Genomic DNA, 569,919 nt, shown 5'->3' on the forward strand with positions numbered 1-569,919 from the left:
ATAGAACTGACTTTAGAAACATCAGCATTGTTACAGCGTCACCTGCAAATCTATTGTATGCTTCTCTGAACCTGTGAGTTATGAATTATTTCCTGTTTCTGTTTAATGCAATTCTGCGTGTCTCTCTTCTCAGCAGAACTGGCATCCGTAAACACAACTCCATAAAAGCAGTGGTCCCAGAATGACAGAGAGCTTCTGCCTCAAGCTTCTTTTACCGCACAGCTCCAAGAGATAGGCTGTTGGGTATATAATAGCTGTGACAGGCACTGCAGGCATTCATGCAGGTAGCAGCTCCTATAGAGTCGCTGTAGCGTCGCTTTTTCCTCCAAGAGCATGGTTGCACTTGTATGGGCCTGTCCCTTGAGAACATGGATGAGAAGACTGCAAGCCGAGTCACTGAACCAAACGGGGCTGTGAGCTTGAGTCCCAATGGTGGCGACTCATTGGTACAGTGTAGTGGTTTGTGTTGTAATCTGAACCTCAACATACCTGGGAGTAAGCACCATTGAATTTGGACTGGAATTGTACCGTTAGACAGAATCCCCTCGTTCAATTTTCACCTTTGTCAGATATCCTTAGGGCAAAACCACTGTTATCTCAGGAGTAGGTAAGAGTTATAATATAATGATGGGACAGTGCTGCCTTGTGATGGAATTAGACAAAGAGGATATAGTCATGACGGCATTATATGAGTGAGAAAGGACCATTCATCTTCTTTTCTTCTTTGGCGATCACTCATAGCCGAGTAAGATTGTCTTCCATAAACACAGTTTTAACAATGAGTCCATAAGTGACTATGGAGGCCAATTCTGGACCCACACATCCTTCCACAGTGGGGACATTGGTTCCCGGGCAGGAGTTGATCACAGTGTGGATTTGCCAGGTGTGCCTTCCTCTTAGCACATTTCTCCCTTGTGTTCTGAGTTCAAGCGTCTTCAAAGTCCATGACACCTTTGGTAAAGGCTGTTCTCCAGCTGGAGAACTCGCAGGCCAGCGTTTCCCAGTTGTCAGTGTTTATACTACATTTTTTTAGATTTGCCTTAAGACAGTCTTTAAACCTCTTTTGTTGACCACCAGCATTACGCTTTCCATTTTTAAGTTCGGAATAGAGTAGTTGCTTCGGAAGACAATCATCAAGTATCCACACAACATGACCAGTCCAACGAAGTTGATGTTGAAGAATCATTGCTTCAACACTGGTGATCTTTGCTTTATCCAGTACACTGATCATCACCTTGTCATGGTGAGTGGGCTTGCACGTTCCTATGACCCTTGAGAAGGACCATAGCTCAGTAGTAGAGCATCTGCCTTGCATGCGGAACATCCCAGGTTCAATCCCTGGCACCTCCAGGTAGGACTGGGAATATCTACTGCCTGGAGAGACACTGGCAGTCAGTGTGGACAATACTGAGTTAGATGGGTCAGAAGTCTGACTCAGCATATGGCAGCTTCCTGTATTACCTCCAGGATCAGAATCGGCATGCATCTGAATGCCAGTCACTGAGAACAACAGCCGGAGAGGGATATTGTCCTCGCATCCTACTTGTGGGCTTCCCAGAGGAATCTGGTTGGATCCTGTGGGAAGCAGCTTGCTGGATTGGATTGTCTTTTGAGTCTGATCCACCAGGGCTCTTCTAATGGTTACCTTGTTGCAAGTGGCTCCACCCCCCCCCCTTTCAAATCATTGGCTGTGGCTGCTGGCAGGGTCAGTGAAATTTGCAGTGTCATCAGGTAAGTGCTCTTAGATGTAACGGTGAGTGCGGAGAGGTTTCAGCAGCATCATGGACAATATAGGGCTCCCATCTCAGTCCCATCATTTGCAGTGTGAGAAGAATAATACTGACCTTCCTTGCAAAGTTTTTTTGAGGACTACTCAAAGCACTTCAAATGTGTTGCAAAATGCTAAGTATTATTTTCACTGATTATCATAATAATGCTGTATCATTTCAGTCACTAAGCAAGTCTCTCTTTAAGATTCTCTTCTTCTTTTAATGCCTGCTACAAGCTCCCTCTCTTTTCCTTGGGCTCTTCACAGACGGTGAAATCAGAAGGAAACCAAGATATGGCGCCACTAATTCACTGGTACCGAATAATCAGCAGGAGGCTGGAGATCAAACCTACTTGGATGAAAAGATTGCCATTCCAGATGTTGCAGGAGTAAGTGGGGTTGGAGAAGGAATTTGACTTTGTTTGTATTTTAATGAGAAATGTCCCAATTTTCATGCAAACCGAAACACAGCCACCCCTTTGAAATTCACACTTCTAATTTCTCCAGCCAACATGTACAAACATGCATATATTAGGTGGAAGTATATGCAGAATGCATATATTAGTGAAAATAACATACACAAATGCATTCTCTGGGGGAAATGGCTTGCAGAAATGTGTGTATTAGTCAAAACTGCATGCAAAATGTGTGTTTATTAGGTGAAATTTGCATTAAAGTGCTGGTGAATTTTCATGAAGATTTTAAAAAACAGCGCCTTCCCCCCACTGGAAATTTCTGGGAAAATGTGGACAGCTGACTTTAAGACTGGAAAAATCAGGAGCTAAGGGAAGCTGAAATTGAGAGATTCATCCATCCTGACGAGTGGAGTAAATCATTGGTCAGATGGTTAACACATGGCTCGTTCTCTTGGGGTTGGACTGTTGGCCTGATATGGGGAACTGAGAGCGATAGATGGATCCTTTTAATAAATATCAATGCTGTGTAAAATGGTCTAGTGCAGTGGTTTTCAACCAGTGTGCTGTGGCACCCTGGGGTGCTTTGAATGATGGTTAGGGTTGCAGCGGGCAACACTGACCTCTGTCCCTCTTTCATTCCCTCCCTTCCTCTGATGCCGTCTTGCATCTCTGCCTCCCAAAGGCTTGTGCAGCTGTTTGTTGCAGCAGCCTTGGCTACAAGCTCTGCAGGCAAATGGTGCCTCTGGGGCTGGTCAGGGGGCACTAGTTGCCAGGAGCTGAGGCAGCCTCAGAGTAAGCAGGCAGGCAGGCAGGTAGGCAGGCAAGGGAGCCCAGCCAGCCATTCCACCAGCCCTTGCTGTTGGGAATGGACACACAAGTCTCAGGCCCTGTGGGGCAGTGTGAGAAGACACCCCTCTCTTTGGGGCTGTGGGGGGCCAGCTCAGAGACCGGGGTGGTGGCGGCGACTGCCCAGAGGACTCCCAAGAAGAGAAGAGGAGGCTGAGGGAACACTCCAGAAGGGAGGGTGTTTGAAAAAGGGTGAGAGCCTGTCAGCTCTGCAGGCAAGGGGTGACATAACTGGGCACCTGAGCCCCATAGGGGTGCCGCAGGAAAAATGTAGCTGGTCAAAGGAGCCATGGACTCAAAATGGTTGAAAACATCTGGTCTAGTGTGTTCATGTGGAGTGTGGGTGTCCCTGTGAGTTCATTGGCCTGTTCCATGCAGACAGCACCAGCAGAGTTTCAAGGGATCCTGTGAGCATCTCTATTGCTTTCCTGCCATTTTGTATTTTCTCTGATGTGGTTTCCTCCTCCTGGGCTGAGCACACATTGGAGACAGTGGACATTCAACTGGCAAGGTATCTCCAATCCTGGCATAATGTGGATATAGTATAGTGGAAGTTTGCTTTGCCCATCATCTGATGTCGGTATACTCTTCCACTCCAGTGCTGGAGCATGCATCTTCCATGATGATTTTTTAAAAAGCATGGTAAATGGCTATTCCCCTGCTGTAAGGCTACTCTCCTACCATGGTGGGGGAAGAGGATAGAGGGCTACTGGAACTGAATGAATTGCTGAAGGAATAGAAAGAGGAGTCATTATCTGGGGTGAACAGTAGGACATTTCAGTTCCTTTCTCACACTGAGGAAGTGGTTTTGCAGTAAGTGTTTAGTTCCAATGCAATCATGTGTTTTAACATGTGTACCTTAACAAGGGTTAAGCAAGACAGAATTTCTGTGACGTTAGCAGCCAGCTCCCCTAAGAGTGATTGTTCAGCAGGAATGTGTGTGGCATTGCAACCTTACAGCTCAATTGTGCAATCATCACAGATGAACTATGGCACCCAATTCTGCATATGATTGCAACCATTACCATGCAATCCTTTGCATCTTCACTCAAGAGTAAGTCCCATTAAGTTTACTCCTCAATGGGGTTTACTCCTCGGAAAAAGGCTACAAGATTGCAGCCTCAGTTCCCCAACCTTAATTCAGCCTCATTTAACAGGTTGTTTGAGAAGAACAGAGCTTCCATGTTTACAAAAACTAAACAGAAATGCTGAGTACAGCTTATTCCAAAATGTTACTTTCAGAAAGAATTGTGTGGATTTTATCTATTTGCACCATAGAATATATTATTATTTGTTTATCTTACCTCCAGGTTTTGCTTTCTAACTTTTTTTTATAAATGTCTGATTAATTTCCTTTTTTTAAAAAAAAGCAAGCTCAGAGGTCGGGGCTCATGTTGACTCAGAGCATGGTCCATGTGTGCCCCTTGTGCCCCCCTACCAGTGGCCCTGCCCTGCTCTGGCCGGCTGGTTGAAAGCAATGGTGTCTATGGTACTTGCTCTCCTAAACTGTGTGAAAAATAGCAGCATTCAGAGCAGCTGCCCCTAAATAAAGACCTGATACAGAATGAAGAGCTAAGTGTGAATCAGTGTAGTAGAGCTAAGATGACCTCCAGTCTCTCTCTCTTCTCTCCAGTCCCTTTCATTGACTGTGCTACACCTTTTCCTTCCCAGTATGGTTTCAGTTTTAGGAAGCTCTGGGCATTCACCGGGCCTGGCTTCCTCATGAGCATTGCCTTCCTGGACCCAGGAAACATTGAATCAGACTTGCAGTGTGGAGCTGTTGCCGGCTTTCAGGTGAGCGCAGGAGAGAGCAGGCATTTGTTGTAGGGTGTGCCTGGACACTATAAGGCCCATGGACTTAACACACCCATCTCCTTGTCTTCTTGGGGTTCTGCTGGGGCAATTCTAAGTACTCAGTGTTTGCAGCCTTTTCCCACCCCATTTTAGGAACATCATCGCTCAGCCAAGAGTGGGGGTGGGATAGGACCTGCACTGCTGCAATCTGCAATGGTCCTCTTCTTGGTTCAGCAGGGGTTAGTAGAGTTGGCACTATTCCATCCACCCCATGCTGCATGGCCAACTAGCATCTGAGTATTATCCACCACTGAATTATAAGCCTGAGGCTAAGCAAAAGCTTTGAGGTTGGGCTTGTGCTCTTGCTGTATTGCTGCAGAAGCCCCCAAATACCTAGTGACGCCATGTGCCCTTGCTCCCTGCACAGCTGCTCTGGGTTCTGCTCTGGTCCACAATCCTGGGCTTGCTCTGCCAAAGACTGGCCATCCGGCTCGGGGTCGTTACAGGCAAAGATTTGGGAGAGATATGCCATTTCTACTATCCCAAGGTGAGTATGAATGGAGAATCAGGCTGTGAACTGCATGATTAGGTACTAAACACTGGCTACGGCATCCCCCTTTCCTGTGAGTTGGTGGAAGGGACTCTGGTCTGCCATGCCACTGTGGTTAAAGGCATAACTAAATCTCCTCCATTTCTCTGATTACCTCAAAGTCAAGAATGAATGAATGAATGAATGAAATATCCAGTATGAATTAGCTAGCAAGGAAGGGAGGGCTTTGTGAATTGAACCACGCAGCCCAACCATTTCTCAATCTGAACATGGAATCAGCTTTACCTCTATCTGAAGGCATGCTCTGATTGAGGGCTGTCTGATTTTAAAGATGCCAATTTCTGCACTGAAAAGGGTTGAACAAGTGGTCCGATATCGAGTGGTGTACATGCCACATGTGAAGCTTCTGGAGTTGTGATCATTGTTAGAGGCATAGGGAGCTTCTGCTTAAACCTGGCCATAGAGCAGTTTGGGGGTACCAGCTCCTGTCCATGATGTATCTGACAGACTCCCATTCTGTTTGGTGCAGGTTCCTCGTGTGCTGCTCTGGATCATGATAGAAATTGCCATCATTGGCTCTGACATGCAGGAAGTGATAGGCACAGCCATTGCCTTCAACCTTCTGTCAGCTGGACGGTAAATTCCCCATTCTTCTGTGGCCATGTGTGAGTGGGCAGGTCTCCAAGATGTTGCTGACCATTTTTGCACCACAACCATATTGCACTGGGTTAAGCAATTAGATTCCTCAGACTAGAAGATGCTGGCAGATATTGAAATACAACACAATGACAACAGTTTTGACTTTTCTCTTATTCTTTTTACATCAGGTATAATCTTTCCCCAGTTAATAGTGAACACCCTCCCTCATAAACTGGTTGGGATAAGGTACTAATACTGCAGATGCCTGCTTCCTCTGTTGCAAACTGATTATTAGATGTCTCTCTGAGTCGTTAAAGTAAAATTATAGAAACAAGGGATCCTATAAAGCAAGGTTTCCCAAACTTGAGTTTCCAGCTGTTTTTGGACTACATTTCCCATCACCTCTGACCACTGGTCCTGCTAGCTAGGGATGATGGGAATTGTAGTCCCAAAACAGCTGGAGACCCATGTTTGGGAAACCCTGCTGTAAAGCTATAGTGACCTTGAATAAGGGATAATCCTTGGGGGAAAGCAAATAACTCAGTGAAACAGCTCATGCTCTGCATGTGAAAAGTCCCAGGTTTGACCATTGGCATCACCAAGGCTTCTTCAGAGAGCCAGTGGCAGTCAGTGCAGACCAACCTTTCCCAACATGGTACCCTACAGATGTTTTGGACTACAAATCCCATCAACCCCAGATGACATGACTAAAGCTCAGGGATGATGGGAGATGTAGTTCAAAACTACAGCAAGTCGAAGGAGAGCAGCAAGTCGAAGGCTTGTGTAGACAATAGAGAGATAGGTGGATCAACAATCTGGTTTCACAGCCTCCTATAATCTCTTAAATGTAAGAATTTACTACAGGAAGCCTAGAAGCTTTTCTCTGCTCTTGGGATACTTTAGTAAGGTTGCCATCTCTTTTCTCGCAAAGCATAACCTTTTAACAGACGTGCATCTATTAGATTTCTGCCCATTGTAGAACTACTAACAATTAGAGAAGGCCCATCAGATAAGAAATGAATTGGTAACCCAGAGTCTGCCCCCCCCCAAATCACAGGTCTCCTCTTCCCTTCAGAGATATTGCTTGTGGCAGCAAGATGTTGAGTAGTCATTGTGCCCTAAAAAGCTAACCGTGTTTAGGGGAAAGAGGGCTTAGTGTCCCCTCACCCTCTATCAGGTTGGTAACTTCTGGTTTTCCTTTGCAGTATCCCTTTGTGGGGTGGAGTCCTGATCACCATTGTGGACACTTTCTTCTTCCTCTTCTTAGATAAATATGGTATGTATCCTGTACAGGGGGAAATAGTTGAATGTGTGACTCAGTCAGCTAGTGAAGTGTTTCAAAGGTTACAAGGGGATTTCTTGAGGAAATGTGCTTGTTGCATGACAAAGAGCACTCAAGCTAAAAGTTAATCATTTCTGAAGCAGGTTTGAATCCCAACACCTCCCCTAATGAGCTTGCTTTGGCCTCTTCTGTTCCTTCCCAGGTCTCAGAAAGCTGGAAGCCTTTTTTGGTCTCCTCATCACAATCATGGCACTGACATTTGGCTATGAGGTAAGCCCACACATCGCCCAGGCTCCACTGCAAACAATGCCTTCATCCACTCTCCTCCATTCTGGCCGGGCCCTGACCCTTTAGATCTGAGAAGAGCACTGCCAGGTCACCTCGGGGATCCATCTAACTCTCCCCAAACTGTTGCCCTCAAGATATTTTGAACTGCAGTTCCCATCAGTCCCAGCTACCAAGGCTATATTGGCTGGGGCTGATGGGAGTTGTAGTCCAAAACATCTCAAGACTGATCTAATTGGTGGTTTTGAAAAACTGGATTCCTCCAAGAAGCTCATAAGAACAATATGAAGGCAGCAACACCCACCCACACTGCAGCCCATATTATTTGTCCACAGTATTTGGTATTCTGAGGTACTCTAGTGTTGTCTCTGAATGTGGAGGTTCCAATTACCTTTCATGGCTACACAAACATTTACATAGTTATGCTCTATGGATTTGTCTAGTGCTATTTTTCTAGAAAAAGATGTACCAGAATGCAAATGAACACAATGGCGTCCACCTTAGAGTTCCAGGAAAAAAGCCCTGGATTTGTTTAATAATTTTTAAAAAAATCAATCCAGGGTAATGAACACACCAACACTGAGTAGCAATGAATACCTAAGTTAATAGTACACTCAAACTACAAGTGTTGGAAAAGATTTTTGTGCGTACTCCGATATCCAAATAGCACTCAAACAGTGGAGCTAAGTTAAAACTGAGCATGTCTGCCTGGACTTTGCTCTGCATTCAAAAGGGATTTTCCCAGGAACCTTTGCATGGCTCTGCCCCCTCCTGTTCCTTGAGTGACTCCCATTTTAAACATGCAAAAATTACAGGCTGGAGTGTAAAAGGAAACCTAACCCCATTGCAAATAGGGATGAGAGGGTGAGATTTTCACACTTCCCGAAATAATACACAATCTGAAATACAGTACACTGATCCCTGGAAATTCGCACTTCTCTGAATTTTGCGGTGCCATTCTGCAACAAAACAATTACTTATAACAATGGGTGAAAATGTGCATATACTATGCATGTATTAGTGAAAATGAGCTACAAAAATATACTGGGTGAAATTGCTTGCAAAATTAAGTATATTGTGCAAAATTACAAATGAAAATTAGGAGAAGTGTACACTAAAACGCTGATAAATCTTCATGATGAACTTTAAAAATAATAATTGCAAATTGGTACAGAAATGTGGTGAAATAAACAAGGCTAGGAAACAGAGAAAAACCGAAAGTGACAGATTTGCCCCACGCCTCATCAACCTTGCTGTTTTAGCTTTGCAGACTGCCTTCAGAGCGCACGGCCTGACCCTTCCTTCCTTTTCCCTTCTGTAGTATGTGGTAGTGCATCCAGACCAGGGAAAGGTGATGAAGGGGATGTTTCTCCCCATTTGCAAGGGCTGTGGACACAACGAACTTCTACAGGCTGTGGGACTGGTTGGAGCCATCATCATGCCCCATAACATCTACTTGCACTCCTCCCTCGTGAAGGTCAGTCATAGGAAACTCCTAGTCTTGGATAAGAAGGTTTCTTGGCTGTCTTCAGACCTGTCTTCTCATTCATTCATGGGGGAGGCATGTGCTCAGTCTCAACAAACATGTACTCCCAAACTCACAACAATGATTACAAATGCAGAGGAAGGGAGACCTTGCAGGGAAGAATTGACAAATGAGAAGGGAAAGTGGCCAGTCCCCCCTTGGTCACCCATTCTTCCCTTGAAGGGCCTTCTGGTGGTTCCCTCACTGTGAGAAGTGAAGTTACAGGGAACCAGGCAGAGGGCCTTCTTGCCAGTGGCACCCTCTCTGTGGAATGACCTCCAAGCAGATGCCAAAGAGATAAAGAACTATATAAGTTTTTAGAAGGTATCTGAAAGCAGCTCTGTATTGGTATTTTGGGTGTTTGATGTTTGATTATGTTTTTATATGTGTTGAAAGGTACACAGAGTAGCTGGGGTGACCCAGCCAGATAGGTGGGGTATAAATAACAATGTTGCTGTTGCGGTTGTTGCTGCTGTTAAGGCTGTCCCCTCATCTAATTTTACTTGTAATTTGGTGCTTTTGCTGGGGGGAAAGGCTAAATATTACTATCTATAAAGGAACATTTGCAAGGAAGAATCAGTTGGTGGAGAAAAGATTAAACCCCCCCCCTTAACGTATGTGGAACTAGGTAAGAGAGTGAGGTCGCTGACAGAAAGTGTAACTCCACAGCACAGAGCAAAAGCACAGATTGAGAGGATCTGACTCAGCAAACAGCACAGACATAGAGCATGAGGAAGTCCATTTACTTGTTTCATAAAAGAAACAAGTTATAAGTTATAAGTGGTTGCAAACACTATTTCTAACATGGTGGTAGAGGTTTAGAAGTGGGTCCTGGCTGAAGCAGTGCAGCACAAACAAATAAAACTGCAAGGACATTTGCGTCCCACTGGCCAAAGCTACTACAGTGGTACCTCAGGTTACATACGCTTCAGGTTACAGATGCTTCAGGTTACAGACTCTGCTAACCCAGAAATAGTGCTTCAGGTTAAGAACTTTGCTTCAGGATGAGAACAGAAATCATGCTCCGGCGGCACGGCGGCAGCAGGAGGCCCCATTAGCTAAAGTGGTGCTTCAGGTTAAGAACAGTTTCAGGTTAAGTACGGACCTCCGGAATGAATTAAGTACTTAACCTGAGGTACCACTGTAATCTATCCCAGCCATGGAAGCACAGGAGAGAAGAGTCTGAACTGTATCGACATCTTGCATTAGAAAGAAAGGGAGGGAAGGGAAAGAATTCTGTACAGACCTGCTGATCCTACCCTGCAAATGCTCTCCAATTACCTATGGAAGGGCTATTGCGGAAGAGCATCTTCCCAGATAAGGTTGGGAAAAGCTCCTGCCAGAAATCCTGTAGAGCTGCTGCCAGTCAGCGTGGACAGTACTGAGCTAGATGGAACAATGGTCTGACAAAGGCAGCTAGCTATGTTTCTAAGCATGAGATTGGAATCCTGTGTTTTCCTTGGAACATGTAGTACCTTAATTAGGTTTTGATTTAATTTTTTAAAATAATACTTTAGGGATGGTTTATTCCATTTCTTCTGTGTTGGAATAAATAACGGGCAATATTTTTAACCAGAACAAGCAAACAGTTGTTTCGAAAGCACTTTGCCTCTGCTGAAGGGGGGTCTTGAATGTTGCCCAATAAGGGAATTTTGAGCCAGCCCATAATAATGGAAAGGGGAAAATAAATGCCATCTGAAGGGAGGGTTCTCCTTATTTCTCTTATTAAGGTGAGTTCACAGCCTGAGGTTATATGATAGGAATTTAGGAAAAACCATCCATGCAGCCACAAGAACAGCCCCAGCCACAATGTTTCCTGGCTCCAGTACCTTTGGGAGTGGGGGGTTAAGGAGTACTCATGTGATAGAGCTATGAGACACTGTCTGCTTTCTCCACAGACCCGAGACATTGACCGCGCTGACAAAAAGGCAGTGAAGGAGGCCAACATGTACTTTCTGGTTGAGTCGACCATTGCTCTCTTCGTTTCCTTCCTCATAAACCTCTTCGTTATGTCTGTGTTTGGAGAGGCCTTCTTTCGTAAACAGAACCATGATGTGGTGAGTGACATAGCGTTGCGTTGCCCCCAGGCCCTGCTCACTTGAGAGTGGTTGGGACTTAAGGTCCCATAGTTCCTCCTCTATCACTTCAGAGTTCTTATTTCACTACATTATCCATGAATGGACGGCGTGTGGTTGGAAAGGAAGAGTGATGTTTCTTTTTAGACAGTCAGTGATTGGCCAACTTCTTCCTCTTTGCTCATTCCATCAAATTTCCAAGGGTGGAGCTGACTTTCTTAGCAGTGATACTACTATGGCGACAAATTAAGGCAGCAGTGGGAAACCTCTGAGCTGCAGACTGAACAAGGCTTGGCACAGGTCCCAATTTGGCCTGAGAGGCTATTCCACAAAAACCACAGCTGCCTAGTGTCAGGTGTGGGGCAGGTACAGACTGAGCTGCAAAGGAACAATTGGGAACTTAAGTGGAGTTTTTGATTGTTCCTTTGCACGTGGGGCTGCCTGTCAATGCTAGGAAACAACAGCACTAATAAGTTTCCTATTGGAAACTTCTTAGGGCAACCAAAGGGGCTTGCTTTCTCCATTTGGAGGAAACAGATGAGGTCTGTAAAAGGGTAGGAATGCCCCATTTGGACTGCCACTCTTCTCCTAATTGAGGCAGTGGCCTTGTGGCCCAGCTAGTCTCATTCGTGAGTGCCTGTGAGTACCAAAGTGCAAAATGAATACTGTCACTAAAAATGATGTGTGCCTTTATTTTAAGGGATATACACTTTGTATTACATGCAGCATAGGCCTAGTGTTTCCCCCTTGTGGACTTGGAAACTCCTGCTATGTACCAGCTGGGATTATTCTTCCAGAGTTAAGAGACCTCCCGGGTTGTGTCTCTGAGTTCTCATCTGCTCTGGGGCAGTGCATTCATTCAAGAAAGAGGGGAATAGCTGTGAATAAAGAGGGACGGGACCCAAGTGTTTAGCTGTTTAAGGCATATTTGGCTGCATACACACCATATATTTAAAGCACATTCCTCTTTCCTCCCAAAGAATCCTGGGAACTGTCATTTACCCCGCAGAGTTAAATTTCACAGTACACTTAACAAACTACACTTCCCATTACTGGTCTTTCAGGGGAGAGATGTGCTTTAAATTTATGGTGTATATGCAGCCATTCCTGGTGTCTGTGCTCTGAGGCATTCTTCCTTGTAGACTTGTCTCTATGGGCCATCAGCACGTGGGAATATTTTGCCCTGACCTTCTAGTGCAAAGGATGTGACCTTTCTGAGGCCCCAATGGATGTCCTTTAAAAAATTATCTTCATTTTATTCTGCCCATGTATTCCAGCATGAAACCTGTGCCAATGCCAGCATTTTCGCCAATGGCAGCCTCTTCCCAAACTTTCCTGACAACAATGAAACTGTCTCCGTGGACATCTTCCAGGGGGTAAGTTTTTGGCAGAATGATGCCCATTTCCCCAGCTTGAAAGAAGTTGAAAGAAGATTAGCTTGCACATAAATATAGGAAAACGATGGTGTCTAGCTTTCAAGAGTATCAGTGCTTCACTTAGGGTAGCCACTTACTGCCATCCCAAAACAAGAAGGCAAACCAATGTGCATCAGATTTGCACATGCTATTTAATATATGTAGGTCCCAATGCAGAAATAATTACTATAATTTAGATGGAAATATGATGCATATCACTGCAGTGGGGAAGACTGGCCGGGTAACCTGTGCATCTGCCCAGTCTGTTGTCTAGCTGCTAAGTATGGATGAGCTCCTTCTAGGCCCCCTTTGCTGCTCTCCCATCTCAGCGTTCTTTACTGCACTTTAAACTGGACTTGGACTGGGCAGCCCTTCAGACAGAGAACACCTTCCCAAAACAAAATGAACTGTCTTCCAAATAAAGAACGGTACTCTGTAATGTAGGACACCTGGTCACCCTGGCTTAACTATCTGCATCCCATTTATCTGTGTCTTTTCCTGCCCAGGGACTCATCCTGGGATGCTACTTTGGCTCCATTGCTCTCTACATTTGGGCCATTGGGATCCTTGCCGCAGGCCAAAGTTCAACCATGACAGGGACATACGCCGGGCAGTTTGTGATGGAGGTGAGAAACATATGTGGGGCTGTCTTCTGTGGGGCTGGTTAATCCTGATTTTGATAGAACCTTGCAGGCAAGTTCAAAGGTGTGGCTCTGCTACGTGCTGCTCAAACGGAAAAAAGCGGTTGTCGATATTATTGTGACGTGTGCTGAAAAAGAAAAGCAATAGTTATTGTTAGTATTATTCGTGTTGTTATTAGGATGGTGATGTGATGCAATCCTACAGCCAACATTTGGCTCACTTGGAAGCAGGGCTCCAGGAAGCAGTGTGAATGCTGCTTCCCTGATTTGGGGGGGTGGGGTGGCTTAAAGTCTCAGCTGATTGGCAGCACTGAAAAGCACCTGAAGTCCTGATGGTCATCACCTGATGTCATAGCGGCACCAGTTGATTGACAGGTGGGCAACCTTGCTCAACTGTCAAATTTGGCATGTGGGGGCTGGGGTGAGGATCTTGCTTGCTGGGCTTAGAGCAACATGAGTTTTAGGCTGCAGTTCCACTGCTTAGTCCAAGAAGGTAACAAGCAATGATAAAGACAAGACTTCTCTGTGAACGTACAAAGTAACTTTTCCTCACCACGACTGACCACATCCTGTCAGTACAGTTTGCCTGCATCTGCCTTGTCAGGGGAGCCATTGTTGTGCAGGATCAAGACCCTCTGCTTGAGCAGCAAAGTTTTGAGCCGTAACTGATCCGTTTTTTGCTGTCCCACTAGTCACGAAAGGCCAGAAACGCTATGTTTCCAAAAGGCTTTCTGTATGATGGTTAAGAAAATGTGCCTCTTTTGCAAGGCAGGGCAGGACCTTATTGCAAAACTGCAGTCTGTAAGTCAAGCCACAGCAGGCTGAAGGCATAGCTGCATTTTTATTGTGAAACAACCCACACTCATGTGGTAAATAGGTTGTGGGTCATGCACTCTATAGTTGTAGTGCTGACATCTAGCGGGAAGCTGCTCCACCTGCAAGTCTACCCATAGGAAGAGGCCTCCTGGATCCGATGGCTGAGGCTGTTTTGAGGCAGGTGGATCCTAGAGCTAGCCAGTTATAGTTTCACATTCTAAACCACAAGCAGAAGTGCAGTTGACTTCCAGGAGTATTTCATTTTTTTCTTTGTGTACATACCGGTGGGTGTGACATACCTCCTCTCAGTGGGTCAGGACTTGAATCTGAAGCTCAGCACACATTCACGATGATCCAGTGAATGCCATTGGATGATCCTCCTTAATTTTTAATACCAGTCTCCTAATTTTTGCCAAGATGCCATAATTTTTAAATGAAAAAAGTTATAGTGATACACAACCATAAAACAATTTGTTTAAACAGAATGTTCCTTACAAAAAAATAATCAGCAGCATTGCAGCATGATGGTTAATGGCAGTGAGCAAAAAGTGTTTTTTTTTTCAAAATCATTTTAAAAAGAGAACATTGTAGCAGAAGGGTGTTATAGTGCTATACATACCGGTAAATTTCATTATATAGTGGAAGAACATTTTATTCATAATTAAAATATATTTTTATATATAAAAAGGCAGGGTTGTAGAATGGTATGCACAGTGTCTGCTGAAGTGTGGTAAGTTCACTTTCCTGATATATCATGGCCTATTTTAAAATCTTGTCCTTTAAAAAAATATATCAAAGAGTCATGCTAAGGGCACTTGTAGACACTTTGCTACTCTTTTTTTTAAAAAAGTGTCTTTCTGTGATCTGAGAAAAGATGGGAAAACTACAGGGAAAATGCATGACAATGATTGGATCACAGTGTTGTGTGGATGAGTGGACAAAGCATGGCAATTCCACACTAAATGCCTGGACTGGAAGCACCCCTAAGGTCCATCTAGTCCAGACTTCTGCATCCGCAATACCCAACCAGATGCCTCCAGGAAGCTCACTGCACAAGCAAGGCACGAAGCCAACAGTCTCTTTGTTCCCCAGGAACTGAGAAGCATGCTGCTCCTTTTACATGGAGGTTTGCCCATCACATCCACCATCATCTTCATCTATCATGTGATAGTTAATTTCTCCTACTTAACTGCTCTGGTCCAGCACAAATGTGTGGTTGCACTATGGGCACACCAGACAGAAGTGAGGAAATGCATTTCTTCCCTCAAGCTTAGAAGTTCAGAAAGATAGCAGTGGGGGCCACCTGCCTCCATAGCTTAAAAAAATATTAGACCATGCTTTCAGAGTGCGGATGACTCAGTATACCAGTAACGTCAAGTTTTACAGTTACTGTTCAGGGGGTACGTTTGTTCAAAGGGAGGTCATCTTCCCCACTAGAGAGGCATGTAGAGACTGGAGCCGTTCCCCCTTGTTATTTCCTCATCTTTTTCTGGTGACTTAAATTGGCCGCCAGGTGGCAGCCTTTTTCAAGACCAATGTGTCAAGCAGAGGGGAGAGGATCTTTGATGAATAGCATGTGCTTCAATGGGTGATGGTGTGTTGACTTCTGTAAACTCAGGAGCTGCTTTTTTCCCTCCCTTCTCAGGGCTTCTTGAAGCTTCGCTGGTCTCGCTTTGCCCGGGTGGTCTTCACTCGCGCCTTCGCTATCCTTCCCACAGTCTTCGTTGCTGCTTTCAGGAGGATAGAAGATCTGACGAGCCTGAATGACGTTCTCAATGTGCTGCAGAGCATCCTGGTGAGATGTCCGAAACACGCACACACTGCAGCCCTCTGTAAGCAGTGGGTTGCAGGAGACATGACCGGCTGCGGAGCCCCATGTCAATTGTCCATACCTCTCTTCCTTACTAGGACTGAAACTGCCATTAGGCAGTGAGACAGGGGCCTCAGGAATCTGCCCTGTGAAACCCCCTCCATCTCTGTCATTCTGGAAATCTATTATTTCATACTGGCCTGTTGAGTAGCTCCTGTGCATGTAGAAGTGTCACAGGGAAAGGCAAGATACCTTCAGGTTCCAAGGGCTGACTAGTCTTTACAGCATGGTATGGTGGTTAGAATGTTGGACCAGGACCTGGGAGGCCAGAGTTCGAATCCCCACTCAGCCATGAAACTCATTGGTGATTTGGGGGCCTGTCACTGCCTCTCAGCCTAATCTACCTCACAAGGTTGTTGTGGGGATTAAATGAGGAGGGGGAGAACCACGTACGCCACCTTGGAGAAGAAGCTGGGATATTAATGGAATAAAATGAATAAACTATAGGACCGGCATGGGTTGGAAAGGAGTAGGAATGACCAAACAGGCAGCAAACATTTTTGTGGTCCTCGAGTGAAAATAAGTGGTGATAAAATAAGTGGCGAAGAAAGGAGAACGGACAACAGTATTCATTTTGAAAATATGCCTCCACACTCACCCCTGTGTCTCCTTCCATTTCCAGCTACCTTTTGCTGTCATACCTGTTCTCACCTTCACCAGCATGCAGCCTCTCATGCAGGACTTCGTCAATGGGATGTAAGTTGCTCCATAGGGAAGCTCGTTTTGTGAGGAGTTATTTTCCTAAGGAAGGATGCGTATGCTCCCATTGCCAATGTTTGATTTGGAACATTCTTGGTACAGTGGTACCTCTGGTTAAGTACTTAATTCGTTCCGGAGGTCCGTTCTTAACCTGAAACTGTTCTTAACCTGAAGCACCACTTTAACTAATGGGGCCTCCTGCTGCTGGCACACCGCTGGAGCCCGATTTCTGTTCTTATCCTGAAGCAAAGTTCTTAACCTGAAGCACTATTTCTGGGTTAGTGGAGTGTGTAACCTGAAGAGTATGTAACCTGAAGCGTATGTAACCCGAGGTACCACTGTACATGCAATGCGCTCTACAATATCCATGCCTTGATTTTGCTGCATCTGCCACCCAGGGCACTTCCAGACTAATATTGATTAGGATTCAATGTCATACTGGCAAATGAGGTCAGTTATACAGTCATACCTTGGGTTAAATATGCTTCGAGTTGAGAGCGTTCGAGTTGCGCTCCTCGGCAACCTGGAAATAATGGAGCGTGTTACTTCCGGGTTTCGCCGCTTGCGCATGTGCAGACGCTCAAAATGACGTCATGCGCATGCACAGAAGCGGTGAAAAGCGCCGCACACGTGTGCAGACGCGCCATCGCTAGTTATGTTTACCTCTAGATGTGAACGGGGCTCCGGAACGGATCCCGTTCGTATCTAGAGGTACCACTGTATTTGCCTGGAAGGTCTTGCACAACAAACCTGATTCCCCCAAAAGACAGTTTTTGCAGTAAGGAAAGTGAGGAGCAAACATACTGGAAAGTGGCATCAGGACCCTCCCAGGTGTCCTTTTCATTGTGCATAGATGATGATTTGTGCTCTTGATGCTATCTGGGTGGTCACACAATCTGGCTTTCAATCTTATTTGTGCCTGCAAATGTTTTGGCACAGTCATACTGCTGCTGCTTCACTCAGAGCCTACTCTGTAACTTTCCGATGAACTCCCGTAACTTTTCATATGAGAAATGTTCTTCCTGGGAGGATCCTGCTTTTGTTGTGCTACAGCCCCTCCACAGAGCAATGGGGATCCCTTGGAAACACTTAGCCCTCTCACATTTGCGTGCCAGTCCATCAGCAGTAGTTATTTATCTCCCTTTGGATACCATTTTGAGTGGCCCTTCCTACTGGAAGCTTCTCTCCCCTGCTTGTCCCCTAAAATCTGACCTGTTGCGGTTAGTAGATTTAAACCAGAGTCTTTGAGTCAGACTCTACATGGTGGTAGAAGATTATGTCATAAATTGTTACACAAATACAGACTTTGGGGGAGGGGAAGGGTTATATCCAAATAAACTGTTGCATGAGTAGAAAGACTTCTGATAATGCAGTAGAATGTCACCTCCCACACACTGTAGACCCCGCCCCCCTCTGGGGATTCCCTAACCTCCCAGAGCAGATTTTGAGGAGGTTGGGAATAAGATAGAGGGAAAATCCCACTGCATGGTCAGAAGTCGTCATATTTTCTTTGTTTGTTTATACATGCGTATTTGGGTTCGACCCAAATTGTCCATGTTTTGTGAATGACTTTGAATACAACTTATTTGTGGGAAATGTGGTTTATAAATACATACATATATACATACATACATACATACATACATACATACTATAAAAACCTACACAAGCAGAGGGAGGACTGCAACGCTCCTCATATTCGTTTAGTTCTTTAAACAGGGCCATCTGCCCCCAGACAATGATTGGGGCAGATGTGGATGTAAAAATCTGTGGATTGACCACCAGGATTGTTCCATCTTGATAGTCATGATCTTGAATATTCTATTTCTTTTTTAACTCCCTCTCCCTCTCTGGTCTTCTTAGCATTAGCAAGATCATTATGATCCTCATCACTGGACTGATCTGTGCAATCAACCTGTACTTTGTGGTGACAGCTATAATGGGCCTGAATCATCTGGCATACTACATCGTCATATCATTGGCGCTAGCTGCATACGTGGCCTTCGTCTGCTACCTGGTATGAAGATCATAGATAAAACGGGGCACCATCTGTAGGGCTGGGCTGGAGGCCCCTCCCAAATTACGGTTGATGATACAAGGACTAGTAGATCATTGATCTGATAAGGTTGCTCCTCATTCTTAGCTTTAAAGGGGAAGAAACTGAAAACAATTGAAGAAAAATCCCCAAAGAGGATATTCATCATTTCCCATATCCTAGCCCTAGGATTATATTGCAAGTTTGTTAAGAGGAACACCTGCAGAACTAGGTCTGGGCTAGATCCTTATCTCCCCCACCCCACGCATGGGTGGGTGGGGCTGCCTGTCAATTGACATCATAGTGACACTGTGTGACCCATTTTTGCCTGCCCATGGTGCTTTGCAAGCCCTGACGATCCACTGAATATCATAGAAAATGCTGTTTCCCTTTTTCCTGACAATAACCATCAACGGTGTAGCCATATGAGGGTTGGGAAGGTATTTATAAAGCATAGCACTGCCATAGCATCTGGTGCACAGACCATTAGCCCCTGGATAGTGAAGGGGCAGCCCTTGAAGTGAGTGTCTCCCGAAGGACAGTGAGGAACCACTGCTGGATGACTTAACAGAGTCATTAAAAAACATGGGGGGTCTGTTTGAGGCAGATCAGGGAGAATGGTTGGGCTGTTATTGCAGGTAGGAGGGAAATCTTTGGAATGGTTGTGAAGACCCCAAGTTTGATGCTAGATCCTCGTCTTGCTCTTTCTCCATTCTAGATTTGGACGTGTCTCATCTCACATGGAGCTCGTTTCCTGGCCCGTGGGCCCCACACTCGATTCAGTTATGGGCTGCAGTGATAGGCCATCCCTCTCTCACACACGCCAGAAGCTGCTAAATCTTCCTCCTCCTTCCTGGACTGGAAGCAGCTGCCCCTCTGGATCTGCTGAAAGGCAGAGGCTCCAGGACACTGGTGTCCACCAGCAAGAGATGGACTTAAGCACTGGTAGCTGGCAATCCACGGTGGAGCACCTGCTTTGCGTGCAGAAGTTTCCAGGGTTCATCTCCGGTATCCTGCAAGGAATCTTCAGACTCTGTGAAAGAGCTGTGGTCAGTGCCCCCATGTAGGTGGGCCTGGACTTCACAGGCCATTGTCCAGATTCAGCACAAGATGGTTGTTTGTATTTTAGCTGGAATAAACTCTCTTGGGAAGACAGTCCAATGAATAAACTCTTCTGTTGGCTCCCTATGCTACCCCCTACTCCAAGCTACATATAGTGATGGGAGCAGGGAGGTGCTGTGGCACTGACCTCCAACAGGGGCATCACTGCTGCTTACTGAGACAGTAAGCACCAGCTGCAAGGTGGTGGTGGCATCGGGCCCGGTTGGTGTGCGCACCTTGCCCCAACCTCACTGCCCCACTCCTGCATTGCCATAAGAACATGAGAAGAGCCTAGCGGGATCCAGCCAGTGGCCCATCTGGTCCAGCATCCTGCTCTCTCCGTGGCTAGCCAGATACCCAGGGAAAGCCCACACCTGAGCGCAACAGCATTCTTCCCCCCTGCAGTTTCCGGCAACGTCCGTTCAGTAGTGTTCCTCCTCTGAAAGTGTCCCAGCAAGGACACTGCCAGGAAGTTGGGCCCTGCCCCTACTTGCTGGCTGCTCCTGCACAGTGGCCTATTCAACTTTCTTTGAAGGAGCAGCTGATGCAGCCACAACCCTCCTTGCAGGGTTTTTGAGGCCTCTTGCCCTTCGTGGGCTGCCGCGTTAAGTCTGCCATAGCAAGCAAAAGCAGTCTTTGTGGCACCTCTAACAAATGCCATTTGGTGTTTGATAAAGGTGCCACAAGACTGTGTTATTTTTGCATCATGCAATGGCAGCAGGACACAGGTAGGTTGCCTATGGTGTTACAGAAGAGAGGAAATGGGGAATTAGACACAAAACGTTGTTGTTTGGGCAAAAGCTGAACGTTTCATGGCCTGAAAAGCAGAATTACTAGGTTGAAAGACTGGTGGATTTCGTGTGCCTTTAATAATTGCACGGAAGAGGAAAATCTGGCAAAGTACAAGTTGTCATCGTCCTAGGATACAAAAAACTACACTTGCTGAAATTATCTGTATGGCTGTCAAAGGTCCCTTTGCACATTTGTGAGAGAGCAGAATGCCAGCACCTAAAGTTGTCACCAAAAGTTGGATTGCCAGCTTTTATACTTTGCTCTTGTGCCTCTAACAGCAGCTTTATGAGCAGATATTAGTAGGTGGTAGATTTTATCTCCTACTGCAAATAACTTTCACCTGCTGATTTTGACTGACAGAGGCATAAGAGCCAATTAAATTTGGGGGAGGGGTCTAGGCAGATAGTTGTCCCTTTGATACCTGCTGAAGACAACTGCCGTTCACCAGAAGGTTTGTCTATAGCAGTCTTCCCCAAAGGCTGTGGTGGCTGGCGGCTGATGGGAGTTGTGGTCCAAAACATCTGGAGGGCACCAGGTTGGGGAAGGCTGATTTAAAGAGCCTAAGCATATTCATGTTTCCCTGCACTTCTGGTTTTATCTCTGGGCTGGTGAACTGATTACATCTCGTCTTCGGTTCTGTTAACTGCCTCACTCTTTAACTGATGGGTGAAGTAATGGAAATAAATATGACCATTTCAGTGTAAGAAGGATTTTGTAGCTGCTTAGGGCGGGGGGAGAGTTTCTTCTTAAACTAAAGAAGATAAATAAATAGTTGGTTGTTTGGAGGAAAAGACAATAAAATGCTTTGCTCATACCAAAAGAGATTGGATTGTGTATTTTGTGCTAATGGGTCTGCTGAAAACAATTGCATAAATGAAACATTCAGAGGGAGCACCCTTTAATTAAAGTCAAATTAAAGATTGGTTATAAATTCTACGGAAAGTTCCAGTATACTAAGTGCCTTGTAGTTACTTCCCTTCATCTTTACAACAGGTTAAGTAAGTACAGTGGTGCCTTGGTTCTCAAATTTAATCCGTTCCAGAAGTCTGGTCGAAAACCAAAGCGTTCCAAAAACCAAGGTGTGCTTTTCCATAGAAAATAATGCAAAATGGATTAATCTGTTCCAGACTTTTAAAAACAACCCCTAAAACAGCAATTTAACATGAATTTTACTATCTAACGAGACCACTGATCCATAAAATAAAAGCAATAAACAATGTACTGCAGTCACACAATCAATCAGTAGCTGAACTAGTTCCACACAGTCACAAAAACAAAACCAAAAAGCCACACACAAAAAAACCAACACAAAATAAATAGCAAAAACAGACAGACCTCAACGTAACACTCAAAACAGAAGTGTGGCACTCAAATCAGAAGTGGAACACTCAAAACGGAGCTGGTTCGGCTTCTGAAAAAAGTTCACAAACCAGAACACGTACTTCCAGGTTTGCAGTGTTTGGGTTCCAAGTTGTTTCAGTACCAAGGCATTTGAGAACCAAGGTACCACTGTGCAGGCAGCCTACAGTTAAGGAAATCAAAACTTAATTAACTGAGTAGAGAGTTGAACCTGATAAAGCTTGTTATGCCCAAATTCAGCATCCTGTTTACAAGGCTTGTCATTCAACAATAATGTGACCAGCACTTTACAGAGCAGTCCTAATCCACATAGCCACTGCCTGGAGGAGGTTAGGGTAGGGCAGAAGTGACCCCTCAGCTGGAGGAAACGGGCTCTACCAGTGATACGCCCATAAACAGCTTTGCAGGAATGAATTTACTGCCTATGCTTCTTTTCACCAGCTGTAGGGTCTGAAATGGGCTGGGTGGGACGGAGTTGGCTTAGGATCCACTGTCTCCAAAGCTCCCCAGCTACGCCCCAGGATTGGGCCCATCAACTGTACCTGAAAGTTAGCAGTGTAAATTATCCCCCACACTGGAAACACGTTGGGAATGAGAACCAACGCCCCCCCATACACACACACACTTCATGCCCATGCCAATGTGAGCCACCTCTGAAGTGGCAGGCTGTCCATCATGTCGTTCGCTCCCAAATTTGGATTGCTCTACCCACCAATACCTATATGTTGCATTTCAAGGGAATCGCCAACTAGCATCTTTGGAGGGAAAGTGAAGCTCTGCTCCCAGAGGTGCTCAGCCTACTATTTACCGTAGGGGAAAAATATGCCTGTTAATTGCTTTCACAGGATTCCCTTCCTGTCTATTGGCCCTGAGACCACATACACACACACACACCCCTCTGGACACTTTCCTAGCCTTTTCTGGCAAGAACAGTGCTCATTCTTAAGTGTCCTCCAGGCAAGCAACTTGTGAATCCCTCTTGGCCCTCACCATAGCTACTCCAGCTCAGGTCTAAGTGAATTAGCTGCCTCCAGAGATGATCCCGTCCCAATTAGTTTGTGTCTCAGAATCTCCCTAAGGGCTAAGCTTTCCACTCTGAGTACTAAACCTGCTGTCTACCCTCCTTAGCTGAACGGGCACCAAATTACAGTTGCTACTCCTCACTCCCAGTGGTAAATGTAGTCGTATAAATAAACAGTTAAGGGATACAGTAACTCCAGCCTCAGTCCACTCCTTGTGAAAGTCCCCAACACGTTTGAATGGTCTTTTCCTGACAATCCTCTCCAGGCTGCAGTCATCCCTGCTGCTTGTGCACCTTTTTCTTCTACACTTTTCCCTTCTGCATAACTTTCCGTTAATGTGCTTCGATACAGCACTTTGGGAACATCCAACTTCTTCTGCAATTACCTTTTGAGGCTTTCCCTCCTTATGGAGGGTCTCAATGATGGCTTTCTGCACAACTGTCAGGTCAGCAGCCTTCCCCATGATTGTGCTTCCTACTGAACCAGACTGAGAGACCATTTAAAGGCTCAGGAACCCATTGAAGGTGTTATGGATTGAATAGCTACTGCACATTTTCACAATATTCTAATTTTATGAGATTGTTAATTTGGGGTACGCCATGATCATCACAATTATAACAAATAAAGGCTTGGCATATTTCGCTTTGCATGTCATGAGTCTATCTCATATATTAGTTTCACCTTTTAAGTTGAATTACTTAAATAAATGAACTTTTCCACAATATTCTAATTTTTTGAGTTTCACCTGTATATCCCAATCCTCTCTGAACCAAAAGGAAACCCAAAAGTCAATCCCAGGACAGAGAGATTCAAAGACTGAACACCTATAGCAGTCCAAAGAGCATGGAAAGGCTGTGTGCAGTTGTGCCAACCAGTTTTCCTAATACTATGACTACTACTAATAATAATAATAGCAGCAGCAGCACTTATAGAGTTCTTGGCATCTGTCTGTTTGGGGAGACAATGGAGTGTGCCAAAGTGACCTCTCTAGGGTGCAAGCCTGGGCAGTGTGTCTGGAGGTTCTGGGCTGCCCAGACGACAAGACCCTGCTCTTGTTCTCACTGATGTGGTCCAAAGGAGAGCAGAGCAATATGTTTGGCACCAGTATTTCAAATATTTGAAGTCATTTTTGTACAGTGTCTCAGCAAAGCCTTACAGCAGCCTTGTAAAGTCAAGTATCACCAGCCCCACACTGCAGATGGTCGTCAGGGAAATTGAGCTGAAGCTGGGAAGGTGACACAACTACCTGCCAGGAAATATCTTCTTTAAAGGAGAAGTTGAGCCATTATTATTATTATTATTATTATTATTATTATTATTATTATTTATATTTGGGGGTGGGAATATATGATGGGCACACTTATAGCCTAAAGTGATGCTAAAGTTCAGGAAAAGCTTTACCACTTGGTTCTATTGAATGTACAAAATGATTTTTCCAGGCGTAGGAAAAATGTGCAGATTGTTTCATGTGTTTGGACTGTTTCAAAAGTATTCAGACCCAACACAGTACAATTACGACAACTTAAACAGAACAGAGACAGGTGTCAATATAGGTATTGTAAGAACTAAGAAGCAGCAAAAGCTGGATAAGGCAAGCAAAAAAGTCTAGAATTTGCTAAGAGCTCATGAGCAATCTATTCAACGTTTTCATTAGTAGTAATGAAATAAGGCGGTGGATGAAATCAGCTGATTGTGAGAAGCAGAGAGGCATTGTTAGCATTGGGAAGAATCAGGAAGTTGTGCAGGACAACCCAGCTGACCTCACAAACAACGGGAGTGATAGAAACAAAATGGAATCTAATCGCACAAAGTATCACTTGCAGGCTGTGTCCTGAGGTCCTGTAAACCACAGTTTTGCTGTCTGCTGGAGCTCCAAAGAGGGAAAGATAGCCAGCAATTGTGTTCAATCAAAAGGTGTCTTCATGAATAGTACTGGGTAGCAGACTGTGGCCGGAGTACAGTGGAACACTGTTCAGCAGCTACAGTTAACTGCGACAGAATTCTTAAAACTGTGTTTTATTATACTGTGTTAAATCAATGCCCTTCAATAACCAAAACATAAAAGAGGGTGTGTTGTATCCAGACTAAGTTAATTACACTTAACACTTGTCCACATTTGAGCATTAATCCACTCCCCCTCCATATTCCAATTAGACCTAAGTAGTCCACAGCTGTGCATATTTGAATTCGTATATGAAGAGCAACTTGATATTTCCCATTCATACCAGTAGGAGTTCCCTTTGGTGTTTGTCTCTGCCTCCTAATTTGTTTATTCCATTATGCCAATCAAGAACTAGCAAGGGATACATGCAGGTAGCTGCATGCACATGTTGTTATTTTTGTTTAAATCTCATACAAGAAGTGTGCAAAAGCACACAGTCAGGCAATTGTAAACTAGCTTGTGCGGTTTTCTGGTTTTGTGCAAATCTGAGGAATCAAAAGAACAGGCAGGAAATCCTTCAGGAGTGCACTGAAAAGTTACAAGCACAGCCAGGAAAGAAATGAAAGCACGAAGGAAGTAGTGGACATGGAAAGGGAAGCAGTAGAAACTGACCATTGATCCACCCACCCCAAACCACCAAATAGTCTGCAACATGAGTGGAGCAGTTTGGAGCCTGATTTCCCCCCTTTTAGATTTTAGATGATAAAGAATAACAACAAATAAGAATGCATTCTGAAGGGGGAGGGGGCACCGATTTTTCTTTAAATACCAGCTTGGCTCCCATTTATCCTGTCAATTTCTGCTGTAGCTAGACCATCTGCTTTGCATGTAAAATGCGACTCCCAAGATCTCCGGGTTGGGGTGGGAAAGTTTCCTGTTCGAAAATTATTATTAATACCCCGCCCGTCTGGGTGGGTTTCCGGACCCCGGAGAGCCACTGCCAGTCAGTGCGGGCAATATCAGCTACAAGGATGATGGGCTGACTCAGTATAAAGCAGCGTTCCTACAATAGCCCGCTGAACCGTTTAGAAGAAAACTGCTCCTTAAGACGCGCGTGGGATGTGCTCGCTATAAGAGGCAATCATGCAAGCGGTTTGGGAAGAGCAGCGCTAGAATTAAGCGTGGGCGCAATTAAAGCTGCAAAGGCCCTGGGGACATCCGCAACACCCCAATTATGCCCCACCCAGGGGCGTGTTTCTCTGCCTTGGGTCACAACCGGAGCAGGAGCGGCCATGAGCAGCGTAACCCTGATATTCAGGGACCGGCTGCTGCAGGCCTTCTTTGATCATAGCCGAAGTGAGGAGCCCAGACTTTCCGGGCTAGCGCTGCGCACAGCCATAGAAGCTTATTGGATCGCGTCGGGTGGGATGGGTTGTAAACACAGGCTAGACTCCGCTCGCCCACACATGGATTCCTTCCAAGTGCCTCTGAGATTCGGGAAAACGGGGATCTCGAAAAGGAAAAATTAAAAACGTATCACCCTCTAGCGGGGCAGCGACAGCTAACCCGGCAAGCTAGCACTTCTGCGCTCCAGAATCAGGAAGGAACTTTTATCCGGTCCCTTACGGTGGAAAAAAAAAAAACCTCTACGTGGAGACAAGCAGGATGGGATACGACCAAGTAAACTCGATGCAAAAAGAAGCGCGGGCCCCGCGAGGGACCTTGCTGTACCTGGACTCGCCGGTAGAGGGCGCCATTAAGGGAACTTTGATAAGATTGTGAGGTCTCTCTCTCTCTCCCTCCTCGCCCCCCCACCCACTTTCCCTTTTTTCAAAAGACGTCATCCTGTGGTTGTAAAAACCTTCCCTCCTGTTCCTGCTTTTTGCTAACTCCGGGACATCAAGGCTTCCAAAGGGCGCAAAGGGATTCTTGCTTTTCCACCCTCGATCACGTCGGAGCGAAATCTGCCTTTTTTTTCTTTCGAGCGGGGAAACTTGAGCGAGACCCGCGCCTGGCGCCTTCCCAAGAGAAAAGGGAGCGGAGGCGCGCGGGACTGGCGCCAGCTGGGCGCGGAGGAAAGGCCTTTCGGGTTTCGTAGGGAGCGTCTGGCTGAGAAACGCGCTCTTGGGCCCAGGGGCGTCCCACTTTCCCGGCCTGGGCCGTTGCTCCTCCCCACCCAAAAGAGCCGCTTCGCCCCTGGCCGGGGTTCGCTCTTGCCCGACGCTCCCTTGCCCGTTTCAAGTCTTCCCCTGCGCCCCCCTCCTGCTCCCTCCCCTTCCCGATCAACTTCCAAAGGCGCCCCAGATTTCCTCCTCGTACGCCGCCGGCTCTCTCGGGGAAGATAAAGTTTCCCGCGCTCCTAGCACCCAGCGACCCCCGCACCGCTGCCTTCCCCATCGCTCCGGAATCTTGCGAGGACGGGGCACCCAGCTTCCAGGCCCAAAAGCTTGTTTATGCGAAGAATTTCTTCTTCCTTAAAAGGGCAATGGCTCTGTTGCGCTAGGGGCCAGTCGGCGGCGAGGTCGAACTCGGCAAAAGCGTCTCTGGTGTGTCCTCGCGTGGGCGCCACCGCAAAAAGGAGATAAGAAAAAGAAGAAAAACCCAAATCCATAGTAGGGCCATACCTTTATTCAGATAAACACAATGTCACAAAATAGTGAGCAAGCTTCAGAGTCCTACAGAGCCCTTCATCAGGCTACAAGATGGCAAACGAAACGGAATTCTTTTGGCAGGAGGGAAATCTGGCTTGATGTTGAAGCTTGCCTTGGTCTTAGTCTTTAGATAAAGCGAGGCAAGAGGTGTCAAATTTAATAGACTGGTGCATGGGTGTAGCCGGGGGGGGGGGAGCAGTAAATAATGCAAAACAGGTGCACTGCCCTGAGCAGCATCCCTCTGGGTACCAGTAAACAACAGCAGGTGTGCACTCTTGCTCTTGTGCCGCTGTGGCAAGCTGGATGCTGGACTAGATGGTTTTTTGGCTTGTTCCAAGGGGTCTTCCTAACATGAAACAACAAAGCCAATCTCTGAGCACTGGCTCTTATATGTGTGGGAGATCAGCAGCCAAACCAAACAAATACATATTCTTGCTAGTCAGCATGAGAAGGGGCCAAGTCTACAGAGCTGTATTGCTAATGGGCAGATACTCAGACCATAGAAGTACAATTAGTAGAGGGGGCTGTGTGTGATGTCATTTCTGCTGCTTTCCTGGAGAGGAAGGAGCATACAGTGGTACCTCAGGTTAAGTACGGTACTTAATTCATTCCGGAGGTCCGTTCTTAACCTGAAACTGTTCTTAACCTGAAGCACCACTTTAGCTAATGGGGCCTCCTGCTGCTGCCGCACCGCCAGAGCACGATTTCTGTTCTCAGCCTGAAGCAAAGTTCTTAACCTGAAGCACTATTTCTGGGTTAGCGGAGTCTGTAACCTGAAGCGTATGTAACCTGAAGCGTATGTCACCTGAGGTACCACTGTATAGTGTTTCTTGTTCTCCTCTCTCTTACTTTGACCAGTGTGGGATGTAGACATGCCTTCACTTCCTCCACCTTTAGGCACATACCTGAAGCTGGTTATACTGTAAATATAAGTATTTTGCTTCCATCGTTTTTACTGGTGCCATTGCTGTGAGCCAATGCATGAGAACAAAGTAAGTAAATCTTGTTTTCAAATTTACAAGTTGTTGCCTGATTCTCTGTTAAGTGAAGGAAGAAGGGGGACGCCAGCTTACTTCATAGCTGGACTTGCTCAAAACAAGGTTTTACAGCGTAATTCCTATGCTTTTAATTTTGCTGCCAAGGATGGAATTCTGAAACAGTCCAACCTACACAGCCTGGAGGGAAGGCTGGTTGCAAGACTGCTATGAAACCACCTAACTTCACCACAGCAGCAGAACAGTTCTCTCAACCCCAGAAACAAGCACACAGATGAGGACGCAGAAGGATCTCCTGGGTTTTATACACTGTGCAATACACAATTCTATCTACCCTCTATTATGTGTATTGTGGGGTGCCTGGACCCTCTCTTTCTAATTCCTGGGTGCCAGGTACTGGATTTTGCATGTTAAAAAACAGGCCAGGCTGGCTTCCCATGTTCAGGAAATCATGTTCAGAGGAAGGGGTTAGGCTGAATGCCTTGTCCCTCTTCTAATTCCTGGATCCAGCACAGATTCAAATGTTGTATTGCCAGGTCAGCCTGGTCATGGCCTGCTAAAATGGCTTTTTAGGGGGCAAAGGGAGTGGCTCTGTGCCCCAGAGGGCAACAGAGGGGCCCCTCCCTCAACCCAAAAATAGTTAGAAAGACAAAAGCCTATGCAGTAGACTTTTAAGAGCTTTTGCTGCAATGTGAGAAAAAGTGTCACTCTGTTAAAGCGACCCTGCTCTATACGGGGCAAGGGGTTTGTGTTTTCAGCTGGATCGATGGTTTCCATCCAGTGTCTCTTTCATTAAAACGACCCCCTCTCAAGAGGGAGGCGGCGGGTCTCTTTACAGAGGCGCAGTGGTGGCGGCGTCACAGCGACGAGGGCAGGGAAAGATCCTTGGAGAAATCAGCGGTTTTTACTACGACGACTAATCCCGGTGGCGGGGCCCGCGAGCGTCGCCTTGCAAAACGGAAACAGACGAAACACCAGGATGAAAGCGGCTTTGTGGTCCGATCCGGGGCGATCTCAAACTCGGATCAAACGGATCCCTCCCACCTCCCCAGAACCCGAGGAGGACAAAATCCCTCCCCTCCCCTCGGATGGTGGCCAAGAGGGGTCGCTCCGGAGGCCGCCGCCGCCGGCTATCCCGGGCGGCCCGCAACCATTGCCCTTTTAAGGGGTAGCTTGAAACCGCGCCTGGGCTCCATGTTTGTATCAGAAAATCGTGAAGAGGGAACTCCATGTTGTAACAAAGTTTCCTCCGCCGCTGCCTTTTTCTTTTCCCCCCTTTTTTGTTTTGTTTTTCCCCTTTCCCCATCTCCCCCGCCCCTCCCCCACCCTTTTATTTTCCCCTTCCGTTTTCATTTCCTTTTCTTTTTTAAAAAAGCTCCCCGCCACCAAAAAAAAAAAACAACCCCAGCACCTCAACAACAATCTGTTAACTCCTGGAAAATTCCTCAAAGCGGCGGAGACACAATTGGAAGGAGGGAAGAGAGAGGAAGAGAGAGAGCGCTCTGCCCTTCTGGTCTAATGGACAGCGGGTCCATTATCACCCAGGTTAGCAAGGAAGAGGTGAACACGCCTCTGCAGGAGAAAGGTAAAGAGACCCGCGCGAACTGCCCTCCCCGAGGGGCAGAGGTCAAAGACGGGGCTGGGAGGGCATCTTCTCGGTGCCCACCTCCAGATCGCCAAGAAACGGGGCTTGGGGCCACTTGTTCCCATAACGCGCCACCTCTTCAGCTTGACAGATCGGTGACAAGGGAGCTTAGGATCGCCTTGCGCGCGTCAATAAGCGGGTGTAGCGGGGTGTTGAGGGAGCCTGCGCGCCCTTCTCGGACGCGCAAATCAATCCACGCCGGCCTCAGGTTCCGGTGGCAGGAAAAGAAGAGTGGCCAAGCCGCTTTTCTGGCGACGCGCGCTTCCTCCGGGTGCTCCCCCCCGTCTCCCCATTCTCTTGCGCGGATATATCGATCCACGATGCAACGCCCTGGTGCGTGGTCGGCCCAAGAGGCAGGAAACCTGTCCGATTTGTTGCGCCCAGTCCACCTCTGCGCCCTGGACACGGAGGCACCGAGGTAGCGAGCGCGGCGCGTTGCACACGTGTATGTGTTGTCTGTGTGTATTGGCTCTCGAAATAACCGCCTCGCCCCGTGGGGTTGGAGGGTGCCCTGAAATGCTGGCTTGGCGCAGTAGCTCCTTCGAGTTTTTATTTCCTTAAGGGCTTTGTGGGGTGAGGAGAAAAACTGGGTGGGTTTTTTGGCGGGGTCCTACTTCCCTTCCCTTCTATATTCTGGATCCTATAGCTTTCCTGCCCCCCACCCCGATTTCCTCACTGCGTGTGGCATTATTGAGCGAAGAGGAAGCTGTGCTTCGGCAACAGGCTTCATTAGGGAGGCGTATAAGGCATCCTCTTACTGATTTTTACAAACCAAAAAAAACCCCACACCCCATATCCTGGATGCATCTCCCACCCTACCCCCATCTTTCCCTTTGCGTGTTATGGGGCAGTTGTTGTTGTTGCTTTGGAGGATTTTAAAGCGAAAGTGCGTTTTTCACCGGTGAGGGTTTTTTGGGGTCAGCGCTTTGCTGCTTTGGGGGATCGTAAGCGGGGGAAAGCCCCCTTTGAGCAGGTGTGGGGCGGGCTGCACCCAGACTTGTGCCAGGTGTTAGTAAACACACGTCTGTAGGAGGAGTCTTGTTTGATGGCGCCAGAGATGTTAGATAGGGAGCTGTTCCCAATTCAACATTATTTCAGGACTGAGACTCAGGGTGGCTCTCTCTAACTTCCTGGAGATCCAGAGATTTTGCCTGACTTAGTAGCAAGAGCAGCATTTTCTTGACCCTGGGTGTTAGCTTACACCTCCCTTTTTTCCATTCTAGGTGAGGCACACGTGGGCTCACTAGACAGGCGATTAGGAAGGAGTTGCTCTGATAGGGCTGAGGAAAGATGCCATTCCTAGCACCCTCTCTAGGTGCTGGGTGAGTTGTAAACATTGCTGGTGGAAAGTGGGGGGAGTGGAATAGCCCAAGATGGTGTGAGTGTGGTGTGGTGTTTTACTAGCTGCTTTTAGCTTTTCTCCCACTGCTTCCTGGTGATCTTGGCTCTGTCGGAAAGGAAGCTGGCTGGCAAGGTTAAGAAATCCTGAGGCCTTTTCACTAAGAAATTGGGGCATTTCTTGGGTCAGATGTGTCGGTGGCGGGTGAGAAAGGGGATGCTGCTCCCCCATGCTCATGTGCCCACTTGGACCCATCTGCTTTCGGCCATCTTTAAAAACACAACAACAATAACACCTTCTGGCTGAAGGCAGGTGGGGTGAGTTGGGCAGAGCCAATGCCATTTAGTAGAGAGTGCTGAGAGAGGTGGGCCAGTGAGCTGACCTTGGTGCAAGACAATATTTGTTCTGAATTGGGGAGGCACAGGAATTTCTCTTGGGCTACTAAGATATTTGACGGCGGGTAGTGGTGGTGCAGAAAAGGGTCTGCAGCAACTTATAACTCCCTCAGCCAACTTTTGACCCAAACAATCACACATTATAGCCCCACCAGGGGCTCAGTAAACATCCTGTTTATGCTGCCTGCCTGCAGCTCCCAAAATGAGGTGGGGGGTGTCATCATGTACTTGGTAAAGGTAAAGGGACCCCTGACCATTAGGTACAGTCGTGACCGACTCGGGTTGCGGCGCTCATCTCGCTTTATTGGCCAAGGGAGCCGGCGTACAGCTTCTGGGTCATGTGGCCAGGATGCCTAAGCTGCTTCTGGAGAACCAGAGCAGCGCACGGAAATGCCATTTACCTTCCCGACGGAGCGGTACCTATTTATCTACTTGCACTTTGACGTCCTTTCAAACTGCTAGGTTGGCAGGAGCAGGGACTGAGCAACGGGAGCTCACCCTGTCGTAGGGATTCGAACCGCTGACCTTCTGATTGGCATGTACTTGGTAGGGGATGATAAACGGCTGGTGTTGTGTGTATGGTTTGATGGGTGAGAGGTTGGGCATGAGCAGGCCTGTGTGACAGGGTTCTGGAGTGCTATCAGCCTTCCTTTTCATTGGTGATATTTTGCAAACACTCTGTCTGGAGCAAGAAGGTAGAGCCTAAAGCTGGCGGTTTAGGCACAACAGGGATGGAACAGAAAAATGCATCCTGGCAGACATGTATTTGTGGGACAGTTTATGGTAATTGCAGGTTGGGAGACTGCTGTGGTGCTCAGGTCTTATTTGCAAGCTTCCTATAGGTTTCTGGCTGGCCACTGGGAGAAGATGAGATGGGCTTTTGGCCTGATGCACCTAGGCTCTTCTTGTGTTAACTGTTCTGAGCAGGCAACCAAAATGAGGGCTTTATCTTGCCACTGTATGTGGCTGGCCAGTTGTGTTTAGCTTGTGCCACACTACAATCTGTGGGGTACTGAGTCCTAGCACTACAGCTGCCGTATACTGAGTTAAACCACTGGTCCATTTGGCTCAATGATGTGTTTACAGGGATGGTCAACGTGGTCCCCTCTGAATATTGGTGGGTCCTTAAGCATTCATCAGCACCAGCCTGCATGGCCATTGGTCAGGGCTGATGGGAGTTGTAGTCCAAAAACATATGGAGGGCATCATGTTGGCTACTGTAGGTCTACACTGTCTAGCAACAGTCCCAGAATTTCAGAAACAGATTTTCTCCAGCCTTTTTTTTTTTTGAGAGGTCAAGGGTTGAATCTGAAATCTCTCTGATGCAAAACATGTCCTCTGCCCTTGAGCTATTCTTCTTCCCTAAAAGATTGCCCATGAACCTGATGTGGAACAAAACAAAGAGAGGGAAGAGGCTGTAGCTCAGTGGTAGAGCATCTGCTTTGCATACAGAAGGTTGCAGGTTCAATCCCCAGCATCTCCACGTAGGGCTGGGAATCCCCACAAGGCTGGGAGAGCCACTGCCAGTCAGTGTAGGCAGTGCTGAGCTAGATGGGTCAAAGGTCTAACTCAGTATAGGGCAATTTCCTAGATTCAATTCCTGGCATAGAATCAGAGAACCATAGAATTATAAGGTTGGGACACCGAGTTCTGAATCTCAGCTAAAGCATCCTTGACAAACGGCCACTCAGCCTCTGCTTAAAAGCCTCCAGTGAAGGAGAGTCCGCCACTTTCTGAGGGAGTCCATTGCACTGTAAAACATTTCTTACTGTCAGAAAGTTCTTCCTGATGTTTAGTTCGAATCTCCTTTCTTGAAACTTGAAGCCATTGGTTCAGGTTCTACCCTCCAGAGCAGGAGAAAACAAGTTTGCTCCATCTTCCAAGTGGAAGACTTTTAGATATTTGAAGATGGCTGTCATATATCCTCTCAGTTTCTTCTTATCCAGCCTAAACATACCCAGCTCCCTCAACTGTTCCTCATAAGGCTTTCTTTCCAGACCCTTGATCATCTTGGTCACCCTCCTCTGCACATGTTCCAGCTTGTCAATATATCCTTCCTAAACGTGGTGCCCAGAACTGGACACAGTATTCCAGGTGTGGTTTGATCAAGGCAGAATGGAGTGATACTATTACTTCCCTTGATCTGGATGCTATACATCCGTTGATGCAGCCTGGAATTGCATTAGCTTTCTTTGCGGCTGCATCACAATGTTGACTCCTGTTAAGCTTGTGGTCTACTAAGACCACATGTACTACTGGCAAGCCAAGTGTCCCCCATCTTATATTTCTGCAGCTGGTTTTTCCTGCCCAAGTGTAGAAGCTTACATTTGTTCTTATTCAAATTCATTTTTATTAGTTTTGGCCTAGTTCTCCAATCTGTTAAGATCATACTGAATCATGATTCTGTCTTTTGCAACATTAGCTAACCCCAGTTTGGTGTTGTCTGCAAATTTGATGAGCATCCCCTCAATTCTTTCATCCAAGTCATTGATAAAGATGTTGAACAACAACCGGCTCAGGACAAAACCCTGCGGCACCCCACTTGTCACTTTCCCCAGGATGACGAGGAACCATTTGTGATCAGTATTTGGGTTCGGTCAGTCAACCAGCTACAAATCCACCTAACAGTTACCTCATCCAGCCCACATTTTAACAGCTTCTCCAGTTGAAAGAGTAGCGGGGAGCAGGTGGTTCCTGAGGCTCTGGAGAGCTGTTCCCAGTTAAAGTATGCAGTACTGGTCCTCGATGAAGCAGTGTCCTGCAGAGTCATGTCTAGACACAGGATCTTCAGTAAAGGGCTCAAAGGATGGTTCTGCTTCCAGTGCAGACACTGCTGATGGCAGATGGTATGTGTGTTAATTCACCTCCAGATAGCCCAAACGTTCTTTATTTAAAAGCTTTGCCCTATTTTAGAGGATTGGCTGTAAATCTAAATGTCACATGAACACAGAATATAGCAGACTTCTCTTATTGCCCACATACAGCCCCCTTGTTCTTGAATCTGGACCTGCCAATGCGATTCTGGTTTCCAAAAGTGCCACACAAAGTCTGTAGTAATGAGATCAGAGGAGACGCCCAAGAGGCCACACTGTCCATCCAAGCGGAGCTGGCTGTGTTTTGAACAGTAGCTGACCAAAGAGACTCTTTTTGTAGGTTGCCCCTTAAGGAGCCTGTTCCAAAGGGGGGGGGTGTGTGTGTCCAGTGGCGGAGCTTCATGCTCCAGCAGAGGGGCTGGAGAGCAGGCGGGGGCAGGGCTGGCGGGCGTCCTGGGGGCAGGGCACCCAGCACGGGCGGGGGGGACAGCAGCGACGGCACCCCACCAGGATTACGCTGCCGGGAGCAGTGCGCTCCCCCTGCACCCCTCTTCCTCCGCCAGTGTGTGTGTCTGTCTCTGTCTCTCTGTGTGTTTTAAAAAGTACTTATGAATTTTAATGGGGAAGTGCCCATGTTTTTAACTCCCACTCAATTCCTGTTCTGTTTCCTCTTGCTTGACCAGAAAGTTGTTTAATGCCCAGTTCTGTCTCCCACCTTCTCTAAAAGGTGATTAATCATTCAATACAGCTCTTTTACCTGCTTTTCTGTAGGCTCCATAAGTCATTCTCTTTCTGTGTCTCAGCCAACTTTCAAGCCTCTCTTCCCACACCACACAAATCTAGCTCTCCGAGTAGCTCTGCCTATTATGCTGACTTATGAGTTGTGGCAGAATTCTGTGCTGTTTCACTGCAGGCTGAGCTGCGAGTCAGGAAGTCCCCAGTTTGAGTCTGGCCTCTGCCACAAAGCCACTAGAGGGCCTTTGGGAAAGGCCTCTCAGCCCCTCAGGGTCTCTCCCTACCTGCAACAGTGAATAGCATAATACTGAATTAACCTTGCAGGGGTCCTGAAAGGGTTACAACTGAGCAAAGCATGCGAAGTACGTTGAAAGCGCTATGTTAAATATTATTTTAATAAATTATCAGATGGGGTGGAGGAAGCTGCTCCTAACCTTCCACCACGATATGCTAGTTTATCACATGCCGTTTTAAATATGAAAGGGCATTAAGCTACAAGCTCCTCATCTACATTCTGAAGCAAGCGCCCCAGAGTCCCACACCTCAGTCTGCAGCTTCATTCTACGGAAAGTGTGTAAGGATAATAATAACCTGTGAGCCGCCCTGAGACCCGCGAGTATAGGGTGGTACATAAATTCAGCCAACAACAACAACAACAGCAACCTTCCCGCTAAGTGCTAATGTCCTAGGCAAGTTGATGTTGGAACCCTTAACTGATTGAATTAACCTCCCTGTCTCAGCCCAACCTGCAGGAGATGATTATCTGCACAGTCGTAGATTTCATCGAGAGAGTGCCATTTTCCCAGCCCCAAAGTCTAATATGGAAAAAATAGAAATGTTGTTGGGAGATACATGATAATGCAGCGGTTGGCATATTACGTAGGGGCATTTCCCAGCTCGGTACATGGCAGATGTTTGGGACTATGGCCCCATCAATCCCAATCAGCATCTCTATGTTGAGCCCAAGGCTGATGGGGGTGGTATGTCAAAACATCTAGAGCAGGGATAGGCAACCTAAGGCCCGTGGGCCGGATGCGGCCCAATCGTCTTCTCAATCCAGCCCACGGAGAGTCCAGGAATCAGCGTGTTTTTACATGAGTAGAATGTGTCCTTTTATTTAAAATGCATCTCTGGGTTATTTGTAGGGCCTGCCTGGTGTTTTTACCTGAGTATAATGTGTGCATTTATTGAAAATGCATCTCTGGGTTATTTGTGGGGCATAGGAATTTGTTCTCACCCCCCCCAAAAAAAAATATAGTCTGGCCCACCACATGGTCTGAGGGATGGTGGACCGGCCCACGGCTGAAAAAGGTTGCTGACCCCTGATCTAGAGGGCATAAGGTGGAGGAGGGCTGGCTAAGACAGAGAGTTCAGCATTCTTCTAGGTCTGTTTAGGTCCAAGTTGAAGAACCTGGGGTCCAGCTCCGAGGCCCTTCTGGTGAAGTTACAGGGAATCAGGCAGAGGGCCTTCTTGGTAGTTCTGTGTACCTTGTGGCAAACCCTCCCATCAGATGTCAGAGATAAACAATTACATGACTTTTTGCAGACATCTGAAGGCAGCTCTGTTTCAGGAAGCTTTTAATGTTTGAAGTTTTGGTGTGTTCTTTGATATCCTGTTGGACGTTGTCCAAAGTGGCTGGGGTACAATAATATTATTATCATTATCATTACCTATGAACCTATGGATATTACCAGATTACAGCTCACACAGTCACTCACCATTGGTTGTGTTGTCCATGGCTGAAGTCCTACACAGTGACAGAAAAGTACTGTACTTGGTTGGGCAAGGCTGCTGTATTTCTAAGCCCAAAGTATAACTTTCACTTTTGTTTACCAGAGCATTGAAGGTTTCTGTTTCCATTAAAATGAAGGAATGTGTTCTCTCTCTCTCTCTCTCTCTCTCTCTCTCTCTCTCTCTCTCTCTCTGTGTGTGTGTGTGTGTCTGTGTCTGTGTCTGTGTCTGTGTCTCTCTGTCTCTCCTTCAAAATATACCAAATAGCAGAAGCACAATTTTATGTGCTGTTTACTAAATAGTAGTAAGTGCTTCTCACATTCTCAAAGTAGTACATTTTGTATTTCATAATTCAGTTCATTAGTATGGCAAATATTTCCCTTTCCCCACAATATGCCACCCCCACCTGCCACCACTGCCATGCCTTCCAAATCTTCAGACACTTTGTATCTCTGATTGGGATGCCCAGGGCTTTGTGCTGGACTTGGACTCACGTAGGGTAACTCCTATCCCCTTGATCATGGTAATTTGGTCTCCTCCTCCTTTCTCAAGCCAACCAGGTCAAGTGATGGGCTGGGGGAAGGACGTGTGTCCTTGAAGGGACCTTTTCAAGGGTCATGCATGTTTTTGTGAGGCAGAAAAGCTGTCAAAAGACAGTTGCTTCTCTCTATCTTAAGCTGCCTTTGCCAACCTCATTCCGGGGCTGGCCGGGGGTGATGGGAATTGTAGTCCAAAACATCTGGAAGGAACTGGGCTGGCAAAGGATTAAATGATCTTCCAGACTTGTTTACATCCAGCCACTCTCTGATTATTGCATTCCAGGAAAAATGATATTTGCATCTCCTTCTATGGGGATTTTTTATTAAGAATCTGGATCAGTGCCTTTCAGGCACAGTATAATTGTAGGGGCGATTGCCTAAGGCCAAGGAATTGAACTGGATAACACCCAAGATTACTACCAATTCTGTTGATAGCAATGAACAGTTAATAGATGCAATGGTCCATGTGGGTATCTGCAAAACAACCAAAGGGACAGAGCTCCATGCGATAAACCTTTTTGTAAACCTCTACACAGATTGTGTGGGTTTAAAACTTAGAGGTCTGCCACACAAGGAGTTGCTTTTAGAAATTATTTTCATCCTTCATTTCTTTTTTTTTTAAAAAAAGATATTCCACTTTTTCTCCAAGCTCAAGGTGACACACATAGTTTTCCTCCTCCCCATTTCATCCTCACAACAAGACTGTGATGTCAGATAGTCTGAGAGCTAGGGATTAGCCCAAGGTCAATTAGAACCCTGGTCTCCCAGGTCCTAGTCCAGTATTCTAACCAGTACACCACACTGGGTCTTGGCTTATGACATGCCACTCCACTCACATGAATTGCATCATGTATAAATGGAGCCTTTGTTGCTTAGGGCAGATTTGCAGACCACCTGGGCACATGGTGGACTGTTGGGAGTGGCTCTGCTCATTGGCACACAGTGGTCAGCAGGACACCCTGCACAGTTTTTTGTTTGTGCGCCCAGCACTGTGAGATGAGAATTGAATACGAGACTTATTCTCACATTCATAGCTCAGCATTGTCTACACTGACAGGCAGTGGGTGTCCAGGATTTCAGAGAATAATTTTTTAACATTTGGAGGTGGCTAAAGGCAAACTGCTATTCCATCTGACTCATACTGAAGATGGGAATGATAATATTGGCCAGCCTTACAGGGCTGTTGTGAGAATTACTTAGAGGGTTTGTTTGAAACCCTTTGAAAACTTGAAGTATGCTATTAAAATATTTAGTACCACTATTATTAGACATAAGTAGAGCAGCAGGAATCTTGTGAGGCATCAACAAATTCCACATTCCTGTGAGTCTTTCAGCACTCTTTAATCTCATCCCTCAGTAATTCAGCCTTTTGGTTTCCCAAATGTCACAAATGTGTAGTATGACAAACTCAAGATTTTGTTCACCAGCAAGCCCAAGGACTCGACTGTCACCCAGAATATTGAGAGAGTGAGACTCTCTTATTTCCCCTATTTAATAAGTAGCAAAGGAGAGAGTCCCTCTATACATCCATTAAACAACACTGGCACTTTCTTCTTTCTTCCTTCCTTCCTTCCTTCCTTCCTTCCTTCCTTTCTTTCTTTCTTTCTTTCTTTCTTTCTTTCTTTCTTTCTTTCTCCCTCCCTCCCTCTCTCTCTCTCTCTCTCTCTCTCTCTCTCTCTCACACACACACACACTGCTTCTCTACCCTGCTAAGAATTCTGACTTTGGAGCATGAATTCTCAGGGTTCCTTGACGGAATGGTTGCTGCAGTGGAGTGGTCAGAGGCCTAGTAAGCTGGATTCATTGGCTTATTGATTTATTTATAAGATTTTTTACCCCGCCCTTCAGCATAAGGTGGTACGTTACAACAATTGAACGTACAATTATAAAAAATAAATAAATTCAATGATAAAACACAGCTTGTTGGGTCAGAAACTGGGCTTGCCTGCTTTTATGTCTGAAGTGTAAATGATAAAGATTTTGGGTTTTTTGAGTGCACAGGCTTTTGTCTTCTAAGGAATCATTATGGTCACCTGCTTTGCGTTCTGCTCTTAATGGGATATTGCTTTAGATTTGCATATTTCACTATGGGGACATAATTTGACATAGTTCTCTGTGGTGGTGCCATCTTTTCTTTTGATTCCCCCCCCCCCAGAAACAAATTTGTGACATCTGCTGAAAAGAGTGGCCATGAGCCAGATGTGGAACAACAAAAACAAAACGAAGAGAGGAAAGGGGCTGTAGCTCAGGAGTGGAGCCCCAGGCTTGCATTCAGAAGGTCCCAGTTTCAATCAGTGTAGACAATGCTACTCTAGATGGACCAGTGATCTCACTCTGCATGAGGCAGCTTCCTATGCATCATTTTGTTATCCAGCCTGGGGAAACTCAATGTATAGTATCCACACCATCCTCTTACAACAGCAGTATTCTGGTTTGCATTGGGAAATCAGAAGTGATTTCTCCCTGGTGATTTTTTATTTATTTTTTTGTAAGGATCAGATATTACAGCAGATTCTGAGTTGGGATGTTGTTTCTCAACCAGGATGGCAGGCCGTGGGAAGGTAGTGGAACTGTGCTTTCCTTTTTGCGGGGTGTATGTTTCACAAGTGTCTGGCCAGTGACTGACACATTGCCTTGCATTTATGCTTCAGCAGCTGCTCAGTATTCATGCTTAGAAGCCCCAGCAAATATTCAGGTGGTGTTTTGTATTCATGTTACGCGTCCCAGGTCTCTCTTTTTCCTTTCTTTTTTTAAAAGGCTGTATAGGTGGTTAGCTGAAACTGCTTTACTTGGCCTTCTGGTTTAAATACAGAAATGTTTTTTAATAAAAAATTCCCCAACAGCAGGGGCTAAAAAGGTTGTGCTGTTTCCTTCCGGTTGCCCTTGACAGTAAAAAGAACAACAACCGTGTTGTTGCGAAAATGAGGACCAAACAGGAAGAGGCATAGCCCTCCCCCTTGCTACATATTTACAATGTATATCTGCCAACCAAAGAACATGGTGTACCTAATAAAATATGCCAAATGCAGGGATGGTGATTAAGTATACAAGACAAACAGTTCTCGAGATTGCAAATACGCTGGCATAGGAACAATGTGTCACCTCTGGATCAACATGTCCAATATTGCCATTCTGCCTTCTGACATCTCACTGCTTGTCCTGAAACACCATTTGCATAACCTGCAAACTACAAGTGGGCATTAATGCATAAGTCACTAGGATAGCCTGATGCTGTTCTTCCCCTACTGCTGTTCTTTCGGTACTTCTGTACTCTTCCCCCCCCCCCCCCAGTTAAAGACACTTGCTGCAACTGAACCTAAAGCCAAACCTCACGCATATGTGCCCCCACATATGGGGTTTAGGTGGCAGGCCACTACTCTGCACACAGGTTTGCTGCTGTTCAGGGGTGCCAACTTGTGCCAAAGATTGAGGGGCCCAGATCACACGAATGACACCATGCGTGCAACGGGCTACCAGAGGGTGGAGCTGAATGCAGTAGCCGGCAGCTCCTCCTCTCTCACACTTGGCAGCCAGACCTTGAAGCTACGCTTGGCACCGCAATGGGCCTCCTCTGTCTCCTGACATTTGGGAACATTGAGGGGTGTCTAGCCCCCCCCAAAAAAAATATTGGAGAGGCCAAAAGAGCTCAACCCCCTGGAGTTTGTGCCCCTGCTGCTTTTACATCCGTTTTGGCCCTCACTGTGGTGGTAAAACTGCAACTGAACTGTGCTCCATTAGCCTGCACATGGGAGCTAACATAACTTGAAAGCAAATCAATCAATCAATCAATCATTGTGCCTGGAAAGCTAGCTTGTCTGAGAGAAGTGTAGGCTGGAACTCTACACCTTGACATTTAGTTGTCTTTTTGGACGTATATTTCTACACACATACACACGAAGAGAGGAACGCTTAGTCATGTGAGCCTCTACCTATAGCCTGAAACAGTACGTCTTTGCACCCCAGCTGCGTCCCCTCAGTGAGAGCTCTGAGATGCAGAGAAGCAATACCCTTTTCCTCCTTCACACATGGAAGATAATGTATATGAGCGCAACCAGCAAGAGATAAAATTGCAAGACGTGTGTTACCTCTGGCTAGCCCTTCCCTCCATTTTTTGTTTGTGTGCATCAACCTCACTCGCTAAAAGAGCTCCGCACACCATCTTACATGCAGCAACGTAGGGCCGACGGCAACTCTAGATATCTGAAGCCGTGTCTTGTGCAGGTTCTTGGTTCTCTGATCTTGCAGTATTTGAAAGGCTGTCCCCCTCTTTGCCTACACTTCACCCGCTTGCACCCAGCTTCAACCTCTCCCTCGTGGCTGCTGACTAATCTTTGGAGAATACCTGTTTTTGTTCTTCACATGGTGTTGAGGCAGTCGTTAAAAGTAAAGGCAGAGGAACCCACCTTGACGCAGGGTTGCAGGAGCCCTCATTGTGGCTTTCATATAGCTGGCTAAATAGCTGGCTCAGATGCCAGTGCTGCCCTTGTCCATCCAGCTCAGATTTCTTCCCCACTGATGACCATAAGAAGAGCCCTCCTGGATCAGGCCAACAGCCCATCTAATCCAGCATCCTGTTCCCACAGTGGCCAACCAGATGCCTATGGAAAGCCCACAAGCAGGACATCTCTCCCTGCTTGTGATTTCCAGCAACTGGAATTCGGAGGGCAATAGCACCAAAGGTAGAACATAGCTATTGGGACTAGCAGCCCACAGTCCTCCAGGATCTCAAGCCAAGGGGACCCTTTCCCATCACCTGCTGCTGCCTCTTTTCTTTTTAAAACCAAAGGGGACAATAATTGAACCCAGGACCTTCTACGCTCAAGGCAGGTGCCCTGCCAGTGAGCAATGGCTCTTCCTTTGCATCTTGGCATGTTTCCAGAATAGCAAGAGCTCTGTTGGTTGGGACTGGCAGAATTGGGGACCTGGAACAGCAGGGAGCTGAAAAGGCAGCGACTGCAGAGATGGGGATTGCAGGAGGGCCTGCCAACTCCCTGCCCCCTTGCACCTCCTTGCCTGGCTGGCTTCCTTGGCCGCTCACTCCCAGCCCACAGCTTTGGTGTCTTAAGATCCAGGCCGTTCCAAGAGGAGAATCTCATTATCTGGGGCCCGGATTATGGAGCGGGAGCTGCTCACAAGCAAAGGGATTAGATGTGAAAGTGAATTTAATCCAGAACCTTGGCAATGGCATGTGATTAAAAACTCCTCAAGAACTCCAGGTGCCTGGAGCAAGTGTGTGACAGGAGAGAGATTGGCAGGTGGCAGGAAAAGCGAGACCATATTTCCCATCTGCCTAGACCCAGAAGAGGATGTTTGTGCGAGAAGTAGGAAAAGAAGATGGGGTGGTTTGTGTGTTTTGTTGTTGTTGTTCTGATAGGCAAAAGGAAGGGGCCCCTGCAGCACATCTGTTCCATTGAAAATGCCAAAACCTTGGAAATAATAGCAAATATTTGAATCCTGGCGGGTCTTTTACCAGGTAGGATTTGAGCCTTTTTAGTTGGTTTGTTCCTTCACTGCCCATCCCACCCACAAACCCTCCTCCCTTACCTAGATTGTATCAACATCCCACCCGGCGGCCCCTCTGGTCCAGCATCCTGTTCTCACAGTGGCCAACCAGATGCCTGGGGGAAGAAGCCCTCAAGCAGAAACCGAGCGCAAGAGCCTCTCCCCTCTTGTGGTTTCCAGCATGCAGCATGCTTGCCTCTGGTTGTGGAGGCAGAGCATAGCCATCATGGCTAGTAGCCATCAAGAGCCTTCTCCACAAATTTGCCTAATCCTCTTTCAAATCCATCTAAGTTGGCGGCTATCGCTGTTTCCTGAGGAGTGAGTTCCATAGTTTAACTGTTCTCTCTGTGAAGCAGTGCTTTATTTTATGTGTCCTGAATCTTCCATAGTTCATCTTCACTGGATGTCTATGAGGTGTCGGATGACGAGAGAGTGCACAAAACTCTTCTCGGTCTGCTTTCTCCACACCGTACATAATTTTGTAGTTCTCTGTTGTCACCTTTTCTCTAACCCAAAAGTCTCCAAATGCTTCAACCTTTCCTCGTGCTCCATGCCCTCGATCATTTCAGCTGCCCTTTTTTGAACCTTTTCAAATTCTCTGCACTCCGTTTGGAGGTGACACAACCTGAACTGTATGCAGTATTCCAAGTGCGGTTGGATTTCTACCATGGCATTATGATATTGGCACTTTTGTTTTCCTTTCCTAGTGCTCCCTAGCATGAAATTCACCTTTTCCTCAGCTGCTTTCATCCATTGACCATTCTGGTTCAGGGCTGATGGGAGTTTTAGAGTCACATCTGGAGGGCTGCAAGCTCCCCATCTGTGTCAGAGCAGTTGGCCTGGCTATATTTGGCACCTCCCGCCTTCCATCTTCCTCTCTAGTCGGCCAGATGCATGGACCTCTCTAGCTGACAGAACTGTGGCCTGCTTTTGGTGATGGGTTGATTTGGATGTCTTCCAAGGACCTGTGGCTGATTCTACTTCCCATGGTTTATTCTTTTCTCTCTCAGAATGTCAAGTGTACGTTCTTGACCTTGTGCAGGAAGCCACAGCCAATACTAGTTCCATGGCAGATGTGTCCTTCTCATGCACACGGTTGAAAACACACCTGCTCTGTGCACGTGCAAAGTGTTTATTTGGTGTGCACCTTAAAACTATGGCCCACAAAGGGGAGGGAAAGCAAATATCCCTTGGGCCAGGAAGCTCTTGTTGTTAGTGCCCCCTGTTGAGATTTTAAGACACTTGCAGGAGTTTTTCCACTGTGTTTAGGGCACTTCTGCAAAGGACCAAAGGGATAAGATGGACAAAGTGCAGAGTATATTCAACAGTGACCCAATCTGTACCATGTCTCACCTGCAAGATGGAGTCTTATGGGCAGGGCTGTGGAAAAATACCTCTGAAGCAGCCAGGCCTGGGAGCGGGGAGAATAAAGATGAGGGTTTGACAAGACAGCACTCCCATCTTATTTATACTTATCTCTGTTTCCCCCCCTTCATCCCCCTCCCCTCCTTCTCATGCAGGTGCTCAGAACCCATCACCTTCCAAGAAGCCCAGGAATCGCAGCATCTTCCAGTCCCTCTTCTGCTGCCTTTGCCATGACAACTCGGAGCCTATCCCTGTCAACAACAACGCCCCACTCCTGGTGGAGGAAAATGGATCGGTGCCCAAGGTAGGCCCCAGCTGGCTGGCAGATCACTTGCTTGAAATGACCAAGGGAAGGGTTAAGTATCTAGTGGGGCAGGCCAGGGCTGGTTTCTTGGGCGAATTGACATTTTAGACTTTTGCTGGATCTACTTTGGGGTCTCTCTCTCTCTCTCTCTCTCTCTCTCTCTCTCTGTGTGTGTGTGTGTGTGTGTGTGTGTGTGTGTGTGTTTAACCGCAACCCCAAGATCTACCAACCAAACCTGGGTGCAAAAGACAGCTTTGGAATTAAAAAGCAGGGGGCCTTTGAGCCTAGGAATTAGTTTTCAGCACCAGAAGTGAACGGACCTCATAGCCCTTTCGCACAAAAGTTCGTTTCTGGTTAGCTCCCTTCGTTTTAGCACCCTAATTTAGATGTTGCCATTTTGCTGTTCTCGCTGATAAACATTTGGGGAGTAAGAACCCTTGTCGATCCTCTGCAGATGACCCAAAGATCTACCATTCAATCCTGATCTGCCTTCTGCTCACCCCTCCCTTAGGGCAGCAAACTTGGTTGATTACAGGAGTTCCAAGATTTTACAAAAAGGAACATTGCCTCCCTTTCCCCTCCAACTCCCAGGCTCTGCTTCTCCCCATCCATTCATAGTCGTGATGCTTTTTTAAATTTCATTTTGGGCAAAATTCCCAAGCCTTTTGAATGGATGCAAATATTTTCAGTGTCAAAACCATTCAGGCCAGGCTGCAGCTAGGAGAGTGCTTAGAAATCTTAATGGGCTTGGTCATGTGGCATGATGAAGCCCCTGCGCACCTCGCAAGAGACTTGGAGTGCACATTACAGATCATTTAATATGCATTAGTTACCCTTTTCCACACATTAACTGGCCTCTCGTCCTTGCAGCGAGGGCACTTGCATTCTACAGAGGCAAGGTTTCTACCTTGGTACCCCAAGCATCGGGGCAATAGACCTTTACATTTTCCTTTGCTGTAGGAGCTGAGGCCGGCTGAGCTCCTCTTGTCCATTTCCAGCCCCCTGCTGGCCCTGTCACATGCCCTCTGCACTCCCTTGCTGAGCTCAGCAGGACCTCCAATGTGCCACATGACAGGTAAGGGAGAGGGGGGCAGGTGACAGGATGGGGGGAGAAGGAAATGGATGAGAGCCCCAGATGCAACTGCCTTGAATTTTTAAAAAGGAGAAGCAAGAAAAGTAAGTGTGTGTGTGTGTGTGTGTGTGTGTGTGTGTGTGTGTAGGGCTAATGATTAAGAAATGCAGAGCTCTCCAATTACACAAACACTGTGCAGACATTTTATAACTATGGAGTATGAAAACAGACAAATAACCGATGAGCTACCCCCAAAGGAATAAACACAATTTGCTGCATGTGAAACAAGCAACTTTGGTGGCTCTCTTAGGCAAATCCATGACTAGCTTTTGTCTGTTTTTAATCTTTGTAGTGCTCTGATGTTTTAAGGATTCTTAACTATTGGTGTAACACGGAGCTTTTGCATTTATAGAATCATGGTATTTGGAAGGGGTTCCAAGGCTCATCTAGTCCAACCCCCTGCAATGCAGGAATCACTGCTAAAGAATCCCTAACATATGGCCATCCAACCTCTGTTTAAAAACCTTTATTGAAAGAGAGCCCACCCCCTTGGTTAAGTACTATTTAAGCCCTCTTCTTGTTTGTCCTTTTGTTTGTCCAGGTTTGTTGCTGGGTTAGATTTCCTCTTTTCATGAAGCCAGGGACCTAAACACATGGCAGGCTGCTTGGGTTAGGTTGCTAGCCAAGTTAGGAAGAGCACTGGTGGCTTTGTTAGCCCAGCGCTGCTGAGCTACCAGCTCCTTTCAAACTGGTAGTCAAAAGTCCAGTGGATTCTATACTAGAGCATCTTGATCCTTGTCGCTAGTGCCCTCTGGTGCCCAGTTGTGTAATTGCAAATGTTTGTGCTTTGTTTCAGAGCAGATTCTACTCCCACTCCAATGTCACCCCAACACAGCTCCTCCTCCTCCCCAAAGTAAAACTTGTGACTGCAAGTTCACAAGATGGGGAATGGTTTGGATATATATTTTTTTAAAGATGCTCCAGTCCCCAGTCCCTTTATCTTGGTGCTACCTTGGACTTCATCATTGCTTTCCAGGAGAACTGTGTCCAAGGTCTTTATACCAGCCACAGCATCCCTAAATACTGATTTGAAGACTTGGGAGTCAGCACAGGTTCTGAGCCCACCATCTCCACTGCCCTGCTAGCTGCCAGTTTCCCTTGCAGCATGACTCTGTGTCCTGCACTCCTCCTCACAATATTTTCTCCTGTGTGTGTATGTGCTTCTGCAGGCTACTGTCAAATACCTCCTGCCAGAAACCAAGCCTCAAGATTCCAGCAAAATCTGTGTGGTCATTGACCTGGATGAGACATTGGTACATAGCTCCTTTAAGGTTAGTCCTTTCTCAACTGTTTTGCACACAAACACCCCACTGCCTGCTCTAGCCCTTTGTTGATTCTCCATCCAGACAGCTTTATTTATTTATAAATTTTAAGAGAATTTATAATCCACATCCCCACTATCTGGAAATCAAGGAGGTTCACATGATTATCCTCTCCTTAGTGCAGAATCCAAGACACCTTTTAACTCCTGCCTCCGTCCCTTTAATGACTAGCACCCCCCCCCTTCCTCTGCTTCCCAAGTTTAGGAATAAAATCCAGAGGTGTCACTCCCACCTTTCTCTTCCCTAATCCAATATTCTCATCCTTCTGGTCCAGAGCTAGGTGAAGCACCTACAGAATGTGTAGCTCCATTTCTCAGCTTGCTCATCCTGAGTTGCATCGCATTTTAAGTGCATTTATACCTAGCTGCCTTTAGTTTCATGATATAACCAGGCTGCACAATTTGATATTTCCCAGGTAATGGAATCTGCCGTTCAGGTTTGCAAAATCTGGAGGGATTTTTTTTGGCCTTTACCCATTCTCCTACCATGACCAACTAAGTTAGTTCTTGGTATGAGCTTTCGTGTGCATGCACACTTCTTCAGATACCAAGATGCACACGAAAGCTCATACCAAGAACTAACTTAGTTGGTCTTTAAGGTGCTGCTGGAAGGAAAAAAAAATTTTGTTTTGTTTTGACTATGGCAGACCAACACGGCTACCTATCTGTAACTCCTACCATGACAACATTTTAAAAAATGTAATAGTTTCTCTTTGTTGTAAGCCACCTTTTGTTATTGGGTAGCATATAAATCCTTGGAAGTAAAGGCCTCTGGATTCCTTTCCTGGCAAACCCAAGAGCCCTGGTTGTGCTTTGCCCAGAAACAGCCCTGGCTACACCATATGGACCTTGTGCTGCCTTTCAGCTGCTGGTTAACTAGCTGCCACCAGCTCTTCTGGAGCAGTGGGTAAGGCAAGGGTGAGGAACCTGTCCCTCCAGATGCTGCCAGACTCCCACCACTGCTGACCATTAGCTCTGCTGTCCAAGAGAAGGCTCCATTTACCACTCTGTAAGAGAGGAGCCATCTTCAGTTCCTGCTGCCAAAGATGTGTGCTAGTGCCAGTTGCCCTGAGAGACGGTGGCAGGTGGAGAGGAAGTACGGTGTGAGGGAGCAAAATGGCTCACTTGCAGGAAGACCAAAGTCTATAGAGATGGCCTTGTTGCAGAAACCTAATCTTATATGATGAGAGAGTACGGCTATGAGAATCAACCCTGGTAGTGGGGAAGATGTGAAGAGCAGAGGAATCCAGCAGAGGAGGTCTAACTTCCCAACTCTGTCCCTTCCCAGCCGGTGAACAATGCAGATTTCATCATCCCAGTGGAGATTGACGGGGTCATGCACCAGGTATGGATGCTGCCGGGAGAGCCTAATGGGTAAAAAGAGGGGTTCTGGTATTGGCAGTGCTATTATCAAAAGGGGGTTGCTGCATTTCATAGCTGATGTTGAATCACCAAAGGTGACTATGGGGCAGTCGTTGGTACGCAGCGCTCAGGAAAAGGAAGGAAACCGCTTGGGGGTCAGTTGTGGTGGAGAATGGGGCTGAGCTTTTGCACCCCTTTCATTCATGTTTGCCATCCCTACTTAGAAAGGCAGTGGCCAGGTTCAAGTAATCCAGGATAGGCTGTGAATACTGCAGTCAGCCTGTTCTCGATTACTTGGCCTTGGAGGCAGCCAGCAGCACCAGCCAGGATGGATACAACAGCTCCGTACCATCAGCCTTTGAAGAGGAACTTATCCACTGAAGACACTTTTCAGGTGCTTTGAATGGTTCCTGGGTGATCTAGACCAACCACACCATTTCATATCACACACTTTGTATCTCAGAGGGGACACCTGAGTGCTGCATGTTGAAATGTAGGGAGTAAAGGAACCTCTTGTTCTGATGTACCAAGTTGCCCATGCATGGGAGCCAGCCCCAGGATACTGGGTGGAATCAGGATACTAGATGAAAAGTCATAGAGTATCTTGTCTTGGGATGTGTGAGATCCTAGAGTTGGATTCCAAAGGCTAACAAGGACCTCTAGAGCCAATCTTTTATGTAGGCCTGGATAAACTATCCTTCGCAGAAGTTTCTCCAACCTGTATTCCTTTCTGATGTCCACAAGTCATCTTAATAGTTCACATCAGTTGCCAACCTGTCCTCAAATACTAAGAACTAATATTAAATCTGTGTGGTATCCTCCTTTTCCAAATTCTTCCCACTGAAGCTTTGGAGAGTGGCTGTTTTTTGTCGCACTTGCAGCCAGACATATGTGTTTTGGACTCAGACGTCTGTACCTGAACAGCCGCATGCTGCGGTTGAGTCATAGCTTAGGGGACAGAGCACCTGAAGCATGGGGAGTCCCCACCCAGTCTTCCTGGCTAGCGAATACCACGGGTACCATGTTGATCTTCTCTTCAGCAGGTTTAGGTTGAGCATCAACCCCAAGAGTGGAAGAGTGCATGATGGGTTCACTCCCCATAATTTCCAGTCTGAAAGGATAATGTGACAAACACCCCACTCCCCAAGCCACTGCCAGTCAGAGTATGGAGCACTGGGCTCAATGGACAAAAAGCCTGATCTGGTATGAGAGGCACCTTCCTAAATCTCTGTGTGCTCCTTGGGCAACTTGTTCCACCAGCCAGTCTCCTCTTCCACTCTTGGGGTTGATGCTTAATCTAAACCTGCTGAAGAGAAGATCAACATGGTACCCATGGTATTCACTAGCCAGGAAGACTGGGTGGGGACTCCCCATGCTTCAGCTAGCTAGTGAGCGGATCTGTGCCCTGCGTCCCCAGCTCCATACTCTCCCTTCCCCTCCCCAGGTGTATGTCCTGAAGCGACCGCACGTGGATGAGTTTCTACGACGGATGGGTGAGCTCTTCGAGTGTGTGCTCTTCACCGCTAGTCTGGCAAAGGTGAGATTCTCCTCCTCCCACCTCCACACTGGAAAGGGTGATTGTTGACTTCAGACTCCTCCCCTGCTTCTACCACACCCAGATAGTGGGCTCATTGGAGAAACTTGAGACACTGGGAAGAAAAAGCAAGCTGCATTGGGCAGGCATGCACTGATTTTTCTTCTGCAGTGGATTGTCAAACAGAAATACAGAGCCCTTCATCCCCTACTGTAAACTGGAGTAGAGAGGGTTAGCCTCCCATCCAGGATTAGAGCTGGATTAAGTCGTCAGGAGAGGACAACTTTTTAAAGTGAGTGCATTGCAATAAAGCATTTGGAGGAGCTTGAATGTAAAACATGAGCACTCCGAGGAAAGAGTTTGCAGCGATTCTTTTCCTCTAACCTAGCCCCCGTTCTTCTACCTGGGCAAGGGAAACTGGCTGAAAACCCCGGGAATACGCACACTTACCTGCTGGGATGGGAGAAATGGAAATCTAATAATCAGAGGAAGGTGATGCGGGCTTCCGTGGATGCAAGTGGAGCAGTTCCATCCTGTCCCATCCCTTCAATAGGCACGCACACCTGAGTGTGGTCGCACTGACTCCCCTTCTCCTCCCAACCCCAGTATGCAGACCCCGTGGCTGACCTGCTGGATAAGTGGGGAGCCTTCCGTGCCCGCCTCTTCCGCGAGTCATGCGTCTTCCACCGTGGAAACTACGTCAAGGACCTCAGCCGCCTGGGCCGCGACCTGACGCGGATCATCATAGTGGACAATTCACCTGCTTCTTATGTCTTCCACCCAGATAATGCTGTAAGTGGCCAGGTAGCCATCAGCTTCCTGGCTTTTGCTGGGAATGCGGAGCAGGAGGAGGGGGTTGTGTAGGCAGAAAACTAAAAAAAAAGCTGTACAGGCTCACTTTCTCCACCCTGCTGCCCAGAGCTGCATGCTATAGCAAAGCTTAAAATATACAGGTGGAGAACAGAGCAAGCGGGGACCTCAGTGCGATGGTGCACATGCCCATTCTTTGGGATGACCTCTCGCACCTGGCTGCAGTGCTCTCCCTTTTCCTCTTCACCAAGCTGGTGCCGTCTTTTGGACTACAACTCTCATTGGCTGTGGCCGAGGGGAGTTGGATTACTAGGATCACCGTATTTATTCAATTTATATCCCACCCTTCTTCCCACAGGAGCCCAGGGTAGCAAACACACCTGTAAGAACCTCATTGAAAAGCATTTTAAAAATAGCTAAGAACAACCACACTCTCTCAGCCAGCAGTTGCCGGGAGCAGCATATTTCAGACATCAAATGCCTGGGGTAAACAGGGATCTTTTAAAATTGCTCCAGGAATAGCTGGAGGGTGCCAGGTTGGCAAAAGCAGCTCTACAAGATTCCCCTTACATTTGGGCAAACTCGCAGTTTATGCAGAGCTCCCTCAACAAAAGGCTGAGGGAGACTGTGTGTCTGGGCTGCTCTTGCACTAGGCTGGCATTCTTCCATTCCCACAATGCACCCTGATGGGGAGAGTGGGGCTCTGCCTCCTGGTCTTGGCCCCACTGTTCTCACTGTTTGCACACTGGTAGCAGCCGGAGCACTGTTCTGGGCTCAAAGCACGCTTACCTACAACTCATTATCATTGTTGTATGTATTACGTACTTGCCTCCTAACCGCTTCCCTTCTCCCACCGTGGCAGGTGCCTGTGGCTTCGTGGTTTGACAACATGGCTGACACGGAGCTCCTGGACCTGCTGCCGTTCTTTGAGAGACTCAGCAAAGTGGACGACGTCTATACAGTGCTAAAGCAGCACCGGACTAGCAGCTAGTGACCGCAGGGGAGCTTTGGGCAGGGGAGAGGAGAGGAGGGGCGTTTGCCCGTCTCAGCTGCTTCCCTTTCATTGAGCAGGATAGCCTGCTCCTTCCCTCAGCCTAGCCCCTGGCAGCCTCAACGCACAGTGCAGAGCACAAGAAACCCTGCAGGGGGCGTCATCAGAGAGCGCTTGTTTCCGTGGTGCAGCAGGACAGGACCCCTCTCTCTCAGTGTCCGAGTGTGACCTTCATCTCCAGAGAGAGGAAGCCCCTTTCGACGCTGTGTTTTTAACGGTTTGCCCCCTTGAATAATGGGCTGAGGAGACTAGGACCTCAGCCCAGTTTTCCCTGCCCCTCTCATACCAAGTGGGACCAAACCTGTGGTCCTTTCTCCTCTAATCAAGGAGGAGAAACCAGCACCCTACCCCATTCCCCTGCCACCAGGTCGGGGGTGCTACACAAGAACCGGTCCCAGGTACCCACTGCATCTTGCCACTGTTTGCATCTTCTCCTCCTATTTCTTTATTAGGTGTTGAGGCCTAGGTTTCTGGGCTTATAAGTGTCCCAGCTCTGTTTGTGGTGGTGGCGGCCACTGACTTGACTGGAGGCAGGGAGAGACCCCAGGTGGGAAGTATCTGAGAGAAGTTGGGATGGGGAGACGAAAGAGAACAGGCAGGACTCAGGATAAAGCGGGGGCTGGAAAGATGTGGGGAAATACAAAGTGGATTGAACATTTAGAGGGACTCTGTTGCATCTTGTCAAAGAGAGAGGGCATTTCTGCTTCAGAAAGACAGGCAAAGCTGGTGGGTTTCGGCTGAACGTTTGAGGGGTCCTAAACTGGATGCAGCTTATTTGCCATTGTTGAATAAGTTTTCTCCTTTGGAGTGCATACTGGATTGGAGTTGTTTCTCCCTCCCCTTGGTGGAGAAAATCCTGATTTGGAGAGGAAAATCCCAAGTTTTACTTAATGTTTTGGAACTGGTAGCAACCCAACAGAGGGGAAAAATAGATACTTGAGGAGCGAGAGGGAAGAAATTGGTGTGTTTGGGGAGGAGAGAAGCTTTTCTCCACTGAGACGCAAGATAAAACTAGCTCTGTCAGTTTTGTCAACAGGGCCCTGTGACAGGTGCCTTGAGAGGGGAGGGAGTGACCAATCCAGTGGTTATACCAGCCCCAGATCGCCTGCCTTAACCCCATCCTTCATTCTGTCTGGAGAGAATGCCTGAAGCTGTGATTTCTTGGAGCAAGAGAAAGATGGTTCACAATATCAATCACTAGTAGAGAAGGAGGTCTGAGATGAGAGATGGGTTTGTGAAGATGGCTGAGAGGAAAGTAAGCGCTACTGGTTGATCTGTGCTAGGGAGGAAGGCCACCACCTTGAACAATCAGGTTTGACCCAGAATAAATTCTTCAAAGACTCTGAGGCTTAAGAGTGTGGGTTGGTGACACTGACCTGCAGTACCCATGTATGACTCACTCCAGTTGTCCTCCTTGATGCTTTTCTATATTCTACGCCAGCCCTGAGCTTTTCTTCCTTCAGCCTCTGGCTTTTCCAAGGCCTATTCTTCAGCTCCTTCAACTCAGCCCTTCCTGTGACCATAAATCACATATGCATAGGCCATACAGGGAGAGGGGTCAATCTCTTTCTCTGCCGCTGTGGGTTTATTTGTTTTCCTCTTATGCTGTAGTGCCTTCAAACCTTACAAGGCATTGAGGTGCAACTCTTGCCTTTGGGCTGTGGTTGGAATTCTCCTCCTGGACTTTTGAGGCATGTGGGGGAAATTGTGCCTTTTGGAAGTGATGGACCTGTTGGTATCCTAAAGAGACAAGAGTGGATGGACACACAATGCTGGGTTGTGCTGGCGGCTGGCGCCTCTGTTTCCAATGCTTTGCCGACAGTCCAGCCACTTCAAGTTCCCAAAGGTGGTTTTGGCCAAAATCAAGCTGGCCGTTCCTTCCCTTTGAACCATATTTCCCCCCCCCCACTTTGCCCAGCAGCTTTGACAGCCTGTTTTTTAAAAGGAAAGAGAATCTTTAAGTCAGAGTAGAATTGCCTTGGTCCTCTGCCAATCTGTTCTGCAAGATAATGGATTTGCCTTGGTTTCTTTCCAGTGCCACTCTGAATTTGCCTTAAAATGTTTTTTGGATACAAGAAAACCTTGTGCCTTTTTTTTTTTTTTACTATTGTTCTTGGCTGTTTTGTTAAGAAAGGACATGATGCCAGGGCTCTTCAGAGCCTCAGCCCATTCAGGATGGAATGTTTCAGGAATGGGGCAGGATTTGGCTCTCAGTAGCGGCTCCTGGAGTTGCCCATTGAGTCAGAGCAAAGCGCCATGCTGAACCTCACTGCCAGGGTGCAAGCAAGCAGGCCTTTGCAGCAAACTATGACCTTCTATTTAAATCTTACTAAATTGCTGTTGTAACATAGTTGAAGTACCTCATCACTGCCAGATTGGACATTATGGGGGATCCTGGATGCTTAGAAGCCTTTGAGCATGGGGTGGCATTCATTAACACAGCAGCAGGGAACCTCTGCCCTTCCAAATGCCATTGGACTTCAATTCCCATCAGCCCTGGCCAATGGTCAAGGTAGATGGGAATTGCAGTCCAGCAACAATTGGAGGGCCGTTCCTGCTTCTAGCAGCTACTGCAGGTGTGGGGAGCTTTTGCCCCTCTAGATGTTGCTGAACTACAACCCCCAGCATCCCTGGCCATTGGCTATGCTTGCAGCACCTGGAAGGCCAAAGCTTCCCCACACCTGAGCTGATGCTGGATTTATCCCTCTGGAATGTGCAATGTTTAGTATTGCCAAATTTAAAACCAAGCAATGAGAGCAGGCAGGAGGGAAATATCTTTTCAGAAAAAGTTTCTTGTGTATAAAAGTTTCTTTTTCAGTGGAACAGTAAAAATAAGACTACCATAACACACACATACACCTCCCCTCTCCATTGAAATCCCAAGCGTTCCCTAGAAAGAAAATGTTCTTAAACAAAAGAAATTATCCCTCCTTTTTCTTTCCTTTTTGTTTCTTGCATATTTGTAGCGTTTATTCCAGCAGGATGCAGGGTACCCATGATCCATAGTCGCTCCTTGGGATGCCTGAGGAAGGTTGCAGGTTCTTACATGAAAAGCCCTGATTTGCATCTCCTAGGCTCACGGATGGATCGAAACAGCTCCCCACAGCCCTTCTTTGAATGTGCAACACAGTTCTCTCAGCATTTTAAATGTATAAATAGGTATTTTGAGAGAAAATGCACATTTAAATATGTATTTAAATAGTGAACTTTCAAATGACTTTTTTATTTAAAAGCAAGGGTAAAATCATGCCAAAGTGGCACAAAACGAAATAGAGAAGATTCCTAGGCATAATATCTTTTAATCTAATCTGTACCAAAGTCAACTGAAATTAACAACAAAGAGTTTCGTGGTACCTTAGGTGCTAACACTTTGTTGGTTTTACAGCAGTCTAAGATGCAAACCACTCTTGGGGCTGTGGGGGAATTGCGGCTGTAACCGAGTGCACCCTTTCTTGAGAGACATGTTCCATTTAATGAAGTGGTGCTTGCTTCTGATTAAACTTCCACGGAGTTGCTCTGCATGTCTCTTTGTTTTTGCCTCTGAGTTGAAGTTGCCACAAACACCAGTCTGCTCTACCCAGTGCTCTCCCATTGGAGTAGCTACATTTGGCCAAGTTTGTACCATCCAAATTGCATCAAATTCCACTGGCCTCTCCAGTCTCTTGCAGCGTGGTATGGCAGAAACTCTTCATCCTTCTGCACAGAACATTCAGCAATTGTTCTAGTCTGGCAGTGTTGAGGTGCTCGTTTACTCAAGGCCGTGAGTCACTCATGATCTGCAATGCCCAACAGACAAAACGCTCCTAGTCTGAGCTTCATCCAGACAAGCCCTCTGTGTGGGGAGTTGCCCTGTGCATCCCCACAGAAAAAACTTATTTTTATTTTTTACAGAATGTGGAAAGAAGAATTTTAACTGGGCACATTTTTAGATTATATAAATATGTATAATGTGTATATATTTTAGGAAAAATGGAAAACAAAAAAACAATGAAGCGGGATGGGGGGGGGAGGGAAACCATCTGAGGATTTTTATAGCTGTATTTTTAACAACGTTCCTGGGAGATGGTGATTGTTTTTGTGTGGTTGGTTGCCATTATTCTTGGTGTAAAAGGTGCGAGTGATCTTTGCCCATGAGTGGACACCTCTGTCAGAGAGTATGCTCCCCCTTCTCCAAACGCCTGCAGATTTCCCCTTCCTCATTTTTAACACATCAATAAGCTCAGCATTAATTAAGCTTAGTTTGCCAGTAGTTAGGATAAGACACTTATTCCACCTTTAATTTGTTTTTCCACCTGCATCAGATTATGGAAGATCCAAACCTGTTCACATCTCCCTTTCCCTGTTTTGCTACAGACACATTCTCTGTTTTTTTCCATCCACCTCTACCCCCTTCTCACTGGATGCTAGCTATTTACACCAAAAATGATACTTGCGGAGGTAGTAGCTAGCAAGCCCATCCTTACAGGGGAATGGCTTTTGCTCAAGAGTGAAGCTATTCTTCTTTTCCCATTAAATTGCACCCCTCTCTCCTCTCATTTATTTTCTTCGCAGCAAAGGAGAGAGAGTAGAAGAGTACCGGGGAACCTGAAGCCCTCCAGGCATTGCTGGACTCCGACTCCCATCATTCCTGACCATCGGCAGTGCTGGCTGGGGCTAATGGGAGTTGGAGTCCAGCAAGAGAGAGTCACAGGTTCCTCATGCCTGGGGCAGAGATTCAGTGACAGCGAGCAAGTTCAACGCAGTATTGGGGAAACTCCATGCTTTATTGGGAAAAGTAAAAGCTGATAACCTTTTCAGTGCCAACCTGGAAACTACAAAGAGCCACAAGTTTTCAACTAGCCATGTCACTATGGCTCATTTTGCCCTCTTGAGTTTTCGGGGGTGACAGAGAAAGTTGTCCCTTCAGATTCTCACGCCACAAGCTTCTTATTGAAGCTATGCCTTACTGTCCTCTGGAAGGTCCTTAATGCAGGTTGGCAAGGGGTAGAATGTGGCCCTTCAGATGTTGCTAGACTACAACTCCCATCATCCCTGGCTATTGGCTGAGGCTGATGGTAATTGGAGTCCAACATGTTTCCCCATCCCTGCCTCAATGCCTAGCTCCCCCCCCCCACGAGCGATTGCCTTTGGAGGAGGAGATGGAGATCCTCTCCACTCACACCTGTTCAGACTCATGCTGTGTATCTTCTGTTGACCACAAGCTGATATTTTTTAACAAATGGAAGAGAGAGTGTAAGAAAATCACAATTCCAGATCAAAAGTGCCTTTTTGTGTGATTCAAACTGTAAAATAATCTTTAAAGAAAAAAATTACAAACTCATGAGAACAGCCTCTTGTTTTTTTTCCTGTGTAACCTAAAGCATAAGCTGTTGTTTCTTTGCTGATCATGGGTGATAAGAAGAAATGCAATGCAGGTAAGGGAATTTCATTTTATTAGTGAAATAGTCTTTAAAACAGGATTATGCTTTAGGATTGTTACGGTTACTGTCTAATTTATATGTCGCTTACTTGTCAAAAGGGCTTCTGAGCAGTTTAAAAGTATAAATCCAGTTATGAAGGTTTGTTTCCTCACACTTGAACATTCGTTGGCCAACTCTTCCCTCCACATTTGAATACTGGAAGCTCTCTGAGAAACTGAGAACACACAGACAGGGTCTAAATTGGCTGTGGCAGGACGAGAAAGATCTTTGGGTCATATTTGGAAGATGTCTGAAATTCATATTGAGTGTTCAGCAGCAAAAAATGGCAAATTATATGTTAGGAATTTTTAGAAAAGGGGTTGAAAATGAAAAAGGCAGGATCGTCAGTATCTTTATATAAACCTGTGGTGTGGCTGCATTTGAAATGTTGTGTAGAGTCACCCCATCTTTTAAAAATCTCTCACTATAACTAGAAAATATGCACAAAAGAGCAAAAGAATGAAAAAGTTGCCAGACAGTGAGAAATCAAATAAAAATGATGGAGAACCTGTGGCCCTCCAGGTGTTGCCAGACCCCATTTCGCACCTGCGTAATTGGCCAGTGGTCAGGAATGATGAGAACTGAAGCCACCCACATCTGGTGGTGGAGGCAGAGCTTCCCAACTTTGGAACTGAACAAACCAAATCCAAATTGACGTGTGTAGAAAGTTCTGGAGGTAACAACTTAAAACCGTTGACAAAGCGAGTGACAAGTTATCTGATAATCTGGATCTGGAACTCATTACAGACAGGATATTTAACCATTTTCCTGGCGTATTAAGAGGTGGAGAGGGACTGTAGATCAGTGGTGGAGCATATGCTTTCATTTTGAACTGGACTTTGGGGTGACCTTCAAAAGGACTCAACTGGCCAACAGAAGTAACCCAATTATGCAACAAAGAGGTAAGGGTGCTGGATGGGACTGGATTACAAAAGTAGAAAACAACCACTGACGTGGGCCAGGCCATTTTGCACACAGGGAAACACACATGCTCCTCCCAGAAAATGATAATAGTTTTACTCCATTACAGAAGAGGGTTCCCTGCTCCTTCTACATCTCCCATCTATGCGCGCAGCCTCCAAATGTCCTAGTTGGTTTCTGTGTCTCAGAAAAATAGATGAGGAATATGTACCCCCCATACGTTTTTGGACTCTCAACTCGCAGCTGCCCCAACCAGCATGACCAATAGTCATGGGTGAAGGAAGCTGGAGCCTTAAGAACTTACCAGAAGAGCCCTGCTGGATCAGGCCAGTGGTCCATCTAGTCCAGCATCCTGTGGACTAGTCAGATGCCTGTGGGAAGCCTGCAAGCTACACCTGAGTGCAACAGCACTCTGCCCACCTGCCATACTCAGCAACTAGGATTCAGAGGCATAATGCCACTGACAGTGGAGGCAGAACACAGCCACTGGGAAAGCAACATTTCCCTATCCCTGACTTTACAACCAATACCATTGCAAAAGGTGGCATGGTTCCACCTTGACTGTGTCTAAGTGGTTTGGGGGTGCTGATATGAAAGGTGTTGCAATATTTGTTGCAGAAAGTGGGTGGGCAAAAAAAGGCATGTCCATCAGTCCTACGTGTGTACCCAGTGAGGCAGTTGCAGCAACAGGGAGCCCCCACCTCCACCCCCAACCTTCTGCTTATGTATCTCCGCCACCCAAAGCTGCGGGCAAGCAGGCGAAGACTACACCTGCGTGTAACCTGTTTCTGTTCCTCCCTCTTCAATCCTCTTCTGGTCCTGGGAGACAGGGGAGCTGGAGAGGTGGGGGGAGGTGTGGAAACCCTTGACTCCACACCAGTCTGACTTACCGTATTTTTCGCCCTATAGGACACACTTTTCCCCCTCCAAAAATGAAGGGAAAATGTGTGTGCGTCCTATGGGGCGAATGCAGGCCTTTGCTGAAGCTATCCGCAAGCCTTGGAAGCCCGGCGCGACTTCCCTCCGGGCTCCCAAGGCTTGCGGACAGCAGCCTGCAGTCCAAAACCCGGGGAGCGCAGCGGAGCGCGCCCCGGGCTTCGGGCAGATATCCGCAAGCCTGGGGAGCCCGGTGGGAGTTCCCGCCGGGCTCCCCAGGCTTGCAGATAGCAGCCTGTTCTGGGGGCTGAGGTCAGGGGAAGCTCGGGCTTCCCCCACCCCAGCCCCGCGCCTGGGGGGAAATAATTTTTTTTCTTTATTCCCCCCCAAAAACTAGGTGCGCCCTATGGGCCGATGCGCCCTATACGGCAAAAAATACGGTATCTCTTCCTCCTCCTGCCCCTGTTCTTCACTATTCAGTCCTGCAGCAGCTTCTGCTGCTTGACTCTCATCTCCTGGCTGTTACAGGCTCCCCCAGTTCACTGATCCCTGCTTCAAAGTCTGTCTCCAACCCCCCCTTCTCCCAATGCCCGCTCATCACTATCCAGCCACCAGCCCTCAGTGTCCAGTCAGTCCCTGACAACCACACCAGGGAGAAAGACTGGGATAGAAATTTAACTAATATATAAAGTTAGTAAAAAAAAAACAACAGGTAAAGGTAAAGGACCCGTGACAGACTACTCTGGGGTTGCGGTGCTCATCTTGCTTTACAGGCTGAGGGAGCCAGTGTTTTCTGCAGACAGTTTTTCCAGGTCATGTGGTCAGCACAATGGAACACCGAAACCAGAGCAGCGCACGGAAATGCCGTTTACCTTCCTGCCGGAGCAGTACCTATTTATCTACTTGCACTTTTTTGGTGTGCTTTCAAACTGCTAGGTTGGCAGGAGCTGGGACCAAGCAACAGGAGCTCACCCTGTCGCAGAGATTCGAACCACCAACCTTCTGATCAGCAAGCCCAAGAGGCTTAGTGATTTAGACCACAGCGCCACCCGCGTCAGCTTACTGCAAAGTTGTTGTTACTGCTTCTCTGTGAGAGAGTTTGTGCCCATTGCCCAGCACCAGGATAAGTGGGGTTGGCCTCTTTCGTCACAGGGCTAAGTGTCATTTCACATACAGTGGTACCTCGGGTTACATACGCTTCAGGTTACATACGCTTCAGGTTACAGACTCCGCTAACCCAGAAATAATACCTCGGGTTAAGAACTTTGCTTCAGGATGAGAACAGAAATCGCGCAGCAGCGGTGCGGCAGGAGGCCCCATTAGCTAAAGTGGTGCTTCAGGTTAAGAACAGTTTCAGGTTAAGAACGGACCTCCGGAACGAATTAAGTATGTAACCAGAGGTACCACTATACATCTTAGTGGGGAGAATTTCACCTGTTGCACATTCCTTTCTCATGATGATGAGAGAAGTCATGCATGGTTTCCCTTGCTAAGTAACTCTCTAATTTACAGAAGCTGCCTGAGGGTCTGGACCCAACAATCCTACAAGCTTGAGTGTCCCTCTCTGCACCTGTTTGGGAGTCTGGGTGCAGTGGTTTAATCCACCATGCCTCTGGTGTCCATGCTCAGAATACGGAACCAGGAATCAACCTCAGCCACATTCTGGACCAAGGCATTTTGCTGCCCCTGCCCCTAATCAAGGGCCGTAGTACCCAAGGCCAGTACAGAAGTTACTTTTGCACCTAAAGTGAAAATAAAAAAATCTGTAGCCCTTTTATGACACCACAAACCAGCTGCCTAAAGCAGATGCCTCCCTCTGCCTAATGATAGGGCTGGTCAAGTGAAGAGGGATGGTTCAGCCCTGAAGTTTTGTCCCTGCACATTCAGTTCATCTTTTCTATTGTGCTTTCGATCTAACCCATTAGTTCCACCCAGAGGCTGCAGAAAGGCCAATTTTCTTCATCTTGTTTGTTTGTTCCTCAGTCTCTGTCTGGCTCTGTTCCTCCTAGTTAGGCTTGACTTGGCCTTTGTTTTCTCTGTTCTCTTCCCCCCACCCACCCCCCACTGCATGAGCTTCTGTCTTCCCCACACCGCCTTTTAAATAGTGTTTGCTGGAATTCAGCTCACTGGGGGCCACGAAGGGGGGTGTTAACTGGCTGTCTACTGGAGCAGGAATAATCCATGCCTAGGCTGCTGGCTTTGCCACCCTCCCTCACCCAGACCGTTCTGCTTCTCCACACAGACTAGGGCATAGCAACAACAACCATCAACAAACTACAGAACCGAATTAATAATTTGGGGGTATTAAAAACATTTGGCATCTGCTCCTGCATCAGGTAAGCTGTGAGGCTGTTGTCTTTGAGCTGGAATGTCACAAGGTGGGGCAGGTAGGATTGCCAACTTATCCGCTGGCCACTGTAGCTGTCTCTCTGGAAAACAGCTTAGGATCCAGATAGTCAGTGGTGATGTTTATCTCTTTGCTGTGAAAAGCTTCACCTTCTGATTTCTTCATATCAAGCTGTTGTTAACATCACAAGAGCAGGCCAGGCTGTTTTGTGTTTACTTGTGAGTTGGCAACCAATGGGTTGGTCAGATGGCAATCATTGGAAAACCAGAATTTTGCGCGAAACAATGATTTTCTGCCTTTTGAAGAGATGGCGATTGGCAGCAGCTCTCCAGGGTTTCAGACAGGGGACATTACCAGCCTTTTCTGGGAATGCTGGGAATTGAATCTGGAACTTTCTGCATACAAAGCAGAGGCTCTATCACTAAACTACAGCCCTTCCACCACACATTGCTAGAGGCTCTTTGCTCACTATGCAATATTAAATCATATTGACAGCCGACAACTCACCTTGTACTGACTTCTGAAAGTGGACATCTTAGTACATGGATAAGAAGTTTTACTTTTTATTTTTAATGTATGCCTCACTTTTTCATCCTTGAGAGGTTTAAACTGGTGTTTGCTATGCAAGAAAGAAAAGGGAAAAAAAGGAAGAAAGAAATTTATTCTGGTTGCACTAATTACAGAATAGTGGCAACTCAGAAACATAATCAGCACCATTACTTATCTGAATAGACAGTTATGGGATGGGATGGTGGAGAAGCAGTTCATTCAGACAGCATTTTGAAAAGCACCCAAATAGGAACTATGATTTAACAAGCAGGAAACAGGGGTCATTGGAGGACATGCATTTTTGTTGAGATGTTGCAGGTATTTAAAAGATTCTTATGTGGGAGACACGGGTTGAAAAGCTGAGTGAGGCTAAAGTGCAACCAGTGGCGTAGCGTGGGGGGTGCAGGGGGGGCCGGCCGCACCGGGCGCAACATCTGGGGCTAGGGCAAATCCAAGGGTTAGGGGGCGCAAATCCACGGGTTGGGGGCGCAAATTACTTGCCTTGCCCCGGGTGCTGACAACCCACGCTACGCCACTGAGTGCAACCCATCATCACAGGAGTGGGTGACCGAACAGGGGTCCAGACTGCCAGGGGAAAGAGGAGACAGGCAGGCCTGACTGCAGAAACAACTGAAGTAGAAGCAGCTCCATTGTATGCCACATAGCAGCCAACTCCTAGGGGCCGTGGGGGCTTTGGTCCCTGCAATAAAATATTTGAGGGGGCTGGGCCCCCACAGAGGTGATGGACATTGTCATTCAAATGGTGTGTGTGCACCATGTCATGTGATTGATTATGCAGGGCGGGGCTTACCTAGGCCCCCACAAGATGTTATTCTAGTTGGCGCCCCCGGTATGCCATATCTTCAATGTAGCCCCCGAAGCATCAGCATGCCATTTGAGAGTTGTGCTCCGGCACTTTCTGCAATTGATTGAGGGATGTGCACCCGTCAAATTAATGGAAATGCAGCAAAGCATTTCACCCTGGGATTTCTCCATCACCCATTTTCTTAAATGAGGGGGCTTGACCCAACAGTCATTATCTGGAACACACCCACCCACCCCCAAGGCAGGAATATATTCTAAAGGTCTAAGAAGCATGAGCAGAATGAGGAAACTAGAAAATGCATTCATTTACCATAATGCAAAAGGATTAAACTAACGCAGTAATGTTTAAATGGCAAAAAATATTCCCCCCACCATTCACAATTGATCATTGTAATGTAGTGTTCTGCACTGTGAGTAACAAAGGCCAATTCATAGCTATAGATGCAATTGCCAGGTTGTTGGCTGATAGGGTTGTCTTCAAGGATAGAGACTGCATCCCTATGGAACCAAGATACTATCTGATGTTTGACGATTCATACTCCGGAGCTATTGCATAATTGTTTAAAAAAAAATACTGTTAGCAGAAGTTGTAGTAACAGTAATTGCTTAAGAAATATAGTTGGTTTAATTGGGGCCTTGAAGCAGAGGTGGAAGACCTGTGGCACTTTGGAGGGTCTTGCACTCCAATTCCCATTTGGTCCAGGCAGCAATTGAGGCCTATATATTAATACTCTGTGTTTTATCAACACTCACCTAGAGAAGATAATAATAATAATAATAATAATAATAATAATAATAATAATAATAATTTATTATTTGTACCCCGCCCATCTGGCTGGGTTTCCCCAGCCACTCTGGGCGGCTTCCATAGAAACCAAAAATACACTAAAATATCACAGATTAAAAACTTCCCTGAACAGGGCTGCCTTAAGATGTCTTCTGAATGTCAGGTAGTTATTTATCGCTTTGACATCCGATGGGAGGGCGTTCCACAGGGCAGGCGCCACTACCGAGAAGGCCCTCTGCCTGGTTCCCTGTAGCTTTGCTTCTCGCAATGAGGGAACCGCCAGAAGGCCCTCGGCGCTGGACCTCAGCATCCGGGCAGAACGATGGGGGTGGAGACGCTCCTTCAGGTATACTGGGCCGAGGCCGTTTAGGGCTTTAAAGGTCAACACCAGCACTTTGAATTGTGCTCGGAAACGTACTGGGAGCCAATGTAGGCCTTTCAAGACCGGTGTTATGTGGTCTCGGCGGCCGCCCCCAGTCACCAGTCTAGCTGCCGCATTCTGGATTAGTTGTAGTTTCCGAGTCACCTTCAAAGGTAGCCCCACGTAGAGCGCATTGCAGTAGTCCAAGCGGGAGATAACCAGAGCATGCACCACTCTGGCGAGACAGTCCGCGGGCAGGTAGGGTCTCAGCCTGCGTACCAGGTGGAGTTGGTAGACAGCTGCCCTGGACACAGAATTGACCTGGGCCTCCATGGATAGCTGTGAGTCCAAAATGACTCCCAGGCTGCGCACCTGGTCCTTCAGGGGCACAGTTACCCTATTCAGGACCAGGGAGTCCTCCACACCAGCCCGCCCCCTGTCCCCCAAAAACAGTACTTCTGTCTTGTCAGGATTCAACCTCAATCCATTAGCCGCCATCCATCCTCCAACTGCCTCCAGGCACTCACACAGGACCTTCACCGCCTTCACTGGTTCTGATTTGAAAGAGAGGTAGAGCTGGGTATCATCTGCATATTGATGGACACCCAGTCCAAACCCCCTGATGATCTCTCCCAGTGGCTTCATATAGATGTTAAAAAGCATGGGGGAGAGGACGGAACCCTGAGGCACCCCACAAGTGAGGGCCCAGGGGTCTGAGCACTCATCCCCCACCACCACTTTCTGAACACGGCCCAGGAGGAAGGAGCGAAACCACTGCATAACAGTGCCCCCAGCTCCCAGCCCCTCTAGACGGTCCAGAAGGATGTTATGGTCGATTGTATCAAAGGCCGCTGAGAAATCCAGCAGAACTAGGAAACAACTCTCACCTTTGTCCCTAGCTCGCCGGAGATCATCAACCAGCGCGACCAAGGCAGTTTCAGTCCCATGATGAGGCCTGAATCCTGATTGGAAGGGATCCAAATGGTCCGCATCCTCCAGGTGTGCCTGGAGTTGTTCAGCAACCATGCGCTCAATCACCTTGCCCAAGAATGGAAGATTTGAGACTCGGCGATAGTTGGCCATACTGGCCGGGTCTAAAGATGGTTTTTTAAGAAGCGGTTTAATGACCACCTCTTTCAGCGGATCTGGGAATGTTCCCTCACAGAGGGAAGCATTCACCACCCCGCAGAGCCCATCGCCCAGCCCTTCCCGGCTTGCTTTTATTAGCCAGGATGGGCAAGGATCAAGGAGACAGGTGGTTGGTTTCACGCGTCCAAGCAGCCTGTCCACATCCTCGGGGGTAACGGATTGAAATTGATTCCATGCAACGTGACCAGACAGAGCTCTAGCACTCTCCCGCCCCAGCCCTGCTCCCACGGTGGTGTCTAGCTCCTTCCGAATATGAGTGATTTTATCTGCAAAAAACTTTGCAAAATCGTTGCAGGAGATCTTGGGGTCTTTACAAGGCCCCGGTGGTAAAGGTGGTTCCGTTAAATTGAGAACCACCTGAAAGAGTCTCCTGCTACTATTTTCTGCAGATGCAATAGAGGCGGTGAAGAAAGTCTTCTTCGCCGTCGCTATCGCCACTTGGTAGGCTCGAAGTTGAGCTCTAACCTGTGTCCGGTCAGATTCGGAGTGAGTTTTTTGCCACCGACGCTCTAGCCGTCTCAGCGATTGTTTCATCGCCCTCAGCTCCGAAGAAAACCACGGGGCTGTCCGGGCTCCATGCAATCGGAGAGGGCGCTTCGGAGCCAGACAGTCGATAGCCCTGGTTAACTCCGCATTCCAGCGGGCCACCAGGGAATCAGCTGAAAGGCCATCAACATGGGATAAAGCATCCCCTACCACTCTCTGGAAACCATTTGGATCCATTAAGTGGCGGGGGCGGACCATCCGAATTGGTCCCACCTCCCTGCAGAGGGGGATGGGTCGCGGAGAAGTCCAGTTGCACCAGGAAGTGATCTGACCATGGCACTTCTTTTGTTTCACTTTTACTTAGTGTCAGATCACCCACGTCACTAGAGGTGAACACCAGGTCTAAGGCATGTCCATGACTATGAGTTGGGCCAAACTTATTCAGGGACAGCCCCATGGAGGCCATGCTTTCCACGAAGTCCCGAGCGGCCCCTTGTAAGGTCGTGTCGGCATGGATGTTAAAATCCCCTAGGACAACCAAACTAGGTGTCTCCAGGAGAAAATCCGCCACGACCTGAAGCAGCTCAGACAGGGAATCCTTGGTGCAGCGGGGAGGCCGGTACACCAAAAGGAATCCTGTACTGCCCCTATTGCCCAACTTCCAGAACATGCACTCAGAAAACTGGATCTTCCCAGTAGGACGCCTGGTGCAAGCTAGTGACTTCCTAAAAATCACTGCAACCCCCCCTCCCCGCCCACATGACCTGGGTTGCTGTGCGTAAGAGAAACCTGGTGGGCAAGCAGCGGCAAGATGAAGGAAGGGAGCTGGTAGCTGACTTAGTCTGAGAGGGTGCCTTGAATAAATAACTAAACTGGCTAAACTGTCCAAGCAGCCAGAAGTACAACTGGAGAAGATTTGGGGTACAAAGATATATTGTCCCTAGCAGCCGGACTGAGTTGTGGGAATATTTGGCTGAGGGTAGTGGCAGCAACCGTGCCTCTTGAGTCTTCAGAAACAGTCAACATGCACTTTTAAGACCCCAATGTGAGTATCAGTAGTCCCTCGTGTACACAGTGTCCCTTTAATAAGCCAAAAATCTTAGTTCAAATTTTATCCTGTCTCTAGTGTGGGTGTCCTAAGATTACTACACATGCTCTAATTCCTTTATCCCTCCAAGGCACTGCAAAAGATGATAGTCCACAGGCCAGGGGCAGAGTCGACATCATAAATGGTTTCTCTTCTCCATACACTGTTTGTTTTCCCTCAAGCAATAAAAGTAATAAAAGTAGGAAATTGCTTGTTAATATTTGAATAAGCTGCTGAGAATCAGCTAGGTAATGGGGAACAGACTTTCTTCCCATCTGAAACCACTGGTATTCTCCTAAATAAGACCACTCCAGCATCTTCCCCTCACCCACGAGTATCCTAGATCCTGGCCTTCCTGTCAGGAACCTTGTCAGTAACCAGATGTGGCAAACCTTCGGCCGTCCAGATGTTGCTGAACTACAACTCCCATCAGCCCCAGCAAGCATGGCCAATGGCCAAGGATGATGGGAGTTGTACTTCAGCACCATCTAGAGGGTCAAAGGTTTCAGTCATAGGATTGCCATATCTTGAAGAGCAAAAAAATCAGACAGCCTATGCCTGAGTGCCTGCGCCCAAGCCGCTCCCACCCCCCAAAAACAAAAAAACAAAAATTCTGGACATTCCCTTTAAAATGTAAAAATCCCCCCAGATGGGCATGTTGCCCCCCCCCAAAAGAGGACGCGTCCAGGATTTCCCAGAGGTATAGCAAGCCTATTCAGTCACCTGTCCTATAAGATTCTTCCTCTTTGCCCTGCATGGAATCGTGTTCTTACAAATGATGCCTAGATGATGTTTTTGTCTGCGCTAGGCTGATGCAACAGTTCAATGATCTGGAGTGGTGCCAGGGGTAGAATGTGGGACTGACCGTGGAGTAAGATATGGGTTGAAATCTGCAGTTGTCAACAAGCTCAATGGAAACAAATAAGCAGCCAGTGAAGCACCTTCCAAATGGGCAGGATATGTTCCTTAGGACAGGAGCCTGTTAGCAGCATGGCTGCTTTATTTAAACTAACTGAAGTTCCTTAAAACGTATTCAAAGGCATCCCCACATATAACACATTGTGGTAATCAAGGCTGCTGGTTACCAGAGTGTGCTTTTCTGAATGTGACTCTGCTGTCCGGTGGTGCTGGTGATTTCTTTTCAGTGGCTGCTTTGAAGACAGGGACTTCGTGCTCTGGGAGAGGCTGTTTCCTCCTCCCACCCTCTATCTATTAGCACTGCAGATGCACGAATCTCATCTGCTCCTCTCTTTCCCATGCCCCTCCCACTCATAGCAGCTGGGGAGGTGGGGAAATTTACACCGAGGAAAGAGTTACATGCCCTGTCCTGGAGCAACAGGATAACAGGCACCACACCCTTGTCCTTGATCTTCAGAACCACTCAGTGGGGTTGCCAGTTAGCAAAACAGTAGCCATGGGAGAGCCTAATTGTAGATTTCCCTTTCAGGGCTGGTTTGGACCGGAGGGGGATGAAATTATTTTAAGTTACAATGTTGTTCTGAACATTGCTTATGAGAGTCCTGATCATTTCCACCAATTGATCGTTTATCGCTTGGCATTTCCTTATAAGCAAATACAGAGTCTTGGGCTGGGGTGCTGTTTGGTTCTTTTGATGGTGGGTTATTGTTATTGTTGCTCTTGGGTGTTGTTAGTTTTTTTGTATCTTTATTTTAGATCTTGAGATTTATTTATGACTACTTTTGTTATGGGAAATGGGTGGCTCTGTGGGTAAAACCACAGAGCCTAGGGCTTGCCTATCAGAAGGTTGGCGGTTTCAATCCCCGCGATGGGGTGAGCTCCCGTTGCTTGGTCCCTGCTCCTGCCAACCTAGCAGTTTGAAAGCATGTCAAAGTGCAAGTAGATAAATAGGTACTGCTCCGGCGGGAAGGTAAACAGCATTTCCATGCCTCTCTGGATCGCCAGAAGCGGCTTAGCCATGCTGGCCACATGACCCGGAAGCTGTACGCCAGCTCCCTCAGCCAATAAAGTGAGATGAGCGCCGCAACCCCAGAGTCGTCCGCGACTGGACCTAATGGTCAGGGCTCCCTTTACCTTTTACTTCTGTTATGTTGCAGTTAACCTTTCTTTTCCATGTTGTAAGCTGCCTTGATCGTGGCTTGAACTGTGGATTGAAAATTGTTAAAACTCCTTCCCTTCTAGTACATTGTCAATTAGGGAGATAGGAATGAGCGGTTGACAGCAGGAGTTGTATTGGAGAGAGATTTATTTCTGCTAGCTCAACAGCAGAGATAAGATAAATCGAGCGTTTCCCCAGAGCCATAAAAAGATCACTGCCAGAGTAAGAGAAGGCCTTTGGCCCTTCACGGGGTCACTGACAGCTGTTAATCGCATGGTTAGAGCCGTAGGATGACTGAGGGAGACTTTCGGAGCTAGGTGTGGCTGCAAAGGAAGCTATTGCTTCTGCCAAGAGTAGAAGGGCACTTCCAGATGGGCTGCTGTGTGATGTGTACAAAGCTGGGGAGCCCATTCCATGTTTTGTGTGTGTTCCAGTTCACCAGGGTCAGGAGGAGTTAGCCATGTCATACAATCTCCCACGCAAGGATGAATGTTCACCAAACAGGTGGTCTGGAAGTTCCCTAAGTTTTATAAGAGAACTCATCCACACAGAATATCCAGTCACATGCCTTCTGATTGGAGATGAAACATGATTATGAAAATAAATTTAATTATGACTCTTCAGAATGTATATGAATTATAAATGCATCTTAATGCGCAACATTAACTGGCTGAAGGACAATTTAATTTGAAAATTTAATATGAGCATGCCATACCTTACAGCTTTTTTTATGACTGTGTGCAAGGATCACCCTATGCTCCCCTGCAGAATGGACAGTTGGTGCTGACTGATGTTGAGGGTAAAAGATAGAATGTGTTTAGAAGAAGGGTGCAGTTCAAAAAGTCAACGGATTGCTAGCTCACTGTTAATAATACTTTCCTACTATTCCGCTACCCCCGTCCCCCACATCTAAAAGCCTGGTGCATTGATTGTGATATATTTCCACCTGCATCTTAATTTGTTGCCAAAACTTGCTGTAATTTTTAAGAATCAAAACTGCAAAGGTTTGCCCAGTTCTTTGTTCCAATGTTTCTATCTGTCATGGATGCTTTAATTGAGATTCCTGCATTGTAGAAGGTTGGGCTAGGGTTGCCATAGTTCAAAAAGTGAAAATCAGGACACAAAAGTTGTTGAGCTTTTTTTAATGAACTTTACTGAAATGTACTAAACCTACATGGACTGCCATGCATCTGGACATTTCAGCAATTTCTGCTCAGGTGTGTGCACACGTGGAGAGTGAGATGAGGCTCGTATGCCAATGCTCGTGTGTCAAAGGACCTTGGGCTCACTCTGCCATTCTTCCGTTCTTAGACACGATTGCCCTTATATGGCGAAGGCAGGTGGCGATGGCATTCCGTGCCGAGGGAAGGAGGGTCCAAAGGTCACCCCGCTGCTTGCTCTGTTCAGGCACAGTCCGTCTCCAAGGTGCTGTGTGCCCACCAAACAGACACTGCAGCAAAGGTAAGGAGGTGGTTCCGGGGAGATCCAGGGCCTGCTTTGGACTCCCATCTGACCTTGCTCTAGCCCTCAGCTTCATGCCAGCATTGTCTTGCCCAAAGCAGCCTTCCCCAGGCTGGTGCCTTCTAGATCTTTGGGGGTAGCAGAATGTGCAGGTGAAAGTGGATGGCAGCTGTAGTCTAAAAGATGAGGAGAGCACCAGCTTGAAGAAGGCCGTCCTAGGAGAAGATAGCAAGCAGCCTCCTTCCCCCCTCTGCTTAGTCTGGGTGGCTTTTCTTGTCAAATGATTTCAGGTTTCTGAGGGGTGAGAAGAGGTTCTGAACCTTTATAGTGAAGCTAGGGTCCGGGACTCCAATTTCAAGGTTTCTCCTGAGACAAAAATGATGCTTGTGCCTCCTGCTTGGACTGAACTCATTTTTCTATGGACTCCACACTGCGTGAAGTTAGAGGTGTGAAGACCGGGGGGGAAGTGGAAATATTTTAGGGGAAATTAGATTTGGTTCTTCGCATTTCTGCAGCAATTTGTGCTTTAAAAAAATCCTCATGAAAATTATTCAGCATTTTTGTGCGAATTTCTCCTAAGAAACACATTTTTACATGCAGTTTTCACCAATGTGCACATTGTTTTTGCAACTAATTTCCCCTACAGTAATGTCTTCTTGTATCTTATTTCCACTAATATATTCATTTTTAGGCTCATTTCCCCCTAGCACACATGTTTGGGTAAACGCTGGAGAACAAAATTTGGGAAAGTGTGGATTTTGAAGGGTGGCGGTGTTTCCGTTCTCATATTATTTCAGAAAGTGTGGTTCTTATCAATTCAGTTTTAAATGCAAATTGAATTGATTTTCTCCCCTGTTCCCGGTAGAGAGGACCTCTCCTGGTTTTTAAAAGTGTTAATAGGAACCAGGGGGCATTGTGGATCCAGAGCAAATTGCTGAATAAATGTGAAGAACTGCATGAGAGTGCCCGGTTGTTGAGCAGCAAAATGGGAACATAAGACATTGATCCTAGAAAGGCAGCAATGGCTGCCTGTGAGCTACTGGGCCCAATTCAAGGATTTGTACTGTATTAGCTTGCAAAGCTTTAAATGGCTCAAGGCCCAAATACCCAAAGGAGTGCCTCTATATCAGCGGATCTAGTCTTTAAGATAGGCAGGGGAAGTTCTCACTCATGCTCCTTGCTAGGATTCATCTCTGATATGCTTCCCCTGCCTATCTTTAAGACACATGGCAGAGCCTTCTTCGCTGTGGCACCCTGACTATGGCACTCCCTACCCTTAGAGCTGTGATTCTCCTCCTTGTTTAACATTTAAGCATCAGTTAAAGATGCATCTGTTTGCTTAAGCCTTAGCAGAATGAAGGCATGCTAATTGTGTCTGGCTGTTAACCAGAAGGTTGATGGTTCAAGCCCACCCAGGGACTGCTATGGATTCCTGCATTGCAGGGGTTGGACTAGATGACCTTCGGGGTCCCTTCCAATTCTACAGTTCTATGATTCTAATACTAGTTTTGTGATTGTGCTATGGTTTTTTAAATGTTGAGGTACTTGTGTGAGTATTTCAATTATTTTGACTGGATTCTGTTGTTTTTAAACTTTTATTGTTTATCCCCCCGAGCTCCTTTTAATGGAACAGGGATAAAAAATGCAACCAATTAATTGATAAAAACACAAATCTGCCTTATACCTGATCAGTCTATTGGCCCATCTAGTCCTGTATTTGCTGTACCAGGATTGGAAACTTGTGGTCCTTCAGATGTTGCTGGATTACACCTCCCATCACCCTTGGTCACTGGCCATGTTGACTGGTGCTGATGGGAGCTGCAGCTCATCATCATCTACTGTAGAGAGCATAAGGATTCCTGGTCTTAAGCAAGTCTTTCTAAGCTTTGCTCTTTGAGACTCCAGCTGGAGGCTGCCAGGCGTTTGGTTCGCAAGCCGTGGGTGCTGCCATTGAGCTATGGCCGCATTCCTGCAAACCTGAAATCATGTTTCATGTTCATTGCCCAATTTAACACATTCATCTTAAAACCCATTGCAGTAAAATCTGTAGCAGTTATGTAGAGTGAATGGAAATCCCTTTTCCAAGCCTTCTCGAGTTCTCAAATCCAGAGCTGTCTGCATGCATAGCACTTAAAAAAATTAAAAGGGTTTGAACCAAGATATCCCACATTCTGATGAAAGCTGAATTATGCAAACTGTTGGGTTTTGTTTTCTTTTGCATAATTTCTTTTGCTTTTGCTAATCATGAAGAGGAGCAAGGACCCCACACAGAAGTCCTCCTCCCCAATGACCCTTAAAAATCTAATTCAGTCCATTTTCTAACTTTTAATCTTCATAGCATTTTTTCCATCATACTTCCAAGCATAGCTCTGTAATCTTAAGGTTTTGAAAGCTGCTTTCCCCTTAAGCAAATCTTAAGATTCTTTAAGAAGCTGACTTCTGTGACCAAGGATATGTCCAATGGCTTTTCTGCATTTCTGCCTGCGTGCGTACAGGCCTGCCTATAAATTGCCTATAAGCATTCAGATTTTAGCACCAGGCAGAGAAATTACAGGTGTGCATCACCTCTATGGACTTTATGATTTACGTGCCTGAGCTAGACTGCACTGCACTCCCTAATATCCTGAGCTGGTCTGTAGAAAGCGACTGCTGCCTTTTTCACCCCTTAAAAGCCAAACTTAGCTGACTAGGGAAACACCTGGAGCTCAAGTGAAGAGGAGCTGGAGAGCTGGGCATGAGAGGCAGGTTTAGGTTTGAATCACAGCAAATTGTTTTCCCAGGGCACCAATTTCCATAAGATTTGCATAGGTTAATTCATGTGCATAGATTCAAATTTAGAAACCATTACTGCAATTTAAATTGAAATAAAGTACATCTCACCATAGTGGAGAAGACTCTGATTAGGTGACCTGTGTGTGCCTGCTCAGCCTGTCTGTCGTCCAGGTGTTCACTTTGGATCGACAACGTCAAGGTCCAATACTGCTGTCCCTTCTGGAGATTATTTCTCTTTAAACTGGGCTTGGACCGTCCTGTCCTCAGATGATAACTCTTTACTGTGTAAAGTAGGACACATGGCTCCATCCTACTCACTGTGGGGATGAAGGGCGCTGGGGCTCATGCCCTCTCTCCCTCAACCGTTCTCTCACATACTCTTTGGGGAAGGGCCCAGGCTCAGTTCCCACCATCTCCATGTCGCTCAGAGAGCTGCTTCTGGTCAGTGTTGACAATACTGAGCTAGATGGACCAAATATCTTACTCAGTAACTTCCAATGTTTCTGTTCCTACACCTACACACTTGCTCTCTCACTCTGTCTTCTGGAAATAGGAAATAAACTTAAAGGAAATCAGCTGTGACATCCTTGGCAATGTTGAAAGCATGTGTGTACATACATAATTACTCATTCAGGAGACACAGGTTCAAGGCTGATTTCCCACCAGCTGTAAAAATCTTTACTTTTCATTTGAGTGAACCCAAACAATGTTTTTGGTAATAATATTGTTGTAATAACAAGTCTTTTGGCAAGAGCTGAATTAGTTTGACTTAAGCAAAGCCCTTGGACTTTTGACACAGACATCACAAGATCTCAGTTCATCTGCATGGTAGTTAAAATGTCTAGTTTCCTTTAAACTAGCTACCAACTGGTTAGTTCCGCTCTAAATTCTTGCGAGGAGAAATTAGATCTAGGAGTTATCTAGCAGCTCAGGTTGAGCAAAGTCCTAAAGCACAGCAGTGTGAACCATCTTAATACTCCCCCCTTTAGCACACTTTTAGGAATGCGATCTGAATGAATGCAAGGAGTAATAGTCTGGTTTTCTTAACATTAATGTGGAGGTGGGGAGTAGCGATGTGAAGTTTGGGGTCCGAGCATAGACCATTCTTCTGCAATATTTAAACGTTGGTTGGTTGTAACCTGGCTACATTGCTAATGAACTTTCCCATTCCTAAGGGCAGATCCCCCCACAAAACATTGACCATCACCATGTCAGCAGAACTTAGTGCCAAAGTGACCAGGACTCTGAACAAAACCACACCCGGACTCCAGATATGGAGAATTGAGGTGAGTGTTTGTTTAAGTATGTGGTAGTATAATGGTGAGAAAGAGACCAGCATTTGGAGGCATGTCTCTGTATGTGTTTCTTCTCTTCCCACGATTCCACCTTCTCCTGGGATCTCCTGCCTTTTAAAGGAGAAAGAGGAGAAGCTGAAACACAATTCACTCTAGATCAGGAGTGGGGGGGTGTCAGGCCTGGGGGGCCAAATGTAGCCCCCATGGCTTCTCTACCTGGCCTCAGAACTCTCCATGGGCCACACTACTCAGTGGTTTTGCTCTCCACCCTGAGTGTTTTTGCCTGGCTGGAATGTGTTCTTGAACTTGAATAATGCTGCTTCCTTGCCTGTGTGGAGGATACAAAGGGGTGTATGGGTATGTGGTTCTATATGGAGCCTTCAGTCCCTGTCGTGTGGGGAGGAAAGGCGGGGTGTGTGTCTGTGTGAATGTGTAGAAACTAGCAAAGGAAAAAACAAATTTGTTGCTCCACCCGGTTTTTGTCTCTGGCCCTGCCCACAACTGGCAACAGCTGTGGCCCTCAGGCTGCAAAAGGTTTCCTAGCCCTGCTCTAGACTCCCAGCTCAGTGGTGCAGAGTCCTTGTATTGAATCTCTTATTCTGAGGGCCAAACTAGATTGATATTAATTATATAAATGCAATTGATGTGCACGAAGTAGCAGCTATGGGAGAGGCTGGTCAGCATTAGGATCACATAAGGGGAAAGGGGGTTAATCCTTTCACTTACAGCCATGGTCCCAAACCCAAATACTCCCTGATTCAGAAGCTGCTGTAAGCACTGGGAAGCCCCCACCAGCTGAGCTGGGGCAAAAGAAGGTGTTACAGCTGGCCATCAATGGGGGGATTTCCTCCCAATGCAAATAGCAGCTTTGGATGATGGATTTTCATCAAGACCGCAACAGGGGAGGATAGGGTTAATTCCTCCCCTTCCCCTCCTGTTCTTTGATCCTGATAATTATTGTTTCTCTTCATCTGTGGTTCTACCCTGAGCTATGGCCTTTCCTCAGAAGACTGAGGTGATGGGATTTGGCAAAACTAAAAAAAATTAAGGTGATGGGACTTGGTAAAAAATAGGCTATTGAAGGAAGGAAGGCAGGACAAATGTTTTAAAATGAAGATAAAGGCAGGAAGAATGCTCTTTACACAACACAAGGGTGTGTGATGATCTTTAGTACTGTATATAATTCCAGCTAATTCCACCCCCCCTTCCCTTCCAGAATATGGAGATGGTGCCTATTCCACCGAAAACATATGGGAACTTCTACGAAGGAGATGCTTATATAATTCTCTCGGTAAGAGGAATTAAGAATGGTGGAGGCCTTTGTGTCACTACGCTTGATGGGACAAAACAGCTGGAGAAAAGGACAAGGCTCAGCCCAAGAAAAAAGCAGGAACTTGCCTCATGTAAAGTATGGGAGGTGCACCATGGAGCATGATGAGGCCAAAGAAGGATACTTCAAGGGAAGGTTCTATGTGGCTAGGAGTAAATGTACTCCAGTCCTGTCAAACTTACGTATACAGTAGGCTACCACCCTAAAGGCCGCACTAAGTTGCTATTACTTAGATTTTAACAACAGCAGCAACAACATTAATACCTATTTTTTGAAGTCAGGAGCGGTTCCCAGAGATGGGCTGTCTTCAGCATTAGGACTGCATTATGTGCCTTTAGACCAGGGCTGGCCCTACCATTGGGCAAAGTGACCACCTTAGGCAGCAGATGCTGGGGAACAGCAGCAGCAGCCCTCTCTGCCCCTCACTAACCATTCTCTTCTGTAAGAGGACAGCAATGGTTCCTTTCCTGGCCTCCTCTAAACTACCAGTAGTCTGCTGCCTTAGGTGCGTTAGAGGACATAGGAAGCCGCTTTATATTGAGTCAGACCAATGGTCCATCTAGCTAAATATTGTTGATGTTGACTGGCAGTGGCTCTCCAGGGTTTCAAACAAAGGATCTTTCCCATCCCTGCTTGAAGATAGCAGGGATTGAACCTGTGACCTTTTGCAGGCAAAGCAGGTGCTTTATCCCTATGGCCATTCCCCTAACACTGTCCCATGACCAGCGTTGAAGTCATAATCCCTTACTAGTAGGTGGACTTGGAGAGCTGAGTATGTGAATCAAAATGCCCATCATTGTGGCATTGACTGAGCGCCGTGGGACAGAGAGGTCTCTGCAATTTTGGTGGGCCTGCTAACCAGCTTCAATTTTCCAACTAGACGCATAAGACTGGGAACAACTTCACCTATGACGTCCACTTCTGGCTGGGCAGTTCATCATCTCAGGATGAGCAGGGCTCAGCCGCCATCTACACTACCCAGATGGATGACTACCTGGGAGGAGTAGCCGTACAGCATCGTGAGGTCCAGGGCTACGAAAGTGACGCCTTCCGGAGCTACTTCAAACAGGGGCTAATGTATGTAATGCTCCTTATTGCCTTCTGGTGGCTGATCCAGGCAATTACAGCTTCTTATTCTTTGAGCCACTTTACATTTTTATGCGTTGTGCCTGTGTTAAGAGAAGCATGCTAGGTAGTCTCAGTTGGCAATAGTTCCTCCGGTATATGTCCACTGTGTGTTTAGAAACACACATCAGCCCTTCCGGTGTTTCCTATAGGTACTTGACAACTCTTGAAAAAAATTAAAAATCTGGATATCTGGGTGGGGACTAGTGGGATGGGGCCATATGGGGCGAGAGGACAGGTAAGGTAAAGGTAAAGGGACCCCTGACCATTAGGTCCAGTCATGACCGACTCTGGGGTTGCGGTGCTCATCTCGCCTTGTTGGCCGAGGGAGCCGGCGTACAGCTTCTGGGTCATGTGGCCAGCATGACTAAGCCACTTCTGGTGAACCAGAGCAGTGCACAGAAATGCCATTTACCTTCCCGCCGGAGCGGTACCTATTTATCTACTTGCACTTTGACATGCTTTCAAACTGCTAGGTTGGCAGGAGCAGGGACCGAGCAACGGGAGCTCACCCCGTCGCGGGGATTTAAACCGCCAACCTTCTGATCGGCAAGTCCTAGGCTCTGTGGTTTAACCCACAGCGCCACCTGCGTCCCGAGAGGACAGGACTTAGAGCCAGTTCAGTGATAGTACTGGGGAATGAAGCCCAGCAGATTTTGACGAATCCTTGCAGGCAGCCTAACACAAAGCAATCTATTTGCCTAAAGTGAGCAGCTGAAGGAAAAGGGGCAGCTGGGAGGAACTGGAGATAACTGGTCAAAAGCAAAAATAGATAGGGACAGGAACAGTGCTGTCCTTACTACAAAGTACTGTAGTTGTTTCAAAGTGGCAGATTCCAGAGAGGGTTCCATTGCACTGCCTTTCTTCTCTGTCTGGCCAGGTTCAGAGGACATGACACTAACCATGGTTTAGCAATCCTGCCTGTTCTTCCTCCGTGGATTGTATGTGACTGACTACTTGAAAGTGTGGGTGTGATTGCCTGCGTGTGTGACCTCCATCTGCTGAGTAAATTTGCCTGCCTGCCTTCCTGAATATATGTGTATCTCTTCCCCTCTGCCGGGCATGTGAGTGTATGTCCCTGCTTGCATGGTGGGTCTCTGTGTCTGTATGTGTGGTAAGTGTGCTTTGACCACACTTCTCACCGGCACATGTCACTGGAGGGGTGGCCAACTTCAGACTTCAGCTGAAAGAGATTTGCCGCTCATTGTTTAGCATTAAAAAAGAACCACAGTGAGACTTGGCCTTGTATGTTGCCCTCTGCTCCTTGTATGTAAGAGGTTAATGAAAGCTTCCTTTTTTGGTTTTGAGTAAGCCATAGTTTCATGCTATTCTAAACTTGGAAAACTGTTGTTTATTCTAGGGAGCTCAAATGAGGATCTAACTGTAGTTTCTGATCTAGGTTTGTTTGAACTAACCACACTGCAAATAAACCATCATGTCCCAACTGCAGACATAAACTGTGGTTTGTTCAAAACCAACAGTTGAAGTTTCCAGTCTTTCCCCCCTTGCATATGAAGGAGAGCCAGGGCGGGTGGGGGAGAGGAATGGGAGGCTGAATATATGTGAGGCTCGTCAACTTATGTTTGAACCAGGACTACATATAATAAAATAAAAAAATGGGTTCCAAAGCAAAGGGCATCATTTTCACTTTTGCTTTGGGTACAAAAATGTCTAAAGTTGACACCTTATAGCAGTGGTAGGAAACTTGGAAGCCTGTTGTCCAATTTTATGAGGTCCTTGGTCCTAGTTTCATGCGAGTGGCAAAGAGGGGTGAAATGTGGGAGGGGGGTCCCAACCCACACTTGGCTTCAGCTATGCCCACTGCTGATATGCAGCCCTCAACGGATTACACTTGGGGGAATGTAATGCTCAGCAGAAGGTTGCCCTCCACCCCACTATATAGAACAGAGGTCTGTCCATTTAAGGGCCTGAAATGTGTGTTGTAGTTAACATAATGTTCTTAACATCAGAGGCTCTGGAAAAATTAAAGCAGAGTGGCTGTGGAAGGCAGCAGGTCTTCCCCCGCCCCTTTCTGCCCCATGCTTCTATGAGGCATACTGGGTAGAGGTCAACCCTTTCTTCTATGGGAGGTCTGCATACACTATATTTAAAGCACATGGCTTCCCCCTAAGAATCCTGGGAGCTGTAATTTACCCCTCACAGAGCTGCAATGCCCAGCACCCATAACGATCTACACTTCCCAGGATTCCTTGGGGGATGTTGTGTGCTTTATATGTGCCTTAGATGCATGGTGTGTCTGCAGCTGAAGACTTAGCTGTTTGGGAATGTTGGTGCTCTCCTCCACAGTCCAGACCCTGACCCTGCCTCTCCTCTGCAGCTATAAGAAGGGTGGAGTAGCATCTGGCATGAAGCACGTGGAGACCAACACGTACAACGTACGGCGCCTTCTGCACGTCAAGGGCAAGAAGAATGTGGTGGCAGGAGAGGTGGGTCAAAGATGGGCTGGCGATGTTGGGAAAGGGCTGGCCAAGACTGGTAGCTTAGCTCCTGGTAAAACTGTCAGATCTAGACACTGGGGTCTTTGAACACTTGTGGGTGATCATGAAGACAAGGTTCATCACAGTGTTGCAGCCCATGAAGGCGCACTCAGATCTTACAAAAAGATCTGCACTGCTTTTGACCTCTTGTTGGAGCAGTACAGTAGATGCACTTTTAATGATGTGCTTGTGGAGGTCATCAGTGGCTACTGAAGCCACAATGGCTATGTTTCTACTTCCACTGTCGGAGGTGGTGTGCTTCTGCATACCAGCTGCTGGCAGGGGCAGCCCATCGTGTTTCGACACCTGTATTACTATAGGTGTTCTTTTAATAGAAAGGACAGTGGAAATGGAAATAACTTTTATATTTACAAACCAACAAACTGCAAGCCAGCAATATATCCATGAAATAAATATGTAATTTTGTATTTGTATTTAGCGGCCCTTTGTAATCTGAGGCCCTGTAGCTTACACAGCTTGTGCATAAATCTTGCACTGCTCCCAGATTTTCCATGGGCATCTGGTTGGCCATAATGAGAACTAGATGTGGTTTCTGGCCTGATCCAACAGGGATCATCTTGTGTGAGGTCCCCAGACTGATAGAATCCAGGTATTTTTCAGTAAACTCACATAGGCTTTCCCACCAGCTGTTTTTCCCCCCTCTTCCAAAGGTGGAGCTGAGTTGGAACAGTTTCAACTTGGGCGATGTGTTTCTGCTAGACCTGGGGAAGCTCATTATCCAATGGAACGGTCCAGAGAGCAACCGCCTGGAGCGACTGAAGGTGCAAAGTCTGCCATGGGTGGTGGAAGTGGGGAAGCAGGGGAGACGGGAGTTGTGCAAGGAAGGAGGATTTTGGTGCCTGTCCTTTCTTGGGTGGGACATCTGACATTTGAAATCCAAATGTACATTTCTATTATAAGAAAACGAGGGTTGTTTTGCTGACCCCCAAAAAAATATGGATTGGGAGGAAATGGGAGAAACAGGATCAAGTGAAGCCACCAACTTATCACATAACAACCCAGCGGTGGGACATGCTAAAGACACTGAATGGCCTTCCTAATAGCCTTGGGATTACGGTATATTACATTGATGGATTCACTCTGTGATGATCAACTCATAGTTCCATGTAGCTCAGCAGCCATTCATAAATTCAGTGTATTAAAATGGCCATTGGGCATCATTCTTTTTAGTATATCTCCCCTTCCTAGGAAGGGTGGTAGGAATAATTCATGACTACAAGGTGCTTCAAGGTGTTAAGTTCTGTGTCTGAGTTGGCTAAAACAAAAAGGGAAATAAATGAATTGGATGATAGCTGAGGTGAGACTAGAATGCTGGACTAGATAAGCCTTAGGCCTGATCCTGCATGGGGTTTCTTGTTCACACCCACCATGCTCTTATTTGTGGGTTTTCTCATTCTTCTAATGCCATTCAGGCTTCCTCCTGCTACCCCTGACCTTGGCATGTGGTTGTGACCTGTTTCCTGCAGGGGATGACCCTAGCCAAGGACATTCGTGACCGGGAGCGTGGGGGTCGAGCGCAGGTAGGTGTGGTGGATGGGGAGGACGAAGCTGCAGCTCCTATTCTCATGAAGATCATGGAGTATGTGCTGGGGGAGAAGAGGAACATTCAGCCAGCCATCCCAGATGCCGTGGTGGACCAGAAGCTGAAATCTTCTCTCAAGCTCTACCAGTGAGTGACATGGGGTGTGTGGTAGTGGGGACTACGGTGAGGCAAAGAGGTTGTGTGGAAAGATGCGCAGCTGCGGGGGAGAGGAGCAAACATCTCTTTGATGGATGCAGGAACAAAGGAATGCGGGAAAGAAAGCCTCTGATGAAAGTACAGACACTGGTCAAGAAAGCAAATGTTCCATATTGAGCATTTTGCCCATTTATTCTGTTCATGGGATCAATACTGCTCCTGAGAGCAACTGTGTGACCTTCCTTAATGAGTACAATTCTGTTTGTCATGTTTGGGGTTTTTTCTTGCGGATTCAAAATGATTTGGAAAGAACTACAATGGCAAAAGGCACCCAGAAGGGATGTATGAGGGAGGACAATGGGGAGATCAGGAATAGGGCAGGAGCCTGGAAATATGAAGGAAAGAAAATAAACTAGAGATAAACCTCAAAAGGGAAGGTGACCCTACAGTTGGGCACCTTGGCTTTTGGGCTGTTTTGGGCAACACTGCCCCCATTGTCAAATATTTCCTTGTAACCATGAAGGTAAGAAAATATCCTCCTAGTTTCCTGGCTCTTCCTCCCCTTTTTAAAATTAGTGTGTGAATGCGCCGAGGCAATTTGGGGTTCAGTGATGTCATTGCAGGTGAGATGCAGACATTCTGCTTCAGATATCATAGGAGAAATACAGAAAAAAAGAAGCAGGCGTCATTTATCATTGTTATTTCCACACACACCCCTTTTATGTTAACTGAACTGGCTGTGAGGTTCTCTAGAAAACTGAATTCTGCAAGGTTTCATATATTGAATAGGCCCAGTCATGATTTTTAGCTTTTAAGACCATTATTGTTTTGCATGATCCCAGAGTGTAGACGAGTGACATCATTTTGAAGAGCTGGTCCAATGACTACCCTCTTGTTCCTCTCCCAGAGTCTCTGAGATAGAAGGGAACCTTCTTGTCCAAGAAGTTGCCATCCAGCCCCTCACCCAGGACCTCCTCAAGAATGAGGTAAGCCTCATCCCTGGGGGATTGGTTGCACCATGACAAGCTTAAAGCATAGGTTGGGGGCTGGAGGGAAGGGAAGACTAGAGGAGACATTATTCCAGTGTCATCTAACACAGTTGTAGCCATTCTGCCTATTGTCATTCCAACCCCAAAATTGTAATCTGAATGGCTTAGTCTAAAATGGTGAGACTGTGGCCTTCCAGATGTTGCTGGACTACAATGCCCATCATCCCTGACCACTGATTATGGTGGCTGAGGTTGATGAGAGCTGGAGTCCATCAACATCTAGAGGATTACTGGCTACCCACCTATGCTGTAAGAGAGAGCCTAGTAATGGAAGAAGGCTATACTGACCTAAACAGCTTCTTTGTAATGAAACAACTGGATCTTGTTTTGTCTCCTGTCAGGACTGCTTCATCTTGGACCAAGGTGGTGTGAAGATCTTTGTGTGGAAGGGTAGGAATTCAAGCAAGGAGGAGAAGCGGCAAGCGATGACTCGGGCCCTGGTGAGTGAGAGGATAAGGCAAAGCTGAGCCCATACAGTCTCATATCTGGGCAAGGACCTTTAGCAATGTTCCAGAACTTCTTGGAGATACTGGAACAAAGTGCCTCCACTCCCTCTTCTGCCATTTCAAGGGATCAAAACCATTTTTGGCTCCATGATTCCAGATCTTGACTAACATGAATGCTACCAGCTCTTTTAGATTCTCTGTCTGGATTTTGGACCAGGGCTTGGATATTACCTTCTGCCTACCTGCCTGTCTTCCTTTTAGCCTTATCCATTTCATAGGCTTGAGGAGGGTATCAGGCAAGCAAGTATATAAAACAGAAAAAAACTTTACAGGCTTTAAAAAAATCATTTAATCACAGTCCTTATAATGAAGCAAAGTGAAATCATGGTGTTGAATAGCAAATTCTGGGAAGGAATTCTTCCACCAGTCCTTTGTTTAATGTTCCGTCAAAAGAAAAAAATGACTGTACCAATGCAGACAAATGCCTCAATAAATCATATAAATTAAGGTAAATTCTTGGTGGATTTTATTAAGCAGGACACCATTTGCAAAAAACAAGCAAACTCATGCCTTTTTTTTTAGACCTTCGTTTTCCAGTTTGAAGAATATACAGTGTTTAAAAATGCAGCGATTCTGTCTCGCATTGCTATGCTAGAAATCAGGGGTGCAAAAGACTGAAGCTCAAGCTAGTTTGTGTTCTACATTGTTTCCTTTTTAGCCTAAGTTAATGTAAGAGCATAAAGCCTGGATGAACCCAAAGCCATCTTTAGCCCCTCTAATAGCCAAAGCAGGTGGTGAGGGCCAACAGGACTAGAGCCAAAGTGGGCTAATGAGAAACAAGAGGAAGCTACCATACAACAAAATAGAGCTTTAAAAACCAACAAAATGTAAGGGGCAACCCCCCCCAAAAAAAACCAACAACATCCTGACCAATGAGGGCCAAGCATGCTCAGTAACCACAGAATGCTGAGTGTTAGTTGAAAAAGAAAACTAGTGGCAGAGGGATGGAATGGAGTGTTCTACCAGGTGCATTGTTGGCCGCCTGGCTGGCACCATGTACATGAGCACTGCTGTTATAGTAGGCGAGGAATACACTTATCATTTTTTGTTGCAGGTCCCAGTTGTTAAAGAGATAACACTGGGCCTGTTGAGGGTGATAGTCTAGGATACTTCCAAATATGCTCTGTTTAATGAAGTCTCTGTGGATTCCTTCCTCACTTTGTTGTGAAAGTTGCTCTGTTCTGGTCTTCTCTTTGTCATCTCAGGGTTTCATCAAGGCAAAAAACTACCCACCCAGTACCAGTGTGGAGACTGAAAATGACGGTTCTGAATCTGCTGTCTTTAGGCAGCTCTTTCAGAAATGGACTCTCCCCCATCAAAGCACTGGCTTTGGCAAAACCAACACTGTTGGGAAAATAGGTAAGTGCTGAAGCCTGATCAGCTTAGTGCAGCTGATGGTTTAGAGACTGCTTCTGACAGGTATGGGCCCCACAAGAGGAGGTGGAAAAGAATGTTGTTTTGGCCTGTCTCTTTTGTGAGTAGACAGATCAGTCTGTTCTGCGTCAGTTTCTGGGTTCATTCCTCAATTCATTCTCTCCTGTTTCCGTATCAATTTGCAAAGAAATTTGAAAATCCACAGTTAAATATGTACTTAAGTACAGTGGTACCTCGGGTTACAGACGCTTCAGGTTGCAGACGTTTCAGGTTACAAACTCTACTAACCAGGAAGTGATTGCTCCAGGTTAAGAACTTTGCCCCAGGATAAGAATGGAAATCACACACCAGTGGCGCAGCGGCAGCAGGAGGCCCCATTAGCGAAAGCACGCCTCGGGTTAAGAACCGTTTCAGGTTAAGAATGGACCTCTGGAATGAATTAAGTTCTTAACCTGAGGTACCACTGTACATAGTTAATATGGGCCATATCTGCACAATACCTTAAAAACACTATTATACCACTTTGAGAGTCATGGCTTTTCACTGAGGATCCTGGGAACTGTAGTTCATTAAGGCTGCTTAGAGTTGTTTTTATTCGACCCCTCTTCCCCTCACAGAGGTGCAGTTCCCAGAGTCCTTTGGGAAGAGGAATAGGTTGTGAAACCGTTCTGGGAATTCTGGAGCTAAAGTTCTGCCAGACTCATTCTTGTCTAAACCCCCACTACGGAGGTCTAGTGCAGTGGTAACCAACATGGTGCCCTCTAGCTGTGGGATTCCAGTTCCTGTCATCCAGAAGGTGCATGATGAATGACTGGTAATGGTTAGGAATGATGGGAGAGTACCACACTGGGTTATTGTGGCCTTGAATGTGGGTTGAAGGAAGCATTTATTTTGAACCCCCTTCTTAATATTGGCAGCATCCTTGACATGAGCTGCTGAGGGTTTGTGTTGTATATGAACAAACACACCTTTAGAATGAAAGGTTGTTGTTGCTGTTGTTGTTAAAATTTGCATGCTGCCCTACATCTGACAAACCCAGGGCAGTTCTCAGCAGAACCCCAAACATTGGGTTTTATAAGTGTGTGGGTTCCTATCCTCTGCTTTCTGCTGTGGAAACCATACATGGTGGTGCCTCCTTCCTATAGGAGTAACACATGCAGTTTCCATTCATCCCATCAAAGTTTATTCTTTAGCTTGTAACTGCCCATCCTTGGGGCCACACGGTCCCTCAACGCAGATGTGCTAGTTAAGATCAAACCTACCTACTTTCTTCCCTGGCTGCCCAACAGCCAAAGTAGAGCAGGTGAAGTTTGATGCCACCACTCTCCATGCCAAGCCGGAGATGGCTGCCCTGCACAAGATGGTGGATGACGGCTCTGGAGAAGTAGAGGTGAGGACAGTGCCATTTTTCTAGAAAAAGAGGTGCCAGAAATCACCACATGCTTGTTCTCTTGTAATGGCAATGGTGCCCACTTGAGAGGTGCCAGAACTGAGCTCAGGAGAGTTTCGGCTGGGGGGAAAAAGCCCTGGGTAAGAACCAGGCCCACCCAAGTCCCCACCCCCTTTTGGCTTTGAGTTTAGTGGGATAACCTGTTGTGAGACACAAGAGCACAAGACAGGTCTATCTCAAAGGCTTCCTCTTGGCCTCAGCTCTGCAAATATGCAAAATGAATTGCCATGCTAGCATTATGAAAATAGAGCTGGAGTTAAAGGTGAGCAGCTGCAATAAATCTGGCAAGACCAGCCCCAAACTAGCCACACCTTTTGAACCTGTGGCAACAAAAGGACTGAAAATCTCCCTGGTTACAGCTGTCCAAATTTGCTTTTCTGAAAGGACGACAAGCTGCGAAATTATATCCAGTGCCAGTGACTTGGCTAGTTGGGGAACAGCAGCATGAATGCCACATAACATCAGGCCCTGGACACTTTTGAGAGGAAGGGTGGGATATAAATGCAAAACCATTCAATTATAACTTTGGTTGGGCTGTGGGGTATGCTTTGGTGCTCCTTAGGTTTGTAGGCTGGCGAAGGTCTTTGCCCTGGGCTCACCACAGGCCCTGTAAGGACAACATCAGCAGGAACGTAAGGGAACTGAGGACCATTTTCATCACTACTGCTTTCTCTGGGACTTCACAAGGCATCACACAGTAAAGTTGAAGCATATCACCATAGCCATAAGGACTTGAAAAGTGATGACTTGGTGATGTTTTAAATGAGACTCGAGATCCTTAGAAGGCTGAATTCTGTATCCAGTGCCACATTTCCTTCCACCATCACCCCAAATGTACACAGTTGAGAAATTCAGATATACACCACTACTCTAGGGGCTTGTTCACACTTCCATTTGCCCTGCTGTTTTCTCCCAGGAAATCTCACTCTTTATCGCAGAATCTGCAGTGTCCACTTATGGTGGACCTAACTGCTAACCGAGCTAACTTTGCCAAGCACTATATTCCTGGCTATACTGAGGAAACCTCCACCCACCAACCCCTGCCCACCCCTTGAATGTCTACTGCTACCCTGTTGCTCATGTTCCACTTGCCTTGACAGGTCTGGCGAATTGAGGACTTGGAACCGGTACCAGTGGAGGGTCGCTGGCTTGGTCATTTCTACAGCGGCGACTGCTACCTTATCCTCTACAAGTATCTAGTCTCCAGTAAAATGCACTACATGATCTACATTTGGCAGGTGAGCAGGTGGAGGTGGGCAGGAGGGATTACGGCAAAGGAAGCAGAGTATAGGCCAAGGAGATGGAGAGAGAAGAAAGACCTTCCACATGTCACCAAGGAGCAGTAGAAACCATTTGCATGTTCAGAACAACAATAACAAGTACTAGGAATTTGCCTTTCCAAAGGAGTCTGAAGTTCTCAGGACCCTAAAGATGCCACTGGATTCTGTTGTAAGATGCTGTGTTCCATTGCTCACAACACAGTCATGAGTTTTGAAGTCCTTTCTCCACTGAATTGTAGCTGAGAGACAGTCGGAACTGTACCCCAGCCTTTTACGTCAGCCTACTCTGTTGCTGCTTTCCAGGGTCGCCACGCCAGCCCCGATGAGATCACTGCCTCTGCTTACCAGGCTGTCATTCTGGACCAACAGTATAATGGTGAACCTGTGCAGGTGCGAGTGACCATGGGCAAGGAGCCTGCTCATCTTATGGCCATCTTCAAGGGACGCATGGTGGTGTATTCGGTGAGCACAAGAGGGACAGACTCGGTGGTTAAAATTGCCTCCCTTTCCATTTCCCAGCTGTACAATGGGGAGCAAAACAGATAAGAGACAGGAAATCCAAAGAGAACATTAGAGTATCTTGTGGTGGCTCTAATTTTGATCAGAACAATAGTTCTAAGGGGGATTTAGGTTTTGCATCCAAGTAGGTATTTGGGGGGGGGGATGGGGAATAACAGGCACAATACAGGTTCCCTTATTTCCCCTCCCCCAGTGGAGATAATCATAGTTTTGGGGATTGGGGAGCAATTTAGACTAGGAAAATCACAGAGAAGTGAACACTTGCGCCAACCAGCAGCACTGCTCCAATCAAAATCTGAGATCCCAGAGGGGCTTTAAATAATAATATTAAAAGCCCACTGGGAGATCAAAACACATCTTTCCCACTTCACATGTCTTTTGGTCTCAAAGCTTCCTAATCTGGAGTTATACCACTTCAAGGGAGTTTTATGACAGGCTGTATTCTTGTTGCCACTTTATAAGCTGTTTGTGATTGAGCACTCCACTGCTTCCTCATCCCTTTTCCTCTGGTGGCGGTGCTTTGTATATTGAGCGGATGTGACCCTCCTGTCAGATTTCAGAAAGGGGAGGGGAAAATATCCCATTCGTTCCATGCCCTGAACAGGACAAGGAGCAGCGGGTTTCAGTTCCAGTGGCAGAAAAGGCTACTGTGGAATGGGAAGCTATCAAGGCAAAGGGGAACCTAGAATGCGTCAGTCACAGAGTGACCTGACCTCACCTGTGTCAGGAAAGGGGCCTTTTGGGACCAGTTCCTATAGTTCTGCAGTGGAAGGTGAAATGATGGATGGGACAAAGCTTGTACAAAATAGTTTATGTCTCTGGGGGAAGATTGAGGCTTAACTAATAGATCTTGCTTTTATGCAGTCCTATGACCTTTATTTGGGATGATATAACCAATGCACTGGGCTTTGGAGTGCAGCGATGCTCATGCTCTATAGAAGCATGGCTGAGAGGCTGTGGAATTCCTCAACACAGCGCCCATTCAGAAAGTGTGCAAAATTTTGCATAATTTCTCTTGCTCTTGTAGTATCCAAGCCCTAGAAGCCTGGAGTGATGCCTGGACTCTCATAGCTGTCTGAATTATTTTTCCCCCTCCTCCTTACACCTAGGGTGGTACCTCCCGAGCTGGCAGCACAGCTCCAGTGCCCGCCATCCGCCTTTTCCAGGTGCATGGGACCAACGAGTTCAACACCAAGGCCTTTGAGGTGCCTCCCCGGGCCTCCTCCCTCAATTCCAACGATGTCTTTATCCTCAAGACTCAGAGTTGCTGCTACCTCTGGTATGGGAAGGTAGGCATCCTTTCCGGGAGAAGTACACAGCTGGTGGGTGATTTGGAGGCTGAGGGCACTAGCAATTGTGATCCAGAACAAACATCCTCAGCTTTGGAAGAGGGAGTGGAATTTAGTTAATTGAAAGGCTGACCTCCCCAACCCCCACACCACAGTCTGGTTTTCCTTCCTGCAGGGTTGCAGTGGGGATGAGAGGGAGATGGCCAGGAGTGTGGCTGACCTGATCTCCAAGACCGAGAAAGCAGTGATCGCAGAAGGACAGGAGCCTGCGGAGTTCTGGATTGCGCTAGGTGGGAAGTCCCAATACGCCAACAACAAAAGGTAACATCTGGCACCACAGTGCTGCTGTGTAGGGGCAGTGCTAGCTGCCTGCATCACATCATCAGAGCAGCACATGTGTGCACACCATGGCTACCAGAATGCATGGCCTCCACTGACTACCTTACAGCTGATCACTTGGGCAAGGGGCCCTTTCCAGGCATGCTGGTTGCAGAATACTGTGAGCCAAGGAAGCCAACCAGCCCAGGTCACCAACAAGGCAGCATAGCTGCTACTGAGGCTTCCACTCAGGGGGGCTAGAACTCCACCAGTTTGGCACCGATTTGTGGTTCATAGTTAATATAAAGCATGAAACCTGTGTTTGATGTATCAATTGCTCAGTTTATGGCGTGCTGCAAAATGCTGGGATTTTGCTGTAACAGATGTGCAAACCTTTGGTACAGGTTTGGAACAAGATTCCAAATTTGAGGGGTTCATAGTTAAATTTTCTTAGTGTGGTTGCCATCTCTCCCAGCCTCCATTGCCTGAAACGGCTACTTCACACTGGCTAACGGCAGGGCCGGTCCCTCCTAGGCGATGAACTCTTACGCGCCAATCCTTACTCTCCTAATGCCAAAGTCTGAATTGGATGGAAGAAGCCACAACCTCCATCTCCACTCAAAATCAGAAGACACTGGTGGCTTTTTAAGGCATGTGCAAGAAAACCTCAAGTGTCAGTCCCCCCCCCCCCCTGCAAATCCACTTGCAGAGGGTGGTTATTTTAGAGGCAAGTGGCAAGGAGGAGTTTCAGGGGGAAATGAAACCCTCGCACACCCATTCTGGCTGCTTCTCTACTCTAGATTGCTCCAATCTGATGTGGCCTGGTAGAAAAGCTGGCTATAGGGCTTTTTCTCCATGTGCTTGTGTGTAAATAGGGAGCTGACTTGCCACCTGGCCTGTCTCTCTCCCTCTTTTTGTGCAGATTGCAGGAGGAAACAATTGCCATCACACCTCGGCTCTTTCAGTGCTCCAATAAGACGGGGCGCTTCCTTGCCATGGAGATCACAAATTTTACTCAAGATGACTTGGAAGAAGATGATGTGTTCCTACTGGATGCCTGGGACCAGGTGGGTCTGAGGTGGGGGGTGAAGAATGAATAGGGAGAGGAAGCATTTGCTGCTCAATGAAGCACATTGGCAAATGAATGTCCGCCCCACCCCCCGTAATAATGCTATTGAATTTTACTTTCATAGCTAATATTGCATGCTGGAATCTCTCTATAGCTGCTTTGTTCGCGCACAAACACTTCTCATCTGATATAATTACTGAGCTATATTAACACACCATGCAGCTGATGAAACCTTGTCTTAAAGTGCCACAGTTTTGTTGTTTTTGGGGTAAGAAATGAATATGACCACTACCCCTCTAGAAACTTTGTTAGCTATCTCCTTCCCTAAGGTTTAGGGGGTTATGGTCTGCCACAGAAGCTTTAAGTCTACATTTGAGAGATATACGCAGGCACACACAAATGCAAGGGCAGAATTCCCTGAACCTCTTTTCTCCCTTTTGATCCTTGATCCAGCTACCGGCACATGAGCTGCATGTCCGCTTCCATTCATAAGAGCTTTTTCTCCGGCCAGGTTTACTTCTGGATCGGCAAAGATGCAAATGAGGCTGAGAAGGAGGCAGCAGCTGTAACGGTGCAGGAGTACCTGCGAACTCACCCGGGTGGACGTGACCTTGACACTCCCATTGTGATTGTGAAGCAAGGCTATGAGCCTCCGACATTCACTGGCTGGTTCCTAGCATGGGACCCCCTCAAAGGGACAGTAAGTGACCTAGTGGCCCTTATTCTTTCAGGTCTAACAAAAGGCAGCTGAGAACACCACATCATGCAACAAAGGTTAATCCCATGTGAATTCAAAGACATCTGTTTGAAATGTGTAGAAAACATTACTTTCCCTCTAATTGCTCTGCCTTGTTAGAGCTCTCCTCTAACCTTCCAGATGTTGTTCGATTATAGCTGCCATCATCCTTGACCTTTGGCCAGGTGGACTGGAGACGATGGGAGCTGGAAGCACGTTAGCTACCCCACCTACAGATTTTCATCAGAATTAGCTTTCATGAACTTTCAACATGAAGTGTAGCTAGCTACATCCAGACTGTCTGTATCCACAAATGATGATGAGCACATAGGTTACCAGACTTAAGATTCAGCAGACTCCTCTTTAAGGAATCCTATTTTAACTCTCTAGCCTTCAGTCAAATCAAAATGTTCATGTGTGTGTGGGTAGTCTGGTAACTCCCAGGGTTTTTGTGGTCTATCTTCATGCAGGAGAAGAAATCCTATGAAGAGTTAAAAGCTGAACTCATAGATGAGGACAACCTTGGCCAGATCACTTCTGTAAGTATTACTGAAGAGTGGGATAGAAAGCAGGGAGGAGAACACGTGTTTGATCATATACAAGTGCAGGTAGCACAGTTGCCATTTAATTTATAGGAAACCAGGAAAATTAGGACCCAGGTTCATTTTATAGCAGTAACTGCTGTGTAGCTTTTCATGCCTGTACTATCTGATTGGGGGATGTAAGGCCTTCTTTTAAAGTTATTTCAGTATAAAAGGCTGCAATACTTACTCCAGAAAAACTTCCCTTTAGAGGGATAGTAAGTATGATCACAGCTGAGGAGCAACGGAGTTGCATTCCTCTTTAAGGATGAGGTTAACTGCTTGTAGAGGACATTGCCCACAGCATGCCCTCTCCACCTCCCTCACTGTTCCTCTGATGTTGTAGTGACTGACCTTCTTGCAGCACCTTAAAGACAAGAGCATTATGGCACAAGTGATTGTGTACTAGACTGTTTCTTCCGCAACAGACCAACATGTCCCTTCCAACTCTACAATTCTTATTCCTCTGGATGGCGCTAGAATTTTTATTTTTAAATTTCTTTCTTACAAAGTGCACCAGAACCCACAATACTGCATTTTAGATCAATAAATGCATTTATTGATCTAAAACAGTTCAGTTTACAATACCAATTTACCTTCCTTCAACTGAGTGCTATTTTTCTAGAAAAAGAGGTGTTGGAACTCACCATGAACACCTCCCTTGTTCTCCCATAATGGCAATGGCGCCCACCTGAGAGGAACTGAGAGGAACTGAATTCTGCTGAGGCTGAAAAATAGCCTTGCCTCAACTCTTGTTTAAATAGATACAAGACACATTTGAGCTTTGGGGATTCCCCCTTGCAATTTCTCTTTCAGGAAATCCTTGATGCAAAAACAGTTTTCACTGCCAACACAACCTTGGGTAGTATCTCAATGTCAACCTACCCTCTGGAGAAATTGATTAATGTGTCTGCAGAGGAACTACCCAGCGATGTAAACCCCAGCAGGAAGGAGGTGAGATCCCAGGGCTGCATTCACATTTCTCCTGTTTATTTATTGCATTTATATCCTGCCTTTCCTCCAAAGAGCTCAAAGTGGTGGTGTATGCAGATCTTGGCACAGCTTAATCTCACATCACCAAATTCAGGTACAGAATAGGCTAGCGTATGCTAAATCAGGGCTACAAACATCTAATGGGTGTCGGAATAAAAGCTTGTTAGTGTGCTGAAGCATTTGAAGGCTGGACAAGTATTAGATATGCACAGTTCCTTTCCATAGCCATCCCCATCTGCCCCAATTAATATTAGGTTGTATTCAAGATAGTGTTAAGGCTGGGAGACCATCAGCACAAGGATTTGTGTGTGAGCGAGAGATGGAACATTCTCTCCCTCTTTTCCCCATGTGTTCCCCCCTAATCTGTTCTGGTGGTTCCCCTGATCCTCTGGAGCTGATTTGGAGATGGTATGGGAGAAGGAGGAGGAAGAAAATTTGTGCCAGTGCTAATTTTTGCACTGGCGTAAAAAGTTAGCTGAATACCTCCCACTGTTCATTCATTCTGCTCCAGCATAAAGTGGCAACAACTTGAGGAAAATACAGAACAATCTCCAGTTTCCTTAGACTTCTTCTGAGTATGCCATCTTGTCTAAGTGTTATCAGGCTGTGCCCCCAAATACTCACAGGAAATCTGGATGTACTGTTTTCACTACAGTGTGTTACCTTTATGACTGGACTTGCTCTCTCTCTCATCCTTGCCCTTTCCTCCCATCCCATAGGACTACATATCAGATGAAGATTTTCTTGCTGTCTTTGCAATGTCCCGACAAAACTTTGCTGCCCTTCCTCAATGGAAGCAACAGACTCTCAAGAAGGAAAAAGGACTGTTCTAAAAATGTAAACTTTCTGCTGTCATTGCCTCAAAGTGGATATTTTTACTTAAAATAAAAATAATTCCAAGTTTGTTTGGAGTGTCCCAGAATGAACAATCAAGCATTTTCTGCCACTGGATTATATGCAGCAACAAAGGGGATTTTATTCATTAACCCTACAGGTGGTCAAATTCTGAGTTACTAGAAACACAGGGCAGCCCAGGCAGGAAAAAGGAGCCTTTAAAACTTGTGTCTGCCCACTTGAGTCTCATCTTTCTCCACCTATGAAACGAGGTAGTGATTTATTCTAGTGAGTCACCAGCACCAGGCTGTCTTGTAGCTGATCACTCCATTTCCCCCTTGATCTTGCCTTCTCTGAATTCCTGAATAAAATTTGGCACTTCCACATTGTTTTCCCCAATATGTCTGCAATGACATCACTAAGATCTACATTATGTATGCTCAGTGTTGACAAATTTCTGCAGTTTTGTTTTGCCAACCCCAGTATTATACTATAGGGGGGAGTCCCCCTACCCCGCCCCTGTGAAACAGGAATTGATGCAACTACATTTCCACAACATTTTAAATTGTTTCTTTACATACACACCACTGTCCATGGTTTTTCTCTGAATCCAGAAGTGCAGAGTGAATTCCAATTCGCCTGCACACCAAAGTGTGGTTTTTGATCACATTTAGTGGGCTAGGGCTAATCATAGGCATTTCAAATAAATTTTACAGAAAATTCATGACTCCAAATTCCCATTATTCAATAATCACACATGAAAATGCTGACAACAGGACTAGCAACTGCAGTTACTTCCATTTAGCAGGCTTTAAGCAATGAGTAGAACAGCAATCTGAAGTTTCCTTAATGAACAGTATTCCGTATGGCTTACCATACGCATTTTATAATGCAGATATATAGGTCTTCAAAATGAGGATCTGCTACCCACTTGAGAAGCAACTTACCACACCTTACCTTACAGGACAAAAGCAGAACTAGGATGGATTTTCCACAGGCAGTTGATAATGTGTCTCAAGGAGCTAGACTTTGTTCAGAGAATGGTTTATACCTATTCCATACTGGCAGAAGCAGTGCTTCATTTCTCTGAAGGGAAATGCAAGAACAACTGCACATTTGGTGGCCTGGTGACTTTCTGAGAAAGTCAGCTTTCTAATGCACATTTCTTTCCTCTATGGATCAAAATGGCTTTTTGAAACGTATCTTCTCTAATAGATTTACGCTTAAAATGAAACTAAGCCAAGCACACATGGGATTGTAGCAAAAGCCTTTATGCAAGCAGGACTTCTCCTTCCTCTCCTCTCCCCATATGCTCTCAAAATCTGCTCTGAGAGTCCTCCAACCCTCTGGAGTAGATTTTAAGGGTTCGTGGGGGGCTAGAGGGGAGAGGAGGGGGAAAGTCCATTACGCAAGCGGAAGCCTGCTGTACTAGCAAAACAGTTGTTGGATACAAACCCCAAGGAATGGAATACGTTTTGAAGAATCATAAAAATAGAAGGCCATAAATTTAGAGTATCAACTGCAACAACAATAAACAGCAGTGAAAACTGAGAACCATCCAACCCTCTCAAGCATATTCTGAGGGTGTGCAATGCACTGCAGAGGGAGGAGAGGAATGTAACTCTGTGCTAAACAAAGCTGTAAGACACCTGCATCTTTAAAAAAAAAAAAGAAACGAGATTCAGCATTAATGAAGAGTGTTTAATTTCTCTGAAATCAATCTACACATCATTTAAAGAGGAAGAAAAGAAGGCAGAATTTAGTAAAGAATACATAGAAACAAGTCTGCTAAAACACAGAAAAGTGCTGCTCCACATTAAGTGTCAAGGGACACAAAGTGACTCCCAACATTTAAAAAAAATCCCCAAGACAACTGCCTCAAACACACATGACAAGAACTCTCGCCCCAACTCACTCACTCCCCCTAAGTTTTTAGAGAATAACTTATTAAAGAAGCAGGGGAGCAAAGAAGTAGGTTAACACTGGGAAGTAGCATAGGAGCAACAACCCACCCACTTCATTTTCATTCCAAGACTGTTCACTCCCCATGTTACACTGGTTCAAAAAGAACACCAATTCTTGTACAGAAACTCAGCTCCGCATCTTACCCCAAACTCCCATCACAGGGATCTGAAAAATTCCATGGATTTCCAATGAAATACTATTTAATTATAATTAATCCAGCCTTTAATTAGCTGCAGGGCAAGCAGGTTTTGTTAAACCATCTAGCACCTGAAAGACCCTGCATGCCTGAAACAAGTAGTACACCTTATGCTGTTGACTCCCCCATGGTGGAAAGGGGCGGGAAGCCCAGGATAGAGAAATCACTGGAATCCTCTGTATCTTCAAGGTTATTTCAACAGACTCCATTTATAAAACACTGAGCATTCATCTTCCAGTAGTGAGGGCAAAACTGATGGACAGATTTAACTTTAAGTGAAACACTGATGCCTAATGCCCTATATTTGCATGCTTAGGTTTTTAATTTCTAGCCCATGGCTAGAAAGAACAAGCTTTTTCTTATATAAGGAAAAATCTTCATTAAAAAATAGGTACATGGTGATTTCTAAAGTTTTCTTTAGCAAACAACCTGAGCTATTTTATTAATCCAGCTATATACAGGATTTGTTGGGGAGGGGTGGAGGTTATGGAGAGTTTAGTTACTTAGTGCAAACACATATATGGCTATTTTTCTTTATCAAAAAGTAAATATAGCAGAAAAATACAGCAAAAATAGGGCAAATGTAGAAAAGTGAGGTTTAAAATATGCAGGCATGAACCAAACAATAAATTCTATTGGGTGAACTCATGTTTAGTTGCTTCCTTCTTTTGAAACCAAGAATAATGTCTCAGAAAGTTACATATCACACTGCTCTAAAAACAAACCTTCCCTTTAGCAGGCAACAGGATTCTAAACAGCAGCAGTAAGCCACTGCTGTTTAGGTCCCCAAAGTTTCTGTATTTCTCAAGATTACCTATAGTACAAAATGCTATAAACCACATACTTAAAATTTGGTTCTAAATGTAATCCTGAATGGCCGAGAAAACTGTACAAACGTAAACTCTTGCACAGTTTCAGCACTTCATGTTAAAACAGTAGACAATAAAAACTGATTGAGCTTAGAATCTCCCTAGCAGAACACATTCTTCAGATTTTAATGGACTGCAAATGCCAACAAGGATGTAAATGTAAATTTGCATATACAGAGGGAGCACTAGATAGTACCTTCCTTGCCAGCAAATTTCACCTTAGGGGGCAAAAAACTATTTAGAATGTTGCCATAGCTTGACATAATCACTGGCTTACAGTCACTTCTGGCTAAGTTGCATTCTCAATACTAGATGAAGCAAAAACATATGATTGCTCTAATAATTCCACATTCCTGACAATTCGGATGACTCTGAACCTGAACCTGGATGCTCTATACTGTCTTATTATGACACCTACCTATAATATTTTGACTGTAAATATGGGAGTTAATTTATCTTGACCATGCTATCAATATGAACCTGTAGGTGTCATGGCAACTATTTAATGCATTTATCTGGGAGTTTCGAAGGGGGAAGGGAGATGGACAGCACTACCTCAGAATCAGTAAGCGATGTACAGCCTTACTCCAGAACAGTATTTCATTTTGAGGCTCCTCTTTTGCACCTCAAGAAAAACCCCTTATTCCTTACTAAAAAGCGCATTCAAATAACTCTGACCGTCAACAGTGCAAAATCACAATGATAGAATAAATTTAAACACTATGCTTTTGGCAGTATGACTTGGGAGAACTTTTGTTTGGTTTGGCAGATTAGCCAAGCAAATAATGAAGTTATCACCCTACTACTACCCTTGACACAGCAAATGTCATTCAGAGTTGCCTAACACAGCCTGTAATTCTATAAGCCCGGCAGGGAAATCCTTCCACAACAGGTAATACCTGTTGCCTACTAATGCCCATGGTTTGTGTCTTCTAGTCAAAGGATTATATTTCTTAGGAAGTTCTAATTGTAATTAAAAACAATTGTCAAGAAGGGGGGACGACAACCCTCTCAACACCTGTTAACCTTTTCAAAAGAAAAGTCTGAGTTAGGGGCAAACCAAGAGGCACCTCAATTATTAGCAATTTTATTGCCACAAAAGTAAAAGTGAAAAAACTGGAATAAATTTCCAGTATTAAAATGAGGAACTGAAACAAATTAATTCTAGATAGTATTTTTCTTGTTCGTCCTTTTTGTCAAACAAGCTACAAAATGAATTTAGTGTTATCCAAATACTATTAAATAACCAAACCCTAACATCTACACCCTGAAATGTCTCGAAAACATCAAATAACCACTTCTGAGAGTTCTCTGATTTTTTTCAACTGATTTAACTGCACTTACCACACAATTAGAATAAATCCAGGTACATTTTAATATTTCATCTGTTGGCATACAACTCTTGCCCAACAGAGTAAAGCTGGGATATCACACACACACACACACACACACACACACACCTTTCAAGCACGTGCAGTTTTTCAGGGCTGAAAGCCAACACAAACACAGGGAAAACAGAACTCTCGTTCGTGCTTCATTTACTGATTAGCACTAGCTGGGCACTGGTAAAAAAAAGGCCTGCCAAAAGCCAGGACTTGCACTTCCAGTTAGCTGCCTCTCTCATTGCCAAACCGGGACAGTCTTCAGTGAAACACAGCTAATATATATCTAGATATATATACACAGACTAATACAGATTATACACACAAATGCTCACAGAGAAATAAAACCTTTCTGCAAACGGCAGTACTTAGAAAAGAACACAGTCAAAAAAGAATAAAAACTTTAAAAATTATATATATATATTTATATAGTATATATTTTAACTTTAAAAACAAGGACGAAAGTGAACTATGTGAAGATGTAATCCATGGGTTCCAAAGCACCGACAGTTTGTTTCCTGGATCTGTGTGATCCCGTATTAAAGACCATGGGTGTCCCAGTTTCAGCAATGCCAGGGTACTCCATTTAGCTGGGTCAGCCTTCAGCACTTTCCAATTCACGTTATGTACACAATATTTACCAGATTCGAGACTATTGCTTATTTTGCTCTCGTGTAGGGAAGGCATAGAAAACCACCCAATATGTAGCATCTTCTCAGTTTCCCGGTGAGAGGTAAATGGGTGAACTTGCAGTCGCTTCTCACACCATCCTTTTATGAGTTTTTGAAGGAGCCATTCAACCCTCTGGCCTGATTAACGCCATGGCTGCTGGCACAATTATTCCTTGACTATTTAAAACAAAAGAATAAGAAGGAAACTCCAGGTAAAAGAAGCTTAGCTGCATGGTTGAAATTCAAAAGGAAGGCGTGAAGTGGTCCATTCCTCCTGTTCCATGGGGTTGTCTCAACTACGCCCTGAGTTCTCGGGGGTTTGTGGCTCTTGCATGTCAGGCAAAAGTTCAGAAATCACTTGTGCTCAGTTAAAGCGACGTTCTTCAAATGGGCTGCCGAACTGGCTTCCCCACCTCCGTGCAAGGCAGCTGCATATTCTTTTCCGTTTCTAGCAACTCATCAAATATCTCCCTAGGAAACACAAAAGAGGTTCATGTCAAAGAAGAAGGAAAGCTTTTAATGGGGAAGCAAAGCTGTAGAGCAGGGGTAGGAAACCTTCTGGGCCTAGTGAGCCAGATGTTTATCTTCCTGTACCCCACGGGTAGGGCCACTTGCCTGTCAACCAGCTGACTTCATGATGACATTAGATGAGTGATAGGTGAGAGGTCCCATTTACTAGTCAAAGCTGGCCAGCCAGGGTTAGGTCTGCTTTTCCCACAAGAAACCTGCAAGCAAAGCAGCACCTAGCAGGACTGAACTCTCTGCTCACCAGCTGCTGAGTGTAGGGTTCAATCATATTCTCTGCAGGGGACTACAGGGAATGTGCTGGTGAAGCAGTATCCAGTAGGATTGAACCCTGCTCCACCCAATCCATCAGCTGCCATCACACAGTGATATCAGTTGGCTGATAAGTGGGGATAGCCTCAAGGAAAAAAACTGGGCCTCCTGGCAGGTCAAGATTGGCCTGTCGACTGGAGATTCCCCACTCCTGATGTAGAGGGTGAAAAAGACAGGCAAATGCATGCAAGAGAATCTGCTCAGGTTCCAGAGTTACAGCCTCGCTATTTTGCACCTTCCCAGTCAAAGGGCTATTAAACAGGTTCCAATAATTCTTATAAGCTTTTCAGGACCATACTATAACTAGCAACTAGGAAAACAGGAATTAGAAACACGAGACCATTTTAGAGAATGCAAATGCAAATAAAAAAGGATTGGACCATTTGGGGAGGACACATAAAGTACATTTACTTGTGCATATAAAAGAAGATGTAGCCACTCCGGTCTCTGTCACTCTGCACAGAGGCTTCTTGAGTTCTGGATACTTCCAAGTCATTGTATGTGAACCATACTTGCTTGCGAATGTCATACACATCACTAATATAGTGACCTTCAATATGATGAGGGAGAGAGAGAAAGAAAATATTAGAACACCATAGACTGTAGCTTCCAGACTACATTAAGTATCAGAAGTATTTTCAAGCAAATTTGTTTATTAATTAATAAACTGAAAGACAATAACACTCCCTAGTACAAACTGCATTTTGCTATTTTGAAAATGATTGATTTAAACTAGCAAGATGAATTCCACTTAAAATAGCTGGTTTCTCTTGGATAATTATTTCTATGGGCTTCAGTGAGCTTAACTCAATTGCTGAATTTAGGCAACAACCCTGTTGGTTCTGGGAAAACTGATTTTTTTCCCCAAGCACACAAAATGAAATATTAACAATCTTCTTCTTTTTCCTTTGTGGTTTTGGTTGCTGAAAAAACACAAGAGACACACTTTTCCTGTAGAGAGCAGAGCTATCAAGGAAGTGATGTTTGCCTTACCTGAGGAGGAAGTGTCTCCAATATGGCTGACAACACTAATGAGTCGATAGGAGTTGGGCAGCTCTCCTGTCTGAGGAAAAAGTCAATTATTAGTTTAAGTTTGCTCTTCTACCAGACTGAGAAAGGTAGGTAGATTATGGTTTAGCTGCCATAAAATCTTTATTGCGCCAAACACTGGAGCAAACCTTTTGAGATATTGCTAATTTGCTCAGGTCAAAGCTTACGGGTAACTCAGGAGCAGAGAACATACAGCCTTAACTTCCTCTCATTTTTAAACTAGCTCTCATCATTGTTAAAACCCCAGAAACTGGAATGCCGTCAATGTGCCAATGCAGAGCTCCAAAAGGCTCAGTACGGAAACTCTGACCTTACTGGGTGTTACCTAGGTCACAGCCTACAATGCACTAACAGGAAGATTTCCTAGAGGGCATGTGTAAACCAGCAGGGAGAGAGACAGCACAAAGAAACTAATCTGAAACATCAACAGAATACAACAGGCACAATAGCCAGAAAATTGTGAGGAAGAAGACTGTCTCAAACATCTCTACAACAATATTCAAGATGTATGAAGGAACAGTGGGAAAATAATTGTTTGCCTGCATTCTCTAAAAGGGAAGGCTAGTTACTGTCACACTTCACTATGTTAAAAATTGGGTTTTAGGAATGCAGGTTGAAGGGCTTGTAAAACCTTTTCCTTTGAGTATAAAAATAACCTTTTCAATTTATACAGCAAACAAACAAAACAAAACTTCAACATAATACTCAACAGGTGCTTGTATGATTACTTCACAATTAAGAAACTTATCTTACCAATAATGTAATTACTGTGCTGCATGAAATACCAGCTTAATTAATCCAGTGATGCAGAGTCTGTGGTCCTCCAGACATTGCTACACTACAGCTCCCTTAGTTTCTGACCACTGGTCATGCTAGCTAGAGCTGATAGAACTGGAGTTCAACAATCTATACAAGGCCACAAGTCCCCCCACCCCTGCTTAGCCAACAAATCAAGATGTGCATTTCCCCCACTCCATCCTTCTCCCTAAAGGGAAATCACTATTTCTCCACCCTCATCTCCAAGAGGAAGAGTAACTCATCCAAATGATGAGGCAGGCATTTGAACCCAAGTCTCAAACACCACCCACTGAGAGAACTTTACAAACAGTCTCAAAGATAGCTAAGGATATCATACCAAACAACCTGAACCATCAAAACAGAAAAGCTCCCCGTAAGCATTTATATATGCTTTTACTCCACGTATAGTAATAAAATGGGAGCTAGTCCCAATAGCCCAGACCATCACCTCAGCATTTCTTTTCAATTCCTCAGCTTCTGCTTCTGAGTACTCCATGTCCAGAACATCCTCATTCCCAGAGTCCTCATCAGAGCCAAGGCTGTCCAGAAGAGAGCTGTTAAACTCTAAACACCATGAAAATGATACTGTGTAAGACCCTTGATCATAAGCATATCACAAAACTGACAATATACCAGCACACCATTTATCCAAAATATTTCCCTCTCCTTTGCTAAATAAAGCACTGTAATAATGGGCATCAAGTAAATATTCTATATACACACAGCAAATAGTTTCTGTATTTTCAATTTTATGCAAGGAAACCTCCTTTTAAGGCTTCATTGAGGTACTGCTCTCAAATGTTGCTGCTCCAGTTAAAAGGTGGAATGCAACTAGTGTGTTAGCATCTTGCCTCTTCGCTCATGGCAAGAAGTGATCAAAATATAGAAATTTAATAGTTGCTGGACTGAGCAAAATACATGCAACTTTTTCTAAGTAGCGGGAAATTTTAAGCTTTGAGGTTCTGTAACATTTCCGCTTTAGTTTTCACAGAACTATCACCACCACCACCACCACCATCATCGCAATAATAATACTCCGAAGCCAACTCTGCTTACTGCTAAATAAAAAAGTTCTGCTTTGAGTTAATTACTTGCATATGAAAGTTATGCCACTTGTCATAGCTTTTGCTGTAGATCACCTAAACCAGGATTAAACCCCATGTTGTTAAGTTTTACAGATTTGGAAATTTGACATTCACATTTTTACCACTGACTCGGTAAGACAGGTCAGGATTGGTGGATCACAGATCAGCCTACATACAAGGCACAGTACAGTTGGTCAGCAGAACAAACTGAAAGGGAGAAGGAACCACAGAAAACAAGCTATGATTGCCTATAGAGCATTCTGCTACGCCCACAAATCCTACCAGCATTGTATCTACCTCTCTCTAGTAGCAAAAGCCTTCAGTAGAAAACCAGCACTTTGCATCTCTTAACTATCTGTGCTTTCATGCAGCAATGATAGCAGTCTATTCCTTTATGTCCTGTAACTGTCTACCAAACAAACACATTTCCCCCCGTTGTATTCATTGGAAGGCAAAGAAAACTCACTTGGGGGAGAGCTTAAACCATTTACTTTTTACAAAGGCTTTTAAGCAGAGTTGCTGCCAAAAATTTGCAGAAAATGAAATTGGAATGTGAACTTAATGAGGATTCTCTGACAGAAAATGAGGAATTTCAAGGGAAGAAAAAAAGAAAGAATAATAAAACAATTCCACTGATCTGCATGTTGTGTTTCAGAGTTTACCAGCTGAATGTGCTTTTATATTGAACCTAAACTGGAAGGACTAGAGCACAAAGTAATACAAATGAGGCAAAGAACAAAATACCAGCTTCCTTTCAAGTACCGTGAGCAATTGTGGAATGATATGAAAACTCATCCCTATTTTCTCCTGTACATCTCACCTTGCAGACTTAATTCAGTGGCTCGTTTAAGGTCATCATCTTCTTTTTGTTCCCGCGCCTCCTGCTGGGGTAGAGAACCAAACTTAGTTCACTGAGACACTTCCTGTCCTTTTTATAGGTTCTCTGTTACTGCCACTGAGAACTATGCAACTCTAGTTTCTACAACAAACCTAATTCCCTGTGCAGGCACGTTTGAGACCAGCCAGAGCCCAAATGTTCCACGGGGCCAGCCTTAATTAAAAGGTTGTTCAAGTTGCTCAAGTTTGGTATGCAACACAGCAAGTCCCCAAGTGCCACAACAAGCTCTCTACAGCTTTTCTTTTGAAAAGTCTTGAAATGAATGTGAACTGCTTGCAAAGCACAATAGTGCTGAACAAATTTTCCCCCAATGTAGCAAAACGTGTGCTACTCTCTGCCTAAAGCTAAATGAGGACACAAGCCATTAATGAAGAATGGAAAAATCTGCTGCATTTAAGAAGAATTCTAAGAGTATCAGTGCTTGCAGCTTAACAAAAAACAGATTTCATTGGTAGGTGGCTCTGTATTCCCCCAAAGCCCTCTCACTTACTTCAATCAGGGCAGTTATAAGATAAACCCTTTTATTTTTAGAGTATTTCCCCTCATAATTCACAATAATTCCCAATGACTATAATAATAATAGTTTATTATTTATACCCCGCCCATCTGGCTGTGCTTCCCCAGCCACTATGGGCGGCTTCCAACAAAATATTAAAATACAGTAATGCATCAAACATTAAAAGCTTCCCTAAACACTACTATGCCTATTCAGCTCATCAGTTTGAAAGTATTCATGAAAGCTTTCAAATCCAACTTTACAAAAGCTCTTCAATCCCCCCCAAAAAGATGAGTAATCAAAGGTCTCTTGTACCATGTTATGGAGCAGGCTAAAATAACCCCTCTTATACGTCTTCTTAAAGGAGACACTAACTGTGCCCTGTGATTTCCTATCACCAGAGAAGGAATCTCTGGTTGGCTGTTTTGATTTCCAAGTGCTTGTGAAAGAGCATTGGCTCTTACTTGTTCTTGGAGGCTCTGAGCCAAAGCCTGCTGTAGCTCCTGTTCCTCTCTTTCTCGCTCCATGTCATACTGTTGCAGCCAATCAACCTCCCCTTGAGTGCCTTCCGGAGTTTTATTTTCCTTATTCTCATCAAAATCTTTAGTTATCTCAGGGAAGTTGGCAAAACCTATGGAAACAAAAATACCACGTTGATGCTTTAATTTTGTTTTTAGCAGCGGTTGCAGGGGGGACTTTTCTTGGTGGTCACCAGCTAAGTCCTTTTCATTCTACCCAAGTCTCAGGAGCAGAGTGACATCTACTGGTATTTCAGGATGAATTCTATCGGGGGGGGCGGAGTGTTTTCTGCAGTGAAGAACATTTTCCCACTTGATCAAGGCTTTAAAAATGAGTGGTATCAAGTATTTTAGTGTACACCTTTTAAAAAAACCACACTGAGCAAAGATTATTTGCACCTATGTCCCTGAAGTATGCAGCATGAGAAACCAAGCTCACCCTAAACTTTGACTTTCTGGACTTCTGATTTAATTTGGTATTCCCATTTTTTTATTTTTTTTACATTAAGTTTCTAAGAATGAAGAGAAATAGAAGGCAATTTTTGCATGATTCTCCACATGGGTTGTCTTTAAGTAACCTATGCTTATTTTTATAATAAAAGTGGAACTTAAAATGGATGGCCATATTTTTTCATGTGAAAAGATCAACATAGGACAGTATCCAAAATGGTTCTGTTAGTGCAAGGATTTGCGTTTGCATAAAAAAACCCTTCTACTTCCTCTCCCTGTGCCCTCCCCAAATCTGCTCCAGAGTGTTGGGAAAACCAACAGAATAGATTTATGGAGCTACAGGTAACTCTCATCATATTAGTAAATAGTATTCTCTCAGACAAATGTCAAGTAAGAAAAAGAACCAGACAAAGTTCTCCATTGTTATTTATCTTGATATTAGAAATATTGCTTCAGAATATAAGGAGAAATGAAAGGTATTGAAGTGGGATGTAGAGTCTATAAATTAAGGGCATTTGCTGATGATGTGGTGTTAACAATGAAACAACCATTGGAGAGAGTTCCCAAACCGCTAGAAGAAATTAAAAGGTTTGGAGAAGTGGCAGGTTTTAAAATAAATTCAGACAAAACCAAAATGTTGGTCAAAAACATGGATGAGCAGTTTTAAAAAGTTTTAGAAAGGTTGTCTGCTTATTTTGGAGTTGTTTGCTGTAAAGAATGTATATTATGTGAATAAAATAATAAAGGATTTTATTTAAAGAAGAGTGGAAAATGTTTATTGAATATATGGAAAATATTTGTACACAGCTGAAAACGCTGGCAGCATGAAGATAAATTCAACAAACAATATTTGATCAATGTAGAAGTGGAAAATTGATTTGAATGGTTATAGTAAAAGATGCAGGAAAGTATTATATATAATATGAACCATGGAAGGAGAAGAAGGGAAGTCATTGGATATTTTAAAGTTTGTAAAATGATTTTGAAATGTAGAAAAATGATATATTATTTAAAAAAACTGTTTGAAATGTTACTTTTACCTGGCTCTGCAAGGGCTTTAGGCTTCTCCACATCCATAGGTTCCATATGATCTGGCAATTCCTGCAGCTCATCATCTCCAAAGCCAGTGTCTGGACTATTTGTGGGCTTGTCTTCATCATGGCTCAGCGACAGTGATGTTTCCCTCTTACTGATTTCCAGGACTGCTGCTAAAAGTTCCTCCTCACTCATTCCATCAAAGCCAGCATTTGTTGGCTCTGAAGCCTTATCACTCTCTGTTTTGATTTTCTTTGAACCCTGCAGGTGATAAAGGCACAAAGGTTTGGGTAGGTATGACTACCACAGAGGCTGAGCTAACCACTCACAAAACTAGTGCGACATTTTCTTGAGAGCCAAAACTGTCTCTGATCACCAGATCTACAAGTGTCAGGTTTTCAGGACTGAAGAGGCACAGTTACGCCCTGAGAAGGGCTTCTCCATTTGTTACCACCTGATGCATTGCTGCAAACACTGCAGTGTATCTTTTCAGTGCATGTCCACACCAACTTATGGCTATTTGGAACTACTCTAGTATTTACACCAGTCCACGAGCCACTTCAAATGTTTGAAAATCTCTGCACACAAAGCAGATCAAGATGAAAAGAAGAATGTGTAAAAGAGCCAGAAAGTACCAGCAATGAGATGTCTGGCAATGTGAACCACGTTTTATGGACCTGGATTGTTCATTCCTCTTCAGGCTTTAATGCCATTTGTTCCCAACTGGGCTGGCACCCGCCATAGCTTTTCACAGTTGTGCACACCCACACAGAGACAGGCAGAGCGAGAGCACACTTTTCCCTATTCCTGTCTTCTCAATCATCAGCTTTGCATATGGGCAATAAAGCAGCTTTCCTCAATCTGATGTCCTCTAGTTGTTTTGTGTTCCACCTTCTAGCTCCCCCAACTAGGCTATACTGGCTGGGGCCGATGGAAGTTGTGGCCCAAAGTATATGAAGAGCACTAGATTGGGGAAGACAGGTAACAGAGCACTAGATTGGGGAAGACAGGTCACAGAGCGTGTTTGCTTCCCCTGCCCCTAACCCTCTCCTTACTTTCTCTAGTTCTTCTCGTTGCTGTTCCCTGCTTTGGAAATCACATTGTTTTTGGCTGTTTGCAACGGGACGTTTCAGCGGTTCATCTTCACTGTCTGAATCCAGGGTGCTTAGATTAGGACATTTAAACTTGAACGAGTACTTTCTGAAAAGTAAACACAGAACCTTTATTCCTTACCTTTGAAAAAATCTGCCAGGGACAAATAACATCAGGTTAAAAAAGGAGGTTTCACATAACAGCTATACAGTTTTAATACACGAATTCAAATAAATCCACCAACCTACAGCAATTCTATAATTCAGGTAACATCGACCCTTAACAATAAGATATTAAAAATTTCTTAATCCACATTTAGAATGTTCTGCACAAGGTAAGGATTAGTATTCCTGCAGCTCTTGAGCACCAAGATTACAAACTTCCGTCTGGTTCAATGGCATTTTCCAAGTCACTAATGGTTGATGGTGGTCACTCAACAACTTTTAAAAAAATGGTTTGGTAACCAGCTCAGCAATTTTGAACTGGTTCGGATATAATATACACAGGGCAAATCCACATCATACATGTAAAGCAAATGACCTTCCCCAAAGAATCCACTGTAATTCCTCCCTCACAAACAGAGCTAAAAGTCCAAACAGCCTTAACAAACTACAGTTCCCAGGATTGTTGGGGGAAGCCATGCGCAGTAAACATGCTTTAGGTGTATGGTGTGGATCTGCTCATAGAATGCTTCATGCTAAAATTTACTATTTCAGCGTAACCCATATAAAATACATGACACATCCTTTTCAATTGTCATTATGAATATGAAATGAGCTGGGTCAGTCAGCTTGGAAAGCTGTGCATTAAGAAACCAAAATGTTTTGCTGAAGCCAGGTGCGTTTGGGAGGGGCGAAGAGGAACATGGCTCATTCCCACAGAGAGGAGAAACAATTTGTCAGACTGGGATTGTGTCAGACAGGGTCTTAGCTTGAAACAGCTACAGCAGTAAAATATTACTTTTATCTACAATTTAACCAAGTGGAGAAAATATAGCTACCAAATGTCCAACATGCTTCAGCCTGCTCGCTAATCCCCACACAGAATTAATCTGATTATAAAAGCAAGGATGTACAATAAAAAAGTGAGGAGAATCAGGGTTGTTTTTGTATACTTATTCACTGCAGGTTCCATAGCCATGTAAACCTGTTACTTACCGACAGGGCGTGAAAATGCTGGCAGAACAGGAATTCACCATTTGGGATACTTTCAGTGGTCGAGAGCTAATTAAAACAAAACAAGGTGTTTACTGTATGACATTTGAAAGCCAACTATGCATGACCATTCTGACGGTGACCCCAAACTCTAGTCTATATCTTTAAAAAAATGTGACAAGAAACCTTGCACTGGATTAACAATACAATGCTACAAAATATATGTTAAAATACCTTATCCCTTTACACTTTTTGCAATGGTTCTCAGTAGGGCACTGCTGAAGCCTGTTCCTGTCTAACTCATTTTTCCAAATGTACACTTTATAGTTATCCTCATTCTTAAGCAATCCCCCACTAGCACCCTCAATTAACTTTATTCAAGTTCCTTGTTATGCCCTGGAAGTCATAGACCAGCGAGAACGACCTGCAGAACAGGACAACTGAGTCAAACCTCTAAGATCAAGTTGGTTAAATGCAATATAAAAAGGAAATGATCACAACCTTTTCCTAAAAAAAAGTATCTATCATGAAGTATTTCAAAGATGTTTGTAGGCTTGTAGGTAAAGGAGGAATAAAAGGCGTAGCTTACATTGCTGACTGTGCACTCCACCCCAGATTAAGTGGGGACCTTGTGCTTTCTGTACAGTGTGACTGCAGGGTTAAAAATCTTGGTATAACCACTTGCTGCCCAACTTTGTGATTGAGGGAGTGTGCCACATTGAAGCTGTACCGTTTCAGGTGAAGAATCAAGACCCTTCAAGACACAAAAACAGTTGGAAACTTCATAAATGTCTTTTTAACAAAGATACAAAGGAGTTGTTTATTCCCAGACAGAATACTTCTCCCACAACACAGAGACCTGATGCTCTTTCCCCAGCTTGCTATCAATACGTAATAAAACTGTGTGGGTGGGAAAGGTCATGAGAATATATAGTTTTTCATCTAGCATCAAAGTATGCCACAATTTTTGGTAGAATGAGAATTCTGCAGCTGCAAGTCCCTTCTGTCAAACAGGGATGCTATAAAGCATCCTCAAGGCCATCTACTGAACTCCTATTTTCAGGGCTAACATTATTTTGTTCTACATTTACAAGCGAGCAAGGCAGCCACTTTTAAACCAATATTAAACTTTTACCCATCATTCATTTTGTTCATCTTCTATATATCCTGAAAGTTACTAGTATTTTCATACAATTTTGTACCAAGACCATATACCTACCTGGGAAACCGACTGAATTTGTGTGTAACAAGAGCAGATTTTCCATTGCATTTCTCGCAAGAATATTCTATCTCCTCTGCCTAAGAGACATAATACAAACAATGAATGCAATACAAGGATTGTAATCTATCAAACCTTATTTTAGGAACAGGTAACTGTCTATCTCAGAAGTGCAGAGACCCACTTTCTATTTCAGAATGCAATTGGCAAATAAATTGTATGGTTCACATTGATTATAGTGCTCTGCGGGAGGCTGGTGTCTGTCTAGCGCAGAGGCTACCCTGTGGACTCCAGCTTTATGGGAACTATAATCAGCTCAGATATATGACTAAACCCAACAGTATGGCAGCACTGAAAGAAGTGTTTTGTTCTATCAATCAGTACAAACCCATGCATCTTCATTCAGCAGTGGCTCTGCTTTGAAAGGGGTTTACTCCCAGGTAAATGTGCACATGACTGCAACAAAGGATTCATTAATGTGACTAGATACTGATGAGGTCTGATCAGCATATGTGCTAGATATTGTTGGTTAGAATTTTGCTACTGGTCTCTAAATGGTTACATAAGTTGCCTTGAAGGTTCCAACTAGCTATTCTGTGAACCACCCTGAGACCCCCGGGTATAGGGAGGTATATAAATTCAATAAATAATTAGAATAACAGTGAGACAAATAAGCTTAGTTTTGGAAAGGTAGCCTTGCCAAGTGTGGGGTCAAAGCTGAGCAGTGTAGAATAATAAAGTTATTTCTTCTCAATATGTGTTCTCTGCGCTATTGTCCAAAGTAAGTACTACAAAATACTTGTAGATGTGTCGCTTATCCAAGATTCAAACACAAAAACTGGACAAACGATTCTAATATTCCTAACCAAAGGCAACTTCTCCTGTACTTGGCCACCCAGTGTCAAAGGTAGATTTATATACCAATTTTCATTGACTCTCTCTCTCATTCCACTCCCCATCTCCGTGCATAATTCACAAAGGCCTAAATTACTTAGACTCAAAGTAATTTAAAAACCATCCAGTTCCTCGTGCTCTACCTGGATCACTGAGATCCTCTGATGGGCACGTCTGGTGGCTCCCCATGCCCCTGTGATTCAGTTGGCCTCTACTAGGAACCAAGATTTTAATGTGGCAGGCCCTATGGATTTCCTTGCTAGACTTGTCAGGAATCATCCCAGCCTACTTTTAGGTGTTTCCTGAAAACTGTGCTATTCAGACAGGCCTTCAAAATGCAGATTTCTTTCACCCTAGCAGTTTTTATTAATGTTTTTACTGATCTTATTGCAACTTGTATGTGGTATACACTATCATGTTGTACTTTTATGAAAATTGTGGCTTATAAATATTTAAATAAATCATAACATATGGAACATATTATTGCTGCAGAAGCTTGGGCTTCTGTAATATTTTGAGTCTTGTTCAACTAATGCCAGCACCACACCTGACCAAACAGTGATTCCTACAAAGGACATAGGTCTTCACTTAGAGCTGATGGGGAACCCATGCAAATCTATGCATTCATCCTTAGCTTTGCATGAAGAAAAGAATGGATAGCAAGAAGTATTCAGACACTTCGATGGTGAGATGAGGGGGGAGGATCTGTTAATCAAAGATATGCTGAATGATATTAAAAAGCCTTGTATATTGCATACCCTAAAAAAGAGGTCCAAGGAATCTTGGATAGATCGAGACGGATGAAGTTTTTTTCTTCTTGGAAAGTCAATTGAAAGGTCATTAAACTGCTCCCGTTTGGTGACTGTTTCACCGCACCTGCATTGAAAAGAAAATGTCCTTGTGTATTTTAGTCTACCCACATATTCCCTATTCATTACAAGTTGTATTATTAACTCATAAATATATCCAAATTTCTGAGTATATGAGTCATACTCAGATATCTTAAGAATAAGCATTACATAAAAGATGTAATACCAGTCTGTAAAAAACCATGTAGAATAAATAAATACATATTTTGGCATATATTTAGTGGAAGAGGTAAGAGAAATAGTCTCACTGAATTAACTACCAAAGATAGAAGAGGATATGTAATTGAAGCAATGAAACATGTAATTTATATTAATAGGAATTATATATTGCTGTATTTTGTAGTTACTTTATTTAATATTATAAAAACCAAAATAAACATTAAAAAATAGAAAAGGATATCAAAAAGAGGTCCAAACTGCAACTTCTTTGACAACAATAGCACTTATTAAAATGAAGTAGTTGTTTCTAACATTAACATTACAAAAGAAGGGATGGAAGGGTGGGAGAAAAGTAGAAAAGTATTTATCATTTGGGGCAAAAGAGCTAGAATTACAAAGGGAATGCCTAGTAGTAATGGGTATTACATGACAGCAGCATAGATGGTACAGCTCTCTAGGCATGAGATCCAGCACCACCCCAATGGATGTGATGGAATTCCTCTTCCCACCCACCCTGACTTCTGGAGCAGATTTTGGGGGAGCAGAAGAAAAGGAAAGCAGGAGACAGAAGCGTAGAACAATGAAACAAGGGGGGAAAACTGTTAAAATACTTACATTTTACATATGATAGAATGTTGAACTTCAAATTCTAAGTTTGCAATTACTGGGCATGTGTACACTCTGGTGGCTGACAAGTCATCAGATATACGTCCTAGAGAGCTGTCTTCACCAGATATTGGCTCAGTCTTCCAAGTTTTGTTCAGCTTCTCCACATCCTCCTTCAGCTGATCCAAGCACTGACTTAAGAATTCATGAGCATCCTAAAAACATGTATACATTTCCTTAGAATAGTGACTTTCAAGACCCATTCACACATTTATTTAAATGTATCTTATATATAAACCAAATTTACCTCAATTTCTTAAAGAGGGTAAGGTCCCAAACAATACATTCATACCAGAATCCACATATTCAATTCAATTTGAATTACAAATATCCCAAATAACTAAGTTTTAAAACATAGTTTTAATAAAACCTAAAATTCTCCTCCTTACTAGCTCTGCGTACTTGTGGTTTTCATTTCTCCCAACTTTGTTTATTTAAGGTGAAAAACAACAAAACAGAAAAAGATCTAACTTTAACCAAACAAAAGCAAATTAAGAGAGAGGCTAAAGGAAAAAAAGAATGCAAAAAATAATAATAAACTAAACATTTTACTAAACCAAAACACACATTATGTGTATACAGACACGGGACCAAAAGCATCTCATGCTTAAAGGGTATTTTTCAGTGGGAAATTGTACAATTTTATGCAGCTCTTTTTGCATCAATATTTCCATAGTTGGTCACATCACTCCTTAAAATACTTCAGCTGCTAGAAAGCTGTCAGGGAACTGCCATTAGAGCTAGAGGCGCAGGCAAGGCTCCACAGCGATGCTGGAGAAGGGCCCAGCAGGGAGAGAGGCAGCTCTTCGGTTGGGGAAGGAAATCAGCGTAACACCAGGGATAAAGGGGGGCCGATGGGGGAAGCGGAGAGGGGGCTCCAGGACTCCTCGCAGGAGACCAGCGAGGAGAGCACGGGTCCTCCGCTGCCCACACCCACCCTGCGCAGAAGACTTCCGCGCAGGGAGAGTAGGCGGCGACTTGGCATCAAAGAACTTCTTTGCTGGAAGAGGTTCAAGAAACGCCCACTGACGGATTCTGCTAGCGACTGAAACAGCCACGAAGCGAAGGGCTGTCCAGACAGAAAAGGTTTAACCAGGCAACCTAGCCAGAAGTGGCGGCAACTTACGCACGAGCAACCCCTATAACCATTGCAAAAGCGAAATACTTACATTTTGCATGTAACCAGAGAATCTCTCTGCAGTAGCTGAAATTGCATTTTTCACCTTCTTAAGTAGGTCTTTCTTTACTTCAGGGCTACAAACATCTTTTTTAGCAAGTAGATGGGTAAAGCGCCTGGACAAATTAATGCAGTGACATTTAAATGTCAAAAAGCAAGTTAGGCATTGTTTAATGCTAAAAATATCTGCAAAATTAACATACCCTTAGAAATTTGTTCACACTCCTTCCCATTATATTGCATGTATTTTAAAATCAACTCACATAAAATATGTTATGCTTATTAGCAGGATCTTGTATGAGCAGTAAAAAAACGACTGGTCCAATACCCTTTTTATAGGAATGTATTATTCAAACTTTGGTATGCCCCTCTCCACATAACCAGGAAACTTATGACTTACTGTTTTTCTAAGCATCCATTTATTGTGCTTGCAAAACTTTTTCAATACAATGCACACATCTATTCATTACCATAGCAAAGAAAGAGGAAAAAGCAGAGGCTCAATAAATGAGGAAGTGCAGTAATAAAAGCAGCAACCTTAGAAAATATAGGACTTTATCAAAAATATATGCAAGAACAGTTACAAATAGCACGCCAAATCTGAATGCTTCTTTTGAAGCTGTACTAGGAAAAAATGTTTACTTAACTCACAAAGCTGGTGCTTACCTGATAAGTGCATTGTTTGGAACTTTTTTCCATGGGATATTTTGTTTCAAAAGATCATTAGCAAATGATTGAATTGAAAATAGAGATTGTAAAATAGCATTCATGTAACAGGTATTCCCCAAGTTTGTAAACCTGTGAAGAAGCACAAGGTGACACAGTTGTTACATTGGAACATTTCCAACACAGATATTTTACACTGACTACAGAAGGTCAGCAAGCTTTTTCAGCAGGGGGCCGGTCCACTGTCCCTCAGACCTTGTGGGGGGCCAGACTTTATTTTGGAGAAAAAATTATGAACGAATTCCTATGCCCCACAAATAACCCAGAGATGCATTTTAAATAAAAGGACACATTCTACTCATGTAAAAACACGCTGATTCCCAGACCATTCCCGGATTTAGAAGGCGATTGGGCCAGATCCGGCCCCTGGGCCTTAGTTTGCCTACCTATGGACCACAGTGTGCACACACATGCATACACACACTGATTAGGAGTAGGAGTCTGTCTGCTTGGAGTATGCAATGGATAACAATCATAACATTACACAACAGAGTGTGGAAAGATTTCTAAACAAACCTTTGTATGATGTTTATAGATAAGAGCCAATTAGACTCCAGATTCCATTTAGGCTTCTTAAGTAGCAGACCTGTACTTGTAAGGTCTATAAGCATGATCTTATAAACTGTCATCCAAACTACCCATAAGATGCTTGTGACAAATCCATCTGAAGATATTATTAATTTTCTTTAAACATAACAAAAAAAATATTTTCTTTTTTACAAAAAGGCTCTTGAAACAAACCATCCAAGGAATGCAGAAGAGGGGGAACTAATAGATTTGTCACACACTGAGATTCCTTATTATCACAGATCTTTTCTAGAAACCTGATGGGCAATCCTCAATACAAGGAATCATTACTTCACATGTTTAATTTGCAGACGAAGGGGTAAAAAAGGAAACAGAAGATGAAAAGATTTAGGACAATGGAAATACATTCAAAACCCTACTTGTAAAACAGGGCATGTTGTAAGAATGTAAGTACTGTATTTTTCTGTCTATAAAACACCCCATGTATAAGATGCCCCCTGTTTTGGGGGACTCGGATTTAAGAAAATGGGGGGAGATGTATCCGTGTATAAGACACCCCCTAATTTTTGACATTATTTTAAAGAGAAAAAACCTAGTCTTATACACGGAAAAATATAGTAACTCTGGTCCGCCCTTGCTCACTGACTTAACAATCTACAAAGCTATTAAACTGTTAAATACTGAGTTTGCATGAACGTAAGTGGCAGCCCCTGCTCAAAGGGACTCTAACTTAATGTTAAACACACAGCACAAACACGAATAATAGTTTTTAAAAATGAAGACACGGAGATATGGTGCTGGAAGGATATCTAGTTGTAGAAAAAGCTGACAAGTTGGATTTGTTTCTATGTTACCAATACCTAAACTGAGCACACAGTGTGCCCACACACAGATACTGAAAATCTAAAAACTTACCCTTGCAGTTGCTGCTGTGGGTGAGTGGAAAGGGGGACTCGTGGCTTGTTCCATCCCATGTAATCCTGGTTAGGTCTCATTTTTTTAACAGAGAGAGGGGCTGGCTGAGAAAGAAACCCCAAGCTTCTTTTCGCAGAAGGAGTCTGATTCAACAGGTTAGTCCTACAAGGCGAGATGGATAAATAGCCATCAAATCCATCTCAAGAATAACAATGCCAGCTACTGCCACCAGTGATATAGCAGCAGTCATATTCCATGAGCATTGAGGATGCTTCGAATGGGGATGCATCAAAAGGAAGTTATCACAAGGTGGTCAGCCTCCCAAAATGTTTGTTCATTCTTCCTCTTCCTCTTCCTCTTCCTCTCACACACGCAGGATGCTTTGCATCCACAGAAGGGCCATATGTGATTATGAATCACATTTATACAGCCTACAAAGACTCCTCTGAGTATTAGTCACAGACCCCACTAAAGAGCAACACATTTCCAGCTCCCTGTTATAGATAAACCTGCTGGAAGTAGAAGTAAAAAGAATTCTAAATTCATTTTTCAACTTGCACGGTTTTTAAGTATGTATAACAAGTTCTCCTTAAAAATACTTTACACTTGAAGATCACACTTTTGGAATAAAGCATTGTGAAATAAAATTAATTATTACTACTACTACTACTACTACTACTACTACTACTACTATTTATGTATACTGCCCTTCATCCAAAGATCCCAGGGTGGTTCATAACAGAAGAATACAAAATACATAATGAAACAAAAACAAATACCCCCCCAATAAATAAATGCCATCTGTTCCCCAAACACTTAAAATATGTATACTTCCATCGCTGCTCACAGTGCTAAACATACTCCAGCAGAAGATGAGCAGAAATAAAATTTGGCTAGCATGCTGAATACCCCACAGGCATGGGAGTTTGAAGCATAATACACAGTTGTGGCAGATACTAGATGAAGCAGGCTAGACCAGTCTTAGCAAAAATAATACCTGCTTTCTATCTTTTTAACCCGTGGATGTGATTACTGGTCATACTGCATGAGGCTGAAGGGAGTTGTAGTCATAGAATCAAAGAATTGTAGAGCTGGAAGGGACCCTAAGGGTCATCTAGTCCAATCCCCTACAATGCAGGAATCTCAACACGCTCCCCCCCACATCCAATCTGAAACTATACTAGACCTTGCTTAGCTTTGCAAATGTACTAGCCGTTTTATTGCTGCACCTTTGGCAGGCCACAGGTTACCACCCCTGCTCTAATCTCCTCCTAGCTACACCAACATGGAGTTTATAAATTATGGCCACCCATTCCAAGTTTTCCTTTGTGCACATTTCTGTAGACTATAATCAGTATTACTCTACCCAAGAAAGCTTAACTTAAAGGTTTTCCCTGACTGTAGTGGCTGATTACTACCTTTTGGACAAGGCATTAGATGGCAGCCATAAGCCATATGCACCATTAGGTACTTTAGTCTTGTACATACTAAACAACCAAGAGGTTTTCTGTCACTGTAGAAAAGGAGCTTCCCTGGCCCCAGCTAGTAGATGAGGAAGATGCAACAACCCAAGAGCCACAGGGTTTTTTGCTTGGGTACAAAGGTCTGCCAAAATGTCTTGCTGACTAGTATCAGGCTGATCTGCATGTGTGTATTTACCCATTTATACAAAACAGGGCATGCACTCTTATATCACCTAGATGTATTCAAATAGCACAGCACCCAGCATTTTATGATTTGCTTACTCCTGTGCAGAAAACTTTTGAAATGGTGCTAAGAGTAACATAAGAAGCTGTTTTCATGAACAAATTACACCATTTGATGAATGGAGCACTCCAGTGACCAAGAATTTGAAAGAAAATAGCTAAGGAATGCTGTACTCACCTGTCCAAATTAGAACTGCCAGCTGAATAATCCTTTGAAGATGATCTGCTTCCATAAAATGAAGAGGATTGTAAAGGCAAAACTCCTTAAAAGGCAAAAGAAATCAATTTCTGTAAGAACTGTCTTAGAAAGTAAACTATACAACTGTCCAACAGTCAACATTTCAAAGGAGATGCAACAATTAAACTGTAATTTGTTTCTGCCAAAGGCTTCATCCCTGCTATAAAATACTGCAATGGATATATCTGCCAGGCAAAATACAGATATTTCACATCATATGAACCTTGGGAATCTTTTGCCCTTATCACGTCTGAAAACTCTATGCCTTGGCTACAGCAATGAGATTTATAAGCTATGTCATGGCGTCACTTAACCTCCAGAAAGCTTAGTTTTATGCAATATAAGTGGGTGTTTGTGTATCTATATTACACACAAAGTATTTTAAAACCCTCCAAGACAGGACATATGTGCTTTTATATTATATGTAGAGGCACAATGTTAGCTATTAGGGTTGCGTTGCTAATCTGGAAACTTCAGATTCAAAGCCAGAAGAAGAAAGAAGCATGCCTTTCCCCAACATAGTTTCCAGCAAACATCTACTGAGTGATGATATTATAATTGCTCCTGGAACAGTCAACTTCAGCATTACTTTTTACTGAAAATACACAGTGCATTGTTTATCAAAATAAATTTAAAATGCTATCTCCTAAATTTCAATGTAAGTACAGAATGTCTAATTTAGTTACTATCTCCAGGGGGAATTAATTTATTGATCACCATGGTGGAATAATAAGGAAAGTCAGTGGAAAGTCAGAAAAAAATTGCAGACTCATTTCTGTATTATGCAATCGTAGCACTCTCTCCTCCTCCTAATCCCCCATTTAAACAATTATCAAGATAAAACTCTCATTTGGACTTCCTTACTTTCAGCTAACCTCAAGAATATGGTTTACATTTTAATTTTTGCCCTTCTAATGTTTCTCAAGTGAGAACAAAAATAATTTCATTATACAGAGTCTTTTAGAAGCTCAATTTTCAAAATAAAAACAAAATGTGTTTAGTTTTAACTAGTTAGCCATTGTACAAAATGCTCAAAAACAGTATCATTTTTTTACCTGATGTCCTATTCTCCTCAGTCTGTTTCAAGCTCATCTGTTTTTCCCTGCTGCTATATAAGAATTTCCGTGCTGGATCAGTCATGGCTTTGTTATTGCTGCAGATAAACCCATATAACTTTAAATACGTTATGTAAAACAATATTGTACACCACTTCCCTTGGTTTACATTTATTAACCACCATTACAAGTTCCCTAAAATCTCAGGTACAGTGGAACCTCGGGTTACATACCATCCACCTTACTTCGGGTAACAAGCTCCACTAACCCAGAAGTAGATGCCCCTAGTTGTGAACTTTGCCCCAGAATGCGAGCAGAAGTCATGCGCCAGTGGCGTGGCAGCAGTGGGAGGCCCCATTAGCAAAAGCGCGCCTCATGTTAAGAACGGTTTCGGCTTAAGAACAGAGCTCCAGAACAAATTACCGTATTTTTTGTTCCATAAGACACACTTTTTTCCTCCTAAAAAGTAAGGGGAAATGTCTTTGCGTCTTATGGAGCGAATGCGTGGTGCCTGGAGCCGAATTGCCCAGGGGCAGAAAGCACATCGTGCTTTTTTCTTTTTTAAAGAAAGCGGGAAGGGGGTGTTGAAACAAAGCCGCTGAGCAGCTGATCGGCAAGGGATCGGGAGGGACATAAGGGACTCTAGAGATAAAGGAGGCTGCCTGGGAGCGGGGAAGTAAAAGCACATGGATCCTCAGGATTTTTGCATTGGGTCACCCCAAATTCACCATCAGATCACATAGCATGTCCATGGCTATAGGCTGCACCAAAAAACCCACGCATCCACTGTTTCGTGGGGCCGCAATGGCATAAAAACGTGGTTACAAAGCACGGATCCACATGGATCCTCAGGATTTTTGCATTGGGTCACCCCAAACTCACCGTCAAATCATATATCATGTCTGTGGCCACAGCATGAACCACAAAAATCATAAACCCACTGTCAGGGGTTCAGGAGCAGAGGGAACGGATGGCGAGGAATCGGAAGGAGAGGTTAGCGATGATAGCCGTCCGAGATCTCTAAGTCTGTCCAGCGAATCGGAGGATTCACAGAAAGGGGCTCCCGTGGGCAGAGCTGGGGGGTTACCAAGAGGGACACCCCAGGAAGAAGGGACCAGAGGGGATTCAGAGAGCAGCAGCTGGAAATCCGGACCAGCTACTCCACCAGAGAGCAGCAGGGGGGAGGAGTTCCAGGCACCAGCGACAGGCAGCTCTCCGGCAGCAGCCACGCCTGCGTCAGAGAGCGAGGAAACGGTAGAGAGGAGGGTCGGAGACAGCGCGCGCGCGCCAAGTTCAAATGTACCAGAGGGAGGCGCAATGAGCAGCCCGGAAAGGGAGCCAGGTCCTAAAGCCCGCCGAAGGGAGGGGGAGGAATCCGAAGGGTCCGCATCCGAGGCATCCAGGAAGGAAGGAACCCCGGGGGGTGGTAGGACCCAGAGGCGAAAGGAGAGACGCAAAAGGTGGAGCAAGGCTAGGGTCTTGAACTGGTGTACAGGAGGCGGAGATTCAGATGGGACTTCGCCGATCTAGGGAATAGACGTAGAGACGCACGCTAAGATGTGGAAATGGAAATTATACTTCAATAAAGACTTTATTCAGTTCTACCGGCTAGCGTTGGTCCTTTGTGAGCCGGGACCTAGAGGCAGTCTCTGACAGTAAGTCCCATCTCTGTGAAGTTTTCATCAGTTCTCTTTGACTCAAGCGGCGTGTGGGGAGCGAAGCAGGGAGGAAAGAGGACTGGTGCCTTTGGAGCTCACAAAAGTCAAGCGACATGTCTACTGAAGAGCAAATTGCTTCCCTGCGAGAAGCGGTAACGCAGCTCAGCGCAGAGATAATCGCCTCCAGGAAAAGAGAGGATGAAGCGGCTGCTGCATGCCGAGATCTCCAAGCCAGGTTGGAAGTGCTTGCTAAGCAGGCACAAACGGGTTCCAGATCCGAGGGAATCGGGTTGGGAAGGACTGGAGGCAGCATTGTATCTCACTTTGATGGGAATTTGCAGCAGTACCCCAATTTCCGAGCAGACGTGCAGTTCGCGCTGAAACTGCTGGAGAAAGAGTTTAGAGATGAGCAAGAAAAAGTGGGGTTTATCTTGTCTCATTTGCATGGAGACGCGAAAGCATGTCTGCGCAATCTGTGGAGAGATATGGACCCAGCGCTCCAGAGTTCAGCTGCATTCATTAAAGCGATGGATTCTTGCTTTCTATCGAAAATAGACATTGACATTGCCCGTAAGGACATATTTGAGCTGAGACAAGGGAAAGCCAGCGTGAGGCAGTATCACTCCCGCTTTTTTGCATTGGTCAATGCCTTGGGGTGGGACAAGGATTCCCCCCCCGTTAGAGATCTTTATTGGGAAGGATTGAACCCCCAAATCAAGGATGAGATAGCGCGGGGGGAGAGACCCAAAAGCACCCAGGAGGTGGTGGACAGATCGCTTGCAGTGGGGGTGAGGCTGGAGGACCGCCCTTGGGACAGAGGAGAAGGGCGTTGGGGACGCACACCAGCCAGAGTGCCCTCCCTCTTGCCCAGGGATGTCGCGCGTGCGCAATCAACGCCTCCGCAAGCAGGGGGGGAGGAGCCAATGGAGATCGGCGGTGCTAGAGCTCAATCAGCCACCAGAGCCTTAACACCGGGAGCAGTCAAAACAAAGCAGCCTAGAGGGAACAGGAAGTGTTACATCTGTGACAGTTCGAAGCACATGGCGAAAGAGTGTCCCCAGAGGCTCCACAAGCACACTGCAGCTTCAATAACAGTAATGGGAGCAACTCAGCAAAGTGAACCACGGCAGGGAAACGGAAGCACTGGGGGCCAGCCAGGCGAGTCAGTGAAGAAGTCCCCAGAGATTTTGAAGCCCACGGATCCTCTCCCGCCCAAACCAGTGGTGCAGCTCACCGCATCGCTCCAGCTGCCCAGTGGTCTCACTTTAGAAGTGCCGATTACGATTGACTCTGGCAGTAATGCGGACTTTATCGCACTGGAATTCCTTCAACAACACAACATAGCGCTACTGCCAGCCACACTGCCCCTGAACGTGGTCACAGTGGATGGCAGGGAACTGCTAGGGGGGCAGGTGGTGCAGCAGACACCACCTATGGTGATGCAAATTGGGAATCACCGAGAAGTCATCAGCTTCAACGTCACCCAATTGTCGGACACGCCCATAGTGTTGGGCATGAGTTGGCTGGATAGGCACAGCCCGGCATTAGCGTGGTACCAGCGGCAATTGACCTTCTGTTCTTCCTACTGCGCAGCGCACTGCATCCAGACCTGCCAGGAAGGAGAGGGGCGAGAGGATGCACCGCAGCTACACCTAGGCATGGTGCAAGCGGTGCCCAACAAGTACAAGGAGTTTTTGGAGGTCTTCTGCGAGAAGGAGGCGGACAAACTGCCCCCCCACAGACCCTATGACTGCAAGATTGATCTCCTGCCGGGGGCAACGCTGCCAACAGGGAAACTGTATTCCATGTCTGAGGACGAACTGCAGGAACTTAGGGAGTTCATAGACCACAATTTGAAGCGCGGGTTCATTCGGGAGTCGAAAGCTGTAGGGGGCAGCTCAGTATTCTTTGTGAAGAAGCGAGACACGCCCCAGAAGAGGCTTGTAGTTGACTTTCGAATTTTGAACTCGAAAACCAAGCCCTCGTCCTTCCCCATGCCCAAAATAGACGACCTGCTCGCGACGGTAAGGAAAGGACGCGTTTTCACCAAGTTGGATCTGCGAGGCGCGTACAACCTGATTCGTGTGCGGGAGGGCGACGAGTGGAAGACGGCCATGTTCACACCACTGGGCACCTACGAATACAGAGTTATGCCCTTCGGATTACAAAATGGCTCTCACTGTTTTCAAGCCTTTATGCATCACGTGTTGGCGGGACTCCTTTACAAGAAATGCGTATGCTTCCTGGACGACATCCTGATATTTTCTGAGTCGCGAGAAGCGCACGAGAGGGATGTCAGGGAAGTTCTGCGGAGACTAAAGGAGCACAGGCTGTACGCCAAGCTGGAGAAGTGCCAGTTCGACGTGACGGAGGTGGATTTCCTGGGCTATAAACTGTCGGACAAGGGGCTCGCCATGGACAGCGCCAAGGTTCGCTCAGTATTGGACTGGAAAAGCCCGCGCAATAGGAAGGAAGTCCAGCGGTTTGTCGGCTTTGCCAACTTTTATCGCAAGTTCATCAAGGGGTTCGCTATGCAAACGGCGGCCATCACCGACACGCTCAGCTCCAAGAAGAAGAAGTTTATCTGGACGGAGGAGGCGGAGCAGTCCTTTCAGAAACTCAAGCGTCTCTTCGCTTCCGAGGAGCAGCTGCTGCATGTAAATCCCAGCAGACCGATGAGGGTGGAGACGGACGCCTCAGACAGAGCCGTGGGAGCTGTACTGTTGCAACAAGACCAGCAGGGGGACTGGAGGCCGTGCGCCTTCTACTCAAGGAAGCTCAGCAAGTCGGAGCAGAATTACACCATCTGGGACAGGGAGTTGCTAGCCATCCATGCAGCGTTCAAAGCGTGGCGGCACTTCCTTATCGGAGCCAGGCACACAGTGCAGGTCCGCACGGACCACAAGAATCTAGAGTACTGGCGCACGGCGAGGTTCCTGAATCAGAGGCACATTAGATGGGCAGAGTTCTTCGCGGACTTCGACTTCAAGATAGAGTACATCCCGGGTGACAACAACATCATGGCGGATGCCTTGTCCAGAAAGCCGCAATACCTCGAGGAGGAGGCACCGTCGGCAGCCAAGCACATTTTCGCACCGGAAGCGTGGGCTTGCGCCTCGGCGACCGTGGATCTGGACGCCGTACGTCGAGCGTTGCGGGAGGACCCCTTCGCGCTAGCCAAGATGGAGGAGGTGCACAAGGGCACGGTGAGGGACGACGAGTTCCAGATCAGAGACGGTTTGCTCATCCGCAAGGGAGCACTCTACGTGCCGGGGAATGACCTCCGCGCGAGGGTGCTGCAGCAGCTACACGACGCCCCCACTGCCGGGCACTTTGGCAGAGAAAAGACTGTAGAACTAGTGACCAGAGACTTTTGGTGGCCCAAGATGCGGGGGGAAGTAGCGGATTACGTCTCGAGATGCGACACCTGCCAAAGGGCCAAGTCAGTGCACAAACCGCCGGCGGGATTGCTGGAACCGTTGCAGACGCCGTCTGAGCCGTGGGAACGGGTGGCCCTGGACTTTGTCACGGATCTGCCCGGTTCGAGGGGAAAGACGGCAGTGCTTGTGGTGGTGGACATGTTTACCAAGATGGCACACTTCATTCCGTGTGCGAAGGTGGCCACGGCAGAACAGACCGCCAAACTGTTCATAGACCACGTGTTTAAGGTCCACGGTCTGCCACGATCTATTCTATCCGACCGGGGGCGGCAGTTCATCTCGAACTTCTGGCAAAAGTTGATGGGCATCCTGAACGTCAAGATCAATCTAGCGTCGGCGAGACACCCGCAGACCAACGGACAAGCGGAGAGGGTCAACGCCATCATGCAGCAGTACCTGAGATGCTACGCCAATCAGCAGCCTAACACGTGGGTGGACTACCTGCCCCTCGCAGAGTTCGCTTACAACAATACGAAGCACGTGTCGACGGGGGTGACGCCGTTCTTCGCCAACAACGGGAGGCATCCCAGAACCTTCCCAGGTTTAGAGAGAGTGGGGGAGGGGGAGCCGCAGGCAGCGGAAGAATTAGCGTCAGAGTTGCAGGAAGTCCACGAACAGCTTAGGAGGCAGTTGGAACTGGCAAAGCACGCATACAAACTGCAGGCTGACAGACACAGGAGAGTAGGGGAAGACATACAGGTGGGAGACTGGGTTTGGTTAGCAGCGCAAGCAGTGCCGACCAGATCGTTGGCCAAGAAGAAGCTAGGGCATAAGCAGCTAGGGCCTTACCAAGTCCAGGCACAGGTCAATCCAGTGGCCTTCCGGTTAGCGCTTCCGGAGGGTTCCAGAATGCATCCGGTCTTCCATAGATCGGTGCTCACGCCCTACAAAGCACCGCATAGATTTCACGAGCCAGGCACAGCACCAGATCCGCCCAGAGAAGGACCCAGGGAAAGGGGGTCGCCAAGAGGGGAGCGCATCAACGAAGTCACAGAGATTTTAGACTCGAGATGGGGGGAAGAGGGAGTAGAATACCTTCTTGCCAGAGAGGATACCCCGGCCAGCGCCAACAGTTGGGTGCCGGGCTATGCCTTGGACGAGCCTCTTCTCAAGGAAGAGTTCCATGCCATTTTCCCACACAGGCCCATGCCAGCCGAGTATTTCGATGACTGGCTCTTCACACCCACACTTTCAGGCAGCACGTTCCAGGGGTTCGACTCGGACGAGGAGACGGCACCACACATACGCTCTCCGGAAGGTTCACCCTCGGGTTCTGCCTCAGACCGCTCCTATTGGTGGGATAATCAACCAGAGGAGCAGTGGCGCAGGAAGTGGCTGGGGGGTCCCTGGCAGGCATCACCCTCAGAGGGGGACGGGGGAGAGATGGACATGGACGTGTTGGGGGAGGACGTGGGATTTGAACACGAAGGCAGGGAGATGGAAGCAGAGGAGATCGACGTCGACGAGCGCACGGAGGACGAGCCAGACCTGCCCGATGTGATGTACGACACGAGGGAAGAACTGTATCCGGCACTCACCCCTGCCACGACGGAGCACCCAGAACCCACACCGGAAGGAGGGGAGGGGGGAAGGGGGGGCTTCGAGGGGGGGATGGATGTCAGGGGTTCAGGAGCAGAGGGAACGGATGGCGAGGAATCGGAAGGAGAGGTTAGCGATGATAGCCGTCCGAGATCTCTAAGTCTGTCCAGCGAATCGGAGGATTCACAGAAAGGGGCTCCCGTGGGCAGAGCTGGGGGGTTACCAAGAGGGACACCCCAGGAAGAAGGGACCAGAGGGGATTCAGAGAGCAGCAGCTGGAAATCCGGACCAGCTACTCCACCAGAGAGCAGCAGGGGGGAGGAGTTCCAGGCACCAGCGACAGGCAGCTCTCCGGCAGCAGCCACGCCTGCGTCAGAGAGCGAGGAAACGGTAGAGAGGAGGGTCGGAGACAGCGCGCGCGCGCCAAGTTCAAATGTACCAGAGGGAGGCGCAATGAGCAGCCCGGAAAGGGAGCCAGGTCCTAAAGCCCGCCGAAGGGAGGGGGAGGAATCCGAAGGGTCCGCATCCGAGGCATCCAGGAAGGAAGGAACCCCGGGGGGTGGTAGGACCCAGAGGCGAAAGGAGAGACGCAAAAGGTGGAGCAAGGCTAGGGTCTTGAACTGGTGTACAGGAGGCGGAGATTCAGATGGGACTTCGCCGATCTAGGGAATAGACGTAGAGACGCACGCTAAGATGTGGAAATGGAAATTATACTTCAATAAAGACTTTATTCAGTTCTACCGGCTAGCGTTGGTCCTTTGTGAGCCGGGACCTAGAGGCAGTCTCTGACACCCACTGTTTCGTTCAGAATGTTTTTTCCCTTGTTTTCCTCCTCTAAAAACTAGGTGCGTCTTATGAAGCGAAAAATACGGTAAGTTCATAACCGGAGGTACCACTGTATACTATTCGGGGACTGTCAAATTTTGGGGGCCCATATGGAATTTTGAGAGGCTGCTGGGTGCACCAGCCTGTCTGCTCACTTGTCTCCCCACCAGTCCCTCAGACAGACGGTGTGTACACACAAACTTCTGCTTTTCCCTAGGGTCTGAGTAAATGTCAGACCTAGTGGAACTAAAACGGATCCTCTTGAATTTGCATGGTTTTACCAAAAAAATCATCAAATTGCAGTTTACAATGGGAGAGCACAAAATAATTAAAAACTAAAACTAAAGTCAGAGATCCAGAAACTGCTAGCACCACAAAAATAATGACCCAAGGCATAGACATTTATGATTTGTGTATAGGATATGATAACGAAAAACGAAACATACCTCCAGACGCTAAGGTGACCTATGATATGATTGTAATTTTGAGGAGATACATTGTAAAAATTATAATGATTTATAAGGCTCTGTGCCTCTGATCCACGTTTTTGCAACGTATCTGCAACATGATTTTTATGTTTTAGTGAATAGACACAGATACCTGTGGTTTGGGGGACTCCTGAAAAATCATAAAACAATTTCAAGAGAATCATTTTTGTTGATCCAACTTATGTGTGTGCACACATTACTTCTAACGTCCATTCTTTTTCTCTTTGGCATGCTCTCCCTCCTGACTCATATAGGATCTCACTTTCTTCTTCCCATCTAGAACTTAAAAGCATAGGAAGTGTTGCTGGATGAAAACGATGATCCATCTGGTCCAGCATTCTGGTCTCACAGTGGCCAACAAAATGCTTCTAAGAAGTCCACAAGCAGGACCTGACTACAACAGCACTCTTCTCATTTGTGCTCTCTCCAACTCATATTCCTGCCTCCCCTCTGGTTATGGTTTCCCTTCCGTCTCACAGAACACTTCCTTTATCCTACTCAGTCACTCTTCTTTCTGTTCAGCTGCTTAGGTGCCTGTTCATAACTTTGAAAAGCCAGAGAACTTAAATTAAGAGGAAAGGGTGTTGCTCTTCTAATTTCATTTTAAGCTCTATATAGTTTGCAGGAGTGAGGAGAAGGTACAAAGACTTTGTGGGCCTCAGGGGAAGTCCTCAAGGATGCCACCAATTCCACGGGCAACCACAGCAATACATCTTGTTAAAAATACCATAACTACACTCACTGATGCTAAAGAATAATAATCTAGACTTACGTTTTAATAGTAAAATTATAAAAGACCATTAGATTCAAATCACTCATTCAGTAATCACCATGAAGGGCAACTATGAAGAACATTTTTAACTGGCATACCAAACTAAAAACATACAACATTCCATATTTCTGAATTCTTACAATTTTCAAGTGCTTCATATTTGCAAGGCATTATTTTCAAGTGCTTCATGTTTGCAAGGCATTATGAAATAGGAGTGAAGAGAGATTAAGGAGTTTTTTCCCAACAGAATTAATGTGGGGGGAGGGGAATAAAAAGTAAGAACCATAACAACATACGTTGATGAATCATTCTCTTTTGGGTAATCTTCATTCATCTCGGAGGTAGGTGGTGTCCTTTTCCTTCTTTCACTGTTTTATTAAGGGGGGGAAATCATTTAGTCAACAGGGAAACAATGTGAGCCCAACTCACATTCTCATGCAACCTCCATAAGCCTTATCATAAAATGGTTAACTGCCTTCCAGCTAGTTTAGAGTTAAAGCTTTTAGTACATTTTCCAAAGAGTGTTAGTAAAGACATGGAAAAGCAGTTTACTAATACTATGTTCAAAGCTATTCATGTTTTAATGAGTGCCTATCAAAGGCTGCAGTGCCTTAAAAGTTTATTTTCATACCGGTTTTCCAACAGCCCTGTTCTGTGAGGTGTTGAAGCAGCAGAAGGACTAGAAATGGTAACTCGGTAGCCAGGCGTTCCAGTTACTGAAGAATTCTTAATGGATGCCCTTCCTGGGTTGCCCAGCACCTTACGAAGTTGAGTTTCATCTTTATTTTCTACAATCCCTTTTTTTGAAGGAGTCTATGAGAATCATAAACACTGTAATCAGTACAGCATACTGTATTTCAAATCATGGACCCATTTCAGAGAGTCAGTGGCACATATGCTATCAGCAGGCCACCTGGCAACCCAGCAAACACTGCATATGGATTACATCTGTAGTAACTGGCACTTTCCTACAGAACTTATAAGCAGCTGCCATAATTTTACTGCAGTAGCCATATTTCAAGTTGCCATGATGACAGACTTCGCTGCAGTCACTGATTCACGCATAGGATCCCAAATGGACTGTGAACCTGCTAGATTACCTGTGTAGGCTAACTAGATGCCTGGCTGTATGTAACCACCTCACATCAGAAATCCTCTTTGGCCGGGATGCATATTGTAAATGAAAAGCAAAAAGAATAGTAGAACAGTTTGAAGAACAAGATCTTAGGAGGCACCTCCTTACCGTCCAAATAAAGTTAAGATACAGGTGTGGTATTCAGATCTAGTCTCAATCGGCCTCTAACTACTATTCCTTTATTTGGCAGACTAGACTACAAGTGCTACAGAGTCAGAAGCAATATATATTCTTTAAGAACAGTGGCCTGAAACGGAACCTTGAACTTATCGTGAGTGTTCCTTCTCCTTGGAGATGGGAGAGCATCCTGCGAGTGACTCCACCCATCAGTCTCCAGACGAAGGGCTACACTAAACTTCCTATCTCCATTCTTGGTGGGCGGGGGGCTGTCTCCTCCCAGTTCGAAGACAAAATTTAGAAACAATTGCCCCAAATGTGTCCCGTGTGACATTCTAAATTGTCACACTAAATTGATCTGAAAGGGAAAGCATATGTGCCAAAGGCCACCAATATGGCTACTCCCCACACTGAGCAGGACAAGAGACCTTCTGGGATTGGAAGAAGTCAAAACTGATAGCCAAGGTTGACAGACCCACCTACTGAAGGTGAACTTAGAAATGTCTTCCCTGAATAGATGAATGAAATAATAAAGTCTTTTGTTCTTCCCTACAGACACCAAGAAGGTTCTGCCTAATCTCTCTTAGGTGCAACAATTTGGGGCAGAAGGACAGGAAACGAAGTTACTGTATTCTGTATAAGATAGTCTTAACCTTTGAGATCAGTGAAATCATCAACCCGTGGGAATAAAGGGACTTTTTCCATATCTGGTGGGAATGCCCACAGGCTGTTTTATTCTGGAATGAAATTTATCAGGAGATATTAAAGATTAAATACACAAATTCAAATTTTTCCCATTTATCACTACTAAATATGTGGACAGATAATATTTATTGTATACAGCAGATATAGAAATAGGAGCATTAGAAAAGAAAGAAACAGTTTAAAATACCTGGTTTTCAATATATGGGAATTGCCTATTAGAATCCCTCTGTGTGGTTCTACTGCCCAGAACACCAAAACTGCCAGACCCTTGGGATGATTTCACAGCTACAACAAAAATACACCATTTTATGATTTTTAAATGTATTTACAATAAGTTTTACTAGCATTTTATTTTTTCACTAACAGTAGACTTTGTTTATAAAAGTTGATTTTAGCCTAAACAAGTAGTGAAGTCATTTCCCCACACTCCAAATCTATAATTAACACTAACCTGTATGAACTCCATTTTGAACAGCTTCCAGAAACTGCTTCATTTCCTCTGCATCCTTAGGTGATATTTTATCCACTGTCAGGTAACTAGTATCCTTTAATGATATAATCAAGGAACACAGTTTCCCTCTACTTGGTCGCACAGTCACATTTTTTATATTATGGTTTAGCTGTAAAACAGTAAGTATCATATGGATAGTTTAAAAGATACATATTTCCATACTAAGAAAGATGCATTTAAATATGCTTCACACTGAAAAAGACTATGTATGTTCATATGCTATCCCACACCGTAAACAATTCCTACTCAGTACACTTTTAAAAACAATTCCCTCAGCTCCTATCTTTTCAATTTTGCAACACTTATATGTACGCATTAAGGATAGTGAATATAACAAAAAACACTTACTAAAGAAAAATTTAGTTTCCATTTATGAAGGACTTTTAAACCATAATAAATTTGTTTTAGTCTCTAGAATTTCTTCCCCCCAAAAGCAATAGCAATGCTGGTTATCTTTCGAGACTAGACTACATATAAACGTTGTAAATAGAAAAAAAGAGATGAGCTGTGCACCAGCAGCCAGCTAGACATGAAGTGAAATCTTATGCAGGAGCTACTGTGGTCATTGGGGCTTACACCCAGATTAGTGTGATAAGACTGTAGCCTTGGATACAAAATCCCCATGAATCTAAAATGCCACTATGACTCACAGCTAATTATGGGAAGAGTGTATACAGAGGAATAATCTAACAATGAATCTACATTAAGAATTTTCAATACTATAACCAGCAGAAAATGAAACAGACAACAAACAAACTTTTCTTTATTACCAGTGCCAGTAGTATCCTAATACCTAAAATGTTTTGTCTCATTGAAAATCTTTTGTAAGCCAGTTTGAGGGCCTCTTAGAGCCACAAAAATAGGATTAAAATATTCTAAATAACTAAATAATGAAACATCTAGGTATTATTTTCTCCCAAGGTTTAGTTGTTGTTTTTTAAAATCATCCTTGCTCTACGAGCACAGTGGTACCTCAGGTTAAGTACTTAATTCGTTCCGGAGGCCCGTTCTTAACCTGAAACTGTTCTTAACCTGAAGCACTACTTTAGCTAATGGGGCCTCCTGTTGCCGCCGCTCCGCCAGAGCACGATTTCTGTTCTCATCCTGAAGCAAAGTTCTTAACCTGAGGTACTATTTCTGGGGTAGTGGAGTCTGTAACCTGAAGCGTATGTAACCTGAAGCGTATGTAACCCGAGGTACCACTGTACATTGAACAGTACACCTCAATAATTCACAGTGCAATACAGTAGGATCAGTGTTCTAGAAAGCAGAAAAAAGAATAAGTCTCTAAGGAAAGTTCAAGTGACAGCTAAATGGACTTTAAAAGGACAGTTGTTCAGAGGCATACAGCTCCTGTACAACTTCAAAACAAAAGGCCTTTGAGATTCTGAGGTACCTGAAATATCTTTGGCATTCCTCCAGCATTGTAGTGAACCGCCAGAGTCACTTTGCTATCCTTATCAACTATTTCGAATGTCCCTTCTTTCCATTTTGTAGTCCCAGTCTGTATGCTGCGCAAGCGAATAGTCCCACGTAATTTCAGTGGAGCCATGTTTTCATACAACTAGTCTATGAAAATAATGAAGTTTGCTTTTAAACACAAATCCTGTTTTAGAAAGAAAGGAACAAAGTTAGCAGCTTCTCAATAACCATCTTCAAAACTGAGCAACTGTTTTAAATCAAAGAGCTATATTATTTTTACAGATAGTTATCCCATCTTTCGGGATATGTACTCAGTGTGCATGGACTCTTTTTGAAATATGAGTATTGGTCTCCCAAAGATTATTAAATCTGCTCCACGTTACTTAAGTCTTTTTTTAAAAAAATCAAAGTAGGTAATTGAGAACAGGTATCACACACAAAAAAGACACAACAGAGTATGGAATTAAACTTGATAACACTTGTCAGTTTACTAGCACCACCCACATTTTAGCCACTGCTGAAGTTAATGCGACAGGCATACGGACCAACATGTTTCTAGGGTAACTTGGGAACTCTTCAAGTTTCCATGTACAGCTGGTCACACTGCTACCGTAATCACTGTGGCCAAGCTGTCCTTTGGTTGTATTTGCTGCATCAACTGCAGCTGAGCAAAGGCACTCTGTGCCATTGAAGATACCTCTGCCTCCAGTGAGAGATTTGTATCCAGGGTACACCCAGTCAATGCACCGGCTCCTTCAAGGGCAGTATAAATCCCATCAAGAGGTAATTCCCCTACTTCCTGGAACCAACAAGCCACAGCATCTCATGTCTTAGCAGGATTCAACTTCAATTCAGTTTGCCCTCACCTAGCCCATTACAGGCAATGGGTCCAGAACTTGCAACCTCAACTAATGTAAGTAAAGCTCAAAGTCATCCACATATTGGTGGCACTCAATTCCCTGAAGAACTCCATGGATTAACTTCCATGCGGATGAGTAACGTATTGCAATACCACCCCTCCAGTGTTCGAAACTCCCATTGTTCTAGGCACATTTTGCAACAGGAAATTTCATTGGCATGAGAAGTTTCTGAGCTCTGGGCACAGCACTGCGCCTAAGATTTCAGACTAAAACTGCAGAGTGGAAGGAAAGGAGGAACTTTTTCTGCCTTCCCACTTCCAGCTACTCTCTGAAGACTGGAGAAGAGACACGCTAATAATTAGCGGGTGGGCAGGGGAAGGAGAAGACCATGTGAAAAATGAACATAATATTTTAGCTGCAGTTCATTTTCAGCTTTGTTTTCTTGTTTTTAAAAATGCTTGCCTGACATTCTGTTGTTGCACCCATTACCTAGGTTTAAGGTGCCATTTAGCTCCTGGCTTTCATATCTTAGTTTCTAACACTGCACCTTTCTAGTACTGTCCCATAAGTTGAAGTACAACCTGTGCAAAATCATATCCTCCACTAAACCAAAGCCACTGAGAAATCCAGCAGACTCAACAAGGTCACACTACTCTGCCTCACTTCCAGAGGTAGTCTATCAGGGTGACCAAAGCAATTTTAGTCCCAAACAAGGTCTGAAACCAGACTAAAAGTGATCAAGATAACCAGTCTCTTTCATGAGCATTTGCAGCTGAGTGGCCACCCCCCTCTCAGGCATCTTGCCCAGAAAGGTTTGTGACTGACAAGGAGTCCAGGGAGGGCTTTTACAGGGGTCATGCCATTGCATCCTTCAAAGCAGTGGGAAATTTCTCCTGATGCAATGATGCAAATTTCTCCTGATGCAATGATGCATTCACCACTCCCTACTAGCCATACGCCATGGTGGTTAAAACCACTGCATGCTCTCAAGCTGCAAAAACTGAGCTGATTCCTTGTTGCACAAATGTGACTGCCCTATAAATACTATTAATGTTTTAAAATTCAATGATGACAGTTCCCTAAAAGTTAGGGGTGTACCCCCAATTTCTGGGGGGGGACACATCTTCCAGATGTTTAGTCATCCAAGTTGAAACCCAACTACATGAAGTTCAGTGAAAATATGTTAAGGGAACAGTAGGCATGTGCCAAGTCCTGTCTTCTTGCTTGTCTGGTTCATTATTAGAATTTGAGTATATCAGCATGTACTATAAACAGTTGTTTCTTTAGCATTTTATTTTATTGCAAATTCTGCAAGTTACTTTGAGAGCCTTCTGGGACCATAAAACAAATATTTAACAAATAAAAATTAACTCTGCAATCCTTACTTAGGAGTAAGCATCACTGAATTCAGTGGGACTTACTTCAGAGCAGGCATGTACAAAATTGCACAATAAGTGAGCACATACCAAAAAAAACGGAGTGTAAATCCTTAAATGCACTAGAACTATCCACAAAAAGTGCCTACACTCCACAGCATTAAAAAAAGACAATCAGGAGCCTTAATGTTCTAAATATAACAGCATTACAATCCATTGTTTTAACAGGTACAAGAGACATTGAAGTTTTCAGCCCAGCCTATTTCCACAAAATAGGAACCACTTGTTCCATACAGATCATAATCTACAACAACTGTTTAGGGCCAAACAGTGTACTTGCAAGGGCAACAGTAAAGAGAAGAGTGACTAGTGGGGTGCCACAGGGTTCTGTCTTGGGCCCGGTCTTATTCAACATCTTTATCAACGACTTGGATGATGGACTCAAGGGCATCCTGATCAAATTTGCAGATGACACCAAACTGGGAGGGGTGGCTAACACCCCAGAGGACAGGATCACACTTCAAAACGACCTTAACAGATTAGAGAACTGGGCCAAAACAAACAAGATGAATTTTAACAGGGAGAAATGTAAAGTATTGCACTTGGGCAAAAAAAATGAGAGGCACAAATACAAGATGGGTGACACCTGGCTTGAGAGCACTACATGTGAAAAGGATCTAGGAGTCTTGGTTGACCACAAACTTGACATGAGCCAACAGTGTGACGCGGCAGCTAAAAAAGCCAATGCAATTCTGGGCTGCATCAATAGGAGTATAGCATCTAGATCAAGGGAAGTAATAGTGCCACTGTATTCTGCTCTGGTCAGACCTCACCTGGAGTACTGTGTCCAGTTCTGGGCACCACAGTTCAAGAAGGACATTGACAAACTGGAACGTGTCCAGAGGAGGGCAACCAAAATGGTCAAAGGCCTGGAAACGATGCCTTATGAGGAACGGCTAAGGGAGCTGGGCATGTTTAGCCTGGAGAAGAGGAGGTTAAGGGGTGATATGATAGCCATGTTCAAATATATAAAAGGATGTCACATAGAGGAGGGAGAAAGGTTGTTTTCTGCTGCTCCAGAGAAGCGGACACGGAGCAATGGATCCAAACTACAAGAAAGAAGATTCCACCTAAACATTAGGAAGAACTTCCTGACAGTAAGAGCTGTTCGACAGTGGAATTTGCTGCCAAGGAGTGTGGTGGAGTCTCCTTCTTTGGAGGTCTTTAAGCAGAGGCTTGACAACCATATGTCAGGAGTGCTCTGATGGTGTTTCCTGCTTGGCAGGGGGTTGGACTCGATGGCCCTTGTGGTCTCTTCCAACTCTATGATTCTATGATTCTATGATTCTATGATTCTAAGAATGTTGGGTGGATTTTCAACACATATATCACCTCAGCAAAGAGTTCAAGGCAAACAAAGAAACGGTGGTGAAAGACATGGTGGAGCCCTAATGGAGATCTGTGCCCCTACTATAATTTCCTAACCAAACTCTGTTGCATTTGTGAATGCTTTCAGTGAAAAGCAAGCAGGAACCCAGTCACCTGAATACTGTACAGCACCTGGTACACTGACTTGGAAAGTGGCTGCTGGACCCTTGCAAGTAAATTTCTGATCAGCGGGACAAAGTTAAAACCAGCCAAGTCTACATTTCAGAAGGGAGACGTGAGCAATCCCAGGAGGAACAGAGCAGGAGCGGGAAAGCAACCGAAGAAGAGGACGGCGCTAGTTGCCGACGCTGCGTTGTTTTTAACCTTTGTCGTGTTTGCGAACAGCCCGGCAGGCAGAAATTCCCCACGAGGAGAAGCTCTCGTCCTATCTCTACGTGCTGCCTGGGGCAAAGCTAGTAATCTGGCTAGCTGGCTACCCGACCGGCCGCTACGTCTTGGGGCCTTGGGTACGCCTGGGAGAGGCAGCTAAACCAGCGGGGGGAAGGAAACAGAGGGAGGAGGGCCGAGGGTCAGCTTTGGAGCAGCCGCACCGTAGTCGGAGAGCGGCCAGCCGGCTGGGCCTGAGGAAGCGAAAGGGGCCAGGCTAAGGTCAAGGGCGCGGGGGGGGGAGAGAGAGACGCTGAGGCGCGGCGACCCCCCCCCCCTCAGCGGCTACGGAGACCCCACCTCCGCCTCCACGGCCGCCGCCCACGCACAGCCGCCCCCCGACCCTTCCCTGCTCCGCGAGTACCAGTGGGGCTCCCTCGTGCCCTCGCCCGCAGTCAGCTGCTCCGAGGAAGCCCCAAGACCCGCGGCCACTCCCCGGGCGCACTCACCGGCGATGGCGGGCGGGCGGGCGGCGGCTTTCCCTTCCACCTCCCGCTTCCTCACAGACCAGTCCCGGCCTGGACGTTGTCTCCCTGCTGCCGCCGCTTCCTTCCTTCCTTCTTCGGGGTTATTCTCCACTTTAGCCCCGGCGCCGGCCTGGCCTGGCTCGACCCACCGCGGCCCGGCCTCTTCTTAGCTTAGTGGAAAGGGCAGATGGCGGGAACCAGATCAGCCGCGCCACGGTCCGCCTGACGCAAGCACGCAGCACGCAAAAAGAAAAAACAACAACTGCGCGACGGGAGGAGGGGGGAGGAAGAGGAGAGACGAGGAGGGAATCCCTACGTCATCACGGCGACGGCTGGCTGGCTTTCTCCGCCGTCGACAAGCCTTAGCGAAAGAAGCAACTTTTACTCGAGAAGTGACGACGACGCTCGTAACTTCTGCGCACGCGCAAACTCGTGCTTTTTTTTTTTTAGTTCGCTTAAAGATAGCATGGCGCATGCGCCCGGCCAGTCTCCTTGGGCCTACCGCTGAGGCCCAGAGAGAGGTCAGAGGTCGCGGCGGTAGCAGTAGCAGCAGCGGCGGCGGCAGAGCCAGGAGGAGGAGGAGGAAGAGGCGGCGACCTCTGCTTCCATCCATGATGGCGGCGGCTGAAGTAGAAGAGGCCTCCTGAGCTCTACTTCGCGCAGAAGTTCCGACCATGCACAGTTTGGCAACGGCCGCGGTAAGTCTCTTGCCGTTTCCACGCAGGGCGACGAGGGCCTCGGCTGAGAAGCGTGAGAGGCACCCTCCCCCTTCTCTCTCCCTCTCTCTCTCCTCATTGGTCGGAGAGATATGGGGAGGGGGGCACAGAACGGAGCGGGGCTCTATTTTCCCGCCAAATTGCCCTCCTAAGGAACGGGCGTCTGCTAACGGCCTTTCCTTCTGCGCGAGGCGGCGGCCTTTGCTGTCCTCTAAGGGGAGGCGAAGGGAGCTTCTCCGCAGGCTTCTCCCTCCAGGTGCTCGTGCATGAGCCAGGCGTCGCTTGTGTGCGTTTTCCATATGCTAATCTATGCGGGTTCCTAATTGCCCATGGCTCAATGCTGCTGGATAAAAAGGTGGCTCGAGAGGCTGGATGCAGATGCATATAGACAGACACGTATCCTGACAGGCGCACCGCGGCCAGTCTCATTCAAGCGCCTCTCAACAAGGCTTGCCGGGCTTCTCTCTTCTGGAGTTTCACGTCTGCAGTAATGTGCTGCCACAAAACAGGGTTTACTTCTCTTTCATCTGTTGTCTGGGAAGTCGTTTTATAACCACGCTTGCATGAAAGTAAGCCCCACACTGAGTTGAATTCGATTTTTCTCTCGGTGTTTATGATTGCAGCCTTAAAATGCATAAATTCCATGTGGGACATTCATTCATGTTTTAATTTAACAGTGGCGTGGCTCGTGTGCATTGCTTGTAATGAGACAAGTGGTGATGATAACGGGAAGTAAAATAACTTGGTTAGTAGCATACCTCTTGGGAATTATATTGACTGACATTCCCTGCCGCTAGGAAAAAAGTTTTCTTATATGCAACCGCTGTGGCCAGAATGATTATAGCAAAAAATTGGAAGGGAGAAACACTCCCTCAACAAGAGAATGGCAAATAAGATTTTGTGAATATATAGAATCAGCAAGTCTTACAGCAGTGGTAAAAAGCCAGTCAGACCAAAGACTGATAGAGGAGTGGACTTGCGTGAAGGAATACATAAAAAACATTGTTCTGGTATTAATATATCGATATGCAATGGATGAAACTTACAGAGTAAAAAATTTAGAAGAAATGGGTATAAGATGAGATAGTCAAAAATAATACTGATAACACAGTGAAAAGAAGAAAAGAAACAAAGGAAGCAACATATATGTGGAGGGAAGTCAATATTTATGTCTGTATGTTTAGTTTGTATGTTTGTTTGTTTTTTGTAATTATGTTGAGAGCTGTATGTATGTATCTATGTATAATAAGTTTGTTTAGTGTTCTGGTTTGTGTTTGTAAGTATTGCAATTATCAATAAAAGTTTTTTTAAAAAACCCGTATTAGAGAACTGTGCAGCATCTTCACAGGACTTGCCGTGCAACGTTTCCTTTCTAGCCACCAGTAGGGGAATGAATCCAGAATGATTCAGTTTGAGCACTTGCTTGTATGCTTTGAGTTTAATACTCTTAAGGTTGCTTGCTAAGTAGAGACATGTAAATAGCTTGATTTATTTTACTAGGCTGACTTGGGTAGTTTGTCTCTTCTGGCTCAGTAGGTATTTATGGGTTTTGCCCAGTAAAAATCAGCATTAGTAGTAGTAATAATAATACCAATTTAATTACCGTATTTTTCGTCCTATAGGGCGCACCGGCCCATAGGACGCACCTAGTTTTTTGGGGAGGAAATAAAAAAAAAACAATTTCCAGAACAGGCTGCCGCCCCAAGCCTTGCGCGCCCGGTGGGACCTCCCGCCGGGCGCGTGAGGCTTGCGGACATCTGCCCGAAGCACGGGGCGTGCTCCGCAGCGTGCTTCGGGCTGCAGGCTGCTGCCCGCAAGCCTTGGGAGCCCAGCAGCACTCCCGCTGGGCTCCCAAGGCTTGCGGATAGCTTCCTGAAGGCTGGAGAGCGAGAGGGGTCGGTGCGCACCGATGCCTCTCGCTCTCCAGGCTTCAGCGAAAGCCTGCATTCGCCCCATAGGATGCACACACATTTCCCCTTCATTTTTGGAGGGGAAAAAGTGCGTCTTATAGGGCGAAAAATATGGTAGTTGTACCCTGCCCATCTGGGCTGTCCCAGCCACTCTGGGCAGCTTTCAATATATATAGTAAACACTATATCAACTTTGGGTGAAACTGTACATAACGAAGGACATGGAATTGCTTCTAAAAACTGCAGTTTCATCCTAAAACCCTCCTTATCTTTTCTATATTTAACAGAAATTGAAATACGGTATAGAAATTAAATAAATAAAATTAATAAAATAATAAACGTGATGAATTGTATCCAGCTACGTTCGACTCAGTAAACCCACTGAAAATTATGAGCCTAAGTTAGCCATGTCCACTAACCTTAATGTGTCTGCCCTGAGTGTGACTACTTTTGGATAGAATAATATTGCAATACATATCTCTGATCATGTTATGTAAGAGTGTAGAGAGAACTTCACACAGGTTTGCTGATTTTTGTGGCAGCTCTGTCTCACCTAGTTCTGGTCTTTGACAGTTCACTCAGGTGAAACAGAACTTGTGCTAGCTCCACTAATAAGCAGCACTTCTGTCTGACATAATATTTAGGCATTTTCTTACTTGTATTATACTTACTGTAGTTTTAAGTGAATCTGCTACTTCAGATGGTGAACACTTGACTTTTTCAGGTCTTGACAGTCTTAATAGCAGACTTTAGTCTAATTAGTGCGTTTATTTTTATCAAGTTCATGCTGACGTTCTGGAACTGTGGATATTTAATGGATAGGGTAGGCACACCACTACAGCATCTGTCACTGGAAAAATGATTTTAAAGATCTTTCCATTTACCATGAAGGTAATTATGAAATGAGGCCTCTTGAAGGGCTATAAAAATAATTTCCTTTGCAAAGTACCTTCATATGCTTTAAGGCAAGTGAAATAGTAAGTGACTAGAAATGTCTAGCTTACAAAAGCAATACTGTAGCAATTATCCTGAAAAAGGTCGCTTATATTCAATTTTTTATTACTGTGGTTGCCTGAATTTCTGTAAGTAATGGAAAGTTAAGCTCGTCTCTTGTGCTGCTGCTCGGATAAAGCATATTTACAGGCTCTGATCTTCGTGTTGAACTGCCACAGTTGGATCATGGGGTGTTATCAGCCTTTCTTTCCTGCAACTTTCCACTCCTGTATTTGTCCCTGAATCTATGTTCTGTGACTGGAGCCAACTGTTCAACATGGTGACACTATGAGCCATTTTAAACACAATTATTTCACTAATAGTTTTCTGGGTAAGAGATGTTGGGCCTTTAATAAAGTCCCAAAAGAAAGCAGAGTCCCATAATAGAAGGAATGTGTTAACAAAGCAGACATAAAGCACTGAGGATTCATTTGCTGTGGAGCAGCCCTAGAGTTTTGAACAAGGGATTTTTTGCACAGCTGATGAAAAAGTGTGCAATGCTTTGGACTACTACTCCTCATTGGATGCAGTAGTAGAGGAATATTTCATTTATTAACTTTAATCATCACTTTGCACCCCCCTGAAGCAGGAGTGGGCAACCTTTTTTCTGTCAGGTATTGAGGGAGGGAGAAGTATCAGCAGCAATAGGCAGAGGCAGAGCCATACACAGAAGTGTTTTGGATTAATTAATCTGGAGGCTATGAGAGAGGGACTATATCTCAAGATCTTGAGCATGGAAGGCTTTTATGCTCCACTTCTTTATGATAGTTGCTGAAGTTGAATTGGTATTGATTCTCTGCTTTGTTTTTGTTGTCATGGATTTGTAGCCTTTTGTGCTGTATTAACCAGTTTTGTTGATAGTCATTTTTAAAGTGCTATATTATTTTTGTTTGGTGCCCAAACGACTTTGTTTACTTATTTATTTTTATATTTAACAATGATGATTTTAATAACTCAGCTGCTACAGTATGGTAAAATGATTGCACAGCTGCAGTGAGTACACACAAACCAATGGAACTATCATCCGGCAACTTCCCCCCCCCCCTCCACCTGCTGTGACATATTTCTTCCCCTGTGCTGTTATTGTGCCTTGACTAGAAGCAAGTCCCACTAAAATATGTGGGACTTAATCTCAACTATGTTTACTTGGAAGTGTCTACTAATCACTCCTGGTCACCCTTGAAGTTTTGTACAAGGTTGTATTACTGTTTATACTGGTTTGACTTGGGACCAAAGGCCTTGACTTGAACCTTTTGTCTTCCTTTAAAGCCTGTGCCAACGGCACTGGCTCAGGTTGATCGAGAGAAGATTTATCAGTGGATCAATGAGCTTTCCAGCCCAGAGACTCGTGAGAATGCACTGTTGGAGCTGAGTAAAAAGCGAGAGTCTGTCCCTGATCTCGCACCAATGTTGTGGCACTCTTTTGGTACAATTGCAGCTCTCTTACAGGTGGGTAGCATATTACTTTTAACTGAAATAGCTTGCTAGACTCTTGCAAGCAATCTGCTAGATGTCTTTCTGAAAGTCTTGAGATACTGAGGGTTTTGAAATTCTGTCTCTTGACCTAATAAAAGTTTGGGACAATAGAAGATGGCAATGAAGAACTTGAGCCACCCAAGTAAGGACATCTTATTGGGGCATATGTATTTTAGTTCCTGTCTAATATGTTACAGCTTTTGTAGCTAGTTGTTAGTGTGGGGGCAGAAATTCTATCAAACAGACATTAATGAATCACAAGTAATTAGTGGGAGGATTTTGACTCTGAATATTGGAGTGCTTAAATGTGTGGAAGAATTTTCACACAAATATTTTCTGTTTTCTTTCTTTCATAGGAAATTGTAAATATCTATCCATCTATAAATCCACCAACTTTGACAGCTCATCAGTCCAACAGAGTCTGCAATGCTCTGGCACTTCTGCAGTGTGTTGCATCGCATCCAGAAACAAGGTTAATATACTCGGGTGTATTGGATCTCTGGAAAAAATAACTTTTGGTTAGTGTGGTATATGTCCAGACTAGAGAAAATATGCTTCCGCCAAGCCTCTTTATCTGCAGGGCTCTGTACGTCAACAGAACTATATTCTCAGTCACATCCACACCATACATTAGAAGCACATGGTATCTGTAACTTGCTGGTTTTTACACTGTTTTAGAGTGCATTAGTGACTTGAGCCAACTCAGTGAATAAAATAGTCAAGCTGCCTGTCTTACTGGTCAGTTTGTCAGTAAAAAAACTAGTTTTACAGGCATATTTCCTCATATTTCTTCTCTTTCTAAAGGTGAGGTCCTAATTCAGTTCTCTAGCCTTCACAAAGTAACTCGGTGTAAACAAATATCCAAAAGATACATTCTAAATGCTTTTTTCTTCCTTTGTCTAGGTCAGCCTTCCTTGCTGCTCACATCCCTCTCTTCTTGTATCCCTTCTTGCACACTGTCAGCAAGACTCGACCCTTCGAGTACCTACGACTCACAAGTCTTGGAGTAATTGGTAAGTGACTGTGATGCTGGGAATGGTAAGTCCTCATCAGTTTGTAGGTCAGAAAAGGGTTTCGATCTGATTTGAACTCTTCTGAGACTTAGCCATGCATTGTAAAAGAGGGAATTCTAACATTCCAGAGAAATAGAGAATCACGTAGCAGACTCTCATTTCTAGAAATAATTTCCATGTTGTTCCTCTTTACTGTTGTTAGCACCTGGGATTCTGGGAAGTACACCAGTCCTGGGCCCAATTCAAAGTTATGTATATTTGTGTTTTTATATTGTAAATCACCCTGTGATCCTCGGGTGAATGACAAATTTCCAGTCTCATTCTCCCAAATTACCTTAGGGAAAGATGGAAATAGCAGGGCTGGGAATTCTAGAACACTGAAGGGATCATTACTGATGTGCATCCTATCTATCCAATCAAATACTGTACACAACTTCAGTGTGCTCATAGATGTAATGGTTAGTACTTGCAACTGTGTATTGTAACCTCATTGACCACACCAGAAATTTTTCAGGAAGCTTTATTTGGTGCACTATGTAACAAGCTGCCTTTTTATTGGCATTGAGAAGCCACATAGCCAGCCAATGCAGAAGCTGCACGGGCTCCTAGCTAGCTGACAGGGCTAGCAGCTCTATAAAGATCATAGCAGCATCTCTTTGGGTGATTGAACCCAATGAGTTAAAAAAGTTGAATGTATTATGTTCACTGGTCTTCATGATTAACTTTGCTGGACAATCCAAAACTTGTAGTTGCCAACCTCGCCTCACACCCATCCTACCCTGGTAAACCACACACACAGTGCAAGGAGAGTATTCTGGCTTGAGTACCACTGCTTAAAAGCATCCTAGCACCATTGCAGAACAGTGCCCCCCATCTGTCTTTTGTGAGTGGAGGACCAGTAAGAAGAGCAGCCAGTTGGATACCACCGTTGTAAGATGCGCAGAGCATCTTGCAGCAGGAACATTCAGCCATGCCACTGTCCAACAACTTGCACCTTTCCTCTGAACCTTGGAGCTGGAGAGAAGGCAGAGATCACAGCACAACTGTCAGAGCAATCTCTACCCGCTGCTGCAGCTTCACAATGGAAAGCATGACTGGCTGCTTGTCATACTTGTCACAAGGTAGTGCTGTACTTGCCTTGGCAAGCATGACAGATGGAATTGCTGTTCTATAGGTAAGAGTGTAAAAGGCTTTAGATATTTCATTGGCTAAAGGAGGAATTTGTGATTGGTGGAGGAAAGGTTAAAAGGCTGCTGCTTCAATAAAATAATAATCCTTAGTATTTGCTCCTGGGTTCTTGGGAGCTCAACCATGTGCTTATCCAGTAATTTCCCACTTCTTCTGCACTGATTTTCTGTTAGCCCTGGTTGTTTCCTATATGCATGTTTCTGTTAGGCCTTTGCAAAGTTATATGAAGCAGTTTGGGTTTTTTGCTTATATTTCAAAGGGGCCCTGGTGAAGACAGATGAGCAAGAAGTAATCAACTTCTTACTGACAACGGAAATTATCCCTTTGTGCTTACGCATCATGGAGTCTGGCAGCGAACTTTCCAAAACGGTATTGCTTTTAGTGTAATGAAGTGGTTCTAGTTTCTTGACTGTTTTCTCTTTACTTTCCAATGCATCATGTTCCTGCATGCAGCAGACTTCTCCATCTGAGGTTAGCTGGCTGTTTCTCTCTGAGGAGTGATTGCAGATGTACCCACTTCAAATTGTCGTGACTGGCTGCCTCTTTCAAAACACTATTATGAGAGGAAAGCTGGATAGGACATTTATTCTCTTTTTGTGCAGTTTCTCACCCAAGGTGCATTTGTACTCATTTCTTGCTGCAACTCTGCAGTACTTTTTCCAGCAACTGTATGAAAAGCATCTATTATTGTGTAAGTGCCGTCCCAGTATCAGTTATTTGAGAAGCCTGCAGGTGGTGCCTGTGTGCTTCTCAAGATCCTTAGCATCTTTTATGTCACACTCACGAGTCAGTTTATTCCTAGTCACACCTTTATGCATCTGTCACTCTTCATTAGGTTATTAATTTTAGCTAGCCACCAACCTGTCACCATTTGTCTGCAAAATGTAAGCAGGTTTCTTCCTCTGGTCAACAGGATCAATAAAATTTTAGTTGCTAGCACCAAGATAGATAATTGCAGTACCTGCTTCTCCTCTTGTCAGTGCTATATAAGGTTTTTATTTGGTTTCATAGTGGGCAAAATCTCTTCTCATAGGTCTTCTCCCAACAAGCTCTTTGTCCTCCAGCTTCGCTGAGTTTTTAGTAATATGACATCCCACCCTAATTCTGCACAGTCTGCAATTCAAGCGTTTGTTCAACCCTATTCTTTTCTGTCTTTCAGGTTGCTACTTTTATTCTACAAAAGATCTTATTGGATGATACGGGGTTGGCTTATATCTGTCAGACTTACGAACGATTTTCTCACGTTGCAATGATATTGGTATGTGGCTTTGATTGTAAAGGGCTTGGTAACTCAGCATTGCTCCTGCATTTAGGGAAGCTAAATGCTCTTTGGTGGAAAGTGTAGTGAATGTAGTTTGGATCTTTGTAGTAGTCATGTCTAATCATAACAACAGGGCCACCTCTTCATACTCCTAATCTCAAGGAAGAAATATGCCAGAGCATTACATAGCAACACAATTCATGGTGTTATGGCTGTGTGAAAGCACTCCCATTTTTGAGGAGATTGGTTTTCCAACACCTGAGGAGCAAGTCACTGCTAATGCTTGACAGTGTTTCGTGGGGTGAGACATATTAGAGACAGAATTAGCTTTCCAGACATTTGCCTTGCTTTTTAGGAGCTTATACTTTACAATCTAAATTAAACTAGGGTGGGGATGGGAGTAGCAAAAGGTAACAAGGGATAAACGTGAACAAATGCTGTTACACATACTTAACCAGCAAGTGTCCTTGTTCTAAATTCTCTGTTTTTAAACCAGGGTAAAATGGTCCTGCAGCTTTCCAAGGAGCCTTCTGCCAGGCTGCTGAAACATGTGGTCCGTTGTTACCTCCGCCTTTCTGATAATCCAAGGTAGACACCTTAGAAGTTTCTTGGGATCTCTTGATAGGGGTGGGGTGCAGGTTGGTGTTGTGCTGCAGAACCAGGGACAGTTGCACTTTGCAGTGCCAGGATGGGGATCCAGCTCCTTCTGTATCTCCAGAGCAAATCAAGCATAACATGGCAATTCGTACAATAAATGCCAGGAGCTTAAAGTCTAAGTAGTTTCTTCTGACCGCCTCATCAAGATTCTGAAGACTGAAGCAAGATCATGTAAGATTATACTTATTTAAGCAAACTTACTTTAGCACCAGAGTCTTCTCACTGTTCAGGAACATGTATTGACAGTAATTATGAGAGAGTTTATAATCTTTCCCCCTTCAATCTCTAACTGTAAAAATGTCGGTGTTTATTAAGCCAGCCAGCAGTCATCATGTGCTTGACTGCTCTGGATGCCTAACATTAGGCAAGTCATTAATCTTCCTTCATAAGTCACATTCTGACTCCATTGATTAGGATGGAGAAGATGCAGGATAGCGTATGGAGTTGAAATGACTATCCTGTGGCCTCCAAATGTCATTGGACTCCAACCTCCATCAGTGCCAGTTAGCATAGCCAGTGGTCAGGGATGCTGTGAGTTGTAGTCCAGCAAATGTCTGTGGTGCCACAGTTTAGCCACCCCTGGTATAAAGAATATGGTTGTACCCTGCAGGTATGTGTAGATGCTTCTGATACAGAAACTGTAGCCTTAATTATTCAAGAGGGGGGCTTGCTCCCCTCTTGTCCATGTGAGTTTATTTGTTGGCCCCCCTCTTTCTTGTCTCCTGATGTAGGGCACGGGAAGCCCTCAGGCAGTGCCTTCCTGACCAGCTGAAAGACACCACCTTTGCCCAGGTTCTGAAAGACGATACTACCACCAAGCGTTGGCTGGCACAGCTGGTCAAGAATCTGCAGGAAGGCCAAGTCACCGACCCCAGGGGCATCCCCCTTCCTCCGCAGTGACAGCCAAGGAGGTGGCAGAACCCAGGAGGAAACAGCTCAGGTTTACAGAGAGCCAGGAACCAATGACCTCTTCCAGATCCTGTCAGGCATGGTTGGGCAGCTCCTTGGACTGTCAGTAGCTACCTGGACTGCAGGCCCTTTCTATAGCAACGTCTCACCATGCCTCTGAGGATTATGACACCAGCAAACACAGTTGGGACAGAGAAGCCCTCTTTTAGGGTGTGGGCTTTGTTGCGATGATCAGTTGAGTACCAAGCTGGGCAGTGCTGCTACCAATGGTGTATCTACCTTTCTGGTTCAGTGCGGCAGGCTTGGGAAGTATTCCTCAGTTTCTTTGTTATTCAGTGTTTACATGTAAGTTCAATAAAGGTTGGTCTGATCATTTGACCCTCTTAGGCGTACCTTTTGAGCTGAATCTAGCTCTAAGCAGAGGAGGCCTGTTTCCCTTTTCCGAACTGGGAATTGCGCTTTCATAAGAGGAGCCTCACTGATCCTTTAAAAAAAAAAGTTCAGCCTTTGGGGCTGAAGCCCAATCTTGGGGGGGATTGGGAGAGGGATGATAACATAGTATATCCACAGGTTCTTAAAGGATTGTTCCTGGTATGTCAGAAGGCAGAGACTTCCTGGACTCCATTCCTTTGGCCACATATTAGAACAGTCCCTGCCTCTGTGACTGTATTTGAACCAGTGTCAAATGTTCTATGGATGATCCTCCACCACCTAGTCAGTAAGATCCAGAATGCCACCAAAACATTCCTTCAGCTTTCAAATTGTGCCAGAGGAGAAAGTTGTTGCATGGATGCCATGGCCGGCAAGCCATGTGGCCTTCCACTTTGTAGCAGCCCATGCCTCTGGTTAGGGTAGGGTTAACTCTAAGTGTGAACAAATAGACAGGGACCAAGAGCTATTTCAGACAGTCTGTAAAGGCTGCAGGTATTTCAGCCTTGCTGGCTAGTGCTGGAAAGCATAATGGCTGCAAAACGCAAGGGCTCTCATGCTCTTTATCTTATCCTTCCCCTGCTACCAGGCTAAGTGCATCCAATTTATCACCTTGAACCTGCTCCTGTTTGTTGGCGTCTGCGATGGATGAGGAGCTATTAAGCAGTCAGCAGAGACATCTTCTCCCCTGCCCTCTAAATGAGAGAAGCAAACAAAAAGAAGGGGAGGGAGGGGGAAATCATCCAAGCTGTTTGTCAGTTGCACAACAAGGCTGGGAGCAGGTGGCTTCTGGTCCCTTGCCAGATCCCTTGGCCTCAGCACCTGCTGCTGTTTTGGGTAGGAACCTATCTTCCATTTCCTCTCTTTTTTTTGCTGATGGCTGGCCATGCCATGCCAAGGGTGTCTTAACTTTTCCCTCTCCATGGACTGCTTTTGCTCTTACAGCGGCTCCGTTTTATAACAGCCTTGTTTTATCCATCCCTGCCTTGAGTGGACTTTACCAACTGCTTTCTGTTTTGTAACTTGAATAAAAAATAAGCCAAATGAATCTGGATCCTCTTTGACTTAAAATAATGGCTTGGAAGAATGGCAGGGAGGGTTGTAGACATTACCAAAAATGTCCTCTCAAAGCCTTTTATCACTGGGCAATATAGCATTTCCCTCCGGTTGAGAGAGCTGTGCTTTTTGCCCAGAGAGCCCTCAGCTGTTGAGTTGGAGTGAGTGTCACTATGCTGGGTAGCAGTTCACAACGTGTGTGTGTGTGTGTGTGTGTGTGTGCACATATAGCCTATATTATTAAACCAAGGTGGAGTCACATGCTTCTGCTTAGCAACTCTGCTTTATTTTGAGAACCATGGTTCAAGAGCATAGTGTCATTTTTTTAACAAAATATATATACCATTTGAGTGCAATAAAACCCCTAAGCGGTTTTCAAGAAATATTAAAATTATCAATAAATTAAAAACCATTGAAAACATTTTAAAATGATTAAAATGAACAGTAAAAGAGATCAAAACAGCTACATGTCTGGATAGGTTTGCCTTAAAAAATGTTTTAAGCAGGTGACAAAAGGAGTACAATAAAATATTCTTCACTGCATCACAGACATAAAGGGAGTATGGCATACTTTTAGCAAGATCTTTAAATAATTTGAATGTTCTGGTTTGCAGAAGATGGACCAGTGTGATCTGAGAAAGAGATAAAAGTGAATAGCTGGGAAGGTATGAAGTGCTATTGTTAAAGTTGAGCAGATATTGGCCAGTGTAATAATGTCTGCTTGAGAGCTACTTCTGGCTTCCCATGTGATCTGTTCTCAGCATCCTTAATGTTCAGAACAAGATATATAGATTAGGAAGGGTGTAAGAGAAACAACAAGTGTACTCTTAAATACATCTCTTACAATATGGCCTTTTTGGTATGTTAATTTATGACTAGGCAATTCAAAGAAGATTGGTGATCTATATAAAAATGTTACCTGAATCTTCAATATGCTAAAATAAATAGAATTCAGCATAATAAAAAAATAATTTTATGATTATTGCATTTATATCCCACCTTTCCTCCAAGAAGCTTGAGGGTAGCATACATTTTCCTCCCCCATCTCCATTATATCCTCGCAACAACCCTGCAAGGTAGGTTAGGCTGAGAGACTCTGAGACTGACTCAGGTCAGCCAGTAAGCATCGTGGCTGGGTGGGGATTTGAACCCTGGTCTCCTGGGTCCTAATCTGGTTCTAACACTGTACCACCACATTATGCCCCTGCCTTGCAGAACTATGGAATACAATATCCATGGGCTTGTAGACTGTATCCTGGCCAGCGAGCTGCATTTGTTCCAATCAGAATGGCATTTCATGGATCATCTGTTCTGTTCTGGGTTCTGTCTTGCCACTGAATCGCTTCTGCAGGCGCCTGGCCAAGACCTAAGAAACTTGTCCTCTGTTACCAAGAATAGCAATGAAATGTTCAGTTAATACATCAGCAGTGGGTGCTGCCGAAAGCTTAATCCTTCTCGTAGCGTAAGGCACTACGAGAGTTGGGATTCCAGTGCTTAAGGGGACAGCAGGCTGGAATGAAATATGTTTCCAAAGTAATGGTACAGTCACATCCCACTCTAGCCACTGGCAAAATGTCCATTGATGTTAAGGTTCTGGATTGTCACCTTAACCGTATGACATAAACTGGGTGCATACATGTGTTCACAACATGTGCTCTGTTTATCACAGCTGACTGCAAAGATTTCTCATAACATTTGCTAATTAATTTTCAATGGATTATATCCAACACTGCCCATGTACAAGCCAAACAGCCTTCTCTTCGGCCCAGTATTTACTTTGTTCTTTTTTAATAGATACATGGGTGATCTGTTGCGGCAACCACTGTGTATTTGTTTCTTAATGCATTAATAGCACATGAATGTAGAAAGCTTTTAATGACCTTTATTTTGCTTTTGCTTTCACTCCCAAAAATAGTACTACAATTTTCTGAATGCATTACCCAAATGACACTACATCCTGAACTGAGCAAAGGTATTGCAAGTCCTAAAATTTGCCCACTAGCATCCAAAAGCAAGTACAGCGGTACCTCGGGTTACATACGCTTCAGGTTACATACTGTCAGGGAATCAGGAGCAGGAGCACTGGGGAGAGAGGAATTGGAGAGCGAAGGGGAAGAATCCGAGGGCAGTGTAGGGGAGTATGACAGTGGCCCGAGAGATTCCATGAGCTTCTCCAGCGAATCAGAAGATTCCCAGAAGGGGGCGCCGATGGTCAGAGCAAGGGGGGTCCCAGGGGGGACGCACCAGAAACAAGGAGCCAGAGGGGAACCCCAAAGCAGCAGTGGAGGATCGGGACCAGTTTCCCCACCAGAGCGTAGTGGGGGGGAAGAGTCACATGTGTCAGGGCCAGCGTCTCCTCCGGAGGGGAGGGAGAGTGAGTCAGGGCTGACCACGCCTCCATCGGAGAGTGGGGGAATGGAGGGGAGGTCAGTTGCAGCTAGCCCACCCGAAGGGGGAAGCAGTGACAGCAGCAGTGAAACGGTTAGGAGGAAAACTGCTGGCTGGGCGCGCACGCCAAGTTCAAATGTACAGGCGCGCGGGACAGCAGGAGACCCGGATGGGGAACCAGCTCCTAAAGCCCGCCGGAGGGAGGGAGAAGGCTCAGGGGAATCAGCGTCAGAAGAGGCTAGAAAGGGCGAGACCCCGGCGGGCAGGCGGACCCAAAGGAGGAAGGAGCAGCGGAAAAGGTGGAGCAAGGCGAGGGTCTTAAATTGGTGTACAGGGGGAGGAGATTCAGAAGGGTCATCAGCGGTCTAAAGCTTGAGACGTGGGGCTGCGCGCTGCGGCTCTGGAAGTGAAACTGAACTTCAATAAAGACTTTTGTATTTAACAACAAAGCAGCGTTGGTCCTTTGTGAGCTGGGACCTTGGGCAGCTCTGACACATACGCTTCAGGTTACAGACTCCGCTAACCCAGAAATAGTGCTTCAGGTTAAGAACTTTGCTTCAGGATGAGAACAGAAATCGTGCTCTGGCGGCGTGGCGGCAGCAGGAGGCCCCATTAGCTAAAGTGGTGCTTCAGGTTAAGAACAGTTTCAGGTTAAGAACGGACCTCTGGAACGAATTAAGTACTTAACCCGAGGTACCACTGTATGGAACTTTGGGGGAAAGGCCACATCTTGGTGATAAGGTCATATATTACATATACATATACAAAACTGCCTAGTTACAGTGCCTTTCTAGTTGCCTTCTTGAATAGGTCATGCTTCCAAAGCTGCAGTGGATGTGATCAGTGCTTAATTTCTAAAATATGCTCAAAGCACATCTCATCTCTTAGCTGGAATCCACCTTTTCTAATATGGGAATAATCTTCATGCTTGGAGGCAGTCCAATTATTTGTATTTAAAAAACCCTTAGGTAGAAAACTGATTCTAGAGGTGAGTCCTGACTCCGATTAAGCTCCGTGTCAAAGATTAGGGAAAGAGAAGATCCTAAGTGTGCAAGTAGCCAGGTTGGCTGTGTTACCTTTCCCCTCCTGTTCCCTGGCACTAAGCTTTCCCCCTCTTGAGTTACAGACTCGCCCTTTATAATTAATGGATGGTATTTGATCAAGTAGCTTTCTGACTGGTCTAAAAGCAGCTGCCATGGGCAGCAGAGGGTGTTCCTATGCCCCTTGGGAGTTGCATATCTGTAGTGAGCTTTGTCATGAGGCTCATGAAACTCCCTGGAAAGCTCCTTGTGAGTTTCTGTTCCCAGCTAGCTTTTCAAAGTACAACAAGTAACAAAGCAGTCATCAGGACACTCAGATTTCAGACCAGAGCAGTGTGGTGTGTATAATGTCTCAAGCTATTCAGAATCATTGTACCTGTCTGTCACCTATCTCTTGAACTGCAACTGAACAATAAAAAAGACACTGGTGTTTGATTTGAGGCAGTTGTTTCATACTCACAAAAATGGACCCTTAATTCTTGGCTGCTGCAAAAAAATGCCTTCTAAAGCCCTAAGATTGCCCTGACTCACAGCACAAGGCTATCTCCTTATCAAAGGCAGACACGCAGACTTCAGATGGCATAGATAAAACTGGGACACCTTTATAACATGCAGACTTCAGATGGCATAGATAAAACTGGGACACCTTTATACAGAGGGTTGTGTTGCAGAGAAAGACAATAGGCATTTCCCCATGTTCCCAATACCAGATTACTGTATATACTTGGATTGTACTCAAGTCATCTTCCAACATGCATATTAAAACTACATGCATGAGCTTTGCAGCAAACAAATATCTTGGAGAATGAGGATTCACACACACTCTTAATGGGCTTGTACAGTCTTGAGCAATAAATCTTACATCCCATGCTGACAAATCTTTAAATCAAAGCCACAATTCAAATGCTGAGAGAGGCATCTTTCCTCATAGTCCTAAATAATAATCTGAGTAGCAACGGTGGGGAGGAGAGGTGGAGAAGCCCCATTGTACTAGCAATGGCCCAGTAAGGTTACTCTGCGTGGATCAGATCCTTCTGTGTGGTACAATCATTTATATATTGCATTGCAAAGCACACACACACACACACACACACACACTCATTAAAATTAGTACTAATAAACTGAGTATTAATATTTAGTTTTCAAAAAATTATACTGCTTAAAATAATAAAAATCTTAAGAGGTTTTCACAAAAACAGTAAGAATAAGCATGTTTCCACTAACTAATATTTATTTAAGAATTATATTAAATGGTACAGTACTCAGTTATCAGATTGCAAGAGATCTTTTAGATCTCACGTACCTGAGGCATGCGCTTTCCATAAATGTTTTTATAGTGAGATGTTACAACTTTATAGCAAGTAATAGACCACTTAAAGCAAACTTACCACAAAGGTGTCACTACTGTCACAAGCTGAATAAAGGTGATTATGGATATGAGGGCTGAGCGTATGATTATTAGCTCAGAGGTCTCTCAGAGACATTTGAGCTGCATCATTATATCTGACACATTATATCTGAAAATGCATCCTGTGGCTGTAGAAGTTGGATACAATCCTCCAGAGAGCAGCTGTTATGTGAGGCTCACTTTAAAAGAGAAATGCAGTGGGGGGAAAGTCACAATTTTTGAAGGAAAAAAGTGACCAATTAATACAATGCAATGCAATAAATATATCGCAAGATGGGGTTGCCTTTCCTCTCTTTTCCCTGAGCAGCAACGCCTCCCAATCTCCCATCATCTTTGCCTCTTTGCCATACTTGCCGAGACTGATGGCATTGTAGTTCAGCAACAGCTGGGGGGCCCAAGGCTTCCCACACCTGGTCTACTGGGGAAAGGAAGCATAACAATGTTTGCCTCTCAATCTTTGGAAACAATATGTTGCCTCAGAGAACCTAGCCCCATCTTCAGGTGGTGCAAAATCCTATTGCTCCAGTTTAGGATACCACCGCCAAACAGCTCAGAACCCTCCAGCTATTCAGTAAAGCAAGTTTCTCTTTATTGCTGTTTTCTACATAGCAAGGAACCTGTGTGGTTTGCCTAAGGATGTAGACAAATTTACAAAACAGCTGGGTTTTTTCTGTTTACATATAACAATACTGAAATTCAACATGTGAACAGGGATACTCAAGGCTCTTTTATTCATGAAGGAAAGCACTGGAAAGGAAAGACTGGTTGCTTATTGTTTATTTAATGCATTTACAAATCTCTATGCATCTTAATATATGCAACTCTAAAATGACTTATCGCTCAGGGCAGAACTAAATTGCTTAGTCCCTGTATTCTCAAATGCCCTCTGCATTTGCTAATTCACTGCCCCTCGGTAATTCTAAAGTGGTGGCAGAGCTAACAAGAATAGGGTAATATGGGCAGGAATGCTTCACAAGATGAAAAAGATGTTGAAATATACATTTGTTAAGAAACCAGAAGCATTTTTACTTGGCATTGTAGGTGATGAGATTAACAGACAGGATTGTTAGTTGTTTTTATATGAAATGACGGCAGCAAGAATATTATTGGCACAAAAATGGAAGCAAGAAGAATTGCCGACGAAAGAAGAATGGAGGATGAAATTGATGGACTATGCAGAACTTGATAAATTAACTGGAAGGATTAGAAACCTGCGGGATCAGAGATTCTTAGAAGACAAGTAAATATACGAACTATTTGGAAAGTAATTGTACTGAACAGATTACACTAGTAGGACTGCAAGAAGTTTTGTAAGGAGGATTATTTGAAATATTGCAAGGAAGACTATGAGGAGAATGTTAATGACAATTAAGAGTACTGGTGAAATTAAGAAATACAGAATAAGTGATAGAGAACAAAAAATCATCAGAGGTGTTGATGGAAGTCTAAAATATTGTATAAAATGAAAAGATATATGACTGTTGGAAACGATATGTTAAAAAAAACAATAAAATGTGTGTGTGTGTGTGTGTGTGTGTGTGTGTGTGTGTGGAATGCTTCACAAGAACTAAGAACTCCACCAGATGACCTGCTTGTTCAGCCTCCATCCTGATTCACTTGCACAAAGCTTGCATGGAGGTTAGATGACATTTGGTCTTTACTGAGTATTTGTTCTGATTTGTTTGCTGGGAGGCTATATAACAATGAGCATCCATCCTAATTTGCTTGCCGCGTGTTTATACATCTTCCAGCTAGTCATTCATTCATCCCACCCTTTTCAATGCCTTTCCCTAGTCACGTTCCTAACCTCAGGAAAAAGTCAGTGTTAAGTCGCGCTGGAGCGGCACAACACATTAACCCGCTTTAACTATGTGCACTTAAAAACAGTGGCACTCTGGAGGTGCCCCAAACTGGACTGAACACCTGCCTGATTAGATGCATCCGTATGTATAGATATTTATACATAGGTATTGATATTTATGCATAGTTATATGTATTCATCCAAATGCTGTAACTGTCAGAGTGGCTATTTTTGTCTCCTTCAACTCTGAGCCAAGGCTGATCAGCTTTGCCAGGTGGCGGGGTGACAAGTAAGCCTCTAGCTCTGTGCCTTTAAGTGAAGAGGCAAAGCACTGGGCAGGGCTGAACTGCTGTGAGATCATTTTTCCTTTTCCTTCGTGCAAGCTCAGCTGCTGCGTCAGTAGCAGTCCTGTGTGCCAACAGCATGAGGTGGTAAGGCAGAGTAGTCGGGGAACCCGGAGCAGGATCTGCCTCCGCCGCCGCCGCCATGCCATTTCAAGACCTGGAGACACTTTGAAACAGGGCCCTTGTTCCAACCCAGGGATCTTCTGTCTACTGGTAAGAGAGCTGTATTGCAAGGACTTGGTGCAACTAGGGGAAATTGGGACATTTTGCTGCAGTGCTCACTGGAAACAGAGAGGCAGCGAGGGAAGGAGGAACATGCACTCAAAGACAAGCCACGAGTGTGTGCTATATTTTTAAAATGAGAAACAATGTTACTCTGGTGTGCACAGAAATGACACCATCTACCATGGACAGCTTCAAGCCTAATTCAGGATGCACAGGATTTTGTTGTGGTTACTTGGTGGCAAGGAAAAAGCACTCTGTGTGGGTTCAGAGGTATGGCTGTTTTCTCCCATTCGCTGGCTGAGGCACAGATAGTCCTGCAAATGGGTTCTGATAAATGAAAGCCTTGAGTGGTGTGAGTTATTGATCAGATGTGAGCTCACGAGCATGCATACAGATAGGTGTCACTCTTGATGTGAGCTCTAAAGCTCACCGAGGGCTCGCATGGAGATGAGAAATGTGTGCATGTTTACTTGGAGCATGTGTGGGTGATGCTCAGGCAGGATGTCGAGCATCTGTGCTCAAACGTAGTAGTTAGAATTAACTTTCTTTCTTTCTTGGATTCTTGACTGTTGAAGGCAAAACTGAACAGAACAAAGCCAAAGCTATTTTGCATCAGGCAGTGGTGGGTTGTTTATTATAAGAAAATCCCAGACATCTGGGTACCAGGACATGAAACAGGGTGAAGCACTGAAGCAAGCCGCAAGGGGACAGAGCAAATTAAATTAATTGCTGATCACGGCACTTGACAGCCACAAGGCGCATACGGCAGCAAAGCCTTTGAGAAGGCATTTGCCGCCTCAACTCTGCTTTTGTTCTGATGTGCATTTTTGATTCTGGGGGTTCATGCATGCATTTGTATGGCGTTCCACTAAATTCAGAAATGAGCCTGAGTCCCCATCCCTGGAAAGCTGCCTTGGAAAGGGCAAATGTTTCAGGGGAGAGATTAAATCCCTGAGAGTTTTATAAAGGAAAGCTGGCATTTTTAAAATGCTGCAGTTTGTTCTGCTGGCTGCCGCTTAAGGGTCAGTAAATCTTCCTCCTGGCTTTTGTCATATCTGTGAATAATAAATAAAAGCAGGACGGAATTAGGATGGGGAAATATAATGAGTCTGAGGGATGGGTGCTGTGAGAAATGAAATGAGAATGGCTAGATTTTCCTGAAGAAGAAAAATGTGAGGAGATAAGAAGAAGGAGCTTGAAAAAGCTTTAAAAAGAGGCAAGAAAATACTTTGGGAAAGAAGGGTGGGGTGTGGAGACCAATGAGGCCAAGGGTACTTTTGTTTTCTTTTAATGTACAAAGTGCTTTATAGTCTTTCAGATTTCAAGATGACTTTTTCTATGCTTACTCAGAAGTAAGCCTCATTGATTTAAGTAGGATCTACTTCCTAGTAAGTCTGCATCCTAGCAGCAACTCTGAGAGATAGGGTCATTGTCTCCCCCCCCCCCCATTTTAAGGACACAGAACTAAGATTGTGTAATGACATGCCAATGAGTTGTCAAGAGGTGGGATCTGAACCTTGATCCAAAAGCAGATTTTTTTTTGCATCTGTTTAGAAACAGAGATTTATGGTCAGAGTGACTGCTGAGCAGCAGAATAAGGTTGTAAGAAACACCAAAACGCCCCTGAGCACTTTTCCATCTCTTTCTGTCTCTGGTACTAAAAGTTCTTGTTTTGGGTGTACCGGAGTTCCACTATGGATCAGGCACAGCTATAGCTGTTAAGGCAAAGGAACAATTTCATCACTACTTGGAGATCTTGCAAAACTGGGCATGCGGTTATTGCAAAGCTGTTCTATTAGGCAAGCCCCTAGATCCCCTCTTGCAAAGAGCCTCCAGGTGACACGTATTCATCTATCCCGCAAGCTGTTCTTCATTTATACTCCTATTGGCATACACATAACATTGAAATGTTGGTTGTTGCTTTTAAATGACAATATTACTATGCATTCACCCAATGTCCACCTTTGCTTCCTGCTAGTGTCACTTGAAACCAACTAAAACATCACAAAAAACAACAGCAACTATCTTGCTGTACCTGAAAAGCTAGTCAGTTTATTGTGACTTAAGCAAATGTGTTGTATCTAGTCCACAAGTGCTTCTGTCAGAATAAATGCATTAGTCTTTCAGATGCTACAAGACTGTTGCTTTTGCTGCATCAAACTATTAATCCTCAGATGGATCCCTTGAAAATATACAATCCTGACAGACTCTGCCTTTGGAAGCTGTTAACAAAATAACTAGCAGGCCTTGGGGTTCATCACAAGTCTTCATCAGATAGGACGTTAAGCAAAACAGCAAAAAGGCAGAAGATAGGAGATGTTGGGGCCGGCGCTACCATTAGGTAGAGTGAGGCTGCCATTTCAGATGGCAAAAGCTAGTGTGCAGTGAGGTGCTGGAGGACTGGTCCATCTGTGCACCCTTTAGGCAAGCCTGATGCCCTTAGATGCCGTGGAGGACCAGTGCTGACATGAGATTCAACTCCCATTCTGGTCAGCTTCTGTAAATGGAATGGATGAGGCTGCCATCTCACCCTTTGCCTCAGACAGTGGAATGTCTTGACCCAGCCCTGGGAGAAGCTGTTCTCTCTCCATAAAAAGATCAAGAAGCACAGCCTGCTTTTTTGCATTATACTGAGGCAGTAGTACGTGCTGTTGATATGCCTGTGTGTCTAGGCACCCTGGGCCTCCTGCTTTCACAATCCATGCAGCCCAGCATGTGAAATCAAATGATGAGCCCCCCTTCCTTTCTTGTGTATGCAAAGGGGAGGAGGTGTGTTGCTCGCTCCTGCGGGATTGAGACAGGAGATTGCATTACTGTGCCAGACCTCAGAGGAATTAAATATAAGCCCTGGAGTTCAATCCAGGATAAGTTGCTTTCAGCTTCTGGGAAAGCCTGAAGCAAGGCACATTTGAGACAAGGCAAACTTGGTGTCCCAAAGTGAATCCTGCAAGGCAGCTCAATTTGTTTTGGGACTCTGTATTTAATAATTTTGTTGTCTCTTTCATCACAAAAAATAGATAATTCCTTCCTTCCTTCCTTCTCACCCCTCTCTTGCCTGGCATGTACAGATAATTCTACTATTTCACTGCAGTACACCTTACTGCCCTCTCAAACCACTCTGGGGAAATGTCAAAATGGCTTGCCACATTTTGACGTGGCTCACCACATTTGACATCTAAAAGTGCCCTTCAGCTATGAGGTCCAAAGTTATTGTGCAATTTCAGCACAGTAAAGGGTCACTGGATTCTGTTTCTAACAGTCAATCCTTCTTACCAGGGAACTCTGGGAATTGTTGCTCTGTGAGTGGAATAAATGTCTCCTAACTGCTCTCAGCATCCTTAATAAACTACAGCTCCCAAGGTTCTTTGGGGGAAGCTGTGACTGTTTAAAGTGGTATCATAGTACTTCATATGTATGGTGTGACTGTGACCTAGGTGAAGCTTGGATCAGGTCCAGCATGGGTTTCCTTATGTTTTAAACAAGAGAATGATAACCTGTTGAAGATGATGAACCTTATAGTCCAGTAGTAGGGAATCTCTAATCTATGGTTCTAAGTTGGCCCAGCACAAGTCCCAATTTGGTCCACAAGGCTGTTTTCCCCAAACCACAATCACCTGCTCCATACCTGATGTCATGTGTGATGTTGTCATAAGGATGTGGCTACAAAGGAACAGTTGGGGAGTTTAAAGTGAGCTCCTAATTCTTCCTTTGCAGGTGTGGTTCGTAGACCGGCTGGGATCAGTGTCACAAACAAAATCAGTATATTCCAACAACATCCTCGGGGCCACAGGTTACTCATTCCTGTTCTAGATACTTGCACATTTATTACACCCCATGCTATTTTTCTAGAAAAACAGGTACCGGAACTCACCATTAACATGTCCCTTGTACTCTCATAACAGCAATGGAGCCCACCTGAGAGGTGCCAGCAAGTTCCAGCTGGAAAAAAGCACTGATTACAGCTACTTATATGACCGTATCAGCCTAACAATTCCCTGCACTCCATTCATTATGTATTGCTGCAGACTCTATGCTAGCTGTTAAATCTTGTATTTGTTTATTCCACAATAGCTGCTATTTTTGTCCTGCAATAAATTCTGAAGCAGAGCATGTTAGTATACTGATCACCCCCTTAGGAATGTTTAATAGTTTGCTCTTACAATGGTTGCGTTGATTACACTGTAATCGCTGCAAAATGGCCACTATAATAATACTTAGACACATTCAGAAACATATTTGAGCTTTGGTTATTGGGGGAGAGAGGAAATGGAAGCATTTTCCTGTTTATGCCCATGTACATGCACGAGAACTGGTGTGGGGAACCTTTGGCCCTCCAATTGTTTCTGAAATACATTTCCCACCATCCCTGGCCATTAGCCATGCTTGCTAGGGCAGATGGAAGTCCTAGATCAGCAACAATTGGAGAGCCAAAGGTCCCCCCCCCAACCTTCACTAGAGATGGGCTCCCCTGCTTCCCATTTGATTTGCAGAGAACAGGGAGAGGGAGGCAAGATCACTCTAGTGCCTATGGGTACAAACTAACAACATCTAAGAAGTATCTCCAACATCTCCCCAAATGTAAAGTTAGACAAAATAGTCTCACTGTTGTACCAGGAACAGGTACCAGATAACAGGGAGCATTCCTGGCAAGCTGACCTAACCCAAGGCATTTTGCTGCCTGAGGCAAGAACAAGGTACAGTGGTACCTCAGGTTACATACGCTTCAGGTTACAGACTCTGCTAACCCAGAAATAGTACCTCGGGTTAAGAACTTTGCTTCAGGGTGAGAACAGAAATTGCGTGGCGGCGGCAGCAGGAGACCCCATTAGCTAAAGTGGTACCTCAGGTTAAGAACAGTTTCAGGTTAAGAACAGACATCCAGAACGAATAAAGTTCTTAACCCGAGGTACCACTGTAGCACCTCCTGTTTCATGTACAGAAGCTGATGAGAGTGGCATTTGAATCTCAGTTCAACACCAGCAATGGGGCACCACACTAGGAAGCCTCCTTAGTGCCTTTCACTGAATCAGACCATTGTTTCATCTAACTCAGTATTGTCTACACTGACAAAAATGTACACGTGCCAGATCCCTGACCAGGGTAAAAAACTGAAACCTTACTTACATAAAGCTGTCTTGTTCAGAAATCACACTATGTTGGCCTCAGGGCAAAAGCTGGGATTCACCATCTTTTCAGCGTTAATCTCTTTGGACTTCTTCCATCTTCACAAAGGTTTTCATCCCCCACTAGCTATTTTGGATCCTTTTCACAGCACTATGCCCTAAGGCCCGCTACTGTGTGTGTGTCAGCTTCTGTCTCACAGCAAAGCAGCCCATTCCTGATAGCAAGTGTCAGTGTGCAAGAGAACATACTTGGGGAAAACCCACATGCAAATGGCACAGAGAAGCCTTAGGCAACATAACCACATGCTTAGTAACATGAATGATGCATCAATAAACTGCACAAGGGAGGTGATTAGATTGAGAAGAGCTAGAGAGAGAGCTCAGGATTTTGAAAAGGGACTGAATGGTGCAAAACTAAGAGCATCAGAACTTCCAAGAACCAGACTTGGACATGTAATTGGTGAGCTTGCTGCTAATGCATGAAAAAGCTGAGTCAACTGTTTAGTCCGATTCCCTCCGTCTTGCCTAGGCAAGACAGACTGCTTTGCCTGGATCGCCTTCGTGATGTGGAATGCCGCTAGGCTGATGAGATGCAAAAGGAGCACAGGGCTCCTGTACCTTCACGCGTTGCATTTTAGAAGGAATTTTTGGCAAGTGCAGTCCTCCTTGTTCATGCAGCACTGTGAAATGATAGTAAAATCCATTTATCCAAACAACTGTTAAAGGCACGGGAGCCCTATTACTCCAGTAAACACAGTAGCAGTGGGTCTGGTGGTGGATCTTAATAACCATACATTTTTATATATGGCTGATATTTAGAGAGAGTTTATTCATTCATTTCATAAAATATATACACTGCTTGATTGTAAAAACAAACAAACAAACAAACAAACAAACAAACAAACCTCAAAGCAGTTTACAAAGCAAATAAAACATTAAAATTATCAATGAAAAGCATAAAACTATTTAAAACAAAAAAAAAACCAGTAATAATCTGAAAGCAGATGAAAGCACACAGCAACATTCTACAGATCTGTTGTGGAGCGAGAGTGCCGTTATGCTTAAATCCCAAATGTCTTACAGGATTGTGGTGTGAGAGAGTTGCAAATGTAGCCACTTAAAAAACAACATGATAATGAAATGTAGCTTAAATGAATGTGCTTTTCATGGATTTAACACATTCATTTCACAATTAAACAAATATAAGTGTAAGCCTGAGAAACATTTGGTGGTGGAAGGAAGCACTCACTCACTTGCTGGATCAGATTTTTTGTTTTTAAGAGGGACAACAGATCCCTTTGATTTTTAAAAAGCCCATAGGATTTTCCTGAATATTCTTCCATCTCTAGCAACCTTGTTCCTTTACAAATGGTGTGGTGCGTGATGATAAGATGCAGGGTTTAAGCAACTAAAACATTTGTCCTTAGAAGCCTCTTAACAGTTGTTGTAATGACATTTACTGTAATGGCAAAGTCCATTGGTGATTGCAAGGTTAAATCCCCCCAGACAAGATGAATGTAAAGAACAAACGGTTATCAAATGGCTACTAGCCAAGAAGTTCAGCATATACATAGTCTTGCCAGTTGCATTACGGTTTTGGAATCCTCTCATGGCTATTATTCTGAGTACTGCAGATGAAATGTTTATCAGCTCTGGGCTGTAATAGAATTCCATTTTCATCAATCACTTCCAGATCACAGGCAACTGAGGTCCAGATCCTAGGAATATCCATTACTGATGACAGTGTGAAATAAACTGTGGTATAAACCTGGATTGTTACTGCATGTCCTCGTCCACACATGTCTGTGATTACATGTGCGCAGCCGGAACACATGTTTGGGTTTTTAGCTAGTTTGAGTCACAGCATGCCATGGGACAACTTATACAAGGGTGAGTTAGCAATAAACCTGATGTTGGATTTGAAGAATATGTGGTTTATTATAAAGAGAGGAGGATATTGACATAAATAGCATGGAGCAACCTGAATCTAGACACTGACAGCTTAGAGGAGAAAACTCTTAAAGGTTTGATCATCTAAGGAAGAACATTTATTGGGACAGAGGGAGGGGGGGAGAGGAAGGTATTTTGAGCTTTTGCTGAATCAAAGTTTGCTTGCCATGGATAGTAGGGTGCAAAGGCATTTTCCGATGCATAATTTGGGTGGAGGTTTCTATCCTTGAACACTGATGACTGACTATGCATATACCTGTAGACATCCCAGTATTCCAGGTACAGAGCTAGGCTTAACTTATTTCATTGACTCCAACAAGATTTGGTCAGGGCTAACCTTTGCTGCACAGGAGCCATTATTTCCAAATAAGGTAACTTGTATTCAACCCAATAGGTTTTTCAAGCAAGGCTATTTCTTCTGGAGGAAAACAACACCACAATGTGACAATTTCCAGAGGTCACAATCGAAGAATGAATATAGCAAAAGTGGGGCTCCTTCGCACTTTTATGCAGAGTGCTGAATCCTGGAACCCACCTTAGACACAGACATATGCAGTGGCTTTGGAGGAAATACTTATTCCTCAGGATCTTCTGCACAATCGTTTTTATGCAGTATAAGATATGTACTTCCGAAAATCTAGCACATAATCTACATATCTGCCCTAAAGGTATTGCTTGTGTTGTGGTGTTACATTGTTTTTCGGAGCATCTGAAGTATGCTGCTTTGTGCCTGAGAAAATGCAGTGCATTTATTATTACATTTCTACCTCTTCTCCAAGGAGCTCAATACGGTCTGTACATGGTTATCCCCCTCAAACCCTGATAGCATGTCTGATGCTATTGCTGCGTGGAATGTTGCTATGTGAGTGTTATGGACATCCCTGTGCCATTGTCTGTGATGTCATTTGCAACAGAACTCTCTCCCTTCCACCTGGATCTGTTCCGCTTTGTGTGCCTGTTCTTAAGTTTCATTTTATTTGTTTTCCAAAAGAGAGAGAGAGAGGGTGAACAATCTACTGTATGAGTCTTCCGCATGAGGCTACATCTAGCCAGATTTGTAAGAAAAGCTGAATAGTGGCACAGATATCCTGGTTCCTTAAAAGTATCACCCTGTCTGTTACGTGCTACCAATGGAAGCCTTAGAACAGTGTTAGTGTTCTGCAGATGTTGATGCTGTTAGTTGTGGTGCTCTCTAGGTGTTGGGGACTACAATTTCTATAAGCCTCAGCCAGTCTGGCCGAAGGATAGAGATAGTGGGAGTTGTGGTTCGATAACACCTGGAGGGGTATCACATTGGCTACCCTGGCTTAGCACATGGTGGGAAACCTTTTCCCTATCAAAGAGATGTGATTTTTAAAAAGGAGTGTGTGGAAATGGGTTCTGCGTATCAGATTTTAAATATTATTTCCTTCCTTCAAAGAGCTAAGAGGCAGTATACACTGCTCTCTCTCCCCTCACCCCAAACCACATTTATTCTCACGACAATCTTGTGAGCTTAGGCTAGGCTGAGAGACACATTGACCCAAGGTCACCTGGTAAGCTTTGTGGCTGAGCACTGATTTCAACTCAGGTTTCCGCCACCTAACTCTGAGATTGTAACCACTATACCCCACCAGCTCTCATGGATAGGCTATTTAATTTTTATTTTATTTTTTTTTTAAGCACTGGGCCCAGTCAATAGGTGGGATGCTCTTTCAGATAATACCTCTTATTATCATTATCATTATTATCAAGTTCAAATTACTGGGGGAGGAGAGAACCAATAAATTTAAAATACTGTGGTACACTTTTGTACATGAAAAGTGTTATGTAAATTATTAAGAGTAATGATTACAAAGCACCTTGGACAAGGCATGGGAAAATAAGAAGAGAAACTAACATTAATTTAACCTACTTTTGTCGGCCAGTGTGCTCCTAGGGTGCTACTTGCAATTCCTGACATGGTCTATAATTTGTTGCTTAAGCTGTTTCAAGGTCAGCGTCAGCTCACAGCTGTCACATTGCACAAAGATCGCATGTTCAGGGGCTTTCTTCAAGGTTCATATCCTTTTCTGTCCTTTCTCTCTGGATAGCCATCTCCTTGGGGAAGACAGATTGGCTTTGCAATGGGAAAGAATGAGCTTATGCATGGAGATGATGATTTCTCATGGCAAAGCATTGCACTTGCCTTTCGCCGTCATGCAGGGGAAAGGACTGCATGTTCTGCAGACTTTTACCTCTTCCCAGAAGTCAGCTGCTTCGTTCCATTAAATGCACACCCATAATTTTGATACCCCAGTGCACCTTGTTTGCCTAAGAGCCCATTTTTGAGAGGATACAAAAAAACGCCTCCGAGGTACATTAGGAGGAGAAAGGTTCAGCATTTAAAGAGGGGTCACCACCAAGGGTCAAATTTATTTCCAGAGACGCAGTCCCCGCCCACTTCTCATCCTTTCTTGAAATGCCAATAATAAGCAAAAGCGGCATCAAGCTGGAATAAAGTATGAACATGGACTTCAAAACGAAATTCTGCCAGGAAACTGCTGAATTACAATTTATCAGGCAATTAATTCAAGCCACGTGCGGCTTGAATCCAGATTGTAGGCTTGATTTTGTTTTGACATCACACTACATGGGTTCATTAGCTTATCAATGACAAAACATTAGTCTTACTACCAGTACTGCCTTGTTAATTGGACACTGTAACTATTTTGCTTTCAGGTAAACATTACTGCCTGTTCTTTTTGCATTTCACTTGTCTGAACTCACTCCTGTACATCTCTTCTTCTCAGAGTACACTTGCTAATTCAGGATGATGATGATGATTATTTATTGAATTTATATACCGCCCTATACCTAGAGGTCTCAGGCCAGTTCCTGAGGTCACAGGGTGGTCTTACGTCTCAGGATTACCCTTCAGGCTTCTGACAAAAGCAGACTCTGGTGCACAAAAGCTAGTAAATGTGTTGGCCTTGAAGGAGCCACAAAACACTTTGCTGTTTGTGCTCTACCAAACTAACACAGCTAGTCTTTTTGATTCTGCAGTTCCTTGATTACCTTAATGAAAGATACTGCAGGAAGCCTGTTCCTCAGTCTAATTTAATGAAGTGGTACATTATTGGAATGATTGGACATGCACTTTGCCAAATTATATAGGAAAAGCAAATAACCAGAGCTTTCTGCCATGACTGAGATCCTTCCCAATTGCTCTCTGTTGTCTATTCAGCAGCTGAAGAATTTAATTTTCTTTCCACCCCCAACTCCAGGGTAAAGCATTTGGTTTTCCCAGTTCATTGTTTTGATGGAAAATTTGCTTTCATGTATTCCTTGGATCATCTCCTTCCCTACATCCCAGGCAACTGTTAAGATTGCTCAAATGTGTGCCCTCTCTAGACACTATCCTTTGTTTGAAGTACCTTTCAGCTTCTCAAATGAACTCTTTACATATGCATAACTGGTGTTTTTTCCAGGCTGTTGTAGTGCTTGATGGCGGAAAGCACTTACTTCAATGGCCCTTGATGGCTGGTGACTACTTCCAGCTACAGGGATTTGGGTTATGTTTTGCTCTGTAGGGCCTGAAAAAAAACAATTTTTAAGCTTTGTATTTAGCAAGAGAAAAAGGATTTTGCCACTGGCTGTTATGGAGTAATTTTGGGCAGATGCTGTTGCTTTGGTGGACTGGTGCTGTTTTGGGAATTAGTATTCCTTGCATGTTTGCCAATTGTCCTGCTGTACTTTTAAATTAGCATTTTGGTTTTTTGTGCCTCCAGTTATTCACTCCTCACAAGGAAACAGACCCCATGAAAGACTGTCCTGGAACATTCTGTCGCTTGGGGGACTGAGAAGTGCATTTTTTGAGACAGAGACAGAGACAGAGACAGAGGAAAGAAAGAAAGACAGAAAGACAGAAAGACAGAAAGACAGAAAGAAAGAAAGAAAGAAAGAAAGAAAGAAAGAAAGAAAGAAGAGTTATGGCATGAGTTTTCATGGATGCATGTGATGGAAGTAGACTGTGGTCCACAAGAGCTTATGCCATTATAAATGTGTTAGTTTTTAAGCTGCCGCAAGACTCTTATTTTGCTGCCCTCAGACTAGCATAGCCACCTGTTTGGAATTTGCAAAAAAGAAAGCCTTTGTAAAAAGGATAGCATTCTCCTTCTCTAAATTGCTTTGGAGTTTGAAAGGGATTAAATAGGTAAATGTGCTGCCCATTTTTAAAACTACAGATGTTAAAGCAGGCCATTCATCTAGTGGCCAGTGGCCAGTAAAAATCTCTTTCTGATAGGGTTGGGAAGGTTTTCTGCATTGAAAGAGAGCTAGTCTTGTTTCCAGCTGAGATCCAGCCAGAAGGTGCCCTAGTGGAGCAACCCCCCCCCCAAAAAAAGCTAATTGCTGTGGTTGAGGGCTATTTTAATTAAAATTGTAGCTGTGGAGGAAAAGGTTAAACCTTCTCTCTTTGTGTGCTGCAGTCCTAATAAAAACTTGGTGGATGGAGGGGAAGTTCCTGTTTGTGGGCTTCCAATATAGGCATCTGATTGGTCACTGGTGGTGCTTTGGCCTGTCACTCTCTCTCCCTCTCCCAGTATTTTGAAACCAGGCACTTTTTGTATTAATGGGTTAGCAAAGTAAAGAAACCTTTGATCACTGACCCAGTTAGAACAAGTCTTAGTGGATAAACCTAAGAAATCATTATCCCAGATTTTTTTGTATTACATTGAGCATTAAGACGGATCAACCAGGATGTACCATGAAATTTAATGGAAATTTTCTAAAAGATACATCATTGCAAGTATGAAAACATATGTGGAACCACACAGATAAGTACACAGCGGCTCCATGTCTGAGAGAAAACTGCATCAAAATGAGGGTGCTTATTCTGATATTTTCCTGAAGTGCTATGAAGAGAGAACATATATTTTTATCACTGCTAATGGTAATGCTAAGAGGTTGTGGAAATAAATCCTAGCAGCAGCAACAAATAACCCCCCTTTTTTTTACCAGATATAATTTCTTGACCTTAAGATATTTTTGTGACTTCTATCAAAGGACTGATAAGGCGATTAAGGATAAAAAGGCACTTCTGTATGAGTGTGGGACTAGAATTGCTTATGCAAAACATCAGAAAATAAATCAGATACTGAGTCTTCAGAAAGTACTAGGTCAAATTATGGGATATGGCAATTCTGAAACCAATTGACCCTCTTGTGTTCTAGGTGATTGTTGTGCCAACCCACGGGAAGAAGAACCATGACTTCAGTTCTCTACAGTGTCCGTGAGTATTCTCCTGAGTCTCCAGGGAACCTCTAGATTGCTACTTCCAGGTTTTGGGTGGCCTTCGGCAAGATGCCATCCACAGATCTTCCCCCAGTGACAGCCCTTGAAGCCATCAGTGGTGCTTGCTCACTTGCTCATCCTCTCCCTGTGGGAATGTTAAGGAAGGTAGGAGAGAATATATTGTTTTGATATTATCCCTCCTCACTCACGCTAGTGAGTAAACAGCAGAGCAACATTGCTTTTGCAACTTATCAGAAGTAAGTTGATGATTCATTAGAATCCTTTAATTAAGCAATCCAGTCTGGATTGTTCCTGGTAAGTTTCCCCTTTACTTCCCTCTTAAAATAATAATAACACAACAGAGTCTTCATTAAAAGTAAGAATAAAATTTTACTCACATTCAGTTCACAGTAGTAATCTGAAGGCAGGCTTTATCCTGTGGTTACAGTGAAAAGACGTCTGAGCTACATCTTAGACTTTCTGCTTGTGGGCTCCATCCTATGTGGGTTGAGCCATGTGCTGGCTAAGAGCCAGCAAGAGTAAGAAGGTAAGAGTGAGATGGTTGCATGACCAGCCCTTTTATCTGGTCAGCTAGGGTCACTCACGCCCTATCTACCTGGTCACACACAGGGGGGGGGGGAGCTCCAGAGCAGGTATGACAGGAAGTTCTCCCTGTCTGGAGCCACATCCCTCTGTGTGTCCATTCTAGACAAAAGGAAAATGTTGTACTTGACTGCTCTAGTAATAATACATCCCACACAGCCTCCAGGTCCAAGGGAGAAATATAGGGGACCTGGCAGGTTGTGACTACTGCTGCTGGAAGCAAAAAGGAGATCTGAATGTAGAATCAATATGTTTGCCCTACAGCAGCATTTCCCAACCTGGTGCCTTCTAGATCTTGTTGGACTCCATCTCCAATGGACAGGGATGATGGGAATTGTAGTCCAACAACAACCAAAGGGAACCAGGTTGGGGTAGGCTGCTTAGAAGGATGTTATGGAATGGCTGTTTCATTCAGAGCATAATGTTTCCTCCAGAAGCTGGGTCTTTCTATCTTGAATTTGGCATCCCATCTCTATAGGGTCAGTTTCTGTTCCTTATCTGTATGCTTAAACACAAACAAATATTCCTTGTGTTCCCCATCCTGGGTGGGCAGTGGCCCTCACTCACTCTCTGATGTGAAATGCAGTCCCCTCAATCTCCTGCTCAGGCCTTCAGCTGGATGAGAACCTGGAGCAGATGCAACAGGGGACAATGATGCGCAAGGTGAAGTCCAAGAACTGGAAGAAACCCCGGTACTTCATGCTGCAGGATGACTGCATGACCGTCTGGTACAAATCCAAGATGTCTGGCAAAGCCAAGTCTGCCTGTGAGTTCCACTCCCTGCTCTGAATGGTGGTTAGCAAGTCTGGTTTCCATGTCACCTTGTCTTTGAGTTTGCACTTTCAGGCAAGCATATAGTATAATGTGGGGATCCTTTCATAAGGGTTGGAGCATGTCCAGATTGCAGAAGCCCCCACATGAAACTGTTTAATGACAGTCTGGCAACACCAGTCATTGGAAGAGATCAGAATGCAAAAATCACACAATTCCAAGCCAAAAGACTACTTAGCTTGATTTTTAAAAAGTGCTGGGCTGCAGCAGTACAGGAGTACTGCTAGGTATTTAAGAGATTCAGGGAACAGGCCCATAACATAAATGCTAATTTAGATGCAAATTTAGATTGAATTTCAGACTGGGGTGTAAAAACTCTGACTCTTGATGTCATGGGGTGCCAACAGGATGTTCTGGGAACAATACAATTGGATCTGACCCTCAGGCCCACCTTCAATCTCTTGGCAAGAACTGCTCGTCCTGATCCACCAGCCGAAAGAAAAGCTTGTGGGAGTGGTTGGTTGCAGGGATACCAAAGAAGGATGTCAAAAAATGCCAGAGTGATCAGTTCTAGTGCTTTATTAAAAGAAGGTGTAGACTTACAGCAAATCAGCCTGCCAGGTCTCCCAGCCTTTACAGATGCAGAATGGACACTGCAGCAAGGCGATGGCTTGTCCGCACCCAAGCAAACATGTAGACATCTTTTATGTACAAAACAACATACATCAGTTTACTCAGAAGCTCCCATCACACCTGGCCAGTGAGGCCATGGGTGGCAGCTATCCAAGGCTTCTCCCCTCTCAGGGGCTAGAGCCCAGCGTCCCAAGGTTCACATATAAGCATAGCATCGACGCAAGCCACTTAGTATACATCAAAGCAAGTGGATGTAAACACACTTGAGCTCATTCTTGCAACAACTACCAATTAGTTTAGGGTTATCACAACTACCAAGATGGTGTTTGTATGCTTTCCAGAACATTTTACCTTTGGTTCAACATACTGCTTCTTATATACTTATTAAAACTGCAAGTAATGTCTGACATCTAATATGACTTCTCTTTCTTTCGTGTGCGTGCACACACAAACACACACACACACACACACACACAAAAGCACACACACTTCTTCTCCATCCAGCTGTTGCCAATACTTACTTGCAAGTCCCTGTCATCATCTGATATCCAGCAACAGATCATCACAATGTGTACTACAAAGGGAAATGTTTGTGTGCATCTGCATATGTGCATGTTATGTTCTGAATGTCTTGCAAGGAGCATTTTAGATGTGCCTATCTAAAAACTAAAAGAGCATTGGGCATGGTGTATTGAGCCTGACTTTCATATATGGTGACACTTGAAGTGGGACTGATCCTGTCACAAAGATAAATGAGGTGATGACCTCAGGCAGCAGGTATTGGACATCAAATTGCCAGCTAATTTAATTGAAGTTTTTATGCATGTGGTGCAATTTAGATTTTCCACCTTGGTCACTAAAATATGTTTGGCTGGAAGAGAATATACTATATTTGGATTAATCTTGAGTGCCGGAAGTTGTGCATCTTCCCTCTGTTTGTTGCATAATCTGTTCTAGTACTGGATGTTTTCATTCTGTCATCCACAGAGATGTTTAATTTTCTCTTGGAGATTCTGTGAACACTCACCCTGCTGCTGGAACTTCTCCAGGCTAATGGTCCACTGGGTGAAACTATCTTGCCCACAACCTCCTTTGAGATGTCTTCCGCCATCAGTTTATGCTGGATGTACATTATGTCCCAACATTAATTGATCCAATAAAATGCTTTTTCATCTCTTCCCCTGTGATCTGCGGAGGTCAAAACTCTGTGACAGCACAGTAGCTCAGGACAGGATAGGAAGGGCTTGTAGTTCAGTGACAGAAAAATCTGCCTTTGACACAGAAAATCCTAGGGTCAATCCCCAGCATCTCTAAATTGGACTGGGAAAAGACCCCGTCTGAAATCCTGGTGAGCCAATATAGGCAATACAGGCCTAAATGGATCAATGAGTTGACTCAGTATAAGGCAGATTTCTATGCTCTTACGGGGTTGTTCAACTAAGGTAAAGGTAAAGGACCCCTGGACGGTTAAGCCCATTACCACATCTCATCAGTGCTAGGATTTCCACTTGTGCAACAGGACACACCCCATTGCTCCCCCAATGTGGGTCCTGCGCCCCACAAAATAAGTTCCAGAGGGTTGGGGAAAACCCCTAGAATGTATTTAGGGAGCATGCACAGGGGGAGAAGAAGTGGAGAGGGTTCCACTGCACAAACTGAAATTCTTGTGCTGATGGCATCTTCACGTAGTGCTGCTTTGGATATAACCTCTAGTAAAGAGTTGGGTGAATAGGCAGACAGACAGATTAAATAAGCTGAATATGTGAATAGATAAATGCTAGGTAATGATGCTGCTGCTGTATCGTGCGGGGCCCAACCTAAGAAGCAAGGGTCTAATTTTGTATCTTAAGCTCTAACCTTTCCATGAAGGCTGATGTTTCTTGGCGATTATCCCTCTCTCCCAAGTCTCAGTGAGTGATGTGGAGACTGTTCGTGAGGGACACCAGTCAGAGGTCCTGCAAAGTCTAGCGGAGGAGTTCCCAGCCGAATGCTGCTTCACGGTTGTCTTCCATGGGCGCCGTAACAATCTAGACCTAATTGCCAGCTCAGAGGAGGAAGCTCAGTGCTGGATCCAAGGCCTGCGGCGCCTTGTGGAGATTGTCACTAACATGGACCAGAAGGAGAAGATGGATCAATATCCTTATGTTGAATTATTGACTGTCCATTTCCATGCCTGTAAAAGCTAACCTCAAGAGCTCAACTTTGTATTTGTTCTCCTATGCTGGAGATACGACCCACGATTCATATCAAATATGAGGTTGATATCAACTGTAGCTTGGTAGCAGAGCACAAGCTTTGCACACAGAAATACTGGGTTCAATTTCTGGTGTCTCCAGGTAGCACTAGCAAATACTCCTGCCTTAAATCCTGGACAGCTGCTTTCAGCCCATGTAAATGATCCTGAACTAGAGTGCCAGTGGGTCTGACCCGAGATAAGGTAATTTCCTGTCTTCAATTGCTGACACTTAGATCTCTTTCTCTCCTGTCCTTCACAGCTTCAGCTGTCTCCACTATCTCTTTTGTGGTGCTTCCCTATCAATTCATTACTTCTGCAGTCACACCGTGTCCCTCCTCCTGCAATGAACCTACCTTTCTTCACTACTACCCAGCCATATCTTGCCTGAACTGCCCATTGTTCCAGTCTGCTTTGGTTCTGGCTCTTCCTCTCTTTATAAACACTACTTGAAGTCATGCAAAACTGCAAATAACAGATTCTGAATAGAATGTATGGGGGGGGGAGGTGGTGCAAGTTGTAGTATTTTATTGATTTCTGCTGTGAACTACTGTGTGATTTTAAATGGAGAATAATACATAAATGAATTGGCCAATAAATAGGTAACATTTTGAACGAAGGGCTTAGTCTTATGAAAATTAAACAAGATGCAATTGTTAATAGTTGCCAAATTCTAGGGATTAGGCTGATGAGCAGTCCACACACACGTTTCTCAAAGCATCTTGGCTGAGCAACACTAGAGTGTTCTTTTGCGCTATGGCTAGTTTTGAAGACTTAGCTTTGCTCGGCCACTATGAGACTGTTTTCCTTGACCCATGTCTTGGGCTGCACATGGATCTGTGACTGGTTCATGAAAGCTGATAAGGACAAGGATGGACGTATGAATTTCAAGGAGGTGCAGCACTTGCTCAGGATGATGAACGTGGCTATGAATGAAGACCATGCCTTCCGGCTCTTCCAAGTAAATTTGGGTGCTTTGGTGGGGAAGATACGGTACTGGGTTGCATAGGGAAATCCCTGAGCTTGCTCTTCAAAAGACTACAGCACCTCATTTCCACCCATGATACACTCTAGTGCACATATATTCACTTCTGTTTTTCTTTGCTTACACGCTGTGCCCCCAAACCTGGCTATTCTGTTGTCCAGTGTCATTATATCTCTCCGTCAAAGCATCATCCACCTGGCTGTGGCTCCTTGCCCATCTCTGTGTGTTGTCTGTTGTCTAGTCAAACTCAGTGATATAGTACAGAAATCACTGCAGGTCACCTGCAGAGACATCTTATGGCATCCTCAAGTATCTCTATCATGTTGATCCCAGTGGGGGCTGACAATAGACACTGGCAAGAGCAGTGGTGGATCATCCCAGATCCAGAAGCTGCCCCCCATCCTACCCACACTCTTCATTTAATCCCTGACCCTTTACTACTCCTGCCTCCATCTAGTCATTTTACGGTAGTTTAAAGCTCCTTGGGCAAGGACCACATGGCTATGATGTACTGTGCATCAGCTAGGGCACATTTAGTGCTGTAGCAGCAGCAGCAGCAGCAGCAGCAGCAGCGGTGTATCTCAAGAATCCTCATGAGTAAACCTCTGATCCTGTATGCTCTGTGTAGCCAATGTGGTATCCTCCAGATGTTGCAGACTACAAACTCCCATCACCGTCCTTCAACCACTGGCCAAGCTGACAGGTTGGAGTTGTAGTCCAAGCCATCTAGACGGCCTCACACTGGCTGGCTCTGCCTCACCCCATTGCTTTTATCGCAATGTTCTCCTTTCTGCACAAAGGACCCCCTTGGTCAGAGACCCTTCCATTCCTTGCAGATGGCTGACAAATCAGAGACAGGTACACTGGAGGGGGAGGAGTTTGTGCTCTTCTACAAAGCACTGACTCAGCGGGACGAGGTGCTCGAGTTGTTCCAGGAGTACTCCGAGGATGGCAAAAAGCTGACACTGTTGGAGTTTGTGGACTTCTTGCAACAGGAGCAGATGGAGGGGGCTGGCATTGATGAGCTCGCCATGGAGATGATTGACAGATATGAGCCGTCTGAGACAGGTTGGCAGGGTGGGGGTGGAGGAGGGGGGAGAGCTGGCGGGCCCACAACCTGGACAAGTGCCAGCACAGGTTGGCCCTCGAATAGTGCCAAATCCTCTCTCAGAATAGGAGCTCCCAGGCATTGAGGGGGAGAGGGTATCTGTGTGTCTCTCTTGTCCCACTAGATCTCCACAAAGCACTTATCACCACCTGTATCAGTTTCATGACACCTATTGCCATAGAAACTGATGCTTTCCCCCAGCACTCCAAAGGCTCCTCTTTCACGGGCTTTGTCCAGTTCAGTGTCTTTTGTTTTTTTCAGAGGCTAATTCCTCCTCAGTATTGTTCTCCAACTGGCTCTCTCTTCCCACAGCCAAGGCTCGCCACATTCTGAGCATTGATGGGTTCCTCATGTATCTCTGCTCACCCGATGGCTCCATCTTCAACCCTGAGCACAGGACGGTCTTTCAGGATATGTCTCAGCCCCTCTGCCATTACTTTATCTCCTCCTCCCACAACACATACCTGATGGAGGACCAGCTGAGAGGACAAAGCAGCGTGGAGGGATATATCAGGTGATCGCAATCGAAAGGCAGTTGACTCACTTCCATAACAAAGCCACTCACAAGATACCTTTCACAATTACGACCTCTGTAAGATGTGCTCTTTACACAAAGCTTGGTGACCAAACCATTTGATATAGAGCAAACTCAAATACATGTTAAGCAAACTCAAATACATGAAAAGCCTACCAGAAATCTGCATCTCAAGGCCTAGCCCCCAGATCTCCTCAGCTTTTTATAAAACATTGACTGGAATTGCTTCACACACTGGTGAACCTCATGCATAGATCTGTCAATTTCTCCCAATTCCTCTTTTTAAAGTTCAGTTCCACATCATATTTCCACATCAGTTTGCATTTGTTTGTTTTTTAAGTGTCTTCATGAAAATCTATCAGCATTTTAGTGATGATTTCTTCCAATATACATTTTGTATACAATTTTGCCTAATCTAACTTTTTGCAAAGCAACTTTCCTTACTATAATGCATCTTGGTGTGCTATTTTCATGAACATATGCGTTTTTATGCTTACTTTACCTTTTTGTACACATTACATGGTTGGAGAACTGCACTGCAAAATTCAGAGATATGTGAATTTCAAAGAAGCACTATGTTTCAGTTTGTGTATTGTTTTGAAAAGTGTGAATTATGGGCTCACAAAAAGGTACCCACATTTTCATGTTATCCACAATGTTAGAGTGAAGACGGATGTAATGTGTACAGAGTGGAGGGGCTGAGCTGGAAATGCTACTTATTATTTCCTCTGAAAAATGGTTCCGCAAGTTTCAAGTAGAATATAGTGCTGAGTGGCTTCTGTACCCATTGCTGTAATGTTGCCAAGACCCTTCAATCCCTGGAGCAGTTTTGTAGTTTCAGAAGTCCCCATTTTGAAATAATAAGGTGATTAATAAATGGATAAAATGCATGAAAATTAATGCAGCACTTAAAAAAACAAACACTACCCCAGCTGAACCCTGGTGAGAAGGGAAAACTAGTAGGTGACCCAGCATTTGATATTCTTTGATTTGCTGGTGTGTGCACCTGTCATTTCAGTGATGAAGTTGGAAGGAAGCTGGGATCTCACCCTTTATCTCAGGGACCCACTCAAACCTCTCCTTTTATATTACCTCAGTCTTCACCCACTCCAGTTTAATATTCAAGCACTGAGCTTGAATGCCCCCAAAGTGGGGAAATGCCTGGTGCAACCATTGCTGGTTTCAGGCAATCACAGGCAAAGTATGACCTGAGAGCCTTTTTGCCTCAAAGGATTTGGCATTGTAAAAAGTGATTCCCCCACCCCCATGTTTCAAGCTAGCAGCAAAGGGTGCTGCTCACAAACCGAGAGGCTAGGAAGGGCTCGTGAATTGCCTTCTTTTCCTCTGCAGGGCTCTGAAGCGGGGCTGCCGGTGCCTAGAGGTGGACTGTTGGGACGGACCTAATGGGGAGCCCATTGTCTACCACGGCCATACCTTCACCTCTAAGATCCCCTTCCGGGAAGTTGTGACAACCCTCGATAAATATGCCTTCCGGGTAGGTTGGACTTTTCTGTCACAAGGGATGGGGTCAGTAGGGTGGAATTGTGAAGGCTGCTGATTGGTTATCCAGCCAAATTCAAGGTGTTGCTTTTGATTAAATTCCCCCATCCTCCAGACAAAACATCAAAGTTGTGAGAGCCTAATTTTAGTTCCAGTTGTCCCCAAACCCCTCCCTTTTTTAGATTTAAACAGGGCACACCATCTTTCCTTCTTGTTGTTTCAAATGTCTGTGGTTCCATAGTTTTGCCACATCCTAGCAGTGGCTTCATTTCCCTCTATCCTACTTATCTGGTCTCCAGGAATCCTGAGTTAAAGGTGGCTCGCTATCCCTCAAACCGTTCCATTCCCCTCATTATGTCATCAGACTCCACCTTCAACCTCCCACACTTTAGGGCTATTACTGCATCTAACTTCTTATGTCTCCATTCTCCCAGGCTTCTAAATACCCCATTATCCTGTCTCTTGAGAACCACTGCAGCATAGAGCAGCAGGACATCATGGCCCAGCAGCTGAAGGGGATTCTGGGAGAGCAGCTCCTCACCACCACCATAGATGGACGTGTCCCAGTGCAGTTGCCTTCACCAGAGGTGGGGACATGGTGTTGTCAATTGTCTTTCCTTAACCTGGGCTTACAGAGCTTGATTGCAATCCTAGGACTGTTATGTTAACACTCAGGTGACCCAAATTCTTTTATGTATTAGTCTGAAGTATTAAAATGATGGCCATAGGAACGGGAGGAACCAGAAGTGAGGGGTGAAGGTTAAGGCAGATGAAGGGACTGGAGGGGGTTCCAAAGTAGCTATTGTGGGAATTAAAGCATTTTTTGTCAGAACCACTAAGGGGAACTTCAAGAAGAGAATTAAAGGCAGAAAGGAGCACTGGAGGAGCAGAGGTATTGGAGAGAGAAGTATTGGGACACTTTGTTAAAATCATGGTGAAAGATTGAGTAAAATGGCATCAGGGGACCTTTAACTGAGCAGGATGTTTGCTGTGAGAATATTTAAGAGGCTGTCATACTTGTGGAAAAAGGCAGAGTTTTACAGGACAGCCTGGCTCAGCTGGTGTTGCTAGAGGCCCTTCCCCATCGCCTGAACTCAAAGCACCACCATGTCTGCCCTGATATGACCCACCCTGTGTCCTCATGCAGGAACTGAAGGGCAAGATCATCCTGAAAGGGAAGAAGATTGGACACCTGGAAGATTATTTGAATGGGCATCTGGATGAGCCGCCTGAGCGGGAAGAGGAGGAGGAGGAGGAAGAGGGACCAGAGGCAGAGGAAGAAGTCCTGCGCAATGAAGACAAGAAGAAAGAGAAGGTACATGGAAACCCTGGTTAGTTGGCTCTTTAGAGGTAGTGGCAGCTATGTTTTGAGGATCCATCCATAGCAGTTAAGGTACGTCCAGTCTTTATGAGCATTCATTATAATGTGTTTGTGGGGAGGTTATGCAACAATTTGCCAGCCAAGCGTTGATACATCTTCCCATTAATCGTTTGCTCATCCCTCAATTTCAATGCATTTCCCCATCATTTCCCCAACTGCTAAAAGTCCGGGGTTTGTTTGCTTTAAAAAATTGTTGCACTAGTGTGGTAGAGCAATATGCACTTGAACCTCACCTGCCAGATACCGACAGGTGGGAGGTACCTGCCCTCAAAAGCAGGAGTGACTGATGACAATACACACATACAGGTTAGTTTTTGATAGAATGTGAGCTACATTGATTCTACTGGGAAACCCGGAAACCCTGATGTGGAGAGAAAGCAAACTTTCTTACACTGCACTACAGCCTCTGAATCATTTGGAGTTGGTGGCTCTTTCTCAGGAGCAAAAGGGGGCTCTTCTCCTATTGCAGGAATATGTGAAGCTGCCTTTGTATGTGAGTCAAACCACTGGTCCGTTGGGTTCTCTGACTAGCAGCTCTCTCCAAGCTCCCAGGCAGGGTTTTAAATTAGTCTTTTTAAAAATTGGAAACGCCAGGGATGCAAAGCCCATAGGCTCCCTGCTGAGGTATGACTCCTCCTAACAAAAGACAGGTAAAGTTCCCGGGGCCAAAACTCTGCCTGCCCCTCACCAGTTAAAGGCAAAAGGAGCCTCCCCCCCACAAAGCCTGATATTTTGATTCTATTTTTAGCAGGTGTGGAACTCAATCTTACTCCCGTGTCTGCAGTACACATGGTCATCATTTACAAGTTGGTCTCACGTTCTTTGCAGAAGGCCAAACAGTCCCTCTCCCAGGAGCTTTCTGACTGCATTGTCTACTGCAAGAGCGTGCCCTTTCACAGCTTCCAGCACTCCCGCAGCCACTACAAGTCTTACGAGATGTCCTCCTTTGCTGAATCCAAGGCCCGCAAGCTCATCCGAGAGGCTGGTGAGAAACTGGGGATGGAGGCAGCCAGCAGGCAAGACATTAGGAACGTGCATTGACGGGCCCCTGACTCCTCTGACTCCTCCCCAACATACACTAAGATGTTAATGATTTGCCCCATATTGCCAAGCAGTCAGAAAGTCAGAGGCAGCCCTCCCTGATTCAGTTTCCTTTGGGTCAGAGAACATACCAGCACAGCATAGTGGAAGCAAACAACCTCTTGTAAGCAGGCAGCAAAGCCGCTCTAATTCTGCATCAAATTCCCAGAAAGCAGTTTGTGAAGACCTACACACGCATCGGGGTGGGGTGTGCACCCTAATTCCAACTAACCAGCTAGAAATTCCACATTCTCTGTCTACATTTTAGGTAAACTGGATGCAAACTGTTTCTCTGACACACACACACACCCCACTTAGTTGCAGATGGTCACATTCTCCAAACACTAATAACTGGAGAGCGGGTTCCCCAAATACCAGATTTCTAAACTTTTGGTGTGCTAACTACCTCCTGCAGGAAATGACTTCATCCGCCATAATGCCTGGCAGCTGACACGCATCTTCCCCAGCGGTCTGCGGACGGACTCCTCCAATTACAACCCCCAGGCGATGTGGAATGTGGGGTGCCAGCTGGGTATGCCAGCCCCAGAAGGATTGAAGGGGTGGGTGGGTGAGGAAGTCACCCTTGTGTGTTTTTTCAGAGCTGCAGCTCCCAGAGTGGTCTAACTATCAGACCCTCTTCCCCGGGAACTCTGGGGATTGTGAGGGGAATAAAGTCTCCTAGCATCTCTTGGGACCTTGAACAGACTGCAGGATTGTGTGTGTGTGGAGGAAGCCAGGACTAAAGTGGTTTGATACTGCTTTAAGTGCAGATGGGGCTTTAGATGGCTTTTAAAAGGGAGATTAGACAAACTGCTGGGGTATAAGACTATTGATGGCTATGAGTCATAATGTCTGACTGCTACCTGAGAATCAGCAGCAGCTTTCCTCTGATTAGCAGTCACTGGGGAACGAGAGGGAGACGCAGACACAGACACAGACACAGAGAGACAGAGAGCACACACTTGCACATCTGATTGACCATTGTGGGAAACAGGAGGCTGACTAAACAGGCTTTTGGTTTGAGCCAGCAGGGCTCTATTTATTCACTTATTCCCACAAATGCTGCCTCCCCTTCATTTGCCTAGTCTCAGAATCCTGCTTTCTGGGAGGGGGACAAGTTGTCATATGCCAGGGAGTATTTTTGGCAAGATGGCAATCTAGGGAAGGGTTAACTACTCCTACTACACTGATCCTTTCCTGGAAATTCCCTCCTGCATTTGTGTCTCAGCGAACTTTGCTGAAGTAGCAAGCTGTTCCAACCTTGGATATTGTAAGTAAGTAAGTAAACCTGATCCCAGCATCTGAAGGCACATAAGGTTACAACATTGCGGGTCTGGGGGTGACTGTCTGGGAGCCATATGTATGCCACACTGGGTTCTATGATGGCAGAAAGGCAAGATGTAAAATAAATATGCAGTGTGCTTCAGAGTGTTCAAAGTGGTGCTTTATATAAATAATTGTTGCTATTTGTTCTGCTATTGCCAAGCTTTAGCGGTCAAAACTGGGCTTTACAGCATGGCTGTTCTTATATGGGGGAAGGGTTTTCCCCCCAACTCTTCTGAATGTTGGTTTCCTCAGCTTTCTTCAAGCTTGCAAATGCAGATTTGAAAGGCAGGAACTGAGGGAAGATAGAGATCCAGAAATGGGATAAGCAGCAGCCAGTGAAAGTGGGTGTAGGGAGGGAAACACTAAGACAATGATATGTCATATGTTTCCCCCCCCCCCATTATTAGGGAGATGTGGGTTGATGGCCCTCTCTCCACAATATGCAGTTTGGGCTTTAATTTGTATTTCTAAGATGCCTTGCATGGAAGAAGCTAGCAAGAGCTAGAAGACTGCTCTCTCGTTTGCCTCCAATTGCTGCTGGTCTGAAAGATTCCTGTCTCCTCCTCCTCCTCCTCCTCCCAGTGGCCTTGAATTTTCAAACGGCTGGTACAGAGATGGACTTGTGCGATGGGCTCTTCAGTAAAAATGGCCGCTGTGGCTACGTGTTAAAGCCGAGCTTCATGAAAGACCCAGAGACAGCCTTCAGTCCTGAGAACCCCCAAAGCAGGGAGAATGGTAGCCCACTTAACATAGCCATTAAGGTACCGTGTGAGTTTGTTGCCCATACCTTAACCTAACAGGGTTGTTCCAAGTCCTTTGTGTCTTTGGGCTTATATGCCATAGTGACCAACTTCCTTTGTCACTGTTTTGAGCTGCGTGAGTTGCAGGGTGCAGCTGCTGACACAATGCTGTTTGCACATGTGGACTTGACTGCCCTTCTATGCTCACCATAATCTTCTCTTCCAGATCATTAGTGGGCAGCAACTCCCCAAGATGCCCAACAGCAAAGAAGGCTCCATCATCGATCCACTAGTCCGAGTGGAGATTCATGGGATCCCTGCTGATAGTGCCAAGCAGGAGACCAAATATATTGATGATAACGGTGAGGCAATTCTCTTGGTCATTGTAAAGAACTGCTGAGATGGGGTTTTACGTGGACCTCATGCATGTGTCAACACGAATGCCCCTCATTCTTAATTACTTAAGGATGAATGAATGAATATCCTGGTGTTATCTATGCCAAGGGAACTCAGATTCTACATTAAAAAAAACCAAACTCTTCCATAGGAATTAATGTCCTTAAAATGCTAGGCATGTCAGGCATGATTTTAAATTGTGATGTTTTTGTTTTTGTTTTTGGTAAGACCTGGGGTGGTGAAGTACAAGGAAGCAGCAGAGGTGGAAACAGATAACAGGGGAAGGATTTATTAGGGGGACTTGGAACCCCAAGGAAGCAAATAACTCATGTGTAGGGCATATGAGCCACCTTTGGAAGCCTTGGGTTTCCATGTCTGTGGCCTACCACACTGGGCACAATCCAGCAAATGTTAGTTGTATGACTAAGCCTCTTTGAAAACAGTGGATTGGTATGTGCTGATGTTCTTATGCTGTTCTTATGTATTGTATTTATTATTTTAGCCAGTTTGAAATGTCTTACCTAAAGAGCAGTCCATAAATACATTAAAATAAAACAAATAAAATGAGTTGCAGCCGATTTGTCCTATTGACATAAGTGAAGCTTCACCTCATGACTAACATGTGTCCATTCTCCATTACATTTTCATATTTTCCTCTGCACCCTGGCAGGCTAGAAATTTTCATAGTCATTTTGAAAAGGAAGTTGAACTTTGCAGAAAGGTAAATTCTCCACCAAGGTCCCACAATAGTATATGCGTATCGTCTTCTTTGGCGACCACTATTAGCCGAATAAGATTGTCTTCCATAAACACAGTTTTAACAATGAGTCCATTAAGTGACTCTGGAGACCAATCCTGGATCCACACGTCCTTCCACAGTGGGGACATTGGTTTCCCACTTAAAGGCATCTTCTCTCTTTTTTCCTGGGGCATTGAAAACGCTAAAAGCCCAGTTGGACCATTGGTAGAAAAGTGATGCAAAGAAGCCAGATGTTTTTGAGGTTAGATGATAAACTGACCAGAGCAGCTGAGGAATCTCAGAAGCAGCAATGCAGAGGGAAGTTGTGTGAGATTTTATGGAGGTGAAGATGGAGAGAGGCTGGGGGACACATACAGATTATGTGCTGTGACAACACCCTCTTTTCACTTTAATATCCCTGGATAGGTTTTAACCCACAATGGAATGAGGCCTTTCAGTTCCAGGTTTGGGTACCAGAGCTGGCACTTCTGCGCTTTGTGGTGGAGGATTATGACAAGGCATCTCGGAATGACTTTGTGGGACAGTACACTCTACCTCTTACTAGTGTCAAAGCAGGTGAGCATCTCCCTCTTAGCCCTGTGGGGTGTGACTATCTTGTGCCAGTTTGCTGCCAAGATCAAGAGACGAATGCATCCCTGGCAGGTCAGTCAAGGTTAGCCAGAGACAGTTATTTGTGTATATAAGGAAGGCAGACTAAGTTACCCCCTTCAACAGAGACTGTAACAACTCAGTAAATCAGCACATGGATATTATGACCACAGCACAACACAAAAGTACATAGGATGAGATCCAGACTCCGGGCTCATCCACACCTCCGTTTGCCCTGCCACTTTCCCCTGGAGAAACCTGTGGTTTACTGCTAAATGGAACCAAACAGCAATCAGGTTTTCGTTGAATTGCCATTTGTCCCAATTCAGCAGTAAAGAGCAGGTTTTCCAGGGGAAAGCAGTGGGGCAAAGGAATAGCTGCTTGGACCCATTTTCCAGGCACAAGACAAGTGGAAGTGTGGAGGAGCCCTTAATGACTACCAGGGCCCTTCTAACCATGTCTTCTCAGAAGTAAATCCCACTGAGTTCAGTGAGGATTACCCAGGTAAGTGGAATTAGGAGTGCATTGTAAGTCTGGATTCAATCAATCAGTTTGATTGAGATGCAGTTAAAGCTGCTGCCCTTTTAAACCTATACAGCTGCTCCCTGAATTCTTTTTTTTTTTTACTTTTAATCCTAAAGCAGGCCTGACGTTTATCACAACCCACAAATTAACTCTCCCCCATGAGAAGTACAACTCACTTTGCAGGATGGCGGGGAGGGGGACAACATCCTCAGAATCAATGGATTTGCTTTCTTAGTATTTGGATTACTTATTACCATACTTGTAGCTGCTCCTAGACCACACTGCAGAGTTTTGCATTCCCATTCTGTGTACATACATTTATTTTTATTTTTTGTAGGGGGAGGGAGGGAGCTCATGTTGCCTCCATCTAGTGGAGAAGAGAAATACTGTGCCCTGTATTGGTGCTAGAATACACACTTCTACAGGCTGTAGCTGGGATCAACCAAATAAATGCATCTGCTGCATCAAATCTACTCAAAGGAATGAGAGAAACCCAGAATTTGTAACCATTCAGAGGAAATTCAAGAGACAGCCAGGAAAAGCTGACTCTAGAGACAAATGTGCTCTCTGCCCATGGGTGTAGCCAGGAACCTCAATCAACTAAGTACTTTCAATGCTTTTCAATACTTTTTTGTGGATTGGGGGGCAGTGGCTGCCCCCCCATCCCCCCTTGGCTACGCCCATATCCCTGCCTGTATCATTATCTAGAGCTCAGCAGGAGAGCACAGGCTATGCATGCAGATGAGCGCTGGTTTGTGTGTTTTTTTAGGATCCCACCATGGCTCTGCTGGTTATAGTAGGCAGAGTTGGGCTGGATGGACCAGTAGTTTAACTCAGGGATAGCAAGCATGGGACTCTACAGGTGTTGTTGAAGTACAGCTCCCACAATCCCTGGCCATTGGCCATGCTGGCTGGGGCTAATGGCAGCTGGAGCCCAAGAACATGGTTGGTTACCCTTGGCTTAACTCAACACAAGGCAGCTTCAAACACTGTGTGTGGCTCTTTTGTTTTTGTCTCCCATGCAGGATACCGCCACATCCACCTTCTTTCCAAGGATGGGACAGGGATCCCACCAGCCTCCCTATTTGTCCATATCCGAATCAGGGAGTTGTCAACAGAGAGTGACTAAAGCAACTGTGTCTCCAAATGCAGCTCTTCCCTCTCTGCCCCATTTAGGTCGGAGAATGTGGGGGGAGGGGGAGGGAAGGGGACAAGAGTTGTCTTAAGAATGGATGCCATACCCCACTCCATCTGCCTGCCTCTCTTGTTCCTACACAGCACTGGACTGAAAAGTTACTTTGCACTACTATATATATATATTATTATTATTTTTTCAAAACAAAAACCCAACCCAACAGTTTTGTATCATTTTGCTGCTATTTTTTTAAAGAAAGAATTTAAACTATTGTGATTTGCACAGTTCCCGGACCCTCCTACTATATCTGTCCACTCGTATGGTTCAGTTTTAAAATCTACCTCCGTTGTGCAAAAAGGGTAGGATAGGCTACTGCAGCCGCGAATGGGACCTACCCCAAAGCAGACTTAACGATATTCAAAAGGAAGAGTGAATTTCTTTCAATAACGTCAGCCAACCATCAAGTCTTTCCAAAGGGCTTTGTTTTTCCACCTGTCTTCAAGGGCAACTCTCCTGATCTGGGCCCAGAAGTAGGTCCAGTCTGCTAGCCACCTTTAAAGTAGCATCAGAAGGTGGCTGATCAAGCTTTTCTTGGATGCTCCTGACAAGATTTGGCAATAACCAAGAGAAGAGAGAAAGGATTCCGGTGTTGACTCTTGTGGCAGCATCTCTTTCTAACTGAGCAAAAGAGACAGGAAGAAGCTAAGCTGTTGGACCACCTGCTCTTTTTCCTTGCAGACTGCATGAGAAAGGGGAAGCCCTGCTCTATTTATTCCCCTTGCCCAATCTGAATGGTACTGAGATACTGCAAGATTTTCCCTTCCTCATCTCCTAGCTGTAGCCCTCCCGTTACCACCACCCAGTTAGCAGCTAATAGGGTGCTTGTATAAATGGATGTTGCATCGCTTAGCAAACATTTGACAACATGCATCTGGGAAACTGACATCGCACATGGAAAGCCTTCCACAGAGCCGCTAACAATACTTTCCAACGGAGGCAGTTTGCACAGCTAGGTAGAAGCCATCAAATGATGAACAGTGTGTGCCTATGATTATCAGCCCTCAGGGAAAAAGTAGAAAGGACTTATCCCACTGATTCCTTGAAGACTGCCATAAAGATAGAAGGAATGCCAACACCTCCTTTTCTCAGCTCAATAACCATTGGCTTCCTGTCAAGTATGTGTTGGCCAAGGAGCTCTGACAGTCTAATTCTGCCTTTATATAGAAAGATGTTGGCTAGACTCGAATCATCCTCTAAATCAACTCCAAGTAGGAAGTGATAAGATTCTTATAGATGAGCTTGTCTTTTTCTGCATCAGCACTAACAATATTCATACAACTGACTCCTCAGTAAGAATTCTTCCACAGCAGGAATGCCTTGGTATTCTCAAAGCCTCCATAAACATAACGCCTTTTTTCTGATGCAATTAAGATGCTAGCTCCACAAAAATGTGATGAGAACAATGGTCACCAACACAGAACCAACAGGTGACAGTGCATCAACTAGTTCCTATGGTGCTCAAAAAAAGGTCTCAGCAAACATCTCAAAAATCCATAATGTGTAAGAGACTGTTTGAGCTTCTTGTTCAACCCTATTTCATTAGATACCAGGATTGTACATGCTTTTGGTGTCCTCCTCCCCCTAGTGATTGGGGGGGGGGCTGGGCTATCTGTACCATTTGTTGTCCTCCTTGTCTGTTCTCTTAGTCATGTGGTAGTCATTTTCTGTTATGCCACATTCCTACAGCAGCCATTTTGTGACTGGTACCCGCAGCACTTCCTCAAAAAATGTACCCAGTGGCACAATTCTTATTACTGTTATTATTAATTAATTTTGTATCCCGCCCTTCATCCAAAAATCCCAGGGCAGTTCACAATAGAAAAATACAAAATGAGAATACAAACTGCATAATAAAATGTAAACAAAAGCAAACCATTAACTCCCCTCCCACAAATACATTTAAAAGGCTACAGAATGTTAATCACTTGAATGCCTGGTTGAAGAGAAATGTTTTCACCTGGCACCTAGGTTCCAGGTGGCCTTCCCTGGGGAGAGCATTTCACAAACAGGGAGCCACCACAGAAAACGCCTGTTCTTATGTTGACACCCTATTGACCTCTTGTGGAGGCACACAAAGAAAGGCCTCAGATTATGATCACATTGTTTGGGTAGGTTCATGTGGGGAGGCGCAGTCCTTGAGGTATTGCAGTCTTCAGCCGTTTAGGGCTTTATAGGTCAAAACCAGCACTTAGAATTGGGCCTGGAAACTAATTGGCAGCCACTGCAGTCAAGCCAGGATTGATGTAATATGCTCAACCTGTTTTGCCCCAGTGAGCAACCTGGCTGCCAAATCCTGCATCAGCTAAAGTTTCCGAACCATCTTCAGAGGCAGCCCTACATATAATGCTTTGCAATAAACTAACCTATAGGTTATCAGAGCATAGATGACAGAAGTTAGGCTATCCCTGCCCAGATAGGGGCATAGGGGTAGGGCCATCAGTCCAAGCTGATGGAAGGCATTCTGGGTTGCTCAGGCCACCTGAGCCTCAAGCGACAGCAAAGGACCCTGAAGTACCCCCAAGCTATGTATCTGCTCCTTCAGAGGCAGTGTAACCCCATCAAGAACCTCCCATCGATCCAGTCTAGAGAATCACCCACTAACAGTGCTTCAGTCTTAGGTGGATTAAGCTTCAGTTTGTTTGCTCTCATCCAGTCCATTACCAAGGCAAAACAACAAGGTTGCTTGCCCCTATAGCCAAGGCTCAGCTCCTTACCATTTAGTCTGATCTTGCAGTAGGTATACTCCAGTGCTTTTGTGCTCTAGCAATTTCAGTTGTTAAATTATCCAGTCACACAAAATAGTGCATGTACAACTTCCACATAGCAGCCACAGGCTTCTGCCTCTGAGAGGCAACCCTTTTGTGTGGAATGATTTTTGCTGGGAAGCAGAAATAGCAGATAGAACTACAGAGGCCTGCTGGTTGAAAAATCAAAAGACAGGGTAACTAACCGCAACTCTAAGGTAGCCAAGAGAAGAGGAATTTGATACTATAAAAGCTGCCTCCATCTTAAGTCTAAATGGGCTAGAGCAGTGAGGCAGCCAATGTGGTGGCTGCTGAACTACAACTCCCATTATCCTTTACCATTAGCCAGGTTGACCAGGGATGATGGGAGTTGTAGTCCCTCATCATTTGAAGTACACCCTGTATGCACCCCACTGGAGGCCAGTTGGACTTTGCCAGTCCCAGATCAGGGATAGTCAGCATGATGCCCTCAACGCTGGACTCCAACTCCTAGCATACCTGGCCACTGAACATGCTATCTGCTGATGATGATGGGAGATGTTGTTCAACTATATCTGGAAAGTGCCATGTTGGCTGCCCTTGGGCTAGAGTCTCACAGAACAGAAACCTAATTCATGTGGAAACAGCACTTTGGCTGTGACGGATGTGACACAGTTACCTGCAAGCTAGCTTGCCTGTTTACAGCATGCCTATGCATCCAGTCAGCTTGTCTTGTTCCCTAGCCACAACCCTCCTACTTGTACATCTTTGTTTAACTCAGGTATGTTTACAGATGCAATATATGTCTAAAAATATCTATAGCAATGCATGGAATGTCATTTACTTCCCAAATACTGCCTCCTTTGTAAAGGGCCGAAACCCTACATATGCAAATTGGTTTTATCAAAATAATAAAAAGACAAGTTAAAAATGGTCTGAAATTCCCTGTTGCAAAATGTGCCTAGAATGCTGGGAGTTTCAAACACTGCAAAGTGGGGAGCTGAGGAGACATACAATTCTGCCATGGGGTAATTTATGCACATTTTCACGGCTTCGTTTCATTGCACAATTTAGATTTTGGCTAATTGAAGGTTGGGAATAAAGATTAAAACACGGGAAAATGAAGAGCTATAGAAAAGAAGCAAAGAAGTCCTATGTTGTCCAGCATCCCATTTCCCATGAGAAATGAGAAATCCACAAGCAAAACATGAGCATGTAGGAACAAAAAAGCAATGTTTAAGACTACCACAGCAGTAGAAATCCACCTTAAATTTGCAATTCTTAAGAAATGGCAGTACCTACTCAATTTTCTGTTAGAAGACATCCATTCCATGACATAATCAAAGCTGCAAAGCCTTTCGTAAATGTTGTGGGCTACAGAAAAAGAGGAAACACAAACCCCTGGAGTTTACCATAAAGGAAGACTGGGCTTAGCTGAGTTTCCAAAGAAGAGGACATCTTTCATTCACAGCAACCATATGCATATACAGGGACAAGAGGGAGCCTCTCTTTTTGTGCATCACACACTCACACTCAAAACACAGCTCTTGGAGTAGCAGCTCAAACTAGGAGGCAAAGGATGACTCCAGGTCCTGGTGCTAGTTCTGTTGCCCAGAATGAATATTTCTGGTCTCAAGCACTTCATTTATGGGGAAATAAAGAATGGGCGAGTGTCTGATCTGTGCATATCACAGTGGACACTAGAGTTAGTAAACACACATAAAATTTAAAAAGTGGAAAAGTATGCCATGACCTTATTGCTCAAATTTTTTTACAACACTCAGTGTTCTGCAGCCTCAGCACCTAACTTGCCTTTCAGCAAAAGCAAAGACACACGTCATGAACAATCTTCATAGGAAACACTGCAGGGGTGGAAAGTACGTGAACCTGAAAGGCAAGGCTTAGTTTAGTAAAGCTGCCCAGAAAGGCTTGCGGCACAGTACTACAATGTCAAAAATCAATTAAGTGCAGCTATAAACTCACTTTGTCATAAGGGTTTCCAAGACAGCAACCTGCTAAGTGCTCCTGGCCCGTCATAAAGAGGCTTTATCAAATGCTCTCATCATTTGCAAGCTGGAACAAACTGATTACTTCCAAGTAAGATTGACATGTGTCCCTGCACTCCCTAGAGGAAAGGAAGAAAATGGCAAGCCTCTCCCACTAAAGCCACTGGCAAGAAGTAAGTACAAGACCTTCCATGCTAATTTTGAAATTCCTGCAAGCAGAAAGCAGCTCTTGCAAATTAGCACTGTCCGATTAAAATGAACATCATTCCACAGAAACACAAATGTCTGGGGCAAAAAACGGTAAAGGTAAAGGACTCCTGGATGAAGGGTGGTAGCACAAAAATGTACTTTGTGCATCCCAAAGCTCTGTCCTGAGGTGCTTGGATGCAACTTTCAGCAGGGAAGACCATTTCCCAATAGTGCAGACTTATTAGAAAACATGGGACCTTATGAGTAACTATTCTCATACCAAGACCCTTCTTCAGAAGCCAGGCTCAATCCTCCCTCCCAACTTCTATAAAGTATTGTTTCTCCCAGCACTCACCCTTCACCTTGACTGCCCTATTGGGCAAAGCAAAGAATTCAACACCATCAAAATTGCAAAGAAAGCTGGAGATCCCTTTTATACAGTCACATATTTTACATCCCATGTACAGATATGACTATAAAACATACACAATGGCGTACGCCTGACCTAGAGAGGCCAGTGTTTGCCCTAGCGGGCTTGAAACAGCTTGGATGGGCACATTGTGTGCTTCCAGGCTGAGGGCTTCCACCCACTTCCAGTTCATGGAAACCACAGCAAAGTGTCGTCTCAATGTGCAAAGTCCATTTTCCCCCAGCTTTGACTTAGCCATGCGGTGACACCTGGGCCTCGATCACCTCTGGGTGCTTGGAGGGGGGAATCTCCAGCTGAGCATCATGCAGGTGGACAGGAAGTGTACTAAGGTCCTTGCCCACCCCTTTGCTGAGATCCCCCTCTGTCCCGCCCTGCTCAGGGTGGTGCCTTTGCAGATGCTTGATCACTTGGAACTTCTGCTTGGCTTTGTAGCTGCAGTAGCGGCAGAAGAAAGGGTGCTCGTTGGTGTGCGTGAGATAGTGATGCCGCAAGCCGGCTGCCCACCGGAAACCCCGGTAGCAGACGTTGCAGACATACGGCTTTTCCTCGCTGTGCTTCTTCAGGTGCGTCTTGAGGAGGAAGCGAGTCTTAAAGGCCTTCCCGCACTGCTCACAGATGAAAGAGCGGGCCTCGCGGTGGCGCGTCTCCTTGTGGATGCGCAGGGCATCGGCACGGTTGGTGCAGTACTCGCACTCATCACACTGATATGGCTTGATCCCTGTGTAGAAAGCACAGAGGAACACACTGGAAGCAGGTGGGAGATGCCAGACCATCAAAACCAAGCCACAGCCCATGTATCTTCCACCTCAACAGTGCTCAACATTGCCGCTCATCCATGTTCTGCAGGAAGGTGCATGCCCTGGCGAAAGGAGTGTCCCCAAATCTCCACCCAGTACTGCAGCCTCATATGTTGGCCTTGAACTATGGCTATAAAAATACCCCAAATTCTAATGAAAACTCCTTCAGCAACCCAAATGCTACTAGGCAGAAATGCTCTCAAATGGAAATAAGCGGTTGTATCAGACTCAGAGCAGACCTATTAAATCAATGGACATGGCTAACTTAAGCCTGTTGATTTCAATGGGTATACTCTAAGCACGGCCCAAGTTTCATCAGTGTGGCATTCAGTGCATTATTAACCAGAAGGATTGGAGATGGAACAATGAAAGCAAGAGTGCCATTCAGCCTGCAAGGGTCCAACAATTGCTCCCAGGCACAGGCATGAAACTGGTATGGGCTAAACTTGTTAGCATGTAAGGCATGCCTGCAGTGAGATACGTATTTCAAAAATTGATGCGTACAAACACTTCCAAAAGCTACAGTCAGTTCTTTACTCTGATATCCCCACCCAAAACAGATGCACTGGTGGACCAGCACCATCCCACAAGGGACAATATTCTGTCTAGTTCTTCATAGAACAGACTGCTGCCACATTTCTTCAAGAATCTACAGATCACCGTGCCTACTCTCATAAGTCCAATTGTGATGAAAGAAATCTCTATCAAATCTGGACCATGCCAACTGTTTGCCTCTGCATACAGCTTTTGGAAGGCTACAAGAGGTTCTGCTCTTCACATCATGTGAACAAAACACATGGCCCTGCAAGGCTTTATCCCCCCAAGAGGAACAGAGGCTGCCCTTTCTAGCTCCTGAGTTCCCAGACCTCCATATTCCAGTGAAGCACTTGCCTGTATGCTTTGTCATGTGGTACTTCAGTTGATTCACCCACTTGCACTTGTAGCCGCATTCCGGGCAAAGGTACTTCCTCTCCTCCTTGTGTATGCGCATGTGATACTGGGCAGAGAGAGGGAGACAAACCAGGGGGGGGGTCACACATGTGGGACACCAACCTCACAAGTGGTTTAATCCAGTTACTTGACTGGAACATTATTATGAACCCAGGAAACAAGGAAGACTAAACAGTGAAGCAAATGTATCAACAGGTACCCTGGGCTCCTTCGGGAGGAAGGGCAGGAGATAAACTGAATAAAGAAAAAAATAATTCACCCAGTGGACCAGTGGTCCTAGCAGGCAACCTGGATGATAGTCCTCTTGCATGAGGACAGAGAGGGAATACTACGGAGAGTAAGGCACTGAAAAGTCACAGTAACAAAGGCCAGACTTAACACACTGCATCTGAGGCACTCCTTAGTTTTGTTTTTTGTTTTTGTTTTTCATTTCCACCTTTCAAAATGGATGCAGGAGAGGGGCAAGACTGGCTGAAGCATAAGACAGAGTTGTAAGATTTCAAGAGTGGAGGAAGAGATCAGAATCACAGACTGGAAGCAGCCAGTCTAGCTGGGCTGAAAAAAAACCCCAGATAGCAACGGGTGTTTCATATGGTCTGTCACTGAAAGGTCATCATATTAGACAATTACTGGATAGGTTTTGCCTCCACTGGTGGCAATTAAATCTTATAACAGGAAGTTAAAACCAGAACAAATGAAGCTAAAGTTAAGTCCCTCTGAAAGGGAAAACAGATAGGTACATATTGGGCAGGGAGTGGACAAATCAGGCAAGGCAATCATTATTAACCATCATCCCGAACATGGATGGCTCTCACCTTGAGGCGTGAAGGATCAGCGCAGGCGTACTGGCACAGGTGGCACTTGTAAGGCTTCTCCCCAGTGTGAATGCGGATGTGCCAGGTGATCTTCTGCTTGTTCTTGGTGGCGTACTCGCAGTCGGAGCACTTGTAGATGCGGGTGCCACCGTGGCCCTTCACGTGGTGGTCCAGGACCAGCTGGTGGCAGCAGCTGAAGTCGCAGAAGGAGCACCTGAGCGGCCTCTCGCTGGCCGTGGGGGGCTCATGGACCTCCAAGTAGTGGCTCACCAGCTGCTGCCGCTCTTTGGCCGCGTAGCTGCAGATGTCGCAGCGGTGGCTGAAGTGCAGCTTCTTGTGCTCCTCCAGCTCCTCGCGGGTGGCCAGCGTGGCCTTGCAGGTGGCGCACTCCAGGTGCGGGTGCTGCTTCTGGACGTGGCACTTGAGGGTGGCCTCACTGTGGCAAACGAAGGCGCAGCGAGGGCAGGCGTAGGAGACCTTCTCCTCGTGCTGGCGCAGGGCATGCTGCTTGAGGGCCGTCTCTGAGCTGAAGCGGGCTTGGCAGTGGGCACAGGCAAAGTTCAGCTCCCCCTGGTGGCAGCTGTTGACGTGGCGGGTGATGTCGTTCTGGATGTAGCCGCTGTAGTCACAGAGCGGGCAAAAGTGGGTGGGCTTCTTCTCGTGGACCCGCAGGCGGTGGATGCGCAGCTTGGAGTTGGTACCGAAAGTCTGGCCGCAGGTGGGGCAGGCAATGCGGCCCACGCCCGTGTGCAAGGACTGGTGCGCATCCAGCCGGTAGCGCCGGGTGGTGCTGAACTCGCAGTAAGGGCACTTGTGGGGCTTCTCGCCCTCGTGCTTGATGCGCACGTGCTGGCGCAGGCAGCGCACCTGCTTGCAGGTGAAGTCACACTGGCGGCAGGCCAGCTGCGGCCGGCTGCTGTAGTACTTGCGGTGGAGTTTGCGGTGCAGTCGGAGCGCTGCCGCAGCCTTGGAGGTGAAGGGGCACAGCGTGCAGCGGAACTCGCCCAGCTTCAGGCAGCCCCGCTTCTTGTGGGTCTTCAGGGCACGTTCCTGATGGCACGTGAAGGGGCAGGAGGGACAGGAGAAGTGCCGCTTCTTGTGTGTAGCCACAGGGCGGGGACAGCTTGCTCCCGCTGGCTCATTGGCCTTACCCATCTCCTTACAGATGATTTGTCCATTTGCTTGCTGATCTCCGCCCTCTGAGTCCACCGTGCGCTTGGTCCTTTCTAGCAGCCGGGTGGGATGAGCTTCAACGTGCCCCTCCAACTGGTGGATCTTAACGGCCCTCTTGGAACGGAACGGCTTAGAGCACAAAGGGCAGCAGAACTGCTCTGAGCCACGGCAGCCGTCCTCTACGTGGGAGCGGATGGTGGACACCCGCGAACAGGCAAAAGAACAGGCTTTGCAGTGGAACTTGCTCTGCTCCACATAGTATTTCTCCAAGGGATTGCTAGCTGTGTCAGCGGTAGCTCCTGGCAACTGTTCTTCTACCATGGTTTCAGGGACATCCTGAGATGGCTTCTCTTGCAAACTGATGGCCAAGGACTGTGTGTTGGGAAGGACAGCGGCCGTAGACTCAGCATTCACAGGCCTCAGTTCTGCATCCCAGGAAGCCTTTTGAAGCTTGCTCACCTCCTCGTCCGGGGTTCCTGTCCCATTCTTCTTAGCCTCCGCTATTTCCAGGCTCTTGCCATTGGGCTGTACCACAGCAGGCTGGTCTAAGCAGGCTGCTTTCCCGCCAGTCTTCTTCACGAGGGCCGGACATTTCTTAAGGAGGTGGGTATTCAGGCCTCTCTGCTGCTTGAAAATGGCCCCACACTCCTGGCACACCAAGGGGCATTTCCTTCCCTGACAGCCAGCTTTGCAGTGCACCAGCATTGACTTCTCCTTCCTGGTGATGTAAGAGCATTTCTCGCACTTGAAGACGCGGCTCTCAGACTGAACCACCAACATCTGCACCCTGCCTTCCAGGACCAGGGTTTCCGCTTGCTCCTTGTCCTGCCTCCTTAGAGCTTTCAGCACAGATTCTGAATCGGAGCCTTCTTCAGAGGGAGGAAGCATATCTTCCGGGGCAAGGAGAGTCTCATGGCCTGTAACAGGTTGAAGAGAATCTTGCTTTGACCCCTTTGGCCAAGCTTCCTGTATACTGGGTTCTTTGCACCCCAATCCCTGCTCAAGTTCAGAGTCCTGCCCATCACCCTTACTGTCCCCCAGATCCTGCTGAGCATCTTTTTTGTTCTCTTCAACAGTCCTTGACCCAGCACCTTTCTCCAGCTCCATCTCTCTGTCCTCATGGACCTCTGCCTCCTCCTCAAAGTCAGGGATGTCGTCAAGAGCAGATTCACTGTCCTCCAGGAGGAGGGAGTCCTTGGAACCTAATGCTTCATAGGCCGATTCCACCTCCTTACAATTCTGGGCCACCCCACTGTCTGGCATTGCTGCGGGCATCTCCTCAACCAGCTGCTCTGGGTCAGAGCTGCACAGGGTCTCCAGATGCAGTGTGCAAGTCGGAAGGGGCTTCCCAATACTGTCCGATTCCCCTGAGCCCTTAGGAAAGGCTTTGGTTGAGAGTTCCTCTGAAGGGGCTGCATCTGTCTTACTATGGTCTTGCTCTCCCACCACTTCCTCTCTCCCGGTCTCAGCATTGCCTTCACTCCCAAAGAGAGACATGATGAAAGTCTCCTGGGGGCCATCCTCCTCCTGGACCTCTGAAACAAGGGCCTTGGTTTTGTCATGCCTCCTGGAGAGGGAGGGACTGGGCTCAGCATGGAGGGTCATGGCCAGGTTGTAACTGAGCAGCACCTCCGTCGAGGTGACCTCCAGCTCCTTGCTGGCATAGTTCTCCTGCCAGCCCTTGTCACCGGGCACATAGCCGTGGACCTTGCGCTTGTGGAAGAAAAGGCTGGTATTGCTGAAGGTGCGGTAAGGGCACAGGGCGCAACGGAACTCCCTCTGCTTGGTGTGCTTGCAGTTCTCGTGGTTGAGCAGGGCTTGCTTGTATTTGGTCTGGTAGCTGCAGTACTGACACTGGAAGACGGGAGACTGGTAGTTCTGGGAGTGTTTCGCTTGCATGTGCTTCTGCAGCTCATACTTGCGCTTGCAAGCAAAGCCACACACCTCGCAGATCAAGGACTTGCCCTGGTGGCGCAGCTTGTGGCTGCTCAGCTGGTCGGCCCGGTGGCAGCGGTAGGAACACTGGTTACACTGATACCTGGTTGCACACAAAACAAGAGTGGGTCAAGGCCGGGGAAGGAGAAAGGCCTCAGCTCTGCATACGGATTACTTCCTGATACAGGAAACAAGCCAGGGGAAGGGGAAGGGGGTCTCTCAGTACCTCAGATCTCCCGTGTGCTTCCGCATGTGAACATTCAGGTAGTGCTTCCACTTTGTCACATAGCCACACTCGGTGCACATGTAGTTCTTGTCGTCAGAGTGGGTCAGCATATGCTTGGAAAGGTAGCTCACGTCTCGGCAAGTGAAGTCGCACAGCTGGCATTTGTGAGGCTTCTCTCCTAAAGTCACAGAGCAAACTGGAAGCTGTAGATTGACAGTCCTGCCTGCAGTGCCCCTTGAGGGCAGCAGATTTTCAATTTAAAATGAGGCCCTACTTTGCCCTGCCCCACAAAAAACCCCAAAATAAATGGTAGCACTTCCTTCCCACAGCATATTGCTTTACTGTCACTGCATATGGATGCCGCCCAGGTTTTAACCATGTGTGGCACTGCCCTCAAGTAAGCATTAACAAGCAACAAGCATGCCTTCCCACAGTGCAAGTGTAGAGGTGAGTGGCAATGATCCCATTGGCTAAGCAGCAATCCCTGCCTCTTTCTCACTCCAAAGCAGGGAGGAAAGCTAGGGCTGCTTGGCCGCTGCATCACCATGGCACTGCAAGTGCCTTCGCCATGCAGGGCCACAAACTGGAAAGTCCTTCTCCGCGTTTCTGCCCTTTGCTTGCCAGACCTTCCTGATCTGGAGGGGCTTGCTGGGAGGTTGGGGTGGGCAGGTAAATGCAACAGTGCTCTAAGTGCCTTCACCTAGCTGCATCCAAGGCTGCTAGCTGGGAAAAGGAAAGGCTGGGGGGAAATTGCAACTAAAATGGGGAATGGGCTGCCAAAAATTGCAAACTCCAACAAAAGTCTAGTCAGGGAATCTAACTTTCTACTGAAGACTGTTGAACTCTATAACCAGAACTGAAATTCTGTTATCAGACTAAAGTTCGGAAATCTGGCAAATATGCCTAAATTTTACTAAAGAATCTCAATCCCTTTCCAGTACAGAATCTAGGTCTTTCAACAAGAGGTGTGGGGCAGAACCTGGCCCCAGAAGGCCAGGATTTTGTACAGGAAGAACAAGTCTAACCTAAGCTGACATGTTCCAGAGCTTCCCTAGGAGTCCCCATGCAGGGAAGCAAACTTGCCTGTGTGGAGCAGCATGTGGCGGATGAGGACCCTCTTGTGTGCCGTGGCGAAGTTGCACTCGGTGCACTTGTGGATCTTCTCACTGGCGTGCATCTTGCCCACATGGTCGTGGAATTCCACAGAGTTGAATGTGGCAAAGGGGCAGAAGCTGCACTGGAGCTGCTCGCTCCCCGGGTGGCCTTGCTTCTTATGCTTGCGGAAGACGTGCTTGTTGGAGCAGATGAAGTCGCACTGCTGGCAGTGGAAGGCGTAGTGCGTCTTGCGATGCGCTTCCATGACCTCCGCGGTGGGGAAGAGCAGGGAGCAGGCATAGTACTTGCACTCCACCGCTTTGATGTAGTGCGCCTCCCTGACATGCCGCAGGAAGTCCTTGCGGTCCTCTGTGCAGTAGCTGCAGTCGGCCTGGAAGCAGCTCAGCTGCTTGGGCTCTGCCTTGTGGGTCTTCAGGTGCTCCTTGAGGGCATGGCTGAGCTTGAATGTCTCCTTGCACACAGGACAGGAGTAGACGTCCGAGTAGAAGTTGGAGATGTCCTCGTGCATGCTGGCCATGTGCCTGTTGAGGGCATTCTTCTCTACAGAGCTGTAGTGGCACAGCGGGCAGCGGTGGGCCTTCTCCCCGTTCTCACGCATCATGTGGATCTTCAGCTTGCTCTTGCTGGTGAAGAACTTCTGGCAGTTTGGGCACTGCAGCCTGGGGTCAGGGAAGTGGAGGTGAAGGTGTTCCACCAGGTGAGTCCGCTTCTTGAAGCAACGCTTGCACTCCGGACACATGTGGGTCTTGAACAGGTATTTGGAGTCCTCAACCGCACCTTCTGCAATGAGAGAAGCATGCCTTAAGTGCAGAGGAATGAATAAAAGGGCCTTTGGTCATGCTCCAGAAGTCTATTTTGCCTGCCTCTCATCTCTAGCAATAACAGTTGCTCCGAACTGCAATCTCTTCTCATGTTCTCTCTACCCTACAATAAAAAATTATTGCAATGGCCTATAACAATAGAGGGTTTTTTTTTACAGATATAAAATTTATCTAAAAACCCCACCCTATGCTTAAGAGCTTCTAGTAGGTCAGGAGATTTAGGGATAATTGGGAATCAGTTAGCACCCACTGGAGAATAGCCATTGCATTCAATGCTCCACCCCATTCCAAAGAAAAGAAAGCATCACAAATAGATTTCCAAGCAGAAGTGGGAACTAATGTGTGAAGTAGTTTGCCTCTGAACTCAGGAAAGAAAACAACCAGTTCAGGCAGGGAGACCCTCTTCAAATATAGGGCATGCTGTAATATGCCTGTGCATTTGCTGTTTGGCAAAGCTTTTCTAAGAAATGCCAGAAACTGTACTGCTCGCAAATGAATGCAAGTCTCTACCTTCGATCAGCTGAGCCTTAGTTCTTTTAGAAGATGCTTTCTTCTCAAAGCTCTCCTTCTCCACCACCACCACCTCCTCCTCCTCCTGAAATTCATCCCCTGTGTCTTCCTTGGGTCCTGAGTCCTCAGGAGGCACATGACTGCTACCAACATGTGCCCCCAGGCCAGGCTCCATTTCAGTCACATCCCAACCACTCTGAACTTCCAAGCAATTCTCAGCCTTGCTTAGTGGTTCTTCCCTTCCTTGGAAAGAAAATGAAATATAAACCAGGGACTCCATTTTTTAATAGAGAAAAGGCTTGAGGTGAGCAAATGATAACATGCAAATAAATGCATATTGAGAACCAGGCAAAGGGAAGTGGAACAGGAACTAGAAAAGAGGGTTAAAAGTAAGACACATAAAAAGTGGAAATAAGACCTTCATGGTTTGACAGAGAGGAGGATTAAACTTTGGGCGTTTTCAAAGGGAGAGCTGCTCTCGGCTACTGCATTCCCCCAACTTTCCCACCGTTTCAAATCTCTTTCCCTGCCATGGTTCACCATTCAGAATCTACCACCATCTTTTCATGCTATAATTTTCCACATCCACAAATAATATCATTCCACAAAGCCGGCTGACTAATGGAGCTTCACCCCTTTACCTCTGCCTATGGCACTGTCTCTAAGTGAAGTGGAAGCTGTCACAAGTGAGTTAAGAGATCCCTAGGATCCAGTGGGTTTTTTAAGAAGTAGGTGGCTGGCATCACTCCAAAGCATTCCCCCTTCTGCCCACCCTAGTCTCTTCCTCAGCCCCAAGTACCTGATGTTAGAAGCAGATGATGGGCGAGCCGCTTCCCCACTATGGCAGTGAAGCTGTGCTCAGTGCTCTCAGCGACTGCTCCCGTCTCCAGCGCTGCCTCCACATCCTGCTGTGTGGCCTCCTGCAGATGGCTGTGTCGGTGCTGCCCAAACTGCTTGGTGTTGCCGCTGATGAAGTCACAGCGCCTACAGTGAAACGGGAAGTGGCTTCTGCGGTGAAGGTCCATGTCCTCTCGACTTCGGAACAAGAGCGAGCAGCCACGGTAGGTGCAGGTGACTGGGCACACCTGGTGGACGTGCCGCAGGTGCCCCCGGAGTTGCTTGCGATCCTCCGAGCTGAAATGACAGCCTTCTTCAAAGCACACTTGGGGACCTGTAGGTTTTTGGTGGTCCCTGAAATGCTCCTTCAGCTCAGTGGGCAAGGCAAACTCTACCTGGCAAACAGGGCACAAGAGGGGATCGGTACAGAATTCAGGGTCCTGCCTGCTTGTATCCAGCAAGCCCTGCGCTTGTGCCTCGTGGACTGCCGACTGCTCTCCAGAGACAGCCAGGCTCTGGCTTGTAAGGCCCAGTGGTAGCTCTTGGAGCTGAGGGATGCTTGCAAGTTGTCCTCTGGGAAGCTCAATGCACTGATGCTGGGAAAGCAGGCCCGGGTCAGAGAAGCTCTGCCCACACCGTTCACAGAAATAGAGCTCCACAACTTTGACCAAGACCTCTGTAAGGAGATATTTAAAAAACAGCTGAGAATAAGGTAGAAAAAAATCCACACACACCTACCTCATGCTTCAGTTCAAATTTCGTCCAAGGCAAAAATTACTAAAAATTGTGTCAGCTTACAGGCAAGGATTCTCCAAAGCTCTGTCACAGCCATCAGCATAAAGGTGGAGAGTCATCTATAAGAACTGTTATCAGAACACAGGATTCAATTCAAATGGGTTGGAGCGGGGGGGGGACGGGACTCTCCATGCTTCAGGTGTCTAGAACTACACCCAAACATTTTCACGGGAAAAGATCATCAGTTTTGATTTGAAGGAGGGCAATGGTAGGACCATTGCTTATTTTTCAAACATGTCCCTTACTATCCTGTCTCAGTGTGTACCACCTATATGAATCTTGCCTCCTAAATTCCTTTACAAGATCACTGTAAAAGACATCTGAAGGCAGCCCTGTTTAGGGAAGTTTTTAATATTTAATGCTGTATTGTTTTTAACACTTGATTGGGAGCCACCCAGCGTGGCTGGGGAAACTCAGCCAGATGGGCGGGGTATAAATAATAAATTATTATTATTATGCCAATCACTCCCTTGTAATCTTCCAACTCCTCAACACCTAAGCCCCCTTCCCACATGCCACCACCTAAACATCCCTGTAAGTGGTGTCTTCTCCTTTATTAAACATCCTACCCTACTTTGCTGTAAATATGGTACCCTGCAAATCCTATGCTCTTGATGTGTCAAAACTGCAGACCTCAAAGAACATAGTAAGGCCTCTGGTCCTTATATTCCACAGCATTAGTCCAATACTTATCACCATGACATTGAAGGGTAGCTCCCATAAGCAGCCTTATGCAGGTGCAGCAAACAGATCCACAGTAAGCTTCATGTCTATTGCAAGCTCAGCAATATCCCATCAGATACAATGAAAATAAATCCCTGCCTCCTCCTATTAGGCAAATACACCTTGCACCTTTTCCATCTCAGCTGCTCACAGTACCTCAAGCAAATCTAGCCACAGTCATAGCTTATCTTGGTGACTTGCTGGACAATTGATAATAACAAGGACCCAGGAACCCCGATCAGAACACAATCTCCATTCTCTCCACTCCTAGAACAGATAACAGAATATGGCAGATATCCCTTCTCCCAGATAACAGATGTACAAACCTCACCCTCATTATTTCTTGCATTTATTTGCTGCTGACTACTTAAAATGTCTCAAAGCAACTTACAATTACAGAATACAGCATCAGGTGCAGAAAAGCCAGGCTTTCTTTCACAGGTCTCTTGGCCTTTTGTACCATACCTAAGATCCTAAGGCTTCTTTCTGCTGCTCCTTTAGAATACAAATGCTACATGACAGAAACCACTCACACTAAAAGTTGACAGTGACAAAGTGGTTCACTCTTACATGGTTACGAAGACCTATCAGGGCACAACATACCTGTAGTGCTGCCAGGATTGCTGAGGGACATGCTGCTAGTCACGGCTTCTACAAATATTTCAACACCAGCAGTTTCTGTTCCTACCACAGAAGCCTCTGTTAAAAGCAAGCTTTGTCCCACCACTAAGTTCTCACTGGAGATGCCATGGTTGTTCTCATTTCCTGCATCTGTTGAGCCGGGTAGCAAGAGCTCCTGGCATAGTGCGTTCATCTTGTCTCCTCCCACAGGTTCCGTTGTAACTGCTCCTGTGCTCATTGTCATTCACTCCTCAGTGTAGCCTTGCACCATGACATAAAGTGGGGTACAGCTCCTGTCAAAAACATAGCAAGAAAATGGTACCATTGCTTTTCTGAAGAGAAGCAACCAAGGATTAAGTTTTTCAAAATAAATGAGTATGGGGTGGTTTTGTAATGCCCAATATTAACTATTTCTACGATTAACAAAACTTCCAGAAAAAATGAAGAGCACTGCCCATTTAGAATTAAAAGTCCTGTCAGCTTCTGCCAAACTTTCGCCCACTGTTGTTCCCCTGTAAATGGTATTTAGAAACATGATATCCCTGTACCTAGAGGCAAAATATAGCCATCACACCTAGAAGCCACTAATAGCCTTATTGTCTGTGAATTTGTCTAGCTCCCTTTTTAAAGTAACACGAACTAGTGGCTACCACTATATACTGTGGCAGTGAGTTCCATACCTTAATTACACACTGTATAAAGAAGTCCTTCCTTCTGTATATCCTGAATCTCCTATCCTTCAGCTCCGTTAGATGACCCCAGGCTCCAGTATTAGGAGGGAAGGAGAAAAGTATGGTTCTGTTTGCCTTCTCTACACCATGCATCGTTTTATACACATCTTACCATATCCCCTCTCCTGCATGTTTTTGGATAGCAGCTGGCAAGTGATCCTAACTAGCTGGGGTAAAGCAGCCCTGCAGGATTCTAGCCACCTGACTGGGTGGTGAAGCGGGCTTTAAGACAATGAGGCTGAACTTACACACCCGGTTTCCTCTCCTCCTCCTGGTGGGCTTCTTCTGCAGCCGTTCAGGCTCCCAGTGCCAGGCGTGGGCCATCTTTACTGCTCTCTGAAGTGCAAGGGAAGAGAAAGAGAGAGAAAAACACGGCTATTTTAAGGGAAAGGATGAACGAGGATGCCTGAGGCAGAATGGCCAGTAACCAACTCCAGGGCTCAGCTTAGCCCTGTGGGGGCCCCTTTCTTTTCAGGCCATGACCCGCCCGCCCCAACCCCATTACAAAGCACACATACAACAGCATTAGAGGGCCAATGAGTCTCTGGGAGCACCTTTTGCCTTCCTTGCACCCCTGTGAGACATAGCTGTCAACGTTTCCCTTTTTTTAAGGGAAATTCCCTTATTCCGAATAGGATTCCTCGCAAGAAAAGGGAAAAGTTGACAGCTATGCTGTGAGAGTCTTGGTGGGCCCACCCAAGTCAACTCACCACCGGGCACCTCCTTCCCTTTCCCTCTTTGGCTTGCTTGCCCACCACCTTCCTAGGCCAACGAGGAGCCCCACAGCCCCTCCCCAATTAAAACAAAACAAAAGCTCTTCCTTTCACTTCTCCCCCCCCCCCCCAGGAAGAGCGAGACTCATCCCCCTCCCCCCTTTGTGCCGCCCAGAGCCCGCTCCCACCCCGCAACTCTATGGTAACTGCTAAATGACGTTCCAGGACCAGAGGCGGCACCATAAAGGAAAGCTTTCCAGAGCGACTTCCAGGGATTGCCGTAACCGCTTTAAAGGGGTTAATCTTCACCTCGCAATCCAGAACCCAGGCAAGCAGGCAAATGGTTGGGTTGGCGCGACCGCGAAGGAAAAAATATAGACACGTAACGCTCCCTCAGGGACCATAGAGTGCCGGAAAACGCGTCCGCTCTGCTGTCACATATAAGCACAGGAAATGCCGACTTCGGTCCAACTTCCGCCTTCTGAAGCTGGGGGTTATCGTAGAGATAGAAAAAGGTGAGAGTTGCATACTATCCTTATCGTAACTTCTGATTTAGGATCGAATTCTTGTCCCTACTGCAAGATAGAGGATTCACCCCGAAGATGTCAAAACAACTGTCATTATGCATTTGTAGAGAATCAACATCAAAGGATACTTATGCTAATATACATTTATAAGTTTATACATTTACAGTATAAGTTTACTGTAACGCTTTTCATATCTCTATATCTAGGGGGACGATGGAGTAGAGAAAAGAATTGTTTCCGGTCAAAAGAACCATAGAGAAAAGCAAGGCAAGAGAGGCGCTACCCGGAGGTGAGGTCTTTAATGCGTGGAGAGCGTGTTCCACTCTGCGGGTGTTGTTCCTTTATGCCGGGCGTGTGGAAGGGGGCACGAAGGAAAGGACCTTCTTGATGCTATGGGGGCGATTAAGTGCTGCAAGAGAAAAGGGCGGCGGGTTCAGACGATTCTCCTTTCGAGACAGGAAACTGAGCCTGAGACCCTGCATCATTTCAGCCGGGAATCAGTTCCATTAGACTCAATGGGACTTAACCCCATAGAGAGGTTTCCTCCTCAGCATCGCACCCCTTTTAAAAGTGTGGAGAAAAGTATTATAAATCTTCCTATCTCTAGTCGTGGTAGGCAAATGTTTGCAAACCAGCAACCAACATTTGGGCTGTGGCTGACTTTCCAAAAAGACACACACACAAGTAATGAAATTGTTCAGAGAGCATCTTTTCAGTTTCTACTTTCCACAAATGCTATTGGAAATAAACATCAAGCTCCACAGAGCAGACAAAATGCTAACTCACAAACAGAAGAAATTCAAAGTGATTATGAGCTGCAAAACATGATTGATCTACTATTTGGCGCCCATGTATTTGGCGGAGTAACTAGTTGCTGAGTTATGTTTCTCAAATACCGGTAACTAGCTTTCTGGGCCACACAACAAGCTACTTTTGAGTGACCTTTCAAAATTTGATTGTGGTAGCATGGGGAGGAGGTCTGCCCAAGAAATCAAAAACTTCATTGGGCATGCCTAAGCATTTGAGCTAGAAAGGGGCAGTCCAAATTGAGCAACTTCCGTATGATAAAGAACTACAATGGTGGGGGTGGGGGGGAACGTTAGTTCAGGGAAAAAAACAGGTAAAGGGGACCATGTTATATAAAATTATGCATGATGTGGAGAAAGCAGATAGAATTCCTAGTTAAGAAGACTCCTTCCCCATTCAGTTCAATTCAAAGTACCGTATTTTTCGCTCTATAACACGCACCTGACCATAACACGCACGTAGTTTTTAGAGGAAGAAAACAAGAAAAAAATATTCTAAACAAAACAGTGGATGTATGATTTTTGTGGTTCATGCTGTGGCCACAGACGTGATCTGACGGTGAGTTTGGGGTAGCCCAATGCAAAAATCCTGAGGATCCATGTGGATCCATGCTTTGTAACCACGTTTTTGCGCCATTGCAGCCCCATGAAACAGTGGGTGCGTGTGTGTTTTTTGGTGCAGGCTGTAGCCATGGATATGCTATGTGATCTGATGGTGAACTTGGGGTGACCCAGTGCAAAAATCCTGAGGATCCATCTGGATCCGTGCTTTGTAACCACACTTTAAGTGGGGAGGGAAGGAAAAGCATTCAAGGGACAAGGAGCACGTGTGGGATGTGTTTAGAAGGATGCTGCTAATAATGCAGAAGAGGGGTTTAAGGGAAGAAGGAACACGCGTGGGGTGTGTGGAGAAGGATGCTGCTAATGATGCAGAAGAGGGGTTTAAGGGGAGAAGGAACACGCGTGGGGTGTGTGGAGAAGGATGCGGCTAATAATGCAGGCGAGGGGTCTAAGGGGAGAAGGAACACGAATGGGGTGTGTAGAGAACGATGCTGCTAATAATGCAGGAGAGGGGTTTAAGGGGAGAAGGAACACGCATGGGGTGTGTAGAGAAGGATGCTGCTAATGATGCAGGAGAGGGGTTTAAGGGGAGAAGGAACACGCGTGGGGTGTGTGGAGAAGGATGCGGCTAATAATGCAGGCGAGGGGTCTAAGGGGAGAAGGAACACGAATGGGGTGTGTAGAGAACGATGCTGCTAATAATGCAGGAGAGGGGTTTAAGGGGAGAAGGAACACGCATGGGGTGTGTAGAGAAGGATGCTGCTAATGATGCAGGAGAGGGGTTTAAGGGGAGAAGGAACACGCGTGGGGTGGGTGGAGAAGGATGCTGCTAATGATGCAGGAGAGGGGTTTAAGGGGAGAAAGAGCTCGAGTGGGGTGTGTGGAAAAGGAGCTTTTCGGTGAGCTGAGCGGGGAGGGGGGAGGGAAAGAGCACTGTTGCTTTAAAGGAGCCAACCGGACAGCAGCCACTTACAGCAGTGTAAGCAGCTCCTTTCCTCTCCCGCTTTGCTCCTTCTCTCCCTCTTTGCTGCTTTACGCAGCTAATGGCGAATCCCCTGCAACCCAAGTCCTGCTCAGCAGATCAGCTGAGACGCTGGGAGAATCGTAATTTCCCCCTCTCCCTCATCCCGTGCCCTCCTGTCCCCAGCAGCCTTTTTAAAAAGTTTTTTACTGGTTTTCACTGCGCTCGTGGCTCAGAGCCCTCCTGTGCCCTGCCGTCCCTCTGCAGCCTCATTGCTCCGTTTAGAGAGCACACGGACCTTTGCTAGCTGAGGCTGCAGCAGCTGTTGCTGGCTACGGGGCGCTTTTTCCAGCTCGCTATGGCTCCCGTCTGTCCCTCCTCGCGTGTAAGCGGCTGCTGCCCGCTTTGCTGCCATGGCTCTCCTTCCCTCTCTCCTCCTTGGCTCCCCCCCTCCTCCTGGCTGTAAAGCAAGCAAAGCTAGAGCCGTGCAAAGCCCTGCAAGTGGCTCCCGCTTTGCTTGACTGACGGCAGCCATGGGTCCGGTCAAGTGCATTCGCTCTGTAACACGCACAGGCATTTTCCCTTACTTTCTAGGAGCAAAAAAGTGCGTGTTTGGGAGCGAAAATTATGGTATAAAGTGTTTATTGTGTTTAAGAGAAGCATAAACACCCTAGCTACATAAACTTTTAAGAGATGCTGGTACATCATGAACTATTCTACTATACAGTCAAATCTTGGTTCCCAAACACCTCCGTTACCATACGCTTTGGCTTCCAAATGCTGAAAACCTGAAAGTAAATGTTCCGGTTTTCGAACGTTTTTTGGAACCCAAACATCTGACACGGCTTCCACTCGAGTGCAAGAAGCTCTTGCAACCAATCGGAAGCCATACCTCGGTTATCGAACGTTTCGGAAGTTGAACGGTCTTCCAGAATGGATTATGTTCGACAACCAAGGTTTGACTAATTAGAAGTAAAACTTTACCATACTAGCTCCGTCTCCGCCACTTCCCACACTGTGGAATGAAAACATACACCGTCATGTAACATAAAACAATCCCATGACTGCAAGCACGGAGCAAGAATCCTAACGAGCTCAGCTTGCTATAGGGAACCACACAGCATGTAACCTTCAGCTTCTCTGCTGGTACCTTGCACCAAGCAAAACCTCTTCTCAGTGAATACCTCATACTCCTGCCAATGCTGCTGCAGCCTTGGCTTTATACCCATCTCTGCACATACACACATTAGAGAAAGAGAAGATGAATGAGTGACGCTCCAGGCATTTAGCCTTCGACTATTTTAAGCCACCCAGTGAAGCTGGTGTGCTAACTTAACAGAATGGGGAATGGGCTGCTGAAGACACGGCCCAAGCACAGAGTGCAATTTCACCAATTTTTCCAGATTACACCAACAAAAGCAAGCTAGGGAATATCCAGTTTTCTTTACACAAGCCAAAATGGCGGCAGCCTTGCTTTGCAATCTTTCAAACTACTATAGAGAGGGAAGCTGAATTTGTAAGTATGTATGCATAATTACTTGTATTCTGGTTTTCCAGTGGGGAGGGATCTGCCATGGTATTTATTTTGCTAAAATAAGGTAGCATGGAAGAGGCTAAAGCAGGTGTGGTGAGACTTTGGCTCTCCAGATGTTGCTGAACTCCAGCTAGCATCAGCCCCAGCAAGCATGGCCAATGGCCAGGGAAGGAGTTGTAGTTCAGCAACATCTGGAGGGTCAAAGTTCCCCACACCTGGGTTAAAGAGAATTTGTCAGTAGAACTTGTCTTCTGGAAGAAGTAATTAGGTGAGCAATATACTTGCAACCCATATCTTCATAATTAATTTGTTGGTTTTTTATCTTCCTCTCCATGTGTTGTTATGGTGTTTAGAAGAAATGCTGCTGGGAATGCCTCTTTAGCACTGGCGTTATTTCCCCACCCACAACAATGCCCTTTTCTGACTTTGTCTCGGCCCTGAAGGACAATCCATACTTCGGAGCAGGCTTTGGCCTGGTGGGTGTAGGTACAGCCTTGGCCCTGGCCCGTAAAGGGGCACAGCTTGGCTTGGTGGCTTTCAGGCGGCATTGTATGATCACCCTAGAGGTGCCAAGCAAGGACAAGAGTTACCACTGGCTGCTGAGCTGGATCTCTCACCATGCAAAGCACACCCAGCACCTGAGCGTGGAGACCTCATACCTGCAACATGAGAGTGGCCGTATCAGTACCAAGTTTGACTTTATCCCCAGCCCTGGGAACCATTTCATTTGGTAAGTGAGGCCATGGAATGTCTTTGGGATGGGCAGAAGTATTGCAAGGCTAATAAGGAAGTGGTGGTCATGAATATTGCACGCTTGCTTGTCCAGTTGTCTCCCCACCACCAGTTCCTGTTCACATGTTCCCTGCTCTGCTTCCAGGTATAAAAGGAAGTGGATCCGCATAGAACGGAACCGGGAGAAACAAATGATTGACCTGCATACGGGCACCCCCTGGGAATCTGTCACCTTCACAGCAATCGGTAGCAACCGAGAAGTTTTCTTCAACATCCTGCAGGAAGGTACAATAGCACTCCTTGGTTGTAGGCTGGCAAGGGTGGGTAATACATTTAATGATGATGTTGGCGCTAGGGATGAATAGATCAGTCTATTTCTGGGCCCAGGTTTGTTTTACATGTGTTCTTTAGTAAATCCATTCCATCCTGTTTCTGCATTAATCTGCAATTTAAAAAAAATAAATATGCAAAAAATCATGTTTAAATACATACCTAAATATATTTTTATGAAGTAGCTACAATTGTAGCTCATTGTATGGATTTCTAAATGTATTTTATTCCAAATTATGCATTTTTCATGGCTTTGGGCATTTTTTTAACTGAAAACTGTATTTCAAAATTTAGAGGAGGCCAAAGTCTGATGGCTAGTTATGTTCCGTTCTGCACCTGATTCCAGGAGGTAGAAATTATATCACTCTGCATCAGAATTCACAGAACTCCGGTTCTGATGCTTCCTTGCTTCTTTGTTATATTAAGCAGACAGGCGATTTCTCTCTTCCTCCTTCCCATCTGTATCCAGATGTGCAGTTAGCCGCCTTTCCTCAGCTTTGTTCCTTTCTCTGCAGCCAAAGAATTGGCTCTGAGGCAGCAAGAAGGAAAGACGGTCATGTACACAGCCATGGGGGCTGAATGGCGGCCATTTGGTTTCCCACGACGTCGGCGTCCGCTCACCTCTGTAGTGCTCGAGAAAGGAGTGTCCGAGAGAATTGTGCAGGATGTGAAAGAGTTCACTGGTAACCCCAAGTGGTACATTGATCGAGGTGAGTTTACTTTTCAGGGAGCGACATTCAGATACCCTCACAACCTGAGCTTTTCCTTTATGAGCTAAATTAAGGCAGGTGGGATGCCACTTACGGAGCCAGCATATCCCATTATTTAGCCCAGATTATCATTCTCAATGCCCTCTGCTATTGCACACAAAGGCATCTCTGCTGCCATCTGCATCCCTGTCATTTCCAACCTGTCTACGCCTTCTTCCTGCTTTGGACTCCCAACTGTGATGATGCCTCTCTCTTCTTATGAGTGCAGCGGGAAGCCTCTTCTAACCTCATTGCAGTCTCTACAACAGCCCCTGCATAGTCCCAGTCCTTGAGAATTAGGAACTATCCCTTACTTTCCTACGAGAGAGACTGTGCTAGCTAGTCTCTGCACAGCCAAGTGCTGATAAACCAAATGTTTACTAAGTTTCTTGCATTTGCCACAATATTTTCTATCAACTGTTTGCCAAGTTGCTTAAAGTAGTGCTGTTGTTCAGGATGCCCTAAACCTTTAGAATGGCAAGAAATTGGGTACTGTGTCAGGGCCCTGTACAGTATATTTCTTTCTCAGCAGCTGGAATTGGCCACTATGGGGTGAGCTCAAGGAATCATCGATCAGCTCATTCTTATTCTCGGGTGTGATGATGGTAGCTCAGATTTCATAAGAAGTTGGAATAGGCTGAGTTTTCTGCCTTTTGACTAGCCTCTTTGTCTGTAGGAATCCCCTATCGGAGAGGATACCTGCTGTACGGGCCCCCAGGTTGTGGAAAGAGCAGTTTCATGTGAGTACCATGTCCTCAGCTTTCCTTCCCCCCCAAAAAAACCCCTTTTCTCAAAGTTGTTGACCATGGATACAATCTCTGAGGGTACATCCCTGGGCACCTTGTGTAGCTCCTGGTCAGGAATCACTCCCTACAGCTTACACCTTTGCACAAGGTGTTGTCATAGTTTTCTTCAGTGGAAACATTGCCCTTTGTCTATCACAGCACAGCCCTTGCTGGAGAACTTCAGTACAGCATCTGTCTCCTGAGCCTGAGTGACCGCAGCCTCTCTGACGATCGTCTTAACCACCTCCTGAGCGTAGCTCCTCAACAGAGCATCATCCTCCTGGAGGACGTGGACGCTGCTTTCGTCAGCCGGGATCTTGCTGCCGAAAGTGAGTGACAGGCAGATGGCGCCTCCCCACTCTTTTGTTCCAGGCTGCCCTTTTCTGCTGCCTCTGACTGAGCTGGGACCAAGCGTTCATCACCCCTGTGTTGTAACTCTGTGGAGGCATCCTGATTAAGTGCTGCACCGCAGCAACTTTCCCAAGCTAATTGTTCATTCAGAGTGGAGGGAATGAGAGCTGAATAGTAGCTCCTTCCTCCAAGCTGCACTTTGCAATGGGATTCGGGTTGCTGACCTGGTGCTGACAAAGAGGGGTCAATAACTCAGGACACCAATGTCTTTTGGAAAATGTCTTCCCTTATGAACCTACCCAGATCCTTCGATTTTTTATCCTCCTACTAATGCCCACTCGGAGGGAGGTCTGGAGTGTGGTGACAAGGAAGAGGGTGTTCCAGTCAGGGCTCCCCACTTGTGGAATGCTCTTCACAGTGGGGTCCTCCTGGGGCCATCATTAAAATTCTTTTGGCACCAGGTAAAAACTTAACTCAGGTATTTGACAGATGGTGGTGATTTGCTGGATATGCTTTGTTGCCAAGTCCCCCCCCCCCCTGCTGCTTTACTGTGTCTGTTCTCTGGATTTTTGTACAGTTTCTTTTTAATTGCAACGTATTGCTCTCTTTTCTTCTTATTGAGTTTTTTTTTTTTTTTTTGCTTTATGTCTTTAAAATTTTGTGAGTTACCTCGATACTTTTTACGTAGCAAGCTACCAATAGATTGAATAAATATAATGATAAATAATTATCTGCAGGCTTTAATGTGACACCTATTCCAAATCAGTTATCCATATACAAAGAGAGACTTGAAACAAGACAGGCGCTTGGGGACAGGTTTACATCTTTTGCATTGTGGAAGAGATTCGCCAGCAGAGATCCTAGAGGCACTTCTTTTTGCCAGCCTTCTTTTGACATAGGATCCTGACTGTTTATTCTCCTGCTTTCTATCGACTTGCATTTGCCACCAGGTGGCATGATTTTCTCTGACCCCTTCATGTATCTATTTGGACAGCAGTGTGTCAGGAACATTTCGCAAACCACTGCACATCAGGCAGGGAGCATAAAGCTGGTACTACTGTAACATAAGACCACAACAGTGGGATTGTTGCCCTTCCCCTGGAAGGCTATAAACCTAGACAGAATTTGGGCAGCCCTTGGTCACAACTGTACCTATAGTGTCTCCCTCTGAGCTGTCTCTGTGCCGCTGTGTTTCCCTCCAGACCCCAGCGCATACCAAGGCATGGGACGCCTGACTTTCAGTGGCCTTCTCAACGCATTGGATGGTGTGGCTTCCTCCGAAGCAAGGATCGTATTCATGACCACCAATTATGTGGACAGGTCAGAAGCATTGCACAGAAAATGGGGGCAGATAGAGAGGTTGTTAGCTGCAGAAGATAACCTTTTGCTTGGGAATGATCATTTAATGGCACCCAAGGAAGGTAGTGGCTGATAGGCTGGAGTCTACAGTGGTTTAGGATTCTACATTCCTCTAGCAGCTAAATCAAAACTGTTGTAACAGAAGTAGGAAGGGGAAAGGGGGAGGGGAAGGAGACGATGTAGCAACAACTGACAGTCCCATAGAGAAATTCCTTCATCACCTTCCCCTCACAACATGAAGTCCCACACTGGTGACGCATTGAAACCACCAGCCGGCTTGTGGTGAGGACACTAACACCATGATAACCTCGCCCAACCCATTCCACTCAACCCTCTCACATTCGGTGCCAAAGCATGCCACGAGGAGAAGTTAGGTATCCCCTGAGGCAGGTTTTTGAATCCCTCAGTAGCCGAAACGGAGACAGGAGCAGGACTGTTGTTTTGCCAGGGAAACAGCTACACACACACACACACACACACACACACACACACAGAGGAAGGACCAGTATTCCAGCAAATCAGCCTACTTCACCGCTCAGTGGCTGCGAGGAAGCCTGCAAATGGAGTCCCTTTGGTGGTAGGCCACTTCGATCCAAAGGGTTCACTTCCCTTGGTGGGACCAAGGATTCCTCAAGTAACGCAGTGCCTAAGATGTCTCCATTGGTGTTTTTGAGGTGAAGACAAGCTACCTCCCAAACGAATTCACAATTATCCTTCAGCTTCCCCACTCCTCCAAATTTTGCAATACAGTCCTTGGTTCCCAAAATGCATTAAGATTATTTTTTTTTAGGAGGAAATGCATTTAGAGATGCATACCCTGTGATAAATACTATTTAAATATGCATTTATAATAAAATGCATTTTTAAATACGAATTTTTGTATGGATTTTTTAAATTAAAAAAATACAGATCTTAAAGTGGAAAAGCAACAGAGCAGACTTAACACCTGTAACACTTTGGACATGGACCCCAAATAAACTGATCCGTCCATCCCTAGCTCACACAAGGCAACTCCATGAGCTTCCTTGTAACTCAGTCAAGAAGGAGATTGCAGTGAGTAACAGAGGAGGGCAGTTTGTCTTGGAAGTGCTGTCTTTATGAGGCAAAGTCTGCCTTTCTGGGGACCAGCTGGTAACTATTTTAAGTATAAAAAGGAGGAAGGCAGCAGGAATGAAGACACACTTCCTGTTCCAGAAGATGATACTATAGGAGAAGACGGAAGAGAATCTTATCTTGGGGCTCTTGTAGTCTCCAAGACCTGTGACACATCCTCTCCCACAAGCACAGGACTCTGCCAGCCATGTAAGCCTGGTGCTGAAGGAGTCATGTGCAGGGTAGAAGAGCAAATGCTCAGCAGACAGGGTCAGCCAGTTAAAACTGGCTGGGTAAGGCTTTGGGTAACGCTGGGGTCATGCTTACTAGGGAGTGGTCTGGGGTATATATACATATGGACTTCTGCCTCCTTTGGTCATGCTGGTTTGCAGCATTTAACACAGAAGCTGAAGATCTGGTTCTGTCCTTGTTGACTGTTCCTGGTTCCATGCAGGCTCCTCTGAGATTGTAGGAGGGGATGGGTAACTTGGCAGGTATGGAGAAAAAGTAGCATGATGGGTGAGTGCAGCAAGACGTGGGTGTAGTTAAATTACAAGGCACTGTTACTTTATATTCTTTTAGAGAGTAGCTCAAAAAAAATAAAGGGGAGAGCAGATTCCCCTAGCCCTGTATCTTCTTGGGGTTGGAGAGAGAACAAGGAGATGATACCCCAAGTGAGAGGAGCATAGAGAACCATATTTCCCATCTGAGCATTTGCTGAGCCTCATTTGTCTTCTCCTCTTTCCCTGCAGGCTCGATCCAGCCCTAGTTCGCCCTGGCCGGGTGGACCTGAAGCAGTACGTGGGGTACTGCTCAGAGTGGCAGCTCGGGCGCATGTTCCAGAGGTTCTACCCAGACCAGCCAGCAGCTGCGGCCGAGGAGTTTGCCAAACAGGCCGTGTCTGCCTCTGATCGGATCAGTGCCGCGCAAGTCCAAGGCCACTTAATGCTATACAAGGCGGATCCAGACGCAGCCCTTAAGAACGTGCAAGCTCTTATATCCTGACGTTGAACAAACCCCGAGACCGCTTTGCATATGGCTTCCCCAGGAAAAGGGTTGTTTGCATGCATGGATTTGTTTAGGCGGGATGAGATAATCATGAGGATGATGCCATCCACTTGTCCACCTCAGTGAGGCCACCTTTTTGTAAAGAAAATAAAGAGCGACCCAACATAACTCCTACAATGCAACTCTTGAAAATGAATAAATGTGAAGCTCAGGTGTTGTGGAACTTATGTCCTCCAGATGGCAAATGTTAACACCTGAGGAGAGGCCCAAAAGGTGTCATAACTAGGCAGAGGGGACAGACACACACAAACACAACACACGCAAGGTGATTTCAGGGTGTATGTCTGCTGTTTATGAACTCCTAGTTTCTCAGTGGCATGATCTATAGCAGATTCCACACCAAAGCCCTAATCCTGTTACTGCCAGAATCATTTGGTGCGAGGGAAAGGCAGTGGAGGTTCAATGGTGAGAGCAGCCAACCCTGTGACATGTTCTCTTCACACAGGTAGACACTTGACTGCACTGTGAAGAAAAGGGCTTGTTTAATTATACCCTTTAAAGATAGAATCTGTCTGCTGGCCTTACAATCAAGACTTTTACCATTTAAAATATGTATTTGCCAATAGGTAAATGTTGTGCGTGCCTGGCCTTGTTTCTCTTTCAGGCTATGGCAAAAGTCTCGTGAGCTGAAGTGGTTTTTACTGACCATCGCAAAAGTATCTGGCTCTTTCACACTGACCACGCTCCTCTTTTGGAACAGGGGTACGCGTCAGAATATCACATCATAACTGACCAGGTAGCCATCATTGTACATGTATAGCTTGTGATCATTGGGGTTGTAGCTTATGCTTTGCGGTGTGCCTGTGAGCTTTTCCAGGATGATGTCCATAGAGCCTTCTGTGGCTGTGTTAGTGTCATATTTGTAAAAGATCTTCTCCTTGTGTTCACTCACCCGCATCAAGGCATACATCACCCCACAGATCATGAAGGTACCGGTTGCCTTAGGCTTGTACAGTGAGGTTTGCCATGACTTGACTATTGTCAAAGTATTGGGATCCAGCTGCCCAATCATTATTTTCCCCTTGTTTTTTTCTGTGGAGTAAATGAGGCACAGTCCATTCTCATCCCCGGAGAAATCAAAGTCCTGCCAATTGATTCCGCTATAAGAGTACCAGTTGTTGAACATGGCGTCTTCGACGGCCTTGCGGTGGACCTTACTGGTTGCCACATCCAGCTTGCACAGGTTCCTGGAGTTGTAGCAGTTGTAATAGAAGCTGCCGTTGTACAAAATAGTTCCGCTTCCCTGCCCACAGTTGATGTAGTTCCAGGTGAACCCAACAAACTCAGAAAGGCTTTTCTCTATTTGGTTTTTGTAGAGCAGCAGGTCGGAATAGGAGTTGTAGATGTGGTAGGTTTCTAACAAACGCTCGTCTGTGTTGAGCGGGGCAACCCAGTATGCGTCAGGATTCTTGTTTCCAACAGCAAAGTCCTTTCCCCAAGCTCCGAATTTGTAGCTTAAACCTCACCAGTTGAGTTTCACTATAAGTGGCTTGCTAACATTTATCAACACCTTGTTGTCGCAGTTACCTGCCAGGGAATAGAAAGGGAATTACTTTTGTTTGTGGCTCCTCTTGACAAGTTTTTCTCCGCCTTCAAACTGCTCTGAGGTTTTTTGTGTGTGTTTTTTAACAATCAAGAGGTGCATAAATTTTACAAGATAAGTAACTAAATCATCTTTGTTTTCTGTGACCATGTTAGGCATTCTGCTTGTTTCAAAAGCTCTGCCAAGTTTCATCCCACTGCATTTAGAAAACGGGTCAGGCCCCCAACCCAGACTCCTCTGCCCTGCCGTGTTTTCTCTGCATAATGCTTCCCAATTCCTCCTCTGTACTGTCATTGATCAGCTGTTCATTACATGTTTGCCTTCCAAAATTCTCACTAAAGCAGGTGGTCATCATCCCTTTTGGGATCATTTGCAAACCTGAGAACTGCTGTGAGCACTAAGCACAAGCACATGCTACATTCTATTAGTAAGTGCAACAGAATGCTTCTTTCAAGTCTAATGTCAAATGGCGGGGGGACCCTGTGGCACCAGAAGGGTTCTGCAGGCCTCTTTATAATATAAAGAACTATTAAGTGGGAGGTAATCCAGTCATTATTAGGAAATTCCTTTTACCCTGATCTCTACCGGTACAGGCTGAGAACTGATCTAGTGAAAGAGCTCAAGGCTTAAACCATAAAATTTTCCTGGGTCAGGTGGTGCCTCAAATAGCTCGCTGAGGATGTGCCAGTTATGAGAAGAAGCTGGGTTAAGTTTGTAGGGTGTCCAGACTGAAGCAAGCATTCTCAGTGGTGGCTCCCTGTTTGTAGAGCGCTTTCCCCAGGGAGGCATGCCTTGTTCGCCTCTTCTTCATAAATAGTGGTCAGGTTCTTATAAGCGTTTTCCAGGATAACCATCAGATGTGAAGGAAAAGTAGTGTCGGGGAGTTTTATGCTGCAGATACATTTATTGTCTTCGTCATCACTTGCTATTGGTCCATCGTGGAAGATGATGTGATCTGCAGCAACCTGGGATGATGGATGCAGAAAGGCAAATGGGATGCTTCATCGCTTGATTTAGCCCTTTCTCATAACCTGATAGTCAACTAAGGTCAGGATAGTTTCCTGAGAACAGCAACCTGTTCAGGAAAGAGCTGATTGGTCAGCTTTAAAGATATTGGGATTCTAAGGATGTCATACCATTCACATTTACCTGAGCTGGGAGTAAGGTCCACTGAACTCAGCAAGGCTCACTTCCCTTCTGAGTATAGGATTGCACTGTAGATTCCATAGAAACTCTGTTGATACTTCCTTACTGGTTTCATTATATTTATTAAACAGAACACCGATTGTCCATTACTGATCACTGTTTTGAATGGAGAGAACTCCCTACACATTATGTGTGCATGGGATATTTTTAGAAGAAGCTTGTTCTGTTCCTGGCGCTAATAGGTACTCGTTGCAGGGGAAACCTGGCTATCTATGGTAGCATAGACAGTATGTACTAGCCTAGGGTCGCTTACAGTTATTGGAACTGTTAGCTAACTTCAAAGGACAGAGAAGCTCTTTATTGTGACTTGGCTTGGAGATCTGGCAATGCTGCTTCCTGCAGTGAGTGAAACTTACTGCAAAGGCAACAAAGCAGAGATAACTTGTGACCATTATGTCTAACCTCTGCTCTTATCTATTAGATGGAAGATATGTGTTGTAAGACACAAGGCACACAACCCTATCAGGATTTAATATAAAATATCACTAAGATGGTTCTGCCACTTTTATTAGCAGGGGGTGCCTGGCGCTGCCTGGGAATTTTTAGAAACCTGTTGTTGTTATTTTTAAACGGAGTGTAATTTGTGAGTTTAGACATGTCCCGCCAAAAATTGGGTGAAGTCATGCCAAAGTCATGTTTTGGTCTGCCATCATGATTCAAGATGGTGTCCAGGAAGCCTTTGTAGAGTGGGGGGAGCCAGGCATACCTCAGAGGGCTAAGCCAGCTGGGCGACGGGGCAGGGGTTTGCTGGACTGTCATGCCAATAATACCCCATTCCTCCCAGTCAACAGGGGACTTCTGCCATGGGTCTCAGACAAGCTCTGCACAGGCTTGGCATCCAGCATCCAAACATTGCCAAAGATTGCTGCCCCCATCTTGGGAACCCTTGTGCAATGTTTCATTTTGATCTCGACAGATGACTGAACCTGTGCCAAAAATGGGCAAAGTAACACCAAAATAATGTCTTGGTTCACTATTTTCATTCAAAATGGTGCCCATTACCCAAACATCAATGTACACACTCACTCTTCCCACCTTGGAAATACTTGTGTCGAGTTTAGGCAGTGGAAGACAGGAGTGCCTGGCGTGCTCTGGTCCATGGGGTCACGAAGAGTCAGACACGACTAAAAGACTAAACAACAACAAACAACCACATATATATGTGTGCGCGCGCAGTAAGCTACGTATGCCGTAAACAGCACTGCCAGATCTCTAACGATTCCCAAGTCTGTTTGATCTGAGTTAATGGTTACAATGAGGTTCTCCGTGCAGGCTGGGTTAGGACGTACTGTTAGTGCCATTGAGTGTTCTCCTTGAGGCGGGTGGTTCCACTTCTATTTATAGCAACACCCAGGTGTGAAACAGCACTTGCTCTTCTTGCCAATGTTACAACAGCAAAACATGGAAAGGGGGAATTGTTCTTTCATACATTGGGGGGGGGTGGAGAGAGAAGATACTTGAGGTATTAGTTTTAACCCAGGGTGGGACAGTAACTCTAATATATCACAAATAGGCGAAAGCATGGGAAAGACTAGGAAGGTTCAGGAAGAAACAGATCCTGCACTTCAGAGATTTTATAAAAGAAATTGCTGGATGTGGACATGATGGAAGAAAATGGGGTGGGTTTATGAAATGAGGGCGAGAGTCCTCAAAGGATCGAGAGCAGTTGGTAAAAAGGAAGGCAGAACAATTAGGAGACAGCAAAACAATAGAAGGGGAAAGTGTCAAGCAGAGGATGTGATCAACAGCACAGATCCAGAAGCCTTGAGACCTACTCAAAGAAGGCACAGCCATTCACCAAGGATGTCAGAATGAAAAAAAAAAGCAGCAGCTGTTTCCTCCATTAGTACGCTGTGTATGCCCTATAATCAAACACTTATTAATAGTGATGGATATTTTTTAAGGATCTCAACAGTCCTAGAGAGCAAATGGGGCAAACAGTATTTTGTTCACCTTCAGTCCCACAACATGGTACCCTCACTCCTTTGCTCCTCTTGTCCCTTTATTTCCCAGCCTCATCCCTTCCTACTTGTCTAATGTTTGGCTCCTGTTCCAGTTTTGAGCACGTTCATCTCTCTCTTCTGCCATACCTCTCGCATGGCACCCTCCCATTACACATTTCGAAGGGATTCAGTTGCATATCAGAAAAATAAGTCTATACAATTCAAGTGGAATAAGTGCTTTGCTGCAACAAAATCCACTTTTAAAAACCAGACTCTTTGCAATTTGGGAACTGCATGAAAATGTGTGGTATAAAAGATGGAAATATATATAGATGGAAATATATATAACCTCCACACATCAGGATGAGTGTTCATCATTGTATAACCTCCCTTCAGATCAAGATGGCTGCTCAATAGGGCAGTCAGACATTGTATATCTGCACGTTTGGTTCAAGCAAATCAGGAAGACTGCTCAGTTTAACAGGTAATCTGAAATAATCCATCCAAGCTCAAATGAACAGTTTGTGTACTCTAATAAAGTAGCCTGTCATCCAGCTCTTACCTTCTTTTTTTTTTTTACCTAATGCACACTTACAGGAGCTATATGCACTTTGCTCACCAATTAGCCCTTTGGGTCAGTTTTTATGACCCAAGTCCCTAAGATGTATAGCTTTTAGGTATTCCTGGACCTGGACCTATGTCGGTATTATAACCCTGTCCAGAAAATCCAATCAGGATCTAGATACTGTGTTACCCATGTTTTATATTCTATGTAGGCTACCATTCATTATTGTTCAGAAGTTTCAAGTGGTGCAAAATGAAGCAGCCTTTCTCCTTAGAAGAATAGTTTACAAAAAAAAGAGGGGAAAAATGTGAATCCAACAGAAAGATGTCCAGATTAGAACCCGATTGTTTTTCATTTATAATCAAAAGGTTCCTCATTTTAGCTAAACTACATGGGTCATAGGTTATTACCTCCCTGCCTCTTTTTAGATGGTTTCTAATGTTGAATGGTCTCATCACATGCAGCACAGCAGCTATGTTCTTTATCCACGAAAGAGAATCATAGATTGGTTTACTCAAATTGCTTTTAATACTCCTGTTTTGCATCACATCACCACAAATTCCACCTCACCACAGTGCAGGGAGGTAAATCAATCTCACATCAATCCTTTTAATAGGCAGAACTGCTCAAACTGGTATATGTGCATGCATGCAATAAGTAATGACATCCTTTAGCCTCTAGCATGAACTGGTTTAAAATCAGTCACACTTCTATTGTAAGGTCATTTTGGCCACTGTGCTCTGTAAAGTTGTCACACACCTACAATGTTACTGTGGCTAAGCAGAAAAGGAAAATTATGAAGTCTGGCAAAGCTTCACTTGGGGAGGGGTGGGGGGACATTTTGCAGACATATAAGGAATTTAAGCAGCTTGGGAACTTTCACACAGCCTAGGGTAAAATTTGTTGTGGGGGGAGGAAGGCCATAAATATGTGACAAAATAGAAATACAAGTGGAGGAAAGTCTGTTCAAAATGTTTGCATAGTGGCCACATGTACTCCATATTACTACAGATTCCTCCTCTGAGCAGAAATACCCATGAAGACAAGGCTGCATTTTGCTGAGGGAGATGACAGGGACTGTGTAGCCTAAAAATAGGTAGGTACATTGGTATTACCCTCCCAAATGGAGAGTAGGGCTGTTCTCGAATGGTGTGTGGGTGAATGCACATACACAAAGCCATAAGGTTAGGAGGGGAAAGCCAGTTGAGCATGAGAGACTTCTCACCCCAACAAAACCAAATTTGGCTCGAATCAAAGATGATAAGACCCAAAACGTAAGTCACGTGAACTCTGGACAGGATTACAGCTAGTAAACCATTGCAGGATATCACATTTGTGAAAACAGGCAAAGACAAGAGCCTTGGTGTACCTGGAGCTGAAGCCTTTGTTGCCAATACTAGCTCCAAATCCAACTACTGGGTGAGTAAGGAGTTGGACTTATTATAATTTAAAGGCCCTTTAGAATAGGCATGTTTGATGTTTGCAGTTCAAGGTCAATCACTACTGAACATTAGCCAATTACAATGAGGCAGTGGGAGACTCCAACATTCAGTCTGGCCACAGTTGGGGGGCTTAAAGAACCCTCTGTGGTCAACAGCCACCAAGTCAATGTTGATTCAAGTCCACTCTTTTCACATATGCCAATACCATCAATAAGGCATGTCTAAAAATAGTGACACTATTAATGGCAAGTCCTCTCCATGGTTCTGGACAGTAAACAAGGAGACCTGTACTCCCTTATGGTCCTTCTATTTTTAGCACCTATTTTAGAACAGGGTTACTTAATAGTTATTTTTCAAGCTTGGCTTTTATTCAGTGATTCAGCCTCAAACAGTCCTCTACACAGCACTGATTCACTGTAAGATCCTACAGTTTACCCATGGGCAATAGCATTTGGCTACCATTTATTATTCAGTTATTTACTACAGTCCACAGACAGTAATTCTGATCTCTGAGGACAATATACCCCTATTCTGCAAGACATAAACCACCCATGGCCGAGAGGAGAATTTCAAGACAGATCTGCTTTTCCGTACAATCAAGGCCAATGGTTGACAGCACAACAAAATCACCAGTGTTCATCCCTAGAAAAAGCCCCTCAAGCCTGCTAGGAGCCATCCTCAGTCTCTTGGCTCTGCAGCTCTCTCCTTGAGTTCAATGTGGTGCGTCCTCGGCCTCTTGGCACTTTAATATAAGATCCATGTTCTCTGCCCTTGGTCTTTTCCCACTGCCTACAATCCTGCATCCCACGGCGACCCTGCCACTTGGCCGACCCCCTGAGCTCATTATGGCTAACCTCCAAGTTTACTTCCTCACTGTCATGGGCTTGACTTTTCTGCTCCTGCGTCCATTTCCCCACAACATTTTTCTCCTCTCTCAAATACATTCCCTCTTTGGTTGGTGAGATTCCTCTGGTGCGCAGCTCTTTTTTCTCCACCAGTGAAGACACTTGGTCTCTGCTGCAAGATTTTGAGAAGTCTTGATTGTACCTCCCATAGCTTCGCTGTCCCCTCTCCTTTCTCCAGTTGGGTCTTCTACTGAAGGTTCTGGATTTTCCCTCAACAGTGAGAAGACAATGAGTTTCTGCTGGTGTCTCCAGTGACTTGTAGCGCAGCTGCCAGCCAGGGCCTTGTATAGATGGTTTCTCCTCTCGAGTCCTCTCTCTCTTGCTATGGAAGTGCAAAGGGACAGGCGGTCTCTCTGGTTTTTCAGGTTCATTCCTCACTGGAACAGCAGCCTCTGCAGTTCCTTGGGTATGTTCTGAGCCTACTGATGGCCTCAGTTCCTTGTCAGTATCCAGAACATTTTCTGAGATGGCTACTTGTTCATGTTCAGTGGTATCTGGGGGCTAAAAATGATAGAAACCAAAATGAAGGGCAGAAAATGCATAAACCCAGCAGGCTTGATTCTCAGTCTGAGTGGCAAAGATCCCACAGGAATTAATATATCGATGTCGCCCCATCTGTCTTCCCCAGCCTTTGCTGCTTAAATCTTTACCTATAGTAACTTGCAAACTTGCCAGCAACAAGTGTCATCAGCACTTTAAAAGAATTGCCTAGGATGCAAATATCAAAGCTCTCTCTTGTGCTACAAGACAGGATGTCTCAGCAAGTAAAAATTGCTACCTCCATTGTTTCATTCTTTCCCTATGACCATTATCCTCTTAGTACTCCTGCTGCCTGCACTAACCTTTTGCAGGCTGATGAAGTAGCGATTTCTTTCTGCTTCAGGGTCAATGATGCCTCCTTTCTCCTGCTGCTTCTGATAGATCAGGCGCAGTTGTTCTCTGTGCTGCAGTGTCTGTGTGTCAGGTTGGTACACCTCCTGAGGAAAGAGAGGCATGTAATTAGATGACTGGCCCAAACAGAGCCTTCTGGGTCTCTCCAGATCTGATGGGCAAAGAGGCTGCCGGGGGGGCAGGCAGAGAGAAAGACTGGGGGGAAAATGCAGCCTCCCACCTCCTTACACAGGCAAGAGCATCTCATTAGTAAAACTCCAGTCACAGCATGCTCCTCCCAGAGGATTCTTAGTTAGAACCTAAGCTGGTATTTCTAAACACAACTAAATGTACTACCTATTGTGTAACAGGGAAGCAAAGACACGGGTTGACTATATCTGTTGTTTCACTCTGTTAATACTTTTTGCCTAAATGAAGAAGGGGTGTGAAACTAGCCTGCTATACAAACAATAAAATTTCTATGTGGCCCCTGGAAGGTTGAATAGAAAGGAAGACAGCTCCCTGGCTGAAAATAATTTCCTCTCCCTGGTGTAGAAGTAAAAATTGGGAAGAATGTTAGAACTCATAGCCACCTGCAGACGTACAGAGCACCAGGTATATGATTATTTGGAAATAACACTTAACAGAGCTCATTTGGAGAAATGGGGTTGCCCAACAGGTCCAATAAGTGAGAGAGATTAGTGAAGCAAGAGGCTGCCTGCCTGGTGCATCTTTTAAAGAGCAGCAAGTCCATGTGAAAGGTCTGTTTTGAAAGTTTCCTTACCATTGGCTGCTGTGGAGGTGGTGCTGCTTGCAATGTTGCAAGATCATAAACCAGAGGCTCCCTGCACACAGGGCACTGCACTTCAAATTCCTGTACACAAGGTAATAACAACAAAATTCGGCCTTGGTTAGACCTAGTCATGGGATATACAGCTACTGTTCTCATACTCCGCCAGTGTGTCTTAAGAGAGTAATATTTTCCTGATAAACTGCTACTCATCCTGGGGAGCTCTAGCACTCAACAACAGTGTTACTGGCAGAAGAGTGCTGTGCAGTTTGACTACAAGGATCACGGGGCAGCCTGGATTCTGAGCTCATCATCCAAGCCTCCTGGGAACTTAGTTAACTTCATTCTATAAACATCCATCAGTAAAGCGTTCTCTTTTATAAGATGCTACTGGGCCTTCCTAACGCAATCACAACTTGCATCAAAGCTAGTGCAAAAATTATCTCAGAGTGAAGATTTACCACTAGCAACCCTGCCCTCAGAACTGTTCTATTGTTTGGGAGTGGAGGAAGATAACTTTTGTTTCTTGGCAAAGCTTTTTTGTGTATGTTGAAGTCCATTCACAATCTTTTCCACCAAGAAACACACCAACACAGGTGTTCAATGAGATATAATGTGAGTTTACTTTTTGGTCACTTGCACTGCAGCTGCGAAGATTGCTTTTATCTACAGAACCCCAGTTCTTTAGTATTTGAAGCAAAGGAAGATATGTTGACCATCTCCTCTGGTCTTTAACTAGATTCCCAGACTTTACACATCACTTAACATTTTGTTCTCTGTAGACAAAATAACTTGCAAATGTGAAAGTATGCACAGCACTGAACCATGGAAAACCATTTCAACATTTATCTGGGAAAATCCTGTCCACAGCTCTCAACGCCATAACTAATAACCAAAATGAACTGGAAATGTTGATTCAGATTCAGATTCAGAAGCCATTCCTGGAGGAAAAAGTTGGTGAAGTTCTAGAAGCAGCTGTGGGGTGCATGCAAGGAGCTATTACCTCTTTGGGCAGAGGTGCCAAAGGCTGTACTCTTTCTTTCCTCTCTGCACGGATCTCTTCCTCCATATGCTCTGTATAACTGGCAAGGCAACGTGAGTGAAAGTAGTGGTAGCATGGCGTCTTAGTGAAAGCTTCATTTTCCTGCACAGGGGAAGGCACAGATTCCTATTAATACAAATCAGCTACACTGTGCATTTTCAGCATACATTGAAATAATAATTCCCATTCAATCCAATTTCAATTCAATTCATATGTAATATATGTGGATGCTGGCTCAGATTCAAACAATCACATTAACAGGGGCTTTTTGCACCCCATTCCCACTGTTACTCCCCTTCCCACTGTGGGGAGACATGCACACACTTTTGCAGAACAGAATGCAACACAGCACTAAGGAAGGGATCTAGAGACATCCCAACAAATTCCCATTCCCTCTTCCTTCCTTTCTCAGTGAGTCCCAGCTTCACCTCATTCTTCCACCTCCTTATATTAGTGCTTTTATTCTCTATGGCTTACCACAAATGAAAACAAGATGCCAATCCAGCATGCCCTTACCTGAAAGCCATACAGGCAAATCACACACTGCCCATGAGGGATGTTGTTGTCTGTAAGGATTTCCTTTCCCTTCTGTGAAGACAGAGAGGGTCAGTTTGTCATTTCACACAATAAAGGCGCAACAGCCCAAGCCATAGGTCTGGACAGCCTGCCTCCCCTTTCTGTTCTCTTACCTCTATTAGCTCATATAACATAGCTGTACCCAGCTGGGCCTCAGCAGTACATTGTAGTGTCTGGGAAATCCTAAAATGGAGGCAAAAAAGGGGGCAGGGTAAGGAGAAAGGCTAGAATTGATGTCCAGGGAAGTGAGATGGCAAGAACTGGAGTGGCTAAATCAGCCACTTGCAATAGCAATCTCAACAGCAATACAGGATGGGCTCCAGCCTCTCACCCAGTATCTCATCTGACATAGTAGCTACTTCAGTACAAATTAGAAGGAAGTGGTACCAGACTGAAATTGAAAAAGCAGCTTGAAGCCCTTCTAGGGGAAGGGAAAGCATGGAAGGGAAAGCAGGTTCTAGTAAGCCACGTGTAAAGAGCAACAGAAGCTGGGACTTTGTTTTGGATGAAGATGCTGCATTTCTGATACAGTAATGTACCAAGATGCATTGCCTCTCATCTCTTAATTTTGTCCACCTATCAATAACTTTTAAGGGAAAGATCTCCTTTAACGTGTATTCCCCCAATGCCAATTTTACACACAAACACCATAACTAATTTATATGTACCCAAACATGTTGATTACATGATTAGAACTTCCAGTCTTGTTTGTAACCTCATTCCCGATGCTCCCAATCTTAGTAACATAGCAACAGCCTTCATAGCACAGCTCTAAATTAAGAGAACAGCTGCATAATACATATTCCACATAAGATCATTGGGCAGGTGGAACACAATATAAAGAAGCTCCCACCTCCCCACACTTTCCATTAAAAGTGTGACAGACTGAAACAAAGAAAACCTTACTTCTTGCACTGAACTGGAAAGAGTTTGCATAATACACTTACTTTTGGATTTGCTCATCTGACAGCCCTCGAGGATTCTGGATGGCTATCTTTGGCACTTCATTTGGATACTAATAAGAAACAAAGCCAAGTCAAAATGACTAGTACAGCCATGCTAAAGTGCTACATAGCAAAATATTCACTCAGGACATACAAGGCTTTACCTGAAGAGGCACGGATAGCACCAAGGTTAAGCAGACATACTGAGACTCCTGGTCCTCTGCAGTTGCTGGATGAAGGGTGATAGATATTTCCCACGGCACAGACCTAGGGTTGAAGAGAGGCTCAAGTGAGAGTCTGGTGTCAAATGAAAGGAAGATGGAACAGGAGACATAATGCAGGTGGGTTGTTATTCCTTCCTTTCTCAGGCTGAAAGGAGATTGAAGCAGGCATAATGCAGACCTTTCATTCTTCCCACCCCATATTCTTACAAAGATAACTATTTCAGAATGGTAGTATCAAATACAAGGAGGGGAAAAAAGAAGTGACTAATATTTTGGGAAATTAACAAACATGAATCAGGGGTTGCAATTCATTCCGAGTTTGTGCAGGACACTGTAGTCTAATCCAAAAACAGGGTACAGTCTTCTAAACCAGGAATCAAGTTCCACAATGACATATGCAAGATCACAGGAGTGATCAATACCATAAAACAAAGAACCAGCAAAGGATCTGACAATGTTGCAATTACCTTCCATTTCCTTTAGACACATGTAGCTCATCCAAGTAGATGGACTCCAAGACTTCCACTTCTGAAGGCAGAGCCCTGAGTAAGAAAAAAAAATATTAATATGATACATAAGGCTAATTTCCTCAGGTTTCTCCAGTCCATCATGTATGATGTTATGTGTGGGGCAGATAGAAATCAGTTCAATTCAGCTCAGATCAAGCACATCAGCCTCTTCCTGCTGGAACCGGACTGGCACCTCCCAGTATGTACAGAGCAGGACAGAAACACATAGAGACACACACACAACTCTTGCATGAGCTAATGCATAGGGAGTTCAATTCTCCCCCAGGGCCAACAATGACAGTACGTTGGAACAGTCCATCTGTCAATCACCTGATATCAATATGTCACCAAATGGTTGACAGGTAGGTGGTCCCACACACTTCTCAAAATTGGCCCATTGGGGTGGGAGAGATAAAGATCTAGCCCACCAGGGCAAAACTGCTTTAGAGTATCACCATGGCAGGCAAATCAGTGTTCAAGAAGAACAAATAACACATACATCACATTAGATGCCTACATTAATTTAAGTTTTGGGGGTCATGTAACCCATTTGTAAATGCTGACATCTTGTGGCAATCCAACATAATAACCTGAATTTTAAAAATGCCACTAAAACACTTAAGAGGATAGGCACTTGTGAAGGGGCACAAAGTCTAAACTAGCAGACCTTTGCTGCTGCCAGTGATAATGAAAACCACAAAAACATTTCTCTCTGGCTACTTCTCAGAATTTTACCTTACACACAATTCCCACAACAGTGGGTAGTTTACCATGCTTGAGAAAGGCTGTCACTTTCTTTCTGTTTTGATTCTGTGGCTGAAAAACGACACAGCGCCATACTGCAAAGGGCAGAAACACAGCTGTAATACTAACCGAGAGTGAGATTGTTGCATGGAGTATTTTTTCATAATATCCACAAGGAACCAGTGGCATAACAGCAGCTGACTGAGAAGAGATCTCAGTTGGCATATGCTTCTAGCCAGGTAACTGTGCGGTAAAGAGAAGGCATTTATCTACAGTTTTTAAAAGAGTTTGTAAAAAAAAACCCTGCTAGAAGACCAAAGGGCGAGGAGGAACAGGATTGGCCCAGGGAGTGGATTTTGCACTTGGCTTGGATATAAGATTCATATCTCTGCTTGTTCGGCTACTGGGCGCTGCCTTTCTCTCTCAGCCCCCTACCCTCAGAAATAGCGGGGGGTTGTGACGAGACCCAGGAAGATGACGAACCATATCGTACATGTCGAACATTACATAAGAACAAGACGAACGAAGAAACAAAAAAAAATCCTTCTTGAAGAGATGGCCTGGGCTACAGAAAACAGAGGAGGAAAGGGGGGGATACGCCAGGCATTTGCTCATCTGCCTTCCGCTGAGAGAGAAAGGAGGACACACAAGGCCGAACCGCTCCCTTACCAATCCGCAGCCAACTCCTCCTGCTCCTCGCTGTCGCCGGTCGCCGCCATCTTGACTGGCCCGGAAACTTAACCGCTTTGGAATGCTTGCCGGGTTCTCTTCCGGCGCTGAGGGTTGCTAGGCAACAGCCGGGAGACGCCGTTGCGCGGGGCCTGCGCTGATAACCAGCCTCCGTCCGCCCCGCCCCGCCCTACTCTCGAGCCGCCGGGTTCCAACGGCCCCACCGGGGCTCAGCGCGGCAAAGGCTTTGTCAGACGGGGCGGGTGGGACGTGGGTGCTTCTGTCCTTCCTCTGGATTGACCTGGAAGGAGGAGGCTGAGGCGAAGGAGCCGGTGTCGGGCTGCAGCGCACAGCCCGACCTTGTGTGCATTTCTCTGCCCCATTTCACTTTTGCGGAGCTTACTCCTAAGTAAGTGGGCGTAGGATCGTCGCCTTAGGAGGCTCCTCAAGACGCCGTGGCCGGGTGAGGACTTTATACAGTATAGCAAAAGGGATTCGGAGAGTTGTGCAGGCAAGAAGATGGCTAAAAAGACTGTGTGTGTTGATGGACTCCTGATGGGCACTTTGGACCAGGGGTGCCTTAACTTTTTTCTTGGGAAGCATTAAAAACATGCCTTGCATTGGCTTCTTTTTCGGTGAAGGTGCTTGCTCAAATTAATTTTGTTATGAGACTGTCCCTGAAATATTTGGATGGTCATGGATGGCTCTGTTATATCCTAATGTCCTGGAACTTGCATGCTTTATTAGTGGCTAAGCGGCTGGTTTTACAGCGTTGCAAGGACTTGATATCTCCTCCAATAGCTCCTTAGTTGGAGGGCTTTCCTCTCATGCATCGCATGGAAAAACTGCTTTTGCCTGGAGATTCAAAAAGCAGAACTATTCTGAGATCTGGGACCCCTCTTTAGAGCTGTTTGCCTGATATGCATGTCATATTGGCTTTGCCAGAGTCTATTCCCCTTTCTCCAAACTTTTCTGTCTGCTTCGCTCCCTTTTTTCTTTTTGATTCTTGGTTTTGACCACACGTGCATGATTTGTGTGCTTATTTTGCATTTTTCTGTTGTGAACAGCCTTGGGATCTTCAGATGAAGGGAGGTATACAAATATAATAAATAATAATAATTTTGCAAAATGCTACAGTGGTACCTCAGGTTAAGTACTTAATTTGTTCCGGAGTCCGTACTTAACCTGAAACTGTTCTTAACCTGAAGCACCACTTTAGCTAATGGGGCCTTCCGCTGCTGCCGCGCTGCCGGAGCACGATTTCTGTTCTCATCCAGAGGCAAAGTTCTTAACCTGAGGTAATATTTCTGGGTTAGCAGAGTCTGTAACCTGAAGCGATTGTAACTTGAAGCTTATGTAACCCGAGGTACCACTGTATTGTGAATTGACATGCTTTGCCATTGTGCTTACATTTCTCATTTACTGTTCGTGTTTAGCTTAATCTCTTGTCTCTGCCCTTTCAGATTAATACCCACCCTTCCCCACATTCCCATCATGGAGAAGTATCATGTCTTGGAGATGATTGGCGAAGGCTCTTTTGGAAGAGTGTACAAAGGGCGTCGCAAATACAGTGCACAGGTAAGAGCACAAGGGAACAGGGGGATGGACCTCATCAACAGGCAAGAGAGTTAATTTAGGGAGAGTTGTTTCCAAAGATTGCTATATTAGAAGTCTGCTCCTGAGCCTGCAGTGGTCATTGTTTCACAACGAGTTTTTCAGGGACAGACAGAGGGGAAAGTAGTGTATGACACATTTCCAGCCTTTTAAAATAATAATAATAATAATAATAATAATAATAATAATAATAATTTTTTGGCAGGTGGTGGCCTTGAAGTTTATCCCTAAAGTGGGTCGCTCGCAGAAAGAGCTGAAGAATTTGCAGCGAGAGATTGAGATCATGAGGGGACTTCATCATCCCAACATTGTCCAGATGCTTGACAGTTTTGAAACTGATAAAGAGGTAAGGGACTTGCTGGGAGTCCTTTTTAAATGTGGGAGGTGAAGAAGAAAATGGTGTCTTCCTGGCTCTGTGGAAAGTCCCCCAAGAAGCAGAAAGGCCTGAAAATGGCTACATTTTGTTTGATGAAGTTTAGGTTATAAGGTGTTCTCCAGATGTCTCAATGAGTACCTAGGAGGAGTGAACTAAAATTTATCCATTTTGGTAACAGCTATCTAAATTATACATCTTGTCTGTGGAAGTTTGGATTGCCACATCAAGCCTATTGGTTCATGAGGCTGCATCAGGCAATTAACCTGCCAAGACCTATCAGCAGAATGACAATATCCAAAGAATGTCCCAACACACTTAGAGTTTGGAGCTCTCCATAGGGACCTTCATCAAATAAGAATGTGTTGGTAGCTGCTGCACACTCTTCTTTTGATGGTGGTTTCCTGTTGGCTTCAAACAGCACAGAGAGCTTAGTCATATTGTCATTCCCTACCCACAAGTGTCCCACCTTTGAAAATGTTCTCATTGGCATTCTGGTCTTGTTTATCTCCTTCAGGTTGTGGTAGTGACAGATTATGCTGAAGGGGAGCTTTTTCAGATCCTTGAGGATGATGGGAACTTGCCTGAGGAGCAGGTAACTATGACAAGAAGAGTGAGTGGGGATTCAGTGTGATGAATGACTCCAGGAATGGGAGAGTAGCTGGAGTGTGGGTAGGTGTCAGTCTCTGCTAGGCCATAAACCCTCCAGCTGTGTACTTTGACATGAACCTGTTACATTTCCTGGAATAGTGACTGAGGTGCTTACAAGACAGTCCTAATCTTTAAAAAGATGATCTGAGAAACTAGAGACCCATCCCTCTGAATTTGATACCAGGGATGATATTAGAACAGCTTAAATCAAGGAAAGGTTTAAGGAAGTTGGTACTGTATGTCTTTTTGTTTATAAATTTTTTTAACCAATTTATATATTGCTCAAATTGGAATATCAAAAGTGGTGTATGGTACAATATAAAAACACAATAAACCATAAAACATTACATACTCAGTATAAAATTCACCATGATTATTAATAAGAAGATAGGAAGCTGCCTTGAGTCAAACCATTAGTCCATCTAGCTCAGTTATGTCTGCTTTGACTGGCAGTGACTCTCCGGTGTTCTAGACAAGGGACATTGCCAGCCCTATCTAGAGATGCTGAGGATTGAACCTGGGACCTTCTGTATGCAAAGCTCTACCACTGAGCTACAGCCCTTATCCTAAATAAATAAGAATATCTGGAGTCACACTTCAAGTGATGCCTGAGTGAACATATGCGTTTTGAACTAGCGTTGAATCTGGAGAAGAGAAGTCTAGCAGCAGATGGACATGATTGCAGTCTTCAAATACCTGAAGGGTACATAGAAGAGTGGAAATGCTTGCTCTCTGCTGCCCTCAAGGATAAAAATAGATCTAGCTGTCTTAGGATAATACAAGTAGATTTCTGTGTGTTGAGGAAGGACTTGTGATTCACAATTGAGGGGCATCGGCAAAGATAACAAAAAGGAATGGAAGTTTTATGCTGGAGATGTGGGGCATCCCTACAGGATTAAATGGGCTTTGCAAAGTATCAGGGTTGTCATTTTCTTTCAGGTGCAAGATATTGCCTCTCAGTTGGTCTCGGCGCTCTATTATCTGCATTCCCACCGAATTTTGCACCGTGACATGAAACCCCAAAACATCCTTCTTGGGAAAGGAGGAGTGATCAAGCTCTGTGACTTTGGGTAGGTACGTTAAGAACTGATCTCCCCAACCAATCTCTGGTCTCATTACTGAAAGGTCTCAGTTGTCTTCTTTCTTTCCTGGGAAGGTTTGCCCGTGCAATGAGTATTCACACCATGGTGCTGACATCTATAAAAGGCACGCCACTGTATATGGCACCTGAGCTAGTGGAAGAGAAACCCTACGACCACACAGCTGACCTCTGGTCAGTGGGATGCATTCTGTATGAACTGTGTGTGGGGACACCACCCTTCTACACCAACAGCATCTTCCAGTTGGTGAGCTTGATCATCAAGGACCCCATCAAGTGGCCAAAAAACATGAGCCCCAACTTCAAGGTAACTGTACTTAAATGCCTTCCCCACTCCATCCAATGATCTCAGGGCAGGTTTAGATGCATTGCTTCTTTAGTCTCATTTTATCCACACACAAGAGCCCTGTAAGGTAGATTGCCCTGCTAAGGGCCATCAGAGATATATTTTGCTCTAGAAGCTTACACTTTTGGGTTTCCCATGACTCAAACTCAGCTATCTGTATCTCTGGCATTGCACTGTATGTATCCATGGTTTGAGTTTGTTCTCTCCTTGGAAGCTTGAACACCTTAGATTTTGTTCACTCATGCCACTTGGCCTCTTTCACACTGTTGGTGTGTATGTCTGAAAGGTAGAAATGCAGGTTTTAAGTGCATTCTCCAATCCTTATCCTACCCCACTGCCTGTGGGGATTAGACTGGGATAGGAGTATACTTGCTAAGTCAGGGGTGCCCCCCAATTATTTTGACTGCATCAGCCACAGCCAGCGTGGCCAGTGGTTAGGGAAATGTTGTCCACAATGTCTGAAGGACACCACATTGCTACATCTGTGCCAAGGAATGTAGCTCTGTGTGCAAACATGTTTTGGTGGTATTGGGGCCACCAGGTTTCTTTCTTAAGGCAGAATATGCAGCCATGTTTGCAAGACTTTTTTCAGTAATCTTCAGAGCTAGAAACTTAAAACTGAAAAAAATGGGAACATTCTGGAAAATGTGCTTTTTGTATGCATGGATTGAATAGACTCTTCCCACAGCAACCAAGAAATTTCATTGGCTCCAAGGTTTTCCTTGTAAAATTAGCAGCTGGGGCTATAGACTATAAGTAGTGTGAGGACGTGCAAGTGACCATCTCTCATTACTGTGTAGAGCTTCTTGCAAGGCCTGTTGATGAAAGACCCTCGGCAGCGCCTGTCCTGGCCCGAGTTACTCTATCACCCCTTCATTGCAGGGCGGGTCACTGGTGAGTACCAGCTGCCATGCTTACTTGCAATTTCCCCCCATCTGGCTCCTGCATCTGCCTTTTCTTACAGAGCCCAGTTCAAGCAAGCCCAGTCACCGACATGGACATTTCTCTTTTGCAGTAATTGATGACACAGCGGATCAAGGCATTACCAACCCTTTCACCAGCAAACTGCCTCCTGAACTGCAGGCCCTGAAAGAGCAGCAGACACACTCGCTGGCCCCTCACAGTGGCCAGTCAAAGATCTTGAGGAAAGCACGGCAGAAGATGGCCCAGGAGGCTCGGAGAAAGGTGAGAGGCAGGTTGTACCATTGCTGGCAAGGCGACTTACGGTATGGTGGGATCTGGTCCATTAGAATCATCCTGTGTTGCTTGACTTCTTTCAGGAGATGGGAAAATCCAAGGCTTCGTTTAAGGAAGAAACCCCCAAGGGGGTCCAGAGCCACACACACAAAGCCTGCCTTGCTCAGACAGATCCCAGAGAAGCGAATCGGGCAGCTCCTGGCACTGGAGAACAGAGGCACCCTAGCCTTGGAGGAAAGGGAATGGAGTGGGAGCAAAAGGAATCTTCCCCCACACCTCGGTGAGAAGAAGGAGTTGAAATGCGTTTATTTTGTTGGGAATGTGGTATATGATACACGTGCAAGGGAAGTGTGGATCTAAAGCTGGCAGTACCAGACACCACACAGAATCAGAGTAAGGTCCAAATCTTTTACTGCTGTAGAAGTCATAGGCTCAGCAAAATAGCTCTGGACAAAGTTATACATAGAAACGTAAGTTCCAGCTTGCAGGATTTTCAGATAGAGATACTGTTGCTCTAAGTAATACCAAATGACCAAGACAACACTGGAAACAACTAAATTAGCTGACATATATATGTCTCAGCTTCTGCCAACCTAGCAGTTTGAAAGCATACCATTGTGAGTAGATAAATAGGTATTGCTGCGGTGGGAAGGTAAATGGCATTTCTGTGCTCTCTGGCACTCTTCATGGTGTCCCGTTGCACCAGAAGCGATTTAGTCATGCTGGCCACATGACCTGGAAAGCTGTCTGCAGACAAACACCGGCTTCCTCGGCCTGAAAGCGAGATGAGTGCTGCACTCCATAGTCACCTTTGACTGGACTTAACCATCCAGGGGTCCTTTACAAGAGAAAACCAAAGCCGGGGTGAGAACATTTCATTGCTGTGTAGCCTGCCTTCAGCCTCTCATCCCTCTTCTTCATGGACAGAGAGAATCGGATCACACAGGATTACGAGCGGGAATTCCCAGAGCTGAGGCCAGAAAATGGCAGAGCAGAAGCACGAGGCAGACGCAGCATTGACACTGTGGATCTGGAGACTGAGGTGAGCGCATGGCCAGGTACCACAGTCATTTGCATAGTTGCAAGAAAGTAGTGTCCTGGCTTTCTGGTGGTGGTGGTCCTCACTGACTCACTCTTGCCTCTTAGGAGTTGGATAGCGATGAGGAGTGGCAGCACTTGATAGATGCCACAGATCCTGCCCATGTGCAGCTGAGTGCCCCACTGAGTCTTCTGGGAGACCCTGCTTTTGTGCAGCGCATCCATGCCCGACTCAAGGATTCTGGTCGGCAGGTGAGTTGTAGGGAAGGGCTAAACACACACACACACACACGGTATGTTTGCTGTATGCTGGGTATGTCCTTCAGAAGCTAAGCGAGATTTCCTACAGAGAGAAGAGGAAAGAAACTGGTGGAAACATGCTTTCCTTGTTGAATTCCTTTGGTAGTTTTGGCCTTTCAGCTAGTACATGATGAGCCACATACATAGAGACTAGGGACAGCTTGGAAAGATGGAGACTCTTAAGAATTGACAGGGTATAGAGGTCTTATAAAAATGTGTGGATCCTAGAAAGGAAGCTGGGCATGTCATTAACTCTTTAGTTGGGAGCAACATCTCATGGATGAATTTTGGGATGGCAAGAGTGTGCTGTGATGCTGTTGAAGACAGAGTGACTGTGGAATCAGTAGTTTGTATGGTGTTTCTAGAGCACTTTAGGCATTGGTGTGGGGAAGGTCTCTGTTTCTGCCATGCCTCTTGCCCTGTATGGGGACAAGTTGTATGTCCTATGTACATGTACCCCTTTTCCTTATACAGGTGCTGGAGGGAATGCTGGAGGGAGCTTCCCATCTTCGCCCTGCCCTCCATGTTATTGGCAACTTGTTAAGTACCCGCTGTGACACGGAGCTGTTGTACAACTTCTGCAGTGACACAGGATTATCCCACTTCCTTGTGGAGCTAGCGGGAAGTATCCTGGAGAGTATCAACATCAAGCAGGTAGAGAAGAGGCATTCGCCAAAACAGGGGGTAGCCAACGTGGTGCCCTCCAGGTGCTTTAGAATACAACTCTCTCCCTCCCAGCATGGCCAATGGTCAGGGATGATGACCACATTATCTGGAGGACACCATGTCGGGTACTTGCATTTTGAAGAGTTAAAGCGTCTAGGTGCATAGCAGGCTGTTAATTGGACCTTTTTCTTATTGGACTATAATCCAAAATAAGCATATAGTATTTGGATTTTTTTTAAAAAAGAAGGTTCATTATGTAAAAGTATTTAACTTGCACAAGGTTAAAACCATTGTTAGAGTGTTCTGCAGAATCTGGGATATTTTGACAAGAATCATAAGCAGCTAGGAAGAAGAGGAGGTATGAATGGCGGACAAGGGGCTAGGAACTGAGGGCTTGGCTGAGTAACTTTATCACCTGATTACTTGAAACCTCCAGGGTGTCTGACCTTACCACAGCTGATACCAGCATGTTTAACATATATGTGGATAACTCTGGGAACTAAAAACATTTATTGGTGAGATTATTTAAAAGCCTCATTCTTTGATCCCAAATTTTGTGCCGCATGGAGTTTACACTGTAATGGAAAACAGTCTTTCCTCTACAGATCCTGTGCATCTGTACAAAGGTTAAATTTGGCACAGAATTCAACCTACTTTACTGAGAACTCTGTTAGTTTCCTCCTCCTCCCATTCTTCTTACCTTGGCAGATGATTCCGGTAGTTCTTGATTACTGGTTCTTTCTATGGGGCACCCAACCAGTTGGAATCCAGCCCCCAAAACACATACCTCTCTCTCTATCCCACAGCAGCCCTGGTACATCACCCTACTGATAGACTTAATCACTGTCCTGTCAGCCTACTTTGCCAGTGATTTCAACCAACAGCAGAGTGGAAAGAAGCAAAGGTAAGACACTTTCATGGCAGATGAAATATGAAGGTGAATTATGCTATGTTGTCGGCAGTATGGGAGTAGGCATGAATACAGTAAATACCAAAAAGAAGCAGTTTCATTCCACACTCTGATGCCTTGTGCCATTATTTAGTCTGAGAACTGGAAATGGCATATAATGTCCCTAGTTACCTGTCATCATACAGGTTCTGAGAATTACACAATTATACAGTACTGGCCAAAGAAAGGGAGAATCTGAGTGCCTGTGTTGAGCTCACTGCCATGTTTCAAGGCTAAGCTTCTATGTCGAACCTATAAACACAGATACTTCTCTAGTTTGCAGGCATTCCACAGTTCTGCCAGTCGCTTCCTTGCCCTGTTACCTGCACTGCTGGTTCAGCCCACAGACCAAGAGAGCAGGCTGCGAGAACAAAGCCTGATGGTAAGGGTCCCTTTGAAGCCTCCTATCTCCTGGTCTACTCATCTCCATCTTGTCTCAGTCTCTCTCCCTCTCCCTTCAGCATCCTTTTAATGTTTAATGCTCAGTTTAATTTCATTAAATTTAATTTAAGGGAAACTATATTAAATTTAATTCAGTTTTCTTCTCAATTTAATGTTCACTTCTCCCTGCCTACCCCTGGAACCTGTGTGTTTTCAGGCTTGGGACAGAAATGGGTTCCAACCCAGAGTTTGACTTTTTCAAAGATGAGGAGCAGCTATTGTTCCTACATCCCAAAATATATAACATATTTGTAGTACATTCATTTCTGTGCCCTCTTTTGTCTTTGGCTACATACAGCATAGCATAGGGCTTCTGGAAGGTTGCCCAGAAGGGAATGCGGGCCTCAGGTTGAAAAAGTTTCCCCACTCTTGCTCTAGGCTCCCCACAACTCCCAGACCTATACTATCCTCACTGCAACAGCATCTCTTGTCTCTTATCCTTACAGTGCTTCACCCACTTGTGTGAGAGCATGGATTGTGCCTGCCCGTCCATCTCCATTCCCTTTTACACCAGCTTGTTTGAGGAGCATCACCGCCTTCTGGATGTGCTCTGCCGCGGGGCTAGCTGTAAGCAGCCAGCTCAGGAAGGTAACAAATGCTGTGGAGAATGTGCCCATCTGACTGCATTTTGGGATAATGCAAAATTCCTCCTGATTCCAGACTAAACATCTGAAAGAACTTTCCGACAGTAGGAGCTGTTCAACAGTGGAGTGGTCTCTCTTGGGAGGTTGTGGACTCTCCTTCCTTTGAAGTTTTTAAGCAGAGGTTGGATGGTCATCTGTCATGGATGCTTTAGTTGAGATTCCTGTATTGCAGGGGGTTGGACTAGATGAACCTTGGGGTCCCTTCCAACTCTACGATTCTATGAAAACAGGCCTTTTCAGTGGTGGCTGCCTAATTATGGAGTGCTCTGCCCAGAGAGGCAAGCCTAGTGTCATCTCTATTTTTATGCACTAGGCAAAAGTGTTTCTTTTACCCAGGCTTTTCACTCTTAATTTGATGGTTTAAAGGTAGGGTGGATGTAGTAGACCTCCCTTTTATATGGAGGATGCATTTGGGTCCACTTTGAGCAAAAAAGTGACAAATAAAAGTAGACAATAATAGATAATATCACTGTAAGTGGCATTTGTGTTCCACTTCCAGTTGGTGTATTTAACCTTACTTGGTGTATTCTGTTTGCTCCCCAACCCCCAACAGTGTTCCCCAAAGAAGCAAAGGCAGTGCAAGAGTGGAGTGAACACTTGGCAGTTGCCTCTACTGCAGCCCTAGCTGCATCCTGCGGCATCCCAGGAGGGCACAGCACATGTCATAAGGCCAAAAAGCAGGTGGGAGTCTTATTGGCATTTATGTTTCTGAGAAGTTGGCTATATTGCTCCCTCAAGTGGTGGAAACTGATAATGGTGTTAGCACTGAAGGCAAGGGATTTCCATTGCAGATCTCTCAGCACGTAGCCCAGAAGCTCATTGAGAAAGATAATGACCTGCTTCCAAGTCTTCTCTCAGGAATTGAGCGCTCTGCCTCTTCTCTCAATGGGATGAAGGTAACGCGTCTCCCCATGTTCCCTTTCTTCTCTGGGAGTCGGGGAATTGGTGCCCAGGGCATCTTATCCTTGGAGGCAACATGCCTTAATGCATTCCCTTTTCCCTCCTCACTTGGGAAGAAAGTGATGATGCTTCGGTGGTCTGATCTTGCTTTGCATTTCCATCACCCAGGTCCTGTATGCCTGTTGCCATGTCAGTCTGACTCTGTGCCATCGCTTAGCAACTCCAGAAAGGCTGAGCTCCCTGATTTGTGCCCTGCAAGGCAAGGTATTTTTTTATTCTGAAACTGCAAAGAGAACTGCCTCATCATGAGCACATGCAAAGTCTCAGCCCTAAGAAGGTGGGGTGGGGGAGAAAGGAAGCTGCCTCTTACCAGGTCAAACTATTTTCCCATCTGATATTGTCCACTCTGACTGGAAGTGTCTTTCCCTGGTCTTAGTCAGGGGGTCTTTCTCATCAACCTGCTCCCTGATCCTTATTTAATCAGAGATGCTGGGGTTTGAGAGTTAATGAGCAAGGAACTGGAAACTGTATCAGGGAAAGGATGGTGTGGAAACAGGAGAGGCGTTCCAAAATGATTGGCATGGGCAGGGGACGGGCACTGAGATAACCATGGTTTTAGAGCAAAACATTGTGAGAGGAACATTGGGTAGCTTCTCTTAGGAGTGGATATGGGATGGAAAGGTGATGGTTTATGGGCCCAGTGTATCAGGACTGAGCCTTGTCTCTTTGAAAGGTCCCACTGACTGAAGTGGCACAAGTACAGGCAGCTGAAGCCTCACTGAGACTCTTCTCCCTCCTGCTCCTCCAGCTACAGATCCTCCCACCTCAGTAAGTGTTGTTGCTTTGGCACCGTTCATATTCTTGCCTTGACTGCTTGGGAACAAGGGAAAGGGCTCGCAGAGACTTAACTTGAGTTGTGTGGATTGGCAAGAAGTGGATTGGCAAGAAGTAAGGAGAGTCAGTGCTAAAATGGGGAGGCGCTTGACACAACCCTGGTTTTGAGGGATATGCCCCATTGCAAAACGTGCCAGTCCAAGAGATGTTTTGCAGGAAGATGTACAATGGTGCTTCACTGTGCTCTGTAAGCAGATACATCCCTCCCACTACACTCTTTTAACGTTTGCTGTAGCTGTCCTAAACTCAGGAGCAGCTTGCCCAGAGTGGGGCCCAGTAGCAATAGCCTCCCAGCTATTTACACAGAGTATACATAAGGAGAGAGCTGGCACCTGTGTTAAGGACTAGACTTCTGGTGACTGTAAGCCGTGCTGAACTGATGGCTTCTTAGTCTGAAGCAGAAAGTACCCAGCAGTGAGCAACAATGCTGCCAAGAAGTTTTTTTTTTTATATTTAGAAAATGAAATTACTGGTTTTTAGGATTCCACTGAAGCTGCTACATAACATAACCACATTTTTTGAGCCACAGTGCAGCCCCAGCCTTAGTTTTCAGCTGCCGTTCCTTTTCCAGGCACACACTTAAGTGTCTGGCAAGTATTGCTAGCTTTGAAGATGAGGGCCTTGGCATCCGTTGCTTTCATCCTTCTAATGCTGCTATTTCTTTGATTGTGGTTTAGGTCTGAAATAGTGCTGAAGGAAGCCATGGCTCTTTTCAACCATGCAACAGCTACCTCTGTTCTAGTGAGTAATCTCTACTCCGGGGTAGAGTTTAGAACTGTCTATATAGATTCTTTTACCCCATATGTGCAATCTGATTGTCAGTAGCCCCAGCTGTAGGTTTGTACTCACAAGAAACTCTTCCACAATGTACCCGATGGCGAGTGATGGATTCTCACTAAGGTCAAGGAAAGGACCAAACAGTTATCTTCCCTCACACAGTTGGAGGTATTGTAGACAGAGCTTCACAAACTGTGAAAAAGAGGTATCCCACTGTTCCCACAAATGTGTACTAGATACTTCTGGACTGCAAAGAAATGGTCTGCCTGTTACCCTGTCATACCAGAGGTATCGGAGTTGGACTTCTGTAGACTATGAAGGAGAAAGCAGCGCTGCCATTCCTGCGGGGAGTCTAATAACTAGATTTGCATCCAGTTCAAGTAAAGAAGGCATTCTGGCCATTCCTGCACACAGAGGGGTCTCTCTGTCTTATGCAGAGTGCTGCAGGATTGCTGCTGACATACTTCATTCAAAATGGCGCTGCTGTGATGATCAGGCAAGAGGAAGCCATGGCCATTATAGCTACTGTATTCACAGAACCTGCGGAGGTAAGAAACCAGCTCTAGACAGACGGGCAAATCAGGACACATAGGCCACTGGCTGTGTCATGCTTGTCATGCCATATAGTGGTTGACTTTGAGGTCACTGTCTCAGGTCTAGTCCTTTCTCTTGGTGTCTTTCAGCTATGCCTGCCACCTCCCATGGGAGCTGGCTTCTATGATGGGCTCCTGCTTTTGATGCTGCAGCTATTAAGCCAGGTATGACTTCATGTCCCACCAAGCAGCTTCCTTGCATTCTCTAGAGCAGCATTGGCCAACCTGGTGACCTCCAGATGTTGCTAGATTGTAGCTCCCATCAGCCCCAGCCAGCATGTGGTCCAACAGACAGTTATGGTCTAACATCTGGGGGCACCTAGTTGGCAAAGGCTGCTCAAGAGGATGTACACAAATGATCCAGGAGGTATTAGGGAAAGTATTTACTGTTAGGTGAAGCAGAATGGGGTAGGGTAAAAAATGGCTGGCTTAATTCTGCCAAGGCCATGTGTAGCCCCTCAGCTCTTGGCAGTAGGGAACTGGCTCTCATCCAGGTGCTGTCCTGTCTGTTCATGGACTTCCTTGGAGGTTGCCCTATCCACAACTGGAAGGGCCACTTTGGGTCAAAGGACGGAGCAGCCTTCCCCAACCTGGCATCCTCAGTGTTTTGGGGCACAATTGCCATCACCCCAACCATTTTCTAATCTACACTTAACTGGGGCTGATGGGAGGTGGAGTTCCAAACATCTGGAGGGCACCAGGTTGGGTAACACTGAGATAGAGAAAGACAGCACAGTCTAGAACTGGACCTAAACAACCCAGTTTGCTAACATAGTTAGCAATGTTTTCTGCATAACATAGAAAGCATATTTTCTGGCTAGGTGGCTCAGTTCTTTCTACAGAATTTGAAAGTTAAAAAAAAATACCGTTGAGGACATTGCACTATTCTTATCTACAATTTGCTGTGTATGTATATTTGTGCGCCTGAAGAAACTCCAGCCAAATTCTCACCTATAGCCACCTGCATATTACCACATTGTTTTTCCCCTCTTATGGACTAGAAGTTTGCTTCCACCCAATTAAAATATATTATGATAGCTAAAATGTAATAAAAGCAGAGTCTTAGGATTCTGCAGGATTGACCCTGTTCCATCTTTGAAAATATATGTTGCAGTTGGTGGTGATGAAGACCTTAAATTCCCTAGCAAAATGGGGAGGGCAGTTAAGTCCCTGCCCTTTCTGGGCATATCAGCTGAGTTATGTGCAGCAATTCCTCTTAGTGGACGCCCAGCTTCCTGCTTTTTAGATACAGGTGGGAAGAGAGGTCTAGTCAGAAAGGGTTTAGGTCTGTCAGGCTACAGAGGGAGCATCCATGGAATTAAGGTGTCTCCGATGAGCCAAATCCCTGAGCTGCAATGCAGAATAGGGTGTTTGGGCTCCCATCTCACTGCTCTGGGGCTTGTTCCTCTTCTGTCAGGGAGATCCAGCAGTAGTGCGGGAGTTTGCTACCTCCGAACTCTGGGGCATCGTGTGGCATCGCTTTGCCATGGTGCTCCACTTGACTTCTCAGGAGCCAGTGATGGAAGGAGACACCCCGAGAGCTGGCCAGCAGGCACCAGAGCCATACTGGAACCTCATCTCACCACAAGGTACAAAGTGGCTTTCCTTTAGTAAGAACCACCCCAAATTGCCTTTGGGCGTCTCCTCTTGCTATTTACGTGTCAGAAGACAGAGCTGAGGAGGTTCGTCTTGGTGAGGCTGTATATAAGGATGCTCACAGTCTTTCCATGGTGCCAGGCCTGGTTCTGGCAGTCACCTCTCCGATAGGGAAAGGCAAGGGGACATTGAATAGGTGGCTAAGGGGTACTCACTCATACTTTCCCTGCTGTAGGAACCTTACTCTTCCTCAGCTTAGCCCTCTTCATCTTCACACGAGAGCCTCACCAGTGCCTTCTCCAGCTGGGCCAGCCCAATGGGGTCATGATGGCAACCCTGAGCAAGCTGCTTGAACCTGACTTCCTGACTTACTTGGCACAAACGTGAGTGATAAATCTGGGGCTGAGCTATAGAAGGAAGTAAACTAAATGCTGCTAGAGTGGGACAAGGGCAGGAGGCTGCTGCATAGAAACATACTTGTCATTTACCCAAACACAGCACAGCAATACAGTCTCCCCCAACCCTGATTTTGGTCTAGCTCCTCCCCTTCTTACCAACTCCCATTTTCAGCAAGAAAGCTGCCCCAAGACGCAGAAGGGACCTTCTGTGTCCCTATGTTCAATCTCAGGAATGTTCCAGATACATGCAGCTGAATCTGGCTTTCTAACAACCTTTGTTTTTATATTAAAGATGAGGTTTTTAGGATTATACTTGTCCGTGAAGGTTTTTATTGAACAGGCCATTGGATTAGATTAGATTAGATTAGAAAGAGGCACTAGTTGTGCTCTGCATATCTCCCAAACTCTCCTCAGTTTCAGCTTCTTATTACAGCATCCCTATGTACACCTTATTCCTTGCCCTTTTCCAAACTTCGCCAATGTATCTGATTCCTAATTCCAAAAATTACAGTCAAAATAAGGTGTGCACATTAAGCCTATTTCTGCTTTGGTATAACACAAAAAAGTTAAAGGACCCCTGACAGTTAAGTTCAGTCGCGAACGACTCTGGGGTTGCGGCGCTCATCTCGCTTTAGTGGCCGAGGGAGCAAACAGTTTTTTTGGGTCATGTGGCCAGCATGACTAAGCCACTTCTGGCAAAACCAGAGCAGCGCATGGAAACGCTGTTTACCTTCCCGCCGGAGTGGTACCTATGTATCTACTTGCACTTTGATGTACTTTCGAACTGCTAGGTTGGCAGGAGCTGGGACTGAGCAATGGGAGCTCACCTCATTGCGGGGATTCGAACCACCGGCCTTCTGATCAGCAAGCCCTAGGCTCAGTGGTTTAGACCACAGCACCACCCATGTCCCTCTTGGTGTAACATAGCTATAAAAGAGCATATTTGCTTCTTTTATAAAAAACAGTGATTTGGCTCAGAGCGATTAACTTTTTGTTCAAGATATCCCTTAAAACCAGCACGTAATGGCTGAAGGCCAGGCCAGGGCAAATGGAATATAGAATGTTGCCTTATACCAAGTTAGACTATTAATCTACCTCATTTTCATTTATTGTCTACACTTGACAGATAAGAGGCTCTCCAGGGTTTCAGACCGGAGTCTGGAGCTTACTATTGCAGCCCAAATATACTTACAACTGGAAGTTAACACCTCACTTTGACGGCTTTCTTCCCTCTTTCAGGCAGATGCAAGAGGATGGTGACCCAGAGCTGGTATCAGCTGTTGTGCTCCAAATTTGCCAGCTGTTCTGTTTCCCCTTTGCTCTGGACATGGACCCTGAAACTTTAGAGCTTATTACAACAGGTCTAAGGGACTCTGAAATCCCTGCACAGTTACTCCAGGTAAACCTTTTCTCATGTTGGTCGTCTAAGCACTAGATGCAGACTCTGCCTTAGCCAGACCAGTTGTCCTGCTCCACACAAAGCAGTGCCTTTCATCCTGATTCATGGTGGTTGTGCTTATGTGGATGAACTCAAAAAACTGCTTTTCATAAAATGAGGCACCATGCCTTTTTTGAAGGGGGTTGTAGGCTGGGGAAGGGATGGAAATGCCAGTCTCATAAAGACATAAGGATAAGGGAATTTTTACCCTTTATGGGAAACATTTTTAAAATGATCAAGGTTCAGAGTTATGTCCAACAAAGTTGTCCAGTTTGTGGAAAGACTACAAATAGATTTTGTGGCTAGGGTGAGGAAAGTAAGTTCCATTGCATAAGCAGAAGTCTTTGCACAAACACAACTTTGTTGGTGCCAACTTCATATGCACACTTTGAGACACTATTCTGCTTTTGCTTTCTTTGTAGGCCTGCATTCACCACCTTCCCTTCTCAGAGACAGAGTTGCCATTGAGTCTCCTGTGCCACTTGGTGCTGAGCGACGAGGGAGTCATTGAGCAGGTGGTGGGGGTGGCTGCCTCAAAGCATGCTGTTGCCTTCTTGTCTGCCGTTTTGCTATCAGACCAAGTAGCCCTTACTGCAGACTTGCTTTCTCTGCTCACCCACATAGCCCGGGCCAGTCCAGCTCACCTGCCTTTCCTACAGAGACTCCTATGTGGTTCAGACTCTGCTTCCCAACCACTGAGCCACCTGCTGTGCCACCAAGAATGCCCGGTTCGTGCCAAAACTTGCAGCCTTTTGGGGAACTTGCTGCGCCACAGACAGGGGTTTCCTCAGGTTCTGCAGGACCAGATTGGGCTGCTGGAACATCTGCTGGAACGCCTTTCGGATGAGGACGAACATGTGCGACGCTCAGCCAGCTTTGCTGTTGGCAATGCAGCCTACCAGGCTGGCCCTCTTACTCCAGCCCTCAGCAAAGCAGTCCCTTGGGTTGTTCAGCTCCTGAGTGATCCGCAAGCCAAGACCCGCTGTAATGCGGCTTCAGCACTGGGCAACTTGGGCCGCCAGTCGGTGGAACTGGAAGATTTGCTGATCCAGAGCAGGGTACCTGGTCGTCTATTGGATGTGGCCTGCCATGATTCGCAACCAGCTGTGCAAGAGGCAGCACTCATTGCTCTTCGATCTATTGGCCAGCAGCCCAGGATCCACCAGGTATTAGTTCAGCAACTGTGGAGGGAAAAGACTTGGCGAGCTGAGGGCAGGCCCTAATAAACCAGCAGTCAGATTTATTGTGCTTCAGTTAATTTCTGACAATGCATAACGGAAGCCTTATTGCAAGGTTACCTGCCGTGGTTGTTGAGGATAATGAAGCTTTGCTTGCTGGTCAAGAATTGAGGTTTGTACATTGGGGCAAAAAAGGAAAATGACATTGGTAGGTTCTTGTTGGCGGGGGGGGGGGCGGGGGCTTGAGAGTTCATTGCTGCTATTAGCTGCCATATTCTCTTGACCCTTCCTTTCTATGAGAGAAGCACTTTACAAACAGTCAGTGTGTGATAGCTGACTTGCTTTGTCATCTTAATTAGCAGTTATCAATATAACTCAACCTGTTCCATTCTTTCAAAAACAGTTGCACATAAGTGAGCTCCAAACTATTACACCACTGGATTCTCAAGGAATAGATGTTTTTTCCATGATAACTTTCTGTTGGTTCCAAGTGTCCCTGAGCTTATATTAGGTCATCCAACAGTAGATCTCATTCTTCCTTTACCTAGTTACAATCATCACTTTTTATGTGTAAGGGTGGTATCCAATGCACTTGCTCTGTTAGTGCGAGGATTGGCATTTGTGTAATGGAACTCTCCTTGATTCTTGTGCACCTCACACCTTCCCCAAATTTGCTTTGGATGGCTGTGGAAGCCCCTTAACAGATTTAGAGGGTTTGCAGGGAGGAAGGGGAGTTATTTTGCACAGCCAAAAGGCCTTGCACTGACAGTACACTGAATACAACCCTAAGTTGCTAGTCCCCTTTCTATGAAAACATGACTGTGCTCCCCAAGAATCATAGAATTGTAAAGTCGGAAGGGTTCCTGAGGGTCATCTAGCCCAACTCCCTACAATGCAGGAATCTCAACTAGATCATATGTGACAAGTGGCCATCTAACCTCCGTTTAACAACTTCCAAGGAAGGAGAGTCCAACACCTCTCATGGGAGTCTGTTCGTTCCACTGTTGAACAGCTCTGTCAGAATGACATCTTTCTCAGTACCAGACGTTGAAGATACACTGGAGTTATGAGGCTCTCTATAGAATCCTATTGCTGTGTTATTCACATTGAGGGAGTTACCATAATTACTCAAAAGGGGGCCTTGTTTTCAGTCCCATCCCCAACATAACATATTCCTCAATCAGCTGTGCATTACTTGCAGTAGATGGAAGTCCCAACACAGTGTCCTGATAATGCGGAAGTGATGTTGGAGGCAGGATTAAAAACACAGGCCTTCTCTAAGTAATTGTGGTAATGTCCTACATAGCTTAGCACAATAGGCTATGTCAGGGCACAACATATATCTGTCCCAATCTCCTTTCCAGGTGCTGGTGTCACTCGGAGCAAGTGAAAAGTTGGAAGCACTTTCATGTAACAAACCTCAGACTAGTGCCTACAGTAGCCCACGGCCCTCATCATCAAGGCATTGTAAGAAATTGATCCACCTCCTGCAGCCTGCACACAGTGCCTGAGAATTCAAGAGGGTTCCAATGTGCTCTTCCTTCCAAACACCAGAGGTTTGGAGAACCATGGAGCTGAAATATCATTGCAGCTACTGTCTTGGAGTGGACTTCAATATGCCAAAATGTCAAGAGCGCGCTAGTCTTTCTAGCTGAAGTTGGAAGTAGAACTCTGTTTTACATCATCTGAACAGCGGTACCATAGTCCGCTGTTCAGTAAGGACACCATCCAAGCACCATTTTCTTGCTATGAACCATCCATGGAAAAAGCCAAGCTGCTGTGTTCTCCTATCTAAACAAGACGTGTAGCTAAAACCCTAGCTCAGTGCACTCTACATTAAGTGCCTTGGGATACTGGTCTTTCATGAAGTTGTTTTTTCTTTTTTTCTGAGAATTTCTTCCTTTCAATTTGAAGAAGAGTGGACAGCCACAAGTCACCAAGCATCCCTACTGACTTTTGAGGGTCAGAAGGCAGGAAGCATTTTCAGTTTTTGATAGGAGTTATAGTATCCTCCCTGGAGCCTCTGATCAACTGTAATGGATTGCATGCATTATTTATTTCAGTATTTCTTTGACTAGGACCCTGACCCAGTTGGTCTCTTGTTTTTTTTATATTTAATAGTGTGCTTTTGTAATAAAACCTGGTTTGTTTTCTCACACGTTCCTCCATATGGATGTAGCCTAGAGGCAATTGATGGAAGAGAGTTGAATCCCACCCAGAGGTCTTAAAAAATAAGTTGTGGGTGCAGAATGGCATCCATTCATGCAACAGGGCTCCCTCTTTCCCTAAAATCTGTGCTAGAGGATTGGGGACCTCATTTCATGCATACCTACACCACTGAGTGCTACACTGAATTACACCCTATGCCAAAAACACACTTAGATGCAGAAAATATATGAACATTTTGCCACATAATCTACCTAACTTGAAACAATTATTACAAAATTGAACATGCAAAATTATCTTCCATATTTGTGTTGGGGATTACTGGGGGAATGTACAAATAAAAAAAGTAAGGTTGCAATTCTAAACACATTCAGCTGTAAACAAGCTTTGCTGAACATTGTAGGACTTACTTCTGCATAAATGTGGATATGTGAGCCATAATCTTACACCCAAATAAAAGCAGGCTTTTGTGAGAGCTACTGTATCATGCAGTGTGTCTGAGATAAGAAAACTCAGGCTCGGGCCCGAAATGCAATCCTCCAAGCCTCACTATCTAATCCTTAGGACTCTTCTTCACAGCCCTTAGCAGTCCCGCTTGAGTGTTTTTGCCTGGCTGAAATGTGTCCTAGCATAGTGATAATGCCCTTTGCTTGCCTGGATGTAGGATAGAAAGAACCTACAGTTCAAAGTTAAAATTTACAATCACCAGCACTAGCATGTGGTCCTTGGAAGCCTGCCTGAAGGGAATGCAGTCCATGGGCTGAAAACCATATATGCTGAAGAACCCAATGCACCTGTAGTAAACTAATTTTGCAAGCTTAGCACCATTTGTTTGGAAAGTCCATCTTTGCTGTGCATGGGGGCTGAACTCTGGGAACACTAGGTGTAGAGCCCATAGAATCAAAAGCAGCTAAACTGGATTAATCTACTTGCTTTGAGAATCTAGCAGAAAAGTGAGCTGAACTGACAACGGTTTCCACATTGCATGGAAGAACTTAGTTTAGATGAGTTAGGAGAGTTATAGCTGTATCTCTGTTCCTTTACTTTACCCAGATGTCCAACCTCAAATGACACCTGCTGTTAATAGGCTTTACAGACTTCTCAGTTACCTTAGGGTAGCTGTTAAATGAGAGGCAATAAAGGGGAACAGCAGCATTAAGAAACCACCTCAAGCTGTCATATCCATTAACATGAAGAGCAAAGTTCTATTCTTCACTCCGAATGCACTAGTTTTCAACAACAAACAAAACTGTATGGTACAGCATGCAATTGTGTGTATTCCCACCTGGATCCTGACATAGTACAAGACACATGCTTACTACAACTTTGGGTGGTTGTGAGAACTGGAACTGAGAAGATACTAAAGGATACGATGGCTTGTGTAGCATTACTGCCATCTTGCCTTCTGTTCAAGGTTCTGCCAGCTGCTCACCTACAGGAGTTACTGAACACTAGACGTAACTTCCCGAATTTGAGCGAACAATGGAGACTTAGTGGAGCTGCAATGCATGTGCAATGGAATACTGAATACTATCAGGAAAGACCATAACTAGGGTAATAACCACCTGGACATGGGCTTAAAATGGCTGCCAGATCCCAGTGCATCAGGGATACCTGAGAAATTGAGAAAGGGGGGTTTCTCAAATTGAGAAAGGCGGGGTTTCTGGGTGATTGGATAAGATGAAGAGTTAGAACTTTTAACCCAAAATTCACATCTTTGAACCTTTTTTATTAAAAAGACTACAGTTTGTTTTAAATATTTAGCCATAGAATAAACACCGCTACACAGTTCAAAGCCCTCTGCCTTTCCTGGGTGACATCAGCAGCCTCCCAGCCCTTCCTCAGAAGGCCCCTATCATGGAGCATTATGGCGCTGTTGCCACCAAAGGAGAGGAAGACAGCTTAGGGCTTCAGAGAAAAACACAAACATATAACATGCCTCCTGCACCAGAATGGGAAAGCTAGGGCTTCTGGCTGGTGGTAGGGGTAGCAAAATTTGTGCTCAGGACACAACACAAAGGCGAGCAAGCTCCACACTCAGTGCTACATGGCTGCCCATTTTCAAAGTGCAGACATTAGGAGGAAGCTGTTTTAACAGGCATCCTCCCCTCAACATTTGACTGGGGCTGGGATGGGATGGGGCAGGCAACACAGGTCAGAAAGGAAACCAACTCTGGAGAACAAGATCATTTTGCATTTCAAGAAAATCATTGCCCCATGACTGAAGGAACCTGAGACAGGCAGCCATCCTCGATACAAAGAGTGGGCCAGTGACTGACTCAGCAAGCGATGAAACTTGAAGGGTGCAAAAGGCAAGAACTGGGGTCTTGCAAATGTGCTTGGAATTGATTGGTGGCCCCTCTTGCTGAGAGGCAGCACCTTCACCTTGGTCATAAACTCTCAGAAGTGCAGTTTAAAATGCTGAGGGCCGCAGGGCAAGCTATCACAGCTTCAGGGCCTGCATCTGCAAAGCTGCAGTCACTTGTGAGAATGTGAAAGCGTCAGGAATCGCCTGGAAGTGCCCAGCTTGAAAATTTTCAACAGCAAGAAACTGGCCAATTCATGACACTCCCCAACCCACCCAGCTTCTCCAGCAATCATTGGAAAACAGGCAAAAAATGAGATCCATTACTGGGAGCAAGCAGTATCCACTCAGCCGAGAATGCTATTACTGAAGACAGACTGCTGCCTCTTAACAAAGATACGCACCCAATCTCTGCTTCCATATAATAAAAAACTCACTTTATCATTGCAACTTAAAATCAATATTTGAAAGACTCAGCCATCAGATCCTAGAATTAATATTCCGCAAACCTGTGCAAGCAGCAATAGGTATCAGGGGCAGTAACCACCTTTGGAGAAAAAAACCCAAACAATCCTCCACTCCCATTTAGTCCCTCCTTTCTCCTGAGAACATAAATGGGCACACTACTCCAATTAGCAAAAGACTATAAAGAGTGAAACCCCTGAGGTTTCAAAAGTGATTTGAGAGTGGGAGTAGAGTGGAGATAAGCCTAGAGAGCTTGGAGTTGGAGAACGTTCTTCCCAATGTCCCAAACGCATCATTCCTTTTCAAGTTGCCCTGCTCTTTTCCCTAAGGCAAGGCTGAGGGCAGCAGAAGATTGTGCTCTGGCCAGGGTGCATCACAGGACAGAGCTGGCTCAGCCAGGCCTTAGAGAAAGGTGACAAGAAGTAGATATAAGGGGATTTTGCTTTTAAAGTGCTGCAGTGGAAGAGGAAGCTTTCAAGTCACTGCAAATTGCTTTGTGTTTTCCCAAGTGGATTAAAGAGCCTGCAGGCAGCCTGGCCTTGGAGTTGAGAATCTACAGGACCAGACTACCCACTTCCTGGAGCCCAAATCAGGTGTCATATTCACACAACTGAATAAAGGAAATTGGGTTGTAGGGTGAAAGTAAGGGAAAGGGCTAGTGCTCGGAAGTGCAAAAACAGCTGCTATTCTTGTACAAGGTGGGCAGCAAAGCTCAATTGTGCCCCCTCATCTTGTCCTGACAGCAAATATACTCCACACAATGTCTCCTTTGAAGCCCTACTTCCCCTCCACCCCCAAATTTCTAACTCAAGGGGAAAAACCCACCTCAACCCGTTTTCTCCATACCACCAATTCCTTCTCCCTCTTCCCAACTAAACAAACCAATGTTTTCATAAAAATATTTACAATGTAGACCCTCTGGCACCCCCCTCCATCCAATAAAACAGCTTTCCTTCCTACTGGGGGGGCATGAACAGTGGGTGCGAGCAGCGGGGATATCTAGCTGAGGATGCGGCGTGCAAAAAAACAAAACGAATAGACAAAGACAGACAAATTGCAGCAGCAGACCAAAAAGATTGCATCACCACTAGGAAGCGTGGGCAAGACGCAACACCCTGCTGGGAAGGCCAACATTAGGAAGAGGACTCGCTGTTCCAGACATAACACTGTGAATGTGGATGTTTTGCCGTCCCCAGTCAGCACAGACCAAACTCTGCTGTGTGTTCACTTGTCCTTCCCTTGCAGCTGCAGAAATACAGGGGAGCAGTGGGACCTAGGAGCTGGGCAAGGATTCTTCTTCAGGAGGGAGAGCCGGTGTCGCTGGAGCCTCTGTCTCTCCAGAAAGGCCAAGCTCTGCATCCATCTGCTCCAGCTCCCTCTGATCAAGCAGCTCAAAATCATCAGCTTCCTCCTCCTCCTCCTCCCCAGGCAGAGAGGCCGCCCCCACCTCCGCACTCTCAGACAGCTGGGCCTGGAAGTTCAGTCTCTCCTCGGGCTCAGTGGGCAGGAACTCAGAGAGAGAAGGCCCCTCGTTGTCCTCAGAGGAGCGGAGCAGGGCTGACAGGGTGTTCTGCACTACTGTACTGATAGCGGTGGTGACAATCTCTTGGCTCAGTGAATCAATGTGCAGCCCCAGGCCTTGGGCAGTGACAGGTTGGGGCTCCAGGGCTCCTCCTGCCACTTCCTGCCCGTTCCCGTTGAAGTGCGTATTTACAAAGTGCAGGGGTGAGGCCAGGCACAGGATGGATGTGTCTGAACTCATGGCTGCTGCCGCCACACCGTCTTTCTCAGCAGAATCCAGTTGGTGGGCAGTGTGGGCAGGCACTGCAAAGTTGTCATCCTCACTGGGTGGTCCCAAGTCTCTGGAATGAAACTCTTCCACAGAAGGAAACTCTGCCAAGTCCTTGGAGAAGGACTCTTCTGGCTCACTGGGAAGGCTCTGCTGGTCCAGATCTGAAAAGCATATTGGGAATATGAACATGGCCTCCCCAAACACCCCAGAATTCCCTGTTCTCAATCATCAATTGCCATTCCAAGCTCAGCTGCCAGTCTGTTTTCTGAATACACTAACTGCACTTGCCTTTGTGTGCCTCCTTATCATCTTATCCTGACCTTGCACAGAAATGTTCTTTCCTATTCTCTCATTAACAGGTCAGTTGCTGCTGTTCTATAGCTGTACTCCCTGATTAAAAGTCACCACCCCCACTATGATCTTGCTACTGCTTTTCTTTCTTGTTCAATCATCTCACCAGAACAAATCTGAGCTGGTAAATGTATGCAGTATCATGCACGTTAATGCTGATGTATGAAAGCTGCGTATCATAGTGGCTATGAAGAGTGTGTACAAATCAGGAATTCCTTGGTTTGAATCTCACTTTTGCCATGTATTCATTAGGTGCTTTAGATATACCACCACTATCTCATTCTCACTCCTGCCCCCTGCACTACAATATGGGGGCAATAAAAACATAAGAACAGCCTTGCTGAATCAGACCTAAGCCCCATCTAGTCCTGCATCCTGTTCTCATATGCCTATGAGAAATCCACAAGCAGGACATGAGTGAAACAGCACTCTTCCCGCTTGGAATTCCCAGCAACTGGAATTCAGACCCACTAGTGGACAGTGAACAAAGCCATTGTGGCCAGCAGCCATTGACAGCTTTATCATCCAGAAATTTGTCTTTTAAATCCATCCACATTGATGGCCATTACTATGTCTTGTTGGAACTAATTCCATAGTTTAAACTACGGTATGTGCTATGTGAACCTCCTCTTGTCTGTTCTGAATCTTCCAACATGCAGCTTCATTACATGTCCTCAGATTTTTGTATTATGAGAAACACCTCTCTTTCTCTACACCATGCATAATCTTACATTGCTTACATTTAATTGCATTTCCCATTTTAATGTCAACTTCTCCTTTTGAAGCCCATCGCAATTCCTTTCTGTTTTAACCACCCCAAACAATTTAGTATCAGCAGCAAACTTGGCTACCTTATTGTTCACTCCCAACTGTAGATAATTTATGAACAAGTTTAAAAAGCACCGGCGCCAACATCAAACCTTGGTGGACCCCACTTCCTACATCCCTCTATTGCAGGCATGTCCAAAGTGCATTTTGGGGGCCTAATTCGGCCCCGCTGGTAGGTTTAATCCGGCCCCTGTGGCTGTTTATTTCCTGGGGTAAAATCCTAAAAAAACCTCCACAACTTTAATCCTGAAAAAAGCTTTAAAACTTTGGTTGGCCCTTTGATCGGCCCTCATGGCCCTTCACTACATCAAATCTGGCCCTCTTTGAAAAAAGTTTGGACACCACTGCATTGGGAAAACCCTTCATTAATTTCTACTCTCTTCTGTTTCTTAACCAGTCCTGATCTATAACAGCATGTCCTCTTATTTCACAACTGCTAAAGTTAATCACGTGTCTTGAGCAAGGGACTCCATAGTCAATGGCTTTTTGAAAGTTTTAAGTACACTATGTCAACTGGATCACTTCTTTCTCTCTCTCTATGTGCTTGCTGACATTCTCAAACACAGGACTTACCCATGCAGAAGCCAAACTGATTCTGCCTCAGCAAAGCTTGTCCTTCTATATGCTTGGTATTCCAATCTTTAATTATGCTTGCCACCAGTTTTCCCAGAAGAGACATTAAACTAACCACCCTGAAATTTCCTGGATTCCCCTGGATGGTTTGCCCCAAACAAGATGATCCTCAGCTTCAAGTGGCTTTCTCCCAGCAAACAGCTGAATAGCTGCTCTGCCACCTTTTAGACTTTAAGCATATATAGTCTGGTTCCATCCTGGCTGAAATGGAGCCTGTCCCTTCTGTACAGGCCTGGCTTGTCCCAGACCATTTCTCAGTGCTTAACAAATCCAAACCTCTCCACCAACTCATCCTTACATTGAACTACTCAACCCTGCCTGTCTAGCTGGCCTTGTGCATGGAAAAGGTACCATTTAAAATAAATCTACCGTGAAGGTCCTGGCTCTCAACCTCCAACTTAGCTACCTAAATTGTGTTTCCAGAGTTACATGACATTTCCCCACGTCATTGGTGCCAACATGCACCATGGCAACAACCCTGACCTATCATACAAGGCAGCTAGGATAACATGATAACAAAGCTGATGTGCTTCAAAGCACTCTAAGGCACTATACAAACAACAACAATCATACTTAGCATTGCAGGCTGGGGCTCCCTGAAGTTACTCCACCAGGTTCTTCCTCATTGGTAAAGCCTCAGGAAAAGCTCTGCATGCTACTGCAGTGGAATTGGCTGCAACTGCTACTTCTAAGTGTGTAAATGAGCTATTATGGAACAAGATCCAATACTTTGGATTTTCACATACACAGAGATTTAGCAGTAATGATACCACATTACCACTAACTACTACAACATCTATATAGTACAAGTGTGCTAGTTTCTGCATTAAAATACCGTCCTTTCTGGTTTGCAGTTTACACTGTTGTGTGTGGTGTGGGGGTAGGAGGCTTGCAAATGAATAAAAGTTATGTTCAGGGGAAAGGAAGCTCAGGTTCGGGGACCAGTTGCAGCCTTCTAAGCCTCTCCATCTGGCCCTCAGGATTTGGTAAGGCTACACTTCCTACTTCACCACACCCTTCTCTGCCAAAGCCACACCTCTCACCAGCCCTGGTTTGTACCCTTACTTTGAGTGTTTTTGCCTGGCTGGGATGCGTCACTGAATTCTGATACTGCCTCTTGCTGGCCTGGATGGAGGAGAGAAATGGGTGTGCAAGTGTGCTTAGAAAGCAGCCTACTATACAGAGTCAAAATTTACATTTTCTGCTCAGTCCACCAATCACTGGCAGAGAGGAAATGCTGCCCTTGGTCTAAAAAGGTTGACCACTCCTGATGTAAGGCAAGCTGGGGTGACAAGGAAATGGAATACTTGAAGAAGTGGGTCTTTTTGGCTTACAGCCTCAAGGACTGCAATCCTCAGTGAAATATGTTGCCTTGGTAATGTCAGCTGTTCATCTTAGGTGGGGGAGAAGAGTGTAGGGGGATCAAAGCTCAGGCAAGGAGAGCCTAGAGTGGACAGCTAATCCTGGAAGACTTAACAATGCTGCAGAAGAACTTGGGGCTGTTTGTGTGTGGCACCAGTAACCATAGTAAGGGAGCTACTCGCATTCTCCCAATGGCCTGCAAGTTACAGAACAGTCCGGGATGTCTATCATCAATCAAGAAATAATAAAGACACTGGACTCTGCACTGTAACATGTAAAAATATAGTAAACAAGTACATCCATGTTTCCTGGTGAAGACAGCTGTATTCAGGGGCCACTCAAAGTCTGGAAATCAGGAATCAGATTTGATTTTGGTCCTTTTCAGCCCAAAGTTCATCATTCTCATGAATTCAACTACAACTACCCTTCATATCCTAGTTTTCATCTCTGAACACTCTAGAAGGGAACACACAACTTGTACTCTACCACACAGTGGCCCCAAATAATATGCAGCATTTGGGTTTGGGGAGTAAGAAAATGGCACCTTCAGACACGTCGGTCAGTTGTGGTGTGGTAGCTCTGGAGACGGTGAAGCCTCCACTCTCCAGGATAGAGGCCTCCTCATCAGAGAGCTCAGAGTCTGTAATTGACAATGCCAGAGCTGTCTTCTTCACATCCACCTGCAAAAAGGAGGAGCGTGAGGACATTTTTTGTTCTTGTGGCTAAAAATCTCCACCTTACAGTGGAGCCACTAGGTCCCACCTGTTAGCCTAGAATCTCTGCCATCAGAGTCTGAGCCAATATTAACTTGGATTTCAAAGAGGGATGCACTAAAAATATTAACCTTTTACTGAATGGAAACAATGCATGGATTATCAAAAAGATGGCTGTTCCAATTACAAAAATTAGTTGTAAGATTAACTGTAGAGGAATCAGTGACTTGGGATTCTGCCATCTTATTTTCCGGATTTAAAATTGGACATGCTGTTGTGTCTTAAACATTTAACCCACTTGACCCACTCTGACCAAACAGGAATTTGAACCCAGATCCAACATACCAGGTTGGTTATATATCTAATTAGTGCTGGCAATAATGAGGAAGAGCTATCCTCCAAGTCTAACTCTTCCACCTAAACCCTGAGAGATAGAGTGATTTTGGCTCTGAAAAGAAAGGTTGGAGAGTCAGAAGTTGGAGGGAGAATTTGGAGAGAGATGCCCCCAACAATGCCAACCTGACCACTCCTCTCTGTCCCCCTGAATCTGAAGTATCATGCCAAGTTTCCAGGACAGGCATCAAGGGTCAGGATGGATCTGCTAAGGGGCCACACTTCAGGAGTGCGACCACTGACGAGCCACCACTGGACCTTCTCTGCCTCTTCATCATTGCAATCTCCTTGTTCACCTGCCTTTTGCTGTGTTCAAGACCACTGAGAAAGTGAGGAGGGGCAACAGATGCCAATACCTGCTTGTTCACTGGCTCTTTGCCCAGCAAGCACATAGGTGGTAACAATGACAAAAAAGAGCAGTTGGTGATAATAGTGTTGAGAAGATAAGGCAAGGCCCAAAGGGGTGAGGGTGGGGGAAGAAGGCCCTCCAAAACCTGCAAGTTCCTAAGTCAGCTTGAATACAGTAGCCTTTATGAAGGGAACAAGTACAAGATCTCAGACCTTCCAACCCTGCAGGCAAACTCACATCACTTGAAAGAAATGAATTATTGGGAATGAAGCTCAACACCAACATGTATCCCTTCCCATGCTCTTACCACTGGAGAATACCCAGACAGCTCCGCCTCACTCTCACTTTCAGTCTCTGCCATGGGCTCATTGCCAGCTTCGGGCTCACTCTTTCCTTGACGCTCTGTTAGAAAACATATATAAAATGCTTAATGGGACATCAGTCGAACTAGTCCTATAAGAAGAGGACCAGGGGAATATTTTATCAGAAGCTTCATACAGACCGTGCTTCCTCACAGTACGGTGGTACCTCGGGTTAAGAACTTAATTCGTTCTGGAGGTCTGTTCTTAATCTGAAACTGTTCTTAACCCACGATACCACTTTAGCTAATGGGGCCTCCCGCTGCCGCCGCGCCGCCACCGCACAATTTCTGTTCTCATCCTGAAGCAAAGTTCTTAACCCGAGGTACTATTTCTGGGTTAGCGGAGTCTGTAACCTGAAGGGTCTGTAACCCAAGGTACCACTGTACCGAACACTAATGCAAATTAAAATCCAGCCATCTCCAGTGATTTTGGACCTCACCCCACTGGACTGAATGCTCCTAGCTAGCCAGCCCAGTTTCTAATTTTTACTTGCTGGGACTTACATCCTGCATCCTGTCATCAAAAGCTATGCATTTCAGGTACTGTGGAGCTGTTGTCTTACTTTTCTTTTCGTGTTTAAGATGCAAGGTATCCACCTTCATGCTGTAGTCCAGCTTCATCAGAATGGGCTCCAAGCGTGTGTACATCCTCTGGATAAGTTCATGGTACACCACCAGCGGCCACAGCAAGATACTGAGCACTGGAGACAGTCCAGAAAGTGTTAGAAGCATATATTCTCAGAGACAAAGAAGCAGCCAATTTTCCAAAGGATACTCAGTGTCCAGCCCTCCACCAACTGCGCCTCATTAAATTCAATCTGTGTCCCTGTTCCCCACAAGGTGCCGGAACTATTATGTGCTTTTAATTTCTTTTAAATGAGCTGGATAAAGAAAATTCCTGGGCACAGCCCAATTATACTCACAGACAATGTAGGAAATCATGATTCCAGGAACATAGTGTCCTACTATCGCTAAGATCAAGCATCCTGAGCAGACTCTGGCACAAAACTGGAAGTACAAGGCAAAAGAAGATAGAGAAGAAAGGTTTAGCACAGTGGAAGCATTCCCAGGACAGCCAATAAGCCACCTTTGCAATGGCTCAAGAGACGCCCCCAATCCCAGAGAGCCTTGTTTTAATTAATAACTGCTTGTATTCACCCACACAGCCATTTTGCATGCTTTGTGCATCTGCCATGCCAGAACGATTGGCTACTCTTTTGCTCCCGGGTGCTGCTGCTAGGTAGTGTTATAACAGAGCCGGGTGGGGATCCAGAAGTACCTGCAACAGCAAGCTGCATGTTTGAAAGTAACTGACAAATAATAATAATAATAATAATAATAATAATAATAATAATAATAATAATTTTTATTTATATCCCGCCCTCCCCAGCCGAAGCCGGGCTCAGGGCGGCTAACAACAATCAAATAATCCAACATTCTAAAAACATTTCATTATAAAAATTAATGGGCAAATAGCTGACTACAAGAGGAAAAAGCCTGACTTTTTCTATGCCAATCCCAACACTCTGAAAGGAGTATGTATTTGATTCATTATAAAGGCTATCAATGGAAATGGAAGAAATTTGCCACTGGCAAAAGGTGACTGGAACAGATTTCAGGACTTCCCTCTTCCTGAGATAAAATAAGGCCCATACATTACTCCCCTCTCTACCTGCCTTCCCTTTAACTGATCTTGACTATATAATATAAGGTAATGCTTTCTCCTCCAAGGACAGGCCATTAATTAATCAATAGAGAGAGCTGCTTGCCATCTATGCTCATAAATCTCAGACACTACAGCAAGAAAATATGAATTCTGCTCAGGGCCAGAACTGCTCATTTACTGCTTATATGGAGCAACTGCTGCAAGCAACAATCTCACATTTCAATGCAGGAATGAGGCCATCACATAGAAATGCCCCTCTGCAATGAAAGACAAATGTCAAGAACAGAGTTGCAACACAAATATATCACATTATGCATTTTGGATTACTAAACAGAACTGGGTGACAGCGGAGGAAAAAGAAACAAAGAAGTGACATCTACAAAGCAACATCAACACGTATGTGCAGGCTAAGGGTATGTCTGCCCTCAGCTGTTTTTCTCAGGATAGTTTCTGGAACACACTGTACTGTACCTTGTCTGTACTGGCATACTTGATTAAAACCCTACTCCCATTTTTTGTTTCCACATATATTGTGAAGAATACTTGATTCCCTTAAAATTGCTGTTTGGAATACAACGTTTACACCACATGCTGTTGTGTATGCACATCCTTTCTTAAACTGAAGCAATATCCATGTAGAAAAATAATCCAGTGTGAAGCAGCCCTAAGTGCTAGGAGCAACTGTGAATATGTATTTGTATTTGAATAAATGTATTTGAATATGTATGTATGTATGTATGTATGTATGTATGTGTTAACAAGCCATGGCCCAAAGGCACCATGGGGGAAAGTAGCCATGTTCTAGGATTTTTCCTGAGAGGGCCTGATGACTCCCAGCTTACCTTAGCAGGGTTTTGCCTCTTGTATTGCAGCAGCTCCTGAAGGTACAATCTGAAGGTAATCCAGCTCTCTGCCAGGAAACGACAGAGCTCTGGGACACTTAACAGGTGAGGCTGCGCTCTTGCCATCTCACTGTCACTACAGGGATGGAAACAATGTATCAGTACTTTAGACCTTCCAGGTACGCTTGCCACAAGCAACAGAGAATCACTTCCTGCAGGCAGTATTAACAGAAAGCTATCAAAGTTGTTGTGGAACAAAGTTATGGCCAAATGTTGACCTCTTTCAATTTTTCCATATGTGCAAGTAATTCAGCTTGCCTCTCCCCCTCATTGGTTCCTCCAACTCCCCCAGAGCCAATTTGTGGGGTGGGGGAAAGAGAGGAGGGAAAGCCACAAGCAGAGTTCTTGAGAAGGGCTTTCACCAATGGGGCTGGTTAGGTGAAGCCCACCCAAAAGGGGCAGGATTCAACTAACTAGTCCTGATAATAGGGACTTGCACAAGAACCTCTGCCTGTGGAATAGGACTCCCTCCCCACAGGGAAATCAGCACAGGGAAGATTAGGAGACCCTCCCAGACCAGGGGCTGGGGGAGATGGGGGATTGTTCTGTCTGAGAAACTGAAAAGCTTGTGCTGATGAAATGACTGCCACAGCACAACTGTTAATTCCTTCCTACATTCCTTTCTTGGAACCCCATGCCTCCTAAGCCTCAGGTGGCATTTTCAGGACAGATATCCATCCAGTAGGTGACGACTACAATTGAGCGCCTCCTCTTGGCCTTGAAATGCCATTAAATCCTGAGAAGAAGGCATCCATCCATCCGACACTTCCAATTTCTAGAAACTGAAACCAGAACCAAACCTGACCCCATTAAGGAAGGGAAATGAGTAAGGAGCCCTACAACCCATTTGGGGAAGCACTTTTCAGGTCATGACACAGGTCAAAATACTGAGTAAAAGAAAGCAGGCAAGGCAGAAGGGTGGCAAGAACCATCTCCGCTATGAAGACAATACAGAGCAAACCTACCTGTCTCCTCTAGGTTCCTCCAATGGCTGCACTGTAGGAGAAAGAAGAAAAATATAATTCAGCTAAGCAGTAAGTGAAGTGTGACAGTTTAAATGCTAGAGGTTACTTCCCTCAGCAGCCTGGCCTTCAGCACTTAAGAGCATGATAGCTCACTTGGTTAGAGCAGGGCGCTGATAACACAAACCTGCAACCTTGGTATTATCAGCACCATGCTCTAACCACAGAGCTATCATGTTCTATGTAGCTGTGCACACACAACTACAGAAGATCTGCATTGTTTGATGTCCCAAGACATATGCCAACTGACAAAATTGCAACAGGGGAAGGGGGAGTTCTGAAACAGATCACAGCCCACCTCTGCTGAGGAACTTTCTCTCTCATAGCTCTGGCCAACAGGTTTGAATAGTAACATATTTTGCCAGTAAGCAATCGCCAAAGTCTGAGCAAACTCAAAAAACAGGTGGGGAGGGTGCTCTGGGCAGGGTTGTTGGTACCAAATTTGATACGTGAGAATCTCAGGTAGCTTTTTGTATTATTTCCACAAGCGTTTCTCTTATTTTTGTGTTTAAATATACACTTTGGAAAGAGACAGGGATCACATAAAGTTCCAGGGTGCAAAAGTATCTGTGTCCTCATTCCAATGTCACCTCAAATCACACTTCTATACATGCATTTGGCTTTTCCTCTGCTGTACACCCCACACTCATCAAAGAGGCCAGCACTTTGAACAAACTTCCTGAACTAATTCAGATGTAATCAAAACTGAGAAGGTATATGCTACATCAGGCTTCCTCAACCTCGGCCCTCCAGATGTTTTTGGCCTACAGCTCCCTTGATCCCTAGCTAGCAGGACCAGTGGTCAGGGATTATGGGAATTGTAGTCTCAAAACATCTGGAGGGCTGAGATTGAGGAAGCCTGCGCTACATAAACCACACATTTACTCAAATAACTGAGTTTGGGCACAGGATTGGAATTTTCTTGATGTAGAAGTTGGATTGCCTTGGTACACAGTATGAAGAAACCTTGGCTTTGGTTTCTTGAAAGCAGATTTGTTGGGTGTTTATCTTGGAGTGGATGTGTTGAATAATTTTCTACATATAGCTGACAGATGAAGAATCAGAAGTTCTCATTTTCTCACCCCCCCTTTTCTTCTTCTTTTTTCTTCATCTTCTTTTTCTCTTTTTCTTTGTTTTGTGTTTTTATTTAGGATAGTTTTTTAGTCTTGATAAAAAGATACCTGACATCAATCTTTGTATTTTCTTCCAAATTTCAATAAAATATATTATGTGAGGGGAAAAAGAAACCCTGGCTTTACAAAGCCACCCAGGGAGCTCCTTAAAATGTTACCTTTGTTTGAGCCTAGTTGTAGAGAAGATGTGTGAATAAGCTCTTTTGCATTAGAGATTTGAAGCTAGAATTCAAAGCTCATCAGATATTACTATCTAGTGTAGCTGACGTGCTATGCTGTTATTTATAATGTGCAGTCAGCTGCACACAGTCTGTACAAGCTACAGCGCTTGGGGCTAACTCAGGGCTTTCCCCTGGGCCACATACACAGAGCTGACAGGCTGGTGAATAGAGCAGTGGAGCGGCGGAAAGCAATCTTGTTAAGTCTGTGACCCAGATTCCAGGCAATCAGCCCTAACAGAGGGAGCCAATCACCATCTTCCTCGGGCAGCAGAGATTCTGGTGGGTACTCAGGCATTGCAGCAGCCACTGCCCGAATGAAAAATCTTGGGCCCATTTCAGGAGTGTGAAAAGCTACTATTGTTAACACAGAAGCCTGGCTGTAATGTTTGTTTACGGCAGCTCCAAATACATGGGCTACTGTGCTTGCCTGTTATTTCAGTACTGTTGCTTGCCAGAGTGCTGAATCCAGGCATCATGTACTGGGGCAGCAGGAATGCAACTGTTTACACCACGCCGTTTTGTACCTCCTAATGCACCAACAAGGAAGCTAATGCAGCCTTTGACTTTGTTAGCTCTGGCAGGGGCATTGTGCTGCTCACTTAACAATTGCTTCACCTTGTGTAGCAGTCTTATGGGCCTGAAAGATCACACAGAAATCTCAGTCCACTGCAACAGCAAGTTATTAACCTTGAATCCACAGTGAATTTCTCAGTACAGTCTCTCTATGAATTTGGCTGTATTCTGCATATGAAAAATGTTCATCATGTTAAGAACTGCTCTTCTTGGTCCTTCAAACAGGGAGGAAGCTGCATTCCTATTTAATGATACAGCTCCAATACGATTCATAAGGATCACAACAGACTCCGCCTGGGATCTAATCAGGATAACTGTGTCAGTTATGAGGGTCAACATTAGATGCGTCTTGGATAGGTGGCTTGTCAGTTGATCTTACATAAACCAAGTTGGATAGTAGTTCTGCTCACCAGGTCGTTTAACAAAAGTAGGAAGAAAATAACCCTCAGCTCACCATGGCTGGCCTACTATTTTGTCTTATGTAACCCCACAGCAACTCTACTCTTTGCCAGCAGTTATCTGGAACAAAACAGCCTTAACTTAACTCAAGTAATATTTAACATAAAAATAAAATGATGCTGATCCTGCTATTCTACAGGAAATTCCTCCAGCACAGGAAGATTAAAGCAGAAATCCGTTGGTAAGAGTGATATTACTGGTGCTTTGCATCATTCTGTGACATGGGAAACCTTCCAAAAATCACAAAGTGAAACTGACATAGTACACCTTACTGCACAAGAGGAGTGTGTGATCCAATTTTCTAGGCTGCAATGTTTTTACAAGTCCTGCTTGAACAGGGCACCCAGGTCTCTGTTTTTCTACACCACGCCCTGCCAGTATTTTGTTTAGGGTTTGATGTCTGGGCACAGCAGGGTTGATTAAGTCAATTCAATATTAAATCCAGACAATAGACTCCCTCTAACATCTTGTGATCAGCTTCTTTCTTGGAGGATTGAAGACATTGTGAAACATCATATATACTGATTAATGAAAACCAGACTCTGCAAGTTGTTGCTCATATGTGTCCTAAAAAGTGTCCTTAAAAGAGTTGATTAGAGATTACACCATGTGGAAAGACACAGCCTCTACCATAAGGGAGGCTAACCCCACATTAGTGGGGACCTGATCCTGCCCCCAAGCAAATTTTTATGGCTTACAAAAACTACACCAATTTGGCAGTGGTAAGAAGAAGAAATCAAAGTAGATACAGCGCTGAGATGAAGATGGGGGATACAATTTGCCCCCCCCCCCCGAGGAATCATTCAATGTGTGGAGAGATTTAAACCACTGCCCCCTTTGGTAATCTGCCCTTCCAATTGAGAAGGGAAGCTGTTTCTCTGTGTGCAAAAGAGAGAGTGGGGTGACTCACTTCTGGTTACACTCACTGCTCTCATGGGACCCCTGGAAGGTTGGTCAAGAACAAATACAGACCTTGGGCCAACAAAAGGCTAGCCACTGGTGCTCCACATGCTGAGCTCATCAGGGGTATCTTTCTTGAGGACAGTGAAGGAAAGACATTAGAAATTGTAGGCCAACACCACATAGCTGCCTGGTTCTCACTCAGGCACTCATGATACCACCTATTTAATCCAAAATTTGTTAAGACTTGCAGGCAGTTACATCCACACTCCTTAAGATCTAACTGTAGAAAACAAATTGCTACATTTAATCTTTCAGCCAAACAGCATTTCTCACATGACTGCCCTCAACAAACAGAAAGGTGCTCTAATGTGCATTCTCAACATGAGCAGAAGCAAAGAGATGGAAAAAAACTGCCAGCAAATATTAACCAAGTGCCTTTAGTCCAAAGAACTCCAACTACTTGCTACTTTTTATTCAGTGTAGTACAGCAAAAAGGGGGGAACTGTTAGTTCAAGGCTTGATCAGCAGGAAATCACAGCAGGACAGGAAGCAATGAACTGAACTTGCAAGAGTCCAAGAATCAACCAAGATTATCCCTGCTCCAGAACTACACCACTTCCTTTACTTGTACAACCTTCACTACTTCACTTACCTGAGAAATCCAACAGGAATTGAGGCTTCCATCTCTCCAACAGGAGAACACCAATAAAGCCCATGCTGAGGAGGAATAGAGGACGCAACGAAGTGGAGGAAAACAGCCTGGAAAGTTACAGGGACAAAGACATAAGTTAAAAGAGGCCATCTCACACTCACTCATTTCACAGAAATTGCTGAAAAAGTACCTGCACATTTTACCCCATAACTTCCTTTCTAGGAGGGCTACAGACTTACTTACTTACTTATGAAAGCTCAGTATAACCATTAGGGGCAGTACCTGTTCAGACTGATCCAAAAGGAATGGCATCTGAAGATGTTTTAGCTGTGGCATTAGGAAAAATTAGTGAATCTCTGGAAAAACTGAGTAAACAAGTAGCTGAAGCATCAACCAAAATTGATCAGAATACTACAAGCATCAATAATTTGGGACAGAAGGTGAATTCTAATACAGAATCTATTGAGAAATTGCTGCAGGAATCTACCTTGACCCAAAAGACAGCTGAAGAAGCAAAGGAAAAAGCACTGGCCGTAGAGGAAAAGATACCACCGATATGTAGGCAACTTGAGGATCACAAGTCAATGTTACCTATGATTGAACTGAAGGAAAGACAGACAAATTTAAGGATCAGGGCGGTACCTGAACTTGAGAAAGATAACCTAAGTGACTTTCTTATGAATGAATTTGCAGACTTCTGGAACTTAGATTCAGAGAAGCAAGATATCAAGATAGTAAGTGCTTTTAGGCTCGGAAGAGGGGGGAGAAAGAACAGGGTGAGAGACTGTTTGATTACCCTCTGAACAAAAGAGGAGAGAGACAAAATACTGAGTCTGCATTTCCAGAAGACCTTGGAAATACATCAATCAAGAGTGGAGATATTCAAAGACATTCCGAAATATCTTTTGGATCTTAGGTCTAACTACGGAGACTTGGTGAACCTGTTGAGAAGTAATAGTATTGTCTTCAGGTGGGAATTCCCCCAGGGCCTATCTTTTACTTTCAAAGGAAGAAAGTTAAAAATAAGATCAGTGGAAGATAAGAAAGATTTCTGAAAGAACACGGAGAAGACTTGCAGAAAGGATTCGAAGAAGAGCTAAGAGCACTAAAACCAGGAGTATTAGACATATCATCACTATCCTTTGGATTGGAAAACTTAGAGAGAGTGATACCACCGACTGACCAAGAACAAATGCTGGGTGCAGTTGGAGGAAAAGCAAAATAACCACGCCATGGCTCTGCAACTATTAAGCTGGAATATTAACGGTTTTAACTCCCCGGAGAAGAGGAAAAAAGTCTTTCATTTATTGAAAAAGGAACAATTGGACCTGATTTGTTTACAGGAAACACATGTGATAAGGCTGCACAGGAAAGTATTGATTAATAAAAGATTGGGTCAAGAGTTTATCTCATCGGATAAGGTAAAAAAAAAAGGGGAGTTGTGATTTATGCAAAAGAGAGCCTATCACCGAAATTTATGTTTAAAGATGAACAAGGAAGATTTGTGGCAATTGAAATACAAGCACAAGGAGAAAAATTTCTGATAGTAGGAGTTTACGCACCAAATGAGGGGAAATCGGAATTCTTTAAAAAGTTGCATGAGACATTGCTGGACTATATGGATTACAACATTATCATGATGGGAGATATGAATGGAGTGGTATCCACAAATATGGACAAGGCACAGAGACAGGTAGTTACTAAAGATGGCAGACTACCAAAAACCTTTTTTGAGATGACTGACAATATGGACTTAATTGACATTTGGAGAACAAAGAATCCCTTGGGTAGAGAGGGAACTTTCTTCTCTGAAGCCAAAATAACATGGACAAGAATTGACCAAATTTGCATAACTAGAGGACTGGCACCTAAGACTCGAAAAGTGGAAATTTGCCCTAAAACTTGCTCCAACCATAATGCTGTGAAAATGGAGATGAAATTAACACCAACCGGTTCCTTCAGATGGAGGATGAATGACACCTTGTTTAGAGACCAAGAGGTTACCAAGAAGGCCCAAAAAACCTTGAGAGACTATTTTGGAATAAATATGAACACCACCATTGAAAAAAGAGTAATCTGGGACTCAAGCAAAGCAGTCATGAGGGGGTTTCTAATTCAACAGAATGCAATAAAGAAGAAAAATCTTCAGGGGATGGGGGTTGGTCAAGGTTTTGAAAATGGTATAGGTGCAATTTATTCAGAACAAAAAGCTAAACTAATTGTTAACAATGTGGTGACAGAGGAATTTAAGATAGAGAAAGGGACACGACAAGGCTGCCCAATTTCCCCATTGCTCTTTATTTCGGTCCTGGAGGTTTTGCTAAATATGATCAGAAGGGACCGTTTGATTAAAGGTATACAGGTCGGAGCCAAACAGTAGAAATTGAAAGCTTTTGCAGATGACTTAGTATTGACGTTACAGGAGCCAGAATCTAGTACCAAAAGAGTATTGGAATTGATTCAAGAATTTGGTCAAGTGACAGGATTTAAGTTGAATAAGTTAAAGACTAAGGTACTTGAGAAAAATTTAACACCGATTGAGAAAGAGAGGTTTCAGAAGGAGACAGGTTTAACATTGGTTAAGAAAGTAAAATATCTGGGGGTTAACATGACCGCTAAGAATTTAAACTTATTTAAAGACAATTATGAGAAATGTTGGGCAGAAGTGAAAAAGGATCTAGAAATATGGTCAAATTTGAAGCTTTCCTTGTTAGGCCGAATTGCTGTTATAAAGATGAATGTATTGCCAAGAATGTTATTTCTGTTTCAATCATTGCAAATTTTGGACAAAATGGACTGTTTCAAGAAGTGGCAGAGAGATATTTCTAGATTTGTCTGGCAGGGCAAGAAGCCCAGAATCAAATTTAAAATATTAACTGATGTAAAGGAAAGAGGTGGATTGGCCCTGCCAGACCTTAAACTCTATTATGAATCAGCAGCTTTTTGCTGGTTGAAAGAATGGCTGCTTCTTGAGAACACAGACATTTTGGATTTAGAAGGTTTTAATAATGTTTTTGGGTGGCATGCATATTTGTGGTATAACAAGGTTAAAGCACATAAAGCATTCAATAACCATATTGTCAGAAAAGCACTGTTTAATGTCTGGATAAGATATAAGGACCTACTTGAAAATAGAACCCCAAGGTGGTTGTCACCGATGGAAGCAAAGGCTCAGAAAAAGCTCAATATGGAGGCCAAATGGCCGAAATATTGGGAAATTCTGGAACAAGAAGGAGATAAATTGAAATTGCAGAGTTTTGAAAAACTAAAAGATAAAGTGCGAGATTGGCTTCATTATTATCAAATAAGGGAGGCTTACAATTTGGACAAAAAAAATGGCTTCCAGGTGGAAAAATCAAAATTGGAAACAGAACTGTGAGATCCCAAAACTAAGATACTTTCAAGAATGTACAACTTGCTGCTGAAATGGAACACGCAGGATGAAACGGTTAAATCTGCTATGATTAAATGGGCACAAGATGTTGGACATAACATTATGTTTGCTGACTGGGAACAGTTGTGGACCACAGGTATGAAATTCACGGCATGTAATGCCTTAAGAGAGAATATTATGAAAATGATATACAGGTGGTATATGACACCAGTCAAGCTTGCAAAAATCTATCATTTGCCCGATAATAAATGTTGGAAATGTAAAGAGACTGAAGGTACATTCTTTCACCTTTGGTGGACGTGCCCAAGGATTAAGGCCTTCTGGGAGATTATATATAATGAAATGAAAAAGGTATTTAAGTATACCTTCTTGAAGAAACCAGAGGCCTTTCTCCTGGGCATGGTCGGCCAACTGGTGTTAAAGAAGGATAGAACATTTTTTATGTACGCCACAACAGCAGCAAGAATACTTATTGCAAAGTATTGGAAGACACAAGATTTACCCACTCTGGAAGAATGGCAGATGAAAGTGATGGACTATATGGAATTGGCGGAAATGACTGGCAGAATCCGGGACCAGGGAGAAGAGTCGGTGGAAGAAGACTGGAAGAAATTTAAGGACTACTTACAGAAACATTGTAAAATCAATGAATGTTAAAATGATGTCGGAATGAAATGAAGTGGTTTTAGTAACAATGTTAAAAAGGAGTATGTAAAAATGGCTTGTTAATAGATGAAAATATAAGGCTATAATATGTTAAGACAAAGAACCAAGATAAAAACAAAGAGGGAAAGGATTTGCTGAATTAACCATTCGAAATGGAATACAAAAAAGGGAGGTGTGAGGAGGTCAGGGAAACAAGTAAACGAAAAGTAAGAAATTGAAAGATGGATTTATTTATTTTTTATTTCTCTTTACTGTCCTTTCTATTATCTTTTTTTTTATTCTGTATTCTCTATTGTTTGTTTTCTTTTTTATTATCTTATTACTTTTGTAATCTGTATTGGAAATTTGAATAAAATATCATTTTTAAAAAAAAAGAAAAAAGAAAAAAAATGAAAGCTCAGTATCTGGGGCATCAGTTAAAGCCTTTGCAGGTGCCTTGGCACTCGTCAGTGGCCCTTGATCTAGGCTGGGCACAGGCAAACTCGGCCCTCCAGATGTTTTGTGACTACAACTCCCATCATCCCTAGCTAACAGGACCAGTGGTCAGGAATGATGGGAATTCTAGTCTCAAAACATCTGGAGGGCCGAGTTTGCCTATGTCTGATCTAGGCCATATTGTGCCAAATGCTACAGTACATTTCAAAGTTTTCAAGGTCCACGTCCAACACTATAGACCAGTGTCGTATACAGTGGTACCTCGCGTTAAGAACTTAATTCGTTCTGGAGGTCTGTTCTTAACCTGAAACTGTTCTTAACCTGAAGCACCACTTTAGCTAATGGGGCCTCCTGCTGCTGCTGCTGCATCGCCGCTGCACGATTTCTGTTCTCATCCTGAAGCAAAGTTCTTAACCCAAGGTAATATTTCTGGATTAGCGGAGTCTGTAACCTGTAGCGTATGTAACCTGAAGTGTATGTAACCCGAGGTACCACTGTAATAAATTTCAGGAGGAAAGTCATTACTGAAAGCAATTTCCACTTGGATGACATAGAAGATAGTTCAGAAAGAGGAAACATCAGTACACATCATGTGCACATTGGCACATGTCTGCAGAAGCTATTTTCCAAAATGACTGTCTGTCACTCTGCTGCAGCACCTATCTCATGAAGAATGACATCCATAAAATTTATGTCAGATTATAAATTTTTAGGTAGTACAATGATAGCCAATTTTAGAAATTATATTATTCTAATATAACAAATAATTAATAGCCAACAAATGTAGAAAAGAATAAGGAACTGGGTTTGTGCAACCCAAACTTGCTTTGGACCACCACAATGGTTATACCCAAATAGCATTTGGTCTAGCAACACAGTGCTTGGACACAAGAAACTGTGTGGTGTGAAACTATGCCAACGACAACCAAAATGTGTAAAAAAATAAGATGGAACTTAGGAACCACCAAACCATATACTCACACATCCAGCAGTAGAGCTGTACATATTTTGACAATTATTGGTGTAGACCCATGCAATTGATAGCACCTTGCTACTCCAAAAAGCATTGAGCCTGACGTGATTCTATGCTGTCCGATAGAGGGTACCATCCTGCAGATGTGGGTGTATGATTTGTGATATACCAAAGTTTATTGCATCCCTTCCCCAGTTCTTTATTCTTTTCTATGCGTGTTTGGCTATCATTGGCAATGGCTTAGACCAACACATTTGACAGTGTCCTGTGTTTAAAAAACTTGCATTGGATATGAGTCTATGAGTCTGTCATCTCTAGATAACATTCTCCTGCATGTGTGGATCTATGATTTGGGGTGGGACGCGGGTGAAGGGACGCGGGTGGCGCTGTGGGTAAAACCTCAGCGCCTAGGACTTGCCGATCGCATGGTCGGCGGTTCAAATCCCCGCGGCGGGGTGAGCTCCCGTCATTCGGTCCCAGCTCCTGCCCACCTAGCAGTTCGAAAGCACAATTAAGTGCAAGTAGATAAATAGGTACCGCTTTCTAGCGGGAAGGTAAACGGCGTTCCGTGTGCTGCTCTGGTGCCGGTTCGCCGGAGCAGCTTCGTCACGCTGGCCACGTGACCCGGAAGTGTCTGCGGACAGCGCTGGCTCCCAGCCTCTAGAGTGAGATGAGCACACAACCCTAGAGTCTGTCAAGACTGGCCCGTACGGGCAGGGGTACCTTTACCTTTACCTTTAAACCACAATTTGAGGTGGAAACACCAAGTTCCTAATTTTTTTTACACATTTTGCCTATTATTGACATAAACACACTGAATGAAAGTGTTGGGCAAGAAATGAATTAATGCACTCTGACAAAATATACTTTTCTGTTCACCCAAAGCTTATTGTGGGAATAGGATGCGCACCCCTGTTCCTTTTTATTTTCTACCTATTTGAGCTATCACTGGCAGAAGTTCACATCCTTGAAAGTCTTGTATACAGCTTCCAACTGAAATCTATTATAGGCACTGGATTTCTATGCATCGGACCATGAGTTTAGGGACCTGTACTCTGTGTAATTAAAGGTTTAAAAATTACAGGCATCCAGTCAACTAGAAAAATGATGTTGGTGGCACCTAGTAATTTGAAATATATTAGCCCGAGCATGGCGGGTACCTAAAAAATACGCTGCTGGCTTCTTTTATGTTATGTTTTCTTCTCTTTCTAGCCCTGTATGTATTACTGTTTGAGAATTTTTCTTCTTTTAATGAGAAAATATTTTCTGGCAGGATCTTTCTCCCTTCTCTTAAATTGTTATTAAGTATTATAAAAAAAAACATTTCTAGTTTAAATTAACATCTCCACAAACTGCAGTCTCTGGAAGTGTACTACCAACCCCTGCTTGACTCCAGCCTGTGAATCTGCTCTGCTGACAGTCAGCTTATTGTCTGCAAGAGTAAACAGGATGTTCCCCCCACCCCAGCTGTATGCTGGATTCCACCACACGGGCTTGTTCAATGTTGCTGTGTGCGCAGAGGCAGGATAGGCAGAAAACAAGGAATGTGCTAGCACTACAGTTCTCATCCACCGCAAGCTTAACAAGAGCACAGCTTGTAGGGCTTACTCCCAGCCTGGCACATTGCCAGGGGTTACTACTAAGCTACCAGGCCCAAGCTGGGGATAGTATGAACCATGTGGGTTGTACACAGTGAGTGCACAAATTCTAAGTAGAAACACTCCTGGGCGAGTCTCCAATTATCTGCAGCTGCTAGTAGCAGTCCATGTTTATCACAAGCCAAGTCCTGGAGGCGCACTTGGCACCACCCGTGCGTCAGGGAGAGGTCTGTTTATACTTTGAGAGTGAAGAGGGAAGTCTACATGACGCTAAACCCAACCAATGTTAAGTACCACATCCTAAGCTTGTGACTGCAATCCTTGTTAGATCAAGTGTAGAAGACACCACAAAATATGCCTCAAAGCGAAGCCTTCTTGGGTCCACCAGGGACTTAATCAATCTATGACTGCACTGTGGCCAGGGGCAACAGAATTTCATCCATACAAGACCAGAAGTAGTCTCAGACAGACAAATTTCAAGGAGGGACCCCCACTACTGACTCATGCATGCAGCTTGTTCTATACTCTTTTCTATAGCTCATAGGCAGAGTACATGTGTGGCATGTAGAAAGTCCAATGTTAAGTCCCTGCTATCGTCAGTTAAGAGTCTCAGGGACTAGGGCTGGGAAAGTTTTTGACTTGCGACTCTAGAGTTTCTCTGCCAGTGAAAGTAGTAGACCATTGACCTGCTGAGCCCAGTACTGACTCCCTGTAAAGTAGATTCTTATTGCTGAAATAAGCAAGTAATCCAGGGGGAAGGGTATTGAACTTACTTTTTTACCCCCAAGACATCTGGGATGAATTTTAACAATTAGATAAGCAAAAGTTTGCTACAGGAGGGTGCAATCATTTTTTCACTAGACATCTGGACCCAACATCCTTCCACTCCCAACGATAATTATAACTTGAGGCACCATTCTGGATTTGTTTATAAAGGATATTGAAAACTGCTCCAAAATGTAATGTTAGTGCCAAGTAGGAGCAAATGAAAGTTTCCCATGCTTTCCTATCTTTTAAATCACTCATGTCATATCACAATTTTTGCAGATCTACACGAAGAAGCAAAGATTTTATGAGTTTCTTTGACTAAGCTTTCAGGGTCCATTATTTTAAAGTCATCTGCCTCCCTTCATAGTGCACAGAAAATTGGTCCCAGGAAAGAATATTTAGAATTGCCACTTTTCTCATACTAATGAAGAACCACAAAAGAAGGATTTACATTGCTTTTATGATTTGTTGTTGTTTCCAAACAGAAGCTTCTAGATTGCTAGAGAGTGATACCAAAATTGGGCAAAAGTATGGTGTCCAGAGATCTGCTGGTTTTAAAGGTGTCTAGCAGTTCTTTTTTAACTTTCAGAAGATAAGGCCAAGAATCCAAAAGTCAGATGACATTTAAAGGCCCATCTGAATTACTTTGGGGCTGCAGTAGTGATCCAGACAGTCATACAATCTTAATGCACATTCCACCCACTATCAATTAGCAATTCATCTCAGTGTTCCTTCACATTGCTCTTACTTCTGGGAGAAGTGCTGCTCTTTTCAGAATGACTCCAACTTGTGGGGGATGTCCCTGCACACCTGTGCCTCCTTTAAAATAGGATAATCCTTGGCCATGGAGGGAATTCACAACCAAATATCCTCCATTCTCAAATGCTTTATTGCTCATATCAACTTTGATCTTTTACACATGCACTGTGTAGTTTTACCTGTTGCAAGGCCTTTCCATCACCACTGCATAACTACATGTTACCAGATCTCTCCCTTGCAACTACCACTCAACTTCACAGCCCTAGATTCCCTTCCACAACTGCAAATTTCTTACCTATTCCACGTTCCTCCATTCCTCATACTAGCCTCCCCAGTACCTTTTCCCACAATTCCCTAACCTCAAGAAACCTATGTCCAAATGTCCCAACCAAAATCTTTGCACAAATTGTATGTGTGTTTTGATTTATTTGGGGAGACCTTGGTCCAAGCTCCAGCTTACCGACTTGGGCAACTGAATATTACTAAGCTCAACCAATCCTACAGGGTTGCTATGAGAATAGCCAGAGAAACCCTATATATGAAAACCTGAGATCTTTAGAGAAGGGAAGGGTTACATACATAAGTTAAACATAATCACATGGGGCTATCAACTTATTCCAGAATAATGCACGGCAGACACTCAGAATGAAACAGAACGGCTATTCCTGAGCAATCCTCCCCTTGACCCACATCAGAAAACGCTACCCTAAAGCTGCCCACCTCACATCAGGCTGGCAACTCCTTTCCCTTAGAAAGCTTCCCTGCAGACAACTGGAAGATTATGAGTAGCACAAGGTTATTCACGTTTACTCAGAGGTAAGTCCAACGGATTTCAATAGGGGTCTACTCCCAAGTAAGCACGCGTAGGAAAACAGCTCTATGTGGTATTAAATTTGCAGCAGGATAGGTGACCCTAAGCCCGGGGCTCTCTTGTAGCCTGGCCTGCTTCCTCTCGCCAAGAGAGAACCGGCCGCCCAGCTGAAACCACGTCAGGAGCATCCACGACCCCATCTACCTGCCGGCTCTACTTTCAGCCCCCTTCGCGCGGTTCCTAACCGCCGCCGCTGCCACGCACGTGAACAACACCGCCCCCCCCGCGCGCGCGCTACCTCCTGGGGCCCCATCCTGCGCCCCCCTACCCCCCCCGGAGTGGCCTCCGCCTCCTCTCACCACAGAGCAGCTCCGAGCGCGGCGGCCCCGGCCAGGCTCTGCGGCGGCCTCTCCCAGACCAGCAGCCGCTGCACGGCGGCCACCGTCGCCTCCCAGCCCCTCAGGCGCCGCCTCAGGTGGACGGCCAGAGCCAAGACCTCCTGCTCCTCCTCCTCTTCCTCCTCGCCTCCGGCCGCGCAACCACCGGGCACCGGCACCGGCTCCCCTGCCTCTGCCGCCGGGACATCCGAGCTGCCGCCGCCGCCGCCGCTCGCCATCTCTTCAGCCACCGATCAGGAAGGGGGCGGGGGAGGAGCGAGGAGTCCTCCTGACAGCCGCGGCCGGAAGCAGCCGCAGCAGCCATACAGACGCCGAGGCAGAGCGACTCAGCGATCACGTGCATCGGCCTCGGAACGTGAAGCGGGATGTTTTCATGCGACACGCATGCGCAAGCCGCTCAGTCCCTACTATTCAAGAATAGAGATAGGAAAAGTTGAGAGCGAATGCTATTCGGCTTCCTGCAGAAATAGAAATCCTCGGGTTTCTTTTGAGGCTGTTTCAACCTTCCGCTTCCAGGGCGAAAAGGAAAAGGCCGTCTATTGGAAAACCATGGAGAAATTATAGCTACGAGTGGGCGGCGGAGTATGCCCGCCGCTCCCTTCTAAAAAGAAAATAAAAACCAGCAAAGAAGGGACGGGTCGTATTCTTTTTTAACTCAGGTTATTTCGTTTGGAAAAAAATGTCTGTGTGTGTGTTTAAAGGGTTTAAAACGTTTTAAGAATTGCTCTGCCAATAGTAACACAATCCATTGTCCTTATATTGCAGGAGGGGACTATGGCAGTGACAGTGGCTTCTGACAGCTTGCAGCGTAGAGGTGGAGCTAAGACGAAACATTCCTCACTAAAAATAAAATAAAATACATGCCTCACCATACTGCAACATTCCAGAACCCATATTAGCACAACATATTAATTAGGGCAACAAAAATGTCACAAAATGGCATGCAAGCTTTTGAGTTCTCCAGAAGTCTTCATCAGGCAAAATGGTAAACAGCAGGGTGGGTGGGAGAAATTGTAGACTGGTAGCAAAGCCGCAAGGTATCTTGCAAAAGGCTTAAGATGGAATGATGCACTCGTGGCTTTACCTAACTCCCTCCCCCCCCCCTGCTTTGTTTACCATCTAGTCTGATGAACAATTTCTGGAGAACTAAAAAGCTTACATGTTAAATTACTCATTCTTTATTTTCTTTTTTAAATAACTTTTTACTGCATTTTATAAACAAGAATGTTATACAAATAAGTATACCAAGTTTTCTCATGTCATTTGTATATCACAAAAATAGCATAATAAATGTAGAGTAATATCTACAACATATGGTTCATTATTAGCAGTGAATGTATAAGTTCTTGGTTCATGAATTGGTTTAAACAAAGGGGAAACAGGATAGAACAGAGTTAACAGACAACATTCAACATCACAAACCAAATGCCTAATCAGGAGACCTCGTGGTTGTGCTTAGATTTAAGTATGAGTAATAGTCATTTTTAATTACTCCTTTATGTGAATGAGCACAAAGAATGCTGGTGACTTGAAGTACATCTAATAAACTGAAGGACTGTTTTGTGAACACAGCCTAACAGAGCAGTTGAAGAAATGAGAAACAGACTCTTTGGAAAAATAAAATGCGAATTCCTCTACTGCTGGCGTGATCGTTACGGGTGTAATATTCTCATTGCCAGGTTGCCTGCCAGGCTGTGGTTACTTGTATTATAGAGGCATTGTATAAACTTCAGTTCTTTATTGAGGCTGTTCATGCTGCTGTTTTGAATTTTTGTAGGGACTAGAAATAAGAAATTGGGAATCCTGGGATCCCCCTCTCACCACTTCTGTTTGTGCAGTGTGCTATTAACTGCCTTCAGAAAAGTAATGTACACATGTGGCTCTGGTCATATCGGAGTTTATGGCATTTCAGACACCCAATGGCTTGGTGGTAGTAGATATTAGTTCACCTGTACAAGGCCAGAATCATTTTTAGCATAATATGTTGTTGTCTGATGGATGTAAAGAGAAAGTGAGACATCTCTATATCTATTGCAATGCCTCTGTACAAAATATCATTTACTTCCACTGAAAGGAAGTACTTGGTAACCATGAGGAGATTCTGTTTTGGAGACAGAAGGATGGCGGAACACAAACGTGCCACAGTATGTTCTATGCACTGTCAGAATGATCACAATGGACAAAAGGTTTATCTTCCATTCCTCCCACCATTGCAATTTATGATTTGTAGTGCAAATAATCAAATTGGTACACATGGGGTCCAATTTAACAAGATTTATATCCTGCTTTTTCAACAAAAACCTCTAAGCAGATTACATAAAACAATATAAAATATATATTAAAGTACTGATAAAAGCAAACTTTAAAAGGAAACAGACATAACATTTAGCACAATACAGATAAAAACAGCAGTTTTAACATAAATGTCCAAAATAAAGTTACATGTCTGGGTAGGCTTGTTTGCCTAAAAAACAAGATATACTCTCTTACAGGTGTAGGAAAAAAATAACATCGTGATGTGCCAGGATCCATCCTCTTGACATGCTCGCTCAAAGGACTAATTCGTATAGATGTGTTCATCCCTTGATTACCAATGTGACTGACGCAAAACGGAGTCAGTTCACTTATTCGCGGCCAGTATATCAACGACGAGAAATCGAGTGTCGCATATATACCTATGCACAACCAGTACTTCTATTTTCCGTCAAACTTCCATCTCTCCAGTTCTGTTTGAGGGGTTGCTGGGTTGCAGCAGGCGGATCCCAAACCTGCAAAGAAAAAAAGAAAAAAGCCAAGTCCCGCTTCCTTTGCCGCCAGAGACGTCCATCTCGGCTGCTTGCGACCTGAGTTGGCAGGACCGGACGGAGGGGTGATGAAGGCGCCACACGCGCGGTGACTCATCCTAAAAGCAACCCTTTCGCCCTCCCTCGCGCTCGGCTTATTAGAAGCGGAGGCCGCAGAAAAGCCCGCCTCCCTCCCTCCCTCCCTCCCTCCCTCTCTTCTCTCCCGCCCCAGGAAGAGGAAGGCTGCGCGGAGCCCTTTCTTCTTCCTTTTGCGGTGCTATCCGCGGAGGAGGCGTCTTGCTTTCTGGGCAGCTCCCACCCGGGCACCTGCCTACCTACCAACGGGGGCAGCAGCAAGGAGATCAGCCTCGCTTGACGCCCCTTTTCACGCGCGGCAGGATGGATCTGAACGGGCTCCTGTTGGACGAGGAGGGCGCTTTCTCCCTGAGCGGCTTCCAGGAGTTCACGGTGAGCTGCTGTCACCAAACTGAACCGCGCTCCCCTCCTCCCCGCACACGCCGGCCTTCGCCATCTGATTGGGACCCCCTCCCCTCCCGCCAGCGAGGTGTCTGTCATTTTCCTTTGGCGGGTGCGAAGGACTTTTGCTCTTTGGGTGGCCACGCCCACCGGGTGCCATTCTGTGGCCATTCCTTCCCTCCGTTGCCTTGAGCTTCCAGGCACCATAATTGGGCTTTGCTGCACCTCTGTAAGCACGGCTGTCATCCCAGTTTACTCCCAGGTTCGGTGGGAACTTGGGATATATTACTTCAGTGTAGATATGGCATATGCGTAGGCAATCTTAAGGGGTCGGTCCGTCTTTTCCTGGCTTTCAGCACGTTGTTTACCTCCAGATGTTGCTGGGACTGCAACTCCCATCAGCTTCAGCCAGTCTGCTAATATTCAGAAATTGTGGTAGTTGTAGTCCCAACAGCAGCTGGAGGGCCACAGATTCCCCATCCCTTGTTACTCAATCTATGGCTGTTTGTTAATGACAGGAGTATGGGAACTATTAGTGTCTGTCCAGACTGATCACTAGAAGGGTGTACGTTGGTACGCCAAAGGGGCCATACTGATATAGTAAATGACAACATGCTAATTCTTTATTTGCTCAGCTTTATCTAATCTTTCTTCAAAGTAAGCTTGGGCCAGGCTTCCCTGGCAGTATTAGATGCAGACTTGCTTAACTTGGTTAAAAGCCTGAAGGAAAATCCATTCTGATTGTTACTGTACTTCAAAACTTATTAAGGTTTTTGCAGCACTCAAGTGCTGTAAAAGGGACTTCAGGACCTGTGGTTTCCTCCCTCTATTTACTCTGGGGTTGCAGGTTTGGGGATGCATGAGAAATCAAGGGGTAATTAAGGAGTGTTTGGAAATCCTGTAAACAGAACCAGGAGACAAAAGGAAGAATGTCATTCAGGAGGGCTATAAAGAAAAGGCATGAGACAACAGCACAAAAAAGAACTGGTGAAGAGTGTTAGAAATAGTACTTTTGTGTGTGGCTGCATAGGGTTTGGTGTTTTCAGGCCTGTTGATTGGTTGTTGACATAAAATATAAAGGAAAGCAAGTTGATAGGTTTTATCACTGAACTTGCATTTGGCTGGGGAACACTGAGAAAAGGGGAGAAGGAAAGGAAAAGAGCAGGCACTCATTCAGTCCTGCAACCTTAATGGGATTCTCTTTTCCCCCTACTGTGCTCTGCTTCCACATAACCAGTGCTTTTTTCCTGGGGGGAGGAAAACTTTTTTTCCATTTACTGTATTTATTTTCCCCGTTTTGAACTATAAAATTCTGGTTTTCTTGAGTCAAAAAGAGAGTACCCCTAAACTTTTCTTTAGAAAAAAGCACTGCACGTAACAATTGGTATTGGTTGATGCAAATCCTCCACAATAACTGGTAAGAACAAAAATTCCCAGAGCTGAGAGATGCTATTCAAGCACAGACCTGGGAGCATAGAAGTCTGGAGGGAGCAGCCTGTTGCAGGAATAAAAGAGGATGTGTGGTAGTCTAGAAAAACCTTTGCTGTCTTCTTCCTCCTTGTTGTTTTTTCCCATGTACACGATCTACGGCCTCAGAGTCAGGGGATACTTCTCTCCAGACCATCCAAGCTTGTATTGTCCACCCTTAGGTGTGTTTCTAGCCTCCTTTTTAATAATAATTTTAAAAAATCCCTTTCCACATTAAGCAGGCCTGTAATTCTTTTGAGCATGTGGACCGTGCCACTTTAGTGTGGCCCTTTTAACAAAGGTACTGCTGGTGCTTCCCCAGTAAGTCCCAACCATATTTCTGAGTTTCTGACTCTATAAAGTGAGTGTTCTTTTTGACTTGAAGATGTAAGTCACTCGGTACTATACAGTTTGGCCACAACTTTAAGGAATGATGTGAAAAGCATTCAAATGATTTCAGAAGTGCTTTTATTTAAAACAAAATATATGGGAAGATTGAGGGGGCTAGGCAATTTTAACTGGGAAAACTGGGGTTTTCAGCTTCTTGCTATTTAAGCAGGATAGGTACGAAGGTTGGACTTTTAACTTTGGTAAGGGTTTTTTTCTTCTGTTTTTGGAATGCTAGTCTATAACTTGAATAAATAGACAAATACTGTATTGAAGGATAACTCTTGAGCATAGTTGTTGAGGGTAAAGCAATCTGGGAGTAACAGTGCAGATTTGTAGGAATAGAAAGAGAGGGGGGCACCTGGTGGAATACCGGTAAATAGGATGGGGTTTTTGGAATCTCCTTTCCTGGAGATTTTAAACCGATTCTTACGGTATGCCTTTTTGCTGTAGCTCAGTGGTTAGTGTGTATGGCTAGGTTGCCCTGCCTAAAATGGAAGCTTGTTGGTAGATATTTATAATCACAGTGTTTTCTCCCACAGACGCTAATTATACCCTTATGCATTGAATTATGAGACTGAGGTGTTGTGTGTCACTTGGGTCGGGGAGAAAGGTGGAGGTTTACAGCACCACACTCTCATTTGCCAGCTTTCTCTCAGTTTCTTCCCAGGCACCAGCAGCTGAGTGATCGGGTACGCAAGCGACTTTACTATGGCTGGGATAAAGAAAGTGCCCTTGATAACCTCTCAAGCCCAGTTGCCGGTGAGTTTGGCTTTGAAAGGGGTCTTAAGGGGAGGGGATAAGGGTGACAAGCTCCCTTACTTTCTACTCCACACCACCAACTCCTTACCATCCTCGGTACAAACGATATTCAATTGAATTGGGTACAAGCTGGGGAAAATACTTAAGAATTTGACTGTATCTGCACTTTTTGGCATTTTGATTGATTGTGGTAGAAGTTTTTCGGAGCTGAGATCTCTCTTCTCCCCTTGCTCCTCTCTTTTTCTCTTTCACATAATCTGGAACAGCACTGCTCACTTCCCCACCACCAAGTTTGGTTGCTATAATGTGTTCTTCTGCCATAATTCTGCTTGGCTCTAATATGGTTAATTACTTCATTTCCTGCTTTGTTCATTTGTCTGCATTGTTATCCAATTAAACACTCCAGATCATTGACGTGGTGGAATGTTGAGTCATGGGCCAGAGAACTGCTGTGTGAGAGAGAACAAATATGTGTGAATACTTCATAGCTAAGAACAAGCCCTTTATTTAAAGGTGCCCTGAAAGGCGGGGAGTGGTGGCCAGCATGGACAATGATCAGAGATACTAAAACTTGTAGTCCAGCAACAACTGAAGAGCAACAGGTTGCCATAGGCCTCTAGTTCCTAAACACCTCTGTAGGTCTCTTGTACTTTTTTAAAATATCCCATCCTCCATTTGATGAACGTTCGTGTATACTCTGCTCTTCCAGTAAGATATCCAGAGTGGTATACAATGATTTCTTCCCATTTTAATCTCTAGTATGAGCTACCAGAGGTTTTTCCCCCTGCCCTCAAGCTATCTTGCAACTGTGGCTTGTGATTTTATTATTTGTTTGTATATGTATGGGTAGAATGGAAATAATGGATACTAACATACAGCATGAACTTCTGAGTGACTGACTCAGTAGATTCCTTGTGGTTGCTAAGAGACAAGTATTTCAGAGGCGGAAGTCTAAAGTTGGCCTTGAATTGCTGGAATGAATGTATATATGGTTGATCTTGTCAAGTTGCAACAAAAGACACATGGGCCATGAACAATGCTATCAGGGACAAATAACATCAAAGACAAATAAGAAAACTGTATACTTATACAGTTCCAGATAGGTGTGTTCAGATCTGGGAGAAACCAGGGCAAGTTGTCTAGTCTTTCTATCCAGCTGTTATATTCTTGTTGACATAACCTTGCTTTAAAAAATGATTTTCCAAATGGATGTTGCATCTTTGGAGATGAAATTGAACCCCCCCCCCCCGGTAAGACTCCAATTCCCCCCCCATGTTTTCCATTTGCAAGCGCCTTTCTTTGCCAGGTTGGCTACAGAGGGAAGCAGGTATTGTCTGCTGAAAAAGAGATGGTGCTAAACTATAGAGTATGACAATGACTTGGGGACAAGGGGTTATGTGCACTGAGTTGAACCCTGCTGTTTTCTCCTTCCTAGATATTGCTGTTGAATTGCTCCAGAAGGCTGCTCCCAGCCCGATTCGCAGGCTCCAGAAAAAATATGTATCACACGTCTCCCGGTACGGCTCAGAAATGATTTTCTGTTTCTTTGTTGTCCATACAGAGTTGTTTCCTGTTCTGTGAACTGGGAGGGGGGGTGTTTTTTAAACAATGTTTCAATTTGTGCAATTGCATCCCTGCTGCTTTGAGGATCATTCTCATAAAAGGCAGCATATGCATTATTGAAATATAAAGTTATATAAACATAATAATAACTTTGTACAAAATCAGCTTTTCTATTAAAAAAACAGTTGGGGAGCGGAGGGAAGCCTTAAGTTAGGAAATGCCCTCCCTTTATGGGAACAGCAATAGGTGGGAAGAAGTTTGAGGCTGTTGCCTAGAGTGGTTGGGGAGGAGTTTTTGATGAAGTACTAATTTCTTCACGAAAGAAATTGAATGCTAATTGAGGACAATTAGAAAGCAGCCTGTGGCCTCTTCAGTGGGAGCTCATAGAAAAATGAGCTGGGGTGGATATAAGCCTAAGAGGTTTTTCCCTGGTTGCAGGGAGTATCTGTGTCCTTGCAAAGCCCTTGCAAAGGCAAACATGAATTTTCTATGCCTGCAGCACCTTGATGGCACTTAGTTGATCCATTCTCATTAATACTTCCAAGCCTCCTTAGCTGTGTTTCATCTTTTGTGAATCTGTATGGAGTTTGACTGCAGATAAAGATGTTGGGGTTGTGCAGTATCCAACTTACAGTACATATGACATATGGATGTTTAAGGATGGTTTGTTTGTACAACTAGAGTGGCCCCAAGAACGGGCAAAGTCTTGATTTCTTTAAAGTGGGATTTTCAAGCTCCAAAGGTTTCTGGGGTATAGGTGATCTGCTTTACAGATGAACCTATGATGGAGTGCTTGAGCGGTTGTCTCTTAACCTTTCATCCTAGGGAGGCTTGCATCTCCCCCTGCTCCCTGATGTTGGCCCTGGTTTACATTGAGAGGCTTCGGCATCGCAATCCTGAATATCTACAGCAGATCTCCTCCTCTGACCTCTTCTTGATCTCTATGGTGGGTGCCTGGGTTGGTTTAGAGCAGGGAAAGCAATGGTTAAGTAGTAAGAGATTGTTTGGCCCAAAGATCTCTGCCACAAGGAGCATACACTTTTAATGCTGGAAAAAGGGTTCCTATCTTTCCTGGCAATGCAGCTGCCATATCCATTTTGAACCTCCAGCACTTCAGAACATTTGCCTGTCTTCTGTTCCTTACAATACAACTACAGGAGCCTGTGGATCCCCATCTTGAAGGCACTGTGATGTAGTTGCTAAGAATGCTGCTCATGAAATACTATTTGCATTTTTTTGCCATGGCCCTGAACTTATTGGGTGGCTTTTAAGCAAGCTGCTAATCTCTGAGGCGCTGGTTCCCATTTGATATTATCATGATCTGAATGGTTTATAAGGATCCATGAGGAATTTTATACAAAGTGCTTTGAATAAGCTGGTCCTGTGTAAATGGAAACTGTTGTCTTCTCTTTCCCCTGGGCCATAAACTTCAATGTAACTTCCCTGATCCTCCGTAACTTGACTTCTGTCTTTTTCTTTTTGATTACAAGTCAGAGGTTTTCCTGCCATAGGCCCCCTCCCACCAAACCAGATATTTGCCTTTTTTGAATGGCTGGCTCCTTGTCTGTCTAACCTGTTAAAAACTGAGGGTGTTGAACTGGCTGTACAGACTATGGTCTGTACAGATCCCTCTCTCCTTATTACCTGGGAATCTTGGTAAGTTGAGGATGGGGTTTTCCTCCATCCTTAAATGGGGCAACTGATTCCAGTAGGAAAGCGGGGGTATCTGTCCCACCTCCATTGAAACTTCACCTTGTGCCACTCTCTTAGCGTCTCTCCTGTTGCTTTCAGATGGTTGCCAGCAAATACTTATATGACGAAGGAGAAGAGGAGGAGGTCTTCAATGATGAATGGGGTGCCGCAGGCAAAGTAGACGTACAGACCATGAACACACTGGAGATGAATTTCCTCAGTGCCATTGTAAGTCTGCTACATCTACCATGTCAGGAAGGGAGGGCTGCTGGGGAATTTTCAGCTGAAGTTCAGCAGAATGTAGACCAGTCACTGTGTTCAGAAGGGTGTGAGAGCATGTTGGTTATAATTAATATACTGCTTTTCTTCGCAGCCTACAGTATGGTTCACAACAATAAATTCATTAAACAATTAAGTCATAAAACTCTTTAAAATGTCCAAAAAATATCTAAATGTACTAGTACAATCAATAAGAGAGAGCAGTGATGAAACAATCAGTACAGTACTATTTAAAAATGCAGTTACACCAGATCAAAACCATCCACTAAAACAATTTGTGTAGAAAATTCTGGTTTTAACCTGGTGCCTGAATATTTCTGTCACTTGACTAGGGTGAGCATTGAGTATTGTCACTGTTGTAGAAATGTTGCCAAACTGGGGCAGGGGGCCTGAGTGAAAAAATATTCATAGGGGTGAACTTACCCCAACAACTTCTCTTGGGAAGCTTCTTCTTTTAGATATGGATAGCGTGGTGATAATGGCTTCCCTGACCCTTCCCACTCCTAATCTTCTTGTAGAGGGATCTGCCTTCCCAATAGGGTAACTGCGTATTCCATGCATCATTCAAGTAAGATTTGTTACCTTGAAAGTGAGTGCATAGGAAGAGAATTCTAGCTCCCTGGTTTAAGAATTCCTGTTACTTTCTATAGGATTGGAGCCTCTATACAGATCCCAAGGAGCTTTTTGAAATGCTCAGCTGGCTGGAGGGATGGTAAGTACTTTTGCTTTTTCAGGATGGCATTGTCCTTCTGCAGCTGGCATAGAAGGAATCTTTTGGGTTCTCTGTTCTTTCTGGGCATATGCAGTTGCTGCTGTCCATTAGGAATAGGCTGAACATGGCCTCAGAGTACCTTTCCACATGCCTCTCAAATACCTGGATTGGCTTCATTAATGTTAACAATGTTCCCCAGGGCAGGAATGGTCCCATAGTCCCTGATCACTGGCAGGGGCTCATGGTAGCTTGGAATTGAGCAGCTTCTGGAATGCAACACATTTAGCTACCCCTGCTGCAGTGCTATCCAACATATCATCCTGCTTGCTGTCTTCTTTATGTGGCTTTGCAGCATAGGAAATAGCAGTAATGGGCATCTGTGTGAGTTCTTAAACGCTTCCTGTTCATGGTGCAGAATGCTGCCAGGATACAAGGTCTTGAGACAAGAACTTTATTTCCTTATTTCCTTTCCTGCAGTGTGGCTGAGAGGCAGGGCATCTGGCGTGGCTGGTTCACTTACACTGACCTGTGTGTCTTAATGGAGCAAACACTGTGGCAGCAGGCACTGGGGCATTTCTACCAGCAGGTGGCCAAGGTAAGGCAGGCCAAGCTAGGCCCAGCTTACTGGATGGGATGGGGGTTGGGGAACAGAGAGCAGCTATCCTATGTGGGTCCAGTGATGCTGGAAATGAATAGACTCTCAATGCCAGGGTATGGGGTTTGTTCATGTGTGTGTGAGAGAGACGAGAGACAGAGACTTACTAGATAGGACCGGATATGCCTATGTGCAGTGTTATACTGTTGGCTGATAATTAGTAAATAACAAATTTACCCTTTCCATTCTAGGCTGCTTTTCAATATAGGCCCTTTAAGTAGCTCAGTCAAACAAAAAATCTGCTGGAGACATACAAAGCAACTAAACCAACCATAGCATGGCTAAATATAAAAATCCCAAAGATAAGCAACAGAGCTAGCAGCATTTATTCATCCAGCCTAACACATCAGTGAATCAAAGTTTTTAACGTATTCATTGAATAGAAAAAGCAAACAGGTGTGCCAGTCCTCCCAGGGTTGAGATTCCACAACCCAGGGTGCCACTATTTTTTTATTTTAAAAAGGCTCAGCCAATTTGGCCTCACCTAATGATGGAATCTAAGGGACGCGGGTGGCGCTGTGGGTAAAACCTCAGCACCTAGGACTTGCCGATCGCATGGTCGCCGGTTCGAATCCCCGCAGCGGGGTGCGCTCCCGTCGTTCGGTCCCAGCGCCTGCCAACCTAGCAGTTCGAAAGCACCTCCGGGTGCAAGTAGATAAATAGGGACCGCTTACCAGCGGGAAGGTAAACGGCGTTCCGTGTGCTGCGCTGGCTTGCAGATGCAGCTTGTCACGCTGGCCACGTGACCCGGAAGTGTCTGCGGACAGCGCTGGCTCCCGGCCTATAGAGTGAGATGAGCGCACAACCCTAGAGTCTGGCAAGACTGGCCCGTATGGGCAGGGGTACCTTTACCTTTTACCTTTTACTAATGATGGAATCTGGATGAAAACATATTCTTCTGCTAACTTGTACCCTCCTATCCACACATGTGCTAGGTAAACCAAACCTCTGCCTTTGAAAAGGACAGTGTTCAGGGCAGTGTTCTTACCAGTGTATATCTGGTTGCTGCTGTGGGAAAGTGGGACACTGGGCTGGGTGGGCCTTTGAATGGCTCTCACAGGAATCTCCTTGAGTTCATCTATATGTGATCTCAGGTGGATTCTTCCAGGTGGGGCAGAAGACATGCTGCATACTGACATTTGTCATCTCTTTTCACAGCTGGCTTGCATTCTAGGTGTGATGTACCTGACAGGTGTTGCTGCTGTCCTTGCTTCTACTGCAGTGGTTCATCACACTATACATGTGAAAAGGGCCAGTCCTACTGAGTTTGCCAGCACCAGGGATGCTCTAGCTGCATACCTGCCTCTCCCCTCTTCAGACCAGCATCTGGATCATGGCTTAGTGCTACCTAACAGCTCTCCGTGCACAGGAGCAGAGAACAGAACCATTCAAGGAGAGAAGCAGCAACAGCGGCAGCAGCCAGGAAGCAATGGTGTAATGGCTACAGCGCTCTACCTGTGGGGCAGCGTCCTTAATGTGTTACCTTATCAGCCACCAGCCCCCACCAGTCCCTTGCGTTGTCCACACTGCAGTCAATCGACCACCTGCGTGGCAGCCAATCTCACAGTTTGCACCCACCCTGCTCCACAGTTGCCCCCCTTTGGACTTTCTGCCCATTGCACCAGCTGCTCATGCTGGGGTTGGCCTCTTCCTGTGTCCTCTAACTGCAAAGACTGGCCTGAACCTCTGGCATTGAAGCAGTGCCCCTCACAGGCTGCCTTGGAGCTTGGGAGGATCAAGGCTTTCATGTTCCCTAGCTAGGGCTGCAGGGGAGGGGATGTAGTTTGGGCTTGGGACTGGGGTGGGGGCACCATGATGGGAAATGCTTTGGGTGTCTGGAAAGTGTAGGGCACAAGGCAGGAAAGAGTGGGAAAGGAGGTACCTATCAGTCTGTGCCCCACTGGATGTCAACTTCCCTTTCTGACTGCAGGAATCTCTGCCCTCCAAAATGGTCACTTTGCCTAGGGGCCACAATGAGTCTTCTGGAATGATGCATCCCATCTTAGCTGTGTAAGGCTGGGTAGGATGAAGGACTGAATCAGCGAGGCCTGGGCCTGTTGGAACCAGTCTTCTGCTACAGCTGAGCCATTTACCTGCCTGAAAGGCCTGACTCTATTTTTGTCTGGCTACATTGAGTAAAACTTGGGGTGAATTCACACACCTTGGGAGAGCTAGTATAGGGCACCATGAATGGCCCTGTAGCTTGGCTCTTATTGTGTGGGAATTTGCCAGGGGCACTTGGAAGTAATCATCTGTGGTGACTCCCTATCATGGTGAAAAATACCAGCAATTCTACACATTCAGGCCACCAAGTGATTGCCACACAATTAACTTTACTTTGGCCTGTGCCTGCCTACCTTGCTTTCCTTTATGAAGACACTGTGCTTTCTAAGAGCCATGCAGGACTAGCCTGGAGTTTTCTTAGCCATAAGTCTGAGAAGAAAAGGGCACCGATTTGCAGGGGGAGGCTTATGATCCATCAGGTCAGGTCAGTGTTTTGGGATCTCTGCTTGTGAGTGCTTGACTGCCCCCTCCATTTCTTGGGCTGGGAGGGGGTGGAGGGATGGCGACCACTTCTTACGCCCTGTTCCTACCAGCACATTTTTGCTGTAGTTTTTTCACTATTTCTTGTAGATGCGATCTCTTCTAATAAATATAGCTGTTGATGTGCAACTGTCTTGCCTTTTCTTTTTTGTACTAAACCCCAAGCCAAGTGCTGCCAGTTCCCTACTAGCTTCCCTTTCTTTGGAAACAGAAAAACCTGCAGAGTCACAGTGAGCACAACTTGCAAAAGTTTTACAGTGTATGAAATGTTTGGGGAAAGGGGTGAAGTGCTCTTGCGGTTGAGCCAGGACTGCAAATAGGAGCTGGGTGGGTAGCCGTGACCTAATCCCTCAGCCTAACCCACCTCACGATTCTTCTGAGGATAAAATGGTAGAGGTGCGTGGGGAGAACCTTGTATGTCACTGTGAGCTCTTTGAAAAAAACCCCAAGATTAAAATGTAATAATAATACAAAGAGAACTGAAGCCTTCTTGAAGTGGGAGTGTTGGAGCCACTTCAAACATTACAGTGTTAGGTGTATGCCTAAGATGCTTCCATTGTCCATCTAAAAATGTAAAGTGTGAGCAAGAAATGCATGTGCTGTGTATTATGCAGGTACACTCGGGCAAGGGGCTCCGTAGCTTGTGTGTGTGTGTATACACAAACACACACAGTAGCAATCCTGGCATTTGTAGCTGTCCAAAACGGCTTTTGAACTGTAAGAGGGATGGAGCACCGATTCTTGCCACCAGCATTGAGAGAAGAGGAATTGTGCTAAAAAGGCAATACAATTCCCTTAAATTTATATTCTAACTTTCATCTATTGTGGAACCCAGTAGAGTGTACTTGCAGTTCCCAGATGGTCATTCATCCATACACTGACCAGACCTACTTAGTTTCAGCAAAGTAACCTTTTGTTTTTCTTTTAGGATTTTATTAAGTAAACAAGTTGAAATGCTGACAAAACATACCTGCAAGGTAGTAATATTCAGTGCCTTCACATGATGCCCCAAGAATGTCCCCAGGCCAGCTTTAAACTGACTAGTCTAAGCTCTTTCCCACCCAGATAGTTCTTTCTCTTAATTGTTTTAAGTATGGTCTCTGTGAGAAATAATAACATGTAATAGGTCCCTTTTATGCAAATAAGCAAGTGCCTAGGCATGTCCCATGTATATGCACACTGCCCCTTGGTTATAGATGGCCAACCACAGCACTATCCCTTGCTGATACTGTCCAATAGGTCAGGCGTGGTCCACATAAAACCAGATTGCTGTAGTTTAACCCCTGCTCAGTCATGCCTTTTACCTCTCAGCACTAGTGGTGAGTTACTGGGCAAGCCAAGTTAATAGCTAACAGGCTGAGCAACTGTGGCCTGGAAGGGCCAAAGGTGGAAGTTCAGATGCGTATGGCCAGTGAAGGGTGTAAATAAAAGAAGGGGAGGAATTGGAGATATACTCAGTTGCTAGGTCACTTTCCAGCACAAAGGAAAAAGACAGATATCATGAACAAAGTCAACAGGGCTTCTAAAAGCATCCTTCCCCATGCTCGTAAAGGGCCAAAATGTCCTCCCTGGCCCCTGATCTGCTTGTTGGCCTTGCAGGTGAGTTGGGTTGCTTGGAGTGGGCGGGTGTAGCACAACACCCAAGAGGAAACATATCCCGCAAAAAGGGTGTCACAAGGCTCTGTGTTGTGTTTGCTGCAATGCAGACAAACATTGCAACTCTGGAGAATCGCAAAAAGTGAGGAGCATCTTGTGGAAAAAAGAGCAGTGATGAACCAGTGGTCATCTCTGATGCAATATATGCAGGAATGTGATTCCAGGGTTTGGGCTGTTTTTCATTAAATCAGTGGCGTAGTGTGAGGGGTGCAGGGGGGGCCGGCCGCACCGGGCGCAACATCTGGAGTTTAGGGTTAGGGGGCACAAATCCACGGGTTAGAGGGCGCAAATCCACAGGTTATGGGGCGCAAATTACTTGCCTTGCCCCGGGTGCTGACAACCCACGCTACGCCACTGCATTAAATCCTGACCAGCGGATACTAGGTGAAATTTGGAACTGCCGATGATGCAGAAATTGGTATTAGCGACTGTACTTTGATGTGGGTCTCATTAAAGAAAGTGGCAATGTATGAGTGGCAGCAAAGCCAGCATCTGAAGCTCTGGGCGTGACTGAGACACACTATCGGGCTTAAGTGTGTTGTGCCATCTTCTAGGGAAGGGTGAAGGTGCTCACAAGGCCATGGCTCAGACCAACTTGTTGTTCCTTCCTAGCATCTCCTGGTCCAGGTATCTTTTCTCTGCATCTTTCACTTTTTCTTCATCGCCACCCTCCCCGGCAAGATGCTGAATGGTACTCCATGTTGGAACGAACTTCTAGCATGCAACCTTTTTGCCTGTGGCATAGCCACAGCCTTTCAGTGTGGATTGGGAACCAGGTAAGCTGGCTCTAGGCAACCCTTGACCCATTGGAATCCCACAGCCTTGCTGCCTTCTTGGTTGGGGAGTCGGGTGTGGCCTTCTATTACTAGAAGTCTAAGCAGGGACTAGTATTCTGGAAAATGCCTAGTTCTACACAGCTTCTAGTTAGCAGCTCCTTCCCTTAGGCTTTGTCCATTCCTTGTAGCAGGATCTCCCCTTTGTCTTCCCTGCAGGTTGCCGCTGGTTCAGGCTCCATCTTTTGAGTTCCTTATCCCAGCCATGATACAGACCCAACATGTGGCTCCCATTCTCCAATCAAATGGAAATAGTGAGTTATAGGCAAAAGCACCCAGTCCTCTTCCAAATACTCAGCCATCAGCACAGGACACTGCAATCACAGGGCAAGGATGGCAAGGTCTCCAAATGCCATCTCTTTTGAGTTTTGGATCCAGCAAGAATGGTAACCAGCCATCAGTGGCTGCTGTTTTGTTGCACAGTGAATATTCATGTCTTAGTGCCGAATCCTATGTTCCAAAGATAAGCACAACCATCTCTTGTTCGATTGGGCAGACTTAGGTGTGTAATTTGCCTTTCTGGATCAGAACAATTGCTGTCAAGTCCAGCCTTCTGTCCAACAGTAGTTGATCACATGCTTCTTGAAAAGCTCACAAGCTATCCTCTGCTGCTTTTTTGCCACTAGCTTTTGACAATTAAAGGTTTACTGCCTCAGATTTTAGAGATTTAATTTCACTGTCATGGCTAGCGGTCATTGACAAGTCCATGCTTCCACAGATTTAGAAGCCTCTCCCCATGTCAGTGTGGCCACCACCACATCATTTAGCCATGAACCTCATATACATGAAGTACTTCCTTTTGTCTGTTGGTGACCAGTATTGTGTGAAAGAAATTTCTCTAGACATCCTCTCCAGTTCTTTTACAATTCTTTGCCATGTTCTCCCTCAGTTGTCTGTCTTTCTAAATGGGAAAAACACTTTTCAGTCTCATCCCCTTGTATACAGTAGGTAGTCAAAGGGATGCAATTGTCAGTGTTTGACGCCAGAGACTGGTTTCAGCCCTTTATCCTTGTTTTCCTCCACTACATATTCCTCGAGAATCCTTGCTTATCCCTCACATCAGCATTCCATTCAGAAGCAATGACTTTTGCAGATCAGTTTTAAAAAATCTGAAATCTGCTTAACACTAACTTGAATTCTGGGATCTTCCTCCTCTTCTCATTGTGTTCTTCATTTCACTGTATTCCCAACTCATTTATCTGTCCCTGCTTCCCTTTCAGGCACTGAGGCCCCTGACATATGTGCTGGGCCAGATTGTGAAAACTCAAGAAACTGGGACCAGTTACTCCATGAGGTTGGCATCGGAGAGGCTGGCATCAGTGGTGGTGGGGTTAGACATCAGGAAGACAGGGTCTCTTGGGTCCCTTTGGACATACCGGCTTGGTGGGTGTGCCAAAGTTATGGCAGCACATGGCATGTTCTGTTGCCACCTTGAAGGATGGAAAGTAATTCACCATCATGCTGCTGGACTCTGCTCTCAATTGCTTTGGGGTGTCTCCCAATCCTACCATAGCTGTCCCACCAGCTCTGCCTGTGCCTCTCACACCACCTTGCCTACATGAAAAAAAATATCCCCGAGGAAGCATGTAATGGAGGCCTATAGTAACAGGGCTGGGGGACCTGTTTCAACCTGGGGGACACATGCCCTTATGGGTGGGGTGGTCACATGCTAGTGGTCAGTGAAGCTAGAGGCAAAAGTGGATAGAGGAACAAATGCAAATTTTACCTTTGTAAGGCAGCTGGTTTCTACACACTCTCACACAACCCTCTCTTGTCCATCAAGGCAAGCAAGAGGCATTGTGAGAATTTGTTTATTTTTACATTTAACACCTGCCCGCCCACTTTCCTCCAAGGAACTTAAGGGAATGTACATTTTTTCCCTCCCCCTTTTATCCCCTGTGAGGTAAGTTAGACTGTAAATGGCCCAAGGTCACCCAGTAAGCTTAATGACTGAGTGGGAATTCGAACCCCGGTGCTGGGCCTAGTCGATCACTCTAACCACTTTTCAGCCCAACAAGAACACTCCAGGAAAGGGTAAAGCAGGGCCAATGAGGGGTGTCACCTGAGGAGAGGGATGGTGTGTGGTGTGGCAAGAGTCCCGAGTATCAGATAGAGATGCTTGGAGGCCCACATCTGGCCCCCAGTCCTAAAATTCCACATCCCTGTTTTGTAACTTGACCCTGTTCTGCCTGTTTTTCCCCTTCCAGGTTTCAGGTGCAGTGCTGATTTCCGCTCTGGTGCAGGTGGCATTGGGGATGTCAGGTGCCTGTGGGTGGATTACCCATCGCTGCGGACCCATGGTTCTGGCCCCAAGCCTTTCTGTCATTGGACTTTCGGCATACAGACCTGCTGCCCTTCTCTGCTCTGAAAACTGGGGAGTCGCCCTGCTGTAAGTTCAGATTGCTGACTGCTAGCTCTCTTCGAAAGACCAGCCAGCTCCAGTAACTGTGTTTCTTGCCCTCTCAAAAGGAGGTTGTGAAGGGAATGAATGAGGCATATTGGGCTGGAATTGAAATTCAGACAGTCACCAACTTTCTCACACTAAAACTGCCAGATTCAAATTCAAATCTAAGCCAAAAGTCTTAAATCCCACAAAACCTAAGGTTCAAACCAGAGACATGTCAGCTGAAGGGGGTGGGGGAAAGGTGGCTTTCCTATCTTCTCCTTTCACTCCCCACCCCATTCAGGAGCCATTCCCCAATGATGAAAAAGTATAGGGTTTCAAAACTTGAGGTCCTCCTTATGGGATAAGGTCACATCCATTCCATAAAGCACCATAAGAATCCTGTGAAGTGCATTTTACCCTGCACAGATATACTGCTCCCAACACCTTTAACAGACTACAGTTCCCAGGAGTCCCTGGGGGAAGCAATGTGCTTTAAATGTCTGGTGCGGATGTGACTCGAGCTGTGTAGAAAGTTTGAGATTCTGGAGTAATTTGTTTAATATTTGTTTCTGCTCTAACATTAGTGCTGGGATGAGAATCCCAGAAAACACTGTTCATTCCCAGAGTTTTCCCAACAATATTTATTTTATTTATTTATTACATTTATATACCACCTTTTTCTCCAAGCTACTCAAGGTGGTGTACATGGTTATTTTCTCCTCACAAAAACCCTGTGAGGTAGGTTAGGCTAAAAGATGGTGGCTGGTCCAAGGTCACCCAGTGAACTTCATGGGTGAATAGGGATTCTAACCCTGGGCTCCCCGGTCATAGTCCCTGTTAGCTAGGGATGATGGGAGTTGTAGTCCCAAAACAGCTGGAGGGCCGAGTTTGGGGATGCCTGCATTAGGGAATGGAAACAGAACATTGGGTAGTATTGGGGAAAGGAGTAGCTACTCAACTGAGAAACCTCTTGGAGCCGAGCTGTTCTCATGGCAGCTCTTGGGATTTACATATTCTCTGTGTTAGGACCAAGCAACCTATATTCCTAGGGCATTGCTTTGCTGAATATCACTCATGATCTCTTTTTAGGCTTGTGTTGCTGTGCGTTTTGCTATCCCAGCACCTGGCTTCCTGCCGACTGCCCATTTGCCAGTGGAGCCAAGCAAGAGGGCTCACTATAAAATCGGGCAGCCCAGCCCTGCACTTTTTTTCGGTATGAATTAATGAACTAACGGTACAGCCAAACTTGGCTCCCTTCTCCACTTTCCTCTTCCCCTTCCCCTGTTATCTCCCACTCCCCAAATCACCAATATTTCCAAAGCAGTGAGCTGAGAAATATGGCACAGCTTAATCCTGTGTCCTTTGGCATTATGCAGATGGATCCAGGGACAGCAAGAGGGGCAGGTAGGCAAATTCTCACTTTCAGTCTTGCATTCCTATAGATTCTGCTGCCCTTCTCTGGGATCTGGCTTGTCTGTGGGATGCTGAGACCTGTTCCAACCTCTTGGGATGTGTTGCATCCTTCCACACCCCACTTAACCCTCACCAATAGCACCCTGCAGTCCCCATGGCTCAAGCTGCCTTACCCAGGTAATAAATGGCTTAACCATACTTTGCCCTTTCATGGGCTTAATGACTGGACTTCACTTCTCGTCTTTTCTATCTCTTTGTCCCGCAGGTGCACAGGGCTGGCCAGTACTTAGTACCCGTGCCATTGGCATTGGTGCTGCTATGGGTGTTACCGCAAGCGTGAATTCTGTGGGCTGCTATCTGCTGTGCAGCAAGTCCTTATGGGATCCACCCCCACCACAGCATTTGTGCAACAGAGGGCTCTGTACTGAGGGCCTTGGCACCCTCCTGGCAGCTGTGCTGGGCAGTGTATCTGGAACTGCATCCAGCATGCCCAATGCTTGTGCCGGCAGACTGACCCAGGTAAGAGCATGGGTCGAGATCATGGATTCCTTTATGCAGGTTCAGAGTAGGCACTGAGATGTCCCATGGATCACTCTCCTCCAACAATTGGTACATGAGCTCCTGTTTCAGAGATTGCCTTAAGTCTTGCCTTTCCCCATTAACATCTGAAGCTGTCTGATGCTGAGTCAGAGGCAATTGGTCCTTCTACCCCAGTATTGTTTTCTCTGGCTGATAGTGGCAGCAGTCCTTCTAAACGTCTTGTTGTTCAAGCCTTGTTGTTAACATATAAAACCCTGAACAACGTTATACACGTGCAATATTAATTATCTGGAGAAATTCCATTTGTACCACACACTACAGCAGAGATTTCCAAACTGTGTGTCGCAACACATTAGTATTGGCTGCTGTGTGTACGTGTGTTGTGCGAACGCTCCCTGCGCTCCTCCCGGGGCTGAAAAGGGAGTGGGCTGCCCACTGGTTTCCTAGAAAAACTGAATTACTGTGTCACAAAATGATGCATGTCTAAAAAGTGTGTCACCAACATGAAAAGTTTGGAAAGCTCTGCCCTACAGAATGCATGGTGAAGTAAGACAGGGAGACCTACAGTAAGTGGAACCAGAACCAATGATGGGAAGTGACAACTACCATATTTTCCCGTGTATAAGACTATATTCCCCCCCAAATTTTTTAAGTTTAAAATTGGGGGGGGGGTCGTCTTATAGACAGAATGTTTAAAATACTTATTTCTTAATTCTGGGGTCAAAAAATAGGGGTCGTCTTATACATGGGGGCGTCTTATAGACAGAAAAATACGGTAATTATTGTTTTGTCTCCATCTTGCTCCCTGTTGAGTTCTGCAAGAGGCACAGACTAGGGAGGGGGAGGGGGCAGATGGTGCCACCCCCTAGGCTGGTTGTAAGAAAGGAGGCGGATGAGGGTTGGCTAAGGGCAGATTGAGTTGGGTGGGGCAGTGCCCCAAGTGTCCTAATGGACCAGCCTCCACTGCACATACAGAAGCCAACTGGATGGACGATTGACTCTTACTTCAACCCTGGGGATAGGATAGCATCTTAGAAGACCCAGGACAGGCTGTGAGATAAAAGGAGGGGGAAATGTTACCATGTGAATGTCTTCCCACAGAGACTGCAGTATGAAGAATAGTCTTTTCTCATCTATAGGTTTTCCTCCTGTTTTCTTCCATCCACTACAGTCCCCCACCCTGCCCACTAGTCATCCTGTCAAATGCAGAATACTCTGTGGGGTACCATGCCTGGAGAGACCTGAGGTCATGGGTTTTCAAGGTTCCAGTCTCATGCCCTGTTTCCTACATTCAGGCTCCCTCATGCCGTGCAGTATGGATCAGTGCGTTGGCATGTGTACTGTTGGGACTGTCTCCTCGGCTCATGGGAATTCTTACCACCATCCCTCTGGCAATTCATGGTAATAAACGCTTCCTTTCCTTTCCTTATATCTCCGTGCCACCTAGCCAGCCCACCCCCTCCCTGTTTGGGGCATCTCTCACTGCTGCCTACTTTATAATGTATGTTGGAACAACCATTATCTTCCACTACTATGTAAGGCATTGGCTACCCTAGACATAAATGAGGGTCCTATGCTCTTTCCATGGTGACGTAATTTTAAATGAGTTTAAGTTCTCAGTCAAGGTTATCCTTGTAAATGATATTTTATAATCCTAAAGGGTGCCATTGCCAGCCAACAAATTCTATAACCTAGAGCCAGCCTTGAAATACCTACATTGGCTCCCAGTACGTTTCTGAGCACAATTCAAAGTGTTGGTGCTGACCTTTAAAGCCCTAAACGGCCTCAGTCCAGTATACCTGAAGGAGCATCTCCACCCCCATCGTTCTACCCAGACACTGAGGTCCAGCACCGAGGGCCTTCTGGCGGTTCCCTCACTGCGAGAAGCCAAGTTACAGGGAACCAGGCAGAGGGCCTTCTCGGTAGTGGCGCCCTCCCTGTGGAACGCCCTCCCACCAGATGTCAAAGAGAACAACAACTACCAGACTTTTAGAAGACATCTGAAGGCAGCCCTGTTTAGGGAAGCTTTTAATGTTTGATGTATCACAGTATTTTAATATTCTTTTGGAAGCCGCCCAGAGTGGCTGGGGAATAAATAATAAATTATTATTATATTATTATAGTGTGGGTGCACTTCCTGGCTAGGTTACCAGTTATGCATTGCCAAAAAGGACAGCAATTTTCATATGATGATGTTGTTGTTGTTGTTGTTGTTGATGATGATGTGTGTGTGTGTACAAATTTAGAAATAATAGCTATAATTTCAATTAAAAAACCCTGCCTCTTACCAGAGTGGGGGAGATACCAGGTGATGCTGTTTATGGGCAAATTCAAGGCTCCTGCTCTATTCTTATGGTTACTCATATTTAAGTCCCTCTCCATTCTTTGCCCTTTCCCTTTTCCAAAGTCAGTTCAGCTACTTTGTTATGCTTCTTTCTCCCTTGTTATCCTCAGGAGGAGTGCTGTGTGTGACATACAGCATGGCTGTGGGCACTGGTGTCTCTTACTTCCAGTACACAAACATTGACTCGGGCAGGAACATCTTCATTGTGGGCTTCACTATGTTCATGGGTCTGCTGGTTCCGAAGTGGCTCTTCACGGCACCAGGGTCCCTGGCCACAGCTACAGGTGCCAAGAGGGGGGCAGGGGCTGGCATGATCAGAGCTGTGGTGAGAAGAAAAGCTTGAGACTGCCTTCTGCAGGAAATTCAGAACCATAACAGGACCCTCAAGTTGTGTCCCTGTCTTGCAAAAAGCAGCTAGATCGGGGGGGGGGGGGGCATTTTAAAAGTTTTCACAAACATTTAAATTTCCAAAGCTATCTGGACATTTTTGCACTTTGTGGAGTGTGCCCTTTTGGTTATTTGCATCCCCTATTTATTGATTATCTAAAACTGATTAATGAAATGATAATAATAATAATAATAATCTTATTAGTTGTACATCAATGTTACACTGCACGTTATTTCATTTTAAGCCAAATATTTTTATTTGCATGATATGTAGGAAGTACTTAGAATCATAAAGAGGAAGGACTATGTCAGACTCTCCAAGTGTCCCTATTTTCCTCCTCACATGTTGAGCTTCTCTAGTAGACTGGGGGTGAACAATATGCTCGATTACTCATTTCCTCGCAAGGTGAGCTAAGCCTGGCAGGACATCTTACTCTATTTAATCTCTTCGTGCATTAATTAGACTTAAGCATGTTGGTTATCCCACACTTTCAGCATTTGGGTGGAAGCCTTTTTGCCACAGAAAATTATTTCTGACCCATTCTAGTTACAATGAATAACTATCTGAGGTTCTGTTGGATCGACTTAGGGATGTTGAAAGCAAGGTACCACATTATGGCATTTCTAAGATAACTGTGATGCTTTCTCTGCAGGTTGTGTCCCTGTAGACCTCTTCCTCCTTTCTCTGTTGATGGTTCCTGCCTTTATAACTGGATTCCTATCCTTTTTCTTAGAGAACACAGTTTCCGGTAAGGAGGAAGTCACCAGTTACTTCGTTTTGATACTTTTACTGTTTTCCCTCTCTCAGTGCTCAACTCCAGATGAGTGTCTGCAGTGGGTCTTTTAATTAGTTGTATGGTATTATTATAGAATAATCACTGCAGATAAGAATTGGTAGTGTCCATGTTTGCTGACATGCTGACCACAGATACCACTTAGACCTGGGAAACCTTAAGGGATGGCAGCTGTTATGGTGGGAATTCTATAAACATGGCCTGATTTGTAGTAGCAGTTGTAACTACGGTGACTGTAAGCATTTTGGCACAGGAACATACCAACCTAAAACATTTCAGTCTCAAAATTGTTTTCTTACAACATCCTAGTGATATATGGGGGCATTATGTTGTTTCATTCCCTCACCAGATAAAGTATGCTTATCTAAAGAGAGGAACAAGGCCTTCTTGATTGTGATGCCCCCAGCTATGGAACTCTCACCCACTAGAGTTTAGATTGTTTATTTATTTTCTTTTATGTTTTTATTCCTTTCATTTTTCATTAAATTTACAAATGGGAAAAAAATAACAGCCATGAATAAGAATGGTTAGATTGGGAAATATGCCGCATTTGTTCCATTAGACCTTTGGTATATTTTAATTCCTTCCTGCTCACATTTTGGTATTATTGCCTTGTTTTACTGCTGTCTGGTTTGATAGTTTAAAACAATCTACTTTAAATAAATTACATAATTTTGCAGACTGTGTTGGGGAGACCCTTTTGGGGGCTGAGAGGTGGTATGTACGTAATGAATAAAGAATTATGGTGGTTGGACAGAGATACTAAATGGCTGCAATCCATATTCCACAATACATAGTTCTTCTAAGTTGTCCTGTCATTGTTATTATCAAGGCACCCTGCAAGAGCGTGGGCTGCTCAACTACTCATCAGCAAGCAAACCAGAGGCCAGAGAGAATTCCCTGCAGCAATGCAGAAACGGCTCTGCACAAAGAAATCAGCTGCCTCTAGTCCTACAAAAGCATCCAACACCTTCATGGCGTAAGGGCTTTCCTTTCTGTTTCCTCTGTCCCTTGGGGGACAACAAAGTGGAGATTGTGAACACTTACCCCCTGGAAGAATTGCGGCATTCAGAAGAGCAAACCACAGATCTGCTGCTGAAACCAGAAACAGTGGTGCTGGAGTCAGAACTGGAGCTGGAGACAGTGCCAAGAGCCCAACATTCCACAAAGGAATTTGGAGAACCATAAATATGGCAGACCAACAGCTAATGAGATGACCTCTCTATGCTGATCTCTAAACAGAAACATTATTCAAGGACAGGTACTTGAAAATCCATCAGAGGAGTCTGGTTTCAGACAAATATGGAAACAAATCTGGAGACCATGCATGCTTCTACAAGTCTAAAATGGTTTCTACAGCATCACCTTTGGGATTTATTTTCTATACCTTTGTGACAACTTGCATTAAGACTTCCCATTTAATGCCACTGCGTGTGGGAATGAAACTATCCCATAGCAGCATGCAAGAACTAGGCCTGCATTACTGTAGCATGCCCCAGGGAAGCTAGAGCAGAGGATGAACATATTTTCTGTACTTCTGCCCTTTTGTTTTTAAATGTATCACCAACTCAATTCCAAGTGAATAACTTGCCTAACACACTTTATAACCCAGGGCTACAGTTTCCTGTTGGGTACTGTATATTTCTTAGTTTAATAAAGTGGGACTCTCCTCCTTTCATAGGAGGGAGGGAGGGAGCTGTCGTGAATCCCTCAAGGAGGCTACCATTCTTTAGCTGACCATGACCCGCTTTCTGTGTCAAGGAGATAATAGACCTTTGGTGTCTCCCTCTTCCAGAAGTATAGAGATGCACTGCCAGGGGTGGCATGATCTGTTTTGCCACTTAAGGTGAAACAGGAAGTACTGCCCCACCCTGCCACCTGTCCCGTCACCTCTGCCACTGTTGCAGAAGCAGCTCTGCAACATCTTCTGCAGTTTCAAAAATTGTTGAGATATTGCCAGAAATTGGCACCAGTGCTGGTGCTGCTTCTTTGCTGACCCCATGAACTTAGCCAGGATTTTTGTTGAGGGAGGCAGGAGTTTTTAAGGGGGGCAGAACTAACATGATTGGTCAGTTATTGACTTACTTGATTGGGGGGGCAGCTGCCTCCTGTCCTCCCTCGGCTATGCCCATGGCTGGGGGTGGAGACAGTTGGGCAAGCAGGGCACTGCCTTAGGAGCTTCTGCTGCCTAAGATGGCAGCCTCAGCACTCGTCCTCCCCCGCAATGGCTGGGTCGGCCCTCTGCTACACATAAGCAACCTGAGGGTGTGTGCATGTAAAGATTCTCACTAGTCACACCTTTAGAAAATATTACGTGCACCCCAGTTCTCTGGGCAGTGAGGGCCACCGTGTATAGTTGGGTTTTGTTTCCCTTGAATGAGGTAACTGGCAGCTCATTGGCATTTTGTGACATGTGGTTTAATCACACATATACCCAGATTTGGTAAAGATGAAGCTGAACTCTAACAGCTGACCCACATTAATTGAGTAGTTGGATTTCTGAGGAATTTGTGAGCATAATGAAACCCTTAGAGGGATCATACCCCACTTTGTTCTTTTTTCAGTCTCATTTGATATGAATAAAAAAAAATTGCACTCCTTTCCTGTTCACAAAGTTAATTTTAGTACCACATTCTATAACTGGGAATGGGGATGGTGCTCAGAAGATAACCTATTTTCCCAAACCAGAAAATCATGTGGTCTACCACCAGGCTTCCTTGATCTGTGGTAAGGTAGCAAAGGCAGATAAAACACTGGCTTGGTAAGAAACACCTTCAGCTGAAACATCAAAGGCTTGAATACTACGCCACCTGAATAAAGTTAATAAATGCAAGCAAAGAATTAGAGGGCAGAGCAGTACTACACAACAGGTTCTCTGTGTCACAGATACACCAGTTTTGTAGGAGGTGCTCCATTAGGGTTGGCATATTTCAAAAAGTAAAAATCCGGACAGAAAAGTTGAGTATTTTTTTGCAAAATCTCCACCCAAAATTGTGGGTTTTTTTTAGGTATTTATAAAAAATTGCTGAAAAAAAACCACAGCTTCCGATATGGACTGCCATATGCCTGGGTTTCCCCAGACGTTTCAAGCGCTTTTTGAAAATTCTGCCTGGACGCCATCTTAGAAGGATGAATCCCGGCAATGTCTGGGAAATTCCGGATGTATTGGCAGCCCTATGCTCCATTGACATAACCAGGGCTTTTTGTCAGCTGGAATTCACCAGAACCCAGTTCCGGTACCTCTCAGGTGGGCACCATTGCCATTACAAGAGAACAAGGTTCATGGTGAGTTCCAACACATCTTTTTCTAGAAAAACAGCACTGGACATAACCATCATTCTGTTGACTTAGTTCCTGCTCCATTAGCAGAGAGTGGCATTTAAACTGCTTCCAAAGGCCACTCAGCTAGCATAACTGGAGTAAAGGGTTGACCCTAAGATATATGCAACACCATAGAAGATAACAGGGTGGGCATATTTTGAAGAGCAAAAGAGAGAATGCTATGATAGCCATTCAAATCAAATAAATGCAATTTGTCTCTAATTTTCCCCTGGAAAAAGAGGATGTATCCTGCAAAAAGAGGACACATGGCAACCCTAACAGAGACATCATATGAAATACCAATCTCCTACTATGTAAAGCAACCCCATTGGCAACATAATTTAGAAGGGTAGTGAAAACTTAAATTTTGCTAGGTGTTTTAAGAATCACCTGTTAGTTTTATTGTTGTTTTTCAGATAACGTAGTTGACTGTTGTTTTTGTTTTGCTGTATGTCATTTTGGGAACATCTTATTGAAAGGCAGTCTATTCATGGGGAGTGGTGTTCAACCTGTTTTGAGGGAGCAGTTCTCCCTCAAGGACCAAACTTATGGTTGTCACAAGAGGTGGAAGTGGACTCTAAGCCTCAGCTCGCCTTTTACTAACTTAAGCTGATATTTTAACCCTACCAGACAGGGATAGCCAGGCTTCAGTTGCTCATAGGTTTCACACCTCTCAAACAGCAATGTAGGCTGCAGTTCTAGCCTCACTTTTACCTGCAAGCCCTACTGAATTTAATAGGACTGAGTCAACATGTAAACTATTTGTTTTTTTCTTTTGTATTTTTTTACAATCAAGCGCTGTGTGATTTTCACGAAATAAATAAATAAATAGACAGACACAATTAAGATAGAATAAATAGGTAGACACTGTTAGGATCGCAAGGTTAGATTGTAAGCACCCTGAGGCAGGGAGCTTTTCGTTTTCGTTTGGACACTCTTTTGAAACGCCATGTTCACTGAAAGTGGCAAATATAATAATAATCTGTCAATTGTGTTATTTATATTCACATGATAAACAGCACTGCGTTTTATATTGCCACGGATATTTGGCTCTTGAAGCTTCGCTCTGTTTTTACTGCGATACTTCAGGAGCGGATGTCGCGCGCGCACCCACACGAGGGAAACTCCCCCGCTTTCAACGGTCGCCGACGGATTTAACGTAAATTAAATAGGTGGGAAACTGCTTCTGAGGAACAGCAGCCACAGGAGAGTTTCCGGCGCCGTCTGAATCTCCTCCCCCTTCCTCGGCGAGGCCTCACTTTCCTTGCTGTGGGAGCCGAAGGTCACGGTAAGGCGAGAAGTAAATGGAGACAGAAAATATAATAAGGTTTTCCCCCAGCCTGTTTTCTACCGCTGCCCCAGTTACTTGAGGGATGAAAGACGGGAATTCCCGTCTTGGCCTAATTCCGGCCGGCGGCAGGCAGGCAGGCATCTCCATGACTACATCATCCGGCATGCCTTTAGAGACGAGAATGGCACGCTGGGAATTGTAGTTTACATGTGCTGTACTGGTCTGCGAGGCTATGTTGTGTTTATGTGTTTATAGCTATGTGGGACGAGGGTTGGGCTTGGAAAGGAGCTTAGAATTTTGAAGCGCCAAAGGCGGCCCTTTCTCTCCCGGGCCGAGCAAAACTGGTTGTGGGAGTGGAGTCGGAGCAGCAGGGCTGTTGTTGTTGCTAAATGCCTTTGGGTCCCGCCCCTATTTTGCCTTTTCGGGAGAACCGATCCCGATTTTCAGTTCAGTGGGATTTAGTCAGGGTTGGTTCCAAGGTGTAGCGCTGGGCTTTCCTCAGAACATTTCTCGCCTCCACAGCTTCCAGTCACAGTATGTTAAGGTATTTCGTAGCCCGGATTCAATTATTACTCCCCTGATTCAGGTTGGAATCCTTACCCGCGGAAAATTCCGAGGAAGACCCCAGAATTTTGAGGCTCTGGAAGGAGGATACCAAATGGGACAATGCTTTCTCTTTTTGTATTCATAGGGTATTAAGCAACAATCCTATTAGTAAATCAACAAACACACTCCTTTTTTCCTTGTATGCTTTAAAATGTTTAATAACAGGATGCTTGCAGCTTGAGCCTCTTCAGATTTATGCAGAAGTAAGAAAGAGGTTTTGAGCCACCCCTCTGCCCTCTCAAGACAAGTACAGTCATCATAACTACAACCTTATACAATTATTTGGGGCTAATTGATGAGTCACTCCTGAAGAACTAGATGCAGGAAGAGGGGAGCGAAAGGGCAGCAAAGCACTGACTTCACTCTCCCTCTGTTTTCTCCCAGTAAGAAAAGCCCTGCTGGCAAAAGAATATTGGTTTATAGTTTTTAAGGAAATAGAGGGAATGACAAGACAGACCATAGATATCGCCCCACAGCTTGCCTTACTGAATATATATATATATATTGGATATAATTAGACCAAAAAAGTCAAGAACTTAAAGGACATTTGTTGATGGCAGCTTTTTAAACAGTGGCCAGGTGTTGGTGAAGCCTGAAGGGAGCCATGATGGACAATTGGCTTGGAAAAGTTTGGTAAATGGGACTTTGTCGAAAACCTGGCTTACAAACTGAAGCAGGTTAAAGGTCAAAACTGGATAGATGTATGCCAGTCTGGTATAATTCCATCACCTATATGAACAAGAAAGAAGAACAGAAAGCCACTGAAACAGTATGGGAAGCCTGCAAACAGGATTTGAGTGCAACAGCATTCCTTCCACTTGTGATTCCCAGCAACCAGTATTCAGAGGCATGCTGCCTGTGACCGTGGAAGTAGTATATAGCCATAATGGTTGCTAGCAATGGATAGTCTTATCCTCCACAAATTTGTCTGATCCCCTTTAAAACGACTGGTGACTATCACTACATCTTGTGGTAGCAAATTCTATAATTCATCTATGAACTGTGTGAAAAAGTACTTCCTTTTCCCCATCCTCAACTTTTCCAACACCATCCAGCAACACTTTAATCCCCCTCATCTCAGGAGAGTAACTGTAAGCAGAAAGGCTGCCACATTCTTCACCTAGTACCCCTCCTCACCTTAGGCAGTAGAGGACCCAGGCGCATCACTGCCCCGTTTGCCTAAGTTAGTTAAAGAAAGTGTTGGTTCTTCTATTCTGTTATCTCCTCTTGTTAATCTTTTGTGCAAAATGTCAACAATAGATAAACAAAATGCCTTTTCTGCTTTCCCAGTGGCATTATAAGAAGGGAGAAGTAGCTTACAATCCACCTGAGAAGAAAGAGAGAGAGAGGGAGGAAAAGAAAAACTCTTCAACACATTTGGCTGCTGTGGTGTAGGTGGGTACACACCTGGAATTCTTTTCATAGCAAATCACTCCTGGTTCACATGCTCTTTTTCCAGCCATCCAGCATGTTCTCCTGCCAGTGCTGCACTGTCGGAAGCAGTATGCCTCTGAATACTCGTATTTTGAAATCACAGGTTGGGGAATGCTGTTGTGTTCAGGCTTTGCTTGGAGGTTCCCATGCATCTGGTTGGCCACTATGAGGACAGGATGCTGAACTAGATGGCTTTGGCCTGATCTAGCAGTCTGTTCTTATGATTGAGGTTCCTCTGCCACACTAGGAACGTTACATATGCCAGCTGATGAAGGGCCAAACTTGATCTTATGTGGGAGTTCCATGACTCAGATGTCCCTCATTTTTTTCTTTCTTAAAAAATGAGGATTAGGCATCACAGAAGGGCTTCAATTTGTTTACCATGTAGAAATAATGTGATTAAGTGTATAAAAGTGTATTTCATTATTGTTATAGGATGGAGAGCACTGAGGACCCAGAAAACAGACTCCTCCTGCAGCCCTGGACTTCAGTCTGCTTTGATGAGTCCACAAAACTGATGATTAAGGTTTGGTTTGGAGATGCTGGCTATGCCTTGCTCCTTTCTGACCTCAGCAGTATGTGGTACGAAAAGGTAGATACTGAGGTGATACAACAGAGATCAAAGGTAAGTAAAGAATTAGGGTTGTGAAATGTGCACATGGTATATCCACCTCAGCAGCTATTCTATCAGCTCAGGCTTAAAAGAAACCTTAACAAGGCAATTCTGCGCAGACAATACATTCTTGTTTGTCACTAGCCCTGTTTTGTAAATGTTCTGCATTCTTACACTGCGACTGCTATCCTATCAGTAGGCACAGCCTCCAAATCAGTAGAAGCCTTCACTAAAACTAAAAAGAATCTCAAAGTGGCATAGAGGGCTCATCCACACTTCTGTTTGTCTCGTGATTTCTAGTTGTGGGCCTGAGAGGTTCTTTTTATTTGTCCCACCGCTTTCCGTGGGAGAACCTGCTGTTTACTTCTGAATTGGAACAAACATCAATTGGATTTTATGCGAGTTAACTTTCATTCCTGGGGAAAGTGGCAGGACAAAAAAAGAACCTCTTGGACCCATGACTGGAAATCACAGGACTAATACTGTAGGTGAAATCATGGGACAAAAAGGAAGTGCAGATGAGCCCAGAGTGTGACTGGGGATTTTGTGTGGAATCATCACTTCTTGGAAATTTTATTTTTCATCTAACATTGCATTTATATTCCACCTTATCTCCAAGGAGCTCAAAGTGATGTTTATGGTTCTTTCTATTCCCATTTTATCTACAAAACAACCCTATTATGTAGGTTGGGCTGAAAGAGAGTGACTGGCCCAAGGTTATCCAATGAGCTTTATGACTGAGTGTTAATTTGAACCTTAATCTTCTGGATTCTAGTTCAGTACTCTTAATGACTTCACCACAACCCATATCCAGTAGGTGTCTGTTAGCACTCATACTTCCATATTCCAAGTTGCCAATGAGTAGAGTAGAGTTTTCTCAGGTACAGGTTATTGTACATTGAATGCTTAGAAGATGCAATATCCTTGCAACAAGGGAAAGTGCTGCAGCTCAGTGGCAAAGCATGCAGAAGCTGCCAGGTTCAATCCCCAATGGCTCCCTGTAGAGATGGGAATATTACCTGTCTGAAAACCTGGAGGACTGCTTCCAGTCAGTGTACACAATACTGAGTAACTGGACCCAATGGTCTAACTCAATAGAAGGCAGCTTCCTAGGTTCCTGGCAAAACTATTAGGAAAGATGTGTAGTCTGTACAAAAGCAATTTTTGCAATATTAGGTCTTCTGTTTTTATTATGTATTTTTTTAAAAAATGTTCTTACTCATTCCATATCTCTAGAGATGGAGCACAATAGAAATAAACAGGAAACAAATAAGCCTCAGATGCACACATATTTTGCAGAAATGCCTTTAGCGTGGTTTCTGGGATCTTCTGGACAGCAGGTGTGTGCACACACCTTTCAATGTTATCCACTGGCAGGGTGGGGGTGGGGAAGAGGGAGGAGATAGTGGGGAAACTCCTGCCCAGTCTTCTGTGGGCATTAGTAATTTTGCCCCCATCTCTTTTTTAAAAAAATATAACTTTATTGAATAACACAGTCTCATTGTATTTTTTGAAATCTCATCCAGGAGCTAAATAAGCGTTTGACAGCTCATGTATCCTCCTTCCTGAGCCGCCTGCGCAGTCTGATATGTCCCCTTCTGGAAGGAGAAAAGAGCAGTTCTACCATCTTCTCCTGCCAGCTCAGCTCCAGCACACTGACTCTTCGTGTGAAGAGTGAGCTCTCAGGGCTACCCTTCTACTGGGATTTCCGTTGTTCAGCAGCACCTGTTAAGATGGTGAGTTGGCTCTTGGATTGAGAAGGAAGGTCAGTGCTTCAGTGGAGTACTTCTTGGTTTCTGGATCTTCCAGGGAAGGGATAAAGATATTTGAGTGACGATAAGAAACTCAGATATGTTTGCCTAGATCTAAGAGGATTCTAGGCACAGACCAGCAAATGGATTAATGAAATAATTCTTAGCTATTAGCTGAGATGTTCTGAGGATATAGCTTCCCCTTCATAGTCATGGTTTTAGCCCTGCTTATCAGTTAATTGGCAAATGCTCTGGATCTGCTTGTTATTAAAGTGTAGGATTGTGTACAGTGGTACCTCGGGTTACAGACACTTCAGGTTACAGATGCTTCAGGTTACAGATTAAGGTTAAGAACAGTTTCAGGTTAAGAATGGACCTCCAGAACGAATTAAGTTCTTAACCTGATGTATCACTGTACTTGCATCAGCCATCACCTGCCAAAAAGCAGATCCTTGTAGTAGAGTGTGAGACCTAATACAATGTGAGAATTGGAGCCAATTTCTTGAACACCTTAATGCAGGGGTAGCCAATGTGGTGCCCTCCAGATGTTGTTGGGCTCAACTCCCATCAGCCCAGGTCAGCATGGCCAATGGCCAGAGATGATGGGAATTGTAGGCCAGTAAATATCTGGAGGACACCATGATGGCTACCCATGCCTCACTTAAGGTGTTAAGCTGGTGACACTACCACCAAGCATTTAAATGGTAAAACATTAACAAATGAGTCCATAATGAATATTTGGCTGAAAGTGGGCCCCAGGTTTGAAAATATTAGACTACTGTTTTTTAGGCTGCCTGGAAACTAGAAAATTGCATTCTGTTTTTTTAATGTTTGCTTTAGTGTCTCTGGATGGCATCTCATCCTATGCCATCCTCTGCTCAGTTGCAGAGTGCTGCCTTCCTGCTCTGTATGTTTTGTCTGTCTGTTTACATAATACTACTTAGGATGTGGAAGCAGATGTCGTCTTAGGACCAGCTTTGCTCAGATAAATGCCTAAATGCTCTGCTCTCATACAGTTTTTAGCTGACTGGTTACAGTTTTGCCATGTGTGCACCAGGGGGCACTGCATACCCAGGTAACATTCTCTTCTGACTGGCCTAGAGATACAGAATTTAGTTGTGTTATTTCACTTGAGATTTGTTATTACTTGCATCTCAGAGAGCATGAGAGACATACTTTTTTAAAAAGTAAAATAACAGACAGCTGTATAGAACCTAAACACCTTTTTGAGATAATGTAGCTGGTGCTATTTCAGAAGAGCACTAGCACTTGGGAGTTAATAGCTATTTTATCTATTGCTTATGCATCATTCTGCATCTCTTGTCAGCTGTCAAGTGTTTGATGGACCTTGCACTTTTAGATATTCTACTGAGTTATGCTACTGGGTTACTAACTCAAGTATTTGTTTTTTGCACTTTTATGCTGTGAAATGTAACAGCTCTGCCTGGGGAAAGCTGCTTGGGCAGGTTGATTGAGTTCCCCTATGTGGCATATCTCTTCTTTCTTTCCTGTCTGGCAGGCATTCGTCCCTAAATGTTAGAATCAGTTGAGAACTGAGTGATCCAGGGCTGCCCAGCTGCATGCCATAGCTCTTCCACATCTAATTTTAGCTTTTTCACCACTTACTTTATGTCTCGGATGGTGTATGCAACCAGTATTTTGGCTGACAGTTGAGGTTGTTCTTGTTTCTCAAGGTGGGCGGATTTTCTTTTATTCCGATTAAAACAGTGCTAATTAGGACTTCTTAGGGAGCAAGCATATTGTTCCAAAGTCCATATTCCATGACGGCAAGTACAGCTCAAGAATCCATAGAGTATTTCAGACCTTGATGCCATAATGCTTTGAGGGTAAATATTTATTCTGCACCTTGATTTTAACATCTCTCTTTTCAGCTACAGTGTGAAATATATATTTCATGCGCCTTGCTTTTTCTCATGCAGCTTTCTGGGAGGTGCTGGAACAGCAGAGACTAGGGGCTCATACAGACTTGCGCTTGCCCCATGCCTAGAAAGCATGGGTTCAGGTAGTTTTCTGCTTGTCCCAAGCTTTCTAGTCATGGATCCAAACAGTTTTGCCCTTGTCCTACTGCTTTCTCCCGGAAAATCCATTCTTTTGCAGTAAATCAGAGTAAACACCATCCAGAGAAAACTTGAAAGACGTTTGCTCTGATTCAGCAGTAAACATCAGATTCACTCAGGGGGAAAGTGACAGGGCACAGGCAAGTCTGGATGAGCTCTAGGTCTGAATTGCACCTTTCTCACTCAAAGTCCAGCATGAGCTTTTATTTTTAAATGACCAGGTTGAAAACCTTGTTGCAGAGCCCTCTTGTGGCAAACAACAAAAAAGGCAGGGAACTCTGCTACTGTAGTTTGAGGACCATTATTGATCATGGCAGTGTCCCAAATAGAGTTTATGGCACATGGCAGAGCTTTTCCTTCTCATTTGCAAATATACATTTGCTGGTTCTTATAGTGTCCCTCTCTGAAGGGGATGGAGCGGAAGATAGTGTGTGGCTTCATTGGCACTTTTGTCATCCCTGTGCTTGGTTTAAATGACCATGGCTGGCACCAGGCCCTTTGCTCTCATTGCTGCTTGTTGACCCTTGCCCTTCTTTTCTGTGCCCTATGACAGGTGTTCCACCAGCTTGTGCAGCCCCTGATGGCGATGAGCTTGGTGTTGCAGAGTCAAGTGCAGGAGCTGGCATCTTTGTTGCTCCGAAAGGATGCTGAGATCGAAGACTACCGGGAGAGTGGGGCTACTCTCAGTCGAGGTAAGGAGGGAGGGTGCTGCCTGCACTCTGCTCCACTTTGGGACACAAGCTTTCTTCCTTCCTTCCTTCCTTCCTCATGGCTGGCACCGAGCATGCAGTCTTTGGCCATTAGCCATCCTGACCTGGATTTGACACACAGCTGCTCCAGACTATTAACCAGAAGCTTTGGGGTCAGTGCCCTGAAGGTGGAAAGAGCTGGAGACTGACCAGTAGCTGAAATGCTTGGGGGCTAGCCAAAGGGCTCTTTCCTTTCCTTTGAGCATCTGGCTGCAACCCAGGAGGCTGGGGCCAGTGCCAGCTTGTAAAGGAGCTTGAGTGGAGTCAGGCTGTTCTTTCTGCTCTGTAGAAGCTCTGCAAGCATTTGGAGCAAATGGGGGCTCCCCGAATCAAAGATCGGAAGGTACCACAAAGGGTCATCTAGTCCAACCCCCTATAATGCAGGAATCTCAACTAAAGCATCCAACCTTTGCTTAAAAAACCTCCAATGAAGGAGAGTCTACAACCTCCCAAGGGAGTCTGTTCCACTATCAAACAGCTCTTACCATCAGTTCTTGATGTTTAGTTGGAATATCCTTTCTTGTAACTTGAAGCCATTGGTTCATGTCCTACCCTCCAGAGCAGGAGAAAACAATCTTGCTCCATCTTCTATGTAGCAGTCCTTAAGATATTTGAAGATAGCTATCATGTCTCTTCTCAGTCTCCTCTTTTCCAAGATAAACATACGCAGCTCCTTCAACCATTCCTCATAAGGCTTGGTTCTTCTTACCCCCTGCAAAGTTGCAGATAAGCCTACAGGTGTTCTGTTTCAGATACTTTTGGGGGTAGGGAGGGATTCCATTGCTGGCTGTTAAACCCCAGAGAATGGAAAGATTCAGATTAGCCAGACAGGGATTGGGTTGTACCAGTGATGTGTGTTCAAGGTTTAGTATGTACTCTGGGACAGCAGAGGAGGCCTTGTGTTGCCCTGCTCTTCCTCTGTACAACCATGTAGTGTGATTGATTGTCATATCATCTTAAGTGTCCCCTTTTCCCCACCCCACTTGGTAATTGCTGGGGAAAGTGGATCGGAACTTCTAATTTGGTATGGCTTGTTCTTTGCACAGTCTCTTTGAGCAGATGCCAACCACTGTTCTCACTGATTGTTTATACAGCTTGCAGATATCTGCCACTTGTGAAATGGGCCTTCACAATTATTCTTATTCTTATTAATTGAACGCATTACACAAAAAGGTATTCAAGTGATGTACAACATATATAAGAGCATGGGGTTTTATTCAACTGTGCTTAGAAGTAGTTCTGTCTGGGCAAGAATTTCTGCTTGCACAATAGAACTTCCCTCCCTTCCCCCTGTGTGCCTCAAAATCTGTTCTTGGGGTTCCCAACCCTCTGTATCAGTTCTGGGGAAAACAGGAGGGGAAGGGGGAAGTCCCATTGCGCTCAAAGAACAAGGGGTCTGACATGGTTCCTATATATGTGCATGTACACATGCACGCAGCTGTGCTTTCTTGCATTTATTTAGCTAGAGGTGGTATTTTGCACAGTTGGATCTTTTACAAAGACTGAACTCCATACATGTGACTTGTCATACCCCACTTCTATATTAGTCTAAAATGACAGGCTGAGTTGGGCCAGGGATTTCCTGAGGCACAGAGAACCGGAGATATGTTCTGTCCCCACAGGGGAGAGCTCTGTGTTCTCAGAGCTAGGAAATAGGATGTAACACAGATGTGTTACATTTGTCCTCAGTTGCCCTAGATAGACCACTGACCTCAGGCCCCTTCCTGGGAGCGAGGTGTAAAGCGCTCTCTTCTTGGAGGTTTACTAGTCATTAGCTATGTAGCATGGTCCTCTTATTCACCCTTTTCATTTTTCTTCACACCAACCCTGTGAGGTAGGTTGTCCCTATTAGCAGAGGAGTGGGCTGAGAGAAAGTTTTCCAGACTCCCTTGTGGAGCCTTTGTTTGAACTGGGGTTTGAACTTCAGTCTCTTGGGTTTAACACTATGTATCAGGCCATACATATTACATCATGTTGACATAGTTAGATGCAGTTGTACCCAGGTATATACCAGTTGAATCACTCAGTGCCTAGCTGTGGGCTTGACACAGGAAAAGGGTGTTGACTAATCTTTGTGTGTTCTCAGGTGGGAATGGGATAAAATTGCTTGAGTTATCTTTCAGTAGGTGATATATAGCTATTTCCAAGGTAATGTAGCATCTGAAGAATAAAGAGAGCTTGTATACCTGGCCAGATTGGAGCACCACTCACTCTTCTATTGTTGGTACTTCTCTTGCAGAACGTTTAAAGACAGAACCTTTCAATGAAGAATCTTTCCTACAGACATTTGAGACTAAGGTACAAGAATCTTCATGTTTTCATTAAGTTATTGTATAGGATAAAATGCTTCTCCTAATTAATTTGGTAAATGGTAGTATTGTAGGCAGTAGTGACATGTACTCAGAACTTCTGGTTGTGGTTGTCTGCCAGTGGGATATTTTCATTCTCCAATTCTTCACTGGTTTCCTTCTCCCCTTGCCTCTGGTTGGTTCTTCTTCTCCCTGCAAAGTTATACTAATAGGCATCATGAACTGCAGCTATACATGCATGAGCATGACTGTGCCATGTAGGTGTGCTTTGGTTTTGGTTAACTGTAGGCAGGTATGATTAGTTTAGCATAGGTTTGTGTAATGTTGTCTTTCCAATCTGTTGTACAGTCATGTTGTGAAGTGCTAGAGTAAATGAGCCATTGTTGTGTTGTGCTAGGTTAAGCTGCAGTTAGCATAATGTGTGATTGTGTCACGGAGCTTGGATTAATATGGAATCTAAGTGAGAATTTATTTAGGGCATATCTCTCCTGCAAATGTAAAACTGATTTATTAGACATACTGTGTCTCAGGGAATCCCAGGGACTGTAATTTTATGAGATGAAGCTAGGGATCTCTATTGGAAATCCCTCTAACCTCACCAGTTACCAGTCCCAATAATCTCTGGGGGCAAACTGTGGCACTTAGTTTGTACTATACATTTGGACAAAGTGATGGCATCTGTACATTTGTCAAGTAATTTTTTTACGCCCTTCCCACCAGTGCTAGCACTGAAGCTTCCCATTTCCCCTATGCAAGCAAATCCCATTTACCCTTATTAGCTTTTCTGCTGTTCTTGATAAAGCAGGTGTTAAGACTGTTTTCCAGCAGTCAGAGTTGAGAATCCTGAACATTCCTTATTGCTTTTATGGAGTGTACCCCTTTCCAACCCCATTCTTTCCATTTTGCCATTTTTCTTCTGGGCAGTAACTACTCCCCTCCCCCTTGCCATCTTATCTCCATGTTGGTTGGTTTTCTGCCTCTTCCATCTACTAGTTAAAATAAGCAGCAAATGAAGTCCTATGCTAATGCCAACATTTATAGAGTGCTATGCATTTAGTGGTGTCTGAAGTGGTTGGCTCTTGCTCTTAGGCCATCTTGGCCCATGTGGATTGTCTACATTTTGTGTGTATCATTATCTGCTGATACCCAACCACCAGGGTATTGATGTTAGTGTTTATGAGCTTGTTCTGTTTGGAGCAGGTCCCTTAGCAGCCCTTTTTTACTTATTTGCTCCAGAACATGGCTGCTGGTTTGAGCTCAAGGAGAGGTTACGCCTAAGCAATATGCACACCTGTCTGTCAGGGTTTCAGCATAGGAGCTTGCTGATTATGTATCAGAGCCCCCAGAGTTTCACCGCTCTTAACAATGTACAAGCTTGTAATTCATGTCATAGGAAGTGGCTTGTGGAATTTTCCCACGCTCCTACTCTTACCGGCTGCAGTGATTTCATGCTCTCTTTCCAATGCCACGTGCCGTGACTGAAAGTTTCTTATTCCCTGAAGGCTGAGGAGTGGAGGGTTATAGAGTAAGGTCTGTTGGCATGCACTTGAAAGAGATGGAAAATTGGGGTTCTCTCTCTGTGTGTTGGTTATATTGGCACGTGCCAGGGCTCAAACTGCTGTGCTGTTCACACTGGTCAAGGTTAATCTCTGTGTCAAAAGAACTATGTGCAAAGTGGCCTTGAGAAAGAGCCTGTATTGGAAGGACTGTTTTAAGGGTCATGCTAAGCAAATGTGGGCTCACAAAGCCTAAAGTTGAGATTTGTTTATATGTTCAAGTGTGAATTGGAATTTAAGGCAAGCTTAAAGAGCTTGACTATGTAATCAGTAGTAGGGCACTTATGTGTAATTGGTTGGAGCTTCCAGGGGAAACGCAACAGCCCATGAGAGTTACCTAGGGACTGAGACATCTTGATTTTAGAATGAATAAAGGAGTAATAAGGGCAAAAGTCAAATCCTACAGAAGACATTTATCAGCCAAACCATGATGTGAAGAGCAATAAACATGGTCTTTGGCTTTCTGTGAAAGTTGCCAATTGGCAAGCTCTGGACAGCCCTTCCATTTTTTCCACACTGTCTATCCAAGGTCGGTCAAATGACTGGTGTGTGTATGTTTCAGTAGTACCGTATTTTTCGCCCCATAGGACGCACCGGCCCATAAGGCACACCTAATTTTTTGGGGGGGGAAATAAAGGGGGAAAATTTATTCCCCCCCCCCAGGCGCGGGGCTGGGGCGGGGGAAGCCCGAGCTTCCCCCAACCCCAGCCCCCAGAACAGGCAGCTCTCCGCAAGCCGTGGGAGCCCAGCCCCGGGCTCCCACGGCTTGTGGAGAGCTGCGGGAAGCTCGAAGCCCGGGTGCGCTGAGCTCAGCGTGCCCAGGCTTCGGCATGCAGGCAACTCTCCGCAAGCCGTGGGAGCCTAGCGCGGGCTCCCATGGCTTGCGGAGAGCTGCACGTAGCTTGAAGCCTGGGCGTGCTGAGCTCAGCATGCCCAGGCTTCGGCATGCAGGCAACTCTTCGCAAGCCGTGGGAGCCCAGCGCCGGGCTCCCACGGCTTGCGGAGAGCTGTGCGAAGCCTGGAGAGCGATAGGGGTCGGTACACACCGACCCCTCTCGCTCTCCAGGCTTCAGCGAAAGCCTGCATTTGCCCCATAGGACGCACACACATTTCCCCTTCATTTTTGGAGGGGGAAAATTGCGTCCTATAGGGTGAAAAATACAGTAATTGTTTTATGATAATAGGGACAGGATTCCAGAGTGCAGCACTAGAACCAGTGGGTGGATATTGCAGGGAAGCAGATTTTGGCTAAATATTAGGGAAAATTTCCAGATTGCCTCTGGAGATAATGGGCTTTCCTTCCCTGGAGATATTTAAGACACAAACTGGACTGCCATCTGTCAGATGCTGTAAGAATCCAACACCAAGCAGAAGGCTGGATTGGATGATCTCTAAGATCCCATTCAACTTCATTATTCTATGATAATATTGCCACTTCCTTTAAATCAGGCCTGTGCAACTAGTCACCTACCAGACTAAAAGTAGGCCACCAGCCAGGTATGGCATCCTACCAGGACCTTTGTATCTTCTGGTTTTCTTGTCTTCCTTCTGGACAGCATTTGGTTTGGTGGGTCATACATTGTGCAGGCCTGTCTAGGGTGTAGCTGACAGCTATACTCCTGTGAATGTATGATGCTAGTTAGTGGACATCAGGTTAGCCTACTTCCAATATTTCAGTGGTAGAATGCATGCTTTCCATGCAAAAGGTCCCAGGTTCCATCACTGGAATCTCCCAAGTAGGGCTGGGGAAGATCTCTCCCTGCCTGAGACTCTGGAGAGCCATTTCCAGTCAGTGTTGTAAACAATGCTGAGCTAAATGAACCAATGGCCTGACTTTTTCAGTACGTATAAAGCAGTTTCTTTTGTTCAAATTCAGAGGATGAAGTTGCAGACCTCTTTAAATTATCAACTTAAGTTTTTGACACAATTGTCTGGGACACTTCCAAAAGTAAAATTGGGGTGGTTTTCAGCTAAGTTTTCCTTGGAGTAGACCCACTGAAATTAATGAATATGACTAAGTTAGGTCCATTAATTTCAATGTGTCTGCCCTGTATAAAACTTAATAGCTTATGAAGGGCTACTATACGAAGGGAGGAATTTAGTGTCACACTAAGGCTATCATTCCATCAGGGAAACTTTTGGGCTTGCCAAAAAGAGCAATTTCTCCCTCTCCTCCCCCCACATGCTGTTACAGGGGTTCTTCTGATCCTTCTGGGCCATCTTTTTTCCCTTTTTTTTTTTTTGAGAAAGGGACTCAGTTGTAGAGAAGTGGAAACCCCATTGCACAATCACACCCATAGTGTATACAACTGAGTGGAAAGCTGAGCTGAGAAAACAATGATTGGTGGTTCAGTGCCCAATTTGGTAGGTGAGACCAGCTGGTGAGGGCCTGGTGCATTGAGAAATTGAAGACAAGTTGAAGAGGGTGCTGAGCATAGAATGAAAGATGTCAAGAGACTGGAAGGGCAGTTTCCCTTCAGAAGAGGGATGGATAAGAATAAATGTGTTTTCCTTTTTATGAAAGGTAATGAAAAAGAAAGAGGGAGCACCTGTTCTTTCCTGGCCCTAGTAAGAGTCCAGAAGAGAAAAAGGAGGCTATTCTAGGTGGCTTTAATTTTTTTATTTTGACAGAGATTCTAATAATATGTCTTGAGGCTATTTGCAGACAGGGTTTTAGGAGTTCCTTTTGAGACTTAGATGAGTTGTTGGGCTATTGGAGAATGTGTTGATGGAGGAAGGGTAGGCAGTACTCAGCAATGCATGCTAATCTTTCTTCAGTGCATGAATACTGTCTGAAGACCTCTACTTCTGTGCAGTCCTTAAGGGTTTTCATGCCAGGTAAGGGCAGCTGCTGTTCCCTATTCTACTTTTCTTGTGCTGCTCTGTAGGAGGCTTTTTTCTGGGCATTTTGTGCTGCAGCCTGCTTATCGGTAGACACAAGTCTGGGCAGCAAAGAGCTATTGTACCTATAATTCCTCAAGCTGCGCAGCAAGCCTGGACCTTGGTCCGGAACCACATTTGTCTTAGCTGCTCATTTGCAAGTAACTGTTGATTCAAATATAGCCTGTCCCCAAGAATATTTCCCCAGAATATTTTTGTGTACCATGGTCCTGACTTTTGTGCTGCACCTTTGTCCGTCTCTGCGCAGTTAGCTCCAGCAAACAGGATGTGGAGGGCTCATGGGTCAACCTGGGCTGGACCAGAAGGATGTGCCATCAAAATAAGCAATGCTGAAGAGGAAGATAAACAAACAGGCGGCTCCCCAGTGTGTCCGTCACTGCTGTAGCTGGGCAGGCTAAGTGAGTGATAGAGCAGGGAGTGTGGACATCTGCAGAAGAGCACCCTCCCACTGACATCAGTAAGCACTGGGTCAAAGCTGCTGTTAGCACAACGGAGGGAGGAGGAGGGGGTTCCCTCCCCTGGATTAGGTTAAGAGGGCTAGACAAGGGGTGCACGTCAGTGTCTTGAAAGTCTCCTGGGGATTGTGGAGGGAGGAATTGGGAGAACTGATCTGGGAAGTCACTTTGGCACTGCCATGCTTGTTGCAGGGGCTAGAAAGAGTGTGGAAGGAATGTTAGTGGCATATACATATATATGTACATATGACTTTTAATTCTTAGACTTCAGCTGCAATCTTAACACCACTTGCTTGGAAATAAGCTCCATTGATTTCAATAGGACTTCCTTCTGAATACACACAATTACAACTGTGCTGTTAAAATGATTGAATGATCATTCCCAGAGGACTCTGTGAACTATAATTTTGTGAGAGATACTAAGGATTTCTAACATCCTCAACACCTTTGCAAATTACAGTTATTTGGGGGAATCCATGACACTTATATGTTGGTTTTATACTATATAGTGGATAGATGATGATGATGATGATTTATTACATTTGTATACCGCCCTTCAGCTGAAGATCCCAGGGTGGTTCACAACAGAAAAATACAAAATGAGAATACATAATACAGAATAAAACAAAAACAAACTAATAACCCCCTCCCACAAACACATTTTAAAAGCCATAGAATGTTAATCAGCAGAATGCGTGGTTGAAGAGAAATGTTTTTGCCTGGCAGCTAAAGATATGTAATGAAGGCATCAGGTGAGCCTCCATGGGGAGAGTTTTCCACAAATGAGGAGCCACTGCAGAAAAGGCCCGTTCTTGTGTTACCACCCTCCAGACCTCTCATGAAGGGCCTCAGATGATGGTCACAGGGTCTGGTTTGGTTCATATTGGGAGAGGCAGTCGTTGAAGTATTGCAGTCCTGCACCATTTAGAACTATATAGATCAAAACCAGCACTTTGAATTGGGCCCAGAAACTAATTGGCAGCCAGTGTAGTCAGGTCAGGATTGGTGTAACATGCTCAAATTGTCTTGTCCAAGTGAGCAACCTGGCCACTAAATTCTGCACCAGCTGAATTTTAGAGGCGGCCTTACATATAGCGTTTTGCAGTAATCTAACCTAGAAATGTTGGTGGTGATAACAATAATAAGTAATATAGACCTGTATGTTTTGGATGCTGAAGGCCCCCATTTCAATCCTTGGTATCTTCAGGTAGGGCTAGGAAAGGCTGTTGTCAGAAACCCTGGTGAGTTAGATAATACTGAACTAGAAGGGTCAATATGGGATTCCTCTGAGAGTGGCCTAAATTATTTTGTGTTGGGAAGTAGGCTTGGGACAGCAGGGTGAAGGTTCTTCCTTTTTAGTTTGGGGCTGTCTCATACTGGCTTAGATGGCACATAAGTAGAAAACTCTGGGTAGGACAGTTCTGGAAAAAGCCCTGCTTCCCTGGGTTTCCCAGGTCGCTGAAATGCTCAGCCTGGCCTCACCTAGCACCTGCCTGCTTGTTGCCCAGCTCACCACACTGTCATTTTTATTGGTGCTAAAAATATTCTCCTTGAGAGAAGCAGCTATTGTTTGGCAGGCAGCAGTGATCCTCCTGCATTACAGATGGCCGTGGCAGTGACCTTCACTCCGTTTGCCAGCTCCATTTGCAGAGGGAGGGAGAGGAAGCTACTGTTCCTGTCACCTCCTTCCTTCTGGGGAATGGTTTTCATTAGCAAAAGGTGGCTGTAGTTTGCAGCCTAGAGAAGCATGGGAGCTGGGTTTGCTGGGAAAACATAGCAATTTCCATGGCTGAGGGGCACCACTTGCAACAGTTGGCAAGCAAATGTCTTGTAGAATTTCTCTTGGCCATCTCCTGTATCACTTGGCTGTGAGTTTGGGATAAAGGGGGGGGAGGGACTAGCTTTTTCTTAAAAAAAGAGTTATTAGCAACCTTTGCTAGGAAATTATCCACAAGCTGAGAATTCAATAAATATTTTGATGCATCCTTCTCTGTGAACTATTATTATTTATTGAACTTATTAATTACTTTTAAAAGCAACTCAAAGCAACTTTCAAAAATAGTGGTACTTAACTCTAAAGCTTCCTGAGTGACTTTGGGCCAAATTCTGTCTCTCAGCCTACTAACCTTCCTCACAGAGACCTTGTGAGAATAAAAATGGAGAAAAACCCTTGTATGCTGCTTTGAACTCCTAACAGGAGGGAAAGATACAAATTATTCAGACCGTAGACTGTAGTTTTCTCTATACTAACAGAGAAACAAGCAAGATGAGCTCTCAGTACAGGATGGCAAACATGAGCTAATAGGCATTACTGAAACTCGGTAGGATGAGAATCATGACTGGAATGTAGAAATTGAGGTGAATGACCTATTCAAAAGGAATAGAGGAGACAAGAGGGGAGGAGTAGCAGCATTATATGCAAAGGATGTGTACACTTGTGAAGACATCCATTTGGAAAATGGAATACAGATTGAGAGGATATGGGTAAAAATTGTAGGAGAGAGAAACAACAGTGACACTGAGGTTGTAAGCTATAGACCTCCAAGCTAGACTGAAGATTTGGATGATGCCTTCCTACAGCAGATTACCAAATATTCAAAAAAGAAGAAATATAGTAGTGGCAAGAGACTTCAACTACCCCAATATCTGTTGGAACTCAAACTCTGCCAAGAGTATAAGGTCCAACAAATACTCAAAGAGAAGAGTCCAAGATGGATGGGAGTTTCTTAAAGGTGAACCATTGAAGATACAAATGCAGACAATTGCAGCAAGAAAGAAACGTGGGAGGCACCTAAAGAAACTAGTGTGGCTGCATAAGGGGCTTGCAGGTGAGCTGAGATTTAAGAAGAACATATATAAGAAATGTAAGAATCGGGAAACCATGAAGGAAGAATATACTCGAGTAGCCAACAGTTGGCAGGGATAAGGTCAAGTTTTCTTAAGCTCAGAATGAGCTCAAACTTGCAAGAGAGGTTAAAAATAATTTTTTAAAAATTCATTGGCTGTGTTCAGAATAAGAATAATAAGCAAATAGTTGGTCTTCTGTGTGGAGAAGATGGAAAAATTATACAGTATTGGGTGACAGAGAGAAGGCGGAACTGCTCAACCCCTACTTTGCCTTTTGAGAAAAACCTCAACACCAAAAGGAAAGCAATGCCCAATCTGATGATAAAAGAATAAACGATGCAAGGAAGGATCTGCAGCTCAATATAGGAAAAGAGGTGTTAGAGTAGTATAGTAGTAGTATATTCAGAAGAAGTATAGTCTAAAATGCATAGTACCACATGCTACTTCTACACCTTTAAATTGGCTCTAACATTTAGGACTGTGTGTGTTCTGCGATCCCACACAAGTACAAAATCTTTGATACTAACCTGATCATCATGGTTCGTTGGTTTGTTTTTTGAAGTTTCTAGATCCTATGGCTGTGAAAACATGCAGACGTGGGAACACAGGAAGACCAGCACATTTTGCATGCTACATTAAACTGTATGGTTTAATATGCAAGGGGGAGGAAACAGGTTGGAGTTGGGCAAAGGTAGAGCATCCACTTTGCAAGCAGAAGATCCCTGGTTCAACTCTCAGCATCTCCAGGTAAGGCTGAGAGGGGCTCCCTATCTGAAACCCTGGAGAGATGCTGCCTATCTTTGCTGGCAATACTGAGCTAGATGGACCCAGTGGTCTGACAATGCAAGGCAGCTTCCCATGTTCTATGAGTTCGCTTGTCGTGATGTGTAAACCGTGAGCAGTAAGCCATTGAATACACATTGGCTTCTGCTTATGGCTTGTTTGAGGAGAAAGACACCACGAGCTCATGTTTGCACTTTGAGAAGCTGGAATCTGCCTTGTTTCTCCCCTGCACAGCATAGTCAGGCGCAAGGGAAGGAGCAAAATGCTTGTGTGTGTTAAATTGTAGTTAAACTGCTGCAAATCAGACCTTGGGAAGCTGCCTTGTACCAATTGGTCCATCTAGCTCAGTTTTATCTACTGGGAATGAATTTCCAGGGATTCTGACAGGAATCATTCCCAGTCCTCCCTTGAGATATTAGGGATTGAAACGGACCTTCTGCTTTCACAACAAGTGCTCTGGCACTGAACTTCAACGCAGCCTGGAAGTGTGTGGTCAACACCTGGTGAAATCTCAGAAGCGGAGCATTAAGCAATTAAGGGTTTCCAGTGGCCAGGGAGTAGGATTTCAGTGTCTTGCCTATGTCATTGTCCCACACAGCTAGCATATTTTAATTTGCACTATTAGGCTGCAGAAGCCATCTTTTCTTTTTTCTTGTTTTAAAAAAAGCACAAAGCACACTTAGCCCTGCTTACACTTTTTCCACAAATGAAAAGATCCTACAGCTGGTCCTATATATAGGGCAACTAGAAAAACAACCTTGGTGAAAGGTAGACTGACATGGAAAGGTGCAGGTGAGCCCATGAAATGGAACAGAAAGGTTCTGTCAATGCATAATATTGTCAATATTGTGGAAGGGTAATTATTACCTGCATCAGTGACTCAGTATAGAGTTGCCCAAGCTAGTTATGTACGGGGTTGTGTATGTATTCATGCTCCCACTTGGCATGTTCTTATGGCTCTCCTACCCCATTTGTTTGCCATCCAGGCGTCTTTCAGAGGGTGAGCCGCTGTATTTATTTATTGATTTAGGCATAATCAGGTGAGGAGGGAGTTGGCGTGGAGCAGGAACCACAGAGCGTTTACCCTGGCTTGTGAGTCAGCTGGGCTGCATGCTGCTGAAACCAGACTGGGCACAGCAGCCCCTGAAATAGAGGCCAGACCACAAGCTTGAGAACAAACCCCAGTGGCAGGAGCAGCAAGGCTGCTGTTGGCTGCTGTCCTGGGGTGTACTTCTGCCAAACCTGGGTTCCTTTCTATGGGATCCATTCTTGAAATATGGAGTGAATCACCATAGTGAGCATCTGAATGGGGTACTCTGCTTGTGTTCCTTGCAGGGTGGAGGATGTGTGGGCTGGCCAATTCTGGAGCTGGGGCAGTGGCTATTCCCCATGTGTTCAGCACTTACGTCATTTAATATTTGAGGGCTTCTGGCCATGCCCCAGCTGCTAGTGCTGGCCAGGAAAGGCCTTGTTGCCTTTCTTTCCAAGGCATACCATGAATAGAATCCAGTCCTCCTACTCTTAAGGCACAAACATTCTCTCTGATGCAAGGACAGCTGATGAACTCTTAAATCTCTCTCCTTTCCTCTCAATACCAGAGCAATACCAAGTGTGTTGACTTTCTTCTTCTTGTTGTTGTTAGATAAAGGAAAGAAGCATAGTGGATTAGATTGCAGGCCTGTACATATTCCCCCACTCCAATAAGCAATAGCTGGCCTTTCTGGGATTAGAATAAGCTGACAATCTTATTCCAGTGCAGAAAAAGAAAATGCAGGCAAGAGGAACAAGAAGATCCTGATCTTTTGTGTGTAAGCATCCAGGGACAGATCTTATTTGTGTTCTCTGCAGTGTGATATACGGGCTATGCTTCAGGGGGTAGTATGAAAATGAGCAGTCAGTGTTTTCTGTAAGGCTCAGAAATCAAAGGGGTCCTTGCGTATGACTTCCAGCAGCTGTCAAAAGGGAGAGAGAGGTAGAGCACCCTTCTATTAGCTCTCTGCCTTTCCTTTCCTTGTCATTGATTATAACTTTCCTCACCTTTTTGCAAATGTCTAGGTAAAAACCCAGATGTATAAATTATGTATAGAATTTGGATCTGGTGGGAGGGGCAGAATGTGCCAAGTTCTGCCTGGGGTGGATTAATTTGTAAAGAGGTATCCATGGCATGTGACAAATCAGAGCCATACAACATTTAATAACACTTTGTACTGATCTTTCTGCCAGTAATAGCTACTTGCTGCCACCTTCTCTGTGTTTGTAATGATGCTTCTTGTGTTCTTTATCTTAATGTAATGGTACAGCTTTGGATTCCTGCAGCAGGAAAACTAGTGAGCACATTTTGAAGCAGAAGGTTGGTTGAAGGCTAGTGGGACTTTGCAGGGATGTGTGCTGGGTGAACTTGGCTGGAAAGGACCAAATTGCCAAAGTGTAAAGATCTAGCAAATATGACTTCAATAATTTCAGGCTCATTGTCTATTGCCTGCCCTAGGGGGAAATGGATACAGGTCTTTAGAAATTGTTTTGCAGCAAAACAAATATAATATTGGTTTAATTTTATCAATTGGTGGCAGGCATATCTGTTGAAGTTAATTGCACTGTTTGGAAAAAGTTATTTGTCCGCATTTGCTGTCATAAGTGAGTTCTGTACTTGTGTTTGATTTTCATAGCTCTTCCATGAAATAGGACAAGGTCTGAATCAAGGCATAACAGGAAACTGGACTTCTTGCTAGTGTTTGAAACTAGGACCCCTCCATGTTGTTCTACCCTGCTTTTTGTCATTCCATTTCCCCATCTGTGTTCATTTGTATCTACCTCCTGAGACTATATAAGTACCTCTGTGGGTTGAAGGAAACACTGCAAAGAAGATGCTCTCCATATTAAAGAGGTACTGTCAAGTTGTCAGTGGATTACGCCTATCTGTAGTGTGCTGTCCTCCATAGATGTCCTCAGTGGCAGGATACTGGACCATTTGTGGGTTCCTCTATTTGTACCTCTACTTTTCCAAATGCGTGTGAGCTGCTTCACTGATGGTCTTGCCTGTGCGGTTGTGTGACTCCCCTACCCCATCCCTGGAATATATATGTTGAAGCCACCCAGACAAGGAATATTAGTCTAGCAGTGTACACATGTGTACAATGCATTATTATTTTTACAGCGTGCCAATATTTATTTAGAGGGAGACAGACCTGCATGCATGTACATCTGTAGTGTTTATATACTTTTACTGCTGTGATGTGTAGATGTAAATATGGTCAAGAGGTGGGTGCTGTAGTTAGCCTAACACCTCCATATCAAAGGGTGTTGTGGCTGACCAAGCTACCACTGGAGACAAATTGGCCTTCCACTCCCTTGGAACTCCTCTGGGGGATGAGAACATGTCTCCTTTCGTTGATTGCCCAAGGATACTGACTCACCTGACTTTGCTTTTGGACAGGAAGGGTGTTGTAGGGCATTGCTTGTACCCCTCAGACAAGCTGCCTGGTCTTAAGAGAATCAACAGAAGCCTCTTGTATGACTTGGTAGCCCACAGTTTCTTATAGATTGCTTAGTGACATATTAAGAACTTAAAAAGAGCCATACCGCATCAAACCAAAGAGCTATCTTGTCTAGCACTATGTTTCTCCTAGTGGCCAACCAGAGACCTCTCAGAAGCCCACAAGCAAGACATGAGTGTAATGTTTCTTAACCAACGATATTCAGAGGCACACTGGAGCTAATATTTCACCATCATAGCTAGTAGCTATTGATAACCTTGTCCTCTATGAATTTGCCCAATCCACCTTTAAAGCCACCTAAGTTAGGGACATGGGTGGTGCTGTGGGTTAAACCACAGAGCCTAGGGCTTGGCAGTCAGAAGGTCGATGGTTCAAATCCCTGTGACGGGGTGAGCTCCTGTTGCTTGGTTCCTGCTCCTGCCAACCTAGCAGTTCGAAAGCACTCAGTGCAATTAGATAAATAGGTACTGCTCCGGCGGGAAGGTAAATGGCGTTTCCATGTGCTGCTCTGGTTTGCCAGAAGCGGCTTAGTCATGCTGGCCACATGATGCAGAAGCTGTATGCCGACTCCCTTGGCCAATAAAGTGAGATGAGCGCTGCAACCCCAAAGTCATCTGCGACTGGACCTAACAGTCAGGGGTACCTTTACGTTTACATTAGTGGCTATCACCACACCTTGCGTTACAAATATACCTTCTGTGAAGAAGTACTTCCTTTTGTTTGTCCTGAATCTCCTACTATTATGCTTCCTTGGATGATGCCCAAGTTCTAGCATTGTGAGAGAGGGAGAGAAAAATTTGGCCATTCCCAATTCTCCTGGCTTCACAGTAAGGTGACCAGCACATTTCTGAGGATCCGATCTGAGCATTTGACAAACCCTGCCCCCTGTCATTTGAAAACAATGAGGCAATACGAAGCCTATTTTCATATATTTCATATTTGCAATTATGAATATTATTTGGCTGTTTAGGAGATGGGAGAAGAGAAAGTACAAGAGGGCACTTAAAGTTGGGAGAGGCATCAAGCTAAAAGGTTTCTCTCTCCTGTATGGCAGAGGTGGCTAACTTTTTTATTTTAGCTAGAGTTTCACACTTGCCCATGGCTAACTGGACCACATGCCACTAGTGGCTGTGGCCATTCTGAATACACTCACGTACTAACAGGCAGCACACCCACCCACACCCTACCAGCGCAGAACAACTGAGGAATGAAGTTGCTCATCAAATGGTTGATCAGGTAACTAGGGAGGGAGCAATTTGCATCCTCATCAGGGTGCTGGGATTTGTCTTCCCCAGTGCTGTGTCTAAATTGGTCTCCTTTTTGCTACCACTTCTGCCAAAATCTGTGGGATCATGGAGGTCCAGATCAGGCCTCTGAACTGATTATTAGCTCTAGGACATGCCTGCACAGGAAGCTTCCCAGGTTCCCAGCTGATGCAGCTACACACAATGAGCGGTGTTAGAAGCAGCTCCAGAGAAGCAGAGGTCTGAGGTGATAAGAGATTCCTTGCACCAAAATCTTACTTCACTTATGTCCTGTTCACAACCCAGTATCTGACAATATTGACTGTGTGGACAGCCGGGAGATCAGGGCAGGCTGTATATGGGAGCTGTGGTGCTTTTATGGCTCTTTGGTATGTTGCCCTAGGAGGACACAGGGAATGCTTAGCCAATCGCATTGCAGAAGTAGCTTTACAGTCATGAATTGTAAGTTTCATCTTCCAGTGCTATACATAATCACACCTGCTGCCTGGATTGGGTGTTGAATGCATAGTTGTGGTAGTATCTCATCAGTGGTAACAAAGAGGCAGGCTGATGTCCATGTTAGAACTTGGCATTTCCAGGTAGCAGTAAGAGGTTACTGACTCAGACCCTGGAGAGACTTCTTCTGAGGAACATTGGGGAGTACCTCAGGATAAATGAGGACCTAGAGAAACCTACAGTCATCTCAAGACAACCTGATATCCATCCTGGACCTCAGAAGCAAAGGTAGTAGTACACCTGATAGGAAACTCAGAACTGCTGGGTTTTGTCAGGCAACTGTGATTTATTAGGGAGCTATAGCAGGTTAGCTAGTTCCACAAATGATCTATAGTCTAATCGTTTTGGTTTTTCAGCATTGTGACATGAAGTTCGGCATGTTGATGTTATAAATGCCAAGCCTCAGTCAATGTTCTTATCACAATTACTTTCTGATCTGAATTGATATTTTGATATCATTGTTAAATAGTTGCTATAAAATCAGGAAATCAGCTTGCCTTAAAAATCCTTAATGTGCCTATTTTAAAAACAGTGTGGGCTTTATTTGTTTATTTTTCTTAATGTTTTCAAATCTGTGTTTGCTATTGCAATGGCTAGACTTAAGGGATAACCAACTTGCTAGCTACCCAGTGATATTTTGGGGACTTCAAGCCATCCAAGACCAGACCCACATGTTACACCCAACCCCACCTCTCCAGACTTAGTGACATATGTCATTTCTCCATCTGATCTCCTATCTATGGCTTATACTGTAATCCCTGACAGCTAGCCTCCATCACAGGACCATGATGTGGTCTTTTGGGTTGCCCCTGGGATTGGGTGAGATGGGAGATGTGGATATTCAGACCTGACTAAGCCAGAATTTCTGAGGCTCCTCTGTGCTTTCTGGGACAAGGATGGGCCCACTGGGGAGTGAGCTCTTCCAAAACCCAATCCCAGACAGGAGGATATTGGAGAAGCACTAGCCACAGACCCCATCCCTCAGAGGCCCTCCCCTCAGCCCCTTTGGCCAGATGAAATGCCCATTATTCTGCCAGTGTGCATGTGCCCAGACTGTCCCATTCTGTGACTGTACAGCACACATGGCTAAATATATATCCACATGTGGAGAGTTCAGAGGGTCTATGAGATGCTCTGTCTCTATGGCCCCTTTTCATGGCTGGTGCTAATGAGATTCGTGTCTTTCCCAGGCTGATGTTTTGTGGGCCGAGGGGCCTTTTCAACTGGATGGGCTTTGGCATAGTCATGGCAAATATTTACCAAAAAAGGGACATACCATATAAATTTAGAGTCCTGAAAATAGAGATTGAGAGAGAAAGAGAGAGACCAAACCAGAAAATACAGCCTAGTCTGTTCAAGAGCAAAGGAGTAAAAATGGAGAGATAAAAAGAGCAAAACCTCGGCAGTAAAAACAGCATCTTGGTAAATAGACTATTAAAAACCCTGCTGACCTGCTTTATGGCTTTCTTGGCTGCCATTCAGCAGGCACCGGGGGAAGGTAGCAGGAGCCGGCGGGCGGGTGCTTCACTCCCCCCTCCAAGTGGGGCGTTAAATTTAGCCACATAATGACGGCCCTGAGGAAGCAGCCTCTTGTCGGCCACGCAGTAATTACTGCTTCCCTTATGCATTTTATTTTTCTTATTACGTTGCCTCCTCTCCCCAAATGGTGCAAGAATTGCCCAAGGGCAGTGATCTGCTGTGTGCCTCCACCAAGACTGCAGCTTTAGTGAAAGTTTGGGCAGAACCCAAGGGCAGTGCAGGGATCTCCCTGGGGCGGGGCTGGGGGAGCATACATTTTGAGGCAGTGGGTTAGTGTTGTTACTTTGAGGGATGGTTGGTCACAGCACTGGATGAGAGTTCAAAGCACTCCCAGTCTACTTTGGCCTGCAAGCCCATATCCTTGAAACAAGGAATCTGGAATCCATAAGAACTGGCAGCAGCATGGATGGATTTAAATCACTACCCAAAAACCTGAGTTAAATCAGTTATTTAAATCAAGTTTCTTCATTTTGTATTTCACGTGTTTCCTGAATAAATGAGCACACTCTTTGGTTGCTGCTATAATTAAAACACATTTGCTTGCATTAAATAGAGCCTTTATACTGTACTACTAGGGGCATATTTCAAAATCTTTGATCGTGCAGCTGACACACCTTTTGTGCTACCCTCAGAGACAAGCAGCTAGTTGTGAACTTAATAGGTTTCTTAGTCCCATACACACATACCTGGGAGTAAGCCTCACTGAACATAGTAGAACTGACTCGTGGATAAACACTTTGGGGAGTGGGGCATAAAGGCAGGATATAACTGTTTCAATAAATAAAATAAGCACACATAGGACTAGACTGAAAGGGGTGAATCCAAAGATACATGCGGAAGGTGCCTTCCAATTAGAACAATTTCTCACTAGAGCACCATTAGTAGCCTTCCAGGTGTTGTTGAACTCCACCTGCAGCATGGCCAGTGGGTAGGGGTAATTGCAGTTGTAATCCAACAACATCTGGAAGGCCCCTGTTTCCCTATCCCAGCACTAGAGCTGTGGCAGGATACAAGGGGAAGATTCTGATATGTTATTTCTATATGTGCATAGACTTGGTGAACCACAAAAACGGCTATCAAATTTGCTGCAGCACTCTGTGAACACTTGTACACACTTTTTACAGCAGCATTTGCTGAGCAGTGTTTAATGGCTTAACCCTGCCTTCCTTTCTCTCAGTTCCTTGTATCCAACGCATCATGTCCAGAACTTCTGAAAAGTTAATGGGGCAGATCTGTGTTTCTCCATGCAAGTAAATACCTATCCCATTTGTTTTGATAGTTATAATCATTCATAATTTGAGAAATGAATACTCTGCAAAACTCAGAGAGCATAAAATAAAAGTAAAGAATCCTATAAAAGGGTTAGCAGATGATCCTGATGGGAATCCGAATTGTGTCTCCTGGATCTTGCCACCTGTGCTTACACGCCACTTCTTGGACCCAGTATGAACCTTGCAAAATGCATTTAATATTTTATCTATTATTTGACCTTTGAGGTCAAACATTACAAATATTTTTGCCATTTATCTTAGTGTCTTTGAAAGAGGAGCATGGGTTCAGTTTAAGAGATTTGACGCATAGGGACAGATTCACTAATGGTTTCTGTTAGCAAAAGCCCATGCAAAGACTTTCACTAGTGCAATGTGGCTTTCACCCCTCTGTGGCCTGCTCAAAGTGGCTCTGGGGTGGTTGGAAGAACCCCAGAGCAGTGAACTGGTGGAGGAGAGAGGAGATCATTCCATCAGGCAAGTGGAAATGCTTGTGCTCACAGAGTAATCTCCTTAGCGTTACATTGAATTCTGCTCAGATACTTCAACATACTTTTAAAAATAGAACTCAGATTTAATTTTAAACCAGGTTATGCCTTCTCTCTTAAAAATATATATAGTTGAAACATAAAAGTACTAGAAACCCTATCTTATTTTTTATCTATCTGAAATATATATATCATGACTTGTATTCCAATTTTTGCTCTACTCAGAGCAGATCCATTGCAATTAATTTCAGTTTGGTAGCTGGGAAATCAGCTGAAACTAAAGTAAGCACTTGGGATGCTATCTTTACTACACAACTTCCTTAATTTTGCAGGCTGGTCATACAGCTGTTCTGTGGCCACTGCTCCACCATGAATGCAAGTGAGCTTAAATGTATGGCTTTCAGGTGAAGACCCCTACCATTCTAAGAGAATGAGGCAAGTGATATATCAGCAGACACCTTTAGTTCTGTTTTTTCTGCTGGTTGATAATCCATCTCTGTGAAAGCTAGTTCACAGAGTTAATTAATTCAATTGGAGAATAAACCCATGGTCCTACTAGCACTGGCACAACGTGGTTGAGAGCTAATGAATTTTCTGCAGAGGTGCTAGGAAAGCATTTCTGCTTCAATTTTAACCAAGAGATAACTTGGTCAAATGCAAAAGACCACAGCAGGGCAGCACCACTGCCACTCACCAGTTGTGTTCTAACAATGTTCCCATGTTTGTCTTGCATGATAGGAACTTTTCAATGCATGCCGAAAGCCCTAGGTTTAATCCCTGACATCTCCATAAAGGGCAGGGAAAAAACTAAAATCTTGGACAGCTACTGCTAATCAGTGTAGACAATAATGAGTTAAATAATGATAAGGGCCCTTCCAGATGTCCTTTTAATTGTATGGTCACGTTTATTTGTGTTCATGATGGTATCGGGTTGATACATGATGCTGTTCTCAGTAATGTTTGCACCTGCAATAGTTCTGGGGTGGACATACTGCCAGCCTGGAGAGACCCTAAGGCAGCTTCCTGAGTTCACAAAGACATCACAGTTCCCACTACAGTGCATCTGTGACCCAAGCTGGATATGGAAGCCATTTCTGAGTTAAGCAGTTCTGTCTTTGCATGCATGCATGCAAATACAGTGGAACCTCGTGTTACGTACTGTCCTCTTTGGGAACGATGGGTTACAAGCTCCACTAACCAGGAAGTAGATGCCCCTTGTTGCAAACTTTGTCCCGGGATGCGAGCGGAAGTCGCACGCCAGCAGCACAGCAGCAGCGGGAGGTGCCATTAGCAAAAGCGCGCCTCCTGTTATGAGCGGTTTCGGGTTACAAACAGACCTCCGGAACAGATTAAGTTCGTAACTGGAAGTACCACTGTATTCTGTTAATGCACCCTAAAAAATGGCATTTACCTCTTTTTCTTCGTTTTCTTAAATATGCGCTGTGATCCCGTGTATTATCTTTATTAAATGGTCTTTTACTCAGACTTATGTTTTGGACCCATGTTCTGATTTATCATGTCTCTGCGGAGCTTTTAATCTGGTCTCGTGTAGTATTTGCAAAGCTTCACGAGTGGGAACCCTTGCTAGCCGGTGATTTTTGTCTTTCTTTCTGTCCAGCAGGATGCCAGACCAAACTTGTTTCAGCAGCACTCTCTTGCGACTTCTGAATTCAGAAAGAAAAATAGCTTTTATGCTTTCCACCTTCCCCATGGCCAGTCTCTATGAGCCTCCTTGGGGAAAAAAAGACAAGGAGGGGGGAAGGGGTTCAGAGGGGAATGACTTGTGCTTGCACTGGTGCAATTGGGGGACACTTTTAGGCTGGGCAATGACATTCCAGGAAAGGTCTCATTCTTGGGCTTGTTTTCCCAAAACAAAGGAAGCAGCCTTGCATTGCTGGAAGTCGCGTGCTTTGGTTGTGCTGCCTTGTTATCATCCGATAACCTGGCGACCCTGGCGCTGCCCTGCTCCTCACCCGGCAGCCTCAGGCTAGGGGATGTGAACAGCTTCCGCACACTTGCCCTTGTGCACAGATTCACCTTCCTTTCAGTGCATAGCATAGCATGGTGTGTGCGTTACGCATGCAGGGATAGCATTAAGGAGAGGTGTCTCTGAACCTTCTCTATCTTCGCTTTCCTCAGCCCTGTGGTGATGTAATTCTGTGGACAGGCTACCATGGAAGGGTAGATTTCCCATCATGCATCAAACATCATCAAATGGCTATTTTACACTTGCAATTTCTGAAAGGATTTTTATAAAATTGTGGGTAGCTATACTAAGAATGATGTTCTAATGTCACACTTGGAATGTCCCAAAGACGTCTGAAAGTCAGTCATAATGGCACAATTCATTTATTTATTAGAAATATTTTATACCGCTTTTTATAAAATCTCAAAGCAGTGTACAGAGTTAACATTCAAAACACAACAATAAAATCATATATACAAGGCAGTTAAATATGATGTCTCTTGCCCTGTTAAATCATCCATTGATAGGTTGCTAATGATGCAGTCTCCATTGACTGGAGAAAGCATATTTGGGCTGTGGGCTGTGGGCTGTTGATCTGACTCAGCCACAGATCTTGTTGAATGAGGGATATGAGGAGGAGATTGTTAGCTTTATAGCTCGAATGTAGTATGTGAAAGCTGTGTGGGTTTTTTTATATAAAAAATGTACAAAGAATAGCTGCAGTACGCACCCTGCATAAATTATACAAATTAATAAAATGTACATATATTTATTATACATAATTTATTCTGCATCTCCAAAGCTTTTTTCCTCATCCTGTAGTTAGAACACTGAAGTTTTACCCCTGCTCAGCTTCCCACTTTTCAGCAGGGAATATCTAAAAATACAAGCTGTGGCTTGTGGACTTTAGAGCAGATATTGCTCACACTTTCAAGCCAATATTCACAAGCCTTGAGTTATGGGAACTTTGCCTTATTAAAGATAAAAACTGTGGTACTAAGGGCCCTTCTGGAGCACCTTCACAGATTTCACACAGTCCTGCCTCCAGTAGGAATGTGTGCTTTTACATAGGCTATGAAAAAAAGAGAATACAGTGTGTAGTAAGTAAAAGAAATAGATTTTAAAAAAACTCAGTTCAAGATGGACAGGACCCTTCAGATTTGCTCTGCAAAGATTTTGATGAGTTTCTGTATTCAGAACTTGCTGAAATTTCCTGCTGGATTCTAGAACTTCTTGCTCTTTCTGGGCTCTACTGCCAACCCTTGCTGCACATGAACAGAGGCCTCAACATTAAAATTCCAATGCTTTTTTGATGGCGGAAGTCCTGCCTGGGTGGATGCCCAAATTTAGCACTGTATTCTCAGATAAGCTTAATTTTGGTGACATTATTAGTACCCCCATTTCCCAGGCTGGGGAGCAAGACCAATTTTTTCCTCTTCCTCTGTATTCATAGGGTGAAATCTGCAGTTCTTTGTTCTTATAATCTCAGCTTTTAATATTTAAAAAATATTTCTAAACCTCTGTCTTTACACAGAAAAGTCCTTCCAAATGTGCAAAGTTTTTACTCTTTCTGTTGGGAAAAGAAAATTTAAATTACCATATTGGCCCGAATATAAACATACTGGGGGGGGGGGAAGCTGTGCTGTGTTGCTGGTGGCCTTTCCCCTTCCGTGCTCTCTCTCTTCCTGGTCTTAGGGAAGAGGACAGGGGACTACTCGCAAGGCGGGCGCCGCTTTGCCGTGCTCCTGGCACTGTTTGCCCCATGCTCCTGGCTGCATACTGTAAGGTTGCGAATATAACCCGCACTTTTCACGGTCGGAATTTGGGGGGAAAGTGAGGCTTCTATTCAGGCCAATATGGTATTTGAGGATTTTATGCACACCTTGCACAATATGATTTCTGTACAGAATAGATGTTTCCAGAGCCTGAGACTTTTCAGCTCAGGCCCGTGGGTTTGAACCTCAAGTTGGGCAAAAAGATTCCTGCATTGCAGGGGGTTGGACTAGGTGACCCTTGTGGGCCTTTCCAACTCTACCTTTTTATGAATCTTTGAAGCTACCTTATACCAAGCCAGACGGTTAGTCTGTCTAATCTTGCCCTCTTTCTTTTGGCTGGCCATGGCTCTCCAGGGTCTCTGAGAGAGGAGGGTCTTCTTGATGACCTCCCACCTGGGGATCAAGGCAAACGAGAGCCACAGCATGTGTGTGCAACCCTGCCAGTCTAGTCTGTTGCTTTTTAGCTATAGTTGGACCAAGCTCACTCATGCCTTGTGCCTGCCACTAAGATTTGTGTGAGGAACTTGCCTATTTTCGGATCTCCTACAAATAGTTATCTACAACATAATGGCCTAGGGAATTTGATGCACACTCTGGATCCTTACCATGGATTTTGGTGTTCTGATCAAATTATTTTTAAGACTTAAAAAAAAAAAATCCTCCAAGAACTGTTAGAAAAGAATAGCACAGAAAGGAGGATTACCCCAACCCTATGGCACGCCCAGGAAAAGGAAAAGACGGCCAATATGTCCTCTTTACCACAATCTGCACGTGTGCCAGTGTAAAGGAAGCTTGCGTCTGTCTATTTATTTGCTCATCATCACTTCTTACTCATTGTGGGTGTTTTTCTTTCCCTTCTCTTGGGTCTCCCCTCCCCACCCCCACACTGCTCTAGATCTGTAATTTGTTTTATGACTTTCCCCTCCCCCTCAAAATCTCTAGTTTTAGGAACTGAAAACAAAAAGTATTTTTAGCTACTCGCTGTTGAAATATCATGCTTGGTGCGTTGTTGCTATTAGTTTAAGCCTCCATCCCACACATGCACATAAAGGAGAGTGGGGATGCGTGCTGGAGTGGTAAATGAGCACAAGGCATCTCCAATCTGGCCTTTATTGAGGTCTGGCCTGGTGTGGCACAAGAGGGATGTGCCCTGGAATGAGCCAGCCACCAGCGTGGGCCGTCCTTGTAATAAAGCAATTCTATATTTATTCCATCTGTTTATCCTTTGCCCTGTAATAGTGCAGGGAGCCTTTCAAACGGCCTTTCCCCATTTTGGGCTGGAGGGGGATTGGAAGGCAGCAAGGAATTTGTGGATATTCCAAGGACCATGTGTGCTTGCTCTCTTTTAAACATGTGCAGCTGAGAGACAGAGCCCATCTCTGAATTTGGAGGAAAAGAATGGGAGGTCCTTCTGCCTTAAACCTGCCTTTGGGAGGGATCCAGAGCAAAAGGCCCTGTGCAAAACTTTTTTTTTACTTTCTTGTACCCTACAACCCTATAAAGGTTTTTGTTTGTTTGTTTGTTTTTACCCTTCTATACAGGTTTTTCTCTAAAACCTTTTCCTTTCAGGGAATATTCTACGCTTCCATGAATCACAGATTTAAACAGGCATTTCAGTGTTTATCCTAATGTGCATTATGTGACTGGAAGATTCCAGCTAAGCCCCCAGGATCTCTGTGGTATAGTGGTTAGAGTGCCAAACCAGGAATGGAGAGGCCTAGGTTCAAATCCTGACTCACCCATAAAATTTGCTGGGTGATCTTAGGCTAGTCACTATCTTTCAGCCTGAGCTATCTCACAGGGAGTTAGTGGTGATAACGTGTTTATGTGTGGGAAGAGGCAGTGTATGCTGCCCAGAGCTCCTTCTTCCAAGGGCTGGTTATAAATGTAATAAATAATAAATTTCACAGGTAGCATGACATCCACACAAAGCCTGCACATAGACTATATAGCCAGTTCATGTGTTAGACTGGGGAAATAGCAAGAGATAGCTAAGGTTATAGGGAATGGATGTAAACAAACCTGTGCATTATTGCATTTGCTGGTTTTGGAAGCTGTTTTCTATGCTTCTGACTGCATCAAAGTACCAAATGGAGGGACTAGGAGGCTTGTGTATGAGCATGCTCTTAGAGCCAATTCAAACTGCATAGGCATAGATAGCAGTGCCATAGTGTGAGAATGGAAGGTGTTCATCTCCAAACTTGCAGCACCTATGTGCTTGGAAGACACATCAGTCACAGATCTGCAGTGCACATTCATGAGTGTTTTGTGATGCACACCTTCCCTTCATGCTGGGGCAAAACTTGCCTGCTATGTAAACCGTGACTGAGTTGTATAAAGTAGTTATGTTCTAGCCCTAGAAGCCCTAGAATTTCCTACATTGATAGCTATAAATGATGCCTTAAAATGGGATCTGAAACAACATTTGGTTTATAGGATGGAAAATACTTATGTTGGTTTACCTTAGAGAATGAATAGAGCAAACAAGCAGGAAAGGAATAGCCTGAAGGCTGTTTTATCTGATTCCTTCTCTTTAATAGAAAGCATTTAAGAAATAACATGCAACCGACAAATAGATAACATCATGTCATGTTTTCGATTCATGATGTACTGTGTATATGCTGTAGCTTCCCAGTGAATATACACTGCAGTCATTAAGATGTACTTGTGTGGTGAATTAGCACATCTGATTCTTGATTTCAGTTAGTGCATCTTGATTTCAGTAAAGCTTTTGACAAAGTTGCCTATGATATTCTTGTGGGGAAGCTGATAAAAGACAGGGTGGACAAGATCATTGTTGGGGGGATTTGTAGCTGGTTGACTGATCAAACCCAGAGTTCTCACTAATAGTTCCTCATTATACTGGAAAAAAGTGACAAGTGAGGTGCTACAGGGTTCTATCCTGAGCCCATTGTTGTTCAGCGTCTTTTTAAATGGCTTGGATGAAGGAATTGAGGGGATGCTTATCAAATTTGCAGATGACACCAAACTGGAAGGGGATGCTAATGCTACAAAATCAGGACTCAAGATTACCCTAACAGATTGGAGAACTGGGCCGAAACTAACAAAGTGAATTTCAGTAGGGACAAATGTCAGGTTCTACACTTAAGCAGACAGAACCAGCTGCCCAAATGTAATATGGGGGACACCTGGCTTGCCAGTAGTATATGTGAAAAGGCTCTAGGGGTCTTAGAGGACCACAAGCTTAACATGAGTCAACAGTCAGGTAGGTAGCCATGTTGGTCTGATACAGTTGAAATAAATAAATAAAGTCATTGAATGTCTGGTGGAAGGTGTCCAGGGTCTGCTGACCATGTGTCCAGATAATAAAAATATTGTCAGTGTATTGCAGGTACAAGAGAGGTTTGAGTGAGTAGGAGTTTAGGAAGCGTTGTTCCAAATCTGCCATGAAGATGTTGGCATACTGTGGGGCCATGTGGGTGCCCATTGCTGTGCCACTGATCTGGAGGAACAGGTCACCTCCAAATTTGAAGTGGTTGCAGGTGAGGACAAAATAGCAGAGTTTGGTAGCAAAGTCCACTGTGATTTTATCTGAAATGGTGTTCCTTATAGCTTGTAATCCATCGTTGTGTGGGATGTTGGTGTACAGGGATTCCACATCCATAGTGGCTAGTATAGTATTGTTAGGTAGATTGTTCAAAGATTGTATTTTCCTCAGAAAGTCTGTGGTGTCACGTATGTAGCTAGGAGTACTGATGGCATACGGTTTCAGAACAGAGTCCAGAAACACACACTATGATAGTGCCGATATCTGAGATGATGGGGCATCCTGGATTTCCTGGTTTGTGTATTTTGGGTAGAAGATAGAAGTTTCTGGTCGAGGTTCTGCTGGTGTGTTTGAGAGGATCTGTTCTTGGATGTGTGGGGGTAGCTCCTTAACAATCTTGTTCAGTTCTTTTTTGTATTCCTGTGTGGGGTCTGAGTCCAGTTGTTTTTTTTTGTTTTTTGCTTTTTGTGTGTGCAAAAGATGGTATGGGAGAGTTGTCTGTGAGCCTCCTGGATGCAATCAGTTTTGTTCATGATGGCAACAGCTTCACCCTTGTCTGCCTCTTTAATTATAATGTCCAGGTTGTTCCTGAGATTGTCTATGGCCCTCCTTTCAGCATGGTTTAGATTTTGTTGTAAGCGATGGCGTTTTCTGGTCACATCAGTTTGGATTCTGCAGCGGAAGCAACCGTGTGATACAGCAGCAAAAAAAGGCTAATGCTATTCTAGGCTGCATCAAGAGAAGTAAAGTGTTCCGATCAAGAGAAGTAATAGTCCCACTCTATTCTGCCTTGGTCAGACCCCACTTGGAGTACTGTGCTCATTTCTGGGCACCATGATATGGGAAGGATATTGACAAGCTGGAACGTGTGTAGTGGAGGTTGACCAAGATTATCAAGGGTCTGGAAACCAAGCTTTATGGGGAACAGTTGAGGAATAAGAGGAGGCTGAGAGGAGATAATACAGCCATCTTCAGATATCTAAAGGGCTGTCATATGGAAGATGGAGCAAGTTTGTTTTCTCCTGCTCTGGAGGGTAGGACCTGAACCAGTGGCTTTAAGTTACAAGAAAGGAGATTCCAAGTAAACATCAGGAAGAACTTTCTGCCAGGAAAGCTGTTCAACAGTGGAATGGACTCCCTCAGATGGTGGTGGACTCTCCTTCATTGGAGGTTTTTAAGCAGAGGTTAGATGGCCACCTATCATGGATGCTTTAGTTGAGATTCCAGCATTGCTTGGGGTTGGACTAGATCACCCTCAGAGGTACCTTCCAACTCTACATTTCTATTATTCTATGTGGTGATCTGCACAGGGGTTGTGCTTTGTTTTCTATGCAGAAGCACTTTCCACAGGGAGTCAACTTGTTACTTTGCAAGCCATGCACTTATTTTGCAAGCCATGAGGGCTCCACTGCATTTTGAAGGGTGATAATCTGTGTTTGGATCACAAATATGTTCTGATGCTGACCTGCAGGTACCTTGTAGTTTCCAGCCTCATTGTTGACATCAATGTAACTAATATATCTATCACTTATTATATTGCTCAAAGTTCTATTGCCCACAATATCCTTATTGTATGAAGCACCCCCCTTTTTAGTATTTCTCACGTTTCCTTATTTTTTGTCTCCCACCCCCATTTCTACCACTATCTTTAAATCCTGACTCTCTTGATTATGCTTCATTCCTGACTTGCAGCTCCATATACCCTATTATTCCTTCTAAAAACATTGAACATTAACTAGCTTCATTAACCCGTGCTGGGCTACCCTTCCCCCTGTAAGTGTCTGAAGGCTGGAACACTGCTGGCCTGTTTGCCCGGGTGCCTGTAGGTCGAGTGCAATCTCTCAGTGAAAGCAACAATGTGAAAAGGCCAAATAATTCCTGGAGATACTGACGCCGAGGAGGAGTGTGACTCTGAGCAGCCCATTCACGCCTGGAATTCTATAAATACATTTACTGTGTGGCACTAGGAAAACTTCAAGCCTTTTTATTAGTGCTGCATATAGTGTAGTAATTGTGTGTGGCTTAAGTGTGATTCCTGAGCCTTGTCTGGGGTTCATGTTCCTGGGTGTGACCCTGTGCCCTGATGATTGACAGAGGAAATCTACAGGGGGAAGGCGATAGTAGAGTGTTGGAAATGGGAGCTTCAGGGCATTTGGGGAAAGTATGTGTCCACAGTACCAATCTTCTATAGTACTCTTGCAAGAGCAACCTTAGGGGTGAGAAGGTGAAAAATGGCTTTGTCATGTATAATGAGATAAGAAGCAATTGCAACTCATTACCAAACTTAAAACCATGGAGAGACCTGGTCTGAACAAAGACATTGGATTCTTATCTCATTATACATGACAAAGCCATTTTTCACCTTCTCACCCCTTGCTTTTTCCTGTAAGACCTATTGCAGTCGTTAAGAGTCGTCAACAGGCTCATCTCAGCTATCTGCCAACCACCCATTCCCACCACCCTTCTGAGTAATACCCCTCCCCACCTTCTCACTATATAGAAGGATCTGGCAACTTCTGTTTCAGTGTATCTGAAGAAGTGTGCATGCACACGAAAGCTCATACCAAGAACTAACTTAGTTGGTCTTTAAGGTGCTACTGGAAGGAAAAAATTTTTTTGTTTTGACTATGGCAGACCAACACGGCTACCTATCTGTATCTAAATATCCTGTATATCCTTGCATTTGTCCCGCACTGTTCTTTTTTCTGCATCAGCATCTGGTTGACTGGGACTACCCTGATCTCATGCTTTTATATGCAAAGAACAAAAAAGTTAACCACCAGGCTGATAGTGACTCAGATTCTGCTGGTTCTGGTCCTGTAGCAGAAATCAGGATGATTTAGGCCTTGACTGCAAAATAAATGTACATGTGCAAGAGGTTCCTCCAACCTTTCAAATGCTTTAAATGTTAGAATTGTAGAGTTGGAAGGGATCCTGAGGGTCATCTAGTCCAACCCCCAGTAATGCAGGCATCTTAACACACAATCCTCCATCCAATTTGAAACCGTACTGGACTCTGCTTAGCTTTGCAAATGTGCTAGCAGTTTTATGTTGTTTGGCTTGAAGACTGTGTTGCTGAATATGAGATTTAGAGTAAAAAATATTCTTGGATACTTTTTAGGCATTCTTGATTTAATGGAAGCATGGGGAACCTGTAGCCCTCCAGATGTTGTTTGTCTCTTATCAGCTTCAGCCAGTATGGCCAATAGTCAGGGATTGTGGGGGTTGTAGCCCAGCAACATTAGGAGGGCATTCCTCATCCTTGGTCCAGCTGTTTAACTCTTAACCCCTTAACTCTTCAGCAGATGTAGCAGATGAGCTGTGCTTTCTGCCCCCCAAGTAAGCTACACTATTGCTCCCACCATTGAGTATGAGCAATACTATTTGCTCTATCCCTTATCGGTCCCACTGGGGCTGTTCTCACCTGCAAGACAGCTGTGCAGCTGGCATAGTCTGGCATGACTTCCAGACACATCTTTAGGTCTGATGCAAATAATCCCATCTGTGCAATAGACACTGATCATTTTGGTGCCACCTCATAGAGAGGTAATCAGTGTAGTGGCCTTGTTCAGGCTTTGGGTCAGTTCTTTATGGTGCTGTGGGGGGGGTAGGAAGGGAAAGTGGGGAGGAGGGATTGTTGGGACTTCCCTGTTAACCCTGGCCGTGTTATGGAGCTTTCTCAGTTTCCCTGGAGTGGATATTGATATGCTCTCTCGCCAAGAGTAATATTAGGACTTCTTACTAGTCTTGTTGATGTTTCTGCTGCCTACAGCATCTCATCCATATTCATGAGTCCACAGAGTCTCATCCATATTCATAAGCCTTCATATATCTATGAGTGCGTACACAAGTGTGTGTCGGTGTGTGCGCTCACCCTTCTCACCTGTGAGGCACATACCAGCCCACAAAGTGACTCTGTCAGAGTGGGACCAAGGCAGGAGCAGGAATTGTTACACAGGAGTGAGTGAAAATGCAGATCCCTTCGCTGCCCTGTGAGAGTAGATTTTGTGAAAAGCTTTCCTCCTTAGTAGCAACCTCAGCTCTTACTTCAAGGATAAGCCTTGAAGATGAATGGGATCGAACGTCTGCATTCTGTCTCTTAACCCCCCCATTCCTCACCTTTCATTCACAGCCCCAAATAGTTTCTCCTGCAGCTTTCCTTCCTAGAAATCTCCTCCATCACCCCTTGCCAGTATGCAGAAGTCAACAGACTACTACTTGAACTCAACACTCAGTGGAGTGGCATTATCTGGGTATTAGTAAGGACAGTATGGAGGACACAAAACATTAAGATACAGAAATATGTTGAGAGGCAATTGTTTTAGAGACCGACATGGAAGCAGGAGGGTGACCTATTGAAGGCAAGAATTCCTCCATCTCTCTTGGTAGCCATAGATGAGAAGGAATTGCATACAGGCAAGTGAGTGCCTGCACCCAGCATAGAAATATAGTGGGCTGCTGCAGGAGGGATGGAGCTCCTAGTCTCCCTGCCTCTCTGCTCACTGTAGGCTAATAACATGTTTTGCAGGCTAGTAGCATTGCGAGGCTGGGTCCTCTGTAACTTTGTTAGCAGTTTTTTGTTTTTTATTTTATTACATTTATATACCAGCTTTATCTTCCAAGAATCTCAAGGTGGTGTACATGGTTCTTCTCCCCATTTCATCATCACAACAACCCTGGGAGGTAGGTTAGGCTAAGAGATGGTGACAGGCCCAAGGTCACCCAGTGAGCTTCATGGCTGAGTTGGGATTCAAACCCTGCTCTCCCAGGTCCTAGTCCAACATTCTAACCATTGCACCACACTGGTTGTTGGTTTTTTGCTGTTAGTCACACTGAAAGAGGAACAGATCTTTTTCTAATGCTGAATCTGTGAACAGCAGGTGTTTAGGAAGAAAATGACCCCTAGCTCTGAAATAGCAATTTGGAAATAGTTCTGGCTGCTTCTCCATGGCCCCTACTATTACCACAAAACTTAATCTTCCATGACTAGGTTTTCTGGTGGGACAGAAGCCTTCCTGTTGAGTTCTGAGGTTTAAGGCTTGTTCTGAGCTGTCTCTTCAGATCTTACTGAATCATCTTGAAAGTTTGACTGTGAGAATCCTTTTTACTGCTGAGAATTAGCTGTAATAGGAGAGGCCTCTTTGCTCAGGGGTGAATGTGATCCCCCTACAAAGAATTGATCTAGACAGAATCCCTTGGCCTCTCCCAAAGAGTAGAGCTACTTGTAGCAATGATGTACTCTCCCTCCAGGACTGGGGATTCCCACAGGAGGTTGCTGAGAGGACATGACTCTATTGGGAGATAGGATGGTGGGTAAAATGAAGTTCTTTTGTGAGTTTCTATGAAATAGGGAACTCAAGTGTCAACTCTCTGACAATCTTTGGACAGCATGGATCTTGGCTTCCCTGTAATAAGAGAGACAAGGATCCAGCTAGATTTGATCAGGGGAGCTGATTTCTCAATACCAATATGAACTGTTAGTTTTGTCCAAGAAGTAGGCTGATACTGTCATTTCCTCTGGAGCCAAGAGAGAAACTAAAGCTGGGCAATAATGCTGCTCTGTCCATTAGCTCTATGTAGATGAGAGTGAGTGCACAGAGTAATGTATGTTGTTGCCTTGTGCTTTAATGGTGTTGTGGAAGAGTATTCTGCAAACAAAAAGCCCATGGCAGGTAGATGTCTGTCCCACTGACTCTAAGAACTGCCAATCAATATGAGTGGAGTTCATACAGTCACTCACGTTACACTGATTGCAAAAGTTTAGGCTTGCAGCGTTTCCTGGATAATACACAAACACACCTGGCTTGACCATAGTTAGGGAAGAGTTAATCTTTTTGTTAAATCAGCTACCCCAGTTTCCTTTGGCTCACCCCAAACTTCATAACTGCCATAGTGATTAACCACAACCACCTCTGTCCCTCACTCTTTTGCTGTCCTGCTGGGAGAAATTTGCAGTCCATCTAGCCCAGACCCCAAGTCGCTTGTAAACATTTCTGGTATCTGCTGTTGTAAAGAGAGTTAAGTTGGCTTGCTCCTATTTTACAGCTACATACTACTCCCATCCTTACACTTTGATATTTTGTTTTGGTCCTGAGGCTATAGGCTTTGTCTTTTTCTCCTTACAACTGGGCAACTTTAACAACTGCAGCTTTATATTCTCCTTGGGCAAGCGACACCATATTGCATCTGTGGGTTTTCCCTGATAACCATGCTTCTCAGAACTTTTATAGCAGGAATGGGGGAACCTCAGTCTTCTTTATCTGGTTCTTGAGACCCTTCAGGCCACACACCCTCCAAAGCACCACCCCTAACCAGCCCTGCTTTGTAGTCTCCCTTAATTTTTTTGCCTGGCTGGAACGTGTCCTTGAACTCTGATCATGCTCCTTGCTTGCCTGGGTAGAGGATAGAGAGCGAGCCGTGTGTGTGTGTGTGTGTAAATCAGCTATGCAAAGTTAAAATTAATATTTCATACTCTGCCTACTTTTGTCTGTGGCCCTGCCCACCACTGGCATATGGCCCCTAGAAGGTTGCCTAGAAGAGAATGTGGCCCCTGGGCTGAAAAATGTTCCCCACCTCTGTTTTATTGTTTGCCTTAGTAATGCTGGGGCAAGAGGTGAGTGCAAAATGATTAAAGGAATCCTCTTGGAGCAAAGTGGTGACAAGGTAGGTAGAGGATATCACCTTCAATTCCCCTTTGCCTGTCTGCTTCTATACTTCAGCCATATCCAACCCACAGACTTCTCCCATCAACCTACTGAATATATGCCTACCCCCCCCCCCGGCCTCCTCCCAATCCCTGGGAGCGCCTGGCTGTCTGAGCTGCTCCTTTTAGCTACTGGACGCAGTGACTTTGCTTGGCCTCTTGTTTGGGGTGTTTACGGCTCCGAGGGAAGCAGCCCTGCTGAATTCCCTGTGTACTCTTAATTTCATAGTGTGTGTGTGTGTGTGTGTGTGTGTGTGTGTATATATATATATATATATATATATATATATATATATATCTCCATCCATCCATATCCATATACTTTTTGATACAGGTTTTATTGGCATTTCCATACATTTTACAGACACAGCTGTTACAGAGACACGTTTCTCCCAAGAAAGCCCGGGGGAGATGGTGCCTGAATCGGCTCAGTCTTGGCCCAAGAACAAGGCTCTCTTCTCTCTCCCTCTCTATCAGTGTCAGAACGCGCTTGGGGACGACACACTGGCTGGCTAGGCCAGGCCTCAGGGGAGCTGTCTTGCTGCCACGTGGCCCATATGAGCTAGGATCTAGGGCCTTGCAGTCGTGAGATGCTTTTGTTTTCCTCTGTCCTGATGGAATATTTGCCACTTGTATGCCAATGCCTAGAGGTTTCTGCTGGACCATCTCTAGTGCAGGCATCCACATATATTGGCTCCTGCCTGTCTGATGCCAGTCCAAAAGTGATGGGAGTGTGACAGGTTTCAAACATCTTGGTGATTTTGTTTGTTTTAAAAACCCCAGCTTTATCTGCATTGGTTACCAGTTTGTTTCCAGGCCCAGTTGAAGATGCTCTTGTTAGTGTTTAAAGCCTTAGATGACTTAGACCCCCAATTTCTGAGATACCATCTCTTGTTTACAGACTCTCTTGGGTGTTATTGTCAACAGAGGGGGCCCTTTTGGTGGTTCCATTGCCCTCTGAAGCTTGGGTTGTGGTGGCCTGAGAGGGCACCTTTAGTAGCAGTTGCTAGGTTATGGAATTTCCTTCCCACAGAGGTGCATCTGGCACTTCATCATATCCTGAAGACACACCTATTTGCCCTGGCTTTTGACAACTGAGATATGTGTTTTGAGACTCACCCTATTCCTGGGATTGTGATTCGTTTTACCTGTTTGCAATGTTGAATTTGAGATTGTAGTAACCCATCCTGGGATCTGCTAGTGAATAATGGGTAATAAATTTAACATGACAATATCAATACAATTTTGGGGCAATGCCTTATGAACATAGGCAGTTACCTTATACTAAGTTAAACTATTTACCCATCTAGCCCAGTACTGGTGATACTTTGCCAGGATCTCGGGCAGGGGTCATTTCCTTAATCTGCTCTTAGCCTCATCCTGTAATGCCATGGAATGAAACTGGGATGTTCTGTGTGCAAAGCTGTGGTTCCTCCACTGTCTCTTTTTTCTTCCAGGGTCTTGGCTCCAACCTATTGTTAGTTTCCTTCAAGATTTCTTGCAGCTCTTTATTTTGTCCAAAGAATGGTTTAGAGTTGATCACCCTTGTCACTGTGTAAATAATACAGAAGAATGGCCTCTTTACAGGTTTCCCTCCAAGGATTTTCCTTGGTACGGAATTTGACTTCTTATGTGATCTTTAAGGTGCTTTCTTCTGTCATGCCCTCCTCCCTCTAGCTTATTATAAACAGGCCAGGTGTATATTGATAGTGTGAGCAAGAGATGTCTAGGGAATATGGATGGTAGAAGAGATGGTCGAATTCTGCAACCTGTGATGAGCAGCCAGCAGGAGGCTGCACTGACACATATTTTGCTCAGTGTAGAATAAACCAGCCATTTCTGAATGCAATGTGCTTTGGGGAGGGAAACACAGGGGCCCTGAACAAAGAACTGAGAAAGTGAGGGTGGCTTTCTTTCTTGGCTGGAGGAATGTCAGGATGGGAGGTAAGGCCTTCTTGAATTCACAGTGCAGACCAGGCACAGCATTGTCTCTTGCAGGACCCCAAACTCTGCTTTGTTGTGAGGAAAGATAGGAGTCCAGCTGTGCCTTACCACAAAATTTCAGTATTTGGATCGCTCTCAGTGAACCTTATGGCTCCCTCTCCAATTTCCAGTCTCACTACCACCTCAGCTTCCTCTTCTTACCAGGTTTGGGGCCCTTGCTTGCTCAGGAATTACCACCCATTTCTTCTATGGCTACCCACCCTCCATCCAAGCTATTCGCCTGGGTCAAGACCCCAGTGCATGGCTTTGCCTTTCGGCTCTCAAGGTGAGCATGCCTCAGCCTGTCATGTCCCACCACGTGCTATTCCCTGCACTGTTTACTGTTCTTTTGTGGGCTAAGGGGTTTCCATTATAGCGTAGGGTGCTGTGAGAGAAGAGGGGGAGGTGTATGGCCACATGGGGGTCAGGAGACCAAGCAATACAAGCCTATCCTTTATAGAACTGCATGGCTGCACAGCTCATAAAGCAGCCCCCGGACAGAGAGGGGGATAAATCATTTGGGTGCTGGCATTGGTGGTTACCCACGGTGAGATGCTGGCTTTGCATTGGACGGGCCCCAGACCATGAGCTGCGAGAGAGCGGAAAGACTGTGCAACCTCAGACAGCCTTTTCTCCCTACTTTCCGTTCTCCCTGCCTTGTTGATTGTCTCTCTTCCAAATCTGATCTTGCCCCTCAAGGCTGTGCCCCATGATTCTAAGGCTTTGGGCTGGCCCCTTGATGCAGAGAGAGCAAACCAAGAGCAGCAAAAACGGTTGCTTTCAGGTTTAACCTCAACTCCCATTTACTGTGCCTGGGAGGTGAAGCCTCCTGCTGGTGATAGGAAGCATTTGCAGATTGAATTGCTGGCAAGTAGACTTGGAGGCACATCCTTGAAAGGCAAGACTTCAAAAAAGGGACTGTGACATGCATTTGAGCATGGATGGGGTACCATAAAACTTCCATGATATTTTGCTGACAGGGCATCCACACACACCAAGAATGCACAGATCGTTAGAAGCAGCATAGGGTTTGTGCAGTAGAAAGGGTAACTCCCCTCTGACTCTAACCCTGTCTTCTCCTTTACTGCTCTGGCTGTGTTTTCCTGTTTGATAGTAGAACACAGCTCCGCACAGACAGGAGTGACTAAAAGGTGTGGTGACTTGATCGTTTGTGGTTGGGCCTGTCACACTAAAGCAGGAACTCCTGAGCCAGAAGGATGATTAGCCTGGGGACTTTTCTCCTCATAAAACCTTGTTTCACTGCTGTAGTTGTATTGTGTTGTGTCAGTTTAGGAACTCCTTTGGTCACTTTGGAGAGGTTGATTCCTACCCACTTCACAACATGCTCCTCTGTTCAGATCATTGCCTTTTGTTGTCTCATTGTTACATTTTTATCCTGCCCATTCTCCTAGAAGTTCAGGGTGATGTACGTACATGGTTACCTCCAGTTTTCACAACAAACTTGTGAGGTCTGTTATAATGGAGCCAAGAATATTCAGTGAGGTTCATGGGTGACAGGGATCTGAACATTCTCTCCCTCTTCTATCTGCTGTGACCTTTCTGCCCTCTAAACCTAACATCAGGCTGGTAATTGCTTCGGGCTTGATGTGTTACTGTGGAAGGAAGTTGCTCTATTTTCTGGTTTTCACACAGAGAAGGGATGTGGGGGGGGGGGCTTCTCCTTTATTGATTCTTCTCTGGATTCTTCAGTTGCCAAAAGTGACAAGGAATCCTAAGCTGCTATAAGTACCTTGTTGCAGGCTTCTCTCCAACGTCCAAAGTTAACATTGTCTGCTCTCTCGGTGCGCGCTCTCACAAAGTGGTTTGGGGCTCATTCTTGCACCCTCCAGTCATGTGTCTCCCATGCTGCCATTCTGAACCCACAGCAGTACACAAAACAGTTTCTGAACCCACAGCAGTCCACAAAACAGATTTTGAGGACTGCAGAGGTTGTGCTTCTAACTGTACTACTTTTGCAAAGCTTTTGCTCACTTCCAGTCTTGATTTGAGATCCCTGGAAGTTTCTCCATTGAGTTAGTCTGGAGTCTCTGGACCTGCTGGCTGCCTTGACTGTAAACAGCTATTTGGTACCACGTCCAGTTTGGGGGGGGGGCAGAGGCGCAGGGAGCTGGAGTAGGCCCTGTTCTCAACCCCCATGAGCAGAGTGGCTAAGGCTATGCCTAATGCAAATAGACCTGACTCTCTCTTTTCCTTTTCCCCTGCCTGCGCTGCTTGTATGCCTTTTGGCTCTGTAATAGCTCCCGGGCTTTACTTTGGGATTAGTCTCTAATTGGAAGCCGATTTTGTTTCCCTTCTCCCCTTCACAAGGCTCACCAGTCCCAGCGGGACAAAGCGATTAAGTTGAGGTTTCGGAGGGTTTTTTTAATATGGCAGAATTATTTTGGAACGGCCGGGATCCTTACATGATGGACTCCTTGAAAAAAAAAATCCCCAGGCTTTGCCTTTCCTACGAGGCCCCTTTTCAAGTGGTTTTGCACAGTACATGTCTCTGGGCAGCATGCGTCTCAAACAGTTGCTGGTAATTATAGAAGCCTCTTTCCCGCACGCCCATTACTCAAAGGATTCTTGTGTGTTTCACAGAGTTTTGCTTCAGCCTGAATAAGACTCTATTCAGGATTTCCGAGGCCTGGGATAGCAAAGCATCTCCTCGCTTCATGCAGGCTGTATCTTCCTGCACTGCCACCCCCACTGGCTCTTGAATGGCACAAGGCCTGGGGCATGCTTAATGGGAGGAACTCCTCCTGGTTACACATACATGCACATGCCTTTTGTGCAAACCTTTGTGCATGTGTTACATATGCACACATACATGTACACACCTTTTTGTAGGCCATATTACTAATAGAGGTCAGGACCTACCCGCTGGATTAGAGGAGTGGTGGTGTACAGGAGCTTAGCTAATGATGTGGGGAGCACATTTACTCCCTATGGATAGAAACTTTCTCCAGAGGCATAACCAGAGCTTGGTCTTGGGGAAGACTAGCGTACTACAAGAGGTTGGCTTCTTCTGCTGTCCTTTTACACCTACTGCTGTCTCTCTTTTTTTGTCTCACTCGGTCATGGTTTAATGGCCACTCTGTTTGCAAAAGAGATTCATGCGCTTGTCATTCATATACTTATTAGGAAACTATTTCTATTGAAATCAGTAGGGCTTGCTCCTGGGTAAATAGGTTTATGTTTAGGGCAGGGGTAGCTAGTGGTGATAACCTCTAATTATTGACCACGCTGGCTGGGGCTGATAGGACTTGGAATCCAACAGCATCTGGAGGGCACACCATTGGCTACCCCTGGGTTAAGGCATTGAAAGATAATGGGCAGTAATTATATATATATATGTGTGTGTGTGTGTGTGTGTGTGTGAGAGAGAGAGAGAGAGAGAGAGAGAGAGAGAGTGAGTTACGCAGCTAAATTATATTAAAGAGGAAATTGTCTTTGTTGCAGAGTGTGTCTGATAAAGAGTCAGTGTGGTGTAGTGGTTAGAGTGCTGGACTAGGATCACAGTTCAAATCCTCATTCGGCCATGAAATTTGCTGGGTGACATGGCCACTTAATGTCTCTTAGTCTAACCCAATGTTTCTCAATCAGGGGCCATATGGCCCCTGGGGCCCCCAGAATATTCTAACGGGGCCATAGGTGAAAAATATACAAATGGGGGGCCACAGCACGAGGCTAGGGGGCCACAGAGGGAAGTGAGAAGTGAAGGGAGTTGAAACACACACACACTTTAAAAATCCTGATTGGCTGGCTATCTGCTTGGCTAATCACAAGTGGGTAAGGGAGTGGCCCACCAGGGACTAGCACTCCTTTTTGCCACATGTGTTTTCTTGGAGCAGTCCTGGTTTGTTTCTGGCGGGAGAGGGCTATTGTTAAGGCTCCCATTTTGACCAGTAGAGCCCGCAATCCGGAACCAGGTCAGGTAAGTACAGTGGTGGGGTGGCAATGGGTAGGGCTGGGTAAACAGGAACTGCTTGTTGTTGCTGCCAATGCTGGGCCCAGTGGGCCTCACTCTGCAAGGCGCAGGGTGCAGTGCACCCCAGCGACTAGTGGATCAGGGCCTTCGGATGTTGCCACGGGGCATAGGGCCTGTCGGCAGTGTTAGCCTGGCTCTGCAAGACATGGGGTGAAATCTACCCTAGCACCTAGCTGAGTGGGGTTGTCTGGTGCTGCTTACTTGCATCTAGTAAATAACTAAGTGTCTATTCAGAAGAAAGCTGCACTGAGTTCAGTGGGCCTTTCTCCCAGGTAAGGGTGTGGGGGACTATAGTGCTTTATCTAGGCAGCCCGGGCTCCTCCAAATGACAAGATCTTTTTGCACCAGGTCAGTAAGGACCACTTGCTTTTTAAAATTCTCCCATATATGCAGAACTCCCTGTGCGCCTTTTGGACTGTGTCTGTAGGTTTCCCCCTCTGTGTCAAATCACTGGGGTCAAATAAGTGTTGTTTACTTTTTATAATACATGGAAGATGGATCTTCCTTGGGAGGTTCTGGACTCTCCTTCCTTGGAGGTTTCTAAGCAGAGGTTGGATGGCCATCTGTCATTGATGCTTTAGCTGAGTTCCCTACATTGCAGGGGGTTGCACTAGAAAGATTGCACTTGGGGGTCCCTTCCAACTCCACGATTCTATATTTTTCTGCTTCAACAATATTTCATTATGTTTTTATCATTTTATGTAATTGTATTTTGTATAAATTATAAAAAAATATAAATAAAACATGTTCTATTTACAAACAAAACATTTAAATACCCACCTTTCTACTGGTAGGATGGGGGCATGGGCATATCCAGGATTTTTGTTGGGGGGCAGAACCTCAGATTTGTATTGATTTGTATTTATAGGGGGGCAGCTTCGCCCCCCTTGTCACTGGTCTAACCTACCTCACGGGGTTGTTATGATAATAAAATGGAGAGGAAGACAATCACCTATGCCACCTTGAGTTCCTTGTACTAATAAATTCAATTTACAAAAAAATCATTTCCGTTTAATATTTTATATTAAGGTTCACTCAGCTCCAAAATGCCAGAAAATTACAGCTGCTAAGGACAACACCCTCAACAGACACATTATTTAGGCAATATTGATATGGCATGGAGTTCTGTGCTGTGGTTCCAGCTTCACTACTACCTTGAAGCCAGATGGCTGTCAGTGGGAGAGGAGTGGACCTAGCTCCCAGATTTGCCTATTTGCTTGAATAGACATGAAATCTGTGCAACTGAAGCTATCATGCAGTTGGATCTACTGTTCCACATTGCAAGAATCCAACAAGCAACCAGTACCATCCACATAGAATGATAAAAGTTAGAAGGGCCTTGAAGGTCATCTAGTGTACCCCCCATGCCATACAATCCCCTCTGTTGATTTCTATATTGTATGTTTGCTAAATGTGCAGGAGCATGTCTAGCTGGGGGTTTTCAGATCTCTGGCAAGCCTAAAGGTTGCGATGGGGGGCGGGGGGACCAGGAAATCCAGCAGGTAAAGCACCACAATCATTTGCCCATTAGAAATCAGCTATGGTGCACCTCAGATATATTGCCATTTCTCCCATTATTTTTACTTATCTCCTTTGATTTCTTCTCCCCTTCTGCTTTCTCTTCTAACTTCTAACCTCTTGGCCTACCTGAATTGTAAATTCTTCAGGGCTGAGGACGCTATAGACTATCAAGAAAAAAGAGCTGGCAAATCCCTTATCCGTCAGTGCTATTGTTTATTGGCTATAGCTAATAAGATTGATTAGCATATGGACTAGTGACTTTACCACTGGCGTTGCCAGGGGTGGGACTGAATATTTTCCTTAGTGCCTGGGTATTTCTGGCTGGGTAATGAATTTTGGGAAATAAATGAATTTGAGATTATTTATCTAGAGATGCTGTGGAGGATAGTGAATAGAGGGAACTGAATTGATTTAGCATCGGATCTGTTGGGAAACTGGGGAAGAAGAACTGACTTGGGATGTTACAGATAGGTAGTCGTGTTGGTCTGCCATAGTCAAGTTAGTTCTTGGTATGAACTTGGTATGAACATAGTCAAGTTAGTTCTTGGTATGAGCTTTCGTGTGCATGTACGCTTCTTCAGATGGTATCTGAAGAAGTGTGCATGCACACAAAAGCTCATACCAAGAACTAACTTAGTTGGTCTTTAAGGTGCTACTGGAAGGGAAATTTTTTTTTTTGTTTTAACTTGGGATGATATGTGGTGGGGTGCAAATTAGTAGAATAACTTATCTGGGGTGATTTGGATGGAAAATTAGTTGGCATGCCTTCTGTGACATTTAAAGTCTAGATTTTCATCTATACATGGAAACTGACATACACAAAATTGTGCTTATGTGCCCTTGCCGCAAATCTTTTAAGTACCAAGCAATGCTCCTTGGTCTCACATTGACAACAGTCTGCCTTTGTCAGGCCCCAAGGACCTTTCAGTTTACCTAGCCCATGGGTAGGCAAACTAAGGCCTGGGGGCCGGATCTGGCCCAATCGCCTTCTAAATCCGGCCCATGGACGGTCTGGGAATCAGCATGTTTTTACATGAGTAGAATGTGTCCTTTTATTTAAAATGCATCTCTGGGTTATTTGTAGGGCATAGGAATTCGTTCATTTTTATTTTTATTTTACAATCTAGTTCAGCCCCCCACAAGGTCTGAGGGACAGTGGACCGCCCCCTCTGAAAAAGTTTGCTGGCCCCTGACCTAGCCCCCTCCAGTTTCTCCTCCCCCTGGTTAATGTTTTGTCTGCAGGTCTTGTTATTGTTTCCCACCCTATCTCAGGCAGTAGCATGGTATATCTCACCAGGATTAATAGTAATGGAGTGCATTGGGAATAAATTAAGTTGCTGGGGTATTTTCATAACTGACTTGGGTAAAGCTGCTATATGGTTCACACCTTCCACTTTCGTGAAGCACTTCACCTCTGTGAAGCACTATGCTCACTAAACATGTACATGCCAGAGCAGATGCAATGTTTAGTAGAGATGCTTTTCATAAACTACTTTCCTGAGTTTCCCTGCACCCTCCACTGGGTACAGAGCTGCAAGGCTGGCCCGCCCATGAGGCAAGATTAAGCGTCTGCCTCAGGCGGCAGGATCCACAGGGGCAGCAGATCCTGATGTAGATCTTTATTCCTCCCTTGTTCTTGTTGTAGATCATTCACCCCTTCTTCCCTAGTGAAGAGGGGAGCGGCATTTTGTGGTTCACCTTGGGTGCCAAAATGTCTTGAGCTGGCCCTGCATTGCTGAACAGTCAGCCTTATGTGGAACTACGCAGAGACCATAAATATGTTCCATAAAAATGTTCCTAGGGTGAGCTCTCTGCAGGTGCAGAATCCACATGTGACACTGCAGAGATGACCACTAAAAGAATACTGTATCAGTTTCAGATAAGCTACCTGTGTCCCTTTCCTTTCTTGTGTAGGGGTGCCAGTAGAGTTGTGGTTCTTGGTACGGTATGTTTATGTCATGAGTAGGCAGAATATATCTGTGAAAAATCTGATACACTATATACTCTGGGTCCTGCACCATGATTGGCTACTGAGTTAGTTGAATCCTGTTTCCCAGTGTGTCTAGGGTGGAAATGGTACTGGGGAGGGTAGTATCCGGAGCTTTCCATTATCTCCAATAGAATTGTTTTTGCTTGTAATGACCATTTTGTTAGTTTAACTTTGTGCTGATGAGAGAAACCGTAAGAGAACCTAGAAACTGGATTAATCTCGATATCTTTCTTTCTAGACTAAATAAACTGGCCATTATCAATGGACCTTTGTTGTGACAAACATTAACTGGATTGGGGACTTTCATTAGCACGTACACCATTTAAAATTTCTATAACTTCACTAGCATAACTTAGGGATATGAGTTGAATTGAGCTTCAGTGAAATTCCATTGAAAGCAATGGAACAAGTTGTGACTCATTTTATGTTGCTCATTTATCGCATTTTTATCTCTCTCTTCCTCCAAGGATCTTAGGATTGTTTGCAAGGTTCTTTCCTCTGATCCCTTCAGTCCCTATAACAACCTTGTGAGGCAGGTCATAGAGGAGAATATATGACTAGCCCAAAGTTACCCAGTATGTTTCATGGCCAAGTGGGGATATAAACCTAGATCTCCACACTCCTAGTCCAATACTCTGTCTGTTACCATACTGAGTTTCTCCCAGTTGAGTTGCATTGCTTTCACTGGGCCTTAATCATGACTAGTGCTACTTGGATTGGAGCCTTCCATTTTGCCTCTCCGGTCTTTCTCCGTAAGTTTTACATCGGCCAAAATATATTGTATGCCTATTTATTGTATTTTATGGAATCAGGAACTGAGGTTTTGGGGTTTGCTTTTTTACGAGTTGGGAGAGCACATGGAGAAACCCAAAGAAACACTGGAAAAACATTAAGTCTCTCCAAATTGCCCCATCTTAAAAATCCAAAACAGAGTTAAATGTTTGGAAAGAGTAAAGAATAGATTGCTACCTACTCACATTTCAGGTCTCTGCTTCTTGGAGGCAGCAATTTAATTGAGATGTTCTGTAGTCCAGTTCTAACTGGTCTAATCTATGGAATTCTTCACATTTCTTTTCAAGAAATATCCTTGCCAAGTCCTATCCAATTTGTTTTCATGGGGATCAACATATAGGTGGTGCAAAGCATCCTCTGATACATGGATAACAGCAAGCTGTACATATGAAGGCTGACAACCCATTTATGTTAGCTCCATTTCTTGCCTTGTCTTAGCAAGTAACAGTGACTTGGTTGTAGCATGTAGCTTCCAGTCATTACCTGATGCTGGTTTCAAGCCAGCTAGCAACTATTTGGGGCTTTGAAAGGGCAGATTTCCTGGAGATGGGTTTGGAAACATCACCAGCCAAATGCGCTGGAAAGGCAGATTTTCACTAGGGAAATGTGAACAATAATTGGGAGGGTTTACTAGACAACCAGAAAGCCACAATTGCAAAAGATGGTTGCTTTGGTCAAAATCCCATCCTGGTTCAGAGGGGAAGTGGGTAGCTACAATTAGAAATAAAATAGCCAGGCATAAAGCAAATACCTAAAGAAGAAAGCTGTCAGTTAGGGAGTTAAGTAGAACTAGAGATCTGTAGCCCTACATTTTGGCTGGGTCTTTAGAATCAATATGTGAAATGCAGCCCTCTTCTCCAATCTTCTCATCTGGAAAATAGCATACAACTCCCTCCTGTCCCAAAGCTATGTGAGCTTTTTATCCTCCTTCTTCCTGGCTGTGCAGCCCCCTGCAATACACAGTCCCGCTTGCCATTTGTGAATCTTTTACCCCCAGCATCCTCCTCCTGCCTCCATAGCCCCACGATACCACTCTGAGATGTGCATTTTCTGTCAGAACTCAGTCTTGTCTGCCAAGAAAGATGAAATTTGGACCAGCTCACATGTTTGGCACTTCTTCTGAAAGCTGTGATGACTTTTTAAATATATTTTTTAAAAAGAGCACTTCGTTGAGTGTGCTTTTAGCATAGCCTATTCCTTCTTACTATGGGACACGGGTGGCGCTGTGGGTTAAACCACAGAGACTAGGACTTGCCGATCGGAAGGTCGGCGGTTCGAATCCCCGTGACGGGGTGAGCTCCCGTTGCTCGGTCCCTGCTCCTGCCAACCTAGCAGTTCGAAAGCACGTCAAAGTGCAAGTAGATAAATAGGTACGGCTCTAGCAGGAAGGTAAACGGTGTTTCCGTGCGCTGCTCTGGTTCGCCAGAAGCAGCTTCGTCATGCTGGCCACATGACCTGGAAGCTGTACGCTGGCTCCCTCGGCCAATAAAGCGAGATGAGCGCCGCAACCTCAGAGTCGGCCACGACTGGACCTAATGGTCAGGGTCCCTTTACCTTTACCTTTACCTATTGCTTCTTAAGGAAATCAGCCCTGAGTGCTCACTGGAAGGACAGATCTGGAAGCTGAGGCTCCAGTACTTTGGCCACCTCATGAGAAGAGAAGACTCCCTGGAAAAGACCCTGATGATGGGAAAGATTAAGGGCATAAGGAGAAGGGGAAGACAGAGGACGAGATGGTTAGATAGTGTTCTCGAAGCTATCAACATGAGTTTGACCAAACTGCGGGAGGCAGTAGAAGACAGGAGTGCCTGGCGTGCTCTGGTCCATGGGGTCACGAAGAGTCGGACACAACTAAACGACTAAACAACAACATGCAGCATAGTGGTCAGAGTGTCTGACTATGATTGGGAAGTTTCATGTTTAAAGCTTACTAGGTGACCTTGGGTCAGTCATATTCTTTCTCTTTCTCAGGCTAACCTACTTCACAGGGTCTTTATGAAAATAAAATGTATGTGTCTTGGTGGAGAACTGTGTACATCTCTGTGGGTTCCTTGGGAAAAAGCAGCGTTATTGATTGACTGATAGACTGAATTTATGTCTTGCCTTACCTCTAAGGAGCGTAAGGCAACAAATGTGGTTATTTCCCCTCCTCCGTGCAACAAACCTGTGAGGTGGATCAAACTGAGATAGAAATTTGCCCAAGGTCACTTCATGAACTTCATGGAAGGGTAGGAATTTGAACCCAGGCCTCCTCAGTTCAAATCTGAGGCTCTAGCCACAACACCACCACTACACCTATAAATGTAATAAACAAATAATAGCCTGACCCCTCCCTCCCCCAAGAGAATTGGCGCAAAATGAAAATGTGTCAAAAGTGATTGTGTGAATCAAACCTCAGACCCCAGGTGCTTTGGGGAGGTTGGATCCAGCTTATTCTGATGCCCATGAGATGCCTCTGCACTAGGGGGCAGGAATCAGAAGAAGAAACTGTGAAAGCCTCACTTTCTTCAGTCAGTTAGGGGGGCAGTAACCCTAGAACTGTCTCTCTATGTCAGTGACTAAAGTTCAAATTAGAGCTGGAAGGATGCAATATAAAAACGGGTGGTAGTGATTTTCGTACATGTTCAATGTTATTCAAAAGCTGAGCGTGGTTTGCTTATTAAACTTTATTCAACCCAGAGAGTCCTTTGTTTCTGAAGTTCTGCTGTGACTGGGCAGATATGCAGAAGGCAATTTACATTTTTTTAAAATGCATTTTTATATATCCTGTCATACTTAGCTCAAAAGCTTTTTCTCCACAGCAACTTACAAAACGAGGCTCATTTGTTCAATATGCAGTTATGATATATTGATAAACTACAATAGAGCTCTGTGATCAGGCTAGTACCACTCTTGGGGCAAAATAGTACATTTGCAGAGAGCTACTCATAAGGTGTTGAGATAATTTTGTCATCTATGGCAGTGGTTCCCAATTAGGACCCCCTATTTTTCAAAGCCAAACCATGGACCCCCTGCTTTTGAAAATTTTAATAACTCTATGGTGATTACCTCTGCAAAGCATTTTTTTGAACAAAATGTGGGGTAGCCCCTAAAAAGCAAAGGATTTTATGTATACTAAAAAACAGATGAGGGCTGAACGATATCTGGTTTTCAACATCATGATATTTCAGCAGCTAAACATGGTGATATTCAAATATATCATGATGTCTGAAATTGAAGATCAGGCATGGGGAGGAGGGAAGGAGCAGCTACGGTGGGGGTGGGTGGGGGGAGGAGAGGAAGCAGAGTAACCTCCACCGCATGGTTTGAGTGGGTGGGGATGGGGATAGAGGGTGCATCAAGCCACCATCAGCGGGGCAGCCCGCAGTGGCACACCAGCGAAGATGCACATCTACTGTGGCGGAGGCTGCTTTCCTGCTCCCTAAGAAAAGGTGGTCTGCCTCAGTGCCAGCGGAAGGTAGTGCCATGGTACCTTGAAGTGAGGGCAGTCAGCTTCCCTGTTCTCTGTCAGTGTGAGGGAAAGGCAGCACCTTGCAATTGGCTGCCTTGTTTTCCCTCAGCCTGAGGGGAGGCTGCAGTGCTATTGGCTGCCCTGGTCTCCCTCAGCGTAAGGGTAGGCAGCTCAGATCAACAGCGTTATCGGCTGAGATCATCATGCAATATTAGTGGTGCCTTGAAATCAGCTGCCCTGCTTTCCCTTGCGTGAGGAGCAATATAGTGCTGTGTATTGCTGGGTCAAAATTGTTATCACGCTGTGAATTCAAAACCAGTTTTGGCCAATACAGTCAAACCTCGGTTGTCGAATGTACTGTAATCCATTCCGAAAGACCATTTGGCTTCCGAAATGTTTGACAACCAAGGCGTGACTTCTGACTGGTTGGGGGGAGGAAAGGAATGGTGTCACAGCCCCCTTGGGTGCATTCTGTGGACCTCCAGGGGTCCCTGGACCCCTAATTGGGAACCACTGATCTATAGGAAAATCTTTTCCTGATCTGCTTCAGGTGTGGCAGGGGTGGGGAACCTTCTGCCCAGGAGCCAAATGTACCCCCTCCCTGGCTTCTCTCTCCACACCTATGCACTCCTCTTGCCTGCATGGAGGATGAAGAGTGGTGTGTGTGGCCACACCCACTTTTGCCACTCCCACTTCTGGTATGCAGTCCCCATGTGGCCCTTGAGTTTAAAAAAGGTTCCCCACATCTGATGTGTGGGGTGAGGAATCTGATGAAACAACCCTAGGGCTGTGATGTCACTGAGCCTTCCACAGAACACAGAGTAATTTTTCTTGCTGGCTCAGCCATTCTGCAGCTTGTAACAAAAGTTGGAGGTTCTGCTTCATGTTTATCCAAAGTGTTGCACCTTCTCATTGCCCAAAGGAAGGATACACTGACCTGCAACCGAGTAAGCTGCTGCTGTCCTCCTGCACCTCACAGTCCCTCACACTCTCACCATGTGCTGGTGGCACTTCAGCCTTTGCCCAACCAAGTGACGAGGCACATAAGGCAGATATGGTCATCCCCATTTATAAAGCTAGTAAATATATTGCAACCAGTTTGTTTCCCCTCCAAAGGTCAATATTTGTGCAGAGTTTAATTTTAACTTAACAAGCAGCTGTTTGCTGAGCTGCTCTCTTGTTTTAGTTTCTTACGCACTCTAGTGTGTGCCCAAAGTTTTTGATGCAGACTCTTAATGGTGTGAGCATAGGTGTACCATGGGGTCAAGTGTGATGCATTTTGTTTTAATGTTATACTATTAATTCAATAAAGTACTTTAAAAAGTGAACATTTGCAGGCATGTGTTTTACTTGTCCATTTCCAATTTACAACTATTGTAAACCCTGGAAGTATTCATAATGAAAAGTGGCATAGAAAGTAATAAAGTGAAAATCAATAAAATGCATCTTCCCCATTTACACAGAGACCACTTACTATTCATTGACACATTCAGCTTAACAGTTGATCACTACTGAGAAAGTGCTGCTCCCTTGCTTTCTTCACCTCTTCCCACCAACACACTACTACTTTTGTTCTCTAGCCCTTTGTGCTGATATGTTTACCCCTTAGCACAGAGCTTTCCAGACTATGTGTTGTGACACACCTGCAGTGTGTAGGTGTGTCGCACAAACACTCCCCCCGCTCCTTCCAGGACTGGAAAGTGGTTAGTTTAATCCCTGGTTTGCTAGTAAAACTGAATTACTGTGTCTCCAAAAGATGTAAAACTGAATTACTGTGTCATGAAATGATGCATGTCTAAAAAGTGTGTCACCAACATGAAAAGTTTGGAAATCTCTGCCTTAGCACTTGGAATGTTGCTGAATATTCTGTAATACCACAGGAGCTCAACCAATGGCTAGGAAGGTGCATGGGCATCCAAACACCCCTCCCAAGTAAATTTACTGTGCTTGCATTGCATTGCAGTGGCATTCTTTCAAATAGTTTCTTAGGGAAACTGTCTAATCTGCCTTAGTCACCAATTTGGGATGCTTGCTTATAAGTAAATGCGCTTTTGGGGAAAGTGTGCAGAAACTGAAGAAAGCCCCCTTTTCTCATGAAGATTGCCTTATGTAGTGGTCTTCCTTTTTTGGCAGTCATTTTTGGCAGTCTCTGGTGTTAAAATCTTGTTATAGATCTGTGGGTGCTAAATGCTTGGGTTTAATAAATGTTGGAATTTAATTAGAACTGGCATGTTAGAACCAAGAAATAGCCAGACCCAAGTGTATATTAGAGGTACTAAGAGATAGTACCATACTAAGAGGTAGTAGACCCACTGATAAGCCTCTGTTATTAGTGCATGTAAAAGCTAGTTAAGTAGGCACACTTCCTGGGTTGTGTATTGGTCATTGCAATCCTGCCAAATCGACAAGTGCTTATGAAGTCAGGCACACTTCTTTGTGAGATGACAGCCTGTGAGGATCAAAGGGAAAAGGTGTTAGAATGCAAATGAATGAAGTCCTCCCTCCCTCTGTAGATAATGAGGCTTAGTTTAGGGAAGGGGGATTGGAAGTGATGTAACCAGGAAGCAAAGAGGAGCAGTTGAGCTGGGATGTGCCCTGCAAGGTAGAGGATATTGGCGCTGCTATTATGAAATAAGCTGGCATGTTTTGGGGTGCTGCTGCTGTGAGCTCCTCCATTGAAAGCTTCAGATTGTATATATGTATAAATAAACCATATATCATAAAGATACTGTAGCCTCTGGTGTGCCTAATTTTCTGAAAGAAAGACAAACTCTTGTTAAGTGCCAAGACCCTTAGAATCTCGCACACTGCTCAGCAGAGATTCAGGTGGCCTGTAACAATATTTTGCTTGCAACAAAGCTGAGCATGTTAATTTTGATGTAGAAGCTAGATGTGACGTAGAAATACTAGTAAGTTGTAGCATGGGATTGTTTTCATTTGTATGTTTTTGTTAGGAGGTTAGTGGCCTTTGTTAACACAGGCTCTGAATTACTTGTCTTGTGCATCAGGGAGCAAATTCACTGAAAGTATGCACAGTATCGTAGTGAAATTTTGCAGGTAGTATTTATTGCCTGATGCCATGCTGCACACACCATATGGAGCAAACCCTTCCCACTTCAGTCTCCATATCCATACATATCCATGCACCAGTGACATACACTGGGAGATCCATTTGGGGGAGGAAATTGTCCCACTTAGTTACTGATTGCTGTTGGTTGCTTGGCTTTCTAGCTAGCAGATGAACAATAAGCTCTAATGGAAGAGGAGGAAAGTATTTTCTCTGCTGTCCCATGTCCATATTGTAAAAGTTATTTTGTGGGGAGTTTCTGTGGGGTTGAAGGCTCCGTTCTCAGTCTCCACACCAAACCCTTCATAGCAGGTTGGGGAGAAAATGGTTGGGGCAATGAGGAAGGTTCTGCTTGGGGATTGTTCTCCTTGCTATTTCCAGTGTTGCCCTGTCATCATTCACCATCTATATAGGGTGGAATTGCAGGGTATTGGCTTGAAGGTTGGTCTTGGCAACCAGTTGAGCAGCAGAAGCCACTATCATATCCGCATACCACAGGGAAAAACAACAAAGTGTCTTGTGGCACCTTAAAAACTAACAGAGTTAATGCAGCAGAAGCGCTTTTGAACTAGAGCCCACTTCATTAGGAACATGGAGAAGCGTAAATTGTTCTTCTTGGCTGGCATGAATGCATGGCTACAGAGAAAACAACAGCTGTAAACAGCAGAGCGAAGAAGTTGGGAAATGCAGATCTGTGACACTTCTGTGCAAAGCACAGATACATAAAAGATAAGGACAGTGACCATTTACAGCAGCAGTAAATGAACAGGGTCAGGTTTGTTAATGAATTGTAGTTCAGCAAAAGGTGCCTTCTTTTAAATGAGTTTTGTTGTTGCTGAAGACTGTTGCCTTTCTGATATCAGATTTTGTCCATTTATTCTTTTGTGTAGAGTAGAGGCAGGGAACCTTGTGTCCAGGGAACATATGTGGCCTCCTAGACCAGGGGTGAACCTAGGGGCCTCAAATTTCAGTGGTGCGCTGTGCGATGCCAAAATCCGTCACTTCCCCCTTCTCACCTTCTATTCTACATCATAGTTACGGTGTCCCCTACAGGACCCCTGAGGTCTCACACCCAGTGTGACCGAACCAGTCATGCTCCCCTAGATCTGCCTCTGCCCAGATCTTGCCCTCTTCACTGATCCTGCTCCCTGCCCCCATCAAATACTTTTGTCTGGCTGAAATATGTCCTTCAACTGTGATAATGCCTCTTGCTTGCCTGGAGGATGGAGGGATTGGAGCAGGGGGATCAAAAGCACTGACTTTTGCATGACTGGAATGTGGCCTTCTGTACATAGGTAAAAGGGACACCTATTTCTCCTCCCACTTTGCCTCTGGCCCTATCCACCACTGGCATGTGGCCCCCAGAAGATTGTCCATGAGGGAATGTGACTCTCAGCCTGGAAAAGATTCTCCTCCCATGGTATAGAGCATGGGTAGGCAAACTAAGGCTTGGGGGCTGGATTCGGCCCAGTCGCCTTCTAAATCCGGCCCATGGACGGTCAGTGTGTTTTTACAAGAGTAGAATGTGTCCTTTTATTTAAAATGCATCTCTGGGTTATTTGTCAGGCATAGAAATTTGTTCATATATATTTTTTCAAAATATAGTCCGGCCCCCCACAAGGTCTGAAGGACAGTGGACCGGCCCCCTGCTGAAAAAGTTTGTTGACCCCTGGTATAGAGACTGGTCTGTCTGACCTACAAATTTCTACCCCAAAAAAGTCTGCTATACGTTATGTTTGTCACTGTATCTACCCAGGCAGTACAATTTCAGGTTGTCATTGCTTTTTTTCTAGAAAAATAGGTGCCGGTACTCACCATGAAGTTGTTAGAGTAAGTGCCACACTTTTTAACAACAAAAAAGAGGTGCCAGTACTATTTACCCCGGTGGCGCTGTGGGTTAAACCATAGAGCCTAGGACTTGCCGATCAGAAGGTCGATGGTTCGAATCCCCGTGACGGGGTGAGCTCCCGTTGCTCGGTCCCTGCTCCTGCCAACCTAGCAGTTCAAAAGCACATCAAAGTGCAAGTAGATAAATAGGTACCGCTCCAGCGGGAAGGTAAACGGCATTTCTGTGTGCTGCTCTGGTTCGCCAGAAGCGGCTTAGTCATGCTGGCCACATGACCCGGAAGCTGTACGCTGGCTCCCTCGGCCAATAAAGCGAGATGAGCGCCACAACCCCAGAGTCGGTCACGACTGGACCTAATGGTCAGGGGTCCCTTTACCTTTACCTACTCCCTGAAAGAAAGCATTGCTAATAATATTGACCACATGATTTCAGGCTCGCTTCACTTGCTCATCCTCTAATCGCCTATCCTACCTTTTTTTTTTAATTGTCTGCATAGGGCAGACAACTCAGTCCCTGCTCTAAAGAATAGAAAGACACAAATCTGACATCAAAATTGGCAACATTCAGAAACCACCTGGAGAATATCCTTCTACTTTCCTAAAAAGTCATTCCATAAAAAATCAAATCAAATCAAAGGCTTCCCTGTGGATTGGTAGGTTAGAATTTGTCATCAAATCTGATATTTTTAGATCTTAATAGGAACCATGGATTTCTTGCCCACTATAGCACTGCACTTGAGCTTTGCACATAAATGTCATAGGCCTTCTGGCCCTTTTGCATTTCATAGCCTTTTAGTCTCCCTGTTTACATTTCTGCTGCTTTTTGCATATCCTTCATCTTTGGCAATCACTCGTAGCCAAGTAAGATTGTCTTCCATGAACACGGTCTTAACAATGAGTCCGTAAGTGACTGTGGAGGCCAATTCTGGAACCACATATCCTTCCACAGTGGGGACATAGGTTTCCAGGTGAGAGTTGATCATGGTGAGGGTTTGCCAAATGTGCCTTCCTCTTAGCACGTTTCTCCCTTTCATCCAAAGTCCATGACACCTTTGGTAAAGGCTGTTCTCCAGTTGGAGCACTCACAGGCCAGTGTTTCCCGATTGTTGGTGTTTATCCTACATTTTTAAAGATTTGCCTTGAGTGAGTCTTTAAACCTCTTTTGTTGACCACCTAAAGTTCAGAATAAAGTAGTTGCTTTGGAAGATGATTATCAGGCATCCAAACAACATGACCAGTCCAACTAAGTTGATGTTGAAGAATCATTGCTTCAACATTGGTGATCTTTGCTTCTTCCTATGCCAACTATGGATAGTCCACAAAAGTTCAAGTTACAGTCAGTTGTTAATGTGCCACGAAATTCTGTGTTTCATTTGCTGCATCAGTCCAACTCTGCCACCCTTCTGGAATATCACAGTGAGTATGTGAAAAGCACCCCACCTGCATGTTGTTGTTATTTTATAACAAATAAACATTTCAACAATAATTTAACATTTCAAACCTCAACTTCCCTCCCCCTCTTCCTGCGGTTCCAAAAATTTATTTTCATATTTACCTGTACATCCCAATTATCTCTAGTTATTCTTTTCTTCATCTATTTTCATATGTGCTTTAGAAACAGCAAGTTTTTACAGTAATCCTGCTAATGTCTTAATATGTTTACAATTTGTTTGTAAAATCCAATAAACCATTTCCATTCCTTAGTAAAAAGTTTGTTGTCTTCATTTCTTATTCTTCCAGTAAGTTTCACCATTTCTACATAGTCCATTACTTTCTGTAGCCATTTTTCTCTCGTCAGGACTACTTCTACTTTCCATTTTTGGGCAAATGTTGTTCTTGCAGCTGTTGTTGCATACATAAATAAATTTCTATATTGTTTAGGTAACTCTGATCCCATAATCCCTGAAAGGAAAGCTTCTGCATTTTTTAAACAAATGTTAACTTAAACATATTTTTCGATTCATTATATATCATTTCCCAGTAAGCTTTAACATTATTGCATGACTACCACATATGGAAAAAGGTACCTTCTTTCTCCTTACATTTCCAACACTTATTCGATTTTGAATTATACATTTTTGCCAATCTACTAGGTGTTAAGTACCAGCTGTATAATATTTTCATATAATTTTCTCTTAAACCATAAAATGCTGTAAATTTTATATCTATATTTCACAATTGGTCCCATGCCTCCATTTCTTTGTTATGACCAATATCTATTGCCCAGTGTATTGTCAGGGAACTGTCATCGGAAGAACCAGTGGTGCAAGGGCTCCCAGAGGTTGGGAGAGACTTATCAGCGGAGGAGGGAACCAGCAGGGGGAGAGAAAGAGCTCCAAGGGAAAGTGAGTTGGAAGGATGGCTCAGAGACAATTCCAGCGAGAACAGCGGGGAGGTTTCAGGACCTCCTATAGGGACACCCACTCCTTGCCGGAAACTGTCACGCAGAGAGTCCAGAAGGCGTGTTTCCGTTAAGGAGCTTTTATGCTGGAAGAAATTCCGTAAACGCCCACTGTCAGATTCTGCCAGCGACTGACGGAGTCATGCTTATGGAGCTCCGTTACAGACAGTGGTTTGTGGACTTAGCCAAACACTGAGGGACTAGGAACTTTACGCACAAGCAGCTCATCATCCCATCACATGTATCATTGAAGATTTCACTTGTTCGTCTTTTGTCTCCCATACCAATAACATCTTATACATTTTAGACACTACTTTAGCATTGCAGTCTAGTAGGTCTCTCTCTAATTGACATATTTGTCCCCTAAACCACCCTTTCATATCTTTTAAAAATACTTCATTCAAATGATGATATTGTATCCATGTTGTTAACATTTCTGATAAATCCTTAAATCCATTTAATTTGAATTCTCCATCTTCCTTTCTTTAATTTTCTTTATAATTTACTACATTTTCCACCATATTCTTCTTCTTCACCTCTATGGCTTCCAGTGGTGAAAGTCAAAGTGGTGTTTTTGGCTCCAATAAATTTGTCATTTGTCCTATACTCTATATAAATGTTTCCTAATTACAGTTGTACTTTGGTTCTCGAACGAAATCCATTCCGGAAGTCCATTCGACTTCAGAATATGTTCGAAAACCAAGGCGCGGCTTCCAATTGGCTGCAGGTGCTTCCTGCACTCAGTCAGAAGCCACATCACACATTTGACTTCCAAAAAACGTTTGCAAACCAGAACACTCACTTCCAGGTTTGCAGCGTTTGGAAGCCAAAACGTTCAAGTCACAGGGCGTTCAAAAACCAAGGTACAACTGTATATGATTTGTAAATTCTTTATGTGGTTTCACCTTTTCATACCACAAATATATGTGCCAGCCAAATATATTATCATGCCCTTCCAAGTCTAAAATATGTGGATTCTTCAGGGACAAACATTCCTTCAACCACCACAGACAGGAAGCTTCGTAATATAATCTCATATACAGCAGGGGAAAACCTCCTCTCTCTTTCACATCTATCAATATTTTATATTCTATTCTTGGTTTTTTCCCTGCCAGATATATTTAGAAATATATTTTTGCTATTTATTGAAACAATCTGTCTTGCCGATCACCACTATTGTTTGAAACAAAAATACCATCCTTGGTAATACATTCATTTTTATGGTCAACAAAGTTACATTTTATTCTTTGCGCCAAAACTTCTAAAACTAATATTAACAATAAAGGTGACAGTGGGCAGCCTTGTCTAGTTCCTTTGGTTATTTTGCAGTTCTCTGTTAACACCTGCCTGCTGCTGTTAACTGGCTGGAAGCTTCCCATTGCTGAGAATCAACTTTGCATCTACAGACTAGTTTTGTAACAGTGAATGGGTACCAATCACAATTACATTATTAGGTAAGCTTGGCAGTTTCAAAGTGTTTAGCTTAGTTTACTGAATACAAAAGGTAAAATAGGTAAAATGGACACGAGTGGTGCTGTGGTCTAAACCACTGAGCTTCTTGGGCTTGCTGATCAGAAGGTCGGCAGTTCGAATCCGCCCAGTGGGGTGAGCAGCTCCAGTTGCTCTGTCCCAGCTTCTGTCAACCTAGCCGTTTGAAAACATACCAGTGCAAGTGAATAAATAGGTACTGCTGCGGCAGAAAGGTAAATGGTGTTTCTGTGCACTCTGGCACTCGTCACAGTCCTCCGTGCACCAGTAGCGGTTTAGTCATGCTGGCCACATGACCCAGAAAGCTGTCTGTGGACAAACACCGGCTCTCTCAGCCTGAAGCAAGATGAGCGCCGCACCCCATAGTCACCTTTGACTGGACTTAACCGTCCAGGAGTCCTTTGCCATTGCCTGACTAAATACAAGTAAAACTGGGGAACCTATGGTCCTCTGGCTGTTGTTGGACTCCAGCTCCCATCAACTCCAGCCAGCAGGGGCAATTGTCAGGAACTATGGGAGTTGCAGTCCAGCAACATCTGGTTGCTCATCTTTGTTCTAGGGCATGAGAAAAATTCCTGATGCAAATTCCCTTATTTGAATTTGCCTAATTTGCAAATAAGCAAATTCATAATTTCCCAAAAACCGACATCACTTTCTCTCCTCCCCCCCCCCAATAAACTGAGTTCTTATTTCTCATTTATCCTGTCCTTCATGAGCTCTGCCACCCTTGTCTGTTTTGTCTGAAGGTCACTCACTTCGTGTGTGTGTTTCTCTAACATACTGTATATTGTGTGGGAATGCAGGCTTAATCTTGACACCTCCCAGTAACCTATGATATCTCTGTGTTGCTTCATTCATTTTTCATGGAAAGATAAGGCAAGAGAGAGAATGGGGCAGGTAGAAAGACGGAATATAAGAAATGCAAGTGTGGGGGAGGCTGTGTCCTCCACTTGAGGCTACTCGTTGCATTTCTCCCCCTCCTCCAGTGCTCTGAGGTTGACCTGTGGGTGCTGTGGTTTGTGGGTTTGTGTTCAACTCTAGTATTCTTTGTTGCTTGTTTTTCTCTCTGTGCCAAGTGCTAGACTGCCAGCCCCAGTGAAGCTGCTTCGGTCAATGACAGCATGCAGGGGGTGGGCAGCTTGGGTGAGTAAACAGAGACTTTTTGATGGCCAGTGAACTCATCTCATGACAGCCGACCTGTGGCTGCTCCAGGGAAAAGAAGTGGTTAGCCATTCCCAGAGGAGCGGCTCTGTTTTCCTGCTGTTGATGGTTTGCTCTCGGTGCCCGTCTAACGTATAAACTTTAATGGCCAGTTTAAATGGTTCCTGCCATGGGCACTTTGGTGCCAGATTTAGTGTTTTAATTTGGAAACTTTCTCCCTTTGTGGTCATGCGGAGGAAAAGGTCTTAGGCTGCTTGGGGCCAGTCATGAGGATTTGTGGGTGCTGAGGAGACAGCACCTCCGGCTGCTTATGACGTTGGATGGGGTGGCTGGGTTGGAGCAAGAGCCAGGCCAGGAAATTCTTGATCATTGTCATTCCCCACCTCCACCCTCTACTCCTGTACATATTGAGGGTGTCCACCTCCCACTGCATCATTTGGGTGGAGAGCCTCGCAGGGGAGCCCTGCATTGTCACACATGAATCATCTGGGCTATTTTGTCTCAGCTATAACTTTCAGTGTATGTATTTATGTGTATGTGGACACATATATCTTAAACCATTATTGTCTGTGTTGATGGACCACATTTTCTTACAGCTGAGAGGGTACTGGACATCCTCATCCCTATTTTGGATACCTGAGATTATAGAACTGTCGAAATGGTAAGGAGTTTAGTCCAAACCCCATGCATAGAAGCTGGATGTTCCATAAGCAAAAATACGCCCATACCCCTATTACATTTGGCTAAGATCATTCATATTTAACGGTAGTTCAGGAAGATGGTATGAGTGAACAAGGTATGCCATGCCAAAAGCTTTTACATGGCAAGAAATAACTTCAGTAAAACAGACCCAGATGTCTTCAGCAGCTTTCAGTCTTCACTTGAGGCAAAGAAACAAATTACTCCTTTCAAGACTAGAGGACAGTAACCTTTTCGATCAAAAATCTACAGTGGCAACCAGTAATAACCCAATTCCACAATTAATTTTCATATTCACATGCAATTAACTTAATTTGGACATCATGAGCTGTGGCTTGTGCATACTGTTCTCATTCGATCCTCTAGTCTCTTTAAGGAAAGCTCCCCTCTGGGAATCTGCAGAATGTGGGGACTAACCTCTTATTTCTGCCATGTCTCTGTTTTGCTCACATCAGTGATGTAGTGGTACATTCATAAATGTAGGTACTCATCAGTCTCCATAGTATGTTCCCAAGTAGAGTGTATAGACACCCCCCACCCCTAGGGGAGTCCTAAAACACAGGCAGCTGTGTTGTTCCAGAGAGAGAGAGAGAGAGAGAGAAAGAGAGAGAGAGAGAGAGAGAGAGAGAGAGAGAGGGAGAGGGAGAGGGAGAGGGAGGGAGAAGCAGTATATAACATAATACTTGTTTTATTAGGATCAGGATACCAGCAATCCTATGCATCCTGGGAGTAAGCTTCATGGAACTAATTGAGGCTTATTTGTGACTGCATAGTTCAGATTATTTATTTTTTTAAAGAGCTTTAATACAACAGATCTTCAGCTAGCAGAAATGCAACCTTTAGCTTTTAATTATAAATGTGACCAATCTTGCAAAGAGGTGTTGCCACTTCAACTGCTGGCATAAAGTAGGAACTCCATCAAATTAAAGGAAAGAAGTACCTAGCCTTTGCTTTGTTATTTTCCTTATTCTCTGACTTTCTCCATGATAATCTGTTACAAGCAAACTTGAAAGTCTTATTCCCTTGTCAGAGCAAGGAAGGTTTGCCAATTACCATAGTGCTCTAGGAGATGATGTCATTATTCCTGCTCTGACAAAAAGTCGTAGTTGCATTTCCCTTCCATTTCCCCTCATCTACATCATTGGTGCACAAAGTGAAAATTTACTAGTTCTGGTCTGGTTCTGTTAAAAAATACTTCTCCTTCACTCAAGGCTGAGCTGCTCCACCACAAAAAAGATACCCCAAAATATGTTGGTTTATATTTGCTAGTCTGTTTTGTTCACTTCTGCATGTTTCAGGAGCTTCTCACCCCTATTCCCATGAGCCTGAGTTTGCTACTTATGTGGTGGAAGCTTGTTTTGCCCTGAGCCATATGTCACTTACTCCTTTCAAGGTTGGCTCAAGGCTATACCCACTGTGCACATATTAGTCGAGTTCTCACCTTATGGCCACACAATGAAGTTGTGGGCAGGACCATCAAGCATAATCCGCCCCATGTGTTCATTTAATGTGTGAGTGTGAAAGGAGGAACAGGGTTATGATGTGTTGGTGTCTGATGTGTTTGTGATAGTGATAGTGCTATGGTGTAGGTAGTTGGGCATAGGAAGAGAAGGAGGTGTGACTTCTACCAGGGTTGGGTTGGAGAAATGTCCCAGGGATTTGAAGCAGAGCCTTGGAAAAAGTTTCATATCAAGACAGCCCAAGAGGTCATTGTAGAGGCGAAAATCTAAATTGAGGAGTGTTGCTGAAGGGGGCTAGAACAATGGGAGAAGGAAGCAGCAAACAGGAGAGCTGGTGGCCAGATATAGGAAACCAGCAGACTGAAATAGCAGCATGCACAGATACCTAATTAGTGCCCAAGGAATCACACAGAGAAGACCAGAGTCTGGATGTTCCCAAGGCAAAGACCCAGATCTGACCCAGAAGCATTTTGTAGTTGAACTGAGTCAGGAGGAACCCGTGAGCTGCATGGGGGTAGATGGATATGGATCCATGTTGGGTGGGACACAGGGAAGCAATACTTCCCTGCCTTCTTCAATTACACTTCTGCACAAATCAGTTTGATGGATTATGAGAACACTTTGGATGAAATATCAGGTGTGCATACAGGTAGGCATTTAACCTCTTTAGATTCTCCCTAAAAATCTCAAAGTTGTTCTGAACCAGCTGTGGGTTCATGTCACTCCCTTTCAGTATCCTAGGCTTGTCCAGCAGCAGCTGTCTATGGTGGGATAAACTGCCAAGGGGTGGGGGAGATTATTTGGCAGAAGGCTGTGCCACAATGGTTGAGGGAAAACCCAGGGTGGGCACCAGGATCGCTATTTATAGAGCTCCCATCTTGAGAGGCAGAGGAGTGGCCATGCTTTCATACCATGCTCCTTTCAAGTGGTTGGCATGTTCCTTCCACATCAACCATTTGTACAGCTGCTTCCCTTGGGGGAAGGGGGGATGGAGTGGGGTGTGGCTGGAAGGGAAAATGGTTCTGTTCTTAGCCATTCTTAGGGATGGAGAGAATTGGATGCTTTCTCTGAGCTGTCGGCATTTCACTGGCACACAGTAGCATGAGGCTGTATCCTCCTGTGGTACACACACACACACCCAGCATGAATTTTGCTAAAGCTGCTAGAAAAACTGAGAAAGCTTTACTTAATTTGAGACCACAAATAAACTGTAATTGTGTAATGTTCTGCCATGCTCTTGATGGGAATGAAGTATTCTTAGATGCAATGAGGTGTACGGGTGAAATGCTTAGTATAATAGCTACAAGTTCAACTTCGTGTGAACCTTTTGGAACCCCAGGCCCTGCTTGGCCCCACTGCTCCCACACACAACTGTAAACCAGCTCTCAGACCCTAACTGCACCAAGCTGAAAGCTTGTTCCTCTGGACAGTTAACAACCTTGCATCTGTTCTCTAGGGGATTACAGAAGTGCTTATCCCCAAACCACAACCTTTCAAGGTGCATCAGGCTTGGGAAAATTGCTGCCTCTGTTGAGCAGCTCGCCTCCAGTACACTAGTAAGGTGCTTAAGAGATCAATCCCCCAAAATACAGACTCTTTTACAAGCCGGAGTCCAAATATGTTTGTGCAGATAATAATAACTGCTACGTGTCTTGCTGTGGAGTTAAGATTAAGAAAGTGGATTTTGTATAGTCTACCTATGGACATCAATATGTGAATATTGTTGTGAATTATGTTGTGAACCGTCCTGAGATCTACAGATGAAGGGCAGCATGCAAATTTAATAGATAAAATAACAATAAGACTGCCTATAGTTCTCTTTCAAAGTCCTCAGCACAAGCAGAGGAGTCTAGTGTTGCTGTGCCTTGTGGGTAGTTGTGGGGAAGGGGTGTGGATTGGGGGAATGGCAGTGGTAAATAAGTGTTGCATTCGCAGCTGATTAGTGATTCAGCAGTGAGGCAATGTGGCCAAGTGACTAAAGGTTTTCCCGCATTTCTAAAGGTTGCATGGCTGAACCTTATTTAGTCAGGATTCTTGTTATAACAAGCTTTGGCTAATTCATCTCTGTAAGACTGTGCCAATCTTCATATATTCCAAGTATTAGGAATATTTAACACTTAAGATGCACGTAAGTTTTTATTTATCAAATTTCAATCCCACATCTTCATCTAAGTAATAAAAACCACAGTCAGCCGCTAAAACCATAATCAATAAAGCAATAGACAGCAAATGCAGATAAAATAAGCAGCAACAGCAACTCATATTAGAAGAAGCAGAAATCCGCCAATATGTTTTAAGCTCTTCCTAAAAAACAAACAAGGGGTGCAGGTGGCGCTGTGGTCTAAACTACAGAGCCTAGGGCTTGCTGATCGGAAGGTCAACAGTTCGTTGTTCGGTCCCAGCTCCTGCCCACCTAGCAGTTCAAAAGCACGTCAAGTGCAAGTAGATAAATAGGTACTGTTCCGGCAGGAAGGTAAACAACATTTCCGTGCGCTGCTCTGGTTCACCATGACCCACATGACCCGGAAGCTGTCTGCGGACAAACACCGGCTCCCTCGGCCTATAGAGCGAGATGAGTGCACAACCCCCGAGTCGTCCACGACTGGACCTAACAGTCAGGGGTACCTTTACCTTTACCTATAAAAAACAAACATCAAAGGCTTTGTTCTTCATTAACACTCACCCCACTTCAGAAGGTGGGTATCATCTAAGCATGTCCTCTGAAGATGATTTTAAAGGCTGTGCAGGCTTGTGTGGGAGCAGGTGTGGGTCTTTCAACTATCCAAGTCCTCTTATTTGTGGGATGGTGTAAGGAAAGAGGCTTTCTGGGAGATAGCAAATTTCTTCCAAGTAGCAGTGTCTGTTGCAACACTTTGAGTTGCTGATACTCAAGCTTTGGCACAAGGGAGCACAAGTGAGAAGAGTGCTGTTGTCATGTCCTGCTTGCAGGCTGCCCATAGGCATCAAGTTGACCACTATGCAAATAGGATGCTGAACTAGATGGGGCTTTGGTGTGATCCATCAGGGTTGTTCTTATGTTTTAAGGCTCTGTGACCTGCCACATCTGTGCTTTGCAGGCTTGAAGCTTAGAGTTTTGTTAGAATTGCAGCATCTAGAAAAAAACTTCTGTGTCTGCTGTGCTGACTACTTTCCCCCCATCTTGGGCTGCCTGACATTGTATTCTGCTCCTGAACCCTGGGTTTGGGCCCTGTCTTGTCTGTTCTTGTATCTGGTCCTAAGATCCAAGTTTGGTCTCTGTTTCCTTGCCAATACTTTCTGTTGGATTACCTCCGCATCCTGATCTTGTCAGATGCCAGTAGCTTAGTTTGCACATAATACTAAACCAAGTTTAATGTTAATTTTAATCACAGTTAGTAAACCAACGTTAAATCTAAGGCATCTGGCACACATCCTTTAAGCCTTGGTTTATTGAACTCTCCCTCTTTCCTCCTTTAAAGGAGATACAAGCCAGGAAGATGCTCTTAACACAAAACTAGGTAGCTTTGCAGCAGTCTGGGTTCTTACATAACACCAAGCAATTGTTAACAATAAGATTTGTAAAGCAGTTACAGACCATGGCTGATGAATGACATGTAGTTAAGACATGTAGTTAGGCTGCTGGTTTGGGTTCACACAAAACACTAAGCTATGGTTTTATAAGACATGGTTTAATAAGCCATGGTTTACATTATGTGTGAACCAGGCCAATTCCATAATCTGATGTACTTGATCCTGAGTTCCCAATCCTGTCAACGTTCTCCTAGCTCAAGTCATGATTGCTAGCCTGTTGTGTGGCAGCTGCAGTGAAGTTCCTGGAAGGAAGTTTGCCTGGATTTGTTATATAAACACATTTTGTCCATATGTTTACATTGTACTTGAAGTCAACCTCTAGGTGCGGACTCTGCCAGCAATCCCTTGTTGGGCCTTGCCTTGGATGACTGCCTCCAGCGCTTCTGGCAATAAATGGCAGTTGAATCTATTGGGCTGAGCAAACCAAAGGTGTCTGCACCTAACCCTTTCCGTGAAGTGGAATGGAAACCCCCCCCCCCCCCGGTTTGGCTTTCGAGGGCAGATGTAGTTGTTTTCACTATTTGTCCTTTAGGTAGTGATGTAGAATCTTCATAGAATTAGAGGATCTGAAGGCATCTCATGGACCATGTAAGCCAATGTTCATTCCTGAGGGAGTGGGATACTATAATAAATAAAGTACACTTTGTATGGCAGAGGCTGCAAACTTGGTACCTGTGGGAGCTATGTTGCCTGTGAAGGCCTTTATTAGCACCCCCTGGTAGGGGGCTCAGGATCTGAACTTTCATTAAAAAAAAAAGTCAAGTCTCGAAACTTCCTTTTTAAAAAAATGAAGTAAGCTGTACAGGTAACCTTCTAAGCGATTTCTGTAAAATGAACCAACCTGGCTGCTCCTGCCTGCCAGTGTTTTTAGCCAATGAGTAAAGTCAGAGCTTTGAGTGATAAGTGAGTTGTTTGGACACCAGGCAGTACAAATCCCTGGTGTCCTAAAGCTACTGTTCCCACCTTCCTGTGCAATTTTCCTGCTTCTGTCTTATTTTCTAGTTATTGGAATCATTTGTTTGTTACTCTGTTCTGTTTTCTTACTGCCAGCCACATAAAGCAGGCAGCAGGCAACTACCAGAGAGACTTTTAAAAACATGTTTGTAGAGGTTTGAAGAAGTGTGAGCATTGCCTGCCACTCATTTTGTTGCCTGCTAGGGATGTGGAACAGTCAGCAGATAGCTGCTTGGGAAACTTTTTTAAAATGTGCAAGAAGAAACACGGGAATTCTCCTGTCACTACTTTGTTTGTTTTGCCACCTGCTGGCAGGTAGAGCAGGCAGCTGCTTCTGTCAGTAAATGGGAAACTTTGTTCCAAAGTTGTATTATTTGGGGAGGGGCAATAAGACATATTATTACCATTACCTTTTCCTTCTCCCTGGCCCACATCAGGGATTGCTCCCAAGTAGTTTGCGGAGAGGAGAGATCAGTGCAAAAGCAGAACATTATTATTTTATGTTCCTGCTTCTTTTCTTTTCATGCAGCAACCATTTTGTGATAGGACACACCCCTGGCAGCTAACCGGTACCCATGGCACCTTCCCAAAATCAGTTCATCAGTTTCATCAGTGCAAACAATTCTTCTGCTTGCCAGACAGAATGAGCCCCATCTGCCAACCAACCAGTGCTATTCTGAGGAGTCTCCTGATCAACCAGAGTAGATTTGGGGGAGGCATGGGGGCATCAGGGAGGGGATGAGAGGAAGGAGCCCTTACACTGACTTCAACTAGCACATTGGGTTAGTTGAATCTGGGCCCACATGCTCCCCAGGACCCAAAAAGTTTGGCAACCACTGTCATAAGGCATAGGCCTGTCCAGGACTTTTGAGCGGGGGGGGGCTAAGGAAGAGGATTCCACAGCTTATCTAGGTAGTCTGCTTCACTGCTGATATGCTGATATAATTGGATTTTGTCCACCTTTTATGATTATCTTGATTGTACCTCTCTGAAAATGTACCCATGGGCATGGCTGGGCATTAAGAGTTCTCTTTTATTTTCAAAGTCATTTAAAATATTTGAAAAACTGTCGATGTGTTCTCTGTTCTCTATCCCTTCAACATATTTTTTCTTTTTCATATGCTTGATGTATCTAATTTATTCACTGCTTGCTCGTATGACTCCTCCTTTTGCACTGCAAATCCCTTTTAGTTTGTCAACATCCTTCTTGAATTCTGGTTCCCAGAACTGAATGCAGTGCTTGCAGTTCCTGTGATTAGAAGAGTGATACTATTGCTCTTGAAGTCTTGGATGCAGTGTTGCTTTTGGAACCACTGCATTTCATTGTTGACTCATGTCTAGTTGATAATCCACCATAACCCCTAAATCCTTCCTGGCAATGCTACTTACTGCTAGTCACTTATTCACCCAGCTTAAATATCTGCATTTGATGCTGTAAGTCAGGGTTGGGTATATTTTTCCTCTCAAGGGTCAAACTCCCTTGACAAAACATGGCTGGAGGAGGAGGTATGTGCCCAAAGTGGCCGCGGCTAGCACATGTACATACCATTTACACACACACTCAAATCAGGATCCATTTGCAAGTCTGGACATTCAGTTGAAGATCTTGTTGATATGTGCCACCTTTGCAAATAGCAGAAGCAGGCTGAGTGAAGGAACTTTTTTCACTTAATTGAAACTGGTAAAAGCTGCAAAACTCAGATCTCTCTCCCCCCCCCCAAATCTTTGATACCTGCAAATATAGCTGCCCTTCTCTGCAAAGCTAAGAGTCATATCCATTCTTCCACCACTGGCATGTACTTATGGAAGGTTGCCCAGAAGGAGATGCAACCCTCCATTGGTGCTGCCTTTCCCTCACACTGATGGAGAATAGGGCAGCTGACTGCCCTCATTTCAAGGCACTGTGGCACTACCTTCGCCGGGCACTGAGGTGGAGCATGTTTCTTAGTCATCAGGAAAGCAGCAGCAGCCACAGTGGACGTGCATCTTCACTGGCTGCCCTGCTAATGGTGCCTTGATGCACCCCCCCCATCCCGGTCCCCTCCCACTCAAACCATGTGGTGGAGGTTACTCCCCTTCCTCTCCTACCCTCACCCATCCCATCTCCACAGTTGATCCCCATGCCTGATCTCCAATTTCAGACATTATGATATATCGGAATATCGTGATGTTTAGCTGCTGATATATCACAGTGTTGAAAACCAGGTGTCACTCAGCCCTACTCTATTATTTTAGCATACCTAAAATCATTTGCTTTTTAGAGGCTACCCCATATTTTGTTCAAAAAATTGCTTTGCAGAGGTAGCTACCATAGAGTTATCAAAATTTTCAAAAGTAGGGGGTCCGTGGCTTGGCTTTTGGAAAATAGGGAATCCTCAGAGATTAGCTAATTGGGAACCATTGTCCTACAGGATCTTTTCCTGAAGTACACTTCTATAAAATTTAAAAAGTTACAAAAGTTTAGTCTTTAAGATACCACAAGACTTTATGTTGCCTTTTCTTCAACAGACTAACATGGCTGTCACTGGAAACTGATATAAAACATGTATTTACCCTTTTGAGCCACCTAAGCTTTCTATGAAAAATAAAAATTCTGTAGAGAGGCATACATAATCGCCATAATAATCAGATTCCAAATTACTTATTTCTTTTTTTTCCAGTGACCCCTGTGGAGATACAGATTTATCCAGATCCTGGATATAGGATGTAATCCAAATAACTGTACAAGGAACTCCTGACTTACGCACGTCAGAATGACACGTAATCACACACACATGCATGGCATTGAACCTGGAAGTAGCCCCAAAAGTTATAAAGACATCGTGAAAAGTGTCTGGGTGGAACAGAACCCCTGCGTAAAACAAGGATTGACTGCACAACTAATGCTACATGGCCAAGTGGGACTTTTGACTTGGTAATAGCCATTTGCAACTTGCTGTGTGACAAGCTGCTTTGGAAAGCTGAGGTAATTTCCAAAGCTGTTTGTGACATGGCACAGAGAAGCAGGGTTCGCTACTGTTACTACAAAAAAAAGGATTAAAAATCCTGTTGCATAAGTGTCAGCATTTATGCACATGAAAATGAGCTCTCATGCCTCTGGGTGAGATCCAACATAGTGCAAGTGGGCATTTGCTTAGGTAGTGGGGATTCTGTTTTCTTGTGTCCCTCCTGCAGCCACTGGGTGCCCCTAAATCTTGCTTTGGAGAGTTCCTCTAGAGCAGTTTTGATGGGTACGTTGGGAAATGGAGCAGGAGAAGAGAAGCCGAAAGTCCTGTTGTGCAAGCAGATTTCCATTGCACAAGTGGGCTGACATCTTTGGATATTGCCTGTATCCATAGCCACAGAATGTTTCTTCGACGTTATGGAAATTATTAGTTCTAGTGTTATTTTCTGTTTAGGTACACAGCGTATAGAATAAACTGGAATAAATTGCTGTATACAGGGTAAGTTAAAAAAGTAATAAACTTACCCTTCCGTCAAGAAGCTCAGAACAACATCATTACCCCCCCTTTTTTTTTAAATTCTCGGCACAACCTTGTGAGGTGGGTGCAGGGTTTGTTATGGTAAGGAGGCCTTGTCAGGTTTTGAAAATCTCAATCTTCAAATGTTGTCCAGGAACAACACATCAAAATAGTTAAGCATGGTGTCCTTTCCATCTCCAAACATGGAGGATCATTGGGATGGGGGAGATTTTCATAGGCTGCTTGCTGCAAATGAGTACTCCACTGGCTATGGAGTCACCTGTTTGGGCCCACGCTTGTCATTGAAGCACCCAACAAGGAGAGGATTTACTAATGAAAGAAGATGAGAAGGCATCAGAATGAAAAGGAAGAACAGTTTCAATGTCTAAGGGTGTGATCACAGCCATGCGGATTTCAAAAATCTGTGTTGTAGTAATGTGTGCTTTGTTAATCTTTCAAAGCACTGTTACTCTGGAAGAGATTTCTTTCATTCCTCCCTACTTATGTATGTATTCATGTAGGGGTTTGAAGGCAATATATGAATTGGCTGCATATGCACATATTTCAGTACCCTTTCTTCATGTTGACTCACAGAGGTAATGCTTCAGTTGTGCTATATTTTCTCTCTCTCCCCGCCCCCGTCTAGTCCTTAGTTCAATAAAGTCTGCATGTCACACCTTTTGGTGCTCCACTCATCAATTAGATTCCTTGGAGATCAGCTCTGTGAATGACTCAGGCGAGGCACTGACTCTTACCTCCCAAAGTGGCCCAACCTAGCTGCGGCAAGTGCTGTTGTCATGCTTACCATTCCCTCAACACCCTTTTGTCCCTAGATTGATAGGTGAGGAGGGACCATTATTCAGTGGTAGAGCAAATGATTTGCAAAGAAAAATGTCCCAAGTTCAATCCCTGATACCTCCAGTTAATATGGAGTAGGTAATAGGAAAGGCCTATGCCTAGTACCAAGACGCGGGTGGCACTGTGGGTTAAACCACAGAGTCTAGGACTTGCCAATCAGAAGGTCGGCGGTTTGAATCCCCGCGACGGGGTGAGCTCCCGTTGCTCGGTCCCTGCTCCTGCCAACCTAGCAGTTCAAATGCACCTCAAAGTGCGAGTAGATAAATAGGTACCGCTCCAGCGGGAAGGTAAACGGCGTTTACCAGAAGCGGCTTAGTCATGCTGCCCACATGACCCGGAAGCTGTACGCCGGCTCCCTCAGCCAATAAAGCGAGATGAGCGCCGCAACCCCAGAGTTGGTCACAACTGGACCTAATGGTCAGGGGTCCCTTTACCTTTACCTTTTATGCCAATGGCCCATTTAATCCAGCATGTTCTCACAGTGGCCAACCAGATAAATGCCTTTGGTGAGACTGAGTGCAACAGCATTCCCCCTACTTGTGACTCCCAGCAACTGCATTCAGAGGTACACTGCCTCTGACAGTGAAGGTAGAACATAGTCATTGTGGCTAGTCACCCTTGATAGCCTTGTGTTCCATTAATGCAGAGAATACTAGAATAATAGCCTAGATGGCCAACTGATGTGGTGTAAAGTAGCCACAGAAGAAATAGTTATGGGAAGCATATTCTCTTACATAGAACTAACCTTTTCCGTTTGTTGTACTGAATGGAGACAAATAAGAAATACAGGAGAATGGATTGAGCTCTAAGAGCAGCTCTTTTATCCTCTTGGTACTTCAGTAGAGCTGATTTCATGCAATGGAAACATTATTCAGACATTACTTAGCTTTTTAGTATATTGTATTTTAAAATGGGGTTTCAGAGTTTTTAGGGGTTTTTGAAATAAAGATATATCATATTTTAAAGTATAATCTAAGTTAAGCCAGTGGTGGTTGTCCTATGTTCAGTGCTGGAGGTGTGGTCATCGTTCCGTCTCCCTTTGATGTTAGAATCAGCAGGAGGATTGTTGGTAGTGCAAACAGGCTATAACTACACACAAGTGCATTTTTATGTCTCTATTGTTCTTTTGGAGCACAGATCCTTGACCTTTGCTGTGTTGGCATTATGCCTACCAATAAACAACAATAAATAAAAGAATTAATAGTGCTATTGGAGTGGCAAAACTGGGCTTTAGGGGTGCACAAGGGAATCTCCTGTGCTAATGCAGTGTTGTTGGATTTATTCCGGGGGGGGGGGGGATTCCCTTGAAGGACTAGCTGGCGGGGTGTGCATTAGCAACAGGGATGGGTTATAAGCAAGGTGTTCAGTGTTCTTCTGCCACCTTGATTACTAAGCAGTCTCCACTGAGCCTGAGAATGGAATGCAGAGAGAAATACCAGTTTTCCATAGTGTCTAGTTGGAGCCAGTATGGGTCCAGGGGTCACCTTCTACTGATGAAGCTGAGCTAAGCTAAAGGATGGCGAGATTCCCACAGCCACTTGTGGCTTTCTCTCAGAGATGTATTACTGTGAAATGAAATACATGCAGTAAGGTAGTTCTTTGTAGGAAAGAGCTCCTTTTACACCATGGTCCCTCTGTGTGTACCTGAAGGTGTCCAGGTGAGGACAATATTTTCTGCCTCTCACGAAGTTGTCTCTAGTCCATGTTCATCTTTAAGGTGCTTTAGGGATCTTTTTATTGTTTTTGCTACAACAGACTACCCCTCAGGGTGTTACATGTGAAGGTAGCCCTGATGATGATAGGATTTGGCTTCATGTTCATTCAGGGCTCTGTATTATGTGAACCCCATAGCAAACCTTTATATATGGGTCACTTCTGGATTTGACCCTGGGGGTCTTGAGTTCAAGTGCCAGCTCTGTTGCAGGCCATGGGTAAATTGCCACCTTTTGTAAATTAAACACGATAATGACTTGTCTCAACAGGTTTGGTGTTGATGTGAATGACATAAAGTTTGTGAAACACATAGTTCTTCACAAGTCCTACAGAAATGACAACCCCTTTAAGGAATGCTACTTATGTGGCTGCTCCTGCACAGCTTTACTCAGTGCTATGGTTATTTCTATCTCTCTAGAGGCTGGAACCAGAATGATGGTGATGGCGCCATGCTGTTTCTGTCAGGAAACTGTGCCATATATATAAAACCCAGGGATCATCTGGAAGCTGTTTAAAATCACCAACATACTCTTTTTGCCCCTCTGTGCCCTGTGGAAGGTTCCTTTGCCTAGAGCCTGTAAGGGTGATCCCATGACAGTGAGTGTTTTATTAGTAGCAGGTGTCTGAGTATCCCTTGAAACCTGAGTTCTCTCTGTCCCCTCACCTGACAATGAACTCAGGACCAGGGCATCCCTGCCCGGTGCCAGAGATTATTGCTGCCCATAACCTGACAACATCATCCTATTGGTAGGGACAGGCGTGTAATGTGCAATTTCTCAGTGGCATGGCGTTCTGTTTGCTTGGTGCACTGATCTATCGTGGCCCTCCCCATCCTGTAGCCCTGGGTGCTGTCAGCTTGGGATTAGGACCACGATTTAGTGGCTGCCACTAATACCTCTTCAGGGACTGGATCACTGTCTGGCAGGAAGCGAAAGGGAAAACCACCCTTGGAATTCAAGTGAAATTGCCACTGCAGACAGAGGGGCCTACCCAGTGTGAGAGGTGAGGGTAATCCTCCTAAGAGCAGGAGTAAATCTGCAGAAAACAGACCCTACCTAGTGACATTAATTCTCTAGCGCTTAAGGTTAATTCAGCAGTCCTATGAGAAGTAACTGGACTTGGGCATTAGCCATTGGAGGCTCCACCCATAATAAATGTGGTGAAAAGCGCTCTTATCAGTACATGGTGTAATAGAGAGATGGGCTATTGACATTGTCTGAGAATCCAGGCAAAGGCTATTAGATTCAGGCCCTCGGTTCATGTCTCTTTCTAGAATGGAGAGCCAGTGTTCTCCACATTTTCCCCAATCTCCTGGAAATGTTCCTAGTCTGTTTAGAATAGTGAGATAATAGGCAGAGAGGGAACGGGATCAGAAGGAATTCCTTGGGGATTCTCAGTTGCTTTGACTTTGCAAGACAAGAGGATTGTTTTGGAGACAAATGAGAGACTATTGAGATTGTTGAGGCTACCTGAGTTGCAGATTATGGTGTCCTCTGAATTATTGAGCTGTTTGCCATGCGCTGCACTGTCATTGGGAAGTCCTGCCCCACCAAGTATATTTAGGGAAGCAACATCTCACTGAAGCATATTTGCTGAATAATGTGTGCAGTGTGCTATATCAGCTGTGTGTCTTCTAATTTCATAACTGCCCCCATACAGTCCTGATCTGCAGGCTGTCCTGTGCCATGTTAGTGCACTCTGTGGCCACCGTAAAACAATGTCATTGTTGTTCTCTCCACCATGTCAAGCCTGACATTATGTGCTCTGAGGCATTGTGTGTGACAGTGTAACAGTACTTACTCTTCCAAGTACAACTCAGCCTTAGAGCTTGCCCTCCCTCTTCCGCTGCCAGGCTTTTCCTAAAGTGTCACTTCCTCGCTGTTTCTCTAGATCCAGCACTGCCGGCTTTGTTGGCTGAGACATTTAGCCTTGACTGGAATGCAGGGCCATGTTGGCCCCCTGCCAGCCCAAACATCCCCACCCTAGTGCACGACACAAGGTGATAAGAATGAGTGCTCTGAGTGGGCTGGGATCCCTCACGGAGGGGCAAGTATCTTATGCCCAGCCCATAACCCTCCCACCACATGACCTTAGAGGCCATCGTTAATCATGTGTGTGTGTGTGTGTGTGTGTGTGTGTTTCTTTTCCTTTAGCATCCCTATGAAATGTTCTCAGCGTCTCTGTGGGCCAAACCCACAGTGCCTCATGCCCGAGACCGACTACGAGCAGACTGCTTTGATGGGTAGGGGCTTGACTATATATTTGGCATTCCAGCTGCAGCACGCAGAGGGTGTGAAAGCCTTTGCTTGACAAACTCAGAGTGCTGTCGCCTCCCTGCCTGCCTGCCAGCCAGCCAGCCAGGCCACGGATATTTTTAGGCTCCAAATGTCAAGGAATTTTTCACCTTCTGTTTTTTGTTTTTGTGTTTTCAGTTTGTTTTGTTTCTTTTCCTTTTTAAAAGGAATTTTTAGCTCAGGCGGTGAAAGGTGCCCCTGACTGACAAGCTCAGAGACTGAATCCTCTATTTATCGCCAGGCAGGTAACGGTTTCCACATGCCACCCACCCTGTCTCCATGGCCCATTCAGTCATTTTGGTAGCTACAATAACCCTTTGCTTGCCTGCTGTACCCACATCCTTCCATGGGATGTCTGTATCAAAGCTGGCAGAGGCAGTGAGGGATGCAAGCAATTTCATCTCTACTGTGATTACTCTCCGTTTTTAATTGACTCCAGAATCCTGGGATTCAGATAGTTGCTCCCATCTCAGAAGCACCACCTCATAAGAGCACATATAGCCATCCTTTCCAAGTCTGATATCCCTCCCCTACTCTCACATCTGAGCCCCTTTCGAAGTTCCCAACAGGGCGATTTTTGACACTGTCTTAGCTTCTGTGCTGAGTGTGACTGGAGGAAACTACCCTTGGAAGCTTGATGGAGGTATCTTGATCAGGGTGATTCCTTCACAGTGTGGTGGCTCCCACCAGGGGGAGCCAACAGCCTTTTCTTTGGCCTCAGGTTTCTGGTATTTGATGGAGACCAGGTTAGTCAGGCCCTTCTTGGCTGCTCAGGAAGGTGTATGAAGTTTGAAGCATGCCTCTGTCAAGACTACAACAATTACAGTTTTTAGCTTCACATAGCTATCTATCTTATTTGGGGGCAGGAAACAGGGTCTTGGGAGTGAAGTAATCTTGAACCCATCATACCACCATCTTTGGGGTTGGGCATCTGAATCATTAGTCACATCATGCAAAGCCAAGATTCTGAGGACAGTATGGGTATGGTGGAACTAAAATTAGTAGGCCCCATTCTTCCGTCTTAGGCCTACCCAGAACATAATGGTGCCTGAATCACACCTGAGACTGCCTGTCCACCAATGGACTCTTCACCATTACTCCCTATGGTGTAGCCTGAACTTTGCTAGGAGATCCCTCCCTCTGCAAGTGCTGACTTAGCACTTCCTAGTATCATATGCCATCTTTGTTGATGGGAAGTTCCTATTCATTTGGGAGCAAATTGTTTTCAAAGTTCAAGGGGCTATTCCCTGGAATAGAGTGCTTCCTGGAAGAATACTTCACTGTGTAGAGATTGCAGTTTAACCAGTTTACACCTGCCCTTTTCCATTACATCTGTAGATTCTGTACTTGGATAGCACTGTCAGCATCCAAAGTGCATTCTGTGTAAATTCCGGATTTGCACTTTCCCAGTGGCATATTTGTAAGTTGGCTTTACCATGATTGCAAGGGCAGGCTTGGTGGGGTTGCGGGGTCAGCAGAAATGTATTTTAACAAGGGTAGACAACCTGGTGCCCTCCTGATGCTCTACTGCAGCTCCCATCATCACTGATCCTGTTGGCTGGACCTGAGAGGAGATAGGGGTCTAACATCATTTGACGGTACCACCTTGGGTACTCCTGCTTTATAACAGTCCCTTCTGATTCTGGGCAGTGCCTCTGGGCATTAGTTTCAGAGCACTATACTATCTTCTAGCAATATAGTCCTGAACTTTGTGTAGAGGGGAGAGCTGTGCATGGGAAACAGGAGAAACCTTTGTTAGGATGCTGGGTAAGGAGTGTTCCTTTAGGGTGGAACCCTTGTTGTTGGGGAGATCCCCTTAGGAAACAATCTAAGGTATTTGCACTTGTGCCAAATGTTTGGCCGGGTCTTGAGCAGGGAGAGAAGCCTCCTTTTTCATGTGGCTGCTTGCAAGCTTTTGTTGGCATCCCTAGGACCTGCCCAACTCGTGGGCCATTCAGAATTTTTACATCACCTTTCTCGTCCTGTGTTATGTGTGTTTTGGCCAGAGGAGAATCCCACTGCAACCTACGCAACAGAAAGAGCCATTCTGCCTGAGAGAATCCAGGCTAGAGGAGATGTGGGGGCAGGTGTCCCAGAGCCTGAATAAATGGGGAGAGGGAGGGAACTGGGCCAAAGACCATTGGCTCTGTGGGCTATGAATGAGACAGCTGTGCACTCGTAGGCCTACCTTTCTCCTCTGTACCAAAAGCACTGAACTAACATTCAATGCAAGGGACCAGGCAGATGGCCAAGTACTGCCTGGATGAGGTCCCCTCTCCAGCAATCTAGGAGCCAAATGCCTGTGCAGATTCCATTCCATTCCATTCTCAATGCAGACATCCAGTAACTGGACAGCAACCCTCTCACAAACATTAGCTGCAAGGTGCTTTGGGTAGTGCTCCTTTTCTGAAGATTGGAAGCCAGTTGGTCAGGTTGTACTGTTTTCTCACATTTTGATAGCTGAGAGCAGAGGGTACTCCAAGGGCAGCCAATCCTGCACTGGCTGGATATGTGTCTCTTTGGAGAAATGTTTAGGCTGTGCCTTCCTTCCAGACGCTAGGACAGGTATTCACTTAGAAACTCCAATGTAGACTAATGTCTGGTGTGCCAGAGTCCTGGGTGTTCATGTTCTTGGAGAACGGAAGGTGCCTTGGAAGATGTATATGGGAACAAGGAAGTTGCAGGCAGATATATGTTTCTATGGTTAATCCCTTCTCTCCCTCCTGTTTTTGTTGTGGCTGAGACACTTGACTCAGTGATAGACTTATTGGTGTATCCACTATTTCCTGCTGAAGTTTTAGGTCAGGATGGGACAGTGTTCCCGCATGCTTTCTACTTCCTGTGATGTTTCGGGCCAAGTCACTGATAAAGGGGAAATGGGTGCTCTGAGTTTACCCAAAAACCACAAATCCTTCAAACCGGCCTACATGGTTGGTAATCAGCTGTGCCCACTTCATTCTCAAACGCACCCAAATTCCCTCCCTAAGCTCATAATCTGGGTTGATTCCATTGGAAGCGTCTGCATTCTCCATCTGTGTTGTCTTGCCTAATCCTGATAGGAGGTGTACTGGCTGTTGCTTAGCCCATCCCCATGGCCTTTGATTGCTCTCTGCCTCTTAGGCTCCTGTCTCGCCAATCCAGTCTCTTGCCAGCATTCCAAACTTCAAGAAGTTGCAAGATGACGCAATGCTACTATTATGCTCCTTGTTTACAGAAGGGGTTGATGCCATGCTGTGGTCTTCAGCCCATCTTTGCTTAAACCAGTGAACAAAAGTAATGGGTTGTGCCTTACCAGCCTTTGTATTGCAGGAAATATGAAAGGTACCTGGACTTGAGAAGAATGGAAAATTGTAGCACTATATAGAAACATTGGTGGTCAGTGTCGTAGGTTGCCACAACTCTCCCTCCGTAGTTGAACACTGGTCTTCAGTTGAAAGGCCTCAGTTCACAACTGGGATGGTTTTTGTACTAAGGCACAACAGCAGCACTATTGCCACTTTCTTTACTTTTTTTTTAAAAAGGGTGGAATTCAAGGTGATTGTTTCAGCAGTGCAAGCATTTCTGCTTGCCAGACAGAAGGATCTCCTCTCTCTTCCTCCCATGTGTTGTTCCAGGGATTCTTCTGACACTTCTGAGAAAATTTGGGGAGGGTGCAGGGATGAAGAGGAGGCGAATAGTCCCATTGTGCTAGCACAACTCTTTGCACTGGCTTCTGCTAGCATAACAACTTAGTTGAATCTGGCCCTTTATTTTTAAAGTGAAGCCTCAGCTTCCTTTCTGATGCAGTCTAGCTGATGCCTTGGTGTACATTTCTGCTGTTGTAGTTTCTTCTCCTCAGCCTGCCTCCCTATGCCTCCTGTTGTTGATGAGGGATAGAGGAAGAGGAAGGAGCAGGGAGGTTGTCTCTGTTGCTGCTTTGATCCTGGAAGGAAGACGCAGGCACTAGGAGTAATATTCAGTTGTCACTGCAAAGTCTCCTCCTTACTGTGTCTAAATTTGCCTCCTGGCTTGCCCAGAAGAAGAAAAATAATGGCTGAATGAAAAGCTGCTTCAGGAGCAGCATCTGAGGTGCAGTGTGCCTGCATACAACTGGCCGCACATGCAGCATTAGCAATGCTGGAAGCCATGCATCAGCCCAGGCCTCCGTGTTAAGTTTCTGTGCTGTTTCAGACATCACCTATTGAAAATTACACTCCAATATTATTTTTTTAAGTAAGTTCAACTTTTTATTTTTAAAAATAGGGATGGGATTCACCTAACCCAGTATAGGGACTCCCACTTGTGGAACAGGTCTTCTCTCCACCTGCCCCCATTCCCCCGCCCCAAAAAATTGGCTTGAGGCAGTCAGGAGAACCCCCAGAACAGCGCACAAGGGGAGAAGAAGGGGAATTGTCCCAGCTGGCAAGCTGAAACGCTTGTGCAGACAGAACGATTGGAAGAGCGAGACATTGAATTCCACCCATAGTTCTCCATTGAATATTAGGGTTTGTGGTCACTTCTGGGTCTGGGAAATTAAAGAACTTCTGTAGAATACCTTTCACCTCAATCAGATGTATAAAATACAATCACCAAATATAGCCTATAACTACAAATGAGAGCTGCAATCTGGGAAGCATAAGGCTCATTTGAATGCAGAAAAAGAGTGACCACAATGTCACATTCATGACATGAAAATTAAGTCAAAGAAATATGGGTGTATTTTGGTGTTTTGAAAGGAAAGCTGCAGCCTCCTTATTGAACACTTATAAGACAAAATGACATCTAAAACAAAGATGTCATTAGCTTTGTGTGACATTTCAACCTGTGTGTGGATCCACAACTGAAATGGACAGAGAACGTCCCTTCTAGGATCTTCCCTCTTTATGTGTAGGTTCTTCCTGTCTTGCAGATTCCATACTAATCATCTAAACTCTTATGTTTTGGTAACCCTCGGATCATTTATAAATAGTCTAAAGTGTATTGAATAATATACTTGGGTCACACAACTACCAGAGAAAGAGCAAGAAAACCCAAGTGAGACTGAAGCCATGTCCAGTGAAGGTTGGTACAGCTTGTCACTGTAGCTGATATCAGAACTTGGACATTGCCTACTGCAAACAGGATGTGGAACAGTGATCAATAAATCCATACAGTCTCTGGCAAACTTCAATGTGTTTCATGAGAACTCGCTATGCTTAGAGATGCTGGTACCCTCTTTCCTGTGCTGTCCCTGGTGATAGAGAGTAATGCTACGGTTCTCACTTCTCACTGCTTGCTGGGAGCTGCCTTTGGATGCTATTGACGCTATGTGGTTTGCAGAGTGACTCAGGGTGGGCAGCAGGATCAAAGGTTTCTCTCCTGGCTCGGGTGGGACGGATTCCACCGGCTGCTCTGCAATGTGTTTTCTTTCCACTGCCCCCTCGCCAGCCACTTATTTACCTTTTGCTTTCTCTCCTTGTGCAGCATGGAATAACCCACTCTCTGTCCTCCCTACTGTGCATGTGCAATCCCCTCCATTGCTAGTGGCTTTTCACAGGCACTGTATGGCATAGCACTGTGCATGAATGGCTCTTTCTTTACAAGGCTTCTTCTAGATTAGGGGTGAAGAGCAAAACAACACCCTTCCTCTCCGCTGTCAATTTGTCACTAGATGTGTTTTGTGCCTCTCCTGTGCTTAAGGATCTGGCCAGCCCCACCAGGAGCCAACTGGCACAAGCGAGTTTCCACTTGAACATATGATGCTGCCTTATAGTCAGTCAGACCATTGGCTCATATGGTTCATACTGTTGCTAATGGTAGCTTTCCAATGAGATCTCGTTAGCTTGAAATGCCAGGAATGGAACCTGGGACCTTCTGCATGCAAAGTGCACACTTTGCTAATGATCTGTGACTCCATTTGCTCTCTCATGGGTAGAATTGCTCTGAAATACTACAGTGTTCCTCTTGGGCAGGAGAAGGGGGCTCTGGTAGTGCTTTCCCTGAGCCAAGAGCCCTTAAGAGTGTAAAAGAAGAATGTAAAAGAAGAATCAGAAGGATTGTTAGCTCTGAAGAGTTAGAACCCCAACAAGTTTACTAGTTCACTTCAGCATTTCACTCTGATGTCACAGTACTTTGATTTACTCTTTAGGAACAAGAGCCAGCTGAAGATGAAACTTAAGAAGCTGCCTTATAGCAAATCAGGTCAGTTATTTATCTTGCTCAGTATTGTCTTCACTGTCTGACAGCAGCTCTTCAGGGTTTCAGATAGGAGTCTCTCTTAAGTCCTACCTGTAAATGCAAGAGATTGAACCAGGGAACTTCTGCATGCAAAGCAGATGCTCTACCACTCACCTATCCTCCTGTATAGGGGGGATAGGGAATGTAGTTGTATGGGATAAATAGGATATGCAATGCTACAAAACAAAATGAATATAAATGCAAACCTCTAGCCTACTTCCTAGGGTGAAAGCATAAAGGTTACCCAATATGCCAACTTGAGATGGGTTGTGGTCTTCCTGTCATGGTGAAAACTCCCCCTGAAGTTTCCATCCTAGATGTGTGAATAGCTAGTCCAAAATATTCATATTTTTATGCCCAAATTTCCAGACTTTGCTAATGAGTGTTGCTTTCTCTTTTCTTGGAAAACTGCACCATCCATCTTCCCCCAAACCAGTTAGTCCAGCATCCTCTTCTACATGGCCCATTCCAAAGGCAGGCTGAATTTTTTCTAACATCAGATCAGAGAGGGCCAGTTTTTAATAACGACCACTTAGCTGAGCTGGATTCTTGAGCAGTTAATAATGTTTGAGGATGATAGGGATGCACATGGAGAATCCAGAAAGTGTAGCATGGCATATCATATCACATAGCAAAAATCCTACACTGAGTTACCTGAAGGTAAGCTGTACATATGGAGCAGATCTTGCAGTGACAAAATAGTACATGTTGAGTTGTGCAGATTTAACTGGCTCTGGGCAGTCACTTTGGTCACAGCACTTCCTGCAAAGCTGCTTGGATCTTTAATTGTGTGAAGGTTTGGAATCTTCTCTCCTATGCCCTAACTGACACAACCCTAGCCTCCCATAGGCCATTGACTGGTACATACTGGCCTGCTCAGGAAGCTGTACGTTAAAGGTTCTGCAGCTTCCTACAGTTTTGGACCTCAGGTGTTTGTTTGTTTTAGGCATGCTTATGATGCAGTTCTGCCTTTTTCCTCCCTTGTTGTAAAAGGAAACCCAAACTCCCCTGTTTAACTTGTAATGAAAACTCCACTTTCTTTATGAGAGAGATAATCAGAACAGGGTTTGTGCTGTGCACTTTTATCCAATACTCTCTTAAGCCTCCACTCACTCCTCTCCATCATACTTTTAACTGGAGGTCACCATGACAGGGCCTTTTCAGCAGTGGCACCTACCTTATAGAACTCTTCCTACAGGAAATAGGGTTGGCCCCTTCAGGTATAGTGGTGATGTTAGTATAATTATTTATTATTATTTAGTAGCAGTGGTAGTAGTAGTAGTAGTAGTAGTAGTAGTAGTATTTTGATTTCTTACCCACCCTTCACCATAAGGTCCTAGGACAGGTTATAGTAGCTTAAAAATCTAATATTAAAACACTTTAAAACAAATTACAGCCACAAGAATAGGGTGTGTCCTAACAATCTTTATCTTGGGTGTCAAAGCCCACAGTAAAAAAAGTGTGTCTTCAGCATATGATGGAAGTTGTATAATTAAGATACCTCTATGGGAAGGGAATTCCACAACTTTCGGGCTGACGCAGAGACTGCCCTCTGATGGGCCACCCCCCCAAAAAAAACTTCTGAAGGCAGTGGAACTACCAAGAGGGCCTCCTCTGCTGATAAAAACATCTGAGAGGTTCTATAGGGCAGAATACGGTTTTTCAGATATTTAAAGCAGCATTTGGCTACCATATCCTGTCAGTGCTGGGATTTCTGTTTGCACAATGGGACTTTCCCCCTCCCCTCCCCCTACACCCTCACCAAATCTGCTTCAGAGGATTTGGGGGACCCCTAGGACAGATTTAGGGGGTGCACGGGATAAGGTAAGGGGCATAACACTCCATTGAGCAAGCAGAAATCCTTGTGAATTTCTACATTGGATTCTACCATTGGGGCGTAAGTCATTTAAGTCTTTAAACACCTTGAATTGGGCCTGGAAACAAACTGGCAGCCACTACAGCTGATTTAAAACAGGGTTTATATTTTTTAAAGACTTTTAAAGGTCTTTCTTTTAAAAGGCTCTTAACTTTTTTGTTGCTTTTCTTTTTTTGACATTTTTATTTTACTGCTGTGCCTTCGGAATGGTTTTATACTGGCATGTTTTAATGCATTTTGATGGGTTTATCTTTCTTAATTTTGAAAATTTTGTTAATGCTGTTTTGTTTTATTGAGTTTCATTACTCTATTGCTGCTCGCCACCTTGGGTGCATATGGTCCAGAAATACAGCTTTGAAATGTCTAAAATCAATAAACCAAGTAGGAAAATTAGCTAAAGCCATGCAAATTGACTTAGTTTTATTCTGATTTTGGAGTTCTGAACTTCAGCCAATAGGGGGTTGCTGTGGGCACCAGGGCACAGTGGGCACATGTGTACCCATTGGCAACTCCTGGCCTCCAACTCAAGGATGGAATGCACACTAATGGCAATCCCACACTCCACATAGCAGACCTGACCCCAGAAGTGCTTCTGACCTCATGTGCAAATAGCAACAGAACAATTGCTCAGATGACCACGTCAGTCTGCTTTGCCAATTTGTACAACTTTCAGAACCAAATAACTATTAAAACTATGCATCTTTATGGATGTCAGACCCCTGGCATCTTTCATAGTCTTAAAAGGCAACAAGGAAGTATTGTCCAAAGCTAGTATTGCATTGCACAGGAAAGAGTTAAGATGAATGTGAGGCATTTCAGCTCAAGGGTGAAAGGGGCACTAATGACAATCTCTCTCACACACATCCCAAGTCAGTTTATTTATATACTACATTTTCCACAAAAACATTGTGCTCATAGTGGTTTTTAAGTACAAAGCACAAAAGATGAATTCCATGTTAGGGATCGTTAGGAAAGCAGTTGAAAATAAAACTGCCAGTATCATAATGTTGTTATACAAATCTGGTGAGACCACATTTGAAATATTGTGTTCAGTTCTGGTTGCCTCACCTCAAAAAGGATATTGTAGAGCTAGAAAGGATTCAGAAAAGGGCACTTAAAACGAACAAGGGGCTAAAGCAACTTTGCTATAAGGAAAGGTTACAACATTTGGGGCTTTTTAGTGTAGAAATGAAACGAGGGGGTAGGGATGTGGAGGTGTATAGGATAATTCATTATGTGGAGAAATGAATAGAGAAGCGTTTTTTTCTGCCTTGCTCCTCATACTAAAACTCAAGACTACCCAACAAAGCTGAATGTTGGAACAATCAGAACAGATAAGAGGAGACACTCATTCACACAACATATAGTTATAATGTGGAATTAGCTCCCATAGTGATGGCCACCAACCATTAGACAAATACATGGAAGATACGGCTATCAGTGGCTACTAACTACAATAACTATGATCTGTCTCCACGGTTGGAGGCAGTATGCCTCTGAATACCAGTTGCTAAGAAGAGAGGGGAGAGTGTTACTGTGTTCAGGTCCTGCTTTTGTAGTTGTTGTGCAGCAACATCTGCAGGACTAAAGGTTCCCCACTCCTGCTTTACGGTAACACTTGCCATTCTTTACTGAAGAGCTTTGGTATGATTATTATGCTCTTCTTGGCACTGTTTAGTCAAAACTGGAGTATTTCTTTTCAAAAGCCTTGCTGTTAAGTGCCACATCTAAGGTGACACAGGGTCTCTGTGGCAGAGCAGCAAACTTAACTCATTTCCTCTAAACTCTGGGCCAGTGTCTGACCTAGAGGGCTATCCCCTTCCCCTTGATACATTTTCTCCCAAGTTCCTGCAACTCTGTCCCATTTCCTTTGGCCTTATTCCTGGGGTAGAAATATTTCCACCTCTCCTGTAGACTGTCCAAAATTGCACAAAGGGGAGGGGAGGGGTCTGTGAGTGGAGATGATTCCACATAGGGCTTTCACAATGTTTCTCTCCCCCACCCCCACATGCACACCTCAAAATGGAGAGCTGTGAGAAAAGGCCTGTAACCCAAGCCAGGAAAACAGCAGCAAACGGGGAAAGAAAAGGTTATTGAGCAGCAGGCCGGGCTGCTGTGGTCTCAGAGCGAGCATAGACTGTCAGTTGTTAGGTGGGTGCCTCAGCGGGGAAAGACTGCCTTGATTATGTGTTATGCGGCAGTTACACAGGGACAGCGGCCCTGCATTCCCCGTTCCACAGTGCCGGCCTTTATGTGCCTGACATTTACTCTCTAAGCGTCGGGGCTACAGGGGGGAAAGGAAAACATTGTGTGCAGCGCTCGGCCACGCTGGCCTGTCACGCTCCCCACTTCCGCCCTGCTGGCTTCTTCCTGTTTGCCCCACTGGCCGCCCTGCCTACGACCCCTCAGTCCCCCTCAGCCATTGCTTGACCCTCCTAGAGCTTTCCTGCCTGAAGGGGTCCCTGGGATGACCTGGAAGCTGAGAGTTGCCTGTACATTGGCCTTCTGAGCAAATCCGTCCCTGGCTCTCATGGACACGTTTAGATGCCTAGCAGCTCAACCAACACTTCTACCACCCCTCATTTGCTTTTGCTGCCCCCTTCTGACCCATATGCATATGGGGCACTGGGCCAGGATGAAATCAGAGCTTCTTTCCTATTCCTGTTCGTTACCTCAAGCATGGATCACTTCTAACTCTTTCAAACCTGCTTCTCAAAGTTTTACTTAATCTCTCTCTCTTTAGGAACATCCATTTCCTTCCTTTATGGAGGCCAGACCTGTAAGGCTTTTTGACTCTAGCTGTGCATGTAGGACCTCTCCTGAATGTGTCAGTTAGCTTATGTTTATCCTCTGCACCAAAGGCAGAGGGAAATCTAGAGTCGGGGCTCTGTGCTGCTTTGTTAACTGAAAGTCCTGCAATCAGCAGCTTTTCCCAAACACTCCCAGCTCTCGATGAGTTGTCTTACAGGGGTGTGTGCAACATGTAGTCTGATAGCTGCATGCAAAGAGCAGGAGCCCAGTACTTTGCCTTCTTAGGATACATGGACTCAAGTTCAGCTGTGCCATCCCCCTCTAGCACGGCTGGCAAATTCATGCCCAATCTTCTTTACAATACAGTGGCTTAAGTGGCAAAAATTGAATAAATCTGTGTTTCAGTAGGATTAAGTTAAGGCAAAACACTCCAGGGAGCAGTAGCCCTCTTCAGTGGTCCCAGAGTGCCTTATTGTCACATAGTGGTTGAGAAGAAGCTTTATATTGAGTCTCTTCTGTCATGCCAAAGTTGAGGATACCTCCAGTTCACTCCCTATGGTTTGTCATGGGTGACACCAGTCTTGGGTCCTGGGTTCCACACTGCTCTGCCACGAACCAGTGCTCAATGCCTTATGCCTTGTTTCCCTTTCTTCCTTCCTCCCCACACCCCTCCCCCCCACTCAGCCCAAACCCCTATGCTCCCCTGGCCACAGGGTGATTTATTAAGCATGCCCTCCCTCGATGGAACATGTGCTGAGGTTGCCCACGGGAATGTGGGCAGATCTGACAGTCGCACCGCCACAGCCCAGGCTATAATTTCAAAGCCAGCCCCAATCAGTTAAAAATATATTAAAAAATTGGAATATGGGCTTTGCCAGGGAAAATGTTTGTAACCACTTGGCAAGCTCTGGTGTGATAATGAAAGGGTCCAGACTGCTCCTGGGGAATGACCGATTTAGAGACTGCGCTCACATAGGGACTTGGTCATTGGGCACTGCAACCTTAGCCAATATACTCCCCCTTCCCACCCCCAAATATATACACAGCACTCTGAAACCACTGCACAGTGCTGCTAGCAGCTTGTTTCCTATTTGAACATATAGAGGAGGGGAGAAAAGAACACGAATCATGGAGGGGAAAGGGTTAGGAATGGGCTTTTGCCTTAGGACTTACCAGGCAGTGGTCATCACAGCCTAGTCACCTTCTGGTGCTGCAGGCTGTGTAAAGTATCAGTGCCTGTTGTGTTCAAGGGAGTCAGAAAACAGCTATATAGGCACAATAAGAAACTCCATCCATAAGTATTGCAAGGAGGTTAGATATGAGAGTTTCTGTTATTTATCTGGGGTAAGCAAGTGGTCATCTGTTTGCCAAACTCAGGTTACCAGTTTCTCCTGCCTGTTCCTCTGACATGTCTGTGCTGGTATACCATGCTAGTATACCATGTTGCTCAGAATCCTAGTCTCCCTGCACATCTAAATCCTTTCTCTTTAGGTGTGCTTGATTAATTTCCCAAAGTCAACCAAAACACTTTTTGAGGCTAAACTTTAGTAGAATGTGCAGCACAATCCTATGCAAAGTTTTTTAAGCCTAAATTAACAGTTATGTTGTGAACTTATTACAGATAAGGTTGCTCTGCATTTTCTCTCATATTTCTCTAATCCAGTTTTCTATCTGTTGAGGGGATTTCTTCCACACCAACTTGCCTTCCAGTGAACCCTTGAATGCTGGGGACATGTTCAAGGCTGTACATTCACCTCCTGTGGGACACAGGCCAACTCTAATCACCTTTGCAATTCCCCTCGATGAATTTAGCTTGGGTCAGACCAGGCCCTTATCCCCGCTCACTCCTGTGCATTGAATGGAGAGTATTGCTAATGGCGGTCAAGCTTTCTTTCTTTGCTGGTTTTCTCATTGAATAATCTCTATAGAACTTGCGAGGAACCCAAGGCTTCCTGAAACGCAGTTGGAAAAGTACTGCTCTAATCCAGGAGTACCCAATGCACTGCCCTCCAGGTGATGTTGGTCTCCTATCAGTCCCAGGCAGCATGTTCAATGGTCAGTGCTGATGGAAATTTCAGTCTAACATTATTTGGAGGGCAGTATGTTGCTCCCCTGAATCAAAAAAGACATCCATATTTGCTGTCTCCAAAAAGTATTTTTTCTTCTTCTGACTTATCTGCCCCTAACAGGGCAACACTGTGTCAGCTAAGATGCAAATGTAGATATGATTACCTTTCTTTGATCATCGCTTCTGTTCAACACATTAATGTCTTTGCTGTACCTCTAAATATTCCTTCCTGGCCAGATAAATGGCTTTAATTCACCATCATAAATAATCCCTGCAAGGTAGGATGTGGTCCCTCCTAGATCATTTCCTGCAGAGCAAATGTATATTGTCTGGTGGCCTTTGCTACCCTATCTGCATGCATTAATTAAGTTGCTGACTTCAGAAGGAAATGGAAGTTTGCTGCACATATGGCCTATAGGTAATGTGCTCTCTGATCATCCACAGGCCCTTGATTCTGTGGTGCTGGAGACCCAGACAACTGCTGTTTTTGCTCTCATTGCTGTTTGGTCCCAACCTTGTTTCATTATTTACTTGACTATCAATTGTCTCAAGTCTTTGAAACTCATGCTATACCTGGAATAAAGTATGGAGATGTTTGCCTGACCCCTGGCTTAGATAGAAGCTGTCTGGACTTACAGACTTTACAGGTAACTGGGCCTGAGTGCCTGCCTTCTAAATTTGTACCATTAAAAAAAAAAGTGGGGATGCTTCCTAGCTAAAATAATTCTACCACTCATTCATTGGCTCCCTAAAAATCCTTCTATCTGCCACACCATGTCTTGCCCATAGAAGCTGTTATTAAATGATGCCTTGGAATACCGGATGCTAGGGACAAATAATAGAGGAGGCGTCTTCAAGATGTTTTGGCCTATGGGACCCATCAGCCCAGCCAGCATGGACACTAGTAACGGACAATGGGAGGTATAGTCCCTAACATCTGGAGGGCACCAGGTTGAGGAATGTTGCTACAGATCAGCCTTCCACCCAACCCCTCATGAGATCTAACATCAGCCTGTCCATCCCCCAGGGTGGGGGGGTCTCATGACTATTCTACACCTTTGTCCCACAGAAAGGAATTCTGACATGTCCTTCATAAAGTGTTGCCTATCTCACAGCTGCAGAATGGATCGTGCTGTGGCTCCCCTGTTCCCTGGCAAACCTTAGTTCTGCCCTCTTGGCCTAAGAGTTGAAGGCTCAGAATCTCTGCCCCAGTGCCCTGCAGATCACTGAGTTCCTAGATGGCATACTGTGTAAATCCTGTAGTCCTCCTCCCAACCTTAGCCTTGAGCTGCTGGCATCTGATACATACTTGGCCTTGTCAGGTAGTCATAACACAGGCAGCAGCATACCCCCATTTAACTCAGAGTGCTGCGAGCACTCTGCATCCGTCATGCTCGGCTGAGACGCAACTTTTTTTGCTGATTTTGTACAGGGACAATCCAAACCACCCGCCCACCTCAGCAACAGCTCCCAGGCAAGGGAATGGCATGTGCGCTTTTTGGCATCTTCCCCAGTGACTCCCTTCTGGACATTGCTTGGTAGCGATTTTGCTATCTTTGGGACATTTTTTACTGCAGTGTCCTAGAAAGCTTTGGTTATCTTGTGAAGGAGCTGGTGCATTGGATTCAGGCACATGGAGTCCATAATAAATTATCTGTTGGGGGGGGGAGGGGGTGAATGAGCAGAATACTGAGGAGACAGTTTAGGCTGCTTGGGGCAGTTTCTGGACTGTTTAAGTAACCTATTAGTAATGAACTAGGTGACATTTGTAGGTGGCCTAAGGTTTCATAAATCATGGCATTGTGGAGTAGTTCTAACCTCTCTTTTAGACAATGATTGCTGTGGAAATCCTGAGTTGAATGGGGCTGTGGACCTATGTTGTTCATTTGTAAACAATGCAGATTTCTGAAAATCTGAACAACACATTCAGTTTTGAATTCTGACAGCCTTGAAAAATGTCTCCTTGTTTTGTTTTGCCTTGAGGAGGAAGACATGATGACATCATGTGAGGAAGTATAATGTGCCTTGTTAGCCAATTAGTATTTGTGTCTTGGAATGGTTCTGTTTGTTGAGAGTTAGCTTGTTTGTTTACTAGCTTGACTATTTTATATAATAACTTTACTCCAAAAGTTTTGCTTAGGAATTCGTGACATTCAAATATGCTGTACTGGACACATTTTAACCTGGTTTTACATATTTGGTCTTTTGCTATGAGAATCCAACTTGCTTTAAGAACTGAGGCTGCATTCCTATTCCCACTCACCTGGGAGTAAGTCCCACTGAATTCAAAAGTACTTGTCTTCTGGGTAGATACAATTAGGATTGCTGCAAATTGAGATTGAGATGTCTTACAGTTAACCAGCTGCCACCAACAGTCTGCTGCCATCCTGGGCTATTGCAGGAATTAAACTAAATGCAAGACTAGAATGATGTGTGATGATTAACACATCTAGCAGCTTGATGTAACCCCCACTGGGGTGATTACCCAAACTGTGTAGATGCCACTTGGGTGCAAAGAGTGGCTAGCCATCTGAACAGGGCTCAGATACTGGACAGCAAAAGCAGATGTTATGTTGTGTTCCGTTACGTTACAAAGAGGAAAGAAGGTATTTTGTGCTCTCCTCTTCTCCCTTTCCCTCCAAATGGGTTAAAATGCACTATAAGTATGGGCTTCCTATGGAAACAGTGAGTGCACAGGTGCTATGAATCCACTGGGTGGGCAGTTTTAACAGAGGGAACACCAGTTTCTGAGATTTTGGTGTGTTGTTCAGTCTCTGCCGTGCTTGGTTCATAGTGGTCTGTTACCTAATGAGGATTGAGCCTTGAGACACTTCTTTTAAAAAACAAATCTAGAGCATCGTCAACACCAGATGGCACCAGAGCTTCCTTAGGCAAGATGACCTTATTTTGTGTTACTTAGGCAAGTTTCTGCTCTACAGAGACATGCTAATAACCCCAACTCATCTTTGCTGCCTTAATAGCCCCAAGGGCATCACAGTGGAATATATACCTTCTGATCTCATGGACAGGGCTACAGCTCAGTGGTAGAACACATGCTTTGCATACAGAAGGTTCCAGGTTCCGTCCCCAGCATCTCCACATAGGTCCAGGAAAGACCCCTGTCTGAAGCTCTGAAGACCCACTGCCACTCAGTGTAGACAATACTGAGCTAAATGGGATAATGGTGCAGCACTGTATAAGTTTCCTATGTCCCTGTTATTTATTTATATACCACTTACATGCCAAAATGGGTCTAATGGCTCTCCTATGAATATGTGGAGAATCCCTTTCTAGAATGACAAGTGCAGAGATTTTGCTCATCCTCTGCAGTCATTGCCATAATGTCCTCTGCCATCATGGGGCTTACAGTCCAGAGTAACATGGGGCACTTGAGCCTTAGCTTTGTGCAAAGAATCAGTGCTTGTCTTAGTGAGAGACCATAGGCTTTGAGATACACAGAGCACAATTTCTGGCAGTGGCTTAGAGAAAGCAGTGGGGGTCACCATGCCCTGGGATTTACTACCACCTTGATTTCTGCCAGTATTACCATTGTAGGGGGGAGTGAATGGATGGGGAAAGCAAGGAAGGGTGGCAATGACCTGCCACGGTGCCTGCCCTGGGTACACTGTTTTTGTTCTGTGCCGGTCCCCTGCTGTTTACTTTTCCTTGAGTTATGACTATGTCTTTGCCTTTGATCTGGCACCTCCAACTGCCTATTGGCTATTCTTGCCCTACCTTTGGGGTTCATTCACCTGCCAGTTTTATAACTCACCACAGGCTGGACTTGATGAAAATGCTGATTTCAATGGTTATAAGCAAAACCTTTTGTTTGCGGTCCCTCTTGTGGGGTATGAAGGGGACAAAGGTTTATCTAAACCTAGGCTCCTCTCAAAAGCAAGTCCACCCACTACTCCCTCCCTGCAAACAAGTCCACTGTTCCTCAGGAAAAGAGCAGGGGTACTGCAGGAAAAAGCATCTACAGAGGAACAGATTGAACAAGATGGCTCAAGCAAGCAAGCCAAACCATGTGCTATAGAGAAAAGCACAGTTTGTAGATGCAGTGACCATTAACAATTGCTCAAGTCCCTGGCAATCCCTTCCTTTCATTTTCCTTAGTGGTATACCTCTGGCCAATGTGTTTGCCTTCTCCTTTTAGAGACATGCAGGAAAACACACAGTAGCTCTGTTCTGTTTCTGTTTTGAATATGGTATTCTGGACCATATTGTATCAGTGAACAGGGTGAATGCTCCCTAAAATTACTGAGGTACTGAATTATACTGGGTGGATATAATCACACTGTCACTATGAATAGGTCATAACACTAGGTTTCTGTTATGTACTGAGTTGAATAGGATCCAAACTGCAGCAGTCTGATTGGTCCTAGAACAATAGGATCCAAAAGGCAGCAGTCTGATTGGTCCTAGAACAATAGGATTCAGAATGCAGCAGTCTGATTGGTCCTAGAACAATGCAGCAGTATGATTGGTTGGCAGGAACCACCCAATCATGCTCCAGATAGAAGTGAATCCACAACCTGATTGGCTTACAGTAGAATTCCGGAATTAGCCAATCATGTGCAGCCCATTGTGTAAATAATGTATATAAAGCAGATACCTTGAGGGGACTTTCATTCATTCCTCCTCACCACTATGAGCTGAATAAAGAGCATGAAATCACTTTGCGACTCTGAGTATATTTCAGTTTCATTTGAAAAAGCACCTCCTTCTAGCCTTCATGGCTGTAAAAGGTGAATGCAGCATTTGCCAAAGACTCTGTGGGCCTTTCCAGTGGTTGCACATATTATTCTGGATGCTTGTCAACTCGGTGCCATAATGTACAACATAATGTGTGGGGTGGGGCAGCTTTATTTCAAAGGAGCAGCTTTTCATTATGCTCGTATTGGTAAAATGAGATATTTGTGTCCTCCTTTGCATAGCCTCCAAAGAAAAGAGAAACAAAATCATAAAGTGTAATAAAATGGTGAGAGGCTGTGCTGCAGGCACAGTTGTTAAAGGGCTTCATGGAACAGCAAATGAGTACTCAAAACTTCCAAGTGGTAAGGAGAAACAAAAAATATGATAACATCAGCATGGCAAAGGGTTGTCACTCATCTCCAGTCATGTTATGGGCCATAGTCAGTAGGTGCCCACAATCCTGCAGCATTTGCAATCCAAATGTGTGTATGATTAGGGGAGACGAGTGGTTGCATTTGCTGTGTGGCATAATATTATCCTTTCAGTACTGGGAATATGTGATTTTCCTGCAGCAGAAGCACTTTGAAGGAAAGTGTCTGGATTCCTCAGAAGAACCAAGTAACATAAGCACATACAAATAAAAGCATTTTCTGTGAAGGCTTTGGTTACACTGGAAGGGCCTTTCATTAGCAACTGCAAGAATAAGTCTTTTCATCCTGTTATTCCCTGTCATAGCCTATAGGTTCATTTCCAGTACTCCTTAACTGCCTACCCTTGGTGATTATATCCTCTGCATCCCACCCTCCTTGCTTTCTTTAACAGTACTTTTGCCATCAGGACAGCTTAATTTGGTGTGTGTGGTCGTCTCCCAACTGTGTAGTTGCCTCTTCTGTTGATGTGGAACCATTTACTTCCATTGAACCCAAAGTGATAGATCAAAGAGCAGGTGCATTATTTATATCATTTGCAGAATGTGCTCTAGTCACAATGCAATGGCAGAGCCTTTTGTCTGAACTTGTAGCAGGCAAATGTCTGCTCATTTTGGTGAAGGAGAAACACACACTTGCATTGCAGTGAGAGTGATTCATATGGACCCAGCTTCATGTCACAAACCTCATGTTGTAGGGAAGGGAGTTGATAGGCAGAGTCCCACTACTCTGCATCGTGAAGCTGAGGCTTCCATTCAGACTTCTGTACACAACAGAAATTGATGACGTCAGATTATCCCCAGATTATTTTACATGACTTCTGCCACTCAGTAGGATATCTCCCAAATTAGTGATCCCAACCTCCTTTAGTTCCTTGGACCTCACATTAATATTTTCTAGGATGTTGGCATTTGGATAGAATAGGAAGATCTCCACATCTGAAGAATAAGCTCCCCTCACCCCGCCACATGTAGCGGAATATCTTTGTAGCTCAGTGACAGATCACCTGCTTTACAGGAAGGTTCTGGGTTCAGTTCCTAATATCTCATCTTGCAGAGGTGGGGAAGACCACTGCATGAAGCCTTGAAGAGTGGTTGCTAGTCAGAGCAGACAACACTAGGCTATACTGGAGCAATGGTGCAACCCAGTATAAGGCAGCTTAACATGTTTAATCTAATATATGCAAATGACCAGTTGCCAGAGGGAAGCTGGAGCCCTACTTGATGCTCAAATGGTCCTGAAAGAGTTTAGGGTGGTTTGGGAGTTGTATCAAGACCTGTGTGACATTCCTCTCTCACTCCCCACCCCTTTCTGTCAGCCTACTGTCCCCTCTACTATTAGCTGGGAGCCTTGTGCCACTCCTATGGCCTGGAGTGGGAGGAGTGGGTGACAGGCACTGCCTTTGGACTCTGGCCTTGAGCAGCTCAGTGGGTGAGTGCCTGGAGAGGAACTGCCCTGTTATCTGTTACACTTTGTTCTCCCGACTGTTTGGGTGTGGAGCAGGCACAGTGCACAGAGAAGTTATCTCTGGAAGCCTTTGAAATGCAGGCAGCAGGCTGGGCTCACTGTGTTCAGGGGTGGGTGTAGGCCTTGTACCCCTCACCCTGTGATGATAGCTCTCCTCACCATTTTGTCATAAAAGAGAGGGGGGACTGTTTCACAGCTCTTCCTCATCAGTGTGTGCATCTGGGTGCCCAAACTTTTTTCAAAGTGAACATGTGTGAGGGCCAGCCAAAGTTGTTGAGCTTTTTACAATTTCCCCCCAAAGTTGTTCAGCTTTTTTAGGATTGAAGTTTACCTTGAAGTTGCTGGGCTTTTTTAAAAAGGATTTTACCCCAGGACATATACTCCCACGGGGGCTGGATTAAATTGATCAGCGGGCTGGATTAGGCCCCCAAAATGGACTTTGCACATGCCTGGTGTAGGTAGCAGCAGCAGCAGCAGCAGCTGTCTCCTCCTCCAAACACTGTAGCTACCCCCTTTTGGATCTGGTGAAACTGGGTATCTTTCCCATTTCATTCTAGCTTCCAGATTGAAAATTGGAAATCCTTTAATGTATAGTGAGAATTTCCCCAGGAAGTGATACTCGAAGCACTGATTGTTTTGCAGTGAGAGCCATTGCAAGAATTAATCTATGAGGCTCCTTATATCAGGTCAGTGTTTTTGTCCATCTAGCCCAGTATTGCCTGCTCTCCTGAATATCAGGCAGAGATCCCTCCCCTCCCCTGCTGCATCACCCATTTAACTGGAGGTACCAAGGTTTGAACCTGGACCATCTGTATGTAAAGCATGTGCTCTACCACTAAATATTATCTCTCCTGAATTATGGCTGTTTAGTATGCAGTACAACTACTGAGATGCCTTTCCTATCACAAGCATTATTGGTAACACTGTAGTACAGAATCAGCACCCTTCTAAGTGCCTATCTGGTGAGCTGCACAGTGGTACCTTGGTTCTCAAACTTAATCCATTTCGGGAGTTGGTTTGACTCCCAAAACCAGTGCTTTTTTCTGGGGGGATGCAGGGGTATGCATACCCCTAAACATTTTGTGAATTTAAGTTTGGCCTCATTGAGGGGCAGTATTTCAATATCAGTAGGAAAATGAGAGTACCCCTAAACAATTTTTGAGAAAAAAGCACTGCCCAAAAACATTCGAAAACCAAGGCACGGCTTCTGATTGGATGAAGGAGCTTCCTGCACTCAAAAGGAAGCCGTGTCGGACGTTTGGCTTCCAAAAAACATTCGCAAACCAGAACATTTACTTCCCGGTGTGCGGTGTTCAGAAGCCAAGTCATTTGAGTACCAAGGTACCACTGTAGTTGAAATGAGGCTGTCTTGTGTTGTGTAGTCTAGATTCTTGTATTCCCACCTCTGACATGCTTCATAGCTAGCTTGACATGCTCCCCTTTTGCTTCACAGATTTTGCCCCAGGCTTGCTGCCTGGGAGATGGGCACCAATTCACTTCTAACCTGAAAGAGCTCTATGTGTCAGTGTCCCAAAAGCAGGCTAGGGCAGCTTGCAAACGGCATTGGGAAGGTGAGTAAATGAATCATGCAATGGGAAGGATGTGTCTACTGCAACACTACTCTTGTGAAGATAGGAATACATCTGGCAATGGCCATAAACAGGAATAATCTTAACTTTGATGTTTTTGAACTGCCACAAAATAGCCATGCAGTTTTCCTGATGCATCTCCAGATGAGTTGCTTCTAGCTCAAAAAAAGAAAGAAAGCTAGTCTTACCCACAAGAGAGTGAAACAACCTCTTGATGTGCCTTTTTTATGTGTATTATTCTCTTGTACACCCTTGCCATTTCTCCTTGCAATTCCTGCTCATCTGTCTTAAGCACTGGCCACTCTGGCCATTATCGTTCATGCTTTAGTACAGGGATGAGGAACCTTTTTCAGCCCCCAAATCACATTCCTTTCTGGGCAGTCTTTCAAGGACCATGTTCACATGTATTGCTCTGTTTACTTTTGCCTTTGGCTCCTGCCCACCACTGGCACGTATCTTTGTACAATAGGCTAGAATCTATACCAGGGGCTGCCAACCTTTTTGGACTTGTGAGCACATTTTGAATTTTGAAGAAATACTGGGAGAGCCAGTCACAAAATGACTGCTGTTGGAGGACATGACATAACACAAAATTAGAGAGCCAACCACCCCCAACAACCTGATGCTTACACAATATCGTAACTAAACACTGGAAGAACCTATCGGGAGTGAACATAGACCATGGGTACCGAAATGTGTGGGAACCCACGCTACTAGAGAAGTTAACCAACAAACTCAAACTAACACAGGGACAAGCAAAGGAGGACGCCTTCACCTCGGTGCATAGCTGTCAACGTTTCCCTTTTTTAAAGGGAAATTCCCTTATTCCGAATAGGATTCCTTGCAAGAAAAGGGAAAAGTTGACAGCTATGCCCCGGTGTGGTTCCCCTTTATCACAAACACAGCACAACGGGACAATGACCTATCCCCCCACAACAGCATAAAAATCAATATGGCTTGCCTGACCCAACAACCTAGCCCTCCCCCCAAAAAACAAGCCACACTGCATTCAGCTGAATGAAATCAACCAAGCTTGGGAACCCCTAACCCAGGCTTCCTCAACCTTGGCCCTCCAGATGTTTTGAGACTACAATTCCCATCATCCCTGACCATTGGTCCTGCTAGCAAGGGATTATGTGAGTTGTAGGCCGAAAACATTGGAGGGCTGAGGTTGAGGAAGCCTGCCCTAACCTCTCGCATTATCAATAATAAATAATACATAAACAAAGGACCTACCCATGTGATGCTGACACAGCCCACCTAAACTAATACAGTAATAGGCAATAGAATAAAAGAACAATACCCCCTATCTCTCTCCCCCACTCCTTCCCCCTAAACTGCAATATGCATAAACGAACTATGAAAAAGACTATGAATTGAACGTGGAGAGAATAGATGTACCTTTCCCTGTTTATCTGTTTGCTTTCTAAAACAAAAACTCCTTCATAAAAACTAATTTTTTAAAAAGGAATTTGCACATTCTGCCCCATAACCTCCTTTCTAGAAGAGCTAGAGACTTACTTTAAAAAGAAAGAAGAAGTGAAAGCTCAGAGTCTGTTGCACCTGCCCAGGCACACCATTGGAAACCTTCACAGACACCATGGTAAAGACCCCTAATTCATACACACTTGCATACCCTTCTCTATACTCCATGTAGGCAAGGAAGAGTCAATCAGTGTACAAAGAGACATTAAGGCCAGGCAAAAAGACTTGATTTTCTGAAGGAAGGCCAGCAAGGGTTGTAGCCTGGGGAGGGAGTGTGGTCTGGAGAGAAGCCTGGAGAGCTGCATTTGGTGTTAGACACGGGGTTCCCCATCCCTGCTTTAGTTATTCCAAGGTTGGATTGCCATAATGCACTCCATATGATGCTGCCTTCAAAGTCTATTCAGAAGCTTCAGCTAGTACATAATGCAGCTACTTGCCTGTTGATTGGTGCCTATCAGTATGGTCCTATATCACCTGTTTTGAGGCGTCTGTGCTCATGGGAGTAGCCAGGGGGCGGGGTGTATGTGTGTGAAGCTGCCTCCCGCTTAAATCAAGTAAATAATAAAAATACTTAACTAACTGACCTATCACATTGCAGATAGCTCAGTTCTGCCCGCCCCCAACATAAATCCTGTTCCTGCTAACATAAATCCTGGCTATGCCCATGTGCGAGCTACCTGCTTATTTGATTCAAGCCCCTGTTCAAAGTGCTGCTTTTTAACCCTTTAAAGCCCTCAAATGCTCGGGTCCTGATTATCTTAGGGAAAGTCTCCTTCCCTATGCTCTCTCTCCTGGCAGTTGAGGTCTTTACAAGGATCAGTGCCTTTTCAGTGGCAGTCCTAATTCTTTGGAATTATTCCAAAAAAGAGACACACATATTTTCCCCTTCTGTCCTTTATGGAAGCCAATAAAAATTATGTTTCAAAAAATCTTCAAGGACTGATTTCTTCTATGACTGCTACTGTATGTACTCTTGCTGACTTTTTATTCTTTATTCTTTTATTGTTGATACTTTTAATTTTGTAAAATACTATGAAATTTAATGAGCAAAGCTATACATTTGGATAACTAAATAAAATGTGGTCATATTTGCCTTCCCTACTGTTAGTGTTCCCCTGCACATTTCAGTATGGCCCAACTCCTTCCAGCTGTTTCCATTTACAAGTTTTAAACTTATGTAAGTGGTATAGAGTGAGGATGTGAATTATCTTCCTTAGATGTTGGAGGGAGGATAGACTTGTGGGTTAGTTGCTGCTGCTACCCCCAGAAGCCAGAAGAGATGGCCTCTTCTTAAACTAAAATTATCCTTTCCCGGGACACTACTGTTGTTACTCTACAGCTCTGTGATCTTAGGGGGAAGGATTTATATTTCTGTATAGGTAGGTACCTAGGTAGATAGGAGATGTCAATTTACAAAAATATATTTATTTGATTTCTATCCCTTGCCCCTGCTCTTTCTTATGTACATTGGCCTACTGAATTCCTCGCTCCCATGTATGTTGTTTTTATTTGACACTATCAGGAGACTGTGAGAGTCCTGAACATGCCAGCTTCCAGGACCTTGCCCAGAAGACTGCAGATTTGCCAACTGAGGAGAAGAAGACTGAATCGCAGTCAGCAGCTGCACAGTGTACACAAGACACAGTGGTGAGAGGAGCCCCTCAGCGTACATGTGGGAATGGGCCAGGGAAGGGATAGATGTATGAGGATATGATTCGGGGTAACCATGCCGTGAATGTGGATGGAGAGACACAGGAACTTTCCCAGAGATCCTGATGCATCTACTAGATTTTGCAGCTCTGTTATGTTATATAGTGGTCTGCCAGCTCCACAGAGGTGTGGCGGAGTAAACAAACCATAGGTTGCCAGCCCATGTATGTCCTGCAATCTCGGAATAGAAAGGGGCAGGTGAATGTCTACAGTTTGGCAACAAACACAAGAGAGTGTGAGGTGCTGTTGCTCACCGCTTACTGAATACCAGCTGTGGGTTGGGGGTGCGTGGCAAAAGGCTTGTCAAGGTATATTTGTAATGTAAATAGGAGAGGAGGAGAGCTCCCTAGCAGCAGAAGGCATGGGAAAAGTGGTGCCCTTTTCTGACTCATCCCAATGGTCCACCAAGTCCAGTGCTCTCTACTATGACTGGCAATGATTCTCCAGGGTTCTTGGCCAAAGGTTTTCCCCATTACTGCTACCTGATGCCAGGGTTTAAATCTGGGGATCATTTGCATGCAGAGCATGTGCTCTACCACTAAGCTATGGTCCCTTCACTTAGACATTTTAAAATGTACATCTGCCTTCATCCTTCTGGCAGCAGTTTCATAGGGATTCATACTGGGAGCCACAGGAGCTGTGCAGTCACCCATCGAGGATGTGACCAAGGATGGCAGTGGAAACATGTTATGCTGGGGGAGAAATGAAATAGGAAAAGTGTTGGGAGGTAGCTTAATAGATTAGAAGGAGAATGCTCTTCCAGGCAAGTGGAGTAACATGCTGTTGGTAGAAGAAAGACTTAAAAGGGTAGATGGGTTTTACAGAATAAGGAGAAACTAATGAGAAGGGGGGAAAACAGGAATTGAAAGCAGACCTAAGGCCTAGTTTGCTGAAGCAGTATGGTTGCCACTTTCATATTATTCTATCCCGCAGTGCTCCAGTGATATGTGAAGTAGCAAAGTCACATGGGAAGAGAAGATCATGTACTGACCCTGCCAGCGCATACAAATTTTTGAAAGCTCATAAAATGAGGATGGCATTTGTGTGTGCGAGGAGTTAAGTCGTTTGCCAGTAGTGTTGTTATAGGCACTAGGCAATAAGTGTATGTGACATTCATACAACTGCATTCCAGACAGCATTCCAGATTGCAGTGACTGGGAGAGAGAATTACATTTCCCCAGTGATTATATATTGCATTTTGAGTGCTAAAAAAATATGATGTTCTATCACAGCGGAGCTTCCTAATGGAAAGGTGTCTATCCCTGTTACAAATGAGTAAAAATTGCACGTGTTGTATAAATAAGTGAATATAAGTTTGGCCATGTGGAAAAACAATAGTACTAAAATGTCAGTGCAAAGCAAAATCAAGATTTGATTTACTGCATGAAAAAGAGTAACTAGAGAGTCCTTAGGAATGTAGTTTTCATATAAACAAAGGGGAAATGGCATAGGCAAGGGGGTCTTGGTCAATCCAAACCATGCTTCACCATCCCCTTACTGAGTGCCCTGCATCAAGAGGACTAGCTGGTGTCTGGAGTAGGGACTTCCCTTGTTCACTGTGAGATTGATTAACTCATGGATGTCCTGTGGACTCCTCCAGCTTCTTTTTGCCCCACAGATGTAACCTTCATAAGTTAGATATACAAAAGACACATTTATCCCATGACCAACCAACATTACCAAGTGCTACTGCCAGCTACTTGCTACTGTTCACAACCCATGCAACAACTGTAAGCTCTGTGTCTGGATAGCCAAATGCTCGAAGTGAATATACCAGAGAGATCCTGTGTGGCTGTAATTGTTTTTGTTTGTTCCTACTGATGAATTGATTTGTTAACTGATTGGTTCTAACTATTGCCTCTTCTTTCCAGGTACCTTCCTCCCAGACCCAGAAGGTTCATTTGCCCATTGCCAAGAGCAAAAGGAAGAAGGCAAAAGGGCTATTTGGCTGATGCAAATGACTCTTCCACAGAGACAGAAATGCTGTTGTTGTATTGAACCTCTCCCTCTTCCTGGAGCAACTGGAAGAGAGATGGACTTTTCTCCTCCAGAATACAGCTATGCCACTCTGTTCCTTCCCTCTCCCCTCTTTCTTGCCATGTTGGGCACCATAGTGGGCAGTATCCCCTTCCACACTACAGCTGTCTATTGCCCTACCTCTGGTTATTTTTTTCTTAATTTCTGGAGTACAGATACTAGCCTTGAAACTTGGAGATGATGCATTCAAAGTAAAAAGCAGGGAAAAGAAAGTGGACAGTGATAGGAATCCAAGATTGATAGTTATCTGGGCTCCTACTACACCTATTCTGTCCATAAAATCTATACCCCACTTTGTTAATGTGTGTGTAATGAAGACCTTGGATAAAAAAGTTGGGCTTACTGATGCAGTGTCTTTTACACATGCACTATACAATGCAGCATTGCCAGCATCAATCAGCTGAACCACATCTTCTTTTTTCTACACGCTTACAGCCTTCTTGGTGGTAGATAAATGTTTAAGAAAGATGTGGACATCGTCTAACAAAGGTGCAAAACCCAAAGCAGGGCATGGGTTGGGGTTGTGTTAGTCTGTGTGATTTGCATGGTCTTTCTTCTGTCTCTACACAGAATCTATGTCTCTTAATCTGTGTCTTCCTTCTCTTCCACTCAGCACTTGCTTCCTCTCATCCTTTGTTTAGTTCTACTCTATTTTTCACAAAATATACTGCAGAGGATTAAATTTTGATGAAATGAAGGTACATTATACTGATTCAAGCAAATTCACACAAACATAATTTTAGCCTGGGCTCCACTTTCCTTGATGCAAACATTTGCTTTTTTTAAGGCACAGAATATTCTCTTCCCTAAGTATCTAATGTTAAGTCTGTGAAACCTTAGTCCTTTGACTGATCAGACTTTTCCTGCCCTTATAGCTAGAGATAGGACATAACCTTCTACCTTTATTTTTGCACAGAGGCAGTCCAAGGGATGCTGGTGCCTGAGGTAGAAAAATGACACCTTCCCTAGTAGTAGTAGTAGTAGTAGTAGTAGTAGTAATAATAATAATAATAATAATAATAATAATAATAATAATAATAATTTAAATCTTTTGCTGCCTATCAATATTCCAAAACTTGCCATATACCATGTCTAACAACAAGTTTAGAACTGCAGCACCCAGAACTCGGAGCACATATGGGGTTCTCTTGGACTTTTTGTTTAATATCATCATGTTTGTAAGCTGAAGTTCCACACATCCTGAAACATTTTCTGCAACATAGATCTACACAACTTTGGACTTGCCAAGCTGAATTACATCTTTCATCTGAGGATCACAGGGCAGTATATTTAAAAATCACCTTTCTGCCCCATACGAATATAAGGGCTCACTGAGATCTCAGTATATCTATTGCTTTTGCTATTTGAGACCACAAGAACAATGGGGTTGTATAGCACCTGGCAATGATAGCATTAGGCTTCTGGGCTCTGTTTGGCTTGTGCAGTCATGAGTTGTACAGGACTGTGCTGTAAACCCTTCTTACTCATACAGTTCATTACTACATAGTCCTGTCTTCACTGGAGTACAGTTCTCTTCTTGCACTGACTTTTACTCTATTCTTATGCCCTTCTTCTATCCTTCAACCTGCAGAACCTCACTATACCAAACCTCCAGATTTTTATAGCAAACGTTGTGTCATTTGATGCCCATGAAGTCCTAGTGTTGTGAAAGGAAGCAGTTTACTGTAGCTGCAAAGCAGGTTTCTAACATACTACCCCCTCATACCTGCTTCCAGGATCAAAAGGTGAATAAAAACAGATTGCTCTTGGCCAAAGGAATTACAGGCTATCATTGCAAGCAAGCTGGAAAACCACATCCTAGAGGCCAGAAGGGGAAGAGGCTTCTGCTATAGCAAGTGATGCTAAAGAATTACCTTCCCCCAAATGCTGTCCTGCCCACTTTGGCTGTCAGTCAAGTAGTGCTCATGCTGTCCTGCTGGGCCACACCCAATAGCCACAGAACCATTCACAATGAAATTAACTCCTCTGACCTTAGAGGGAATTAAGCTAAAAAGTCTCTTCCTTTTCCTCCCCAGTGAAGCCAGAATAGTTCAACTCTGCTGCCTGTTAACAAGATACTGATATGAAAAATGAAGAAATAGTAGATGCAGAGTTCTGGAATTATCTAAAGATTCATCCTAACATATTGGGGTTTGTCCACTGACATAGTGCGACACATTCTGCTATGGTTCCCACTGCAGAAACAGAAGGACCAAAAGGTTTCAGTGAACTGATTGTAGAGTCTTAGATTGATTAACCAGAACAGTACAGTTTTACATTACTGAATGTTTTTAAAATGAAATCTGGAGTTTATGAAATCTTGAAATCTGGAGTCTTAAATTCATATTTTGAACCATATAGAATGAGTGATTACATAATATATAACTTAATGTTCTGGGGGGGCACATGCTTTGCATGCAAAAGATCCCGTGTTCAATCCCTGGTACCTCCAGATAGATATGGGAAATGCACCTGTCTGGAACCCTAGATAGTCAGCCACTGCCTGTCAGTGTACAATATACTTGCAGTCAGTCTTAGCTCCCTAGTTTATCTAACACTAATTTTATACTCAAACTTCATACTCCTCCATTTCTATTGTTGACATATCTGTCTTTTTAAAGTAATTAATATGATTATGTTTATTACATCTGAATATATATTGGGGGGAGGGGGGAAATTGTTGAAACATAGAGCCCCTCCAGATGTCTTTTTTATTGCACATTCATCATGATTTGCCCCCAATGTGTTAATGGTGAAGTTGTACATGATTGCACTTTCAATAATGTGCCTGTGAATGTTCCAGGGTGATTAAACTAGATTAGTTGCAATTGATGCTTGTCCTGTGCTTTCTTGATAACAATTCTGTAACTTCTTGTACTACGAAAGTACCAACTTCCTGTCTTCATCCACATGGCTAAGACACAGCACATAAAACTCCAAACATAACAAACAAAACCCCAAGTCCTAAGCCTACAATTTCAGGCAAAGGAAACATGCCTGTAGGGGAAGTGTGCAAAGATTTGTACTGAGACAGTAAGGGACAAAACTGCACATCTCCTGATACAAACTGAGGAGGCAAACAAACATCTTTCCCCCCTTCCCAAGAAGTCGGGGGCAGCTTGAAAGAGTGAACACTGCTTGTGTGTGTATACTCATTCCACTGTTATCTTTGATCCAATAAGTTTGGCAGCCTTTTCATTTTTGAAAAAACCTGCACAACCTGTTTGAACATAAGCAACAAAGTGACAAAAGGGACATGTTTGTACACCACAAGAATCAAAGCCTCTTTCAAACCACTTTCAACTCTCTTTAAAACAATCATCTGGCTCCTGTCTGAGGATGTCCTAGAGGCTGTCATTCCAAGCAAACAGGTTACAGGCAACAGGCAGAATGGGTGTGAGCTCTGTCTGCAGAACACAGTCCCTGACCACCACACGGCCCTGCCCAAGTGGTGCAGCCCAGACAAGCATCTGCATTTGTCATTAAAGAGACATCATCAGCATAAGGAGAAGTGAAAGAGTTTTTTGTAAAAATAAAAAATTGAAGTAGTGGTGTTCCTGTTCAGAGACTACTCCTGGCTGAGCTACTTTCACCTTTGCATTAGACATTTCCTGCTAGGAAATCAGGCGGCAAGTGACACTGGGAAGGGTCCAAAAGCAGCCATTGCAATTAGGACTTGGTGTATCGTTAAGAAGGAGCGTTCTTGCTCATCAGGCTAAGTAGCAGAGAGAAATGACACGGAGTATGCTGACAAGACTATGACATTATTAATTTGTTTGACAAGAGTTTAATGACAGCTACTACCATGACACAAAGTAATACTCAACTACTGTGTCTGTGCCAGTCACTCTAGTTTCATGTTAAAATATTATATTAGCTGGTTTTACTATTAGCAGTGGAAGTCACTTTATGGTACAACATCACCTTATCCATATATGGCACTTGACCAATCTGCAGAACTGGCACTGTTACAGGTGTCGCATGATACTCATCTCACAGTGTAAGAAATAGATATTTTACTGTGGCAGCACCCACACTCCCAGCCTGTTGGCATCAGGCAGGTGCCTTCACTGTACTCTCTTTGGTGCCTGCTAAAAATATTTTTGTTTAGGCAAGCCTATCCAGATATGTAGACACATGTTTTATTCAGTTTTTCAGCTTATCATTGATTTTAATTATTTTTAAATAGTTGTTTTTACTACTCAGATGAAAGCCCTGTAGAATTTGTATATAGGATAGTAGCCTTAGGGTCCACTGTGTTCTGCCAAAATTGCATGTTTGTACAAGGTGTTTTCTAGTGTGTATCTTTTATATATATTTTTTTATTGCCACTTATTTATTTTTACTTCTTGAAACAATTATTTTACAACTTAACTACAATTGTCTCTAAGTGGTGTACAATAAATAAAAAGGTAAAGGTAAAGGACCCCTAACCGTTAGATCCAGTCACAGACGACTCTGGGGTTGTGGTGCTTATCTCACTTTACTGGCCGAGGGAGCCGGCGTTTGTCTGCAGACAGCTTCCGGGTCATGTGGCCAGCATGACTAAGCCACTTCTGGCGAACCAGAGCAGTGCACGGAAATGCCGTTTACCTTCCCGCTAGAGCAGTACCTATTTATTTATCTACTTGCACTTCGATGTGCTTTCGAACTGCTAGGTTGGCAGGAGCAGGGACCGAACAATGGGAGCTCATCCTGTCACGGGGATTTGAACTGCTGACCTTCTGATCGGCAAGCCCTAGGCTCTGTGGTTTAGACCACAGCACCACCCGTGTCCCGTGTACAATAAATACAATACAGAAAATATTTAAAAATTGTCAACATTATAAATTCATATTTCTATTAAAATTCCTGCTGGGATAAAAGCGGTGCTTGGAGTTCAACAGAGTGGGGGCCTACCTGATCTCAACTGGGAGTTCCATAAAATTGGGCGCACAACACTGAATGCACTGCTTCTGGTGGGTAGGAGTCGTGCAGCCGAACCATGGAGACCATTAACAGTGATCCCCCCAAATACCTCTGTGACTGGGCAGGGATATAAGGGATTCAGTAGTCCTTGAGGTATCCTGGACCTAAGTTGTTAAGGGCCTTGTAAATTAATACAAGAACCTGGCCTGGTAGTGTAGTGTATGGGCAGCCAGTGCAAGTGTTTAAACACCTGAATTATGGGCTGGCCATAGTATAGTCAATGTGTTTTGAACCAGCTGGTGGAAATGTACCCGCAAGTGAAGGAACTATAGGACCCCCTACTGCAATATTTGTCCCCTAAAATAAGTCCACACTCAAATCAGAAACAGTTGGCATAGCTTGGGATGGTCCAGGGTCTATTCCCAAATGTAAATCCTGCTGTTTCTTATGTTTCTTAGTTCATTCATATGTTTATGAGTGACAAATTGCATAGAGGGACATTATTTGCACAAAGGTGAAGCTTTTGGTTTAATGCAATACTAGGGCACCTTGCAGGGGGAAAACTTACTTTATGGAAGAAATCTCCCCTGCCCCAATTTCTTCAGGTAGTAGAAGCACCTCTCTTGAATGAGGAACTGCAAACCCAGGAACCAACTTCAGTCTCCACCCTTGCCTTCTAGTCTCCACAGCATGGGTGGGGAACCTCAGGTTTATGGGGTGTCAAATAGAGACCCTCCAGCCCTCTTAGTATGGCCCACTGAACTCTACCCAGGACCCTCACTCATCCTGCTTCACCCCCTGAATGTTGCTGCCTGGCTGGAATGTGTCATTGATTTCCCTGGATGGAGGATAGAGAGGGGTGTGTGAGTGTATGCAGAAACTAGCCTGCTGTACAAAGGCAAAGTTTACATTCGTTGCTCTGCCCACTTTTGCTTCTATCTCTGTCCACCACTAGCATATGGCCCCCAGAAAGATGCCCAGAAGGGAAATTCAGCCCTCGGGCTGAGAAAAATCCCTATCTCTGGTCCACATCAGTGCCTGAATACAAAGATTCTTTCAAGAATACAAAAATAGATTTCTGTCTCCATAGAAATAGTACCCCATATTGAAAACTTCCTTCAGTGTCCCACCCAATAACTATACAGCTCTTCATGGTCACTTACACTATTACGGTGAACCAAGGAAAACATTAATGAAAGATAAGGGAAGCAGTTGGGGAGGGTAAAATTAGTTAAGCTGCAGAGTAAAGTTATACACATGCTTTCCTAATCTACACTTGTTCTCTTAGTTTACAGATGCAAGAGTTGCCTTCCAGTGTTTAACTAACTTGTAGGGAGTCTGCAAAACTGCCTATATATTTTTGTGAGTGATCTCCATTAGCTCCTGCTTGTATTATAAAAATTTATAATGCTACAGTCTTCTAGTGAGACAGTAACCTGAGCGTAAAGGCCCTGAGAAGAGGGTAGAGAAGAGTATGCTAATGCACTTCATACCATCCACGCCCCTTCTTGGGTTGATGTCCCAAACTCCCATCAGCCTTAACTCTTCTCTCTCCACTTCTTCCTCTTAAGTTCTAGCCCCCAGTCTTCCACCTAGTGCAGGGCATATACCTTGTTATTTACTTGGGGTGTGTGTATTCAAAGTGAACACCACACATAAGAACATAAGAGCCCCATCATAATCAGGCCAAAGGCCTATCTAGACCAACATTCTGCTCTCATAATGACCAGCCAGATGCCTATGGGAAGCGCAAAAGCAGGACTTGAGTGCAACAGAGCTCTCTCCACTTGTGATTTGCAACAGTTTCAGGAGTCTGAACTTTCTTTTCTTTTTAATGCATTTCTGTCCCTTAAGACTGACAATAGGACTGTGTATGGTGTGTAATGATGTCTCAGAAGCCCAGGAGAAAGGGGAGGGTGCTCTGAGCTAAATTTTCTGGTGTGGATCTTAATTGCCCAGCATAGCATATCTCCCTCATATCTAGTATGAGCTGATTGGAGCATAGAATGGTTCATTTTACAGTGATAGTTTTATTTGACACATTTTAGTAATATTAGTTATACACACTGTAAACAGGTCTAAAAAAGTATTGGCACTCAGCATCTATTAAAAAGAAAAAAGAAAATAGCACGCCCTCCATCTTTACCTGGAGATACCACGAGATAGCAGCAATTCTGTTTACCTCTGGATACCTGCTGCTTTTATCTGTGGGCAGAGCTATTCAGTGGAAGCCAATGGAAACTCATAAACCTGGAGCAGATAATCTCCCGCGCATTAGATTTGCAGTGACTACACCGAGAACTTGTGCTGAACCCAACGCGCACGTGGGACCCGGACAGCGTCCAAGTAGGCAGCCTCGCTTTGCAAAAATTCAATCTGGATGGTCAGTAATGCAAGGAAAATTCCCCCTCTCCTGTCACAGAAGTGCGCCTCGGTTTTAAAAAATAAGGAAATAGTGCCCCCTGGACTGCAATGCCAGTTGTGATTATGGGGATTTTTCCGGCTGCCCTTTTCGTGTGCCAGCCTGAGGAGGGAGGGATCCATTCAGTACTGCTACACCCTCCACGTCTCTTTTCGAGTCAGTCAAAGCCACCACCCACTCCCTCACGTCAGAACCAGAGAGGCCCCCTGCATCCAAGGCAGAGGCTGTAGAACCCAGCTCTCAAACTACTTGGGAAGCACAGCTGAGCTTCCCCAGGTCTTCTTTCTTTGGCGATCACTCGTAGCCGAGTAAGATTGTCTTCCACAAACACGGTTTTAACAATGAGTCCGTAAGTGACTGTGGAGGCCAATTCTTGACCCACACGTCCTTCCACAGTGGGGACATTGGTTCCCGGGCATGGTAACCCTGTGGGCCGTGTTGTGTTAAGCCCGAAGAAGTTGATCGGGGCCGTTTGGGAGTAAAGAGGAAGCGTTTCAGGGCGGGAACTCTTGGCTGTGTAGGCTCTTTGTCGATTCCCCCTACAGTGTGGAGACAAACTGACCCCCCTCTTGCGAGGCGGGGGGAGAGAAAGGGAAAGTTGGATTGGCAGAACTGGCTAGGACGCGGGGTAGTTTTCAGCCTATCTGCTATTCTTCACTCCCACTACCCACCTCACGCTTTGATAGAGTTGATACAGTCCAGGGAAGAGACTACAGCCTAGACGGGGTAATAATCCCTAAATCGCAAGGATTATGCCTGACCTCATGGGAACAGCGAACGAAGAGCCAGGACCTGTTTCCTCATGGTTGGCGCTCTGTTGCCCTGAAAGTTTGTACCAGCCCGTGCTTGAAGGTGCTCAATACTAAAATCAAGTGGTTGTTACTACTTCCTCTGCCGATCCTCCCCTGACAGGTTAACGGGATTGCTGGCCTCTGGGTGCCGGCTCAAGGGACAGGAAGTTAGGGAGTTGGTTTATACAGAATCAGACCATCCACTTGGTCCACTTTAGCTCCTTACTGTCCCCACTGACTGTCAGCAGCTCTCCGTGATTTCAGACAGGGGATATTGCCAACCTTATCTAAAGATACGTGTTAATGTCTGGAATCTGGAACCTTCTGCATGCAAAGCAGCTGCCCTCCCCCAGAGATGAATCCTGCCAGTTTTGAAGCCCCCCACCCTAAGTCCACACATCTCTTGCCCGTCCTAATCGCCAGAACCACTGACTGCCCCATATGCCTTTTGTGGCTCCTTCCTTTCCATCCTTTTGCCTTGTTCTTGCTTCCACCCTACCTTAGCTGTCTGCCACAGCAGCCGCAACAAGGAGGGCGGGGGCAAGCTGGCTGCTGATGTCCTCTTTGCAACAAATGCCCCATGGAGAGTATCCAGTGAGTGGATAGAGTTGCAACCTCAGTACTGCCCTCCATGCTGCATCCCATCCAGTCTCCACTGAACTTGCAGGAGACATGATTATTTCATAGCCCCAGCATGAACGTGCACGTGTGTATGTGTTCAACCAAACCCAGGAAGCCAGTGTGTTCCTGGTGCCTAGATAGTTGGAGTTGACTCTGAGGATTTGGATTCAAATCTCTCCACCACCACTGCGCTTCTGCCATTGATTCAGTGAGTGACCTAAGGCGAGTCATAAGCTCACCCTGCAATTTTCTTTTTTTAGAGCAAATTCCACATTGGCTGCAGAATGGCTGTGCAGGCACCAATAGCTATGATATGCTTATATTTGCAGTAATAGGTTGCCATATTCAAAAAGCGACCTCTTCCTGCACCCTTCTAGGGTAATGTTGGATCAGATCTTGGTTTAGAGTCACCGGATGGGTTGCAAACACTGGTAAGAAGGCCCAGCCCAGGAAAAGGCATCCCCAGGAAAAGCTTCCCGTACAGCTCAGTATGGCTGTAGCAGGTTCTCTCTCTCTCTCTCTCTCTCTCTCTCTCTCTCTCTCTCTCTCTCTCTCTCTCATATAGGGAGCCTGGTGATAGAATGTAACCCAGGTGGGTGTAGGTCGAGGTGGTGCCATCAGAGCAAATCCAGGACCCCACTCAGCAAAAGGACCAGGAAGGGATGTCTTACTATGGGTTGAAAAAGCGAAATCTATTGGTCCAGAGACTAAAATGGACCTAAATGCATCAGTGGTGGGTAGGACAGAAAGCAGTAAGTAGGTGGCAGATGGATAATCGGCAGATGTTTTGTGATTGTGAAAGGAGGGAGCGGGCGTTACTAGAGGTTATGGGTAGCCCATTCGGGTTCCCATCAAGGTAGGTCTGAGGGGTCCTTCAGATACACTCTTTTGCATTGGTAGTTAAGACGGGCACCCTCCAGATCCAGTTGGACTACAACTGGAATGACCCCTGACCAGTGCAATCTCAGGTTGGTAAGGAAAGGGAAAACTGGGTAGTGCAGAGAAGTGGCAGAGAACTGGATGCATGGGCGTAGCCAAGGGGGTCCAGGAGGGGCAGCAGCAGCCCCAGATCAAGTAAAACAATAGAAATACTTAATTAACTGACCAATCACGTCGGTCCTGCTCCCCCCGTTAACAAAGTCCTGACCCCCCCCCCAAAAAAAAATCCTGGCTACGCCCATGGCTGGATGGATGAATTAAAGGTGAGGAGCAACAGAGTCCAGAGGAGGGCAGACCTCCGGGAAGTCCATTTATTATATAAAAGAAAATCGATCAAGCCGAAGCTCTTCAGTATGTTTTGAGAACTCTCTTCTCCCCAAGGCCTGAAGCACAAGTCTGCCTCTGACTTCTCGATTATGAAAGAGAATCCGAAAAAAACTTTTCACATGCTCGGGTTCACGCTCTCTTCCTCCCTTCCTCCCTATCACTTTGCATGTGCTCTGAAACTAGGTACACGGCCCCGGGACTGAATAAGAAAGCTCTCGCTCCTCTCTAGACAGAGGTGCCAACTTGAATTAAATATGGGGGGCAGGTAAGCCCCGCCCGTCGACCCCTAGGAGTTGGCTCCTATGTCTCCAGGCTGCGCTCCCGGGCGTTGTGTTGACTTTGCCCGCTGGCAGCTGCAAGGGGAAGCCCGGCCCAGGCGGCATTGTTGTCTCAGCCGGTTAATCAGATCCTACGAGTCGCTGTGGAAATATCGGGCCTCCTGCCGAACAATAGGGCCCCAGGAGGTGGTGGTTAAACTTCAACCAGCTTAACTTCCCCCCCTCCCCGTCGGAACCCAGGGAGCCGGGCACGCGAGCCAGGCGGGGACACCCCAAGGCAAACACAACACGGGGCGGCGGAGATGGGGGTAAATTGGCGGGGGGGCATTAAGGGATCAGCAGGGGAAGCAGCTTTGAGAAGCTGAGGGCACCCGCCCCCAACTCTCTGTCCTCTTTATTTTTTTGTAATCCCAGCCAGGGATATGAGAGCGGGTTGGGCACCCGTTTTAACTCCCCCAGCCAGAACTGGCGCCAATTGTGGCAGCCTGGGACTGTGGTGGGGTGGAGAATGGCATTTGCAGACCGATCCTGCACTTGGTGGGGGCTTTTGTCCGGCGACCGAACTGACACTAACAGAAGTGGGCTTTACTCGCAAGTAAGCGTGTGCCTCGGCCCGCCGCCTTTTGGCCCCTCTTCGTGGCGCACGTGGAGTTGGGACTGGGCGCCAGGCGGGAGGGGGAGAAGGGGCGGCCCTCTTTGCCGTGGCGCATGCCTCCCCCGATGACAGCAGGTGAGCGAGGCGCGGGGGTGGGTCGGGCTCCTGCCCCCCCTCCCCGTCGGCGGGCCCTGGTAGTGGCAGGCAGGCAGGTTCCGCGGGGAGGAGGCGAAGGAAAGAGGGAGAGGGAGGGCCGGCCACGGGTTGGGTGCGGTCCTGGCGGTCCCCGATCCCGGATCTCTTCAATTTCCCCTCTCTGTCGCTCACTCGTGCGCCGCGAGCAGAGGCAGCGGCAGCGAGAGCAGCAGCTCCGGCGGCGGCGCTGACCGCTAGAGCGCGGCGGCGATTTAACCGCGGCAGCCAAAACAAACGGGGCCCGCGCTATTTATTGGCGGCGGCCGGAGCGGGCCGGCTCAGAGCGGCCCATCAGCGCACCTGCCCCGCTCGCCGCATGGACGCTGCCGCTGCTCGCTGCCCGGGGCTGCCCGGCTGCTGCTGCCGCCGCCGCCACCACCGCTGCCGCTGCTACAGTTCCTCCTGCTGCTGAGCGCCCGCTGGTCGTCGTCGGAGCCATGAAGGCGGCGCGGCTCCTGCTCCTGCTGAGCGGCTGCACTCTGCTCTTGCTAGCGCCGCCGGTGCGCGGCTGCGGGCCGGGCCGAGTGGTAGGCAGCCGCCGCCGCCCGCCCAGGAAGCTCATCCCGCTCGCCTACAAGCAGTTCAGCCCCAACGTGCCCGAGAAGACGCTGGGCGCCAGCGGCAGGTACGAAGGCAAGATCGCCCGCAACTCCGAGCGCTTCAAGGAGCTCACGCCCAACTACAACCCGGACATCATTTTCAAGGACGAGGAGAACACGGGCGCCGATCGCCTCATGACCCAGGTAGGCACCAACCCCAGCCCCTGCTCCAGCCGCGTCTCTCGCCTTCGCTCGCTTTCGCTGCCTGCCTTCTCCAGTCGAGTCTACCTGAGCGGCACGCTAGAACCCGAACCCACGTGCCCCCTGCCGTGGCTAAGCTAAACGCGGCACCGCGCTCTGCGCTCCGCTGAGCTGCTCCGTGCCAAGTGGCCGGCGAGCCCTTCGGAAAAGGGAAGGAATCCTCCGCCGCTCGCCTTCCCTTCTCCAGGGCACCTGCTCACTCCGTGTGGGCTCTGGCCACCTGTTTGCTGCCACCTCCATATCCAGTCCTGTGGGTTTCGCCAGCTTTCGAGGAAAGCAAAGCGTAGCTACGGGCACTATGACCGTGGAAGCATGGAGAGATTACCGGGACCTTTGGAATGGCTTTTTGGAAGTCAGCTCCGGGTTCCGATCACTTTCCTGCTCCCCAATCCAGACCTGGAAAGTTATTAGACTCTCATTGCCGGTGGAAACCCTGATGAAAGTTTAGGGGCGATGATGCATAATCAATACCAGATCCTTTTATGCGCTTGGCACCGGTAGCAGTAGCACGGGAAAAATCACCCTTCTTTAGGTGTTGTGAGGGCGGATGCATTCCGCGACAACTTCTTGTTATTATTGATTATATATATTGGTTGCGTTTTTCGGGGGGGGGGGAATGAACTCAAAGCAACTTTAAAAAACAAAATAGATATAAAACAAGAATAAAAACATAAAATATACCAAATAACATGCATAGATGAGCAAATCCAATTCCATCCCATCCCACTTAAAAACATGTTCAGGAAATTAAACTCCCAAGGCCTGGGTGAATAAACATGATTTTTACCTGGTGCCCAAAACAGCTAGTCAAGATGTCAGGTTTGCCTCCCTCAGGCTCCCTGGGAAAAACATTCCACAATCAAGGAGCCACCACTGTGAAGGCCAGTTCTTGTGTCATTACCCTTTGCATTTCCCTTGGAGAGGATACACAAAGGATTGCCACAAATGAAGTTCTATGTGTGCATGGTCCCAATCCGGCAGAGGCGCCCAGGACTTTGAAGGGTTGGTAGGATGGTGATGGGGAGAAATTGAGGTGTTTGGGGATTGATTGCCTGCCTGCTTAGTTTCACAGACAGCATTAAATCCTTTCATTTCTCTTCCTCCCTCTCTCATCCCTGCTCTCAATTTCTTTCAAGAAATGAGATGTCTCATCAGGCACCAGCATAAATTGAAATATGGAAACACATATTGTAATGTGGAGGAAAATGATAGTTGAAGTGCATTAAGAATCATTATTATTATGAACTTTATTCTTCCCCACACCCTTTTCCATAGAGGTGATCACCACAGCACAGATTTGCAATATATTTCATATTCTTATTATAGACTGAACAATTCTGTGAGATAGTCTAGGCTGAAAAGTACAGTGCAAGCAAGGTTACCCAGTGGAGCTTTGTGGCTGAGAGGATTTCATACAGGGATCTGTTCATGTATGGTTGGGGGACCATAATTCCCATTATCCCTAGCCATTGGTCATGCAGACTGGGACTGCTGTATGTTGGAGTCCAACAACATCTGGAGAGCCACTGGATCCCGATTTCTGATCTAGGTCCAGCTCTATAGCCGCTGTCCAATTATAGCTTGTTTGCATAGAGAGTAGGTTGTGATAGCAAGGCACCTGTCTGTTAGCAAAAACAACCTGTCTGGGGGGCAATACTTTGACACCTACCTCCAGTGGTTGCACATATTTTGCCTTACAAGGCAGCAAGGGTGGGCATATATGCCCCCTGACCTGCTGTTTGTCCTCCCCATCACTGCAGAAACCATTTCCCTAGCATCTAATTCAAGCAGCACATTCCCTCTTGGCAACTATTTTGGTTTCTCTCCAATGCCCCTTTACTATGGTTTCTCCACTAATGTTACTATGAAAAGACTGGGTTTACCAAGAGTTCTGTTTTGGCTCATTCTCCACAAAGGGGACCCGGCACCTATTCAAGTAGACTGATGATTGTAGCCCCACAGTTCAATTCTATGTTGCTATGCCCAAAAGTAAATTCCACTGTGTTCAATGGGATTTACATCCTAGAAAGTGTGTTAAGGGCTGCAGCTTTAGTGTGGAAAGGTAAAGGTAAAGGAACCCCTGTCCGTTAGGTCCAGTCACACGCAGACGACTCTGGGGTTGCAGCGCTCATTTTGCCATAACTACATCCCACTAAGTTCAGTACAGCTTGCTCCCATGTAAGTATGCATAGGATTGCACCCAAAGTGTGATAGGTAGAGAAGCAGTACCCAATACTGGCACTTGAGCAAGTGGTTAAGCATGGATAAGTGCTTTGTGGGTACAATCAATCCCAGAAGTTGGATTTTAGGATAGGGAGGATATATTCTGAATGTCTCACCTGACAGGAATGCCATATCTTGAATATGACGTTTACCACTTGGTTTTAATAGCATTATTTAAATAAATAAAAAGAACAATCAATGTATCTTTAATTGTGACCTAATTCGATCTACTCTGCAACAGGCAGATGCCACCATGTCCCAAACTTTTAAAAAAAAAATAGATCAGTCTTCAGTGGTCTACTTAAAAAAGAAAGAACATAATTCTTGTATTCTACAAATGTGATCTAAGTTGCATACTGTACTCAGGCTCCCTTCACATAACTTGTGGTGTGAAGGGCAGGATATAAATATTTAAATATGTAAACAAACAAACATAAGAAATGCCTTGCTGGCTTTGAGCAAAGTCCATCTTGTCCAGCATCCTTTGTAAGAATCCTTGCAGCCAGCATGTGCTGGGTGGATCACCAGAAACTGGTGCAGCAGTGTCAACAGGGGCAGGACTTGGGGGCAGAAGTCTGGGGCCCCACTTGGGAGAATAAGCAGGATGGCTCCAAATATGTTGGGGTTGATTTATCACATTCTGAAGCAAGTGAAACAATGCACATTACCATCTAATGAGTGGATGGGCTGTTAGGCTGTTAAGTCCAATTACCTGTGCCATTGCACTGGTTAATCATGATCAGCCTTCTGTCCACTCCTGGCTTAGATGAAAACATCAAAGGTGTTGGTTGGCAGCTGTTAGCTCCAACAGTCAAAAGTTTTAACATTCATTTTCAGAGGCTGCTGCCCACATTGCATATCAAATGATGGAGATTAACAAGGGATAGTGAAAGCTCTGAGGACATGCTCTGCTTGTGAACCACCTAGGAATATTGTGCTGGTTTGGTCATGTCAGAAAACAGAATCCCTGGCTAGAGGGTAGTGGGTTATTTATTATGCTCTTCAGATGCTATTGACACTCAGTTAAACCCTACAATATAAGAAAAATGCAGTTCAATATCAGATGACATGGCAGAGCAGTCTTCGTCAGCCTGGTACCCTCCAGATATTTTGGACTGCAACTCTCCTCAAACCCAGCCAGCATAACATGATGGGAGTCATAGTCTGAAAAATCTGCAGGGCATCACATTGGCAATTACTGTGACACAGGTGTGCCGACTTGAATAAAATATTGTGGGGCCCAGGTAAGCCCACCCCACATAATCAGTCACATGACACAGTGCACACACACCATTTGAATGGGAATGCCTACAAACTTTGTGGGGGCCCAGCCCCCTCAAAATATTTTATTGTGGTAGCTGAAGCCCCTACAGCCCCTAGGAGTTGGCTCCTATGCTGTGATAGCCATAGAGCAGGAGGGATTCAAGTATGCCATGCCAGAAAAGCCTATGGGACTAGGGATAAGCATACATAGGAAGCTGCCTTACATCAAATCAGACCATTGGTGCATCTAGCTCAGTATTGTTCACACCAGCTGGCAGTGGCTCTCCAGATTTTCAAATGGGAGAGGCTCACTCCTACTTGGAGATGCTGGGGATTTAATCTGGGACCTTCTGAATGCAAAGCAGATACTCCACCACTGAGCTAGAGCCCTGTAAAACATGCCTAGCAGGCTCAGCATGTCACATGCAGCTACAGCAAAAGCTGAAACCGGACTCTTTTAGTCCCCAGCCAGTCTCTGACTATTGGAAGGGGAAACCCCTTTCCAAGCTAAATATGGGGATCCATTACTGACATGGGGGCAAATAGAAGATGCATGGAATAGAAGAGCATGGTTCCCCTTTATCACATACATAGTTGAACAAGACAACAACAATAATCCACTGACAGCATACAAATCAAAATGGCTAACCTGACCCAAAAATCCACCCCCTCACACACACAAACAAATTTCACTACAGCCAACCAAAGACAACTAACCACACCGTAGGCTACCCCCAACCTCTCTCACTACCAAAGAAATATTACAAGTGAATAGAAAGAGAACCCACACAAGTGATGCTGACACAAAATCCCACACATACACTACATGGAAGAATAGAAGCATCCCCACCCCACCCCATGCACCATGCCCACCCTTCCCCTCTTTCCGCCTCTTTTCTTCCCAACCCAATACTGCATGCAACACTAATGTCTCACAGCAAATTAAACTGATTCATAGAAAACACAATTTGAAAAAAGACACAATGCACGTATTTTTGAAAACTAAGAATTTATTAATTAAAATTATTTTAAAATAAAAAATATGGAGATCCATTTTAGTCTTTGGAGTCCAATTTGAAATGTGTTTTCTTGGAAATAAGTTTCAGTAACTTCAGTGGGATTTCCTTCCTTGAAAGTGCCAGTAGAATTAATACGCAAGTGATACCTGTTCAGAAACATCACACCCTTCCCTTCCCAAGAGCCTCCGCTTCACTTATAAGTCCTAGGGTAAAAAAAGTTTGTTATAATGTGCTTACCCAAGAATCACGTAACACAATGTGGAGCAGGATCCTGAGTATGCTAACTCAGATGGAGATTGGAATGACATTATTGCACAGGAAGCATGGTTTTTCCAATCCTATGTTTACCATGTGAAGGGGAAGGAGGTTTTGCAGGGGAGAATTAGTAGGCAGGAGGGAGGTGTTTAGCTTTATCTCATTGCCTACCCACTGCTTTACCTCTGGCTAACGTCTGTGGGGAATTGACCTGGGGGAAGTAGTTGTGGGGGAAATTGGTAGGCTGATCCTTATGTTTGGGACATTTTGAAAAGGATGCCCTAGCTTTCCAGTTAACATAACTGGGATAGAATCTGTCTTGGGGGATTGTTATAGCAAGGTGATTCTGCTTATTAAGTTGGAAGCAAAGAATCTGACTGTCTATAGGGAGCCTAGAGTTCACTAGGCCACCTTCTAAGCATACTGTAACATCAAAGCTAATTCTTAAAAAGCAAACTATTCAGAGTCTAATCTTTGTTTTAAAAACCATCTGGATTCTCCATTTAGCCTGTTTTGAGGAGATGGTGGCCCCAAATAGGGTTATATACTAAATCTAGAATAAGAAGGACTGGGGAAAACAATCTGCCTTCTGTCCCCAGCTCTGGGAGCGTTTTCATATTGGACCCTTAAAAAAAGCCCTGTAGTGTTTGTTTGCTTGTTTGTTTGTTTGTTTGTGTGCATGTATGGATGTCCATTTTAGCCAAGTGGAAGTTTTACGTTACAGATGTGGTAAATGAAAAACAAACAAACTCCTAACATTTAAAGCAGGGATGTGGGAACCTATGCCCCCTGCAGATGTTGTTGTAGACCAGCAACATTTGGAGGGCCACATTTGGAGGGCCTTGATTAAAGCCTCGGTTTTGACAATAGTCTGAGATAACCAATGCATAGTGGGAAGAAAGGTTGGGAGGGAGGCCTGTGAGGTGAATTGCTAGGGTCCAGCTACTTTTGGCCAGCTATTCTTTTTTGTGGTGGGGTAGGGGAAGAAGTACAATAGACTGGTTGTAGTAGATTAGACCTCTGGAGTGACAGGGGATGTCTCAGAAAGATCTAGGCCCACTGAATGTTTTAGAACTGCCTCTTGGAGTATAGACCCAATGAGATGTCGCTACTGCTCTGTACAGAGCCCTGTGATCTGAAAGACAGAGGAAATAGGGAGGGGGTGCTCCTAACATCTCCCTAAATGACATAGTTACAAGAACCTGTAGGTTTCGGTTCTGACACCAAGATGCTGAATGGGGCTTATTTCCCCCCTCCCCCATGCCTCAGTTTCCCCTGCTGGCCAGGGTTGCTGGAAGGATATTTGAGCAAGGTGAGTGCTGAGCATTGTGAAGATGTTGACACAAGCATGACTGAGATGCTTACACAGGGGACTATTCCCTCTTGTAAATTCCACAAGTCTTGCCCGTTGGAGCAGGAACCTGGGATGGTGATAGTTGGGGGATGGGTACTGAGGAGCCGGAAGTTATGTAGGACTCTTTCGGTATCACCGGAGAAATGCCTGTGGGCTCCAGGAATGCAGATAAAGAGCTATTTCCCCCTCCTGGTCTGCCACCCTGCCTGCCACCAGTCAGGGTTATGGTGCAGGTGAGTCTCCTAAAGCCTCTGGGATGCAGCTGGAGGTCTGCTGGGTCAGTGCTCTCACCCACCCTAGGGGCATGGGGGTGGGGTCTGTCACTGGTTAAAATACAGAGAGTGTGACAGAGTAGGCAAAACCAAAGAGGTTCACTGGTGTTGCACATGGCAGCTTGACTAGGCATAGGGATGTATTATCTGGCTGAACAATCATAACATAAAATCATGCATTGCCTCTATTAACAGGGCTTGGGATCTATGTGGCTTTCAACAAGGGCTCCGCATTCAAGAGACTCTGCTAGAAGTATCACTTAGCATGTTATAGTTCAGGGAAGAACCACCTTTGGCCCGTCAGAAGATGGATTCCATCTCCCATCAGTCCCAGGCAGCATGGTCAGTGGTTAGGGATGAGGGAACCTGAAATCCAATGATGTTTGTGTATGTTTACAGCAACAAGCTAACCTGATAATACTTGGACTTTTGTCAGCATCCCCACCTTCTCTCCAGAGCAGGCAGGCATGCTGAAGGCATAGCTTCTGAGGCATGATGCGAGGTTCAAAATGTATCACCTGAGCATGAGGGGTGCTCTTGTTCAGCCCCTCCTTTCCTCTCCACCCCCACCCCCATTACTGGTTTCTTATTGCTCTTGACTTGAGTTTCATCAAGTCCAAGGGTCTGCATATCCCTGGGCAACAGGATCCCGCCCACATGTCCTTATCACTCCATCTTTCTCAAGAATGTCAGTCTCTGTTTGCTTCTGGTGCCTGAGCTCAGAGGTGGAGATAAGGCCCAGGAATAGTTGCCTCACCTCTTCTCCACCCATCACCGCCCCCCAGCCCCAGCTTCCTTCTCCTTGCTCTCTGAACCAAAGCTCCCTCTCCATGATCTGCAGGGAGCTTAAGTTAGGCCAGGCCAACATCCTCTGGGCTCCTCCAGATTGGTGTGTGCATGCATGCATGCATGGGCGGAGGTAGGGAGGTTTGTGGATGTATTCTGCAACATGTGATTGATGCAATAATATTGCATCAGTGGTGGATTTATACTGAACTGTTCACACATCATTCTGCTTTGTTAGATGTTCTGTGATGCTCCCTCAATATGATTGCATTATTGCCATCTGGGCGGGGTACTGTTGCACAGTAGCACGAGAAAAGCAGGCAGAAAAAGAAGAAGAAGCCACCAAACCCAGAACACCAATGGTATAGAAAGTTATCGAATTCCATCAAAAGGTTACAGGATATAGATTGGCTGGAAACAAAGTAGTACGTCCACCCCAAAACCTTTGCAAGTGCATACATTATTGAAAGTGGGACAACACCATATTGTCAGAAAAGCACTGCTGAATGTCTGGGTTAGATATAAGGACTTGTTGGAAAATAAGACTCCAAGATGGTTATCACCAATGGAAGCTAAGGCAGTGAAAAAGCTAAATATGGAGTCGAAATGGCCAAGATATTGGGAAATCTTGGAAAAGGAAGGGGATAAACTGAGATTGCAGAGTTTCGAAAAACTAAAAGAGAAGGTGAGAGATTGGTTACATTACCATCAAATAAATGAAGTGCTTAAATTAGACAGAAAAATAGGTTTCCAGGTGGAAAAGTCAAAACTAGAGACTGAACTGTTAGAATCCAGCACTAAGAACTTGTCAAAAATGTATAATCTGCTGCTGAAATGGAACACACAAGATGAAACGGTTAAATCAACTATGATTACATGGGCTCAGGACATTGGTCATAACATCATGTTTGTTGACTGGGAAAAGTTGTGGACCACTGGGTTGAAGTTTACGGCGTGTAACGCCTTAAGAGAAAACATAATGAAAATGATTTATAGGTGGTACATAACCCCAGTCAAACTTGCAAAGATCTACCATTTGCCTGATAATAAATGTTGGAAATGTAAGGAAAAGGAAGGCACATTCTTTCACCTCTGGTGGACATGCCCGAAGATTAAGGCATTCTGGGAAATGATTTATAATGAACTGAAAAAGGTATTTAAATATACTTTCCCCAAGAAACCAGAGGCCTTTCTCTTGGGTATTGTCGGCCAGGGGGTGCTAAAGACAGATACAACCTTCTTTATGTATGCTACAACAGCAGCTAGAATACTCATCGCAAAGTACTGGAAGACACAGGATCTACCCACACTGGAAGAATGGCAGATGAAGGTGATGGACTATATGAGCCTGGCAGAGATGACGAGCAGAATCCGAGACCAGGGAAGAGAAGCGGCGGAAGAAGAATGGAAAAAATTTAAGGACTATTTAAAGAAATATTATAAAATTGGAGACAGTTAGAATGATGTTGGACTAAAATAAATGGTTACTATTAGTAATGATTATGACAAAGAGAATAAGGGTGATTAGCATAAATTTATAATAAAATAAGGTAAGATTTCGCTGAAAAACTGTAAGAATTTGGAATACAGAAACGGGAAGTAAGAGGAGGTCGAGGAAGAAAGGTTTAGAAATTGGGTTATGAAGTGGTACGTGTTTTTTGTTTTATTATTGTTGAATGTTTGTTTATGTATGTCTTGTTTCTGTTATATAAAAAATTGTTTAATAAAAATATCTTTAAAAAAAAAAAAAGAAAGTGGGACAACAGCCCCAATACCATCATTAGCACAAAGCATCATGAATGCTTATGAACAGGCTGCTGGTATTCGTTTGTGAGCTGCTGCTGGTCTTTCCCCCTCTCAATCTGATAGGGGAAAGAGTACTAGTTCTAGGGTCTAGTGCTCAGCTCCAGCCATCGTCCTTTGACTCTACCAAGACAACTGATCTTCCAAGTACCTCAAGCAACTGTCCCTCCTGGAGGTGGCTTTCATGGTCCCCATGATGCCTATTCACTGCTCAGTGCTCCTGCAGGAATAAGTGCCATTCTTTGCTTTCCAGACCAAAAGTTGCCAGCAACTTAGTGGAGCTGGTATCAATTTGTACAACAGTGGATACTTTTCTGAGCAGCACAGAAATATGCAGGCTGGGTAAATTCCCCCTGTCTATCCAAGGCCTGTTAGCAGAGCCCTGGTCCTCTCCAAGAAGTTGAGCTGCAGAAACTTCCAGCTCTGCCTACTTAATACTGTGGGTTGTATTTAACCTTTATTTAGCACAAGCAATGTGTACAGTGCTGTATAAAACAGAAACAATGTAGTTCCTACCCTTGCTTGCCACGTGCCGTTTCTTTACCTTGCCATTAAGGCTTATTTGCTAATTTTTAAAACCCAACTCTTCCTCCAAGGATCTCAAAGTGGTATATGTAGTTCTCTCCCTCATCCCTGTTATCCTCACAATAACCCTGAGAAGTAGGTTAGACTGAGAGATAATGACTAGTCATCCAGTGAGTTTCATTACTGAATGGGGATTTGAACCCCAGGTATTCCTTGTTTTCTAGGCTCTATACCACACTAACACTTACCAGCCCTTCTCTAAAGTGTACTGTAGATCTGTCCACTATAATATAAATCAGAGAAGGCTAACCTGCAGCAGCTGGACTGTGAACCCCATTACCCCTGACCATTGGGATTGTTGGCTGGGGCTAATAGATGTTAGAATCCAACAATGTTAGGTTAGCCACAGGTTAGCCACTCATGTAGGTTACATTTTCTGGACAAGGAGCAAATGGACAGTGCTGGTATTGCCAAATGATTAGTAAATATAGTTCCTATCCCCACCTTTCACCATGGACAACTTCTTCATAGCATCACTGACTGCATGCCCTGGAATGTGGCTTCCATTCTAAGGGTGTGGAGAGGGAACCCTGGAGAATATTTGTGGCTGAATATATGCAGGTATAGTGTTGGAAGCAGGGCTTGCTGAATTTTGTCCTTTTACTGATGAATTGGACTCAATAACTGAGGCAAGAAATGAGGAGAACCTCATCCCTTTCATATGTGAGCATGTACCGCTCCATGTGCTGTTTACTGAGCATTCAGCCTGATTTGTTTGCAGAGAAATTAGACAACATTAATGAGGCTGAATGATGTTGCATCAAAGCATGTGTTATCTCACACCCTCCAGTGCATTTCCTTAACTTCCCTTATTGCAAAAAGTGCAGTCTTTGGAGAAAATGGGCTTGTTACACAAGAGCTGCCAATCAGGTATAATTGTGCTGCCTGAATTTGTCAATATGTGGTTGAATCCCACCAGAAAATAGCAGCAGTCTGAAAATGTGCCCTGTATTTATATTTACAATTTATGATTATCCCCTTGGATGGTGGGAAGGGCAGACGTGTTATGTGCTTCACCAAATATCTAGCACCTTGTTAACAAAATCCCACTTTTTTACTGCTCAACATGTAGCCCCTATGCTGTTAGCCTTGGGAGAATTGATTGGGCACTGAGGCTTACATAGCTACTATAGTTTGATCCTTTCCTCTTCTGCTGCTTTCTCCAAACCCTTCATTGCAGCTCAAATTGCACCATGGTATAGCAGCCTCAGCACCTAATGTTGGGGATTCTTTCTGAGATTATCTGTTCCTATATCTGGGCATCAGAGGTGTTTCTTTAGAACTTGCCTTGTGGTCAATGAATTAAAGCACCTGCCTTGTGCCAATTGGCTTTCCTGTTGCAGCTCTACGCTGACACCTTCTGGCTACAGCTGGAATTAGCATATATGTGAATCAGTTCTGAATTTATTCCCAATGCAGAAGAATATGTACCTTGTGATTCCCTATGTAATTCTCCCATGAGCTTTCCCATTTCTCTGGGTAAATGATATAGCCTGGAAGAGTATGAATGTGAGGTGAAGGTGATGGGTACAATGGCTATTCCCTGTGCAGCTGACTGTGAGGAATAACAAACAAAGTCTTGTCTGAAGGCTGTATTAAGAGGAGTTATTTTGATGAGAGGAACAGCCCATGTATTTGGATTCACTAACTCAGGAGTTAGCATTTTAACATGGTGTTCTGGGGCCCTGACATGTCTAGAGCTAGTCCTTATTCTTGGTCTGCAGTTTAACATTTGTTTTAAACTGGTTTTAATATTGTACTTTATTTTTTAAAAAAGCATTGCTGTACTCCACCCAGGAACCATATGGTGAAGGATGGGTAAGAAATTGAATAAAATAAAATAAATAATAACAATCTCACAAAACCTGATGCAGCCAGATTCACCCAAGGGACTCATCAGCTTGTTTGTTTCTACAGTATGCAAAGTTAAGGTGATTTGGAGTGGTTTGTTAACTGTTGTTACAAGGAAAAGTGAGCCAGAGATGGGGATGGGAACCCAACTATGTAACCCCAAACTATGTAACCCTCACCTTTCCTATGGTATTTTAAGGAAATAAATAAATCTCTCTCATATATAAAACACTGTTTGTTGCCTTCTGTAGCGCCTTATCTCTTGAGGTCCTGAACAAACAGTGGTGTGTGTGGTTGTAGAAACTGGGATAGCCCTTTGTGCCTGCCCTGTTTTACTAGGGACAAAGGCCAGCCCTGGCCATATATGACCTTTCCTCTGAATGCAGGGGCGGGTTTTTGCCTCACCCTTGTGCTGCTGCTGCATTGCTCTTTGCCCTCTTCTCAAGGCTGAGTGAAACGTGACCTAAGGAGTGGGAGGGTCAGGCCTTTCATCCTTGCAGATTGTTGGCCACATTCCAAGGTCACACATGGAAGGGCTTTGCTGTCTTTTTGCAGTTTGGGATGATTCTCCCCTCTTTTTCCACACACAAAACCACACATTCCAATGTGGGGCTGCTTCTCTGTTGTGATATCCCAGGATTTCATGAAATACAATGGTACCTCGGGTTAAGAACTTAATTCATCTGGAGGTCTGTTCTTAACCTGAAACTATTCTTAACCTGAAGCACCACTTTAGCTAATGGGGCCTCCTGCTGCTGCTGCTGCTGCGCTGCTACTGCATGATTTCTGTTCTCATCCTGAAGCAAAGTTCTTAACCCAAGGTAATATTTCTGGGTTAGTGGAGTCTGTAACCTGAAGCGTATGTAACTCGAGGTACCACTGTATGTGTGAATATTGCAGCATGAGTGCAGTGGTGTTTTAGGACATTTCTGACTCTGAACTTAGCACACGCACACACCCTCTTTAGATAGAAATGTGTTTTACTTCATTTTATTTCAGTTGTGGGAAACCACACTGCTGTATTCAGGATGGGGGGACTTCTGCTTGTTCTGAAGAAAGGGGCACTGGACCTCTGCCTCAAAGTCCTGCCCTGACAGCACCAATGTACACATGATCACCTGGGTCATTACCAATCAATCGGCATCCTGCAAGAAACTCAGTTTGGCTGCTCTCAGATCAGAATGGCCTGTGCAGGTATCCCAGGGTTAATGTAAGCTTTTAGGTCTGTGCAGGACTTTAGTCACAAGTGACATATTTCGTGACTCATTTACTTGTAAGCCAAATCAGTGAGGTTCATGAATAGGGCATGGAGGGAAAACAGGACAGTAAAGCAATGAATTTAATATTGTTCAGTATGGACAGAAGCAATAGAGCATGACATGCCCATATGGTGTGTATATCTATATATTAATAATGAGTTCCTGATATCTAGAAAAAACTTAATGGCGTGGGGATGCTACAAAAATAATTGAGGTATTTCTACAAATCTTGCAACTCTGTGCACATCCATACAACATCTCTCTAACTTTGCCAAAAGTTGTCTTATGCATTTTAAAAAGTGGTGTGGGCGAACCCATGTTACTTGTGCAGGAACAAGGACTGAGCTGAGAAACTGGGCCCCTCCAGATTACCTGTTTCTTGAACTTTCACCCTGACTTGCTTTACACAGAGATTAGACTACAGTATGACCAGTCTTTAATGAGCTTTCATTCTGATTTGTTTACAGGGCAGTTATATGGCAATCATCTCCCATCTTGTACCCATCCTGATCTACTTTGGAGTGTTTACACATCTTCTTGTTAGTCATTAGTTTATCCCACACTTTTCAATGAATTTTCCAATCATTTTCCAAACTGCAGAAAGTCTTTTTTTAAGGAGGATTTGTTGTGCACTGGAGACTTTTAATCCACCTTAACTGCACACACCTAAAGTGCATGAATCCCTCCTGCAAAATCCTGACAATCTAGAGGGACCATTATGTCTCTATGTAAGGGAGAGGTACCACCTTCTGAACCCAATCAAAGTGCTGATTTTGATCTATAAAGCCTTACACAGCTCAGGACCTCAATACCTAAGGACAGCCTCTCCCCATACAAACCAACCTGGACCCTGCACTTGTCATCCAAGGCTCTATGTCCTCACTCCCTGAGAGGTACAGAGGGTGGCAACACAAGAATTAGCCTTTTTTCTGTGGTGGCCCCCAATCTGTGGAATGCTCTCCCCAGAGAGGCTTGCCTGGCACTATAATTATATGGCCTTTGTCCATTAAATAATCTATGGTCTGTTAAAGCTGGGGGAGTGGCTGTTATTGTGATTATTTTATTATTATGTGTCTATTATTGTGCTTTTTATTAGGTTTTTATTGTTATGCTCTATAAAATGTGTTCTTAATGTTGTAACCACCCTAGGATCTTTTGATAAAGGGTTGTATATAAAATTATTATTATTATTATTATTATTATTATTATTATTATTATTATTAAAATTAGAGAGGGGTTTAACAAGAATGTAGAATACATTTTGAAAAGCAAAGTGACTTTAGCATCTAGTTGTGGACTGAATTGCTACAGCATCAGGATGTTATCACATCATTTGGCTGCATGTGTGTTGACCTAGGTGTGGCTCTTTGTTGCCCAAATGGTAAATGTTCTGGACTGTGGCTAAGCAATGCTTGATATGGTGGGGAATTTAATCTAGGCTACCCATTTACACATTGCAAAACAAAACAAAACAAAAACAGATTTTCAGTATACCTGAAGGAGCGTCTCCACCCCCATCATCCAGCCCAGACACTAAGGTCCTCCTCCAAGGGTCTTCTGGTGGTTCCCTCACTGTGGTGCCCTCCCTGTGGAATGCCCTTCCTTCAGATGTTCAGGAGATTAAGAACTACATAACTTTTAGAAGACATCTGAAGGCAGCCCTGTATCGGGAAGTTTTTAATGTTTGATGTTTTATATATTCTGTAAGCCACCCAGAGTGGCTAGGGAAACCCAGCCAGATGGGCGGCATATAAATAATAAATGTATTATTATTATTTACTACTAGTACTACTATTACTATTATTCCAGTATTACTATTACTATTCTCTGCCACCCTTTCAAGGAAAGGATTGTCCTTTGTCAAGAAGGACACAAGGCCACCCTAATCTAATCCAAGTTTTGTACTTCCAGGTAATGCTCTCTTCTATGCTGATCTATTTCTATTCTGTCACTTCTCACCCACTTCCCATAGCGCTGCAAGGATCGCCTAAACTCTCTGGCCATCTCGGTAATGAACCAGTGGCCAGGGGTAAAGCTGCGTGTGACGGAGGGCTGGGATGAAGATGGGCACCACTCAGAGGAATCGCTGCACTATGAAGGCCGTGCTGTTGACATCACCACCTCTGACCGTGACCGCAACAAGTATGGGATGCTCGCACGTTTAGCTGTTGAGGCTGGCTTCGACTGGGTCTACTATGAATCGAAGGCTCACATTCACTGCTCTGTCAAATCTGGTAAGGACAGTTTTGAGATGGGATTGAGGGAGACTGGCAGGAATGGGGGTGGCAGTGGGAGAGTATCTGTGAATCATGAATAAGGGAGATAGGCACAATTGAAGAAAGGTTTGGGGTAATGGAAGGTGGAGTGGGTAAGTTATAAGGTTGAAGAGCACATTTTTGCTTGTATGGGTCACCGTGGGATAACAGTAGCAATGCTGTACTCCATTCTTACTGTTCATCAGAACTGGGGAACCTGTGGACCTACCAGTATTGTTGAACTCAAACTCCCTCCAGCCACAACCAGCATGGCCAATTATCAGGCATAATGGGAGTTGTAGTCCAGCAATAGCTGGTGAACCACAGATATTCTCCCATCCCTGCATGCAATTAAATACCTTATGTTAGCGTTAGCTAATCTTGGTTTGGCTTAGTTCCCCTGAGTGTCTCCCTCACTGGGCTAGGACCAAGCACACCTGCTCTAAGATCTGGTTGTTATAAAGCCACAGGAAATATTTCCCTGCAAATACTCTCCCTGTTGAACACATGGCTAATATTTTTCATCTGAGCTGCACATCCTCTCATCCAGAAAAAAAATGTAGATTTCTACAAGCAGTGGGCAGCAACAAGTTTGGTCCAGCCCTAGGTATATTAAGGACAGTAGGGGCCTGAGTTGTTTGTTGGGATTAGGTGCTGAGGTTCTCCCCCTGTTGGCCAGAGTACCACACTTTGACTGTGGCATCTTGTTCCTATCCTTTGACCATTAGCATGAGCTGCTGGTGTTCCGGCCCTTTCCAGACCCACAGGGTCTCTGGTTGATGGGAAGGAAGTGCCTTTGCCCTGCCTTGAGCTTATACTGCCTGACCCAACAGCCGAGTCTCCACCTACTTGACTGCAGCACACCAGGAGAGATCAGCGCTGGAGAAAGAGACTGGCTCAGCCAGAGTGGAGCACAACCTTCTCCCCTCTGGCACCATTATGGACTGTGCCACTTTATACTCTCCAGGAAGTAGCTGTGCCAGCCAAGTGGCTAAGAAACAAGCACTTTTTGTCCCTTTGGACTTTGGGTCCCCAAAGCCTTGATATCTACAAAGCTGCAAGTTAGGTCTAAGTGCGGTGGATATAAAAAATTATGCATAAATCTTCATATGGTTGCACTGGGTACTGTGGCCTGCCACCTCCAAGCTGGGCATCTTGACTGTGGAGCTCTACAGACTGTCCATTTCCTCTGAGCTTCACTAGAAGGAGTAGGAAAACACTTTTGATTTGTCTCTTTGATGCTGCACACATTCCTGGGATGCTGTGTCTGCTTCTGGGTGCCCATGCTTCCAAAAGGATGTTGCAACACTACAAAGTGCCAAAGACTGAGAAACTGTCTTGGTAGTAAATGACTATAGAGGAGCAGCACAATCTTGCAGGGAAAGCACTGGATGCTGGAGGGTTGGCAACAGCTTTGATGGAGACTGGGTGGGGCAAAAAGGATGAGTGTGAACACTAGGGAGTTTATCCTGGGTGCAGGTTTTACTACAGGTGGAGACAAGCACTTGAGTACAGGCTATTCTGGAAGGGAGGCATTGCTCCAGTATTTCAGGCTGATGGATGGTGGGTAGGGCTAATGTATAGTGCCAGGGTGGCTAACCTGTGGCCTGCCAGGTATTTGGACTCCAGCACTCATCAGCCCCAGCCAGCAAGACCAATAATGAGCGTTGATGGGAGTTGTAGTCCAGCTGCATCTGGAGGGCTTTGGGTTGGTCACTCCTGATGCAGTGGAACATACTGAGTACAGAAGGAATGTCCTGGCCTGTGTAAGATGAAGTGTGAGAGAAGCAAACACTGGTTTAATGGAGGACTTTTAAGTGTCTGGAAATGGTGTGTATTCAGGGCAGCTGGCCTGCCATAAGTACCTTAATAAATGGCCTTTATTTTTGTACCATTTGTGTGGCCTGGTCTGTCTGTCCTCTGCCCTCCCCCAATCTCTTCATCCACTTGGCTTCTGGAAGTCTTACCTCCTTTTAAAAAAATGAGCTATACTAGCTTTTTATATTTAAACTTGCCCTTTTCCTGGAGACTTGGGTTGAAACCAAACTAACAACAACTACCACTACAATCCCTCCAGGTTGCACACTAGCTTGGCCATAGCCACTGAATCTGATCCCATAGCAAAAAAAACACAAAACCCTCTTTTAGAACAGGCTCAGTGTATTTTTACCTATAAGGCTTAAAATGATTTTTTTAAAATGAACATACATCCTACACTGCCTCAAATGTTCATTTGATTTCTCTTCCATGGATGAATGCCAATTAACTGAACATTCACAAAAATGTCTCCTGTAAAGCACTTATCAGACTCTGGAAGGGGATTCTTTCATTGCACCTCTATGTATCTTCATTGTTTGGACTTGGCACAGAGATGGCACAGTCTTGCTCATGGTACCAGGAGCACCTTCTTGACTGTATCATCCATGTAGCAAGCAGGTCATAAGAACAGAGGAAGCTGCCTTTTTCAATGTCAGACCACTCGGTATTAAACTAACTGGCAGCAGCTCTTCAGGGTTTCAGACAGGAATATTTTCCAGTTCTACCTGGAAATGCTGGAGATTGAACCTGGGACCTAAGCATGCGCTCTTTCACTGAGTTGTGACCCTTCCCAAACAATGAAGATACATTGTGTATTGATTTTTACTGTTTCAATTGACATATGGTATGCTCAAAAGGGCACCCTTGGTCACTTGGCTATGACTATATCATCTGTGAGCCAAGATTGAACAATGGAGATATGCAGATGCATGACTATGGCATGGCATCTGCTAAACTCTCCATTTTTAAGTGTCTTCTTCCCACATGGTGACAACTTTTAGCATTTCATATAGACATAGCAATTGGTTTCAAATGAATTATATGAGTACGGTAGACCGTTTTTATTATTTACTTATTGCACATGTGGGACTAAGAGAGAGAAAGAATGAAAGGGAGAACATGCCTATAGCAGCTTACTCTCTGAGTTGCTCTGCCGTACCAACTCCATTGCTCTCTACATACCAACATCTCTTTGCATGTGGTTAAATCTGACCAACAATAGCAGAAGATGTTGCACAAAACTGAGATTATCTCACAAGTCAGTTGCATGCCAGATCCAAAGGTGAGCTTGGGGCTGTGTTGGCTGCTCCTTGTAGACAGGGAACCCCATTCTTGCAAATGGTAAAGTGAATAGGAGAAAGAAAGGCATTGCCCTCTTGGCCCTCTTCTGCAAGGCTGTGGATGGCTGTTTGTTCGTTTTAGAATCAGTGCTTTTTTTAAGGAAAAAAAAGATGCCAGTGCTCACCATGAAGTTGTTACAGTAAGCGCTACACTTTTAACAGGGGTGGGTGGGGGCTACTGATACTGCATACCCTTGAGTGCTCCCTGAAAAAAGAACTGTTTAGAATCATTACTGAAAAACAACCAACTGAGAATTGGAGGAAAAGAGTACTGTTTTTGTTAAGTGCAAGGAAGTTGGACATGAAAAGTGCCTAGAGAGAGCGGGACATATTCTCTGCTACCTTGGGGAGGCTCTCCTTTCATCTTAGGGATCTGAAGAACTAGCTAGAGGGAAATCAATGCTGCATAAATCACACATGATACAATATGCTTTATATTGCCATCATCGCACTGTTGTATGGAGGTCCTGCTAGCAGGTAATAATAATAATAATAATAATAATAATAATAATAATAATAATAATATATTATTTATACCCCACCCATCTGGCTGAGTTTCCCCAGCCACTCTGGGCAGCTTCCAATTGAGTGTTAAAAACAATACAGCATTAAATATTAAAAACTTCCCTAAACAGGGCTGCCTTCAGATGTCTTTTAAAGATAAGATAGCTGCTTATTTCCTTCACATCTGAAGGGAGGGCGTTCCACAGGGCAGGCGCCACGACCGAGAAGGCCCTCTGTCTGGTTCCCTGTAACCTCACTTCTCGCAATGAGGGAACCACCAGAAGGCCCTCGGCACTGGATCTCAAGTGTCCGGACTGAACGAGGAGGGTGGAGACGCTCCTTCAGGTATACAGGACCGAGGCCGTATTATTTATTATTATTATTTTTTGTTTTCCATGGGATACTGTGAGAGCAGAATACTGAATTAGATGGGCCCTTAGCCTCATCCAGCAGGGCTTCTGTTAAGTTTTAAATAAATTTAAATCAGTACTATTTAGAAACCATGTGTACTTTACCAGCTTTCTGATTGTTTGCTGGGTTATGTAAGCTTCAGAAGCCATAGCTGCCTTCTTGAAAAGTAAGTATTTCTTCTTATTGTGGTCCTTGTTTCTCAGGCTATTTGCTGAGCAGATCTATTCTGATGCTCTTAATTGGCTGTTGAACCCACCCATTTTTAGAGGGTGGCTTTTCCTACCCTTTCACTGAAGGCTGATGACTAAAGAATGGTTTCTTGCTTTACATGTCATTAATTTCCCACCTTTTCTACTTCCAAGCAGAAGCCAAATAGTAAATACAGATCTTAACCAAAGAAGCACTACAAGTAGACTGAGGAAGTAGACTGAGGCAGATTTACTGAAGGGCAGTAAAACTGTATTTGCCAAACCTATAAAGCAGTTAGAGAATCATTGAATCACAGAATCTTAGAGCTGGAAGGGACCCCAAGGGTCATCAAGTCCAAACCCCTGCAATGCAGCAGCTAAAGCATCCATGACAGATGACCATCCAACCTCTGTTTAAAAACCTCCATGGAAGGAGAGTCCTACCACCTCTTTTGGGAGTCTGTTCCACTGCTGAACAGCTCTTACTGTCAGAAAGTTTTTCCGAATGTTTAGTCAGAATCTTCTTTCTTGCAACTTGAAGCTATTGGTTCGAGTCCTACCCTCCAGAGCAGGAGAAAACAAGCATGCTCTCTTTTCTATGTGACAGCCCTTAAGATATTTGAAGATGGCTATCATATCTCCTCTCAGTCTCCTCTTTTCCAGGCTAAACATACCCAACACCTTCAAGCGCTCCTCATAAGGCTTAGTTTCCAGACCCTTGATCATCTTGGTTGCCCTCCTCTGCACATGTTCCAGCTTGTCCACATCCTTCTTAAATTGTGGTGCCCAGAATTGGACACAGTTTTCCAAGTGTGTCCACTTGGAATTACAGTCAGTGCAAGCCAGTTTTGAGTGTCTGCATTTGCAAGTGGAGAGCAAATTATTGCTTCAGACGCAGTGAGCAGGGAGGTAAGGCAGAATAGAGTGGTACTATTACTTCCCTTGATCTGGACACTATACTTCTGTTGATACAGCCTAGAATAATATTAGCTTTTTTGCTGATGCATCAATCTGTTGACTCATGTTAAGCTTGGGTCCACCAAGACCCATAGATGCGTTTCACATGTACTGCTAGTAAGCCAGATGACCCCCATCCTATATTTGTGCATTTGATTCTTCCTGCCTAAGTGCAGAACCATACATTTGTCCCTATTGAAATTCATTTTGTTAGCTTGCACCCAGTTCTCCAATCTGTTACGGTCATTTTTAATTCTGATTCTGTCTTCTGCGCCATTAGCTACCCCTCTCAGTTTGGTGTCATATGCAAATTTGATGAGCATCCCCTCAATTCATTCAATCAAGTCGTTTATAAATTCATTTTTAATTCTGATTCTGTCTTCTGCGCCATTAGCTACCCCTCTCAGTTTGGTGTCATATGCAAATTTGATGAGCATCCCCTCAATTCATTCAATCAAGTCGTTTATAAAAATGTTGAACAACAATAGGGCCGGGACAGAACCCTGTGGCACCCCACTTGTCATGTTTTTCCAGGATGACAAGGAACTATTAATGAGTACTCTTTGAGTTTGGTCAGTCAACCAGCTACAAATCCACCTAACAGTTACCTTTTTCAACCCACATTTTACCAGTTTTCTCGCAAGAATGTCTTGGGGGACATTGTCAAAAGCCTTACTGAAATCAAAATACACTATGTCCATAACATTTCCCTGATCCACCAAGTTTGTAATTACATCAAAAAAAGAAATCAGATTGGTCTGGCATGACTTATTTTTGAGAAAACCATGCTGGGTCTTAGTAATCACAGCATCCTTTTCTAAATGCTCTCAGATCGACTGTTGAATTATCTGTTCTAGGACCTTCCCTGGTATCAATGTCACGCTCACTGGTCGGTAGCTGCCTGGCTATTCCTTTCCCCCCTTTTTGAAGATGGGGATAAAATTTGCCGGCCTCCAGTCTGTAGGGACCTCACCTGTTCTCCAAGAAATCTCAAAGATAATAGACAAAGGCCCTGAAATTACACCCACAAGCTCCTTTAGTACCCTTGGTTGCAGTTCATCAGGCCCTGGAAATTTTAATTCATTTAAAGTAGCTAGGTGTTCCCTTACTACCTCTTTTCATATTTTGGGCTGCAGCTCCCTCCTTACATCATTTATTCTGTTATCACCAGGTTGGGCATCACTTTCCTTTTGAGTGAAGACAGAGGCAAAGTAGGTGTTGAGTAGTTCCACCTTTTCTCTTTCACCCAATAGCATTTCTCTGTGTTCCCCACGCAGATGACCCACCACTTGCTTGTTATTCCTCTTACTTCGGACATAGCTGAATAAACCTTTTAGTATTTTTAACCTCTCTTGCAAGCCTGAGCTCATTCTGAGCTTTAGCCAGCCTGACTTTCCATCTGCAACTGTTGGCTACTCATGTATACTCCTCCTTTGTGATTTCCCCTTTCTTCCATTTCTTATACATGCCTTTCTTAACTCTCAGTTCATCTGTAAGCTCCTTATGCAGCCACACTGGTTTTCTTAGATGCCTCCCACTTTTCATTCTTGTTGGTATTGTCTGCATTTGGGCCTCCAATATTTCTCCTTTTAAAAACTTCCATCCTTCTTGGACTCCCTTCTCACCAAGCATTTCTGACCACGTGATCACACCCAGTAGCTCCTTCAGCTTTTCAAAACTGGCCTTCTTAAAGTCCAGAGTGTGTGTCTGACTACACTCAGTTTTCCCTTACCTCTGTATCTTCCAACCCAGGAGAGCATGATCACTTCCTCCCAGGTATAACAAAGATAGTCTTTGCTATCTTTGTTATACTGTGTAAAAGATCAGTGGTAGAATATTTGTTGTTGATGTTTGAGAGTGTGCATTATTCATTCATTCATTCAAACTATAATTGGAAGGAGGAAACAGAAATAGGGGTTGGCTGCTAGCACCCTTACCACACAATTCCCAGCATATTTGAGGAAGACATGACCGTTAACCAATGTTTTTTATTTAGCTAGTGTAAATTAGTTGTGTAGATATACTCAATAAGACCATTGGATCCTAGGTGTTGGTTAATCAAGATCAGCCTTTCCCAACCTGTAGCTCTCCAGATGTTGATTGACTACAACTTCTATCATCCCTGACCATTGGCCATGCTGGCTGGTGCTGATGGGTGTTGCAGTCCAAAACCTCTGGAGGGCAATCAGATGGGAAAGGCTATTTCAGATGAATGATGAATGTGCTGTTGTGCATGTGACATCATATATCAGGCCCTCCATCCTCTCTGTCTGGTACTAGAAACTCTCCTCAGCACACCCCTTTCTCAATCCTGCCCCTACTGCCCCTGCTTTGCACTCCTCCTTGAGTGTTCCTGAATGGCTGAAATGTGTCATTGAACTCCAATTAAACTTCTGCCCTGGATGGAGTGTAGGAAGGGGTATGTGTAGAAGCTAACCTGCTGTACAAAGGTGAAATTTACATTCATTGTCTTTGGCCCCACTCACCACTGGCATGTGGCCCCCCCAAAGGGTTTCTTAGAAAGGAATGTGGTCCTTGGACTGCAAAGTTTCCCAACTCCCCTGCTAGATGAATTAATCAGTAGTCTATATGAACTGTACTGTTCATATGAACAGTAGTCTATATGAACAGTAGTCTATATGAACTCCACCAACCTACAAAACAGAGGCCACTTGATTCCAGTTTAAAGGCCCCCATAACAAAACTTACCCTCATCACAACCACCCATAGCCCATCTAAATCTTACCAAATTTCATTTATGTTTACTTATTTGCACCTTAATCAAATCTCCCTCCCTCTAGTAACTGGGCTGGTCTCTCTATTTGTTTCTCCCTCTCCCTCTCTTTGTCTAGAGCATTCAGCAGCGGCAAAGACAGGAGGCTGTTTCCCAGCCCAGGCACTGGCAACTCTAGAAAGCGGGACCAAGATTCCAGTGTGGGCACTGAGGCCTGGGCAGCGGGTCCAAGCCATGGATGAGCAAGGCCGTCCCATATACAGTGAATTCCTGGCATTTCTGGACAAGGCATCATCGGCACGGACTGCTTTCCACGTCATTGAGACGCGGGATCCACCCCGCCGCCTTGCCCTCACTGCAGCACACCTCCTTTTTGTGGGGGAGAATGCCACTGCACCCATGAAGGCTATTTTTGCCAGCCTGGTACACCCAGGCCAATATGTGCTGGTGACAGATGGGAGTGAGCTAAGACCAGCCAGGGTAGCAGCAGCCTCAGTGCAGATGGATATTGGGGCCTATGCCCCCCTCACTCGCCATGGGACGGTGGTGGTGGATGGAGTGGTAGCATCTTGTTTTGCTTTGGTGCAGGAGCAGCACCTGGCCCAGCTGGCCTTTTGGCCCCTTCGACTCTTTCGCAGCCTGGCAGGGGGTGAGCAGACTCAACCAGAAGGCGTTCATTGGTACCCTGCACTTCTCTATCGCCTAGGCCGAATGCTCCTGGCTTCGAACAGTTTCCACCCATTGGCCACAGCACAGTTTGAGAGATGAGACGACGTCATCAGGTGCCCCTTAAAGAGGGAGAAACCAGGTGTCACCTCCTGTGGTTATAGGGAGGGACTGCATGGTAGCCAGAATCCTGAATGTGGGGGAAAGGTGAGGCCACTGGCTCCCTATACCCTTTCCCAGGCATAAGGGCCAAAGAGAGGTTTTGACCTCTATCTGAGTTGCCCCCTTTTTGGCAGGTTACAGAAGGGGATGCCCAATGACAGGGTTGTATGCTGCTATTTTGGTTCAGGAGCCTCTGATAGAGGGGGAGTTAACCAGGTGGATGCAGGTAGTGAGTGGAGGCCTGGAAGCCTGGGGTGAATGAATGAGGGGAAGGAAATCCTGCATCTCAATATGCAGACTGGGGAAGTTGGAGGGGGTGGGCTGCTACAAGAAGGTATCTGGGAGGGCTGAGTATGGGGGGCCTGCAGGACACTTTCTCTCGGCAGACATCCATGTGGTGCTCCTCCTAGCACTGTGGCAGGCAAAGTAGCTGTAAGGAAGACATATGGGACTCTTCCGTTGCTCTTTCCAGCTGCCAGTCAACTGGGCTTGTGAGTGGGACAAGAGGTAGTGCACCAGCCCTGAAGTGGAGAGGTGGGCACGAGTTATGATGAGGGAAGAGACAGTAGAAAGTGAAGGTTGTTTATAAAATCACACCGTCTTCTCTGAATCAGGTGAATTTAAGCCTGGAATACTTATAATGCCTCATTTCATTCTCAGATTCAGTAAAGAATCACTCCACCTATAATCAGTAGTGGACACTGGCAGCTTGCACCTGACCTCCAGTTGGTTGCATTGCGGCTACTTACCAGGAGGTAGCTCAGGGGCAAGGCAGTAGTAAGGTTGAGCCAGACAAATTTGGGTTTCTCCCAGTGGATTTACATCAGTGTTGTCACTTCACCCCTCTACCTCACAGTAACCAGTAGATCTGACTGACGGGAGGTCAGGTGAACACCGCCACCCCACCATGCCATCTGCTACTAGCAATAACCATGCACTGAAAGAACAGGGGTTTGTATAGGGGAGAGAAATGTGCCTTATCAATGTGCTTTAAGTATTGAACGCTCATAAAAAGGAGGCTAAAACAGTTTAACTAAGGATGTTAACCCATGTTAAGTAATCTTGAAAGGAAATCACCTAAAGGGTAGGATGGACATTTACACAATCCCCCCCACCCCCCAGGAAATGCATCATCAAAACCATTGATTTGCATAGACTAATTTATATGTAGTTGCAAATTTAGAAATAACAACTTGTTATTTAAATAGAAACACACATCTCTTCATAGCAGGGAAGACAGTGACCTAGTGAATGTTGTGTGTTGTTTCCAGGTGATAACTGTAGATGGGCAGCTTCAAGCCTCCCCACTCCTCTGCTGCTCTCCTTTCTTAGGATTCTTTCTTTTTAATCCAGATTCACAGTAGGCAGCCCTTGAAATAAAGGACTGTCCTTTGCCACCCCTCCAAACAGAAGACTGTCCTCTGCAAAGTACGACATATTGACTGTCCTGCTGGAGAGCAGGACTTGGAATACCTAGTTTCTGTTAGAGCAAACTGGGATATGGGGAGGAGAAATGGAGGTGCAGGAGAGATGGATTCAGTTACCTTTTGTAAAACCATCCTTTGCTTCCTGAAGGTACTGGAGAAGAATATATTCTATTGGGTTGTAATCTTCCTCCATTATCACAGCACTCTAACAGGACAGTCCCCATTCTATTAACCCGGCAGAGGTTCTGATGCCTGTGCTTATGTGAGGGAAGAAATGCACTGTCTACTACATGCTCAATTTTAGCTGTTCTGTCCTGGATATTCTCAGAAGTAGCATAGTATCTCAGGATGGTGGAACTACTTGTTCCTATGAGACCACACTTATGCAGCATTGTGGGGGTAACATTTGCGGGAGAGAATCAGTTTGATTGTTTGTTTTTTGGCGGGGCGTTATGTAACAATTTCCCAACCAACCAATTCTCTGATGCAATCCCTTCCCTGGCCTTTTTAAAAAAAGCTCAGCCACATTTCAAGAAAGGAAAGAAACCCAGATTTTTGGGGGGACGGATGGACGATGACGACAGAGATTACCTGGGAGAGCACTTGCCAAGGAGAAGCAGTAGGCAGGGGGAGTGTTAAACACTCCCATCTACTGATTCATCCTTGTACACATGCATGCACACAACAATCAGATTCCCTTGGTAAACATGGGTTTGGGAAGATGCATTTGCCAAGGAGATGCACAGGTCCATTCTTGGAGCCTCTTCATGTGTCAGAAATTTTGTTCCAAGGAAATAAATTTTGTGTAGGAAAAATACATATCATGCACACAACAGTGTCTGATGAGCACTCACACTAGTTTTCCGCATGTGCACATGTGTGTTGGAAAATGTGGCTTTGTGCTGTGTGTACATGCAGAACAGTAGACCCTCATGCTCACCCCAGGTGGCAGTGTACACAAGGCTTACAAATAGTTGCTTGTGCAATTGTGTGTAATAACAACTTTCAGGTGATTTGGCAGTTAAGTCTTCTAATGAAAAGAGTTCATTTATTCTCTCCCCCGCCCCCCGCTCCCTTCTCCCTGGGACCATCCATGTGCCAAAGATGACTAATAGATTTTTTTGTGGGCAAATTGGTTATATTTTTCTCAGGCTATTAATCTTTGAAAATCTAGTTGTAAAGCTGTTGTATACAATCTTTTCCTACAAGCAAGTAATATCCATTCTGAAAATAGTCACATGTGAAGTAGCCCTTAGCTGGGTTCCAGGTGCCCTAATTTCATTCATCTCCTTAAAGAAATCCCATAGCACTTTGTGCACTAGTCAGAACCAGAATCTGCCCCTTCCCCACGCTCTTACTTCTTCCTTGTCTGGTACCAGTTAAGTCATCAAGACAACAAGGAATAAGCATGTCCCTTGCTAGCAGCGTAGCTCAGAAGGCCTCCCACAGTCCCAATATTGTGACTGGGGTGGTAGCATCTGGGAAGGCATCATCTCCTACCCCATGATATTTATTTATTTGCTTGCATTTGCAGGGTGCTCAAAAGATTTCCCTGGTGAGGAAACCCTTTTGCTGAATGACACCAAATGGGGTGGGATGGGACATTTTTTTTCTAAGGATAAAAGTATTTAAGAATTATTTCAGAAGTGATACTTTAATGGGACCATTGGGAATTGCAAAGCTTTTTGTCTCTTCACTGGATGTAGATTTCCTAAGCAGGCAAGAAGTCTAATAAATCTCTTGACCCACACTTGGTGTCTGTGTCTTTTTTCTCTGAGTCAAAAGACCACACACACACACACACACACACACACACACACACACACACACACAGGTCTGGCTCCCAGCATACAATCTCTACTTTAACAGACATTATGGAATTGATCAGGAGAGTTCAAGTGTTCTGAAGGAAAAGTATGTTATTTCTTAACACAGAGGTTGCCAACCTTTTTGTGAGTATGTTTGCAAACCAGAGAAACTGTCACCACCTCCGCAAGCCAGCACACCCTGCAACACCCTACAGGCGACACTAGAATGCTTCTTTCAAGCCTAATTTCAATAGAGGGAGGGGAACCTGTGGGAACCAGAGAAGCCTATGTGGGCACTCATGCCACACTGGTGACACCTCTCTTAAAATAACTAGGATGCTAGCAGCTGTACCCCATCCATTGCTTCTAGGATGCCTGGGATCTCTGCCCCACACTTCAAATGGAACTGGTGCAGCACTTTGTGCATGTGCACTTGCAAACACAAAAATTCTAAATAGACTGTGAAATTCAGCCATTTCTGGAGCAGAGCTAATCAAGATTGAACAGACCCCAATGGAGTCTGTTTCATGTAGGCATGAAAGAGGGTTTCCATGGCTTGGTTATGAGGGGAGGAGCTTAAAAGCACTGTTGCCATCAGACAAGTTCTTGGGAAAGAAGTCAAGGGCCTCAGAATCAGCCAGACGGGCCCCAAATGCAGCACATTTACCCATGTTTTGAAGAACGTGAAGATACACGTATCACCATATAAAGGGAAGTAGCTGTAAGAGCACTGAATATAGTGTCTAAAATTTTCTCACTGAACCAACAAGCATCTAAGATGGACAATCCCTGCAGCATCCTGAACTAACTTCAATTAAGTGCTACAGTAAATAAAAGTATTCAGCCAGATTCTAGACTGAGTTTTTATATCTATTATTACAGCAGAAACACAAGCTTGAAGCACCTTAAAGGACAAGACATTTAAAAATAGTGTTTATCCTGATGATAATAATGCATTATTTGTTATTCACTGTTGTGGGGGTTTTTTTGTCCCAGTTGCCATTGAAGCAAATTGGTGTGAGCTAAGCAAATTAAGTCTGCATGACATGTCCTGTACTCCATCTTAAGATGTTTACAGGCTGCAGTCTTTGGGCCTTCTCCATCATGCCCAGCTACCTCTTTCCTAACCTTTTTGTAGGTTTGCTTGACATCCAGCCTGAAAAAAAGCACTGGAGAAGATTACATACTTTTATTTTATTTACTTATAAAAAATATTTATATACTACTGCTATTTCATAGGAAAGTATCAAATTGGTTTACAATAGTACATAAAACCATGCAAACCATACTTTATGACATTTCAGTTGCTACTAATAAAGGTCTTGCTCTGCTGTGGCTTTTGGATAGTTTTTAAAATATGAATCTATGATTTTAAACTATTTTAGACTGCAATCTTTATCTTATTTGAGAAGGTGTGTGGAGGATCACAATATTATTGTGATGTAAATTGGGAGACATTATGTATCATTCTTCAACAATTATTTGTTCTCCTTCAAAGAGAGACTCCAGCCTACAGCTGCTGAATTATAACTTGCCAGCAAATTTCACACCAAGTCTGGGAGCAGCTTGCCTACCTGAGAAAGCAATTAGGACCATTTAATTTACACTATTCAACTTGCTATGCCAATTTATCATCAGGGGCCACCTATATGGAGTATATCACACCTAATATGGTCAGATCTGATCTTCATTAGTACACTACACACCATTGATATATCATACATTGCTTGGCAGTTTTTTCTCATTTGGGAGACAGGAAACAAAACTTTTCTCTATGTCCTCATAGTTTGATACCTACAAACTAGGAGATCATCCTGAGGTGGGCTCTGTCCCCGAAAAAGCTTATGCCACAATAAATCCAACCATGTTAACTGATTCATATATACAGCAATAGACAGTCTCCAATCCAGCAATTGAGTCAACCTAAGTTTAGCATGATTAGAATATTATTTATTCATTTAGAAAATTTCTAGACCCTTTAGTATTAAAAACCTAAGGGTTCACAATACATAATAAAACATAACAAGGTACAAAAGTGTTAAACACATCATAAAAACATAGTAAAATGTAGTGGCAGAAATACAGAAGTGAAAAATTTGATATTGGAGGTCAGGAAATGCCTGGACAAATGTAAAACAACTGATGGCAAACATGAATAGAATATCATTTATTACGGCCATAGGCCCATACAGGTAAAAACAACACATAAATAACAGCTTGTGCCGTAAGGAGAAAAAAGCAATCGCTAAAACACCACTATAACAATAAAATACTATAAAATGGAAAGGCATACTACGCCTTAATTAGCTTGTAGAGCTCCTTGGCGTCGCTTTTGCGAAAGGACAGCAACTAGGAACCTAGCCACCTTCAGGGTCGTGTGGGTATCCTTGTCCTGCAAGATTTGGGCAAGGTGGAATTTTGGTGGGGTACCCTCTAGTTTCTATATGATTGATCCCAACAAATTTGCCCGTAGCACATTAAACAAGGGGCAAGTGAACATAATGTGCTGGAGCGACTCCGGCGTCACCTTATCACATTCGCACACCGCGGGGGCTTGGCCCTTTGAGAACCTATGTCTCAGGACATTGGAGGGGAAAACGTTAAACCTCGCTTTGGTGAAGGCCAGTCTATGTGCAACAGTCGAAAGGGAGGAGAGGTATGATGGAACGCAGTAAGTTAAAGTGATACCAATGTTCTGGGGCGAACAAACACCTCCCCCCAGCGTATAATTTCGCTGTAAATCGATGTCATCCAGTCTTTGGCGGATCAGTCTCTGAGCAGTGATTTGGTCTAGTTTTAGGGAATCTGAGGGAGAGATTCCATAACTCAGGAGTTTGGCATGAATTCTACTAGTCCAAAGGCTAGAGAATTCATCTCGCCATAAGCATTGGGCAAGGTAATGGTTTGGTAATCTATGCCACAATGATAACCAGTAATTGAAGACTTGCTTCCACAGGCAAGTTTCTAGGGATGCGACCTTCAATTCTAGTCGCATGGCTGCGTTGCTTACGCACAGGGGGAGCATTAGGAGCCGACGTAGGAATTGGCTTTGCAGAGTCTCAAGGGGAGCAAGATCTGTCATCACGGCCCAGAGCGGGGCAGCATAAGCAAGCACGGCAACCACTTTTGCCTTGAACACCTTTAGGGCCGAGGGAACATGCAAAGCTCCGTCCGAAAAGAAGAATCGGAGGAGCGCATATGACAAGGTTTTGGCCTTATTAAGTAGGTGTTGAATGTGAGCTTTCCACCCCAAATTGTATTGAAAAATAACTCCTAGGTATTGAAATTTTAGGACTTGCTCTATTTTTGCCCCACCAAGCTTCCATTTGTATAATCTCCGGCTTCTGGAGAAGATCAGGATCTTGGACTTGGCATGGTTGATGGTTAATTGATTGAGTTGACAATACGTGGCAAAGATCTTCAGAGCTCTGGTTAGTCCAACACGTGTATAAGATAGAATTACCGCGTCGTCCGCATATAAAAGGAGTGGGCAGCGGTAATCCGCTAGCCTAGGCGCGTGTGTACTTGGAGATGAGTTGACTAGGGGTGCTCGCATGTCGCTGATGAATAGGTTGAATAGGCAGGGAGCCAATATACATCCTTGGCGCACTCCCTTGTTTATTGGTATCGAATTTGTAAGGTCGCCCGCTGGAGTGAATCTCACTCTGGCAAGGGTACCTTCGTGGAGCTGGCTTATGAGCCATAAGAGTCTTCTATCAATGCCCTGTTTCGCAAGTTTCTCCCAAAGAATATTTCTAGGAACGCTGTCAAAGGCTGCCTTTAGATCTAAGAAGGCAGCACAGAGGTAGCCCCGGGGGGGGGAGGAGTACTTCCGTGCCAGATGATAAAGAACTATCGCATGATCGGTTGTAGAGCGTTTAGTTCTGAACCCTGCTTGTTCATGGCCAATCTGGTTAGTCTCATCTACCCATCGCAATAATTTAGTCATCAAAAAGCTGGCGTAAATTTTCCCTATGATCGAAAGGAGGCTGATGTTACGGTAGTTTTCCGGCTCCGTTGGAGAACCTTTTTTATGAATTGGTACAATAATGGCCTCCTTCCATGTTTTGGGGATGAGACCGGAAGCGTTGATTGCATCGAAGGTTTTGGCCAAGATGCCGGCCCACCATTGTGGGTGTAGTTTGATGGCTTCAGCAGGGATCAGGTCGGGCCCAGGGGCTTTGCCCGGTTTCAGCTGAGCTATTAACTTGGCTATTTCGTCAGGATCGGTGGGAGGCCAAATAGGTAGGTGGGTAAACAGGTGCATCAGATGGTCGGAGGGAGCATCTGCCTGTGAGAAGCATTTCTTCAGGAACCGTTCCCATGTCGGTGCAGAGATGACTGCCCTTGGGGAATTCCTCCCCCTTCTGTTAATCAAAGACCAGAATTCCCTGGATCTGTGTGGTTTTGAAGCAGTAATCAGAGCCTGCCAACGATTATGTTGGATGGCAAACATGGAAAACGCCCACTCCAATGATCTGTAGAGCATGATGCCACCATTAAGAGTAAAGAACCTTTACTGAATCAGGAGCAAAGAACATTTTCAGATGGAAAACTGTATTTTATTCTGGGCAATCTTTTGGGAGGGTGCACATGCCAATGGACAGACAAACTAGGCATGATCAGAAGGAAAAATGGACAAAACAATTAATATAAATGTCTGTGGGCCAGATAGAGCCTAGAGCATGGGTAGGCAAACTAAGGCCTGGGGGCCGGATCCGGCCCAATTGCCTTCTCAATCCAGCCTGCGGATGGTCTGGGAATCAGCGTGTTTTTACATGAGTAGAATGTGCCCTTTTATTTAAAATGCATCTCTGGGTTATTTGTGGGGCATAGGAATTTGTTCATTCCCCCCCCCAAAAAATAGTCCGGCCCCCACAAGGTCTGAGGGACAGTGGACCAGCCCCCTGCTGAAAAAGTTTGCTGACCCCTGGCCTAGAGTCAAATTGAAGCACTGGGTCTGAGGTTCCCCACTACTGACCTAAGTGGTCAAACATGTTTCTACTGAAAGCAGTCTTTCAGACAAAACTTGTCCCAAGGCCAGGGTCAGCCTAGGATGTTTCTCACTTCAGGCAAAACAGAAAATGCCTCCCCACACCTGCTGCTGCTTCCCCTTCCACTGCACCCCCCCCCCGCCTCCTCCTCCTCTGCAGCGCTCCCTGGAGCAGGCAGAGGGCAGCTGCAGGAGAGCCCGGATGAAGAGGCAATAGGTGGGCCTGGGGGAGGTGGCAAAGATGAGGTACACTCCTCGGAGACCAAATCTGCAGCCTGAGACAACTTCCTTACCTTGTCTCATGTGCAAGATGGCCCTGCCTGAGGTTCACCACTAACTAATGCACATGCGTCCAAAGCAGTTTTGCTTTTCTCAGTGACTGTTGTATAGGGACCATCACAACCAGGTAATTAACTGTAGGAAGCACAAGCGCACCATCTAGTGGTTATGAAAGGAAATGCTTAAAGTAGAGATTAAATCACTCGTAGGATACATTTTTGTGTCCTTATTAAACAGTGGTAGTTTAATCAAACATTTAACACATTCAGTAAGAACAATTAAAAGTCTCCTGATTTCTTAAAGACTAATAAATTTATCACCTGAGACTTCAATCTCCAGCAACTCCTGGTAGGACTTAGAAAAAGACTGCTGTCTAAAACTCTGGAGACCGACTGCCAGCCAATATAGACAATACTGAGCTAGATGGACCAATGGTCTGATTTGGTATAAGATAGCATCCTATAATCCTAACAATGTTCAGTATTTATTACTACCTTAGTAATAATGAAAACAGTACTATAAATTATGTATATATTATTCCCCCCTCCATGCTACATATGGGGGCAGGGGCTTAGAGATAATGGCTTGCCTCTGGCGGAATAAAGATTTGAACTTCAACTTTCCCAAATTTTGGTTCATTTTCTTAACCTGTACACTACACTACACTACACTACACTCATTGCCAGCTTCCCAAGACCATGACTAGTGCCAACTGCCCAGGATCATTGTTGACAGAATGGGGTATAAATCCAAATGCTTTAAAATTGCAAATATATCTCACTAAAGGTCTTGAAGAAACATTGAACAAATGATTAAACAAAGGTAACAGCAGGAAGCAGAACTGTGAAAGTTGTGCAATAGTGACAGAAAGGGAACACTCTGATAGGAAAGCACTGATAGGAAAGCACTCCTCAGTGTCTTTAGAGGAGGTGAAAAGAATGCCATGATTGTGCTGGCTGGATATGTAAATGAGCAATTTCCCTACATTCCATATACGGGACTGAAAGAATTGTGTCCCCTCCAACTTTCTGCATTTTTAGTGGCAGCGCTTTAATTAATTTCCTTACTCTTGAACATTCCCCAAAGGGTCAGCAGGGGGTGCTGCATGTCAGAAGATCCTTCCATGGAAATTGTATTTGTCCCTTCAAGCCAACATTGCCCTCAGGTGTGCAGAATGCTACTGAGTTTGAAGAAGAGATGTGTTCTCTCTTCACATGGCTGGCCACAGCAGACACCAGTAAACTCACATCAGAAGCATATCCCATCTGCCCAGAAGTAAAATGTTTTGAAACTAATATGAAATACTTGGTCCAGAGTATCAGAGAATACAAGAATGTCCCAACCTAGAATGATTTTGCTTACATATTCTGTAATGAAGCAGTAGTAGTTTGTTGCCAGAAAATCCTGATCCAACATATAAAATGGAATGTAACATTTAGGTCAGGGTTGTTTTTCAAGCGCCTTATGATACAATTCTGGTACCTGGATCCAAAAGCTCGTTGTTTACCACTCACTGACCAATACTGACACAATGCACCTGGGAAGGAATTCACAGGAGCCTGATGGTATTGGAGCAGAATGGCACTTGGGGATATACTATATCACTCACTGGCATTTCCAGGCAGGGTTGGGAAAGATTATTGTATCTCCAATGAAACATTGGAGAGCTGCTGTTAGGCATTGCAGTAGACCAGGATGGGCAGAAGAGATCATAGATAGGGAAGGATTTCTGACTTCCAATTGTTGAATAACAGTAACAACAAAATGACACCCCCCCCCCAAAAAACCCAAAACGACAACAACAAAAAATATTACTACTGAAAAGAAGAAAACTTAAAGTGGAGGAGGTAACCAGACGTGGGTTTGCGTATAGAACGACTGTCATGTCAGTTCATTTCTGCCACTCATATCAAATCCCTGGCCTCCAAATTCTATAATTCTAAATGTAGTTGGTGTGTCTCCAAAAACAAAGGTGATCCTGCTAGCATGAAGTCCACCACCCACAGACAGTCCTGAGCTAGATAGCTCAATGGTCTGACGACTCATGTAATGCAGTGCCTTATGTTCCTTCCTATTTTACTGAACTTTCATGAAAGAGGGGAAATAAATTTAAACATTTAATAATCTAATGACTGCACAAGATGGAAGAGCTACATAAACATGATTTAGGATTGTAGCATATGCCTCCATCCTTAATCTTTTCTCATTATTCCTAAACTTGAGAACCAAATTCCTTAAAATACTCACTCAGTAGCTGTGTCTCATTTTTTCACGAGTAACTTATTTCTCAAGGGTGGTGATGGAGCTGATGCTTGCTTGGTAGTCACATTCCTTGATCAGGAAAGTCTGTGCACTCAGACCCTGCTCAATAACGCTTTTTACTTGCCCATGAGCTGCATTCTGACATTGAAAAGAGGTTGTGGATGGAAATGCCTGGGATTGAGCATTGACTCCAAATGTTTCACTTCAGAAGCTGGCAGTCCTAGCTCTGTGTCAGAAACCTTTTCCGATTGTTTAATGCATGATTTATTTCTCCACTCACAGGTTTCTGCAAACTGTCTTGCATCTATCTTAACTCATTTTCCGGAAATGGAGCTGCAGTCACCTCAAGGGTATCCCTCAACAATTGAGGTGTCAGTACACAGAAGTTTCAGTGAAGAAGCCACCTGCTGGTAGGAAAAAGTAATTATTATGCAACATTTAAAACTAAGAAATACTTCTGTACTGGTGTCTTATACAGTACTTCTGTCTTCTGCAATTTTCATTTGTTTCTGGAAAGATTTAGAAGCTGAGTAACATGCCACAAACATACTTTCAATCTGTGTGTGGATTAATCTGGAATAACAGGCACATGAATTCCCAGCTTGCAAAATCTAGTAACACAGATAAGATTCCCCACACAATAAGCATACATAAACATGGTGAATTCTACGCCATTAACACATGTTCTTGTTACAGCTCTGACAATAAACTTGTAAGCACAAATGGGTTGTTGCAGGGTGTAGCAGTTTGTTAGACTAGGACCTGGGAGGCCAAGGGTTCAAATTTGCACTCAGTCATGATACTCACTGAGTGATTTTGGACCAGTCACTGTATCTCAGTTTAGCCCACCTCACAGGGTTATTGTGAGAATAAACTGGGGAGGGGGAGATTATCTTTGGAGGAGAGCAAAGCTAGGATATAAATGTGGTAAACAAAAATAACTACAGTAGCCTGCTTTGAATGAGTTGATTCTAATTTGTTCTTCTTGTAATTCTGAAAACAGAATCTGCAAGGAGTGATCCTCAATTAAGAATATGGAGCAGTGTGCAGTTTTGTGTATGTGGCAATTATGAGAAAATAGGTGTTTTATGTGGTGCAACAAATTGAACGGACAGCATGTTGCTTCTGTGCTTTTTAAATGACAGCCAAACAAACTGGGAGTTTCATATTGGATAAATACACCTTCAAAAGTCGCTGAAGGATAAATACTGTAACCCATAAGCTGTCCTGATAAAAGTTGGTCCTCAGTACTACTTTATTGTTGTGCCTTCTCCTTTCTCAAATGAGTCAACATGGCTACCTGTTTTTGGGTTGCATCCCACTAAATTCTTCACAGAACTGGAAAAGTTAGTCATCTCCATTCACTTCAACGGGCTGACTTTGAGTATGAGTAAGACTTTAAATAAGCTTTTGTGAACAAGGTAATTATATATAAACTTCCAGGATAAAAGGAGACCTGAGTTGGCTCTGAGGGAGGGCTCACAACTTTTTTCATAGTTTCTATACAGGAAGCCTGCCTCAAACGTGCTTGCTGCCTACAAAATAAACTCTCTTAAAGACAATTTGTACCGTTATTCCGCTTCGACTTCTCTCTCCCGAGCTGAGGAGAGCAAACACGACACGCGCTTCCCGCCAAAACTCCCTGAGCACGAGCCGATCGTTAACGGTCACCAGAAAAATTTTGAGGAGGGAGGGGTAGCTGAACCTTGCGGCGCGTGCCCCCCTCGCTCCGCCCATGCGCATGCTCGGAAGCGGGGATGCGCAGAGAAGTCTTCTCTCTTTCTCCACCACCACATTTAAGGGAGGTGTGAGGTGATGAGGGGGCGAAAATACGGGAAAACTCCCCATGGGGTGCATTCACACGAGGGACGGAGGGAGCGTGTGGAAACACACGCACGCATATAAAGATGATAAAAGTTAAAGGGTGTCCATTGGAGGATGTTTACATTTAATAAGGAGGAGAGTGCGCGTTTGTCCATGTCGATGAGGGATTCATTTTCCCCTCATGATTAGTTTCACTAGCAAACCAGAACTTAAACTAACCCCTTTCTTGCCCTGGGAAGAGCACGGGGAGCGTTCGCATGACAAAATTACACACTGCAATCGACACACGTGTCGCAACACAGTTTGGAAAGCTCTGCTGTACTCCTTTGACTGCACATTCAGATGAAAATATGAAACATACGGTGGTCATCACAATGAAATACACCGATTAGATCTGCTCAACCTCTCCGTATTGATGGGCCAATATGTTTAAGTAGAGCTGCCAAACCTCATTTCCAAATAAATACCATTTCACTCTTTTCCTAAACAGCAGTTCTTGTTTTTCCTTGCTTTTGATCTATTCCATGTTTCAAACTGTAATGTTTCCAGTGAGTGATGGGTGATAGGTTCTAGGAAACAATTGTACAACTGTTAACAGTGCCATTCATGTAAAATAAAAATTGTTGCCTGAATACAGACCTTGGGACTGGTCGCTATGCAAGTTATTTTCTCCCTGCTTTTTAAAGTTTCTGTCTAGTTTTCTTAAAGTAAGGACAGCACTGTGATATTATTTTGCAGTTACATCTTGCAATACCTTCACAGGAAAAAAATATTGTTTATCAAATATGACATTACATTTTTTATCAGGTAACAATGACAAGTAACCCAGTAAAGTCTGATGAAAATAGAAAAAAACGTAAAAAGGAAGAAAAGGTGAGCAGTTTTAAATAGCTATTTTTATTTTTTAAATGTAAAATGATTGCAGTTTCTGTTTGGGTTCTTTTTCTTTTCCAAAAATGCCTTTCTATGACACATACAGTCACATATTATGTGATAAGTGTGGTGTGAAAAAAAGTATGTGCACAGTTCTGCAAGGCTGAAAAATTATTCCAGCTTTCCATTGTTTGTTTTCTGTTGACAGAATGAATCTTCAGAAAATCCACAAATGTCTTCTTTTGAGAAAATGGATTTGTCTCTTTCTGAAAGCTCCCAGGCAGTTCTCAAAACTGAAGCCCTAGAAAAAGTTTTGAATGGTGACGTATATAAAATTATATACGTAATAAATATCACTTAATTAACCTTTACATCTACTTTTTACTAAAACAAATATTTATATTAACAGATACAAGCAAAGAAATAAATATTCTATTATCAAAATATGTTCATATTTTAAGGCAAGTATACTGTTTTATTAATTTATTTTTTATAGTATTTATCCAGCTGGTGTAACAAATATTCAGCTAAATTGTTGATAATTTCAAAGTGGTATTTGTGAAATTTTTATTAATTAAAACATTAAACCAACAAACTATTGTTCCTTATCTGGAACAACTTCAGTGTTTGACATTTGCTCTTCGCTTTATGTGTAGACCTATCCTCTGTTAGTGACACTTCATAGTATAATTACTTTGAAATTAAAATAATTATTTTGTTCTGATCTCCCTACATATTGACATTACAAGTAACTATCTTTTATATAGGGTCTACAATTATTTATTCTGTGAGTTAGGAATATTTTAAATACAAAATTATACCTAAAAAATGAGACACATACCAGTATATATAGCTCCAGTTGCATGTTTACATTATTATTGCAGAAATGTTTACAGAATGAGTAGGTTCCAGCAGACATCAGTAAAAATTAAAGTTAATTTGTAGCTTTATATTAACTACGGATTTTTATTTTTATTTTTTGTAAATAAAGTGAGAGAGCAGCAATGGATGCCTCATATGTAGAGGAGCTTGGAGGAATTCTGAAAGAAGCTGGTTCTATAGAATATCACTTGAGACTGAAATGGGAGAATCTAAAGCACAGGTTTGCCGCAATGACAGGCCCTCTACAAAGTGAAAATGGATTATCTAGTAAATGATCTTTATTCAAAGGCACTGGCTGCATGTTTAGAGTTCTATATCTGCTGAACACTAATGTATAATTGAAATACCCTTTTATCTGGCTGGATGCTTGATGCACATACTTGTATTGTATACTGTCTTCATGCAAGTTATGATTACACTGCCTGTAAAAAATATCTCTGTCATGAGGATAGAATCTCTGCCATGCATGTCTACCTGTCTGTTCTTTGTGACCTCCATTCATGACCTCCAGCCCTTACTACACAGCACTTACTCATATCTTTCTGCAACTGCATTGCTCCTCACAATGAATTCTGTAAATTCAAATGTATGTGGCATTGGCACTGTGGATAGTTTCCTCTGAGGACTTAATATGAGCAACCCTGTTTTTAATGTTTAAAATTTGTGAACTCACATGCTTATTAAATAGATATTCACTGAACAACAAATCTCAAGTTGCAGGAGAAATCCAGTCAGACTGAAAACATGGGATTATTTTATTTGTTTTGTTGTATTATATTTTTTTGCTGTAATCCACCCTGGGGTCTTATGGGGAAGGACAGGTTAATTAATTAATAATATCTGAACTATAGGCTATGTTCAGATATCCTGCCACTTTCATAAGTTTTTTTTTCTGAAAAAGGTAAAGCAAGCCTCAGGACAAGGAGGGGAATGTGGGAGCTGCTCCACTCTATTAAGGGCTATTTATGGCCCGTTTAATCTTATTAGCCAGGGCCTGGTGCTGTGATCCATTGCAAGCATTTCCTCCAGGCAGCAGGAGGAGGATGGATAATTCTGGCAGTGGGTGGCTGGCTGGGTGGGCCTGCCTTCCACAGATCCATTACAATGGAAATGTCTCCCATCAATTTGTCCTCATTTCCATGTCAATGGCACGGGTAAGAATGGGCAGCTGTGGGGGCAGGACCTTCTGGTCCCATCTGGGATAGTCACCACTCCCTTCATTGGGGCATGATGCTCTTTTGGGACTCCTGTTTTTCAAAACCAGTGTTCCCCCTGCCCCCCCCCGCAGAGTATGTATATTTATTTATGCCCATTTAGGCAATGAGGAAAAGGTTCATTAGCTCTGGGTTGTTAACAAGGAGGTGTCTTCCCTTCTGTCCTGCTGTCATGTCAGCCCTGCTGTTTGATCAAGTATGGCTTGACCCTTCATTGTAACCCCCAAAGTCATCACTGCATGCTGAGTTAGTCATGCAAAGTCAAGAGGAAATAAGAGAACCATTTCCTTTTTTTCTTATTTTCGAGAGAGGTGTTGATTTGGAGATGGGCAGCGCTGGGAACTCAGGCCCAGCAGCAGTAGCAGCAGGAACACAAACTAATGGGGACTCCTCCAGATAAGACTTGTTTATTCAGCACTCATCTCAATTTACTTGCACAAGCTTGTGCAGAGGTTAGACTCTATGGTATCTGTTGAACATTCATTTGAATTCATTGATAGGCAGTTATATGACAATGAACATTCATCCTGATTTCCTTGTGCAGTGTTTACACATATTCCTGTTGATCTTTCATTTAGGGGAAGGGTCGTAGCTCAGTGGTTAGAGCATCTGCTCTGCCTGAAAAGGGTCCCAGGTGCAATCCCAGGTATCTTCAGGTTGGGCTGGGAATATCCCTTGTCTGAGATATTGAAAAACTGATACCAGTCAGTGTACCTGCTTCCCTCCCAGCACAGGTCAAAGACAGTATTGAATCAAGGAACTTGTGCACCTCCAAGTAGGGCCACAGAACAGCAAATCTTGGACATGAACTGGAAAGGTCCACATCTAACATGTACTAACAAATATTCATTCAGTGGGACAGACATTTGGCTTATACTTGATCAAAAGGGTCTGCACTGATCCTGAGAAGTTCCACAGCATTGACCTTTGATGAGTCTCTTCAGGAACAGACTTTCTACAACCAAGCTATGACTATTGAAAACACTCTATTCTGGATCCTTCATGATGCAGTTAGGTAGTTTTAGACATTTAAGAGAGTGGCCCCATCACTACTCTTTAGACCGTGGTTGATGAACCTGTGGCCCTCCAGAAGTTGCTAAACCACAATTCCCATCATCCCTGAAGGTTGCTTTTGGTCCAACCAGTCATATGACACAGCCCCCAATAGGTGCTGGATAGCTCCACCTTTTGTTTGTGACTCATCTCAGTTCACTGATCGCCTGATTAAGAGGATGAGGGTCCCAAAAACTTGACTGTATATGCAATCTTTCAGAGATGCCCAAATGCTTGTGAAGACTTCTGAAGTCAATATTGTGTATATGTGTGCACAAACACTGCCTCAACAAGTCCTTCCCATATCTATTGGAAATATTTTCTCTATGATTCAGCTTATGCACAACCCTACCCTCCTTTTTTGTCTTTTGATCTGGCATGTCTAAGCATCCCTGGCATTTTATTGTTTACAGCTACAGCCCTCATCAGCTAATTAAAACACAAAAAGTGTCCCTTGCAGAAGTTTGATCTGCATACAGGATTGAGATGGTTTCTTTATTATACATTTTAAAAAATCTTTATAGTCTGTTGACTTGGTTCTTAATGGTCATCATGCATTAAACTTCATTTGGTGTGGGGGGTTTTGGGGGGTCATTTGAATTTGTCCCTGTGTTAATACCAACCAGTTAGGCCCAGTAGGAAGAATGGGGCATTGACCACTGTCTGAAGCTAGTCCCCACCGGCCTGTCTTCTTATAGGCCACTGGATGGCACTACTTGCCAGCTCTCTCCTCCTTCATGCCAATCTTGCCCTTATAGAACTCAGCAAAGAGAATGGGGACAAAACTAGAATTAGATGGTTCTGCAAATCATTAGTGCTGGATCCATCAGCTGTTGGGCTCTTTACCTTCTGCCCTAGCACTTCCAATGGCACCAGCCACTACTACTTCTCTCATGGGCTTCTTCATTATGACCAAAAAGATAAGAGCTATTACTTGAACATCAATGACTGCCCCTTTCAGCCTCCTTTTCCATTGTTCTGTCCAGAGTGCCTGACAAAGCAATCTGCTCCCTGTGATGATATAACCTATTCTGATGATGTCATCATCTCCTCACAATTCTCTGAGAAAGAATAGGCAAGGGACAGAGCTTCTCCTAAATTCTGGCTGAACTTGGCTGCTTCAGTGTGGCAATATGCAGTGCTTGAGGGAGGGCAGAAGAGAGAAAAGGGTTTTGCCAGCTTTGAATCCACTCAGACTGGCTCACTCTGAGCTCCATGAAATGGATTTGAGGTGCTGGGAGAGGGATCTGCTGCCACTATTGCTGCCTGTCACACACTAATGATTCAATCAGTCTAATTGATATTGATGTTTGTGTGGGGTCTACCAGGATTTGGAAAGAGAGCTGGGGGCAGGAACACCGAGACTTCTGTATCAGCTACAAGCAAGCAATGCTTTGCTGGGTATGGGGGTGGGCTTTGGTAATATGGCACCCTGAGCAAGGACAAAAATTGGTGTGCCCCCTCACCCATATTAAAATATAGATATTACCGTATTTTTCGCTCTATAAGACGAACCAGACCACAAGACGCACCTAGTTTTTGGAGGAGGAAAACAAGGAAAAAAAATATTCTGAATCCCAGAAGCCAGAACAACAAGAGGGATCGCTGCGCAGCGAAAGCAGCAATCCCTATTGCTGTTCTTGTTTCTGTGATAGCTGTGCAGCGTGCATTCACTCCATAAGACGCACACACATTTTCCCTTACTTTTTAGGAGGGAAAAAGTGAGTCTTATAGAGCAAAAAATACAGTATTTATTATTATTATTTGTGCCCCTTGGCACCCTGTACAAGGGATCCACCCACACCATCCTAAATCGGGCGCTACTGGATTTAGTAGAGGAGCTGAGAAAGGAAGGGAACACAACTGGGTTCAGCTTCATTTTGAAATTACTCCAGTGTAGGATTAATGAACATGATCAGTGTAATATAGTGCATGGGTGAGGATCCTGTGGCACTCTGGATGCTGCAGGATTCCGATCCAATCAGCTCCAGTCAGCATGGCTTATGGTCAGAGATTAGGAGAGTCCAGCAACATCGGATGAACCAGAGGTTCCCCAACCCTGAGCAAAGATGGCATTTTGGTAGAGCCATCCACAATTCTGAGCTTTCAATTAGGTTAAATGAAAAATAGAAGAGAAAGCACTAAATTCAAGTAGCTTAAAGCCAAAACAAAGAAGGATCAATACTTGGCTTGGAGTCTGTTGCTAAACATAACGGGTTTCCTATGTCACTCCTTCCAAGAAACCATGTATTTTGGATTCTGAATTCTGATATCTCAAAATAGGAATGTGTCACCTGTAGCATTCCAGATGTTGCTGGACTACAATACTATTGCCTTGGACCTTTGGCTATGCTGGCTGGGGCGGGTGGGAGCTGGAGTCCAACAACACCTGCAGACCAACATCTGCAGAAGTTCCCCCATCCATGTATTACAAGGCTAAAGTTGTTTCCTAGCTGGTTATAGCACTTTTGATCAGAGCTATTACTTGTGCGTACTGAAGGGGATATTCTTCTGATCAATGAGATGTATGATATGAGGTGACCCAAAGCTTATTTTGGGGGACAGGCACATATGAAGTTCAGTACCTTATTCAGGCTGCTAATACAGTTCTATTTTGAATTAGGAATTGAGAACTAGTTACCACTTTCAGCTTTATCTATTGCTTATCCAAGTCTGATCACAGCAGAGACCTTTCTTTTTCTTAAATATTCAGTACCATGGACAGTCCCTTATAAACAGGATACTGTCCACATTAAACCCCTCTCAAATAAATAAGCCCCCTATTTCCTCCTTGGAACAACACAAAGTTTTTATCTTCTAAGGGCCTACAGTATGGGCCTTGCAGACCTTCAGAGACCAGCTCTTTTGAGTTTGGCTCAAGAGGCAAAAAGTAATGATTTATTGGGGAAACTACTTCTAACCCCAAATCTCCTTTACTCTAGCCCAGGTGGGGCACAGCTAGTATGATAGTCCCTTGCGGGAAAAGTTCTATCTCTATAATCAAATCTTACTTCTACTGCTTAGTTGTAAGCTTGTTACTACAGGGGTTGTCAACCTGGTCCTTACCACCCACTAGTGGGTGTTTCAGGATTCTATGTGGGCGGTAGAGGGTTCTATGGCACAAGCTGAATCCTCCTTCCATCAAGCAGTAAGGAAATTTTACCATCAAGAAAGGAGCATTAGTGGGCGGGGACAGGGTAGGCAACCTCAATAACATAAGAAGATCCTTGCTGGATCAGGCCAATGGTCCACCTAGTCCAGTGGCCAGCTAGATCCCTATGAGAGGACTATAGGCAGGATCTCAGTGCAACAGTAATATTTTTTTTTTGTTGTTCTCAGGGCTGCGTACTAGCAGTGGGCAGGGCTGGATCCCAAAGTAGGTGGGGCTAGAGACAAAGCCCCCCTTTACTCTCTCTTTCTGCCACTAGCTTGCTGCGCCTATCTCTCTGCCACCCTCCACCCCTTTTTTGGTTAACCCCTTGCTAGTCCATGAAATTAGTCTAAAAGTTACATGCAGCCCTAGGGTTGCAAGTTGCTCACCTGTGAGCTAGAAATAAGCATAGCATTTTCCTCTGGTTGCAGCAAAACCAAGGGAATCAGTAGCCTGGTGTTCTTTTGGCCCTGTGTGGGCCAAAATCACCATCCCTACTGAAGTAGAAAATCTGTGTTTAATAAATACATTCAGAGGCCCACGGTTCCTGATTTGAAGCCTACCTGGCTGAATCAACAAGTAGTTCTTTCTTCCAATGTATGATATGCAATGAATGTGCTTGTGGTGCCGACAACAGCCATCTCCTGGTGACCTTCGAGTGGATGACTCCTTGGGGAGTGTGTGTGTGTGTGTGTGTGTGTGTGTGTGTGTGTGACAGAGAGAGAGAAACACAATTGGAATTGGCTGACAGCCTACACAGTGGAGCGGGGAGGGGGCCAGTCAAATCTAATCAGTGCCCTTTCCCTTAATAAATCATTTGTCTTAATCAAATGCCCACCCTCCCCAGCTAATAACTCACGGCATCAGGGACCCAACTGCAGCAACAATGCGGCTAATGGAACAATTTATTTTCATAATGGTGCCGGGTTTGCTGTGAGCAAGGAGAAGGGGCAGGCAGCAGGCAGGGCTGTAGGGGCTTGGGGAGGTGAGGGGGAGCAAGACTTTCTAATTAGTGAATGAAATTTGATGTAAGTCCACAGCAAGATGGATTTGCTTCCTGACAAGAGGCTTTTCTGCTCAAAGCACCTGTCAAGAGACGGAAATTAAATTATTTCTAATTCCTCACTAACCTCGCGGGAGTCACTATTCCACTGGGAAAAGGTGGGACCATTCCTTTAAATAAACAGGCAATTGAAGGACTGAACAGGAATGCGTTGACATTTGCAGACGGGAGGTAATGGCAATGCATGAGTGTATTAAAATCTCCTGTGTTTTCCTTTGGCAAATGCTAAGAATGAGGACTTAGCATAGAGTGGGGGCATTGGCAGGGAAAGTGAATGAACTAAATACATCTGTTCTGTGCTGTGAAATAAAAGAAATATGTGGGTGCAGAAAAACAGACATTTGGGTGTTTTGAATTAACCCCTCCACCCCAAAGAATAAAACCCTAACAAACACACTGAACAGCTATGAATATGTTGTTAAAGACTGGGGAAGAAGAACACAAGAAATAGGGGAAGGCATGGATTAGGAAATCATAGTGGTGGTGAAAGGGTTAGGGAAAAGGACAGGAATAACAGAGGTGGCCAGAAAACTATGAAGACCACAAAAGATTCTTCCCTTGAGCCAGTTTTAAGCATTTTACTGCTCCAGATGACCTATCTACCTACCTATCTATTTCTTATCCACTTTCTACCATAAGGTGTCTGCGCTGGTTACAACAATATAAAAATGCAATATTAAAAACAATTTACATTGAAACACCAACCACTTCCACCTTGTATCTGGGATTCATAGTCCCTCATTTTTAACCTCACAACTTTCTGTTGGGTTTCCAAAGACTAGCAGGATCTTCCTTCACATTCCACATCCAGAACTGCTTTGTACAGAGGCCTCCTGCTCTCACTTCCCTGTTGCACCCATTGTTATGAATCAACAATACTTCTGATCTGTTCTCCTTCCAAGGAACACAGAGCGGCATTTGCAGGACCCTCCCACTTGACTCCTCGCATCAACTTGACAGAGAGGTTGCGGCTTGGCCAAAGGCCACCTAGGAAACCCTCATTGCAGAGTGGGATTGCAGCTCACATCTCTGTGCCTTAAAACCCTTCCCTTTCATTTTTGCAACAGCCTAGCAAATTAGATTAGTGTTATTCCAATGGCATTTATAGAGTTCTTTAAAAACAACAACTGAGGTTGGTAGTGACCAACCCCAAGTCTTTTCTTCAACTTGTGTGGAGTACATGCTGCGTTTATTGTCCACTCTGGCTTCTCTATACTGTACAGATAGACAAACTATCCAGAGCGCAGACGGTGAACTCCACCTCTTTCCAGGCTTCTGGGCTAGATTAACCGGTTCCATTGCCTTTTAAGAAGCAAAGAACTGTCCGGCACGGAAAAGTACTGAAGGATCATTAGAAGAAATTCCGCGTCTCGATTTTAATCCAGAGTTTTGTTTACCCAGGCCACGTTCATTCTCAAGTACAGCTTTGTCTTCTGCCCATTGACGCTTCTTTGGGAAATGGATATAGAGCCCGATGGTCCATGAACAGAACAAGGCAGAAGCAATCATGCAGCTTCCTAATAGCATACAGGGGCCTTCACTCCTTGGGGTTGGGATGCCATTCCAGTCATATCGACTCCCAAGTTTTATGTCGGGGAGCTGAACTTCAGCTTCCCCTCCACATCTAAGCACCCATCAATATGTAACGCTATCTTGAGTTTCCCCGTTTTCAGATTAGCTTATCCATGTCTCATTCAGGTGACCTGACATAACCAAGGCGCACACACGATGATTCCAGTGCTGAAGGCCAATCGTTAACACCCACTCCTCCGTGCCAATATGGGGCTTCACCTGTTGAATTTTTGCTTGTCACGCAGCCGGGAGAAGTGCTAGAGAACGAAACGTGGCGAGAATGGTGCGCCCCAGCGGTGCGCCTCGCTCCTTTCCCCCGCAGGCAGGCAGCCCCCTCCGGCGGCGATCCGAAACGCCCCAGAAATTTAATTTGTTTAATCTATTCCCTAGGCAAGGAGTCAATAAGCGAGCAGCGCCCGGCGTGGCCCTCGCCTCCGAGGTGTCAGCGTGACGAGGTGAAGTCCTCAGCCTGATTGATCCGCCACCGCTCCGGCTAATAGAGCCGCGCTAAGCGGAGTGATTGATATAATGGGGCTCATTAGCCTTAAAGGCTGCCGGGGGAGAAGCGAGCCGGCGCTTTATTTATGGCGTTCACACCCACACGATGGCACCTGGATTGGAAGGGAAGGTCGTTTGAGGGTCTCGCTTCATCAGGGTAAGGAACAGAAGGGACTCCTTGCTCTTGCCTGGACCACAAGTGAGGGTTGCCAACTGGCCAGAAACACAAATAAGCTCCCTTCCACTTGGTATGCAGAAATCAAAAGCAGTAGCTTTTCATTTAATGGAGATTATCATGATAAGAGCATCGGAAGAGCCTTGCTGGATGGGGTCAAAGGCCCATCTAATCCCGCATCCTGTTCTCACAGTGGTCCACCAGATGCCTGTGGGAAGCCTGGCACTTGCCAGCAACTGGTATTCAGAAGCACACTGTCTTCCAACAGTGGATGAAGAACGCAGCCATCATGTCTAGCAGCCACATCCAGTTGTTAAAGCTACAGAAAATAAATTGGTAAAAAAAGAGAGATGGTGTCAGTCTCAGGGCTTTTGGCTCCTGATTTGCCTCTGTCTATAGAGCTCACTGGAAGGACAGATCGTGAAGCTGAGGCTCCAATACTTTGGACACCTCATGAGAAGAGAAGACTCCCCGGAAAAGACCCTGATGTTGGAAAAGATGGAGGGCACAAGGAGAAGGGGACGACAGAGGATGAGATGGTTGGACAGTGTTCTCGAAGCTACAAACATGAGTCTGACCAAACTGCAGGAGGCAGTGGAAGACAGGAGTGCCTGGCGTGCTCTGGTCCATGGGGTCACGAAGAGTCGGACATGACTAAACGACTAAACAACAACAACATAGAGCTCAAGCCACTGTGCTACCTGAGGCAGAGCAGCAAATGGCAAAGTGCAGAGTACGCCAGGAGCATCAAATTATTTGGTGGCTGAAGTGAAAAATTCTCACAAACTGTACACACGCCACAAACATATTGCAACCACACAAGCATACCGTATATACACTGCACCAGGCACACACCACAAGCAGGTAACTGTGACAGCGATTAGGCTTGAAAAAATGTTTTTGTTTCCTCTCCAAGCATAATAAGGGCAAGAAGAGAATATAGGTATGGGGAGGCAAGAGTCACATTTCCCTATCCAGCGGCAATCTCCAAGAAGATCCCCCCCCCCAACAATTAGACTTGAAAAATGCAAAAAATAATAATAAATACTGTGGGCAAGGAAGGGATTAAATCTTACCTTCACCAGTTGATTTCCAAAAACCTCCCCTCCCCCATTGCAATTAGGCAGTGTAAAAAAAAGCTTTCTGTTGGCACCAGCATAAGGCTTCTCTCAGGCCTAATTGTAGTGAGGAGTGTTTTCTGTGGGGGCACTGAGATGCAGAGGTAAGTTTAACACACATGCCACCACAATTAGCAGGCCTGTGTGGCAGGGCAGCAGGAGCTGGGTATGCTTGCTCCTGGCCTCAGAGGGCTAAGTTGGATGGTGGCACCCTCCAGGGACTGGCTACTTTGTTGTTTAAGTTTATAATTTTATTCTAATTAGACTCCTGACAAGCTTCAGACAAGCTCTTCCTGACGGCCTCAGACCAGCTCTGCATGGGCCTGATAGTTAGGAATGAAATTTTTATTGAGTGCAATAGAAGGACTATCTAAAGACTAATTTGAGCAGAGGGTGGATTCTGGGGTGGCAGGGAAACCAGAGGCCTTTCTCCTGGGCATAGTCGGCCAATTGGTGCCAAAGAAGGACAGAACTTTTTTTATGTATGCTACAACAGCAGCAAGAATACTCATCGCAAAGTATTGGAAGACACAAGATCTACCCACCTTGGAAGAATGGCAGATGAAAGTGATAGACTATATGGGACTGGCAGAAATGACTGGCAGAATCCGAGACCAGGGAAAAGAGACGGTGGAAGAAGATTGGAAGAAATTTAAGGACTATCTTAAGAAACATTGCAAAATTATTGAAGGCTAGAACGATGTTGATTTAGAAACTAAGGAGTTAACAGCTGTAATGAATATGTGATTAAGAAAAGAAAGGTTAAAAAGTGCATAGAAATTGGGGAAAGGATTTGCTGAATTGACTTAATTAGAGAATGGAATACAGAAAGGGGAGGTATGGGGAGGTCGGGAAAGTAAGTTTTATGAATATAAGGGATGGAAGCTATACCTGTTTTGTATGTGTGTGTTTTTCTTGTTTGGATTGTATGTATTGTTATTGTTTTTGTTTTTATTGTTTTGTCTATTCTGTTTTATATAAATTCCTAAACTTTAATAAATATATTTTTAAAAAAAAGATTCTGGGGTGGCAGGGAGGGCCTCTGTAGGTGTGGATGTGCCCACAGACACCATGTTGTCAACCCAGGGAATAAACAATCAAATATTCAGCAGGTGAAGTTTTGCTCACAATGTATTCCTTTGTCAAAAAGAGATAGTTATCTTTGGTGCAATTTATTCCTATCATGCACAGGGTGGGGGGCAACTTCACTAGCCAGGCTCCCTCCACCCCCTTGCTTTTTTGTTGCCAGACTCCCCACTGCTTCTAGATGGGTGTCAATCTCACCTGCTTCAGGGTTAACCTGGCTGAGAGGAAGCAGCTACCCACCTCCCTTTGGCAGTGTTGGAGGGAGAAGTGGGTTAATCAGAAGCCAGAGAAACAGTAATAAATGCCCATTATCTTTTTAATGAGATGACATTAATTAGAGCTCAAGGTCGTGGGAAAGGGGGCTGATTTATCCAACTCCTCCTGCCCGTGCTGGAGTGTCTACTCAATGAAAAGAGCATTAAGATGGAATGAAGAAGGGGAGAGTGTGCTATCAGTTGGACTGGTGGTGGGAATAAGCTTTGAGTAGGAGAAGCCTTGACTATGTCTCTATGTACATCCATCCATTCTGCTGGGCTTCACCTCTGCTCTCTTTTCTTGGCTGTGCTGCAACGTGATGATGATAGCCTCCATTTCCATAGGAGGCTGTAGTTAGCTACTATATTTAAAAGATTTCTAATCCTTTCAGGGCACACTACTCTCACAAGATAGTTTGCAATACAGTGGTACCTCGGGTTACATACGCTTCAGGTTACAGACTCTGCTAACCAAGAAATATTACCTCGGGTTAAGAACTTTGCTTCAGGATAAGAACAGAAATCGGGCTCTGGCGGTGCATTGGCAGCAGGAGGCCCCATTAGCTAAAGTGGTGTTTCAGGTTAAGAACAATTTCAGGTTAAGAACAGACCTCCAGAACGAATTAAGTTCTTAACCCAAGGTACCACTGCAATTTAAAACACACAACAACAGTGGCAATAACTTCAGGATTAACAGTTGCTTTAAAAAATGGAAAACTTCACACACAAATGTAATAGAAATTTGGTATCAGGATGTGGCCAGGTGAAAAGGAACAGAATCAGACACATTCCAGGGGTATGGTATTGCTTTATTGAATATGCTTCCACTTCAGAAAGTAACCATAATCCACCATGAACCCATGGAGATCTGATCTTGGTTAATACAACATTTGATTGTCCTCGATTGGACTTTTGTTTCTACTCAGAAGCCTTGATGCCTCATCATAGTACCATCTCAATTCTCTCATTAATGTACTGTTACAGACGTTATTGTCATCTAATGTTTGTATGTTAAACTCAAAAACTTTTTGAAGTTATTTTCTTGTTTTAAAAAAATTAACCAAATGCATCAAGGAATTGAAATGTCTTGATATCTGTCTATTTTGATATGTGTCTATGTCTCCAGGAGCAGATGACAAATGCTGACGATAGGGTGAGGAGGATAAGAATGTACATTTATTAAGAAGTTTTGTTGGGGAATACTGGGGAAATGGCAGGTTATAATTTAACACAGGACCTATTAGTCATTTTGTTTGGTAACATGAAAAAATGAAGGAAACGGGGAGAAAATAGAAATGCATGCTTGCTTGTTTGTTTGTTTATTTATTTATTTATTTATTTATTTATATTATTTATTTACTTACTTACAGCTGCCAGAATGCCAATTTGCAAAAAGTGGAAAGAGAAAGATTCCCCATCATTAAGAGAATGGTTGAACAGGACATGAGATATGCTAAAGTTGACAGACATAATCAAAAACAGAGAAATCAAGAATGTCAGCAAGGAAGCAAAAACTCTATTGAAAAATGGTCATTGTTTGTAATGGAGTGGAATAATCAAGTGCAAAATAATGTGCAACCACAGGAATCACAAATGCTTATTACTTGTCTTCTGTTTCCTTCCATCTTCTGTAAATGGAATTTACTATATTTTTCTCCTCCATCTTTATTTCACATGGAATGTTATAGATTCATACAAAGCTTGTACCGTGGTACCTCGGGTTACAGATGCTTCAGGTTACAGACTCCGCTAACCCAGAAATAGTACCTTGGGTTAAGAACTTTGCTTCAGGATGAGAACAGAAATCGTGCGGCGGCAGCGGGAGGCCCCATTAGGTAAAGTGGTACCTCAGGTTAAGAACAGTTTCAGGTTAAGAACGGACCTCCAGAACGAATTAAGTTCTTAACCCGAGGTACCACTGTATTACATCTTACTGAAAGTTATCAGTTTTTGTTTTTAAAGGAGGGAGAGAAGTAATGTTTTAAAGGGCTGCTTGAAGACCAACAACAATGAAATCACATATACTTCAGAGGTTCAGGACCACCACTGAAAAAGCCTTGTCCCTGATGGGGATGAATTGAGGGTTAAATCTGAAAATTAAAATTTAAACCTCCTGTCCCATGTGTGGGGGAGAAATATGAGAGTAAACAGGCTGTGAAACCCTTTTAGCAGAATAAAAACACATGTGCTTTTGCAACTTAGTGGAAGCTATGGATTAGACAATTACACCTCTTATTCCAGTTTACTTGTGGTCTGCTAACCTTTCCCCTCTCTGTCCCTGTTGCTAAGAATGTTCCAGACATTTTAGAATGTACCAGATATAAAAGCAAAAAAATGTTTACTTACATTTCAATGCAGGCAGCAAATATATCCAAGCAGTATGCAGGTGAAAATGCTTCTTAGTTACAAAATACAAAATTAGTTTCCAAAATGGAGTGTTCACGTTGCTGGCATGAAAGAAGAGAGAGACTGAGGCAAGGAGAAAAGATTAAGATCCTTTGTCCTATTTCCTGCCACAGGAAGTAGGAGATATGATGTCACACCAACCTGTCTTCTCTAGGAATGCAGGAACTCTGTGAGCCTTAACCCTTTCATATGCTTATTTAGCAAACATGATTGTCACTTTGACTGCAGATTTTCCTACAGTCCCTGGTATATGTCCATCTAATAGCTCTTAATAGCAAATCAATGAACAGGGCCTCTGATGCAGATCCTAAAGCTCTGGGTGCAGGCTGTTCTTCATATATAGCCTTTTCTCATGTCCTTATTTGAAGCAGGGCCGCATGAACAGTTTAGGAAAAGGAAACTTTCATTGTAAGAGTAAGTCACACATGCTGAGATTCCCTATTCCCTATTTGCAGGGCTGACCTTACAGTATAACAGAGTGTGGCAGCTGTCTCAAGCAGCTGATTTTGGGTGCCATGAAAGGACAGCAAGTTGCTAGTTATTTAATGTATTATTACTGTATTTTTGTTACCAGGAAAGGGTAGAGGCATTTGTGGGATTTTCTGTCTTACATGCCAAAATAACTTGATGGATACTATGCACCTTATCTCAGGTAAGCAAAATGTTTTCAATGGACTCAGATTCCTGCCCACAGCTCATTGTGGAGGGCCATGAGAGATGCTGTGATGAAAGAAAATAAAAAGAGCTTACATACTTGGCTGTTCTGCCCCCCACCCAAAGTTCTGCTACTGTGATCTTCTATCTGGAACAAGCAGTGGAAGAATGGAAGGGAATCTGTATGAGACACTTGGATGTGAAGATATGGGGGAGCTAAAGGACAGGATGGAGTAGGAGGAACGAGGCCTGTGGTTGAGGAGCACAAACCATTTTGACAAAGCAGGGAGAAGAACTACCCTTCCCAGTACACAGACTTAATAGGGAAAGTAAACAAGGCAGGTTTCCTCCCAACCAGCCCACTCTTCAAAGATACTGTTTATTTAATGAAGCTACTCCTCAAACAAACCCCTCTGGCTTTAATGAACTGCTAGGCCAAGTGGAAAAGTGTGCTAATGAAAAGCTTCTCTGAAGAAGTGTGTGGGGTCATGTCCATAGCAAAGATAGAGAGTAGGGGGAAACGGCATCAGTCCCCCCCCCATTTAATTTTTTTTTAATTTCGTAATATTTATACACTGTTTGTTTTTTTAATAAAAAACCTCAGAGTGATTTACAAAAAGGATAGTACAATAAAATTATCAGTAAAAACAGTTAAACAACTATTTAAAACATTCCAAGAAAAATTAAAATCAGTGATAAATTAAAAACAGATGGAAACACACATCAACATTCTACATAGCTAGGTAGCCTTGTCTAAACAAAAATGTTTTCAGCAGACACAAAAAACAGTACAGTGAATGCGCTTGCCTGATGTCAATAACCAGGGATTTCCAAAGTATAGGTGCTACCACATTAAAAGATTGTTTTCTTACGCATGCAGAATAGCTATTATGCGGTACCTGTATCAGTGCCATTTTTACAGATTAAAATGGTTGAGTGGGCACATATGGGTAAGGTGATCTCACAGGTAAACTTGGTCCCAAGTTGTTACGGGCTTTATATACTAATATACCTGCGAATTGGCAACCAGTGCAGACATCTGAGCACAGGTATTGCCGTATTTTTCGCTCTATAAGACGCACCAGACCACAAGACGCACCTAGTTTTTGGAGGAGGAAAACAAGAAAAAAAATCTTCTGAATCTCAGAAGCCAGAACAGCAAGAGGAATTGCTGCGCAGTGAAAGCAGCAATCCCTCTTGGTGTTCTGGCTTCTGGGATAGCTGTGCAGCCTGCATTCACTCCATGAGATGCACACACATTTCCCCTTACTTTTTAGGAGGGAAAAAGTGAGTCTTATAGAGCAATAAATACGGTATATGCTGACAAGGTCTCACTTCTGTCAGCAATTGTGCTGCAGGTATTCTGCACTAAATGCAGTTTTCCATTCAAGCACAAGGACCTGGCTCAAAAAGCTTTCCTTTTGAGAAAACTTACTCAAGTGCATAGCAAAAGGTAATCCTTTTTAATGGCCCCGGGGGTCAAGCGCATTAAAAGGTACTTAGCTTCAAGAGAGAGATCATTACAAGATGCCATGTGGCATATTAAAAGGTGCTAGGTGGGTAAGAGAAGGACGATATTTCCTATCCAACATGCCTTTTCACCCATCTTTTTAAATTTTTGTTGTTTCTTGCATTTCTTTCTCCCATTCAATGAGGTGGATGAGGTTAGGAAAAAGTCTTTCTTTTTGTGTATAAAATTTGGTGCCCTTTGACCAAGCAGTAAACGTTTTTTATACGATTACTCTCAAACTGTTTTCTCTTATAGTGGCTTTAATGTTTTATTTGAACAGATTTACTGGGTATTTTGTTGTTAATGGCCTTGAGCAACGGGAGAACAAAAGAAGGAACCTCTTATCTCCGTCTGATTTTGGTGTCCTATTTAACCTTTGATATCTAGCTGGAAACTCACTTTTACCTTGATCATTCCCCACCCACCCTTCTCTTTTTGAACCTTCCCAAATTGGCAATTATTCCATATTACCAGGGCCTTCACATTCAGGTGAAACCTCTTTCAATTCTCCTTGCCTTTCAGTTGGGTGTGCAGGTAGAAATGCTACCACACTTGCTCTTTTGCTGACTTTAATCACCCATGCATCCTTGCTGCTGGCCAAGTGAGCTGTCAGCCTAGTTGTGACGGATGGCAATGGACTCGCACCTTCCTTCAATGGGAAATGAAGCTAATCAGAGCCTGGACACCTTAATCTGATTTGGGTCTGATTGATGACCTGCAGACTCTGAACTCATCAGTGCTGCTGGCATCTATCACTGACTGGTGCCCGCCCCTTCCAGCCAGCACTTCTATTCTGTCTTGAGCCTTGCCTAGACCCCTTGCCCTAGTCTTAGGCCCAGCTCTTCCACTGCAGGATCTAGACCTCAAGAGGAGGTTGTGGGATTTCCAGGGCACCTGGTCCCAGCTGGGGTTTTCTGGACTCAGATCTACTGATAACATTAAATAGGAAGACCTGTGCTATGGCTTATCCTAGCACCTGGCCAATTAGATATTGGTGGTAGAATTAATCCTCAGCAAATGCAGATCAACCCATCTCCAATGGATTTATAGTCATGTGTGTGACCAAAGAATGTCCTGCAGGGATAGATAATGTGGTGCCATCCAAATATTGCTGGACTACATCTCTCATCATTCCTGACCAGTGGCCATGATGGCTGTAACTATTGGGAATCAAAGTCCAATAACAAGTGGAGGACGCCACGTTGGCTACCCTGTCAGAGTTCCCTGTTTGGCATTGCAGAGTAGGAATGATGGGAGGAGTAGACATACCCTTTTTCTCTGGGAGGTTTGCCTAATCGTTGCTTGGAGCCTTACAGTATGAACTTGTCCAGCTTTAGCTTCTGCCTTTTAGGACTGTGCCTGCCACTCACCCCTCCCCATTGCCCTAGACTCTTAAAGACAGCATCTTAAAGTTAATTGTCAAGCAGAGAAATATTGGCTATGAAATTCGGTGGCCACTGGAATGAGCTGCTCTATGAATGATTCCCTTAGGGATCTTCCAGCTTCCAAACTGCCCTCCCAATTAATAGTGTTGTACGCAGTGCTATTTTTCTAGAAAAAGAGGTGCCGGAACTCACCATGAATGCCTCCCTTGTTCTCTTATAATGGCGACAGTGCCCACCTGAGAGGGGCCAGAACTGAGTTCCAGTGAGTTCCAGCTGGAAAAAACCCTGGTTGTATGAAACTACCATCTCCAAGTGCTCCAATATTCCAGGGTTTCCAGGATCACTTACCCAGGGTTTGTGTTTCCTTTTGGAAATTAGACCCAGCAGAGACTGTCTTTATCGTTTATTTGTGCATATATACAACCTGAGCCTACGATGGAGGGGTTTCACATCACCCCAAGAGGGTCTTGCTTCTCCCATAAATACAGCCAGGGATTTAAATAGACATCAACCATCATACTCTGCCTGCTATTTTTCTTCTGGCTTCTTTTGCCTCCCACTTCTGGCTCACATAACTCCTAATTCCTTACTCAAAGCTCTGGCTTTATCTGTTGAGGAAGGGGCTGGCTGAAGGCAGATGGAGGCTGGTGGGGTATTCCCCCATTCACTCGAATGGACCAGCCTCCGCTGCTGGTCGCTTTCCACATTATTTTCCATTCTCTCCAGTTTTCCCACTGAGACATAATCAGCAAGGCCTTCCTTTGCTGTTTAAAGAGATCCTTCATGCAGAGCAAACTGTTGACTTTAGATTGACGCTGGGGATCATTAACCTTTGATCCAACCACTTCTCTCCCTTGAAGGAAAAAAATGTGTATATGAAATGCTAAATTACCCCCAGGAGAGATAAGGACAAAATTAATTGTTTGTCTGATTCCTGTTGTTATGAAGAGCTTGTTTCCCCAAATGTTTATGGCCTTGGCCAGTGGCAGGAGACAGGGAGGGAAATGTTGGTTTAAAGCCAGCTTGGATTTTTCCCACTGTGAGGGGCCATAGAAAATATTTTGCACCACCATGTAGGTTGAATTCTACCAAATGACTCCCTGCTCCCTTCCAATAAGCATCTTCCTGCTAGTTTCCATTCTGCGCTTCACAGAAAGTGACATACTGGGAAGTAACAGCATGGAACAAGTGAGACTTCCTTGCTCATTGGATGGACCACACCATCTCTAAAGAAATTGTGAACTCATTCATAGGTGTATCCACCACCTTTATCTAAAGCCTAAATACAGTTGGTCTAAAGCGATTGACAATCCATTAAGTGTCACTTCACACATTATGGTTTTAGGGAGAATACACAAAGCATTTAGGTGCACCCATAAAACTTTAACATGCAGGTGGCAATTGGGTTTTTCAGCCATGTGTACAGTTTATGTTGGAAGTTTTTGGATGAAATTCAGCTTTGCACTGGAGGCTGATGTGTCTGCAATGGGAAAGATTAGATAGTGAGAGGAACTTCCAAGTTTCCTAAACGTTTTTTTTTTTTTTTAAGGAACAAACCTGCATTGACTTTCCCTGATCTCATTTCAGTCCCTCCCTCATCTTGTCTCTAAAAGCTTCTAAAGATAAGTTGCACACAGATAGTGAAATTACTCTGCTGAAATAGGTATTTGCATTCTTACAAAAGTAAGAAGAGGAAGGATAAATAAAATATCCTATGCATCTAAAACCATCCAGTACATAGAACATTGATAATAAATTATGCTAAGTATTAAAGTGTTCAGACATTACTGTCACCTGATATGAATATGCCAATAAGGTTAAAATAAGAAGCAATATGAGTGAAACATGAAACACATTGATATAAAATTAAACTTCCACTTTTGAATATTTAATCTTTAACTCCCAATAAATAGGAGCTTAAAAGGAATATTACATGAAATGTAGTGTGTTCAACTGTCCTTCATTGCTCTTCCAAAAGATTCCACGCATCCTTCACATAAGGACTAGAAACTTAGAAAGGGAAGGGAAATGATATCAAAAGAAAGCTGAATTGTTCGGGGCTTCCTGCAAAGTCTGATATAGAAAACAGGTAAGGACACCTATAGGTCATCCCGCAACTGACTCCAGGATTTCAGACGGGGGATAGGTGGGGAAAAGGCATGTATGGGCTTTGAAGAAGGCAAAAATGACTGTTCACGACCTAATATAACGATGATCTCAATGTATTTACTATATTATTACCCCAAACTGGGCGGAGAGTCCCGGGACTAATGATTGCTAACTGATTGCTAGTTGGTGTGTTTAGCTGGCAATAAAAGCTTGATTTTATATACTCTTCGATGCTCTCTATAAATGTAAGACAAATGATAGAAGTCCTTTCGGCAAACAGGATAAAATGCGATTGTTCGAAACTGAAAAATTAGAAAGAAAATAACCCCTGCCCTTGTTAAAACTGCAAACAGATTGAATCAATAGTAATAGTTATGAAATAAAGCAATGCACTGGAATTCACCACCGATTTATTGTATTAAGTTCTTGCTTACTCGGAAGTAAGTCCCGTTGTGTCCAATGAGAACAGACATTGCTGCTTCAGTGGCAACTATATGGGGGGGCAATATGAATTTAGGGGGTGATCATATAATTAATATTCCAATGATAATGGAATCTCATTGGGCATCATGGACAAATTTATTTCTTAATATTGATTCATTATTATGTGATTGGGGTTCTGTGGGCGTCACGTGTTGTAAATTTAGCATTTCAATATAAAATGCATGTGCTGTGAAGAATGCTTCTTTCCTTTCTGAGCTCTAGGAAGGGTACAAGTCCAACGGAGTAATACAGCACATAAATAAATAGTTTTATTTAATATCAGGCACCCGAAGAACTCTGGGCGCGGAATAGCTATCTATCAATCATCTTGGCAAATAGAAGACACATTTTAGTTTTATAGTATGAAATGCATTTGAGTTGACATCTCTTCTCCTAGAAGTGGGGTAAAGGATCCACTTTCTTTTTTTCTGCTGGGACTTCAGAACTGGGCTAGTGGGCTGTGCCCCCCCCCCAACACCTGCCTCCTTCCTGCTTCCTCCGGTGTTTGCATCCGCAGAGAGTCAAGACCATTGGGGAGCCGGCTGTTTCATCTTGGGGGTGTCACTGAGCGTTTTCTAGAGGCAATGGAGAACACAAGTTGGTTATCTGCGTGTTCCTAATCTGCCACCAAATTAAGCAAAATACGTAAAAAGCTTTGCTCTGTGGTTGTGGAACCAGTTTAAATTGGTAGTTTTTTTGGGGGGGGGCAAAGGGAGCTCTTCATCAGAAGGAACAGGGCCGGTTTATGCGCAGAATTAGGGTCCCGTGAGACTGAGATTATTGTGTCTTTCTCTTATAAAGGAACATTTACAGACCTTCTCAGGGGTACAAGGGCGCCCCTCGATTTAGTTCTAGCAACCGGGACAACAGTTCTTGAGTATAATACTGTGGCCACATGTCAAAGAATTAGCCTCTGTCCTAAAAAGACTTTGCAGAAGGCTGGCCGGAGGGGGGGCTACTGTAGCTTTGCAATATAAGCCCACAAGTTACTAGTCCTCAGCATGTATTGCCAACCAGTGGAGGAGGATTGGCCCCTATTTCCCAGCTGAACAGCTGAAAAACCAGCGTGATTTCCATGTTACCCTATGAAAGGGGCCGCGATGGTTCTCAAGACCTCTGGAAGCAGCCACCCCCATTTCTGTAAGCCTTGCAGTAGTGTCCAAACCTTTTTCACAAAGGGCCAGATATGATGAAGTGAAGGGCCGTGAGGGCCGACCAAAGGGCCAACCAAAGTTGTTAACCTTTTTTTAGGATTGAAGTTGTTGGGCTTTTTTTAGGGTTGAAGTTGAGGGTTTTTTTTTAGGATTTTACCCCAGGAAATAAACTGCCACAGAGGCCGGATTAAACAGACTGGCGGGCCGGATTAGGCCCCCGAAACGGACTTTGGACATGCCTGAAGGGTTCTGCAGTAAATGCACTGGGTGTGAGCGCTCCCTCTTCTAAAGAAGCCTACCCTTTTATTCAAGCTACTCCAGACCTGCCTTCCAAAGTGTGTTATTCATGACTTGGGCAGCAGCTCCTGATCGGCAGCGGTATGGACAAAAGGGCCGGGAGCCAATAGACAGGTGGGGAGGAGATTTCAAACAATTGCCTCGCGTGTCAGGCGAGATCGGAGGCGGGAGGGAAAGGAGGAGCGACCGAAGAGAAGTGGCGGCTCCAGAGGAGGGGGCGAGCAGGTGCGCGTGCAGGAGCGGAAGCCTTTCCAAGCCTCCGACCCCGCGCGAGAAGGAGCCTGGAGTCTGCCTGGCCGCTGAGAGGAGGAGATCTCGCCCTTGCGACGGCGTGCCGAAGGGGCTTGCCGCTTTCCCCAAAGGCTCCCGGAGAGCGGGGGCCATGATGCAGAAGGCCATGGAGAAATCTCAAAGCTTCCGCATAGACGCCCTCCTGGCTGAAGAGCCCCTGCGACCCGCGCAGAGCGCTTCCCCCGAAAGCTCGACGGGGAGCCCGGGCTCCTGCGCGCGGAACGAGACGCCCTCGCCGTGCGCGCCCTCCATGGTGGCCCCGTTGCCTCCTGCCGCCTTCATCCCCAAGCCCGGCTTGTTGAACTTTCCCCCTCCGGGACTGGGCGGCCTGCCCGCCATGTACCCGCCCCCTCTCTACCCGATCTCGGCTCTGGCCGGCCAGCACCCTGCTTTCGCTTACAGTGCCGCCTTCCCCCACCTGCCTCAGCCGGGTCCGGAGCACTTCAAGGCGTCCGCCGTCGCCGGGGCCATCCCGCTGGAGCACTGGATTCGCGCGGGGATCATGGCCCCCCGCTTTCCCGACTTCCACGGTGAGTAAGACCTCCGGAGCCTCCGGTAGCCGGGAGGACACCGTGCGCCCAGGGCGCATGGCGAAAGTCTCTCCAGGGCCACTGGTGGAGCCCAATAAGCTACGCCCGGGAAAAGAAACACATTCCGGTATCTAGCGCGAACTTCCTTAACTGAGCGTTTCCTCTTGATCCATTTCTACTTCTGGAGGGGTCAGTTTCTGCTTCTTGGTTGGGCAGGTAGTAGGAGCGCGCGGAAAAGGTCATGGCATCCTGCGAAGACGTTATTTAAAAGCGAAAGAGGCCAGAAATGACACACACATCCATCAAAACAAAAACTGTAGGTAAAGATTGCAGGGTGTGAAATGGCAATCGCTGTCATTGTGGCTGTGGACAGTAATCACTATCACAAGATGTGGTTCTCGCCGCTGGCTTACCAGGTGGTTAAAAGGATACGAGTCTGTCCTCGGCTCCTAGTCAACGATGGCTGCGTGCTTCTGAATGACACTTTCTGGAAGGCGATTTCCTTCCCAGAAGCGTCTGGTGAAGTGCTGTGGGCACTTAGGGTGCTGAACGGCGGGACTTTGATCTGATCCTACAGGACTCACAAATGGATTAAGTCCATCACAGCATCCCCACCTGCCTTCACGCGCTCCTTATCAAAAGCGAGCTTCAGCCTCTACCATTTGAGGCATGAATTGCCCACAATCGTGGATTCTGTTTATAGTTTAGGCTATCTTACAAAAAAAAAAAAAAAAAAAAGTAAGCTGGTTTTTCATGTAGTTTAGCAAAATTATTTATCGCGCCTGTGGCGTGCACGCCTAGAGTACTTGTACTCTGGATTTGTTATTTGAACCCATAGTGCTCTCCCAATAACGTCCTGATAAGAACGGAATATTTATATCAACTTTGGGGATGTATTTTCCCCCCACCAATTTTACCTAGTGAAAAGACTGGTATCTGTGTCCTTCCCCCCAATAAAAAGTTCTTAACAGATATTTTGAAACGTTTAACATCCTCCTTCATCGCAACCTAATCTAAATGACACATGTTAGCTCTTCCTAGCTTTAAAAAATGGTTATTGAAAAAAATACACTTGGAGACACCTTTTAATGGTAAGAGCAATTCGACATTGGAGCCAATTGTCATGGAGAGGGGAAAACAGGGGCTTTTCCTTCGTGAAGTCTTCGAGCTGGGCGCTTCCGCCATCTGTTGGAGGTGCTCTAACTCTAGGTTCCTGTTTTGAGCTGGCAGTTAGACTAGGTGACCCCCAAAGCCCCCATCAGCGTGACGTTCAGCCTGCTCTTATGTGTTCCTGTTGCTCAAAACCAAACCACACTGCGTTCACTGAGGCTGATTCCCAAGAAAGCCTTCGCAGATTTAATGCTTAGCTTTTTTCTACAATATCGTCCCACGACTTCTACATCCCAGTTAAGCAGAAGTGCCTAAGACATGAAAGTGATTTAAACTGTGGTTCCAGGAATCTTGCTTTGGAGAAAAGTGAAGAAAAAAGGGAATAACGGTGCACTCCTCCTGCACATCCCTACTCGAAAGTAAACCCCATTAAATTCAACGAGGCTTCTTCTCCGGGGAATGTGTATAGGATTGCAGCCTAAGGCCAGAATTCTGGTCTCTCAAAAAAGGAGCATTGAGTCAGATTTTAGAATGGGCGGGTTAATGGCAGTCTTCAGAGGCTGTTAAAGATTAACCTGGAACCTCATGGTGAAGATAGGGTAAGCAATCTTACAAATAAAATTAAATAATAAATTGGGAGGGGAACTCAGGTGTACTTAGAGTAGTTGTTGACATTACTTTAAAATACCTTAAACCTTAAAAACAAAGCAAACCCCTCATTAGCAAGAACGCCTTGAGCTGTCTCACGCGCTCACGGAGAGTCATTTGTTTCTGACACTTCTACAAATAGAAAAAAATAAGAATTTGAAGGAGAAGGCTAGGCTAAAATCTTTTTTCCCCTGACATCAAGTTTGATATGGAAAGGGAACGGCTTGTCCTGAGAATAATTCAGTCGTACCTGTCGGAATGGGTAGTTGGAAGTGGTACAGTCCAGAGGCAAGTTTGGGCATAACCATCCCATCTGATGCTTGAGAGAACTAGGCATATATTTCCGGCGACGTTACTGAGCCTGCCCCCCAAGTATGTGCGTGCGTGTGTGTGTGTCGTTCTGGGACAGTGTTTAATTATGTGAGCTCTCGCTCTGTCTAATGTGATAGTGCCCAGAGGAAGATTTACCACCCGCTTCTATTGTTGTGATAACTAGGTCTGACTGCTCCTGAATGAAAATAGCCAGCTGTCTTAAAGTGGTTGGTTGGAGAGGGCGGAATGTTCTTCGCCTTCCGTAGGGGCCTTCTCTGGTCCTCAGCGCATTTTGCGGTGCAGTCCTAGACGTGTCTAGGCAGTGGCTAGCCCCACTGAATTCAATAGAGCTTACTCCCCCATTGCAATATAGATGCTAAAGACTACAGTTAGGCAACTGGAAGTCGAACACCCCGCTTTTGGTATTTATTCCTGCCGATGGAATGTGCTTTGCTTAATTCGCTTCAGACACCGCTTCGAATGCAGTCTATGACTTTGGGAGTGCTTCATACCCGAGCGCCTTTTTGCCTAGGAGACAGAGAGGCGAGCTGTGAAGGAGCCTGGAATCGACTAGGGCAAGACTCCAGGCTTCCCCGCGGCAGGATTCACCTGTTCAGAGGCATTAGGCAACTGCGGTTGTGATATTTTATTGCACCCAAACTCGGCTCTAAGGCATAGTGACGGGGTGGGGGCAGAGCTGAGCCAAGCCACCTCTGGAGCCCTGCTGTCCTGCCGGCAAGTTTTCCCACATCAATCACTCGACCCCGGGCAGGGGAAGTTGTAAAAGGTTTTGAACTTTAATCCGCCCAAGGTCTCCGGGTACTTAGGCTGGAGCTGGCGGAGGGCTGGTGCAGTTAATTTGTTACCAGCGGCGGAGAAAAAAAGAATGTCTCTGTCTTGTCAGCTGGAAGCAGGCGACGCAGACAAGCGAAGAAAGCGGCAGCTTTTGCGTGTGTGTTATTTTGCGCTATTTCTTCATCTTCTAGGCTCTTTTTCTCGGAATGCAGCTTACAAGTGTGCGAGATGGGTGGTGATGGCTATCCCCGCCCCATCTAAATAGTTGGTGTGAAAGAGTGTGAAAGAGACATTCCGTATTCCTTATCGGAGATTTTTAAAATACCGATTGCAAAGCTATCCAGCTTCAATCTGACCACTGGCTTCTGTTTAAAAACCTAGGCGACTTTATAAGGCTTCCTAACTGGCTGAGAGGCTAAGTGTTCCATCATTCACATTTCAGAAAGTCTGCTATACAAAAGAAATCGAATCCTCGCAGTTTCAAAAAAATTAAGTTGCCCATCAGTAAAGAACGGGGGGGGGGGGGATTGCCAGCGTCTGGTCGCCAAGAGCAAAATGAGAAAGCAATGGGGATTTCCATTGAAGAAAAGCAGCAGCAGCGACTAAACACCTCGATAAACCTCGTTTAAACAATGAATCGGTTATCAACTGAAAAGCATTATGTATTAATTGTGCAGTGGATTAATAAAACATCTTGACAGGTCCATCAATTTATACATTGGTCGATATTAACGTTACACTGTTTCACTTTCAACGGTAGTATTTTAACTGCATTTAATAGAGCGGTGCATTTAGTTATGATTGCGAATGGTTTAAAACTCTGTGCTCGATCTCAACAGAGAAAAAAACCCATGCCCCTAAAAATTGTCTTCAGATAGTAAGATAGATATGCCCCAAATATCAGTCTTCTATTCCTTAAAATTGATCCAGTATCCCAATAAACCACTTTGATTTCCTGTTTCTCCCTCTTCCCCACCCCCAATCTCATTCCTTTACATTTTCAATTATTATTTTCTGGAGTATTTTTATGGTGTCCTTTAAAACACACACATGAATCCTCCAGATTTTTGTAGCAGGACAAAAAGGAAAGGTTGCAGTCAGTTCTCAGATTACAGGGTTTATGGCTGCAAGGGATGAGCGCATGTCCCCTGAGCCCCCCAATGGAGCTGGGTTGCCGAGAGGGGTAGCCTTATGCCGAGAGGGAGCCAGTGGTGCTGGTGGTTCTGCTCTCAGTTCTAGCTCTTTGTGTTTGTAGCTCGCGATGTCCCTTGCCACGGACAGCAGACAGAAAGCAACATTAACTGTGCAGTCCTATGTGGGTTTACGTAAAATGTATGTCTCCTCGAGTTCAACGAGGATAACTTCCAGGTAGGGAGGTTGAGGGTCGTCCCGTCAGGCTGAAATCCTGTGCACGCTCCTCTGAGATTAAGCTCCACTGAAACACAGTGGGACTTACTTCTAACTCGGTATAAGAGAACCTGGCCACTAAACCTGCAGCTCAAATCTTTAATCTCTCAGAGGTCAATAGCCCTTGGTCGCCTGGACTGTGGGAGCTGATCGGGACGGGGATGTGGCGGTGGTGACTGTCCTGCCTTCATGGTCTCTGGATCCCCAGGTTAGCAGGGTGGCGCTTGCGATTGCCCTCCTTCGTTCTACCAGCTCTTATTTGCAACGATTTAAATCACAGAGATGGTCCTGAGTTTACAAAACCAGGTTCGTCACTCGGTTGGCAACACGGGGTGTCTACGTGGCAACCGGCGTTGCCTCAGGCTCAAACTCAGTGGTTTCAGCTTAAGGCAGTTCACACGTTCAGCTGTGACAGCGAGCGAAGTACCTGCCGTGCACATGTGAATGGGCCCTTTGGGGGGATGAAAAGGTGAACGGCTTCTTGCCCTTTTTCGGGGATTACTTTTATCTGCCTGGACATTTGGGTAGCGTCCCGGATCTCGCGCATGCAAGATAACCATAACTAACCAAAGCTAATCTGTTCCCACTCTTTTCAAGCGGGAACGTGACGGGTGGTGGTGTTGGAGGGTCCCAGAGCTGGAGACCTGGAGGAAGAGGAAGAGGTGACAGCGTAGCTCCGCACCTGCCCCTTCCGATCAGAGGAAATTGTTCTCGGAGCAATTGTCCTTCTTTCTGCTCCAGCGCGCAAGGACAAGCCTCGTTTCACGCCTTGTTCGCCGGTCAACGACGCGAGACGAGTGTCTGCGGCTTCTTGCATTAAAGGAGGAAGACCCCGGCAGAAGACTGGTTAGGTAGCCAACCAGCCAACTACAAAGAGCCTTCAGGGGCCAACGAACCGCCGAGATGTGGCAATGGCGCAGTTAGGCAATCTTCGACTCTAGAGCCGCCTTGCCAACCTGTAGCCTCCATCTCAGGTCATCTTTGCGCATATCTCCGCGCTTGCGAGTCTCGTTCGCAAGCGCAGAGATAACTCAACAAGGGAAAGCGAAGAAAGAGCTTTGACAGGGAGATCTAGCGATGTGATTGCCATGCACGTGTGACTGGACCATTTGACAACTCGGTCATGTAATGGACAACCACAACTTTCCCGGATGGTCGCTCGATCAACTGAAAGTCGCGGGACTAAGCGGACCGCGGCATCCGCGCGGGTTATCTTCTGCCTCAGAGAGGATGGTCAAAGCTTCAGTCTTGGCCCGGTTCTTACTGCCCCCAATGATGTAGCTATGGAGTTGGGAGATGCTCCTCATCACCTGGAAACAAACAGGAAGACATTCCGACTCTTTGCCCTCTGAATGCCTATGATAATATCCTACTAATTCATACTCGGAGTACACCTAGCGAAATCAACGGACGTTAGCTTAGTTACTTAGAACTACCGTTGGGTATTACCCGCGGAAAGGAGTCTCCATTTATTCTGCACTTTGGGGGGCATATTCATTCATACATGCAAGCCACTATTTTAAAGCTGCGCTTAGGGAGCAAGGTGCGCGTGTGTGAAAACGCCATCAGTGTGAGCAGTAAAGGCAGTCCTACACAGGCATCGCTAAGGTTCTCGTGAACTCCATGATATTTGCCGCTTCTGGATACAGGCGCTTAGCAAGGCCACCCTGTGCGCGTTTGCTCAGAAGTAAGTCCCACACTTAATCTGTGGTCTGTCTGTCTCAAGAGCTGTACGACATCGGGGAAAAGATTGGAGAACAGGCATCACCCTGCCCCAATACTGTACACTGTACTTAAAATCTACCATCAATGAAGGGAGAGTCCACAACCTCCAAGGACTCCACTCCAAGGACATTTAAAGTCCCTCTGAACTCAATGTGCCTCTTTCTTTTTTTCTAGACCTTTTGTTCATCCGTGTCGGGTCATCACACCGCAGCTCCAGCAGATGTGCGCCATTTAAAAAAAAAAAAAATCGTCTCATTTTTATTTTACTTAAATTAACAACAAATACAAAAAAAGCAATATCCAGCAGCGTAACTGAGCTACGTGCCTTTCAGCCGCAGATCCACGTGTGCGCCGATTCCCCCTTTCCCCCAGTTAGGATTAGCTCTGTCTCTGCCGCTGTGCTGGCTCTAACCCAAACGGTGTCTCTTCCTCAAACACGAAGGGAAAAAAGAGAAAAGAAAGAAAATGTGGGTGGTTTTGAAGAGGCTGTGCATTTGAAGAGGCTGTGCATTAGGGGCTTCCGTACATTAAGGCTGAATGCACCCATCAATCGCTCCCTTGATTTAATATGTTCATTAACTGTGATTTTAAATAGGGAAGTTTATTCCCATCCTAAACTGCGTCATCTGCGAAGCTACGGGCATCCTTGTCAACAATCGTCCTTGGGAGGCTAGCAGATCAGTTAGCTGATGGATTCCTGCCGCCGCCGCCCCGGCCAAAACCTGCGTATTAATTATTTCATTATAAACGTCGCAGCCGGTGCGGTTTTAAAGCGGCTCTGGGTCGTTTGTGTTGCTGAATGGTGACCGGGCGACCTTGTCATTCGGATTTGTTTGCCTGGACCTACCCTCAAGGAATTGTTATCCAAGGCTTTTCAGTGCAATTCCCGACCCCCTCCATATCCCCTGAAATCCGATTTGGGGGCGGACGAAAAGAGGTGAAGCAGGTTTGTCTCAAGAGCGCCAAATCAACGTCTGTTGTGCAACCTGGACTTGCCAGCCTGTGGCTGCGTGCACGCGAGACCTTTAAAGCACATTCGAAGCGCATTTGTCTCTCTTGGGAGTGGGCCCTGGTTTGGTTGAATCAATGGGACTTACTCTCCAGTAAATGTGCATTGGATGGATCGCGTTGCTCGTCAGGAGAGGAGGCTTTCTTGGCTAAGAAAGTGACCTCGTCAAGGTCCCCCTTGGGCAGATTCTTGAAGCGTGGCTCCCTCCCTCCTCACCCGCACAAACAGGAAAGGAGGAAGCGCAGGAGGTTTGTCCTCAAGGCGCTCCGCTGTGCTTTCGTGGTTTCCCAGCGCGAAAGGAATCAAACGCAGTTTTCAGAAGTGTTTGACTGGCAAGGAGATGGGGGTGGGGACGACGACGACACGACGTCCGTAAACTGTGAGCATATCATCACACTGTTGTTGTCTTTGAAGTGCCCAAAAGAGAAGATATGCAAGGAGTATGAACCGTGTGCAAATCCATAATGCAATCCCATGTTGCGTTTCTAACACCTCTATTTCTCTCTCTCTCTCTCCGCACACACATACCAAGTTTTCGTGTTGGATTGATATACCGGTAGTTATACGTATTTACTTACTTATTTCTGTATTGTTTTGCTCAGCCTCTTAGGGCAGCTAGCAGCAGGGGAGACTGTGGGCATGCATGTATCCATAGGTCTCTCCTGAAAATATGCACCCGAAATTTCCAGTTTCAAAGCAAACAAGACCCAGATCCGCATCTAAGGCACGCACCACCCCCAACTCAGATACTTTCCGTGGAGAGAGTAGCGGTGAAGCCCGATTGGCTCCTATGAATTTCAACTTGGTAAAGCGAAGCCCGGGCCTGACTGTCTCATTCGGTTTGGCTGCACTGTGCCGAATGTTGTGGGCTGTTCTGTCATCAAGTCCTCGCCCCTATTCTGATCTTGCAAGATAATCCAATTCAGGGAATATGAGTGTTTCATTGCCCAGTACCATTCCTCCGCAACATATCTGCTGCTGGGCTCTTCGACTCTGTTATGTTAACGCCACATACCTCCCCGGATTACCCTCTCTAGGCCACCCATTTGATAACTGGGGGATGCTCTCTTCCAGCCCTCTGAAGGTGAGGCTTTCATCGATAAAACAAACCGGGAAAATAAAAACGAAACAGCAAACGCGCAAAACCATGAAACAGCGATGACATCGCAGGCAGCCCGAGCGGAGCTCCTCTTTTCCACAGTGACAGGGCAGCCTCCAGAAGATCGCGCGTCCCAGCTGTCATATTTGGCATCCTGTTGGCACACCCAGTCAGGCCATTCAGCCATTATTATGCCAAGGTGTGTCCTGCCCTGCGCGACTACTGTAAAACTTGCAGACAGCCGACAAGCAGAGGTGCTTCGGGAAAACGTACACTTTAAACATGTTGTTGTTTGTTTGTTTGTTTAAATTTGCATACCTGCCTACATGCGTAGGTCTCAGGGAGGTTCACAACATAAATTTACAACTCTCCAGGAGAAATTTTAGCAAGTTACTAATATCAGTTGTCCCCCTTTAAAGCCTTTGTTTATGCTCGTTCTTGCTGTGTTTAAAATACTTTTGGTTTGTACACCTGAAGAATAAAAGAGAAACAAAGATGCCTAGATGATCGAGATGATTATTAAAAGAGAAAATGTGTGGTGGGGTGGAGTTTAATATTTTAATAACGACGAACTCCAATAAAAATAGCATATTGCAAGCAGGCGTGTTGTTGTTGTTTTTTAATATGGAGGGGTTTCTCTTTCCTTCCACAGACAAAGGGCCAATAGTAAGTCTATGTATTAACAGTTTGCGTTAAGCATAAGGTGCTGATTTGCTACATTTCCAGCACCTGAGTTAATGAGCAGTGGCAAATAAAAAAGGGAAAAAGCAGGAGAATATTTTGATTTTGGTAGTAATTCACATTTGTTTGAACAGAACACAGGAGCATATCTGACATCCTGGCTCCATGTGAAAAGATGTGAGTCTTGATGTGGCATTTTTGTTAACTCCCCCCCCCCCGCATCTGAGGCTGAAAATCTAAATAGCACCCCAACCCCATGGTATCAAAAAATAAATTTAAAAAATAATCTGAAAGTTCATTCTGAAGTGCCTCTTACTGAGTTCAGTAATACTTATTCTCTTGTGAGTGTATTCAGGATCACAGCCCAAGTCACAGATATGAGAAAGCTGATGAGTGAAACAGGACATTCTAGTGAATTTTGAATACTCATGAATATTCATTTCCACTTTATCATTATCTGAGGCACATTTGTTTTTGTTTTTTCCTTATGCTTGATAGTGCTCCTTTCAAACTGCCTTGCAAGGGTCTGTTCAAATTGCCTTAATGTTTCTGTGATGCTCTCCAACATGAAAAATGAATAAAGAGAAAGAAAGCTGGACAGTTCTCCAGTCTGCAGAACACCTAGGAAGTGTATTTAATTTCATACGAATGCTCAAAATATGAACAAGAGGAAATAAAACATGACATCCTGGTGAAACATGACTACCCACTGCTGCCACCCACTTACACACACACTCCTACTCCTCTTCCTGGAAATCATCTGCATTTATCTGCATCCATGGAAGACACCCCCTGCCCTCATTTGCATCTGTACATCTAGATTGTTGGCATATTTTATTTTTTCAGAAAACAGTTGCCCTTGTAGGTTCTCACTCTGACTTGTGATCCCACCTTCCCTTGGCAAGGTGACATTCAATTAGGCATCTTCAAATGTGAACATTTTGTATCAGCTTAAATTTGTACATAATGTACAAACACTTCAGTCCAAGTTAATTAAGATGCGAGTTATACTGCAAGCAACGGGTTTCAATGGACCTACAACTCGACTCCTAGGGTGAGGTGCGTCTAAACCCACTGAAATAAATGGTTTTTGCAAGATCATAAATAGGGCTGGCTGTTAATCATGACTAAATTTAGCCAGATTAGGGTCATCATCCTTAAATTATCTATAATATCTATATTTTGTCGATTGGTCAATCTGAAAACTGAAATGTTGTACAGTGGTACCTCAGGTTAAGTACTTAATTCATTCCGGAGGTCTGTACTTAAGCTGAAACTGTTCTTAACCTGAAGCACCACTTTAGCTAATGGGGCCTCCTGCTGCTGCTGCGCCGCCAGAGCCCGATTTCTGTTCTTATCCTGAAGCAAAGTTCTTAACCTGAAGCACTATTTCTGGGTTAGCGGAGTGTGTAACCTGAAGCGTATGTAACCTGAAGCGTATGTAACTCGAGGTACCACTGTACTCTGTTGAAATACTTTATTTTAATATTGAAATGCCTTGGAATTTCCAGACAGCTCCTGCTAACCACCTAGGAGTTTGCTGCAGGAATTCAATCAGGAGGCAATCTTACCCATGTTCCCATAACTTAATTTCAGCATCTTCTTGGCATATACAGGAGCAGCAAGGAGCCCCATGACACAGATTCTTAGGGACAAAGATTCAAAAGTACAAAGCAATCCAAAGGCAGATGCCAAATAAAACGCCTTGCTGGATACTGCCATGCATACATACCTTCATGGTTATGATCAGGCAGGTTAGCTTATTTTACATGGAGGCATTCATTTAACTCAGCTTCTGCAAATTAAGCACCACCTTGTTGACAACTGGGGCTTGGAAATATGTTTCAGAGTATGGGGAAGGGCTATAGCTCAGCAGGAGAGAAACTGCTTTGCATGCAGAAGATTCCAGGTTCAATTCCCAGTATCTCCAAGTAGGACTGGGAATATACCCTGTTTGAAACTCTGGCAAGCCATTGCCAGTTAGTGTGGACTTAGCTTGATGGACCACTGGTCCCATGCAGTATCAGGCAGCTTCCTATGTTGCTGTGACAGGGATAGCCAATGTGGTGGCTCTCCAAATGTTTTGGACTACAAATTCCATCATCCCCAGCCAGCATCACCAATGGTCAAGGATGATGGGATTTGTAGTCCATGGGAGGGCAGCACATTGTCTTTTCCTGCACGATGGGGAGCCTTTTTAGGGGTGTGAGAGTTTCCCTCTAGGAACCCACCTCTTTCGTTTCCAATGTGTGCCATGATCAAAGCAACTTGCATGTTTGTATAGAATTCCCACAATGTTTTCCGGGCATTCTGTACCTGTCTGTCCTCGCCCACTTCCACCACTGAAAGTCTGTTCTCTATTTAGTGAAGGGCAGTAAAAGCTAATCCTGGTGGAAACCCATAGTTGATGATAATTAGGGGCATCAGCAGCACCCTTCCTGTTCTGCCTGTGTGGGGCAAACGCTCTCCCTCAAAGCTTCTTTTGTTCAGTTCCCCCCTCCTTCCTCTATTCAGCAGGCTGCTCTGATAAAGGTTCATTAGTGAGATAGGCGCTCTAAGGCCTCTGTGGAGTCAGGCTGCCTTTATCACCACCTTAGGACAGCTGGAGGTAATTAAATACACCTTAGGCTAATAAAGGAGGTTTAATTTCACCAACGGAATTGATTGTGATTGTTAAAATGAGCACTGATAACATATCAAGCAGGTTAATATCAGTGAGGCAATAAAATCATTACTTGAAGGGAAGGCAGTGGGCTCCATGCGTCTAGCTTATGTCTCCTCACAGCGTCTGCTGGGCCTCATATACAGCACCAAATGCCACTGCTGGTTAGGCAATACTACCACAGGTGTTATTTTCTTATTGGATATATGTATGTTTCCAGTGGAATTAATTAGAGGTGTGGTATCTAGGAACGAGTCAAAATAAGATCTATTTATTTTCTTTTCAGAGACTTCTATTCCCTGCAAAAAATCACCAGTCTTTTTGTGATTTTTGGAGGACTGTCTTTGAACAGGGATGAAAGTATTTGCCTAGAGTGAGGGCAATGATTTCTGTTCTCACTCTGAACTGGCTTTGCTATGACATAAAGCAGCCAAATTGAATTCGTAACATGAAGGTTATCAAGGTGATCAACACTCTGACCAGAACACCACACTGGATCTCACTTCTTTGGGCAGAAAGAAGTGTCTTGTTCTGCAGAAGAAAGGTGCTCCCATAAGCACCTTTAAGCAAAGCTGCCCCACACACCCCAGTGAGGAGAGCATTGTCTCCCACTGGGCAAGGGAAGAGGTGTGATGCTCTGATGCTTGGTATGCAGTTGCACCCTGAGGCTGGTGTGAAGAATGGAGATGAGGGACTATTTAAGACTTTCTGCCCTCACTCTTCATTTTTGGTCCCCACCCAGTCCACTGGCTATTTTGGGGCTGAGTAGGAATTTCTTTCTTGTCCATACAATGGTCCATGAGTAGGGTTTTTTTTTTAACCTGCTCCATAAACATGCTGCTTAGTTTGTTTCTGTTGGCAATGAATTTTTTTTTTTAAAGTGTATTGTGTTCCCTTCTTTCTCTAGCTAAGGATACAGCCCAGACCTCCACCTCCTTTTCCTCCTCTTTCCTCTTCCTCCTTCTTCCATAATAACAATCTGATTTATTACCCATCCAGGAATTTTAAAATATAATATTAAACCAGTTTTAAAAAAATTGCACTTACTATGCAGCTGCCCCCTGTAACATCCGTCTGGGTCAAATTTATTCTTCCTGACTCTTTCTTTCCCTTTCAGTTGCCCCACAGTCTGGCCTGATGGGCAAGTGCCGCCGACCCCGAACAGCATTTACCAGCCAGCAACTCCTTGAACTTGAGAACCAGTTCAAGATCAACAAGTACTTATCAAGGCCCAAACGCTTTGAGGTGGCCACGTCTCTGATGCTGACTGAAACACAGGTACATCACAGAGGGGGAGAGGGTGCATGGCCTTCGCAACAGTCAAGGGAACTCTCCTCTTCCCCCAGTACTTTCCCATACAGATCTTTGCACCAATTACCACACAGAAATGAAAGCTACAAAAGGACTTCTTTGGTATATCATGCAATAGATAGACCAAACCTCTGGGCTCTATAAACAATGTCAACTGTGAGCACACTAGGTTTATTGATATATTTAGGTGTATATCACTCACATTTTGTACTACGTAGTGCATAAACACTGGAAGGGCAAGGCCCGTAGCTTTACAAATTTCCAGATGAAAACTGCAGGAAATCTTGTGGTGAACGTTGATGGGCTACACAAATGTACAGAAAGCAAGTAACTCCTGTGCAGTGCAGCAAAAATAGGTAGCTTGTTATCAAAAAAAGAGGAGGTGATCAGTCGTAGGTTATGGCATGGGAGTAAATCTGGTTCAGGTGAAACTAAGGTATGGTTCCACGTATGGAGAACAGTAGAAGGCACAGTGACACAGACGATGGGAATATCTAGAGCAGCCTTCATCCCCTTGATGCTCTCCAGGTGTTTTTGGGCTGTAATCCCATCCTCCCTGACCACTGACCATGCTGGCTGGAGCTGATGGAAGTTGTAGTTCAAAACATCTGGAGGGCAAGCAGGTTGAGAAAAACGCTGATCTGGGGTCTTAAAGTTAGGACAGAAGAATGGAAATGCCAGAGTGTTGAAAGAAATCTCCTCCCAACAGAGTACCTGTCACTGTCTGTCTGTCCATCTCACGCAGGTGAAAATCTGGTTTCAGAACCGCAGGATGAAGTGGAAACGCAGCCGGAAGGCCAAAGAGCAGGTGTCACAAGCTGAGGCTGAGAAACAGAGGGGCGTGAGCAAGGCCTCCGAGAAACTGCTGTCCGGAGAAGGGCGAGGGCAGGAGGAGGAAGAGGAGAGTGGTGGCGATGAATGCAGCAGCCACAGTGCTGGCACACAGTTCCTGCGCCACAGTGCTGACACCTTCAGCTACAGCCCAGATTCCTCATGCTCAGAGGAGGAAGAGGAGGTTCGAAGCCCTACTCACAGGGAGATGAACTTGTTGCTATGAGTGGACCGTAAGCCCAACAAGCGGGGGGGGGGCATCCAGCAACCAACTCTAGATCACTGAAAAAGGATTGGTGCCCTCCTTTTGCTCATAGACTAAAAAGACTCTGCCTGGGCTGGCGCCCTGGTGAAGCTGTGCCACTTAACTTATGTGTGTTTGGAATATATTTATCTTGTAATTGTTCTATTAGTGTATTTGGAGCAGGGAGGGGAAGCACGCGCCTTGGGATTCTCCTCACGATGGTATAAAGGCATTTACTTCAGCATACTAGCAAGCTGCGATTTGCTTTGCTGTGGTTTCAATGCATTTTTCTCCCCATCCATGTATTCTGACAAAACCCTTCATGACAGAACCTTTCCACCCTGCAATTTAATTGCTTCAGCCCTCGCTAATGAGGAAGAGAGAGGGCTCTAGATATTGTCTCCACAATGTTGGCTGGTGAGCAAAAGAGGGAATCTCAGCCTCCTGGGTAGAATCCCTCTCATTGGAGAAATAAGAAAAAAATAACACATGTAGTTGGAGGTAATGAAAAACTGGTCCAGAACCTGACACATTCACAAATAGTTGAAATGGATGGTTTGGGGGAGGTACTTAGGAGCCATTTGCAACATGCTGAGGTTAGAGATACTGCATGGAAGATTGATTGCAATAGTAACCCAGGTAGTAGGAATTATAAGCCCCTTTTATGGCCATTAGGGGGTTATAAACTGTACATTCTGGTGCTCATATGATGATGCCAGGAAGATAAGCATGCATAAGATCAGGCTGCAAGTAGGAAGCAGATTAGGTTACTTAATACACTGACTTTCCATGTGTGTGGTCTTCCAGGGAATGAGTTATCAATATCAACTCTACAGGTATTGCTGCTTTCACTCAGATATTGTATTGCTTATGCCAGGAGTAGCCAACACGATGCTCTCCAGATGCTCTTGGTCTACAGCTCCAAGCGGTCCTAAGCAGCAGGGCCAGTCATCAGGAATGATGGAAGTTCTGGGAATGTTCAGGGTGGCAGAAGAAAATATATTGTTTATTAATATCCTTCCTAACTTGCGCTAGCAAGTTCCTTTACTTAGCAGAGTGCATTCCCCTTTACACAGCAGAAAACTAGTTGCAAATTCGTGTGAGTTTCTTAAGACAATATGCAGTTCAATCTGGATTCCCCACATTGCAATGTGTTCTACTATTTTCCTGGTAAGACCCCTTGAATCCCTCCTAAAAGAATAAAGACACCACAGTCTTATTCATAAACAATAAAACGAAAGTTTACTCACGATCAGGCAGAGCACAGTGTGATCCCTGAAGGCAGGCTTAAGGCTTAAAGTTACAAGCATATACAAACAGGTCTACCCCACATGTGGGTTGACCCAATGACTGCAGTTAGCAGTCTGGGAAGTTTGCAGGACAAAAGGAAGATGGAAAAGAGAGGGGTCGCAGCGAGGCAGCATGCCTTGTCCTTTTACCAGGTCTGGAAAGCTCACGCTCACCCCCTAGTCACATGCGAGGAATGTCCTCCAGGCCAGAAGGAACAGGAAGTTTCGACTGGCTGGACCAAATATTCCCTTGCATGTCCACTCTAGGAACACAAGGAATGTTGTACTTGACTGCTCTCAGTGGATTACATCCCACAGAAGTTTTGGTCCAATAACATCTCAAAGGCACTATGTTGGGTACTCCTGCTCTACAAAGTAAGAGGACACATGTAATACTGTATGGACAGGGCAAAGTATGTTTGCACTCCAAGGCCCCATGCCCTCACACAAAAGGTGAGGAACTCAGTGGTTGCATGTAGAAATCTGAAATAGAGGAAGGAACAGCTGTGGGCAAACAATGTTTCATTCTTTCCCCCCTATAGCAATATTCATAATTCAGTCATATTTTCTCCACATCTAATGTTTATTAGTTCCTCACAATGATACTTAAAATATAAGTGCAAAAATAAAAGAGGCTGGGTGTTCTTACATATCTTGATCACTCTGAGACAGTGCCCCTCAAGAGTGAGCCAGTGGGGAGACTTGAAGCTGTTTTACCTTGGGCAAACCAAAATTAAGTGTGTGTGTGTTTGTACACACATCCATCCTGATATCACATGCAAGTCAAATATTATTTTTGCTCTGTACCTCCTTTTCTGACGAGGGACTGTGTGTGGTCTAGAAGCCTTCAGAATAACAAAAGATGGTTCAGTAAGAGATGTAATCGTTACCTGTGTCATGCTGTTGAGCCACAAACCTCAGAAACCTCAGTGTTCATTAGTCATCCAACCACAAACATTCATCAGCTGGTACTTCACCTGTTCCACAAATAAAGGCTTTCTTCTTCACAAGCATCTTGCTACACACTTGGCAACATGTATCACCAGGAGTCAACTGTTCAATTACCCATCTAGCCTAGGCTTCATGCAATCTCTATTTCCAGAGTTCTGTATTCACAGAGTTTCTGAGCTCCAAGTGGACCTGATCCCAGCTGAAAGCAGGGTTTAAAGCCGGCATCAGTCAGCTGATCAGTGGTGACTTCAGGCTCTGCTGGGATTGACTGTGCTTCAGAACATCAGGCGCTCCAATGTGTAGCTAGTCCAAATGGGCCTTAAAGTCATCATCAAGACTTGAAGCCTCACTTGCATTGGCTGGTATCCTGCTGGAAACTCAAACCTGAGGTTGGTGGAGCAGAGGTTGGTGTCTCCGCTGCTAATGGGGCTGGGATTCTTGAAAAGATTGGTGGACAGGGCGGGCCTCCAGCCACTACAGCAAGGCACATCTTAAGGGCCAAAGTACACATGACCTGCAGGAATGCAATCAACATTTTTTGCATTCCCCCTCCCCCCAATATAGATATCAGGCAAAGGAGATCAGACCAGCATCAGAACTGCAAGAAATCGGGAGGGAGAATTAAACCATTTTCTCCTGTGCCAATGGGAGCCTTCCCTCCCAAAGGAAATAGCTGCTGAATGCCACACAATTAATATCACAGTTTGGCCCTGAGGTCTTGAGCACAGACCACTATGGCTAGAGGAATCTTGAGGTGTACATTTCATACGGAAGGAGGAGGCGATTGCTGCCTCTTTTCAGAAACACTGCAAAATTGCAGCTTATGGAGCTTGAGTGAGGAGATTTCCAAAGAGTTAAAGTGATCTCAACAAGCTGGAGACCTAGCACTGAAGCATTCAAAATAAGAACACAAGAGGAGCCCGCTGAATCAGGCCAATGGCTCATCTAGTCCAGCATCCTGTTCTCACAGTGGCCACCCAGATGCCTGTGGGAAAACAACAAGCAGGATTAGAGCACAAGAGGACTCTACCTTCCTGTGGTATAGAGTATACCACAGTATGGAATACAAATTGCTACTGCTTCCAAGATGAGGGGTTTTATTTCAGTTAAAAGCCACGTCTCTCCTTCAGTAATATGTAGCACAACTTGTATTGTGTCCTCACACTATTTTGTTGAACATTACATTTGCCAACAGCAGCAGCTAATGACATTGGTTTGGTAAGTGAGTAGTGTAATGACACCAGAACTTGGGATATACTGTACTACATCTTAGGAGAGGGGAAGAACTTCCCTAACTATTGCCTTCAGCTTCCTAGGAAGGCCTGCCTCAAAGGTAGTGCCATAAAATGAACTAGTTAGTACAGCTCCTTACAAACAGATAAGAGGTACAGAGCAGCAGTGACACACAGCGGCTGAAGTGAAGAAATGCAGCCCTGGTCGTTTTACACCAGGCTTCCACAACCTCGGCTCTCCATATGTTTTGAGACCACAATTCCCACCATCCCTGACCACTGGTCCTGCTAGCTAGGGATCATGGGAGTTGTAGGCCAAAAACATCTGGAGGGCCGAGGTCGAGGAAGCCTGTTTTACACCAAAGGGCTATTCTGGATGATCCATTTATTGAGCTTTCATCTGGATTTGCTTTCTTCCGAAAAAGCTTGCATGGAGGGTAGACTATGTCTGGTCTTTATCAAGCATTCATACTGATCTGTTTGCAGGGATACTGGTTATACGCAGGGATGCCAACAGAATTTCCTTGCTGCATTCCCCTGCAATTTATTGAGAAGAACTGCTGCTAATGTAAATCTATTAATGAGGAGCAGTTTTATGTTAGGTTCAAATTACTGACTTCCCTGAAGTGATCTTCTTATTTTCAGGATGCTACCGCCACCACTTTTCAGGCAGATGAGATTCTTCCAATTACACCCAATGCCTTGCCCCTGTCATCCAGGCATGGATATTCAAGATAGAAATAATAAGGAACATGTTCCTTCAGCATCCTGCATTCAGGTAAGCTTTGTGTTCCCTAAACTGGCATAACTGAGATTCCACTTGTCCTCTTCTGCAAACCCTGTGTCTCTAGAACTGTGCTTAAAACAGCCAGGTAGCAAATAATGGCTCTCTCAGGCATATGAGCACCCATGAATTCTGATAGAAGAGCCAAGCCCTATCACATCCTTAGAACTGACCTCATAATCTGACACCAGAGCTTCAGAGTAGCAAAGGTCACAGGTTAAGTGGAAGCACATGGAGAAGGTGGCACGAGGCAGAGAAAAAGATGGAAGAAGTGTGTGTTATCAGGATGTCACATACTGAAACATTCCCCCTGATGGGCCATGACAGGTTTAATTTCCAGAGTACACCCATTAAAGTGATGGATGGTGGCATTCAGCTCATGCAGAGTTTGTTTGTGGCTCCCTGCCGCTGCACAAAGCATGTTATTTAGTGGCTCTTATTTATGAGATTGTTTCTGCTGCATCTGGGCACCTGTCCAGTTTTGGGGGGAGAGGTGGTATTGACGAGAGAGGGGAAAGGGTTGATTTATGGTCATTTAGCTACATGACTCAGAATGTAAACAGACATACCCCATTAAAGACACATTTTTACCCTTCTCCCCGTATCTCAGAACCAATGCAATTTTACAACACCAAGGGCACTGGCAAGGATATTTCTAGATCCCATGGATCTCTCTCTAGGATGGGGAACTTGGGAATCTGGACACTGTTGCCTGTGCATTTGCCATCAGAACAAAACCTCTTTTCAGGAACAGATCTGGGATATGTTCTACCATAATACTGTTCCCAAGAGTACCTTTGGGAGAGAAGATGCTGGATACTATAATAAATAATAATAAAAATAATTTTTTATTTATACCCCGCCCCGAATTTAAAACACTTAATTGTAAAAGCAGGATAAAATACAGTATAAAAACATGAATAACAATAAAATTCAAAATTCAAAAACCAATTTGGGGAAAATCCATCTAATAAGCATTAGGGCTAGCTGGCTGAATTAGTCCTACTTGGGCCAGCGAGGAGGCCAGGGGAGAATTAGCTGTGGGGTCTCAGAGCGGGTAATCTTCATAAAAGGGGAGGGGGAGGGAAGAGAAGGGAAATAAAAAATCAGGCTGAATTCAAATTAAAGGCCAGGTGGAATAGCTCTGTCTTACAGGCCCGATGGAAGGAGGTTAAATCCTGAAGGGCCCTAGTCTCATGCAACAGAGCATTCCACCAGGTCAGAGCCATCACTGAAAAGGCCCTGGCCCTGGTGGAGGATAGTCTGACTTCCTTAGGGTCCGGGACCTCTAAATTATGGTTATTCATGGACCTTAAGGTCCTCTGCGGGGCATGCCAGGAGAGGCGGTCCTGTAAATACAAGGGCCCTAAGCCACAAAGGGCTTTAAAGGTCAAAACCAGCACCTTGAACCTGACCCTATACTCCACCAGGAGCCAGTGCAATTGGTAAAGCACTGCGTGAATATGCTCCCATGGCAGGGACCCCATGAGGAGCCTCGCTGCAGCATTCTGCACCCGCTGGAGTTTGTGGGACAGTTTCAAGGGCAGCCCTGCATAGAGCGAATTACAGTAGTCAAGCCTGGAGGTGACCATTGCATGGATCACTGTGGCCAGATCAGGGCAGGAAAGGTAAGGGACTAACTGCTTAATGTGGCAAAGATGGAAAAATGTCGCCTTAGCTGTTGCTGTAGCCTGCACCTCCATGGAACGGGAGGCATCAAGGATTACACCAAGGGTATTGAACAGTCCACCTACTGCCTTCAAATAGCATAATGACATCTTAAGTGGGGTGGGCAGCTATTTGCTTTTAAACCTATTGAACTTTTGTCCCAATGAGAGATACTGAAAGACGAGAAAAAAAATGCATATTGTGCAGGGATGGAAAGAAGATACTGTCCCAACTAAGGAAGAATGGCAGGCAAAGTTAGTGAACTATGCAGAAATGGCAAAACTTACAGGAAGAATGAAGAGTCAAGAAGGAACAATTAAACACATTAGCAGGATTAATTTAACGAAGCAGTTAAAAGGTTAATTTAAAAGAAATTCAGAGAGTAACAAAGTTAAAGGTGTTAAGGGGGAGGTGCAGTTTTAAAAATTCTTTTATAAGAAACCAGGGAAGAGGGGAAGGGGAGTCAAAATAAATATGTATGTATCTACCTTTTTAATGTATGATTATTGTTGTTAAACTGAAAAATAAAATTTTAAAAAGGACTTTTGTCCAAATGTAGTTTTTGTCAGGTGAACAAAAGCTGATAATATTTTTATCACCCAGCTTTGCAGCAAACATCTAGAATTGACCAATGAATGACTAAGATCACAGCTGCCACATTTTTTGGGAGGGGGAATCTAATTGGCTAAAAGGTTGTATCTAATGTTAGTCCTACTCAGAGTAGACTTATTAAAATTAATGGACATGACCAGCTCAGGTTGATTAATTTCAGTGGGTTTATTCTGAGCAGGACCAGGCTGACTATAACCCAGAGATCAAACTGGTATATAAACCCTCTTCCCCATTCCATCTTTGAATTCCCTACCTTGTGTCCCGCAAAACTGTCTCTTGAACACAGTGTGCACTTCCAGTATATCTCCCAATATTTACATATAATAAATATAGTCAATAGTTTTGTAACAAAATATGGCCATGTATGAGACAAAACAGAATTTGAAAACCTCATGACTATGCATCAGACACACAAGGTATTGAGTAAGTTGAATGGATTGTTTATGCACTTTATCACCTAAAATCTACCAAACACTGGGAGTGAGATCTAGGGGTTAAATTTCATACGAAAAAAGGACTGGTTATGGAAATATGTTCCACATCAAACTATTGCTCTCAGTTTGAAGGATTTTTTTTTTAATGTACTATCACACTGCTATTTAATCCCATTATGATTTAATTGTATCTATTCCTTCATCCATGCAAAACCTCTATGCAAAATCTTGCACCAAACGAACAAGAAACCATTAATCTATCCCAGCTTTGCCCCCTCACATGTTGCTGAACTACAACTCCCATGGTTTCTCTCTGGCCATTAGTCATACTAGTTGGGGCTGGTGGGCGTTGGGAGTGAAAACATCCGGAGGACCACAGCATTTTAGAAGATCATTAGATCTCCCCGCGACACACCCACCCGCTTCTTGAAGCACCTGAGCGGGATCAGGCTAAGGAACAGCTGCATCTAGTTCAATGAGCCGCAGCTGGCAAAAATTAATAAATGCCGGGGTTACACGGAACAGAACCCTCTTGAAGTTGGCGGCGGTTTGGACAAGAAGCCACTTTTTGGGGGGAGGAGAAATGCCACTTCTTGCTCGAGGGCTCTCTCTAGAGGCCAGCTTCGTTATGAGGTACGGGGAGCGGAGCGGGTGGGGTCTGATCGCCTTCCTTCCTTCTAATTTTTTAACTAAACCTCCTGGACCTGCTGCTTCTCGGCTTGCCCCATTCACGACGCGCACCCGCGTTTTCCCGGGCCCTCAAACGCCCTTTTGTAATAGGAATGTCCCTCCACGGCGGCCGTACTTAGTTACTCGGATAGGCTATTTCCGCGTCTCGTTGCTGTAGCAACGCCGGTTTCGCGTTCTTCGCCTGCTTTGATCTTCCTCTCGCGCCTTCTTCGCCTGTTCTAGGATTTTCCTCTCCTGAGCTGTGGGACGGTGAAGATTAGGTAGGACCCGGTACCCGCTCCAGCACGCTCGACCTCCACGCGCCCGCCGCCCTCTTAGCAGGGCTCACCGAAAGCAGGATATTCCTTCCACATAGTGACACCGACTGTGCGCCCCAGATCTCCTGTCCTTCACTCCCTTTTTAAAAAAATGTGAAAAATTACATGCTCTTGGGCACCTACTTTTCTAGAAAAAGAGCCCTGCCGTTACTTACCATGAAGCTGTTACAGTAAGTGCCACACTTTTTAACAACAACAAAAAAGAGGTGCCGGTACTGTGTACCATTGAGTACCCACGAAAAACAAAAAGCGCTGTGCTGAGCATGTTTCAAAGCACAGTGCCAGGGGGACCCCAGCTCATCCAGCATCTTTATTTGCTCAGTGACCTAATTTGCACACACAAAAAATACTTCGGGCACCAATTTGCATATGAATGAGTTTTTTAAATACCTGGCAACGCCCATGCAAACAGAAACATAAGATTACTTATTTTAAATGTTTTGTTTATGTGGAACGGAGTAATCGGTCCCATAATTCCATTATTGCCAGATTCTCACCCTAGAGAACAGCCTTCTCCTGTCACCAGCAGCTTTGCTGTTCTACAATTTTCTGAACAACTGAGATGTTCTTTGGCTCTCTCAGGTGCAAAGATGCTGACTCATATGCACAGATACACAGCCAACTCAGACCCCCTTCAGAGACTCGGTGGTGGTGGTACCAAGCAGGTGAGTAATCTTTGTGCTATATAGCTGATAATAGAGCTTTCATTGCCTTTAAATTGTGAGTAATTTCCACTGATATTTTATTTATTTATTTAATAAAATTTATACTCTGATTGTAAAACACATCAAAGCAGTTTACAAAAAAGATAAAACAATAAAATCAAGAAACATTCACAACCTTACTCTTAAGCATACAAAAGTTAAAATACTAAAACAGATTAAAATTACCTCATCTTTCTGTGCAGCTGGGTAGGATTTTCAAAACAAAAATGTTTTCTTACCTGTTCCAGTGTAAGGTAAAGGAACCCCTGACCGTTAAGTCCAGTCGCAGACGACTCTGGGGTTGCGGCACTCATCTGGCATAGTTTCTCCTGTAAAATCTCCCCCCCCCATTTTTTAAAATGCATTTTATAACACAAATGAACAACATAAACAGAAAAACAAACAATACAAATTCTTGTATTATCCTTATTTTTTCTAAACATTGTTAGGTGAGCTTCCCCAAGTCCCCCCTATCTGATTTTCATTTTAGCTCATCTTTAGCAGTTTACATATATCATAATTTTAACCATTTTTTTATCACACTTTTACCATAAAAATCTTCACATTTTATCCCTTACAAATAATACTATTTTATTATGTAAAATCTTTGGGCTCACGTGGATACTTTATGATGAAGTAATGAGCAGCATGGCAACTTGCTTTTCTTTGTTTCTTTAGAAGCTGGTGGTGTCTGTGCGGAAGAAGCCTTCATTCTTCACTGCAAGAAAAACCAAGAATATTTTCTGGGGTATTGAAGTACCTGATACTCTCACCTGGCAAGGATGGTGTCTAGGAAAAGAATTCACAAAACATCTCATTTTGAGAAATGTGTGTTTGAAACCCCAGAAGTTGAAGTTCAGGTGTGTAAGCCATGTAGAAGGCAAAAGGAGCTGCCATTTCTCTGCCTTGAATTTTCTTTTCACTGCAGTAGTAGTCATTTACTATTTGCCACTCAACCCTATTCTGCTGAGTAAAACTTTGCTGATATTTTACATTGCACAAATGTGTACATGTTGGATGGTCACTGCAAACCCTACTCAACTGCATACTGGTCCTAGACATGATTATTTAGAAGTAGCTCCCAGTGATTTCAGTGGGACTTCACCCAAGTAAATATGCATAGGGTTGCCAGCATAATATATTTTATCTACTAGCAACTTCTATTTTTTTAAAAAAATAATATTAAAGTTTTAAGGGTTACAAAAAGAAAAAGTAAAAAACATCATTTAAAACAAAAAACAATACAACACATCACAATGGGTAAAGAAAAAAGAATGAGATACAAAAAAAAGAACAGAAGAATAAAATCCATTAAACAAAAAAAACAAATAAAATTACAACAAATCTTCCCATTACTTATCTTTCATTAGCTTATTTCCTTGACCTCCTCACACCTCCCTTTTTTGTATTCTAGTTCGATTATCTATTTCAGCAAATCCTTTCCATCTTTTCAAATTTTAGTCCTGTAATTTATCTTAGTATAATGTAGCTTTACTTTCCCTCCTTTCACCAATTAACAGTCAGTTTTTCCCAAATCCTTTGCATCATTTCTGCTAAAGCCACATAACATCATTCCAACATCCTTCTAACATTCATTAATTTTACAATGTTTCTGTAAATAGTCTTTAAATTTCTTCCAATCTTCCTCCACCGACTCTTCTCCCTGGTCTTGGATTCTGCCAGTCATTTCCGCCAGTTCCATGTAGTCCATCACCTTCATCTGCCATTCTTCCCGGGTGGGTAGATCTTGTGTCTTCCAGTACTTTGCAATAAGTATTCTTGCTGCTGTTGTAGCATACATAAAGAAAGTTCTATCGTTCTTTAACACCAATTGGCCGACCATGCCCAGGAGAAAGGCCTCTGGTTTCTTCAAAAAGGTATATTTAAATACATTTTTCATTTAATTATAGATCATCTCCCAGAAAGTCTTAATCCTTGGGCATGTCCACCAAAGGTGAAAGAATGTACCTTCAGTCTCTTTACATTTCCAACATTTATTATCGGGCAAATGGTAGATTTTTGCAAGCTTGACTGGTGTCATGTACCACCTGTAGATCATTTTCATTATATTCTCTCTTAAGGCATTACATGCCGTGAACTTCATACCTGTGGTCCATAACTGTTCTCAGTCAGCCATCATAATATTGTATCCAACATCTTGTGCCCATTTAATCATAGCAGATTTCACCATTTCATCCTGAGTATTCCATTTCAACAGCAAGTTATACATTCTTGACAAGTTCTTAATTTTAGGATCTAGCAGCTCTGTTTCCAATTTTGATTTTTCTACCTGGAAGCCAATTTTTTTGTCCAAGTTATATGCCTCCATTATCTGGTAATAATGAAGCCAATCTCGCACTCTATTTTTTAATTTTTCAAAACTCTGCAGTTTTAATCTGTCTCCCTCTTGTTCCAAAATTTCCCAATATTTCGGCCATTTGGCCTCCATATTGAGCTTTTTCTGAGCCTTCGCTTCCATTGGTGACAACCACCTTGGGGTTTTATTTTCAAGCAAGTCCTTATATCTTATCCAAACATTAAACAGTGCTTTTCTGACAATATGGTTTTTAAACGCTTTATGTGCTTTGACCTTATCATACCACAAATATGCATGCCACCCAAAATACATTGTTAAAGCCTTCTAGATCCAGCACGTCAATGTTCTCAAGAAGCATCCATTCTCTCAGCCAGCAAAAAGCGGCTGATTCATAATAAAGTTTTAAGTCTGGCAGGGCAAATCCACCTCTTTCTTTAGCATCAGTTAATATCTTGAATTTTATTCGAGGCTTCTTGCCCTGCCAGACAAATCTAGAGATATCTCTCTGCCACTTCTTGAAACACTCCATTTTATCCAAAATTTGCAATGTTTGAAACAAAAACAGCATCCTTGGCAATACATTCATTTTTATCGCAGCAATTCGGCCTAGCAATGATAGCTTCAGGTTTGACCACATTTCTAAATCCTTTTTCACTTCCATCCAACATTTTTCATAGTTATCCTTAAATAAATTCACATTCTTAGCAGTCATGTTGACCCCTAGGTATTTCACTTTCTTAACCAGTGTTAGTCCTGTCTCCTTCTGAAACCTTTCTCTCTCCGTCACTGTTAAATTTTTCTCTAAAACCTTAGTTTTCATCTTATTCAACTTAAATCCTGCTACTTGTCCAAATTCTTGGATCAGTTCCAGTACTGTTTTGGTACTAGATTCTGGCTCCTGTAATGTCAATACCAAATCATCAGCAAATGCTTTCAGTGTTTACTGTTTAGCTCCAACTTGTATACCTTTAACCGTTTGGTCCCTTCTAATCATGTTTAGAAGAACTTCCAGGACCGATATAAAAAGCAATGGAGAGATTGGGCAGCCTTGTCATGTTCCTTTCTCTATCTTAAATTCTTCCGTCACTACATTGTTCACAATTAATTTAGCCTTTTGTTCTGAATAAATTGCACCTATACCATTTTCAAAACCTTGACCAACCCCCATCCCCTGTAAATTCTTCTTCATAAAACTCCAAGAAATATTGTTAAAGGCTTTCTCCGCGTCCACAAATATAAAAACTGCTTTAGTATTAATATTCACTTGTAACTTTTCTAAAATGTTAATTATGTTCCTCGTGTTGTCAGACAAGTGTCTGCCCGGGAGAAAACCAGCTTGATCTTTATGAATTTCTTCTACTAATACCTTTTTTAATCTTTTAGCCAAAATGTCTGCAAAAATTTTGTAATCCACATTAAGCAAAGATATGGGGCGGTAATTCTTAAGCTATGTCTTCTCAGACTCTGTTTTTGGTATAAGTGTAATATAAGCTTCCTTCCATGACTCTGGTGCCCTTTCCCCTTCCAATATTCCATTACAAACTTTCTTTAATGGCTGTATTACCCATTCTTTCAGGGATCTATAGTATCTTGAGGTCAAACCATCCGGTCCTGGAGATTTACCCAATTGCATATTCTGAATGGCCCCTTCTACCTCTTCTTCCGTTATTTTGTAATTCAACATTAGCTTATTTTCTTGAGAGATTTTTTGTAATCCATTTGTTTTCAAGAAACGATCAATGTCCATTTGTTTCTGGGTTTCCTGTGTATATAGTTGTTTAAAATACCTCTGAAAACACTTTCTAATCTCCACTGGATTCTGTATATTTTTTCCTTCTACTTCCAAATTTGTAATAGTGTTGAGTTTTTGTCTTTTTTTCATTTGCCAAGCCAGCAGTTTTCCACATTTATTTGCCGATTCAAATGTCTTTTGTCTCATCTGTTTAATTTTCCATTCTATTTCCTGGTTCATCATTTTCATATATTGTACTTGGTGTAACTTTATCTCTTTCAGAATCTCCTGCGACTTTGGTTTCACTCTCAATTTCTTCTCTCCTTCCTTTATTTTCTCCAAAATCTTATCTTTTTTCTCATTTTCGACTCTCTTTTGAATTGCATTCTGTTGTATCAAAAATCCCCTCATAACCGCTTTGCTTGCGTCCCAAATTACTCTTTTTTCTACAGTGGTGTTCATATTTATCTCAAAATAGTCTCTCAGAGTTTTTTGGGCCTTCTTAGTCACTTCTTCATTCCTAAACAATGTGTCATTCATCCTCCATCTGAAGGAACCAGTTGGTGTTAGTTTCAATTCCATCTTTACAGCATTGTGGTCGGAGCACATTTTGGGGCATATTTCCGCCTTTCTAGTCTTTGGAGCCAGCCCTCTAGTTACCCAAATTTGGTCAATTCTTGTCCATGTCATTTTGGTCTCAGAGAAGAAGGTTCCCTCTCTTCCCAGAGGGTTTTTTATTCTCCAAATGTCAACTAAATCCATATTGTCAGTATCTACTAGCAACTTCTAACAGATTGCATGGTTTGTTAGGTTTTTCACATTATTTGATGGGTGTATTGTGTACTTTTTCAACAATTCTGGTTTTTACCATAATTTTAGTATGTATGTATGTATGTATGTATGTATGTATGTATTTAAAATGCTTATAACCCACCCTTCATTTCAGTGGATCCCAGGGCAGGATATAGTAGTAATAATAATAATAGTAATAATAAAAAAACTTTTATTTGTATCCCGCCCTCCCCAGCCGAGACTGGGAAAAGAGATTCCATAAAATTCCATAAAAACAACCATAAATAATAAAACTAACTTAATGATAAAAACTGCTGAAACCACAGCAATGGCTGTCTGCTACAGTTATTACAATACAACACTAAAAATGCACGGGGAAATAGGTAAGTCTTTATTTGGTGCTGAATTTTAACATTTTTATTACTATTCTCTTCGAAGTGTTTCCCCCCGCATATTAAGTATCATTAAATCTGACAGTGCAAATTTTGTTTTGACTTTTCACAATGTTATTTATTTTGTTTCATACAAAAGAGCATACAAAATGTTCTTAAATATTCATAGTTATGCTTTTTGTACTGTTTTGTGTCACCTCCATCTCCACTTTCCATGGTCACTTTGTTCTGATTTGTTTCCAGGCCTCCTACAACTCGTTTCTTCAATACTGTTTTCCCACAGCCAATTATTCTGAGTCCTGGGATGTCCATAACTTTGCCCATCATCTTCTGCCCTTTGGAAAAGGTAAAGCAGTTCAGGGATATACCTACCTCTCTTCCAAAAGCACCAATCTGTCAGAGCAGTGTTCTCTCTGTGTCCTCTTCTAACATGGCCGGCAAGGAAAGTTGATGACAATTGAACTTAAGAGCCTATGTGAAGATTGAGACAATGTGCACCTCCTGTTGCAGCCCAAACTTGTTAATTGTTTGATGTCACAAATGTATGAATTCTGATTTGATTTGCTGTTCCCGCTCCCGTAACAGAATGGAATTCAAATCTGGGGGAAGCAGGGCAGAATTTGAGCACAGTAAAAATACTGATCTGTTGGTAATAGTGCAATACCATATGCCCTTGACATTTACAAAACTGTTATGTTCACCTTTCATTTGCACCAACTTCACAATATTCTTTTCAGCAAAGTGGCAAAATATTGCAGTTAATGAGCTATGGGCAGGGGCATACAAAGTGTGTGTGGGGGGGGAGCCGTCCTGGGTGCCATCTGGGGTGTGTGTGACAAGATGGCCCGCTGCCTCCCCCAGCTGTAAAGTGGCCGAGGGTGTCTGCGCAGTCAGTATGGGTGCCGCTCATGCGGTGTCCGTACGGGCTGCCACTCGCTCGCGCCATCCATACGGGCCTCTGCACGGGCTTCTGCGCATGCGCAGTTCATACGGATGGTGCACATATGCCACTGGGCATCCTGTCCTGCCCTGGGTGCCGGAGAGGGTTCCTCCACCACTGGCTATGGGGGATTTTTTTTTGTTTTCGGGCTCAATTTGGCCCAGGAGCAGGTTATCTTAAGGATAGTCTGCATCTTATGTAATCCTGCCTGAGTCTTAATATTGGCTCTAGGGCCCATCATTAGCTAAGATCTCATTGGAGGAGACAAGGAACAGGACTTCTTTTTGTGGAGGTTACACCACAGCCGTAGATTCCCTTCTCTGGAAAGTCTAATAGGCCCTCTGTCTACCATTTGTAGATGGCATTTGAATATATTTTAAATCTGCGTGGTATTTTATGACAGAGTCTGCTGTTTGTATTGGTTTTGTTTTTTCTGCTGGTTTTTTCTGCTGCTGTATGCATATGCTTTTTGCATCGGATAATGTTACGTAAGCTGTTCTGAAAAAAATAAGTGTTTGAAACGTGGGACAGAAATAATTGAAACAAATGGACCTAATCACAGCATAGCACAGCTGCTCATGCTCAGTCAGTCCTTTTATTTTCTCTTGGAATGCATGAATGTGTAATTCCTGCTCTGTGTATGTAGAAGTTGCCTGCCTGTTCTTTGCACTTGGCATGGAGTTCAGCCACTCTCTCCACTTCTTATGTAGAAAGAGTATGAAGACAGCGTTCTTTTTGAAAAGGCAGAAGGAGAGTTTTCTGTTGCTCTGGTAGCCAAGCTACCTCACCTTGATTTGCTTTTCCAAGAGAGTATCCAGCTTCCTACATGTGCCGTCTATGACTCTACAGAGGCCTCCTTTACCATGTACAATGATGGGTGAGTGCGGTTGTCTGTAGCCTCTAAAGCTGTTTACTCACTGGATTAGGATGGGATCCATACAGCTGACCCATTCCTGCTATGATTGCCATTGGAGATTGCTATCATGTTTTTCCAGATACTACTTCTGAGACACAGAGTGCCCCTAAGTTTTCCAAAGGGCATCTGTTTGGGATATTGTGGAAAGGCACTGTCAAATGAGATGTCGAGAAAAGCTATTTTGCTCTAAAGCCTTTGGTTTACAGCAGGGGTGGGGAAGCTTATTCAGCCTGAAGGCCGCAGAGCCTATGGCGAAAGTAGGCAGAGCAATAAATATGAATTTTATCTTTGTACAGCAGGCTAGTTTCTTCACCCCCAAATGTCCTTCTCTATCCTCCACCTAGGCAGGCAAGAATCACTGTTATAGTTCATGAATGTACTCGAGTCAGGCAAAAACATTCAAGGAGGGTGCAATGTGGGGCCCATGAGAGGTGCAGCTCTGGAGGTCGTATTGCCTGGGGAGAGTCCTGAGGGCCAGGCAGAGAGGCCTTGAGGGCCACATTTGGGGTACCCCATCCCCGGTTTACAGTGTGTGTTTCTTCTAGAGAACTACTGACATGCTTTAGTTGGGAGGTGCCACCTTCCTTCTGCATTCTTCCTTCTCGTGGCATGTTGGATCCAGGCGAAGAGTGCACAATGAAAGTGATATTTCAACCTGAGATGGCTCAAGTGCACAACATATCAGCAATATGCAGTTTTGGAGATACTCCGGAGCAAAAGGCCATCCAGCTGAAAGCTGTTGGTGAGGACTTTTCAGCTCTAAAGCAAAAGGGCACACAATGTAGGCCATAACATTAGGTTTTATGGGTATCTATGTTTTTGCCTATGGGTTCGCCTGCAACACTGAAACCCCATGAGCTAAAGGAGTCCTGTAATAGAGGGTCCTATCTGCTGTTTTGCAAAGGGTCTTAGCTCTCAGATGTTCCTGATTGCTGAGAACATCTCTAATCTGAACCTCATTTTTCACCTGCTTTTTTTTTCACTTGCTTGCCTCACTTGCAATTTATCTAATTTTGCCACATATTCTTATTTTATGTGCAGCTGCCTAAAATTATACCTAATGCCTGCTAGAAATCATCATAGTATCTGCTACATTTTTAGATACCCTAAGCTATTCATTCAAGGAAGAGTACAATTGTTATGAAATATAGTATAGATATTCCAAGCTCCAAAAGGCCCCATGGAGCAGCCATTTTAATCCTCATGCTCATAATTTAGAGGGTTTCTGTCCTGAATATAAAGTTCATGTCCTGAGAACTGTTCAAAAGGCAGATTACTGGTCACTGAATGATTTTGCTTCAGTTTAGATATTTGACACAGTGATGCAAATGCCCAAACCAATATGTTTTCAGTGTAGGAAGGCCTCCACCTTTGGCTTTTAAAAGTAATCTTTATTTTCTGCAGCTAAATATCCCCACCTGCTGGTGAATGTGCCAGGAGACTCATGTGAAGATGCCAGGCTTAGAAACTTCCGGGATGTGCTCTGCTTTGGTGCTGTTGCTGCTGGCAGCACTGTAGAAAAATATGTGGATGTCTTCAATGTGTCTGTGGTAAGATAAGTTGATCCTTGAAGTTTTCAAACAGATATATTCTCATGACCTAGATGTGTGCCCAAGAGGACATGCCCATATTCTGCTTTGTCAGTGCCTATAACATGCCTATATTTTTCTTTTCTTTTTTTCCAATTTTTATTGATTTTCCAGATTTTTCACACAGAAAAAAGAAAAAAAATGACAAAACACACAACAAAGACAATAAACTAAACACAAAAGAAAATTATTACTTCAAATACCTAAATCTCTTAACATTGGTAACTGACTGCCTCAAATCCCCTCTATCTGAATTTCATTATATCACCTGTATAACAGTTCTCCAATTTCATATTTCTAATAATATTAACTCCTTTCATTAACTAAGCTCTTCTCCTTTATTATTATTCAAATCATTAATATTTATTACCACATATTCTTATTCTACCCCTAAGCCTATTTGTTGCTTATAAGTATTTTCTAATTATCTTATATTGCAATATTTAGCTAAATATTCTTTAAATTTCTAACAATCCTCTTGTGTCTCCTCTTCTTTCTGGTCGCGGATTCTTCCAGTCAGGTCAGCCAGCTCCAAAAACTCCAACATCTTTCGTTTTACATTTCCAACATGCTTTGTTACTCACTCTGTACATTTTTGCTAGGGGTGATATAGCAGCTGTACATAATTTTCATTATATTTTTTTTAGGGTGGTACATGATGTGAATTTCAGACCTTCGTTCCATAATTTTGCCGAAATGTCATAATCGATCTTATACCCAAAACCAATTGCCCATTTTATCAGTACTTCTTTTTTCAATTCATCTTTTGTGTTCCATTCCAATAAATAATCGTACATTTTTGATAAAAGTTTTGACCTGCCTTCTAATATTTCAATTTAATATCCTCACTTTTTATCACTAAAACCCAATTTCTTATCCTCTTTAAGTATATCATTCACTTGATGATATTGTAACCTTCCCGTAAGTGCATTCTCTATTCAGTTATAAGGTTTTAGTTTCCATCCTTTTTCAGTTCTCATTAATATTTCTTCATAAATTGCCCTGCTTCCCTCCATATTCAACTTTCCTACTGTCAACACTTCCACCGGGGATATCCACCACGGTGTATTTCTTTCTAATAAAGTCCTATTCCTGTCCCAAACATCATATAAAGCACCCCTAATTATATGATTTACAAATCCTCTATGTATTTTCACCTTGTTATACCATAAATAGGAGTGCCATCAATATCTATTATTATACCCTTCTAGATCCAGCAGGTCTGTGTTTTCCAATAATATCTAATCTTTTATCCAACACAAGCAAGATGCTTCATAATAAAGCTTTAAATTTGGCACTGAGAATCCTCCTCTTTTTCTTATCAGTCAATAGTTGAAATTTTATCCTGGGTGTTTCCTCCTGCCATATGAATCGTGACAAGACTTTTGCCATTCTCGAAATTGTGTCGACTTAATTGTAAACAGCAGCTGTAAACATTGACTGCATACTTTACATTTGCCATAATAAATTATTTTATTTAAGTTATTCATTCTTTGAATACCACACTTCCAGCAACACTCTGAAAGCATCTGCACAATGTGGAAGTTTTCTCTAGATGTACACAGTAGGTGGCAACCTTTGCTTGGGAATTTTGAGGGGAATTTATAGTCTGTGCAGAGAGTTCAGCTGCCAAGAATGGCAGGAGCCTGGACATAGGATTTAATGGAGACACTTGGTTGTAGAATGGATCTCTCCTGAAAGAGAGGGCAGGCAGATGCTAGTGAGTTTCCATTCTGCTGAAGTCTTTGGTCTCTGTCTACAGTTTCCCTGGCATTATAGGCACAGGACCACAAAGGCGGTGGCTGCTGCTTCTTCTTAATTCCTATATTCATGTAATACAGTGTCTCAGAAGCTAAGACTGCTGGTCTCCAGATGCATCACCAATTACTGAAAGGGGATTATGAGTGTTTTGTGTGGGAATGTACCAAAGTTTCCATCAGAATAAAAAACTGCCAATTTAGAGGATTGGCCTAAGCTGTAGGCTTTTCTCTCCTCAGTGAGTGGAAGGATAACACTTTCTGTCTCTCGGCAGGTCAGTGCCCCATTCAGGATTGAGAGAGCAAAGGAAGTAGTGCTTCGTGATCGTGTTTTTTCTTGTGACACCACCCAAAACATTGCTCCAGCTCGTGGGAAGTCAGTCATCCCTGTGAGGTTCAGCCCACACACCGTGGGTGTAAAGAGTGTGGACTACTTCACTGTTCTGCCTGCTGGGAGCAGCACCCATTCTGTGCTGAAGGTGACAGGTTCATGCAAAGGTACAAGGCAGTGAGAGCCCTTTTGCATCTCCATGCTTCATCAAAGCACGTATATCAGTGTCTCGCTCCTGATTCCAGCAGATTTGGGTTATGGTACCTTGCTGGATATTGAGCATGTACAAAACATTTTGTCCAAAGATTTCAAAGCTGTGCTGATGCTACTTTCCAATAGCATTTGCATTTGAAGAGTTGTGAGTTGTTGTATATTATAGTTAAGTTGCAACCAGAGGTTGTTTGGGTTGGACCCCTATTCCTGCCTGTTCTTGAGATTTTAGCAAAAGGAACCATGCCCTCCTAGCAGAAAGAGGCTGACCCCATCTGGGAGGAGGGAGTGGGGCTCTGTGCATGTCTTCTTGCCACTGTGTGAGTGAGACTGTCTATATATTTGGGAGCACTGCTGCATGAAGATAGGTGATGAGGATCAACCACTTTTATAGCAAAAATAATAGCAACCAACCCTGGAGGGCAGGGAATTAGGAACTATTGGTATACAAAAACTAAAAACAGCCTCCTTTCTCAATAGCAGCAATGGTGTGAAAATTGGCCTTGTTTGTCATTCCAGGTCCTGAAGTTTCCTTTCAGCACCCCGTTGTCTACTTTAGCTGCATTAACCTTGGAGAGTACTTAGTTCAGCCCCTAGAGATGACCAATAACTCTGACGTTCCAGCCTACTATCAATTTAACATTGACTGCAAACAAAGTGTCTTTTCCTTTGACCGTCCTGTTGGGGTCTTGGATGGGATGTCCACTATCACACTGAAGGTCACCTTCCAACCCACCTACCCAATAATTTTCTACCGACGAGTGGTTTGCCTTGTTCATCATCAGGTAAGAGGGCTAGGATACATCTTCCATTGAAACAGGCCTGTTGGTTATGTGCCCCAGTCAAGCAGGGGGTGGTTGAATGCCATTTCATGGAGAGAACAGGACCCTCTCTTTTGCCTGGTTATTGTGCTTTATCAGGCAAATATCCTTACATGGAAATGCTCAGGCTTTCTCAGGCCAATGCCTTATTTTCCACATCTTTGATAGCTTTTCTTAAACATACCTAGAAGCACAGCATTTTATTCATGCCCTAACCTCCATACCCCTGTAATGTGTGCCTAGACCTCAAGCCCTGACCTACTGCATCTTTCCCCCCCTGCTCAATAGCTCTTGTCCCTCTTATGAACAGAGGTTTTGATTTTAAGTCATTACCCTGTGTTGAATTGTGTAGATAAGAGGACCTGGCTTTCAGGCTGATTTTGGAATGCAGGGAAGGATAGAGCATCTTCCCAAGGCAATTTCCTGCATTTCCAGTTCAAAGTGGTAGCATAAAAGCAAGAATGCATGAAGCAAGCTTAGAAGCATTCTGCAGCTTTCCCTTAGGATGCCCTCTTCTCAGAACAGAAGGCAACTGTCTAGAATGCACAACACTGCTGATTTTGCAGAGGTCTATCAGCTGTGATGACCAGCGTAAGGGGAAGCAACTTGGTTGCGTTTGCTATGGAGGTTGGATGCACAGGAACAGAGCACGCTACCCCCTAAAGGAAAGCTTTGTGGATACGTACAACCAGCACAGAATAGCTGCTGGAGTGCTGAGTGTGGACATGGGAAACACAGATTCACACCCCAGCTTAGCTTCTGAGCCAGTTGGATGGACACAGACAAGTCATTATCTCCCAGCCTCATTTACTGGTTTGTTCACTGCAATTCCTTGTAGAAAGGTTGGGAAACTAATACTAAAACAAATGCATATAGTGCACTGCCTCTGCCAGTGTGTAATCTTTCTCATTTTAACGAAGTCCAGCTCTCAAAAGCAGGAGACGATAACTAGAAAATTTGACTGAGGATCCCTTTAAATGTCACCCTAACTACACCGGAGCTATTTTTCTGTGAGCAGTTCCTGTACAGTTGGAGTAAATGTTTAAATGACCATCCACATGGTTGATCTTTCTCATGGAATAAATACCCAGAAACCAAAGGAGAAGCTTATTCTGTGATCAGATCCCACATGATTGGCCCTTTCACATCTGGATTTTAAAGGCTCCCATAGTTGGTGGGGGAGCTGCTTATGGAAAAGTGCCCCTGGAGGGACAGGGCGGGATAATGTTTAAAGGGTCCCTGGGACAACATATTAATGGGTGAAAGTTGCAAAATTATATTCCTGAAAAGAATGCAGATGAAGTGGACTCTGCTGTGGTCTCTGCTGTTTCAGGACCCATTATTCATAGATTTGATTGGGACCTGCCACTCGGAAACAATGAACCCGAACATTCTGAGATTGAGCGACATTACCAGGTACAAGACACACATGGCCAGAGGACTGACCTTTTTCCCACCGGACATCCTGGGCACTATGTTGAAGGAGGGCAAACTGTTGGTGGATGAAACCGGAGCTCTCACACTCCCACCGGAGGTACAGTACTCAGTTTTGCACCCCTGGAGGTAGATTCCGCAGAATCAGTGATGTCTTGGTGCCCATGCTGAGTTTGCAAGTGATCACGGTTGCTAGACTTTGAGTGCTTACTCAAGTACCAGAGTGCACTCTGTTGAGTATAGCAGAGATGGGAAACTCAGGCCTGGGGGCTGAATGTTGTCTTCAGTAAGATGTTAGTCTTTGGTTTAGGCATACACCTCTCCTTTCCCCCCTTTTTAGATGCTGGAGGATAAACCTCCTGAAGAGTACCCTGCCCTTGAGCCCATGGTTGAATATTTCCATGATGGTGTAAGCAGTGACCTCACGGTGTTTCCTCCCCACGTTAGCCTTAGCATCAAGGAGTATGATTTTGGCTGTTGTGCAAAGCTTCAAGAGGTACAACCACTCCCTTTCTGCGTGACCAATCACACAAAGGGAAAAATCACGGTTATATGGACAAACAAGCCACATAGTCCTTTTCAAGTGATCCCAGAAGTCTGTGACATCCCACCTCTGAAGACTATGGCTTTCCATGTCACCTTCAAGCCTTCTTTGCTCAATTCCATGTATGCAGCTGAACTGGAGGGCTTTGCCTTCTATAAGGTGAGTAGAAATTTGGTGTCCAAAGCATTGACATTTATGGCACAGAAATTCTAGCCTCTGCAGATCCACACCATATATTTAAAGCACATTCAATGCACTTTTAAAGCCTATGACTTCCTCCTAAGAAACTGTCGTTCCATCCTCACAGAGCTAGAATACCCAGCACCCCCAACAAATTACAGTTCCCAGGATTCTTGGGGCGAAGCCATGTGCTTAAAGTGCATTTGCTTAAATGTATGGTCCCATTGTCCTGGGTTCGGAATTTCCCCTGGTCATGAGAACAGCAAGAAAATAACGTGGTTCAATCATCACAACGTGGGCTGTTTGGCTGGCTAGTACAAAACCTTTTGCCAAAAGCACTCTCTAGCAAAACGTTAAATTGCCACGTCCACTGAGAAGATGAGGGAACAGATTTAAAAAAGAGAAATGATGATTAGTGATGGGATTCCTGCTGAAGGGCAGTTTTGTTCTCTTTCTGCTACAAAATTCTGGCTTGGAACCCCATGGCAGGGCATTAAGGTGTAGAGCACAGATGAAGCCCTGCTGTATCGTGCTGCTCATCAGAGAGATCCCAGCATACCCTAGTTTGGTTGTAAGTCACTTTGGCTTGTCTTTGGCAGGTTAAACCGACTAACAAATCTTAAAATTAATAATATTTTGTTTGTTGCTGGCAGGTGCTGCGGAACTTCAACAACATTGAGGAGCCCATCACCATGTGCCCATCCTGGGACCTAGCCATCTCCTTGCGCGGACACACTTTTCAACCTGGGCGGCAGCACTTTATCCCAAAGTATGACTTGGACTGTCACAAGGTGAGAGGGATAGTCTTCGCCTTCTGGGGTGGGGTGTTTCTCATCTACCGCCTGCAAAGTAGAAAGGATTCATTGTTAGTTTTGTGTGTCTGCAATGTGTCTTACAATCTTTCTTTTGTTTCCCTGCAATAATGAGATGTTGTTTTCTATTCTTTCCGTTTTCCAGAAAGGAACAAATTTTGGAAAGTCATGACGAGGACACCCAGTGGCCACAGAGATGAGCACTTGCTGATCTAGGCATACTGGATTGAGGCCTCATTCAGTCACTCCAGCGTTCTTTCTGCTTTGGTGTACTTACAAACCTAGCCAGAGCCTTGCATTGTGTACTTTCCTCATAAAGTAGAAATTGGAGTGGCTTTCTTGATCTCTTCCCTTTCTTCTTCTATTTTTGGGGAAATTATTATCTTCTCCTTAGCAGAGTTTCTGGGTTAGCATGTCTCGGCTGGTGCCTCAACCCAGTCAGTGACAGCAGAGGCCAACAAGGGGTTCACCTCCAAGGGGAAATACCTGCCAATTTTAAAGTATGGTAAAAGCATATTTGCAGGCCCTCCCTTTATTTCTGGAGTCAAAGTCTGCCCACCTGTAAAATGGGAACAATAACAAAGGAGGCCATTTTTCGTATTCTTTACAATAGGAAGCACTTGTTCAAGCCTGGGTTTTTGAACTAAACCATACCTCCTTTAATTCTATTTAGGTGTGTACAGACTTACAACATTTGAGTGGTAAGCTTGCTGTGGATGCACACTTGTGCTTTGGTCCATTTAAGCTCAGGGAAAACCCATACTTCCAATTTGCACTTGAAAAGGCTGTGCACAGTGCTGATCGGCCAGCCTTTATGTCAATCATTAAATCTCCCCCCCACACACACACCCAGAGCAGGTTTTAAAGCATAAAAGTGTTTTAAAACTTCCCCACCCCCTTAAAAACAGTGCTGAACAAATGTTTGATCAGATAAATAGGCAAGGTGCTTGGAAAGCAAGACAGAAACCCCAAGTGTGTGTCCTGTGAGAGTATGGCAGGAAGCTGAGGTAACTCCACAATAGAATCATGTGTGCAAACTTCCCTTTGCATGTGCATCTGTACGTCGCCTCTGAATCACGCCCCTCCCTTCCAAAATGAGGTTGATTTTTGCATAGGTGTAGCTTGCAAAAGACTCCAGGATTGTAATCATTGGGTAGCTGTGCATGCATGGGATTTTAATTTTGTTCTTCTACGCCAGTCAATAAAAGGGGTAAAAATGTTAAACTCATGGACGTGATATTGGAAAGTGAGTCGGATTTTATGCATTTTTTGTGGCCCTCGTTGTTTTCTTTGTCTTTTGAAAAAGTGCAGCCTTTCCCAACTGGCTATTCAAGGCAGAGATGCTAAGAAGAGAAGAATGCAGATAAGTTATTCCTCCAACCAGAACCTCTTCCTGTCTTCTAGGTCTTCCCTCCGGTGAGCCCAAACATCACCACGTATCGCAGCATGCTGCTCTCCAACGTGGGTAGCACTGCCATAAGCTTCAGCCTAAGCCGGGAGAAGTGTCCTTCCATCCTAGTGAAGCCCAACTGTGGGCATATTGCACCTGGAGCTCACCAGATCGTTCTCCTCTCAACTTGCCCAGTGGAAACATCTATACAGCAGCACATCTTGTCCATGCAGTTCAATTTCTGGCCCTCCTTCACCCAGGTAGGGGCAGGAAGAGGTAGACTCTTCCTTTCATTCTCTGCCCCATTTTATCACTATACGGTGAAGAGGGACATACCCCTTCACCCTGTCTGTAACACCCTGGAATAGCTCAGTTGGTAAAGCATGAGGCTCTTAAACTCAGGGTTCTGGGTTCAAGCCTCATGCTTGGCAAAAGATTCCTGCATTGCAGCAGGTTGGACTGCAATAGGATTCTGGTAGTCCCTTTCAGTTCTACAATTCTGTGACCCCTAATTTCTTTATCTTAATATTCTAATGATTTGGAGGCTAAGCACGCCCCTGCTGTAATAGTTCAATGTGAGAGCATTTGTTTAGCCTTAAAAAAAAAAAAGGCTACCCACTCAGCCCACAGCAGTACCATTTTTAAATCTCTTTTCTTTAGTTTGACGCTTCAATACTTGAGGTGCCACACTATTCGTGTGACTGTAATTTGTTTTAAACTGTTTTTAATGTTGTATTTTAAATTATTGTGATCCTCCTTGGGACCTTAGGGTGAAGGGCGGGTAATAAATACAAAGAATTCTTTGATGCACTGGAAACCACATCTACCCTATTTTTTAAAAGTAGTATGGTTTTTGGTCGTCTTCCACATGGGCTGAATGAGGTTGAAGTACGCATTATTTTTGTTTTTCATTCTGTTTATCAGCTGCAAAATAGGTCCCAAGACAACTTGTAATACTTAAAATCAAAATTATCAGTTTAGGTCAGGCAAGATTTAAAACTCCCCAATAATGTATAGAATCCATCAAATAAAACTGTTTTCTGATGCAGTGCAGCATAAAGTAGATAAACCATGAGGAAAGGAAAACTGTTTCTTGTTATTTAGCTCCTTGCTATTGTAGGTCCATGTGCTCAGCTGATTTCGGTACGAAAGTCCTTGGGTGGGTAGGAGGGAGTTGTTTACTTCCTTCTCCTTCTGCCAAACACCTTGCAAATGTCTTCAGTGTATTCTCTTAACTATCATGGACATAAAAAGTGGTATTCTAGTGACTAGATTACATACCGTATTTTTTGCTCTATGACTCACTTTTTCCCTCCTAAAAGGTAAGGGGAAATGTGTGTGTGTCTTATGGAGCGAATGCAGGCTGCGCAGCTATCCCAGAAGCCAAAACAGCAAGAGGGATTGCTGCTTTCACTGCGCAGCAATCCCCCTTGCTGTTCTGGCTTCTGAGATTCAGAATATTTTTTTTCTTGTTTTCCTCCTCCCAAAACTAGGTGCGTCTTGTGGTCTGGTGCGTCTTATAGAGCGAAAAATACGGTATTTTGTTTGACTACTTAGATCTCAGCTATTTGGGGAAGCTGAGCCTCTCCTAGCAAAGAACACTTCAAAAGGCAAAATAACCTACTGATGGGTTGGAGGTAGGTGGCCAGCCATCACTTCACTGGTACCTCTGGTGACATTTAAGTGACTGCATTCTATGTGGTGATCACAGCCAATGTACAAGATAACTGGTTTAACTATTATGAAAACATAAAAGAAGTGCTCCGTTAGAGGAGGCTCCTAGATCCTCTGCAATATATGAATAACAACTGTCATGAATTGAGGAGGGACTGTTGCTCAGAGGTAGAGCATGTGTTTTGCATGCAAGATCAATCCCATATATCTTCCTGGGAAGGATTCTTTGTCTAAAGTCCTGGAGAGCTGCTACCAGTCTGTGCAAATGGTCCTGAACTAGATGAACCAATGGTTGGACTCGGTATAAGGCAGCTTCCTATGTTCCTGTGCTTCTTACGTCGCCTTTAATGATTGGGAAAATTGGTTCACGAGGAAAGGCCTTCCTGCACATGCGCACGTTTTGGTTTATATCAGCCTTGTTTAAATAAGCTTCCAAAAATTTCTAGACTGCCAAAAAATTGTCAGGCTGGAGACTGACATGAAGATAGAGAATTAAACCACAGTGGCAGCTTGCTTTGTTTCTCTCCTGGGTGAAGAGGAGATTTGGAGTGCTGCATCTCACATCTGCCGGGCTATTCTTGCTCAATCTAGGTGCTATAGACGATGTTTATGTTTATTTATTTTTTTTTTTTTAAATAATTTTTATTACGTTTCTTTTCATAATTTTGACAATTCAATACAATACAGAAAAACCCAAATACAAGAAACAATTTTTGATTTTTTTAACAAAAAAGAAAACCATTGGACTTCCCCACACCTTCCAGATCTGCGTTCTTTGTAGTAGCAATATCAGCAATTTGTTACCTTATTTCAAACCTTGTTGGAACTTTCCATTATTATGTACCCATATTCAGTATATTGTATCTTAACTTTGTTACCTTTTAAAATAAACATAAAATGTTTGATTCACATTGACTTCTTTTCTCATTTGTCATTAATTTTACCATTTGCTTAATCATATTTGCTAAAGCGTAACCTTTCCAAAAACATGCACTGTCTTAAAGTTCATACAGCTTATAGTATTTTTGCAAATAGTCTTTAAATTTTTTCCAATCCGCCTCGACTGATTCTTCATCCAAATCTCGGATTCTGCCGGTCATTTCAGCTAGTTCCATATAGTCCATCAACTGCGTCTGCCATTCCTCCAACGTGGGTAAATCTTGTGTCTTCCAATTCTTTGCGATGAGTATTCTTGCTGCTGTGGTAGCATACATAAACAAAGTTCTATCTTTCTTTGACACTTTCTGGTCTACCATGCCCAGCAGGAAGGCCTCTGGTTTCTTGGGAAAGGTATACTTAAATACCTTTTTCAGTTCATTGTAAATCATTTCCCAGAAGGCCTTCACTTTTGGGCAGGTCCACCAGAGATGAAAAAATGTCCCTTCTGCCTCCTTACATTTCCAACATTTGTTATCAGACAGGTGATATATCTTAGCTAGCTTGACTGGGGTCATGTACCACCGGTATAACATTTTCATAATATTTTCTTTCAGGGCACTACATGCCGTGAATTTTATCCCGTTGTTCCATAACCTTTCCCAGTCTTCAAACATAATGTTATGTCCGACATCCTGTGCCCATTTTATCATGGCAGATTTAACTATCTCATCCTGTGTATTCCACTTAAGCAGCAAGTTGTACATTCTCGATAATACCTTAGTTTTTGGTTCTAACAATTCTGTCTCCAATTTCGATTTTTCCACTTGGAAACCAACTTTTTTATCCAATTTAAAAACCTCTTGAATTTGAGCATAGTGTAACCAATCTCGCACCTTATTTTTTAGTTTATCCTTACTCTGCAGTTTCCAGTTGTCTCCAATTTTTTCGATTATTTCCCAATATTTCGGCCAATAGGCCTCCATATTGGGTCTTTTTCGAGCCTTGGCCTCCACTGGTGATAGCCACCTCGGGGTTTTACTCTCTAATAAGTCCTTATATTTCATCCAGACTGCAAAAATTGATTTTCTGACAATATGATTTTTGAACAGTTTATGAACCTTAACCTTGTCGTACCATAGATATGCATGCCAACCAAAAGCATTATCAAACCCTTCCAGATCCAGGACATCAGTGTTTTCTAACAAAAACCAATCTTTCAACCAGCAGAAGGCTGCAGATTCATAATATAACCTCAAGTCCGGCAGGGCAAACCCTCCTCTTTCTTTCGAGTCAGTTAGTATTTTAAACTTTATTCGAGGCTTTTTGCCCTGCCAGACAAACCCAGATATATCCTTCTGCCATTTTCCAAAACATTCCACTCTGTCCACGATCTGTAGGGTCTGAAACAAAAATAACATTTTCGGCAATACATTCATCTTTATAGCTGCTATTCGACCCAACAAGGAAAGTTTCAATCTTGACCAAATTTCTAAGTCCTTCTTAATTTCCGACCAACATTTTTCATAATTGTCTTTAAATAAGTTCAAATTTTTGGAAGACAAATAGATCCCTAGGTATTTCACCTTTTTAACCACATTTAATTCTGTTTCTCTCTGAAACCCCTCTGTTTCTGTAGATGTCAAGTTTTTGGCCAAAACCTTAGTCTTTTGTTTGTTCAACTTAAATCCTGCAACCCGACCAAACTCATGAATAAGTTCTAAAACTCTTTTTGTACTGGGTTCTGGCTCCTGTAATGTCAAAACTAAGTCATCTGCAAAAGCTTTCAGTTTATATTGTTTCACTCCGACCTCTATCCCTTGTACCAACCGGTCCTCCCTAATCATGTTCAATAGCACCTCCAGGACTGAAATGAATAAAAGAGGGGATAGAGGGCACCCTTGTCGTGTCCCTTTTTCAATTTTAAATTCCTCCGTCACCACATTGTTCACTATTAATTTAGCTTTCTGTTCTGAATAGATTGCTTCTATTCCATTTTCAAACCCCCGTCCCACTCCCATCCCTTCCAAATTTTTCTTCATAAACTTCCAAGATATATTATCAAATGCTTTCTCCGCATCAATGAAGATTAAAACCGCCCTTGTGTTCCTATTGGTTTGCAATAGTTCCAAAATGTCAATGATGTTTCTGGTATTTCCATATAAATGTCTACCAGGGAGAAAGCCAGCTTGGTCCTTGTGAATTACTTCATTTAAGACCTTTTTAAGTCTGCTTGCTAAAATGTCTGCAAATATTTTGTAATCCACATTCAGGAGTGAGATGGGACGGTAGTTCTTAAGCTGGGTCTTTTCAGATTCTAGCTTGGGTATCAATGTGATGAATGCTTCTTTCCACGTTTCCGGTGCCCTCTTCCCCTCCATGATCTGGTTGCATACCTCCATCAAAGGCTGTGTCAAGTAGTCCTTCAAAGTCTTGTAGTATTTGGAGGTAAGCCCATCCGGGCCTGGAGATTTGCCAAGTTGCATATTCTGAATGGCACCTTCAATTTCCTGTTGAGTTATTTTACAATTCAAGATTGATCTTTTATCTTGGGTTATTTTTGGTAGTCCATTTATCCTTAAAAATTGATCTATCTCCAACTCTTTCTGAGGCCCTTGTGCATAAAGTTCTTTGAAGTATCTGTGGAAGCACTTCCTGATTTCTTCTGGTTTCTGAACCATTCTTCCTTCAATCTCTAGATTTGTCACTGTATTTAACTTTTGTCTTTTTTTCAGCTGCCAAGCTAGCAGCTTTCCACATTTGTTTGCTGATTCAAACGATCTTTGCTTCATCTGTTTGATTTTCCATTCGATCTCTTGATTTATCAGTTTAGAGTATTGTGCTTGATGGAATTTGATTTCTCTCAGCACTTCCTTTGACTTGGGATTGGTTCTCAGTTTCTTCTCACCTTGATATATTTTCTCCAATATTTTATCCTTCTTTCCATTCCAGAGCTTTTTCTTGATTGTATTTTGTTGTATCAGAAACCCTCTCATAACGGCTTTACTTGCGTCCCAGATCATTCTTTTTTCAACTGTAGTGTTCAGGTTGATTTCAAAATAGTCCTTTAACGTTTTTTGGGCCTTTTTCACAATCTCTTGATCTCTTAATAAGGTGTCATTCATTCTCCATCTGAAGGAACCGGTTTGGGTAAGTCTAAGTTCTAGTTTCAAAGCATTGTGGTCGGAGCATGTTTTTGGGCAGATTTCCACCTTTCTAGTCTTGGGTGCCAGCCCTCTAGATGTCCAGATTTGGTCGATCCTTGTCCATGACAGGTGGGCCTCAGAGAAGAAAGTTCCTTCTTTACCTAGGGGGTCTTTTGTCCTCCATATATCAATCAGATCCAAATTGTCAATCAGTTCAAAGAAAGTTTTAGGCAGTCTGCCATCTGATGTTAAGTTTTGATTTTGAGACTTATCCATATGTGTAGATACCACTCCATTCATGTCTCCCATCATTATGATGTTGTTGTAGTCCATATAGTCCAACATGGTCTCATGCAGCTTCTTAAAAAATTCTGATTTCCCGTCATTTGGCGCATATATTCCTAATATCAAAATTTTTTCTCCTTGTGTCTGGATTTCAATCGCCAAGATTCTTCCTTGCTCATCTTTAAATACAAATTTTGGTGCCAGGCTCTCCTTGGCATATATCACCACGCCTCTTTTCTTAACCTTGTCTGATGAAATAAATTCTTGGCCTAGTCTTTTGTTAACTAAGACTTTTCTGTGAAGCCTGGTCACATGGGTTTCTTGTAAACAAATAATGTCCAATTGTTCTTTCTTCAATATGTGAAATATTTTCCTTCTTTTTTCCGGAGAATTTCCGCCATTTATATTCCAACTAAGTAGCTGCAGAGACATCCTGTACTGTTTTGTTACACCTAGAGTGGTGTATCTTCTGGTCCCGAGGGTGTAGGGCCTGCTCCGCCTCCAGGCGGAATCCCAGCTTGTGGTAGAGGACAAAGTGCTGCTGCTTCTTTTTGGAGATCTTCACCGTGATCGTGCAGGAACTTTTGTAAATCCTCTGGTGTTTTTATCTTTACCTTCTTCTGCTTGTAAGTAAATGATAACCCTTGTGGAAACTCCCACCTATAACGAATTGTGTTGATTCTCAGCAGTCTTGCCAGTTCTGAATAAGTGGTTCTCAAGTCCAATAACTGTTTTGGGATGTCTCGGTAAATTTCCACCCTTTTATCTTGTATCACCAATGTATTTGCGAAATGTAGGCCTAATATTTTGTCTCTCTCTTCCCTTGATCTCAAAATTATCAAACAATCTCTGGGTCTGTCCTTCCTTACCAATCTTCCCAGCCGAAAAGCTGACACTATTTTAAAGTCAGTTTCTTCCTTAATGCCCCAGAATTTTGAAAATTCTGTTGTCAAAAATCCAATTAAATCTTCTTGTTCAATTTCTGGGATTGCTCTTAATCTGAGGTTATTCTCACGATTTTTCAATTCCACCATCGAGAGGTAGGCTTGTTGTTCACCAATTTGTTTATGCAAAGGTTTAACTTCACCTCTAACTTCCTCGACCTCTTTTCTAGCTGCCGTTGCAATTTGAACAGCTTCCCCAGCCAAATTACGGTTTTCTTGTGTAGCTCCTTGCAATTTTTCAATTGCTTGTGTATGCTGGGAAACCTGATCTGTCAATTTCTGGATCGAAGATGTAGCTTGGTCAATTTTTGATGATTGGTTGTCAACCTTTTGATTTAAAGCTGCCAACTGCTCCAAGATTTGTTTCAGAACTCCCTCAGATGCTCCTGCTGCCATATCTTCCTCTGCTGGAATTTTAGACTTTTCGGCTTCTGCCTTTTGTACGCCCAGCACAGCTGGAACTGATGATCTGCGTCCCTGAATCAAAGTTGTTTGTACAAGCTGTGCCTGCTTTTTTTCCTTTTCCTTCTCCTTAGCTTCCTTGGCTTTGGCTGCTCTTGTCTTTCCTGTACCACTCATCAGTCAATGTTCAAGGTCAAATTGTTATTGTCCCATGGGAAAGACAGATCCAATTTAAAAACAATCCAGTGAGAGAGAGTAAACATAAAAAGCTGTTCCCAGGCCTTATATTCCCAAAATCCTCTAGGGGGAGTACCACCAAAGTTTCAAAAAGAAGAAGGCAACTTTTCCGCCATTAAAGTCCCCTGTATGTTAAAAAACAGAAATGCAATAGTCCCAAATGGTAATAAACAAGTCCTGCAGAGTACTTTAAACTTTTAACAAAGTTTCAAAAAGGTGCCTACAATTTGTATCCAGTCCAGCTTGTTAAAGCTCAAAAGCTCAAGGGTATCCATACGTCTGTAAAAGTTTGTAACAATTTGTAACAGTTCCGCAGTTAAACAGTTTCCCCTCCAGCAGCCCGACGATTTGGAATTTAGCTTTGAATGATCTTACTGGGGAGGATCGCTCCAATTTTCCTTTTAAAAAATTGCTCACAAATAAGTCTATCTTTCCTCGTTAACAGTCACTTCTGAAAGTGCATGAAAGTCCCTCTTTAAAACATCCCTTTTCAGCCGCTTTTCGCTTCTCTGATCCCTTGCTTTGATCTTGTAAGCAGCTCCGGGAGGCGGACTTCCTTTTTAACGTCTCCCGGTTACAGCCAAAATTTTTTTCAAGAATTTACTGCCGAATTTAACGTCCTTACTCACGGGTTTGTTGTTTCAGTCGAATCTTTAAAGGAAGAAAGGTCGGCGCTCATCTGCAACAGCTGCGCGGCTTCACTCCCGCAGAAAGAGCGATGAACTCACAGCACCGCTACCCCTCTTTCACTCCGGAGCCCCTTACGGGGTTCCTTTCGCGATTTCGGGGTCGCTCCAGGTGCCCGCCGAGTCCCACGGCCACGAGCTCACTCTGCTCGTGGTTTTTCTTGATGGGTCGTCGCTGTGCCGCAGCGAAACGACCCTTTCCTGCGGAGCCCCTCTTCAGACTAGAAGAGGACCGCCATTACAGTTTCGCGCCGCCTCCGGAAGTCTAGACGATGTTTATGTTTATACACCATCCCATGCACACACCTTCATGCAGTTCCTGGTTCAGTACAATGGTTTACCTTGCACTTGAAAACCGTTGTTTAATGGCACTTCTAGAACTTCACAAATGGAAAAAATTGTTTTGGCAGCGTTGCCCTTGTGCCTCCTTCTGTGTATTGTCTGTTTCCCAGGCCTGTCCATGCCAGCCTAGAACCTAGCTCAACTTTCCTGTGAAAGTGCTGTGGCTTTCAACATTGGCTAAAGATTCTTGCTGATGTTTGCTTCCTCAGGAGCTCCACCTTCAGAGCAGCGCTGAGCCCCTGGTCTTGCTATTAGAAGGTGATGGCTGCCTGTACTTCAAACCCACATATGTGGGCAGCTCCTCCTCACGCACCTTCACTATCAAGAACTGCACCCGGTTACCCATGCTCTTCAGGTGGAAAATCCAGCAGTCAGACAAAAACCTTTTATCTGTACAGCCTGCTGAAGGAACTATATTGCCCAATGAAGCTTTGGTGAGTAGACCTTGGTCACTGTTTCCACTAAGCAATCTGAAGCAATTACATTGAAATATAGCAAAGTCCTCCTTGGGTCAAGCCAAAGATAGCAATAAATGCGAAACCAGTTCCAAGACAAATGTTTTGTTAGATATATGGACTCACCCCTGCATGCTTCTGGGTGTAGAAGTGGGGAGGAGAGGAAGTTGGGTTCTCCCTGTGGGTTCTCCTGTATCCCTAGCAACCGGCTCACCCAGATGCTGCATCCCAGGAAGGCAGAGTGCTGTGAATCCCCGCTGAGTCTTCTCTCTTGCATGCGATTTCAGGCCCAGACATGGACCTTCACTCCCAGTGAGCAGATCAAATACCTTCTGCGGAGTTGGGTGATAGTGTGGAGAGAGCAAGAGATTCTGGAAGACAATACCCCAAAGACTGCCCGCTATATCCTGCGGGTTATCGGCGAAGGATCACAGGGCACTTTAACAGTAAGTGACAGCATACGGGGTAGGAGAAGTAATCAAGACCATGTTGGAAGAGGGTGGAAGTCCAATCACAGAGCTGATAGTTTAAGCATACCCAGATGACACCTGCCATTTATGGAAGCCTGGACATATCCCTTCCAGTTGGTAGTGCTACTAAGCCTCTACCTGCTGGCCAGTGCGGTTTTTTATAGAAAAAAAGTATTGCTCAGTTGCAAGGGGCGGGGGGGGGGGGTCAGAGGGTGAACACTCTGCACTTTGTCAGAGGCACACTGCTCTTTTCCAATGCTGGCATCGTCACTTGGCACCAACAAACAGGCCAACAGGTTTTGGGAATGGCTTTGCAAAGCAGGATGGAGGCTCTTATTACTAAGAGTGCCTACTGTTTTTGCCGTCATCCAGCCCACGGTTGACCTTTGCTGGCAGAGCAGCATTTCCTGCCACACACTCGCCCCTTCCATGAGTGAAATTGCCCCATGGCTGCCCTTCTACAGCTTGCTGCCGCGCTCTCTGATGGGAAAATGGAGGACTGCTTGCATGTCCTCCCCTCACCAAGCAACACTGCGAGGTATACCCAGAATAGCAGAGCACTGAGCGGCTCCTCTGTCCACCCTTTGGCCATGCTCAGCAGCAGTGCCCTAGCCCTTGCTTTGCGCTTGCTCTGGCGTGTGGATTTGCCCCAGACCACGCAAGAGGCTGGGAGAAGAGGGTTTTCCTTGGGGAGATAGTTGTACCCACCAGAGAAGGTGAGCAGATTTGACAAAAAAAAGTTCCCGGAACTGTGTTCTGGTGGGTTCCACCAGGGAAAAAACCCCACTGCTGCTGGCAGTGATGGATTGAATAGTGATCCTAATGAGACCCTTGGCCTACCCCCCTGCTATTCTTTTCCCTCAGTGTATTAAATTTCAGAATTTATTTGCATGGAATATCCATTATCAGCGTCTCTTAATAAACTTCCTGTGTTGTGCTTGCTCTGCAGGGACAAAAAGAGCAGGTAGCTGTTGGCAACATCCTGGTTGGCAGCACACAGTCATGTGAATTTGCCTTCTTTAACAACGGAGCCTGCTGCTTAAAATACGTCCTTAGTGTGGAGCAGTTGATCACTGGACCATGTGACCCTGAAGAAGTTGCCAGCGACTCCTTAGGTATTTAATGGAAAGACAGATTTCTTGTGCTTTGCAGCTGCCTAAAGTCTCTCTCCATCCATACTCACAATTTTGTTTTTTGTCTTTCCTCCTCACAGCAATAGAACTTGACCACTACAAAGGGACAATTCCTGCTCGGGGAAAGATCTTTGTACGTGGGATTATTAGGCCAACCCGCCAATTGCACTACATCTGGACAATCTATTATGCCATTTCCACTCCCAAAGGTGAGAAATGGAAAGTATGAAAGCAGCCTCACACCAAGGATATTATTAATGGGGTGGGCTCAGCAGGGAGAGGTTCCACACCAGATGAAAAGGCTCCATCTGTTTGACTACAAATCAAATCTATAGAAAACCTGTGCGGCAGAGGAATGAGTGATGTGGTAATAGAAGGTTTAGCCTAAATTGTGGGATTGTGAGGCAGAAAGAGAGCTCCCCTTTTTATCTTATTTGCTTCTATCTTCCCCTATTCTGCCCTCAAATGAATATCTGGAATTGGGGTTCAGGGTCTCCTTTGTTTAACCTGAGGGCTTTCTCTCACAATCGAAGTAAGTGTGGACCCCAACCATCTTTAGTAATTTGTGGAAAGCTCATATAAATCCACTTCACTGACAGTAATGCCCACGACTTTCATGTGCAGTAATAGACTGAACAGAGAAGAGAATAATCCTTCTGTTGTTCACCCAAAATGCAAACTGGTTTGTAGGCTCCCAAACTGTAACAGAGAGTGGAGAAATTATGAAGGATGGTGCAGAAACCTCAGGGGTTTGTCACCCCTTCCCCAAAAAGTAGATCCCACAAACCTGACATCTGCCCTCCCTTGACTTCATTGTCAGTAACAATAGCCAGGAGGTGCTGGTGACACTTGCAGAACAAAGTTCAATTCAGCATTATATGGGGAAAGAAATCATACTACTGGTCCATCTGGTGCTGTAGCTTCTAGGTTTCAGATAGGGGTCTTTCCTATTTGGAGATACTGGGGATTGACTCTAAGAGCGTCTGCTCTCATAAGATATCCTCTAACTGTGGCCCCCTTTCTAGGAACAGCATTTTATGCAGTAGAAAAACACACAGTCTGCAAGAAGTAGCACAGCCTTAAGGGAGATTTGCAGTCTGCAAATGTGGGGAAAGGGAGACATTTAACATCTATAAAATCATAATAAAAGTTTTACTTTTATGATGCCTAGTCTGCAAGTCTGTTTTGTCTCCCCATGCAAGCCGCGAATCCTCTTGGGGAAAAGCAGCCGCTTTGCCAGGTGACAGCAACAGGTGTCTATCCATCCATCTGCATCACGGATGCCTGTGGGACAGGAAGTGCCAGTGGCATCAGTAAGCTGTTTCTCTGGCGGCTTTTCTCTTTGGAGGCTCTGAACCAGTATTTGGAGCTAGATCCAACACCACAGGAGCTCACCTTCAGAGTGCCTACCAGGCATAGGTAAGAATAGTTCATCTTCTGCCAGATCCTGAACCCCTAGTTCTTCTGTTTCATACACAGGGATACAGTACTCCTGATTTCCTCACAGTCTGAAACAACAGCTTCCTTCCCTTTTCTATTCTGGCAAACAAGTGCTAGGAAATATGGTGTGAGTGTGAGCAAGACTTGGGATTTCCAGCCCCACCATGGAACACCTCCTCATGGATTTTTCTCACATCCGATTTCTCTTTCATTTGAAGCACACGGCTAATCCCTCCAGTTTACACTCCTGTCATGCTGGATTTCAACTTCGGTGCAGCTCCTGTCAGAAGTGTGCCCTCAGTAGTTGTGCTGATGCTACAAAATAACGGGGGGATACCTGTGAGCTGGTGAGTAATCCTCACTTCCTGGCCCTAACGAAGGAAGGAATAGTTAGGACAGCCATGTAGAATTCTGATGGCAGGCATCTAGAACAGCCACCCACCCTAGCAGGAACTTACATAGGACTTGGCTTCTTTAACATGCAAATACACAAAACCTCTGTTGGAAGGACTGCTAGTGGCCAGGTTGCAGGTCTTTATGTCCCAAAGGGCTCCTTGGCCCCCTGTATGGCACAACTAAATGTTTATGGCTTTAGAGATTCCTGCACTGCAGGGGGTTGGAGTAGATGACCCTTGGGGTCCCTTCCAGCTCTATGATTCCATGAACTAAATACATGCACAGTAAAGACAGGGACTAATTGTGTCTATTAGGAGAAGCATCTTAACAATAAGAGCAGTTCAGCAATGGAACCAATGGCCTAGGGTGCAGATGGGCTCCCTATTGCTAGAGATATTCATAGCATCAAAGAACTGCGCAGTTGGAAGGGACCCCAAGGGACATCTAGTCCAACCTCCTGCAATGGCAGACTCATACCTAGGAGGCTGAGGATACTCCAGCTCTCAATTACTTTCTCAAGCAAGAAGTTGGACTAGGTGGGCTATCGTCAGCTTTTCCTGGGTGCAGCAGTTTATTTATTTATTTACATTTTATGCCTATTGCCCAGCTCAGGGTTGGGGAGCTTTGTCAATGTGACCATAAGGCAGGCTGCTCTCTTGGTTTTCATATCTTGATTCTTTTTGGTTTCCAATATTAAGTGATGCCTTTTGCTTTGTTCTGCCTGCTTCCCAGGGCCTTTCTGTTTCCTTCTGACCAGAGGATTGAAATGGAATACTGGGCAGAAAGCACAGAGTTTGACCCCAGCGAGCTGCATCAGATGCGGATCCAGGATAACCAGCTTTTTGCTATTTCCCCCAAGGCAGGAAAGCTTCTTCCAGGGCAAGAGCAAGCTATACACTTATCCTACAGGTACCTACATGCTGTGGTTCCTTCCTTCCCCATGTGGAAATTGATCCCAAACCCAAACGCCAAGGTCAACTCCTAATTAGCGTCCACCAGCACAAGGGCCCCTTGAGTATGCCATCTTCTGTCCTTGGGCATTATCAAGGTTGTCTTAAGTGTGACACCCAGGCAGAAAAAGTCACCATCAGTAACATAGCCTTGCACCATGAAAAAGCCAACAGCTGTATGGATTCTATTTCCTCCAAAGCCCAGTTTTTCAGTGCCCTGTTTGTAGAAAACAGGGCATTTCTAGGTGAATGTATCTGTCCAGACATATCTGTCCTTCTGGCTCTTTATGCAACAGTTCAGCTCTTAGCAGGTAAATGTATTGTCACTAATCTGCTGTTTGAGGCAGGATTCTCCTGCTTAAAAGTCTGGAACGGTTTCATCTACGTGTGTTTCTGATATTGGTTTTTTGTTTCCCCCTGCTAGACATGATTTCATTGGCACTGATCGGCTTCCAGTCCTGCTGAAGATCTCCCATGGCCGAGAAATTCTGGTATGATACTGGGCTGAGAGGTTCAGAAACGGTCCTCACTGGTGAGGATTTCCAAAACCCTTTCCTAGAGCCAGTCAGGCTCCTTTAATGGTATAGCAGTAGGAGACATTGTTTTCCTGAAGCTGCCTTCTCTTGGTTGGAGGGACAAAGGATGCCTTTTGGTATTATTATTATTATTATTATTATTATTATTATTATTATTATTATTGCTTTTTTCTAGAAAAATACTCACCATGAAGTTGTTATAGTAAGTGCCACACTTTTTAACAACAAAGAAGAGTGATGCCAGTAGTGTGTACTCTTGAGTACCCCCCCCAAAAAAACCCACTGGTTATTGTTAATTAAAATTGTATCCTGTCCTGAACCCACAGGCCTCAGGTATTCACACCTTAATCTGTCCTAGAACTACAGCTCTTCATGCATAGCCATATTTTATTTCTACTATTCTACTCCCTGCACAGGAAGGCCACATGGATGGCAGAATTTTCCCTTCAGCAAGCACTTTTCTAGGAAGCATCCTCTCATTTCCAGCTCTCTGAATCCTCCTCCTTCACGCAGAGACCTCACTTTTGGCTCACATCCTGACTAGATAACTTTGTGGGGTGCTGTGGGAAAAGATCATTCCTCCCAAGCAGAAACATGAGCCACCGTCCTTTTATTACTTCATGCCATCTTCCCTTATGCCACTCGTGTTTCCTGCATTTGGTTGTCCTCAAATTCTGAACTTTGCCTGCCTTCCCTGTTTTTTTCCTCGCTCCCCTTCGACTTGTCAGTTAGAGTCAAAGTCACCTTGTGCTCCAGTGGGCACCTTTCTCATGGCCCACTGAACCTCCACTAGGTGCCCAAGATTTCCTGTGAGAGTACTGTGTTCCCATCACCCTTTATTTTTCTTTTCCCCGCTGCCCCACTTCAGGGACCATTGTCAGCTGAAAATCCAGCCTGTTGAGCAGGCTGTGAAAACACAAGGCTTAACTGTGCCTTTGTGCAAAGCCCTTGGATGGGCTCTCTTGGCTCTGCCCATTTGGCACAGGTCTTGATGGCTGCCCAGAGAGGCAGCTGAGTGCAGGGGTCCCGGCTGGGGGGCACACATCCTAGTCAGCCAGGTGGCCAGAAACTCTTTAACTGCATGTTCCCTAAACCTCTTCAGTGGGAGAGTTAAAGAGGAGAATTCCTGATAATGCTGCCAAGCTATTCCCTGAAGTCATACTGCTTCAACTATCTTCAAAGGGCAAGAGTGAAAGACCCTTCATTTCATACTGTTACACTTTCCTCTGCATGGCCCCTCTGAGTGAAGCAAGTGCAAGGTGTCTTCTGCTTTTGTAATCCGTGTGTTTGTGATCTGCATGGTACAAACCAAGTCTATTCCTCCCCCCACCCCTACAATTATTCTGCATCTGCAGCTGAACTTTATTGGTGTGACCCTGCAAATGGAGCGCCGATACATTCACTTCACTTCAACCAAGCATATGTTCACGCCTATTGCTATTGGCACCTATGACCCTCCTAAACAGGTGAGGCATCAAAAGTCTTCCCCCCCCACTGCTCCCCCACCCTCCCAACAGAATGTTGTAAAGCAATGAGGAGAAAAGAAAATTCAGAGGTCCAGATCTGTATGGGCAGGTACCTCCCAAGAGGAGGAACAGTATAGAATTAAAGATAAACAGTGCTTCTGTGTGCTCTGGCCTCCGTCACAGTGTTCTGTTGTGCCAGAAGTGGTTCAGTCATGTTGGCCACATGACCTGGAAAGCTGTCTGCAGACAAATGCTGCCTCCCTCAGCCTAAAAGCAAGATGAGCGCTACACCCCATAGTCGCCTTTGACTGGATTTAACCGTCCAGAGGTCCTTTACCTTTACCTAGTATAGAATTATCAGCATGGAAAAAATTATGGAAAAACACTAAAATTCTCAGCATGTTACACAATTAGAGAAAACACCCCCCAAATGATCTTCAGATGGCATTTAACGCCCAGCAAACTGGTTAAAATGTATAAAAGAGGCTCCAACTTACGTTGGAAATGTTTAGACAAGGAGGGATCATAATCCGCATGTGGTGGTAATGCGAATTTGCAAAAAAAAATACTGGGGAATGATTTACTAAGAACTGAAGAAGATGCTTATATGTTTATTTCCCAAGAAGCCAGAAGCATTCCTGTTAGCTAAAATAGGACAGGAAATTCCAGATCAAGTAAAAAACCTCTTCCTTTATGCAACAGCAGCAGCAAGGGTACTGTATGCTAAAATGTGGAAGAAGAGGAAAACCCCGACCAAAGACCAGTGGTTGCTTAAACTAACAGAATATGTAGAATTCGCCACGATGATGGCCAAAATAAGAAATACAAAGAGAAAAACAGTATTAAGTGAGTGGAAACAACTAGGAGTATTTCAAACGAAGCGGTATAAATATAAATTTACAAGTAGGGTTAAACACATGAACACCAGAAAACACAACAAAGAGTGAAAGGAGGGGAAGGATTGGAAAGCTTTAGGAGTTGCAGCAAACTAAAGTGACTGGGTTAGGATGTCAAGGAAAGATAGGTTGGGAAGTCCAGGTGAGAAGAGTTAGGAGATGATGTCTGTAACTGGAATAATTATAACTGACTGTAAATGAAAAATGTGCAAACAAATTAAAAAGGAAAAGGAAAAAAAGAAGTAACAGGGTGATAGGTGGCAGAAGAAACGTCATGCTTTGGGCGAGAGTGATGTTACAAACTATAAAGTGAGCATGGGTTTTCTAGTACTTTTTTAAGGCCAATGCAGGCATAGGGACATTTGCAGGGGAGGACTGGTCACCAGTTGTCCTTTTCAGCAGCTACTCCATGCCATTTTAATTCATTTCCTGCAGAGGGTTCATCCAGAGTTCCGCTTGTCCCACTGCTTTCTCCTGGAAAACCTGCTATTTAGCACTGAATCAGAGCAAACGTCAGTCGGGTTTTCTGTGTATTGATGTTTGCTCCGATTCAGCGCTAAGGAAGGGGATTTCCCGCAGATAGTGGCGGGGCAAACAGAAAACCACTCAGACCCTCCAGGTCTGACAAGCACAAGACAAGCTGAAAACCACTTGGACCCATGGTTTCTAGGCCTAGGAGAAGTGGAAGTGTGGATGAGCCCAGAGACTGGAATGTCTGACTGGGGGTGGAGAACTGCTGGAGGAGCATTTGCATGGGAGAATCACTTAACACAAGAGTTCAGGGCCCCACTTTTTCCCTGTTGATACTTCTCTATAAATCCCCCTCTGTTCCTGCATTTAATTTTTCTTTGTGCCCAGCAGTTAGACTACACTCAACAGTCCGCATAAGGAAAAAGTGGCACTACATGTTCATTTATCACACATTGATTGATAATAATAATAATAATAATAATAATAATAATAATAATTTATTTATATCCCGCCCTCCCCAGCCAAAGCCGGGCTCAGGGCGGCTAACAACAATCAAATAATCAAACAATCAAATAATCCAACATTCTAAAAATATTTCATTATAAAAATTAATTAAAATCAAGTTGATGGCAACCATTAAGCAAAATTCTGTGCAGGTTGCCAGAGGAGGGAGGACCAGACATCTGGTCAGTGTGTCTGGGGCCGAGTCAGGATGGCCATCCATCAACAGATAGAGTTGGGTGTCATCGGCATACTGATGGCAACCCAGCCCAAAACTCCGGACAAGCTGGGCGAGGGGGCGCATGATCCAGTCTCTTGCATACATATTGTGGGAGAACCTTGTTCATCCTGATTTCATCCAGTCCATTTCATTTGCCACATAGCAGAGAATGATGTAAATAAACTACCTCAAAGAGAATCCTTCTCTCATATCGTTTCCTGAACTGTTCCAAGCGTTCTGAGAAAACACTGCTGGCTGGTGAGCTGTCACAGATTGATATAGAGCTTTGGAATTCTGCTAAGGAATTTAAGATTGTAGCTGCCAGGCTTAGGTTTCCTCTGATAGGGACTACATAGTAGAAGACCCAGTAGAAGCCACACCAGACCATGTGAGCATCTTGAAAGCCAGTGCTGACCAGTCTTTCCCCTCTCTTCTTGCAGATCTATGAACTGTACAATGGAGGTGCCACAACTGCAATGTATGAAATCCAAGTGGATGCTCTGATGAAAGTACAGGAAGAGAATTACCAGCATGGGGTGTTTGTCTGCCTGAATCCAAGAGGAGAGATTGGTCCAGGCTTGACAGCACACACGGAATGGATCTTTTCACCATTGGAAGCCAAAATGTACTCGGTGAGGCTGGCACCTTTAAGAACAAGCACTTTCCTTTGGGAGTTTGTGTCTCATAGCATTCCTACCTAGCTGATTAGAACTTTCTTCTTTGACTGCCCTTATTCACAAGAGTTCTAATACATTCCCATATTGTTCATTGCTGTATAACTCCTGCTGGGGCAGCTGCTTCTTGGTCCTTCCAACTTTCAGCCCCCATTGCTGCCCCAAAGCTGCATTACAGTGTGAATTCCTAAGAATGCAAACTTGATATGTAACCAACACCTTTTTATCTGAGAGCTTTTTATGCACAGTCAGCCAAAACAAGCTCCAGGTGCATTTTAGCCTTTGCAGGATATGCTTCCCAACACACTTTTAATCAGGGCTGCCAGAAGGGCCATGGCCCCAGGTGTGGGTGGAGGGGGCATGAAGCAGGTGCCCACACACCAGCGCCCCCTCCTGGTGTCAGAGGAACCAACACTCGCCGGGCCATTTGTATTCACCTCCTTGACTTTCATTCCTTACCTTGGGCAAACATGGGAATTGTGGCAATTTCTGCTCCTGTTTCTGTTTCTGATATCCTTAATTGCCACTGAAGAATTATACAACAAACCCTTTTTAAAATGTACAAATTGGGGAGTACGGGAAGGAAGAGCTGGGCTATACACCGCTGGTTATGCCTCAGGCAAAATCTAGTGAGTGGACGTAAAATCCACACAACCACGTTCTATACAATTACAGCAGTGACAAGCATATTATCTCATGGAACTTTGAAGTGTCAGGCATAGCTCTAATGGCTTTAGCCCAAACGTAGCAGAGTTTTCCTGCACAGCGAAGAAGCTAGTTGAGGTGGAAATGACTAGTCAGCTAGACTCAGAATAACTATTTACAGGATTTATTAAAAGGAAAAATAAAACCAGCAGAGTTTCTGCATACAAAACAAAGCAAAATAAATCCTTTCTTTCTCTCTCTCTCTTAACCATACACAGCACTTCTACTCCTAACACACCCCTAACACACCAAACTGTGCTAGCGATCCCTAGATAACAGAGTTGAGTGCTGGTCGTTAACCAATCAGAGTAAGTAGTTTCTAGGTCAAACTGACCTTGGCTTTCTGCCAAGAGTAAATTGACACGGCCTTGAGTTAATTGTGTGAAGCCAGAATCTGTAAGTTTCCCATGAGAACCAATTAACAGAAACTGAACACCCCCTCACAGATTCTGCTGGACAATTAACATCAAATACACCTATGTAGGAGATTATTTTTCCAGCAAACCTAAACCCTTGCACATTCGCTTGTTCTTTACCTTTGCCAATGGTTTAGTTAACACATCTGCTACATTTTCTTCACTTGATACATAAGTACAGGTGATTACATTGTCTTGTACACAGCAACGCACATTTTGGTATTTTACAGAGATATGTTTGGAACGCGATTTGAAACCCTTTGTTTTACCTAAGGTTATACAAGCTTGATTATCAATGTAAACTTGTACTGGTTCTCCACAATTTACATTTAAATCTGTTAACAAATGCTTGAAATAAATCACCTCGTTGCACAATTCACTCAACGCGGCATACTCTGATTCCGTTGATGACACACTTACAACGTCTTGCTTGCGTGACCGCCAGCTGATTAAAGCTCCACCGACCATTATGACTAGTCCTGTGACAGATTTTCTATCCGGCAAATTTCCCCAGTCACTATCACAGTAGCAACTCAACATTTCATCCTCTGAAGAATTTAATTGTAACATATAGCCAATTGTCTGTTTGAGGTATCTCAGAACTTGTTTTACCCCTTTCCAGGCATTTAGTGTGGGTTTTGAGACCAATCTACTTAATATGCCTACTGCATAGCTAATATCAGGTCTGGACCACTGTGCTAGATACAATAAACTTCCAATTACAGAATGATATACATCAGGATGTTCAAATTCAGGACTCTCATCTGTATGAAGTGTTTTTATGAAACCTGGATCCATAGGCACCACTGCGCCTTTGCAATCCTGCATCCTGTATGTAGTCAGTAGTTGTTTAACTTTGTTCTGCTGACTAATTAGGCAGCTGCCATCTTGGGCCCAGCACACTTCCAACCCTAGATATGTCCTAACCGGGCCTCTGAGAGTATCCTTGAGCCACTAAACAAGCTTTGTATTTGTACTCTCCTGTCACCAGAGGTTTAAGTTTGTACACCCACCTGCAGCCTACAATCTTTGCCCCCTCAGGCGCTGCTACTGGTGTAAAAACCTTGTGCTCATTCAGAGAGGACATCTCTTCCTCCATTGCCTGCTTCCAGAGCTCTGCCTCCTCTTTTGGTAACTTTAACACCTCCTGAAAACTCTTGGGCTCTGCAATTACACTAAACACATTCGCAGTATCTGGAGAAAAACGCACCGGAGGCACTCCTTTGTTTTGTCTTTTAGATCTTCTGGGAGAAAATTTTTCTTCTGACCCACTTTCCTCCTCAGAACTACGACCTCTCTTTTGTTGCTTAGCAACTGGTCTCTGGCTAATTCCACTTTCTTGAGAGCTCTTATCTGAACTTTCCTCCCCCTCAGACTCTGATTCTCTATGTTTACCTTCAGAGTCATGAAGCTCCTGGGAAGGTTCAATCCAAACCTCAGTATTGGCATGTAGTCTCTCCCAGCCACTATGTTCACAAAAAGTGGCATTCCTGGAGATCACAATGCCATTTGTCCCTTCAGCAAAGCGGAAACCTTTTCCCAGCTCCTGGTAACCCACAAACACTAACTGTTTGGTCCTAGGATCTCCCTTCTTTCTCATTTGTTTTGGAATTAATACCCAGGCTTTTGATCCAAACACATGCAAATGGTCAATTTTGGGTTTTTTCTGAAACAATTTAAAGTACGGAGTTGTACCTATTGTTTGATGAAAGAGCCTATTTTGGAGATAACACACGGTGAGCATGCTCTCCCCCCAATAAGACATGGGCAAATCAGCATCATCAAGCATGGCAAACATCATGTCTTGTAAAGATCTGTTTTTTCGCTCTGCAACGCCATTCTCCGCTGGGGAAAAAGCGTTCGTTTTTCTATGCCCAATGCCACGCTTTTGTAACCAATCTCTAAAAGCATTTGACATAAATTCGCCACCTCTGTCCGTCTGAATCCTTCTGAGTTTAATGGACAGAAATCTTTCCACAGATGCCACCCAGCTTTTAAACTTAGTGAACACGTCACCCTTATTCTTCATGGGATAAACCCAAGAGTAACGCGTGGCGTCATCCACAATTGTTAATGAAAAACGCGATCCACCCCTGCTTACAGCAAATGGACCAATTATGTCCATGTGAACCAGCTGTAGCGGTGACTCACTAACTCTGTCACTTCTGGGGTAAGAGACTCTGTGGGTTTTAACCTTTTTACAAACATTACAATCAAGGTACTTGTTACAACTCTTTAAATTACCCCCATCAGCCAATTCAGACATTTTTAGTATACTTTTCCAGCCAGCATGCCCCATTTTCCTATGCAATAAGTGCACACAGTTGTCATGTATAGCTTTGTTATTCACTGCAGGCTGAGATTTACTGACTACTGCTGCAACTTGAGATCCTGCTTTAAGCCAAAACAAGCCTCCCTCTGACTTAGCAGTGCCTAAAGTCTCACCAGCCTTCTTAATAATGCAACTGTCTCCTTCAAAATACACTTTAAACCCAGCTTTTAGCAAACAATCTACAGACATCAGATTGCTCCTTAATGAAGGCACATAAAGTACATTTTGCAGGCATTCATGAAGACAAGGAACAAAAACTGCACCCCCCGAAATAACTTCGGAAGTACTTCCGTCTGCTAGAGCCACCTGGCTGCGCTGTGCTGAGTTCTTGGAAACAAACAATTCATCTGAATTTACGATGTGCCGAGACGCTCCCGAATCGACCACCCAGACAGCTTGTTTCTCATCAGCAATCTTGACCTCGGCGGTCACCAGCTGAGCCGACTGATTTCGTTTGAAGAATTTCTTTTTACGCTGCTGCTGCTGCTGATCTCGTCTCTGCTCCTGCACCGGCAACTGAGACTTGACCAACTCCGGACATTGTCGTTTTAGATGCGCTGAAGACCCACATCGGAAACAACGCCTAACAGCAAACGCAGACTCCTCACCGGCACGCTGCTCTTGCTTCACCCCTGGCACGGCATGAGAACTCCTTCCAAACCGCCCGCCTGTAGAAGCCTCTGCAGCAAACGACCTTTCTTGCCTCTTCTGCCATTCTTCAATCAAACGCCCAGTAACGTAACTGACTGATAAATCACGCTCCTGTATGCCTTCTAGAGACAAAACTAAATTATCCCAGCTTTCCGGGAGAGAACTCAAAATAATAGCCACCTTCTCCTGCTGGTCTAATGCACAGTCTCTTTCCTGTAGCGCAGCAAACTTTAACTGTAAACTGTGTAGGTGTTCCTGCATTGTAACCCCAGGCTGTAACATTGCCTTGTACAATGCCTTGCGAATGAACAGCTTGGAAACCGCTGTCTCACGCACATGGAGTTCTTTAAGTGCTTGCCACACACCTCTAGCTGTCTTGATTCCCCTCACATACGGCAACTGGGAATCTTCCAGCCCCAAGACAATTGTGGCCCTTGCTCTTTGGTCTTTATCGAGGTCTTCATCATCAGGCTTCGCAGGAAACTTACTCACCACTTGCCAGAGACGATCCCTCTGCAGCACTGCCTGCATGCGTTCCGACCACAGCAAGTAATTGGAGTCATTCAGACGCTCAAAAGCCATCTGAACTGGTTGTGAGGCCATCTTGAGAGCGATGTCCCTGGAACCCGGAACCAGCTACTCACGACCACCGAGAGAGAAAACTGGAACCACAGCACCCAGCACTCACACGCTGCAGCTGTTGTCCTTGTGTCCACTGCGTCACCAGCTCACCACAGTCAGGAACCAGCCAGTGTCCATCTGCTGCACCAACGGGAACAACAACTTCTGGAACTACTGGAACCAACACTGTTGATGCTGACACCACCACAACTCAGGCTGGCAGCACAATGCCCATAACCTCATGGAACTTTGAAGTGTCAGGCATAGCTCTAATGGCTTTAGCCCAAACGTAGCAGAGTTTTCCTGCACAGCGAAGAAGCTAGTTGAGGTGGAAATGACTAGTCAGCTAGACTCAGAATAACTATTTACAGGATTTATTAAAAGGAAAAATAAAACCAGCAGAGTTTCTGCATACAAAACAAAGCAAAATAAATCCTTTCTTTCTCTCTCTCTCTTAACCATACACAGCACTTCTACTCCTAACACACCCCTAACACACCAAACTGTGCTAGCGATCCCTAGATAACAGAGTTGAGTGCTGGTCGTTAACCAATCAGAGTAAGTAGTTTCTAGGTCAAACTGACCTTGGCTTTCTGCCAAGAGTAAATTGACACGGCCTTGAGTTAATTGTGTGAAGCCAGAATCTGTAAGTTTCCCATGAGAACCAATTAACAGAAACTGAACATTATCTGTGAAAATTATTGTCATATTTTCATTAGTTACAAAAGACTGCATTGTGACTGCTGGAAAAACATAGCTGCAAAGAAACACAACCTTGCAGAAAGATACATGGAGATTAACAAATGAGAAACAACTGGGCAGTCATTGTCCAAGGCCACAATGGTGCAGGAAAGCCCTAAAAGTGGGGAGAAACTATTGGTTCGTGTGCACAGTGGCTTATCAAAAACACTAAAATTGATTAAAATGGCTCTGAACCATGCACAACCAGGGCTTAATTTGCAGAATTCAATTCAGAATCTGTTTCAGCGGTCATCTTTGGCATGTGTAAAATAATAGAAAAGAGTATCATTGAGCATGTAAAAAGCACACTTGCCTTCCTAGGACAGAGATTGTGAGCCTTATGAGCTCTGTTTTTAGATTTGAACTACCAACTGAAATCTGATTGGAACATTTCCCAGCAAAAGGTAACAGGCCTATTTTGCTTCTGTCTCTCCTTGCTTTGCTAACCCCCTTGGGCTCTGACATGAACATCCTTTCCCTGATTTAACTCGCAAGATAGCTGCTGTACTCCAACAAAGCTGTTTTTGACTCTTATTGAACACGAGTAAAACCAGAGCCCTTCCAGTCGCAGCTTTGTGTTTCGTTTTTCTGCCTAGGTAGAGGTACCTATCCACATCCTTGAAGGGGACTCTGCTCTGATTACCTTCCAAGGCATAGGCTTCGATCCACACGTTATGGGTGAATCAGCACAATTCGACAAAGTGGTTTGTGCTGCGACAACACCAGGTTCTGCCAAATTAACAGTGCCTGGCCTGGTAAGTATCAAAGGATGGTGTGCTTCTAGCATGGAAGAACGTTGGAGGGCATAGAACAGAGATTTCAAATTGTATGAGCCCTTGGCACCGCAAGAGCTATACTTCTCTGTATAGTCCTGTTTCCTCTTGAGTAATGTGTTGTGTGATCCTCCTCTCACCCAAACAGCAATGGCTATCTTTGTGCAATTGGTTAATTTAAACCAGGCCTATGCAATTTGTGGTCCACGAACCACAAAATCAGTGTTGTTTTTTCTTCAAGAACCAGGCATGCAATAGTAGTCTCCTATCATACTGCAGATGTTTCTGGGTTTGCATGTTTTGAAGAACTTCTTTATGTTGTGATATGAACCAGCAGTTTTTTACTGGATAAACCATCTGTTCAATTTGCCCTGTGCTGTTGTCTTGCCAACATGCATTCAGATTACAAGAGCCTCAGTAATGCAATTTTAATTCCACTTCTGTGGCCTATTTTGTTTGCGATTTCTTATTAATTTTCTGGTGCTGTTTGATTTGCTTTGTTTTAAAATGTTAGCCTCCTTGATCAACTATGATATGCCCACAAGTAAGGATGAGTAGCGCTAGGCTTTGCAAAACCCAGATTGTTGACCACTGCAAGAAAGTAACGTGCAAATGAGTCATTGCTTTTTGAGAATTGAATGCTGCTTGTTCAGTCATCTCTGGGATGACACACGATGCTCCTTTGGTAGAATTTTATGGCCAGCTTCAGATTTTGCAAGTGTGGTGTGATGGCTGCAAAAACCAAACCAAACAATTCAGTATTATTGAAAGATTCATGCCACTGCTGCAACATTTGTAAATGGAAGCCACAGGGGTTGATTGGGATTGCATGACAGAATTCAAATGCCAGAGCCAGCAGCTGCAGCAGCGTGCAGCGCTGATGCAGGGATATAGCATGCTGCCCAACCAATCTCCACAGTTGCTACTTATAAATTTTATAACTATGGTGCGGAGGCCTTACCATGTAGAGCCTTTTACCAACGTTGAAACAGGCGAAGTCAGTCTAATGTGACTATATAGTATGATCCGTTATATATTCAACAGTAAGGAGGTTCTGCATGTGACACCTGAAACATTATTTGAAAGCTCACATGCTCTTTCTCCAGTGAGGCTTAAGCTTTCTCTGAAAATATATTCATCATGGATGCAGTGGTGGTGATGGATGAGTAGAGCCATCTCTTTTTGGCCAAAGCAGGAAGTGGGGCACAGGTGGCATGTGTTGCTACCACCATGACTTTCTCCTTCCCTTTGGGTAGAAAAGAACTGGGAGAGGGGGGAGAACTGGATGAGCACAGAAGGTTGTCCCCTTGAAGTAGCTGGGGTTTTGACCTATATTTGTGTGTTAACTAAGAATTCTAAATCTTACTGAGATGTTGGTGGGAGGTTTTTGAGATCCCGGTTAACCCTTTGCTTCAGCTACACTAGGAGTCTTTTCACAATCCTCCCATACGGATGCCTCCTACTAGGAAAGCATTGTTGTAATTGGATCACATCTGTAGCTGAGAGTTTTGTGAAACAGGCTGCTACCACTAATCTGTATTTTTTTAGACATGTTTCATGCATATAGTGCTGCTTAAATGTCTGCCACTGGTAGCACTGTGCTAGCTTCCTTTCACGGGGAGGGGTGGGTGGGGAAGGGGGAGACAAGAGATCCCATCTTGTTAGGATAGGGGATCACCCTCTGTTTATTCTCTTTGCAGACGGTGTACTTATCTCATCCCCGGATTTGTTTTGGCAACATCCCAGTCTACAGTAAATGCAGCCGACTCTTTTTTCTCAACAATGCCACCGAGAATGAGGCCATTGTTTTTTCTTGGCACACTGGGACTTCCAATTCCATGGTGGTGAGCTTCATCTGTCTGATTGCTCTTGGTTCCCTTTGGCAGTGTTGTGGCCTCTCCCACTGTGATGCTGGAGTACTGAAAGCCACATACCCTCCTTTCCTAATGGTTAGAAGCCATAGCCCTGAAAACATTCTGGTGGGGATCCATTATGAACTGCTAATGCTTCTGACAACCACTTTCTTTGTTTCAAGGTAATGGACATTATTCCAGAGACTGGAGTTGTGCAGGCTGGGGAGAGCGTCTCATTTGTTCTCACACTGTATGCTGGTGAAATTCCATGCTTCTACAACATAGATTTGATATGTGAGGTGAGGATTAGTGTGTACTTTAGATCATCACTTCTTTGAACACCAAAACCCAAGGATGTTGCTAGATTACTGAAATATACTCGACTCCTATTACATTACCTACTCCTATAGTACCACTGTTGCATATCACCTAGAAACTTATTGTATGAGGTGACAAATACATACAACAAATGAGGATGCTGTTGAGCAAGCATGGCTCAATTTCCCCCCTCATAATTTCTCAGGGTGCTGCAGTTGAGGTTCGTCCTCGGTCCAAACACTTGTAGTTGCTGCTCTGCAACCACCTTGTTCCCTCTTTGATTGTGTGTTAACTAAGAATTCTAAATCTTACTGAGATGTTGGTGGGAGGTTTTTGAGATCCCGGTTAACCCTTTGCTTTGATTGGTTGGACAAGTTATTGTTTCCACACATTTGGTGTATAAGGTCAGAAAATAAAGTCAGAGTTTTGCTAGAGATTCATACTTAGAAGACAATATGTCTATAGGCAGAGCAGGTTTTTCATCATCTCAGAGTACTGAAGTAGCAGGAGTGCAAACTTGCAGAATGCTGAGTTAATCATAGGTTTGTCCCCTGTAGATTTTTACCCAGCACCCACTCGATCAGTATGAGAAAGAGCTGCAAGAATGGGAAGCTGAGAAGGCACGCCAGGCTGTGGAGTTCACCATCACAGAGAAAGACCTGGATACACAGAAGAACCTAAAACAGTTTCCAGTGGTAAGCTGGCCTCCAGAGAGGGAGATTTTAGCACTGAAAAAAGAACAGTACAGCTTCTTTGGATGGGTTTTCTGTTCAAAGTGACACCTGCATCACATGATTCTATTGGTGTTTCGCAAGCACATGTAGGGCACAAAGTGACTTAAGTGAAGATATGCATCTTTGTAGTGGTGGACTGGTCAGGCACAAATGAGACTTGGGTCCCACAATTGAGAAAGCTATGTGAGTGTTCAGACTTTACACATATGTATTTTCAGCCATCTTCTGGTTGTTTTCCCACATATAGTTTCCAAATGTAAATCGGGGGGAGACTAAAGTTTAAGAACCTATTAGCAACTGAGCTGCTTTCTGTGGGGCAAGCCCAAGACATTGCAGCACTTGAGGTGGAAAATCCAAGCGGCATCCTCCTCAAATTAATTAACCCAGGACACAAGCCTCCAGGAAGTTCTCCTGCACAAACCTAATTAACGACTGTTCATTTCAGTGAAACTTGCACAGGAGAAATTCCAGGCGAATTGTCCCCGTGCATTAGATCTGCCTGCTTCACACTCATAAAAACTCATCTTCTTTGCATTCATGTCAGATGCAATGCTCTGCAAATTTCCTCTTCTGATGATAGCACTTGTCAGGATTCCTGCATTGGCACCTGTCCTCATCTATCTACATATGCTAATTTGCATGTTGAAAATAAAGCCAGGATGTTTAGGGCCCCTCCAGACTACCTGTTTGTTGAGCATTCATCCTTATTTGCTTGCAGGGTGTTTATATGTGCTCCTGTTAGGCGCTTGTCCATCCCACATTTTCCCTTCACGTTGCAAATGACAAAAAGTCTGGGGTTTGTTAAGTGGATGTGTCGCTTTCATCCACTGTAATGGCACAAACCTAACATTCTGCTATGCACTTGATTCCCTCCCACAAAATACTGACATTCTGGAGGTGCCTTTTATATGGAGCACATTAAGGGAACAGAAAAAGAGGGGGGGACCAGTTCCATAACTGTTCTGCAGTTTTATGCAAACCGTGTCACGAGTTGGCAGATTTTCACAGAAGTTTACTAAATTCCTGCCATTCAGCACAGAAATTCAAGGCCATTTCACAAGTTACGTGAAGGCAAACTTGGATTTTTGGTTAGGATACACTCAGCAGGCAGCTGCAGCCAATTACAGCTCCCTGACTAGTGTACTTGTACATATTATACGAAAAGGCATGTTATAAAGCACAGCTATATGCCTTTTCAAAAATGCAGAGGAGTCTCAGGAGGCTGTTGTTGTGAGCAGAAGAGGAGCAAGGGAGAAAAGAGTTTTGAACCTTTTCTCTGTAGGCAATTTCCTCGAAATCTCTTACACACGTTGTTGTGATTGCTATGTTTTTAACTCTGAATTTTCATTCTGTTTGCAAATTGCAGGCTATTATTGCATTAGGGAAGGAAGGAAGGAAGGAAGGAAGGAAGGAAGGAAGGATTTCCCCCTATGTTGTTCCAGATTATCCATCTAGAACCTCACATGGGGCAAAGCAGTTTGAGAGAGAAAAAATGGCTGGTACAGAAAGGGTTAAACCCCTCTGCTCAAAACTGCACCTTCCTTTGGCTCTTTTACAGTAACAAACAAAATTGCCAGGGCTTTGTTATAAACATTTGCATATACTTTACTTTGCACCATTGAGTACCTTACTTTATGTCATTGTGTAACAGCATCATGGTTATGTTTACTATGATTTTCTTCCCTTTGTTTAGGGGGCTTCAAACTTGGCGTCAGCAAAGCTTTCTGCCACACATCCAGTGATCCGGAAATACAAGGTAATAAGTTGACTGTTACCTTCTCTGAAGTGGAATATGTTGAGATTTCTGAGAGTGACTGATAGGGCAGTGAACCAACGGGGCTCTTATTTCAGAGCTAGGATGCTTGATTAAGAATTTGGCATTTTGGTGGCAGAATGGAAGTGCCCACGCACACAGAATAATTGTGTGTTGCTATCAAAGCATTTGTTGGGTCTGTTTTGACTGTACAGCTTTTCTGTATTATTTGAAAAATGCTTTGCTGCAGGGTGGGTAGCAATCCAGTATGATGATCAGGAACAGTGCATTTTGGGGGCATATGGATTATCTAAAAACAAGAGCTAGTCCCCACCACTTTGATGTATGTGTCAGATTTCTGTCTGCCTTTCCACTAACACTGCATAGTCCATTTTAAATAATGATTTTGTAGTTGTGTCCCATTACTCCCTGCTCCCCAGTGGTTTAGGTGAGCTGCCTGCCTTTTAAAAATGTTTACTGAATTACCACTTTAAATGTTGATGTGATTCAAAATCTCTTCGCATTTTTTTAAAAAATGTATTGTTTGTGTGTGGGGTGGTGGTGGTTTAATTTGCAAAACTGCTCTGGGGAGGTATGGGATCAAAAGTTACCACTACCAGCCAATCAGTGCTGTGCAAAAACAGCTTCAGCTTCCAGCCTACAGAATCAGTTTTCCTTAAGACAGGAATAGTCATATAGTCTAACCACAATGTGGCAAGCAGGCTTCCTGGGCACAGCAACTACCGAGAAGGGTCATCTGGTGTTTTGGAGTGTGCTGTCATCAATATGCTGAGGACACATAGTTCTGTTTCTCTGCATGGTAAACCAGTGCCTGACTTTGGTAATGGGCTGGATAAGGGTGTTGGGGTGGTTCTTCTGTCCAGAGAAGCCGCCTGTCCCATGCTGTGGAACTGTGTTTCAGCAGTGATTTTGCAAGCATCCTTGCTTTTGACTTTCTGAGGCCTCTTGAAGACTACTTGGGCCAACAGACCATTGGAGCCATTTAATTTTGATTAGCCTTACTGATTATCTGTATTCTTGAATTTTTAATTTCATCTTTAAATGGTGTTTTATGTTTGAGCAGTATATACTACCTTGATATTTTGTGATATAGCAGCACAGAAAAAAAAATCAGAATATGTGATATATATGTGTGTGTATATATATATATATATATATATATATACACACACACACACACACACACACACACACACATATATATGTGTGTGTGTGTGTGTGTGTGTGTGTGTGTGTATATATATATTGAGTGGTGCTTGGACGGGAATCACAATTCTGCTGAAGGAGCAGGTTCTTAGCTTGAGGGTACATCTAAGTCCAGTACTGAGCCCCTAAGAATGGTGCGGTGAAGGTTCTGAGTAATTACTGTATTTTTTTATATATAGTCCATTCTTTTCTCCACACATTTGTGTTTGAGAGAGAGGCCTATGCACAGCCTAATTCATGGGAGAACCAAGATGAAGGCTGAAAATTGGAACTGTGTATAAAACAGAGAGAAACCCCAACCTCTCTTTTAAGCAGATTTGTTCTGGTGGTGGTGGTTGTTATTTAATCTGTATACTGCCCTTCATCCAAAAAGACAGGGTGGTTTACAACATACAAATACAAAATGGGAACACAAAATACACAGTGGTGGTTGGCTTTGGAGGGCTCCAACCCACTCATTAAAGAGTGCCTTTTAAAATCTACCCCAACAGACTCTTCCACCCATTAGAAACATCCATGTGCCTAACCCTCCTGCCAGCCGCAGCCAGAGGAAGCTCACGAGGAACAAAGATGCCAGCAGGTTGTGGGTGAAGCCGGAGCCCCCCAAGCCCTTCCTCATGCACTTGGGGGTTACAGCCAGGTCACACTCAACTGATGACTACCTGGTCAACTTCCCTAATGACCTGACCCAGCACTTCCTTTTCCGGTAAGGCCTTGCCCTGTCCTCAGGTCCCCAGGGGAGATGTTGGTTCTCTGTATATTCTCCTACAAGACAAAGAAATGAGATGCTGTTTGTTACAGGCATCCAAAATGGTTTCTTCAAAAAGCAATGGGTGGTATTCAATGCTGGTCTTACTCAGAGTAGACCTGGTGAAGTTAATGGACATTATTATTATTATTAATTTATATACAGTGGTACCTCGGGTTACATATGCTTCAGGTTACATACGCTTCAGGTTACAGACTCCGCTAACCCAGAAATAGTACCTCGGCTTAAGAACTTTGCTTCAGGATGAGAACAGAAATCACACGGCGGCAGCAGGAGGCCCCATTAGCTGACGTGGTGCTTCAGGTTAAGAATAGTTTCAGGTTAAGAATGGACCTCCAGAACGAATTAAGTTCTTAACCCGAGGTACCACTGTACTGTAATACTGATATGTCACGATGGCTTCTAAGTGGTTTACAACTATACTATCAATCCATAGTTAAAAGAGAGAACACTAAAACTTCCTTTATTAAAATATGTTTTTAAATTTTTTTTGTTATTGTATAACAATTAAAAAGTTAAAATAATAAAATCACAAGTTCAGTTCAGGGGAAGCTTGCTTTACAACATGACCAGCATATTAATTTCAACTGGTCTACACCATCTACTCTAGGTAGGACTTAGCTGAATACAACCCAATGCATAAGGAAATTGTGAATCTTGCGTAAATCTCACTCTTACGAAAGCTGCTTTACATGTTGTTTTTCTTAACATTTGTATGTTGGAATTGAGAAAAGCAGTGTGTGAGTCTGATTCCTTCCAATCCACTGCTGTGGATTGTGGGGAAATTTAACAAACTGAGCCAGAGGACAAAAATCTTGTTGGCTTGTTTCTAGAGACCCTGTGGTTCATGGCACTTTAATTCTCCTTGTTGTCCTCTTTCCAGCCAACTTAAGAAGACGACAATCAGAAGGAATACGCTGAGCAGGAGCAGAAGCAGGAGCAGGAGCAGGAGCAAGAGCGGATCTCCAAGTTTGATGGCCTTAGCAAGCTGCACGGAACAGGAGGCACAGCTAGTGACAGACATGCTGTCGACAGTGATCAAGTGGGTGGCTCCTCAACCAGAATCCTGCTGTTCAAAGGCAGAATATGCTTTCATAACAGTCTGCTCAGATGCATAGAATTGCAAGGCTAGGCGTTTGCATTTGTCACATTTGCCTTCTCTTCCTCCAAGGTGGTCAGCAATAGTGTACAGGAGTTATTACACTGTGCCCTCCCAGTAATCCCATGAGGTGGGGAAAGGCCATAGGGAATGGGTGTGGCAGGGTACATGCTTGGCATGCAAAAGGTCCCAAGTTCAATTCATGGCATCTCCCGGAAGGGCTGGGGAAAGACTCCTGTAGACTCTCCAACTCTGGAGAGCTGTTGCAAGTCAGTGTAGTCAATAATGAGCCACATGGGCTCTGGATAAGGCAGATTCCTATGCTCTTGCATGAATTAGGCTGAGACTTGGCATTATCCAAGGCAACGGAGTGAACCTCATGACTGAATGGAGATTTGAAAGTCAGGTCGTCCTGGTCCAAGTCCACTTCATTGTAGTGACTAAGTAACATGGAGGTAAATTAGTTCAAATTCCTGCAGGAAAGGGAAGATTTAATCAATTGTGGACATAGGATGATTATTATTATTATTATTATTTAATTTGTATACTGCCCTTCACCCAAAGATCTCAGGGTGGTTCACAACAGAAAAATACAAAATACATAAAACAAAGACAAACCAATAACCTCCCTCCCACAAACACATTAAAAAAGCTATCAAATGTTAACCAGCCAAGCACCTGGTTGAAGAGAAATGTTTTTGCCTAGTGCCAAAAAGTGAAGGGACCAGACAAGCCTCGCTAAGGAGAGCATTCCACAAATGGGGAGCCACCACAAAAAAGGCCCATTCTTGTGTTGCCACCCTCCAGACCTTTTATGAAGGAGGCACATGAAGAAGGGCCTCAAATGATGATCACAGGGTCGGGGTCAGTTCATATGGGGAGTGGGCAGTCTTTTGAGCTTTTGCATCTTTTGTTCTGCTTTCTTGCTGATAATTCACCATGACATCTCACTGCAGCCAATTTTACTAATTTAGTGTGATGTGGGGGAACCTATAATCAGGGAAGACTTCCAATACCTTCTTCCTACACGTATCCCTCCGGATGTATACCTGGATAGTCTCAAGGGGACGCTGGCTTTTCATATTCCCAGGGTTTGGGGGCAGAGGGCAACAGTGTGACAAAGGCAGCCAGCTCTGTCTTTCATTCCAAAGTGAATTCTCTCCTGACATTCTAGGGGGCTGCTGGAGGAAAGCCAGTTCCAGGAAGCAGTGATCAGAAGCCTAGCAGAGCCCACACCCTACTTCTGCCAGTTCTGGAGTGAGGAGTCAGCCAAACAGAAGCACAGCCCAGGTGGTACCTCTACAACACCAACTTCCCCAGAGTTTAGCCCTAAGTGTAGAGCAGAAGATGAAGATGCTGGAGGAGTACAAGAGAGATCTCCTACAGAAACTTCAGAAGCTCAAGAGAGTCTAAGTGTCATTATTCGCAAGGAACAATTCCGGGAGCAGAAAGAAACCATTATCAGGTGAGCCAAATTGAGGGGCATATCTAAGTAGGGGTTCTCAGCAAAATAGCTATATTCTGGTGACAATACTTAAGTAATGTGAAAGATGCACAGAACAATGGGCAGGATTCAACAATGTTTTTGAGCTAGTGTCCCGACTTAAAAAATATTTAAAAGAATGTCACTCATTCCATGTCCCTGCGGCTCACCTGTGTCCTTAAAATGCTAACTCTTGCCACAATATCCCAAATTTCAAAATATTGCAAAGCAACACACTTTAGGTTATATTCCGCACTATCAAAGTACCTGTTGCTATATCATGGGATGCATTTCTCTTCCTCAACAAAAGCCAAAAGCAGCCATTCATGTCTGTGGGAGAAAGTAAAGCAGCTATAATTGGAGACATTGAAGAGGTAGTGCAAAACTTGGCCTCATCCCTGATGTTGAGCCCATCAGTATCTGAGATGGAGGGATGGTTTTTTCCCTCCACTCCAGTATATTCTCTTTAGAAAGCAAAGGGACAAATACATTTCTATGGGAGAAAGAAATGAGACTGCAGTCTGGCACATACTTGAGCTAGGGACAAAATTTACTCCCTTCCCTGACAGGGCTGTTGCTTTTCTTTTGCCCATAGAAGTGAGCAACCCCTGACTTCTATGGACATCTAAGAGAAAAAGTAAATACAATCCATCACAGTGATGATCCTACTACTCTGAAGTTGAGAAGGATTCCAGTGTATTAGAGAGAAGCAATGAATCTGTGCCTAAGCTTCAGCCTAGAACCTCTCTTACATTTACTAGCCTGGTGTATGTGTGCTGGTACTTTCTGAGTCCCATCATAGACATTCAGTTCTATATATGGATTCATCTATTCATCTGTCCTGTCTGTGAACACACCCTTTCAATAAAACTGGTTTAGCTTTTTTTCATTCAGGCCAGTGTGCCTTTGGTTTGTTAGAACTTTGCCAACTTGTCAGCTATGCTATTAAAAAGGTAGCTAGTAGGGTGGGCACTATTCTGTAGTACCATTCTGTAAGCATGCTTGGAAACACCAACTTCCCTGGACAGGGAGAACTGAAATGCTCTTTTCTCTAAAGGTTGCCAGCATTTTCAAATCTGACTGAGATGGTGCTGGAAAACACCATCAGAAACGTTCTGGTGGAGGCCAGTCGTGGGGAGGTAGTGCTGACAGCACGACCCAGAATCATTGCACTCCCTACTGTTTTCTCCCAAAAGTGAGTAACGGGGTATGGAATAATAATAATAATAATAATAATAATAATAATAATAATAATAATAAATTATTTCATTTTTGTATGAGCCTAGAACAAAAGGATAGAAGAACTTGGTTGATGCCTATTTAGTAACTATGAAAGCTTAGTAGCAGAGGGTCATTTATGTCCTTGTGGTTGGAATGTTCGTCCCTCTTTTCTTTTGTATGTATTGGTTTTCTTTTTTGATTGTCTCACCTTGTGGTGTGATTGGCCTGCTCAGTGGCCACGGAATGGAAGCACAAAAGATGAGGAAAATGGGTATATGGTTGAAGTTAAAGGAGATGGTGAATAAAGGGAAAGATGGCTTGGAGGAGGAAGAGGTGGAGTGTGGTGAGTGCTGTGGGTGCTGTGGCCTCAGGTGCAATTTCGAAAGGGGTTAGGGTAGGCTACTTCCTTGGCTGTGGTGCTTGTCCAGGGGAGGAGAGCAAGTGAATGGCCAGTATTACTGCCACCCACCCTCCTTGGCTGTGGCACTCCTTGTGCCCAGTGGCAGCAGCTCTGCTGGTGGGTTACTTCTGACCCGGCAGCAGACAGCAGAAGTGTTGGTGGCAATGCTGGTGGTAATTATTCATTGGCCTTCTGTGTTCAAGACAGAACCCTCCTTGGTTGTGAGGCGCGTTATGCCTGGCTGCAGTAGCAGACATGACCCGGTGGTGGAGGGCAGGAAGAGAGTGGGCAGCAGCTTCCCTGGCACTGCCAGCATACACTCTGCTGCTGGCCAGAGGAGAATGGTAAGAGGTAAAAGCAGTAAGGAATCCACTAAGGTTAAGCCTGGAGAGGGGTGAATCAGTCAGAATAGAAGGTTTTCATGGTACCTGCTGCTACACAAGGAAATCAAGCAATAAGGTATGAGAAATGTGCCATTGGGATCCTGTTAGGTGCTATCTTCCCAAGGTCTCTAGCAAAGAACATGCCCAGCCATGCTCTTTTATAGTCAGAAACTGGACCTGGGGCTTTAGAATACTTTCTTTAGTATTATGAAGTTGTAAAAACTGAAATGAAGCTTTTTATTTCAGAACTATCAGTCCCATTGCTCCAATGCACAAACCGTCTCTGCTCCACCCCACCACAGCACCACTGACCTGTGCCTCCAGAGAGAACAAGGACTCTGAAGGGCAGCGGCACATCATCTTGCCCCCCTAGGGGCTTGGAGAACTCTGGTACCACACAAGTCCAGTATTCACATCTGGCTAGTCCCTGTAGGAGCCATGGTGCCACTGGAAAGCTGTTTTCTTGGAGGTGGGTCAAAGGAGAAGTGACTTGCAGAGAAAGCTATGTGACCCTACCCTATTCAATAATAGCACGGGATCTTTATCATGCAGCCTTCAAAATACAACTCTGGTTTGCACCAAAGCAGAAGTGGTTTCACTTGTGCCATGTGTGAGAGAGATTATTTTTTCAAATTAAGATGACTTTGTTTTCATCTTGGGAAGCCTCTTGAATTGTAAGTGTTCAACTTTCCCTCCACCAAGGGGCAGTGCAGTCTAGTTTGTCAGCGCTCCAGCCTCCGCAGAGGACAGCACAGGGTGCACTTTTCCTTGCTGCTACGATTCCTGCATAATGAAATCTGGCAACCAGATATGCAAGCCACAAAGCCTTTCTGAACACTACAAACCAAGATTAAAATAATACAAACTTGACGGAAAGCCAACTGGGGTGGCCTGAGCCTCAGCACGCAGCTGTTTAAGAAACAGGCCGTTTATGGAGAGACTCTTCATTCTGTCATTCCTTTTAAGTTTCCAGGAGTTAGAGGTCTGCAAACCTTGAAGGTGTTTTTTTTTTAAGGCTAGATCACCACACAAACATTTTCAGAATGCTATACATTGTCGGGCTTGAGCCACTGAGCTCTGAAGTTTTGTAACAGCAGAATGTTGCAGTTTCTAAACATCACCAAATATACTCTCCTAGCAGCTTGATTTGCCTCTTCCAAAGATCTCTTTTGAGTGTCCTGTTTTTGAATTTGCAGAGGTATCTATCCAAAATGTATTCTAACACACACAGGCATCTATGAAAACTGGAACAAAGAATTTGAAGTGTGAGAGGTAGCATGATCCTGTGTTCTCTGTTAAGCAGCAACCAGCCAGCCAGCAGACTGACAATAAACCAACGGGTACACCATTCACTGCAATGTCTTGTGTGCAAAAGCTTTACCTCATTATAGAATTATAAACTTTTCTGTGAATGGTGTGGACAGTAGTCTTGCCTTATCTCTTTAGGTTAATGTCATGACTATCATCCTTGAGCTACATCCCCCCCCCTTTTTTTTGACAATGCTGAATTGCCATTGTGCCTAACCCATCCATTTGCCAGAGCTGCCTTGTTCATTTTTAGCAAATATTTTAACTTATTTCACAATCTCCTCTCAAGGGCGCCTGGCCCCAATCATTGGGGTATGTGTGGTGGTCTAAATTCAGAATTTATTGAGAAAAGCAACCGCTCCCCCAATTTCCAAACATGCAATTTTAGGAGGAAGATATGGGTATGAACAGGGCATGTGCAAAGATTTCTGTAAGGTTGGTGAGAGCAAAAAATTAAATGAAACGTGACAGGGCATGATGTACAGACATACCTTCAGGATGACAAATTCCATGCAACCAAATATTGTGCTTCTGTTTCTGGAGCAGAGGTTCCTGTGACTAAAACAGCATGAGAAGAGTACTGAAAACAGTGGCTTGATTCAAACAGCAGTTTAGTTCAACAATAAACACTTTTGTTCCCTCCACACTGTCAGTACTCAAGTAGCTACTTCAGCAATATCTTCAACAACTCTCGCCATCACAGACTTCTCATGCCACCTTAGAAGGGGGACTTAACACTTGAGCCCATAAGCCTTTTAAAAACAAAGTATTTGTACTGCAGCTAATTTATTTCAGAAAGTCTGAATTGGCTTTAATTTGGCATATATAGGGCTGCTCTTTTTTCCTGGGTATCATTACCTATCTTCAAACCAGGGCAACAGCTCTATTAGCTACTTGGTAGTATTTAGGTGTCAAATGGAGACAGCCTAGGAAGAATCGCAAGAGAAAGAAAGCACAGGGGCAGCTATCTATCGTGGCTGGATTGGAAACACTTAGAGAGGATGCAGCCAAAACAGCCGTGTCCATGCTGCTTAGCAGCCTGGGAACAGCAGTATCTTCCCCGTTGCACAGGTGATGGCTGAAGCTTGGTGGAAAAGGTGGGCAGGGGTTGGTGCATTGCATGGAGAGCAGCCATGGGTTGCGTACACGTGAACTGGAATATGGTCTGATGTGATTAAATTATTGGGGAGGCTGGCTGCTCGAGGCCTCGCTGTTATTAGTAAAGCACCTCTGCTCTGTTCTTTAGCCTGCACATTGCTTCTCTTTTCTGTGAGCTGTTTTAGCTAGCTGCCTTGAGAGGGAGACTAACTAAACCCAAGAGAGAGCCCCAGAGCCAAGCTATGCCATAGCTTCATTATGTGATGGCAAGCAGCACCATGCTAGGCCCTCGAAAGGAAGCTGAGCATGGAGCCTCCAAGCAGTGGAGCTTCAGGGCCAAACGAACATGACAATAATTGTGTGAATGCAATTACTGTGCACTTCCCCCTCCTTATGTAAATAGCAGTCACAGTCTGAGGATCCTGTTAGATGTGGAGAGCAGTTTAACACTTTGCCTTCCTGCCACATTCCTGGTCCCAAAAATGCCTTTCTGAAGCTGCTTATTTGTATTTCAAGTGTAGAAACATCTCTCTCTCTCTCTTTTGTTTTTAAGCCTGGGTCAGCATCAAGGAAGCTGAAGAGTTAAACTCACCCCTCTCTCCCCACATGGTCCCATGGTTAAGCTTCTTCCTGGCTGATGTACATAACTGAAAAGAAAAGTGTACATTAATTGTAGTCATGTAATTAACATCTAGTTGGCAGTCAAGTTTAGCCCAGTGACTGTCTTGCTTACTCCCTTGCAGGATCACAAAAATAAACCAACTCATGTTTGAACCACAAAGTGCTATTCTATTGTAACAGCATAATGCTGAATAAGAAACAAATACGTGCTTTATGCAGCCAGGATCTGGTGCCTTGCCAGCAATCTAGCTTCCTGGAATTGCTGCTGGAATTGCTGTTTGCCATGAGATAGTTTCTCAGGGAGAAAAAAACCCTCGCCCAATCTGGGGGGAAAGGGTATTAGCTAGACACCAACCTTTGCTCCTGTGCCTTTAACATAAGTTTGAACAGATGTTGGTTGTGAAAATGATTGCCTTTCTACCTTGACAAGCTGCTTCTACACATCACACATCAAGCAACAGTTAAAAAGCACAAGAGCAGGCTAGGTTGAATGTGTTTGTATTTGGTCAGCTGGCAACCCCACAAGCCATGATGCAATCACTGTAGGCAATCCGACTCCCAGCCTTGACTATCTATTCTACCTTATTCACTCCTCCCCACCCCCTCTGGGAAAACACACCTTTCTTAGTTTGTCTATTATCTCCCCACCCCGTGCAACACTGCTTTTAGTTCTCATTTGCCCTTTAGTATCCCCTAGACACCCAAGCTTCATTCATTTTTTATTCTGTATTCTAAAGAGCATTATATATTGTCAGTGGCTCTTCATTGTTGAAATAATTGTGACTGGACATACAAAAACACAGAATTATAAAAATACTTCTGTTCAAATGTACTGAGAGGGGAAACAACTTGCTCATTTGTATGAACCATGTTTCATACGTTTCCAAGCACAATTCAAAGTGTTGGTGCTGACCTTTAAAGCCCTAAACGGCCTTGGTCCTGTATACCTGAAGGAGCGTCTCCACCCCCAACGTTCAGCCCGGACACTGAGATCCAGCGCCGAGGGCCTTCTGGCGGTTCCCTCATTGCGAGAAGTGAGTTTACAGGGAACCAGACAGAGGGCCTTCTCGGTAGTGGCGCCCGCCCTGTGGAACACCACCCCCTTCAGATGTGAAGGAAATAAGCAGTTATCCTATCTTTAAAAGACATCTGAAGGCAGCCCTGTTTAGGGAAGTTTTTAATATTTAATGCTGTACTGTTTTTAACACTTGATTGGGAGCCGCCCAGAGTGGCTGGGGAAACTCAGCCAGATGGGCGGGGTATAAATTATTGTTATTATTATTATTACCACAGGCCTGTAAACAGAACAATCCAATGCATGTCTACTTAGAAGTAAGTCCCTCTGAGTTCAGTGGAACTTGCTCTCAGGTAAGTGTGTATAGGATCATAGCCTAAATGTGTAAAGGTTTATCAATACACAAATTATCTCCTGATAAATTGATTCTGGATATATGGTTAAAAAATCAAGATTATGAGGATGAGGTTTTAAATATGTATTATGTAGAAGAGATAAAACACCATGATAAAAATTTAAGGTTTTAGGATTCACAGAGTCTAATTGTTAGTTCCATTCTGCTTTGTCTTGTACAAAATTTATGTAATGGGGAACAATGACAGGAACATGCACTGATACGAAGACAAACCCCTATTTGCTTTTGTTTTCTACTCTCTTCTACTATTAAAAGACTAACAATGTAAAGAAATTTTGGAAGATTATAGTCTAATATCCTGTGAATTGCTATATAAAAGGGTGTGAAATCTCTTCATAGCTCCAAAAGAAGATGGATTTTGCATCTATCTCAGTTGCAGGGCTAGATTGTGACCTGCATAATTTCAGTCTCCAGTTTATATTGTGCAATCTGGATTCCAGCTTGCAAAATATGTTGCAGCTTTTGTAGGATCATAATTCACAAAATGTGGGAGCGTGTTGAGAAAGAAAAAGATTAACCAACATATATGGAGCATCTTTCATAACTTCATGCAACAATTTTGAACGTATCTAACATATGAGGTGAGGTGTTTAGCCAACAATCTTCCACTGTTTTCATACACTTCCTAAAATTTACAGTAACATTTAGTTCATTTTAACTGTTGCTTTCACATAGTGCACATTCCTGCTTGGTTTTCCATCAGTGGTTATGCCCACCAGAAGCCCAGACCCTTTGCACAATTGAATATCCTTTTCCTCCCCATACATACTGTTTCTCAAAGAGTAGCCTTTTGTCCATCGTTGGTCCTCTTGTTAAAGGGGTGTGTACAGAAATCCAGGTTTTTTTGGCAAATCACCCCACCCTGGAGCGTTTTGATTGTGGAACACAGTTGTCCTTCCTTTACACTTAGGCTCTGCAACAGGGAAAACCGGTTTTACCAGTACACAGACTTCTTGTTGCTGGCAAATCTCCTACCCTCACTCTATAAGCAATATTTTTTTATTAATTTAAGTGTGTTCTTGTGTAATCGTCATGGGCACATATGCCTATGACATCACTTATGACAATCAACCCCCCAAGCAATTGTAATGAATTTTAAAGGGTTAGATCCTCATTCCTGATTTCAATGGAAAATGACTATCCGTATTCCCTGGTGCCCTGCTGGTTCCCCAGATTCAAAACCCATCTTTCCCTCTCTACACTGGAACACGCCCCCCCCCTTTGTTTAAAGCAGTGATGGCCAAACTTGGCCCTCCAGCTGTTTTGGGACTACAACTCCCATCAGCCCTAGCTAACAGGACCAGTGGTCAGGGATGATGGGAATTGTAGCCCCAAAACAGCTGTTTGGCCATCAATGGTTTAAAGGAACAAACATTTATAATCAGTAGGGCTATAGTTCTTGCTACAAGACCCATTCGAACAGATGCACAAAGTTAACTGGCAGAGAGCATCATGAAGAATGTTGGTCCTTTAAAAAAGTAATTCCACACTCAATGACTGAACATGCATGCCCAGCCAGGGACCCTCTGTTTTCTAACACATAGTAGCATCATTTAACCAGTTAGGGTCACTGATTAATGTCCTGCTTCCTAAATTATACTGTGTGTGGATTCTGATCTGAATTATAACTGATGCTATCCCACTGTCATTCTTGATGCTAGTGACATGTTTTAAAATGATATCCATATCAATACATATGTGTTATATATAAAAGAGTTATCTTCATTTTTTAAAAAACAAACTTCAAAATAATATTTATTTCAATTCATAGTCTTGCTTTTAACAATGAATGGGACAAGACAACCTGGTGAATTTTGACATTAGATGGACAACACACACTTATTTCATTTTACCACAAAATGTCTTGCCAAATCTTTGTCCAAGGTCAGAATGCTAAAAATCAATGATGATATCCATATCTTATGAGGACATTGCCATCTTGGATATCATTCTGCATGTACAGTACAGCTACTGCACATTTCTATCTAAGATGACAACTCAGGCACAAAGACGTATTTGAGAGGCAAATTTCACCAGGAGCAGCTCTTTCCAGCACCACCAGGTACAAGCAGGGGGTACAATAGTTGTGCATTTCCCACCTGACAGCCTTTGGGGGGGATCTTTGGGCCAGGTGTGATCCTCAGACCTGTTAAACATTTAACACCTGCTGTATCTCTCCATTGTTGGTCTGAAAAAGAAAAAGAACAAAAGCAGTGGATGGATCACCTGTTGGCAGGCTGTTCTTTGCAGGCTTGATGATGATGCTTTCCTTCAGGCAACTGGTGCGTAAGGGTCCGGTTTTGTTGGCTAGGACAGGGTGTCATTCTATGGCATCCTTGCTATAAGTGGGGGTGGGGGAATGGGGAAGAACATCAGTAAAACAAGATGGAACATCATACTGGAGAATGCCTGGGCTGCTTTAATAAATCTTTTGAGAACATGGTACGTCCCCTGGTATATAACAAAAAAACAGGTAAATTGTTTGGGGAAAGGAAAATGGCCATTAGAATGTCCTGTATTGTTCATGACAGTTCCAACAAAATGCATTGCAGTGGCCGCTGGCTGGTCCCTTCAGGAAAATAAGGCCCTGTCTTCTGTTAGCCCACCTGCCTATCTTTTTACTTAGAACCATTCCAGAGGGTGACACTGACTGCCAGTGTTGTCCTTGAAGAACTCAGCAGGGAGAAAGAAGGGGACAAAACAAGAATTAGTTGGCTCTGCTTACCATTGTCTCTTGTTCCACCTACTGTTTGGGCTCACTGCCTTCCGCCCCAGTAGTTGCACTGTAACAAAGTAAACCAGAGCTTTCCAAACTGTGTGGCGCAACACATTAGTGTGTCAGCTGCAGTGTGTAGTAGTGTCATGCAAATGCCCCCCATGCTTTTATAAGGTAGTTTAACCTCCAGTTTGCAAGTAAAACTGAGTTACTGTGTCACAAAATGATGCATGTCTAAAAAGTGTGTCACCAACATGGAATGTTTGGAAAGCTCTGAAGTAAATGATCACCTTTCTGTCTATGATTTGAAAATCAGGGATTTATAAGAGACCGTGACGTTTTATGCAGGCGCCTTATATTGAATTTATGGCTCAATTTATGTTTTGTATAATTATGTAGAAAAGAAACACCCACCTGGATTTCTACTGATACTGGTCCCACCAATGCTGCTGGTGTTACTGCACACATTAAATTGCTAGCACAAATTGAGTCCCCTCAAAAGTGAAACTAACATGCCACTTAAGGCAAGAAAATTGAGTGAGAATGTCTCTAAAATATGTAGGAAAAAACCCATTGTATGGTGTTAGGTATGTCACTAATCTCTTTGTCCTTAAGATTTCCAGCTGCAAAATGGGAGCAAGAGTAATATCACACATTCGTCTTGAAATCAAGTAACATTGTAAAGCATTGTCCACCCTGTAAGTGTTATCTAAATAAGAAAAACCACACAATGTCAAGTCATCCTGGAAAAAGGGCAAAATTCAATGAAAAATTAACCTCTGAATTCCTACCGATCTTTTTCACACACCCCCAATTGCTTTCCTTCTTATACTTACAGCCTACAGGCACTTCTGGCTGTCACACATACACTACAATAACAATCAAGAATCTTGTGGCATTTGAAAGAATAACAAATTATGACATAAGCTTTTCATGGACATCAGATGCACCTACACTCTGCTATAGTGATCATAAAGTCTACAACAAAGGCTGCGCCCTTCTGTTTTATGGGACTGCTGGCACATGGAAATTTCAGTTTCATTTCTGACAGGCTACTCTAAATGATGTACAAGTCCGCTCCAACCTTATAATTTCATTGCTGGCATAGCATAAAAGGGGAGAACTAGGCATTATGCAAAACACAGGAATGCCTCTTAAGGCCAGAGGTCCCACGATGTGGATCAAGGGGTGTGTGTGTGAATGCACAGTATGATGGTATCATTACTAAATATTACAGGGGAAAGGAACTCCAGATGTGGCAGCTGGAGAACTGGGGCAGCAGTTCTGTGCTTTGGATAAATTCTAGTTTTGCCTGGAGAGACTCCATTCAGTCTGGGTCTTGGGATACAGAGCCCCTAGCAACATTGACTGCAGGCTGCCTTAGAGCCCTAGGGCCTTAACTACCAACACTGTTTTAGGGCAGGGGTCAGCAACCTAAGGCCCATGGGCCGGAAGCGTCCTGTAGAGGTCATTTGACCAGCCCATGAGCTGCCTCTGAACCGAGCTGCAACCTCACGTACTGTGCTAAACCGGCGCAGCACCTCACTTCCGCGGCGCTGAAAATCGCATCTGCACAGATGCAGATGCTGAAAAACGCATATGTGCAGGCGCATATGCCGGAAATCGTGGGGGCACACGCTCATTCGCGGGTGTGCAATCCAGCCCACAGAGGGATCTCCGTAGGACCAATCTGGCTCAGATAAGATAAACCTTGCTGACCCCTGTTTTAGGGGGTGTTTTTTTAAAAAAACTAAAATACTGTTTCGTTAGATGACATCCATTAACTCAGTTTGGGAGTATAGTTTAATCCCTGCAACATGGAACCAGAAATGCATTCCCAGAACAGGCAACGCACACACTAGCTTTAATGTTTCCTTTCAGTCACATAAAGCTGCCTTAACTACTAGAACTCAACACTCTCTTCCAGGTCCCTGGCTCAGATAGCTAACAGAAATCGCATTCTCATGGCCTTTTTGGTTTCCATACAGAGAACTCTGTCCCACTGACTTCAGCTGCGGTTCTGCCAATGCTGATGTTGTTTACAGAAGACCAAGGGGAGAGGGATCCCAAGGAGAGAAGACTTTTGTCCAAGCGGAATGACTGTAGATGTGTAGTTACAGATAGGTAGCCGTGTTGGTCTTCGTGTGTATCTGAAGAAGTGTGCATGCACACGAAAGCTCATACCAAGAACCAACTTAGTTGGTCTTTAAGGTGCTACTGGAAGGAAAAAAATTTTTTTGTTTTGACTATGGCAGACCAACACGGCTACCTATCTGTAACTGGAACTATGGAAGGCACCACATTGAGCCGCATGAAATGGAAGTCCATCAACTGTGTATCTGAAGAAGTGTGCATGCACACGAAAGCTCATACCAAGAACTAACTTAGTTGGTCTTTAAGGTGCTACTGGAAGGAAAAAAATTTTTTTGTTTTGTAGATGTGTAGTACAGGTTCAAATCTGCTCAGCATGTGTCCATCAGCATGAAATCACTGGGTGGACCTTCAGGAAGTACACCTCTCACCTTGGTGCCCAATATGTAAAATGGGAGGAATATATCATAGCAAAATGAAAACTGTAAAAAGCACTTTAATATAATTAAAGGGACTAGGCAAACAATACAAAGACTGAATCTTGTTGTCCAGCAGAAGCCCAAGCATACAGTCACCTCCCAAGCTCCAGTACATTGTGTGCAGTTCTTTTGCTCGGCCGTCTCCAAACTGTGCGTAATGTACGCATGTGTGTGCGTGTATAAACACCACGCTGAGTTACATTCAGTTTGTGGCTTTCTCCAGCCTCTCACTCCTCAATAGTGCACTCAAGGTACTCTTCCCACTTAGGCCTGATTTGAATTTGCTGGCCTCTGCCTGGCACAAATGGGCAACCTAGCTTCCCTCTGGTTTGCCTTCCAGGGCCAGCGGTGTGACAAAGGGAACTCTGCACAGCCTCCTCTCCTGTTCTCCCTCCCAAACCTGCACATTCAAGCCCGATTCTCCTTGGCACCTGCCAATCCCCTTGCACCTGAACCAGGATGTGGACGTTTTACACGTCCCTCCCTCGGCCATGCCCATCCCCTCCTTCCTCCCTTCTCCTCCTGTGTTCCCAGCAGTGCCATACACCTGCCCGGGACTGCGCTCCCTCCCTCCCCCCTCCCCACGCTGCCCGCCCTGGGGCAGCGAAGTGAGAGAGGCAGGTGGGCGGAAAGCGACAGCTGGTGTTGTTCCAGGGAAGGTTTAATGAGCATTGCCTTCCTTCCCTCCCCCTCTCTGCTCTTTGTGCAGCGAGTTGCCCGGGCTGCTGGCTCTAATCAACCCCATTAGCAAGGGCTCTGGTGCTAATCTGGGGGGCTCCTGATGCCCCCCTCTCCCCCCACCCCGCATGCCTGGCTTGCCTTCCTGCCCTGCTGTGTCAATATTTGCCCTGAGCAAATGCAGAGCCCATGACAGGTGTGCAGGGGAGACGGCACTCTCCTGGTGACAACCCAGCCCTCGGGCTCCTCCATGCAGCCCCCCACGCCCTGGCCCCCCTTGCTGCCTGCCAAGCCAGAGCTATTTTTATCAGGCCTATAAAAGCGACCGCAGGGCCAGCATCACCCTCATTTTCCACTTGCTCGGCTGGGAAGGTGAGTCCCTCACCTGGAGCTGCCAACGTGTCACTGGAGCCAGGTGAGATGTTCCCAGGCTATTGCTCAGCAATGCGGGGGGGGGGGATGGGCGCTGGGAAGAGGAGACTGGCGGCTGGAGGCTGCCCCAATGGGGGTTTGTTATGGGGGGCTCAACACCTCAAATGCACAGGGGCTTCTGCTGTGCCCCAGGACTATCCCAGGTACTTGGGGAAGTGGGTGGGAGAGAAAAGGGAACCTGCTGGGGCTTGCCTGATTCAGCACTGCACTTCTCTGCCTTCGATAATTTTGCCAATAAGAGAGAATTTAAGCATATGCAGCTTCTCCCATCAGGGTGGGAAGAGAAGTTAAGCTTGGCAAAATTCTCTCCTCTGTCATTATTTTTAATTGCTTACAGCAACGTGGCTACCCAGTGTGATTCATGAGTGAGAGGAAACGGAATCTGGAATTTCCCTTCTCCAGACAGCATTCGGTCCTACATTGTACTGTTGTAAAACGGTTGGCTATTAAAGGCAAAGAAAACCTATCCCGTACTAAATCCGAGGGTTTAGTTCTGTTTGCCTGCCAGACATGGCCCCTTTTCTTTAATTTGTTTATTGTTAAGTATTTTTTACTCCTGCCCCCATTTTTCTTTTATTTTGCCATTCCCTTCCACCATCCCTTTTCCTTTCCTTTCCTTTCCTTTCCCTTCCCTATAAGCTCTTTTTCTTCCACAGATACCTCGGAGTTCCCTTCCAGGTGATGCTCTGACTGGGATCCCCTGTGGCGGCTGGGGCATATTTCGTGGCAGAATGACATGGCAGGAATGGGCTCCTTCACACATCTCCAGTAGCCTGTCCCCAGGCGATTGCTGTGCTTGCCTCGCGTCGAGCCCCACGCACAAGACCTGACGTGAATGTTTTGTTCGTTCGGCTCGCGTTAGGCAGGTCCAGCCTATCTGCAAACACATGGCATGCCTGCGCAGTGGAAATGGGTGACATGCATGTAGCATACATACCTACATGCGCTGTGTGCTCACAGGGCATCATGTGCATCCTTAGAGCCTTGTACACCTGTGCCCTCCTATTGCTTCAATACCCAGCCTCTGCATCAAGTAAGCTACACTTGGCAATACAGCCTGTCCAGGAAAACAGCCATAGACAGCCTAGGCAACTTTATAGAAGGCTTGGCCTGGCCACCACAAGCCTTTTTCTGAGCATGGCTGTAATGGGATATTTTGAAGTGAGTTGTCAGCCATCTTTGTCTTGCATTACACAGCAGCTATGCTTGGGAAAAGGTTTTACTGAAGGCTGCCAGCACTTGGAGGAATCGTATGTTCAGAAAGACAATGCAATTTACAAAGGACACCTGTAACATTGCTGCCCATTTTGTCCTCTAACTACTTTATCAACCAACTGAATTTTGCCACTCTTGTTACCTTCTTTTAATGCCTTTGACCTCCCACTAATTGCAAGTCCCATTAGGCTCATTTTGCAGAAAGAAACTGAAGCGGAAACTAAACAATTTGCCCTCCAATCCCAAAGGGATTCTGTGGCAAAACTAGGATTTTAATCTGGCTTTTAAGGGTATTTCCACTGCGCCCATCATTCCCAATGCTAGTTCATCCACATACTCCTGTCCTCGATTATGAGCACTTTGGGTTGGATCTTCTTGGCTGGCTATTTTAGCTGCTTTGTCATATACATAGAAAAACTTGTCATCACCCAGATACTGTGTTCTTTAGCCTTGTTGTAGTACAAAAAAGAATTGCTTTCCATACAGTAATGGGGGGATGAAACAGAGTGGAATGAAGATGAACACATATGAGTTTTACTCCTTTCACCGAAACAGATTCCCGGGGGGGGACCTACTGAAAGAGGGTGCTTGTGTGAGGTTCAAAGAGCAGTCACCAGTCCTTATGTTATGGATACCGAATCAGATTAATATTAAGGGATGCAGTTGTGGGCTGCTCAAAGAAAACTTCTGCCTTCCAGTTGGGAAATCTCCAGCAACAGTTCCTCTGGAAACCTTAGATACTGGAGCACGGATGCATCTCCTCCATATTTACCTGAAAGTTTGGAAGTTACAAGAGAGAAAGAGAGAGAAAGAATTGCAGGGTGAGCTAGGGAGAGTTCTTCTTAGTCCCCAGTAACTTTATCTTTCACATCAGTCCTTGCTACCTCAAGCAGAAACTGGAGAGGAGATTTGCATCCGGGAAGGGAGAGCCAACACAGCCTAGCTTCAGTTTTGAATAAAAATTACCTGTGAGCCAGCTATTTTGGGAATAGCCAGGGTGCAGCGATAAATTTGCTTATCACCAGGGATGAGAAAAGATAACCAAAGAGGGCAACAATTCTTATGTGGTCTATGTAAGAAAAGTGCTGCTACTGCTATGGTAAAAAATGAGGGAGAGTGACTCCAGTAAGGACTCCAAATGAGTTTTAGGAATCACATTTTGAACTTGACTATCCAAATCTCCAATCCTATGCACACTAACCTAGGACAAGGACCAAGTCCCATTGAATTTAATGTGTCTTACATCTGAGTATACATGACATAGATTGTACCATAAATCTGTTGAATTAAGGGACCTTACTATGAATAATCATAGCTGCCCATGAATTGTGCACCTTCCAGATGCTCTCCTTGAATCCCAGCTATTTAAATGAATAACCAAGTACTGTACTGTATTTTTTTTAGCTGCATTAACATTTTAACTTTTCACCAACCAAAAGTGGGTAACAATGGTTTGTTGACCCTAATTTCCATCTTGGATATTTTGTTTTTGTTTCAGACATAATTCAGCTCTAAACAATAGGTACCCTGCAGCAAAAATCATACTTTAGAAATCAACCAATTTTTTGTATATATTAAGACATCTTCATGTGGACAAATTTGCATTTACAAAAGGTTTGCTTTCCCCCAAAGCCCTTTTTTTCAAACACATAAACAAGATAACTATCAGTTTCAAATGCACCAATAAGCAATTTTTGACTATAGAACACACATGAATATTTTAGCAATCACAACCATGTGAATTACTCAGCTTTGACAGAACTTCTTCAAAAGAAGATTGCCAATCTTTACCTGGCAGGGCTTTTCTGCTTTTGAACCGCTAGGTAACAAACAGAAATCCAGCAAAGTGATGCTTTTTCCAGCATCAAATAATGGGGAAAGTTTCCTCTGCCTGGTAAGAAATTTTTTCCACCAGCTCCAGTAACTGTGCTTTTAAGATAACTTGACGTGCAGATGTTAGTCAGTTATACTATTTTCCCTCAATGCTGTGAAAAGCCTCATTTGCTGATTTCTCCCTATCAAGCTGCTGTTACAGGCACAGAAGCTGGCCAAGTAGTTTCTTTTTGGTGAGTGTGTTTGTGCTTCGGAGATTTAATATGTATGATCCAACTGGCAGAACTCCTTATAAAATCATTTGGTTCCGGATTTGGTTCACTGGTCACAATGCAGGTCCACAGGATATTAGCTCTATGGTATCCACACTGTATAGTAGGGTTGCCAGCATTCTCGACTGGAGACAGTGCTTAAAACTTTGCCTCACTACACCAAGAGAAGATACAGCAACCACACAGCCTTCTCTTTTCTTTCACAAATCCCTTCACCTATCCTCTTTCCTGTCTACTATTCTGTGGCCATCAGGAACCATAAATTAAACTCAAAACCAGCAAGGAAGGGGTGTAAGAGGAAGAACAGGTTGGAAAGCACAGAAGTTGCAGACGACTCAGGACCTTGCTGCAGCCTTCCTCAATCTGTTGCCCCCCAGTTGTTTTGGAATACAACTCCTATCAGTCCTAGCCAGCATGGCCATAATCATAGTCCAAAACATCTGGAAGGCAACATGGTTGGGTGCCTTATACCAATTAATAGTACAGACATTATACCTCGCAATGAGTTTGGAACCTTACTGGAGAGCATTCATAGACCTTTACTCTGCACTTCTATTTAATCTACATAGTAAAATGACATGTTGTCAAGAACATAAGAAGGCCAGGCCAAAGGTCCTGCTGGATCAGGCCAAAGGTCTATCTAGCCTAGCATCATGTTATCACAGTGGCCTATAGAAATCCACAAGCAAGACCTGAACACAACAGCACCTTCCCATATAATTCCCAGCAATAAGTATTCAGGAGTGTTAGAAAATCAGATATATAATCTAATTGCCAAACGGCACCTTAAATATAGGTTGTGGTCATCACAATGGAATCTCTAGGCATGCGTTTTGGGGATTTTTTTGTAGTGAGGTTTATTATTATTATTCTTTTCATTTCTATACTGCTTTATATTTTTTTAAAAAACAAATCTCAAAGCGGATTACAACACATTAAAACATCAAACCAAACAATCAAGAATAAAACAAATTCAAGCTTCAAGGAAAATATTGCAGATCCTTCTCTAAGTGACATTTTGCCTCCCCCAGTTGCCAATCTGGCATCTAGAGATCTCCATGTGGTCGCAATTGGACCTGTACTAGTTGCAAAATGTACTTGGTGCCTGACTGATTTCTAACACTGATTCAGAGACATATTGCCACAAAAATGGATGTAGAAATATAGCCATCCTCAATTAATTTGTCCAATACTCTCTTAAAGCCATTCAAGTTTGTGGGCATCACTACTACATCCTGAGGCAGCAGAATCTATTGTTTTACAACATGCTGTGTGAAGAAGTACTTTCCTTTGTTCAGAATTTTCCAGCATTAGAGGGTGCACCTCCACAGGCACATACCTCCATGTGGTGGGAGTGCCCCAAAATCCAACTATTCTGGACAACAGCCATACGAGAAATATGTAAAATAACTAAGCAAGTATTAGACATCACCCCAGAATTGGCCCTACTTAAACGTCTTCCAAGGCAACAATGCCCACTTACACCACAAAGAACTCATAACCCACCTACTTTCAGCAGCCAGAAACACCATAACCAGACACTGGAGAGACCTGTCAGGAGTAAGCATGGACCAATGGTACCAAATAGTATGGGAAACAGCCCCAGTGGCGTAGCGTGGGTTGTCAGCACCCGGGGCAAGGCAAGTAATTTGCGCCCCCTAACCCGTGGATTTGCACCCCCTAACCCGTGGATTTGCGCCCCCTAACCCATGGATTTGCCCTAACCCCAGATGTTGCGCCTGGTGCGGCCCGCCCCCCCTGCACCCCCCACGCTACGCCACTGAACAGCCCTACTAGAAAAATTAACCAATAAACTGAAATGGGGACAAACAGAAGATGACACCTTTACCCCGGTATGGCTCCCCTTTATCACATACACAGCCCAACAAGACAATGACAATAATTCACCAACAGCATACAAATCAATATGGCTAACCTGATCCAAAACACCCACCCACCCCACTCACACGAAAACAAAGATCACCACAGCCAATCACAAACATACAACCACACCCTAGGCCAACCCCAACCTCTCTCACCATCAAAAGAACACAAGTGAACAGCAGAGAACCTGCACGAGCAACGCTGACAGCAAACCCTGCATACGTTAAGCAAAAGAGAAACAGCGTCACCCAACCCCACCCATCTTCCCCCCCTCCACCCCTTTTCCCCCTAATATCTCAACAAATGAAACTGATTTGTAAACATGTTACATGGAAAAAATATGAGAGACATCACACATACTTCGGTACATCAAGAAAATCTTTAATAATAATAATAATAATAATAAAAGCATTTTCCAGCATTCAGCTTAGATAAAATGGCCCTGATTTTTATTTCTAGTATTACAAGGCAGAAAGACTTCTCCTTCATTAAGAGAAAAATTACCACAAAGTACAGCATGAACACCATGGTAACAGTTCTGCAGTTAAGACAGCAAAAACACCACTTACATATGTATCAACATTTACATGTTAATGGGTACCACTTAAATGAGACACCCCCCTTTCAAACTCATGGGTTAGATGAAAATCACCATCTGTATAATTAAACCTTCTCAGGAAGTTCATTCACCCCATTCAAACAAAACATTTTCTCCTTCCCCAGAAATGGCAGTGAGTCAGAGCTCAACAGGTGGGTATTAGAAAATAGCAGTTACAATCCTATTCAGAAAAAGAAGCAAAAAGAAATAAAAAGCTGTTGGTCACTTCAAATATGCTAATAGCAAAGCCCCCAATACAGTCTGCACAAAATGATAAACTGCCCGTGTGTGTGTGTGTGTGTTAAAAACACTCATCTGAAAAGGTTGCTCCATGAACCTAAGTGTTTTGAGCCAGTTTCCATTTGTTGAAATAAACTGATAATTGAGAGCCAGGTCCCCTAGGCATCATACAAAGAGTGTCTCCTTAGAAGGTAGTCCCACTGAGTTCAATGGGGCTTACTCCCTGGTAAGGACAATAATCTCAAACAGCACTGCTATCTGTTTAACCCCACCAGTTTAAAACTGTCTTGACAAGTTTATTTATTTATGGCAATATTTTTCCTAGCTATGCAAATCTGTGTCCTCTTTTTTGGTGATATATAAGCGGCCACCTTGTAGACAGACCAACACATTTAAGCTCTCTCTCTCACTTGAACCATGTATGGTTTTAACTGCTTAAGAGAACACAAATCTGCTTCTTCACAAATGGGATGCCATCTGTTTTTTTATGGAAGGAGACTGTGCTTTTAATTGCTATTTGGCAGGTAGGCGCCCAACAGGCAAGCCTTTTTCATTTATTTATTTTTTGCATGGAAATGAAATTATGATGACAGCTGTACTTGTTAAATTTCTATTACACTGTAACTGCAAAGGGCATAGAATATTGGTTCCTAACATGGTGGCAACCATATGCACAGATCAGGGCTGCTCCCTTCAGATCAGTTCTTCTTTTCTCCTCAGTCTATCAGATGCATTCTAGGAGGCCTCTCTCCTAGCAAATTGGAAGTGCTTCGAGCTTTCATTTATTTTAGGGTTGCCATGTTTCAAAAAGTAAAAACCAGGACACCCTGAAAACTACACCACACTTCATTTACATAGATTTTATTTAAACACAACTATATTCAGATGCAACCTGCACTCACTGGCATTCTTACATTGCCTTTTGTTTTCTTATGCACTAAAGTCATTTCACATATCTCAACCAAAGTCCATCCTGTTAACTTTATCAATTTTTCTGCCTATAATTCCAAGACCCAAATATCATTCTTCAGGATTTTTCCTTGCATTTCATCCCTGAAAGCATTCTGAAAGTATTTATTTTTTAACTGTTTCATGATAGTCCCCTGCCCACCAGTGACTTTTTAATAATGAAAGTGTGGTAGATAAGAGTGAGATCCTGTTATGCTGCTATTTCTCCCTTAAATAAAACTGGCCAATTTTATGCTCCAAGGGAAATGCATAATATTTAGTTAAGATTGCCAACTGGCCAGAAAACAACTGATCAGCTCCTGTGCCTTGTAAAACAGCTTGAAATCAGGTGATGATTTCACACCACTGTCACCTACTAATGTTTCCATTAAAAGCACAAAAACACGAGCTACTTTTTTCCAAGTT

At 44.6% G+C, this 569,919-nt stretch overlaps 20 protein-coding genes and 2 long non-coding RNA genes across 62 annotated transcripts in view; 15 read left to right on the forward strand and 7 right to left on the reverse strand.

Annotated features, from left to right (window-relative positions):
• Positions 1–19,811, forward strand: part of SLC11A1 (solute carrier family 11 member 1) — a 23,819-nt gene extending 4,008 nt beyond the window's left edge. For both annotated transcript variants that reach the window (XM_083586621.1, XM_083586622.1), the window contains exons 2-15: positions 2,036–2,157; positions 4,702–4,824; positions 5,252–5,371; positions 5,904–6,010; positions 7,219–7,289; positions 7,498–7,565; positions 8,902–9,057; positions 11,004–11,162; positions 12,458–12,556; positions 13,102–13,221; positions 15,698–15,847; positions 16,545–16,618; positions 18,485–18,638; positions 19,375–19,811. In XM_083586621.1, the coding sequence (XP_083442747.1) occupies positions 2,036–2,157; positions 4,702–4,824; positions 5,252–5,371; positions 5,904–6,010; positions 7,219–7,289; positions 7,498–7,565; positions 8,902–9,057; positions 11,004–11,162; positions 12,458–12,556; positions 13,102–13,221; positions 15,698–15,847; positions 16,545–16,618; positions 18,485–18,638; positions 19,375–19,455 (1,604 nt within the window). In that variant the 3' untranslated portion in view covers positions 19,456–19,811. The remainder of the gene's footprint in view (positions 1–2,035; positions 2,158–4,701; positions 4,825–5,251; positions 5,372–5,903; positions 6,011–7,218; positions 7,290–7,497; positions 7,566–8,901; positions 9,058–11,003; positions 11,163–12,457; positions 12,557–13,101; positions 13,222–15,697; positions 15,848–16,544; positions 16,619–18,484; positions 18,639–19,374) is intronic.
• Positions 19,812–29,572: 9,761 nt separating this feature from the next.
• CTDSP1 (CTD small phosphatase 1) lies at positions 29,573–57,357 on the forward strand. Its single transcript, XM_083576348.1, has 7 exons — positions 29,573–30,043; positions 44,679–44,827; positions 47,129–47,230; positions 48,569–48,625; positions 50,087–50,179; positions 50,783–50,968; positions 51,849–57,357. The coding sequence occupies exons 1-7, from the start codon at positions 29,653–29,655 to the stop codon at positions 51,975–51,977; spliced, it is 1,107 nt and encodes a 368-aa protein (XP_083432474.1). The 5' UTR covers positions 29,573–29,652; the 3' UTR covers positions 51,978–57,357.
• Positions 57,358–61,505: 4,148 nt separating this feature from the next.
• On the forward strand, positions 61,506–93,208 carry VIL1 (villin 1; the record flags this gene model as incomplete). Of its 3 annotated transcripts, XM_083586590.1 has the most annotated exons (21): positions 61,506–61,629; positions 70,273–70,422; positions 74,375–74,480; positions 75,706–75,780; positions 76,700–76,896; positions 79,283–79,391; positions 80,114–80,224; positions 80,930–81,132; positions 82,049–82,127; positions 82,532–82,630; positions 83,902–84,055; positions 85,360–85,460; positions 86,621–86,758; positions 87,104–87,262; positions 88,429–88,608; positions 88,784–88,929; positions 89,849–89,993; positions 90,507–90,695; positions 91,202–91,270; positions 92,129–92,266; positions 93,025–93,208. In XM_083586590.1, the coding sequence occupies 20 exons, from the start codon at positions 70,289–70,291 to the stop codon at positions 93,136–93,138; spliced, it is 2,646 nt and encodes an 881-aa protein (XP_083442716.1). In that variant the 3' UTR covers positions 93,139–93,208. The 3 variants fall into 3 exon arrangements, with proteins under 3 accessions (XP_083442716.1, XP_083442715.1, XP_083442717.1); XM_083586589.1 differs by lacking the exon at positions 61,506–61,629 and having other exon boundaries at positions 70,214–70,422; XM_083586591.1 differs by lacking the exon at positions 61,506–61,629 and having other exon boundaries at positions 70,325–70,422; positions 74,370–74,480.
• A 1,611-nt stretch (positions 93,209–94,819) lies between these two features.
• On the reverse strand, positions 94,820–135,089 carry USP37 (ubiquitin specific peptidase 37). 3 transcript variants are annotated; one of them, XM_083586559.1, is made up of 24 exons: positions 134,900–135,089; positions 130,374–130,546; positions 128,918–129,086; positions 128,654–128,751; positions 127,141–127,322; positions 126,806–126,877; positions 117,788–117,885; positions 116,673–116,757; positions 114,789–114,950; positions 113,286–113,417; positions 112,612–112,735; positions 111,392–111,597; positions 110,507–110,624; positions 108,855–108,934; positions 108,225–108,389; positions 107,639–107,704; positions 106,445–106,589; positions 105,395–105,650; positions 103,851–104,017; positions 102,813–102,876; positions 101,356–101,471; positions 100,053–100,122; positions 99,471–99,609; positions 94,820–98,693 (listed from the first exon to the last, which is right to left on the reverse strand). In XM_083586559.1, exons 2-24 carry the CDS (start codon positions 130,527–130,529, stop codon positions 98,606–98,608), a joined length of 2,958 nt encoding a protein of 985 aa, XP_083442685.1. In that variant the 5' UTR covers positions 130,530–130,546; positions 134,900–135,089; the 3' UTR covers positions 94,820–98,605. The 3 variants fall into 3 exon arrangements, with proteins under 3 accessions (XP_083442685.1, XP_083442686.1, XP_083442684.1); XM_083586560.1 differs by having other exon boundaries at positions 102,813–102,873; positions 130,374–130,583; XM_083586558.1 differs by having other exon boundaries at positions 130,374–130,583.
• A 351-nt stretch (positions 135,090–135,440) lies between these two features.
• Positions 135,441–146,517, forward strand: CNOT9 (CCR4-NOT transcription complex subunit 9). Of its 5 annotated transcripts, none has more exons than XM_083586722.1 (8): positions 135,441–137,237; positions 137,662–139,985; positions 140,369–140,484; positions 140,916–141,025; positions 142,473–142,582; positions 143,373–143,471; positions 143,971–144,062; positions 144,863–146,517. In XM_083586722.1, exons 2-8 carry the CDS (start codon positions 139,944–139,946, stop codon positions 145,029–145,031), a joined length of 738 nt encoding a protein of 245 aa, XP_083442848.1. In that variant the 5' UTR covers positions 135,441–137,237; positions 137,662–139,943; the 3' UTR covers positions 145,032–146,517. The 5 variants fall into 5 exon arrangements, with proteins under 5 accessions (XP_083442848.1, XP_083442845.1, XP_083442844.1 ...); XM_083586719.1 differs by having other exon boundaries at positions 135,472–135,615; positions 139,806–139,985; XM_083586718.1 differs by having other exon boundaries at positions 135,472–135,615; positions 139,806–139,985; positions 143,971–144,061; positions 144,856–146,517.
• A 7,026-nt stretch (positions 146,518–153,543) lies between these two features.
• On the forward strand, positions 153,544–186,070 carry PLCD4 (phospholipase C delta 4). 5 transcript variants are annotated; one of them, XM_083624526.1, is made up of 16 exons: positions 153,544–153,719; positions 165,997–166,055; positions 167,268–167,426; positions 169,970–170,198; positions 171,129–171,258; positions 172,119–172,350; positions 172,703–172,904; positions 174,276–174,420; positions 174,860–175,012; positions 175,573–175,740; positions 176,635–176,791; positions 177,302–177,418; positions 178,795–178,973; positions 179,179–179,314; positions 180,514–180,663; positions 182,247–186,070. In XM_083624526.1, the coding sequence occupies exons 2-16, from the start codon at positions 166,031–166,033 to the stop codon at positions 182,348–182,350; spliced, it is 2,286 nt and encodes a 761-aa protein (XP_083480652.1). In that variant the 5' UTR covers positions 153,544–153,719; positions 165,997–166,030; the 3' UTR covers positions 182,351–186,070. The 5 variants fall into 5 exon arrangements, with proteins under 5 accessions (XP_083480652.1, XP_083480653.1, XP_083480654.1 ...); XM_083624527.1 differs by lacking the exon at positions 153,544–153,719 and adding an exon at positions 161,706–161,861; XM_083624528.1 differs by lacking the exon at positions 153,544–153,719 and adding an exon at positions 164,797–164,978.
• A 1,672-nt stretch (positions 186,071–187,742) lies between these two features.
• Positions 187,743–200,986, reverse strand: ZNF142 (zinc finger protein 142). 10 transcript variants are annotated; one of them, XM_083624382.1, is made up of 10 exons: positions 200,838–200,942; positions 200,064–200,151; positions 199,067–199,377; positions 196,908–197,621; positions 196,109–196,351; positions 194,745–195,557; positions 193,662–193,839; positions 190,328–193,538; positions 189,453–189,558; positions 187,743–188,482 (listed from the first exon to the last, which is right to left on the reverse strand). In XM_083624382.1, the coding sequence occupies exons 3-10, from the start codon at positions 199,326–199,328 to the stop codon at positions 187,995–187,997; spliced, it is 6,015 nt and encodes a 2,004-aa protein (XP_083480508.1). In that variant the 5' UTR covers positions 199,329–199,377; positions 200,064–200,151; positions 200,838–200,942; the 3' UTR covers positions 187,743–187,994. The 10 variants fall into 10 exon arrangements, with proteins under 10 accessions (XP_083480508.1, XP_083480506.1, XP_083480507.1 ...); XM_083624380.1 differs by having other exon boundaries at positions 200,068–200,151; positions 200,838–200,918; XM_083624381.1 differs by lacking the exon at positions 200,838–200,942 and adding an exon at positions 200,747–200,804.
• On the forward strand, positions 200,936–211,500 carry BCS1L (BCS1 homolog, ubiquinol-cytochrome c reductase complex chaperone). 3 transcript variants are annotated; one of them, XM_083624716.1, is made up of 8 exons: positions 200,936–201,043; positions 205,271–205,647; positions 205,795–205,934; positions 206,495–206,689; positions 207,405–207,468; positions 207,673–207,842; positions 209,067–209,184; positions 211,068–211,500. In XM_083624716.1, the coding sequence occupies exons 2-8, from the start codon at positions 205,328–205,330 to the stop codon at positions 211,318–211,320; spliced, it is 1,260 nt and encodes a 419-aa protein (XP_083480842.1). In that variant the 5' UTR covers positions 200,936–201,043; positions 205,271–205,327; the 3' UTR covers positions 211,321–211,500. The 3 variants fall into 3 exon arrangements, with proteins under 3 accessions (XP_083480842.1, XP_083480841.1, XP_083480840.1); XM_083624715.1 differs by lacking the exon at positions 200,936–201,043 and adding an exon at positions 201,256–201,344; XM_083624714.1 differs by lacking the exon at positions 200,936–201,043 and having other exon boundaries at positions 204,918–205,647.
• Positions 211,464–212,926, reverse strand: LOC310747089 (olfactomedin-4-like; the record flags this gene model as incomplete). Its single annotated transcript, XM_083581421.1, is given in 2 exon segments — positions 211,464–212,845; positions 212,849–212,926. Coding segments are annotated over 2 exon segments (831 nt in total), but the record flags the coding sequence as incomplete, so codon positions are not given.
• Positions 212,927–217,145: 4,219 nt separating this feature from the next.
• Positions 217,146–225,465, reverse strand: RNF25 (ring finger protein 25). 2 transcript variants are annotated; one of them, XM_083624637.1, is made up of 10 exons: positions 225,356–225,465; positions 223,901–223,975; positions 223,374–223,476; positions 223,213–223,280; positions 222,379–222,448; positions 222,206–222,277; positions 221,651–221,791; positions 220,642–220,731; positions 219,830–219,964; positions 217,146–219,488 (listed from the first exon to the last, which is right to left on the reverse strand). In XM_083624637.1, the coding sequence occupies exons 1-10, from the start codon at positions 225,403–225,405 to the stop codon at positions 218,748–218,750; spliced, it is 1,545 nt and encodes a 514-aa protein (XP_083480763.1). In that variant the 5' UTR covers positions 225,406–225,465; the 3' UTR covers positions 217,146–218,747. The 2 variants fall into 2 exon arrangements, with proteins under 2 accessions (XP_083480763.1, XP_083480764.1); XM_083624638.1 differs by having other exon boundaries at positions 224,816–225,370.
• Position 225,466: 1 nt separating this feature from the next.
• Positions 225,467–244,603, forward strand: STK36 (serine/threonine kinase 36). 2 transcript variants are annotated; one of them, XM_083624510.1, is made up of 27 exons: positions 225,467–225,818; positions 226,819–226,933; positions 227,175–227,315; positions 227,860–227,937; positions 228,933–229,063; positions 229,150–229,399; positions 230,239–230,332; positions 230,454–230,623; positions 230,719–230,915; positions 231,563–231,677; positions 231,782–231,925; positions 232,448–232,627; positions 233,446–233,543; positions 233,865–233,970; positions 234,476–234,617; positions 235,227–235,354; positions 235,465–235,569; positions 235,742–235,837; positions 236,307–236,401; positions 237,145–237,208; positions 237,682–237,792; positions 237,928–238,002; positions 239,255–239,426; positions 239,669–239,816; positions 241,071–241,230; positions 241,692–242,435; positions 243,812–244,603. In XM_083624510.1, the coding sequence occupies exons 2-27, from the start codon at positions 226,850–226,852 to the stop codon at positions 243,956–243,958; spliced, it is 3,975 nt and encodes a 1,324-aa protein (XP_083480636.1). In that variant the 5' UTR covers positions 225,467–225,818; positions 226,819–226,849; the 3' UTR covers positions 243,959–244,603. The 2 variants fall into 2 exon arrangements, with proteins under 2 accessions (XP_083480636.1, XP_083480637.1); XM_083624511.1 differs by having other exon boundaries at positions 225,562–225,764.
• Positions 244,604–246,321: 1,718 nt separating this feature from the next.
• Positions 246,322–271,863, reverse strand: RETREG2 (reticulophagy regulator family member 2). 3 transcript variants are annotated; one of them, XM_083624594.1, is made up of 9 exons: positions 271,460–271,863; positions 261,697–261,803; positions 257,699–257,729; positions 256,674–256,809; positions 255,089–255,173; positions 254,729–254,866; positions 254,112–254,206; positions 252,894–253,029; positions 246,322–249,336 (listed from the first exon to the last, which is right to left on the reverse strand). In XM_083624594.1, exons 1-9 carry the CDS (start codon positions 271,714–271,716, stop codon positions 248,657–248,659), a joined length of 1,665 nt encoding a protein of 554 aa, XP_083480720.1. In that variant the 5' UTR covers positions 271,717–271,863; the 3' UTR covers positions 246,322–248,656. The 3 variants fall into 3 exon arrangements, with proteins under 3 accessions (XP_083480720.1, XP_083480722.1, XP_083480721.1); XM_083624596.1 differs by lacking the exon at positions 271,460–271,863 and adding an exon at positions 271,010–271,326; XM_083624595.1 differs by lacking the exon at positions 271,460–271,863 and adding an exon at positions 270,279–271,324.
• Positions 271,864–274,495: 2,632 nt separating this feature from the next.
• CNPPD1 (cyclin Pas1/PHO80 domain containing 1) lies at positions 274,496–284,948 on the forward strand. Its single transcript, XM_083624700.1, has 8 exons — positions 274,496–274,749; positions 277,272–277,374; positions 278,810–278,891; positions 279,763–279,883; positions 280,729–280,857; positions 281,559–281,620; positions 282,098–282,215; positions 283,434–284,948. The coding sequence occupies exons 1-8, from the start codon at positions 274,681–274,683 to the stop codon at positions 284,034–284,036; spliced, it is 1,287 nt and encodes a 428-aa protein (XP_083480826.1). The 5' UTR covers positions 274,496–274,680; the 3' UTR covers positions 284,037–284,948.
• A 138-nt stretch (positions 284,949–285,086) lies between these two features.
• On the forward strand, positions 285,087–297,773 carry SLC23A3 (solute carrier family 23 member 3). Of its 2 annotated transcripts, XM_083624570.1 has the most exons (12): positions 285,087–286,418; positions 287,088–287,251; positions 287,468–287,562; positions 288,529–288,602; positions 289,516–289,697; positions 290,784–290,907; positions 291,137–291,284; positions 291,373–291,626; positions 292,943–293,048; positions 294,102–294,275; positions 295,032–295,127; positions 296,005–297,773. In XM_083624570.1, the coding sequence occupies exons 1-12, from the start codon at positions 286,320–286,322 to the stop codon at positions 296,358–296,360; spliced, it is 1,872 nt and encodes a 623-aa protein (XP_083480696.1). In that variant the 5' UTR covers positions 285,087–286,319; the 3' UTR covers positions 296,361–297,773. The 2 variants fall into 2 exon arrangements, with proteins under 2 accessions (XP_083480696.1, XP_083480697.1); XM_083624571.1 differs by lacking the exon at positions 287,088–287,251 and having other exon boundaries at positions 286,344–286,418.
• A 1,567-nt stretch (positions 297,774–299,340) lies between these two features.
• Positions 299,341–408,195, forward strand: NHEJ1 (non-homologous end joining factor 1). 4 transcript variants are annotated; one of them, XM_083624809.1, is made up of 9 exons: positions 299,345–299,781; positions 301,681–301,785; positions 302,260–302,449; positions 303,964–304,173; positions 306,820–306,958; positions 309,255–309,313; positions 400,000–400,117; positions 403,143–403,267; positions 405,202–408,195. In XM_083624809.1, the coding sequence occupies exons 3-9, from the start codon at positions 302,261–302,263 to the stop codon at positions 405,280–405,282; spliced, it is 921 nt and encodes a 306-aa protein (XP_083480935.1). In that variant the 5' UTR covers positions 299,345–299,781; positions 301,681–301,785; position 302,260; the 3' UTR covers positions 405,283–408,195. The 4 variants fall into 4 exon arrangements, with proteins under 4 accessions (XP_083480938.1, XP_083480935.1, XP_083480937.1 ...); XM_083624810.1 differs by lacking the exon at positions 299,345–299,781 and adding an exon at positions 300,191–300,328; XM_083624811.1 differs by lacking the exon at positions 301,681–301,785.
• Positions 340,734–453,448, reverse strand: LOC310767705. 4 transcript variants are annotated; one of them, XR_014551023.1, is made up of 3 exons: positions 453,287–453,448; positions 451,703–452,124; positions 340,734–341,918 (listed from the first exon to the last, which is right to left on the reverse strand). It is a non-coding gene; the product is annotated as an uncharacterized lncRNA (long non-coding RNA). The 4 variants fall into 4 exon arrangements; XR_014551024.1 differs by lacking the exon at positions 340,734–341,918 and adding an exon at positions 356,248–356,544; XR_014551025.1 differs by lacking the exon at positions 340,734–341,918 and adding an exon at positions 375,535–376,227.
• On the forward strand, positions 415,975–444,125 carry IHH (Indian hedgehog signaling molecule). Its single transcript, XM_083624757.1, has 3 exons — positions 415,975–417,186; positions 431,886–432,147; positions 440,239–444,125. The coding sequence occupies exons 1-3, from the start codon at positions 416,881–416,883 to the stop codon at positions 440,886–440,888; spliced, it is 1,218 nt and encodes a 405-aa protein (XP_083480883.1). The 5' UTR covers positions 415,975–416,880; the 3' UTR covers positions 440,889–444,125.
• Positions 453,449–454,348: 900 nt separating the features above from the next.
• TEX12 (testis expressed 12) lies at positions 454,349–456,003 on the forward strand. The gene is made up of 4 exons (XM_083624918.1): positions 454,349–454,414; positions 454,623–454,734; positions 454,824–454,879; positions 455,410–456,003. The coding sequence occupies exons 1-4, from the start codon at positions 454,355–454,357 to the stop codon at positions 455,569–455,571; spliced, it is 390 nt and encodes a 129-aa protein (XP_083481044.1). The 5' UTR covers positions 454,349–454,354; the 3' UTR covers positions 455,572–456,003.
• A 20,699-nt stretch (positions 456,004–476,702) lies between these two features.
• Positions 476,703–493,463, forward strand: LOC310746473 (uncharacterized protein). Its single transcript, XM_083580217.1, has 3 exons — positions 476,703–477,299; positions 489,865–490,025; positions 490,804–493,463. The coding sequence occupies exons 1-3, from the start codon at positions 476,861–476,863 to the stop codon at positions 491,113–491,115; spliced, it is 912 nt and encodes a 303-aa protein (XP_083436343.1). The 5' UTR covers positions 476,703–476,860; the 3' UTR covers positions 491,116–493,463.
• Positions 493,464–498,623: 5,160 nt separating this feature from the next.
• Positions 498,624–553,600, forward strand: CFAP65 (cilia and flagella associated protein 65). 5 transcript variants are annotated; one of them, XR_014550918.1, is made up of 34 exons: positions 498,889–499,053; positions 499,693–499,775; positions 500,493–500,674; positions 505,291–505,393; positions 506,698–506,864; positions 507,449–507,645; positions 508,308–508,453; positions 510,525–510,747; positions 511,310–511,575; positions 512,945–513,145; positions 513,386–513,748; positions 514,423–514,560; positions 515,986–516,231; positions 524,773–524,997; positions 525,306–525,464; positions 526,438–526,603; positions 526,702–526,830; positions 527,824–528,040; positions 528,280–528,408; positions 529,190–529,366; positions 529,832–529,898; positions 531,299–531,409; positions 533,938–534,129; positions 540,234–540,392; positions 542,111–542,254; positions 542,446–542,562; positions 543,139–543,276; positions 545,009–545,071; positions 546,787–547,001; positions 547,948–548,106; positions 549,338–549,628; positions 550,704–550,841; positions 551,897–552,119; positions 552,847–552,998. XR_014550918.1 is itself a non-coding variant. In XM_083624475.1 (33 exons), the coding sequence occupies exons 2-33, from the start codon at positions 499,701–499,703 to the stop codon at positions 552,021–552,023; spliced, it is 5,430 nt and encodes a 1,809-aa protein (XP_083480601.1). In that variant the 5' UTR covers positions 498,624–498,736; positions 499,693–499,700; the 3' UTR covers positions 552,024–553,600. The 5 variants fall into 5 exon arrangements, 4 of the variants coding, with proteins under 4 accessions (XP_083480601.1, XP_083480600.1, XP_083480599.1 ...); XM_083624475.1 differs by lacking the exon at positions 498,889–499,053 and adding an exon at positions 498,624–498,736 and having other exon boundaries at positions 551,897–553,600; XM_083624474.1 differs by having other exon boundaries at positions 499,600–499,775; positions 551,897–553,600.
• On the reverse strand, positions 548,113–562,837 carry LOC310767693. Of its 2 annotated transcripts, XR_014551020.1 has the most exons (7): positions 562,457–562,837; positions 558,334–558,446; positions 556,877–557,020; positions 554,649–554,703; positions 553,450–553,516; positions 549,914–549,976; positions 548,113–548,636 (listed from the first exon to the last, which is right to left on the reverse strand). It is a non-coding gene; the product is annotated as an uncharacterized lncRNA (long non-coding RNA). The 2 variants fall into 2 exon arrangements; XR_014551021.1 differs by lacking the exons at positions 558,334–558,446; positions 562,457–562,837 and adding an exon at positions 558,207–558,291.
• The window catches only part of CRYBA2 (crystallin beta A2), a 31,520-nt gene continuing 23,958 nt past the window's right edge, over positions 562,358–569,919 (forward strand). Inside the window, exon 1 of the mRNA XM_083624844.1 lies at positions 562,358–562,362. The gene's annotated coding sequence lies outside the window, so the exon portion shown is untranslated. The remainder of the gene's footprint in view (positions 562,363–569,919) is intronic.

The sequence above is a fragment of the Podarcis filfolensis genome (genome assembly GCF_964270895.1).
Source record: "Podarcis filfolensis genome assembly, chromosome: 1".
Classification (NCBI taxonomy): Eukaryota; Metazoa; Chordata; class Lepidosauria; order Squamata; family Lacertidae; genus Podarcis; species Podarcis filfolensis.

Bases quoted from the DNA above. Each gene is read 5' to 3' on its own strand.
- CTDSP1 (XM_083576348.1), top strand. From the start codon at position 29,653: ATGTTTGTATCAGAAAATCGTGAAGAGGGAACTCCATGTTGTAACAAA. The intron at 30,044-44,678 runs GTAAAGAGACCC...CTTCTCATGCAG, and splicing joins CACGCCTCTGCAGGAGAAAG to GTGCTCAGAACCCATCACCT. The intron at 50,969-51,848 runs GTAAGTGGCCAG...CCACCGTGGCAG, and splicing joins TCTTCCACCCAGATAATGCT to GTGCCTGTGGCTTCGTGGTT.
- USP37 (XM_083586559.1), bottom strand. From the start codon at position 130,529: ATGGCTCCACTGAAATTACGTGGGACTATTCGCTTGCGCAGCATACAG. The intron at 129,087-130,373 runs GTACCTCAGAAT...ACTGTTTTACAG, and splicing joins GAATGCCAAAGATATTTCAG to CTAAACCATAATATAAAAAA. The intron at 108,390-108,854 runs GTAGGTATATGG...TGTGTCTTGAAG, and splicing joins AAATTCAGTCGGTTTCCCAG to GGTCTTGATTCTTCACCTGA.
- CNOT9 (XM_083586718.1), top strand. From the start codon at position 135,592: ATGCACAGTTTGGCAACGGCCGCG. The intron at 142,583-143,372 runs GTATTGCTTTTA...TCTGTCTTTCAG, and splicing joins GCAGCGAACTTTCCAAAACG to GTTGCTACTTTTATTCTACA. The intron at 143,472-143,970 runs GTATGTGGCTTT...TTTTTAAACCAG, and splicing joins CTCACGTTGCAATGATATTG to GGTAAAATGGTCCTGCAGCT.
- PLCD4 (XM_083624526.1), top strand. From the start codon at position 166,031: ATGACTTCAGTTCTCTACAGTGTCC. The intron at 172,351-172,702 runs GTTGGCAGGGTG...CTCTTCCCACAG, and splicing joins ATATGAGCCGTCTGAGACAG to CCAAGGCTCGCCACATTCTG. The intron at 178,974-179,178 runs GTACCGTGTGAG...CTTCTCTTCCAG, and splicing joins CACTTAACATAGCCATTAAG to ATCATTAGTGGGCAGCAACT.
- ZNF142 (XM_083624382.1), bottom strand. From the start codon at position 199,328: ATGACAATGAGCACAGGAGCAGTTACAACGGAACCTGTGGGAGGAGAC. The intron at 189,559-190,327 runs GTGAGAGCCATC...CTCTCTGCCCAG, and splicing joins CTGATCCTTCACGCCTCAAG to TATCACATGCGCATACACAA. The intron at 188,483-189,452 runs GCAAGTGCTTCA...CTTTCTACACAG, and splicing joins CCACATGACAAAGCATACAG to GGATCAAGCCATATCAGTGT.
- BCS1L (XM_083624716.1), top strand. From the start codon at position 205,328: ATGCCCTTTTCTGACTTTGTCTCGGCCCTGAAGGACAATCCATACTTC. The intron at 205,648-205,794 runs GTAAGTGAGGCC...CTCTGCTTCCAG, and splicing joins CCTGGGAACCATTTCATTTG to GTATAAAAGGAAGTGGATCC. The intron at 207,469-207,672 runs GTGAGTACCATG...TGTCTATCACAG, and splicing joins TGTGGAAAGAGCAGTTTCAT to CACAGCCCTTGCTGGAGAAC.
- RNF25 (XM_083624637.1), bottom strand. From the start codon at position 225,405: ATGGCGGCGACCGGCGACAGCGAGGAGCAGGAGGAGTTGGCTGCGGAT. The intron at 223,477-223,900 runs GTAATTGCAACA...CTTCAACCCTAG, and splicing joins GTGTCTAAAGGAAATGGAAG to GTCTGTGCCGTGGGAAATAT. The intron at 222,449-223,212 runs GTAAGTGTATTA...CCTCCATTTTAG, and splicing joins TCAGATGAGCAAATCCAAAA to GATTTCCCAGACACTACAAT.
- STK36 (XM_083624510.1), top strand. From the start codon at position 226,850: ATGGAGAAGTATCATGTCTTGGAGATGATTGGCGAAGGCTCTTTTGGA. The intron at 231,926-232,447 runs GTGAGTTGTAGG...TTCCTTATACAG, and splicing joins TCAAGGATTCTGGTCGGCAG to GTGCTGGAGGGAATGCTGGA. The intron at 239,427-239,668 runs GTACAAAGTGGC...TCCCTGCTGTAG, and splicing joins GAACCTCATCTCACCACAAG to GAACCTTACTCTTCCTCAGC.
- RETREG2 (XM_083624594.1), bottom strand. From the start codon at position 271,716: ATGGCGAGCGGCGGCGGCGGCGGCAGCTCGGATGTCCCGGCGGCAGAG. The intron at 255,174-256,673 runs GTAAGCTGGGAG...TTGTACTTCCAG, and splicing joins AGAGGCAAAACCCTGCTAAG to TTTTGTGCCAGAGTCTGCTC. The intron at 249,337-252,893 runs GTGCCATTTTCT...TATGCTTTTCAG, and splicing joins ACTGACCGACGTGTCTGAAG to ATCTGGACCAGCAGAGCCTT.
- CNPPD1 (XM_083624700.1), top strand. From the start codon at position 274,681: ATGGATCTGAACGGGCTCCTGTTGGACGAGGAGGGCGCTTTCTCCCTG. The intron at 277,375-278,809 runs GTGAGTTTGGCT...TCTCCTTCCTAG, and splicing joins CCTCTCAAGCCCAGTTGCCG to ATATTGCTGTTGAATTGCTC. The intron at 282,216-283,433 runs GTAAGGCAGGCC...CTCTTTTCACAG, and splicing joins TCTACCAGCAGGTGGCCAAG to CTGGCTTGCATTCTAGGTGT.
- SLC23A3 (XM_083624570.1), top strand. From the start codon at position 286,320: ATGAACAAAGTCAACAGGGCTTCTAAAAGCATCCTTCCCCATGCTCGT. The intron at 291,627-292,942 runs GTAAGAGCATGG...TCCTACATTCAG, and splicing joins GTGCCGGCAGACTGACCCAG to GCTCCCTCATGCCGTGCAGT. The intron at 295,128-296,004 runs GTAAGGAGGAAG...GTTATTATCAAG, and splicing joins CTTAGAGAACACAGTTTCCG to GCACCCTGCAAGAGCGTGGG.
- NHEJ1 (XM_083624809.1), top strand. From the start codon at position 302,261: ATGGAGAGCACTGAGGACCCAGAAAACAGACTCCTCCTGCAGCCCTGG. The intron at 309,314-399,999 runs GTACAAGAATCT...TTTGCTTCACAG, and splicing joins TACAGACATTTGAGACTAAG to ATTTTGCCCCAGGCTTGCTG. The intron at 400,118-403,142 runs GTGAGTAAATGA...TGACACTATCAG, and splicing joins TTGCAAACGGCATTGGGAAG to GAGACTGTGAGAGTCCTGAA.
- IHH (XM_083624757.1), top strand. From the start codon at position 416,881: ATGAAGGCGGCGCGGCTCCTGCTCCTGCTGAGCGGCTGCACTCTGCTC. The intron at 417,187-431,885 runs GTAGGCACCAAC...CACTTCCCATAG, and splicing joins CCGATCGCCTCATGACCCAG to CGCTGCAAGGATCGCCTAAA. The intron at 432,148-440,238 runs GTAAGGACAGTT...CTCTTTGTCTAG, and splicing joins TCACTGCTCTGTCAAATCTG to AGCATTCAGCAGCGGCAAAG.
- TEX12 (XM_083624918.1), top strand. From the start codon at position 454,355: ATGACAAGTAACCCAGTAAAGTCTGATGAAAATAGAAAAAAACGTAAA. The intron at 454,415-454,622 runs GTGAGCAGTTTT...TTCTGTTGACAG, and splicing joins AACGTAAAAAGGAAGAAAAG to AATGAATCTTCAGAAAATCC. The intron at 454,735-454,823 runs GTGACGTATATA...TTATATTAACAG, and splicing joins CCTAGAAAAAGTTTTGAATG to ATACAAGCAAAGAAATAAAT.
- LOC310746473 (XM_083580217.1), top strand. From the start codon at position 476,861: ATGATGCAGAAGGCCATGGAGAAATCTCAAAGCTTCCGCATAGACGCC. The intron at 477,300-489,864 runs GTGAGTAAGACC...TTTCCCTTTCAG, and splicing joins CCGCTTTCCCGACTTCCACG to TTGCCCCACAGTCTGGCCTG. The intron at 490,026-490,803 runs GTACATCACAGA...CATCTCACGCAG, and splicing joins TGATGCTGACTGAAACACAG to GTGAAAATCTGGTTTCAGAA.
- CFAP65 (XM_083624475.1), top strand. From the start codon at position 499,701: ATGCTGACTCATATGCACAGATACACAGCCAACTCAGACCCCCTTCAG. The intron at 525,465-526,437 runs GTAAGTGACAGC...CTTGCTCTGCAG, and splicing joins GATCACAGGGCACTTTAACA to GGACAAAAAGAGCAGGTAGC. The intron at 543,277-545,008 runs GTAAGCTGGCCT...CCCTTTGTTTAG, and splicing joins ACCTAAAACAGTTTCCAGTG to GGGGCTTCAAACTTGGCGTC.